This window comes from Ranitomeya imitator, chromosome 1, assembly GCF_032444005.1.
Source record: "Ranitomeya imitator isolate aRanImi1 chromosome 1, aRanImi1.pri, whole genome shotgun sequence".
Taxonomy (NCBI): Eukaryota; Metazoa; Chordata; class Amphibia; order Anura; family Dendrobatidae; genus Ranitomeya; species Ranitomeya imitator.
In genome coordinates, this window is record NC_091282.1 from 1,184,690,754 (window position 1) to 1,185,236,924 (window position 546,171).

The 546,171-nt window shown below is 44.5% G+C and overlaps 2 protein-coding genes across 4 annotated transcripts; both read left to right on the top strand.

Annotated features, from left to right (window-relative positions):
* The first annotated feature begins 26,831 nt into the window (after window positions 1-26,831).
* On the top strand, window positions 26,832-314,985 carry ABLIM2 (actin binding LIM protein family member 2). Its single transcript, XM_069744770.1, has 20 exons — window positions 26,832-27,055; window positions 128,304-128,447; window positions 152,025-152,208; window positions 152,419-152,534; window positions 160,062-160,188; window positions 160,597-160,690; window positions 170,340-170,427; window positions 182,760-182,818; window positions 186,199-186,276; window positions 191,007-191,153; window positions 207,837-207,957; window positions 224,171-224,275; window positions 226,745-226,798; window positions 263,338-263,390; window positions 269,293-269,431; window positions 269,819-269,877; window positions 288,765-288,819; window positions 292,824-292,831; window positions 293,021-293,101; window positions 307,358-314,985. Exons 1-20 carry the CDS (start codon window positions 27,046-27,048, stop codon window positions 307,469-307,471), a joined length of 1,836 nt encoding a protein of 611 aa, XP_069600871.1. The 5' UTR covers window positions 26,832-27,045; the 3' UTR covers window positions 307,472-314,985.
* Window positions 314,986-403,743: 88,758 nt separating this feature from the next.
* AFAP1 (actin filament associated protein 1) lies at window positions 403,744-531,554 on the top strand. 3 transcript variants are annotated; one of them, XM_069744774.1, is made up of 18 exons: window positions 403,764-403,864; window positions 466,018-466,146; window positions 468,920-469,017; window positions 477,356-477,464; window positions 481,755-481,966; window positions 493,304-493,483; window positions 503,439-503,531; window positions 503,822-503,900; window positions 512,953-513,105; window positions 513,196-513,407; window positions 516,936-517,081; window positions 519,090-519,207; window positions 520,016-520,270; window positions 525,134-525,248; window positions 526,600-526,764; window positions 527,356-527,546; window positions 528,946-529,107; window positions 529,655-531,554. In XM_069744774.1, exons 1-18 carry the CDS (start codon window positions 403,813-403,815, stop codon window positions 529,679-529,681), a joined length of 2,496 nt encoding a protein of 831 aa, XP_069600875.1. In that variant the 5' UTR covers window positions 403,764-403,812; the 3' UTR covers window positions 529,682-531,554. The 3 variants fall into 3 exon arrangements, with proteins under 3 accessions (XP_069600874.1, XP_069600875.1, XP_069600872.1); XM_069744771.1 differs by having other exon boundaries at window positions 403,765-403,864; window positions 477,356-477,437; XM_069744773.1 differs by lacking the exon at window positions 520,016-520,270 and having other exon boundaries at window positions 403,744-403,864.
* The last annotated feature ends 14,617 nt before the right edge of the window (window positions 531,555-546,171 follow it).

Below are 546,171 nucleotides of genomic sequence, written 5' to 3' on the forward strand. Positions count from 1 at the left end.
TTGCAGTTGCAGAGCCTCTGATGTGCCTAAACAGTGGAAGCCCCCACGAGTGATCACATTTTGGAAACTACATCGCTCAAGGAACCTATCCAGATGTGTGGTGAGCACCTTGAACCCACTGGTGCTTCACAGAATTTTATAACGTTTTCCCTGCAAAAATGTTGCTTTAACCCCACATTTTTCCTTCTCACAAGTATAACAGGAGAAAATGGACCCCAAAATGTGTTTCTCCTGAGAACATTGATACCTTATATGTGGTATAAATCTACTGTTTGGGCACATGGCAGTGCTCAGAAAGGTAGGAGCACCAACTGAATTCTGGAGGGCAATTTTGGCTAGAATAGATTACGGATGTCATGTCAAATTTGCAGAGCCACTGATGTGCCAAAACAGTAGAAACCCCCACCACTAACCCCATTTTGGAAACTAAACCTCTTGAGAAATTAATTTAGGGGTGTAGTGAGGATTTTTAACCCTCAGGCGATTACAGAATTGTTTAATATTCGGCTAAGTAAATGGAAAATTACCATTTTTTCTGCTAAACTCCTGCTTTGGTCCCAAGTTTTCAATTTTCAAAAGATATAATAGAAGAAAATGGACTGTACAATGTTTCCTGAGTGTGCCAACACCCCATATGTGGTCGAAAACTACTTTTGATGCACGGTGGAAAGTTCAGAAGGGAAGGAGCGCCATATTGCGGTTCAGATTTTGCTGGACTGATTTGAGGGTTCCATGTCACATTGGCAGAGCCCCTGAAGTGCCAGAGCAGCAGCACCCCTCACAAGACACCCCATTTTAAAAACTATACCTCTCACTGAATTAATCTCGGGGTGCAGTGATCATATTGACACCACTGTTGTGTCACAGAATTTTATACCATTTGGTGGTGAAGAAAGAATAATTACATTTTTACCAGTAAAATGTTGTTTTAGCCACAAGTTTTTAATTTTTATAAGGACTAAAAGAAAAAAAAATGGACCTCACAGTTTGTTGTGCAATTTTTCTTGAGTACGCCAATGTCCAACATGTAATCGTAAGCTGCTATTCAGGCTCAGAAGGGAAGGAGCGACATATTATAGTGCAGATTTTGTTGTTATGGTTTGCGGGTGCCATGACCCACTGGAAGAGCCCCTGAGTGCCAGTACAGCAGAACTTCCATTTTGCAAACTACAGCGCTCAATGAATTCATCTAAAGGAATAATGATCATATTGACAAAACGGGTGTGTAACAGAATTTTATACCATTGGCAGTGAAGAAAAATTGATTACATTTTTACCACAAAAAATGTTGTTTTAGCGAGTCGCGCGCCTGGGCCGTGGGGTACTCAGTACCGGGTCTGGTCTTAAAGAGGATGTCACAGTGGCTGCGACCCGGTCCGTGGCCCTGGGCGCCCAATAAAAGGGGAAAGGTCTTTTAAGGGGAATTGTCGATAAAGTCTATTGTTCGTGACGCCACCTGTGGTATTCGATCAATAGGGACCGATACTGCTTAAAGGGGTCCTCTGGGATGATGTTATGGTAGCTAGATGGTATACCTTCCCACAGGTGAAGTAGGTTGCTAGGGCTCCCGGTGTAAAGGTGAAGATGGTGAGAGGTGCAGTGAAGAACGAGGACACAGGTTTGCAGTCTTTACCTGGTTTACTGTAGCTTCAGGCATCCGCAATCCAGGGCACCAGACAACAGGGACAGGCAGGGTCCGGCTGGCATAGAAGCGATTCCAGAGTCCCCTTCACCAGGTGGAGATCAAAGCCTTCCTCCAAGTGCGGTGGTGATGTGGGGTCTTACTGCCTATGGCTTCACATAAGGTCCCCACAGTTCCTCTCTCTGTCCCCCATAAAGGATAGGGCACAACCCGTATGAAAGGTGAACTGGGCCTTTTTACAGGGTCTCTTGGATGACCCGGGCCCTATAATTATCACTGTGTCTCCTGGGTCTAAAGGCGGACAGGTAACGTGCAGTTCAGCTGTCTGCCAGTTTCTGCTATGCCACTATAGAGTTTAGCACGGCCACGGTTTTCCGGCTACCGGAATCTGCACTAGCCAGGAAGGTAGCCTCTTCTCAGCTCTGCTCCCTGGTGTCTCTCTCCTGTGCTTTCTCCCTCCTGCTCTTGTTCTGCAAGTTGTTCTTTCCTTCTCAGTTTCCTTCTTTCTGCCAGGAGCTGCAAGCCCCACGTCTGCTCAGCTATTCTCCTATTGTACCAGCTCCGCCTCAGTTGATGTTCCATGACAAGCTCCCTTCTGGCAATTTCTCTCTTCAGGGGCTGTAGTACCTCAGACTACAGGGCCCCTTCAGACCTTCTGGCACTCACTGCTGTCTGCCCTCTCCTCTGTCTTTGACAGGAACTGAACTTCTTTTTCCCTCCAGATCAGAATGTATTCATAGGGGAGTTCACACTAAACCAGGTTTAGAGCTCCCCCTTCTGGCCTGGAGTGTGAACATGTTGTATGTGAGATTTACCTGGTGAAAGATATCCTTCATCACTTCTAAGCGTGACATCTGTAATGATCCGGTGACCTTGGAGCCGCATGGAACTTTCTCTGGAGTTGGTGTAAACTGTACTGACCGCAAATCCTGAACTTAACATCGCAACTAGAAGTAGCCGTGGGGTGTACCTAACAAATCCTAGACACCTCGACACAGCCGGAGGACTAAATACCCCTATAGATGGAAATAGGAATTCTACCTTGCCTCAGAGCAGAACCCCAAAGGATAGGCAGCCCCCCACAAATATTGACTGTGAGTAGTAGAGGAAAAGACACACGCAGGCAGGAAACGGGATTTAGCAAAAGAGGCCACTCTAGCTAAAATAGGAAAGGATAGGACAGAATACTAAGCGGTCAGTATAAAAATCCTTCCAAAAATATCCACAGCAGAAAATACAAAAATTCCACCATCTAACTAAAGATGTGGAGCGTATATCTGCAACTCCAGAGAATCCAACAAGACTGAGAAAACACTGACACAGTCTAAGCTGGACAAGAGAAAACAAATGAATAGCACAGAATTATTAAGCACACAGCATGTGTGCCACAGAAATAAAACCAGACACTTATCTTTGCTGAATTGGCAGCAAGGCAGGAGGAACCAGACAAAGATCCAAAACCTCCCAGAACCATGGACAACTGGCAAGGACTAATGAATCCTGCACACTTAAATACCCCAGTCAGAACTGCAATCAGCAGAAACACCTGACCAGGACTGCAACTCAGGGACAACTGCATTACCACCTACAACCACTGGAGGGAACCCAAAAGCAGAATTCACAACAGTACCCCCCCTTGAGGAGGGGTCACCGAACCCTCACCAGGGCCCCCAGGACGATCAGGACGAGCCAGATGAAAGGCACGGACCAAATCAGCAGCATGGACATCAGAGGCAAAAACCCAAGAATTATTCTCCTGGCCATAACCCTTCCATTTAACAAGGTACTAAAGCCTCCGCCTCGAAAAACGAGAATCCAAAATCTTCTCAACCACATACTCCAACTCCCCATCAACCAACACAGGGGCCAGAGGATCAACAGAGGGAACAACGGGCACCACATATTTCCGCAATAAAGATCTATGGAAGACATTATGGATAGTAAAAGAAGCCGGAAGCGCCAATCGAAAAGTCACCGGATTAATAATCTCAGAAATCCTATAAGGACCAATAAACCGAGGCTTAAACTTAGGGGAAGAAACCTTCATTGTTATGATCAGGTGACCTTGGAGCAGCATGAAAACTTTCACTGAAGTAGGTGGTAACTATACTGACCGCAAACCCTGATCTTAACACCGCAACTAGAAGTAGCCGTGGGGTGTGCCTAAGAAAACCTAGACACCTCGACACAGCCGGAGGACTAAATACCCCTATAGATGGAAATAGGAATTTCTACCTTGCCTCAGAGCAGAACCCCAAAGGATAGGCAGCCCCCCACAAATATTGACTGTGAGTAGTAGAGGAAAAGACACACGCAGGCAGGAAACAGGATTTAGCAAATGAGGCACACACTAGCTAAATAGGAAAGGATAGGACAGGATACTAAGCGGTCAGTATTAAAAATCCTTCCAAAAATATCCACAGCAGAAAATACAAAAACTCCACCATCTAACTAAAGATGTGGAGCGTATATCTGCAACTCCAGAGAATCCAACAAGACTGAAAAAACACTGACACAGTCTAAGCTGGACAAGAGAAAAGCAAATGAATAGCACAGAATATAAGCACAATGCATGTGTGCCACAGAAAAAGAAACAGACACTTATCTTTGCTGAATTGGCAGCTAAGCAGGAGAAGCCAGAAAGTGATCCAACACTTCACAAGAAACATTGACAACTGGAAAGGACTAATGAATCCTGCACACCTAAATGTCCCAGTCAGAACTGCAATCAGCAGATACACCTGGCCAGGACTGCGACTCAGAGACAACTGCATTCCCACCTACGACCACTGGAGGGAACCCAAGAGCAGAATTCACAACACTTCATAGGACCATGACGGAAAGACAACCAGACCAGATCCCCAACCTGAAGCCGAGAACCAACACACCGACGACGGTTAGCAAAACGTTGAGCCTCCTCCTGAGACAACACCAAATTGTCCACCACATGAGCCCAAATCTGCTGCAACCTGTCAACCACAGAATCCACACCAGGACAGTCAGAAGGCTCAACCTGCCCAGAAGAAAAACGAGGATGAAAACCAAAATTACAAAAGAAAGGCAAAACCAAAGTAGCCGAACTAGCCCGATTATTAAGGGCAAACTCGGCCAATGGCAAGAAGGCCACCCAATCATCCTGATCAGCAGACAGAAAGCATCTCAAATAAGTCTCTAAAGTCTGATTAGTTCGCTCGGTCTGGCCATTTGTCTGAGGATGAAATGCAGAAGAAAAAGACAAATCAATGCCCAGCCTAGCACAAAAGGCTCGCCAAAACCTAGAAACAAACTGGGAACCTCTGTCGGACACAATATTCTCCGGAATACCATGCAGACGAACCACATACTGAAAAAACAACGGAACCAAATCTGAAGAGGAAGGCAATTTAGGCAAAGGCACCAAATGAACCATCTTAGAGAACCGGTCACAAACAACCCAGATAACAGACATCTTCTGGGAAACCGGAAGATCAGAAATAAAATCCATAGAAATATGCGTCCAGGGCCTCTCAGGGACTGGCAATGGCAAAAGCAACCCACTAGCACGGGAACAACAAGGCTTGGCCTGCGCACAAGTCCCACAGGACTGCACAAAAGAACGCACATCACGTGACAAAGAAGGCCACCAAAAGGACCTACCAACCCCAAATCTCTGGTACCAAAAATACCAGGATGACCAGCCAACACAGAACAGTGAACCTCAGAAATCACTCTACTAGTCCATCTGTCAGGAACAAACAGTTTCCCCACTGGACAGCGGTCAGGCCTGTCAGCCTGAAATTCCTGAAGAACCCGTCGTAAATCAGGGGAAATGGCAGAAAGGACCACCCCTTCTTTCAGAATGCCGACCGGTTCAAGGACCTCAGGAGAATTAGGCAAAAAACTCCTAGAGAGGGCATCAGCCTTAATATTCTTAGAACCCGGAAGATACGAAACTACGAAATCAAAACGGGAAAAAAACAAGGACCATCGAGCCTGTCTAGGATTCAGCCGTTTGGCAGACTCGAGGTAAATCAGATTCTTATGATCGGTCACGACCACAATACGGTGCTTAGCTCCCTCAAGCCAATGTCACCACTCCTCAAACGCCCACTTCATAGCCAACAACTCCCGATTGCCGACATCATAATTGCGTTCAGCAGGCGAAAACTTACGGGAAAAGAAGGCACACGGTTTCATCAAGGAACCAACAGGATCCCTCTGAGACAAAACGGCCCCTGCCCCAATCTTAGAAGCGTCAATCTCAACCTGAAACGGAAGAGAAAAATTCGGTTGGCGCAACACCGGAGCAGAAGTAAATCGGTGTTTAAGCTCCTGAAAGGCAGCGACAGCCGCAGAGGACCAATTCGCCACATCAGCGCCTTTCTTCGTCAAATCGGTTAAGGGTTTAACCACGCTAGAGAAGTTAGCAATGAAACGGCGATAAAAATTTTCAAAACCCAAAAATTTCTGAAGGCTCTTCATGGATGTGGGTTGAATCCAATCATGAATGGCCTGAACCTTAACCGGATCCATCTCCATAGATGAGGGAGAAAAAATGAAGCCCAAAATAGAAACCTTCTGCACCCCAAAGAGACACTTAGACCCCTTCACAAACAAAGCATTGTCACAAAGGATCTGAAATACCATCCTGACCTGTTGCACATGAGACTCCCAATCATCGGAAAAAATCAAAATATCGTCCAAATATACAATCAAGAATTTATCAAGATAAGTCCGGAAGATATCATGCATGAAGGACTGAAAAACAGATGGAGCATTAGTGAGCCCAAATGGCATCACAAGATATTCAAAATGACCTTCGGGCGTATTAAACGCAGTTTTCCAATCATCACTCTGCTTAATACGAACAAGATTATATGCCCCCGAAGGCCAATCTTAGTAAACCAACTAGCCCCCTTAATCCTAGCAAACAAATCAGAAAGCAAAGGTAAAGGGTATTGAAACTTGACCGGGATCTTATTCAAGAGGCGATAATCAATACAGGGTCTCAAGGAGCCATCCTTCTTAGCAACAAAAAAAAATCCCGCTCCCAACGGTGAAGAAGATGGCCGAATATACCCTTTCGCCAAAGACTCCTTAATATAATTCCGCATGGCGGTATGTTCAGGCACAGACAGGTTGAAAAGTCGGCCCTTTCTGAAAATTGCCGCCAAAGCATCATCATTCCATTTAGTCAACACAGACCATTTTCTAAATTTCTGACAATACAATTCTGCCGCCTCTTGACCCTGAGACAGGGCCAACAAGGTCTTCTCCGCTTGATCCACAGAATTAGGTTCATCATATAATAAACCCACAGCCTGAAAAAATGAGTCTACATTAAGCAAAGCCGGATTCCCAGATTCCAGAGAAAATGCCCAATCCTGTGGATCGCCACGCAGCAGGGAGATGATGATTTTAACCTGCTGAATGGAATCACCGGAGGATCGAGGTTTCAGAGCAAAAAACAGTTTACAGTTGTTTTTAAAACTCAAAAATTTGGACCTGTGACCAAAAAACCAAATCAGGAGTAGGAATCTTCGGCTCTAAAACAGGAGTCTGAATAATATAATCAGAAATACCCTGTACCCTAGCAGCAAGCTGGTCCACACGAGAAGCTAATTCCTGAACATTCATGCTTGCACCAGGCTCCTCAGCCACCCAGAGATAGAGAGGGAGGAGAAGACAAAACAGACTGGAGAAAAAAAAATGGCTCAAGAGCTTCCTTCCCTTCTTCTGAGATGCATTTAACTAATTGTTGGCCAGTAGTACTGTTATGATCCGGTGACCTAGGAGCTGCATGAGAACTTTCACTGGAGAAAGTGGCCACTGTACTGACCGCAATCCTGAACTTAACATCGCAACTAGAAGTAGCCGTGGAGTGTACCTAACACACCTAGACACCTCGTCACAGCCGGAGAACTAAATACCCCTAAAGATGGAAATAGGAATACTATCTTGTCTCAGAGAAAATCCCCAAAGGATAGACAGCCCCCCACAAATATTGGCGGTGAGTCGGAGAGGAAAAAACATACATGGGTAGAAAAACAGGATTAGCACAGGAAGCCACTCTAGCTAGATAGGACAGGATAGGACAGAGTTCTGTGCGGTCAGTATAAAAACCCTTCAAAACATCCACAGCAGACTATACAAAAACTTCCTACATCTTACTAAAAGATGTAGGAGCGTAATTCTGCGACTCCAGTGAATCCTACAATCAGAGCAGGAATAAAACTGAAACAAGCACACCGGTAGTGTGCCACAGAAACAAAAACCAAACACTTATCTTTGCTGAAATTGGCAGCGAGCAGGAGAAGCCAGAAAGTGAACCAACACTTCACAAGGAACATTGACTACTGGCAAGGGCTAAAGGATCCTGCCCACTTAAATATCCCAGTCAGAATTGTAATCATCCGATACACCTGGCCAGGTCTGTGACTCAGAGACAACTGCATTCCCACCTACAACCACTGGAGGGAACCCAAGAGCAGAATTCACAACATTGCTCCAAGGATTCACAGAATCCAGAGGTGGAAAGCATCTGCAGTGATTCCCCCAATTTTTTCCTGTTAAATATGGGGCCGAACAAAGTAGGATCCAAGCATAATCCAGATGTTAACCCCCCGGGGGGTGGAGGTGATACTGATGAGACTCAGACACCTGAAGCGCATGTGGACTGTATAGTGCTGTCAGGGCAGGAAAAGGAGGAGGGTGACTCTCAAGGCGAGGAGTGGGAGAACATAGAAGATGACGATGAGGTGGAGAAGGTTACGTTGCGGCTTGCCGCACTGACAAGGAGTGATGCAGTCACAACAAGCACTGCATCCTCAGCCACAACTGTGGCTGTGTTGAGTACTGGTCTTGTGTCTGCAGTTTGCAGGGGCGGCAAGGGTTGTTTAGCCTGGGCATTTTTTAAGACAGCAAAGGATGACTCAACTCACGTTATCTACCAACTTTGCAGAAAACAACTCAGTAGAGAAAAAAATTGCAATAATTTGATCACTACATGCATGAACCGGCAAATGTGAGATCAAAATGCCTTAGTCTGGGAGTCACACTGTACTAAAATGCAGACTAGTAGGCCTTGCCATCCACCAGCTGTCCCGTCAACCTCATCTGCTGCATCTTCCTCCTCCGTCACTGTGCCTACATAGTGGAATTCCACTCAGCACATGGTAGTGCAGTGGTAGCACCATTACGCAGTGGTAAGGCAGTGACCCACAAAATTCAAAACAAAAGTCTCTTTAATGTGTTTATGTAATAGTATGCAGGTACTGAGTATGTCACCATGGAACAGACAGACCAACAGTTGTGGGGTTTAATAACAGGAATCAGGTTCTCCTTACAGGGAGGAAGCAGTAGAATATAACTAACAACAAAACAGTGCAAAAATATGGTAGTCAAACAGTGTAACAGAAATAAGCAGGATTTCTTGAGAAAAGGACACTTATCAGTCTGATAAAGACTTGCTTGAAGGGTCGTCTTCTCCAACGTAGGCGCCGAGAAACAGTCGTCCCTCTGTCGTCCAGTATCCTGAGTAGTCTCTAGGAATCCACTGCCTGGGGTTTCGGTAGTTAATGTGGTATGCACAGGCTCTGAGTCTTTAGCTTTTACAGCACAGCCTTTCCCGGGAAAACGATGGTCAGTCTATTATTAAGTCTCTCACTGGGAATCAAGGGCTCTGCACTGATACCGTGGGTACCAGGGGTCACAGTCTCTGCACTGATAATGTGGGTACCCGGGGGTCACAGTATGTGCACGGGCCAATGTCTCTGCACGGGTCTGAAAGCACCCCTCTCCAGTCAGAGCAGAGTCCGCTTTCATGTACTCACAGGATGCAGTCTTTCTGGGCAATCTCCCTGTATTTGTCCTCTGACCGGGAGCTCTCTCTCTCTCTGTCCCGGAGCACAGCTGCACCCTGCTCTGAACGTTGCTCACGCTGCTCTGACCCTTGCGCGCGCGCCTTTCCCGCGGCTTCCTTCCTGTCCTAGTCTCTAAGTCTGCCCCTTGGGGAACCTGTAGCACAGCTCAATAGTTCCAGGCATGGAGCCGAGAAGGTAACCGCCCCTCGGACTCTTCTTGTGCTTCACCTCCTTACATTTACTTCACACAATAAATGTCCAAACTTCGTACAAGTGCATATCAATAGTGCTCAGTTCATCCCAGTTCAAAGCACTACATAGTGCACAGCTTTAAATCACAGTCCCTAAACACGCAGGACTTCCCTGTGTCCAGTTTCCGTGGCCGATTGCACGCCATGACAAAGTTTCTTATATACAGCTTCACTCCATTAGTTGCAATCACATATTATACAGCTTCCTCCCATTGTACAGACACTACACATGCCAGTTTTACTCTTACTAGTTCCCATGGGTGTCTGCGTGCCGTATCAAAGTCTCTATTCACACAGCATTACAGGTGACAGGCACTACACATGCCAGTCCTCCTCTGACTAGTTCCCGTGGGTGTCCTGCACCACTGTATCACAGTCCTTTTACACACACAGCCGTACACAGTCCTTGATATCCTCCGGGTCGCAGCCGGGAATCATATCCACCTGTTTGCAGCCGTAACACATGCCAGTCCTCCTTCGGACACAGGACATCCACCTCTGGTTCATCTCCGGACACAGGACTGTCCACATCTGAGACCAATTACTGTGGACGGCAGCACCACTGCGTATGCTGTGGGTGCTAGGCCCTTCAGCTGCCCTGGCTGTTCGGCTCTGCTTGCCTGTGTCACTTCACACACACAGCCAGCGCTCTGCATTGCCTCTGCTCTGCACTCCTGCTGAACACCAAACTCACACTGACCCTGACACAGGCTTGACCTGACACCTGATGTAGAAATCGCAGGAACGTGAGATGTCGTCACGGACAGGAGGTGTTGTGAATTTTGGTCTTGGGCTCCCTCCGGTGGTTATGAGTGGTAGTGCTGCGGTAGTTGGATCGCAGCATTTATCAGGTGTATCTATTTTTTGCAATTTGGGCTGGGCTATATAGCCTTGCTTTATCCTTTAGTCAGTGCCAGTTGTCCATTGTTTTTGGAGGATTCACATCCCTTCTGGTCTCTCCTGTTCGCTGTGCTTTTCTTCAAAGATAAGTCCTGGCTTTGTTTTTGCTGTCCACCTGCTGTGGACCTTATAGTTCTGTGCATTTTCATGTTTCGTCTTGTCCAGCTTTGTCTGTGAAGGATTTTTTGCAGCCTAGCTGTGTCTCTGGAGATGCAGACATACCCTCCATGTCTTTAGCCAGATGTGGTGATTTGTATTTTCTGTGGTGGATATTTTCTAGTGTTTTAATACTGACCGCATAGTACTTTGTTCTATCCTTTCTTTTTAGCTAGTATTGCCTCCTATGCTAAATCCTGATTTCATGTCTGCGTATGTTATTTCCCTCTCCTCTCACAGTCAATATTTGTGGGGGGCTGTCTATCCTTTGGGGATGTTTCTCTGAGGCAAGATAGGTTTCCTGTTTCTGTCTTTAGGGGTAGTTAATTCTTAGGCTGTGTCGAGGGGTCTAGGGAGCGTTAGGTACCCCCCACGGCTACTTCTAATTGTGCTGCTAAGTTCAGGGTTTGCGGTCAGCACAGGTGCCACCTGTTATGATCTGGTGGTTTAGGAGCAACATGGAACGAGCTCTAAAGGAAGTGGTATCTGTACTGACCGCAGTCCCTAAGCTCAACACAACACTAGAAGTAGCCGTGGGATGCTCCTAACTCTCCCTAGGCACCTCGTCACAGCCTAAGAGATACCCCTAAAGATAGAAACAGGAAAGCTATCTTGCCTCAGAGAAAATCCCTAAAGGACAGATTAGCCCCCACAAATAATGGCTGTGAGAGGAGAGGGAAAAATACATACACAGAATGAAACCAGGATGAGCACAGGAGGCCAGTCTAGCTAGATAGAAAGGACAGGATGGAATACTGTGCGGTCAGTATTAAACACTACAAAAATCCACGCAGAGATTACAAAAATCTCCACACCTGACTAAAGGTGTGGAGGGTAAATCTGCTTCCCAGAGCTTCCAGCAACAGAATTAAATCATACTGACAAGCTGGACAAACATAGCAAGCACAGAACGGATAAGTCCACAACCTGTGGACAGAAAAGAGCAAGCAAGGACTTAGCTTTGCTGAACTGGTCAGGATAACAGGAAAATCCAAAAAGATGTGAATCCAACCAGGAACCATTTACAAGTGGCACTGGCTGAAGAAAGAGCCAGGCATAAATAGCCGAGTAGAAAAGACAATCAGTGGAAGCAGCTGCAGACAGCTAAATCCAAGGAGCAGCCATACCACTTGAAACCACAAGAGCGAACCCAAGAACGGAATTCACAACAGTACCCCCCCTTGAGGAGGGGTCACCGAACCCTCACCAGAGCCCCCAGGCCGATCAGGACGAGCCAAGTGAAAAGCACGAACCAAATCGGTGGCATGGACATCGGAGGCAACAACCCAAGAATTATCCTCCTGGCCATAACCCTTCCACTTGACAAGATACTGAAGCCTCCGCCTCGAAAAACGAGAATCCAAAATCTTCTCAACCTCATATTCCAACTCTCCCTCAACCAACACCGGGGCAGGAGGGTCAACCGAGGGAACAACGGGCACCACATATCTCCGCAACAAAGATTTATGGAAAACATTATGAATGGCAAAAGAGGCTGGAAGAGCCAAACGAAAAGACACCGGATTAATAATTTCAGAAATTTTATAAGGACCAATAAACCGAGCTTAATCTTAGGGGAAGAAACCTTCATAGGAACATGACGAGAAGACAACCAAACCAAATCCCCCACACGAAGCCGGGGACCAACACACCGACCGCGGTTAGCAAAACGTTGAGGCCTTTCCTGAGACAACGTCAAATTGTCCACCACATGAGTCCAAATCTGCTGCAGCCTGTCCACCACAGAATCAACACCAGGACAATCAGAAGGCTCGACCTGCCCAGAAGAAAAACGAGGATGAAAACCAAAATTACAAAAGAAAGGTGAAACCAAAGTAGCCGAACTAGCCCGATTATTAAGGGCAAAGTCGGCCAACGGCAAGAAAGACACCCAATCATCCTGATCAGCAGACACAAAGCATCTCAAATAGGTCTCCAAGGTCTGATTAGTTTGCTCAGTTTGGCCATTAGTCTGAGGATGAAACGCCGAAGAAAAAGACAAATCAATGCCCATCCTAGCACAAAAGGCCCGCCAAAACCTAGAGACAAACTGAGAACCTCTGTCAGACACAATATTCTCCGGAATGCCATGCAAACGAACCACATGCTGAAAAAACAATGGAACCAGATCTGAGGAGGAAGGCAACTTAGGCAAAGGTACCAGATGGACCATTTTAGAGAACCGGTCACAAACAACCCAGATAACAGACATCTTCTGGGAAACAGGAAGATCCGAAATAAAATCCATGGAAATATGCGTCCAGGGCCTCTCAGGGACCGGCAAAGGCAACAGCAACCCACTAGCGCGGGAACAGCAAGGCTTGGCTCGGGCGCAAGTCTCACAGCACTGCACAAAAGCACGGACATCGCGCGACAAGGAAGGCCACCAAAAGGACCTAGCAACCAAATCTCTGGTACCAAAAATCCCAGGATGACCAGCCAACACTGAACAATGAACCTCAGAAATCACCTTACTTGTCCATCCATCAGGAACAAACAGCTTCCCCACAGGACAGCGGTCAGGCCTATCAGCCTGAAATTCCTGAAGCACCCGTCGCAAATCAGGGGAGATGGCAGAAAGAATCACCCCTTCCTTAAGAATGCCAGCCGGCTCAAGGACTCCAGGAGAATCAGGCGAAAAACTCCTAGAGAGGGCATCAGCCTTAACATTCTTAGATCTCGGAAGATACGAGACCACAAAATCAAAACGGGAGAAAAACAGGGACCATCGAGCCTGTCTAGGATTCAGCCGCTTGGCCGACTCGAGGTAAATCAGATTCTTATGATCAGTTAGGACACAACGCGGTGCTTAGCTCCCTCAAGCCAATGTCGCCACTCCTCAAACGCCCACTTCATAGCCAACAACTCCTGATTGCCGACATCATAATTGCGTTCCGCAGGCGAAAACTTTCTGGAAAAAGAAGCACACAGTTTCATCAAAGAACCATCAGATTCCCTCTGAGACAAAACGGCCCCTGCCCCAATCTCAGAAGCGTCGACCTCAACCTGAAAAGGAAGAGAAACATCCGGCTGACGCAACACAGGGGCAGAAGTAAATCGGCGTTTAAGCTCCTGAAAGGCCTCAACAGCCGCGGAGGACCAATTCGTCACATCAGCGCCTTTCTTCGTCAAATCAGTAAGGGGCTTAACCACACTGGAAAAGTTGGCAATGAAACGGCGATAGAAATTAGCAAAGCCCAAAATTTTTTGAAGGCCCTTCACAGATGTGGGTTGAATCCAGTCATGAATAGCTTGGACCTTAACAGGATCCATTTCCATAGACGAGGGAGAAAAAATAAAACCCAAAAAAGAGACCTTCTTAACTCCGAATAGGCACTTAGACCCCTTCACAAACAAAGCATTATCACGAAGGATCTGGAACACCATCCTGACCTGCCTCACATGAGACTCCCAATCATTGGAAAAAATCAAAATATCATCCAAATATACAACCATGAATTTATCAAGATAATTGCGGAAAATATCATGCATGAAGGATTGGAACACAGATGGAGCATTAGAGAGCCCGAATGGCATCACAAGGTATTCAAAATGGCCTTCGGGCGTATTAAATGCAGTTTTCCATTCGTCACCCTGTTTAATACGAACAAGATTATATGCCCCTCGGAGGTCAATCTTAGTAAACCAACTAGCCCCCTTAATCTGAGCAAACAAATCAGAAAGCAAAGGCAAGGGGTATTTGAATTTGACCGTGATCTTATTAAGAAGACGATAATCTATACAGGGTCTCAAGGAGCCATCCTTCTTAGCAACAAAAAAGAAACCCGCTCCCAATGGTGACGAAGATGGCCGAATATGCCCTTTCTCCAAAGATTCCTTAACATAGCTCCGCATGGCGGCATGCTCTGGCATAGACAGATTGAAAAGTCGGCCCTTAGGGAACTTACAACCTGGAATCAAGTTAATAGCACAATCACAGTCCCTATGTGGAGGAAGGGAACTGGACTTGGGCTCATCAAATACATCCTGGAAATCCGACAAAAACTCAGGGACCTCAGAAGAGGGGGAAGAGGAAATTGACATCAAAGGAACGTCACTATGTACCCCTTGACAACCCCAACTACTCACAGACATAGTTTTCCAATCCAGCACCGGATTATGTTCCTGTAACCATGGAAAACCCAGTACAACAACATCATGCAGGTTATGCAACACCAGAAAACGGCAATTTTCCTGATGTGCAGGAGCCATGTACATGGTGATCTGCGTCCAGTACTGAGGTTTATCCTTGGCCAATAGAATAGCATCAATGCCCCTCAAAGGAAAAGGGCTCTGCAAAGGCTGCAAGGAAAAACCACAACGCCTGGCGAATTCTAAGTCCTTTAGGTTAAGGGCAGCGCCTGAATCCACAAATGCCATGACAGAAAAGGGCAACAATGAGCAAATCAGGGTCACAGATAAAGGAAATTTAGGCTGTACAGTACTAATAGTAACAGACCTAGCGACCCTCCTAGTGCGTTTAGGGCAATCAGAAATAACATGAGCAGAATCACCACAGTAAAAACAGAGCCCATTCTGACGTCTGAATTCCTGCTGTCCTGTTTTAGTCAAAATCCTATCACATTGCATAGGTTCAGGACTCTGCTCAGAGGACACTGCCATATGGTGCACAGCTTTGCGCTCGCGCAAACGCCGATCAATCTGAATGGCTAGAGACATAGATTCGCTCAAACCAGTAGGCGTAGGGAAGCCCACCATAACATCTTTAAGGGCTTCAGAAAGACCCTTTCTGACAATAGCAGCCAGAGCATCCTCATTCCATTTAGTGAGCAGTATAATTCTGCCGCTTCCTGACCCTGACACAAGGCCAACAGGGTTTGTTCTGCATGATCCACAGAGTTAGATTCATCATACAATAATCCGAGCGCTTGAAAAAATGCGTCTACATTCAGCAATGCCGGATCCCCTGATTCAAGGGAGAATGCCCAGTCCTGAGGGTCACCACGCAGCAAGGATATAATGATTTTAACTTGCTGAATGGGATCACCAGAAGAACGGGGTTTCAAAGCAAAAAACAATTTGCAGTTATTTTTAAAGTTCAAAAACTTGCATCTGTCTCCAAAAAACAAATCAGGAGTAGGAATTTTAGGCTCCAAAGTCAGAGTCTGGACAACATAATCTTGGATACTCTGTACTCTTGCAGCAAGTTGATCCACACGAGAAAACAAACCCTGAACATCCATGCCAGAGCACAAATCCTGCACCACCCAAATGTCAAGAGGAAAAAAAAGACAAAAGAGTGCACAGAAAAAAAATGGCTCAGAATTTTTTCCTTCTTTTGAGATGCATTTAATTCATTTTTCGCCACTTGTACTGTTATGATCTGGTGGTTTAGGAGCAACATGGAACGAGCTCTAAAGGAAGTGGTATCTGTACTGACCGCAGTCCCTAAGCTCAACACAACACTAGAAGTAGCCGTGGGATGCTCCTAACTCTCCCTAGGCACCTCGTCACAGCCTAAGAGCTAACTACCCCTAAAGATACAAACAGGAAAGCTATCTTGCCTCAGAGAAAATCCCCAAAGGATAGATTAGCCCCCCACAAATAATGGCTGTGAGAGGAGAGGGAAAAAGACATACACAGAATGAAACCAGGATGAGCACAGGAGGCCAGTCTAGCTAGATAGAAACGACAGGATGGAATACTGTGCAGTCAGTATTAAGCACGACAAAAATCCACGCAGAGATTACAAAAATCTCCACACCTGACTAAAGGTGTGGAGGGTAAATCTGCTTCCCAGAGTTTCCAGCAACAGAATTAAATCATACTGACAAGCTGGACAAACATAGCAAGCACAGAACGGATAAGTCCACAACCTGTGGACAGAAAAGAGCAAGCAAGGACTTAGCTTTGCTGAACTGGTCAGGATAACAGGAAAATCCAAAGAGATGTGAATCCAACCAGGAACCATTTACAAATGGCACTGGCTGAAGAAAGAGCCAGGCATAAATAGCCGAGCAGAAAAGACAATCAGTGGAAGCAGCTGCAGACAGCTAAATCCAAGGAGCAGCCATACCACTTGAAACCACAAGAGGGAGCCCAAGAACGGAATTCACAACAGCCACCTTCTCCAGAGTACGTCTCATGCTGCTCCAAGGCCACCAGATCATAACAGGAGGCAGATCAAGAATTAACAGGTTTATTAACTGGAACAGCCCCGTGGGCACTGGGGTACTCGGTACCGGGTCCTTCGGTTCTCATGGGGGATGTCACAGTGGCTGACCGGGTCCGTGGCCCTCGGGAGGTCCATTGTAAAAGGGGGAAAGGTCTTTAAAGGGATATGTTCGTGACGCCACCTGTGGTATTTGGTCAGGGTGACCGACGCTGCTTAAGGGTCCGCTGGGGTGATGTTATGGCAGCTAGATGGTATACCTTCCCACAGGTGAAGTATGTACCCAGGGCTTCCCAGTGTTGAATGGTGTGAGGCGCATTGAAGAAGGAGGACACAAGGTTGCAGTCTCTTTACCTTTTTACTGAAGGCTTCAGCATCCACAGTCCAGAGCACCAATCACAGGGCAGGCAGAGTCCGGCCGGTTTGGAGGCAAATCCAGAGTACCCTTTATCCAGGCGGAAATCAGTAGCCTTCCTCTAGCGCCTGGGTGTTGTAGTACCTTACTGCTGAGCCTCTCATAAGGTCCTCACAACTATTGAAGATGTCGATGTTATGTCTCTCTCTGTTCCCCAGATGGAAAGGACAAACGTGTATGATTGGTGGCTTGAGGCTTTTTTTTACAGTGACTCCATCATGCCCCAGCCTCTCGTGGGTGCCACCTTGCCTCCTGGGTATAGGGCGGATCAGTAATGTGAAATTAGCTGTCCTGACAGTCTCTGGAGAAAGGCACAAAGGACTGTTGCTCCCTCGGTGTTCCGGCTACAGGGATCCTGCGCCTCAGAAGGAGGCAGCCTGTGCAGGGCAGAACTCCTTCTGGTTTCCACTCCTTTTGCTATGACTTCTTCTCACTCTCTACAATTCAGTTCTCTGTTCGAGTCTCCTTCTGGAAGCTGCCGCACTCAGGGCAGGCGCAGCTCTGTGTCCTTCTATCTAGGCCTCTGACTGGATCCCACCCCTGTCAGGGACCAACTACCTGAGCAAAGCTCAGATAGCAACTGCCTGAGCAAAGCTCAGATAGCATCTGCCTCACTTCCTCTCCAGGCCACCAGTTTTACCTAATTGTGAAGAGTGCCCTAATAAATAGGAGCATAGCTCCCCCTGGCGGACTGGAGTATGAATTGTGTTGTATGTTGGTGTTACCTGGTAAAGAAATCTCCTTTATTGCCTCCAAACGTAACATCACTCCCCCATAGAGGAGAATGATATTACTGCAACTGGGACGCTGCATAACAACACGTATACTCTGTGCAGGGAGTAGCAGGATGTGGGGTGTGTGTTAGGGAGTAGGTTAGAACTAGCACCTGGAACAGGGTAGGGCAGGAACTTACGATAGTTCGATAGGACAAAACAAAGGCAATAAAACTTATCAGTCTGTAGTCTTCTTGATTGCAGCGTCTCGGTACTCCAACGGTGGCACCGACAACAGCGGCACGTGACGTCTCGGAGGTGTCTGTAGAGGGCGGGGCTCCAATCCACAGAGCAGGTGAAGAGTCGATGAAGGGTGCAGGGAGTTCCTACACTCACAGATGCCAAACAATGTGCTCAGTCCAGTACGAAGAACCGTCGGAACAAGGCTTTGCTCTAAGGTGTATACAGGTGTCCGGCTAAGAGGCTCTGGCCTAGTCACCTGCTTTCCATTGCGCTGCACGCATGTTACAGTCTCTGGTTCCAAGTCTGAGTCACCTCCTGGCACGAAGGTTAGCGGGGAACTGGCAGTCAGTTGTGCACCTGCAGTGGAGCGGAACGCAGGGGTTCTGTCAAGTCGGCCTGCGTTAAAGGGATACTCTGCCTTCCCAGCAGACACTTCACCTGACTGTCCGCTTAGCTTTCTCACCTTGGCTCTGTCCCTTTTCCCGCATACATCACTTTTTAACACGGCCCCACCTACCACAGTCACGTGCAAAGGTCAGTCCTTGTCTGAAAATCTTCGCCCTTGTAACATTGGTGACAGTCCCAGTAGTTCTGGAACCGGCATGAGAAAAGTATACCTGATCTTGTCCTTCCTCTTACATTCCCCCTCTTTTAGCTTGCCATTCCACGGGCGAGAGTTTTCTTAGCTCACGCTGACACTCTTCCAGTCCCTGAGGAATTACATTTGAAGCATCCAGTATCTCCTCTTCTTGGTCGGGATCTTTTGATAAGCAGGATCATAACATGTTTCGATCAATTTTGTGAATGGGACCACTTTCCACTCCCTCGGGCTGAATCTCATAGACGGGTCCCTTAGCGTCGACTCTACGCTTCACCCAATATGGGTCCTTTTTCCACTGAGACTCCAACTTCTCTCGAGGGCACCTTTCTCATACCAGGACATGGTCTCCAGCCTGGAGAGCTGTCCCCCGCAGAGGAGTGGTCCTTGGATGTTCCAATTCTTGAAACTTGGTCCGTACCAGACGATGCAAAGTCTTCAACCGATGTCGATGTTCTCGAACCCAAGTGGACACCCCCTCCGTGGGTCGTCTTCCTCGGGCTCTAGCTCCAGTTCAGTTTCTTTCTCTGGTCGACCAAACAGGAGAGTATACGGTGTGTAACCAGTGGTTAATGTGTTTTATATGTGTTGTTATATACCCATACCAACTCAGCCAACATACTCAGGCCATTGGGCCTTCCTATCTTCCTCCAAGGTCCTCAACATCTGGATTAGAGTATGGTTGAACCATTCGCAGGCCCCATTTTTCTGGGGATGGTAGGGTATCGTCCAAGACTTCCCGATCTGGTACAACCGATGTAACTCTTCCATCACACTTCCAAGAAAACAGCCGCCTGGATCCGAGTGTATGCACTTTGGACACCCGTACACCTGGATGAAGTTCTTACAGGTGGCATATGCCGCAGATTTGGCAGTCTGATCTCGCGTCGGAGTCACAACGGCAAACTTTGTGAAGTGATCCGTCATCACCAAGCAATGTTCATTTAAGCTGTAAAGCGCTACGGAATATGTTGGCGCAATATAAACAAAGATTATTATTATTATTATTATTATATCCCTGCTGCGCTGGGCCAACAGTCAGATAAATCTATCATTAGCAACTCTATAGGAGCAGACGTCACTATGGTCTGTGTGGGGGCCCTTTATTCAGGCGGCTTGACTAGCTCACAGCTCCGACATAGTTGACAGATTTCCTCCACTACAATTTTTAATTGAGGATGATAAATTAGTTGTTGTAGCCACTGGAAGCTCTTTTCCAGTCCAAAGTGGGCTCCTCTTTCATGGGCCTCTGTAGCCAGCTGGGGCAGCAACATTTCCGGGACGACCGTTTGCCAGGTGACGCCCAGCTCCCGTGGAAGTAGAACTTTCCGGTACAGAACTCCATCATGCAGCTGTAGTTTCTCCCACTGCCGTAGCATTCGCAGAGCACCAAGGGACAGAGAATCTCTTTCTTGCCGGCTTGGCAGATGTTTGGATGACTCCCACTGCCTCAATCGCGCCAATTCTTCGTCTTCCTGTTGTGTCTGGACCCACTCATCATGGGATTGTCCCAGTAGACACGCACAAGTCATTGTTTGTACTTGCTCCAGCATGGCTGCCACCGTCCTGGCAGAGTCCCTGAATCTAGGAACCTCTTCAGCCTCCAGTTCCTCATCACAGTTAGGCCCTGGCCCTCCGTAGTTCACTCGGGACAAAGCATTGGCTTGGGTATTCTCTGCTCCTCTCTTAAAGGTGATTTTATAACGAAACTTTGCCATCCGAGCTACCAAGCGTTGTTCCAGCTCCCCAAGTTTTGCTCTTTCCAGATGAGCCAATGGATTGTTATCCGTGTGCACATGAACTTCAGAACCGGACAGATACTCAGCAAATTTCTCCATCATGGCCCACACCAACACCAACAACTCCAACTTGAAAGAGCTGTAGTTATCCGGGTTCTTCTCAGAGTCATGAAGAGATCGACTTGCATAAGTGATTACTCGCTCCTCTCCTTTCTGAGTATGGGACAGCACTGCTCTCAGTCTATGCAAACTTCCATCCGTATGTAGAATGAACATCTACCTATGTAAAGTCAGCATAGGTGCCTCCGTCAAGGCAAATTTCATGGCTTGAAATGCGTCCTCTTGTCGCTCGTCCTATTGTACAGCTCTGTTTCTAGCACTAGACTGTACCCCCTTCAATAGCTTCAGCAGGGGGTTTATGATGCGGGTAAAGTTCTTTATAAAACGTTTGAAATACCCCGTGAGTCCTAGGAAAGCCAGCACGTTTTTCACGTTTTTCAGGGTGGGCCAATATTGAACTGCAGCAATCTTTTCTCGAGATGGTCTCACTCCTTCGGCAGAGACGACGTGTCCCAGATACTTAATTTGAGTGCAAAACAGATGACACTTCTGAGGTTTCACTTTTAGACCATGTTGTAGTAGACGAATCAACACCTGTTCCAGTCTTCGGAGATGTTCTTCAAACAAGGGAGCAAAGACAATGATGTCATCCAGATAGATCAGAGTGGCCTCAAAGTTTAAATCCTCCAAACACGTCTCCATGAGTGACTGAAACGTACCTGGGGCATTGGCCAGGCCGAATGGCATCCGATAAAACTCGAATAATCCCATGGTGAGAAAGAAGGCTGTTTTGGCTCGGTCTTGGGCCGCCCTAATCAGCTGTTGGAAGACTCTCCTCTGTGGTGTATGGGTACTCCATTGTTTAAGGAACCTGTCTGGGGACTCATTAATAAGAAGATTTCTGAACTCTCTCAACACTCGCCTCTCCAGCTTTTAGCACCACTCCTTTTCGTCCTAAGTCTTTCCCACAGACTACTATATTCATCCAGACCACCCCTGCGACCGGGACGGGCAGTTGATTGGAGGCCGTGAGCTTGATCACTGGTCCCCTTTCAGACCGCATTGCTTCAGTAAAGTGCTAGCAGAAGTATACTTCGGGCTTTGTGGTCACCTGTGAGCCCGTATCGACCAGACAACGTACAGCTCAACCGTTCATCTCTGTCCAGATGAGGGGGCACATGGAAACAAGATTTGTGTGATTTCTAGTACTCCTTCTTAACGGTACAGACTCCTGGCGACATCCCCCAGACTCTGAATCCCCTAGTTTAACGGACGGCGCTGAAGAGACCTACTCCTTCAGGTGCACCACCGGGTGACATGTCCTACGTCTCCACAGTTATAATACGTGGGGGGGTCCTTCCCTGCAGTACATTCTCATCTCACGGCGGGGGGGGGCAGGCTCATGTTGATTTTCAGGTGGACTTGCAACTACTATGGGTGCTTTCTTTGAAACATCTACTGTATCTCCTTTTGCAATTCTTCAACCCATTGGGGTGCAGTAACCGTGGTTGCAGTTACCTCCCCACTCCGGACCTTCCCCACCGGAACTGTCACCTCCTGCTCTTGCTCGCAGAGCCTGTTTCTGCAGCACGTCCCATAGGCCCGTCACTAATTGGTCTCACAGCACTACGTCAATAGACCTTATGCATACGCCGTCTTTGCGAGCAATGGCAGTATGAAGTTCCTGCAGCACATTCATAAGCTGGGTCACCGTCTCCTTCTCTCTTTGAATTCGTCCGAACAGGCGCATACGTAAATCCCCTATGCCCATGGGGTCCCCCTGCGTCTTCTCAAGTATGAGGAAAACTTTATCCAGGGTATCTCTCGCCTGAGAGGGCCGAAGTATGACAGAGTCCCTTGCCTCCCCATCTAGTGCCATCATCGCCACCTCTGCTTCTAGGCCCGGAGTCATGGGATGCATCACCATCAACCCCCTTATGCGTTCAATCCAACTCCAGAGCATCATATTATTCCCAGTGAACTTCGGATGGTTATTTAACATGACCTACAGAGAGATATTGGATCTAGGGCCCCCTCCAACTGCTTGATCTGCCGCCTCTGCGCCATTGAACAACATCCTGACGACTATGCCAAATGTATAAATCGCAAGAACATGAGATGTTGTCATGGACAGGAGGCAGATCAAGAGTTAACAGGTTTATTAACAACACACCATGGACTTACACCTCATGGAAGAACCTGACACATGACATGAGCGCTTTCTTGCAGCACTATCTGCAACATTATGGCCGTATTGTTAGGATTAGAAATAGTGCTGACTACTGGGTTGCCGCTCTGTTAGAGCCACGGTACAAGAGTAAATTTTGCCAGATGCCTTTCCCCCTGGAAAGGGCCAAACGCATGCTGGAGTATTGAAACACGCTTGTAGACAATCTTAAGGCTGTGTGCACACGATGCAGATTTGGTGCAGAATTTTCTGCATAAAATCTGCACTAAATCTGCATCTCCTGGCAGAATCCGCAGGTGCGTTTTTTGTGCGTTTTTTATGCGTTTTTTGTGCAGATTTTACCAATGGATTTCTATTATGGAGGGGTGCAGAAACGGTGCAGAACTGCACAAAAGAAGTGACATGCACTTCTTTGAAATCTGCAGCGTTTCTACACAGATTTTTCTACACCATCTGCACAGCTTTTTTTTTCACATTGATTTACATTGTACTGTAAATCACAGTGCAGTTCTGCAGCGTTTCTGCTGCACAAAAATCTGCTGCAGTTCTGCACTAAATCTGCATCGTGTGCACATACCCTTAGAGTTGTTTTCCCCAATACAGCACAGAGGTGCACAGAATGCATTGTACTTATAGACATCCATCCCTGGGAAAGTCGAGTCATCAACGCAAAAACATTATCATAAGCAGTGTAAATGGCATTTCTATGAGTCGTTTCACACATTATTTAGACCAGCCCGTGCACCAGCAGAACAGAGTACAAGTCTGACATGTTGTGAATGACTGGAGAGGATGGTGCAGGAGTATCTCAAGCTGAATATTAATGTCATCAGGGGGAATTTGAATCCTATTGCATTATGGTCTTCAAAACTGGAAGAGTGACCTGAGATCACCTGTCATGCCTTATTATTATTAATTTATATAGCACCATTGATTCCATGGTGCTGTACATGAAAAGGGGTTACATACAAATTACAGATATCACTTACAGTAAACAACTAACAATCACAGACTGATACAGAGGGTTGAGGACCCTGCCCTTGCGGGCTTAAATTCTACAGGATGGTGGGGAAGGAGACAGTAGGTTGGGGGGGTTGCAGCAGCTCCGATGTTGGTGAGGCGGTAGCTTCGGTAGTGATGAGGAGGCAGTGGGGTCATTGCAGGCTGTAGGCTTTCCTAAAGAGATGGGTTTTCAGGTTCCATCTGAAGTATCTGAATGTGGTTGATAGTCGAACGTGTAGTGGCAAAGAATTCCAGAGGATGGGGGATATAAGGGAGAAGTCTTGGAGGCTGTTGGGTGAGGAGCGAATAAGTGTGGAGGAGAGAAGGAGGTCTTGGCAGGTCCGGAGATTACGTGAGGGAAGATATTGGGAGTTCAGAGATATATTGTGGAGACAGGTTATGGATGGCTTTGTAGGTCAGTATTAGTAATTTGAACTGGATACGCTGAGGGAATGGGAGCCAGTGAAGAGATTTGCAGAGTGGAGTAGCGGAGGAGTAGCGAGGAGAGAGATTAATTAGTTGGGCAGCATAGTTAAGGATGAACTGGAGAGGTGTGAGAGTGTTAGCATGGAGGCCACAGAAAAGGATGTTGCAGTAGTCGAGGTGGGAGATGATGAGGGCATGCAGAAGCATTTTAGTAGATTGAGGATTGAGGAAAGGATGGATTCTGAAAATATTTTTTAGCTGGAGGTGACAGGAGGTGGAAAGACCTTTGATGTGCGATTTGAAGGACAGGGCAGAGTCAAGGATTACTCAGAGGCAGCGGACTTCCGGTACAGGGGAAAGTGTGATGCCTTGGAGGTTTTGTCATGCCCGGCAGCCAGCGTTCTCTCAGAACTTGTTTTTTTTTTATCAATTAGTGTTTATTGAAGATTTCTCTCAGAACTTGTTGTGAGTGTGTCACATCTTCCTGGGAGATCTGGGGTTAAGCGGTCTTTACGTACTGTGAATCACAGATCTTCCATTTAGTATTCTGAAATTCCTTTCGGATCCCTTGCTGAAAAATATGGAGATTACTGGGACACTATACTCTGGAGTTATGAGACCAAGAAAAATATTTTAGGAACTTTATGGTGTCACAAAGGTGAGGTGTACAAAAGAAAAGACATGGTGCCTACAGTGAGACATGGTGGTGATGTCTTTATGTGGGGCTGCATGAGTGCTGCTGGTGTCGGGGGGCTACGGTACATGTCACTGATTGAATCATAAATTCAATGGTGTACTGAAAGAGAAGATGCCGTCATCACTCTGTGCCCTTGGTATATGTGCATTTTTCCAACATAACAATGATCCCAAATACATATCCATCTCAGGCCACTGCTGCTTTTCTGAAGAACAGGGTGAAAGTGATTCACTGGCCAAGAGTCTCCTCATCTGACCCAACCGAATACCTGTGGGTAGGGTTGAGCGACTTTTACTTTTTTAGGGTCGAGTCAGGTTTTGCGAAACCCGACTATCTCTAAAGTCGAGTCGAGTGAAATCGGCCGATTATGGCGTAAAGTCGGGGATCGACCGAAACACGAAACCCAATGCAAATTCAATGTTTTTTGTTTTTTTTCTCTCTCCTCTCTCCTCTCTCTCTCTCCTCCCCGCCCCCCCCCCCCCTCCGTCCCTGAACAGAAAAGCTGGTGTTACACATTTCAAATCGCTACAGCGCACAAGCGACAAGATGACGATAGGCGTCCACGCCCCTAAGACCTATGTCATCACTCTGCCCACGCTCCTTCATTGGCTGAAAAAATGGCGCCAAGCGCGTCATACGAAACGCGACTTTGGCGCGAAAGTCGCGTACCGCATGGCCGACCCCACACAGGGATCGGGTCGGATTTCATGAAACCCGACTTTGCCAAAAGTCGGCGACTTTTGAAAATGAACGATCCGTTTCGCACAACCCTACCTGTGGGGAATTCTGAAGAGAAACGTTGAGCCTGGTTTTCCATCCAGCATCCACGTGCTTAAAGGGGTCGTTCTTGAAGAATGGAAAATATATATGGTGCAATATGTCACCAACTTGTTCATTCCAAAGACTCGGTGCCGTCCTTACAAAATCATGGAGATCATACAAAATACAAGCTGTAGTCATTTTTGATGCGGAGTGTAGACATTTTCGCATCGAGTAATTTGAGTAAAGCTGAGATTTCGTGATGAAAGTTACATTATTAGCCTTAGGCTACTTTCACACTGGCGTTTTTTTTAATACGTCGCAATGCGTCGTTTAGGGGAAAAAACGCATCCTGCAAAGTTGTTTGCAGGATGCGTTTTTGCCCCATAGAGTTACATTACCGACGCATTGCGACGTATTGACACACGTCGCAACCGTCTTGCGACGGTTGCGCCGTGTTGTGGCGGACCGCCGGGAGCAAAAAACGTTAAATGTAACGTTTTTTGCAGCCGACGGACCTCTTTTTCCGACCGCGCATGCGCGGCCGGGACTCCGCCCCCACCTCCCCGCACCTCACAATGGGGCAGCGGATGCGCCGGAGAAATGCATCCGCTGCCTCCGTTGTGCGGCGCAACAAACGCTAGTGTTAAAGTAGCCTTACTTTCATCTTATGGATTACAAAATCGTATGACACTCAGTCACAAATTGTTGAGAAGTGTTCTAGGTTATCAGCACAAGGCTAGAGAGAGGTGCGTGTGATTTGTGTCCTAGTTTGTAGGACTGGTCGCTGTACTAAAGGCTTGGCAAAGTCTGAGGTACAGTGATTTTCTGGCAGCATCTTCACAGCGCCACCTGGCGCTCACAATGCCTATTACACACTCCTTGCGCACGCATCCTGGTCTGTGTAGTTTCCTGCTCTGACGTTTCAGAACGCAAACCTCACTAGTTGTGGAGCGAGAGGACTACACTTCCCATGATGCCTCTGTGCTTTCTTGCCTGCGCTATAGCTGTCCCAGAACCATTTATCAGCTCGGTGCTGAAGATAAGGAGGAGGGGACAGTGGAGGAGAGGAGTGCAGGACGGGGAGCATCTGCCTCTGCTCTCATTGCTCGCACTGCGCTGGGGATTGCAGGCTGGAATAGAGGAGGGGTGGTCAGTCACCTTCATGCATGTGGCTGGGATGTAACAGGTGAAGGCTAGCCTGGAGGAGGCTCAGCAGAAGGCTAGCCTGGAGCTACAGATCTCCTGCTGCTGGATGGAAGCCCAGGGCTAGCACCTCAGCATGAGTGCAGGTGAGTGCTGCCCCCAGCCTACCTCTATCTACCCATATAGTGGGCATCTAGCACTGGGCACAGTCTGCATGATCACCTGTGGTAATCCATAGGGGGAGGGGGTCCAGCTGGCCATAAATCATGCCCAGTGCCCAGCATATGGCTTGTGCATGCATATATACAGTGATAAGGCAATATATATATATAGTGTGGCATCTATGATGACAAGCCAGTGCCCACCTGAGTACCTTCATCTCTGTAAGAACGCTGCTTTATTACGTGGCACGGAACGATTTAGTAGCTGGTGATTTGATCGGCATTAATTCTGGCGGTGAAGGGGTTAATGTACCATGTGGCGGGTAAACGCCTTGCAAAAGGAGGCCGGGATGCTCCTGTCAATCAATGGCTAGCTGGTCCTGGAGAGCAAGAGAATGGATTTCTGCTCCTGCGCCTTTACCCAGTGAGCCGGGCTCATCCTCCTCATCCCCTTGTATTGGGCAGGGATAAAACACATTATTTATAAGCACGGTGATACATAGTGGCAGCTGATCTGCATAAAGGACAAGAGTCAGGTGGAAGGGCATGACCGCTCCGCTCCAGTATTGTTCCTCTGCCTTGGCCCACTTTATACAGCACCACCCATTGCAGAACAGAGGAAATCCAATCATCCGGCCAATGCATTTTTGCCCTACATATAGATAAATGTGTGTCCTTCATTACAGCGCTCACCCAGCGGAGCATATATTGTATACGGTGGGATATATCCTCCGTGTCGGGCTGCGTTCCCAACACGATATTTTGGTGCGGTTTTGATGTTTCAGATTTCCTGCCCCATTTGTGCACCCATTATGTAAAATACAGCGGAATTACTCACCAAAAATTCACCTAGCTCGACAATTATTGCCTCTCAGGAATATGGCTAAGTTGGTGTAACATTCGCCATATTAGTTTATAAAGATTCCATATTGCCAATTCCGTTTTTGGAAGATCGGTTCCTATGAATGTAGGATTCCAACCAATAGGTTCATAATTGAATTTGGACTCTCCGGGTTCACACCAGCGTGTAAAATAACATTCAATTTCATCCAGAAAAGTGGGACGATTTTTTTCTCCCTTGATAATGTCTGTAAAGCCCCGCAGAATATGTTGGCGCTATATAAGCAAACATAATAAATACATTAGTATTGGATTTGGTTATGTGTCATTTTTCGAATGGAGGAATAAGGATGAATTCACATGTAGCTTCTTTGATCCATTTTTTTCCTGCATTAAAAATGCAGGTTTGGCCAGAAAACAGCGGAGGGAATTGCTGGAGTTTTTGATGCCTTACGTTCTGCATGATGCACTTTTTCTTCTATTCTAAAAAGGATACAAAATGGAACCAAGAAATATCTCAGAATAAACTATGGGGTCTTTCTGTTTCTGTTGGCATCAATTAGGCAGCAGATCTTGGGAACGATTAATGGCATGTGCATAAGGAATAGTGACTGTAGGCCGACAGTTTTCACCCAGCGTTCCCAGACTATTACAGAAATCTGTCATTCCCAAAATACAAATTCAGCTGCTTAAACATTTATATAGGGCACATAGTATCTAAAAAAAAATCGTACCAGTAATGCACATTTTAATGCTGGTACAATCTATGGGCACAGTCTACAGTTCCAGTTTTAAAGGCTAACAAACTGGACAATTGCCTAGGACCGCCCTTAGATAGGGAACCCCACTAAAGACTGCACTTATGTAGTAAACTTTTGAGTGATATGTGGGCACTGTATTGTCGTGTTATTTTGTCCTGAATGTTAATGCTGTATGGGCATTGTACGGCACTTCTTGGGTATAAAAATTTAGGTAAATGCGCAGATGTATATACTCGAGTTTAAGCCGACCCGAATATAAGCCGAGGCACCTAATTTTAGCACAAAAAACTGTGAAAACGTATTGATTCGAGTATAACCTGGTATGCATGGCCCCTCATCCCTACCCTTTTATACATGGCCCCCGTATTCCTTTCCTGGTGTGCATGGCTCCCTCTTTCCTATCCTGGTATGCATGGCCTCCTCATCCGTATCCTGGTATGCATGGCCCCCTCATCCCTATCCTGGTATGCATGGCCCCCTCATCCCTATCCTGATATGCATGGCTCCCTCATCCCTATCCTTTTATACATGGCTCCTTCATCCCTATCCTTTTAAACATGGCCCCCCCGTATCCCTTTCCTGGTATGCATGGCTCCCTCTTCCCTATCCTGGTAGGAATGGTCCTCATCAGAAAAACATTTTACAAATAAACCATCCTACTTACCTTCCCTGTGCTCCCTCGCAGTGATGCCAGCAGCTGATTTATGCTTGTAAGCAGTGCATAGCATGGACGTTATGCGCTGCTTACATGCAGATCACAGCTGTCAGAATATTCACTGCTCTCCACGCCGGGACTATGTGCATGATGAGCAGTGAATATTCTTTGCTCTTTAATAGCGGGCACAGTAACCTTGGCCGCTGGCTTGCTGCAGCGGCCAGGCGATCATGTGTGACCCCTACTAAAGTGAATTAATATTCACTGCTCTCCACGCCTATGGTAGTGGAGAGCAGTGAATATTTATTCCCTAAGTAGCGGGCTCAGATGATCGCCTGGTGCTGCAGGAAGTTGGTGGTTGCTGCTACTATGCCCGCTATTAAAGAGAAATTAATATGCACTGATAGCGCAGTGAATATTCATTTCTCTTTAGCAGTGGGTAAAGGTGTTAGCTTTAGCTGTCAGCTCCTGCCTCCTGTGACTCGCCGCTCCCCCTTCTCCTTGTGGACCCTGACTCGAGAATTAGTCGAGGCGGGCTTTTTCAACATAAAAAATGTGCTGAAAAACTTGGCTTATACTCGAGCATATACGGTATCTGTGTTATATAGTTATTAAGGTTGAATGAAGACTATAAGTCCATCTAGTTCAACCCATAGCCTAACCTAACATGCCCTAACATGTTGATCCAGAGGAAGGCAAAAAAAACCCATGTGGCAAAGAGTAAGCTCCACATTGGGGAAAAAAATTCCTTCCCGACTTATGAATGCCAATTTTAAATAATGAGTAAAAGTGGAAAAATTTTGAGCAGAGAGTCTTACTTTACTTTTTGACCAGGTCCTCATTTTTTGTAAATTTGGCGCTAGAAGTTTAACAACTCTCTCTTTAGTCCCAGAATCCACTCTCCAAATACCAGCACATCTGAAGAATGAGGTCCTTGATCTGACGCTGGTGGTGGAGAGGAGGTCAGAATTTCCATTCCCACCTCTCCACGGAAAGCATCACGAGACAGGACTCCATTCTTGAGTATGATCCATTGGTGGGACCTACATCTGCTATACATTGATGGCATGTTCTGTGGAAATGCCAGAAATGTTTGCGATGGGAATTTGCCTGATTGACAGCTCTCATGACCATCAGTCAGCCGCACCCCCGTACACGTTAGACAGTCAGCCATCGATATTAGTGAGGTGACATAGTCTAACATGTATGGCCAGTTTAAGTGAAGATTTTCTTTGCTGGAACTGGAAAATGTTATGGATTTACATTCATAAAATCCAAATGTAAAATCAGCAACAAACATGCGATATGCAAACCCAGCCAAATGCTACGTTCCCACTATTAACTTTTGGACAGTCTTTGAGGTTGCAGATTTTCTACACCATTTCTGCACCTATTAGGTAAATTATATTACTTGCGTTCTTTAATCACATTATTTTACACGCGTTTTTGATTCTGCGGCTTTTTGCTTCTTGTTCGTGTGTCTTGTTTTAAATAAAGCTTCTTTGATTTTCATGCTTCCTGGTATTTGGCTTTGACAAAACTTTATTGATACAATCACATATGGATTATATGTGTTTTTAGCGCACATTTATCATTATTATTTGTGTTAGTCACAATTATTACAAAGCTTGACGGATGACAAGTTTCACCTATTTCGCATTGTATTAAGCACCCTGCTAGTCCTGAGTGCTTACACCTCTTACAGCCACCAGCGAAGAAGTAACTACAGGGGCTTCTCCCTAAATTAGAATATCATTAAAAAGTTCATTTATTTCAGTTCTTCAATATAAAAAGTGAAACTCATATATTCTATAGAGCCATTACAGACAGAGTGATCTATTTCACGTGTTTATTTCTGTTAATGTTGATGATTATGGCTTACAGCCAATGAAAACCCAAAAGTCATTATCTCAGTAAATTAGAATACTTTATAACACCAGCTTGAAAAATGATTTTAACATCTGAAATGTTGGCCTAATGAAATGTATGTTCAGCAAATGCCCTCAATACTTGGTCGCGGCTCCTTTTGCATCAATTACTGCATCAGTGCGGCGTGACATGGAGGCGATCAGCCTGTGGCGCTGCTGAGGGGCTATGGAAGCCCAGGTTGGAGAATGCCGAAGACTCTCGGTTATAACACGAGCATGCTCAGATAACACCTTATCCGAGCACGTTCGCTCATCACTACTAAAGATCCATTCAAACCCCAATGATGTGTCAGGCTTTATTTTGCCCTCTAGGATAGAACGGCCAGTGCTTGTTTTACCCTTTATCTCCTTTTCATGACTTTTTGTCCGACTTGTTCTTGCCAGCAGATAGAAAAAACAATGGGACTCTTGTAGATTGGAGATAGAATTTTGCCCTAGTGAGATTGAACAAAGACTTGTCATATATGCTTGGCATCTGTAAATTGGGCTGGATTTTCACACTTGGACTCTAGATGACCGCTCCTATTCACTGGCGTATGTGCACTAATTAGATCAGTGGAGTTAAATGATTCCATCATGTGAGCCGTAAAGCCGGCAGACATCACACAGGGAGCACATGCACAATTAGATGTGTCTGCTCCTTTGCTGCAAACACTGGGGGTATTCATCGTCACATATGTCTCCTAATGGGGCAGCGTGCTCCCACCACTTGTCTCTATCGCAATATGTAAGTACAGTCTGTGGTGTGACTTCTTGCGTGACAAGCTCAGTGCATTGCAAGCCTTAAAAGTGCCATCAGCAGAGCACAGGTGCCATTTGTGATCATTTGTATTCTACAAATGCAACAAAAATCTAAGAATTTGTCCTTATTCTGTTAAAAGAATACATGTTGTCAGGGTTTAACCAGTCCTGTAGAAATAATGTAGGTGATACAATGGTTAATCTGCTTATCTGCGCCATTTCCCGCTGGGGCTTAGTTGAGGTTTCTGGAACAGAAGGGAGAGACTGGCATAACAATCTATGTGTTCTACTGCAGAAAGGTAGAGGGGGGAGGCTCCTGCTGCAGCCAGGTGTCCTAAAGTACAACAATGAGGTGGAGGACAGAGGACATGACGGATCTCCTGAGACCCACGTGAAAGATCTCTTTTATATTTTTCTTAGTTATAATTTAAGATTGGATAAAATAGATAAAAAAACAGGTGATTAAGATTTAAAGAGAACTTATCTGCTGATTTATGCTGCCAGAACCATGGGGCAGCATGAATCAGAGACCGACAGAATGATCTCAGTAAGGTATTTTGCATTCTGAAATTGTCATGTGTTTCTGAGAAAATAAACTTAGAGATTTCTGCCTCTGGTGCAGGCAGCATAAATCAGTTAACAGGTTTTCTTTCATTCCCCTCGCTCATATATAGTCTTGTGATATTTAATCATAAATGTCACTGTAGGCTGATCAGACTTTTAATTCTAAGGTCATTACTTACTATGGATCTGTTAGGCTCACCGGGTGAGGTGGATTCACCAAGTCCAAGGTCCAGGATACGGGCGTCATTATAGCATACAGGTGATACACGCAGTATACAGATAGCTGGGATACTGGACATTGTAGGCAGACAGGGGATGTTAAGGAGACAACAGACAGGCAGCTGGAATACTGGAGACCACAACCAGGCAGGAGACATCCAGGAGACCACAGACAGGCAGCTGGGAAGCTGGAGACTGCAGGCAAGAGACCACCGACAGGCAGCTGGGAAGCTGGAGACCGCAGCCAGGCAAGAGATATCCCGGAGAGCACTGACAGACAGTTGGGATGCTGGAGACCGCAGCCAGGCAGGAGACATCCGGGAGAGCACTGACAAGCAGCTGGGATGCTTAAAATCGCAGGCAGGCAAGAGATGTTCAGGAGACCACAGACAGGCATCTGGATGCTGGAGACAACATGAAGGTGGGAGACGTCCTGGAGACTGCAAATAGGTAACAGAGCAGGTCAAATACTTCGAGCAACTCAGAGCTTTAGGAGCACTGAAGTCTTAATACCAAGACACAGGTTTGTGTTTTGGTGAACCTTTTAAAGACCCAGGCAGGTGTTCACATGGGATCAAGCTGGACCACCTGCAAAGCTTGATGTTGAGCACAACAGAGACTAGCAGACCGGTTTGAGGGAAGCAAAGCATGGATCCAGGACAGGTGCATTACAGGTTCTCTCATGAAGACTGTATACATTCAGTATATGTCATGGCTTGGTTTAGGGATTCAATCCACTGACCTGTTGCTGTGTGCTCGGGTCCCCTGTTTGATGAGTGATTGCCTTTTCTTGCCAGTCCAAATGATGATGATTCCAATTGCCTTTGTTTCCCCTTTATGGTTTTCTCCTCTCCAGGTGTTTTCCATTTTCCTGTTTTGGTCTTCCTTATCACATTCTGGGTTTGGTTTTATATGGTCACCCTTCACTGCACTTCCTTGCTGGCTATACCTCTAGGTGGACTTGGGTTTATGTGCGCCAGCCTTTCAGCTATGGGGTCTACTTTGCATGGTAAACACCAGTTGAATTTCTGCAGTGAGTATGTTTGTTTTCCTTCCTAATTCCTCTTCCTTTCGCCTCTTTAATTTTCTAGGAGGTTATACTTGTTCCGTTGAATTTTCGCTCTCCTTTTCCCTCTCTACCCATATGAATGTGTTTTAATTTTCTCACCCTGGGTTTTGTATCTTCCTGCACACTTTTTCTTCTCCTATTGAAGAACAGTGTGTTGCGACCTCCCCTCTGGCTCTTCATAAGGTACAGGAAATCCCTCGGTGGCCTTTTAGGGAGCCAGGTCTGAGTGGTGTTGAGTTGTGCGGCTTGGGTCCTTGTAGTCTGTACAGGGACCATTTGGGTCTAGTAGGTCTTCCCTTTTACCATAACTCATGAGTGAGTGTGTGTTACGTTCATAGCAGTATATTGTATGATTAAATATTTATATACCGGTACATGGAATTCACATGACGGTGCATATTAAACGTTGTTAGAAGGTGACGCCGGTTGTAATTGGGAAGAAGAACTTGTCATTTCACTGAATTATTAAATGTGCGAATTGCTGTCATTGTCCTCATCTACTCTGCGAAGTACAGCGTGGATCAGTGCATACATTAGCACCGATCTGTGAGAATCCTGCTGCTGTCACTTTTGCAGAAAAATGGGAAGAACCAAAGGTCTGGGAGCATGCTGTACAGTGACAGAAGTTTAGTTGTCATGATTTCAATAGCTGGAGGGGTAAATATTTCAAGAACCAGATGATTCCTGGGCCGAGAACTGAGACAGCAGCATATTATTTAGTGATATGCCACTATCAAGAGGATATTAAGAGCAATACTGACCTTGCAAAAATGAATAAAAAAAGATATCATTAATTTGGATAGCAATGTAATAATTATTTACAAAACTAAATGTAGAAGTTTCTTTGATCATTGCCAGTTCCACCACAGGAGATAGAAGTTTTCTATTAGTTGAGGTGGACCCATTACTATGGACCCTATGATTAGAGAATTTTGACCATGATGACAGTCTGTGATCACAAAGGGTTATATAGATGTGAAGCTCACGAAGGAATTTGGTTATTTTAATCATTGAGGAACAATAATGTGCAAATGGGAAGGGCTTTATGAAAACAGAGCTAACGGGTCTGATCTCAGTTGTTGTTGCTTTTTGCTCCTTAAGAATATTTGGCCTCTGCAATCATTTTTTGTCTTGGTTTTATGTAGAGTATGTAGAGGAGAGAAGGAACTTACTGATACTGGAACACCACACATAGCACATAGTGGAGAAAAATGGCGCAAAGTAATGTCATTTTTTAATTTATGCTCCTGTTGCAGTTTCACTGGAGGATGGGTCCACCACAAGTGTGGGGCACAGCGGGACCGTAGATGTCTCAAAGTTTTTTTTTATAGGTTGTTCACCTTCTAGTATGGAATGTGATTTTTCTTTTTAGGCGAATATGGGTGGGGGCCTGGGGCCACCATGAGCTGGAACATATCAGAACCACAGATGTCTCATAGTATTCTTATAGATTTTATATGGTTGTTCACTTTCTAGGATAACTGATTTTTGAGATTTTTCTTACTTTTTCTTACGTTTTATGTTCATGTTTCAGCATTTGTGGAGAGGTGGTGGGCCGCAGGATGGGGCAGGATCAGAGATACACCACAGTTTTCTTCTATAGGTCAATGTCCTTATACATGAGAAAGTTGTCCTAAAGGGCTTAAAGACTTTATTAGTCCTGATTAAAAAATGTTGAAGATGTGAAAGAATTCCCTGTACATTGTGATTCCAAGAGGTTAAAGCAGAACATCACCTTATTTTTGTTTCACACATCTGGTCCCATCAAGACGAAGTTCTGTGCACCTGCGGGTTCGGTCGGTGAGCTGTCTGTGGTTTCTAACTACGTTTTTTCTATTTTATTAATGGCTTTATACCTTAATACAGTGGTATCTATCATGTAAGTTAGAGACTACTATCACAGGACAGCTATACAGCCTAAACTGTTCTGGTGTAAAGGGGTTTTAAGACTAGAAACATGTGACACTTGTCCGGTCAAAAGTTTCACGTAGGTCCGACCCCTTGGACTTCCATAGATCACTGGAATGAAAGACCACAATTTCACTCCAGTTGTGTGATCAAGAAAAGATGGAAAAGCTTTCCACCACTAACTCATATTTTTTTCCTGAAAAATCATAATAAAGTTGATTGATATTGAGGTAGTTAGGGTGTTTGATCCAGGGAACATACGGGAGTGCGGAATTTGCCCTCTTGAGTCTACTAACTTTTTTCAATGATTTGATTTACATTTTTTAGCATCAGCCTAGAACAAGAATCTGTACGAGTGAGTAAGATGTACACTGAAAATTGGGGAAAGTTTATTTTCTAGATCCTAAATCTATTATAGCAACAAAATGTAGACCCAGATGCATTGTGGTTGGGAACCAGATATAAACGTTTGGTAATGTTCGGTAAATTGTCTATCTGCCTTCGTCAATACTTTGCTTTCAGAGATCAATATCTTGTATAATTTTACTGTTGTTGAGGATTATTGTTTTGGTCTAAATTACAATCTGTACATAGTCAATTAGTTGGAGATCGAAAATTTATTTACAAAAGTTCAAGTTTTTAATAGCTGACATGACATCTAGGAACTGAAAAGATGGTATTGATGTTCTCATTTTCATGCCAGAGAACCAAAAAAAGAAAAACGAGCAAAAGAGTAGGACAGGTTGTAGGCAAGCTTTTCCAGTAATACTGAGTATATCAGGATAACTTTCCTGAACCTATATTATGTTCAGCAATTTTCATGCCCTGACTGGACAGTTATTCAGCCTCCACAAAGTTTGTACCATAAAAAAAGACCTAGTCTCCTTTCCCTTGTGGCTCCTCATCCACCCTGCTGCTTCTAAAAGGAATGGGGCGCACCTAATCTAGTGACAATTACTGTCAAGACCTACCCAACAATTGTTTAAGCATGTAGGACCTAAAGGACCCCTTACACATTAGACTAAAGTTGACCGAACCTGCTGATAACGGTGGAATCGGCCAACAGTCTAACATCTACGAGGGCCTCCTGACTCTCTCCCAACAGATGATGTCAGGAAGAGAAGGATTCAGCTGTTGGAATTTCAATGTCCGATAATCCTTTGTAGTCTCTGGAGGACCTACACATCCAGCCTATACTGTTATGACCTGGTGGTCAGGACAATAATGGACCTGGTGGTTAAGAGCACACGGAATGACCTGATAGTTACTGATAATATAGGACGAGCTCTGAGACGTGGGAACTCTGCTGACCGCAATCCCTAAACCTATCACACACACTAGAAATAGCCGTGGAGCGCTCCTGACGCTCCCTAGGCGCCTCGTCACAGCCTAAGGAACTAGCTAGCCCTAAAGATAGAAAAATAAAGCCTACCTTGCCTCAGAGAAATTCCCCAAAGGAAAAGGCAGCCCCCCACATATAATGACTGTGAGTAAAGATGAAAATTACAAACACAGAGATGAAATAGATTGAGCAAAGTGAGGCCCGACTTACTGAACAGACAGAGGATAGGAAAGGTAGCTTTGCGGTCAGCACAAAAAACTACAAAAAGACCACGCAGAGGGCGCAAAAAGACCCTCCGCACCAACTCACGGTGCGGAGGCGCTCCCTCTGCGTCCCAGAGCTTCCAGCAAGCAAGACAACAATCAAAATAGCAAGCTGGACAGAAAAATAGCAAACCAGAGAAAAACAAGCAGGAACTTAGCTTCTGCTGGGAAGACAGGTCACAAGAACGATCCAGGAGTGAACTAGACCAATACTGGAACCTTGACAGGTGGCATGGAGCAATGATCTAGATGGAGTTAAATAGAGCAGCCAGCTAACGAATTAACCTCGTCACCTGTGGAAGGAACCTCAGAAGCCGCAGCCCCACTCACCACACTAGAGGAAGCCCATGGACAGAACCAGCCGAAGTACCATTCATGACCACAGGAGGGAGCTTGACAACAGAATTCACAACACTATACACAGACAGCCCATTGATTTTAATAGACTCTGTGTAATTCCTTATATGTCCTGTGGAGGTGCTGCAGGGAAGTTGAACACTTTCTCTTCATTATTAATCAACATCTCAATCTCTGATCATATCATCATTATGATAAAAGGGTATGCCCAAGGTAGACAATCCTTTTAGGAATTTTTTTCCCTATCCTGATTTCTATAGTTCCTGCAAAATGTGCCTACACAACAGTTTAACTAAGCCAGACATAGCAACATTTGACATTTTCATCTCAGTTTATTTATTTTCACTTTCATTCACATTATCAATTCGGAATGATGTTAGAATACTTTCAGCGATGCAGGAAATATCTAAATTACAGTAATTTGTTCTTTTCAACTTTCGGTTCTTTTTAATGTGACTTATTTTATTTGTAATTTAACATTTACCCAGAACAGCAAATCAAACGGATTCAGCAATGTTTTTCTTGTTAAAAGCCTGGAGGATGATTTATTATTACCTGTGCACCATACGTGCCAATTTGTAAGCCATTGTAGCAGGCCTCATGTTCCTTATTTAATTTTATAACGAGTCTTCATCACAATTTGTACAAATCTGCAGTCGTGTTCTTTTCAGGCACATTTGCATGTAAAGGGGTTATGTCATGTTCTTAAATGGATAAAATTGCAAAGTGCATGGGAAAAGAAGCAAGTTTGCAATTGACCTCTTATTAAAAATCTTCTCCGTTCCAAAAAATGGAGGAAATTTTAATGTGATCTCCTCGCTGCCTGGGTTATTGGCCACCGCTATAGTTTAACACCGGTGGCCGGTACACAGCGCTTACAAGCTCTTTGCTTTAGACTAGAGCATCGGAGAATGCACGGTTCGGATCTCCTGGCCTACAGGAAACAAGGAGTCAGAGAAGCGGTACGCTCCACAAAAAAAGTAGACAACCTCTTTAAAGGAAAAACATGGCCTCAGTGCCATAGTTTCCTAGATATTTATCCCAGAATACAAGCACTGTCATGCCCAATGTCAGGGCCTTACCTAGTCCAGTGGTACGAACACGATTAGTTTTCAATGTAAAGCATGTTCCTTTTTGTACGTATTTTCACAGCAAATTTCACCTTATCTAGTGCAATAATGGTGTGGGGTGAAACCTGTAGCCAAATCCGTAATCAAAATCCCATGAAGATCTCTATTGTAGGTTCTTCAGGGGGTCTGTATTGAAATCAGCAGAAACAGTGGCGTAACTTGAAGTTTACGGACTTCAATGCAAAATCTCCAACAGGGACCTCAACAATCATCTGAAGGCCCAACGACATGTTCTGGCTAATTTTACAGTGACGTCTAATTCATAATGTAGAAAAGTAATGCCTGTATTAAAGATGAATATATAACTCCCTGAACTCTGCAGCGTGATTCCCGTAAGTGCTACCGTCTAGTTGAAAAGTATTGACCATGAATCTAATGGATGCTCCTTTTCTTTAAGTTAATTTTACAGTTCAGTCTGTTCACTTCTCTTCCGCCTACGTAATGTAACCATTAACTTTGATGGTGCTGTATAGATATGTAATGTAGTGTGAAAAAGGTCTCCTCTAGAGATATTAGATCGGTAGACATTGATATTTCATCTATTGCTACATTGGAGGACTTGGTGTCCTTGCCCACCAGAGCAATAAGATCAAATAGGTTATGTGTGAATCATCCCATGAGAGATAGACCCTTTGGATAAGTGGTTCCAAAATCGTCTCTAGATGGGCTTGTCTTCTCATGGACATTTGAGGCCCATTATTGTGTAAGATCCTGGGTGAGTTTGGCCTAGATGTTTATGAACCCAAGACATCTAATGATGCCATAGATATACCAGTCCTTCTGAAGGCAGTCAGACCCATTAACGTGGATGAAATGAGGGTGAGAAAAGATGAATGGACTAAATAAATCCAACAATTTTCTGTTCTTGAGATCAGAAAAATCAGGCAGTCCTCGTTGAAAGTGGTGGGATGCACAAATGACAGTGTAATGTCTGTTGGCGGTCTAAGTGGTCTCTGACCTCAATTACTTGTAATATTATATATATAATGCAAAATAGGTTTTAGTATGTCATTATGTATGGAAAATGTAGTAAGTGAAAGCAATGGATGGACTCGTAAAGTGCAACCGCACTGCTTCTGTATTAATTAAGAACATGACTAGAACCTAATGCTACGAATAACATCAATTATATATATATTATCTGTTGATTAGAAATGCAGTTTTATGTATAAATGCCAAGTCTTCGGCTTTTCATTTTGCAGCCAATATTTTTTCTATGAAAACATTCTACACTTTCCATCTCTGTAAATTTACAACAAAGGTAAAGACCATATGGAGAGCTCTAAAAGCACAACGAATCCAAGGGTACCACTAGAAAAAACCTAAATGGCATTTAGTTTTGGTTTGTCATGGAATGCTATGCAGGAAAAAAAATCTCTTCCCTTAGAAAAACATGACGGTGTAGCAAGAATTAGAATTAGAATTGAACTAATGATGTCAGAACCCCACACCCTCCTTACACATTTGATGTTGATGTTGGCCATATGCTCGTTTTGCTGGCTGCTTTCTCGCCTAACTCTCTAATATTTAGGTGTGTTCGAATCAGGGGAGCATTCTTGTGTTCTTTTACTGCTAGACTTCTCTAATGACGGCTTATCTCCCAGGGAACAATAGGATCGGCCTTCGGAAATCCAACATCATCTGTATATATCTGAGATATTTGGAAGTCCCCTATACCATTAGATTGTCAGCCAATTTCACCAATCTCTGAGGGTTCGAATTACTTTAGTTATCCTCTCGATAGACGAGTATGAGAGCATGGATATGCAATCAGAAATGACTCAAGAACTTCCTACCAACCAGGGTGGCAATGTAAAGATTTGTAGTTATCTGATTGACAGACGGACAAATTATTCAAGACAAACAAGCAGAAATGTTGGGTTACTCTGATAGTTCAGGTAGAATTCAAAAAAATTGCACCTACTAATGTAGGAACAGAAATATCCTGTTACTTGTACTTATTAAAACAATTACAAGGCACCCATAGGATTCAGTAGGCATCCATTGTGATTCAAGAGCTTGAATCTAGGGTTAAAGCATTATCACTGTTTGCTAATGCAATGGAAAAGCCAAATCCCTAAATAAAGTCTTCTACTGGAGTTTTCTCACTGTTCAGTCCAGCATCAATATCATGTTTGAAAGTGGCTTCCGACCAGTTAAGGGTTGGGGACTTCTGTATTACACAGTACATTTCCAGCTTAAGTTAACGAGGACCCTAACCACTGGAACCAGTTTCAAGGTAATCAGTCACCATGAAAAATGTCCATGACTACGGTCTACAAATCTTATCTAGCTGAGAAAAAACAGATTTTAGTGAAGTAATTATTATCTCTAAGCTGACTGTCACTCACCCTGTAGTAACCCAATAAATGTCCATGTCCTTAATGACAATGAGGCATCTGGGAGTCAGTCTCACTTTATTTGTCTATGGGTATACGTTATAATGCAGAACATGGACACTGTGCTGTGGTCCGAGGAGAGCCTGGAGGGGCATAACTAGGTGTGGAGAATGTCACGAGTGTGTCAGGTTGGCAGACAGTCATCCTGGGTCCGGGCTGTAGAAAGTCATTGCGATTAGCTCTACAAGCACCTTCTTGATTTTTGTATCTCTGTTATGGAGTGATATCCTTCTTACTCTAGGACCCAAAACTTACCCCCGTCTTCTGATGCTAAATAACACAGCCTTGCTGAAGATTTAAATACATTCAGTCTCTGCAGCAGGGTGCTGATGTTAGCTCAATTTCCTTCTGTCTGGTTGGAATTACTAGCAGTCGGCTTGTGTCTTCTTGGAGAACTCTTGGAGGATTGGTGTTGTGATATCTCTGTGGTCTTCTCAAGCTAAGTGTATCCCCTCGTTTGTCCACTCTCTCTGTCGGACGGTGGCCGCAGCGGTGAGTAGGCTTTTTTTCCTTTTAAATGGCCTTCGGTTCGGTCTCGAACCATGGCGACTTGATGGATGAACGATCTGTAGGAAGATCGATCTTGTACAAGCCTTGATGGATGAACGATCTGTAGGAAGATCGATCTTGTACAAGCCTAGATAGGTCAACCAGGGTCTTCTCTGCTGTTACCTTCACAGTATCAAGCCATTGGGTCTTCCTCTTCTTCTTGTTCCTTATTTTCTTATGACCATGATGTCCTTCTCCAGTGATTCCTTTCTTCTTATGATGTGTCTAAAGTAGGCCTGGTTGTAGCTTGGTGATCCTTGCTTCGAGTGACATGTCTGGCTTGATTTGTTCCAAAATTGATTTGTTTACTCTTCTTGCTATCCATGGTATTGGTACCACAGAAAAGACCAAACTATGTATGAGTTCTTAATGCGGGGGAATGAACAGTAATTCAAGAATAGAGATGAGTGGACCCGTGTATGTTCGTGTTCGTTACGTTCAACTGAACTTTTGTCCATAGTTCGGTTCTGGAGCCAGAACTCTACTCAAACTTCATAGAAGTCAGTGGGGACCTGAACTTTGATGCTATAAAAAGGCTGTAATATGGTCGTAGTAAGGGCTAAGCGTCTCTCTCTTTCTCTTCTCCCAAAACTCCAAACACTAAAAGGGACTTTCAGGAGAAGTTTGTGGTCGGAGTTCGGCATCAGATCCCTGTCCGATACAAACCCCGAAATTTACAGTTTGAATTCACTGATCACTAGTTAAGAGATAGTAATCCCTTAAATGTATCTCTCTTTAAAGGGAACCTGACAGCTGATGCATACTGGCCAATCCATGGACAGCATGTATCAGACACTGGTTGCATGTATGTTTGACTGACAGGTCCCTCTAATGACTGACAGGTCTCTCCCGGCATGCGTGTATAGGGAGAAATCTGTCGTTGCAGGTTAATGGGCAGGGACATTGTCTGATATATGCTGTCATGGATCGGTCAGCATGTATCAGCTGTTAGGTTCCCTTTAATGGGGTATCTCTCTAACAGAGTATATAGTGTTTTCCTGGGGGACTTTTTCTATTGAAACTTTATGTTGAATTGTGACATCTTCTTGAATTTCCTTTTTATACCCAGTGGAGGTATTTTTTTTTCCAAAACATAAAGAGTAAAGCTGCACTTTACTCTTATTCTAATTATCCTATACATGTGGAATAATAATGAGAGCAGCCGCAGGGTCTCCTCCATCACCTCTGTCTGATGCCTTACACCATGCATTCTATGGTAAAGGAGTTTTCCACTCTAAAGGAGACATACTGCAGAGATATGTATTGTCAGAAGTCATTCTTCAGAGATATTATGATTATTAATAATAATTAATAATACTTCTCATGTAGTACTTTATGTAGAGACTAGATGGTGGCCGATTCTAACGCATCGGGTATTCTAGAATATGTATTTATGTATGTACATAGCAGCTACATAGTATATAGCACAGGCCACGTAGTATATAGGAGCCATGTAGTATATAGCAGACAAATACTACGTGGCCTGTGCTATATACTATGTGGCTGCTATATACATACATATTGTAGAATTCCCGATGTGTTAATACAGGCCACGCAATATTTAACAGTGGCCACGCAGTATTTAACACAACCACGTACTATATAACACAGCCCACGCAGTATATAGCAGCCACGCAGTATATAAAACAGGCAACGTAGTATATAACGCAGCCCACGCAGTAGATAACACTGGCCACGTAATATATAGCACAGCCCACGCAGTATAGAACACAGCCCAAATAGTATATAACACTGCCTATGTAGTATATAGCAGCCACGCGGTATCTAACACAGCCCACGTAGTATACAGCAGTGTTGGCACCATATCCCTGTTAAAAAAAATTATTAAAATAAAAAATAGTTATATACTTACCCCTGGGATCCAGCGTAGATCCAGCCTCTGGCGATGCGCACGCGGCTGCCACCATCTTCCGTTCCCAGGATGCATTGCGAAATTACCCAGATGACTTAGCGGTCTCGCGAGACCGCTAAGTCTTCTGGGTAATTTCGCAATGCATTGCCAGGAACGGAAGATGGTGGCTGGCGCGAGCGCATCGTCGGACGACGGAGGGTGAGAATAGCAGGTTTTTTGTTTTTTTATTATTTTTAATATTAGATCTTTGTACTATTGATGCTGCATAGGCAGCATCAATAGTAAAAAGTTGGGGACACGCAGGGTTAATAGCAGCGGTTACGGAGTGCGTTACCCGCGGCATAACGCGGTTCGTTACCACCGGCATTAACCCTGTGTTAGCGGTGACTGGAGGGGAGTATGCGGGCTCCGGGCAGTGACTGCGGGGAGTAAGGAGCGGCCATTTTCTTCTGGACTGTGCTCGTCGCTGATTGGTCGTGGCTGTTTTGCCGCGACCAATCAGCGACTTAGATTTCCATGACAGACAGAGGCCGCGACCAATGAATATCCGTGACAGAAAGAAGGAAAGACAGAAAGACGGATGTGACCCTTAGACAATTATATAGTAGGTAATATAACCTATAATTAGTTAACTTACATAATTTTTAGGATCTAAAAATACCCATAAACCTACTGGTTGATTGATGCATCAGGGTGATTGAGGTGCAAAGAGATTTATTGCATTGATTATTCTGTACTGAACCTATTTTACATACTACATTATACCCTAGAGCTGCACTCACTATTCTGCTGGTGCAGTCACTGTGCAAATACATTACAATACAGATCCTGAGTTACATCCTGTATTATACCTGAGAGCTGCACTCACTATTCTGCTAGTGCAGTCACTGTGTACATACATTACATTACTGATCCTGAGTTACATCCTGTATTATACCTCAGAGCTGCACTCACTATTCTGCTGGTGCAGTCACTATGTACATACATTACATTACTTATCCTGTACTGATCCTGAGTTACATCCTGTATTATACCCCAGAGCTGCACTCACTATTCTGCTCTTGCAGTCAATGTCTACATACATTACATTACTTATCCTGTACTGATCCTGAGTTACATCCTGTATTATACCTCAGAGCTGCACTCACTATTCTGCTGCTGCAGTCACTATGTACATACATTACATTACTGATCCTGCACTGATCCTGAGTTACACCCTGTATTATACTCCAGAGCTGCACTCACTATTCTGCTGGTGCAGTCACTGTGTACATACAATACATTACTGATCATCCTGTACTGATCCTGAGTTATATCCTGTATTATACTCCAGAGCTGCACTCACTATTCTGCTGGTGCAGTCACTGTGAACATACATTACATTACTTGTCCTGTACTGATCCTGAGTTACATTCTGCTTTATACTCCAGAGCTGCACTCACTATTCTGCTGGTGCAGTCACTGTGTACATACAATACATTACTGATCATCCTGTACTGATCCTGAGTTATATCCTGTATTATACTCCAGAGCTGCACTCACTATTCTGCTGGTGCAGTCACTGTGAACATACATTACATTACTTGTCCTGTACTGATCCTGAGTTACATTCTGCATTATACTCCAGAGCTGCACTCACTATTCTGCTGGTGGAGTAACTGTCTACATACATTACATTACTGATCCTGAGTTACATCCTATATTATACCCCAGAGCTGCACTCACTATTCTGCTGGTGCAGTCACTGTGTACATACATTACATTACTGATCCTGTACTGATCCTGAGTTACATCCTGTATTATATCCTAGAGCTGCGCTCAATATTCTGCTGGTGCAGTCACTGTGTACATACATTACCGTACATTACTGATCATCCTGTACTGATCCTGAGTTACATCCTGTATTATACTCCAGAGCTGCACTCACTATTCTGCTGGTGCAATCACTGTGTACATACATTACATTACTGATCCTGTACTGATCCTGAGTTACACCCTGTATTATACTCCAGAGCTGCACTCACTGTTCTGCCTGTGCAGTCACTGTGTACATACATTACATTACTGATCCTGAGTTACATCCTGTATTATACCCCAGAGCTGCACTCACTATTCTGCTGGTGCAGTCACTGTGTACATACATTACATTACTGATCCTGAGTTACACCCTGTATTATATCCTAGAGCTGCACTCACTATTCTGCTGGTGCAGTCACTGTGTACATACATTACATTACTGATCCTGTACTGATCCTGAGTTACATCCTGCATTATACTCCAGAGCTGCACTCACTATTCTGCTGGTGCAGTCACTGTGTACATACACTACATTACTGATCCTGAGTTACATCCTGCATTATACTCCAGAGCTGCACTCACTATTCTGCTGGTGGAGTAACTGTGTACATACATTACATTACTGATCCTGAGTTACATCCTGTATTTTACTCCAGAGCTGCACTCACTATTCTGCTGGTGCAGTCACTGTGTACATACACTACATTACTGATCCTGAGTTACATCCTGCATTATACTCCAGAGCTGCACTCACTATTCTGCTGGTGGAGTAACTGTGTACATACATTACATTACTGATCCTGAGTTACATCCTGTATCATACTCCAGAGCTGCACTCACTATTCTGCTGGTGCAGTCACTGTGTACATACATTACATTACTGATCCTGAGTTACATCCTTTATTATACTCCAGAGCTGCACTCACTATTCTGCTGGTGCAGTCACTGTGTACACTGCTGGTGGAATATGTGATGGAGTCTTTGTGTGTCTCATTTGCATATCAATTCATTGGCTGATTTCTCAGTAATCAAGGAATGAACTTAAAATTATTGCTGGACTTGTCTTTGAAAGAGCAGCATGCACATATAAATAGCTGGGAGGGGTGAAATCTTGCAGACTAGGGATGAGCGAATCTGAACTGTAAAGTTCAGGTTCATACCGGACACCTAATGTCCGGGACCGAACTCTGAACGCTGACTTTTTCACAGAAGTCCATTTTACTGTTCAGAACCTGTGCTGTTCAGGGTCTGTGCCGAATAAAGTTTGTTGAAAGACTGTAGCGCAGCCAATCAACAAGCTTTTAGGCTGTGGGCACTTCCTGTATAAACGCCGTATAACGGGTAGGCCTGCCATTGTGCTCTATTTAGCATAGGGACAGTGTAAAATAAATAAATAATTTTTAAAAATGACGTGGAGTACCCCGTAGTTTTTAATAACCAGTCAAGGGAAAGCAAATAGCTATGAGCTAATCTTATTATGCTGGAAGGAGCCGATATCAATTAGATGCGCCAAATCGTGCACTTAGCCTTGGCTTTTCCTAATTGCCCCGGTGCGGTGGCAATTGGGGTCATAGTTTTTGGGGTTGATGTCAGCTGTATAATGTCAGCTAGCATCAAGCCCATGGAGCGTCGTTCTGTCAGTAACGTCATCGCCCATGAGACAAGACCTATGGATCCTCGTTCTTGAGGCTCTCTTAGCTGGTTATTAAAAATAGGGAGGACACCACATCATTTTCTTTTGGGTCCCCCCATTTTTAGTAACCAACAAAGGCAAATCTGACAGCTGGGGCTGATATTAATCTTTGGACTAAAGTTTGGTCAGGTACCAGAACATGAACTTCCACGTTTCAGCTCATCCCTACTGCTGACGGATTCCCTTTAGTTGTTTTTCTCTGTTGTTTTCATGACAGTTACATGCCATCTACACCCTCTGTCAGGTTTTCCTCCCGTTTTCCCCTGGTTTTCCAATCTTAAGAGTCAGAAGCTTACGTGAATTCAGTTATTTTTCTGTGAAACAATATTATCTTCTGTGAACTCCCCAGTGTGCGGCAATGTTGCTATAATATCCAGCCCGCTAATCTGCCCTCCACAGTTCACTCCGCAGCGTCCTCAAGTCTTTCCTGACAGGATATCCTTCCCTGGCAGGCCGTGAGATTCGGAAAAGTTTAATAATGTTTCTGAGTTACTAATGAGTCACAAAATAAATTACAGAACTGGAAAACAGAGCAGATGTTCTGTCCGACTCTAAACTCACTGCCATGTGCTTCCTAAAGTTGTTATCATGACGTCTCTTACTGTGTCCAGTGGTGAGGGGTAGCCACACTAGGCATCTGTCTAGGGCACATGTCGGGGAAAGCAATTTATAGAGTGAAACAGTGATGCAAATGAGGGATTGACCCAGGAGAGGTGCTGCAGCAGCCTCATATCTGTAGTAGGATGGCCAGGAATAGAGAGTACGTATAACAAATAAGAGGGCTATGGATGGGTGGGCAAGAGGTGTGTAATTGTCCCATCTGACAGTGTAGCCATCATTGCTGAACTTTAGGATTGAAGTCAGGGTTAGTGGGAGAAATTCTGCAACCTTTGCCTCGCGAAGTGGCCTTTTCCTCTTTCATCTTGCACTGTTACATTCAGGATTGTAGGGGGCACAGTGATAGCAGCTGAACCTGGAGCAGTCGTACCTGGGACCTAGTGCCTGAGGGGGTCGTGTTGGCAGATGACACATCTGTAGGTGGGAGGCACCTTACAGATATTGCACTGAGGCTCAGGAGCTTACTTGTCAAGTTTACCTATCTATCTATCTATCTATCTATTAATCTATCTATCTATCTATCTATCTATCTATCTATCTATCTATCTATCTATCTATCATCTCATATCTATCTGTTATCTACCTATCTATCTATCTACCGTATTTACTCGAGTATAAGCTGACCCAAGTATAAGCCGACCCCCCTAATTTTGCCACAAAAAACTGGGAAAACTTAATGACTCGAGTATAAGCCTAGGGTGGGAAATGCAGCAGCTACCGGTAAATGTCAAAAGTAAAAATAGATACCAATAAAAGTAAAATTAATTGAGACATCAGTAGGTTAAGTGTTTTTGAATATCCATATTGAATCAGGAGCCCCATATAATGCTCCATACAGTTTATAACGGGCCCCATAAGATGCTCCATATTAAAATATGCCCCATATAATCCTGCATAAAGGTTAATAATGGCCCCATAAGATGCTCCATAGACATATTTGCCCAATATAATGCTGCACAAATGCTGATTATGGCCCCATAAGATGCTCCATCAAGATATTTGCCCCGTATAGTGCTGCACAAACCTTGATTATGGCCCCATAAGATGCTCCATACAATCACTTGCCCCATATAGTGCTGCACAAACGTTATGGCCCCATATAGTGCTGCACAAACGTTATGGCCCCATATAGTGCTGCACAAATGTTATGGCCCAGTATAGTGCTGCACAAACGTTATGGCCCCATATAGTGCTGCACAAATGTTATGGCTCCATCTAGTGCTGCACAAACGTTATGGCCCCATATAGTGCTGCACAAACGTTATGGCCCCATATAGTGCTGCACAAATGTTATAGCCCCATATAGTGCTGCACAAATGTTATGGCCCCATATAGTGCTGCACAAATGTTATGGCCCCATATAGTGCTGCACAAACGTTATGGCCCCATATAGTGCTTCACAAACGTTATGGCCCCATATAGTGCTGCACAAACATTATGGCCCCATATAGTGCTGCACAAATGTTATGGCCCCATATAGTGCTGCACAAATGTTATGGCCCCATATAGTGCTGCACAAATGTTATGGCCCCATATAGTGCTGCACAAACGTTATGGCCCCATATAGTGCTTCACAAACGTTATGGCCCCATATAGTGCTGCACAAACGTTATGGCCCCATATAGTGCTGCACAAATGTTATGGCCCCATATAGTGCTGTACAAATGTTATGGCCTCATATAGTGCTGCAGAAATGTTATGGCCCCATATAGTGCTGCACAAATGTTATGGCCCCATATAGTGCTGCACAAATGTTATGGCCCCATATTGTGCTGCACAAACGTTATGGCCCCATATAGTGCTGCACAAACGTTATGGCCCCATATAGTGCTGCACAAATGTTATGGCCCCATATAGTGCTGTACAAATGTTATGGCCTCATATAGTGCTGCACAAATGTTATGGCCCCATATAGTGCTGCACAAATGTTATGGCCCCATCTAGTGCTGCACAAATGTTATGGCCTCATATAGTGCTGCACAAACGTTATGGCCCCATATAGTGCTGCACAAACGTTATGGCCCCATATAGTGCTGCACAAATGTTATGGCCCCATATAGTGCTGTACAAACGTTATAGCCCCATAGATGCTCCATACAGACACTTGCCCCATTTGCTGTTGCTGCGATAAAAAAAATAAATCACATACTCACCTCTCCGTCGCTCAGGCCCCCGGCACTTTCAATAGTTACCTGCTCGTTCCGGCGCCACTCCATCTTCAGCACTGACGTTCAGGCTGAGGGCGTGCACTAACCACGTCACCGCACCCTCTGACCTGAGCGTCACTGCAGAAGACAGAGCGGCGCCGGAACGAGGAAAGGTGACTATCGCGCAGTGCAGCGCTCCCCCTCCCCGTATACTCACCTGCTCCTGGCTCTGTGCAGTCCCTGCTTCCCCGATGCCGCAGCTTCATCCTGTACTGAGCGGTCACCGTTACCGCTCATTACAGTAATGAATATGCGGCTCCACCTCTATGGGAGGTTTAGCCGCATATTCATTACTGTAATGAGCGGTACCATGTGACCGCTCAGTACAGGAAGAATCTGCTGCTGCCGGTGCCGGGGAAGCCAGGGGCCTGCCGGGACCGCGCCAGGAGCAGGTGAGTATAATTTCACAATCCCCGCTCCCCTCACCTGCCGACCCCTGCGTATGACTCGAGTATAAGCCCAGAGGGGGACTTTCAGCCCAAAAAAGTGGGCTGAAAATCTCGGCTTATAGATCTATCTATCTATCTATCTATCTATCTATCTATCTATCTATTATCTATCTATCATCTATCTCATATCTATCTATCTATTATCTCTATCTATCTATCTATTATCTATATCTATCGTCTATCTCATATCTATCTATCTATTATGTATTATCTATCATCTATCTATTTTTCTATTATCTATCTATTATCTATCTCATATCTATCTGTTATCTATCTATCTAGCATCTAGCTATCTATCTATCAATCATCTATCTCATATCTATCCATCTGTCATCTATTTCATATCTATCATCTATCTCATAGCTATCTTTCATCTATCTATTATCTATCTATCTATCATCTATTTATCATCTATCTATTATCTAGCTATCTCCCTATCTATCTACAGTGTATCATATCTTTCTTTATTAAATCCACATTATTCATCTTTATATAGCATATATCTATTTCATGTCTATACTAGCTATGCTTCTATCATCTACTATATAATTGTCTAAGGGTCACTTCCGTCTGTCTTTCTGTCTGTCTGTCTTTCTGTCTGTCTGTCACGGATATTCATTGGTCGCGGCCTCTGTCTGTCATGGAAATCCAAGTCGCTGATTGGTCTAATGATACAAATAATAATAATGAAAAAAAAAGGTTATTCTCACCCTCCGACGTCGCCTGCTGTCCTCGGCAGTGCAAGCGGCAGGTTCCGGTGCCAAGGATGCTATGCGAGAAGGACCTGCCATGACGTCACGTTCATGTGACCGCGACGTCATCACAGGTCCTGCGCTCATACCAACCCTGGGACCGGAAGCTGCCGCGTGCACCCCACACAGGCGCCAGGACTTCAAGGGGTCTTCGGAAGGTGAGTATATGATTATTTTTTATTTTAAGTCTTTTTTAACCACGCATATAGTGCCCACATTGCTATATACTATGTGGGCTGTGTTATATACTGCGTGGGCTCTGTTATATACTACATCTCTGTGCTATATACGATGTAGCTGGGCAATATACAACGTGACTGTCCAATATACTACGTGGCTGTGCAATATAGTACGTGCTTTGTGCTATATACTACGTAGCTGTGCAATATTCTATGTGGCTGTGTCGGTTCTGTTATATACTAAGTCGACTGTGCAATATACTACGTGGCTCTGTTATATACTACATGGCAGTGCAATATACTATGATATACGACGTGGCTATGTTATATACTACGTGGCTCTGCTATATACTACGTGGCTGACCAATATACTACGTACCTGTGCAATACACTACGTAGCTATGCAATACACTACGTGGCTATGTTATATACTACGTGGCGGCGTTATATACTACGTAGCTCTGCTATATACTACGTAAGCTGTGTTACATACTACGTAGCTCTGTTATATACTACGTCGGTTGTGTTATATACTACGTCACTGTACAATATAGTACGTAGCCTGTGCTATATACTACCTACATATTCTAGAATATCCGATACGTTAGAATCGGGCCACCATCTAGTATCTATTATATCTATATTTCTATATCAGATCTATTGTATATCTCACTTCTGTCGTCTATAAAAAAAAAGTACAAATAAAAAAAGAAATGTGGGTGAAAGGCCTCACAAAGATTAATTTGTAATAATATAGGAAAAATAAAAGAAAGCACTCTAAAATATGCAAAAGGAAAAGTGGACTTCAATCAGTCTACGTGACAATGTTTTGGCTACAAGTACATCTAACTTATCATTCATTTTTCCCTTCTATCTTTCTTTCCTTTTCCTTTCTTTCTTTTTGTATCCTTCTTTCTTTCTTTTTCTATCCTTCTTTTTTTCTTTCTTTCTTTCTTTCTTTCTTTCTTTCTTTCTTTCTTTCTTTCTTTCTTTCTTTCTTTCTTTCTTTCTTTCTTTCTTTCTTTCTTTCTTTCTTTCTTTCTTTCTTTCTTTCTTTCTTTCTTTCTTTCTTTCTTTCTTTCTTTCTTTCTTTCTTTCTTTCTTTCTTTCTTTCTTTCTTTCTTTCTTTCTTCCTTCCCTCATATCTTTGCACTGGCAGACAGAGAAGAGGCTCTTGTTCAACAATAGTATATGGGCTGTTTGCAGTCCAATAACGGATCATAGTGCACAATTCCTCCCGCTTTGGGGGTGGTAGTGGCCCCTTACCTCTTGGGCCTCTACGCGGCTGCACAGGTTGCCCCGATGATGTGTCCGCCCCGTATCTCTGAATTGCTCGTATAATGTGTAGGAATTGATACTTTGATTTTCGAGGCCATTCTCTCTGTAACCTTGTCAGTGGCTTTTAGTGAACACTTGGAAAGGGTTTACAGATCCATAGAAGTTTTTTCTTTTCTAAATTGTGCTTCAAAGGATTTGCTCATCTCCATAGAAGCCCTAATGGCTATGTCCTAGCCAGCTCCGTATTATCCTGCCCCACTGTGAGCTGACAGGAGAAATAATCAGATTTTCGGAGACGAGCTTGTTTTGCTGGAGTAATTTGTTACAAGGGTTTTGCCCTTTACACGTTTGACATTTTTGATAATTTCTCAATCTGCTTTTATGGCTGACTGAATATGAGATATCTGATTAACTCGTTGCGTAGTTTTGCGATAAAGGAAATATTTAAGGGGCTTGTCTGAGATTAGGAATTTTTTTTTTCTGAAACAGCGCCACTCTTATTCATTGGCTGTGTCTGGTATTGCAGCTTACACCTCCTATGGGAGCCTTCATCTATAGCAGTGTTTCTCAACTCCGGTCCTCAAGACCCCACAACAGGTCATGTTTTCAGGATTTCCTTAGTATTGCACAGGTGATAATTTCATTACCTGCTCAAGCATTAATTCCATCGCCTATGCAATACTAAGGAAATCCTGAAAACATGACCTGTTGTGGGGTCTTGAGGACTGGAGCTATGACATGATGTCCATCATTCACAAGACTGCTGCAGTCAATCACTGCTCTAACTGGCCTTGCTGGCAAGTATCACATGTGACTGCTAAGGTCATTCATTGGCTGACCTTGACAAATCCCAGACAATCTCTTTAAAGAGGACCTGTCAACAGGTCATAAACGACCAGTTTTGCTCTTAGATTATTCCTTGTGCTTCCCTGAAAATTCTGCATTTTGTTGTTTTTTTTTAAATCTGTCATATAGTTCCAGAGATACTGGCCTTTAAAATTTGTGCTAACGTTTTTGGACACGCCCCTGAGGATCCTTTGATCCACACCCCCCTTAGTAAAGACCATTAAAAATTAGTACTAAATTAAAGGCTCATACCTTTGGAACTGAATGGCAATTTTGGAAAAAATGAAATACTCAAGGAAGTAGCAGGAATTATATAAAAGCAAAAACTGGATGCTTTGGAGCTGGTGAGAGGTCCCCTTATAAAAAAAATAATATTCTGGCTGCCTGAAGTGTTATGATAAGGTAATTCAGTACCACAATGGACATAGAGGTCAGAGCACATACAGTGACCTGACAATAACCCAAAAACATAGAACAAGCTCTGAGACGTGGGAACTCTGCTGACCGCAATCCCTAATCCTCTCCAACCACACTAGAGGCAGCCGTGGATTGCGCCTAACGCTCCCTATGCAACTCGGCACAGCCTGAGAAACTAGCTAGCCTGAAGATAGAAAATAAGCCTACCTTGCCTCAGAGAAATACCCCAAAGGAAAAGGCAGCCCCCACATATAATGGCTGTGAGTTAAGATGAAAAGACAAACGTAGAGATGAAATAGATTTAGCAAAGTGAGGCCCGACTTTCTGAACAGAGCGAGGATAGGAAAGGTAACTTTGCGGTCAACACAAAACCCTACAAAAACCACGCAAAGGGGGCAAAAAGACCCTCCGTACCGAACTAACGGCACGGAGGTACACCCTCTGCGTCCCAGAGCTTCCAGCAAGCAGGAAAAAACAAATAGACAAGCTGGACAGAAAAAACAGCAAACAAAATAGCAAAGCAAAACTTAGCTATGCAGAGCAGTGGGCCACAGGAACGATCCAGGAGGAAACAGGTCCAATACTAGAACATTGACTGGAGGCCAGGATCAAAGCACTAGGTGGAGTTAAATAGAGCAGCACCTAACGACTTCACCACATAACCTGAGGAAGGAAACTCAGAAGCCGCAGTACCACTTTCCTCCACCAACAGAAGCTCACAGAGAGAATCAGCCGAAGTGCCACTTGTGACCACAGGAGGGAGCTCTGCCACAGAATTCACAACACTGAAGCCACCTCTACATGGAGCTAACACATACTCTTTATACATTGGCCTTAAACATAAAACCATTTGCAAAAAAAAAGTCCTAATCTTCCCTAGTAGTGACTACAGGTAGTTATAATTTTATTATTTGAAGCTGTAAACATATTTCTCACTACCCACTACATCCTGTTCATTATTAAAGATATAGTTTGGACCTGATGATGCTGGTGTACTTACTTTGCAAATCCATGTGTGAGTGGCTTCATAATCATGATATCTCTGCCTACCCAGCGTGACTGACAGCTGCAGCTTGTACTTAGCAGTGTGACATCTAAGCAGCGACATATTGGGAGGACGCTAAGGAGCTGTCAGTGAGGTGGATGGAGATTGACCAGCAGGGAGTACAGCACTTTAAGGGTTACCCGTCAGCAGCAATTTTCATTGAAAACCTGCAGTACTGCAGGATTGAGCAGGGTAACGAATTTCCAATTATACCTATTCTGTCGTCATCTGACATTCGGCCTCGAAAAAAAATATTTTTTTAGCCCTATGCAAATTAGGCTTGCAAGTGCACTAATGGTCGTAGCAGCGCACTTGCAGTCCTCAGCCCCTCTCTTCTTCTCCCCTCTACTTCTTGATTGACAATCCAGACAGAGGATATTCTGCACGACGTCAACTCTGCTCCCTACCGTCAATCAAGAAGCGAAGGTAACACTATAGGGGAGAAGCGAAGAGGAATCGAGGACCGCAAGTGCACTGATACACCCACTAGTGCACTTGTGAGCCTAATTTGCATAAGAACTAAATTTTCGGAATGCCAGATGATGGCAGAATAGGTATCCTTGGTACCGTGTGTTACCCTGCCTTATTCCTCAGTACTTTCTGACAGTTTGGCTTCGAGGTCACTCAGGTTGGTTGTGTTTATAATAATAATAGTAATCTTTATTTTTTATATAGCGCTAACATATTCCGCAGCGCTTTACAGTTTGCACACATTATCATTACCACATTTCTCACGTATCTTCAATATTGTTACGGTAAGACTCACGCTGCTGTATAATTCAGTTTCTTGGAAATGCTTTGCACGATTCCAGGCACAGTAAGCCTCCAGTAACCAATGGATTAATACAATATGTTTTACTGGACCAGCAGGAGTAAAAGAGATTTACTTCTCCAATCCTAATGAAGATAATTGAACAAGATGGGAAAAAAAGGGAAAACGTGACAATTAGCTGCAGGAATAAACCGAACAGCGTTGGTTTATTGCATTTCCTGCATGTTCCTAAATGGGAACCAGTGTAAGAAATAGTCGTCATCTTCATTTCTATGTTCAGTCCCACGTAATCATGTTAGGGTTATGTAGGACGTATCTGACCGTCCAGTTTCCTGTAGCGTAATTGACCTACAAGATTCCGATAACAAAACATATATGTTCATAGCAGTCTACCCCAGGCGTCCCACTGAGATAGTGACATTTACAAAATGTGATCATCAAGTTAGAAAAGACCATATGAAACAATGAGGAGAAGGGTGAAGCCATATAGATGTTCATGTGGTGGAGAATAAGCTTGGTGACTGGTCTGACTGGTATTTTCAAGCAGTTTCCCATTGACCATTGCCTGTAAGTCTTCATAGACCATGTCACGCCGTAAACGGCGATAAAGGGGCAGGACAGCGTTGTCACGTCCGCCGCACATAATTACCCGGCTTCTTCCATCCCTCGGCGCACTCTCGATCCTGTCCCTCGCCGCTCTGCCTCCTCCTTCGCCGGCTCACGGCGTCCGGTCTCTCTGCGCATGCGCGGTCGCGTCTCCTCCGTCGCTGAGCCCTCTGGGAGGTCGCGACCTGACTTGTGACATTTTTCCAATGCACATCAAGATGACTGGGTCTCCCTTCTCCCCTGGGCTGAGTTCTCATATAACAATCTTCCCAGTGAGTCTTCCTCCAAATCTCCCTTTTTTGTAGTCTATGGTCAACATCCGAGCATTCCTCTTCCTGTTTCTCTCTCCTCGGGGGTACCGGCAGCGGATTTCTTATCCCGGGAATTCTCTAAGATTTGGAGTGAGACCAAAGAGGCTCTTGAGAGAGCTAGCCATAATATGAAAAGATTTGCTGATAAGAGGCGTTTGGATGCTCCTCCATATTCTCCGGGTGATAGAGTTTGGCTCTCCTCTCGCTATATCAAGCTTAAAATCCCCTCTTACAAACTAGGCCCTCGCTATATTGGTCCTTTTCCTATCTTGAGTCGCATTAATGATGTTTCCTACAAATTGAAACTACCTGCCTCTTTACGCGTTCCCAATGCCTTCCATGTATCTCTTCTCAAACCCGCAGTGTTTAATTGTTTTCACTCCGCTACCTCTCTTTCTCCTCAGCTCTGTACCTCTGATGGAATCTTTAATGTTAAAGATATTCTTGTCAAAAAGGTAGTTAGGGGTAAGACCTATTTTTTGATTGATTGGGAGGGATTTGGCCCTGAGGAGAGGTCCTGGGAGCCTCGAGAGAACATCAATGTTCCTCTTATCATGAAAAGATTCCTATCTAGCCTTAAAAAGAGGGGGACTAAGGAGGGGGGTACTGTCACGTCCGCCGCACATACTTACCCGGCTTCTTCCATCCCTCGGCGCACTCTCGATCCTGTCCCTCGCCGCTCTGCCTCCTCCTTCGCCGGCTCACGGCGTCCGGTCTCTCTGCGCATGCGCGGTCGCGTCTCCTCCGTCGCTGAGCCCTCTGGGAGGTCGCGACCCGATGGCTCTGCCCCAACATGGCGGTGCCCATCGGGTATTTCTTCCCGGCGTCTTTCCAGGCAAGACGCCTTTGCTTTGTAGGTGCACTGTCTGCCGTCAGTGTCCCTATGCCCTAGGCTCCCCAGTATCTGTATTTTTTCCCTGCTTAGTTCTCGCTTTGTCTCAGTGTTGTGTCCTGCCTAGTCCCGTGTTCCTGCCTGTGTCCTGCCAAGTCCTGTGTTCCTGCTGTGTCCTGCCAAGTTCCGTGTTCCTGCTGTGTCCTGCCAAGTTCCGTGTTCCTGCTGTGTCCTGCCAAGTTCCGTGTTCCTGCTGTGTCCTGCCAAGTTCCGTGTTCCTGCTGTGTCCTGCCAAGTTCCGTGTTCCTGCTGTGTCCTGCCAAGTTCCGTGTTCCTGCTGTGTCCTGCCAAGTTCCGTGTTCCTGCTGTGTCCTGCCTAGTTCCGTGTACCTGCCGTCTCCTGCCAAGTCCTGTGTTCCTGCCGTGTCCTGCATCGTCTCGTGTTCCTGTCATTATCAGTTAAGTCCTGTTTTCCTATTGTTCCCCGCCATTCCAATAGCTCTGTGGTCTCCTTCTTTCTCTTGGGTCGTCCCTTTGGCTCTAGCTGTTGTGTCTCCATTCCCCCGAGGTCCTGCTCCTAACACTCCCTGTATAGGGGGTGATTCCATCTGGTCCGCTCGACCCCGGGGGCTCTAGAGTCACGACCCAGAGGGTCCACTCTCGGATTTCTTTCCGAATCCCTACAGTAAGCAAAGGCCATGGACCCCGCTGGGGCCTCTGCTGCGCAAAAAGAGCTACTCTTTTTGCGGGAGAATCAGTCCCGTATTATGTCCTTTATGAAGGCTATGGATTCTCGCCTTTCTACGCTCCTGCCCTCTGATCCTGGCAACGCCGCTCTACTCGTTGGCTTACAGCAAGAGTTAGCTCAGCAGCGTGACACCCAGGCTCATATCCTCAGTTATATGTCTTCGATAGACGATCGGCTGCTTTCTATCCAGACAGCCGCTTCTACCTCTGCTTCTGCTTCCCACCCTCCACCCCGCTTGGCTAAACCACCTCGGTACAATGGGGATCCTAAATTCTGCCGAGGATTTTTAAACCAATGCCGTCTTCACTTTGAGCTTCTGCCCCAGCATTACCCAACGGATCGGTCCAAGGTTGCTTTTTTGATTTCCCATCTGGAGGGTGACGCCTTGGCATGGGTAAATCCCCTCTGGGAGCGAGACGATCCCCTAGTCTCCCGGTTGTCTGAATTTTTGGAGACCTTCCGTCTTGTTTTTGACGAACCTGGTCGTCTGGCCTCTACTACTGAGGCTCTATTGTCTCTCCATCAGGGATCTTTATCCGTGGGCCAGTATGCTATTCAGTTCCGCACCCTCTCCTCCGACCTAGGCTGGAACAATGAGGCGTTAGTGGGTGCTTTCTGGCGGGGCCTCTCTGGGCGCATAAAAGATGAGTTAGCTGGTCGGGACACCCCTACGGTTTTGGAGGATTTAATTTCCTTAGCTACCCGTATTGACCTTCGGTTCCAAGAACACGCCCGGGAGCGGAGATCTCTTCGTCCTTCTCCTGCCACCCGTAAGCCACTCAGCCCACAGCCTAGAAATTCCTCTCTGGCGTCCGCACCTGAGCCTATGCAAGTGGACCGTCTAAAGATGTCCGAACAGCGACGTAAAGAGAGGCGTACTCAGGGTTTATGTTTTTACTGCGGAAGTGCTGCTCATCTATTGCGGTCTTGCCCTGAACGTCCGGAAAACTTCTCCGCCTAGGTCAGGTAAGAGAGGCCTCCCTAGATGTGTGTGATTCCTCTCAACCCCTCACTTTGTCTGTCCTTTTGCATATTTCTGGCAAGAGCATTTCTTTGGATGCTTATGTGGATTCTGGCGCAGCTGGGAATTTTATCAGGCTGGAAGAGGTTTTGAAATTCTCCGTTCCAGTCAAAACCTTAGAGGCTCCTGTGATTCTTGCATCTGTGGATGGTAGACCGTTACAGGAGACCATTACTCAAGTAACTCTTGAGGTGGAACTTCAAGTTGGGGCTCTGCATAGGGAGAAAATTGCATTTTATGTTTTAGCTGGTCTGTCTCATCCTATGCTTTTAGGTCTTCCTTGGTTACGGAATCACGAGCCCACTTTAGATTGGCGCAATGGCAATATCTTGCGCTGGGGAGAGCTTTGTCGGGAACGTTGTCTGCTGCCGGTGCGTCCTGTGGGTTCTTCCTCTTCTTCTTCTCCTTCCTCTTCTTTTCCCGCCTTACCCTGTGTCTACAGCTCTTTCTCTGATGTCTTCAACAAGAAGGAGGCTGAGGGTCTTCCGCCTCATCGTCCCTATGATTGTCCCATAGATCTCGTGCCTGGAACTACCCCGCCCAGGGGAAGAATCTACCCTCTCTCTCCTGCTGAGACACAAGCTATGTCTGAGTATATTCAAGAAAATCTAGCTAAAGGATTCATTTGCAAGTCTTCTTCTCCTGCCGGAGCAGGTTTTTTTTTCATGAAGAAGAAAGACGGTTCACTTCGTCCCTGCATTGATTATCGAGGCCTAAACAACATCACGGTGAAGAACAAATATCCTCTGCCACTCATTCCGGAACTCTTCGATCGTCTTCGAGGAGCGCAAATTTTTACCAAATTGGATTTTACGTGGCGCATACAATCTGGTTCGAATTCGTGCAGGCGATGAGTGGAAGACCGCCTTCAATACTTGTGACGGTCACTATGAATACTTGGTTATGCCGCTTGGTCTGTGCAACGCTCCTGCGGTTTTCCAGGAATTTGTGAACGATATATTTCGGGATCTTCTCTACTCCTCTGTCGTAGTTTACCTTGACGACATTCTCATCTTTTCTCCGGATCTTACCACTCATAGACGAGATGTCCGCCGTGTTCTGCAACGGCTAAGGGAGAATCATCTGTTCGCTAAGATTGAGAAGTGCGTCTTTGAGCAATCCTCACTTCCCTTCCTTGGATATATTGTCTCAAGATCTGGCCTAGAGATGGATCCAGAGAAGGTTTCTGCTGTCCTGAATTGGCCTCGTCCTCTTGGAACAAAAGCAATCCAACGTTTTCTTGGCTTTTCCAACTTCTATAGACAATTTATTCCTCATTTTTCTTCCATTACCAAGCCTATCTCTGCCCTAGTTCACAAGGGAGTTAACTCCAGTCTTTGGACCCCTGAGGCTGAAGAGGCCTTTCAGTCCCTTAAACAAAGTTTCGCTACAGCCCCTGTGCTTCATCGTCCTGATGCTAATAGACCGTTTGTCCTTGAAGTCGACGCATCCTCTGTTGGAGCCGGAGCAGTACTTTTGCAAAAATCTTCGTCCGGACATTTGGTGACCTGTGGTTTTTTTTCTAAAGCCTTTTCTGCTCCTGAGCGAAACTACTCCATTGGGGATAAAGAACTATTGGCTATCAAGCTAGCCTTAGAAGAGTGGCGTTATCTCCTTGAGGGGTCTCTTCATCCATTCACCATTTACACAGACCACAAGAATCTGGCCTATGTTCAGTCTGCCCAAAGACTAAATCCACGACAAGCCAGATGGTCTTTATTCTTTGGACGATTTGAATTTGAACTTCATTTCCGACCCGGAAATAAGAATGTCAAAGCGGATGCTCTTTCAAGATCCTTTCAGCCTCAGGACATTGAGGACTCTCCGGCTCACATCATTGATCCTGCGAAGATCGTCACTCTTGCTCCTCTAAGAGTGATTTCAACTCCTCCTGGCAAGACTCTTGTGTCTAATCAAGACAAGGAGAGAGTTTTACGTTGGGGTCATTCCTCCAAGATTGCAGGACATGTAGGAGTCAAGAAGACACTTTCCCTTATCTCTCGGCACTACTGGTGGCCATCTCTCCGATAAGACGTCACCGAATTTATTGCTTATTGTTCTTCTTGTGCCAAAAATAAGGTCCCTAGGCAGCTTCCTTCCGGTCTCCTGCATCCTCTGCCTGTGCCTTCCGTCCCTTGGAGTCATATCGCTATGGACTTCATCAATGTTCCTCGAATTGCTCTGTCATCCTAGTTGTTGTGGATCGCTTCTCTAAGATGGCTCACTTCATCGCGTTGCCTAGTCTGCCTTCTGCTCCGGAGTTGGCAAAAATCTTTTTACACCAAGTCTTCCGTCTTCATGGTTTTCCACATCATATTGTCTCAGACCGCGGAGTACAATTTACCTCACGTTTTTGGAGAGCTCTTTGCAGTCTATTGAAAATTAACCTGGACTTCTCTTCCGCTTATCACCCTCAGTCCAACGGTCAAGTGGAGCGAGTTAATCAAGTCCTGACTACATACTTGTGACATTTTTCCAATGCACATCAAGATGACTGGGTCTCCCTTCTCCCCTGGGCTGAGTTCTCATATAACAATCTTCCCAGTGAGTCTTCCTCCAAATCTCCTTTTTTTGTAGTCTATGGTCAACATCCGAGCATTCCTCTTCCTGTTTCTCTCTCCTCAGGGGTACCGGCAGCGGATTTCTTATCCCGGGAATTCTCTAAGATTTGGAGTGAGACCAAAGAGGCTCTTGAGAGAGCTAGCCATAATATGAAAAGATTTGCTGATAAGAGGCGTTTGGATGCTCCTCCATATTCTCCGGGTGATAGAGTTTGGCTCTCCTCTCGCTATATCAAGCTTAAAATCCCCTCTTACAAACTAGGCCCTCGCTATATTGGTCCTTTTCCTATCTTGAGTCGCATTAATGATGTTTCCTACAAATTGAAACTACCTGCCTCTTTACGCATTCCCAATGCCTTCCATGTATCTCTTCTCAAACCCGCAGTGTTTAATCGTTTTCACTCCGCTACCTCTCTTTCTCCTCAGCTCTGTACCTCTGATGGAATCTTTAATGTTAAAGATATTCTTGTCAAAAAGGTAGTTAGGGGTAAGACCTATTTTTTGATTGATTGGGAGGGATTTGGCCCTGAGGAGAGGTCCTGGGAGCCTCGAGAGAACATCAATGTTCCTCTTATCATGAAAAGATTCCTATCTAGCCTTAAAAAGAGGGGGACTAAGGAGGGGGGTACTGTCACATCCGCCGCACATACTTACCCGGCTTCTTCCATCCCTCGGCGCACTCTCGATCCTGTCCCTCGCCGCTCTGCCTCCTCCTTCGCCGGCTCACGGCGTCCGGTCTCTCTGCGCATGCGCGGTCGCGTCTCCTCCGTCGCTGAGCCCTCTGGGAGGTCGCGACCCGATGGCTCCGCCCCAACATGGCGGTGCCCATCGGGTATTTCTTCCCGACGTCTTTCCAGGCAAGACGCCTTTGCTTTGTAGGTTCACTGTCTGCCGTCAGTGTCCCTATGCCCTAGGCTCCCCAGTATCTGTATCGTTTCCCTGCTTAGTTCTCGCTTTGTCTCAGTGTTGTGTCCTGCCTAGTCCCGTGTTCCTGCCTGGGGGGGTGATTCCATCTGGTCCGCTCGATCCCGGGGGCTCTAGAGTCACGACCCAGAGGGTCCACTCTCGGATTTCTTTCCGAATCCCTACAAGCGTACTGGAACCCGCACCTGTCCCTACCACTTAAATGGGGCCCTGGCTTTCCCTTATCTCGGGGGTACCTATGATGGTTAGGAGGCCGGAGCCGCCAGCTGTTATGATCCGATGACCTTGGAGCAGCATGAGAACTTTCACTGGAGAAGGTGGTCACTATACTGACCGCAATCCTGAACTTAACACCGCAACTAGAAGTAGCCGTGGAGTGTACCTAACACACCTAGACACCTCGTCACAGCCGGAGGACTAAATACCCCTAAAGATGGAAATCGGAATACTATCTTGCCTCAGAGCAGATCCCCAAAGGATAGACAGCCCCCCACAAATATTGGCGGTGAGTATTGTGAGCCCCATCGGGGACAGCGATGATAATGTGTGCAAAGTGTAAAGCGCTGCGGAATATGTTAGCGCTATATAAAAATAAAGATTATTATTATTATAAAAAACATACACAGGCAGAAAAACAGGATTTAGCACAGGAGGCCACTCTAGCTAAAATAGGACAGGATAGGACAGAGTTCTGTGCGGTCAGTATTAAAACCCTTCAAAAATATCCACAGCAGAATATACAAAAACTTCCTACATCTAACTAAAGATGTAGTAGCGTATATCTGCAACTCCAGCGAATCCTACAAACAGCAGGAATACAAACAAAAACAAGCACACAGCAGTGTGCCACAGACACAAAAACCAAACACTTATCGTTGCTGAATTTGGCAGCTAAGCAGGAGAAGCCAGAAAGTGATCCAACACTTAGTAACATAGTAACATAGTTAGTAAGGCCGAAAAAAGACATTTGTCCATCCAGTTCAGCCTATATTCCATCATAATAAATACCCAGATCTACGTCCTTCTACAGAACCTAATAATTGTATGATACAATATTGTTCTGCTCCAGGAAGACATCCAGGCCTCTCTTGAACCCCTCGACTGAGTTCGCCATCACCACCTCCTCAGGCAAGCAATTCCAGATTCTCACTGCCCTAACAGTAAAGAATCCTCTTCTATGTTGGTGGAAAAACCTTCTCTCCTCCAGACGCAAAGAATGCCCCCTTGTGCCCGTCACCTTCCTTGGTATAAACAGATCCTCAGCGAGATATTTGTATTGTCCCCTTATATATTTATACATGGTTATTAGATCGCCCCTCAGTCGTCTTTTTTCTAGACTAAATAATCCTAATTTCGCTAATCTATCTGGGTATTGTAGTTCTCCCATCCCCTTTATTAATTTTGTTGCCCTCCTTTGTACTCTCTCTAGTTCCATTATATCCTTCCTGAGCACCGGTGCCCAAAACTGGACACAGTACTCCATGTGCGGTCTAACTAGGGATTTGTACAGAGGCAGTATAATGCTCTCATCATGTATATCCAGACCTCTTTTAATGCACCCCATGATCCTGTTTGCCTTGGCAGCTGCTGCCTGGCACTGGCTGCTCCAGGTAAGTTTATCATTAACTAGGATCCCCAAGTCCTTCTCCCTGTCAGATTTACCCAGTGGTTTCCCATTCAGTGTGTAATGGTGACATTGATTCCTTCTTCCCATGTGTATAACCTTACATTTATCATTGTTAAACCTCATCTGCCACCTTTCAGCCCAAGTTTCCAACTTATCCAGATCCATCTGTAGCAGAATACTAACTTCACAAGGAACATTGACAACTGGCAAGGGCTAATGAATCCTGCACACCTAAATATCCCAGTCAAAATTGTAATCAGCAGATACACCTGGCCAGGACTGCGACTCAGAGACAACTGCATTCCCACCTACAACCACTGGAAGGAACCCAAGAGCAGAATTCACAACAGCCAGCGTATCCCTGTCTCCTGTGCAGGCCCTATCAGGGGCCCCCTCCCCCCAAGGGAGGTGAACTGCACCAGTGTAACAATACAACAAATAACAGGGTATACAGACAAGGTAACTAAAAGTCTCAAACTCACCAAATGCTCACACAACCTCAGAGGAAACACAGAGAAGGGAAGAGAAGGAATAAACTTAGGAAGGAAAACAGGTTTAACATGCAACCAAAACTGCAGACACCAATCTCTGTAAATAAACCTCCAACACCAACACTACGCTCCTTCAACCTCCAAGCCAGGCAGTAGAACTAATCACTGACACTAGCTGAAGTCAGGACTGGGTCTATATAGAGGATCAGATTACAAAATCCACTTCAGCTGAGAGACCCAGCTCTCAGCAACTTAGCAATAAGGTTAACTCCTGCACTGCTGGCACAAAGCAGCTAGGTCAGAATACAGGTGAAGAGCTTCTGTTCACTATGTGTGAACGAAGCCCAGAGTGCTGCGATTCTCTGGAACCTCTCTGTGACAGATCAGGTGCATCTCCTGTATGAGAACCGGTTGCCCCACATGGCTTGTTGAATACCAAAGATCAGGTTTTAGGTTTTCTTCTTTTATTCTCCTGAACCAACTGTTATAATAAAAGCCAGGAAAAAATAAACAAAATGAGCATATGCCCTACAAAAAGTGAATGAGTAAATAGTAGTAGTACATACAGTATAAATATCAAAGGGTATTTAGTTAATGCTATTTTGATCAAAAATCATAAAAGCCAACCCACCACAACAAGGTGGATGGTTTTAACTCGTCTCTAGTACTAAAACATCACCTTGTGTCAATGCTTATGACCCCAGTGTTTGGTGGCAGTAAAATAATATGTTTAGTATTCTGTTTGGTTGATTGCCAAGTCAATAGTGGTCTTCAATATCACCATTCCTGGTAACGACATTCCCCCATGAGTGAGTGACATACGATATACCAGCACAATAAACTGTTTACATGGGCCAGCAAATGGCTGACAAAACAGCTTTTGTTCCTTTCCTTTATCCTCACATACTTCTTTCTTCTTGTGGTCATGGTTCTTGCAAGTGTGACTGAGACCTTTCCCTGCCTTTTTGTTTTAGTTGAAGTTGACTCTCGTATTTCTTACTAGTAATCCAGTACGACTACAGAGACGAGAGTCTACTCTGTTCACTGCATCGGATCCTATGCTGGACATTGAGCTTTTCTATGTTGCACACGTATGAACTAGGTCTGTGACCAACATGAAGGAATGATTAAGAAAAAGGAATCATTCAAATGGAAATTTGGGAAAATTCTAGTGTAGAGGCAAGATATCATGTTGTCTTCTCACCATGGCCTTTGTTTTGGACATGTCTGCTACAGTTGAGACATACAACTCCCTGATAAGTAAATTTGGGCACAAAAAAATACTGTGTTACTTGCAGTTTTAAAAAAATGCTCAACTCTTTGTCAAATTTTTTGAGTCACAGCAACTGGAACGAGTATCCATTGAGCCTCTCCACCACTACGAACCTCCAAGAAAGCTGATGTAACCTAACTTACATATAACTCTGAATGCCAATTCTTCTTGTCGAACAAGACCATAAAGTGTCTAAAACTCATAGTAAATATGGTGCAAGTCATGGAAGACAGTTTTGGGGGCAAATTTACCCCCAAATGTCAAAGCAGCTGGAAGGAGTATCCAGGTGAGCATCTCCACCACTATGAACCTCCAAGAAAGCTGATGTAACCTAACTTACATATAACTCTGAAGGCAGTTCTTCTTGTTGAACAAGACCATAAAGTGTCTAAAACGCATAATAAATATGGTGCAAGTCATGGAAGACAGTTTTGGGGGCAAATTGACCCCCAAATGTCAAAGCAGCTGGAAGGAGTATTCAGGTGAGCCTTCTCCCCTACTATGAACCTCCAAGAAATCTGATGTCACCTAACTTACATATAACTCTGAATGCCAATTCTCCTTGTCAGACCAGAGCAAAATGTGTCTAAAACCCATAGTAAGTATGGTGCAAGTCATGGAAGACCGTTTTTTGCTCCATATTGCCCCAGAATGTGTCTATTATTGTTTTATATATTGTAGTTATTTCATTAATTTTTAAGACCTTCTCTGGGGGCATCCATATTGCAAAGTCAAGCTTTCATTGTTTATTGAGTGTATATGGCCAATTCAATTAAAAGGCCAATGAGTCAATTGACACAAATGTCATAGTTTTTCACAATCTCCAGGAACTGTTATATATAGTGTAACTATCCTCTAATCTAGGCCTGTTTCAGTACAGAGCTGTCCTAGACTCATCCGCTCTCTAAGTATAATGAAATGACTCTGCTTATCTATCCCTGTCTACACAGCAAAGCCGACAAGTGAGCTACAGAAAAATTGAGTTATTCTCATCTTCATAGATAGGTGTTCTCAGTTTGATGAGTTAGGGGTTATGTAGACGTCTGTGGCAACTGATCTGAGCACGGACCACTAATGCTTGGACTGACTACAGTTTTCCGACCCGTGCGTGACAGCTTCATGGGAATATCTGAAGCTGTCATGCTTGGGTCGGGAGAGCCACGGTTAGTCCATGCATTGCGGTCTGAGATTGGATTGAAATGAGCCTTATCTCTGTCACGGATGTGTCAGAGGCTGCAGACCGTTGCAGCCTCCATTGGGACTGTGAATCGGGGGAGGCCAGGTACCAGAGCTGGGCATCTGCCCGGCACCGCACTTTCAAATCTATCGGCATCCTGGAACAATTACGACTTCTACTATGGGGCCCCATGATTTCTATGTATGTCCCTGAGTGTTCATACACCCAGGGCCGGCGTTAAGGGCAGGCAGTCCAGGCAGCCGCCTAGGGCCCCCGCTCCTCCAAGCGCCCACAGCCAGTGGCCACTATGGGGCCCCTGAGTAAGAGGGACCCAGCGCCGCCCCCTCCCCGCATTGCGCATTCAGCTTATCGGCATCATAGATGCCCATAAAGTTGAAAGCAGTTATGGAGGAGAGAGCGTCAGCTGATGCTCCCTCTCCCATCACTCCCCCTCTGCCTGTGACTCGTGTTCAGCAGAGGAGCTAATGAGACACTGAGATGCTCTGCAGAAGCCAGAGCAGCATGGGTACAAGGAGGAGAGGTAAGGTGTGTGTGTGCATGCATTATAGTGTGTGTGTCTGCTGCACGATAGTGTGTGTGCGGGTACTGCACTTTACTGTGTGTGTGTAGAGGCTGCATTATACTGTGTATGTGGGGGGCTGCATTGTACTGTGTGTGGGGGCTGTACTATACTGTGTGTGGGGGCTACATTATACTGTATGTAGGGCTGTTTTAAACTCTGAGGGGGCTGCTTTATACTCAGGGGGGCTGCATTATACTCTGAGGGGGCTGTACTATACTGTGTGTGGGGGGACTGCCCTATACTGTGTGTGGGGGCTGCACTATACTGTGTTTGTGGGGGGCTGCATTATACTCTGGGGGGCTGCATTATACTGTGTGTGTGGTTGGTTGCACTATACTGTGTAAGGGGGCTGCATTATACTGTGTGTGAAGGGGGCTGCATTATACTTTATGTGGGGCTGCAATATACTGTGTGTGTTTGTGGGGGGGCTGAATTTTACTGTGTGGGGGTGAGGCCTGCATTATACTGTGTGTTTGGGGCTGCATTATACTTAGGGGGCTGCATTATACTCTCAGGGGGCTGCATTATACTGTGTGTGGGGGGGCTGTATTATACTCTGAGGGGGCTGCTTTATACTCTATGAGGGGGGCTGCAGTATAGTCTATGAGGGGGGCTGCAGTATTCTCTGAGCGGGGCTGCAGTATACTCTAACAAGGAACATGGGGAGTGCATTTTACTATATGTACTATATGAGACCTGCATTATACTGTATCGAGGACTATCTGTACCAATCATTCTTCCTCAGCCGGAGTAAGGGTGGATGCACACGGTTAGTAAACGATGTCGGGTCAGACGTTGCGTACCTGTACAGCGTCCAGATGTTACAGCATAGTGGATGGGATTTCAAGAAATCCCATGCCCACTATGCATGCACAGACACCCGCAGCTCACCCGAGGAGATGGACATGTGGCTCGTCTTTCCAGACCGCAGCATGTCTATTTATCTTTATTTGTTTATTTGTGTTATGTATGTTTATTTGCAAGATAAATATCACCGTACAATGTATTGGACGCAGTGAATCCGCACAGTTCAATTAACCCCTTCCCGACCTTTGACGCATACGCTGCGTCATGAAAGTCGGTGCCATTCCGACCCATGACGCAGCATATGCGTCATGGAAAGATCGCGTTCCTGCAGATCGGGTGAAAGGGTTAACTCCCATTTCACCCGATCTGCAGGGACAGGGGGAGTGGTAGTTTAGCCCAGGGGGGGTGGCTTCACCCCCTCGTGGCTACGATCGCTCTGATTGGCTGTTGAAAGTGAAACTGCCAATCAGAGTGATTTGTAATATTTCACCTAAAAAAATGGTGAAATATTACAATCCAGCCATGGCCGATGCTGCAATATCATCGGCCATGGCTGGACACACTAATGTGCACCCACCCCACTCCTCCGATCGCCCCCCCAGCCCCCCGATCTGTGGTCTGCTCCCCTCGGTCCTGTGCTCCGCTCCCCCGTCCTCCTGCCCGCTCCCCCCGTGCTCCAATCACACCCCCCGTGCTCCAATCAAACCCCCCCCGCACTCCGATCCCCCCCGCACAGCGATTCCCCCCCCGTGCTCCGATCCACCCGCCCGCACAGCGATCCCCCACTCCGTGCTCCAATCCACCTCCCCGTGTTCCGATCCACCCCCCCGTGCTCCGACGCCCCCCCCCCCCGTGCCCTGATCTCCCCCCCCTTATACTTACCTGGCCTCCCGGGGACCGTCCATCTTCTTTCCTGGGCGCCGCCATCTTCCGGCCGGCAGATTCGTTCCAGAGTGAATTTTGATCACTGAGATAGGTTATATCTCAGTGATCAAAATAAAAAAAAAAAGTAAATGACCCCCCCCCCCTTTGTCACCCCCATAGGTAGGGACAATAAAAAAAATATATATATTTTTTTCCACTAAGGTTGGGGTAAGAACTAGGGTTAGGGGTAGGGGTAGGGTTAGGGTTAGGGGTAGGGTTAGGGGTAGGGTTAGGGGTAGGGGTAGGGGTAGGGTTAGGGTTAGGGGTAGGGTTAGGGTTAGGGTTTCGGTATGTGCACACGTATTCTGGTCCTCTGCGGATTTTTCCGCTGCGGATTTGATAAATCCGCAGTGCTAAACCGCTGCGGATTTATGGCGGATTTACCATGTTTTCTGCGCATTTCAATGCGGTTGTACAACAGCGATTTTCTATTTGAGCAGTTGTAAAACCGCTGCGGAATCCGCAGAAAGAAGTGACATGCTGCGGAATGTAAACCGCTGCGTTTCCGTGCAGTTTTTCCGCAGCATGTGTACAGCGATTTATGTTTTCCATAGGTTTGCATTGAACTGTAAACTCATGGGAAACTGCTGCGGATCCGCAGCGTTTTCCGCAGCGTGTGCACATACCTTTAGAATTAGGCTATGTGCACACGGTGCGGATTGGCCGCTGCGGATCCGTAGCAGAGTTCCATCAGGTTTACAGTACCATGTAAACATATGGAAAGCCAAATCCGCTGTGCCCATGGTGCGGAAAATACCGCGCGGGAACGCTGCGTTGTATTTTCCGCAGCATGTCAATTCTTTGTGCGGATTCCGCAGCGTTTTACACCTGTTCCTCAATAGGAATCCGCAGGTGAAATCCGGACAAAAAACACTGGAAATCCGCAATAAATCCGCAGGTAAAACGCAGTGCCTTTTACCCGCGGATTTTTCAAAAATGGTGCTGAAAAATCTCATACGAATCCGCAACGTTGGCACATAGCCTTAGGGCTAGGGTTGGGTTGGAATTAGGGTTGTGGTTAGGGGTGTGTTGGGGTTACAGGTGTGTTGGGGTTAGGGTTGTGATTAGGGTTACGGCTACCGTTGGGATAAGGGTTAGGGGTGTGTTGGAGTTAGAATTGAGGGGTTTCCACTGTTTAGGCACATCAGGGGGTCTCCAAACGCAACATGGCGCCACCATTGATTCCAGCCAATCTTGTATTCAAAAAGTCAAATGGTGCTCCCTCACTTCCGAGCCCCGACGTGCACCCAAACAGTGGTTTACCCCCACATATGGGGTACCAGCATACTCAGGACAAACTGCGCAACAATTACTGGGGTCCAATTTCTCCTGTTACCCTTGTGAAAATAAAGAAATGCTTGCTAAAACATCATTTTTGAGGAAAGAAAAATGATTTTTTATTTTCACGGCTCTGCGTTGTAAACGTCTGTGAAGCACTTGAGGGTTCAAAGTGCTCACCACATATCTAGATAAGTTCCTTGGGGGGTCTAGTTTCTAAAATGGGGTCACTTGTGGGGGGTTTCTACTGTTTAGGCACACCAGGGGCTCTGCAAACGCAATGTGACGCCCGCAGACCATTCCATCAAAGTCTGCATTTCAAAAGTCACTACTTCCCTTCTGAGCCCTGACGTGTGCCCAAACAGTGGTTTACCCCCACACATGGGGTATCAGCGTACTCAGGAGAAACTGGACAACAACTTTTGGGGTCCAATTTCTCCTGTAACCCTTGGGAAAATAAAAAATTCTGGGCTAAATAATTATTTTTGAGGAAAGAAAACGTATTTATTATTTTCACGGCTCTGCATTATAAACTTCTATGAAGCACTTGGGGGTTCAAAGTGCTCACCACACATCTAGATAAGTTCCTTTCGGGGTCTAGTTTCCAAAATGGGGTCACTTGTGGGGGGTTTCTACTGTTTAGGCACATCAGGGGCTCTGCAAACGCAACGTGACGCCCGCAGAGCATTCCATCAAAGTCTGCATTTCAAAACGTCACTTCTTCACTTCCGAGCCCCGGCATGTGCCCAAACAGTGGTTTACCCCCACATATGGGGTATCAGCGTACTCTGGAGAAACTGGACAACAACTTTTGGGGTCAAATTTCTCCTGTTACCCTTTGTAAAATAAAAAATTGCAGGCTAAAAGATCATTTTTGAGAAAATAATTTTTTTTTTTTATTTTCATGGCTCTGCGTTATAAACTTCTGTGAAGCACTTGGGGGTTCAAAGTCCTCACCACACATCTAGATTAGTTCCTTTGGGGGTCTAGTTTCCAAAATGGGGTCATTTCTGGGGGATCTCCAATGTTTAGGCACACAGGGGCTCTCCAAACGTGACATGGTGTCCGCTAATGATTGGAGCTAATTTTCCATTTAAAAAGCCAAATGGCGTGCCATCCCTTCTGAGCCCTGTCGTGCGCCCAAACAGTGATTTACCCCCACATATGGGGTATCAGCGTACTCAGGACAAACTGGACAACAATATTTGGGGTCCAATTTCTCCTATTATCCTTGGCAAAATAGGAAATTCCAGGCTAAAAAATCATTTTTGAGGAAAGAAAAATTATTTTTTATTTTCATGGCTCTGCGTTATAAACTTCTGTGAAGCACCTGGGGGTTTAAAGTGCTCAATATGCATCTAGATAAGTTCCTTGGGGGGTCTAGTTTCCAAAATGGGGTCACTTGTGGGGGAGCTCCAATGCATAGGCACACAGGGGCTCTCCAAATGCGACATGGTGTCCGCTAACAATTGGAGCTAATTTTCCATTCAAAAAGTCAAATGGCGCGCCTTCCCTTCCGAGCCCTGCCGTGTGCCCAAACAGTGGTTTACCCCCACATATGAGGTATCGGCGTACTCGGGAGATTTTGCCCAACACATTTTAGGATCCATTTTATCCTGTTGCCCATGTGAAAATGAAAAATTGAGGCTAAAAGAATTTTTTTGTGAAAAAAAAGTACTTTTTCATTTTTACGGATCAATTTGTGAAGCACCTGGGGGTTCAAAGTGCTCACTATGCATCTAGATAAGTTCCTTGGGGCGTCTAGTTTCCAAAATGGGGTCACTTGTGGGGGAGCGCCAATGTTTAGGCACACAGGAGCTCTCCAAACGCGACATGGTGTCCGCTAACGATGGAAATAATTTTTCATTCAAAAAGTCAAATGGCGCTCCTTCCCTTCCGAGCCTTACCATGTGCCCAAACAGTGGTTTACCCCCACATATGAGGTATCGGCGTACTCAGGAGAAATTGCCCAACACATTTTAGGATCCATTTTATCCTGTTGCCCATGTGAAAATGAAAAATTTGAGGCTAAAAGAATTTTTTTGTGAAAAAAAAGTACTTTTTCATTTTTACGGATCAATTTGTGAAGCACCTGGGGGTTCAAAGTGCTCACTATGCATCTAGATAAGTTCCTTGGGGCGTCTAGTTTCCAAAATGGGGTCACTTGTGGGGGAGCTCCAATTTTTAGGCACACGGGGGCTCTCCAAACGTGACATGGTGTCCGCTAAAGAGTGGAGCCAATTTTTGATTCAAAAAATCAAATGGCGCTCCTTCCCTTCCAAGCCCTGCCGTGCGCCCAAACAGTGGTTTACCCCCACATATGAGGTATCAGTGTACTCAGGACAAATTGGACAACAACTTTCGTGGTTCAGTTTCTCCTTTTACCATTGGGAAAATAAAAAAAATTGTTGCTAAAAGATAATTTTTGTGACTAAAAAGTTAAATGTTCATTTTTTCCTTCCATGTTGCTTCTGCTGCTGTGAAGCACCTGAAGGGTTAATAAACTTCTTGAATGTGGTTTTGAGTACCTTGAGGGGTGCAGTTTTTAGAATGGTGTCACTTTTGGGTATTTTCAGCCATATACACCCCTCAAACTGACTTCAAATCAGTCCCTAAAAAAAATGGTTTTGTAAATTTCGTTGTAAAAATGACAAATCGCTGGTCAAATTTTAACCCTTATAACTTCCTAACAAAAAAAAATTTTGTTTCCAAAATTGTGCTGATGTAAAGTATACATGTGGGAAATGTTATTTATTAACTATTTTGTGTCACATAACTCTCTGGTTTAACAGAATAAAAATTCAAAATGTGAAAATTGCGAAATTTTCAAAATTTTCGCCAAATTTCCGTTTTTATCACAAATAAACGCAGAATTTATTGACCTAAATTTACCACTAACATGAAGCCCAATATGTCACGAAAAAACAATCTCAGAACCGCTAGGATCCGTTGAAGCGTTCCTGAGTTATTACCTCATAAAGGGACACTGGTCAGAATTGCAAAAAACGGCAAGGTCTTTAAAGTCAAAATAGGCTGGGTCATGAAGGGGTTAACTCATGCGGATGCACCTGCGTTTAATAGCTGGCAGAGCTTTGGATGTAGCGGCCATGTGCTGCGTCCAAATTGCCAATTATTGATCGTGTGCACCTATCCTAAAGAGGTCGGGAAACAATGGTCGAACGTATTCAATATTGTTGATCGCGCTCGTTTAACGGCCTGAACTTAGTGCTTGTAAATACAACAGAAATATTTCTGTGTGATGGTGCGATATGTTAGCATTTGGGGCCCCACTTTTGCCCAGGGTCCCACTTTGTCTTAAACCGGCCCTGCATATACCGTTAGCATACCTTGGCCAATTTTGTTTTGCCATCCTGCTAATATCTTCTGGAAATCTTATCTGTTTGCCTATTGTATTTCCTTCATGGTCAGGCCAGCCAGTCTGGCTAGATGGTGACAGGTCGACTAATAACTCATCTGTTTTGGTCACTGCATTGCAGTGTAAGAGACACCTGACTGAGGATCCCTCAGTGAATATTGCATTAATATTACTATATAGACCTTGGATGCAGGAGATAAATGAAGCGCGTATGTGAGCGTATGTCACTAATTTAATAATTTCAGAGCATTACTTTATTAATCTCCTTCTAATCTCTCTGAAACCACAGCTGATGACCTCTGCATTCTGTGTATTAAGAATTCATTTATCACTCCTGCATAGAAATTTTAAGCTCAACTTTAAAAAAAAAAAACTAAAAAAAAGAATAAATTTGAATTATTTTCATTTATTAGTAACATAGTAACATAGTAACATAGTTAGTAAGGCCGAAAAAGGACATTTGTCCATCCAGTTCAGCCTATATTCCATCATAATAAATACCCAGATCTACGTCCTTCTACAGAACCTAATAATTGTATGATACAATATTGTTCTGCTCCAGGAAGACATTCAGGCCTCTCTTGAACCCCTCGACTGAGTTCGCCATCACCACCTCCTCAGGCAAGCAATTCCAGATTCTCACTGCCCTAACAGTAAAGAATCCTCTTCTATGTTGGTGGAAAAACCTTCTCTCCTCCAGACGCAAAGAATGCCCCCTTGTGCCCGTCACCTTCCTTGGTATAAACAGATCCTCAGCTAGATATTTGTATTGTCCCCTTATATACTTATACATGGTTATTAGATCGCCCCTCAGTCGTCTTTTTTCTAGACTAAATAATCCTAATTTCGCTAATCTATCTGGGTATTGTAGTTCTCCCATCCCCTTTATTAATTTTGTTGCCCTCCTTTGTACTCTCTCTAGTTCCATTATATCCTTCCTGAGCACCGGTGCCCAAAACTGGACACAGTACTCCATGTGCGGTCTAACTAGGGATTTGTACAGAGGCAGTATAATGCTCTCATCATGTGTATCCAGACCTCTTTTAATGCACCCCATGATCCTGTTTGCCTTGGCAGCTGCTGCCTGGCACTGGCTGCTCCAGGTAAGTTTATCATTAACTAGGATCCCCAAGTCCTTCTCCCTGTCAGATTTACCCAGTGGTTTCCCGTTCAGTGTGTAATGGTGATATTGATTCCCTCTTCCCATGTGTATAACCTTACATTTATCATTGTTAAACCTCATCTGCCACCTTTCAGCCCAAGTTTCCAACTTATCCAGATCCATCTGTAGCAGAATACTATCTTCTCTTGTATTAACTGCTTTACATAGTTTTGTATCATCTGCAAATATCGATATTTTACTGTGTAAACCTTCTACCAGATCATTAATGAATATGTTGAAGAGAACAGGTCCCAATACTGACCCCTGCGGTACCCCACTGGTCACAGCGACCCAGTTAGAGACTATACCATTTATAACCACCCTCTGCTTTCTATCACTAAGCCAGTTACTAACCCATTTACACACATTTTCCCCCAGACCAAGCATTCTCATTTTGTGTACCAACCTCTTGTGCGGCACGGTATCAAACGCTTTGGAAAAATCGAGATATACCACGTCCAATGACTCACCGTGGTCCAGCCTATAGCTTACCTCTTCATAAAAACTGATTAGATTGGTTTGACAGGAGCGATTTCTCATAAACCCATGCTGATATGGAGTTAAACAGTTATTCTCATTGAGATAATCCAGAATAACATCCCTCAGAAACCCTTCAAATATTTTACCAACAATAGAGGTTAGACTTACTGGCCTATAATTTCCAGGTTCACTTTTAGAGCCCTTTTTGAATATTGGCACCACATTTGCTATACGCCAATCCTGCGGAACAGACCCTGTCGCTATAGAGTCCCTAAAAATAAGAAATAATGGTTTATCTATTACATTACTTAGTTCTCTTAGTACTCGTGGGTGTATGCCATCCGGACCCGGAGATTTATCTATTTTAATCTTATTTAGCCGGTTTCGCACCTCTTCTTGGGTTAGATTGGTGACCCTTAATATAGGGTTTTCATTGTTTCTTGGGATTTCACCTAGCATTTCATTTTCCACCGTGAATACCGTGGAGAAGAAGGTGTTTAATATGTTAGCTTTTTCCTCGTCATCTACAACCATTCTTTCCTCACTATTTTTTAAGGGGCCTACATTTTCAGTTTTTATTCTTTTACTATTGATATAGTTGAAGAACAGTTTGGGATTAGTTTTACTCTCCTTAGCAATGTGCTTCTCTGTTTCCTTTTTGGCAGCTTTAATTAGTTTTTTAGATAAAGTATTTTTCTCCCTATAGTTTTTTAGAGCTTCAATGGTGCCATCCTGCTTTAGTAGTGCAAATGCTTTCTTTTTACTGTTAATTGCCTGTCTTACTTCTTTGTTTAGCCACATTGGGTTTTTCCTATTTCTAGTCCTTTTATTCCCACAAGGTATAAACCGCTTACACTGCCTATTTAGGATGTTCTTAAACATTTCCCATTTATTATCTGTATTCTCATTTCTGAGGATATTGTCCCAGTCTACCAGATTAAGGGCATCTCTAAGCTGTTCAAACTTTGCCTTCCTAAAGTTCAATGTTTTTGTGACTCCCTGACAAGTCCCCCTAGTGAAAGACAGGGGGACTGTCTTAAAGTATGGGGGCTGTCTTAAAGTGATAAGGAAAAGTCATAGAATCATAGAATGTTAGAGTTGGACGGGACATCCAGGGTCATCGTGTGCAACCCCCTGCTCAATGCAGGATTCACTAAATCATCTCAGATAGATGTCTGTCCAGCCTCTGTTTGAAGACTTCCATTGGAGGAGAACTCACCACCTTTCATGGCAGCCTGTTCCACTCATTGATCACCCTCACTGTTCAAAAGTTTTTTCTAATATCTAATCTGTATCTTCTTCCTTTCCGTTTCATTCCATTGCTTCTCATGTTTCCATGTGCAAATGAGAATAATAATGATCCCTCTACACTGTGACAGCCCTTAGAGTCATAGATGATTATAATATAATCTACTCCAGAGGTGTCAAACTGCATTCCTCAAGGGCCGCAAACAGGTCATGTTTTCAGGATTTCCTTGTATTGCACAAGGTGCTGGAATCATTCTGTGCAGGTGATTAAATTATCACCTGTGCAATACAAGGAAATCCTGAAAACATGACCTGTTCGCGGCCCTCGAGGAATGCAGTTTGACACCTCTGGTCTACTCCATCATTGTGACAGGAAAAATGCCTACAGAGCCCTATCAGTGTAACTTATCTAAGCCTCTGGTAGTACAATGATAATGAGATGACTCTGCTCCTCTATCCCAATCTATACAACAAAGCTAATATATGAGATACATAGGAATGGAAGTGTCAGCCCATTGTCTGTGCTCTAGTGGCTAAATAAAGACTCAAGCAATGAAAATGGATGAACTTTTGTTTTGGTAAGGCAGGGGTGTAATAAGTAACTTTTGGGGGCCAATAAAAAAGTTCTCAACGTGGAAACTTTTTGATGCAATGGTTTTTTTTATGTTGGCAGCTTCTTGTCTTATACCGTGTTAAGATATTATATAAGAAAGTTCCCAAATCTAGAGCGGGATACTGCTAACAATTAATCGCCCTCACTCCATTACTTCTACATTTAGGCCTACACAGGGAAAATAAACGTCCAAGGGCAGCCACCCATGGGCAATAATAGCTGTAACATGCTAACTCCTTCAGTATGGTCATTTTTCTGTCTCCTGACTTTTTTTCATGCTGTTTTCCTTTGTATACTGTCTCCCCAATTACAGTTCCCCAGCCACTCACAGATGAAAGGCCTTGAACAATGGAGCTGGGGCCACTCGGAAGCTGGATAAGATGCCTGCTGCTACCTTGGGAGTTATTCCCCATGATCTTTGCACGTTACTTTTCTATAGGGTGCCATATTTAGTCCTTATTGTAAGCGACTCCCAGACATGTCAGTAAGGATAGGTATTTCCTAAATCTTGGCGTGGGAGTCTTCACAGAAGCCGAGGCCTGCTAATTTTAGAAGAGAGAACCGAAAACTTGGCTAAGTCTGTCCTCATGTGTGGGAGATGATGGAGTCAAATAACCATCTGCTCTGAGGCAAGAACCTGCCGCTCAGCCTTGTCACGTTAATAGTCTCTGCACAGTGACCTTCCGAGTGACTCAGTGCCCTGTAGTATTCGCAGGGTGCCCAGCATTGGCAAGTGCAGGTCCAACAGCTTGCCAGAACACACTGGGATTACAACTCCCCGGGGCCTGTCTGAATGCCAGAAGATATAGGTACAGTCATCATGGCGTCTCGCGTCTGCATGAGAAAGCTAACATAAGTCATGTTTTTAGCACTATGCATCTAACATCCATGGCCGGTAATATAAATTCTACGTACTGTGTTGTGGAGGATATAGAATTTATTTATTGGGTATTTGGTATTGGGAAATGTGCAGAGCAGAAGACATCATTGGTGACCCTGGTGAATTTTCTGTAAAGCACCATGGAATATGTTGGAGCTGTATGAATAAGGAGCGAATATAAACAATAACCCACATAAAAAAGGGGACACAGCAGCACTCTGTAAGAACCTTGATATATGCAAACACGAGATCTAAACTACATTAATCCACTATTAAATTAATAGATCTTGGTCAACAAATTAATGAAGAATAAGTAAAGGTTGGTTACGAGATATTAGGCTCTGATGGAATAATTGTTCTGTTGAGTCAAATGGAAGCACATAGATCGCATTGATTTTTATGGTTTCCATTTGGTGTCCGTTTTTTTTTAGAATAAAAAAAAATCCTGCATGAAGCATTTTTTTTATTCCATTCTAAAAACAGAACCTATAGAGTCCACGTAATAATCACGGGGGAACCATCTGCTTTGCATAATTGACACAAAGGATTACTTATTATGAAATGGAGAAAAGGAATGTCCAATTGGGCATGTGAACAGAGGCGAAGATTGTCTATTGTTAGCTGTCCGAAAATCCACAGACCTCAACGTGTAGAGCGACGAGGCTGTAAGTTTGGGTCGGGAGACCAGCGATCAGTCCAGGCATTGTCCGTAGAGGGACCATGAAAAAGCGACCTTGTGAAATGGGCCTTACCAGATCACATCGATATTTTTTTGTAACTATGTGGAAATCCCCCTAAAAAAAAAATAAAGATCAATATCTGTTCAAAAGGTCGAAGAGGATTTGGGTTTGGATTCCTGGCCTAAATCTTCATAAAATCAAACAATATTTCACTTGAGCAGATTTTTGCCTTTATAAATGATCGTGCAGATTTTACACTGAAAAACTGGATTAGGTTTGGATTTTCTTTTGAAGTAGGCAAATCGGCCATGTTTAAACATATCCTTAGCTCTTGTTCATACAGGGTGAATAGTAGGACAACTGGGAATACACTGTCCCACCAAAATATCTGGGGGTCCTTTTTTAATTTCTAAACAAAAAGTTCTGTGACGTTGCAAAAAGCCTTAAGATGAATTCATGCATCAAATTTTTTAATTTTTGCAAAACTGTCTCATTCATTTGATTGGGGCTTGCAAAACAACCCCACTCAGATGAATGGACACGATTTCCAGTGGCAGAAATTTCTCCAACAAATGCCGCATGTGAATTCACCCTCAGGGTAATATTCACCCTGCTTCTTTTCCAGCAGTCAAAAAATGTTTAAGCTTGAAACGCTCCAAGAATTTTTACTTGTCTCTGATGTTTTCTCATATATAGAAGGAGTTAGAGCTTTGTTGGACTCAGCTTCTTGATTGCCAGTCATGTCTGCTCTTTTCCTATTTAAGATGGCTCCACTGTTTAGGTAATGCCAACAATAGTTCTCTATCCTCGTCTGGAGAGTTGGACACGTCCTGGTTATTAGTGGTTACGGTATTTTAAAGTTGTGGAGAGTGGTGTTTGGTTGTCCCTTTCCTTTTTTCCCTACCGTTATATTACTTTGTTGTCTCTCCGGCTGTACACTTTATATTCCTCTGTGTATTTCCCTGAGAGAGTGTTGTGTGATTGTGCCTCTGTTTCTGCCCTGTCGGTCTTGTTTGATGTTTCTCCATATACTGTACAGATTAGTGCTACTTAGGAGCATAGGAAGGAACAAGACTCAGGCATCTCCACCTTCAGGGTCATCCTGAGACAGAGATAGCCAGGGACGCTTAGCTCAAGGGTCAGTATAGGTGTACATCTATTATCCCACAGTCACACTGTGACAGTATGTGCACCTCCATTCCATTAAAGATGGGAATTTTCCAGTGTTCAGTTCCAAATCCCTAATTTCAGGACAGTGGGAGGTCCCCGCTGCCAGACCTCTTATCCCCCAATGATCAGCAAACTATGCAATTTATAGGGGATTACCTACTATTTGGGGAATACTTTAATATAGTATATTTGTTGCTAAGTAATGAGTGATGGGATGGGGGAAGATAAGTGACAACTGCTCTGAACACGTTACTCAATCAGAAAGGTGTCACTTTCCAAGCATATCCCAACAAAGTAAAACTGTGTTGACATCTGTGTCGGAGCCCATGTCCCATATTCTGGCAAATTGTATGTTAAAAAAATAGCATTAGGGGACAAGCTAAAATTTGGGGAATACCTCTTTTATACTATGTCTGGTGAGCGTTCTCACTTCCAAAAATGCTCACGTTTAATTAATTGATTAATGAACTTAAAAAGAAAAAAAAGTCCGCAAAGCACCTGAAAAAAACTCTGCAAAAACGTCCAAAGAAAACCTTTTATAAAAATGCCAACAAAAAAACCTTTACAAACCACTTAAGGGAACTTCGAAAAAAGATGCTTTAGTGAAAAAAATGCCAGTGTTTCCTGAAACAGTTACCAGTTGAAAACCTCGTCAGGTTTCGCCGACCTAGAAAAGACATCATGTGCACATACTCTAATGTGACTTACTATATATGCTACATTTATGGAATATCCTAGGTCAGGGGAACCACTTCACTTATTTGGCATAGATAGATGTGTGTCCAAATAGTCAGTCAATATAGCAGCTCCTAAGGTTCCAGCCTACATGTCTTCTCGGTATGTGAAGACACTTAAGGACCACTTAGCTTATGGAGTGTCCTCTGTTCTCGTTCATTAGTTTCTATAGATCAGAGGATTTCCTCTGGGCCGTCCTCTCAGTGCGCTGTATACCGAGATATCAGGAAATACACGTACTGCGCTGAGTTAAAACTGCAGCGGCTCTGCCTGAATTATTAATTCAGTCACACTTTCATGGTTTCTCAAATTTTGCTAACCTAGCACAAGGCATCATTGATGTATCCTGAAAGATGACTTAAGCTCATTTCCCTGCCTGGTTCACCAGCTGTAGTCATATTTGCAAGTCATTCCCTGCAAAAAAAAAAAACAATTCCATTGAGATATATTGAAGATATTAGATTTTGGGATTTACTATTAAAGGGGAATTGTATTATTTATGTGTCTTTTGGCTAAAAGATGTCATGGGAGAGTGGATAATTTGCCCAAAACCCCCTTAAGTCTGGTCAAATTACCTTTACATAGCCGTTGATGCAATATTTCTTAAATTCTGGTCATTTTAATATGCAAATTGCCTCTTCTGAGAAAAAGAGGACTTAAACTCTATAGCGCCACCAGTTGGAAGTAGCGATCCTACAAGTCACAATCAACCCTTTAACGAGTCGTGCAATATGACTTAGGATAAAAGCCAAATCAATATCTCAATTCGCAGACACGGTGTTTCGGGCTGTTGGCCCTCGTCAGTGCGAAGCATGAGAACTGATCTGGCTAGGTGAGAAGCTCTGGACTGGGATCTAAGGGTACCGTTACACTAAACGATTTACCAACGATCACGACCAGCGATACGACCTGGCCGTGATCGTTGGTAAGTCGTTGTGTGGTTGCTGGAGAGCTGTCACACAGACAGCTCTCCAGCGACCAACGATACCGAAGTCCCCGGGTAACCAGGGTAAACATCGGCGTCACACACGCCGATTCAGCGATGACAGCGGGTGATCAGCGACCAAAAAAAAAGTCCTGATCATTCCCAGCGACCAACGATCTCCCAGCAGGGGCCTGATCGTTGGTCGCTGTCACACATAACGATTTCGTTAACGATATCGTTGCTACGTCACAAAAAGCAACGATATCGTTAAAGAAATCATTATGTGTGACGGTACCTTAAGGAGTATCGTTTCTCCTTATGGAGAGTGACATACCATCTCTGGCTTGTCAAGGTAAGGAGGCTTATTCGCCGTGCAATGCTCCCCTGGGAAATATAATATGCAAATTGCCTCTTTTCATTTTAATGTCATTTTTTTTGTAAACTTCAATAAGCATATGTTTAGCCTTAGCTTAGGTCTGTAGGTTGATTGATAGCTCACTGTCTGATTTTCTTGCCTGATGTCACACAGATGTCGTCACACATTATCAATCAAGAGGCCGGGAAATAACCTCGGGAAGAAGGGAATAGGGAAATACTCTGTCACGCCCAGAGCACTTAATGCCAAATTTGCATATGCATTACAATGCTTACTATTCAGAAATGCAGAACAAAATATAAGACAAAGTTGAAAAGTTGCATTTAGAATACGGGTCTGTTTTCCACATTTTTCTCTATATTTTTTTATAGCACAAAGAAGCAATAAATACATTATTAATTGTGTCATCTGACAATTTTATAGAGAGAATTTATCATTATCATCTGCATAGCCCCAGACTGTTCCAAATCCAGCAGGACTGTCCTGATTTTGTGGAGCTGTCCCTCCATCCTGGGAGGTCAGGGCTGTGTGCGAATTTCCACACACTCTGTGCGATGTCTTCTCTCCTGCTATCGTTACTGCTTCATAGCTCCCTCTACCTTAGGGGTCAGGGTCCGCATCTCTTGTCTCTGCCCATACTGTCCTAAATCCAGCAGGACTGTCCTGATTTGGTGGAGCTGTCCCTCCATCCTGGGAGGTCAGGGCTGTGTGCGAATTTCCACACACTCTGTGCGATGTCTTCTCTCCTGCTATCGTTACTGCTTCATAGCTCCCTCTACCTTAGGGGTCAGGGTCCGCATCTCTTGTCTCTGCCCATACTGTCCTAAATCCAGCAGGACTGTCCTGATTTGGTGGAGCTGTCCCTCCATCCTGGGAGGTCAGGGCTGTGTCCGAACTTCCACACACTCTGTGCGATGTCTTCTCTCCTGCTATCGTTACTGCTTCATAGCTCCTCTACCTTGGGGGACGGGATCCGCATCTCTTGTCTCTGCCCATACTGTCCCAAATCCAGCAGGATTGTCCTAATTTGGTGGAGCTGTCCCTCCATCCTGGGAGGTCAGGGCTGTGTCACGGGGCAACCGCGACAGAGAGGTTCCAGAGAACCGCAGCGCTCTGGGTCTTATTCACACACAGTGAACAGAAGCTCTTCACCTGTTTTCTGACCTAGCTGCTTTGTGCCAGCAGTGCAGGAGTTAACCTTATTGCTAAGTTGCTGAGAGCTGGGTCTCTCAGCTGAAGTGGATTTTGTAATCTAATCCTCTATATAGACCCAGTCCTGACTTCAGCTAGTGTCAGTGATCAGTTCTACTGCCTGGCTTGGAGGTTGAAGGAGTGTAGCGTTGGTGTTGGAGGTTTATTTACAGAGATTGGTGTCTGCAGTTTTGGTTGCATGTTAAACCTGTTTTCCTTTCTAAGTTTATTCCTTCTCTTCCCTTCTCTGTGTTTCCTCTGTGGTTGTGTGAGCATTTGGTGAGTTTAAGACTTTTAGTTACCTTGTCTGTATACCCTGTTATTTGTTGTATTATTACACTGGTGCAGTCCACCTCCTTTGGGGGGAGAGGGGGCCCCTGATAGGTCCTGCACAGGAGACAGGGATACGCTGGCGGCTCGGGCCTCCTAACCATCATAGGTACCCCCGAGATAAGGGAAAGCCAGGGCCCCATTTAAGTGATAGGGACAGGTGTGGGTTCCAGTACGCCGTCCTGCCCCTTTATCGCCTTTTACGGCGTGACAGTATCACTGACCTTAAAATTTTTCTTGGTCCAATATGGACCCCTTTAGCTGGACAAATGCAGCAACTCAGTCTAGAGGTGGCTGACCTCCGCTCAGCGGTTGTGCAGCGCACTCCAGTGGCCACTGCAGGGGTTGCTACACCTCCACAAGCTTTGCTGGAGCCCAAAATTGCGTTACCTGACAGGTTCTCTGGGGGGCGTGACAAATTTGTTACTTTCAGGGAGGCCTGTAAATTGTATTTTAGGTTGCGTCCTCACACTTCAGGTTCAGAGGAGCAGAGGGTTGGAATTGTAGTATCGCTCCTACAAGGTGACCCTCAGGCCTGGGCTTTTTCTCTTCCCGCTGACGCTTTGCCGTTACAGACTGTGGAGGAGTTTTTTCAAGCCCTAGGTCAAGTGTATGATGATCCTGACCGCGTCTCCCTCGTTGAGTCCACAATACGCCATCTTACACAGGAAGACCGGCCAGTAGAGGAGTACTGCTCTGAGTTTCGGAGATGGGCTACTGACACAATGTGGAATGACCCTGCACTTCGCAGTCAATTTTATCAGGGCCTATCTGGTAAAATAAAAGATGCCTTCGCCCTACAGGAGACACCAACCACACTGGAGGTAGCTATTTCTCTTGCGATCCGTGTGGACCGCCGCCTGCGCCAGAGACTTAATGAATCGCCGCTATTCAAGGGTAATTCAGATTTGGACTCACCAGAATCTGAGTCTCTAGGAGAACCTATGCAGTTGGGTGGCGCTACTCGTTCTAAGGGGGCTGCAGTAATACGGAGTAAGGAAGGTGCATTTTTTTTTGTGGCAGAAAGGGTCATTATGTGAATGTGTGTCCTAGAAGACAACCGCCGGAAAACTATTGAGCCCGGGTTGCGGGGAGGTTGGCAACTCGGGTGTACTAATTTCCTCCTTAGGTAAACCTCAATTTTTCCTACCAGCCAAGATTCGTCTTGGTGAAAATAGGTTCAATATCTCTGCCTTTCTGGACTCTGGGGCAGGGTTTAATTTAATTGATGCTGGGTTTGTTCAGGCACATGGGTTTAAGACTCAAGAGTTCTCTAGACCCATACCTATAATTGCCATTGATTCTGCACCCTTGAGCTAGGGGACTTTCACTCAGATCGTCCGTGGGGTGAGCCTACAAATAGGGGCGTTGCACTCTGAGTCATTAGATTGTTATGTTATGTGTTGGGGGGTTTGCCGTCGCCTGTAGTTCTCGGTTTACCATGTCTCGCGTTACACAACCCGGTGTTAGACTGGCAGACCCGGGTGTCACGGGAGTACTGGGTAGACTAAGGCTGGTTACCCGGGCCCCTGTGATATCCCTCAGGCTAGGAAAACCCTGTCTGACCCTCTCCCAGAAGTTACACTAAAGGTGTGCATGTCTGGGCCGCCAGGCCTGACCCTGTCTCCTGTTTCAGCCCTAAGCTGAAACCACCTCCTGCCACCCAGTGAAGAGACCACACACCAATATCCACAGAAAGCACAGACAGGGAAAACTGAAAAACGCACCACGCCGCAGTCACACAGGAATACACGAAAATGTGCACAGGGCAAAACAAATACAAATATTGGAAGGAGAAATATGACAAAGGATAATACACCACCAGATACGATATTCCTTCTCCTAGACCACCACTCCAGACCGAGATCACCAGGCACAAGACACAAGCTATAATCGGCGACGCCCAAAGTTCAGCAGAACTATTTAAAGGCAGAGGGCGTGACCCAGCCTCCAATTCGAGTACCAGCTAGATTACCCCAGACAACCTAGATAAAATCTAGCTGGCGCCACTGAGCGCATAGTGGACGAATGCGGAATTACCGCTGTCTGTCGGACGCCCTAGTGTGAATAGCGTCCGACATGATACCGGGAGATTACTAGATGGAGTGAGTTTTGTCAGGAACATTGCCTGGGTACTCGGCTGGCCGGATTGAGTTCTCAGGTTTTGCCAGAGTTCATCTCAGATTTTGAGGATGTATTCTCTGAGGAGGGGAGTCGAGAGCTACCTCCACACCGTCCTTATGATTGCGCCATACGTCTCATTCCTGGTGCTAAACTGCCTAAAAGTAGGCTATACAACATCTCTGCCCCAGAGAGACAGGCCATGAAAGACTATCACGGAGAGTCTGGCCAAGGGTCGTATCAGACCCTCGTCATCACCCATTGATGCTGGGTTCTTCTTTGTAAAGAAGAAGGATGGGGGTTTACACCCATGCTTAGACTTCCGTGAATTGAATCAAATTACGGTTCGGGATTCTTTCCCGCTCCCTCTTATTCCGGACCTTTTTAACCAAATTGTGGGGGTTAAATGGTTCTCCAAATTAGATCTCAGAAGGGGGAATATAATCTCATTCGGATGAAGGAGGGGCATGAATGGAAGACGGCGTTTAATACTCCAGAGGGACATTACGAGAGCTTGGTTATGCCTTTTGGGTTAAGCAACGCTCCTGTTGTGTTTCAACACTTTGTCAATGATATATTTAGTCACTTAATAGGTAGGTTTGTGGTGGTATATCTCGATTACATCTTAATTTATTCCGCTGACCTCGAGTCTCATCAGGACCATGTACGGCAGGTCCTTCAGGTACTCAGGGACAATAAACTGTTTGCCAGACTTGAGAAATGCATGTTCGCGGTCAAAGAGATTCCGTTTCTGTGTTATTTCTTATCCTCCACAGGTTTTTGTATGGATCCGACTAAGGTCAGGGCGGTCTTGGAGTGGGATCGTCCTGAGGACCTTAAGGCTATACAGAGGTTTTTAGGTTTTGCAAATTTCTATCGCAAGTTTATTAAAGACTTTTCAGTGGTAGCCAAACCATTGACAGACATGACCAAGAGGGGCACGGATTTCTCCGTATGGTCCAGTGCGGCCAGTAAAGCTTTTGAAACTTTGAAAAAGTGTTTTTCCACTGCACCCATATTAATACAGCCTGACATCACTCAGCCATTTGTGGTAGAGGTGGATGCCTCTGAGGTAGGGGTGGGAGCTGTATTGTCTCAGGGGATTTCTCCGAGTAAGTGGCGTCCGTGTGCATTTTTCTCGAGAAAATTATCTCCTACGGAGAAGAATTATGACATTGGTAGCAGGGAGCTGTTGGCAATTAAATGGGCATTTGAGGAATGGCGTCATTTTTTGGAGGGAGCACTTCACCCTCTCATGGTGATCACAGATCACAAAAATCTGTTGTATTTAGAATCTGCAAATCGTCTTACACCTAGGCAGGCAAGGTGGTCTCTGTTCTTCGCCAGGTTCAATTTCTACATTACGTACCGGCCAGGAAACAAGAATGTCAAGGCTGATGCGTTATCCTGTTGTTTCCCGGGGAGTGGGGATAATTGTGAACCAGGTCCTATACTGCAGAAGGGTGTAGTTGTCGCCGCAATTAATTCTGATCTTGAGAAAGAGGTGGTAGAGGCACAGGGGACGCCCCAGCAGCCTGTCCGTTAGGTAAACTTTTTGTTCCAGCTAATCTCCGTCTCAGGGTCATAAATGAGCATCATGACTCGGTTTTGGCCGGACACCCAGGAAGTAAGGTTACTGCGGACCTACTCACTCGGCGTTTTTGGTGGTCTGGGGTAAGACATGATGTACAGGAATATGTCGCTGCCTGCAGTGTGTGTGCGCGTTTCAAGTCCTCTCCTTCTCGCCCGTCTGGATCTCTCCAAGCTTTGGAGATTCCCAATAGACCTTGGACTCATTTGTCAATAGATTTCATCACTGACTTACCGGTTTCGGAGGGTAATACAGTTATTTTAGTCGTAGTTGATAGATTTAGCAAGATGTCTCATTTCATTGCGCTCCCCGCATTACCAAATGCTAAATCCTTTATTAAGGAGGTTGTTAGACTGCATGGTATTCCTTCAGATATTGTCTCAGACCATGGGGTGCAGTTTATTTCTAAGTTTTGGAGGGCTTTCTGCAGCCGGCTGGGGACATATTTGTCGTTTTCTTCAGCTTTTCATCCTCAATCCAGTGGTCAGACTGAACGCGTAAATCAAAATCTTGAGACTTATCTCAGGTGTTTCATCTCAGAGAATCAAGAAGACTGGGTTAAGTACTTACCGTTAGCAGAATTTGCTGTAAACAATTGTACTCATGAGTCTACTGGTAAGTCCCCGTTTTTCGGGGCATATGGTTTTCATCCTTAATCTAATGCATTTAATAGGAGGGATTCCTCAGGTGTTCCTGAAGAAGAGAGGTTTTCTTCATCCATCACGTCCGTATGGCAAGGGGTTCTTGAAAAATTAAAGAGGATTGGCTCCAGGTATAAGAATGCGGCTGATCGGAGACTTGTGGAAGGTCCGGACCTGTGTGTGGGTGATTGGGTTTGGTTGTCCTCGAAAAATATTAAGCTGAGAGTTCCCTCGTGGAAATTGTGCCCTGGGTTCATTGGCCCTTATAGGATTGTGGCCGTCGTGAATACCGTTGCTTTTCGGCTGGCTTTGCCTAAGTCATTTAAGATCCATAATATTTTTCATCGCTCCTTACTCAAAAAGGTTGTGGCGCCATCCAATCAGTCCCCTTCACCTCCATCTCCGATCCTTGTTGATGGAAGTCTCGAGTTCCAGATTTCCAGGGTTATGGATTCTCATTTAGTTCGTCGATCCCTACAATATCTGGTACACTGGAGAGGGGACGGTCCTGAGGTAAGGATGTGGGTACCTGCTGCCGATGTCCATGCGGTTAGGTTGGTTCGGGCATTTCATACAGCTCATCTTGAGAAACCTGGTCCTGAGATTCCGGAGGTCCCTCGTAGAAGGAGGGGTACTGTCACGGGGCTACCGCGACAGAGAGGTTCCAGAGAACCGCAGCGCTCTGGGCCTCGTTCACACACAGTGAACAGAAGCTCTTCACCTGTTTTTTGACCTAGCTGCTTTGTGCCAGCAGTGCAGGAGTTAACCTTATTGCTAAGTTGCTGAGAGCTGGGTCTCTCAGCTGAAGTGGATTTTGTAATCTGATCCTCTATATAGACCCAGTCCTGACTTCAGCTAGTGTCAGTGATCAGTTCTACTGCCTGGCTTGGAGGTTGAAGGAGTGTAGCGTTGGTGTTGGAGGTTTATTTACAGAGATTGGTGTCTGCAGTTTTGGTTGCATGTTAAACCTGTTTTCCTTCCTAAGTTTATTCCTTCTCTTCCCTTCTCTGTGTTTCCTTTGTGGTTGTGTAAGCATTTGGTGAGTTTAAGACTTTTAGTTACCTTGTCTGTATACCCTGTTATTTGTTGTATTATTACACTGGTGCAGTCCACCTCCTTTGGGAAAGGGGGCCACTGATGGGGCCTGCACAGGAGACAGGGATACGCTGGCGGCTTGGGCCTCCTGACCATCATAGGTACTCCCGCGCGTGCGCATATGGAGTCCTCTGCTGCCCGGGGCTTCAGGAAAATGGCCGCGGGATGCCGCGTGTGCACAGATGGAGATCGCGGCGGCCATTTTCCTGAAGCCCCGTGCAGCAGAGGACTCCATATGTGCACGCGTGCCTTCAGGAAGATGGCCGCCCCCACAGATCACCAGGGAAATAGCGCCGATCGCGCGTTTTTTCTTCTCCTGCCCAGTGGATTCAGAAGATGGGCATGCGCAAACCACTACGCCACCAACGGAAATATATGCAAGATCTGGGGGAAGAAACAGCGATGTCGCCACGCCCATATAACCTGACCAGCCTGATTGACAGGCGAAAACGGCGACTTTGGTAAGTTATTTCGGCAGCATAGGTGGGGAATCAGGGTACACAAAATACACTATAGTAACGCACAGCTCAGGCCCTATTTAACAGTATTTTTATCTCGTACTGAAAAAACGGGGTGACAGGTTCCCTTTAAAAAGCGATAACATTACAAAACATCAAATAACAAACATATTAGGTATCCGTGTAATTATAACTACCCACACAATACAGTGAACGTGTTATTTACGGTGATCTGTAAATGGCATTAAAAATGGTGTGATTTATTTTTCCTTCCAATAAACCCATAAAAGTATGTAATAAAAATGTAACCCTGAAACTGTGTGCAAACATCGTGTAAATGCTCATTAAAGAGATACCAGTGGAGTGCACATATCCATAAATCTGGAACCACTCATGTTACAAATGTATAGAAAAAGGAGGACATAGAGTTTACCAAACATACAAACTTTATTTGAGTCAAAAAGATTTACATAAGTAAAAATGGATATCATTAGTCATGTACTAGTGAACCATACCCAGGTGTGGTGATTAGACCAGTGGCCCCCACTCTAAACCGGAAAGATAGGCATTTGTTCCATACAAGTAATTGCACTGCATGTGGGTGTAATTAGTATTGCTGAATGTCGTCCCTCAGAACGCTGTTCCCAAAGTCTCAGCCACCCACTGCCCTTACACTAGTAACATCAAACAACAAATAGCCTATAGATATGACGTAAATAAGGATTGATAATTACCCATATCCAGTTAGGATGAGAGCCTCGGTCACCCCGACGCGCGTTTCGCGTGCTTATGACAGCCTCGCTTCCTCAGGGGGCGTGGCTTAATTCCGATCTTAGTGCCCTCTAAATACTGTGCCGTTCCAGTCACCTGACCGTACGGCATCCAATCTATACAAACTGAAAGTGCGCGTGCGTTCAAATAGCGTGTCTTTGTCATGGTAACCCGCGTCATAAAGACAACGTTAGTGCGTAAGCATGGGATCTCCCAATGCCTGCGTGCTATATACTGGCGCTGATGAGTACCCCATGTCTCGCAATGATCCCAACCGCACAGAGGGGTCCCCGCCCACCTCGGTCACATGAGCGGGCCGGCGCCTAGCCCGCACCACGCTCCCAAGGAAAGCAGGAGCCACCGCCGCAAAGAGGGAGACAGCGCAAGACACACAGCGCTCATCCGCACACTGCACCTAAAAATATGACTGTGCTATAAAAAAATTAATAATTTGCAATTATTAAAAAAAAGAAAAAGAAAGTGCCGATAGTGCTTGTATTACGTGATTAATACATTTAATGTGTCCAACTCTAAATGGTAGCTACGCAAACTACAATAAAAAGCTACACAAATATGTGCTCATTATTGAAAAAATATATAAGTGCCTTGAACGATATTAATCCATGCATAATTAAAATAGTTAATGATTGAAACACATACAATTGGATAAATAGGACTATAGAGATTTTTCCCATTTGGCACACTTGGTCGATCATGAACATATTCACCATGTGGCTTTTTTATGTCGCACTGTCCACTTAGGAATCACACATGTTTTCCAATATGACCAAGCTGTTTGAATCAGTCTTTTATTGAAAATGGGTCCATCTTTTTCCTTTTTCTTTCTTGGAGTAGCGATGAAAAATTATTCACTCATGTCTTCATCACATTTGCAGTTGTCAATCAAAAACTAGTAAACGAAATAACAAAGACACAATTAAAAGCCATATACTAAGAACAGAAATTAAAATAAAATAAAATCTGGATGGAGTATACTAAAGTGGAACGGGCTAAAGGATTAGTACACTGTAGAGGATATCATAGATAGGAAGAAAAACCATATGACTCATTTAGGCCATTGGGTGCCAGCGTCCCCAAGACAGTGATCCACCTACATTCTCTTTGTGCCAATAGGCATTGGATGTCCCCTCCTCTAATCCCACTCTGGATGTGTTCAATTCCTCTGACAGAGAGAAGTCCAGGGTTACATTTGTGGTGCTCTTTAAAATGGCGTGGAATGGTTTTTAATTTCGAGATGTCTTCCTCTCTCTCAGCCGCCATAATATCCCTGACATGTTCTCTCGTGCGATTGCCCAGTCGTCTTGACGTTAGGCCAATGTAAATTTTGGGACAGCTGCATACTGCATAATAGATGACCTGAGTCGTGTTACAGGTGATATGTTGTTTTATGGGGAATGTTTTCCACCCACTGACTTGAACTCCGACGCCCGACTGACATTTTTACACGAGATGCAGTTTCCACATGGGAAGCATCCCATAGGTAGACCTCTTGAGCCGAATTGATTTTTAGGGGGGGAGGGGACATAGTGACTAGATACTAGGATATCCTTAAGATTCCTGCTTCTTCTGGATGTCATCATTGGATGCTCTGTCAAGATCTTAGAGAGCGTAGGGTCAGTCATGAGTACACTCCAATGCCTTTGGAGACAGTTCCTCATTGTAGTCCATTCCCCATTACATGTGGATATAAACCGAACTACATTTTCCTGTTCAGGTTTCTCCCTTTTCTGGGGATATAACAAGGCCTCCCGTTTTTGAAATTTCGCCCTTTGATATCCCTTTTTAATACATCTGTTGCTATATCCTCTAGCTTTGAACCTCTCTCGGAGATCCTTGGCCTGCATTTCGAATTTGGACTCAGAGGAACAGATCCTCCTCACCCTGAAGTGCTGCCCAACCGGGATGGCCCTAATGGTGCTGTAGGGATGACTCGAATCCGCATGTAATAGAGAGTTGACAGAGGTGGACTTCCTGTGTACATCCGTTTGTAGATACCGGTGTTCATCCACCTCAATCTTCACATCCAGAAAGTCCACCGCTGTCTTACTCGTTTGATATGTCAGTTTGATGTTAAATCTATTGCAATTTAAATCCTGCATGAACTTCTGCAGCTCATGCTCAGACCCCTGCCAAATTATAAGCAGGTCATCAATATAACGCAACCAGCACCGCACATGGTCCGCGGCCCGGGCGCCCCCCCCACCAAAAATCTCCCTCTCCCAAAATCCCAGGAAGAGGTTGGTGAAAGAGGGCGCACAGGTCGGGGTGACCGAGGCTCTCATCCTAACTGGATATGGGTAATTATCAATCCTTATTTACGTCATATCTATAGGCTATTTGTTGTTTGATGTTACTAGTGTAAGGGCAGTGGGTGGCTGAGACTTTGGGAACAGCGTTCTGAGGGACGACATTCAGCAATACTAATTACACCCACATGCAGTGCAATTACTTGTATGGAACAAATGCCTATCTTTCCGGTTTAGAGTGGGGGCCACTGGTCTAATCACCACACCTGGGTATGGTTCACTAGTACTTGACTAATGATATCCATTTTTACTTATGTAAATCTTTTTGACTCAAATAAAGTTTGTATGTTTGGTAAACTCTATGTCCTCCTTTTTCTATACATCGTGTAAATGCTGTTGTTTTTCTGCTGCATTTTATCTCCATGTTTTCTGCAGGTCTCTGCAGCACCCGACACAATAGCATTTTGATGCAGATGTAAAGCAGTGTTTTTAACACTTTTTTTTATCATACAGAAAAGCTTTGATTTTGCACTTTTTTTCCTGATTTTTTTTCAGGCTACACTTCAAAGCGTATAGAGAAAAAAATGCATCAAATGTGGAGGAAATGTAATCAAATCAAATGGTGCGTTGCAATCGTTCAAACATATGAGATAGCACGAAGCCAATGGTTTGCCATAGAAGCTTCCTAGCAGATCAGTACTATGTCTATATATTGCAGTACTATAGTATGTAGAGCAAACAATCACAGGTCTAAGTCCTCTAGGAGGACTAAACAAATAAATAAAAATGAAGTAATGAAGAAATATAAAAGTTTGAATCATAGCCATTTTCCCATATCTAAAAAAAAATAACAAAATATATTCCGATCTATCAAAATATAAAAATATTTAAATTGCATGTTAAATACTGAAAAGAAAAAAAAATGTCATTTTTTTAGTCACTGCACTTACCCCCTAAAATGCCATAAACGTAATATGGACTGTACTCCAAAACAGTAAAGAAAAAGACCTCATATATCTTTATCTATGGGGAAAATTAAAAAACCACTAGTCTCCAAATTTATTTTTTATAAAGTTCACAATTTTTTATCCACCAAAATATAAAAAAGAAACGTATATGTTTAATAACACCATAACAGTGCTGACCTGAAAAATGTTGCCAGGTCATTTTTTACCACCCAAAGAACTTCATAAAAGTAAACCCCCAAAAACAATTTTGTAAAATTGTAAAAATAAAATCACCAAGTCGTGAAGGGATTAATACATCTCTCTCATTCATTTTGAAGGTGTACCTTCTTTCCTTAGATTGCGTTTTTTTTATCTTATTTATTTTTCTCTTTAATCTTCTTTCTTCCAGTACAGACAGAACATGGGCACATTTACAGATTTAATTTAAAGGAGTTCTCTGGAATGGAGAAAAAAACTAAAGAAAATGTCATAATTTTCAATTTTTTTTTATAACAAATCACGATAGTTTTGTTTAGGTTCATATTCACTGTAGAATATAATGGTTGATGCCTTATTACAATGATAGAAACCTGTCCTAGAATGATAGGACAGGTGCCCGTGCAGTTAGAAGTTCCACTGCTGTGACCTCAAGATAATCAATATCACATACTGTCCTTTAGAACGGTAGGGTGGACAGCGATGTGAGCAGATTCTTCTTACCTGAGTCCTCTGGTATCTCCAGTATTAAATCGGATAGAAATGGTGGACAGCTGTGTGAACAGCCTCTTACTTCAGCATCTTGATATCTACATTATTAGAGAGGGTGGACAATAGTGTAAGCATCCTCTTCTTACCTCAGTACCCCTGATATCTCCAGTGTTAAATCAGATAGAAATGGTGTACATCAGTGTGAATAGCCTTTTCTTACCTCAGCACTTTGGTATCTACATTATTAGATCCAAATAGGTGGACAACAGTGTGAGCAGCCTCTTCTTACCTCAGTACCCCTGGTATCTCTAGTATCTGATCAGATAGAGATGGCGACAACAGTGTAGACAACCTCTTCTTACCTCAGCACTCCTATTATCTTGAGTATTAGATCAGATAGAAATGGTGGACAGCTATGTGAGTGGCCTCTTCTTGCCTCAACACCTTGGTATCTCCAGTATTAAATCAGATAGAAATGGTGGACAGCAGTGTGAACAGCATCTTGTTATCGCAGCACTTTGGTATCTTCAGTATCAGATCAGATAGATAAAATGGACATCAGTGTGAGTATCCTCTTCTTACCAGAGTACCACTGGTATCTCCAGTGTTAAATCTGATAGAAATGGTGTACATCAGTGTGAATAGCCTTTTCTTACCTCAGCACTTTGGTATCTACATTATTAGATCCGAATAGGTGGACAACAGTGTGAGCAGCCTCTTCTTACCTCAGTACCCCTGGTATCTCTAGTATCTGATCAGATAGAGATGGCGACAACATTGTAGACAACCTCTTCTTACCTCAGCACTCCTATTATCTTGAGTATTAGATCAGATAGAAATGGTGGACAGCTATGTGAGTGGCCTCTTCTTGCCTCAACACCTTGGTATCTCCAGTATTAAATCAGATAAAAATGGTGGACAGCAGTGTGAACAGCATCTTGTTATCGCAGCACTTTGGTATCTTCAGTATCAGATCAGATAGATAAAATGGACATCAGTGTGAGTATCCTCTTCTTACCAGAGTACCACTGGTATCTCCAGTGTTAAATCTGATAGATATAGTGGACAGCAGTGTAAGCAGCCTTTTCTTATCTAAGTACCCCTGGTATCTCCAGTATTAGATCAAATAGACATAGTGGACAGTAGTATGAGCAGCCTCTTCTTACCTCAATTCCCTAGTATATCCAGTATTAAATCAGATAGAACTGGTGGACAGCAGTGTGAGCAGCATCTTGTTACCTCAGCACCTTGATATTTCCAGTATCAGATCAGATAGATATAGTGGATAGCAGTGTGAGTTTCCTCTTCTTACCAGAATACCCCTGGTATCTTCAGTGTTAAATCAAAAAGACATAGTAGAAAGCAGTGTGAGCAGCCTCATCTTACCTCAATCACATAGTATTTCCAGCATTAAATCAGATAGAAATGGTGGACAGCAATCACTTCTTATCTCAACACCTTGCCATCTACAGTATTAGATCAGATAGGGTGGACAGCAGTGTGAGCAGACTCTTCTTATCTCAGTACCTCTAATATCTCCAGTAGTTGATCAGATAGAGATGGTGACAACAATATGAGCAGCCTCTTCCTATCTTGAACTCCTAGTATCTCCAGTATTAGATCAGATAGACAGGGTGGACAGCGGTGTGAATAGCTTCTTCTTACCTCAGCACCCCTGGTATCTCCAGTATAAAATCAGATAGAAATGGTGAACAGCAGTGTGAGTAGCCTCTTCTTACTTCAGTACTCCTGGTATCACCAGCATTAGATTATATAGACAGGGTGGATAGCCACTTCTTACCTGAGCACCCTGGCATCTCCAGTATTAAATCAGAAATGGTGGACAGCAGTGTGAACAGCCTCCTTTTACAAGATTACCCCTGGTATCCCCAGTTTTATATCAGATAAAAATATTAGACAGCAGTGTGAGCAGCGTCTTCTTACCTCAGTACCTTTGGTATCTTCAGTACTAGATCAGATAGACATGGTGGACAGCTGTGCGAACAACCTCTTCTTACCTCAGTCCACTGGTATGCCTAATATTAAATCAGATAGAAATGGTGGACAGCAATATGTGAGCTTCCTCTTCTTACCTCTGTACCCTAGTATCTCCAGTATTAGATCAGATAGACAGGCTGGATAGCGGTGTCAGCAGCCTTTTCTTAACTCGTCACCCTAGTATCTCCAGTATAAGATCAGATCACATAGACAGGGTGGACAGTATTGTGAGCAGCCTCTTCTTATCTCAGCACCCCTGGTATATCCAATGTTAGATCAGATAGAAATGGTAAACCTCAGTGTGAGAAGCCTCTTCTTACCTCGGTGCTCCTGGTATCTCCAGTATCAAATCAGATAGAAATATTATACAGCAGTGTGAGCAGCCTCTTCTTACCACAGTACCCCTAGTATCTTCTGTATTAGATCAGATAGATCTGGTGCACAGCAGTCTGAACAAACTCTTCTTACCTCAGTCCACTGGTATGTCCAGTATTAAATCACATAGAAATGGTGGACAGCAGTGTGAGCATCCTCTTCTTATCTCAGCACCCCTGGTGTATCCAATCGTGTGGACATTGTGTGGGGTTTGATCTGCATTTGGTTATGGGCTCTGGACGGGGTTTTACCCTGGGAGCTTTTGGTGCTTAGTCTTCCCGGAACGGGATGTACGGTGACCTCGAGCTGGTGACGTACGGCTGAGGGTAACATGGTGGTCGAAGTTCAATTTGGTGTTTTGCCAGATATAAGCCTGATTTTAAGCTCCAAGAACCCTCCCCTCATATTTACATACAGATTATATTACTATTTTTATGTTATTGTTTGTTAATAAAAGTTGGCCGCTGTGGCCAAAATGTATCCAAGGAACATGAATAGTAGCGTTTTATTTAAGGATTTGGTTGGAACAGCAGTGCAGGTGGTTTTAGGATGGAGGTTACCACTTAAGAAACCGTATTCGGCATACGCGGTCATGACAGTTCCATTAAATATTCTTTTTTTTTCTATTCCTGAAGAACCTTTTTAAGTGGTTTTTCCATTTTAATTTCTCAATATTTGTCTTGGACAGATTCGTTTTCATCCTTTTGCACGTTTAATTATTGATTGATGGGAAGTGATTAAAGATTTATGTGGACGATTCTATGCACACATTTCCGATTTGTAGTTCTTTCGTAGAGTGTTCAAAGAAGTAGTATGACGTACGCAAGATATAAGGTTCCTTCAAAGGGGATTAAACTTCTTTACCAATCATGGTATTGATATCACCTACTTCTTTAGGATATAGTCACTGGTTATTGTAATCTTTGTTATGTATGACAGTATTAGTTAGGCCTCGTTTGGGGGAAACTCGGTGGTTCACAGGTTACCACTGTTGCTTTGCGACATTGGGGCCGTCAGATGGAGGGTTCCTACGAGTACTTCAGCTTTCTCCCAAACTCAAAAACAAACTTATACTTAATTTAGATTGTGACCCCCAATGAGGATAGTGATCATGATGTCTATAAAGCAGTGCGGAATATGATGGCGCTATAGAAGTAAGCAAAATAAATAAGTACAAATGGACCTCTTTTCATCATTTTGCTGAATCTGATTGTGGTCACATTTTTACCATTTTAGTGTGGCATCCATTATTCTCTTATGCAGAAAAAAAATACAATCTTCTCCTAGCCATTAAACAGTAATAAAATGGACAGCATTTATAGAAGTGGATGACATCTATGTGTTGGGCATTGTTTTCATCGTTTTTTTTTAATGGACGAGTTTGGTCTGTGGGTCTGATGAAAAACAATAATGTCGAAACACTTGGCACTCTTATTTGGTGTGTTCAACAAGAAAATGTATTTAATCGTAGTAAATCCAGAAACAAAAATCTGAGACACTTTGGTCAATACAAGACCTTCATCAATCGTCTGGACAGAGGGAAACCGTGTGTTGCAGCGCTAGGTGAAAGTCTGCGGTATCCAAGCTGACTTGGCTTCCAGTCTGAGCAGTGGATACCGCAGGCTTTCACCTGGCTCTGCAACACACGGTTTCCCTCTATCCAGTCGACTGATGGAGGTTTTGTATTGATAGAAATGTCTGATTTTTGTTTATGGATTTACTACAATTAATACATGTTTTTGTCCAACACATCAAATAAGAGTGCCAAGTATTCCTACATTATAGTTTACGGATTTGGTGTCCTACTTGTGCACCACTGTTTTTCCAGAAGTGTCTTGTCTTTATTACATCTGATCAAAAACAGACATGTCAATGCTGTTGTGGTGAAATAATACAGGTATGTGAACACCCCCATAAACTATACATAGACTATAATGGGTACGTGCACTCTGTGTGAAACATGGATATAATGCATACATGAAAAATGGACATCTAGATGAGGCTTGAGGCCTCATTGGCATGATTGCAGCATTGATCCCACATTTAGGCCCATTCAGGCTTTGATCAGAGTTTGGTTCCAGTTTCATCAGTTTTCTCCACCTTCTCCTCTGTGACAGTCTGAGAAAATCAGACCAGTGCGGTCTCACTTTTTCATGGACCCATAGACTTGCATTGCCGATTTTGATCGGACAATCGGATCAATATAAGATATGTCTCCACAATTTTCTGCAGATTGCTTTGTCCGCGAAAAATCACGTACATGTGAATGGCTCCATAGATTATAACGGTATGTTCCCATGGTCAGTAAACGCTGCGGGTTGGACGCTGCATACATCTGCACCATCCAACCCACAGCTGCCAGATGTTACAGCATAGTGGATGGGATTTCAAGAAATCCCATCTCCACTATGCATGCAGGGACGCCTCCTGCTACCCCTGCGGAGACGGACATGCGGTGCGTCTTTTCAGACTGCAGCATATCTGTTTATTTTGCGGAGACGCTCAGTCTCCGCAAGACAAATATCACCCATACAATGTATTGGACGCAGTGATATCGCACAGTTCAAGGAACACATGCAGAATCACCTGCGTTCAAAAGCGGCAGCGCATTGGATGGAGCGAACATGTGCTGTGTCCAAAGCGCTGCCTAATATTGACCGTGGGGATGTAGTCTAACAGGTGCAAGCGATATCTGCGAAACTCATGAATAGCATTCGTATGAGAACATCGGAAGTCTGAATGAGGCTTAAGACTTGTGTTGGACAAAGCCTTATCAGAAATTAACATTTTTTTTTTCCTTTTTTTATGGGGCCTTTCATCAACTTTTTCATGTTGAGATGGACACATGATGTAATAGTGACTGCAGAGCGGATTAATGATATATATTTGTAAAATTCTAGTGAATCCTTCCATATCCAAATAAAGGTATATCCAAATTCATGATATCCAAACCACTGGCAGCAGGAATCAGAGCCTGGCTGCACGATTGCTGCGAGGAATAGTTTAAGGATCTGCAGGGGACCATAGCTGGAGACTAGACTAGCTTGACTCTGCCCCTGGCAAGCTCCTCCAAATGCTGCTGCAGATGATTGACATGTCTCTTGCTATATAAGTGTAAAGCAGGTAACCAGATGCAACACGCAGATAGACACGAGGCGTGAACAGCCAATTAACTATTTGTTTTCCCTGATATGCCGGGAAATTACTGTAGTTATGGCAGCGGTTACACAATGTGACACAGATCAAACACAGGTGTAGTATACAGTACAGAATATGTAATGAGTCCTAGAAATCACATTAAATGTTATAGAAGTCTCTGACTGATTATTCTCATAGCCCTCTATCAGGGATTGTACACCTGTTCACATGGGAGCTAACGTGCTGGCTCCTACTCTTGTAATTACCCTAGCGGGGGTCACCGGTTCTTACGCTAGGCCGCAAGTCCTCCTGATAAAGTTTACCAAAGCATGTTGGGCCTCCTCTTCAATTGACCCCCACTCCATCTGCTGTGGTAGCCCAGGCGAACCCCTGTACCACACATTAGTGCTGCAAACAACAACCCTGCTCAATCACATAGTAACATAGTTAGTAAGGCCGAAAAAAGACATTTGTCCATCCAGTTGACATCTCCTGTTCATCACCGCAGGTGTCCTCTCCCTGGCAGAGTCTCCTCACAGATCTCCGGTGCTGGACCGATGGCAGGTTTCTCCTAGGCCTGAAGGGATGACGGCTGGGCTCCGACTCTTGACTGGCGTCATCTGGGCTCTGGATCTTGACTGGCCCATGTCTGGGATTCGGGCAATAACTGGCATCCCCTGAACTCCGTTTCTTGATCGGTGCGGATCGAGTACTCAGGGCCTGATCTGGTGCTGTTTGAGTCCTGTTTCCAAACTGCGTCAGCCAGTTGGTGCACACATCTTACCGCGATCTGTCACCTCGGCCACAGTGTCTTTCTCAGTGCACGTCTGGAATGCTCTCTCTTTTGGCACCAAACCAGGCTCTCGTTTGGCATCATCCAAAGTGGTCCCCTCAAAATGCTTTCTCTTCCAGTTGGTTACTCATGGTCTCATATGGACGGTAGATTGCAGTCTTCGTGTACCAATCACACACAGTTCTAGGGATTTTCATGAGTATTGTCACATCCTCTTACACACAAAAGAAGGCGAGAACTGTGAATTACCAGCAGCAGCGCTGGGTAGACCCAGCTGGGGACCATAGCCAGAAACAAGAATAGTTTGTTGTTGTTGCCTCCGAGCTTTAAAATGCTCTAGCATTTCAGAGAAAAATATCCTTGCCTGTAATTGTGCAGCCAGGTTCTTATACATGCTGCCCGCGGTTTTGGCAAACAAAAGAAGGTGAAAAAAGTGTCAGAGAACCTCCAAAAGCAGATGAGTGGAAGCATGTGACCAAAAGAAGCAAGAAGACCATGGAGAAATCACCAACCACACAACTGAAGAACCGATATCAAATCTTTGTAGAGGATGAAGATGGCACACCTAAGGATGAAGCAATACCAGCAAGCAAAAAAGAAAAGGGCACACAGCAACAAGTGACAGCAAAAAGTACAGCCAAGAAGCAACGAAGAGTGGTGGTGGTGGGAGACTCACTACTGAGAGGCACAGAAGCAGCCATCTGCAGACCGGACATAACTGCAAGAGAAGTATGCTGCCTTCCAGGTGCGATGATCAAGGATGTGACCGATAGGATACCAAAGCTCTTCAACTCCAAGGACGTCCACCCATTTCTTCTGATACATGTTGGCACCAATGACACGGCAAGGAAGGACCTACCGACAATCTGCAAAGACTTTGAAGAGTTGGGGAAGAAAGTAAAGGAACTGGATGCACAGGTAGTTTTTTCTTCTATCCTTCCAGTAGACGGGCATGGCACCAGGAGATGGAACAGGATCCTTGATGCAAACAACTGGCTAAGACGATGGTGCAGACAACAAGGATTCGGATTCCTGGACCACGGTGTGAATTACTTGTACGATGGACTCCTCGCCAGAGACGGACTACACCTCAACAAACCTGGGAAACACACATTCGCCAGAAGACTCGCTACACTCATCAGGAGGGCGTTAAACTAGAAGAAGAGGGGACGGGAAGAAAAACATTAGACTTGAACAAAGAAGATCCAGGAAAACATACTCAGAAGGGAGGTAAGAACATTTCTAAAACAATCCACAGCGAGGAGATTGGAACAAAACAAAATCCTCTAAACTGCATGCTTGCAAACGCCAGAAGCCTGACAAACAAGATGGAAGAACTAGAAGCAGAAATATCTACAGGTAACTTTGACATAGTGGGAATAACCGAGACATGGTTAGATGAAAGCTATGACTGGGCAGTTAACTTACAGGGTTACAGTCTGTTTAGAAAGGATCGTAAAAATCGGAGAGGAGGAGGGGTTTGTCTCTATGTAAAGTCTTGTCTAAAGTCCACTTTAAGGGAGGATATTAGCGAAGGAAATGAGGATGTCGAGTCCATATGGGTCGAAATTCATGGAGGGAAAAATGGTAACAAAATTCTCATTGGGGTCTGTTACAAACCCCCAAATATAACAGAAACCATGGAAAGTCTACTTCTAAAGCAGATAGATGAAGCTGCAACCCATAATGAGGTCCTGGTTATGGGGGACTTTAACTACCCGGATATTAACTGGGAAACAGAAACCTGTGAAACCCATAAAGGCAACAGGTTTCTGCTAATAACCAAGAAAAATTATCTTTCACAATTGGTGCAGAATCCAACCAGAGGAGCAGCACTTTTAGACCTAATACTATCTAATAGACCTGACAGAATAACAAATCTGCAGGTGGTCGGGCACCTAGGAAATAGCGACCACAATATTGTACAGTTTCACCTGTCTTTCACTAGGGGGACTTGTCAGGGAGTCACAAAAACACTGAACTTTAGGAAGGCAAAGTTTGAGCAGCTTAGAGATGCCCTTAATCTGGTAGACTGGGACAATATCCTCAGAAATAAGAATACAGATAATAAATGGGAAATGTTTAAGAACATCGTAAATAGGCAGTGTAAGCGGTTTATACCTTGTGGGAATAAAAGGACTAGAAATAGGAAAAACCCAATGTGGCTAAACAAAGAAGTAAGACAGGCAATTAACAGTAAAAAGAAAGCATTTGCACTACTAAAGCAGGATGGCACCATTGAAGCTCTAAAAAACTATAGGGAGAAAAATACTTTATCTAAAAAACTAATTAAAGCTGCCAAAAAGGAAACAGAGAAGCACATTGCTAAGGAGAGTAAAACTAATCCCAAACTGTTCTTCAACTATATCAATAGTAAAAGAATAAAAACTGAAAATGTAGGCCCCTTAAAAAATAGTGAGGAAAGAATGGTTGTAGATGACGAGGAAAAAGCTAACATATTAAACACCTTCTTCTCCACGGTATTCACGGTGGAAAATGAAATGCTAGGTGAAATCCCAAGAAACAATGAAAACCCTATATTAAGGGTCACCAATCTAACCCAAGAAGAGGTGCGAAACCGGCTAAATAAGATTAAAATAGATAAATCTCCGGGTCCGGATGGCATACACCCACGAGTACTAAGAGAACTAAGTAATGTAATAGATAAACCATTATTTCTTATTTTTAGGGACTCTATAGCGACAGGGTCTGTTCCGCAGGATTGGCGCATAGCAAATGTGGTGCCAATATTCAAAAAGGGCTCTAAAAGTGAACCTGGAAATTATAGGCCAGTAAGTCTAACCTCTATTGTTGGTAAAATATTTGAAGGGTTTCTGAGGGATGTTATTCTGGATTATCTCAATGAGAATAACTGTTTAACTCCATATCAGCATGGGTTTATGAGAAATCGCTCCTGTCAAACCAATCTAATCAGTTTTTATGAAGAGGTAAGCTATAGGCTGGACCACGGTGAGTCATTGGACGTGGTATATCTCGATTTTTCCAAAGCGTTTGATACCGTGCCGCACAAGAGGTTGGTACACAAAATGAGAATGCTTGGTCTGGGGGAAATTGTGTGTAAATGGGTTAGTAACTGGCTTAGTGATAGAAAGCAGAGGGTGGTTATAAATGGTATAGTCTCTAACTGGGTCGCTGTGACCAGTGGGGTACCGCAGGGGTCAGTATTGGGACCTGTTCTCTTCAACATATTCATTAATGATCTGGTAGAAGGTTTACACAGTAAAATATCGATATTTGCAGATGATACAAAACTATGTAAAGCAGTTAATACAAGAGAAGATAGTATTCTGCTACAGATGGATCTGGATAAGTTGGAAACTTGGGCTGAAAGGTGGCAGATGAGGTTTAACAATGATAAATGTAAGGTTATACACATGGGAAGAAGGAATCAATGTCACCATTACACACTGAATGGGAAACCACTGGGTAAATCTGACAGGGAGAAGGACTTGGGGATCCTAGTTAATGATAAACTTACCTGGAGCAGCCAGTGCCAGGCAGCAGCTGCCAAGGCAAACAGGATCATGGGGTGCATTAAAAGAGGTCTGGATACACATGATGAGAGCATTATACTGCCTCTGTACAAATCCCTAGTTAGACCGCACATGGAGTACTGTGTCCAGTTTTGGGCACCGGTGCTCAGGAAGGATATAATGGAACTAGAGAGAGTACAAAGGAGGGCAACAAAATTAATAAAGGGGATGGGAGAACTACAATACCCAGATAGATTAGCGAAATTAGGATTATTTAGTCTAGAAAAAAGACGACTGAGGGGCGATCTAATAACCATGTATAAGTATATAAGGGGACAATACAAATATCTCGCTGAGGATCTGTTTATACCAAGGAAGGTGACGGGCACAAGGGGGCATTCTTTGCGTCTGGAGGAGAGAAGGTTTTTCCACCAACATAGAAGAGGATTCTTTACTGTTAGGGCAGTGAGAATCTGGAATTGCTTGCCTGAGGAGGTGGTGATGGCGAACTCAGTCGAGGGGTTCAAGAGAGGCCTGGATGTCTTCCTGGAGCAGAACAATATTGTATCATACAATTATTAGGTTCTGTAGAAGGACGTAGATCTGGGGATTTATTATGATGGAATATAGGCTGAACTGGATGGACAAATGTCTTTTTTCGGCCTTACTAACTATGTTACTATGTTACTATGTAAATCATATTATAGATTTCCTTAAACGAGAACCTGTCACCAGATTTGCCCAATGTAAAGCACGTCCACCACCATTAAGCCCTTTTTTTTTTTACAGCATTCTGGTATGCATGTATGTATATATGTCCCCAATCCACTCTGCAAGGCACAAAAAAAATATATTATCTTATGTACTCCTCTCTTCTTATTATCGCCATCCACCTTAGCTGCTTCATCTGGATGACACATCCTACACCATCCACAGAGTGCCCCCAACCTGCGGAGGGCAGAGCACATTACTGTAGTGCACACCCTCTTTGGCCTTTCCTTGCCCCTCGCAGGGCAGAGAGAAGTGGCCTTGCTCAGAAGCACCATGGGGGGGACACTGTGTGGATGACATAGGACCCCTCCCCCTCATGAAACAGGGAAGGAGGACAGCGATTGTAGGAAGAGAGGAGGCACCAGATCAAGACCAGAGATGCCCAATGGACTGGAGCGCATTGTCTGTCAGTAGAATAAAAGGTCTTCTTGTGCCTTGCAGAGGGGATTGGGAACATACATAGAACATACCAGAACACTGTAAAAGAGGACATAACGGTGGTAGCCGTACCTTATATTGGGAAAACCTGGTGACAGGTTCCCTTTAAATCCCGAGAATCCAAAGTTTCGAGGGTGAGTGGTATTGAAGCCATTTGCATTTGCCCATGCCAGTGAGGAGCATTATTAACAATATAAGTGAACCCCAGGTATCCATGGGGATTATTGTTTTTTTTTTATGAGGAATAAGATATCTACCGATGTGAGTCACTCCCTGCAAATCTTGCGGTGCCCATTGGGAGGAACGCTGATAAGTAAATTCTCCAAAACAATGAAGCGACGTATCTAGAGATGTAGAGATGTACGCAGTCACACGATGGATGGATGCTCAGCATATTGTGTTTCCACATTTCATAGATGCTACATCTGGGGAAGACATAATTCAATTATATCGTTTATATCACAACCTTTTATGAGATTACTTTGCCCTTTAGGCTTTGGGAAATATCACTGGACTTATGTGAGGCAGGATTTTCCTAGAATACTTCTATACATCATGTAGAGGGGCTTAACATGTCACTCTCCGCAAGGAGAAACAATACTTGGATCCTGATTAAAAATATTAAGTAAACTACAGATGTTTTCACCCTTTAGGCTCTTTTTACTATCAAATGCATACGCCAGGAAAACTCTCAATGTACGATATATGTTTAACAGAAGGTTTGGGCAGATGCCATTCAGTGCCATCTGTCAGTTGTAGAAATCCATTGTGAAGAAACATAAGGCGTGTAGTATTTTTCTAATAGATTCCTCTACAGTTGAGCAACAAAGATTCACAGGATCTTGATCCATGACCTCCATACTAGAGCACAGTGAACCTCCTACTTTGCGGAATCCCTCGCTCCCCTTCTGATTAGTAGGCCTTGTGCTGCGTCATACGTGCATCATGCCACAACGATGACGTCAAGGGTCCTACTAATTACAAGAGGCGCCGAGGATGCCGGCAGGTAGGAGGAGATTCGCAGGACTCTGGTTCAGTGGCTAAGGACTACCAAAGTGGCCGCTGGACCAGTCCTCTGAGAATCTTTGTTGCTCAACTCTTGATGCCACTTTACGGCATATCGTAACCAAATTGACCACCATTCGGTGATTGGAGCCTATTGATCATATGTGCTTGAGATTTCCCAGCAAATGGAAGTAAAAATGAAAGTGTAGCTCATATCAATCCAAAAAAGTGATTTTTTTTTGAGCCATGGGAGCCTATGTTAGAGGACTGAAAACTCTAGCCCCAAATCATCAAGAGTGGCGTTTTGTACATTGGCCTTGATGAAAAGTACACCAAATTTATTAAGAGCCGTGCTTATCTTCATGAATTTGGTGCAGCTTTCAGATGACATGCCCCACTGAAAGCTGCTGTAATTTCTGACTGATTGTGTGGAAAAACTGATAGGAAAAATCTCTGAGCAAACACTGATGGAAATTGAATCCAGGACCCTGGTGGAAATCAGGAAATTTTTTTTCAATTACGAAAAAGGGATTAATTAAAAGGGATTCATACTCCCCTCTTATCTCCTCTTCCCACAATTGCTTACAAGATTTCTTTCGCGTATCACCTCTACTCTGGAACCCTCTACCACAACATATCAGACTCTCACCTACCGTCAAAACCTTCAAAAAGAACCTGAAGACCCACCTCTTCCGACAAGCCTACGACCTGCAGTAACCACCGATCGACCAAACCGCTGCATGACCAGCTCTATCCTCACCTACTGTATCCTCACCCATCCCTTGTAGATTGTGAGCCCTCGCGGGCAGGGTCCTCACTCCTCCTGTACCAGTTATGACTTCTATTGTTTAAGATTATTGAACTTGTTTTTATTATATATACCCCTCCTTACATGTAAAGCGCCATGGAATAAATGGCGCTATAACAATAAATAATAATAATAATTTTTATCAGTTTTTCAGCCATTTTTGGTCCGTGGGTCTGTCTTTAGTATCAGTGTGACATCGTTTTTTCTCATGTGCAATTAATGTAAAAAATAGACTCGGATTACAATCAGATTGTGTGCATTTTTTTCAAGGACCCATTCACTAGAATGAGTGATTTTGTTCCAAAAATCAGATCAAAATTGGAAACCCCTGTTGTTCTTTTGTTGTTTTTTTTTTGCTTACTGTCCACAAATAAAAAGGACAAGAACATAGACTATAAAAGGTATGTGTTTAATATGTGAAAAATATGGATAGGATAAGATGAGAAAATCGGACATGTGAGAGGAGTCTAAGGATATAATGGGGTCTCAAAAGGTAAAAAGTGCTTGTATTGAATGGTCCAGCCCCTTTTTATAATAAATAAGGGCCTTCACATAAAGTCTCATGAGCTGGTCACCAGCTCTTTGTACATGTTCAGATAGAAAATTCCATTAAGTGCATGGAATGTGTTGGAACTAATGATAGAAGGGACCGGATTCTAAGGAGAAATGAGAAAAGTTAGATTAGTGAGATGATGTTTCAGGCCTCTCTAAAGAGATGTGTTTTTATGGCACTCTTAAAACTGTGGTCACTGGGAATTATTTGGATTGTATAGGGTATTGCATTCCAGAGAACATGCGCAGCACAAGAGAAGTCTCAGTCGGGAGTGGGAGGTTCAGATTATAGACGATGTTAGTCTTAGATCATTAGCCGAACCGGGCGCACAGGTAGAGTGGTAGACAGAAATTAAGGAAAAGGGTGGTGTAGCACTATGGAGAGGGCAGGTAGGGTGGTAAAGATGAGGTATGAGATGTAATGCAGCTCAGCACTGTAGCAGCATGGGTAAGGTGGTAGAGATGCTGGAGGAGATGTGGGACAGTTCAGCATTGTGAAGATCCTTATGGGTAAGGGTGATAAGTTTATATTTTGCTGTATTCTGTAGCGGATGGGAAACTAGTGCAATGACTGGTGCAGAGTGGAGGCATCGGTGTAGCAGCTGGACGAAAATATCAGCCTGGGTGCTGCATTCATGGGTGTAGTAGGGGTAGTGCTACCTAGACTATTTATGCATTGTGTTCTAAGGCATCTCTATGTAATTTGGTTTGATACTGCAAATCTTTTACATTTTTCTACTCATGGACATATGTTACTATATGTTACTTCTGCCCTATAGATTGCTATCTATAAATGTTCCTTTTGAAACTGTTTTGCTGAGAATTCCTCGGATTCCAAAGATAAAGAATCCATGGGACATTTTTCTCTGTGAGACACTTGTCTATTTTGGAAACAAAGCCTATATTTTAGCCAGCTCTCTGAATGATTTGTTAAGGGGTGTTAGTCCATTTAAGTTTTCCCATAAAAAATTGGTGTTTTTTGTACAACAGCACGCTAGCAAATAAATTGCTGTAATATATTAGAAAAACAAATTAAAATGAATGTGCACACATTAATATATACACTCTTCAACATTGAAATGGCAGTGCCATAAAGGAAAAGTCAAGGCATTCTGGAAATCTCAGGAGGGATACACTTGTTAATGATATGCAAATGATGAAAATACGGAAACAACATTGTGAAAAAATGTTGATTTATTCAGTTTCGAGTATAAGCGCATGTCTGCGATCAACGAGGTTATTGATTGTGTGCACAATCGCCAAATGCATTTGGGAACACAAATAATCAAGATTTATTTGCGTTATTTAACTTATATAGCACGATTAATTTCCACGGTACTTTACAGACATCATCATCGTTGTCCCCATTGGGGCTCACAATCTAAATTTTCGATCAGTATGTCTTTGGAGCATGGGAGGAAACACACAAACACGGACGGAACACACAAACTCCTTGCAGTTGCCCTTGGTGGCTTTTGAGAGCAGTGGAGCGAGGTCAATAGGACACTTGTATCTGGACCTCTGGCTCATTGTTGTGTAAAGGCCTTCTGAGTAGGTGGGATGGGATAATGCCTTGGAGTTGTAGAGCCTAATGTGTAAACAGCCCCCAGGTCCAAGAGTTGATTTTGACTTGTCCATCAGGCACTTTGGAAAAGCGGAGCTGGATGTGTGGACAGCACCCAGGAACAGCAGATCTGAGTCGGTAGATGCTTTGGAGTTGCAAAGTGTATGGACAGCTCACATAAATAGCAGTCTGTTTGTCAAGAGGGTCAGTTAGAATTAGAAGTGTCAGAGCCCAGAAGTAACACAGCTGGGTTGGTAAGTAAGTAACTCCAGGAATGCAAGCTGAAGCAGTATATGTTCAACACTCAAATGGCACAATGCCACCCAAGTTGGCTTCAAGAGGCCTAGCCAGATGCCAGTCATGCAAGCCAGCTTATCCTAATAACCAGATATGAATGATTGGTGGACCGCCACTGGAACAGGAGAGTGGAGTAGCTGGGAGGTGTCTGACAACGGGTACAGAGGTTTCATATCTCCCATGTAAATGTACTGTACATGACTAGCTCTCCATTCACTGCCTTTAGAAGTGGTGGACTTGTGTCCTACAGCTACCGTAGATCCATAACAGTGAATGGAGTCAAGGTCTAGCATGCGTGATACTGGTTCATAAGCAAGGGAATTTTAGACTCAGTTCTCAGAATCGGTAAGGATCCCAACATTGGAATAACCCCTTTAAGGAGGACCTGTCACTTACCACAAATATGTAATACTTTTCCTGGTGCAAATGCTTCTGTTCTCCTGAATCTGAGGTTGTTTTTCTTTTGTTCCTGAGGCTCTCCGTTCCTGAGATATGGCCGCCTCTTCCTGGTATGTAAATGTAGTCTTTTTAGATGAGTGGGTGTGGTCATATGCTCTTCTTGAGGACCACACCCATTTGGGGAAAAAAGACAAGACTTATATTCAGGAAGGAAAGGGTCATATCTCTGGAACGGAGAGGCTTAGGAACAAAAGAAAAACATCGCCGGATTCGGGAGAACAACAGCATTTACACTAGGTAGAAAACAAATTTGCATTATGGCAAGTGGCAGATCCTCTTTAAGTGCTAAAGATTTCTCAACAACAGTTTGATTAATTATAGGAATAACAGATCCATCGTAGCAGCTTGTTGTTGCTTTTCATATAACCAGTGTAATTTTCCAGCTTTCTCAGGTTCTTTCAAATAAAAGTTGCTTAGAGTTTTGATGTGATAGGTTGGTCTTTACGTAACCTCGCACGGGTATGGCTGCTATCTCTGCACTCCCTATAGTTATGCCTCTGATCAGAGAAGTTGCATGTAAATGAGAATATATCTACCAATTGACGTCTCTGCTTGCCGCTCATTAGTCTCAGTAATAATAAGAATGTTCGGTATTTGTGATTATGCACAATAAATAACTGAAGAATCCCTCCAGCAAAGCAATAAGAAAAAATATAGGTATTGAAAAAATTAAATAAAAATGTGCTCATGCAGGAAGAAGTGATATTGCCAGTTTTGCATATTTATACACGCCCCTACCCTTCCTTTTTTATAAGGTCACTTTTAGGTCTTAACATTAATGCACAGAGAATCTGCTGTAATCCTTATTGTGGCGTTAATTTGCACAATGAATGGGGCTGTCCAGCATTAGAAAACATTACTGCTAAACAGTGCCACTCTTCTCTACTGGTTGTGAATGATATTGCAGGCTATCTGTTGCTGAAATGACATTTCGGACCCAACTCAAGAACAGGTGTGGCAATGTTCAAAGTCGCCATATTTTGTGCATCTTGAAAACTCGCTTTATTAGACCAGATGCCACAATGAACATTAGTATTGGCAATAATAGAGAAAGGGGGCTGGCTTAGCTATTAAAACAAGCACTTAGCCATCCCCCTTCACTCACAGCTCTGGTAAGGTGCAGGCACAAGAAACGCTGTCCTGCATCAAGTACAGAACCGAAAACGAAAGGGCTGAAAAACGGGATGGATCCGCTAGTAAGGGGCTCTGGAACAACCAGTTATGGTTGGGTGCGGCAAGTAATTTGGATAGAAATGACTGTGATTGTGGGTAAGCGTAAAAATACTTCCAGCGTGTATAATTATGCAAATAGCTTCTGCAGAGATAAAGAGAACTGGAACCGTAGCGCCACCTATTGGAAGTAGTGTAACGTTGTGAGGAGCGGTAGCTGTGGGCGAGGTACTTTTGCTTAAAGGGAACCTGTCACCCCCAAAATCGAAGGTGAGCTAAGCCCACCAGCATCAGGGCTTATCTACCGCATTCTGTAATGCTGTAGAAAAGCCCCCGATGTATCCTGAAAGATGAGAAAAAGAGGTTTTATTATACTCACCCAGGGGCGGTCCCGCTGCTGCTGTCTGGTCCAATGGGCGTTGCGGTCTCGTCCGGGGCCTCCCATCTTCTTACAATGACGTCCTCTTCTTGTTTTCACGCTGCGGCTCCGATGCAGGCGTACTTTGTCTGCCCTGTTGAGGGCAGAGAAAAGTACTGCAGTGTGCAGGTTCTGGGCCTCTCTGACCTTTCCCGGCACCTGTACACTGCAGTACTTTGCTCTGCCCTCAACAGGACAGACAAAGTACGCCTTTCGCCGGAGCCGCAGCGTGAAGACCAGAAGAGGACGTCATCCTTTGAAGATTGGAGGCCCCGGACCGCGAAGCCCATCGTACCGGGACCGCCCCTGGGTGAGTGTAATCTAACCTCTTTTTCTCATCTTTCAGGATACATCGGGGGCTTATCTACAGCATTACAGAATGCTGTAGATAAGCCCCTGATGCCGGTGGACTCAGCTCACCTTCGATTTTGAGGGTGACAGGTTCCCTTTAACGCACGTGCACGTTACATGAAAATGGGGGTCCTGGCTGGGTGTGTGGACTTTTATCTGTGGTGTGATGCACCCTTGCAGACCACATGGTGCCGTTGTATTTGGACGGCCAGGACCAGGTGTTGCGGAGTTTAATGAGAGAGGCCATAGTTCATATATAAATGTATTTCTACTAAACAATAACTTTTGAGGAACCATGTACAGCAGTTGGTAGATTCTTCTTCATGGACGTTATGACATGGATCATTATCACACACATCTTCCTCCTTTTCCTGGAGTCACTCTCGCTTTCCACCTCACTTAGCTCTTCTGCCTCAACACAGCCCCGCACACTCTTTCGGGAGCTTCCTCGTCCCCAATAACGGCACTAGAGTCTAGCAAGAAAGAGTCCTACACTTCCACCCGCGGTTCTGCGTCCTTCTCCCTTTCTTTAGGGGATTTTTCTATGTTAATATGGCCGCTATTTAGCTTTCCTTATTGACGCCTCTGGACCATCACACGTCGCATTTTTTCTTTGTCTTACTTATCCTCCCTTCTCCTTCCCGTTACCTGACTGACTCCGTCTCAGTACTCCGTACCGTCCCCAGGCCCCAATACTTCTTCCATCACTCTCTTGCTATTTCTGACCCCAACTCTGGACTGAGACTCACTTTTCTATAGGATCTTACTATCTGCACAGTCATCTCTCTCTTGCCGCAGGATACCCACTACATGCGATTCTGCTTCTCAGTCAGACCTTAGGTCTGCTACTGTGGCAGGCTCGTCCCTATCTGACATTCTACCCGGAAACTCTCTGCTGTGCCCTCACTTATCTCCTTTTTTCCTGGGCTAGTCCCAACTATTAACTCCCAACTATTTCTGTCACCTACCTGTGCTGAGCAGAACACAGCACCATCACTAACAATATAAATCATTAGACATTTCAAACACCATAATGCATGACATTATTTTACATATCTTCAAGGGAGAAGATGGGCAACACTTCCACTTCCTTACAGTAGCAGTGCTAAAAGTCACCATTAACCCTTTAAAAAGCCATGACATGACTTAGGATAAGCCGCCAAACCAGACACTCTATTGTATGCTGGTGTTTGCCCCTCATCAGTGCTAAGCATGAGATTTAATTTGGCTAGATGAGAAGCCTCTGATAGGTGATCTAAGGGGTAACGGCATAAGGAGACTTATAGGCCATGCAATGCTCCTCTGGGCAATTATGTATGCAAATAACCTTTCCAGAGAGAAAGAGGACTAGATCTCTAGTGCATAATAAACAGTGTAACATGTCACTCTACTAAAATTGGTGGAGAGCGAACTATGTGCTATATATCTACAGTGAACTATTTGCGATCTTGTTTATCAGTGAACTATGTGATGTATGTGTTCTGTGTATTAACTCTTGTATCTTAAGATTACATTTTGTTTCTGGTATTAATTATAACAATTTTCTATACTTTTTATTCTCAACATTTTCTGATAAAGGTCGTGTCATACCAAAACGTCAATATTTGTTATGCTTTGGATCGCTATTAAAAACGTACTCATCACATAGGAGTGCCATTATTTTTCTATATTATAGATCTCTAGTGCCACCTATAGGCCATGCAATGCTACTCTACACGGCTGAGAAGACTTCATACTCCTTCCTACTTGTCACACTCCACAAGGAGAAATGTTCCCATAAAGACCCACTGTCAGAGGCCTCGCATCCAGATCTCTTGCTTTGCGCTGATGAAGGGCAAACACCCCAAAACTTGTGTTTTGCAAATGTAGTATCTGGTTTGGCCTTTTATCCTTTGTCATGTGAAATGGCACTAGGAGTTTCTTTCCTCTTCCTCTCTGTGAAGGCTATTTGCATATTTATATCCCCTGATGAATTTTGGATGGCCTATAAGTCACCTTACATCAGCTTAGCACTCTCTACAAGGGGAAATCTTCCACTGTTAGACTCACTTTTAGAGGCCTCTTGCCCAGCCAAATCAAACTTCTTGCTTTGCACTGATGATAGACAAACATCCTGAAACATGTGTTTGCAGATGAAGTTTCTGGATTAGCTTCTTATCCTAAGTCATGTGACAATGCTCATTAAAGGGTCGTTATTGACTTTTATCGTTACTACATTCAGTGGGTGACACTAGAGTTCTAGTCCTCTTCCTCGCTGAAGAGACAATTTGAGTATAGTCCCAGAGGAGAACTGCATGGCCTAAAAGTCTCTTTACGCTGAGTTGGCGCTCTCCTCAAGGAAAAGCATTACCCCTTGGACACTAGCTTTAATAGCTGTAGATCAGTCTCACCTCTGTCCTTGTGCCAGGAAGGGGCAAAGCCGCTCTGACACATAAGCAGATACCAGTGTTATAAAAGGAAAGTGGGGGCCATTAGGGTTGACTCACGAGTTGCACATCTGGCACTTAGCCAATATAGGAGGTTAGGTTTTTTCATGTAATGAACCATAATTTGCAGAGAAGTCCCACTCTCCAGGAAAAGATTTTCGTTTTCTGCAGGAGGAAGGCAGTGGTGATGAGCAATGTACGGTATATGTGCGTGGGTGAGAAAGTGCGGATCACTTAACTATCACTGTGAAAAACAACTCACACAGAGTGAGTCATGGAGGGAGGAAAGCTGTAATTGTCACGACACACCTGTGCAGTGCCACAACCACTCATTTTACTGAGGAGTAAAGTAATAGAGAGAACTAGCTTAAGATATGAGTAAAAATGGTCTCTAGGCTGAGATATGTCATCAGCACTGCTAGTTCTAGAACAATGGTTGACGAGAATTGTCTTTTAAAGGGATATAACCGTAAATTAGCTTATGGAATATGTTGTCAGAAAATGACTCATTTTAATCTTATTTTTAATTTTTTATAGCTTTTTTTTGTTTTCCATACCATTATAATATTAAAAAATTTGAAATTTCACGATGGCCACTAAATCTCATAGCAGACTCGCACTTCCTGTCCTGTACAGAAGACGTTTCATTAGTTCCATTATCATCACAGACAGAATTACACTTAGTCATAGAAAGAGCTGCATTCATGTATGTCAAAATTATTTATAATATTAACATCCTAAGAAAAAGATAAGACTTTATGCCCCAGTTAGGCATCAGGGCCTCTATAGAGGTACAGCGCCTTGAAAAAGTATTCATACCCTGTGTACTTTTCCACATTTTTTCACATCACACCCACAAATTAAAATGTATTTTATTTGGATTTTATGTGATACCAATACTAAGTTGCAAGTATTTATGAAGTGTAAAGGAAATCATACATATTTTTAATTTTCTTTTAAAAATATAAATCTAAAAATGTTTATGTGGATTTGTATTCAGCATCCCCCCCCCAAATCAATACTCTTGGGCCCGTGTCTACCAAATTGCACAACTAGAGGCTGAAATTTTTCCCCATTCTTCTGTGCACACTTTCTCTAGCTCATTGAGGTTGGATGGAGACGTCTGTGAACTGCATTTTTCAAGTCCTGCCTCTGATTCTCAATGGGATTTACGTCTGGGCTGTGACTATGCTGTTCACATACATGAATATGTTTTGATCTAAACCATCCCTTGTGTTATGTTCTGGTGGTTTAGGAGCAACATGGAACGAGCTCAGAAGGAAGTGGTAACTGTACTGACCGCAGTCCCTAAGCTCAACACAACACTAGAAGTAGCCGTGGGATGCTCCTAACACTCCCTAGGCACCTCGTCACAGCCTAAGATCTAACTACCCCTAAAGATAGAAACAGGAAAACTATCTTGCCTCAGAGAAAATCCCCAAAGGATAGATTAGCCCCCCACAAATAATGACTGTGAGAGGAGAGGGAAAAAGCCATACACAGAATGAAACCAGGATGAGCACAGGAGGCCAGTCTAGCTTGATAGAAAGGACAGGATGGAATACTGTGCGGTCAGTATAGAACACTACAAAAAGTCCACACAGAGTTTACAAAAATCTCCACACCTAACTAAAGGTGTGGAGGGTAAATCTGTTTCCCAGAGCTTTCGGCAACACAGAATTAATCCATACTGATAAGCTGGACAAACATTGAATGCACAGAACGGATAAGTCCAAAATCTGTGGACAGAAAAGAGCAAGCAAGGACTTAGCTTTGCTGAACTGGTCAGGATAACAGGGAAATCCAAAGAGATGTGAATCCAACCAGGAACCATTTACAAGTGGCACTGGCTGGAGGAAAAAGCCAGGCATAAATAGCCGAGCAGAAAAGACAATCAGTGGAAGCAGCTGCAGACAGCTAAATCCAAGGAGCAGCCATACCACTTGAAACCACAATAGGGAGCCCAAGAGCAGAACTCACAAAAGTGCCACTTACAACCACCGGAGGGAGCCCAAGAGCGGAATTCACAACACCCTTGTACCTCTGACTGTTTGTTTAGGGCCCTTGTCCTGCTGGAATGTGAACCTACGCCCCAGTGGCAAGTCTTTTGCAGCCTCTAACTTGCAGCCACCAGGATTGCCCTCTATTTAGTTGCATCTATCTTCCCATCAACTCTGACCAGCTTCCCTGTCCCTGCTGAAGAAAAGCATCCCCACAGCATAATGCTGCCGCCACCATGTTTGGTGATGGGGATGGTGTTTTCAGAGTGATGTGCAGTGTTATTTTTCCGCCACACATAGTGTTTTGAATTTTGCCCAAAAAGGTCTACTTTGGTCTTATCAGACCAGAGCACCATCTTCCACATGCTAGCTGTGTCCCCTACATGGCTTTTAGCAAACAACAAACAGGACTTCTTGTGGCTTTCAAAATTGGCCACTCTTCCATAAAGGCCAGATTTGTCGAATATACGTATAAGAGCTCATACTTATCTGCAAGGAAAACTGACGATTGCAATCCAATAAAAAAATGACATTGCCTTCTGACCAACATTAATCTATTATTCCCTGCTCATGGGCAATTTTTTTTCTCAGCTGAAATTGGACTTAGAGAATAATCACAGCATGCTGCGATTGTCCTCGTATCTCGGACAAGACTCGCCAATGCAAGTCAATGGGTGTGATAAAAAAAAAATTGCATGGCATTCAGACCATGCGAGTGCTGTCCGATTTGTACACACCAATGTCCTTGAAAACCTGACATTTCATCTGCCATGTACAGTAAAATCACAGCGTGACCTGACAGAATAGAACAGATACATACACAGATACATATAAAGATGTCCATGACATATATAATTAGCACAGTGCTTGTGTAGCTTACTGTGCGTGTATTTTGTTACTGAATAAATTATTTTATGAAAAAAATGGTGTGGGGTCACCCAAAATTTAATTAACAAGTAGAGAGAAAGTAGACAGCTGGGGGCAGATATTTATAGCCTGGGAAGGGGTTAATACCCATGGAGCTTCCCAGGCTATTAATATCAGTTCACAGTGGTATGCTAGCTTTTACTGGTTATTAAAATGACCCCTAAAAAAATGACATATAGTCCCCCTATAATTAATAACCAGAAAAGACTAGGCAGACAGCCTGGATATTGACCTCATCCCAGACTAAAAACTTCAGCTCTCAGCCACCCCAGAAATGGCACATCCATAAGATGACCCAAATCTGACACTTAACCTTGCTCTTTCACATGCCATGGTGCAGTGGCAAGTGGGGTGATAATATTTGGGTAGATGTTACCTTTGTATTGTCAGGTGACATCAAGCCCAGGGGTTAGTAATTGAGAGGCATTTATAAGACGCCATCATTACTATCCCTTAGTCAAACTGTGAAAAAAATAACATCCAGAATAAAGTCCTTTATTTGAACAAATGACACAAACTCCTTTATTGACTCTAAATAAACCAAAAACAGTTATAATCACCTTACACCCAATCCATTGAAGCCAATGTCCACTGTAAAAGAATTAAAATAATAAACCTCTCCGTCGAGAAGATAACCCAATTGTCTTGTGATATGTCTAGCTCTGCGACATCTAGATGGCAGGCTGCATTGTTGCACAATGAGACTATACAGTCTGCCATTCAGCAGACACACTGAGCTGCGCGTGCTTGCTCGGCTCAATGCCTCACGGTGATGTGCTAAAGTTGAGCAGAGTTCATATGCAATCAATTTCTTTGACCTCACTGACGTCACCGCGAGTGTGAGAACTTTCCAGAATGACCACAAAATATAGCAGGCATGTCATGGTTGCCCAAAAGTTTCTACCCACATTTACACTGTGTGCATCCCATTTACCATAGTGTAACATCTGGTGACTGTTGTAATTTTTGGAAGAAGCAAATTAGAGATGCCATATGTGCATGTAACCGTAGCATGGAGACAGGTGTACACACACAGCAGAGTATCGCCACAAAGATCTAGCCTTGTTGACACTGTGCACAAACTTGCATAATTCGGTATTTTGTGCTCATAGATTATATAAAAAAACCGTATGGAACCAACTCTGCCCTCCCCAATATGCTACCGCCTCTGTCCTACACAGCTTGCTGCCTTCTCTGCGATTTCTAGCTTGCTACTGTCTCTGCCCTCCCCAACTTGCTATCGCCCCTGCCCTCCCCAACTTGCTGCTGCCTCTGCCCTCCCCAACTTGCTATCGCGTTTGCCCTCCCCAACTTGCTATCGCCCCTGCCCTCCCCAACTTGCTTCTGTCTCTGCCCTCCTCAACTTGCTATTGCGTCTGCCCTCCCCAACTTGCTTTTGTCTCTGCCCTCCCCAACTTGCTATCACCTCTGCCCTCCCCAACTTTCTATCGCCTCTGCCCTCCCCATGTTGCTGCCGTCTCTGCCCTCTCCAACTTGCTACCGTCTCTGCCTTCCCCAACTTGCTACCATCTCTGCTCACCCCAACTTGCTGCTGTCTCTGCCCTCCCCAACTTGCTATCACCTCTTCCCTCCACATCTTGCTGCCGTCTCTGCCCTCTCCAACTTGCTACCATCTCTGCCTTCCCCAACTTGCTACCATTTCTGCCTTCCCCAACTTGCTACCATTTCTGTCTTCCCCAACTTGCTACCATTTCTGCCTTCTCCAACTTGCTACCATCTCTGCCTTCCCCAACTTGCTACCGTCTCTGCCTTCCCCAACTTGCTACCGTCTCTGCCTTCCCCAACTTGCTACCATCTCTGCCTTCCCCAACTTGCTACCGTCTCTGCCCTCTCGAACTTGCTACCGTCTTTTCCTTCCCCATCTGGCTACCATCTCTGCCTTCCCCAACTTGCTACCATCTCTGCCTTCCCCAACTTGCTACCATCTCTGCCCTCTCCAACTTGCTACCATCTCTTCCTTCCCCAACTTGCTTCCGTCTCTGCCCTCCCCAACTTGCTACCGTCTCTTCCATCCCAATCTTGCTACCATCTCTTCCTTCCCCAAATTGCTAACGTCTCTGCCCTCCCCAAGTTATACCATCTCTGCCCTAACCAACTTGTTACCGTCTCTTCCTTCCCCAACTTGCTTCCGTCTCTGCCCTCCCCAACTTGCTACCGTCTCTGCCCTCCCCAACCTGCTACCGTCTCTGCCCTCCACAACTTGCTACCGTCTCTGCCTTACCCAACTTGCTACCGTCTCTGCCTTCCCCAACTTGCTACCATCTCTGCCCTCTCCAACTTGCTCCCGTCTCTGCCCTCCCCAACTTGTACCGTCTCTGCCCTAACCAACTTGCTACCATCTCTTCCTTCCCCAACTTGCTTCCGTCTCTGGCCTCCCCAACTTGCTACCGTCTCTGCCCTCCCCACCATGCCATTCTACCAGCTCGTTGTCTCTCTCATCCTCCTGTACTCATTGTATGGAGTAGTAAGTAGCAGAGGATGGAAATTGACAACGTGCTCAGAGCACATTTCTGGCGCTAGAATGAGGTTGTCACTTTACAAGTTTCTTCTGTCCATTAAATTAAATTAATTGAACTCCAGTTACTGGGAAAGTGAAAGGGAAATTGGTGGATCTGCTCCAAAACTACAAATAAACTTTGGATTTTCTTCCTTCTGATTAATTGGAAAATCCATTTTGCTGTTTATATAATGAATTTTTTTTTAGCTTTTTTCTCCTGCCACGTTTTAAAAACCTGGTCTCGAAGAAGAAAGAAGTTACTTTTTTTTATGGTGGAATCATTGTACAATCCACTCCGAACTTCACCCCATCAAGTCAAAAAACTACACACGGTACAGATTTTCACTCTGCAGCCTGTGGTTTAGATACGCACCGTCTATTTTAGCCCTAATAATGTGGAAGAGATAAAATCTTCAGTGAAACCAGCATCCAAATCTGCATCTAACATGGGAATTTCCTGCAGATTCGTTTAGTCACTGGTACCTTTGCATGCTACCCAGTATGAAACTGGAAAGTTAATTTCAAATGTTATTTTGTGGAGATTTTTTACATTACTTTGGCATTAAAACTATCTGGAAAAAAACACCGGATTACACTTGTACCAATGTTAGTCTATGGAGCCGTGCACAAACATGTCTGATATTTTCCTTGGTCCAGCGCGCTGCAAGTTTGATTAGATATTCAGATCACACTCAACCATGCAAGTCAATGAGTCCGTGGAAATCATCGGACTGCACTTGGATGACATCTAGGTGCAGTCTGATTTCCACGGACTGACAGAATGGAGAAAATGAGAAATTGTTTTTTTCCATTTTCTCCTAATCTGAGAGAATCAGATCCCACTCTAATCAGAGTTTGATCACAGTGTCATGATCAGCCCTAGACATCGGTCATCAACATATTGGTAATTCTGGTGCAATTGGGCCTTTGGATCCAGCTTTCAGCCTGAGGCCACGTTCATACGTTCAGTATTTGGTCAGTATTTTACCTCAGTATTTGTATCCAAAACCAGAAGTGGAACAACCAGGGGAAAAGTACAATAGAAACACGTCACCACTTCTGTATTTCTCACCTACTCCTGATTTTATAAATACTGATGTAAAATACTGACCAAATACTGATAGTTTGACCCCAACCTTAGGCCATGATCACACATTTAGTATTTGGTCAGTATTTTACCTCAGTATTTGTAGCCAAAACCAGGAGTGGAACAATCAGAGGAAAAAGTATAATAGAAACACATCACCACTTCTCACCTACTCCTGATTTTACATATACTGATGTAAAATACTGACCAAATACTGATAGTTTGACCCCAGCCTTATGCCATGATCACACGTTCAGTATTTGGTCAGTATTTTACCTCAGTATTTGTTAAGGCAAAATCAGGAGTGGAATAATCAGAGGAAAAGTATAATAGAAACACGTCACCACTTCTGTATTTATCACCCACTCCTGGTTTTGGCTTAGAAATTCTGAGGTAAAATACTGACCAAATACTGCTAGTGTGACCCCAGCCTTACTCCCAGCCTCCTTTGTGGGGTGTGTGAACCTCACCAACCTGGCGAAAACCGAAAACATAAGTGCACTTACATTTTCATTTTTATTTCATAATGACATGAAAACTAACAGCTTTGTGATTTATCATACTAAATAAATCTCCTTCTTTCGCCTCCTGGGCTGATCTTCTATTCTTAATTCAGGGGAAAAATCTGTAGACTCAGTGTAGATAAATTTCTTCATTACTGACATAGGAGGTGACAGATGGTGCTTTTAAAATTCTATGGAGAGGGAGAATCTAGAGGAGACACAGACATTCTGCTGCAAGTTCTCCTGAAATGACAGTTACATTTCTCCATAGAACTTTATGAGCACCAACTGTCATCTCCTATCTCCGTAATGGAAAAATCTGTATTCACTGAAGACACATTGTACCTGTGAATTGAGAATTTTGAGAGTGAAAAATCAGGCCAGGAGGAGAAAGAAGCAGATATTATTATAAAGCTTTTATTTTCACGTGTACTATTGATTTTTGGGGAATAAATTGAAAACAACTGTTAGGGTATGTGCACACATTGAGTACTTTCAGCAGATTTTTCTGCACCAAAAACTAGACTGTTGGCAGGAAAAATGCGCAATTTTAATGCATTTTTACTTTCTCTATTTTGAATGGATGAAAAACGCTAAAAAAAAGCCTGAATTAAGATAAAAAAAACCCCTCTTTCATGGTTCAAATCCACAAAGAGAAAATAAGCAGCACGTGCGTAAGATTTCAGAAAACTCTACTTTGCTGGTACTGTAAAGTGCAGCATATTTTATTCTTGAAAATCTTATGGGGAGAAAAAAAAAAATCGACAAAAACGCAGCGTGTGAACAAGCCCTTACATCAAGTCTCAGAAGATCTTTCAACAAGTACCTTGAGCGCCAGTGCACGAAGGTAGAGCAGAACCGTAGCCAGACTGAAGCAGGAGTTTTTTAACTGACGTCTTTCCTGGAAAGTAAAATTCCAGTGATAATCGTCGATATATAAATAAGGAGTGATATCATTAATCGCATCCAGGAAATCCCATGATGTCGCGTTTCAGGCCGATGATCTCAGGGGTGCCGGAGTATAATAGTCGCACTGCACATTAAATAATTGTGAATTATTCGCCTCGATCATGCTGAGACTCCACCAGCCGCTATTGTACCGACTCTATAAACGAGTTATTTTACATCACTAGCAAAATGATTTCTGTGCCCTGACGGGAGGATTGATGAAGAGTTTTTTAATCTGCTTCCTAGAGGTTGGCGGCGGCGGACTTCCGAAATGTTTTATTCATCATGGATTTCCTTGCTCATTAGACTTATATCAGCGCTGCTAAACTAATCGCTGACATCCATATTTCTTTTTTGTAAAACTGACTGCTCCATTGAATTTTCTTAAAGTGTGCACTTTACAATAACTAGACACATTTCTTATCATTTTGCATCACTCAGTTATTCCTCGTGGGAATGTCCCATTGTCAATTCTGTTTCCTGATTGGACAGTAATACATTTTAAGGATAAAGGGAAAGGAAGCCAATTACCATAGTTATTTTTTATTTTTCCACTTTCTCAGAGGAAGAACAAAAAAATGGCACAATCCGAATGCAAGTATTTACTATGAGAGACAGTAGATGACACAGGTTCTGTTTAACCCATTAATGATGGAGCCAATTTTAACTTTGCCAAATTTTGTTAAATCTGACCGGTGTCACTTTATGTGGGAATAATTCCGGAACGCTTCAACAAATCCCAGTGGTTCTGAGATTAATTTATCATGATATATTGTACTTCATGACAGTAGTAAATTTTGTTCAATATGACATTTGTTTATTTGGGAAAATATCAGAAATTTGGTGAAAATTTTGCAATTTTCAAACTTTTAATTCTTATGCCCTTAGACCAGATCATTATGTCACACAAAGTAGTTAATAAATAACATTTCCCACATGCCTACTTTACATCTGCATAATTTTTTAAACATATTTTTTTTGTTAGGCAGTTAGAAGGATTGATCAGAAATGTCTCATTTTTCCAACAAAATTTAGAAAATAATTTTTTGTTAAGAACCACATCACATTTGAATTGACTTTCGGGGCCTAGATAACAGAAAATACCCAAAAATGACACCATTCTAAAAAGTACACCCCTCAAAGTTCTCAAAACCATATTGAAAAAGTGTATTAACCTTTCAGGTGCTTTACAGGAGCTAAAGCAATGAGGAAAGAAAAAATGAACATTTTATTTTTTTTCACAAAAATTTTACTTTAGCCCCGATTTTTTTTTTATTTTCACAAGGGTAACAGGATAAAATAGACAGCAAAATTTGTTGTGCAATTTGTTCTAAGTACGCCAATACCTCATATGTGGGAGAAAACTATTGTTTGGGCGCACAGCAAGGCTTGGAAGGGAAGGAGCACTGTTTGACTCTTTGAACGCAAAAATGCCTGGAATTGATAGTGGAAGTCATGTCACGTTTGGAGAGCCAAACAGTGGAAATCCCCCACTAGTTCTCCCATTTTGAAAACCAGACCCATCAAGGCATGTATTTAGATGTACGGTGAGCACCTTGTTTCACAGAAGTTTATAACGTACACCCGTGAAAATAAATAAATCACATTTATCCCACAAAAATGTTCTTTTAGGCCCAATTTTTTTATCTTCACAAGGATAACAGAAGAAAATGGACCCAAAAATGTGTTGTGATATGTCGCTGATACCGCATATGTGGGGGAAAACTATTGTTTAGGTGCATGGCAGGGCTCGAAAAGGAAGAAGTGACGTTTTGGAATGGAACTTTGATGGAATGGACTGCTGGCGTAATGCTGCGTTTGGAGAGCCATTTATGTGTCTAAACTGTGGAAACCCCCCACAAGTGACCCCATTTTGGAAACTACCTCCTTCAAGGATTTTATCAGGGGGTAAAGTGAGCATTTAGAATCCACACAGAATATGTTAACATTGGGTCGCCAGATGAAAAATTTTCATTTTTTTTCCGAAAATGTTGTTTTAGCCCTAAATTTGTAATTTTCACAATGGATAATAGGTGAAAACGGACCCCACATTTTGATAATACCCCATATGTGGTCAAAAACTTCTGTTTTGGCATATGACAGGGCTAGTAAAAAGAGCGAAATTTGTCTGGAATAGATTGTGAATGTCATGTCATATTTGGAGAGTCCCTGCCATGTGAAAACAGCAGACACCCCCGGATGTCTTTTGTAGAGCCCCTGATGTGCCTAAACAGTGAAAAACTCCCACAAGAGACCCCATTTTGGAAACTAGACACCTCAAGGAATTTATCTAGGGGTGTACTGAGCATTTTTAACATACAGGCGATTCACAAAATTTATAACATTTAGATGTGAGAACAAAAAATTATTTTTACATAAAAATACTGTTTTAGCACCAAATTTATAATTTACACAAGAGGTAAAAGGAGAAATTGGACCCCACAATTTGTTATGCAATTTCTCCCGAATATGGTGGTCATCAAACTACTGTTTGAGCACACGACAGGGATTGGATGGAAAGCAGTGCTACTTGGCTTTTAGAACACAGATTTTGCTTGAATAGATTGTGGGCGTCATTAGCTGAGCCCCTGAGTTCCAGAACAGCAGAAACACCCCCAATCCTCTCCATATTGGAAACCTCACTGCCTAAGGAATTCATCCAGGGATGTAGTGAGTATTTTTAACCTATGGGTGCCTCACAGAATTTTATAACATTAAGATGTGGAAATATAACAACATTATAGTAGTAAAATTGTAATGTTTGCTTTTGCTGCAAATTTCTCAGGTACATAAGGATTAACAGGTGAAACTAGACCCCATAATTTATTGCGTAATTTCTCCCGAACACGGTGATGCCCCATATGTCATCAGAAATTACTTAGGGCACACGCTAAGGCTGAGAAGGAAGGCACTCTACTTGGCTTTTGGAGCACAGATTTTGGTAGAAGTTTATGAGTGAAACTTGCAGACCCCTGAAGGTGCCAGAGCAACAGGAAAACCCTAAAAGTGACCCTATTGTAGAAACTGCACCTCTCAATGAATTCATCTACGGTTGCATTGACTATTTTATAACATCCACGCCAGGCTTTTTCCCTGGAGAATTGCAGATCTGCCAGTCTAGTACCCATACATTCTCTCGCCATGCAGTGTAGACCCCCCATAAATTGTGCCCAGCTTCTGGAGACATGCATCCCATAAATTGTTAAGTGCCTTCTCTCCACCACAATGTTGCCAAACATATGTCCGCTTACTGTAGTTTAGGCACAGTGGAGCTCAGGAGGGGGGCATTTGGATTTGGGAGCTTAGAACTCACTGATTTTATTTGAGGGGGAGGGAGCCATGCTGCTTTTCCAGAGTTCTTGTTCTGTCAATAATGTGGAAACCCCTTATAGTTCCAGTGAAAAATGACGGACCTGAGTGGGGGCTGGTTTTGTGCAGGATAAATTAGGGTTTTTATTGGTAACATTTTGGAGTACATAATATTATTTGGCTGCTTCCAGAAAAAGGCTGAGGTCACATTCTTGTGGTCCACTCTGAGCACTTACGTCAGGATTCTTTGTAAATCCCACAAAAATGTGATTAAGTCGAAACACCAACGAAACCGCTCACCATAATGAGGCAGATGGAGACATTTTGGAGTCCATTTAGCTTCTGCTCCCGTGGTATCCATCTTTTTAGGCGTCGACAGATCTGTGATCGCCCACACTTGTATGCTAAAAAGATGCCGCAAATGATGGGACACGGCTCGAACACAGACCAGTACAAAGTTACTTCATCTGCCTCACAAGTGAGTGGTTCCGTTAGGGGTTTTATCTGAATCGCGGTTTTCGGGAATTTACAAACTCCAACATAAGCGCTCAGCGGAGAGCGTAGGATAAATGTGAGACGAGCCTTATTTCAATTTTTGGGAGGTAGAATGAACAAATAGACAGCACTACAAGAATAGTTCTCATTTTTATATTTGCACTGTTCACTGTGCGGTATAAGTGATAAGGCGTCTTTATTATTTGGGTTGGTGCGATTGCAGCCATACCAGATTCATAAGGGCTTTTTTAGGTTTTGCTGCTATGACACAGTAAAAATTCTTTTTTATAAAAAGTAGATTTTTCATTGCCATATTGTGAGAGCTGTAACTTTTTTATTTTTTGGCCAACATAGCTGTATGAAGACTTATTTTTTGTGAGACGAGTTGCACATGTTTTTGGTATCATTTTGGTAACTTTCCGGTACCGGTAACTTTCCAACTTAATAGAGTGGGTCGTTCCAATTTTGTTTATTTTTGTTTGATCACAAGCGCTGCGTTTTGAGTGGTGAAACGGCTTTTCATGATTCATGTGCGCTTTTTTTAAAAAGTTTTTTACATATTTTCTGTAACATGTTTTCACTTTTTTACTTAGTTCCACTGTGGTACATTTTTCTTTTTATTTCTGGTCTCATACACTGCAGTACTCATGTACTGCAGTATATGAGACTGTCAGTGTCTCACTGACACAGCTTGTGAGACCCAGCTTATAGCTGGATTTCACAGGCCGCCATACCCTGGGGTCATCACATGATCTTGGGGTACCATGGTAACTGTCGTGATCTAGTCCAGAGTTTGTTTTCTGTTTTTCCCTCTCTGGACTGGTCATGTGGGGGTTAACACCCTCTGCCTCGTTTTGGAGCTGGCTGGGCTTTTTCAGTCCTCTACGGTCTGCTGGCCAGCATCAGTGATAGTTCATTCTTCCAGACTAGAGCAGCTGACCCCTATACCCTGGTGATCCTCCTGCCTCTGACTTCCCGTATTTGTGTGAGACCCATTCCCTATCCCTGTTGTAGTGTTCGTCTGGTGGCTTTCCTTACAGTGTATTACTCGGCCTGATCTGTGAATCCTGCCTCTTGCTTTCCGTCTCTGATACCTCATTCCCCGACTGGCTTTGACTTCTGGCTTGTACCCCGACTTCGTCTTATGTCTCGCGTTTTGGATACCGCGCTCCTGCTTGGCTCTGACTTCTGCCATATCTCTGACTTGTGCATGCTGTGATCTCTGGTACCTCTGCTCCTCATAGTTTCTGACTGCTCGTTTGACCACTCTTTCGTTACCTGTGACACCTGTGCGGCTGATCAGTGTTGCTACGCTGTTAGTGTGCAACCTCTCTTCCCTCACCAGCACCTCCTGCTGGTGGTTGCGCTAAACTGCACTGCAGCAGCTTCACAGTAACCATCGGGACCCACGATTCTCATTGTTGGGGTCCGATGGTTACTAAGGGGGTCTTTTAACTCCCTTATAACCATTTAAATACCGCTGTCACGATTGACAGTGACGTCTCCTCCTTTTACCTGTTTGCCAAATCTATTTGTGCTTGATTTCTTCTCGTGGGAAACAGGACTATTTTATGTTCTCTGCAATACTTACATGGGGCAAGGATGCCTTTATGATGGTGTCCCAACACATAACATATTACATTGGATAGCACAAAACAGCAAATATATCACCTTTGTATAGCAATAAGACATCCTAGTTAAGTTGGTCAAATAGGTCATGGCTTATTACTGGCTATCCAACACTTGAAGTACTTGATATATACCATACATACTAATGGTGTATTCCTAATTGTCCTTTTCTGCTCTGCAGTATCTCAGCACCAGGCTCTACAGAGCCACCTGGAAAAGCCAACTGGAAATGCAATCCTCTGCAACAACTGCGGTAATGCTTGTAAAGGAGAAGTCCTTCGGGTACAGAGTAAATATTTCCACATCAAATGCTTCACATGTAAAGGTAAGGACGTCTAATGTATCTGTGTGGGGTTCAATGACACGGGGAGACGTGACCGAGGTCACTGACAGGCAGGTAACGGAGACTGACGGAGTGTACGGATAACTGGAATATTGAAGATAGGTTCTTGTTCACATTTGTAGATATTGGGAAACAGTTTTGGAGCTGGTCGCTCTAGGACCAGGGACAACAGACACAGAACTGACCTCACCGGGACCAGGAGACCGGGTATAGGTACCGCAATTGTGATTTCTGGATTAGGATACCGCCAAAGCGTTCACACGAACAAGGATAAACTATATTAGGCTAACAGGAACACCAGATACGGGAATGACTTTAACAGATTTAGGATGGGAAACCGAGCAACATACTCTTGGATACATCCACACCACTAAGACTAACTATAAGGGTTGCTCAGGCACCTCACAATTGGGGAAGGTGCCTTTTATACAAGATGTCTCCCAGCTATTGACTGGGAGACACCTTGCAGGGGATCACATTAACTAAATGCCTCTCAGCTGTTAAGTGGAGGCATTTTACCATGTACGCGAACTGCCCCTTTAAAAGCAGGGTAGCACGCACAGTGCGGCATGCACAGGCAAGAAGAAAGCAGTTCGGGTGGACACTGCTGTGGCTGGAGGGTGAGTAAGCCGGCGTCCCCGCATGATGGGAGGAGAGCCTTGCAGAGGCTACACCAGATGTTACCCATTCGGTTCTACCCTCTTTTAAAGAAGAACTGCTCACATCAAAGTTTTTATCCTCTTAATGTATTGCAGCCATCAAATTATACAGCACTGTGTATTTACAATTGCTCCTTTTGCCTTTCTACCCAGTTAATTAATTATTTTCTTTTCTCTGCTCTATGTAGAAAAAGGAAGTCTCTTGTCTCTGCATTTATCATTCCCCTCCGCAACTACTAACTCAGCTGCTCCCTCCTCCCCTGCCAGGGACTTTTGCAGTGATGACTCATACAGGGAAAATAGACCTCCTGTTTCTACATAGAGCTGCGATGGATTCAGCTAGTCAGTTATTAACCACGTGATGTCACAGACCTAATGGAAAACAGAAGAATTAGCTGGGTAGAATGTAAATGAGCAATTGTAATATATTGTATTATATTACCATATAATATAATGACTGCCATAGATCAAGAGGATAAACATTTTGGTGGGAGGAGAAGTGCTTCTGTAATGACAGTTTCCAATCTTCCACAGTCCACATTTCGTACTTGTTTGCAGACTCAAACCAATGTTTCTTATGACAATATTGAAGTCAAGGCTTCTTCACATTTTTCGGGCCACCATTCCAGACCTGTGTAATGCGCGTCACACGGTGTTTGCATGGACGTCTGTGATCTCCCTATTATGAAGCATGCGAGCCTCCTCCACTGCCGAGTTTGTTGCACCAGAACGGGTAGCCCTTGGGATGAGCCGAGTTGTGGACTCCGATATTTTGCCTGGATGTCCACCTTTTGGCTTTTGAATGGATGGACGGACCTTCATTTCGTATTCTTCCGACTGTCATGGCGCTCACATGAGATGCAGTTTGGCAATTTTCTTGACAGAGAGACTGCTATCGATGAGCTGGATTATGCTGTTTCTCTTTTCTTGGGAAATCGTCTTCATGGCTGCTCCTTGATTGGAACCAGTGACCTTTCACTTGGGAAACAACCTAATAATACATTAAGCTGTTAGGGAATGTGAGAACAGGTTGTATTTTGTAGTATTCACAAAGAAAAATATTTTTCCAGTAGGAGCAGAACAGTAACAATGCAGCGACATGACAAGAATCTGCATAAACTAATCATATACTAAATAGTTGCAAGTCAAATTTATGTATGAGGTAGCCAAGATGATTGCCTATAACATAATGGTAGTCACAGGATCAAAGAAGTAGTGGATGGTGAGATATGGAGCCTGAAAGTCACCAGTTCAAAACATTGTTACCCTTTTGCTAATCAGTACCTTACCAATCAGCAGATAACAGCAGATTCTAAAGAAGCATAAATTGGCCTTTGTAACAGCATATGTACTTATCCAGCAGCAGATGACAGCAGTTTCTAAAGAAGCATAAATTTCCCTTTCTACCAGCATATGTACCTTACCCGGAAGCAGATGACAGCAGCTCTAAGGACAAATAAATTGGCCTTTACAACAGCATACATACCTTACCAGGCAGCAGATGACAGCAGCTTCTAAAGAAGCATAAATTTACCTTTCTAACAGCATTTGTACCTTACCTGGAAGCAGATGACAGCCGCTCTAAAGACACATAAATTGGCCTTTGTAACAGCATATGTATATTACCAGGCAGCAGATGATAGCAGCTTCTAAAGCAGCTTAAATTGGCCTTTGTAACAGCTTTCCAGCATGGCATTTGGAAGAGAAGGAATACAAATAAGGCAAAACATTATATCTCAGAAATTCATAACTTTGCAATGCCTGAAATATAATTCAGTAAATAAAAAAAAAATTTAGTTACACTTTTAATTTTTATAGCAGATCGATAACCAGATTTCACAGTACAAACTGCATATATCAATAAGTAGATCTCTTGGACCTTGCTTTGACAAGCCATGTTAAAGTGACTGTTTAATCCTTTAAGAAAGTTTTCCTGTCTAATATTAAATTTATGAGTCCTGAAAAATGTCAGGACCTTGTGTTCCGATTGTACGGTCACCGTGACATGAATTTTCAAAGTAAGTTCACCAGCCTTATCAGGTCTAAGATGTATCAATGTAATAATGAATATAATTTGTACTTTGAAATCTGGTGACAGATCTGCTTAAAAAATATTACCATAGAAATAGGTTTTTTTCCTATTAAATGGAATTAGTTGTTCCTCACTTTTTACGTAGATCCATGACACTGATGGGTGGGGGACTTAATGCAGACAGAGGCAGGTTACTGAATGTCTTCAAAACAGGATCCATCTGTGCGGAGCCACAACAGACGGAATGACCTTTCAGATAAAACGATGTATTGTATGGCGTGTTGCACAGCCCAGTCCGGACACACAGAGCGCCTCTGTCCAGTGCAATCATGTACTGGTGATTTCATAGGAGAACCAGTGAGGGAAGGATTCCAGTATAACAAGCCAAATGTATCATATATTGATAACAGGGAATGAGGAAAAATGTACTATGTTCTACGAGAAAATCAGAATGTTGTGATATTTATCTCGTCGTTAGGCAAAGAGTGAGAGGGAGGGACCGCTAATTTCCACTTTCTTCCATGTAACTGTCCAAAAATATTATACTCCTCCAAGGGCTTGAACCAGTGAACAGTTGAGCATCTATAGTATATACTACAGTACTGGAGTAATGCAGCATACACACAAAATAACTTTCTCCTTTGAAGCCCAGCCAAAGTAGAACATAGGGTTCAGCCATGGGGTCTACACCAAGCCCTCGACTGTCATGACTACCCATTGGCTCCCTGTTACAATGTATCCAATCGTAGAAAAACTCCTTTGATGCAATCGTAATTAGCTCTAACAATGTCAGTTTAACCCATCAGATGCGGCAGTCGACAGAACACAAGATTTAAGCGGTGGAGTGTCGATGGGTTGTCTTTGCAGCCAACTGAGGTCCCCTTATCTGCCATGCTTGTGCTCCAATTTGCACAATTAAAATTACACTTTTTCAATACGAATAATAAAGAAAGAAAAAAACATCATGTTTGATACTGTCACATTTATAAAAGATCAAAATGTTAAAATGTCACATGATTTAACATAATTGCTTGTTTTCAGTACTCTCCTTGGAATCAAAAAGTTCCCCAAAATGTTTTTTCTTCTTTAAAACCACTAAAACGTGCAGTTAAAAATATATCAATTTGGAAATTTGGTATTGCTGTAAATTTTGATCAAATTTCAGGATCATTTTTTTACCGCTCGTTGAATTTTGTCACAAAATTAAGTTGCCTTTTTTATCTTTATTCCATCAAAGAATTTTTTACTCTATTTTTTTAGTACATTATATGGTAAATTAAATTTCTACAACTCAACATCTCGACATGCAGAAAATGTGCCCATAGAAAAATAAAAGTTGTGGCCCATGGAAAACGGAAAGGAAAAGACGAAAGCGAAAATCTTGCATTCATAGTGTCAGGTCTCACATAAACCTTCACCATCAGCAGAAATGGCTCAGGGGGCACAAAGCATAAGGTGAGTTAAGGAAAAGCAGAAAGTAATAATAGCTCTTATTTACTGAGCTCCCTGCAGCCGTCAGTGCAGCGAAGCGTTAATATTCCAGCACTTACGTCCTCTGATCAAAAAATCACAGCATATCCAAAGCTGAGATGTAATAATAATTCAGCAACAATATATATATATATATATATATATATATACATATATATATATATATATATATATATATATATATGTATATATATATATATTAGCAGAAAAAATAATACTACATTTTGGTAATAATAGTGAGATAATAAATGTCACAGGGAAAGCTGAGAATATACAGAAAAATGTCAAAGATCATAAACTTACTGTTACTAAAATCGGGAGTGGTAAATGTGTAGAGGGGGCTACATTTCACCCTCATCCTAATAGCCACTGCATCTCTAGCATAATGACCGTCACAGACCCCCACTAATAGGACAGACCCCCCGTAACAGAACGGCTGGACACCCAATGGTAACAGTCACAGACCATAATAATAGCCATTGACAGTCAGTAATAGCCTAAGAATTTTCCTTACCCATAGGAGAACCTCTGATAATTCACATATGCCCCCATAATAGTTGCAGACACAGGACAAATACAGTAACAAATATGCTGAAGCTACATACCACCAGCAATTGTGATAACTACAGACCCGTAGTAAAATGCTAGCCAGGTACCCCAAATAAAAGTGACTGCACAGACCCAATAATAACACTGTAGCCACAGATCCCAAGTAATCAGTGCAGACACAGATCCCAGGTAATCAGTTCAGTCACAGATCCCAGGTAATCAGAGCAGACACAGATCCCAGGTAATCAGTGCAGACACAGATCCCAGGTAATCAGTGCAGACACAGGTCCCAGGTAATCAGTGCAGACACAGATCCCAGGTAATCAGTTCAGTCACAGATCCCAGGTAACCAGCGCAGACACAGATCCCAGGTAATCAGTTCAGACACAGATCCCAGGTAATCAGAGCAGACACAGATACCAGGTAATCAGTGCAGACACAGATCCCAGATAATCAGTGCAGACACAGATCCCAGGTAATCAGTGCAGACACAGATCCCAGGTAATCAGTGCAGACACAGATCCCAGGTAATCAGTTCAGACACAGATCCCAGGTAATCAGTTCAGACACAGATCCCAGGTAATCAGTGCAGACACAGATCCCAGGTAATCAGTGCAGACACAGATCCCAGGTAATCAGTGCAGACACAGATCCCAGGTAATCAGTGCAGACACAGATCCCAGGTAATCAGTGCAGACACAGATCCCAGGTAATCAGTGCAGACGCAGATCCCAGATAATCAGTGCAGACACAGATCCCAGGTAATCAGTGCAGACGCAGATCCCAGGTAATAAGTGCAGACACATATCCCAGGTAATCAGTGCAGAGTAGATCCCAGGTAATCAGTGCAGACACATATCCCAGGAAAACAGTGCAGACACATATCCCAGGTAATCAGTGCAGAGTAGATCCCAGGTAATCAGTGCAGACACAGATCCCAGGTAATCAGTGCAGACACAGATCCCAGGTAATCAGTGCAGACACAGATCCCAGGTAATCAGTGCAGACGCAGATCCCAGGTAATCAGTGCAGACACAGATCCCAGGTAATCAGTGCAGACACATATCCCAGGTAATCAGTGCAGAGTAGATCCCAGGTAATCAGTGCAGACACATATCCCAGGAAAACAGTGCAGACACATATCCCAGGTAATCAGTGCAGAGTAGATCCCAGGTAATCAGTGCAGACACAGATCCCAGGTAATCAGTGCAGACACAGATCCCAGGTAATCAGTGCAGACACAGATCCCAGGTAATCAGTGCAGACACAGATCCCAGGTAATCAGTGCAGACACAGATCCCAGATAATCAGTGCAGACACAGATCCCAGGTAATCAGTGCAGACATCCCAGGTAATCAGTGCAGACACAGATCCCAGGTAATCAGTTCAGACACAGATCCCAGGTAATCAGTTCAGACACAGATCCCAGGTAATCAGTGCAGACACAGATCCCAGGTAATCAGTGCAGACACAGATCCCAGGTAATCAGTGCAGACACATATCCCAGGTAATCAGTGCAGACACAGATCCCAGGTAATCAGTGCAGACACAGATCCCAGGTAATCAGTGCAGACACAGATCCCAGGTAATTAGTGCAGACACAGATCCCAGGTAATCAGTGCAGACACAGATCCCAGGTAATCAGTGCAGACACAGATCCCAGGTAATCAGTTCAGACACAGATCCCAGGTAATCAGTTCAGACACAGATCCCGGGTAATCAGTTCAGACACAGATCCCAGGTAATCAGTGCAGACACAGATCCCAGGTAATCAGTGCAGACATAGATCCCAGGTAATCAGTGCAGACACAGATCCCAGGTAATCAGTGCAGACACAGATCCCAGGTAATCAGTTCAGACACAGATCCCAGGTAATCAGTTCAGACACAGATCCCGGGTAATCAGTTCAGACACAGATCCCGGGTAATCAGTGCAGACACAGATCCCAGGTAATCAGTGCAGACACAGATCCCGGGTAATCAGTTCAGACACAGATCCCAGGTAATCAGTTCAGACACAGATCCCGGGTAATCAGTTCAGACACAGATCCCGGGTAATCAGTGCAGACACAGATCCCAGGTAATCAGTGCAGACACAGATCCCAGGTAATCAGTGCAGACACAGATCCACAGTAAAAGTGTTGGTCACATACCATTTGTAACAGTATCGCCAGAGAACTACAGTAACAGTGCAGTCACCAAACCATAGTTAGTGTTCATCACATACCCCAAGTAACAGTGCAGGCGCATATCCACATTAAAAGTTCAACCACAAAGCCCAAGTATCAGTGCAGCCAGACATACAGTAAGAGGTTAACCACAGACCCACATTAGCAGTGCAACCACAAACCCAGATAACAGTGCAGCCACTGACCTACAATAACAATGTTAGTCAAATACCCCATGCAACAGTGCAACCACAAGCCTACAGTAACAGTGCAGCCACAGTAACAGTTTAGCCACAGACAGTGACAGAGAGGAGTCGGAAGACTTTAGCATCTAATTTCCCCCACTCCTGCACTGATTAGAAGCACTTCGCCTTATTAATTGGTATAAATTTCTTTTGACAGTGCAGGGTTTAATCTGCTCTGAGAGCTCCTGAAGCATTAAGGCTCTGACTTGTGCACTGTTAGCCACTCACATCTCCTATATAATTTTTGGCCCTGGCTAGCACTCATTGTCAGAGTTAGCTTTTGCTGCATGCCTGGAGGTTGTTGTTAGTTATTGTAGGGTAAGGTGTTTGGTGGGTTTTGTGTGATTATTCCCTTTCTTCTCCTACTTTGGTTTAACCCCATCCTCCACTCCCTGGTGCATTCCTCTGTTATATATGTGAGTATATTTGTACGTTTGGTATTTTTCACTACCACTGTTCGGATTACCTTGTTAGTCTGGTTGGTGTATTACACTACACTTCTACTCCCCTCTTCGCTGAGTGGGGGAAGGGTATAGACTGAGGGCACATTCGGGAGCAAAGGCAAAGTTCGTGGCCCCGGCGTCTTCATCAGAAGTAATCTGGGGGAGTAGGGCGAGCTAGGGTGCACCAAGCGTTAGGGACAGGGCAGGGGCCCCTGGCCCTGGGACACCCGACAACATAGTCGTGACATTAGCTCTGACCATGAGTTCTAGACAGGGCTTGGTTTATATAGGAGATGGGAGTGGCTAACAGTGCACAGCTGAGAGCCTTAACGCCCCAGGAGCTCTCAACAGAGCAGATTAACCCCAGCACTGCCAAAAGAAATTTACACCAATTAATAAGAAGATGAATTGCTTCTAATCAGTGCAGGAGTAGGAGAAATTAGACACTGCAGTCTTCTGGCTCCTCTCTGTCATGTAAAACCTGTCATGTAAAAGACAGTAATGTCACGACTCTGTTGCCAGGATGTTATGAAAGGTAATTCAGTACCACAATGGACATAGAGGTCAGCGCACATACAGTGACCTGGCAATAACCTAAAAAACAAGAACGAGCTCTGAGACGTGGGAACTCTGTTGACTGCAATCCCTAATCCTCTCCAACCACACTAAAGGCAGCCGTGGATTGCGCCTAACGCTCCCTATGCAACTCGGCACGGCCTGAGAAACTAGCTAGCCTGAAGATAGAAAATAAGCCTACCTTGCCTCAGAGAAATACCCCAAAGGAAAAGGCAGCCCCCACATATAATGACTGTGAGTTAAGATGAAAAGACAAACGTAGAGATGAAATAGATTTAGCAAAGTGAGGCCCAACTTTCTGAACAGAGCGAGGATAGGAAAGGTAACTTTGCGGTCAACACAAAACCCTACAAAAACCACGCAAAGGGGGCAAAAAGACCCTCCGTACCGAACTAACGGCACGGAGGTACACCCTCTGCGTCCCAGAGCTTCCAGCAAGCAGAAAAAAAACAAATTGACAAGCTGGACAGAAAAAAACAGCAACAAATAGCAAAGAGGAACTTAGCTATGCAGAGCAGCAGGCCACAGGAACGATCCAGGAGGAAACAGGTCCAATACTAGAACATTGACTGGAGGCCAGGATCAAAGCACTAGGTGGAGTTAAATAGAGCAGCACCTAACGACATCACCACATCACCTGAGGAAGGAAACTCAGAAGCCGCAGTACCACTCTCCTCCACCAACGGAAGCTCACAGAGAGAATCAGCCGAAGTACCACTTGTGACCACAGGAGGGAGCTCTGCCACAGAATTCACAACAGTACCCCCCCCTTGAGGAGGGGTCACCGAACCCTCACCAGACCCCCAGGACGACCAGGATGAGCCATATGAAAGGCACGAACAAGATCGGGAGCATGGACATCAGAGGCAAAGACCCAGGAATTATCTTCCTGAGCATAACCCTTCCACTTAACCAGATACTGGAGTTTCCGTCTTGAAACACGAGAATCCAAAATCTTCTCCACAATATACTCCAACTCCCCCTCCACCAAAACCGGGCCAGGAGGATCAACAGATGGAACCATAGGTGCCACGTATCTCTGCAACAATGACCTATGGAATACGTTATGTATGGAAAAAGAATCTGGAAGGGTCAGACGAAAAGACACAGGATTAAGAACCTCAGAAATCCTATACGGACCAATGAAACGAGGTTTAAACTTAGGAGAGGAAACCTTCATAGGAATATGACGAGAAGATAACCAAACCAAATCCCCAACACGAAGTCGGGGACCCACACAGCGTCTGCGATTAGCGAAACGTTGAGCCTTCTCCTGGGACAAAGTCAAATTGTCCACTACATGAGTCCAAATCTGCTGCAACCTGTCCACCACAGTATCCACACCAGGACAGTCCGAAGACTCAACCTGCCCTGAAGAGAAACGAGGATGGAACCCAGAGTTGCAGAAAAACGGCGAAACCAAGGTAGCCGAGCTGGCCCGATTATTAAGGGCGAACTCAGCCAAAGGCAAAAAGGACACCCAGTCATCCTGATCAGCAGAAACAAAGCATCTCAGATATGTTTCCAAGGTCTGATTGGTTCGTTCGGTCTGGCCATTAGTCTGAGGATGGAAAGCCGAGGAAAAAGACAAGTCAATGCCCATCCTAGCACAAAAGGCTCGCCAAAACCTCGAAACAAACTGGGAACCTCTGTCAGAAACGATATTCTCTGGAATGCCATGTAAACGAACCACATGCTGGAAGAACAATGGCACCAAATCAGAGGATGAAGGTAATTTAGACAAGGGTACCAAATGGACCATCTTAGAGAAGCGATCACAGACCACCCAAATGACTGACATCTTTTGAGAGACGGGAAGATCTGAAATAAAATCCATAGAGATATGTGTCCAAGGCCTCTTCGGGACCGGCAAGGGCAAAAGCAACCCACTGGCACGAGAACAGCAGGGCTTAGCCCGAGCACAAATCCCACAGGACTGCACAAAAGAACGCACATCCCGCGACAGAGATGGCCACCAAAAGGATCTAGCCACTAACTCTCTGGTACCAAAGATTCCAGGATGACCAGCCAACACCGAACAATGAACAATGAACAATGAACTTTATTCGTCCACCTATCAGGGACAAACAGTTTCTCCGCTGGGCAACGATCAGGTTTATTAGCCTGAAATTTTTGCAGCACCCGCCGCAAAATCAGGGGAGATGGCAGACACAATTACTCCCTCTTTGAGAATACCCGCCGGCTCAGATAAACCCGGAGAGTCGGGCACAAAACTCCTAGACAGAGCATCCGCCTTCACATTTTTAGAGCCCGGAAGGTACGAAATCACAAAGTCAAAACGGGCAAAAAACAGCGACCAACGAGCCTGTCTAGGATTCAACCACTTGGCAGACTCGAGATAAGTCAAATTCTTATGATCAGTCAAGACCACCACGCGGTGCTTAGCTCCTTCAAGCCAATGACGCCACTCCTCGAATGCCCACTTCATGGCCAGCAACTCTCGATTGCCAACATCATAATTTCACTCAGCAGGCGAAAACTTCCTGGAAAAGAAGGCGCATGGTTTCATCACCGAGCAATCAGAACTTCTCTGCGACAAAACAGCCCCTGCTCCTATCTCAGAAGCATCAACCTCGACCTGGAATGGAAGCGAAACATCTGGTTGACACAGCACAGGGGCAGAAGAAAAACGACGCTTCAACTCTTGAAAAGCTTCCACAGCAGCAGAAGACCAATTGACCACATCAGCACCCTTCTTGGTCAAATCGGTCAATGGTTTAGCAATACTAGAAAAATTGCAGATGAAGCGACGATAAAAATTAGCAAAGCCCAGGAACTTTTGCAGACTTTTCAGAGATGTCGGCTGAGTCCAATCATGGATGGCTTGGACCTTAACAGGGTCCATCTCGATAGTAGAAGGGGAAAAGATGAACCCCAAAAATGAAACCTTCTGAACACCAAAGAGACACTTTGATCCCTTCACAAACAAAGAATTAGCACGCAGGACCTGAAACACCGTTCTGACCTGCTTCACATGAGACTCCCAATCATCCGAGAAGATCAAAATGTCATCCAAATACACAATCAGGAATTTATCCAGGTACTCTCGGAAGATGTCATGCATAAAGGACTGAAACACTGATGGAGCATTGGCAAGTCCGAATGGCATTACTAGATACTCAAAATGGCCCTCGAGCGTATTAAATGCAGTTTTCCATTCATCGCCTCGCTTAATACGCACAAGATTATACGCACCACGAAGATCTATCTTGGTGAACCAACTAGCCCCCTTAATCCGAGCAAACAAATCAGATAACAACGGCAAGGGGTACTGAAATTTAACCGTGATCTTATTTAGAAGGCGGTAATCTATACAAGGTCTCAGCGAACCATCCTTCTTGGCCACAAAAAAGAACCCTGCTCCTAATGGCGACGATGACGGGCGAATATGCCCCTTCTCCAAGGACTCCTTCACATAACTTCGCATAGCGGCGTGCTCAGGCACAGATAAATTAAACAGTCGACCTTTTGGGAATTTACTACCAGGAATCAAATCGATAGCACAATCACAATCCCTATGCGGAGGTAGGGTATCGGACTTGGGCTCATCAAATACATCCCGGTAATCAGACAAGAACTCTGGAACCTCAGAAGGGGTGGATGACGAAATAGACAGAAATGGGACATCACCATGTACCCCCTGACAACCCCAGCTGGACACAGACATGGATTTCCAATCTAATACTGGATTATGGACTTGTAGCCATGGCAACCCCAACACGACCACATCATGCAGATTATGCAACACCAGAAAGCGAATAACCTCCTGATGTGCAGGAGCCATGCACATGGTCAGCTGGGTCCAGTATTGAGGCTTATTCTTGGCCAAAGGCGTAGCATCAATTCCTCTCAATGGAATAGGACACTGCAAGGGCTCCAAGAAAAATCCACAACGCCTTCCATACTCCAAGTCCATCAAATTCAGGGCAGCGCCTGAATCCACAAATGCCATGACAGAATAAGATGACAAAGAGCAGATCAAGGTAACGGACAAAAGAAATTTTGACTGTACCGTACCAATGGTGGCAGACCTAGCGAACCGCTTAGTGCGTTTAGGACAATCAGAGATAGCATAGTGTAATCACCACAGTAGAAACACAGCCCATTCAGACGTCTGTGTTCTTGCCGTTCAACTCTGGTCAAAGTCCTATCGCACTGCATAGGCTCAGGTTTATGCTCAGATAATACCGCCAAATGGTGCACAGATTTACGCTCACGCAAGCGTCGACCGATCTGAATGGCCAAAGACATAGACTCATTCAGACCAGCAGGCATAGGAAATCCCACCATAACATCCTTAAGGGCTTCAGAGAGACCCTTTCTGAAAATAGCTGCGAGCGCACCTTCATTCCATTGAGTGAGTACGGACCACTTTCTAAATTTCTGACAATATACCTCTATCTCATCCTGACCCTGACACAGAGCCAGCAATTTTTTCTCTGCCTGATCAACTGAATTAGGTTCATCGTACAGCAATCCGAGCGCCAGGAAAAATGCATCGATATTACTTAATGCAGGATCTCCTGACGCACGAGAAAATGCCCAGTCCTGAGGGTCGCCACGTAAAAAAGAAATAATGATCCTAACTTGTTGAACTGGGTCACCAGAGGAGCGAGGTTTCAAAGCCAGAAATAGTTTTCAATTATTTTTGAAACTCAGAAATTTAGTTCTATCTCCAAAAAACAAATCAGGAATAGGAATTCTTGGTTCTAACATAGAATTCTGAACCACAAAGTCTTGAATATTTTGTACTCTTGCCGTGAGCTGATCCACACATGAAGACAGACCTTTAATGTCCATTGCTACACCTGTGTCCTGAACCACCCAAATGTCTAGGGGAAAAAAAAGGCAAAACACAGTGCAAAGAAAAAAAAATGGTCTCAGAACTTCTTTTTTCCCTCTATTGGGAATCATTAGTACTTTGGGCCTCCAGTACTGTTATGAAAGGTAATTCATATGTATATAGTCATTGGGGACTGGATACACCATGGACGATGGATGACGGGATTGAAGTTTCTATTTAGTTTATTGTTTCCATTATATCCTATGTGATGTGAGAGGGAATTTTATATCATCTATGGTTGGGCGGTTTTCTTGTCCCCTATAGCTTCCCAGGGTGTCATGGTCATCTGGCTCCCGATTATAGTGAGGAGAGTAGCGTTTGTTGCTCCTGGTTGTGCCCTTACTGCACCTCTGGTATTTGTGGGTGTGCACGCGCTGACCGGCGGGTTGCACTGTCTGGTGGCGGTGCACTGGCTGTGCCATTTGCGGGTACACTCACTCGTGCAGAGGCTGCATGTAGGACCTTTACTGTGCTGCTTCAGATGAGGCAGCTTATGAGCATTGTTTTTGTTGTTGTCACCTTGGTTACACGGTTTCTTCAGGTCATGTGACCGGAGATATGGGCGGTCTCCTCCGCTGGTTGGTTTTCCCTGTTCTCCGCGATGTGTTCTCGCGGCTCGTTGTACGCATGCGCGCTACTGTGATGACGCTGATAGCGCCGGTTACGGTGATCAGCTCAGTAAGCTGTGGAGACTAGAGCGGGATATGACGTGAGTGGTGCGGCATGTAACAGAGGGACCGGTTGGTGGTTAGGTGTACGCTTATGTAGCTTGAACTATCTGATAGGCTATTTGTATATTTAGGCGCCATTTACAACAGTTAGGTATTGGTGGAATCTATTTTGTCTATGATTGGTTCACATCTCTATAGCAACGATTTATGCATCTACCTAATTGGTGGATGTAAAGGTAAACATCTTATGTATTACATATATTATAGATCTTTTCCATGTCTCCTCTATGGGGTTTGTATCTGCGGTGGTGGACTTTTATATGATATGTATCTGATGTGTGTTTTGTTATTTTTATGTGGTATTAAGAGGCAGGGGGCTGACCTGATGGTGATTGGTGCAATGTGTGGCTCCACGCCATTTAAGGCTGCTCCCTTGCATGTTTAGATATGCTTGACAAAGACCTCCGGGTCGAAACGTTGCTGTAACATGGCCCAATAAAGTTTGCACTTTGGAATATTACACCCGGATGGAGCGCTGGTCTTTTGTTTCTCTTTGGACTATGTGGATGTTCCAGGAAGGTTCCCTGGATGTGGACCTGGCGCCCCAATAAGTGAGTGCTGTCAGTCTTCTTTTTCTTCTTTGCACTGTCTGAACCTGGATTGACGGGCACCCTATTTCCAATATGGATACAATTGTTAACCCAGATGTGGGTGATCTGGGCAATGCCATGACTTTCTCTTACACCGATGATGATGCTGTACGGATTTTATCAGATACCAATATGGACATTGCTTTCTTGAGCAAACCGACTACGGAGATGTTGAGGAGAAAGCTGGAAAATGAGAAACGGAGATTGATCTCATTTGAACTTCACATTGTGACCTTGACTGAATACTTTAAGGTCCGTAGAATTCCACGTGGGCTGCGACCACATTTAAGACCGACTTTACTTCCAGATAATGTCCAGTTCTGTACAAGATTTGAGTCCATCTCTAATAAACATTAAAACATTAAACAGAACATTGCTGGTTTGGAGGAGCAATAAAAGACTCAACTGACAGCACAAGATTGGGGCCCCCTGGAAACTAAGATGGGTGAGAATCTGTCTAAGTTCAGAAATGATATAGAGACCACTAAGCGTACCAAATGGTTTCGTGATGCTGATGATTACAAAATGGGCCATATATTCTCTTGGTAATCTACCTCTAATCAGTATTCCAACAGTGGTAGGAAGAGACCTACGACACCAAGGAGGCGTAAGAAAATACAGAACAGGAAACAGTCTAACTTCGGCTTTACAACAGCTGACTCCGAATCGACGGATGATTCCAGTCTGGGAGGAGCCAAGAAGGATCAACATCATTTTTTGGAGAAGGAGAGGATGGACAAAACTACTCCAGGAGGCGCGGCCGGAGAGGCGGTCGCAAACACAGGAAATGGCAACACGTCCCGGGTACAACGTGTGGGGCGGAATACCACAATGAGGACGAGGAACACGAAGGACAATCAGTAACCAGTAAGGAGTTGGTGGTCAATATTTCATCTATTATTTTGTCTGACATTGAACTTAAGGTCTTATCTAAGGGCCTTTCTTTTTGTCCATCAAATAATCCAGATTGGTTCAGTTTGGAGGTTGACTTACATGCTTTTTTTAGGAGATTGAGACTATCCTCCAATTTTTCAGGTAGGGTGGATGGTGGTAGTACGAGTTGTGAGGCTCCTACCCGTGGCTTCACGTTACGGGAAGTAGGTTTATATAATAAGAGTTCTTTTCAACCTCCTAGCAAGAACCATTTTGTTGAATCTTATATCGAGTTAGTACAGAAGGATGTTGAAAAGATAAGAAAGGACTTTAGACCTCGGTCAGTTCATAATCTGTCTTACAGGGAAAGAATGACTTTGGATGCGTTGGCCAGGAATCCATCTATAACCATCAAACCGGCTGATAAAGGCGGAGCGGTGGTTGTCATGGACAGTATGAAATATAAAGCTGAGATACAGCGGCAGTTAGCTGATAGTTCTATATATGCGAAATTGCCTGGTAATCCGACGTCAGGGTTTCAGAGAGAATTACAGCTTGTGGTCAGTGATTCCCTTTCCATGGGACTCATTGACCATAAGCTGTCAGAATTTTTGATTGTTGATTTTCCCGTTACACCGGTAATATACGTATTGCCCAAAATCATACATAGTAACATAGTAACATAGTAACATAGTTAGTAAGGCCGAAAAAAGACATTTGTCCATCCAGTTCAGCCTATATTCCGTCATAATAAATCCCCAGATCTACGTCCTTTTACAGAACCTAATAATTGTATGATACAATATTGTTCTGCTCCAGGAAGACATCCAGGCCTCTCTTGAACCCCTCGACTGAGTTCGCCATCACCACCTCCTCAGGCAAGCAATTCCAGATTCTTACTGCCCTAACAGTAAAGAATCCTCTTCTATGTTGGTGGAAAAACCTTCTCTCCTCCAGACGCAAAGAATGCCCCCTTGTGCCCGTCACCTTCCTTGGTATAAACAGATCCTCAGCGAGATATTTGTATTGTCCCCTTATATACTTATACATGGTTATTAGATCGCCCCTCAGTCGTCTTTTTTCTAGACTAAATAATCCTAATTTCGCTAATCTATCTGGGTATTGTAGTTCTCCCATCCCCTTTATTAATTTTGTTGCCCTCCTTTGTACTCTCTCTAGTTCCATTATATCCTTCCTGAGCACCGGTGCCCAAAACTGGACACAGTACTCCATGTGCGGTCTAACTAGGGATTTGTACAGAGGCAGTATAATGCTCTCATCATGTGTATCCAGACCTCTTTTAATGCACCCCATGATCCTGTTTGCCTTGGCAGCTGCTGCCTGGCACTGGCTGCTCCAGGTAAGTTTATCATTAACTAGGATCCCCAAGTCCTTCTCCCTGTCAGATTTACCCAGTGGTTTCCCGTTCAGTGTGTAATGGTGATATTGATTCCTTCTTCCCATGTGTATAACCTTACATTTATCATTGTTAAACCTCATCTGCCACCTTTCAGCCCAAGTTTCCAACTTATCCAGATCCATCTGTAGCAGAATACTATCTTCTCTTGTATTAACTGCTTTACATAGTTTTGTATCATCTGCAAATATCGATATTTTACTGTGTAAACCTTCTACCAGATCATTAATGAATATGTTGAAGAGAACAGGTCCCAATACTGACCCCTGCGGTACCCCACTGGTCACAGCGACCCAGTTAGAGACTATACCATTTATAACCACCCTCTGCTTTCTATCACTAAGCCAGTTACTAACCCATTTACACACATTTTCCCCCAGACCAAGCATTCTCATTTTGTGTACCAACCTCTTGTGCGGCACGGTATCAAACGCTTTGGAAAAATCGAGATATACCACGTCCAATGACTCACCGTGGTCCAGCCTATAGCTTACCTCTTCATAAAAATTGATTAGATTGGTTTGACAGGAGCGATTTCTCATAAACCCATGCTGATATGGAGTTAAACAGTTATTCTCATTGAGATAATCCAGAATAACATCCCTCAGAAACCCTTCAAATATTTTACCAACAATAGAGGTTAGACTTACTGGCCTATAATTTCCAGGTTCACTTTTAGAGCCCTTTTTGAATATTGGCACCACATTTGCTATGCGCCAGTCCTGCGGAACAGACCCTGTCGCTATAGAGTCCCTAAAAATAAGAAATAATGGTTTATCTATTACATTACTTAGTTCCCTTAGTACTCGTGGGTGTATGCCATCCGGACCCGGAGATTTATCTATTTTAATCTTATTTAGCCGGTTTCGCACCTCTTCTTGGGTTAGATTGGTGACCCTTAATATAGGGTTTTCATTGTTTCTTGGGATTTCACCTAGCATTTCATTTTCCACCGTGAATACCGTGGAGAAGAAGGTGTTTAATATGTTAGCTTTTTCCTCGTCATCTACAACCATTCTTTCCTCGCTATTTTTTAAGGGGCCTACATTTTCAGTTTTTATTCTTTTACTATTGATATAGTTGAAGAACAGTTTGGGATTAGTTTTACTCTCCTTAGCAATGTGCTTCTCTGTTTCCTTTTTGGCAGCTTTAATTAGTTTTTTAGATAAAGTATTTTTCTCCCTATAGTTTTTTAGAGCTTCAATGGTGCCATCCTGCTTTAGTAGTGCAAATGCTTTCTTTTTACTGTTAATTGCCTGTCTTACTTCTTTGTTTAGCCACATTGGGTTTTTCCTATTTCTAGTCCTTTTATTCCCACAAGGTATAAACCGCTTACACTGCCTATTTAGGATGTTCTTAAACATTTCCCATTTATTATCTGTATTCTCATTTCTGAGGATATTGTCCCAGTCTACCAGATTAAGGGCATCTCTAAGCTGGTCAAACTTTGCCTTCCTAAAGTTCAGTGTTTTTGTGACTCCCTGACAAGTCCCCCTAGTGAAAGACAGGTGAAACTGTACAATATTGTGGTCGCTATTTCCTAGATGCCCAACCACCTGCAGATTTGTTATTCTGTCAGGTCTATTAGATAGTATTAGGTCTAAAAGTGCTGCTCCTCTGGTTGGATTCTGCACCAATTGTGAAAGATAATTTTTCTTGGTTATTAGCAGAAACCTGTTGCCTTTATGGGTTTCACAGGTTTCTGTTTCCCAGTTAATATCCGGGTAGTTAAAGTCCCCCATAACCAGGACCTCATTATGGGTTGCAGCTTCATCTATCTGCTTTAGAAGTAGACTTTCCATGCTTTCTGTTATATTTGGGGGTTTGTAACAGACCCCAATGAGAATTTTGTTACCATTTTTCCCTCCATGAATTTCAACCCATATGGACTCGACATCTTCATTCCCTTCGCTAATATCCTCCCTTAAAGTGGACTTTAGACAAGACTTTACATAGAGACAAATCCCTCCTCCTCTCCGATTTTTACGATCCTTTCTAAACAGACTGTAACCCTGTAAGTTAACTGCCCAGTCATAGCTTTCATCTAACCATGTCTCGGTTATTCCCACTATGTCAAAGTTACCTGTAGATATTTCTGCTTCTAGTTCTTCCATCTTGTTTGTCAGGCTTCTGGCGTTTGCGAGCATGCAGTTTAGAGGATTTTGTTTTGTTCCAATCTCCTCACTGTGGATTGTTTTAGAAATGTTCTTACCTCCCTTCTGAGTATGTTTTCCTGGGTCGTCTTTGTACGAGTCTAATGTTTTTCTTCCCGTCCCCTCTTCTTCTAGTTTAACGCCCTCCTGATGAGTGTAGCGAGTCTTCTGGCGAATGTGTGTTTCCCAGGTTTGTTGAGGTGTAGTCCGTCTCTGGCGAGGAGTCCATCATACCAGTAATTCACACCGTGGTCCAGGAATCCAAATCCTTGTTGTCTGCACCATCGTCTTAGCCAGTTGTTTGCATCAAGGATCCTGTTCCATCTCCTGGTGCCATGCCCATCTACTGGAAGGATAGAAGAAAAAACTACCTGTCCATAAATGTTTGTGTGATCCTCCGGGTCGCCCGATTGTTTCGGGTCGGGGTTCATTGTTTAACAAAACAGCCATTTTTCTGGATCGGATATTCATTTGCAATTTCAGCTAGGTCGTATGTGAAAGATACGAACGATTTTTTGGATAAGATCGAGGATGTTAATGTTACGGAGACAACTATTCTGGCATCATTTGATGTTGTATCGTTATACACATCTATAGAACACGAAAAGGGCTTGGATGCGGTCTCATGTATGCTGTCGGGCTCTGACGTGGCCCCCGAGTGTGCACAGCTTGTCCTCACACTGTTGGAATTCGTCCTCAGGAGGAATTTTTTCCTCTTTGGGGACGATTTTTTTCCTGCAGTTGAGGGGCACCGCCATGGGGTCCAATGTGGCCCCCACTTATGCCAACATCTTCATGGCGGTGCTCGAGGACAAGTTTGTGTACAGTTCCATCCTCTGGCGCCACGTCAGAGCCTGGTGGCGTTATATTGACGATATTTTTGTCATTTGGGAAGGTAGTCTACAAGAATTACTTGATTTCCAGACTTATCTGAATCAGATACACTCTGAACTACTCTCACACATTCTATGACTCAGGTACAGTTCCTAGATACCTTGGTATATAAGGAAATGGGTAGGCTGAGAACCGATATTTTTGTCAAGGAAACTGACAGGAATAGCCTGCTGATGTTTGATAGCAATCACCCAAGGAGTATGGTTAATTCATTGCCATGGAGTCAGTTGTTACGGGTCCGTAGGATTGTGTCTGATGAGGATAAAGTTAATCAACGTCTGGATGAGATATGCTCGAAGTTTTTGCAGAGGGGGTACCCTGGTAAGGAGGTTGTGAGATTTAAGGAGAAAACCTTGAACTGCTCTCGTGAGAGTATTCGCAAAAAGACACGTGTGAAACGGGTTTGTGATCAGATCCCATTTGTGACTACTTATAATCCAGCAAGCAACCAGATTGGTAGAGTGATTAGGAAACACTGGTCACTTTTACAACGTGGTCTACCAACGATCCCTAGTTTTGTGACTTATCCACTGATGTCCTTCAGAAGGGGGCGTAATCTCAGGGACAGGTTGGTTCGTTCTGATGTAGGGACCTCGAAATCCTCGATTCAGAGAACTCTCAGTGTGGCAAGCATGGGAATTTTCCGTGTTTAGGTTGCTCCTGTTGCAACAACATGCTAAAAGGTGAATTCTTTTGCCATCCCCATACTGGCAGAAGGATTTTCCTTAAAGAAAGGTACACTTGCACATCCAGTTGGGTTGTGTACATGATTGTATGCCCGTGTGGGCTCACCTATGTTGGTGAGACGACCATGGAGGTCAGAGCACGAATTACCAAACACAAGAGTACTGTGAGAACTGGCCTGACTGAGTTGCCTGTTCCGAAACACTTCCTGGAACATAAGCACTCTGTCAATCAGCTGCGATTCAGGGTTATTGACAGTGTTCCGACCCTAAGGAGGGGTGGTGACAGACTACAGTTGTTAAAACAAAAGGAGTTGAAGTGGATTTTTATACTGGGATCTTTACAACCAGGTGGTTTAAACTTAGATTTTAATCTACAGACCTGTGTAGTATAGCCCTATCATATTGATGAGGTTTGTGCAGCTCATATCGGTGTATTTTTAATGTATCTGTTCCACTCCGTGGTTTATGTTTTTTATTTTTTATTTTTCTATTTTTTCATAGGATGTCATATGTATATAGTCATTGGGGACTGGATACACCATGGACGATGGATGACGGGATTGAAGTTTCTATTTAGTTTATTGTTTCCATTATATCCTATGTGATGTGAGAGGGAATTTTATATCATCTATGGTTGGGCGGTTTTCTTGTCCCCTATAGCTTCCCAGGGTGTCATGGTCATCTGGCTCCCGATTAAAGTGAGGAGAGTAGCGTTTGTTGCTCCTGGTTGTGCCCTTACTGCACCTCTGGTATTTGTGGGTGTGCACGCGCTGACCGGCGGGTTGCACTGTCTGGTGGCGGTGCACTGGCTGTGCCATTTGCGGGTACACTCACTCGTGCAGAGGCTGCATGTAGGACCTTTACTTTGCTGCTTCAGATGAGGCAGCTTATGAGCATTGTTTTTGTTGTTGTCACCTTGGTTACACGTTTTCTTCAGGTCATGTGACCAAAGATATGGGCGGTCTCCTCCGCTGGTTGGTTTTCCCTGTTCTCCGCGATGTGTTCTCGCGGCTCGTACGCATGCGCGCTGCTGTGATGACGCTGATAGCGCCGGTTACGGTGATCAGCTCAGTAAGCTGTGGAGACTAGAGCGGGATATGACGTGAGTGGTGCGGCATGTAACAGGGGGACCGGTTGGTGGTTAGGTGTACGCTTATGTAGCTTGAACTATCTGATAGGCTATTTGTATATTTAGGCGCCATTTACAACAGTTAGGTATTGGTGGAATCTATTTTGTCTATGATTGGTTCACATCTCTATAGCAACGATTTATGCATCTACCTAATTGGTGGATGTAAAGGTAAACATCTTATGTATTACATATATTATAGATCTTTTCCATGTCTCCTCTATGGGGTTTGTATCTGCGGTGGTGGACTTTTATATGATATGTATCTGATGTGTGTTTTGTTATTTTTATGTGGTATTAAGAGGCAGGGGGCTGACCTGATGGTGATTGGTGCAATGTGTGGCTCCACGCCATTTAAGGCTGCTCCCTTGCATGTTTAGATATGCTTGACAAAGACCTCCGGGTCGAAACGTTGCTGTAACATGGCCCAATAAAGTTTGCACTTTGGAATATTACACCCGGATGGAGCGCTGGTCTTTTGTTTCTCTTTGGACATTGCTACACCTGTGTCCTGAACCACCCAAATGTCTAGGGGAAAAAAAAGGCAAAACACAGTGCAGAGAAAAAAAAATGGTCTCAGAACTTATTTTTTCCCTCTATTGAGAATCATTAGTACTTTGGGCCTCCAGTACTGTTATGATAAGGTAATTCAGTACCACAATGGACATAGAAGTCAGAGCACACACAGTGACATGACAATAACCCAAAAACATAGAACGAGCTCTGAGACGTGGGAACTCTGCTGACCGCAATCCCTAATCCTCTCCAACCACACTAGAGGCAGCCGTGGATTGCGCCTAACGCTCCCTATGCAACTCGGCACAGCCTGAGAAACTAGCTAGCCTGAAGATAGAAAATAAGCCTACCTTGCCTCAGAGAAATACCCCAAAGGAAAAGGCAGCCCCCACATATAATGACTGTGAGTTAAGATGAAAAGACAAACGTAGAGATGAAATAGATATAGCAAAGTGAGGCCCGACTTTCTGAACAGAGCGAGGATAGGAAAGGTAACTTAGCGGTCAACACAAAACCCTACAAAAAACCACGCAAAGGGGGCAAAAAGACCCTCCGTACCGAACTAACGGCACGGAGGTACACCCTCTGCGTCCCAGAGCTTCCAGCAAGCAAGAAAAAACAAATAGCAAGCTGGACAGAAAAAAACAGCAATCAAAATAGCAAAAGCGGAACTTAGCTATGCAGAGCAGCAGGCCACAGGAACGATCCAGGAGGAAACAGGTCCAATACTAGAACATTGACTGGAGGCCAAGATCAAAGCACTAGGTGGAGTTAAATAGAGCAGCACCTAACGACATCACCACATCACCTGAGGAAGGAAACTCAGAAGCCGCAGTACCACTCTCCTCCACCAACGGAAGCTCCCAGAGAGAATCAGCCGAAGTACCACTTGTGACCACAGGAGGGAGCTCTGCCAGAGAATTCACAACATACACCAATCAGACTAGCAAGCTAATACAATCAGGGGTAACAAAAATACCAAACATACAAATATACTCACACATATAACAGAGGAATACACCAGGGAGAGGAGGATGGGGTTAAACCAAAGTAGGAGAAGAAAGGGAATTATCACACACTCACTAAACCAAGGAACAGTCGCAGATAAATCCACTAAATGCCTTCTCCTATAATAACCAAAAACAACCTCCAGCCATGCAGCATAAGCTGACTCTGACAATGAGTGCTAGCCAGGGCCTAATTACAGTGCAGCCGCAGATCCCAGAAAACAATACAAACATAGACCTACAGTAACAGTGTAGGTCACTTACCCCAATTAACAGTGCAGCCACACATTCAAATAATGGTGATTGCCACATTGCCTCCTTCAGTGGACAGAATACTTTGACATCTCCAAGTGTGTCTGTAACTCCGGAGTGTGAATCTTGTAACCAGTGTAACTAAACTTTTTCTGTCCAAAGTCGAAGATGGCCGGCTTACACATATGTCTCGGGTTGGCCACCCATTCCAGGCTTCTTAGCGGCCGGTGTCTTTAGAGTCCATTGGTCACCATTAATAGTGAACATTTTCTCTCCCTCTTCCAGTTTGCGGCTCTGACCTTGCCCAGGGAGGATTTTTTGTACGGCAGGGAGATTACATATGTACTCTGGATTATCAGAAACTCTATGGAACCAGATGCTTCAGTTGCGATCAGTTCATAGAAGGGGAGGTGGTGTCTGCACTCGGAAAAACCTACCACCCCTGCTGCTTCGTGTGCGCTATTTGCAAGTAAGTGTGCCTTTATGGTATCCTTTATGTACTGGTGATTGTACTGATGAGGACAGTTTATGGGGGCCATTATTATGGGTGAGGGGCACTATGCAGTCAGTTGGTTAGCACCATTACAGTACCGTACAACTTCTACACAATTAGTAATTTGCCATATGTAGTGCTTAGAATTCAGCCTCCGCTAATATATATTCATTCCCTGTGTTCTAGAAGCCCGTTCCCTCCAGGCGATCGTGTGACTTTTAATGGCAAGGAGTGTGTTTGCCAAAAATGTACCATCTCCCCCACTGTTGGCAACAGCAATTTCTCTATCCAGTCCCTGAGAAGTAAGTGTGTTGGTTGCTTTAAATTATAAGAACTTGATCTTATAGTGTATATACAGGTATAATCTAATGTATTATGTATCGTGTACCTCTGGTGGTGACCTACAACCCACAGCTTGGGGTGCAAACAAAACTGCTAAAAAAGTCACCATATCCTACACAAAAATGACCGGCTTAAAACAATGTTCAAAGACCCTCCCTTGTTGTGCTACAGGCAACCTCCAAATTTAGGAAACATGATCATCCGACGTTCGATACACCGAGAGGAACTTATCCGAGCAAAGGGAACAACTGCAAAACCTGCACTCAAGTAGAGAGCAAAGACAGGAACCAGATTCCCAACACACAGCAGGACTGTCAGATTCCCGGGAAATTCACATGTTTCTCTTCCAATGTGGTGGGGTTCATTCTGTGCACCATATATACTATTGGGGTCTCTATATTGGGGAAACGGGACAGAAACTGAGGGCAAGAATGAGGTCTCATCGCCACACGATTACAGGCAAAAAAACACATTTACTGGTGGTCAAACATTTCTGTGGTCCAGGACTAGAGTTGAGCGAATATGTTCGGAATCGGTCGACGAATCCGAATTTGCCATATTTGATTCCCTCCAGATAGGACTAAATCTGTCTGGAGGATTTATGACTTATCACAATATCTGAAGAATCTGCTCCAGATCTAATACAATCACATGGTCACATGGTACCGCTCATTATAGTCATGAATATGCGGCTCCACCTCCCATAGAGGTGGAGCCGCATATTCATGACTGTAATGAGCGGTAACGGTGACCGCTCACTACAGGAAGAAGCTGCAGCGCAGGGGAACAGACGTGCAGGGACCGCGCCAGGAGTAGGTGAGTATAATTAGACAGCCCCAGCTCCCCCTCCCCTGCCGACCACTGGGTATGACTCGAGTATAGGGCGCTGGGGAACAGACGTGCAGCGACGGCACCAGGAGCAGGTAAGTATGACGGGGGCAGTGCGCGATATTCACCTGCTCCTCATTCCACCGTCGGCGCCGCTGTGTCTTCTGCAGTGACGCTCAGGTCAGAGGGCGCGGTGACGTGATTAGTGCGCGCCGCCCTCTTCCTGAACGTTGGCGCAGAGGATGGGAAGACACAGCGGCGGTCGGTGGTGGAACGGGAAAGGTGAGTATAGCAAGTGCTGGGGACCTGAGAGGTGAGTATGTGATTTTTTTATTTTTTTAATTGCAGCAGCAGCATATGGGGCAAATATCTGTATGGAGCATCTTATGGGGCCATGTGCAGCATTATATGGGGGCAAATATCTGTATGGGGCATCTTATGTGGCCATGTGCAGCATTATATGGGGGCAAATATCTGTATGGGGCATCTGTATGGGGCCATGTGCAGCATTATATGGGGGCAAATATCTGTATGGAGCATCTTATGGGGTCATAATCAACATTTGTGGAGCACTATACAGGGCAAATATCTGTATGGATCATCTTATGGGGCCATGTGCAGCATTATTTGGGGCAATTATCTGTATGGAGCATCTTATGGGGCCATAATCCACATTTGTGCAGCACTATATGGGGCATATTTTAATATGGAGCATCTTATGGAGCCATCATAAACTGTATGGAGCATTATATGGGGCGTATTTTGTATGGAGCATTATATGGGGCTCCTGATTCAATATGGATATTCAAAAACACTTAACCTACTGATGTCTCAATTAATTTTACTTTTATTGGTATATATTTTTATTTTTGACATTTACCAGTAGCTGCTGCATTTTCCATCCTAGGCTTATACTCAAGTCATTAAGTTTTCCCAGTTTTTTGTGGCAAAATTAGGGGGGTCGGCTTATACTGGGGTATAATATAGGATGTAACTCAGGATCAGTACAGGATCAGTAATGTAATGTATGTACACAGTGATTGCACCAGCAGAATAGTGAGTGCAGCTCTGGAGTATAATACAGGATGTAACTCAGGATCAGTACAGGATCAGTAATATAATGTATGTACACAGTGACTGCACCAGCAGACTAGTGAGTGCAGCTCTGGAGTATAATACAGAATGTAACTCAGGATCAGTAATGTAATGTATGTACACAGTGATTGCACCAGCAGACTAGTGAGTGCAGCTCTGAAGTATAATACAGGATGTAACTCAGGATCAGTAATGTAATGTATGTACATAGTGACTGCACCAGCAGAATAGTGAGTGCAGCTCTGGAGTATAATACAGAATGTAACTCAGGATCAGCACAGGATCAGTAATGTAATGTATGTACATAGTGACTGCACCAGCAGAATAGTGAGTAATGTATGTACCCAATGAGTGCAGCTCTGGATTTTTGGGTCTGGCGGGTTCAGACGAACAGTTAAAAAAGTTTGGGTTTGGGTACCCAGAACTGAACCCAGACCTGTACCTCATTCACTTAAGTGTGGGCCCAAACATCCAGTGTTTTCCACGCTGTCATGTACATGACAGCACAGCAAACACTGCTTCTGATAGGCGACAAAAACATTACTGCCGGTCAGACAACTGCGATTCCCACTCTGTCAAATGATAGCTTGAGCCTTCAGCTATGATCAGAGGTAGAAAGTTTACCTCCGGTCACTGGCATCAACTGATGGGACTTCTGCTGCCGCTAATAACAGCGAGAGCAGATGTGCTCTAAATAAATAATAAGGGAAAAAAAAACAGCGTGGGTTCTCCTGTATTTTTGATAACCAGCCAGGCAAAACTTACAGCTGTGGGGCTGCAACCCTCAGCTCTCCGCATTAGCAAGGTTGGTTGTCTAGAATAGAGGGGTCCACAAGCTGTTTTTTTTGTAATGATTTAAATAAATAATTTAAAAAAAACGGCAAAAGGCTTGTGGCTGATATTAATAGGCTGTTAAGCTCCATGGCTATTGACCCCTTCCCAGCATAATAGCTCCAGCTCACAGCTGTCTGCTTTCCCTTGGCTGGTTTCTAAAAATAGGGGGGACTCTCAAAAATGATGTGGGGTCCCCTCTACTTTTAATAACCAGCCAAAGTATTATTGGCATGGCTGTGGTAGAGCCAAGAAGTGCCAACAGCCTTAAAATGTGTTTATTTGCTGTGTTGCAGCCTTTTAACAAGCTTTGTTAGGCTGCCAAACCCGAACAGTAACATGGACATACAGTAAGAAGTCCGTGTTCGGGGTTCGTACACTCCAATCTTTACTGTTCGACTTCGCTCATCCCTGCCTGTAACGTTCTTCCACTACCAAATTTCCCAATCCATGTCTTTATGCACCTTGCTTTGTGATTTGGAGCACAATCATGGGAAACTGAAAAAAGACAAACATTTCTTAATTGCTCCTTTTTTAATTTTAGATTCCATAGAATATTAAAAGAACATTGGCTACAAAGGTGAAAATAGCTTTTGACTTAGTAAACTGCACCTAATTAACATAGCTCCACCACATCAGAAAAAAAATACATTGGATATGTCCGTCCCATATGCAACTATACTCATCATTGTAATTAAAAGCCTTTGCATCGCCACCTAATGGTAAAAAGTAGTACTGCAGCATTATTTTATTTTTTACAATCATTATTAATTAGGAAAAAATTAAAACCTGGCGCCCCTGTACAAGAAGTACTTCCAAATCATAACTTATATTTAAAATCTTATCATAAAGTAAGACAACGGTAGTACTTGTTGAATTATAGCACATCTTTACATTAGCCTCTTACTTATATTTAGCTTGTTGTAGTTTATGGCGCTTCTGTAAGTGGATACAGGGAACAAATGTTTGGTGCGTGCTGAGAAGCAGATGTGGAGTGAACTCAGAGCACAGTGGGTGGTTCACAGCAGAAGTCATTAAATCTTACATGCAGAGGCCACAGAGCCAGGGATGACTTGGTAAATACATAAAGTTAGGGAAGGACGCGTACTGTACACTGGGTGACACACTGCTCTGCAAGTCTGGCAGTTAATACAGCTATGTCAGTTCTTTAAAGAGTATGTTCACACTACGTAACAGTTCTTCCACAGCCACCCACACAGACGGACATACCCTAGACCTCATCTTCACCCGCCTCTGTTCCTTATCTAACCTCACAACCTCTCCCTTTCCCCTATCTGACCACCATCTACTCACCTTCTCATCCTTGTCCTCCTCACCCGCACTCCATGTCCAGCCACTACCACATCCTCCCAGAAACCTTGCACACCTAGACTTTCACAGTCTCTCAGACTCTCTCCTACCTCTGTCCTCCATATCTTCACTCCACGACACGGACAGCGCCACCGCTTTCTATAACTCCACCATCACATCAGCCATAGACTCAGGTGCCCCTCTCATGCATGGCAACGTGCGACAAATCAATAGGCAACCCTGGCATAACAACCTCACCAAAAAACTCCGACAAGCATCCAGGGTCGCGGAGCAGCGTTGGAAAAAAACACGCCTGCCAGACGACTTCACTGCTTTCAAACAAACTACACTTGCCTTCAAACTAGCCCTCACTTCTGCTAAACAGACCTATTTCACTAACCTTGTATCTTCACTATCCTACAACTCAAAACTATTCTGCTGATGCAGTCACTGTGTACATACATTACATTACTTATCCTGTACTGATCCTGAGTTATATCCTGTATTATACTCCAGAGCTGCACTCACTATTCTGCTGGTGCAGTCACTGTGTACATTCATTATATTACTGATCCTGTACTAATCCTGAGTTACATCCTGCATTATATTCCAGAGCTGCACTCGCTATTCTGCTGATGCAGTCACTGTGTACTTACATTACATTACTGATCCTGAGTTATATCCTGTATTATACCCCAGAGCTGCACTCACTATTCTGCAGGTGCAGTCACTGTGTACATACATTACATTACTGATCCTGTACTGATTCTGAGTTACATCCTGTATTATACCCCAGAGCTGCACTCACTATTCTGCTGGTGCAGTCACTGTGTACATACATTACATTACTGATCCTGAGTTACAGCCTGAATTATACCCCAGAGCTGCACTCACTATTTTGCTGGTGCAGTCACTGTGTACATTCATTATATTACTTATCCTGTACTGATCCTGAGTTACATCGTGTATTATACTCCAGAGCTGCACTCACTATTCTGCTGGTGCAGTCACTGTGTACATTCATTATATTACTGATCCTGTACTGATCCTGAGTTACATCCTGTATTATACCCCAGAGCTGCACTCACTATTCTGCTGGTGCAGTCACTGTGTACATACATTACATTACTGATCCTGAGTTATATCCTGTATTATACCCCAGAGCTGCACTCACTATTCTGCAGGTGCAATCACTGTGTACATACATTACATTACTGATCCTGAGTTACATCCTGTATTATACCCCAGAGCTGCACTCACTATTCTGCTGGTGCAGTCACTGTGTACATACATTACATTACTGATCCTGTATTGATCCTGAGTTACATCCTGTATTATACCCCAGAGCTGCATTCACTATCCTGCTGGTGCAGTCACTGTGTACATACATTACTGTACATTACTGATCCTGTACTGATCCTGAGTTACATCCTGTATTATGCTCCAGAGCTGCACTCACTATTCTGCTGGTGCAGTCACTGTGTACATACATTACATTACTGATCCTGTACTGATCCTGAGTTACATCCTGTATTATACCCCAGAGCTGCACTCACTATTCTGCTGGTGCAGTCACTGTGTACATACATTACATTACTGATCCTGAGTTACAGCCTGAATTATACCCCAGAGCTGCACTCACTATTCTGCTGGTGCAGTCACTGTGTACATTCATTATATTACTTATCCTGTACTGATCCTGAGTTACATCCTGTATTATACCCCAGAGCTGCACTCACTATTCTGCTGGTGCAGTCACTGTGTACATACATTACATTACTGATCCTGTATTGATCCTGAGTTACATCCTGTATTATACCCCAGAGCTGCATTCACTATCCTGCTGGTGCAGTCACTGTGTACATACATTACTGTACATTACTGATCCTGTACTGATCCTGAGTTACATCCTGTATTATGCTCCAGAGCTGCACTCACTATTCTGCTGGTGCAGTCACTGTGTACATACATTACATTACTGATCCTGTACTGATCCTGAGTTACATCCTGTATTATACCCCAGAGCTGCACTCACTATTCTGCTGGTGCAGTCACTGTGTACATACATTACATTACTGATCCTGAGTTACAGCCTGAATTATACCCCAGAGCTGCACTCACTATTCTGCTGGTGCAGTCACTGTGTACATTCATTATATTACTTATCCTGTACTGATCCTGAGTTACATCGTGTATTATACTCCAGAGCTGCACTCACTATTCTGCTGGTGCAGTCACTGTGTACATTCATTATATTACTGATCCTGTACTGATCCTGAGTTACATCCTGTATTATACCCCAGAGCTGCACTCACTATTCTGCTGGTGCAGTCACTGTGTACATACATTACATTACTGATCCTGAGTTATATCCTGTATTATACCCCAGAGCTGCACTCACTATTCTGCAGGTGCAATCACTGTGTACATACATTACATTACTGATCCTGAGTTACATCCTGTATTATACCCCAGAGCTGCACTCACTATTCTGCTGGTGCAGTCACTGTGTACATACATTACATTACTGATCCTGTATTGATCCTGAGTTACATCCTGTATTATACCCCAGAGCTGCATTCACTATCCTGCTGGTGCAGTCACTGTGTACATACATTACTGTACATTACTGATCCTGTACTGATCCTGAGTTACATCCTGTATTATGCTCCAGAGCTGCACTCACTATTCTGCTGGTGCAGTCACTGTGTACATACATTACATTACTGATCCTGTACTGATCCTGAGTTACATCCTGTATTATGCTCCAGAGCTGCACTCACTATTCTGCTGCTGCAGTCACTGTGTACATACATTACATTACTGATCCTGAGTTACATCCTGTATTATGCTCCAGAGCTGCACTCACTATTCTGCTGCTGCAGTCACTGTGTACATACATTACATTACTGATCCTGAGTTACATCCTGTATTATGCTCCAGAGCTGCACTCACTATTCTGCTGCTGCAGTCACTGTGTACATACATTACATTACTGATCCTGAGTTACATCCTGTATTATGCTCCAGAGCTGCACTCACTATTCTGCTGGTGCAGTCACTGTGTATATACATTACATTACTGATCCTGAGTTACATCCTGTATTATGCTCCAGAGCTGCACTCACTATTCTGCTGGTGCAGTCACTGTGTACATACATTACATTCCTGACCCTGTACTGATCTTAAGTTGTGTCCGGCCCATTTTTGGGGTTATGCATAAAATTATATCCAATTTGCCTCTTTTTCTATGACTTCTTGTGTCCCAATACACACAAAGGAAATAAACATGTGTAATTGCAATAATTTTCTGGGAGAAATCCTTCATTTCCTGGAATAATTTTATGAGTTCCAGCACTTTCGGCCCTGACTGTGTAGTGTTCTGTCCTTCAGCGTCACAATGTGATGTTTCTCACCATTTAGATTGCGGAGGCTGCGGTTTGGAAATAAAAAATGGTCAATCACTGGTTGCCTTGGAGAAACACTGGCACTTGGACTGTTTCAAATGCAAGACGTGCGGTGTCCATTTGAAGGCGGAATATATTAGCAAGTAAGTGGCTGTATCTTGTGTATATGGACTGTGTGACGGAGACACACATATAGACTATGGCCCAATATTACAGCAGGGTGGGTGATCGATTGTGGGTCCTAGTGAATCTAGGCTCCAGCAATGATCAAAGTGAGTCCGAATCCCGGAACCTGCCCCAATCCTGGAATAACTGGGCTTCAGCAGTGGTTTTCTCCAGCATAGCGGTTCTCTGATCAACCACTTCGGAGAGACATCTTCATACCCCTCATTGCCTAGATCAGTGGCGGTCCCATAGCGTGGTCCCCGCCAGTCATAAAGCAAAGGCATGTCATGGAGATCAGATGATAAAACCACTTAGTTGGGTTATATAGTCCCATATACAGATTGTATATAAAATATTAACCCTTGACATCCTGTTTTATCTTGCAGAGATGGGATCCCTTATTGTGAAATGGACTACCATGCTATGTTTGGCATCAAGTGTGACCACTGTGAGAAGTTCATCACTGGCCGGGTGCTGGAGGTAATCACACCACGCAGGAAATCTTATGTAATGCAACTTGGACTGATTGTAAATTATTATTGATTTTTCTCTCCATATTGTAAAGTTTACATCTCTGTACATGTATGCAGAAGTGATGACACCCTGTCCGTCTGTCACCTGATCCTCAGCGCTCAAGTGACTGAATGAATGGGACATCATTTCTTCCGGTCCCACCAACACTGGAGTATCGGAGATTTTCTACTACAGATCCCTTCTTTCTGCAGATTTTAAATAGTGGATGAAATCTTCTTGAAGCTACAGTATCGTGCAAAAGTTTTAGGCAGGTGTGGACAAATTACTGCTAAGTAAGAAAAGTAGTAACGTTTTCAAAAGCAGAAGTGTTAATAGTGTACTTCCATCAATTTACCAAGTGCGAAGAGAATGAGCAAAAGAGAAACCTAAATTACATCAATATTTTGTGCCTTCAAAAGAGCATCAAAGCAGGAATTCTTCTTGTTAGATGTGAACGTAGTTTTTGAAGGATCTCGGCAAGGAGGTTGTTCCAAACATCTTGAGGACCTAACCACAGATCTTCTGTGGATGAGAATCTTTCTGTATACAGAATCTTTCTGTATCTTCCTGTAATCCCAGACAGACTGGATGATGATGAGATCAGGGCTCCGTGGGGCCATATCATCATTTCCAGGTTTTTTTGTTATTCTTTACCTTGACGATGACATTGCCTGTACGTTTGAGGTTGTTGTCCTGCTGGAGAATAAATTTGGAGCCAATCAGACACCTCCCTGTTGGTATTGCATGATGGATAAGGATCTGCCTGTGGTTCTCAGCATTGAGGACACAAATAAATTGGCACCATTGAGAACCGTAGATGCAGTGGTCGGCCAAGGAAATTTAGTGTAGCTGATGAAATCGGGAGGTGTCCAGCAATGCCATCAGCTCAGAACTCGCAGGAAACCAGTGGGAACTGGCTACAGCCGTCTATTGTTCAAAGTAGTCTGTCTGGAAGTGGTCTTCATGGAAAAATTGTGACCAAAAACCATACGTTCCATGTGGAAACAAGGCAAAGTGACTCAGCTCTGCAGAAAAAATGGCAACTGGTGTTCTGGACTGATTGGCCAAAATATGAAGTATTTTGCTGTAACAGAAGGCATTTTTTTTTCCTGGAGAGCGGTACAATAATGAGTGTCTGCAAGCAACAATGAAGCATGGTGGAAGCTCCTTACAAGTTTGGGGCTACATTTCAAGAAATGAAGTTGGGGATTTGGTGAAGATTTATAATATCCTCCAATCTATGAAATGCAGGAGGATACTTATCAATCATGCAGTATTATCAGGGAAGCGCTTGATTGGCTCCAAATTTATTTCACAGCAAGACAACCACCCCAAACATACAGCAAATGTCATTAAGAAATATCTTCAGGGTAAAGAAGATCAAGGAGTCCTGGAAGTAATGATATGTCCGCCACAGAGCCCTGATCTCACATCATCCAGTCTGCCTGGGATTACATGAAGACACAGAAGGTTTTGTACAAGCCTCATCCACAGAAGATCTGTGGTTAGGTCTCTAAAACTTTGCAACAACCTCCTTGACGAGGTTTTTCAAAAACTGTGTGTAAGGATACCTAGACGAACTGATGATTCTATTTAGATTTTTCTTTTGTTCGTTCTCTTTGCCTTTTGTTAGTTGATAAATATAAGCTGTGAAAACAATTTTTGTAAGCATTCTTAAAAATTTTTGGCTCAATTCATTGCTTCATACAGAATTTTTTGACATGTTAAAAAGCGGTAAGATTTTCAAGCAAAAACCTCTGCTATTTTTCTATAGCATTTTTGCAATCTTTTAATTAGCGCTTAGTTCGGACAGGTTTCCTTAAGGATCTACTTCAAAGAATTGACATGCTCCTCATACTAACGTAAAACTGGATTTCCTCCCAAAAATAAAAAATAAGAGTTTTCCAAAAGTTTTGAAGAGGATTTTAGAGTGCATCTACTCCCAAAACCTCCTCAAAAAACTCTGTAACAACACAGCCCCAGGGTAGGTGCACACGACCCTTTCATCTTCATCTGGAAAAAAAATGTCTGATTATTCTGATCAGAGTTTGATCAGAGTGTCATCAGTGTTTCTCAGAAGTGGAGTAAAAAAAAAAACAGCTTTCCCCACCGTCTCCATTCTGTCAGTCCATGAAAATCAGACCACCCTTGTGTGGTTGAATATTTTCTACGGACCCCAAGACTTGCATTGCCGATTTTGATCCTACACTCACATCAAAATGCGACACATGTCCGATTTTTTCCTTGCACCACTTGGTCTGACAAAAAAATCGGACATGTGCACAGCCCCATAGAATCTCATGGGTACGAGCGCCATCCATGAAAATCATGAATAGCACTCATCCGATGTAATCGGGCCTGTGTGTGATCCCTTTGAGAGAGTGACTAATCGTGACCAAAGTGCTCAAGATCTGTGGCAGTTTCAACATATGGACCCCAGTGATTTCATAAATTTGGCATATTTACTCACTATGGGTGAATGTAGGAGTTCTGTAGAGGGTCAGCTTAGGGTACCCCATTTTTGACATTTTTAATTTTTTTTTAATGTCTTTTATTGATTTATTTTGGACTTTTTGAAGCCTTTTGTGTCTATATAAATTCTGCAGCCAAAAATGTGTAACTTAGGTTCCATTGTATTTTGAAAAACATCTCCACGCCACGTGTCACCCCCAAGACATGGCGGGAAGTGACACGTAATAAAAAGAAATCCTTTATTTCACATTACTCCCTGTCACATGGAGAGTTACAAACCATCCGCTCTTAGGAACCAGTCCTGAAATTCGGCCATCTGCACCGCAGAGCATGCAGAGGATTAGTTATTAATGAATTTGTGTGTAAGATGTGGCGACTGTGGTAAATGACAGGGTCTTCTCTCTGTGCAGCCTGTTGGCAGATGAATCGGTAACGACTGACAATACAGACAATACAGATTTTTTTGTTTGTTTGTTTATTGCTTTATACAAAAGTGCTAAAAAATGGAAAATGTAAATCTATGGTAATAGGAATCCCACTAATTATCTGATTAAGGGGGTTACAGCAAAGAGGAACTGGTACTGCAAGTCTCTACTATGCACCCTTTACGGCCACTACACAATGTATTGAGCTGGGTCCCCTTCCATCATCCAATCAAAGTGCTTGTTGGTATCCAAACTCAGACTAATCTGATATAAAAGTACCAGAGAACCCCTTTAAAATCTTATTCTTCCGCTTTGCTATAGTATATAGACCGTAAACAACATTCAGTGTTGTCATACTAAGGACAAATACCCATTTCATATTTAAGCCAAGAATTAACATAATTGACTCTTAAAGAGAATCTGTCAACAGGTTTTTGCAAACTCTTCTGAGAACAGCATAATGTAGTAAAAGAGATCCCGATTCCAGCGATGTATCACTTAGTTTACTGGGTGCAGCAGTTGTGACACAATCAGAGGGTTTAGGTGTAGCATGTAGCGGAGCTCAGAAAGCTAGCCTGTTATGATTAGGCAATTCAGTACCACAGTGAACATAGAGGTCAGAGCACATACAGTGATCTGACAATAATCCAAAAACATAGAACGAGCTCTGAGACGTGGGAACTCTGTTGACCGCAATCCCTAATCCTATCCAATAACAGTAGAGGCAGCCGTGGATTGCGCCTAACGCTGCCTATGCAACTCGGCACAGCCTGAGAAACTAGCTAGCCTGAAGATAGAAAATAAGCCTACCTTGCCTCAGAGAAATACCCCAAAGGAAAAGGCAGCCCCCCACATATAATGACTGTGAGTAAGATGAAAAGACAAACGTAGAGATGAAATAGATTTAGCAAAGTGAGGCCCGACTTTCTGAACAGAGCGAGGATAGGAAAGGTAACTTTGCGGTCAACACAAAACCCTAAAAACCACGCAAAGGGGGCAAAAAGACCCTCCGTACCGAACTAACGGCAAGGAGGTACACCCTCTGCGTCCCAGAGCTTCCAGCAAAACAAATAGATAAGCTGGACAGAAGAAAAGCAAACAAAATAGCAAAGGAAAACTTAGCTATGCAGAGCAGCAGGCCACAGGAACGATCCAGGAGGAAAACAAGTCCAATACTGGAACATTAACAGGAAGCCAGGATCAAAGCACTAGGTGGAGTTAAGTAGAGCAGCACCTAACAACCTCACCACATCACCTGAGGGAGGAAACTCAGAAGCCGCAGTACCACTTCCCTCCACCAACGGAAGCTTACAGAGAGAATCAGCCAAAGTACCACTTGTGACCACAGGAGGGAGCTCTGCCACATAATTCACAACAGTACATCCCCCTTGAGGAGGGGTCACCGAACCCTCACTATCGCCCCCAGGCCGACCAGGATGAGCCACATGAAAGGCACGAACAAGATCGGGAGCATGGACATCAGAGGCAAAGACCCAGGAATTATCTTCCTGAGCATAACCCTTCCACTTAACCAGATACTGGAGTTTCCGTCTTGAAACACGAGAATCCAAAATCTTCTCCACAATATACTCCAACTCCCCCTCCACCAAAACCGGGGCAGGAGGATCAACAGATGGAACCATAGGTGCCACGTATCTCCGCAACAATGACCTATGGAATACGTTATGTATGGAAAAAGAATCTGGAAGGGTCAGACGAAAAGACACAGGATTAAGAACCTCAGAAATCCTATACAGACCAATGAAACGAGGTTTAAACTTAGGAGAGGAAACCTTCATAGGAATATGACGAGAAGATAACCAAACCAAATCCCCAACACGAAGTCGGGGACCCACACAGCGTCTGCGATTAGCGAAACGTTGAGCCTTCTCCTGGGACAAAGTCAAATTGTCCACTACATGAGTCCAAATCTGCTGCAACCTGTCCACCACAGTATCCACACCAGGACAGTCCGAAGACTCAACCTGCCCTGAAGAGAAACGAGGATGGAACCCAGAGTTGCAGAAAAACGGCGAAACCAAGGTAGCCGAGCTGGCCCGATTATTAAGGGCGAACTCAGCCAAAGGCAAAAAGGACACCCAGTCATCCTGATCAGCAGAAACAAAGCATCCCCGATATGTTTCCAAGGTCTGATTGGTTCGTTCGGTCTGGCCATTAGTCTGAGGATGGAAAGCCGAGGAAAATAGACAAGTCAATGCCCATCCTACCACAAAAAGCTCGCCAAAACCTCGAAACAAACTGGGAACCTCTGTCAGAAACGATATTCTCTGGAATGCCATGTAAACGAACCACATGCTGGAAGAACAATGGCACCAAATCAGAGGAGGAAGGCAATTTAGACAAGGGTACCAAATGGACCATCTTAGAAAAGCGATCACAGACCACCCAAATGACTGACATATTTTGAGAAACGGGAAGATCTGAAATAAAATCCATAGAGATATGTGTCCAAGGCCTCTTCGGGACTGACAAGGGCAAAAGCAACCCACTGGCACGAGAACAGCAGGGCTTAGCCCGAGCACAAATCCCACAGGACTGCACAAAAGTACGCACATCCCGCGACAGAGATGGCCACCAAAAGGATCTAGCCACTAACTCTCTGGTACCAAAGATTCCAGGATGACCAGCCAAGACCGAACAATGAACCTCAGAGATAACTTTATTCGTCCACCTATCAGGGACAAACAGTTTCTCCGCTGGACAACGATCAGGTTTATTAGCCTGAAATTTTTGCAGCACTCGCCGCAAATCAGGGGAGATGGCAGACACAATTACTCCCTCTTTGAGGATACCCGCCGGCTCAGATACACCCGGAGAGTCGGGCACAAAACTCCTAGACAGAGCATCCGCCTTCACATTTTTAGAGCCCGGAAGGTATGAAATCACAAAGTCAAAACGGGCAAAAAACAACGACCAACGAGCTTGTCTAGGATTCAACCGCTTGGCGGACTCGAGATAAGTCAAGTTCTTATGATCAGTCAAGACCACCACGCGATGCTTAGCTCCTTCAAGCCAATGACGCCACTCCTTGAATGCCCACTTCATGGCCAGCAACTCTCGGTTGCCCACATCATAATTTCGCTCAGCAGGCGAAAACTTCCTGGAAAAGAAGGCTCACGGTTTCATCACTGAGCAATCAGAACCTCTCTGCGACAAAACAGCCCCTGCTCCAATCTCAGAAGCATCAACCTCGACCTGGAACGGAAGCGAAACATCTGGTTGACACAACACAGGGGCAGAAGAAAAACGACGCTTCAACTCTTGAAAAGCTTCCACAGCAGCAGAAGACCAATTGACCACATCAGCACCCTTCTTGGTCAAATCGGTCAATGGTTTAGCAATACTAGAAAAATTGCAGATGAAGCGACGATAAAAATTAGCAAAGCCCAGGAACTTTTGCAGACTTTTCAGAGATGTCGGCTGAGTCCAATCATGGATGGCTTGGACCTTAACAGGGTCCATCTCGATAGTAGAAGGGGAAAAGATGAACCCCAAAAATGAAACCTTCTGAACACCAAAGAGACACTTTGATCCCTTCACAAACAAAGAATTAGCATGCAGGACCTGAAAAACCGTTCTGACCTGCTTCACATGAGACTCCCAATCATCCGAGAAGATCAAAATGTCATCCAAGTACACAATCAGGAATTTATCCAGGTACTCTCGGAAGATGTCATGCATAAAGGACTGAAACACTGATGGAGCATTGGCAAGTCCGAATGGCATTACTAGATACTCAAAATGACCCTCGGGCGTATTAAATGCAGTTTTCCATTCATCGCCTCGCTTAATTCGCACAAGATTATACGCACCACGAAGATCTATCTTGGTGAACCAACTAGCCCCCTTAATCCGAGCAAACAAATCAGATAACAACGGCAAGGGGTACTGAAATTTAACCGTGATCTTATTTAGAAGGCGGTAATCTATACAAGGTCTCAGCGAACCATCCTTCTTGGCTACAAAAAAGAACCCTGCTCCTAATGGCGACGATGACGGGCGAATATGCCCCTTCTCCAGGGACTCCTTCACATAACTGCGCATAGCGGCGTGCTCAGGCACAGATAAATTAAACAATCGGCCTTTTGGGAACTTACTACCAGGAATCAAATTGATAGCACAATCACAATTCCTATGCGGAGGTAGGGCATCGGACTTGGGCTCATCAAATACATCCCGGTAATCAGACAAGAACTCTGGAACCTCAGAAGGGGTGGATGACGAAATTGACAGAAATGGAACATCACCATGTACCCCCTGACAACCCCAGCTGGACACCGACATGGATTTCCAATCTAATACTGGATTATGGACTTGTAGCCATGGCAACCCCAACACGACCACATCATGCAGATTATGCAACACCAGAAAGCGAATAACCTCCTGATGTGCAGGAGCCATGCACATGGTCAGCTGGGTCCAGTACTGAGGCTTATTCTTGGCCAAAGGCGTAGCATCAATTCCTCTCAATGGAATAGGACACTGCAAGGGCTCCAAGAAAAACCCACAATGCTTAGCATACTCCAAGTCCATCAAATTCAGGGCAGCGCCTAAATCCACAAATGCCATGACAGAATACGATGACAAAGAGCAGATCAAGGTAACGGACAGAAGAAATTTTGACTGTACTGTACCAATGGTGGCAAACCTAGCGAACCGCTTAGTGCGCTTAGGACAATCAGAGATAGCATGAGTGGAATCACCACAGTAGAAACACAGCCCATTCAGACGTCTGTGTTCTTGCCGTTCAACTCTGGTCAAAGTCCTATCGCACTGCATAGGCTCAGGTTTAAGCTCAGATAATACCGCCAAATGGTGCACAGATTTACGCTCACGCAAGCGTCGACCAATCTGAATGGCCAAAGACATAGACTCATTCAAACCAGCAGGCATAGGAAATCCCACCATGACATCCTTAAGGGCTTCAGAGAGACCCTTTCTGAACATAGCTGCCAGCGCAGATTCATTCCATTGAGTGAGCACGGACCACTTTCTAAATTTCTGACAATATAACTCTATCTCATCCTGACCCTGACAAAGAGCCAGCAAATTTTTTTCTGCCTGATCCACAGAATTAGGCTCATCGTACAGCAATCCGAGTGCCAGGAAAAACGCATCGATATTACTTAATGCAGGATCTCCTGGCGCAAGAGAAAATGCCCAGTCCTGAGGGTCGCCACGCAAAAAAGAAATAATGATCAAAACCTGTTGAACTGGATCACCAGAGGAGCGAGGTTTCAAGGCCAGAAATAGTTTACAATTATTTTTGAAACTCAGAAACTTAGTTCTATCACCAAAAAACAAATCAGGAATAGGAATTCTTGGTTCTAACATAGATTTCTGATCAATAGTGTCTTGAATCTTTTGTACTCTTGCCGAGAGCTGATCCACACATGAAGACAGACTTCTAATGTCCATTGCTACACCTGTGTCCTGAACCACCCAAATGTCTAGGGGAAAAAAAAGGCAAAACACAGTGCAGAGAAAAAAAAATGGTCTCAGAACTTCTTTTTTCCCTCTATTGAGAATCATTAGTACTTGGGCTTCCTGTACTGTTATGATTAGGCAATTCAGTACCACAGTGAACATAGAGGTCAGAGCACATACAGTGATCTGACAATAATCCAAAAACATAGAACGAGCTCTGAGACGTGGGAACTCTGTTGACCGCAATCCCTAATCCTATCCAACAACACTAGAGGCAGCCGTGGATTGCGCCTAACGCTCCCTATGCAACTCGGCACAGCCTGAGAAACTAGCTAGCCTGAAGATAGAAAATAAGCCTACCTTGCCTCAGAGAAATACCCCAAAGGAAAAGGCAGCCCCCCACATATAATGACTGTGAGTAAGATGAAAAGACAAACGTAGAGATGAAATAGATTTAGCAAAGTGAGGCCCGACTTTCTGAACAGAGCGAGGATAGGAAAGGTAACTTTGCGGTCAACACAAAACCCTAAAAACCACGCAAAGGGGGCAAAAAGACCCTCCGTACCGACTAACGGCACGGAGGTACACCCTCTGCGTCCCAGAGCTTCCAGCAAAACAAATAGATAAGCTGGACAGAAGAAAAGCAAACAAAATAGCAAAGGAAAACTTAGCTATGCAGAGCAGCAGGCCACAGGAACGATCCAGGAGGAAAACAAGTCCAATACTGGAACATTGACAGGAAGCCAGGATCAAAGCACTAGGTGGAGTTAAGTAGAGCAGCACCTAACGACCTCACCACATCACCTGAGGGAGGAAACTCAGAAGCCGCAGTACCACTTCCCTCCACCAACGGAAGCTTACAGAGAGAATCAGCCGAAGTACCACTTGTGACCACAGGAGGGAGCTCTGCCACAGAATTCACAACACTAGCCCCACCCACACCACTTTATGTGATAGCTGCTAATCAGTGCTGGGGCGTGGTTGGACTAGCAGGCACGAGAGCAACTAGTCTGACAGTGAAAAAACTCTTCTCATATTGAAACAACAACGCACAGCCTAGTAAGTGACACATCGTTGAAATCAGTGTCTCAGCCCCTACATCATACTGCCCTTAGATTACATAGAAAACACCTGCTGACAGATTCCCTCTAAGTCTAGAAAAAATCTCTTCTAATAATCTTCTGGCACATCCAGATGGTCTATATAAAAAATACGGTGAATTGAGTTGTGGAGAGAAACCCATTGTAAGAAATCTTATTCCTTACTTGTAGGCCGGGGAGAAACATTATCATCCCACATGTGCGCGCTGTGTCCGTTGCAACCAGATGTTTGCCGAGGGGGAGGAGATGTACCTTCAAGGTGAGCTTTCTGTTACCCTATACCACCATGAGGTTTCATGTCATACTCTACAGACTTCAGGAAGGGTCCTACAGGACTGTATTAAGGTGCTTTTACACTGCACGATTACCATGGACGAGTGCTCATTTCACGATAATTGTGCAGTCTCGGCAGGCTGGCAATCACCAGACGAACAATCAAAACGTTGGTTGAAATTATCTTTTGGTTTTCACAAGAGATCGTCTTTGTCGCTAGCACATCATCCTGTGTAAACATGTGCTGCCGAGAACAATGGCAGCCCATCTACTACATATCGTTCAGTGCGAATCTGCCTATGTAACTGGCTATTAAAGTTTGTGGATCTCAGAACTCTTTTCCGTTGGCTCATACGGGGGAAAAGAAGGATCTGACATGTTCACTCCTTTGTTCCTACATCAAAGAAGTTGTCCTCGCCGCATTATTACAGACATGCTTGATCAGCTTAGATGGAAGGAATACTGTAGATTTTGGCTGATGGAATATTCAGACACCTACTGCCTAAAGTGTGTGGCCAGTTTGAGGCAGCCCCTTCTTCCCACCCACTCTGGGTTGTCTTGGTACTTTGGTACCTCCTTTATTGTGATGCTGTTGAGATGGTTCTCCTCAGTCACTGCATACTGCTGTGTGACATCTGCAGGATCCATATAATTCCTGTCCATAAGGCGAGCTTGTGGGTTATCAGTAGGTAGAGGGAAGTAAGTTGCTTTCCGATAACTCCGAATGTGGTGTATTTCCCTTGAGAACAAACAATCAGGCATATTGACATGGATTAGCCTTATCCTTCTTTACCTGACATCTCCTGTCTAGGAAAATAACACATTAAAGGGCTGGCTTCATGGGTTTACCTCAACAGAGAGGAGTTAGAAGACCGCAGCTTCTAATTTCTCCTACCCCTGCACTGATTAGAAGCGTTTCAATTTCATATTAAATGGTGTAAGTTTCTTTTTGCAGTGCAGGGGTTAATCTGCTCAGTTGAGAGCTGGAAGCTTTCCTGCATTAAGGCTCTTAGATGTTCACTGTTAGCCACTTCCATCTCCTATATAATCTGGGCCCTGGCAAGCATTCATTGTCAGAGTTAGCATATGCTACATGGCTGGTGGTTGTTGTTGGTTGTTATTGGAAAAGACATTTGGTGGATTTTTCTGTGACTGTTGCTAGGTTTTGAGTGTGTGATAATTGCCTTTCTTCTCCTACTTTGGTTTATCCCCATCTTCCACTCCCCGATGCATTTCTTTTGTTTGTTTGAGTGTATTTGTATGTTTGGTATTTTTCTTTATCCCTGTTCATTTTACCTTGTTAGTCTGGTTGGTGTATTACGGTATAATACTACTCCCCTCTTCCCTGGGTGGGGGAATGGTACAGACTGAGGGCGGATTCAGGAGCTAAGGCAAGGTATGTGGCCCCAGCATCTTCACCATCAGAAGTAATCTGGGGAAAACGGCGAGCTAGGGCCGCCCCTAGCATTAGGGACAGGGAAGGAGCCCATGATTCCGAGACACCCGACAACAGAGTCGTGACAGCTGGCCACTGCTACCAAATTTTTTATGAATGTGACCAATTTAAGTAAAACTTCTGTGACGCCCAGGAGACCGGGATACCCAGCACCGGACCAATGGGGTCTGTCTCTTGAGGGGGATGTCACAGGTGGCTTGACCCGGTGCTGTGGCCTCAGGCAATGCACAGTGTAAGGGGTATCGTGAGGCGACAGGCACTTACTTGATCAGCAGCAGATTCTCCCAGCGGTGACGATCCCGATCCTGGATAGATGGCTATTGTCCAAATGAAAGACTGAGGCACTGAAACGTTTAACCAGTTTACTTTAACATAAAAGGATTTACAACCAGTCCTGTCACCGGAGTCTGTGTGGGAACTCTGAGTTACTTTGACCCTGCCGGGGTCTTCGCCTCTTATTGTGCGCAATTTCTGTGTGGCCCTGCTGCTGTATGTGAACTGGCTGCCGGCCCAATCTGTCCCCTCCAGGTCCTGGTTCGACGGGCAACCCGAGTCCTTTTATCGGCTTACCCCCTCCGGGAGTACCGCTGAACTCTGTGTCTGTTGCTGCGTCCGGCCCTAGTGAAGCTGATATCACCTCACGTTTTTCCGGTTGCTGTATTATATATAATGAATACAGCCGCGGATCCGGTATCCGTCTTTGCGCCTGTTCTGGGTAGTGATTAATGCTACCCGGTTCTCACAATGTCCCTTTTCTCTGTCCCTCTTATCCTCAGGCTGGTGATTTGGGCCTGGAAACCGTTATAGGGCTGTTAGAATTTCAGCTGTATGACCTCTCACTATCAGCTCCTTAGCCCAACTGCCATTTCTTCTCTCAGACCAGAATGGATTAAGGGGAGTCTCTGGAGCTCCCCCTTCGGGCCGGAGGTGGTAGTGCAGTTTTGCTATCTTAATATTTGTGTTTAGTGTCAGTAACTATTTTTGTGGCAAATACCCCTAGGGGTGCCACATTCCCCCTTAGTTAAGAACAGTACTCCGGGACTGTGGGACGATAACATTTTGAAATAACAATTAATATGTACAGAGTCTTAAAAGTGAAAAGTTACAAAAACCACTCAAGGAAACAAAAATAGAGTTCTGTAAAAAGTCACTTCAAATAGCGTCCATTAATACAGTTCTACCCTTGAAGGTACTCAATAGAAAGTCTAAAGAAAGTTCAAAAAGAGCAAAAAGCAAAGTTCAAAAAGCAGTCTTTCCTGAGCTTTGATTTAGTGCCTCCGGGCTGATAACAAGTTCAAGAATATGCAAGAAGTTCATACAGACAAGTCTCTGTAGGTACTGGGCTTAAACGTTGCAGACTGATAACAATGACTATACTACATTTTCTGTTTAACTATATATGGCATAACATATATACAATTCACATTATGAGCTTTATAGTTGGTAATCTGCATACCTGGCCGGTAATTGGCCCTGGGTACTACGCTGTGATCTACGTAATAGCGGTATCTCTTCATGTGGTGTACTACTGTCTACTGCGGATGTAGTATCTGCCCGCTCTGCTAAAGATAATTCCATGACTATGGAGTTGGCAAGTCCACCGTGAATGAGATTACTCTGATCAGGAATCTGTTCTTCCTGGCCTGGAACCTCCTGTAGTACGGGGTCAGCCTCTTCCTGTCTTGGGACTTCTGGTATTGGGTTCGGTGTTGGGTAAAAGGCCACCATGGGAACCACTACTGCACCATGGTATGTTAGTAGGGTTTTGGGAAAGTCTCCTCTACAGGTGTGATACATTTCCTCTTCTTTTTCCTTTACTGGTTGAACCTGTATGGGTTGAATAACTTCTGGTTCTGGCTGGACAACTTCTGGCTCTTTCAATGCTTCCGGACACAATTTAAGATTGTCTCTTGACACTAGTACAGATGTTAAGCCTCCGTTTTTGCTAATGAGACACATTTTAGGATTATCCATTCTTGTTGGTAAAACTGTGTAGGGTACGGCTTCCCACTGATTGTCTAGTTTATTGGTTCGACGATTTCTCTTGAGCACTTGGTCACCCGGTCTTAATGGGGTCGCTAGAGCATTCTGGTTGAAAGTTCGCTCTTGTCTTTCTCTAGTTTGCTGAAGGCTTCTTTCCACACTCTCTTGCACTTGGCGATACTGCTTTTGCCGTATGATATCCCAATTGGAGTCTTGAACTTCTGCGTCTGGTTTCAGAATTCCCATTTCTAGATCGATTGGTAATTGGCCGGGTCTTGCACGCATAAGGTAAGCTGGGGTGCAGTTGGTGGAGCTTACCGGGACATGATTATATAGATCTACCAAGTCAGGCAATTTCTCTGGCCATTGATTCCTTTCTGTCTCAGGTAAAGTCTTTAGTAGGTCTATTATAATATGGTTCATCTTCTCGTATAAGCCGTTTGTTTGTGGATGATAGGCCGTCGTCCGGATCTTTTTGCAACCATACATATTACAGAATTCTTTGAAGATCTCTGATTCAAAGGCTGTACCTTGGTCGGTGAGAACCTGTTCCGGATATCCATGGGGTCTACAAAAGTACGTTTGGAACGCTTTGGCTGCTGTTTTTGCTGTCAGATCTTTTACGGGTACTACTACCAAGAAGCGTGAATAATGGTCCACGATGGTCAAGGCATAGACATAGCCGGACCGGCTTGGTATTAACTTCACGTGGTCTATGGCTACAAGTTCAAGTGGTTGTTTGGTGATTATGGGCTGCAGTGGTGCTCTTTGGTTCTTTTGATCGTTTCTTCTGAGGTTGCACGGGCCACAATTTCTGCACCACTGTTCGATTGATTTTCTCATCCCGACCCAATAAAATCTTTCTCTTAGAAGTACTTCTAACTTTTTCCAACCAAAGTGAGCAGCACCATTATGGTAAGCTTCGAGGACCATCTTGACATCTTGTTTAGGCACAATAATCTGCCAAACCAATTCATGTGTTTTCGGATTGGTGTACCTTCTACAGAGCTTCCCTTGATACAGGAACATTTTGCCTCTCTCTTTCCAGAGTTGATGCGTCTCTTCTGGGGCATCCTCATCGGGATATGCACTTTGCTCAGTTAACAGTTCCTTCACCAACTTCACAGCCGGATTGCTGTCTTGGGTGTCAGCCCATCTATGGTGTGCTAACGGATTAAAATTCACCTCCTGTTGTTTCTGATAGGTACTTGACTGATGATGTTTTGCCTTGGGATGATGGAAGGCTGGTAGTTCAATTTCTTCAAGCTCCCCCGTTTCTTCTTCTACATCTCTCAAGTGTGGCATCCGGGATAGGGCATCGGCATTTCCATTCTTGCGACCTGCTCGATACTTGATCTTGAAGTTGTAATTAGATAACCGGGCTATCCATCGCTGTTCTAACGCACCTAATTTGGCTGTGTCCAGGTGGGTCAACGGATTGTTGTCAGTATAGACAATAAATTCTGCAGCGGCCAGATAGTGTTTGAAACGTTCCGTCACAGCCCAAACTACTGCCAGTAGTTCCAATTTGAAGGAGCTATAATTTTCTGGATTTCTTTCAGTAGGCCGGAGCTTTCTACTTGCAAAGGCGATGACTTTCTCCCGACCTTCTTGCTTTTGTGACAGCACCGCTCCTAGTCCCACATTACTGGCATCGGTGTAGAGGATGAAAGGTTGATGGTAATCTGGGTATGCCAGAACCTCTTCTCCGGTTAGTGCCTTCTTTAGTTGTTCAAAGGAGTCTTCCCTTTCGTCGTTCCACTGAAAAGGAGGGTTTCGGTTTGAAGGTTTCTTCGTCTGCCCTACCAAGGCGTCTTGCAAGGGTGCTGCCAATTTGGTAAATCCTTTTATAAATCTGCGATAGTAACCCACCAATCCCAGGAATTGCCTCACTTCTTTTGCGCTGGTAGGTCTCGGCCAATCCCTTACGGCGGTTATTTTCTCGGGATCCGGTGCTACTCCCTCCGAACTCACGATGTGTCCCAGGTACTGTACCTTTGGCTTGAGAAGGTGACATTTGGATGGCTTGATTTTCATGCCATACCTGGATAAGGCTTCGAACACTTCTGCCAAGTCTTTTAAGTGTTGTTCGTAAGTCTTTGAGTAGACGATCACATCATCTAGGTACAGGAGGATGGTCTCGAAGTTCTTGTGTCCGAGGCAGCATTCCATCAGCCGCTGGAAGGTACCGGATGCATTGCAGAGTCCGAACGGCATGCGATTAAATTCACTTAGACCCATTGGTGTGGTGAATGCCTTTTTTTTTCTTATCTCTCTCAGCCACAGGGACTTGCCAATACCCGCTTGTTAAGTCTAAGGTGGAAAAATAATTAGCAGATTTCAAAGCAGTCAAGGACTCTTCTATCCTAGGCAAGGGGTAGGCGTCTTTATGGGTGATGTTATTAATCTGCCGGTAGTCTACGCACACTCTCATAGTTCCATCTTTTTTTTTGACAATCACTAGAGGGGCCGCCCAGGGGCTACAGCTGTCTCTTATTACCCCGGCCTGTTTCATTTCCCTCAGCATATCTTTTGCACATTGATAGTGAGCGGGTGGTATGGGTCTATATCTTTCTTTTATTGGGGGATGGTCACCTGTGGGGATTGTGTGTTCTACCCCTTCTATCCGTCCGAAGTCCAATGGGTGTTTACTGAAGACTTGTTCATATTCCGTCACTAGCCCACGTGTAGCTGTTGGCACCAATTCTCCATTTCTCCATCTGAGCCATTGCCTTCCACCTGACAGGTTGGTTCTAAGGGCTCAATGGTTGTGATGGCATTGTTGTCAACAGTATATAGCTTTGCCATTGTAGCATACCTTGGCAAAGTGACCTCTTCCTCTCCACAGTTCAAAAGTCGTACCGGCACTCGTCCCCGGTGTACCTCGACTATCCCTCGTGCTGTGAGTATAGTGGGCCTGCTGTCGGTGTACACTGGTTCTATTAAGGCTTGATAATCTCGTCCCTTAGTACCAATGGCTGCTCTACACCATACCAGCATTTCTGTTTTTGGTGGGATTACAATAGACGTTGGATCACTTACCCTCACACTGCCGATTTCTCCACCTGCAACTTCTACCTGTTGCCTTAACATCAATACTTTTATTTCCCTCCGGAGAACTCTCTGCTGGCAGGATTGGGCAGTTTCAGCAATTTGCTGTAAGACAGAAATGACTTCGGAAAAGCAGTTCTCTAACACATTCATTCCTATCAATACAGTTGGTTCACAGTTCCGCCGGTCAACATCAACAACAATTATACCCTGTTTCTTCAATTCTACTTTACCAATCTTTATGGTCATCTCCCTGAATCCTAGTTTCGGTACCAACTTACCATTACTGGCCCATATATCTAGTTCAACATCAGAGGGCCCTTTATCAATATCTGCATCAGCCCAGTACCTCTTATAAAGGATATACGGTATAGATGAAATCTGGGAACCTGTGTCCAGCAAAGCGTTGAGGGGCATTCCGTCCAGCACGATAGGGATAATGGGTCGTCCTCCGATGTACCTGTCGTGCCAGGGTGTTGGGCCTTGAAAGTTCATTCCTGCGAAGCGGCCCGCATTCCCAGGGGATTCCCGTTTAAATCACAATCTCGTGCAAAGTGGCCTGGCTGCTGGCAACGGCGGCAAATGGGCTGTCCATCCGGTTGGTAGCGGTCGCGGGGTCGTCTTCTCCATGTCGGGTATCTCCGGGGTCTCATCCATGGAACACCTTCTCTACGGTTTGACAACTCCATCTTGGGTCCTCTCATCTCCTGCATGGTTTTAGCCATTGAAGCAACAACATCAGTTAAAGAGTCAAGCTTTTGTTGAAAAGCCTCATTAGTACTGGACCCCAGGGGCTTAGCAATGGCCCCGGACATAGCTGATGTCACTGGTACTCCATGTTGTTGAGGAGCCTCTGCCATGTGTTGCGCAGGCTCCTGATCCCGAGGTGCCTCTGCCAGCTGGAGACGTATAGCGCTCTCCTTTAATTGGGCAAATGTCAATTCAGGGTTCTTAAAAACAAGCATGCTCACATGCCCCCGGTGAGAAGGGGTGTAGAGTCCCTCAATAAATTGATCTCTTAGCAGTTTATCCGCTCCGGTGTTAAAAATGGGTTCAGCCAGTGTAAGTGATTTAAGGGCTTCCTGCAGGTTTAAGGCAAAGTCTCTCACGCCCTCATTAACTTTTTGTTTGCAATTAAAGAATCGTACTTTAGCTTTGCTGCTGGCAGTGGTTTCAAATGTAGCTTTTAATCCAGCAAATATGCGTTCAACAGTGCCTTTTAGATCAGCTGCCCATGCTGTGACTTCTCGCTTAACATGGCCACTTAACTGCATCATCAGGAGACTAACACGCTGAACTTCACCCACAGGGAACATGTCAAAATGGGCCAGCATCTTTTCTCTGAAATCGTCAAGGGTATTAGGCTCACCTTCATACATTGGAAGCCATGGGCCACCCGGGGTATATGGCATCAGCACCGGCATGATGGGCGCCACTCCTTGCACCGCTGCGCTACCGGACTCTCTATCGACACTCTGTCTTTCAGCTGTATTAGCGTCGCCGGATGCTGCGGCGTCTCCGTGCTGCGACATACTGTGCCCCCTTAATTAATCCGGACCCTTCCGGTCCTCCGCTTCCGTCGGGATAGCGTAGATTCGTTCCGCTGTGCAGCAGGATCGATTTTCCCCTTGCTCTGATGTCAGAGCGCTCTGCTTGGTGCCGCCCACAATGACACGCCCCCTGCTGCTCCCGCCCGCCGCTCGCTCTGTAATGGCGAATTCTGAAGTTTTTCAGTTAGACTGGGGCTCAGGTGATGGCGTAGCTCAATTAACAGTCTCGTGCCTAACGGTTATGAGGTGATTACCTCAGGGGATGGCGGCCATCTTTACTCCATTATAACCAATGGGGAAAAGTCACTTTCAATAGTTTTCAATGGGGAATGGATTTTTCTTTAACCCCTTCATGACCGGGGGATTTTTCGTTTTTCTGTGTTCGTTTTTCGCTCCCCTCCTTCCCAGAGCCATAACTTTTTTATTTTTCCGTCAATTTGGCCATGTGAGGGCTTATTTTTTGCGGGACGAGTTGTACTTTTGAACGACATCATTGGTTTTAGCATGTCGTGTACTAGAAAACGGGAAAAAAATTCCAAGTGCGGTGAAATTGCAAAAAAAGTGCAATCCCACATTGGTTTTTTGTTTGGCTTTTTTGCTAGGTTCACTAAATGCTAAAAATGACCTGCCATTATGATTCTCCAGGTCATTACGAGTTCATAGACACCAAACATGACTAGGTTATTTTTTATCTAAGTGGTGAAAAAAAATTCCAAACTTTGCTAAAAAAAAAAAAAAAAAAAACTGCGCCATTTTCCGATACTCGTGGCGTCTCCATTTTTCGTGCTCTGGGGTCGGTTGAGGGCTTATTTTTTGCGTGCCGAGATGACGTTTTTAATGATAGCATTTCGGTGCAGATACGTTCTTTTGATCGCCCGTTATTGCATTTTAATGCAATGTCGCGGCGACCAAAAAAACGTAATTCTGGTGTTTCGAGTTTTTTTCCCGCTACGCTGTTTAGCGATCAGGTTAATACTTTTTTTTAATTGATAGATCGGGCGATTCTGAGCGCGGCGATACCAAATATGCGTAGATTTGATATTTTTTTTATTGATTTATTTTGATTGGGGCGAAAGGGGGGTGATTTAAACTTTTATGTTTTTTTTATTTTTTTCACATGTTTTTAAACTTTTTTTCTTAACTTTTGCCATGCTTCAATAGCCTCCATGGGAGGCTAGAAGCTGGCACAGCACGATCGGCTCTGCTACATAGCAGCGATCTGCTGATCGCTGCTATGTAGCAGAAATGGAGGTGTGCTGTGAGCGCCGACCACAGGGTGGCGCTCACAGCCACCGTTCATCAGTAACCATAGAGGTCTCTGGGACCTCTATGGCTACAATATACAAGCATCGCCGACCCCCGATCATGTGACGGGGGTCGGCGATGACGTCATTTCCGGCCGCCCGGCCGGAAGCGGTAGTTAAATGCCGCTGTCTGCGTTTGACAGCGGCATTTAACTAGTTAATAGGTGCGGGCAGATCGCGATTCTGCCCGCACCTATTGCGGGCACATGTCAGCTGTTCAAAACAGCTGACATGTCCCGGCTTTGATGCGGGCTCACCGCGGAGCCCTGCATCAAAGCAGGGGAGCCGGCATCGGACGGTATAGTACATCCGATGACGGTAAGGGGTTAATAAAGTCAATTTTCAAGATTTTTCATCCAAGTTTTCACAGTTTTGGGCTCCAATCACGGCACACAATACCCGGTATACGGGCTGGCTAGATCCTGTTCGTGACGCCAATTGTGACGCCCAGGAGACCGGGATACCCAGCACCGGACCAATGGGGTCTGTCTCTTGAGGGGGATGTCACGGGTGGCTTGACCCGGTGCTGTGGCCTCAGGCAATGCACAGTGTAAAGGGTATCGTGAGGGAACAGGCACTTACTTGATCAGCAGCAGGTTCTCCCAGCGGTGACGATCCCGATCCTGGATAGATAGCTATTGTCCAAATGAAAGACTGAGGCACTGAAACGTTTAACCAGTTTACTTTAACGTAAAAGGATTTACAACCAGTCCTGTCACCGGAGTCTGTATGGGAACTCTGAGTTACTTTGACCCTGCCGGGGTCTTCACCTCTTATTGTGCGCAATTTCTGTGTGGCCCTGCTGCTGTATGTGAACTGGCTGCCGGCCCAATCTGTCACCTCCGGGTCCTGGTTCGACGGGCAACCCCAGTCCTTTTATCGGCTTACCCCCTCCGGGAGTACCGCTGAACTCTGTGTCTGTTGCTGCGTCCGGCCCTAGTGAAGCTGATATCACCTCACGTTTTTCCGGTTGCTGTATTATATATAATGAATACAGCCACGGATCCGGTATCCGTCTTTGCGCCTGTTCTGGGTAGTGATTAATGCTACCCGGTTCTCACAATGTCCCTTTTCTCTGTCCCTTTTCTCCTCAGGCTGGTGATTTGGGCCTGGAAACCGTCATAGGGCTGTTAGAAATTCAGCTGTATGACCTCTCACTTTCAGCTCCTTAGCCCAACTGCCAGTTCTTCTCTCAGACCAGAATGGATCAAGGGGAGTCTCTGGAGCTCCCCCTTCTGGCCGGAGGTGGTAGTGCAGTTTTGCTATCTTAAAGGGACTCTGTCACCTGAATTTGGCGGGACTGGTTTTGGGTCATATGGGCGGAGTTTTTGGGTGTTTGATTCACCCTTTCCTTACCCGCTGACTGCATGCTGGCTGCAATATTGGATTGAAGTTCATTCTCTGTCCTCCGTAGTACATGCCTGTGCAAGGTGCAATCTTGCCTTGTGCAGGCGTCTACTATGGAGGACAGAGAATGAACTTCAATCCAATATTGCAGCCAGCATGCAGCCAGCGGGTAAGGAAAGGGTGAATCAAACACCTGAAAACTCCGCCCATATGACCCAAAACCAGTCCCGCCAAATTCAGATGACAGGTTCCCTTTAATATTTGTGTTTAGTGTCAGTAACTATTTTTGTGGCAAATACCCCTAGGGGTGCCACACTTCTGCTAATAAAATAAGTGGAGAGTGTGTTTGCAGTCTAAATTGACTGTGCTAGAAAACCACAGGAGTCTGTGCATCGGCAGCAAATACTCCCAATAGCAAAAAAGAACATGGATGGAGGTAAAATATGTAACGAGTACACAATACAAAGTGGTAAACTTGTTTGCTGTATGGGCAGCAAGTAATGTAAAAGTGAGCACAAACTTTAGGAAAGGTGGAACAGTAATGGGGTTAAACAATACCCTGTAGTTGACTCCATTACTTACTGACTATAAATAGTGGCCGAACTATATATAGCCGGTGCCATTGTAAAAGACGGATGTTATATTTAGAGACAACCAGACATATCCCTGAATTACAACACCCGGTCTTATTTTATGTGTTGCTGACGTGATAATAATAATAATGGCCGGACATTGAACTTTGACATTTTTCCTACAATAGCCATTTTATATATGAAGCATTAAGAAGAAATGATTTATCAGGCTGGTCATAGACACGTGTAGGCTACATGGTGAATATTAGATTTTATTCTTTGCCATATTTGGCTAAATTACAGACTTTTCTCTCTTCTTACCATTTTTTCTTACATGCAGACAGCTGGAAAGTAAAAAAAAAATAAATAAAATGGTGCAAATTGTAGTGCAAATGTACACTGGCCCACAACAGGCGTAGACTTTTTTTTTTCTTTTTTTATACAGTCTGAAAAATGTATTAAGAGAAATATTTTTGCACATCTCACTCTGTTCGGGTTATCAACCATTTGGACAGTTTTGTTTTTCTTATTAATTGCATGTATTTTGGGCTAAAAATCATTTTTGTCATTGGGTTTTATTCAATACGTTGCCTTCTATAGCCTCTGTGTTGCACTTTTTATTGCTGGATGCAGAATGAGTTAACTGAGATTCCGCCAGTGAGCTCGTTGTGTCAGCTAATTTATGACCGCAGATCACATTGAAGTTGAGTGTGTAGAGAAGCAAAAAGCCTGCAAAAAGTCAATTGGTGCAACATTTTTAATGAAACCCAATTACAAAATGATTTTTAGACCAAAGTACATGCATTTAAGCAAAAAAATAAAATAAAAAAACAATATGTGTATATATATATATATATATGTATATATATATATATATATATATATATATATATACATATATATATATATATATATATTACAAGTTTTAATAAATCTCCTGTTTTGCGTTTTCAGCTTCTCTTCTCTGAGGTGTCCTCTTGCCGTCAATGAGTATGTTCTCTATCACTGGCAATTAAATATTCTGATCTAATTATGGATGTTTTCTTTTTCCATAGGGAACTCAATATGGCATCCAATTTGCAGACAAGCAGCCAAAACAGAAGAAAGAAACAAGGTAAATGATTATTGCTTAATATGATAATGTATAAGAAACAGGTGCCCTTATAATATCTGCGGGATCCAAAATAAATGGAGGAAAGGAAATGATAGACCCACAAATATATAGCAACAACGGGAGGGATTTCCCAAATTAATACATATACTGATGTCCTGTCCTTAACCCCTATCTGACCTTGGACGGGATAGTACGTCCAAGGTCAGATCCCCTGCTTTGATGCAGGGCTCCGGCGGTGAGCCCGCATCAAAGCCGGGACATGTCAGCTGTTTTGAACAGCTGACATGTGCCCGTAATAGGCGCGGGCAGAATCGCGATCTGCCCGCACCTATTAACTAGTTAAATGCTGCTGTCAAACGCAGACAGCGGCATTTAACTACCGCTTCCGGCCGGGCGGCCGGAAATGACGTCATCGCCGACCCCCGTCACATGATCGGGGGTCGGAGATGCGTCAGGATGGTAACCATAGAGGTCCTAGAGACCTCTATGGTTACTGATCACTGGTGGCTGTGAGCGCCACCCTGTGGTCGGCGCTCACAGCATACCTGCATTTCTGCTACATAGCAGCGATCAGCAGATCGCTGCTATGTAGCAGAGGTGATCGGGTTGTGCCTGCTTCTAGCCTCCCATGGAGGCTATTGAAGCATGGCAAAAGTAAAAAAAAAAGTTGAAAAAAATGTGAAAAAAATAAAAAAAATATAAAAGTTTAAATCACCCCCCTTTCGCCCCAATCAAAATAAATCAATAAAAAAAATATCAAATCTACACATATTTGGTATCGCCGCACTCAGAATCACCCGATCTATCAATTAAAAAAAAAGCATTAACCTGATCGCTAAACAGCGTAGCGGGAAAAAAATTCGAAACAACAGAATTACGTTTTTTGGTCGCCGCGACATTGCATTATAATGCAATAACGGGCGATCAAAAGAACGTATCTGCACCGAAATGCTATCGTTAAAAACGTCATCTCGGCACGCAAAAAATAAGTCCTCAACCGACCCCAGATCACGAAAAATGGAGACGCTACGAGTATCGGAAAATGGCGCAATTTTTTTTTTTTTTTTTTTAGCAAAGTTTGGAATTTTTTTTCACCACTTAGATAAAAAATAACCTAGTCATGTTAGGTGTCTACGAACTCGTACTGACCTGGAGAATCATAATGTCAAGTCAGTTTTAGCATTTAGTGAACCTAGCAAAAAAAACAAACAAAAAACAAGTGTGGGACTGCACTTTTTTTGCAATTTCACCGCACTTGGTATTTTTTTCCCGTTTTCTAGTACACTACATGCTAATACCAATGATGTCGTTCAAAAGTACAACTCGTCCCGCAAAAAATAAGCCCTCACATGGCCAAATTGACAGAAAAATAAAAATGTTATGGCTCTGGGAAGGAGGGGAGTGAAAAACGAACACGGAAAAGCAAAAAATCCCATGGTCATGAAGGGGTGCCAAGTGCAAAAGTATCTTTATATACTGCTCAAAAAAATAAAGGGAACGCTAAAATCCCACATCCTAGATATCTCTGAATGAAATATTCCAGTTGTAAATCTTTATTCATTATATGGTGGAATGTGTTGAGAACAATAAAACCTAAAAATGATCAACGTAAATCACAACTAATATCCCACGGAGGTCTAAAGTTGGAATGATGCTCAAAATCAAAGTGGAAAATGAAGTTACAGGCTGATCCAACTTCAGTGGAAATGCCTCAAGACAAGGAAATGATGCTCAGTAGTGTGTGTGGCCTCCACGTGCCTGTATTACCTCCCTACAACTCCTGGGCATGCTCCTGATGAGGCGGCGGATGGTCTCCTGAGGGATCTCCTCCCAGACCTGGACTAAAGCATCTGCCAAATCCTGGACAGTCTGTGGAGCAACGTGACGTTGGTGGATGGTGCGAGACATGATGTCCCAGATGTGTTCAATCGGATTCAGGTCTGGGGAATGGGCGGGCCAGTCCATAGCTTCAATGCCTTCATCTTGCAGGAACTGCTGACACTCCAGCCACATGAGGTCTGACAGTGTCCTGCATTAGGAGAAACCCATGGCCAACCGCACCAGCATATGGTCTCACAAGGGGTCTGAGGATCTCATCTCGGTACCTAATGGCAGTCAGGCTACCTCTGGTGAGCACATGGAGGGCTGTGCGGCCCTCCAAAAAAAATGCCACCCCACACCATTACTGACCCACTGCCAAACCGGTCATGCTGAAGGATGTTGCAGGCAGCAGATCACTCTCCACGGCGTCTCCAGATTCTGTCACGTCTGTCACATGTGCTCAGTGTGAATCTGCTTTCATCTGTGAAGAGCACAGGGCGCCAATGGTGAATTTGCCAATCCTGGTGTTCTGTGGCAAATGCCAAGCGTCCTGCACGAGGTTGGTCTGTGAGCACAACCCCAATCTGTGGACGTTGGGCACTCAGACCATCCTCATGGAGTCGGTTTCTAACCATTTGTGCAGACACATGCACATTTGTGGCCTGCTGGAGGTCATTTTGCAGGGCTCTGGCAGTGCTCCTCCTGTTCCTCCTTGCACAAAGGCTGAGGTAGCGGTCCTGCTGCTGGGTTGTTGCCCTCCTACGGCCTCCTCCACATCTCCTGGTAGCGCTTACAGCCACTGGACACTATGCTGACAGACACAGCAAACCTTCTTGCCACAGCTTGCATTGATGTGCCATCCTGGATGAGCTGTACTACCTGAGCCACTTGTGTGGGTTGTAGAGTCATTTCATGCTTACACGAGTGTGAAATCACAACCAACATTCAAAAGTGACCAAAACATCAGCCAGAAAGCATTGGTACTGAGATGTGGTCTGTGGTCCCCACCTGCAGAACCACTCCTTTATTGAGGGTGTCTTGATAATTGCCAATAATTTACATATGTTGTCTAATCCATTCGCACAACAGCATGTGAAATTGATTGTCAATCAGTGTTGCTTCCTAAGTGGACAGTATCATTTCACAGAAGTTTGATTTACTTGGAGTTAAATTCTGTTGTTTAAGTGTTCCCTTTATTTTTTTGAGCAGTGTATAAAGATGTGCCTATCATAACCTTTTCCCTTGGCTCGAGATGAAAGGCACAAGATGATAAAAAAATATATATATTTTGTGATACTCTGCAGGGAGATGTTTATGCTGTGTGTGTCTAAATGAGGCCACCTAGTGGTTGTGATGTGAGTTGCAGTCTGTTGTATCATAAGAAATTAGAGTCTTTAGCAAAATTGGCAAAAGGTAAGTGTGGTGACATCTGTAGTAGTTACATGTCTGGTATTTCCTCCACTTCCATTTGACCTGAACATTCTATTTTTTCAAAGCATTTATGCCAGATGATTAGCCGCTGTGACTTTTGGTAATTTTATATGCTCTTCATAATCTAGGAAACAAGAACGTCCTCAGAAAGCATCATATCAGTTCCAACCTCAAACACGTCTGGATCTCCCAGTAGAGTCATTTATGTGAGTTTTTATTGATGGCCTTGTAATTGATTTATGTGACTTCACAGTGAGATTTTTCAGCAGTGTGTTCTCACTTTATGGCACCGTAGATTGACTATATTATGACAATTACAGTCATGGCCAAAAGTATTTACACCCCTGCAATTCTGTCAGATAATACTCAGTTTCTTCCTGAAAATGATTGCAAACACAAATTCTTTGGTATTATCTTCATTTAATTTGTCTTAAATGAAAAAACACAAAAGAGAATGAAGCAAAAAGCAAAACATTGATCATTTCACACAAAACTCCAAAAATGGGCCAGACAACAGTATTGGCACCCTCAGCCTAATACTTGGTTGCACAACCTTTAGCCAAAATAACTGCGACCAACCGCTTCCGGTAACCATCAATGAGTTTCTTACAATGCTCTGCTGGAATTTTAGACCATTCTTCTTTGGCAAACTGCTCCAGGTCCCTGATATTTGAAGGGTGCCTTCTCCAAACTGCCATTTTTAGATCTCTCCACAGGTGTTCTATGGGATTCAGGTCTGGACTTTTTGCTGGCCACCTTAGAAGTCTCCAGTGCTTTCTCTCAAACCCTTTTCTAGTGCTTTTTGAAGTGTGTTTTGGGTCATTGTCCTGCTGGAAGACCCATGACCTCTGAGGAAGTCCCAGCTTTCTCACACTGGACCCTACATTATGCTGCAAAATTTGTTGGTAGTCTTCAGACTTCATAAAGCCATGCACACGATCAAGCAGTCCAGTGCCAGAGGCAGCAAAGCAACCCCAAAACATCAGGGAACCTCCGCCATGTTTGACTGTAGGGACCGTGTTCTTTTCTTTGAATGCCTCTTTTTTTTCTCCTGTAAACTCTATGTTGATGCCCTTGCCCAAAAAGCTCTACTTTTGTCTCATCTGACCAGAGAACATTCTTCCAAAACGTTTTAGGCCTTTTCAGGTAAGTTTTGGCAAACTCCAGCCTGGCTTTTTTATGTCTCGGGGTAAGAAGTGGGGTCTTCCTGGGTCTCCTACCATACAGTCCCTTTTCATTCAGATGCCGACGGATAGTACGGGTTGACACTGTTGTACCCTCGGACTGCAGGGCAGCTTGAACTTGTTTGGATGTTAGTCGAGGTTCTTTATCCAACATCCGCACAATCTTGCGTTGAAATCTCTTGTCAATTTTTCTTTTCCGTCTACATCTAGGGAGGTTAGCCACAGTGCCACGGGCTTTAAACTTCTTGATGACACTGCGCACGGTAGACACAGGAGCATTCAGGTCTTTGGAGATGGACTTGTAGCCTTGAGATTGCTCATGCTTCCTCACAATTTGGTTTCTCAAGTCCTCAGACAGTTCTTTGGTCTTCTTTCTTTTCTGCATGCTCAATGTGGTATACACAAGGACACAGGACAGAGGTTGAGTCAACTTTAATCCATGTCAACTGGCTGCAAGTGTGATTTAGTTATTGCCAACGCCTGTTAGGTGCCACAGGTAAGTTACAGGTGCTGTTAATTACACAAATTAGGGAAGCATCACATGATTTTTCGAACAGTGTGAATACTTTTGTCCACCCCCTTTTTTATGTTTGGTGTGGAATTATATCCAATTTGGCTTTAGTACAATTCTTTTTATGTTTTTTCACTTAAGACAAATTAAATGAAGATAATAATACCAAATAATTTGTGTTTGCAATCATTTTCAGGAAGAAACTGAGTATTATCTGACAGAATTGCAGGGGTGTGAATACTTTTGGCCATGACTGTAGCATATATAAAATCCTGCAGGCAATTGGTGAGCAGGGCTCAAAATGGACACATAATTTGCTCAGACTGTAAAGGGTACATAATGATCTAGGCTACGGCACACGTGCATGACCGCCTTGACTTGTCATACAAGTGGAACGTTTCATAAACAAGCAAAGATTCAATACAGTATTTGAAAGGCATGCCTCTTTCTTCAGTTATCAGAATACTCACCACCCCTGCCTCCCTCACCAATCATTTACCCTGAACTCACTGACCAAAGCCATCTTCAGTGAAAACAGATTATCAAATAACTGAGGGATCAGATCACAGCTGCTCCTCATACATTTCTATAGAGATGGAGGAGCTAGAGAGAGATATACAGAGATGGTGCTGCTAAAAAGTCACCCTAGAGCTGTGCGCACAGTTACACTGCTCAATACTCAGTATAATATCCTCCATTGCTGCTCCTAATGAATAGGTGAACAGGATCTCCTCTTGTCAATGTGTGCAGTGTACTTGAAAGAGCATTGCATTTAGTCTCTTTCTTTAAGGATTTAGCCTCTTTTTTTTATAAATCAATAGTACAAGAAAAGACTCAATAAACTATTAGAAAAAAATGCCCCTTTCTCCCGTTATGACTTATCTTTTCCTCCAGTACTGATCGTTTACTCTGAATTCTCTGCCCAAATCAATCTTCAGTGAAAACAAATTATGAACTCACCGAGGGATCAGATTACAGCTGTTGCACATAGATGTCTATAGAGAACAGAGGAAAAAGAGGTGGCACTAGATAGAAAGACACAGAGATGGTGCTGCTAAAAAGTGTATTATGTCACCCCACGGCTGTCCTCACAGTTACACTGCTCAGTACTCAGTATAATGTTCTCCATACTGCTGCTACTCCTTAGGAGTAGGGGAGCAGGATTTACCCCTCTCTAAGTGTGCAATGTTTGGGAGACATCATAACAGTTAGTCTCTGCCCAATCTGGAGCTAAGCTCAGGGAAAACTGACAATTTGAAAAGGAGAATTGAAAACTGGTTAACCTGAGCTCTGATCACTGCTGTTAACCATTTACATGACACTGTCAATCTCTGACTGCAGCATTTGAATGAAACGCTCGCTGGTGAGCAAACAATCTCACATCGGCCCCTCATGCTGTGACCACGCGAGGTATCGATGTGTTATAATGGCAGTCAGAGGCCTGCTGAAGGCCCCTTTGGCTGCCATATTGGTACTTCTATGGACCCTATCCACAGGCTGAGCTTCATAGGAGATCATGATTTAAACTATATACTTCATATACTACATGTCTCGCAGTACTTAGTACACAAGATCAGATGATCACAAGTTCAAGTTCCCTAAGGTAAACTAAAAATTTATGTAGAAAAAAAGTTTTTTACAGTTTAAAAAAAGTAAAAAATCCCCCCCCCCGCCTTTTCTACCATTAAAATATAAAGAAATTAAAAAATAAACATATTCCGTATTTTTTCACCTTTTATTGCAATTTAATTTTTTTTATATACTGTTTCTCAGTACTTTTAATGATAAAACGAATGGTGTCCTTCAAAACTCCAACTTGTCCTGCCAAAAAAAAATAAAATAAATAAGCGATCATATGGCTACTTTAAAAAAGAAAAAGTTATGGCTCTTCGAAGGAGAGAAGAAAGCGCAAGAATGAAAATTTGGCCAGGAGTGCAGGAGATAAAACAATGTAATAAAAAAAAACATACCAAATTTCTGTGTCCACAAAAAAGATTTAAAAATAATTTAAATTATGTCTCATGTTGATTTTGCCTCCTGCTTGTTCAAACTCTTCTACTACATCCAAAAGTTATTGGCACTTAATTTCTCGAGTAAATATATGTATACAGTAATGGCACCCTTGAAATTGTTCCAGAAAATGAAGTATTTTTCCTAGAAAATTATTGGAATTTCACATGTTTTCTTATACACATGTTTATTTCCTTCGTGTGTATTGGAACAGCACAAAACTGAAAAAAAAGGCAAACTGGACATCGTTTCCACAAAACCCCAGAAATGGTCCTGCCAAAATTGTGGGTAAATAACTTTGTTTCAAGCATGTGATGATTGTTCAAACTCATCCGTGGCAAGTAAGTAACAGGTGCGGGCAATACGAAAATCACACCTGAAACCAGATAAAAAGGAGAGAAGTTGACTCAATCTTTGCACTTCATTCTACTGTTTACCTAAAACAGAATGAGGCCTACAAAGAAAAGGACACAGTACCTACAGTCAAACATGGTAGAGGGCCAAAGATATTTTGTGGTTCTTATGCTGTCTTTGGCATTAGGTGCCTCGACGGTGTGCAAGGCATCATGGAAATTGAAGTTTACCAACGAATTTTGGGTGCAATGTAGTGCCCAGTGTCAGAAAGCTAGGTTAGCTTCTTAGGTCATGGGTCTTCCTGCAAGACAATGACCCCAAACATACTTCAAGAAGCACCCAGAAATGGATGGAAATGAAGCACTGGAAAGTTCTGAAGTGGCAGCAATGAGTCCAGATCTAAATCCCATTGAACACCTGTGGAGAGATCTTAACATTACTGTTGGGAGAAGGCGCCTTCAAATATGAGAGACCTGGAGCAGTCTGCGAAAGAATAGTGGTCTAAAACTCCAGTTGAGAGGTGTAAGAAGCTTATTGATGGTTATAGGAAGCGATTAGTTTCAGGTATTTATTCCAAAGGGTGTGCCAAATGGTTTTACCATTGCAGTGCAATTTATTGTGTATTATTCAAATTGATGGAAACAATGTCCATTAGTCATGAAAGAGTCAATTCCAGAGGCGTTTTTGGGGACTCGTGATTTGGATGGATTGTTACTGAGTATTCTACTTCTTGGGCCACCTCTAATAGTTTATGTCCTCTAGCCCTACTGCTCTATATTCCCTTTAAGTTATCACCTTGCCTTTGTTTCACGGTTTTTACCTGCCCTGTTTTCCATTCTCGCCTGTCTTTCATCTCTTTCTTTCCTTTCTTTCTTAGGCAAAACTTGGAGATGAGATAATTGACTACAAGGATTTGGCGGCTCTTCCTAAAGATAAAGCCATCTATAATATTGACCGTCCTGACATGATCTCCTATTCTCCATACATCAGTTACTCCACAGACGACAGGCATAGTTATGGGGAGGTACTGGAAATGGTTTATTTACGCAATTGTTGTCAAAACATAACTCTGGGGAACCCCACCACTTTGCTTAAATATTCCCCTAAAACTTAAGAGTAATTCTTTATGCCAAGAATGAAGAGGAACGTGACTTGATTCCGTACCAAACTTCAGGTTGACGTGCCTCAGGTCTCATTGTGAGAGGACAAGGTAGTGACTCTTGGGGAAGTTAGTAAACTGAACGTAAACATCTTGCACACATTCATGTCCCAACGTTCTTCGGCAAAATGGCGCCAGAGGCGGCGCGTGCTCAGATTGCCCTTACGGTCACCAGAAAAATGGCAACGCTGGCAGCACATGCGCAGATTGAGATCTCGGCTAGTCATTAAGCCGAGATCCCAATCTGAACATGCGCAGCCACCAGCGCCATTTTGCTGGAAACCGTCGGAGGTTAATCTAAGCAGGCGCCGCCTCCGGTGACATTTTGCTTGAAAACAATAGCTCAAAATTTAAAAAAGGAGGCTCATATAAATGCCGAGGGTCGACAGCAGGTAGACAATAAATCAATATACGGTAACAGGGCCATTATGGCCATATCTTTACCAGGTTAAATCGTGATGACACATCCTCTTTAAAGGGGTTGTAGAGCCCCATAATTTTCATTATCTTTTTTTACCAAACCGTTTATAAAGGTCTAAAATAACAAAAGGAGTATGACTCACCTTACTAAACCCTGCCGCTCCTAAGCTAGAGCTTTTCTGGTCCCCGATCACTCTCTGTTCATCTGCGATGAAACACTGGACCGCTGCAACCGATCACTATCTGCTTTGGTGGCTACAGCCATGATGCAACATCTTTACTACAACCAGTAATTGGCACTGGCAGTCAGATATTGATAGGCCGTGTTATTGCTGGAACTTGGTAAAAAGAGACCATCGAGGGATTAGGGAAGTGTCAGCATGGGAGCGGCAAGGTGAGTTTTACTTATTTTGTTGAAATAAAATAAAAGCTCGAACGACAATAAGCGCAATAGGGTCTTATCAGGTTTACAAGGGAAAAGGTAAAACGGGATATGATCAACTAAAGTGGATGTAAATCCGCGCTGCCGAAGATCCAATATACGATGAGAGACACAATCATTGTGGTTTGTCCTGATGAAGAGATATGATTACCTCGAAACACGTTGACAAATAAAACCACAATCCATACTATATTTGGTCTCTCATCATATATTGGATCTTCGCCAGGGCAGATGTCACAAGGTTACAGAGCCAGAAGACCGCAGCGTCTGACAGCTCCTGCTTCGCCGCTGAGAAGAAGCACTTCTCCAGTGTATTAAATGTGATTTTTCTTTCAGCAGGACAGGGGTTAATTGGCCATGTGGATATTCCTGCTTTCAGCTGTGCTAGGCTAGTCACTCCTCTCTCCTATAAAAGCTGGGCCTTCTGGCCAGATCTTTGTCTGAGTTAGCACTTGCTAGATAGACCTGGAGAGTGAGAGCTGGTGTCTGGAGAGCTGGAGGAGATGATGGTGCGACTGTTGCTTGTTTGTTCGCTTGGAAATTCCTCATGCTTACCTGCCTTATTTTCTTCCCTCCTTCCTACACACCCTTGTGAATACCTCTCTTATTTGTGAGAGTATATTTGTGTGAGTGGAGTTTTCTTTTACCCTTGTCTTTGTTCCCCGTCTGTCGGGTTGGTGTACTGCGGTACATGGTAGCGCTTCACTTCCCCGGTGGGGGAAGGGGACAGACGCAGGACTGTAGCTAGGAGTCAGGGCTAGGGCGGAGGCCCCGGCATCCTCGCCATCTGAGGTATCACAGAGAACAGGGTGAGCTAGGGCGCTATCTAGTGTTAGGGCCAGGAAAGGTGCCCCTGGTCCCAGTTTACTCGCCAGTCCTAGCGTGACAGCAGATTTGCATCCACTTTATCTCCAAGTTTACTTATTTTGTTGTTTGGGCCCTTTTACAATCTAAGTTCCAAACTTTCAAAACTCTTCAGCACCTTCCAAACTTCTGACTTTTTCTCCTGGTTTTGCCCTCTTTGAATTAGCACCAAGAGGAGGCAAGGTGTTGTTCCTCAGTCCGGATCCACTTCTGGTTCTGGTTTGAGGTCTACATAGGGGAGTGCTTCTTGTTTCCGCACATGGCCATTGGTTTGTGGGAAGAGCTGGTCAATCGATAATTTCAATAGCTCAGTCACCCCACCTCCTCAACGTCTGCCATGAAAGAGAAGAGGGATGGCTTATTTTTTTTTTTGAATCAGATATTTTTATTAAACCATCAAAATTGTGCATAGACAATAAAAGGAATAGTTTGTTTTCAGCAATATACAAATACACAATACTTTTTTTTGTTAGAAAACTTATTTAGTCCCAAACCAAACTCCCACCCCCCTTCCCCCCACCCACTAGAGACCTGTCAAGAGTCATCCCCCACTAAATTATCACATACAAAAGTACAAGAAGAGGAAGATGACTTGTCAAAAAATATTTCCATAGGGGCAAAAGGTCTTCAGGTCACATTGATTCAAGCCACGGGCTCCACAACCTGTCAAAGAGGTCCATCTTGTTCCTCCTAACGTAGATACTCTTCTCCAAAGCAATGATACGGTCCACTTGCTTCATAAAGTCTCTCCTTGTTGGTGGCTCTTCCCTAATCCAGAATTTGGCGATCAACTTTCGCGCAATAAATAACAGTCTAGCTATAACCGTTTTATACAGCTTATCAGTTATTACCTCCTCCACATAGCCCAAAACACATACCAGAGGATCCCGAGGCACATTACAACTATATGCCAAACCCACTTTATTCAACACCACCACCCAAAAGGAGGACAGCCTGGGGCACTGCCACAACATATGAAGGATGCCTGCTTCGGACTGCGAGCATCTAGGGCATTCTGAATTAGGCCTTAATCCGGCTTTGAACAACATGTCTGGGGTTCTGTAAGCCCTATGAATGACAAATAATTGTGACAGCCTACCAGGCTCACTCATTGATATCTTGGGCACATAATCCAATACTGATTCCCATCGGTCATCATCAATCGCCCCCAGGTCAGCCTCCCATTTCGCCCTTGCTCTAATAGGGTGCTCCGCCAGAAAAGAAAATAGAAGGAATTCATATATACCCGAAATCACCCCCTTCGTGCCTCCCCCTTCAAGGATAAAATCCAGCATAAGATCCACCTGGATTTCAACAGGCCCTCTCTTACACTGTGCCCGGTACGCATGAGAAAGACGACGGTATTGGTACATCTCAGACTCCGGGAGTAAAAATTCTTCCTGCAATATCTCAAAGTCTCTAATTCTACCCTGATGTAAAATCTGGCCCATCCGAGAGATGCCTGCCTCCCTCCAAATATGAAATCCCTCCATCTGTCTAAACTCCTGTAGGACACAGTTGTTCCAAATGGGTGAGAATCTAGTGAGTGCCCGTACACCCCTAATTCCTTTAACTTTATCCCACACCTTGTGAATGAGCCTTACAGTGCAAAATTTAGAACCTTTCTCACGGAAATGTCCCCCCTCTAGGCCCTCACTCAACACCTTTGTCCCAATCAATGATCTCAGGCTGCAAGGTGCCCGCATCCCACCTGACCCATCTCCCCATCCCTTGAAATGCTGACACTGTGAGGCCAAAAAATACAACCACGGATTGGGCAATGCCACCCCTCCCTCCGTCTTTGGTCTCTGTAGGGTTTCCTGTTTAAATCTGGGGCTCTTCCCACCCCAGATCAGCTCACCAAACAAAGATCTAATCCTCCGAAACCTATTCTGCGATATCCATATAGGGGAATTGTGCAACACATAGAGTAACTGCGGCATCACAATCATCTTTATCAGGTTTATCCTACCAATTACCGATAAGTGTAGCTTTTTCCACGCCTGGACCTTGGTACGTATCTTACGCAGAAGAGGTGCCAAATTCAGTTCCTCAAAGCTAGTCAGAGGGAGTGCGATCTGAATCCCCAAGTACTTAAATTTCTCAACTAGCCTCAACCTTGTGACAGAGTCCCCCCCATCACCGTCCCCACTATCCCCATCTATCAACATCATATTCGATTTGTCCCAATTGATCCTTAAGCCCGAATAACTCCCGAATTCCTCAATAATGGCCTCCGTCTTTACCAAGGTCCCCTCGGAATCCTCCAAGAAGAGCAGGATATCATCAGCGTATAACGCTACTTTTTCTTCCGCCTCCCCGTACATAAAACCCTTCACCTCCCGGGACCCTCTGATCTTTGCGGCAAGGGGTTCCACCGCCAAGGCGAAGAGCAGCGGGGACAGAGGGCAGCCCTGTCTAGTACCTCTAGTTAAAGAGAAAGTCTCAGAGAGAGCGTCATTCACTCTAATTTTGGCCACCGGAGAAGAGTACAACAGCCGCACCCATGAGATAAATTTAGGTCCAAACCCCATTCGTTCCAGTACTGACCACAAATAACTCCACTCCACGCAATCAAAAGCCTTATGAGCGTCCAAGGATACCACAACCCGTTTGCCAACATTGTCAGAAGGGATTTGCAAATTTAAAAATAACCTTCTCAGATTAAGTGCCGTTGATTTATTGGGCATAAAGCCTGACTGATCCGGGTGAACCAGTCTGTCAATCACCCTAGATAACCTGTTTGCCAGAGCTTTTGCCAGTATCTTAATGTCAGCCGTCAAAAGTGAGATTGGTCTATAGGATTCTGGTAATTGTGGGTCCTTGTCGGCCTTAGGGATAACGACCACGATAGCCTCTCTCATTGAAACAGGTAACTCCCCTCTTTCCAATGACCTATTATACACCTCCGACAGTTTGGCCAACAAAGTTTCTTTCAATACCTTGTACATCTCAGCTGGAATACCATCCGCCCCCGGAGCCCTACCCCCAGCAACCCCCGCCAAAGCGGCCCCCAATTCTTCCTCCCCAATCGGCTCCTCCAACAACTCACAGTCTTCTTTACTCAACCTAGGCAGGTCAATCCCCTCCAAGTAGTCCGTCATGTCCTCAGCCCCCCTGTCCACACTTGAAGTATATAGCTTATTGTAGAATTTCCTAAACACTTCCAAAATCTGCTCCCCCTGAGTAACCAATATTCCATCTTCCCTCCTAATGGAGTAGACATGAGAGGAGTCCCTCTGTGCAGACGCCACTACCGAAAGTAAATGCCCCACCTTTTCCCCCTCTGAATAAAAAGACGCTTTTTGAAAGGCCCGCAATCTCTCCGCCCTTCTCAAATATAATTGATTGACCTCCTCTTGGGCCTTCCTCATCCGACTCTGAGACTCCTTAGTACAATGGGCCCCCAATGCTGCCTCAGCTGCCTTCAGTTCTTCCAGAATAGCTTGATCCTGTACTCTAGTCCTAGTCTTATGTCGTGAAATGTCACGAAACAGAATCCCCCTTAAATACGCCTTCATGGTGTCCCATACTACGTGGCATTCCGCACTCCCATCATTAATCCTAAAAAACTCCTCTATTTCAGCCCCCACCCTTTCCATGTCCAAGAGTTGTAACCAGGAGGGGTGGACCTTCCATCCCATCTTCCGTGAACCAACCTGTTCAGATAATTTTAATGATACCCGAACTGGACTATGATCTGATAGAATCCTGGGATTATATTCCACCTCACTTAACAATTCGTTCATCCCATCATTGCCCATGGCGACATCGATACGAGACATAGAACCATACGTGGTCGAGTAACAGGAATAAGAATAAGTATTAGCGTTTCGAACCCGCCATAAGTCAATCCAGCCTATTTCTCTAAGGTAATTCCCAAAAGGAGTGCCATTACCGTCCCTACGTAGCGGAGCGTGATTACTCTTATCCCAATGGTCGTCGGCAATATTGTTCACATCTCCAACCACCAGAAGAGGAACCCCGACCCACCCTCTCATATGCTCCAAAATCTCTTGAATTTTCTTACCAGAATACGGCGGGGGTATATATATTGAAACAATGCAAATCAGACGGTTAAGAATTTTACACACCAAAAGGACATACTGACCATCTTTGTCAATTTTAACCTCAACTTCCTCAAATGGAGTACTAGTATGGATCAAAACAGACACCCCCCTTGCATAATTAGAGAAAGTCGAGTGATATGCCCTGCGCACCCATTTTTTCTGTAACATATCTACTTTTTCCTCCACTAAGTGAGTTTCTTGCAGGCATATCACCGAGGGCCTCTGTTTCACTAAGTACTGAAATATTGCCGCACGTTTAGTAGCGTCCGCTAGCCCCCTAACATTCCAACTTATAATATTAACCTTCCCTCCCATTTCCTTAGAAAAAGGTATAAAATAAGAATCGTCTCTCCCAGGTCTCCCCCAATGCCCTCCTCCCCCCCCCTTCCCACCCCCCATCCCAACAACTAACCCAACCTTCCCCATCTAAAACTCAAGATAACTCAGATACTCCGAACTTTCTTTCTCTATATGAGAACCAAGGGCACTTAGTATACCCTAGAACTAAGTCTTTTGCCGTCCATCTCTTCCCCCCACACCGCGACCAATATGAAATATTCATTACGCCGCCGAACATAATACTGTAAACGTTAGGTGCAGTTGAACCAACTACAACAGTAACATTCAGAAAGGACCCCTCCAACGAAGAGAGGCAGAACCAGCAGAGTCACAATCCTTCCGAAACATTCTTAACGGTTCCGCTCAGTGCCAATCTTCTTGGCGTTGGTGTCCAGCCATTGCATCGCCTCCTCCGGATTTTGAAAAAATTGAACACGGTCCAGCGCCACGACCCTAAGCTTAGCTGGGTAGAGCATTGAATATTTTAGGTCCAGTTCACGGAGCCGTCGCTTGACCTCCCCAAACTTCATTCTAAGTTTCTGCACCGATGCCGAGTAGTCCGGATAAATGGAGATCCGATTCCCATTTATACTCAGGCCATCACTCAGCCTGGCCTTTCTCAGTAAAGTCTCCCGATCCCGGTAGTCCAGAATTTTTGCCAATATGGCACGAGGGGCCGAGCCGGGCGGCAGAGGGCGAGTGGGGACCCGATGAGCCCTTTCCACCGAGAAATGTTTGGTAAGGTCTGCTCCTCCCACCGAGTTCTTGAGCCATGCCTCAATATATTCAGTGGAATTATTTCCCTCCACCTTCTCCGGCACCCCAATTATTCTTAAATTGTTTCTCCGAGATCGGTTTTCCAAATCATCTGTCTTAAATTCCAGCTCTGCAATTCGTTGAATATATTTCTTTTCTCTTTTTAACAGTTCGTTTGTCTGATCCTCCACACTGCCCACACGCTCCTCCACCACCTCCACTCTTTTCTCCACTTTGCGCATAGCAGAGTTAAGGGACTTTATTTCAACTGTCAGATCATCCACCCTCAGATTCAGCGCGGCCAGGGCAGATTTGCAGTGAATAACGACAGAGAAAATGTCCTGCAGTGTTGGTTCCCCCATCCTTGGCTGCTGTACCACATCAGAGTCATTGGTCTGCACAGGGCTAGCAGCAGGTGTCACACTTTCTGCACTGTGCGCTCCCTGCGCCCTCCCTGGGGAACATTGCACCTCCACTTCACCGGTCCCAGCGTCCCCTCCACTTTCTTGCCTCATCAGGGCTTCCTCCACCTCAAGTCCCTCTGGACCCAGCAGCAGGGCTCCCCCCTCCTCCGTGCGGGCAAATCGCTCCAGCCAGGCTATTACCTCCAGCCTCCGGCGGTATGTAGCGCTGGCCCTGGCCGCCTCCTCCTCGGCCACGGCGCCATCTTGAATTTTCGCGCCGGCTGCAGGCGCCGACTGTTTGCGGCGCGGCATCTCCGCTCCTCACCGCTTATCAACTCCGGAGCCTTCTTCCCCTCGCCGGGGACTTGCGGGGACCCTCTGCCCGGTTTTCGGCGTTCGGCGGCGCCTGAAAGGGTAGGTTTAAGGAGCGGTGCAGGGAGAGAGACCCTTCGCACGTCCGCTCACATTCGTCGCTAGGCCACGCCCCCCCAGGGATGGCTTATTTATTGAGATGCCTCTTACATGCCATGGATGATGTGCTGATACTTAGTACTCAAAATGAAAGAGGAGCTGCTGAGACCAGGGACTTAAGCTGATATTCATTGTTATATGTGTAGGCGCTTATCTCTTAATAAAAATGATACCTTTTTTGTAGAGATCCGATGAGCTGGTCATGAAAACTTTAAAGTCAAAGCCATGTGTAGATCAGCCTGGAAGTGAACTAGGGGCGTGTCATAGCACTTAGATCGCTTCTTCCAGGTGCAATGACACAACTCCGGTGAATTTCCAGCCTGGTTTGCATATGGCTTCCATTCTAAAGTTCTCATAACCGGCACATCAGATCTTTACAAGAAAGGTCTCTTTTTTATTGGTGGTCAAGCGCCTTTACAGCCATACCTCTACTTCCATATGTAAATACATGCCGACAGGATCCCTTTAAGCTCCCTTTAAGCATGGGAAATAAAGGTATATTAGTAAATTATACATATTTAGATGAGGATAATATTTTTTTTAACTTGTTAACTAAACAACCCCTTTAATCCCACACATTGCGATGATATTTTTTGCTATTGAGATTCCCTAAATCAATATCCACAGTTGTCACAGCCGTGATTTATGTATTTCTGGGCACTCGGGCCAGGAAGACGTCTTCTCAGCAACTTTTACAAGATCAATGTTTTTGCACAAATATTTATGTACCATTAAACAGACAAAGAACCAAACCTGGCGCTGTGCGATATCCATATAATAGGCAGCCAAATGCAATAATCAATAAACGGACATCGGCACAAATGTCCCGGAGCTGGAGTCTGAAGTATTATCTGCCGAGCACATCTCAACCCACTCAAAACATCAAGGTTTATCTTCCATTGTTATACATTCTAAAAGTGACACCTAAAAAAATAATAAAATCATGCATCCTTCAACAGCGTTTTATATTTACAGCATTTTATTCTTTAATTTTTGTTTCATCGGTTCATTTAGGTTTTCTTTACTGGTAAATGCAATAAAACAAATGTTTTGTAACCTTTTGGATAAAATCTGTCAGATACAATATCTAGATAATCTAATCAGATTGCATCGTTGAAAAATTAACATCTAGCATCTGCCTTGGAAAAGTATTCATTCCTCACAAACGTTTCCGTATGTTACACCCACAAATGTAAATGCTTTTTATTGGGATTTCATGTGATATACCAGCACGAAGCAGCAAGTATTTTTTAACTGTCCCTTACGTTGCTTTTTGCAAACGGCAAACAGGACTTCTTATGGCTTTCAAAAATGGCTTTCTTCTTGCCACTCTTCCATAAAGGCCGGATTGTGGTGTATACGACTGATAGTTGTCCTGTGGATAGATTTTCCCTCCTGAACTGTGGATCTCTGCAGCTCCTCGACAGTGACCATGGACCGCTTGGAAGCTTCTCTAATTAATGGTCTCGTTGCTTGAGATGTCAGATTAGGTGGACGGCCATATCTTGATTGGTTTGCATACTCCTTCCATTGTTGAATGATGGATTGAACAGCGATCTGTAAGATGTTCAAAGCTTGGACAAATTTTTATAACTTTACCCTGCTTTACTCTTCTCCACAACGTTATCCCTGACGTGTCTGGTGTGCTCCTTGGTTTTCATGATGCTGTTTGATCCCTAATGTTCTCACACAAATCTCTGAGGCCTTTACACAGGGCTGCCACTAGAAATTTAGGGGCCCCATACTGGCAAAATTTTCGGGGCCCCCTTTAAACTCCGCCCAGGCTCCACCCCAGCCCCGCCTCCAGGCTCCACCCCACGAACTGTCCACAGTCCCACCGCTCTCTCTTGGAAAATCTCCACTTCTCACCTATCACACATTGACAGTTCCCATCACCAGATCACACATATAGCCGGCAGCTTTTGTTTTGGCCAAAAGATTTTTTAAGCCGCCACCATAACACGGTAGACACTTTTGGCCGGGCCCTACTCTGCTGTAACCTATTAAATATTTGTTAAAATATGCAATACAATTTAGGTATATTTTTATTTATTTTTCAATTTTTAAAATGACCTATAATACTACATACAAGGAACAAATACCACACCACTATGACCAGATGACATATTACCACCAGAGTGATCGAATACTATAAAATACAAGGAACAAATACCGCTACACCATGACCAGACCGCATATTACCACCAATGACTGAATACTACAATACTGATCAGTAATAAAAAAAAAAAAACCACAATACTATCACCATCAGTGCCATTATGCACAGGAGATTTGTAATTAGTAAGCAGTGTCTGTGTACAGGTAATACAGTGATCACCGGTGACATTACACACAGGAGCTCTGTATATAATATACAGTGTATAGTCTCAGTGTATAGGTAACACTGACTCACCAGTGACGTCTCTAGGTGAAGTCCTTCATCTTTCATCCAGCACAGACCGCCATCACTTCATCCAGCCAGGACTCGTCTCTGCAGGAAATAAAACAGTTATCTCGAGTTCCGCTTGTAGAACACATTACTTAATTTTCCCAACTTCTACATTACACCACATGAAGAAGGCAACATAGTATCAGTCTACACAGTAACAGGACCGCCCCCCTATTTAAAACAGTATACTCAAAAAATAAAATAAATACATCACTGCAATAATAATATCCCTTAATTAGCCCCTATGGTAATATTCGCCATCCTAGCCCCCGTGTGTCTCATTCCAGGCTCCAGCCATACGTTCTCCCATCCTGCCCTCCTGAGTATCCATTCTGCCCCATATGATCTCCCCATCCTGCCCCATCTGTCTCCATCGTATCCATCCTGCCCCATCTGTCTCCATTCTGCCCCATCTGTTTCCAATCCTGCCCCATCTGTGTCCAGCACTCTGCCCCATCTGTGTCCAGCACTCTGCCCCATCTGTGTCCAGCACTCTGCCCCATCTGTGTCCAGCACTCTGCCCCATCTGTGTCCAGCACTCTGCCCCATCTGTGTCCAGCACTCTGCCCCATCTGTGTCCAATCCTGCCCCATCTGTGTCCAGCACTCTGCCCCATCTGTGTCCAGCACTCTGCCTCATCTGTGTCCAGCACTCTGCCTCATCTGTGTCCAGCACTCTGCCCCATCTGTGTCCAGCACTCTGCCCCATCTGTGTCCAGCACTCTGCCCCATCTGTGTCCAGCACTCTGCCCCATCTGTGTCCAGCACTCTGCCTCATCTGTGTCCAGCACTCTGCCTCATCTGTGTCCAGCACTCTGCCCCATCTGTGTCCAGCACTCTGCCCCATCTGTGCCCAGCACTCTGCCCCCCCCCGTGTCCAGCTTTCTGCCCCCCCGTGTCCAGCTTTCTGCCCCCCCCCCGTGTCCAGCTTTCTGCCCCCCCCCTGTGTCCAGCTTCCTGCCCCCCCCCCGTGTCCAGCTTTCTGCCCCCCCCCGTGTCCAGCTTTCTGCCCCCCCGTGTCCAGCTTTCTGCCCCCCCCCCGTGTCCAGCTTTCTGCCCCCCCCCCGTGTCCAGCTTTCTGCCCCCCCCCATGTCCAGCTTTCTGTCCCCCCCCCCGTGTCCAGCTTTCTGCCCCCCCCCCCGTATCCAGCTTTCTGCCCCCCCCTGTGTCCAGCTTTCTGCCCCCCCAGCTGTAGCGCCGGCTAAGGGCCCGGTTCAGCCTGCGGCTGCCGGTAGGGGCCCGGTGAGCAGGTGATGCGGGCCCCCTCTGCTCACCGGGCCCCATACGTCAGTCACGGCTGTAATGCCCTGATGGCGGCCCTGCCTTTACAGAACAGCTTGAAGACACAAAAGCGCACAGAGAGGTAAAAAAATACTCTGTTGTAAAAAAGTCACAGTAAATAAGCAAGTGCTAGTCAAAAGATGAAAAAATACAAAAATACAGGGTATTTAGTTAATACGTTTTTTTGCAGAAAAAAGTATGTTAAGCTGCTCCACCAATCGCCAAGGTATACCCATAATAGAGCAGTCCTATCTAATGTATATAATCCCTATCTGATGTATTTAAAAACCTGATCATCTGTATAGTACCTGTATGAGCAGGGTTCAGGGAGAAAATATCAATGTGGAACAGCTGTAGTTATACTGAGAGTAAATTGCACACAGGGGGACTCAATTTACTAATTATTTGACTTCTGGAAGCAATTAGTCACTCAGGATTTTATTTAGGGATAACAGACTACAGGGGGCTGAAATCAAATGCACGTCACGATTCATAGATTCATATTTTTAAAATAATTAGAAAACCATGAATCATTTCCTTTACATTTTCCAAATGATTAATACTTTGTGTGGCTATGTAACATAAAATCCAAATAAAATATATTTAAGTTTGTGAGTGTAACGTGAAAAAATGGAAAATTTCACGGGGTATGATTAGTGTTTCAAGCAGAGCTGTCGAGTCGGTAAGCCAAACCTCCGACTCCGACTCCTCAATTTCCATGACTCCGACTCCACCAAAATGGGCTCCGACTCCATGACTCCGACTCCACAGCCCTGTCAGGGCTGTAAAGTCGGTAAGCCAAACCTCTGACTCCTCAATTTCCATGACTCTGACTCCACCAAAATGGGCTCCGACTCCATGACTCCGACTCCTGAGCCCTATCAGGGCTGTGAAGTCAGTAAGCCAAACCTCCGACTCCGACTCCTCAATTTCCATGACTCCGACTCCACCAAAATGGGCTCCGACTCAGGACTCCGACTCAGACTCCACAGCCCTGGTTTTAAGGCACTGTACATATTTTTCAGAGCAGTCAATCACCTCTCCTTATGCGTCTGTGTTAGTAAGTTCTTACATTTGCCATAAAATACCAATTCTGGCGTTCTTAGAACTCTGCATTGTGCCGTTCCTCTGTTATTCCTCTTGGATAGGTATAAAAAAAAATTACTATTGGGTGTTACTATTCCCCTTGTGAGTAGAGTTTGTCTGTACCTCCTCTGACACACACCCTGAACACAAGGGGAATATTGAGGCTGGCGTCCTACGGTGCCGCCGCACAGCTGCGCCCAACTGTGTTTACCGGTCAGTGCAAGACTTTGCCGCAACACTTTGGAGAGCAAGCTGGTGTGTTCATTCACTACTACAGGCGGGCGAGGTGCGTGATAGCATGCCTGTCCCAATTTTGCCACTTTATTCATAGATTTCCAGGAGGAATAACAGAGGAATGATAACTTTTAAGAAAAGATGCTAAAGAATTAAGAATAATTTGATGGGCAATGCAGTTTTGTCCGGAGACATGATGGGTCATCACTCAGCCTGTTGAAATGCTTGTTTAAAAAAAAAATGGCACTAATGTGATGCATATTTTATAGCATTTCTACAAAATTCTTTTGGTGCCATTAATGTTTATTTTCCAACACTTTTTTTTTGAGAGTCCTACAGAGAAGCCTAAGGTAAAAAAAAAACCCTAAAAATTCCATACCCATATCGTGATGTGCCCCATTAAAGTCCTGCGGCTCAGCCCTATTTGCTGGAATAGAGATGGACTGCAATACTACATTCAGCTCATGGACAAGAGTGGCGCTGCTTCTGACACTTTTTTTAACAAAATTTCGACATGCAATCTTTTTCTGTCGCCAAAATCTAAAATCCACATCTATGTTTTGCAGCAGATTTTTCTGTGGATTGGCCACAAATTTCACTCTTGTCTTAGAAATTAAGCCTCACGTAACTCATCCAAGGGTCGGATACAAAATCAACAATGCAGGTCAATGGGGCCATGAAGAAATCGGACTGAACTCAGATGACATCCGAGTGCAGTCTAATTTTCACGTACTTTCAGGAAGGCAGAAAGGAGAAGGTGGAGAAAGGTTTTCTTTTATTTCTTGGATTAATTGGACCAAACTCTGATCAGAATTATCAGTATGTGTAAAAATCAGATGTGTGAATGAGCCCTTAGCTGTGCAATTTACAGTAAATGCGGGTGTTTTTAAGGACTGGTCCAACTGATATGGTAAAGGGAACCAGTCACCAGTTTTTTTCCAATATAACCTACGGCCTTGGCTATAGTTTATATTTTGAAAAATATAATTTTTTTTGTCATTTTTCATACTTCTCATTGCTTAACTATCATATTTGTTTTTCTCATGTGTATGGTTTGCAAAAAGGAAAGATCTGAAAGTGTGTACAGGTGTCTGACCGAGGAGTGTCTCCCTTTACCTGCAAGTTTCCACATTGAGTTTCTCTGCCTGTTCATTATTCCTTAGGGAAAAACGTAATTTAGATGTGCCCCCCTCCCCCAATTGAGTCATTGACTTCAGTTCGGCAGACTAAAGTCCACAATATGGTCTCTGTCCTTTTGGCCTCCTTTTCGGCTGTGTCCATCTTTTTATCAAGGCTCTAAAGTGTTGTCCATTAAAGACTCTTTCCGGACACTGCCAGAAAAGAGGTCAAAAGGAGTCTAAAGTTTTATATTTTGAACTCCATTTGCCTCATAGAAGTTAATGACTTTGTCGGGGGCACGTGTGAATCATGTTTTTCGAGGATTCAAATGGAAGTTGTTGGCTGCATCACGAGCGGTCAGAGAAACACTGTGTGCCCGTCCTTAGTACTGGGAATAACGCAGGTCGCAAACAATTCTGCCTCCCGTAATAACTCTACCTGCATAAGGGGAAGAGATTTAACGTCGGCCAGGCTGTCTAATGTGTATGGGTGCCACCCATAAGAATCCGGCAGGTTCCATTATGTTCTTGACAAGACGCTGCCAGAGGAGTCTGGCAGCATCTCTATCATAGAGAATACAAGAGTGCCTGGCACTGTGAGAGAGCCAAACAATTGGTGAAACCATCATTCAGCTGACGGCTATCTGTTGTGTACATAGCCCCATAGGTATAGGATAGGTGTATTTCAATAAGTAGTCTGTAAGATTGCACCCAACTAATGCCTGCATGCTTTGTTGGCAGATGAACAGCCGTACAGTAGCCCTTCTTGGATTGGAGGCTCTGTGCAACTGCCCAGGTTTCAACCCCCTAACATCACCATAGATATAATTCAGACAGATTTTAGAAAGAAGTTGGCATCTACTATATAATTGTCTAAGGGTCACTTCCGTCTGTCTGTCACGGAAATCCCAAGTCGCTGATTGGTCGCGGTCAAACGACCACGACCAATCAGCGACGGGTACAGAGCGGCTGCAAAATGGCCGCTCCCTACTCCCCTGCCGTCAGTGCCCACTCCGTACTCCCCTCCAGTCCGCGCTCACACAGGGTTAATGGCAGCGTTAACGGACCGCGTTATGCCGCGGTGTAACGCACTCCGTTGACGCAGCTATTAACCCTGTGTGACCAACTTTTTACTATTGATGCTGCCTATGCAGCATCGATACTAAAAAGATCTAATGTTAAAAATAATTAAAAAAATAAAAATTATTATATACTCACCTTCTGTCGGCCCCCGGATCCAGCCCAAGCCTTTCCCGCTCCTCGCGACGCTCCGGTCCATGCATTGCGGTCTCGCGAGATGATGACGTAGCGGTCTCGCGAGACCGCTACATCATCATCTCACGAGACCGCAATGCACTCTTGGGACCGGAGCGTCGCGAGAAGCGTCGGTAAACGTCTTGCCTGGATCCGGGGGCCGACAGAGGGTGAGTATATAACTATTTTATTTTAATTCTTTTTTAACAGGGATATGGTGCCCACATTGCTATATACTCTGTGGGCTGTGTTAGATACTGCATGGGCTGTGCAACATACTACGTGGGCTGTGCAATATACTACGTGGGCTGTGCAATATACTGCGTGGGCTGTGTTATATACTACATCTCTGTGCTATATACTATGTGGGCTGTGCTATATACTACGTGGCTGTGGTATATATTACGTGGCTGGGCAATATACTACATTGCTGTGCTCTATACTACGTGGCCTGGGTTATATACTGCATGGGCAGTGTTTTATACTATTTCCCTGTGCTATATACTACATGGCTGTGCAATATATTACGTGGCTGTGCAATATTCTACGTGGCTGTGCAATATATTACGTGGCTGGGCAATATACTACGTGTCTGTGCTATATACTACGTGGCTGGCAATATACTACATGGCTGAGCAATATACTATGTGGCTGGGCAATATACTACGTGGCTGTGCTATATGCTTTGTGGCTGTGCTATATACTATGTGGGCTGTGTTATATACTGCGTGGGCTGTGTTATATACTATGTGGCTGTACAATATACTACGTGGCTGTGCTATATACTACGTGGGCTGTGTTATATACTACGTGGGCTATGTTATATACTACTTGGCTGTGCTATATACTACGTGGGCTTGTGTTATATACTACGTGGGCTGTGCTATATTTCTCAGCTGTATCTGTGCATCATGAATCGTGGTAAGTGTTAAAGAGGGGGCCCACTGAGACTCTTTCGCCCGGGGCCCTCAAAAACCTGGAGCCGGCCCTGGCTTCACGCCCGGCCGCGAACAATCAGCGACAGGCGCAGTCCGGTCGGCTGAATCCTTTGTGTAAATTGCATTATTCTGAAAACTTCATAAATAAACTACATACATATTCTAGAATACCCGATGCGTTAGAATCGGGCCACCATTTAGTGATCTTATAAGTAACTAAAATGCTCCTTTATGAATAGTCATGAATGAAAGTTCCGGTACATATGATGCTGTAGGATGCTCTCCAATGACTTTCACAAGTAAATCGGTTACTCACGCTCGTACTGATGGTTGCGAGTCAGAAGGTTTGTGCTTTTGTTGGTTATATTTATGGGATTGTATAGAAGACAGATGAGTAATAATAAGTCTGTTTTATTTTTAAGGGAGACCTGGATGACCGGTCACTAAAACAGTACAGGGCGTCCAGCCCAAGCTCCACTGGTTCCATTGGCTATGGACGATACACCCCAACATCTCACTCACCCCAGCACTACAGCCGGACAGGTAAATAGTCCATTATGTCTCCATTACTGTAACATCTACACAGTAAAACACACCTGACCATTGGAATGAAGAAAATATTACCAGATAATTCAGCGTACTAGTGTACATGTATATTCTAGTGGTCGTCTACGCTCCGTGTATGAATCCAGATTTCAAAGTAAATAATGCAGTAACCGCTCATATATTTGGGGTACGCAGAGGAAGGGGAAAGACGTGTTTTGACTCTGAAGCCACTTCTAATATAATGACTATAGAAATGTGGGAGGAGTCAAGAGCAGGTCAGCCCCACCCACGAGGAACACAGTGAGCTTGTAAAATCCATATTGAGCCCCTCTTATAGCAGAGATTTGATGACAAATTTGGTCTATTAAACTTCTTTGAACCCTGTTTATAAAATTTCCCAAATAGGTGCGGTTTTATAGTCCATGCACTGCCGCGAAGCCAAAATAGGGACTGACTGACTAAAATCCACAGTGCAGATTTCATGATATTGGTGCACAATTCTATTAAACGCCATCAATGTGAAAGGTTTCCATGAACCTTAATATTTTACATATTTTTTTCTTTATTGGCTGAGTATCTCTATATTGTATTATCTTTTTTATTCACTTTAGTTTTATTTATTGTTTTCTATTCTCAGTCTTCTTTATTATATGTTTGCTTTCAAATATCTAAATCTCCTGGTTGTAAAGACTCGTAGATGTGTTATGGTGGCCGACATTTTCAATAACATAAGCCATTTTCAATATGGACATTGGGTTTACAAAGAGTCCTCTGCACCAGGTAGAAGTCTGCCCCCTGCTGTATGCTTGTGGTACTTTGTACTTGTTTGCAGTACCACTCTCCACCTGTGGACAGGGGTGGCACTGTTGTAAGAGAAAATCACTCCTGTTTTTCTACTACTACTGGTCAACTCTGCAAAATGTTTTCTGACCTTTATGTAAATGATGTTTTTACCATCCAGGTAGTAATTTTTCATCTTTGCAAAATCTGATTTCTCTTTCCATCTTACTTCATTTAACATAATGCGGTCCAAAAAAAATCAAGAACCACCGCTATGTTTTCTTTACAGCAGTACTGTAAGGAAATCACCTATAAACTGTCAAGTCAGCAAATTAAGTAAAAAAACCCGATACCTGGGGTTACTATGTATTGTGCAGCAGTCCGGTCAGACAAGTGGTGACCAAGAAACCCAATGCGACATCTCTAAAAGTCGTTGTCATGCGATATTTGGCTGTTAGAAAAAAAAGAATACAGTCAATTTCCATGCAGGTTACTTACAAGGTTGTGTGCAACTTGCTGCCGAATGTTTAATTCAAGGGTCGCAGCTCGGTCGAGGGAAGGCAACCTGCCGCATTGACAGTCACCATACATGTTTCATCACCACGCAAGGTGCCGTGTACGCCGACCGTGTGATTGACAGGAGGGTGCCTTCTACCATTTCTGGGTTCCAGACCAGGAAACAGCTGTCGGATGACTGCCGCTCCTTTATAAAGATGCGTTTACACAGTGTTAACAGTTTAGACAACTGCCGATTGCTAAATATCAGTCGTTTAATAGCCTGTTTACACAGGCATACTGCTTATACACGGGCATACTGCATACTGCTTATTCCGTACTGCTTGGAAGCACGAATCCATTTTATACAGGACGATGCGCTCCCGGGAACAATGATCTTTTATTTAGTCCAAAAGATCGTTTCACCCAATGAACAAGCGTTTTGCTCATTCGTCGGGTGATATGCAGCCTGTTTGGCCCGCACAGTTATCACGAGACAAGCGTTTCTAGAATGCTTGTTCTCAATATCGTAGATATCAGTGTTGGAACACAAAGTCTTAGAGGGAATCTGTCAGCGGGTTTTTTTGCTATGTAATCTGACAACAGCATGATGTATTGACCGAAACCCTGATTCCAGTGATGTGTCACTTAGGCTGGTTTCACATTTGCGTTTAAAAACGCAGCGTTTTAAACGCAAACGCATTTGGTGAAAAAATGCGTTTAAACGCTGCGTTTTTTTAGGCGCATGCGTTTTTGCATGTTTTACCGCAAACGCGGCGTTTTGACGCGTTTACATGCATTTTTTTCCTGTGTTTGCGCTTTTGAAACGCATGATGAGAAGTGTGTGACAGCTGCCAATCATCAAAATCAACTAGAAAACTCAATATAAACAGAAATACCTAGGGTTAGGGTTAGGATCCCTAGCAACCCTAGGAATCCTAACCCTAACCCTAAAACATAAACTCTAACCCTAACCCAAACACAAACTCTAACACAAACTCTAACACAAACTCTAACACAAACTCTAACACAAACTCTAACACAAACTCTAACACAAACTCTAACACAAACTCTAACCCTAACCCTAGGGATCCTAACCCTAGGGACCCTAACCCTAACCCTAGGCACCCTAACCCTAACCCTAGGCACCCTAACCCTAAGGACCCTAACCCTAACCCTAGGGATCCTAACCCTAACCCTAGGGATCCTAACCCTAACCCTTAGGGTTAGGATCCCTAAGGTTAGGGTTGGGGGGTGGCTTTTCAGTGTGTATTCTTGTGTTTTTCTATAAAAAAAAAACGCCGCTAAAATTACTACATGTTGCATTTCTGCAACACAACGCATGCAGAGAAAAAACGCATGCGTTGCAAAAACGCATGCAAAAAAAAGCATGCGTGTTTAATGTTAAGTATAGGGAAAAAAAAGCATGCGTTTTTAATGTTAAGTATAGGGAAAAAAAGGCATGCTTTTTTTGCATTTTTTTTGCGCAAAAACGCAAAACGCAAATGTGAAACCAGCCTAAGTTTACTGAGTGCGCAGTTGCGATAGAATCACAGATTTCTCTGCAGCAGAGCTCTGAATGCTGAGCCCTATATCAGTGGGGGTGGGAAGGACCAGGAAGCACGAGACACTTAGTCCTCTAGTGATGATCTCTTCTGATAAAACACTGATTGTATTGAAACAGCAAAACACAGCCCAGTAAGTGACACATCTCTGGAATCAGGATCTCTGCCCCTTCATCATGTTTACGTAGCAAAATCTTGCTGTCAGATATAAGTGAAAAATAGTAGATCGACCAAAGACAGATATATTGGACATAAAGGACTAGGTACTGAACTGCACTAGACCAATGGACACCAATAGCAGAAAACCTTTGAATACTAGGAACGGGACACTTTACTGAATGCTGAAGACAAAGGACTAAGTTATGAAAAAAAACAAAAAGGGATTTTTCCAACTTGATCACCAGACACCAGCTAATTTATCTATGAGTGTCACGGATGATTTGATTTCACCCCATGCCCCAAAATTGTTTCACCCTCAGATCGGTTTATGATGGCCTCATGATTCCATTCATGATCCCTATAATAATATGGTATAATAATTTGGATGTTGTAGGATGAGGTTCTTCCATGAAGTAGAAAGCTAGTGAGGGTCCGCATGGTGGCGTTGAGTGTCTCCTGACATGCGTTGTTGCTTGGTCTTTGAATGAGGAAAGCATCAACCAATTCCTTTCCGAGAATCGGATCTTAAGCTGAGTAGATACCTCTGCATGAACTCATGCAGCGAGAAAACTGCAAAACATTTGCTTCTATTATTTTCAATGCTTTGCAATGTATCTTTGCTGTCGATTCTGCATGAGTTCCACCGTGGAGCTAAACCATTCTATTAATTTCCTTTTTTGTTGCCTTATCAGCTGGTACTGATCCTTTCGGTACCAGTAGCTGCATCTCCCTGTCCCAACATACAAGCCCTACATCTACATTCAGGCATCATTACATCCCTTTCTTCAAAGGTAAGGACAGGAATGCCATTGTGATGTGATTCCTGTAGGTAATGGACATTGTTTTGTGGATGCATGAGAAGGGAATTTTGTTGTCTTGTCTCCATCTTTTTTTTTACAATTCTTTTAAATGTCTTATGTGTTAACTATATCCATAAAATATCTCATGTTCCATCTAGACCCACATTTCATGTGTCAAGAAAATCTGTGCCATTGTCACTAATCACTAAACCCTGAAAGGCTCCATGAGGTTTTTTTTATTAACAACTAAAAAAAGAAATAAAAAGTCTTCCATAAAAAAATATGGCTGCCTTCTTTTGAAAATGGCTCCACTCTTTTCCATGGGTTGTACCTTGTAGTGCAGCTCAACTCATTCAAGTGAAGTGGTCTGAGGTGCGCTACCAGATACCGACAATGCAAAAGAGTGGTGCGGTTTGTGAAAGAAAGGTTTTTCAACTCCTTAGTGCCAAGGTTGGCATAGACCAAGGTTGACATAGACCAAGGTTGGCTTAGATCGAGGTTGGCTTAGACCGAGGTTGGCTAAGACCAAGGGTGGCTTCGACCAAGGGTAGGTTAGGCCAAAGGGCGGCTTAGACCAAGGGCGGCTTAGACCAAGGGCGGCTTAGACCAAGGGCGGCTTAGACCAAGGGTGGCTTAGACCAAAGTTGACATAGACCAAGGTTGGCTTAGATCAAGGTTGGCTTAGACCAAGGTTGGCTTCGACCAAGGGTAGCTTAGGCCAAAGGGTGGCTTAGACCAAGGGCGGCTTAGACCAAGGGCGGCTTAGACCAAGGGTGGCTTAGACCAAGGTTTACTTATTTCACTATGTTCCTTCGAAGGATGATTAAATCTCATGGTAGGACTGTATATAGGGCAATGGGTGGTGGAAGAAATAGTAAAAGTCAACCCTTTTGTCTTTGGTTCACACTTGCATCTTTCTCAAGGAGGGTTTGTCACTTGGTGTCTACTTTTTCTATCTCTTGTAACACCCGTGAGACTCCAATGAGGAATGAGAACACAGCTCACAGTGAGGTTGAATTGGGTAAAACTGGACCACAGAGGCCACCATTAGTACTTCCGCCTATTGCTCAATATATAGCTGATGTGAGAAAGGTCACCAGAGTTCATAGGTGATGAACCCCGGTCAGCTCACTGACTTCAGTCACTGTATGAGAATGTGAGAACAGGGCCCCATTATGGTTATTGTCAATCACATGCAGCCGCGTTCTGACGCTCAGCTCAGTTTCATCTGGCTGTCTTGCTGAGCGGTCACATTATTGATGTCACCGCTCAGCAGTGCAACGAGATGTCTCAGAGTTGGTGAGATATTATTATGGATTAATGGCAGACAGATGAGGAATACTTTGATTTCTGTTTTTTTTTAATGTTAATAAATGGGAAAAGAAGGGATTTGTCGAGGAGTGTTTTGTTCAATTGTAGGACTTTTTTCTGTGTGTGTCCTTATTAATTTTCACTATGGAGTTAGTAATGGGGCTGTTCAAAAGACACCTCTCCATTACTCACCTCTGGGTTTGATGTCAGCTGAGATTACAAAGCTGACATCAACCCCAAAACTAATCACCCCACTTATAATAATATAATAATAATTTTTATTTATATAGCGCCAACATATTCCGCAGCACTTTATATTATAGAGGGGACTTGTACAGACAATAGACATTACAGCATAACAATAAACACCGATCAAAACAGAAACCAAGAGGAATGAGGGCCCTGCTCACAAGCTTACAAACTATGAGGAAAAAGGGGACACACGAAAGGTGGATGGTAACAATTGCTTTAGTTATTCGGACCAGCCATAGTGTAAGGCTCCGGTGTTCATGTAAAGCTGCATGAACCAGTTAACAGCCTAAATATGTAACAGTACAGACACAGAGGGCTAACAACTGCATAAAGCATATGGGAACATGATGCTAGGAACCTGATTATTGTTTAAATTTTTTGAATGGGCCACAGAGGGATAGTTAGGTTAATGCGTTGAGGCGATAGGCCAGTCTGAACAAATGCATTTTTAGGGCACCCTTAAAATTGTGGGGTTTAGGGATTAATCGTATTAACCTGCGTAGTGCATTCCAGAGAATTGGCGCAGCACATGAAAAGTCTTGGAGTGGGAGGTTCTGATTATTGAGGATGTTATCATCAGGTCATTAGCAGAACGGAGAGCACGGGTAGGGTGGTAGGCTGAGACCAGGGAAGAGATGTAGGGTGGTGCTGAGCCATGGAGCACTTTGTGGATGAGGGTAATAAGTTTTTCCTGGATTCTGGAGTGGATGGGTAACCAGTGTAATGACTGGCACAAGGTAGAGGCATCGGAGTAACGATTGGTGAGGAATATGATCATGGCTGCAGCATTCAGGACAGATTGCAGAGGGGAGAGTTTGGTAAGAGGGAGGCCGATTAGTAGAGAGTTACAATAGTCCAGACAAGAAGGAATAAGATAAACAGTAAGAGTTTTTGCAGAGTCAAAAGTAAGAAAAGTTCGAATTCTAGAAATGTTTATTGAGATGCAGATAAGAAGAGCGAGCCAGTGATCGGATGTGGGGGGAGAATGAAAGCTCGGAATCAAGGATGACCCCAAGGCAGCGGGCATGTTGCTTGGGAGTAATGGTGGAACCGCACACGGACATGGCAATGTCAGGCAAAAGTAGGTTAGTAGAGGGAGTAAACACGAGGAGTTCAGTTTTTGACAGGTCCAGTTTCAGCTAGAGGAAGGACATGATGTTAGAGACAGCGGTAAGACAATCACTGGTGTTTTCTAAAAAGGCAGGCGTGATATCAGGAGAAGAAGTGTATAATTGGGTGTCATCAGCATAGAGATGGTACTGGAAACCAAATCTACTGATTGTTTGTCCAATAGGGGCAGTATACAAAGAGAAGAGGAGGGGGCCTAGGACTGATCCTTGAGGAACCCCAACAGTAAGGGGAAGGTGAGAAGAGGAGGAACCAGCGAAGGATACAATGAAAGAGCGGTCAGAGAGATAGGAGGAGAACAGGAGAGAACGGTATCCTTGAGGCCGATCGAGCGGAGCATAGTGAGGAGGAGCTGATGATCCACAGTGTCAAATGCTGCAGAGAGATCCAAGAGAATCTGCATGGAGTAGTGACCGTTATATTTAGCTGTTAGTAGGTCATTAGAGACTTTAGTGAGGGCAGTTTCAGTAGAGTGTAAAGAGCGGAAACCAGATTGAAGAGGGTCGAGAAGAGATTTATCTGAGAGATAGCGGGTAAGACGGGAGTGGACCAGGCGCTCGAGGAGTTTAGAGATCAAGGGAAGATTAGAGACAGGTCTATAGTTATCGGCACAATTTTGGTCGAGGGATGGTTTTTTAAGTATTGGATGTATGATGGCATGCTTAAATGAGGAGGGAAAGATACCGGAAGAGAGAGAGAGAGGTTGAATATTTTTGTTAGGTGAGAGGTGACAGCAGGGGAATGGGACTGGAGGAGATGTGACGGAATGGGGTCACTTGCCAATGCACCAGGGCAAGCGGGAAGAGCAGAGGCTAGGCTCCAGAATTGGCACATACAATGGATGCATTTCTGGGGTGGCTGAGGGCTGGTGTTATTAGTCTGGAAGGGGGCCAGTATCCATGGCCCCTTCCCAACCTATTGATATCAGCCCCCAGCTGTCTATTTATCCTTTGCTGATTATTAAAATAGGGGGAACCCATGTAATTTTGGGGGGGGTCCTCCTTTTTAATAACCAGTAAAGGCTGCGCATACCGCTGTGAGGTGATATTAATAGCCTGGGAAGCTCCATGTTTATTGGCCCCTTCACAGAATAATAACACCAGCCCCCCAGCTGTCTGCTTTTCCTCAGCTGGGTATTAAAAATAAGGGGGGACCACGCCATTTTTATAATTTATTTCTTTTTTAGCTAAATACATGTACAGTAAGCTACACATGCACTGCACTAATTATATATCACACTGACATCTTTATTACTATGCACAGGTGCTGGCTGGTGAATACTCTCATCAGTGTCACCTGCTCTCACTGCTATCAGCAAGATCAGGAATATGCTGATGAGTGTAGTACTCATGAGCCGATGCCTGACCGACGGTAACCTTTTCACTACCGGTCACAGCTGCTGGCTCATATGCTGTCATCTGTGTGACAGCGTGGGAACCGCAGTGCTGTGACTGGCAGTGACATCAGTAAGTTTACCACCGATCAGAGACAGTGTTTCCCATGTTGTCACACAGATGAGAGCATGGGAACCGCCGATTGGGTTTGAATTCGGGTACTATTCTCGTACCCAAACCTAATTTTTTTTTTATAAAGTTTAGCTGAACTCGACGGACCCGAGCATCCATCCCTATTCAGCCTGTCTTAAAGTAATTGTGTTTCTCTTTCTGATGTGGGAAGAAAGTCAAATATCAAAGTCAAACATTACTGGAGTTTGTGTGCTAGCCAGCATAATTTAAAAAGCAAAGTTCAATTTTTTTGCTCCTGAGATTTAAACTAAGATGCTCCATTCCATGAAGTTGGAATTTTGGGTTCAAGTCACAGTAGCAGACAGTGACCTTTTTTATTATTATTATTAGTAGTATTATTATTATCATCCTTTCAAACCACAACGAAGTGTCACACTGGTGCCTTACCATTAAGCTATAGGTTCGTTAATTATTTGATTAGATATTTAGGTAGTAATATATAATAAGCAAATAATAAGTTGGGTGTCAGAGTCAAACTCAGATGTCAAACTCAGATGTCAAACTCAGATATCAAACTCAAATGTCCGAGTCAGATGTCCGAGTCAGATGTCCGAGTCAGATGTCCGAGTCAGATGTCCGAGTCAGATGTCCGAGTCAGATGTCCGAGTCAGATGTCCGAGTCAGATGTCAGAGTCAGATGTCAGAGTCAGATGTCAGAGTCAGATATCTGAGACAGTTGTCAAGGTCAGTTATCAGAGTCACTTGTAAAACTCCGATATCAAAGTCAGATGTCAAAGTCACATCTGATTTAGATGTCAGTCACTTATCAAAGTCAGTTTTCAGACAGGGTATTTATCCCCAAACTGACATTATTCTAATGTTTGACTTTGATATCTGATCAGGTCCTAAAATAGGACAGTGTACACATGGGCTGCAGTCCTGAAACCTATGTAGGTCCCCATAAATAATAAGCATACTTGCCAAATAGTCTGTGAGAGAAACAGAGGATCCCCACCAATTAAACACACCCATTTTTGCCCATGTGCTTTTTATTAAAGGGCACTTCCATATTCCCGTCCTCTGAATGTGTTTCTAGATGCCAGTGCTGAGTCTGATGATGCTGCGTCCCAGCAGTTTAATCCGGGCATTATCTCTTTCTCTTGGAGCTTTCCGACCATTTTAGGTGAGTTGTCATGTGTGGGTTCCAAACAAGCCCATCTGCCTTGAACACAGTATTTAGATTGAGGACATAGGACAACATAGTTATTTTTTTGCCACACGAATAAAAAAAGCCTAGCTGCTGTTTTGTAATATACAATTTCCTTAAAGGGGTTGTCCATTGAGTTATAACAGTTTCTTATGGCACCCAGGGTGGTGCAAAAGTAAAACTAAAATCCACAGTTATTGTTCTGTACTGCCATCAGTCTACCCCACTAGTGTCCTAGCTTCCTCTTCCAGGGGCATCATGTGACCAGTGTTGCTGTCAGTCAGCCGACCTTCCCTTCAAAATGAAGCTCCATCCTTAAATTCTGTTTAATTTTTCCCAATCGCTATAGTTTCAACACTCTTAGGGTATGTTCACACGTTCAGGATTTCCATCCTTTTTTTTTCAGGACAGTTTTTTTAAAAAACTGCAGCTCTTGGCAGAAAACGCAGGTCCTTTTTTTGGTCCTTTTTTTGTCCTTTTTTGATGCGTTTTTTGATGCGTTTATTGATGCGTTTTTTTATCCTTTTTTTATGCAGTTTTCTATGCAGAGACTGTGTGTTTCCTAGGAAGCTTTTTAGGGCTAAAATGGCTGAAAATACCCTAACCCTACCCCTAACCCTACCCCTAACCCTACCCCTAACCCTACCCCTAACCCTAACCCTAACCCTACCCCTAACCCTACCCCTACCCCTATTCTAACCTTAGTGAAAAAAAAAAAAAAAAAATCTTAATTTTTTTATTGTCCCTACCAATGGGGGTGACAAAGTGGGGGGGGGTGTCATTTTCTATTTTTTTATTTTGATCACTGAGATAGGTTATATCTCAGTGATCAAAATGCACTTTGGAGCGAATCTGCCAGCCGGCAGATTCGGCGGGCGCACTGCGCATGCGTCCGCCATTTTGCAAGATGGCGGCGCCCAGGGAGAAGACGGCCGGACGGACACCGGGACGCCGGGTAAGTATAAGGGGGGGAGATTAGGGCACGGGGGGGCATCGGAGCACTGGGGGGGGCATCGGAGCACGGGGGGAGGGGCATCGGGGGGCGGGATCGGAGCACGGGGGGGCAGCCACACTCCGCCCACGCACTTCCGCCCGCTCCCCCGCACTTCCTGCTGCAGCGGTTCTGCACATCAAATCGCAGTAAAACCCGCAGATATATTTTTGATCTGCGGGTTTTACTGCGATTTTGACCTCACAATGGAGGTCTATGGGTGCAGAACCGCTGCGGTTCAGGAAAAAGAAGTGACATGCTCCTTCTTTTTTGCCGCAGCTATTCTGCGCGGCTTTTTAAACGAAATTACGGACCATGTGCACAGCAGTGACTGTTTTCCATAGGGTTACATTGTTATGTACCCTGCATGGAAAACTGCGGAACCGCAGCGGCAATACCGCTGCGGTTCCGCAGTAAAAAACGTACTGTGTGAACATGGCCTTATGCTGATTGATACCGAGTTCCAAATCCTGCAATTCTCAAAATCCTCTGCCTTAGAGCGCAGTCAGGTTGCCGTATAAAGGATGACCCTAGCATGTCAGCTGTATAGAAATATTTGAAGCTGTCGTACTCGGGTCTGAAGAGCCAGTCCATGCATCGCAGTTCCATCTTGGTCTAATTTATGCGGCCATCTGACTTTTTCTTTTTCCGTTAAGGACCAGAAAAACTCCTTAGGCTAAATATGTAGACAGATATTACCAAGGTATCAACGGAAAATAGACTTTAGTAAATCACCAAGGACACACCACTTCTGTTTCACGTTTCGCAGGGAAAACTTAATCTGGGGGTGTCCAATCCTTATTTCAGATTCCCTGTAATCTGTTGTTTGTTAAAATATACTATGAGGGATCGTCTCTGTTGTAGATCCTGGTTCACCAAACAAGATTCAGTCAGCTGATTCAAAACAAACAGGCGGATTATTAAAAGTTCATAAACCGTCAGGGTTAACAAAATAAATAGCCTCTTCCAGGTACAAAATGGTATAACAGAACAAAAAAATGGAAAACAACCAGTCCATATAGCACACGGGCTCAGCCGTTTAAATGTCAGTCCTTTTCTACCATATTCCAGCAGGGTCTGAGTGGCACATGCAAGGCCTCCTCACCTTGCAAACGCAGACAGAGACCCAGTGAGACCGCACTAGCTGCCTTAAATCAGACCCTGCAAGACCTCATCTGGAGGGAAGTGACCGGCCGATCCCCTCAGCTCTTTCCATAATCTGGGCCCATTAAACACCTCTCAGCACTATGCATGCTTGAGCCTTCTTCTCCGGGTCCTACATCACTGAGGCTTCGCACCTCGAGGACACATACCTCCCATCCACAATCTGTCCAGCTGCCACCTTCCAATACTTACAGTATATATAATACATTTATCTGATTTCAAGGTGTATTAATAAAAGTGTATATTTTAGTTCAGTCACTTCCCTGCATATCTTTTTCTATTTGTGTTCAGGTACGATGGTGCATTACACAGTTATACATGGGTATAATATTTAAGTGTGTTTTGGTCATTCTGTGCTTGATGACCTAAGTGGTTTGTGAATAAAATGGGAGTTAAAAACCTGGAGTTGGTGCTGTTGAATGTGAATCTGTGGGTTGGTTGTTTCATTTTGTACCATTTAAGTTTGTTTTGTTTTATGCTATTTGTGTTAAGACTACTGACACAATTTAACCCCCCAGTACCTACTGTAATTAGGAGGAGTTAATTGCTCTCAGTTTCTTAAATTAAACCATTAGACTCATGGTGAGCTTGGTTAGGCTGGGATTATTAACCTAAGTGATTTGTGAATGGGAGTTGATGGCAGGAGTTGAAAAAAGGAGTTCAACACCTATAAATGCTTATATGTCCCCTACCTTTCTACCTTTTATTATTTTTTATTGTTGTTTTTTTTGTTTGATTGGATAATGGTTAGCAGGATTGAGGATTTCCTATAGTGCAAAGTCTACCATGTGTATGCACAACTGGTGGAGGCGTTGTATGGTGGTATTTATGTGGTAGATCACATTGTCTCACCTGGAAACTTGTGTTAGAGATCTGAAGAAGAAAAAAAAAACAAATGCCAAGAGTCTAGCAAGCAAATTGGAAGATCTTGAGACCCTTGAACTGGAGGACCACAATGATGTAGTTGGTGTTGCTGAGACTTGATTGGATTCTTGACGTTATTGGCATTGTAAATCTTGCTGGTTTTGCTCTTTTGGAAAGGCCGGGCAAATTAGAAATGAAGAGGAATATGTCTGTATGTTAGGAGTGGTATGAAAGTGAGTGTTACAGGGGAGGAAGATTGTGTTGGGGGTGAAATTACATATGGAGGTAAACACTAAAAAAGAAAATTTCACGTGAAAATTTTGTAACCTCCCCCAACATCACTGAGGAGTTGGAAGGTTGGCTTCATAATTAGATGGCATGGGCTGTGTAGGCTGATACGGGAGTAATTATGTGAGATTTTAACAACCCAGATATTGCTTGGAGCTGGAGTCATGGTTCTGCTTTAACTGCGGAGGGGAGAATATTCCTCAGCTTGTTGTTATGGGCCAGATAGTAAAAGACCCAACAAGAGGTAATGGTCTTTTGGATCTGGTCACTTCTAACAACGCAGAGCTTATTGGAGATGTCGCTGTTTTTGAAAACCTTGGTTCCAGTGACCAAAATATAATTTCATTTTGTTCCAACAGTAAATTACATGGGGTGGGTAGGGCAACAAAAACCTGATTTTAAAAATGCCAAAATTCCCAGGTTGAAGACCGAACTTCAGGCCATTGACTGGGAGCAGCTACTTTGAAATAGTACAAATGATAAATGGGAGCGTTTTACATCGGTATTGCTCAGATGAGACATATAGAAGAGCAAAAATGACATCCCTCATGGCTTACACCGAGTATAAGAAAGGCCATCAATGACAAGAAAGGAGCATTCCGAATATATAAACCAGGGGGAGGATGGTCAACTCCAGCCTTTAAATACTACAAAGAGCAAAAGAAAATTGAAGAAAGTAGATAAGTAAAGCAGGACAAATTTTAAGTAATTTTTTTAATATATAGAAATGCAAAAAAAACAAGATGTTCACAGATGGAATATGGAATTTCTTTTTTCGGCCTTACTAACTATGTTACTATTTATTAGGTTCTGTAGAAGGACGTAGATCTGGGTATTTATTATGATGGAATATAGGCTGAACTGGATGGACAATGTCTTTTTTCGGCCTTACTAACTATGTTACTATTTAATAGTAACGAGTTTGTCACTGGATATGAAGAGATGCCAGAGATACTAAATTGGTTCTTCAGCTTAGTGTACACCAAAAGAAGCGATGAAGTCAATCTCGGTGCTCAAAAAATGTCATCTAATAAACTCGGCTGGCGACTGTAGATATGTGAATATGCATGAATTTAATGTTAACAAGGCCCTGGGCCCAGATGGGTTGCATCCAAGAATTCTTAAGGTACTCAGCTCAGTTATTGTTGTGCCCAGCTACATAATTTTTAGAGACTCTCTAGTGACTGGCACTGTGCCGTGCGATTGGCACGAAGCTAAAGCGATGCCCATTTTCCAAAAGAGCTCCACGACTTTCCCAGCTAATTATAGACCAGAAAGCTTAACATCCATTGTGACAAAACATGTGTGAGGGGGCTTGTAAGAAATTATATACAGGAGAATGTGGTAGAAAATACCATTATAAGTGATAACCAGCACGGTTTTACTAAGGACAAACGTTGTCAAGCCAATCTGGTAAGTCTTTATGAAGAGGTGTGGAGTGGAAGTGGAAACCTGAGCGGAGGGGTAGCTGTGGCTATCGTGACTTTGGACTAAGCAAAGGCATCTGACATTGTCCCGCATAGTCGCCTGATGGGTAAATTAAGATCCAGAGGCTTTGAAATTGAGGTTTGTATTTGGAATGAAAACTGGCTCAAAGAGCTCAGAGAGTTGTAGTGAATGACTGCTACTATGAATGGTCTGCGGTTATAGGTGGTGACCAAAAGGTTCAGTGCTGGGTCATTTTTATTCAACTTATTTATTAATGATTTAGAAGACGGGATTATAATTGTTTCTATTTTTCCAGATGACACCAAACTAAGTAGAGTAGTATAGTCTATTGAAGATGTTCATAAGTTACAAGCTGACTTGGATAAATTGAATGTTTGGGTATCTGCTTGGCAGACGAAGTTTGGTTTTGATAAATGTAAACTTATGCATCTGGGTACTAATAATAAGAACATCATTTGGTCTAGAGGGAGTAAAACTAGGAGAGTCACTTGAAGAGAAAGATCTGGATGTACTTGTAGATCACAAATTAAATAAACACCTGCAATGTCAATCAGTAGCTTCTAAATCAATCAGGATATTTTCATGTATAGCAAGAGGCATGAACTGGGAGGGCACCTATAATGTGGCAGGGGGTGCTAGCCATGGGCGAGGTACTCATTTTCCACGTCTCATCACACTACTTCAAAATGGGAATCATGGTTGGATATCTGGACTTCAGCTGTGATCACGATTCGCCCTTGCAGGTCGCATGGTGCCGTTGTATTTGGCCGGCCAGTACTAAGTTTTGCAGAGTTCTATGAGAGAGGCCATAGTTCATAGATAAACATATTTTTACTGAACAATAACTTTTGAGGAACCATGTACAGCAGATAGTAGACATTCATTTTAATGGACATTTCTGTTATGACATGGATCCTTAGCACACACATCTTCCTCCTTTTCCTGGAGTCACTCTAGCATTCCACCTCACTTAGCTCTTCTGCCTCAACACAGCCCCGCACACTCTCCCGGGCTTCCTGGTCCCCAATAACAGCACTAAAGTCTAGCAATAGTCCTATAATTCCAACCGCAGTTCCAAGCCTTTCTCCTCTTACGGGAGTTTTATATGTCAATATGGCCGATACTTAGATTTCCGTGCTGTTGATGTTTCTGGACCACCGCACCAGGCATTTCCTCTTCATCTCGTTTATCCTTCCTACTCCGTCCCATTACCTGACTGACTGACAACTCTATACCATCCTGCTAAGCTTCCTGCTCCAGGACCCGATACATCTTACATTCCTCTATATCACTCCGGTCTGTAACTCACTTCTCTGTAGGATCTTACTATCTGCTCTTCATCTCTCTATTGCACTAGGACACCCACTGCATGTGGTTCTGCTTCTCCATCAGACCTGAGGTCTGCTACTGCTGCAGGCTTGTCCCTATCTGACATTCTACCTCCTTCCCCCTGGGCTAGTCCCACAAACTTCATCACTAACAATATAAATCACTAGACATTTCAAATACCATGTTGCATATCTTCAAAGAGGACGTTAGTGCGACTTCATATGTATGCAGTTCAGTTTTGGTCACTAGTTCATAGAAAGGATGCCCTGAAGATCTAAAAATTACAAAGAAGATTACATTTGTTTTGTCTAGAGAAGAAGTATTTTAGGAGCGATAAGACTAACTCATACAAGTACATAAACTAAAACTAAAAAATAAGGTCAAAAGCTATTGCATGTAAACCTCCTAAAAAAACAAAAGGGGCATTTCCACCATCTGGAGAAGAAAAGGTTCAATCTCCAGATGAGACAAGGGTTCTTTACCATGAAAATTATTAATCTGTGGAATAGCCACCCTCAGGAGCTGGTCACAGTTGGAACCATCAATGGTTTCAAATAGTACATAAATATATATGTAAAATTCTTGTTCTGAATGTTGATCAAGTTGATCAACACTTGGGATCAGGAGGCAAAAATGTGCTCTTTTGGCCCACCCTAGATTATGGATTGTGGATGTACTTAAACCCCTTTCCCATCCCTCGGTTGAATTTGATGGACTTGTGTCTTTCTTCAACAGCACTACTAACTATACAACTGAGTAACTGCATGTTTGAAAAATACATTGTTAGGATCTTGCTTTTGTTTCATCACTTGTTCCATAACCAAAAGTAATAGTCTTTCGTCTGGAGAGTTTGTGTTTGTCTTCACTTTCCATCCATTCTATGTCATGAAGAGAAGATCACAATGAATTGTCCAATTCCCAAACTTTGATTTTATTTACTCTCTTTGCTTTTCCCCTTGGAGGCAGTGAAAGTGGGAGGAGCACTCCAAGCTTATCCATGTGCTCAGACACCAAATCTACGTCTTCTTCTTCTTATCAACAGGCGCCTAGACATTTCCATGTCCCAGGTAGGCCCATGCTCAGGTTTACTCTGTGACCACTAACAAGAAATTCCAAATTGTACACGGAACTTGAAGAAAATTACCACTGTATAGTGTCATATTTCAAAAGTTTTGGTCATTGGGGGTCCAGGTTCTAAGACTTACCCCTTCCAGACTCACCAGAACAAAGAGACAGATGTCTACGCCTATTGGACGTTCCCTTCCACTTTGATCAGCTTTGTTAACAACGAGTAAAGCGCTACATGTGATTTTGACCCTGTACAACAGATACCTGAACCTTCAAGGATGAAGTGAAGTAAATTTGATCTAAGTTGAGCACTTCTGCTCCTTCGTTCCAGCAATGCACGGGAGTCTTAGTACCTGGACCCGACTATTCAAATGTTTGACATGTCACTAACAAGTTAGGAGTGTTATAAATTGATAGGTAAACTTAAGGATTACTGACACTAAAATGAGTACTTTTTATTTTCTTATCTATGTGCTTTTTTGTTATTATCTTTATGGTTATTATTTACGCAGTTTTTTTCTATTTAACATACAAGCAATCGGAAAAAATAATAATAATTGAATTTATTTTTTATTTCTTGCCCCTCTATTTATGCAAAGCTATTATCAAACATTATCTAACAGGCTGCCACGAGAGGTGGTGAGTTCTCCTTCAATAGAAGTCTTCAAACTGGACTGGACAGACATCTGAGATCGTTTAGTGAATCTTGCATTGAGCAGGGAGTTGGACATGATGACCCTGGAGGTCCCTTCCAACTCTAGCATTCTATGATTCTATAATTCTATGAAATATCTGTCTATTTAGGGACCTAAAATATTTTGGGAAAAATTAAAAAAATTGGGGGAATACTATTCAATATAAGGTCTAACACTTTTACCCTAAAAGGGGTTGTTCCATCTAGGACAATTAGGTCAAATCAACAAGAACCTAAGATTAATGTGGTCCCAGCAGATATGCCATAACAAAATGACTGGTTGAGGTCTGACCTTTGGGACCCCCAAATGGACTATATTACTCGTGTAGACATTTTCTTTTCCAGTCACTCGACTGTACAGGGAAATGCAGTCAGCCCCATGCACTTTTATGGGGTCTCGCTGTAATTCCCTGCACAGCCCGATGGCTGGGACACGTAAAGAAACTGCAAAGAACTGTAGTTCTATACTAGCATCTCCTTAATTTTCAGGACTGGTGCGCGTCCCAGAGGTTGCACCTCCACCATTCATGAAGTGGAAGCATACAGTGGTGATATGCTATCAATTTATATGATGGGGCAACAAATTAAGCCATTGATATTTGATAATAGCTTTTCTTTAAAGATATTTTTATTTACTTCTGCTCTCTTGACTTTCATGCTTTCACCATGTACTAACAAATTCCTAAACTGAATCTCTCTCTCTCAGTCAGTGGGGGTAGCCATTTTGCAATGTTAAAGACACTTCATATTATCGATCACTGGTAAGCGATGACATGAAAGAGCAAATGATTGAGCCATGTCATTGATTAATAGTGAAATATTAAGTTATATTCTTGGTTATATTCTTCGGGACCACAAAATGACTTCTGGCACCATGCGTACCAGATAGGTCTAAGTTAACGGGAACGCCATCTAAAGTCAACAGAGCCCCCAATCATTACTTCCATCAGTTCCCCAAATGTAAGCATCAGCTGCTGGGCCTTAATGACTTTGAAAGTTAGGGGGCTACTTCATGCAGGACCAACCCAATGGGCCATGAAAACTGTCCAGTTTTTTCTGGTGCCATGCAAACGCTAACACTACCGAGTGCCCAATGCAAGAGTTGGGCAAAAAGATTTGTGCTGTCTGGTCTGGTCCTCCACTCCGGTCTTCACTTCTGCAGCAGTCTTTGGCCCTGTATCCTGTGCACAGATACCGCTTATTAAACCCTGCAACATCATGATGCCATGGAGCCTAGTAAATGGTAGAAGTAGACACCAGACCTGCCCAGTATGCCAGGCCGAGGATGCCGACTGCTGATGTGAAGACTACCCTTCCCCAGTTGTCTTGGAAGACCAGAGAGGTCATCGGACAGTGAAACACAAATCTGTGTACTCGGCTCTACTCCCGACTCGTCAGATGGGAAATTGATGATGATCTTTTTTTTTTATATTATTTATATTATTATCAAAAGATGGCTTTAGATAAATTCCCCCTTTAATACAAAATGTAGCATATGACTGTGATGTCATGCTTTCTTTTGTTATGTTAAATTGGTTGTTCAGGATCTGAAAAAAGGGTCTTTTTTTCCATTGTTGTCTATGGAGTGTTGCCGCTTGTCTCTATTGAAGTGAATGGAGCAGGTCTGCAGTACCAGATACAGCCAGTGGACAGGAGTGGTGCTGTTTTTTGGGGGACAGACCCTTTTTTGTTATTCTGGACAGCCCCTTTAATGATATATTATTTGCAGGCTGTGTCTTCTCATCCCTTTATTCTTTCCTTTTCTCTTCTGTAGACACTGGAGTTAAAGATAACATCTATAGGAAACCCCCTATCTACAAACAGCATGGTACAGTTTTGCTTTCAGCTTGCTGCTACTGTTTGTCTTTTGCATGATGAGACTAATCCTAATTAATCATTTATTAATCAGTCATCGCTATTCATCCCTGCAACCTAGATTTGTAATGGCTGGAACAGTAATGGCAGCAATGAGTATTAGCAGTGGAGTAACTAGAGTCAGATGAGCTTGCGTGCAAAGTTTGGACCTGGGCCCCCTCCTCCATGTTGGTTAGATGTATGGGCTTTTGCTTCCTTCTAGATCCTGAAAAGACCTACGTGTTCACTCCATGTAAAATTGTGCCTTACCTGGTATAATATCCCTCATCCTGGACCCCTTCATGGTATAATGTCCCAATCCTGGTATAATGTTCCACATCCTGGACCCCTTCATGGTATAATATCCCCATCCTGGTATAATATTCCTAATCCTGGGCCCCTTCATGGAATAATATCCCCATCCTGGTATCATGTTCCTCATCCTGGACCACTTCATGGTATAATATCCCCATCCTGGTATAATATTCCTAATCCTGGGCCCCTTCATAGTATAATATCCCCATCCTGGTATCATGTTCCTCATCCTGGGCCCCTTCATGGTATAATACCCCCATCCTGGTATAATATTCCTAATCCTGGGCCCCTTCATGGTATAATATCCCCACCCTGGATTCATGTTCCTCATCCTGGGCCCCTTCATGGTATAATGCCCTCTATCCTGGCTCCTTTCTGTAAGAATGTCCCCCATCCTGGTATAATTTTCCCCATCCTGGGCCTCTTCTTGATTTAATGCCCCACATCCTATAACAATGTCCACCTTCCTGACCCCCATCTTGGAATAATATCCCCCATTCCTCTTTCCTATAACAATATTCCCCATTTGGGCCCCTTCTTGGTAAAATGATTCCCCATGCTGGTATAATGGTCCCATTTTTGGCCAATTCCAATAATAATGTCCGTTCTGCCACTCTTTTCCACAACATTAAAAAAAAATAAAAGATTCGTCTTACCTTCCAACGTTCCCACGACGTGCGGTGTCCTTTTTTATAACGTGCAGTTGACTTTGAAATCCGAGCTATGGGCAACACATGACGTCATTGCCATACACTGCTTGTGACGGGCATGACGACATCAGCTGCCGGCGACGTGTATTGCAGTGCATGGAGCTGGAGGGTCTCTACGCCACAATATACTTTAGCTGAATATGCATCCTCAGACACAGCAGAATCGCTGTGTTCGGGCAGGCAGGATCAATTCACAGTGAATAAATTTTGTGAAAATTTAATCTGCCAGAAAGATGTAAAAAAGTAATCTATTATATTCACCTCTCTTCGGCCCTCCCCTCACCTGTCCCGCCACCACAGTTCCCTGCCTGGTCCTCGGCTCACTTATTTTCGTTCTTCTTCTTGGTCCAGTGTCCTCTGGTGCTGCTCCTCACTAGACCAGAACGGGGTCATGACGCACCTGGGGTCTAGTCAGCGGCAACACTGAAAAACCCAAGCCAAGAAGCAGAGCTAAGAGGAGCGAGCAGAGGAACAGGCGAGAACTGTGGCGATGGGAAAGGTAGAGCCGATGGGAGATGAGTATATACTTCTATCCCACAGAATCCAGTAAAATCGCTATCATTTTGCTTGATTTGCATGAATTAATTCTCCCAAAATTTGGATTTGTTAGAAAGAATCTAAATTTTGGGGAAAAGTTGTAGAAAAACTGATTCTTTTAGAGTCGATTCACTCATCTGTACAGTATGTTATGGTAATTAAATATATGACATATGGTCATCGAGGAGGGGGACTCCACTCTGGACCACCTCTCAGTCAAGCCGGATTGCTCCTTGGCCAATCCAAGCTTTACTGTATGCCGAGGAGAGGGAATCTAATATGTGTGCATGTCGGGAAATTGCTCTGGCCCTTTCGGCATGAAATATTGATCTTATTACGCCTGACGTTACATAATGCTTTAACAACTGGAATATTTTTTTTTCCTTTAAAAACTTGTTAGGTGTCGAGTTCCCGCCTCTGCACAGGGGGAATCTCAAACCATCTCTGCTGCGGTCTCCCATTCTTCTCCAGCCGCAGTGGAGTCTGCTCAGCGGAGACGTCGGTCCCAGCATCTACCTCAGGCTGATACTGGACGACTGGTTACTACTGCCCTTCCAGGCTCTGTTCTTGTAGCCAGCAATGTTCAGCAGCGAGCAGGTTTTTCTGGGACTAAGTCCAGATTTTCAGTTTCTGAGCATGCCCACGGGATGACCTCCCATTGGAGGTCGTGGGTCACATGCTTAGATAATACAGCTAATCCCATTGGTCCTCTAGGAAGGTCCTAAAGGTGTTCTTCTTCTGTGGCAGACTCCCATTGGTCCTTCTCGGAAGGTCTTGTACTTGCTGCAGCTATAAAAGGTTTGCATGGCTGCACGGCCAGGCGCTAGTATACATTTGGAATCGTGTGTGTGTTGATGAATGCAAGTCCTTCCTTGAAAAACCCATCCCTTGTGTATGACTGTTCGCGTAAGGTGTATGGGTGCAATCTAGCGCCCGGCTGAACTCACAGCTTTAACACACGAAACAGCGTCTAACTGCTGTGACTGCCAGTGCAGTGCACCCAAGTCTGGGTGGTTAGTGGCGTCCGCTAGTGTGGCACAGCATGCACTTCTGTGCATATTAGTTACCTCTGATACCCCAATTGTGGTGTCGATCGCAAGAGGTCTACACTAACTCTAATCCTGTGTCCTGGGATAGAGTTCTGTGGTTCCTTGCTTGCGCTCTTTGTGCGGTACCGCGACCCTGTGACGTAACAGGGTTGGCTTTCTTCATACAGGATGAAGTTAACCCATGTGTGTATCCTCATTGTACCGCCATATAGTCCGTCATTACTTAGCAGCAGGTTCCATCTCTGCACGGTGGACCCCGGGCTGCGAACGCACCTTATTATATCTATTTAATTATTTGGTGCGTTCCGCTAGCCCTAACACTATTTCTGTGTTGTTTTTTTTGGTTGTGTTTGTGTTTGCTAATAAAATGCTGTCTGATTGTCAATCAGTGCAGAAATATAGAAAATTTCAAGGGGTTCACTTACTTTCTCTTGCTATTGCAGACAGACCATAAAATGATGAGTGAGAAACTAGAAAATATCGCTGCTCTGCTGGTGGGATTGTGTCCTATAGTGCGAAGTGTCTTCCACAACCCCACTGTGGTACTAATATTGGATATTTCTTATTTTTTATGTTCAATTTTAATATTTGCGGTGTTTTTTTGCTGAGATTTTGGAGCAGAAACTGAACTTCAAGTCTTTGAGGAAGATTTTAGAGACATTCTGCTCCAAAAACTCAGCAAAAAGACTCAGTGTGAACACATCCTATGCATCTTATTTGCCACTTAAAAATGTCCGTTTATGAAACAGAAGTTTTTTTTTTTGCTTTTTTTCTTTGTTCCTGAGCATTTTTGCTTTGCTGTTTGCCAACACCGTTTTTTGGGGGTGATTTTTAGCATTGTTTTCTGCAGTTTTTGGACGTTTTGTCCGTTTTTTCACACGGGTTTTTGAACTCCATTAAGCAATGAATAAAACACTAACATTTTTTGCAACAAAAAAGAAAATGCCCGGACATCTTCCATTAGTCTTTCTTGCTTTCCCAATGACTTTTATTGTAACTGGAAAATGCCTGAAGAATGGACGTTAATTTTTTTAAAGCACCACTCCAGCTTTTTTTTTAAATTTCATCCATGGAGTGGCATTGATAACGCATATTCTCTACCCCTAGTAATATACTTACCAGCCGCTCTGTTAATACAGTATGTTCATTAAGACACCCTAAAGCGGTTAAAAGTGACATGTTCATTCTTCCTACTGCAAAAATGACTGCAAGACCGCCAGCAAAACTGTTTCAGGAAAAGATCCGCCTGAAGCAGCTTCACCAGCGAAACCTCGGTGGCTGCTTCGGTGTGTAAAAGAAATGTGGGCACATAGCCTTGACAAAGCCCTCCAAAAAAATAAAGGTCCATTTCATCAAGGTGTTTATGCCAAAATTGAGCAAAGATGTTGCAACTTTTGGCATTCGCCAAAGTGGGTGGAGTTGTTGTGGGAGGGGGCTTGGTGAAGCCCACCCGGTAAATTAATTTAAATGTATACCACTTTAGGATAGAAATGTGCTGGAGTACCATTATAAGATGCACCTAATTCATTAAGTAGAGAGAGCCTGTTCATGAATTACGCCAGGCTGCTAGGGTCACATTGCGTTAGGGCAGTCCGTTTAGCGCATAGCGCTACGGACTGCGCTAACGCAATGTCCCAAAAGGGATCGCGTAAGCCGATCCCACTAGTGCAGATACCCGATCTGCGCTAGCGAGGAACGGACCGCTGCTTGCGTCACTCAAATGACGGCACATCGCTAGCGCACGCCCAATGTGGGCGTGCGCTAGCGATGCGTTCCCCATTACAGGCTATGGCGGCGTTAACGGACTACGTTACACCGCGTTATGCCGCGGTGTAACGTAGTCCGTTAAACGCGGTCACATAACGCAATGTGACCCTAGCTGTTGAGCAATATGTTTTCTTGATGCTTTTTTGACTTTTTTATGTTATTTTTCCATATTGGTGTTTTACTGCTTTAGTTGACTCAGTGGTGAAATTTGGAGAGATTTATTTAACAGAACCATATCGCTTCTTTTTCCATCTGGAATAAAAAGACATGTGGAATAACAGCACCATGTGTACTAAAGGTGTTTGCCGATTGAAGCTTTCACAGAAAAAATGACATCAGAAAATGTCCTATTGTTAAATGGGTTTTTGTACCGAAAGTATTTTGGGAAAAAATGTTTATTTTCATTACCACGATGAGATGAGCGATCCCAACGTTAAAAGTTCGGCGTTTGGATCGGACATTTAGTGTCCGGTGCTAAAAGTCAAACACAGATCTTTCCCGGAATTCCGTTGCAGTGTTCGAAGTTGCGGGGGAAATATAGAGAGAGATTGGGATTCGGGTTCTGGTTCAAGTTCAGGTAAAGTTCTGGTACCCAAATCGGACTTTGGAATGAAGAAGCCGAACTTCTACGGGTCCTAATCACGATCTTTATTAGAAAAACAATATTAGTAATCTTGTAATTTTCACACTGGCCACTGGGGCTTTTTTATACTCGCACTTCCTGTCCTTTCAGGAAGTTTTCAGCAGACTTCTTCTCAGCAAAGACATGACTTTTGGATATGGGATGGACCCCACTCCTTCTTAAAACCACCATAGCTACTGTAAACCTAGGTGCTAAAATAAATACACAAAACACATTATTTTGGTTGTCAAAATGGCCACAGCTTTTATTCAAATCACAGGATTAAATAATCACAGTAGGAGTCAGATGGAGTGCTAGTACATTGGGATTCACAAGTACTGCGATATCCCCAGCTGTCTGACATACAGCACCAGGACAGACAGCCATAAAGGGGCGGCACGCACTGGCTTGCCACTCAAGCAGAGCCAGTTAAATTTCAGGGCACCAATGATCCTATTATCCTCACTCCTGTGCTTAACCACTGTGTCCGCCCCTGATTGATGTTACCATTACAACGTCCTTGAGGCTGGCCACCAAAGCCGAACCTGCTCACCACCATGAGGTTTTACATCCTCTACTAGTTAAAATGAGTCCACCTTAACTTGTCTGCAACTTCCACCTGACTCCTAAACCGCAAAGCCGTGACGGGTTATAAATTCAAAGTCTCATTTGACACCTTTTCTTTTTCTTCTTTTTTTTAATATTTAACCCCTTTACCCCCAAGGGTGGTTTGCACGTTAATGACCAGGCCAATTTTTACAATTCTGACCACTGTCCCTTTATGAGGTTATAACTCCGAAACGCTTCAACGGATCCTGGTGATTCTGACATTGTTTTCTCGTGACATATTGTACTTCATGTTAGTGGTAAAATTTCTTTGATAGTACCTGCGTTTATTTGTGAAAAAAACGGAAATTTGGCGAAAATTTTGAAAATTTCGCAATTTTCAAACTTTGAATTTTTATGCAATTAAATCACAGAGATATGTCACACAAAATACTTAATAAGTAACATTTCCCACATGTCTACTTTACATCAGCACAATTTTGGAACCAATTTTTTTTTTTGTTAGGGAGTTATAAGGGTTAAAAGTTGACCAGCAATTTCTCATTTTTACAACACCATTTTTTTTTAGGGACCACGTCTCATTTGAAGTCATTTTGAGGGGTCTATATGATAGAAAATGCCCAAGTGTGACACCATTCTAAAAACTGCACCCCTCAAGGTGCTCAAAACCACATTCAAGAAGTTTATTAACCCTTCAGGTGTTTAATAGGAATTTTTGGAATGTTTAAATAAAAATGAACATTTAACTTTTTTACACAAAAAATTTACTTCAGCTCCAATTTGTTTTATTTTACCAAGGGTAACAGGAGAAATTGGACCCAAAAAGTTGTTGTCCAATTTGTCCTGAGTACGCTGATACCCCATATGTGGCAGTAAACCACTGTTTGGGCGCATGGGAGAGCTCGGAAGGGAAGGAGCGCTATTTGACTTTTCAATGCAAAATTGACAGGAATTGAGATGGGACGCCATGTTGCGTTTGGAGAGCCACTGATGTGCCTAAACATTGAAACCCCCCACAAGTGACACCATTTTGGAAAGTAGACCCCCTAAGGAACTTATCTGGATGTGTGGTGAGCACTTTGACCCACCAAGTGCTTCACAGAAGTTTATAATGCAGAACCGTAAAAATAAAAAATCATATTTTTTCACAAAAATTATATTTTTGCCCCCAATTTTTTATTTTTCCAAGGGTAAGAGAAGAAATTGGACCTCAAAAGTTGTTGTCCAATTTGTCCTGAGTACGCTGATACCCCATATGTGGCAGTAAACCACTGTTTGGGCGCATGGGAGAGCTCGGAAGGGAAGGAGCGCTATTTGACTTTTCAATGCAAAATTGACAGGAATTGAGATGGGACGCCATGTTGCGTTTGGAGAGCCACTGATGTGCCTAAACATTGAAACCCCCCACAAGTGACACCATTTTGGAAAGTAGACCCCCTAAGGAACTTATCTGGATGTGTGGTGAGCACTTTGACCCACCAAGTGCTTCACAGAAGTTTATAATGCAGAACCGTAAAAATAAAAAATCATATTTTTTCACAAAAATTATATTTTTGCCCCCAATTTTTTATTTTTCCAAGGGTAAGAGAAGAAATTGGACCTCAAAAGTTGTTGTCCAATTTGTCCCGAGTACGCTGATACCCCATATGTGGCAGTAAACCACTGTTTGGGCGCATGGGAGAGCTCGGAAGGGAAGGAGCGCCGTTTGACTTTTCAATGCAAAATTGACAGGAATTGAGATGGGACGCCATGTTGCGTTTGGAGAGCCACTGATGTGCCTAAACATTGAAACCCCCCACAAGTGACACCATTTTGGAAAGTAGACCCCCTAAGGAACTTATCTGGATGTGTGGTGAGCACTTTGACCCACCAAGGGCTTCACAGAAGTTTATAATGCAGAGCCATAAAAATAAAACAAAATTTTTTTCCCACAAAAATTATTTTTTAGCCCCCAGTTTTGTATTTTCCCTAGGGTAACAGGAGAAATTGGACCCCAAAAGTTGTTGTCCAATTTGTCCTGAGTACGCTGATACCCCATATGTGGGGGGGAACCACCGTTTGGGCGCATGGGAGGGTTCGGAAGGGAAGGAGCGCCATTTGGAATGCAGACTTAGATGGAATGGTCTGCAGGCGTCACATTGCGTTTGCAGAGCCCCTAATGTACCTAAACAGTAGAAACCCCCCACAAGTGACACCATTTTGGAAAGTAGACCCCCTAAGGAACTCATCTTGATGTGTTGTGAGAGCTTTGAACCCCCAAGTATTTCACTACAGTTTATAACGCAGAGCCATGCAAATAAAAAATATTTTTTTTTCCACAAAAATTATATTTTAGCCCCCAGTTTTGTATTTTTCCAAGGTTAGCAGGAGAAATTGGACCCTAAATGTTGTTGTCCAATTTGTCCTGAGTACGCTGATACCCGATATGTGGGGGGGAACCACCGTTTGGGCGCATGGGAGGGCTCGGAAGGGAAGGAGCATCATTTGGAATGCAGACTTAGATGGATTGGTCTGCAGGCGTCACATTGCGTTTGCAGAGCCCCTAATGTACCTAAACAGTAGAAACCCCCCACAAGTGACCCCATATTGGAAACTAGACCCCTCAATGAACTTATCTAGATGTGTTGTGAGAACTTTGAACCCCCAAGTGTTTCACTACAGTTTATAACGCAGAGCCGTGAAAATAAAAAATCTTTTTGTTTTCCCACAAAAATTATTTTTTAGCCCCCAGTTTTGTATTTTCCCAAGGGTAACAGGAGAAATTGGTCCACAAAAGTTGTTGTCCAATTTGTCCTGAGTACGCTGATACCCCATATGTTGGGGTAAACCCCTGTTTGGGCACACAGGAGAGCTCGGAAGGGAAGGAGCACTGTTTTACTTTTTCAACGCAGAATTGGCTGGAATTGAGATCGGACGCCATGTCGTGTTTGGAGAGCCCCTGATGTGCCAAAACAGTGGAAACCCCCCAATTATAACTGAAACCCTAATCTAAACACACCCCTAACCCTAATTCCAACGGTAACCCTAACCACACCTCTAACCCTGACACACCCCTAACCCTAATCCCAACCCTATTCCCAACTGTAAATGTAATCTAAACCCTAACCCTAACTTTAGCCCCAACCCTAACTGTAGCCCCAACCCTAACCCTAGCCCTAACCCTAGCCCTAACCCTAGCCCTAACCCTAACCCTAGCCCTAACCCTAGCCCTAACCCTAGCCCTAACCCTAGCCCTAACCCTAACCCTAGCCCTAGCCCTAGCCCTAACCCTAGCCCTAGCCCTAACCCTAGCCCTAACCCTAACCCTAGCCCTAGCCCTAACCCTAGCCCTAACCCTAGCCCTAATGGGAAAATGGAAATAAATACATTTTTTTTTATTTTTCCCTAACTAAGGGGGTGATGAAGGGGGGTTTGATTTACTTTTATAGCGAGTTTTTTAGCGGATTTTTATGATTGGCAGCCGTCACACACTGAAAGACCCTTTTTATTGCAAAAAATATTTTTTGCAATACCACATTTTGAGAGCTATAATTTTTCCATATTTTGGTCCACAGAGTCATGTGAGGTCTTGTTTTTTGCGGGACAAGTTGACGTTTTTATTGAAAACATTTTTGGGCACGTGACATTTTTTTATCGCTTTTTATTCCGATTTTTGTGAGGAAGAATGACCAAAAGCCAGCTATTCATGAATTTCTATTGGGGGAGGCGTTTATACCGTTCCGCGTTTGGTAAAATTGATAAATCAGTTTTATTCTTCGGGTCAGTACGATTACAGCGATACCTCATTTATATCATTTTTTATGGTTTGGTGCTTTTATACGATAAAAACTATTTTACAGAAAAAATAATTATTTTTGCATCGCTTTATTCTCAGGACTATAACTTTTTTATTTTTTTGCTGATGATGCTGTATGGCGGCTCTTTTTTTGCGGGACAATATGATGCTTTCAGCTGTACCATGGTTATTTATATCTGTCCTTTTGATCGCGTGTTATTCCACTTTTTGTTCGGCGGTATGATAATAAAGCGTTGTTTTTTGCCTCGTTTTTTTTTTTTTTTCCTTACGGTGTTTACTGAAGGGGTTAACTAGTGGGACAGTTTTATAGGTCGGGTCGTTACGGACGCGGCGATACTAAATATGTGTACTTTTATTGGTTTTTTTTTTTTATTTAGATGAAGAAATGTATTTATGGGAATAATATTTTTTTTTTTTTTTCATTATTTTGGAATATTTTTTTTTATTTTTTTTACACATTTGGAAATTTTTTTTTTTACTTTTTTACTTTGTCCCAGGGGGGGACATCACAGATCAGTGATCTGACAGTTTGCACAGCACTCTGTCAGATCACTGGTCTGACATGCAGCGCTGCAGCCTTCACAGTGCCTGCTCTGAGCAGGCTCTGTGAAGCCACCTCCCTCCCTGCAGTACCCGGATCCGCGGCCATCTTGGATCCGGGGCTCGAGCAGGGAGGGAGGTGAGGAGACCCTCGCAGCAACGCAATCACATCGCGTTGCTGCGGGGGGCTCAGGGAAGCCCGCAGGGAGCCCCCTCCCTGCGCGGTGCTTCCCTGCACCGCCGGCACATCGCGATCATCTTTGATCGCGGTGTGCCAGGGGTTAATGTGCCGGGGGCGGTCCGTGACCGCTCCTGGCACATAGTGCCGGATGTCAGCTGCGATAAGCAGCTGACACCCGGCCGCGATCGGCCGCGCTCCCCCCGTGAGCGCGGCCGATCGGCTATGACGTACTATCCCGTCCAGGGTCAGATAAGCCCAGGGCACCTCGACGGGATAGTACGTCTAAGGTCACAGAGGGGTTAAATCATTTTTGTAAACTTAAAAACTAGGAGTCCCTGCAAAAGCATTAATGGGACTAAACTTGGCAAACCCCCGACTCACAAAGAGTTATCCTACAGCGCACAGGAGAGGAAAAAACCCCTGTGGAGGAAACCTCCAGGGAACCATGGCTGAAGGATTGCCCTTCCCTTGGGCTTAGAAGGGAAACGCAAATAATAACTCTTTATAGCCAATATACAATTGAACCTGGTACAAGATATACAATGACAAATTCGAAAATACAAGACAGCATTTATCATTGTACAAGCAATAATTAAAAAGTTTAAGGACAGAGATTATAAACAGGGCGGGAGGGCGGGTAATGTTTCCTCCTGTCCATCCTGTGAGAGAAAGAGGGAGAGCCAGAGTTGCCTCCCCTATATAAGCCCCACCCTCCTCACAGTAATACACCAGGCACAAACATCTAAACTCCTTCCTCTTAAAGTAACAACTCTCTTGTTTAAAATCTACACCGCAATACAAACAAAGGCTGCAGGAGTTCTCAGTCCACCCATCCCCAAGTCATGTCCACCTCCGTCTAGTCTCCGGTGGTTTCTGGATTACAGTGACAGATGACACTTGTATACATGGGTGATAACAGAGAAGCATCTCCTTTCTGACCTTAGCACACTCTCATTATACACTTCAGTACAGAAGAAAGGGTTGGGGTCTGACTATTGTGGCTATGTGCTGTTATTGTGCTATTGGCCAACCCACCTCCTCTCTGAGCTTCACCCACTTTGCAAAAAGTTGTCGAAGATGGCCAGGGCTGGTGCCGAAAATGCAAAATTGTGTGAGTCGCACAAATATTTGGCTACATTTCAAGCAGTTTTACACCATAAAACTGCCATAAAATGGTGGGTGAATCGGCCCCTCTGTGTGAACATGCCCTTAACAGCTCCTCTCGTAATGCTGTTTATCTATCACCGTCCATGAATCTTAAACCCTACAGATAAAATACGCCAATGATGAATATTCAGCTCTGCAGGGAAATTTTCAGATGTTTATGGAGAAAATGAAACTGTTCTTCTTTCTCGAAGAAGTGTGGGTGTTTGCCAGTAGAAAAGCTGCTTCTAGTTATCCGTACGTGTAAAGCAGGCAGATACTTATGAATCATCGCCTGCCTAGTGGAGAACAGTGTGGGAAGTGTGGTCTGACTAATGTACTCTGCTCCAGATTCACCTGTGTCATTGTGTATGGCCGCCTTCCAATGGAGGTGGGCTCATATAACCCTCAATGGTTTCAAATAGTGATGGACGATCTTAAAGGTCTGTCACATATTCAACATTTAGCACCTATCCTGAGTGGGGCCCCATCGTCCCCTCTGTGAATGGTTCAGTAGTCCCCTCCTGTTGACAGTCGTGATCGCACATGCTCGCTACTCCATTCTCTTGCTGGACTTTGGGACATCTTGTCTTGTGTTCAGAAACATTGGGTCCCAAAATCTTACATTTGCCACCCATCTTCTGTCTATAGCGTTGGTGGCCGTGCGTTCTTATGAGTCCAACACATACCATCCCTATTCTGGACTATGTCTGACTGTCTGGTTGCTAGGCATACACTGCCTAACAACGGCAACCTTTCAGTCAGTCAGAACGTCCCTATCGACCACTTTGTGGCTTATTAGGTCTGATTTTATGTTCTAGTCAAAATGAGCAAATTCTGTCCTCTACTGCTATTACTTTACTGTTATTTCAGAGCCATCAAACTAAGGAGATTTGTGAAAACACGGCCATGTGGAACTGTTGTCTGTTACAACCAATCACATCACAGCTTACATTTTCAAAAGAGCTTTTGGGAAATGAAAGCTGGAAGCTGATTGGTTGCTCCATGTTGCTCTTGACTAGTTTTAGATCTCCCATTATGTCTGATACTAAACCATCTACTAAACCATAAAGTAATATCTAGCAATCCAGCACCGCGCTTCATGTTTCCTGTTTTACATTTAATACATATGTTGTGGCTTTCCATACATCACTAATACGTCACCCACATACCATCTGTTGTATCTACGGCTCTGCAAAGATTCCCATGGAAAAAGACAGTCCCCCAATAGAAGTAACAGCTTAGCCTGAAAGGAAATGTGTCATCACAAAATGATCGAATGTTTAAATCAGTCTTTTATGATATTTTATGTAGGGGTTAATCATGGTATCATGATTAAGGGTGCTTGATCACCAGAATTGCGTTGATATCGCATTTTATCCTTTGTAATCGCTGATGTTTTTATCCTCCACTGAACATATTTTTCAAGTGAATAAAGAAAAGGGTTTTTTCACTACCTCGTTGACCTGGATTCCTCATTTCTTCAGGGGTTAATGTTGCAAACAAATCCGTTCTACATAGCTGTGCTGAAATGAGCTTCTTTAATTTTCCATCTCACTATCAATATATAGCAGGTGAAATAAGTATTGAACAGGTCACCAATTTTCTAAGTAAATATATTTCTAAAGGTGCTATTCACATGAAATTCTCACCAGATGTTGTTATCAACCCATCCACGTTTACTGAAATTTATTCAAGATGCTTCCTGTAGGGAGAAACTAGTCCCAGGTATTGCTCAGGTGTGATTTTGAACCTTTCTTCCACTCAAACACTGTTCACATCCTGAAAATCCGTTTGCTCATTTTGTGAACTCTGAGCTTTAGTTGGTCCGATAAATTTTCAATTACATTCGGGTCAGGAGATGGGCTGTGTTATTGTAGTAGCTTTATTTTCTTTCTCTGAAACCAATTGAGAGTTTCTTTGGCTGTGTGTAGGGGATCATTGTCTTGCTGAAATTTCCACTCTTGTTTCATCTTCATCATCCTGGTAGATGACAGCAGATTTTTTTTCAAGTACCGTATTTTTCGCTTTGCAAGACGCTCCGGATTATAAGACGCACCCCAAATTTTGAGGAGAAAAATAGGAAAAAACTTTTTTTAATTGGTGGGGCGTCTTGTAATCCATGCGTCTTATTACTTACCAGGGGTTGTGGCTGTGGTGGATCAGGGTTCCAGGGTCGTTGCTGGAGGCAGGAGTGGAGCATTGCTGCAGGCTGGGATGAGGGGGTCTGCAAGGGGCTCCTGTGCTGCAGGGGGCTCCTGTGCTGCAGGCTGGGATGAGGGGTCTGCAGGGCTGTCTCCGATGCTGCAGGGCTGTCTCCGGTGCTGCGGGGGCTCTGGCGATATTTTGTGAAAGGCCAGAGCCCCCGGTAGTTCGTCCATGCGTTCCTGTATGACTGACTCCGGGAAAATGGCCGCCGGAATCTTGAGAGATGAGATCTCAGCGCTGAAATCTCATCTCCCGAGATTCCGGCGGCCATTTTCCCGGAATTAGTCATACTGGAACGCATGGACGAACTGCCGGGGGGCTCTGGTCTTTCACAAAATGTCGCCAGAGCCCCCCGCAGCACCGGAGCCTCCATCACCCGGGGCAGCAGCGGACAACCCCGGCAGCGGCGGCGGGCGGTAGCGGCGGCAGACACCCCCTCATCCCAGCCTGTAATGGTAAGCGGTATATCCGCTTTGTTAGACGCACCCACATTTCCCCCCCAAATTTGGGGGAAATAAAGTGCGTCTTACAAAGCGGAAAATACGGTATGTCTTTGTACATTTGTCCATTCAAGTTGCTTCAAATATATGAAGTTTGCAAGTGCCATATGCTGAAAGAGAGTCCCACACCAAGATGTTCCCACCTTCAAACTTCACTGTTGGTATGGTGTTTTCGGGTTGATATGTAGTGCCCTTTGGCCTCCAAAACTGGTGTCTATTATGGCATTAAAAGAGTTCAATTTTGGTCTCATCTGACCAGACTATAGTCTCCCAATATTTCACAGGCTTATCTAAATGTTAATGAGCAAACGTTTAATGTGCTTGAACATGCTTTTTGTTCAGTAATGGAATCTTGCGTGGTGAGCGTGCATACAGGCCACGCAGGTTGAGTGCATTACTTATAGTTTTCTTTAAAACAACTGTACCTGCTGATTCCAGGTCTTTCTGTAGCTCTCCACAAGTCGTCCTTGGCTCTGGAACAACTCTTCTGATAATTCTTTTCACTCCTGTCTGAAATGTTTCAGGTAGCAGCTAGTTGTGGTCGGTTTAGGATGAAATTTTGTTTTTTCCAATTCCAGATTATGACCCCAACAGTGCTCACTGGAACCTTAAATAGTTTAGAAATTCTTCTGTAACCAATGCCATCAGTATGTTTTGCAACAATAAGGTTGTGAAGGTCTTGACAGCTCATTGATTTTACCCATCATGAAATGTTTCTTGTGTATCACCTTGGTAATGAGACACCTTTTTATAGGCCATCAGTTGAACCAGCTGATTTTATTTGTCACTTAGCGGCAAGATTACTTTCTAATTACTGATAGATTTCAGTTGGTGTCATGACTTTCCATGGCTTTTTTGCACCTCTTTCTTCATGTGCTTAATACTTTTTCCCTGTGTAATTTCAGATTATTACATATAACTTAATTTATTGACAGCTATGATTTGATTTCTGTTCATGTGTGGATTGGATGAGTTGTTACAGTCATCTGGTGGGAATTTCATGTCAATAGCACCTTTTAGAAATATATTTAGAGTACTTAGAAAATTGGTAATGTGTCCAATATTTATTTCACCCACTTTATAAAGAAGACTTTTCAGGAGTGTATTTATCGTCACAAACATGATTGCAATGAATCAATTTTGTATCTATATACCGTAAATAGCACAGCATCAACCATTGGATAGATAATGGTTATACCTGACCTACATCTCTTTGCTTAAAAAAAAATCTTTGTATGTCTGTACAAACAAATAGGGTCTGAGCAGGCCCGGTTTGCTAATCTGCCCAGCCGGGCAGAACCCTGGTGGGCTGGTGGCTAAGTGGGCCGCCGCTGGCCCTTTAAGATGGGTGGGGAACCTCCGGCCCGCGGGCCACATACGGCCCGTAGGCAGGTCCCAGCAGTTCGCAATTTTCCGGCGGCAGCCACATCCTGCCAGCCATTTAACCCCCAAGTGCACGCAGCGTTCATTATAGAACACTGCCTGCATCTGAATGCTGATGTCATCGGGGTGGGCTGGGTTAGTGTCGGGGTGGGTGGGGTTGGCGCCCAATGCTCTCCCGTTCTCCTGTAGTGTCCCGGAAGAGGAGCTGCTGCCAGCCTGAGAGAGAGTCCAGAGCGATCTCTGTCCTGGCAGCTCAGTGCCTGTCTGCAGGTAATTTCTGTGCCTGGTGATCTGTGCCCCTCAGCTATCTGCCCCCCCAGCTAGGTGCCCCAATATAATCTCTGTGCCCCCCAAATATATGCCCCCTGTTATCTCTGTACCTCCCCCCGATCGTTGTGCCACCCCACGGTGATCTCTGTGTTCCCCCGGTGATCTATGAGCCCCTCCAGTGATGCCTGTCCCCCCAGTGCTGTATATCCCCATTTTTTTTGTTTCCTGCTCTACTCACGGTCCGAACCAGGGACTCACTCCTCTGCACGCCTCCTGCCTCTCCTCCCATCTCCATACCTGTGTGAGTCCCAATATGGAAACTTTGTGTATGTTCAGCACTTGCACTATCACCTGTATAATGCATATAGACTGCTGTGTGTACAATATATAGGTGATACTGGCTGCTAAGTCTGTGTATAATCACAGTATCACCTATATAATATAAATATATATACAGCAGTCTATATACATTATATGGGTGATACTGCGACTGCTGTTTATACATTATATGGGTGATACTGGATGCTAAATATGTGTAATCACAGTATCACCTATATAATATAAATATACAGCAGTCTATATACATTATATGGGTGATACTGCGACTGCTGTTTATACATTATATAGGTGATACTGGATGCTAAATATGTGTAATCACAGTATCACCTATATAATATAAATATACAGCAGTCTATATACATTATATGGGTGATACTGCGACTGCTGTTTATACATTATATAGGTGATACTGGCTGCTAAATCTGTGTAATCACAGTATCACCTATTTAATGTATATACAGCAGTCTATGTATATTATATAGGGGATACTGTGACGTAGGTCGGTGTCACACTAGCTTGTGTGATGCGAGAAACTCGCACGAGTCTCTCGCATCAACACCCACCGGCACTCGTACGGAGCCTGAGGATGCATGTATTTCTATTCAGCCGCATGCTCCGGTCCCGAGTGCCGACGGCAGTGCCGGGTGTTAATGCGAGAGACTTGTGCCAGTTTCTCGCATCACACATGCTAGTGTGAAACCGGACTTGCAAATACAATATATGGGTGATACTGCTGTGCATATTTTACATAGGTGATACTGCGACTATACACCCGTCACAGTATCACCTATATAATGTATATACAGCAGTCACCTATATGATGTATGCAACATAATATAGTATAAAAAAAAAACGGAGTCCACATGAAAGGCACAAGACCATGAAAGAACATCATCCCTCGAAACGGAACATCCCAGGAAGGCACAGCAGCAGGTGACCACAGGGACTTAAAAAATGATCTCACTGACGTAGATAATACTGCAGAAAAGGTCTAAAACAAGACCTACAGAAAACCCCACTAAGGCGCTGTCACTGACTCGCTGGGAAGCCAAGTCCTTCTTATATACTGTATATGATCACCTATATCTAGAGCTGAAATATATTCAGAAAGATGTACCTTATACAAGAAGGACAGTGAACAACAGCGAGTCGGAGGACTGTGCACAGCCAGCCATTGGGGTCATTGATGTCCTTTGTCTGCTGGCAGAGCAGCTCCAGAGGCTGACATTGGAGGAACAGGCTCCTACTGCAGGTCAAAAAAACGGAGTCCACATGGATAGCACAAGTCCATCAAAGAACATCATCCCTCGAAACGGTACATCCCAGGACAACACAGCAGCAGAGGACAACAGAAACTTCAAAAATGATCTCACTGACGCAGATAAAGCTGCAGAAAAAGTCTAAGGGTATGTTCACACATTCCTGATTTCCCTCCTTTTTTTTTCAGGACTGAAACCGCAGCTCTTTGCAGAAAACGCAGGTCCTTTTTTTGGTGCTTTTTTGGTGCGTTTTTTGATGCGTTTTTTTATGCAGTTTTCTATGCAGAGTCTGTGTGTTTTCTAGGAAGTTTTTTAGGGTTAAAACCCCTAACCCTACCCCTAACCCTAACCCTAACCCTATTCTAACCTTAGTGGAAAAACAAAAAATTCTTGATTTTTTTATTGTCCCTACCTATGGGGGGGGGGGGTGTCATTTACTATTTTTTTTATTTTGATCACTGAGATAGGTTATATCTCAGTGATCAAAATGCACTTTGGAACGAATCTGCCGGGCGGCATATTCGGCGGGCGCACTGCGCATGCGCCCGCCATTTTGCAAGATGGCGGCGCCCAGGGAGAAGACGGCCGGACGGACACCGGGAGGCCGGGTAAGTATAAGGGGGGGAGATTAGGGCACGGGGGGGGCATCGAAGCACGGGGGGGGGGGCATCGGAGCACGGGGGTGGGGCATCGGAGCACGGGGGAGGGGCATCGGAGCATGGGGGGATGGGATCGGGGCAGCCACACTCCGCCCACGCACTTCCGCCCGCTTCCCCGCACTTCCTGCTGCAGCGGTTCGGCACCACAAACCGCAATAAAACCCGCAGATATATTTTTGATCTGCGGGTTTTACTGCGGGTTTGACCTCACAATGGAGGTCTATGGGTGCAGAACCGCTGCGGCTCCGAAAAAAGAAGTGACATGGTACTTCTTTTTTACCGCGGCTATTCAGCGCGGCTTTTTTTCCCGATTCCCGCATCATGTGCACAGTGGTTCCTGTTTTCCATAGGGTACATTGTACTGTACCCTGCATGGAAAACAGCTGCGGAACCGCAGCGGCAAAAACGCTGCGGTTCCGCAGAAAAAAACGCACTGTGTGAACATGGCCTAAAACTAGACCTGCAGAAAAAACCCCCACTAAGGCGTAGTCCCCGACTCGCTGGGAAGCGAAGTCCTTCTTATGTATATGATCACCTATATCCAGAGCAGAAATATATTAGGAAAGATGTACCTTATACAAGAAGGACAGTGAACAACACCGAGTTGGAGGACTGTGCACAGCCAGCCATTGGGGTCATTGATGTCATTTGTCTGTTGGCAGAGCAGCCCCAGAGGCTGACATTGGAGGAACAGACTCCTACTGCAGGTCAAAAAAACGAAGTCTACATGGTGTGAGGCAGTGACCGGTGTCATATGCGAGGGTCGCTATGTATCCCCCAGGATGTGCTTAGAAGCATATTAGATCCGCTGAAGTGCCCTGTGCTCACAGCAGGTTGCCTGTGAGACACAGGGAAGAATAAAAGTGAGTGTGAACTGGGTCAAGTTATTTGTCCCAGAAATTATTCAGGAAAACCCGGTATGGGCTTTTATTTTGATACGGACTGTGAGAGGTAGTGGGGCCGGTCCGTTTCCTCCAGCCCAGATCTTACAGTGGCCCATGGCCATAGAATCTGGAGGAAAGAAAAAAAAACCCTGCAAGAGAGTTTGGGTGTGTCAGTCTGGTCTGGGAGTCAGACCTAGCAGGAGGCTTATGAGGAGCTCCTTCCGGGTGGAGCAACACGGGCCAGGCAGAGCCTGAAAAGCCTGACACCCCAGTGTACACAGTGGTGTAGTACGTTCACGGCAACGATTGTGGACTGTTGTTTTCTTCCCGGCTGCATACCGAAGGACTTGTTTGCTTTCTTTTCCGGTTTGTGAGTATGCTGTGAAATAAACAAGACTTTATTTGAACTTTATATGGGTCACTGCCTATTCACTGCACAGCAAGGACATCGCTACATCACAATGGATAGCACAAGTCCATCAAAGAACATCATCCCTCGAAAGGGAACATCCCAAGAAGGCACAGCAGCAGATGACCACAGGGACTTTAAAAATTATCTCACTGACGCAGATAAAACTGCAGAAAAGGTCTAAAACAAGACCAGCTGAAAACCCCCCACTAAGGCGCAGTCCCCGACTAGCTGGGATACCAAGAGCTTCTTATGTATGTAATCACCTATATCTAGAGCTGAAATATATTCGGAAAGATGTAGCTTAAAGAAGAAGGACAGAGAACAACAGCGAGTCGGAGGACTCTGCACAGCCAGCCATTGGGGTCATTGATGTCATTTGTCTGCTGACAGAGCAGCTCCTTAGGCTGACATTGGAGGAACAGACTCCTACTGCAGGTCAAAAAAACGAAGTCTACATGGTGTGAGGCAGTGACCGGTGTCATATGCGAGGGTCGCTATGTATCCCCCAGGATGTGCTTAGAAGCATATTAGATCCGCTGGAGTGCCCTGTGCTCACAGCAGGTTGCCTGTGAGACACAGGGAAGAATAAAAGTGAGTGTGAACTGGGTCAAGTTATTTGTCCCAGAAATTATTCAGGAAAACCCGGTATGGGCTTTTATTTTGAAACGGACTGTGAGAGGTAGTGGGGCCGGTCCGTTTCCTCCAGCCCAGATCTTATAGTGGCCCATGGCCATAGAATCTGGAGGAAAGAAAAAAAAAACCCTGCAAGAGAGTTTGGGTGTGTCAGTCTGGTCTGGGAGTCAGACCTAGCAGGAGGCTTATGAGGAGCTCCTTCCGGGTGGAGCAACACGGGCCAGGCAGAGCCTGAAAAGCCTGACACCCCAGTGTACACAGTGGTGTAGTACGTTCACGGCAACGATTGTGGACTGTTGTTTTCTTCCCGGCTGCATACCGAAGGACTTGTTTGCTTTCTTTTCCGGTTTGTGAGTATGCTGTGAAATAAACAAGACTTTATTTGAACTTTATATGGGTCACTGCCTATTCACTGCACAGCAAGGACATCGCTACATCACAATGGATAGCACAAGTCCATCAAAAAACATCATCCGTCGAATTGGAACATCCCAGGAAGGCACAGCAGCAGATGACAACATGACAACAGGGACTTCAAAAATTATCTCACTGACGCAGATAAAACTGAAGAAAAGGTCTAAAACAAGACCCGCAGAAAACCCCCCACTAAGGCGCAGTCCCCGACTCTTGGAAGCCGAGTCCTTCTTATGTATGTGATCACCTATATCTAGAGCTGAAATGTATTCGGAAAGATGTAGCTTATACAAGAAGGACAGTAAACAACAGCGGGTTGGAGGACTGTGCACAGCCAGCCATTGGGGTCATTGATGTAATTTGTCTGCTGGCAGAGCAGCTCCAGAGGCTGACATTGGAGGAAAAGACTCCTACTGCAGGTCAAAAAGACGGAGTCCACATGGATAGCACAAGTCCATCAAAGAATATCATCCCTTGAAACGGAACATTCTAGGACGACTGTTATGTTAACCAATTCAGTATCACAATGGACATGGAGGTCAGAGCACATACAGTGATCTGACAATAACCCAAAAATAAGAACGAGCTCTGAGACGTGGGAACTCTGCAGACCGCAATCCCTGATCCTATCAAACCACACTAAAGGTAGCCGTGGAGCGCTCCCGACCAGAACCCAGGCGCCTCGTCACAGCCTGAGAAACTAGCTATTCCTGAAGATAGAAAAATAAGCCTACCTTGCCTCAGAGAAATTCCCCAAAGGAAAAGGCAGCCCCCCACATATAATGACTGTGAGTAAGATGAAAACACAAACATAGAGATGAAACAGATTTAGCAAAGTGAGGCCCGACTAGCTGAATAGAACGAGGATAGAGAAGATAATTTTGCGGTCAGCACAAAAACCTATAAATAACCACGCAGAGGGGACAAAAAGACCCTCCGCACCGACTAACGGTACGGAGGTCGTCCCTCTGCGTCTCAGAGCTTCCAGCAGGCGAGAAAAACCAATAAAGCAAGCTGGACTGAAAAATAGCAACAAAATAACATAAGCAAAACTTAGCTTTGCAGAGCAGCAGGCCACAGGAATGATCCAGGGAAAAAACCAGTCCAACACTGAAACATTGACAGGAAGCATAGATCAAAGCATCAGGTGGAGTTAAGTAGAGAAGAAGCCAACGAGCTCACCAGATCTCCTGAGGGAGGAAACTCAGAAGCTGCAGTACCACTTTCCTCCACAAACGGAAGATCCCAAAGAGAATCAGCCGAAGTACCACTTGTGACCACAGGAGTGAACTCTGCCACAGAATTCACAACAGACGACACAGCAGCAGAGGACCACAGAAACTTCAAAAATGATCTCACTGACGTAGATATAACTGCAGAAAAGGTCTAAAACAAGACCCGCAGAAAAACCCCCACTAAGGTGCAGTCCCCGACTCGCTGGGAAGCCAAGTCCTTCTTATGTATATGATCACCTATATCCAGAGCAGAAATATATTCAGAAAGATGTACCTTATACAAGAAGGACAGTGAACAACACTGAGTCAGAGGACTGTGCACAGCCAGCCATTGGAGTCATTGATGTCATTTGTCTGCTGGCAGAGCAGCTCCAGAGGCTGACATTGGAGGAACAGACTCCTGCTGCAGGTCAAAAAAACGGAATCCACATGGATAGCACAAGTCCATCAAAGAACATTATCCCTCGAAACGGAACATCCCAGGACAACACAGCAGCAGATGACAACAGGGACTTCAAAAATGATCTCACTGACGTAGATAAAACTGCAGAAAAGGTCTAAAACAAGACCCCAGAAAAAAAAAAACACTAAGGCGCTGTCCCCGACTCGCTGGGAAGCGAAGTCCTTCTTATGTATATGATCACCTACAGTATAGCCAGAGCAGAAATATATTCGGAAAGATGTACCTTATACAAGAAGGACAGTGAACAACACCGAGTCGGAGGACTGTGCACAGCCAGCCATTGGAGTCATTGATGTCATTTGTCTGCTGACAGAGCAGCTCCAGAGGCTGACATTTGAGGAAAAGACTCCTACTGCAGGTCAAAAAAACGGAGTCCACATGGATAGCACAAGTCCATCAAAGAACATCATCCCTTGGAAGGGAACATACCAGGAAGGCACAGCAGCAGATGACAACTGGGACTTGAAAAATTATCTCACTGATGCAGATAAAACTGCAGAAAAGGTCTAAAACGAGACCCGCAGAACCCCCCCCCTCCTCCCCTTGACTAAGGCGCAATCCCCGACTAGCTGGGAAGCCAAGTCCTTCTTATGTATATGATCACCTATATCCAGAGCTGAAATATATTCGGAAAGATGTACCTTATACAAGGAGGACAGTGAACAACACTGAGTCGGAGGACTGTGCACAGCCAGCCATTGGGGTGATTGATGTCCTTTGTCTGCTGGCAGAGCAGCTCCAGAGGCTGACATTGGAGGAACAGGCTCCTACTGCAGGTCAAAAAGACGGAGTCCACATGGATAGCACAAGACCATCAAAGAACATCATCCCTCAAAAGGGAAAATCCCAGGACGACACAGCAGCAAAGAACAACAGGGACTTTAGAAATGATCTCACTATAGTATAATGCAGTCTTATTATAGTGTATGATGTAGAGTTGTGTGTGTGTGTGTGTATATCTATATATATATAATTGCCTAAGGGTTTTTCCGTCTGTCTGTCTGTCTGTCCTGCAAATACCGGCTCTCTGATTGGTCGAGGCCGCCAGGCCTCGACCAATCAGAGACCGGCACAGCATCGACGTAGAAATCCCGCGTCTCTGATTGGTCGAGGCCGCCAGGCCTCGACCAATCAGCAACGGGCACAGCGACGATGATGTCATAAAGGACGTAGACATCTCACGTTTCTGATTCAGCGACGGGCACAGTATCGACGTAGATGTCATAATGGTTGCCATGGCGACGATGATGTCATAAAGGTTGCCTCGACCAATCAGCAACGGTCACAGTGTGCCGCGAATTCTGGAATCATCATTGTCCATATACTACGGGGACATGCATATTCTAGAATACCCGATGCGTTAGAATCGGGCCACAATCTAGTATATATATACTTGTCTAAGGGGTACTTCCGTCTGTTTGTAACTAACTTCCGTAATAGAAATCCTGCATCGCTGATTGGTCATGGCCGGCCGGGCGCAACCAATCAGGGACAGGCTTAGTCCGGCCATGAATTGGCCCCTCCCTACTCTCCTCAAGTGAGTTCCCCTCCCTACTCCCCTCCATTCTGTCAGTGTGTCGCCCCATCCCGGACCAACTTTTTACTATCGATGCTGCCTATGCAGCATCAATAGCAAAAAGATATAATGTTAAAAATAATTTTAAAAAAAATTGTGCTATTAATAATAATAATCTTTATTTATATAGCGCCAACATATTCCGCAGCGCTTTACAGTTTAACAGTTTCAAACACAAAAGTCATAAGTAACAACGTTAACAATACAATAATTAAAGCAAAATAAGACGACCCTGCTCGTGAGAGCTTACAATCTACAATGAGGTGGGGGAGATACAAAGTACTGGTGTGTATTTACAATGATGTATTTACAATCATGGTCCAGCCATCTTCAGGGGTTGGGGAATAGATGGGGATAGTGAATGGGCTACACACACAAACATAACATAACTTTGATTAGTGAACGTGATAGGCCGCTCTGAACAAATGTGTTTTGAGCGAGCGCCTAAAACTATGCAAATTATGGATGGTCCTAATATCTTGGGGTAGAGCATTCCAGAGGATTGGCACAGCACGGGAGAAGTCTTGGAGTCGGGAGTGGGAGGTACGGATTAGTGCAGAGGTTAGCCGAAAGTCATTTGCAGAGCGCAGTGGTCTGTTAGGCTGATAGACAGAAATGAGGGAGGAGATGTAAGGGGGTGCCGCACTGTGGAGAGCTTTGTGGGTGAGAACAAGTACTTTGAATTGTATCCTGTAATGAATGGGCAGCCAGTGTAACGACTGGCGAAGAGCGGACGCGTCCGAGTAACGATTAGCCAGATGGACGACCCTGGCTGCTGCATTAAGGATGGACTGGAGAGGGGAAAGTCGAGTGAGGGGGAGGCCAATTAATAGAGCGTTACAGTAGTCCAGGCGGGAGTGGATCAGGGCGACCGTGAGGGTTTTAGCTGTCTCCATGGTGAGAAAAGGGCGGATTCTAGAGATGTTCTTTAGGTGTAAGCGGCACGAGCGGGCAAGAGATTGTATATGGGAGGTGAAGGAGAGATCGGAGTCAAACATAACACCCAGACAGCGCGCCTGCTGCCGGGGTGTTATTATGGTGCAGACCCACCGTCTGACGTCCACCGACGCGCGCGATGCTGCCGCCAGCTCCCGTTCCCAGTGATGCATTGCGAAATTACCCAGATGACTTAGCTGTGTTATATACTGCATGGCCTGTGTTATATACTATGTGGGCTGTGCTATATATTACATGGGCTGTGTTATATACTGCCTGGCTGCTATATACTACATGGGCAGTGTTTTATACTGCATGGGCTGTGTTATATACTACGTGGGCTGTGCTATATACTATGTGGCTGTCTGTGTTATATACTACGTAGCTGTGTTACATACTATGTGGCTGTGTTATATACCACGTGACTGTGCTATATACTACGTGGCTGTGCTAAGCGCAACGTACATACATACATATTCTAGAATACCCGATGCGTTAGAATCGGGCCACCATCTAGTATATATATATATATATATATATATATATATATATATATATATATATATATATATATATATATATATATATATATATATATATACAGTGCTCAAAAAAATAACAGCAGAATCTAACTCCAAGTAAATCAAACTTCTGTGAAATCAAACTGTCCACTTAGGAAGCAACACTGTTTGATAATCAATTTCACATGCTGTTGTGCAAATGGAATAGACAGCAGATGGAAAATATTGGCAATTATCAAGACACACTCAATAAAGGAGTGGTTCTGCAGGTGGGGACCACAGGCCGCATCTCAGTACCAATGCTTTCTGGCTGAAATTTTGGTCACTTTTGAATGTTGGTTGTACTTTCACACTCGTAGTAGCATGAGACGGACTCTACAATTCTCACAAGTGGCTCAGGTAGTGCAGCTCATCCAGGATGGCACATCAAGTGAGCTGTGGCAAGAAGTTTTGCTGTGTCTGTCAGCGTAGTGTCCAGAGGCTGGAGACAATACCAAGAGACGGGCCAGTACACCAGGGGACATGGAGGGGGCCGTAGGAGGGCAACAACCTAGCAGCAGGACCGCTGTGGCTACTTTCACACTAGCGTCGTACTTGGCCCGTTGCAGTGCGTCGGGCCGACGTACCGACGCATACTGTGGAAGCGTCGCACAATGGGGGCAGTGGATGCATTTTTCCAACGCATCCGCTGCCCCATTGTGAGTTGCATGGAGGTGGGGGCGGAGTTCCGGCCGCACATGCGCTGTCAGAAATGGCGGACACGACGCTCAAAAAAACGTTGCAAGCAACTTTTTATGTTCGGATGGTCCATCACAACACGACGCAAAAGTCGCCCGATGTCCACAGATGGGAGTTGTGCTTACAGCCCAACACCGTGCAGGACGCTTGGTATTTGCCACAAAACACCAGGATTGGCAAATTCACCACTGGCGCCCTGTGCTCTTCCCAGATGAAAACAGTTTCACACATGAACACATGTGACAGACGTGACAAAGTCTGGAGACGCCGTGGAGAACGATCTGCTGCCTACAACATCCTTCAGCATGACAGGTTTGGCAGTGGGTCAGTAATGGTGTGGGGTGGCATTTCTTTGGAGGGCCGCACAGCGCTCCATGTGCTCACCAGAGGTAGCCTGACTGCCATTAGGTACCGAGAGGAGATCCTCAGACCCCTTGTGAGACCATATGCTGGTGCGGCTGGCCCTGGGTTCCTCCTAATGCAGGACTATGCCAGACCTCATGTGGCTGGAGTGTGTCAGAAGTTCCTGCAAGATGAAGGCATTGAAGCTATAGACTGGCCCGCCCGTTCCCCAGACCTGAATCCGATTGAACACATCTGGGACATCATGTGTTGTGAATTCCGTTCTGGAGCTCCCTCCTGTGGTTGCTAATGGTATTTTTGTGAGTTCTTCCCTTGGGCTCCCTCTGGTGGTTTCGAGTGGTACTGCTGCTCCTTTAGGTAGCTGTAGCAGCTGCCTTCACTAATCGCCTTGCCTGGGTTTGTTATTTAAACCTGCTCTGGGCTTTAGTCCATGCCTGCTGTCAATGTTCTTGGTTGGATTTGGTTCTCTCCTTGGAATTTTCATATGGCCAGTCCTTGTCTGCAAAAGATAAGTTTTTGCTAGTTTTTGTTTGTCCATTTGTTTGGACTCTATTGCTTTGCAAACATGTTTCTTTTTGTCCAGCTTGTTACTATGTCTTATTCAGGATAGCTGGAAGCTCTGGGAAAGCAGATTTGCCCCTCCACACCGTGAGTCGGTGTGGAGTTCATTTTTGTAAACTCTGCGTGGATTTTGTAGTTTTTATTACTGAATGCACAGTATCCTTTTCTCTCTGTCTATCTAGTTTAGTATTGGCCTCCTTTGCTGAATTCTGATTTCATTTCTTTGTACGTCATTTCCCTCTCCATTCACAGTCAATATTTGTGGGGGGCTATCTTTCCTTTTGGGGGTTTTCTCTGAGGCAAGATAGCTTTCTATTTCCTTCTTTAGGGGTACTTATTTCTTAGGCTGTGAAGAGGTGTCTAGGAGAGTCAGGAACATCCCACGGCTATTTCTAGTGTTGTTGTTAGGATTAGGGACTGCGGTCAGTAGAGATACCACCTTCTCAGAGCTCGCTCCATGTTGCGTTTTAGCCACCAGGTCATATCAGTGTGGCCTCTTAACCATCAGGTCTACCCCAACACATCAGACTTGCGCCTACCATAGAAACCTTCAAAAAGAACCTGAAGACTCATCTCTTCCGACAAGCCTACAGCCTGCAGTGATCCTCAACCTACTGAACAGCCGCACAGCCAGCTCTTCCCTCTCCTAGTGTATCCTCACCCACCCCCTGCAGACTGTGAGCCCTCGCGGGCAGGGTCCTCCCTCCTTATGTACTCGTGTGCCTTGTTATTTGCTCATGTTTAATGTATTTGTCTATATTTGCCCCGTATTCACATGTAAAGCGCCATGGAATAAATGGCGCTATAAAAATGTATAATAATAATAATAATAATAACAGTACAGCAGGCCCGAAATGAATTAAATGCATCTCAAAAGAAGGAAAAGAAAGTTCTGAACCATTTTTTTTTTCTGTGCTCTGTTCTGTCTTTTTTTTCCTCTTGATATCTGGGTAGTGCTGGATATATGCTCTGGTATGGAGGTTCAGAGTTTGTTTTCTCGTGTGGATCAACTTGCTGCAAGACTCCAGAGTATCCAAGATTATAATGTCCAGACTCCGGCTCTAGAGCCTAGAATTCCTACTCCTGATTTGTTTTTTGGGGACAGATCCAAGTTCTTGAACTTTAAAAATAGCTGCAAATTGTTTTTTGCTTTGAAACCCCGTTCTTTTGGTGATCCCATTCAGCAAGTAAAAATCATCATATCCTTACTGTATGGTGATCCTCAAGACTGGGCTTTTGCTCTTGAAACAGGGGATCCGGCATTGATGAGTGTGGATGCATTTTTTCAAGCGCTCGGATTGTTGTATGACGAACCTAACTCAGTAGAGCATGCTGAGAAAACACTGTTGGCCCTGTGTCAGGGTCAAGAAGCGGCAGAGTTATACTGCCAGAAATTTAGAAAATGGTCAGTGCTCACTAAGTGGAATGAAGAGGCTCTGGCTGCTATTTTCAGAAAAGGTCTTTCTGAAACCCTTAAAGATGTTATGGTGGGCTTTCCTACGCCTACCGGTTTGAGCGAATCTATGTCTCTAGCCATTCAGATTGATCGGCGCTTGCGTGAGCGCAAGGTGGTGCACCATATGGCAGTGTCCTCTGAGCGAAGTCCTGAGCCTATGCAATGTGATAGGATTTTGACTAGAGCAGAAAGACAGAAATTCAGACGTCAGAATGGCCTGTGTTTTTACTGTGGTGATTCTGCTCATGCTATTTCTGATTGCCCTAAGCGTACTAGGAGGGTTCCTGGGTCTGTTACCATTAGTTCTGTACAGCCTAAATTTCTCTTGTCTGTTACCCTGATTTGCTCATTGTCGTCCTTCTCTGTTATGGCATTTGTGGATTCTGGCGCTGCCCTGAACTTAATGGACTTAGAATTTGCCAAGCGCTGTGGTTTTTCCTTGGAGCCTTTGCAGAGTCCAATTCACTTAAGGGGGATTGATGCTACGCCATTGGCCAAGAATAAACCTCAGTATTGGACTCAGTTAACCATGTACATGGCTCCAGCACATCAGGAAAATATTTGTTTTTGGGTGTTGCATAATTTGCATGATGTTGTTGTGCTGGGTTTTCCATGGTTACAGGTACATAACCCAGTGCTGGATTTGAGATCTATGTCTGTAACTGGTTGGGGTTGTCAGGGGATACATAGTGATATTCCTTTGATGTCCATTTCCTCGTCCCCTTCTTCTGAAGTTCCTGAGTTTTTGTCGGATTTCCAGGATGTATTTGATGAGCCCAAGTCCAGTTCTCTGCCTCCTCATAGGGACTGCGATTGTGCCATTAATTTGATTCCTGGCTGTAAGTTCCCTAAGGGCCGACTTTTAAATCTGTCTGTGCCAGAGCATGCCGCTATGCGGAGTTATGTAAAGGAGTCCTTGGAGAAGGGGCATATTCGCCCGTCTTCGTCACCGTTGGGAGCGGGATTTTTTTTTGTTGCCAAGAAGGATGGCTCCTTGAGACCCTGTATAGATTATCGCCTTCTCAATAATATCACTGTCAAATTCCAGTACCCGTTACCTTTACTTTCTGATTTGTTTGCTCGGATTAAGGGTGCCAGTTGGTTTACTAAAATCGACCTTCGAGGGGCGTATAATCTCGTGCGTATTAAACAAGGTGATGAATGGAAAACAGCATTTAATATGCCCGAAGGCCATTTTGAATACCTTGTGATGCCATTCGGGCTCTCTAATGCTCCATCGGTATTTCAGTCCTTTATGCATGATATCTTCCGGAATTATCTGGATAAATTCATGATTGTGTATTTGGATGATATTTTGGTTTTCTCCGATGATTGGGAGTCTCATATAAAGCAGGTTAGGATGGTATTTCAGGTCCTTCGTGCTAATGCGTTGTTTGTGAAGGGGTCTAAGTGCCTCTTTGGAGTTCAGAAGGTTTCTTTTTTGGGTTTCATGTTTTCCCCCTCGGCTATTGAAATGGACCCTGTTAAAGTCCAGGCCATTCATGATTGGACTCAACCTACATCTGTAAAGAGCCTTCAGAAATTTTTGGGCTTTGCCAATTTTTATCGCCGCTTTATTGCTAATTTTTCTAGTGTGGTGAAGCCTCTGACCGATTTGACGAGGAAGGGCGCTGATGTGGTGAATTGGTCCTCTGCGGCTGTTGAGGCCTTTCAGGAGCTTAAACGTCGTTTTACTTCTGCCCCTGTGTTGCGTCAGCCAGATGTTTCTCTCCCTTTTCAGGTTGAGGTTGATGCTTCTGAGATTGGGGCAGGGGCCGTTTTGTCTCAGAGAAATTCTGATGGCTTTTTGATGAAACCGTGTGCTTTCTTCTCCAGAAAGTTTTCGCCTGCTGAGCGTAATTATGATGTCGGCAATCGGGAGTTGTTGGCTATGAAGTGGGCATTTGAGGAGTGGCGACATTGTCTTGAGGGAGCCAAGCATCGCGTGGTGGTCTTGACTGATCACAAGAATCTGATTTACCTCGAGTTTGCTAAGCGGTTGAATCCTAGACAGGCTCGGTGGTCTCTGTTTTTCTCACGTTTTGATTTTGTGGTCTCGTATATTCCGGGTTCTAAGAATGTGAAGGCTGATGCCCTTTCTAGGAGTTTTTTGCCTGATTCTCCGGGAGTTCTTGAGCCACCTGGGATCCTAAAGGAGGGGGTGATTCTTTCTGCCATATCCCCTGATTTGCGGCGGGTACTTCAGGAGTTTCAGGCTGATAAACCTGACCGCTGTCCTGTGGGGAAATTGTTTGTTCCTGATAGATGGACTGGTAGGGTTATTTCTGAGGTTCATTGTTCGGTGTTGGCTGGTCACCCTGGGATTTTCGGTACCAGTGATTTGGTGGCTAGATCATTTTGGTGGCCTTCCTTGTCGCGGGATGTGCGTTCGTTTGTGCAGTCCTGTGGGACCTGTGCTCGGGCTAAGCCTTGCTGTTCCCGTGCAAGCGGGTTGCTTTTGCCTTTGCCTATTCCTGAGAGGCCCTGGACGCATATTTCCATGGATTTTATTTCTGATCTTCCTGTTTCTCAGAAGATGTCTGTCATCTGGGTGGTTTGTGACCGGTTTTCTAAGATGGTCCATTTGGTGCCGTTGCCTAAGTTGCCTTCCTCCTCTGATTTGGTTCCATTATTTTTTCAGCATGTGGTTCGTTTGCATGGTATTCCGGAGAATATTGTGTCTGACAGAGGTTCCCAGTTCGTTTCTAGGTTTTGGCGGTCCTTTTGTGCTAGAATGGGCATTGATTTGTCTTTTTCTTCAGCATTCCATCCTCAGACAAATGGCCAAACGGAGCGAACCAATCAGACCTAGGAAACCTATTTGAGATGCTTCGTGTCTGCTGATCAGGATGATTGGGTGACCTTTTTGCCGTTGGCCGAGTTTGCCCTTAATAATCGGGCTAGTTCTGCTACCTTGGTTTCGCCTTTCTTTTGTAACTTTGGTTTTCATCCTCGTTTTTCTTCAGGGCAGCTTGAGCCTTCTGACTGTCCTGGTGTGGATTCCGTGGTGGACAGGTTGCAGCAAATTTGGACTCATGTGGTGGACAATTTGACGTTGTCTCAGGAAAAGGCTCAGCGTTTTGCTAACCGTCGTCGGTGTGTTGGTCCCCGGCTTCGTGTTGGTGATTTGGTCTGGTTGTCTTCTCGTCATGTTCCTATGAAGGTTTCTTCCCCTAAGATCAAGCCTCGCTTTATTGGGCCTTATAAGATTTCTGAAATTATCAATCCAGTGTCTTTTCGTTTGGCCCTTCCAGCTTCCTTTTCCATTCATAATGTGTTCCATAGATCCTTGTTGCGGAGATATGTGGTACCTATGGTTCCCTCCGTTGATCCTCCTGCTCCGGTGTTGGTTGAGGGGGAATTGGAATATGTGGTGGAGAAGATTTTGGATTCTCGTTTTTCGAGGCAGAAGCTTCAGTATCTGGTCAAGTGGAAAGGTTATGGCCAGGAGGATAATTCTTGGGTTGTTGCCTCCAATGTTTATGCTGCCGATTTGGTTCGTGCTTTCCATTTGGCTCATCCTGATCGGCCTGGGAGCTCTGGTGAGGGTTCGGTGACCCCTCCTCAAGGGGGGGGGGGTACTGTTGTGAATTCCGTTCTGGAGCTCCCTCCTGTGGTTGCTAATGGTATTTTTGTGAGTTCTGCCCTTGGGCTCCCTCTGGTGGTTTCGAGGGGTACTGCTGCTCCTTTAGGTAGCTGTAGCAGCTGCCTTCACTAATCGCCTTGCCTAGGTTTGTTATTTAAACCTGCTCTGGGCTTTAGTCCATGCCTGCTGTCAATGTTCTTGGTTGGATTTGGTTCTCTCCTTGGAATTTTCATATGGCCAGTCCTTGTCTGCAAAAGATAATTTTTTGCTAGTTTTTGTTTGTCCATTTGTTTGGACTCTATTGCTTTGCAAACATGTTTCTTTTTGTCCAGCTTGTTACTATGTCTTATTCAGGCTAGCTGGAAGCTCTGGGAAAGCAGATTTGCCCCTCCACACCGTGAGTCGGTGTGGAGTTCATTTTTGTAAACTCTGCGTGGATTTTGTAGTTTTTATTACTGACCGCACAGTATCCTTTTCTCTCTGTCTATCTAGTTTAGTATTGGAAAAGGGAACCTAAAATATAACGTTTAATAAATACTATTAAAAACTACATGACACAACATATAATGACAAACTCGTGCATTGACCACACAGGTCAACAGGACAAGGAACTGATAAACAGTCCAAAAGAGGAAAAATCAGTAGTCAATTTGGAACTCTACACAGCCTTAAGGGCTTATTATCACAATGTACACCCTGTCCAGTAAAGCAGAGGAACCAAAAATACCAATGTATGCTACTGTTACAGAAAATTTACTTAAGGTTCTCTATAAGGTGAAAGAAAAAACAGCACCGCTATTTATCATCAATGAGAGACCTCAAATACACGAGGACACACATAGAGCTATTGGAACAATCTCACCCAAATGTGGCACTGCAGCATACTGAAATGTGTTCCCCATGTCAAGGTAAGAGTCCCATGGATCAAATTCCGTCCATCTAGGATCCGTTGGACTCCAAGACCACCTCCTGCGTTAAAGACCACCTCCCTACGCGTTTCATCTCAGGGAAGAATCATCAGGGGATAAGGCAGTCAGTATGTGGTCAGGACTTGATGGAGTGCTCAACCGAGACAAAAAAAATCTCCAGGGAGCCTCTCATCAATCCACACAAAAATGGTGTCTCTTTTATATGGTACTCCTATCAGGAAAAATGCCTATTCATCCAGAACAGCTGAAATTGAGCCAATCAGTCCTGGGCTTACAACCCACACACAGCGGTCCGACTAACCTCATTGGTGAATCAGGGTCAGTGGCGGCGACCCTCATTGGTGAATCAGGGTTAATGGCGGCGACCTGAGTTCCACGTGAGACACACACCAACAACGGTCTGTGTCAGGTGCACTTCCGTATTCCAGTGAAGGACGCGCACCTCTGACTCATAGCGATGAGTCATTGTCATGCGCAGAGACTCTGGAACGCAAGCGGCATGAGTCACAACCATGCGCCTGGAACGCAAGTAGCAGCAAATACATCTCTGACTGGGCGCGCACCTATGACTCAGCGAAGTGAGTCACAGCCATCACCTGGGATACACATGGAAGGGCGTGGATCACACCATGACTCATACAGATCCCAGGTCCACAGCTCAACGCAAGATGTGCTCAATACCCTAATGGCAAGGCATTCACCAGTAGCCGAGATTTATGCAAACAGCGCTCACCCGCCGCTTCTAAGTTCGAGCCCACCCAGCATATCAATGTGCACACCCACCTATTCAAAAAATAAAATTCAATTGGCATCAACAAAAATTCTATCCCCTTAATCTCTTATAATATAAGACACATTATACCATTAAGTGCACCGCACAAAAATGGAAACATCCTGTTATCTGTCTTTTATACTAAGGGGAAAGAAAAAAACAAAAAACAAAGTGCCGCGACTATTTAGTGGGGGGTACACTTAATCAGGGAGGCAGACCACTGAATTTTAGGAAATAAGCACTAGGCTGTTGTGTCTTTTAGAAAAGACACAACAGCCTAGTGCTTATTTCCTAAAATTCAGTGGTCTGCCTCCCTGATTAAGTGGAAAGAGGGGAAAGAAAAAAACAAAAAACAAAGTGCCGCGACTATTTAGTGGGGGGGTACACTTAATCAGGGAGGCAGACCACTGAATTTTAGGAAATAAGCACTAGGCTGTTGTGTCTTTTGGGGCCCAAAATATATGGAGCATCATATGGGGCTCATAATATATGGAGAATCATATGGGGCTCATTATATTTGGAACCTCATATGGGACCCATTATATATGGAGCATTTTACAGGGCCCATTCTGTTTGAAGTTTGGATCAATATACGGGACCCATCATATTCTGTATGGAGCATTATATGGAGCCCATTCTGTATGGAGCAAGGTATGGGGCTCATTATACTGTATGGAGTATTATATGGGGCGCATTATACTGTTTTGAGCATTATATGGGGCTTATTATACTGCATGGAGCAATATAACTGGATCATTATTCTGTATGGAGCAATATATGGGGTTCTTTATACTGTATGGAGCACTATATGGTACCCAAAATACTGTATGGAGCAATATATGGGGCATGTTATTCTGTATGAATCACTATGTGGTGCCCATAATACTGTATGGAGCACTATATAGGGCTCATTGTACTGTATGGAGCAATATATGGGGCTCATAATACTGTATGGAGCACTATATGGGGCTCATTATACTGTATGGAGCAATATATGGGGCTCATTTTACTATATGGAGCAATATATGGGGCTCATTATTCTGTATGGAGCAATATATGGAGCATGTTATTCGGTATAAAGCGCTATGTGGTGCCCATAATACTGTATGGAGGACAATACTGTCTGATTTACAACCTATTGTAGAATGTACAATAGTTACCACTCATGTAATGCAAGAAGTGAAATCTTTGGCATTGTGCTATACCTATATTTCTCTGCTGTATCTGTGCATTATGAATTGTGATATGTGTTAAAGGGGCCACTGAGACTTTTACCCGGGGCCCACAAAAACCTGGAGCCAGCCCTGTATGTACTGCACAGTACCACTTCTCCTATCCTGTTGTCGAAGAGGCGACATTGAACTTTTGGAGAGGTCAATATTGTTTTAGTATTTTCAATATTACTGTGGCCAAATAAAAATAAAATATTAGAAAAACTTTTTAAATTGATTATCCTAAGTAATCCTCTCTCCTCTGGATAGGGCATAACTTTCCAACTGCTGGAGATCCGACTGCTGGGACCCCCATGATCCTGAAAATCGGAGCTCAGTAGAGCATCATGTAAATGCAGCTATGGTCGATCACACGCACTGTGGCGGCATTCACATGTGGCTCTTCAAATATCTCCTTTTAGGAGAGTGAAGGACATGACAAAGTAAAGCCAAATTCACTGATCGGAACGAGGAGTGTTATAGTTTGTGGGCTAGAGGGGTTTGTGTGGCACGGCTGCTTTTTTGTCCCAGTCCAGCCCTGGGTCTGAGTCAGTCTGTTGCTGAAAATGTCCTTGTGAATAAGCGGAAAGTAGGAGTTTAATATTAAGCCTAGTGGCCAGTGTAAAATTTGCAAGATCTCAGACTTTTTTTTATTATATATGAAAAATAAAAAAAATTGATTTTTTAAAATGCATTTAATATTAAAACCTGATTGAAACAATAAAATTCCCTTAAAATCTCATCAGGACCGCCTTCTGTTAATTCTCGCTCTTTGGTACCCAGTGTGTCCAGAGACATTACTGGATAGCCCACAAGTTTAAATGAGAGAACTACTTCTTTACCCTCCAGTGTTGCCATGTTCTCCGGCCAATAACAGATAGGTTCCTTGTAATTTCTCGAAAAAGCTCAAAAAGTCCAACCAACTGAACCTCTGTGATTAACTTGGTTCCACAGATGTAATAAGAGTGCACGATGTTCATCTGATCCACCATCTTTTATCCCTTGCGATCATGGGGTTCATGGTGGCCGTTCACATTAATGGGTGGGAAAACTCACATTGTGATATATGCATACTAGAAAAATGGCCACGTGGGAAAAGTGCCCACACAGAAAATTGTCTTCACACAAAAATGTTTGCATATTATAAGGTGATGGGTAGAGTTGACCAAAAAAATTCACAGGACCCTGGTCCAGTGACCATGTTAGTAGTCCGTGGCCGCTGGATCAGAACCCTGCGAAGCTCATTCTACATGTGGAACCTCTTCTGAATTGTAGGCCCCATGAGGTCAATCATGCAGGCCTTACTAATCAGAAGAATCCACAGGAGATGACCTGGGCAATAGGAGGTTTGCCGCCTCTGGTCTGGTGGTCACTGGACCAGGATCTTAGAAATCTTTTTGCTCAACTCTAGTGGTGTGGTTTGTTCTGTGTGTAATTTTTATGTGGGTTATTTTCCTTTGTGTTTGTTTCTGGTTACTCCATGTAGTGTATGGATACAGGAGGTCCGCCAGAGCCATTTTTTCAAAGTGTTTGCCCAGTCAGACACCTAGAGGGATCCCGATCTTTAACATCCATACACCCTTGTAGGATGTTTGGAAAGAAGACACCAATTACAAACCTGTTACATCATTGTCCACCATAAGGCCATATGAATCAGTCTCTATTTGGTTGTAGTGCAACTAGATTCCAAACTGAAATATGATTTTACTACTTTTCAGTTTTACGCGGCTAAATCTGCTCACCTGCAAAAACATCATATACAGTGTATTAACAAGCATTCATATGTCAATTGCAGTTTACTAAAACTGTGGCTGAAAAGCGACTTCAAGCATGGAGGCCTTTTCCTTATTCCTACACAAAGCTGGTTATATAACATCACAATATGCTTGAAGACCCCGCAGAAGACCCGTCTCACAGCCCTGGGGGTGTAGTTCTTCAGATTTATTGAATAATGATTTTCCTCATTTTTTCATTACAGCTTCCAGGAGATCCATGGGGGAGGAAATCAACATGGATCCAGATAGCGGAAAGGTAACATTGGGCCAGTTGTCATGTCAGGTGTACAATTCAGGGCAGGGGCAGTGTCCGAATGTTACTAAGAGCTATAGGTTTTTACTAAAGCAAATAGTAGAGTCCCATGTAAGGCGTTAGATCCTCCAGTAATATGTTGTCACTATATTTGTATTACGTTTATATAAATGTAAAAAATTGTGCAACTTATGGGGAAAAAAATTCTTGTGACCACGCTCGTTACTTGGACGAGTATCATGTGGTGCTCGAGAACATGCTTGAATCCCCACCTTTCATATTATGCGGCTGTTTTTCAGCCACTAAATATGCAGCAATTACCTGCCATAAACAGTAATGTCGTAGCCATGTTGGCTACTAGCATTGCTATGATTGTCCAGCTGCATCACGTCATTAAGTCTATATAAGACCCGGTGATTTAAGGCTCACCACATTGTACCTCTAAGGCCAGTTTCACACGTCAGTGTCTCCGGTACGTGAGGTGACAGTTTCCTCACGTACCAGAGACACTGGCACACGTAGACACATAAAAATCACTGCATCTGTTCAGATGTCAGTGATTTTTTGCGGACCGTGTCTCCGTGTGCCAAACACGGAGACATGTCAGTGTTCGTTGGATTCGTATTACACGGACCCATTAAAGTCAATGGGTCCGTGTAAAACACGTACCGCACACGGACGTTGTCCGTGTGCAGTCCGTGTGCCGTGCAGGGGACAGTGCTACATTAAGCGCTGTCCCCCCCACTGGTGCTGAATCCGCGATTCATATCTTCCCTGAAGCAGCGTTTGCTGCATAGAAGATATGAATAATAGTGTTTAAAATAAAGATCTATGTGCAATCCCGCCCCCCCACCCCCTGTGCGCCCCCCCACCCCCTGTGCGCCCCCCCACCCCCTGTGCGCCCCCCCCGCTGTTCTGAAAATACTCACCCGCCTCCCTCGTTGGCTGTCGCTGCTTCCTGGTCCTGGTCCTGGACCCCTCCCATAGGGGTGGAGCCGCATATTCATGACTGTAATCGGCGGCCCCACGTGACCGCATACAGGAGAAGATGCGGCCAGACCAGGAAGCAGCGACAGCCGACGAGGGAGGCGGGTGAGTATTTTCAGAACAGCGGGGGGCGCACAGGGGGTGGGGGGGCGCACAGGGGGTGGGACGGCGGGGGAAACAAAGATCTTTATTTTAAACACTATTATTCATATCTTCTGTGCAGCAAAGGCTGCTGCAGGGAAGATATGAATCGCGGCTTCAGCACGATGCAGGGGACAGCGCTAAACTTTAGCGCTGTCTCCTGCACGGTGCGTGTGGTACCCAGTGGGCACACGGGCGGCACACGTGTGCCGCACGTGTGCCACACTGATGTGCCACGTGAGCACACGGACACACGGACACGGATAACTCCAGTACCGATTTTATACGGTACTGGAATTATCTGGACGTGTGAAACCGGCCTTAGAGGCATCTAGGCAGAGTTTATATTGCCTTAGAGTCCTTGCTACTGAATCTTTTAACAAAAAGTGCTTTTCATGGTTACATCTATTCTTTTCAAATACTTACCTGTTACCTGTATTTAGTGTAGGGATAGCTGCTGGAGAAGGGATCTTAGTGCATTAGAGGCCTATAGGCAGGGTTTATAGTCATACATTCCTTGCTCAAAAACCTAAAACCAAAATCCCTTTTCAGGGCTACATGTATTATATTTTATTACCTATTGATACTGCTGTTAGCTGCACTTAGTGTAGGGAAAGTTGTTGGAGAATTGATAGTTTTGCATTAGTGGCATATAGACAGGGGTTATTGCCTGACAGTTCTAGCTGCTGCAACATAAAACCAGCCGTTAGCTGCATTCTGTGTTAGGAAAGCTTCTGGACGAGGCATAGTTTTTGATTAGAGGCATATAGGCAGGGTTTATTGCTTTACAGTTCTTCTATAGATATACTGCTGCAGCCTAACTACGTTGTTATGGGACTCATGCTGATGTAAGGCAGAGATGGCACACCAGAGAAATGGGGTACCGAGTACCGCAGGACGGCCTCCGCTATAAGGTTGCAGAAGGCCTCAGTGTCAAGCTAGGAAAGCAGTTAGGATATGCAAGCATTTAGCACTCTGTGTACTTTCTTCTTCCATTTCCACCTGGTCCACATGCATAGCTTCTTCTTCTTTAATTGTGAGCAAGTGTTTGAGTACACACAGAATTGGGATGGTTATGCTGATCATGGTATAATATCCGCTCACCTTGTAGAATCTCACATATGTCGGTTCTTATGTGCAGAGGCTGAACAGAATACTGATGGGCATTTTGTAGCTGGTATTCCACTACTGCTCTCTACCTCTCACAAAGCCTTGAACAGTACATGTGTAATGTAAAGTTTCAGTGTGTGGTTTCTTCGCTCACCAGTCGGTGAACTGGCACTTGAAGTTGCTGCTGCAGCACTACCAGACCGGCGGCAACTGTAGCTAACTTGCGAAAATAAGCTCACACGTGTTGTACCTTCACAAGTAGCTTAGGTAAATATGGGCAGGTTTTCATAAACCTCTGAACCACTAAGTTGAGCAAGTAGGCCAAACATGGTACCTGTGTAAGCTTGCCAAGCTTCAGAGCCTCTACCAGGTTACTGCCAATTTCACACACGACCATGCCTCATTGTAGGATAAGCGGCGAGAGCCACAGATCTGTTTCATCTGTTATACCATTCCTCAACTTTGCCAGGATTTGCTGTTTGTCACCTAAACAAATTAGTTTCAGCAGAGCCTGTTGCAGCTTTACCAAGGCAGTTTTGCAGTTCTTCCAGCTTGACACTGATGTAGCTGATGTGCTCCGGGTTGACAATTCGGAGAAGGAGGATGATTATGAGGAAGGGTGCAGGAACTGGTATAGGAGGTGGAGAAAACCCTGATGTAACTAGGGACAACAATCCTCATTGTCGGTAGCATGTGTGCCATCCCAGGGTGCAGCTCGGTCCCAACCTCCGCATGGTGCACCCAGTGTGCCTTCAGGGAAATGTAGCATTTCTGGCCACAAGCACTTGTCCACTTGTCGGTCGTTAAGTGGACCTTCCCAGTAACTGCGTTGGTCAGGGCATGGGTGATGTTATGGTACACGTGCTGGGGATGGCAAGCCGGTAAAATAGTGGCAGCTGGGGACCGAGTACTGAATGATGGCCGCAGCCATGAGGTTGAAGAAAGCCTCTGTGTCCACAAGCCTAAACAGCAACATTTCCAGGACAAGCAGTCTAGAAATGTGTCCAGGACTATAAGGCAATCAACCCTGCCTATATGCCTCTAACCCTAAATTACTCCTCATAGATCAACTCTCCCTACACAGAATGCAGGTAACAGTGGTATCACTGGCTGACACAGATAAAAAAGGGCATATCTGCAAGAACAATATATGGGCCCTTTGCACCCCAAGAGCTCCTAAAAATGCTAAATTGCACTTTTTTGGAGGTAGAAATGGGACCCCTTACCTCTTGAGCCCCTTTATACTCATTACTCGAATCAAGCCCGTCCAAGCGTCCAACCAGCTCGACTCGAGTATCGAGCACTTGAGCATTTTAGTGCTTGCTCATCACTAATAATAACCTTATCTTCTCCCGATAACCTTAACATTAAGTACAAATATCCAAAACGATGCACTGGATGTTATCATATGTGCAGCAATTGATCGGTCCTTGTAATGGATTGTAGGTCCACCACGACCACCTGCAGAATCACATTTCAAATTTTATTATTGGGGTTTTTTGGTCTCCAATGTTCCATTTTTGCCTTTTTTTGTTTACCACTTCCCTTTTTCCACAATGATCTCTAACTACATCTCACCAGTAATTAGAGATTAGTCACCTTGGCCTCATTGCCTCTATTCCTGCTTCCCCATCAGTTACAGCTACAGTACTGTGAAAGTTTTAGACAATTGTGGAAAAATGCTACATAGTAAGAATGGTTTCAAAAATAGAAGTGCTAATTATTTATTTTAATAAATTTAACAAAATCAAAGTGATTGTGACTCCTCTTTGCCTTCAAAAACAGCATCAAAGCATCATCTCTTTTAGGTATACTTGTACACAATTTTTGAAAACACTCGGCAGGGAATTTATTCCAAACATCTAACCACTAGTGATGAGTGAATGTGCTCAGGTAACGTGTTATCAAGCACGCCCAAATTACTCGGTTAACACCAGAGTATGGTCAAATAACACGTTATCTGGGCATGTTCGCTCCTCACTACTAACCACACATCTTCTGTGAGTGTAGGCTGGTGCAAATCCTTCTGTGTTTTCAAGGATTTTCACAAGTGACATCCAAACAAGATGATGTGGTTAGTTCTCAAAGATGTTTGGAATAACCTCGCTGACGAGTCAAAAACTGTGTTCAAGTGTACCTAGAAGAATTGATGCTGTTTAGAAGGCAGAGGATGGTCACGCCAATTATTGATTTGATTAAGAGTTCTGTTTAGTTCTGTTCATTTACTTTGAGACTGAAGGATTTGCTCAAGCCTACACCTACAAAAGATCTGTGTTTCGTTTTCCAAGATGTTTGGAACCTAGAAGAATCGATTAGTTGATGCTGTTTTGAAGGCAAAGGATGGTCATACGAAATACTGATTTGATTGAGGCTTTTCTTTTGATCATTCACCTTACATTTTGTTAATTGCTACCCTACCCGTGCTCTTGGTTCTGCTAATGACCTGAGGTTAACATCCTCAATAATCAGAACCTCCCTCTCCCGTCTCCAAGACTTTTCACGTGCTGCACCAATTCTTTGGAATGCACTACCCAGGTTAATACGATTAATCCCCAATCCCCACAGTTTTATGCATGCCCTAAAAACGCATTTCTTCAGATTGGCCTACCGCCTCAACGCATTAACCCAACTATCTCTGTGTGGCCCATTCAAAAAAACTTAAACCAAAATCAGGTTCCTCACATCATGTTCTCATACACTTTATGCAATTAATAGCCCTCTGTGTCTGTACTGCTACATACTTAGGCTGTTAACTGGTTCATGCTGCTTTACATGAACACCCGAGCCTTACACTATGGCTGGTCCGAATAACTAAAGCAATTGTCACCATCCACCTCTCGTGTCTCCCCTTTTTCCTCATAGCAAGCAGGGCCCTCATTCCTATTGGTATCTGTTTTGATCTGTGTTCATTGTTATGCTGTAATGTCTATTGTCTGTACAAATCCCCTCTATAATGTAAAGCGCTGCAGAATATGTTGGCGCTATATAAATAAAATTATTATTATTATTATATTATTAATTGCTCACAGATAAACCACTAACTGTCATAGTTCCAACCCACACGGTTCCCAGTGTGTCTAGGATTCAATTGCTGACAACTTGGCCATCAAATCTGGTACAGGGGCGTGCTGAGCTGTCAGTGTGCTGATTGACAGCTTGACTATCCCAGTCTGAAACTGGGAGGTGTCGGCTGTCTCCAAGTGTTCATTGTCCCAGGTGATTACCATGCTACTTAACTGAGCTGCTTCTCCCAGACCTCTGCCAGACATACATTCAGCTTGTGAGGTTTGTTCTCCTGTGCCTTGAGTTCTGTATGCTTGATCTTTTGATGCCTGACCTTGGACTTCATTCTGACCATCCGAGTGTTTAGCCCCTTCTTCTCTGATCCGTTATCCTCCTGTTATTCTGACCTTGGAACATTACCTGACCACGCTTTTGTCTCTTCCTTCTGTTTATGACGTACTCTTCTGGCTTCTGACCTTGGACTTCTTGACCATTCTGACTCACGACTTGACTGTGAGAAGTGACTAGCGTCACACTAACATTTCTATTTCTGAAATCATTCTTACTCTGCAACATTTTTCCACACCTGCCTAAAACAATTTCACGCTAATATGTGTCTAGATGAAATCATTCTAATTGACATCTAATTGACTTATCCCCTTAGATTAAATCTAGTTGGCTGAATCTCAAAGGAGACATGGATGGCCATAGTAACTCACCAGAGGCAGACACACGATCACTTTGCCTAAGTTCTGGAACCTACAGAGATTTTTCCCAGAGGAATCCAGGGGAGCCATACTCTCGTAAGTGGTTTTATATTCTTCTTAGATGCATCAATCGCCATATTATCATGAGGTGGACATAAAGTTGTAGTGGATTTTTGCATCATGACATTATTTTTTTCTTCATGCAAAAAAAAAAGTGTATATATTTTCTTGTATTACCGTACCTAACAACATGGTGCTGTTGAGATAAAGAATGCTTATACCTGATACAAAATATAGAGCACTTTAATTGAAGCAGCAGCGAACTCTAAAGAGCCACCCAAAGAATGGACTGTATAGAATGAGCAGGATTTTGTCTTTTTTTTTCTCTTTTCTTACAGGACTTAAAATATATAAAATGACATCCTACTTGTGTATCGCTTATATGTGAAGACATAATTTATTTTCTTGTATTTTGGTATATAGGGTTACCTTACTCCAAGTCTGCATCCCTACCTGGATATGGGAAAAACGGCCTAAATCGAGTGAGTCAAAATGAACAATATTGTATCTGTTCACACATTTATTCCAGGTTAGCTGTATAGAATCCATTTCACAACCATACTTTCTTTCCCATATTAGCTATGACTGACTGTATTGTCAGAATATATCATTTGTCCGTATTTTCAGGTGCAGAATCATCATTCGATACCTGATTTGGTAGTTTACATGCATTAGAGCAGATCTGTCATCAGCTATTACATTGCAAACTGCTTACATTATTAAGTGGCTCTTGTAGACCTTATGAGGCTGGTGTACTTACTTTGAAAATCCATGACAGAAAGTTTTCAGGTGTAATATTGAGAAAAGCATCTTTTGAGTCTGGGCACTTTCACGCTGTGTTTTTCCCACTTTCAGTGGCATTACATCCAAACCCCCCTGCAAAATGGGATTCGTGCGTATGCGCCAGTGGGGCCATTGACTGTAATGATGCAGACGGAGTCAACCGTGTACTCTGTTATGCATCATTACTCTTAGATAAAAGGTGCCTGTGACAGTGGAGACTCTTTGACAAGTTTTTTCCCACCATCAACATTTACAGCATGTTGATTAGGTATGCCATTACCGACTTGCGGTTCGGTTACATTACACGATCTCAGATGTACATGCCTGCTGATTGGCAGTCATTTAATAACCTGTTGAGACTGTGCACACTGAACAGTTGATAATAGATCGTTCTGTGTGCATAGACTGTCATTATTCTCAGCAGCAACTTCCATAAAGATTTCTAAATATGTGTGTAGTTTAGTGGCAGTGCATTAAAAAAACACAGGTATTGTTTCCCCCTTCATTGGTGACATTGGAAGAGCATTGAATTGGTCGGCATTGCTCTTTTTCACACATTGGTAGGGCATTGAGTTGGTCCGGCATTATTTACTTTAAGCTGAAGTTGGAAAGAGGAAGAGGATGGCTTCTACAAATGGATAATGATCCTAAACACAAGTCAAAATCCACAGTAGATGACCTCAAAAGGCACAAGCTGAAGGATTTACAATGGCCTTCACAGTCCCCTGATCTGAACATCATTGAAAATCTGTGGCTAGGGGGCGTGGCCTAGCACTCAATGTGAGCGAACAGCTCCTGTGACCTCTCCACTGCATTGCTTCATTTATCCTGTTCAAAGTCCCTCCGGAGTGCTGATAACGATCTGTGCTGGTGGTGGTGGGAAGTGGAGGCAGACCCCCGACACGCTGTGCTGTGGTGACCCGAGGACATGGTGAGGAGACGCCAGCAGGACGCGAGGATAGGAGCTGGGAGCCGAGCTGAAGGTGGAGCTGAGAGCATGGAGGCAGCTGAGAAGGCAGACGCTGCAAATGCATCTTACGCACGGAGACTGGAGATAGCAGCCAAATTTGAGAAGTTTGCGAGGCTGGAAGGAGCAGCAAAGGTGATGGCTGAAGGGGGAAAGGAGGAGACTGAGGAGGAAAAAGACTCAGAGGCTGATTCGGTACAGGAGGGGTTAATGGGTGAGGATGAACAGTGGGAAAAGAAGAGTGTGGTGCAGGAAGACGCTGAGGAGCCGGTTATAGGGGAGCCCACATTGAAGGATGTATATGACTTGGTTAGATTCTGTAAGACTGCACTGACAACCCTTACAAAGAGAGTGGATGGGGCTAAAGAAGAAAGGTCCAGCATGAAGGCAGCCATAAATAAAACTGACACCAGAGTGGGGGCAGTGGAGGAGAGAGTGAGTGTCCTGGAAGACCAACTCTCTAAAATGCAGAAGTCTCACACTCAATGTTTGCAGAGATGTGCTGCCCTGGCTGATAAAAATGATGACTTGTAAAACCACTCAAGGCGGAATAATGTGAGATTAGTGTGAATCCCCGAGAAGGTGGATGGGACGGAGATCCTACAGCGTTTATTGAGGACTGGCTCCGCACTAAAATTGGCGCCGATAACTTGACCAAACTTTATGTGGTGGAGAGCGCACCGCGTTCTCATGAGACCCCTCCCGCCGGGATCCCCCCCCCGTACTATCCTTGCTAGGATCCTTAATTATAAAGACAGAGACATTATATTAAGGAAAGCAAGAGCGGCTTTAATGGCCAAAAGATTTCCATTTATCCTGATTACTCGGCCGAGGTGCAAAAGCAGAGGACGCAATGGTGCAGTAAAGAAAAGACTGAGAGACTTGGCTTTGGTTTATTCTACCTTATATCTGGCAAAGCTCAGGGTTGTGACCCTGGGAACAGTGCATTTTTCCAAACACCGGAGGAGGCCGCAAAATGGCTTGACTTAAACAACAAGCGGCTCCAGGCGGATAAGGGCAGAGTGGAGTGAGCTGAGTGAAATGCCTCACTGTGTTGTGTTGTTCTTTGACAAGAAGAAACTAAAAGATGGTGCTGTTATATGGAGGTTTCTGGTTCCTGCATATTAATCGATATGGACTGTGGAGGGACTGATTGGAGTAATAATGTCTATATGCATATGCGGAGGAGGTGTGGAGGAGTTTTAGATAGATAGTGGTTCAGAGGTAACGTTTATAGGGTAGCTAGACGTTAGAGTACCCTCTCTCTGGTAAGAGGGAAAAATACAACGGGAGAACTGTTATGGTTTGTTGGGTTACTGTATATGTGGGGGGGGAAGGGGTTAATTGTTTAGGGAAGAGTTTTATTGCATACGGAGAGCTCAAGATATTTTCAAGGGTCGGGAACTTGCATGTATAGAATTGTATGATGAGTGATAGAATTAAAATCCTTAGTTGGAATGTAAGAGGACTGTCAGAGGGAACACGAAGAACGGCGATCATGGAATATGCTAGGAAGGGGAGGCCGGATGTTCTATGCCTCCAGGAGACTCATTTACTACGGTAAAAGGTGGAGGTGTTGAAGAGGATGTGGATTGGGAGAGTATTCTTCATATGCTAGAGGGGTCTCTTTATTAATAGGAGCGTCTACGCCATTTGAAGAAATTGAAAGCCATGTTGATAGTGAAGGACAGTATATCTTTGTTGTTTGTAAAATTTATGGGCAATCACTATGTATAGTAGCTATGTACATACCAGCACCATACAGCGGGAAAAAGTTATGTGATGTTATGGAATTATCTAAGCGAGGTACGGGATTACCATTACTGATCATTGGTGATTTCAATGATATTATAGATGAGGGGTGGGACAGACATAAACAGTGCAGGTAAAAGTATTAGGCAATTGACGGCATTTGGAAATTATATTAAAGAGATTGGAATGAAGGACCTGTGGAGAGTGAGAAATGAGAATGCGGTGTGCTAATCTTGTTATTCTTCGACGCATGGGTCTCTCTCACGAATAGATATGGCACTGGGAAATGAGCTAATGACACAACTGGTCTGTGTAGTGGAATACCTCCCAAGGGTGATTTCGGAACATAAGCCCATAGAATTGTCTATTAGACCGATAGGGGGAAGATTGGGAAGGGAGTTGGGTGAAGTTGAACCCGCTATGGCTGGAATATATTAATATGAATACTATAAAGGAAGAATTGGAGGAGTATTGAAAGATTAATGAAGGGAGTTGTTGTGAATTCTGCTCTTGGGTTCCCTCCAGTGGTTGTAGGTGGGAATGCAGTTGTCTCTGAGTCGCAGACCTGGCCAGGTGTATCTGCTGATTACAATTCTGACTGGGATATTTAGGTGTGCAGGATTCATTAGCCCTTTCCAGTTGTCAATGTTCCTTGTGAAGTGTTGGATCACTTTCTGGCTTCTCCTGCTAGCTGCCAAATTCAGCAAAGATAAGTGTTTGTTTTTTTGTGTCTGTGGCACACTGCTGTGTGCTTGTTTTTGTTTGTATTCCTGCTCTGATTGTAGGATTCGCTGGAGTTGCAGATATACGCTCCTACATCTTTAGTTAGATGTAGGAAGTTTTTGTATATTCTGCTGTGGATATTTTTGAAGGGTTTTAATACTGACCGCACAGAACTCTGTCCTATCATGTCCTATTTAGCTAGAGTGGCCTCCTGTGCTAAATCCTGTTTTTCTGCCTGTGTATGTTTTTTCCTCTCCGACTCACCGCCAATATTTGTGGGGGGCTGTCTATCCTTTGGGGATCTGCTCTGAGGCAAGATAGTATTCCTATTTCCATCTTTAGGGGTATTTAGTCCTCCGGCTGTGACGAGGTGTCTAGGATTGTTAGGTACACCCCACGGCTACTTCTAGTTGCGGTGTTAAGTTCAGGATTGCGGTCAGTATAGTTACCACCTTCTCCAGTGAAAGTTCTCATGCTGCTCCAAGGTCACCGGATCATAACAGGGAGTGCAGATAGTCGGGTGGTGTGGGACGCTATGAAAGCGGTCCTAACGGGTATCTTGTTTCGAGAGATTTCCAGGTGTAGGTCGAAATCTAAGCTAGAAGATAGGGAAATAATAGAAACCTTGGAGAAGGTAGAGAGGGATATGGTACTAGACCCGTCAGCAAAAAATCAGAGTAGGTTAAGGGGTGCACAGGAAGAGGTTAATAAGGTGTATTTTAGGAGAGCGGAGAGGAGGAGGGCCTTCCAGAAAACGCTATTTTATGATGTAGGTGAAAAAAGTGGGGCATCTGTTGTCAGTGGTGGTGGCGGCGCAGAGGGAATCGTTTTATGTATATAAATTGAAGACTGATGAGGGAAGGGAGGTGGGGGACACAGAGTATTTTGTGGGAATTTAGACGATTCTATAATCAGTTATATTCATCGGGATTGGGGGACTCATTGGGAGACATAGAGGGTTTTCTTCTGGAAGCAGGGCTCCCGAGTATTAAAGACAGTGATAGGGGGAGACTGGAGGTGCCCATAACAAAAGAAGAGATTGAAATGGCTATTATATCTATGGCTAATAATAGGGCCCCGGGGGCAGATGGTATCCCGAGTGAAATTTACAAACAATTAATTGAGATGGTAACACCCAGATTGCAAAAGGTTTTTGAAGAGGCTCTTCGTTAGGGTGAATTACCAGTGTCCATGAGGGAGGTGGTGGTGGTGATCATTCCGAAAGAGGGAAGAGACCCGGGGTTGGGGGAATCTTATAGGCACATCTCGTTGCTGACGGTAGATGTAAAGAGGGTGGTTCAGGATCTTGTTCATCCTGACCAATTTGGATTTATGCCAAATAAGTCTACAGTGATTAAATTGCATAGACTTTTTCTTAATTTGCAGCTGCCGTCGGACAATAGGGGCAGTAGGGTTGTGGTATCATTGGACGCGCGTAAAGCGTTTGATAGTAGTGAGTGGCAGTATCTTTGGAGGGTGTTGGAACGCTTTGGTTTTGGGCCGACCTTTATTTCATTGATACGGTTGCTATATACTTCCCCATCCGCTAGGGTCAGAGTTAACGGCAAATGTCTGGGAGTTTTGCGCTTCATAGGGGGACTAGGAATGGATGTCCACTGTCCCGCTGCTTTTTGCTTTGGCAGTGGAGCCTTTGGCGCAGACAATTAGGAGGGTGGCTTCGGTTAAAGGGTTCAGATATGGCTTGGTAGAAAAGAAAAAGTATCCCTGTATGCAGATGATGTGCTGCTTTTTTTGGAGGATTCCAGAGAGTCATTGTTGAGAGCAATGGATATTATTAAAACATTTGGGTCTATATCGGGATTAAAAATTAACTGGGAAAAATCCACTGTCATGGCTATAGATGATTGTGTTGTTGATTTGCCAGTGTCGGTGGAGGGTAGTAGGCTGGCAGTAGTGAGACAATTCTGGGCATTCAGGTGTTACTCCCGATGCAGATTTGAATCTGATTCCACTGCTGAGTAAGTTTAGGAGTAAAGTAGTGGCATGGTGTAAACTGTATCTCTCAGTAGTGGGAAGAATTAATTTGATTAAGATGATTTTGATGCTCCAACTGTTGACCGTCTTGCACAATGCCCCTATCTGGTTCCCTAGGCGGTGGTTTCGTACTATTGACTCTATATTTAGGGATCTTGTCTGGGGGAAAAGCATCCGATCAGACTTGAGATATTGCAGAGGCCCAAGGATGGAGGGGGATTGGTGCTTCCGAACCCTTGGATTTATTACTTAGCTGCTCAGGGCCAACAGATGAGGGGGTGGAGGGATGTGTCTGGGGCTTGTTCAATACAAAGGGTCTTGGTCCAAGTGATGGGGAGGGGTCTCTTGGTCCAGGGGTGGGAGGCAGGAAGTTTCAGGAAGATGGGTTTGGTGTATCCTACTTTAACGCTGATACATATAGTCTGGGAGGCAATTAAAAGATTAGGGGTTTGGAGCACTTGACAAATTTTTCCCCGATATGGCAAAACGAGACTCTACCGAAATTTGTTAAAATGGGAGAATTTAAAAATTGGATGAGCCTGGGAATACAGTATATGGTTCAGGTGCAGGACGCGCAGGGACTGGTGCCCTTTGGAAAGTGGCAGGAGGATTATGGGCTACCAGAGGTCTGCAGATTTCAATATGGGCGGTTTCGGCATGCTTATGTTACGCAGAGCAAGATGATGAATATGGAGATTCATAGTAACATAGTAACATAGTTAGTAAGGCCGAAAAAAGACATTTGTCCATCCAGTTCAGCCTATATTCCATCATAATAAATACCCAGATCTACGTCCTTCTACAGAACCTAATAATTGTATGATACAATATTGTTCTGCTCCAGGAAGACATCCAGGCCTCTCTTGAACCCCTCGACTGAGTTCGCCATCACCACCTCCTCAGGCAAGCAATTCCAGATTCTCACTGCCCTAACAGTAAAGAATCTCTTCTATGTTGGTGGAAAAACCTTCTCTCCTCCAGACGCAAAGAATGCCCCCTTGTGCCCGTCACCTTCCTTGGTATAAACAGATCCTCAGCGAGATATTTGTATTGTCCCCTTATATACTTATGCATGGTTATTAGATCGCCCCTCAGTCGTCTTTTTTCTAGACTAAATAATCCTAATTTCGCTAATCTATCTGGGTATTGTAGTTCTCCCATCCCCTTTATTAATTTTGTTGCCCTCCTTTGTACTCTCTCTAGTTCCATTATATTATTCACAAGGATATATTGATAATGTCTGCGCAGAGGGGGGAACAAAAGGGTAGTGTCCGGCATTTATAAGAATCTAATGAATACTTTTATAAATAATTATCCTATTATAGCACAGGGAAAATGAGAGGAGGAATTGGGTAGGATAGAGGAAGATAAATTGGAAGTGATTATGGAATATATACTCCAATTATCGCTGAGTGAACCGGGCAGACTCTCGCAGATATATGTTCTCCATAGAGTATATACTGTAGGACTCCTGAATGGCTCTATAGAGCGGGTCTTAGACAGACTTCTGAGTGTCCTCGGTGCCGGGGGCTGGAATTCTCCATATGTTGTGGCAGTGTCCAAATCTGAACCCATATTGGACAGCGGTGCTTAATGCCATAGGAGGAGCGTATGGTTGTAGGATTGAGAGGGATCCTGTAGTGTGTATATTGGGATATGTGGAGGCGGTCCGGGCACACAATAAATATAAGATGGCAATAGCTAGATTATTATATATTGCGCGGAAACTAATCGCCAGATACTGGATAAATAAAGATCCGCCGACGTTGAGGGAATTTTTCAGACAGTCTGAGTCTATTGTGAATATGGAAAAAAACATTTATGTTAAGAGAAAAGGCAGAAGAACATTTGAGACACTATGGACACCTTGGGTGGAGAGAAGATGACCCTGATCTTAGGTTATACCATGCATTATTTGCTGCTCTTGTATGTAATGGGGGGGAGGGAATTTATGAAACTAATGACCATTGTTAATGTTGTTCTCATTGCGATTTATAACTAGGGCCAGGAAAGCACACTAGTTATGGAAAGCGCTGCACTGGAGGTCGCAGCTAATTGACACTGTATACTCGTGCCTAGTGCTGGATGGCACAGTCTGGCGCTAGGTAGCTCAATCACCCAAGTCCTTTCAACAACACTAGGGAGGGATGGGAATGATTAAGGAGCTTTCACCAGATATATATATACACACACTTTCTGAATTATACTAGCACATGGCTGTGCAGCCATGTGAACCTTTTATAGTTGTTGCTCTCCAGGACCTTCCTAGTGGTCCAATCGGAGCCGCTACAGGACCTGAGCATGTGACCCCCGACCTCCAATGAGAGGTCGTCCCGTGGGCATGCTCAGTAGAAGAAAAGCAGGACTTAGTCCCTGAAACGTCTGCTCGCCACTGATCAGTGCTGGTTACAAAGGCTGAGCCTGGAAAGGCAGCAGTAACCAAGTGCACAGTATCTGCTTGAGCCAGACGCTGGGACCGATGTCTCTGCTGAGCAGGCTCCGCTGCGGCTGGAGGAGGATGGGAGACCGCAGAGGACATTGTTCAAGATTCCCCCTGTGCAGCGGTGGTAACTCGAAACCTAACAGACCCATTTTCCTTTTTTTAAATGTAAAAGATGAAAATATATAGATTTTTTTGTCTAAAATACAAAGAAAATGTGTCATGTTTATCTTTAGGTCTTTTAGGGTATGTGCACACGTATCTGTGAGGGCTGCGGTTTTTCCTGCGGATTTATTGCGGTTTCTATTGCGGATTCCGCTGCGGGTTTACACCTGCAGTTTTTTATTGGAGCAGGTGTAAACCCGCAGCGGAATCCGCACAAAGAATTGACATGCTGCGGAATGTAAACTGCTACGTTTCCGCGCGTTTTTTTCCGCAGCATGTGCACTGCGGATTTCGTCTCCCATAGGTTTACATTATACTGTAAACGCATGGGAAACCGCTGCGGATCCGCAGCAAAATCCACAGCGTGTGCACATACCCTAAGAGATCATTTGATCTTCAACTTGCTTAACTGTTCACGATACCAGTAATTTTGAGCAGGGGTGCCCAAACTTTTACATGCCACTGTAATGTGCTAATACTATCATCTACGCTCATATGACCATGCAAAGACTTTATGGTTTAAAAATGGGAAAGTCATAAAAATAAATAGATTTCACATCCCGATGCACCTGGGTTTTTCCACCGTGTTTTTGCTGCTTTTTTTTGCACTTTCTTATTTCTTTCTACGGGTGAAAAACGCTGTAAAAACGATGAGAGAAATGACACGCTGCAGTTTTCAGTTTTCCAATTCAGTCAGGAAAAAAAACATGCAGCTTTTAATTTGCATAAAAAACGCAGCATGTGAATCTTACAATGTAAATCTATGATGCTTCAGCTTTTCTAAAGAAGATACATAAAAAATCTATAAAAAAAAAAAATAAAAGCTTTAATTTCCTCAATCCCAAATAGCAAAATGTAAAAAAAAAAAAAATAACATATTTGGTATTGCAAAATGCATATCTGCTCAATCTAATAAAGTATAAAAATATGTATCCCATAAGGTTAACATCAAAGCAGAAGCTTTGATTTTTTTGGAAGCTATTTCTGAAAATAAACTAAAAAAGCGATCAAAACATTTTAGGAGCCCAATATGCTATATAAACTAGAGCTCAATACTCAAAAAACAAGCCCTCTATCAATAGAAAAATTAAAACATTACAGCGCTCAGAAAATGGTGACCTGATTTTTTGTATAAAGTTGTGAATTTTTTTAAACCATTAAAAAATTTAAAAAAATCTTTATCGATATCAATTCTTTATCGCTATCATGAAAATAGCTATGGAGGATACCCACTTAATAAAACATAACCTTTAATAAATATGAGTAAAAAAGCTCAGATCCTAACAAAACACATATAAACAAAACACACCTGCTCAAGTGAACCAGTGCTCAAGATAAAAAAATTGGATCAGTCTTACCAATTTAGACGGACACATGGAAATCCCTCAAAGTCCATGAGGGTGGTGGTTCCAGAATGCTATGGGCCAAGGGTAGGGAAAAATACACTGCCACTGTCTTCCCTGTAAACCCTTATAAGAGCTCCTGTCCTAACAAGGACAGGCCCCAAGTGAGCCCTGCTATGGGAACCCACCAACCAAAATATAGCCCTAAATGTCTCTCTTCTCCCTACGCGTTTCAACTCCAATGGGGGAGCATCATCAGGGGAGTTTTATGCACTTAAGGAGATGCCAGTAAATCCCCTCTGTAGTCCAAGGCAGGACAATCCTTAAAAGTCCATACAAGTCCGTATCAGGTGGGTTCAGCAGTGGCTGGAAAATCCCACAGAAAGCTTGCTGTGTCTGCAGCCAAGTAAGTCCTGATGTACTGACCATAATGCCCCCTTATATGGCAATGCTTATTATTCAGCTGAAATAATTAGTCCCCCAATTAATCAACAGTGGTTACATACCGTATCTTAGCTGTGCAGCCGCGCCATTGCCTTCAAGCAGCGAGGACGCGCAAAACCGGAAGTGCCGTCGCCATTATGGATACGTCACTTCCGCCCACCATATTGGCGAAGCCCGGCGTCCCCGCATATAAGATAGACATGTGTATAGTCTCTCAGCCACCTCAGCCGCTGCAGGGGGGGCACAGATGCCGACCCACCTGCGACACCTCTAGCGCATAAGAGCTGCCCAATAGAGCGCTCTTATGAGTCATGCAGGGTAATCGCGCCGTCATACAGATGCCCTTTCTAACAAGTGATGGACGCCATATTTAAGGAGTTCAGATGAACAGAGTGCGAGAAGCATTTCGATATGCCAATAAGCAAAATAGGGAAAACCTCCTCATACCTCGGAGGGAGGAGGTAGAATCCTCTAAAGTGACGAGACTTATTTGCACCTATGATAATGGAGCATCATCTGTCAAAAACATCATACGTAAACATTGGGGCGTCCTAAAGATGGATGGGGACTTGAGAGACACTCTGGGAAGGGAACCGGTCATTACCTATCGAAGGGCTAAGACATTAGGCGATAGACTTGTACATAGCCATTTTACTGCACCTAGAGAAACAACATGGCTCCCACAGAGACCGGCAGGTTGTTTTAAATGTGGTGGGTGCATAGCGTGTGAATCAATATGTACCGGAATGGAATTTTTCAATGAAAATACACATGAAACCTTTAGGTTGAAAAGATTTGTAAACTGTAAAAGCACAGGGGTTATTTAGAGAGCCACCTGTCAATGTGGTATCTATAATATAACGCTGGGAGCGTCACTCTGTCCAAAGTCTCTATAGACTGCGCAAGCGCCGGCGCAGTCTGGGCCTCACAGAGCGACGCTCCCGGGAGATCGCGGTGTGCGTTCACACTGAACATACACCGCGATCTCCACCGCAGAAGCAGGGACCGCCAGGAGGGTGAGTATCGGCCTATATTCACCTGTCCCCGTTCCATCGCTGAGCGGCGCCATCTTCCCGGTCTTCGGTCTGTGACCTTCAGTTCAGAGGGCGCGATGACGCGCTTAATGCGCGCCGGCGCTGCCCTCTGACTGAACAGTCACGGCCAGGAGACCGGGAAGATGGCAGCGCTCAGCGATGGAACGCCGGACAGGTGAGTATAGTAAGTGCTGGGGGGGCCTGAGCTAGCGGCGATACCGGCACCTGACCCCCACAGCGCGCCGGTGTCCCCGCCTGCTCAGGCCCCCCAGCACTCGGCGCCGACCGGGTCAGAGGCAGTATGGGGACACAGGATGCAGCAGCACATAAGGATGGGGACGCAGGATGGAGCAGCACATAAGGATGGGGACGCAGGATGGAGCAGCACATAAGGATGGGGACGCAGGATGCAGCAGCACATAAGGATGGGGACGCAGGATGGAGCAGCACATAAGGATGGGGACGCAGGATGGAGCAGGACATAAGGATGGGGACACAGGATGGAGCAGCGCATGACAGGATGGGGACACAGGATGGAGCAGCACATAAGGATGGGGACGCAGGATGCAGCAGCACATAAGGATGGGGACGCAGGATGGAGCAGCACATAAGGATGGGGACGCAGGATGCAGCAGCACATAAGGATGGGGACGCAGGATGGAGCAGCACATAAGGATGGGGACGCAGGATGCAGCAGCACATAAGGATGGGGATGCAGGATGGAGCAGCACATAAGGATGGGGACGCAGGATGCAGCAGCACATAAGGATGGGGACGCAGGATGGAGCAGCACATAACAGTATGGGGACGCAGGATGGAGCAGGACATAAGGATGGGGACGCAGGATGGAGCAGCACATAAGGATGGGGACGCAGGATGGAGCAGCACATAAGGATGGGGACGCAGGATGGAGCAGCACATAAGGATGGGGACGCAGGATGGAGCAGCAAATAACAGTATGGGGACGCAGGATGGAGCAGCACATAAGGATGGGGACGCAGGATGGAGCAGCACATAAGGATGGGGACGCAGGATGCAGCATGAACATAAGGATGGGGACGCAGGATGGAGCAGCACATAAGGATGGGGACGCAGGATGCAGCAGCACATAAGGATGGGGACGCAGGATGGAGCAGTGCATGACAGGATGGGGACGCATGATGGAGCAGCGCATGACAGGATGGGGACGCAGGATGGAGCAGCACATGACAGGATGGGGACGCAGGATGGGAGCAGCGCATCACAGGATGGGAGCAGCGCATCACAGGATGGGGATGCAGGATGGGAGCAGCGCATGACAGGATGGGGACGCAGGATGGGAGCAGCGCATGACAGGAAAGGGAACGCAGGATGGAGCAGCACATGACAGGATGGGGACGCAGGATGGAGCAGCACATGACAGGATGGGGACGCAGGATGGAGCAGCGCATGACAGGATGGGGACGCAGGATGGAGCAGCACATACCATGATGGAGACAATATACCAATATAAATGCTCGCCACCCGGGCGTAGAATGGGTTCAATAGCTAGTTACCTATATTGGGAAAACAATCAGGGAGTTTAGGAGAAGGGTGGGAGAACATCTTGGAGACATACGACACCGAAGAGACACCCCAATTGCCAAACATGTTAATGGTACACATGGGGGTGATACTAGAGTTATACAGTTTATGGGGATTGACCAAATTGACATGCCAAGAAGAGGTGGTGATCTGGACAGATTATTGCTACAGAGAGAGGCCAGGTGGATCTTTACCCTGGACACTTGCAATCCTCGAGGTCTGAATGACCAGATTAATTTTGGATGTTTCTTGTAACCACCCTATCCTCTCCTCCTCCCTGTATATAAAACCCCAACAATTAAACCTCTCCCTTCCCACCCCTTCCTCTCTTTCCTCCCTTCCCCTCCCCCCCCCTCTTTTCCATTGGGGTCTCTCTAGACTTCATTATTTATCTTGACTAGGTATGGCACACTTGCACCTTATACCCATGTTTCATTTAGTAACTTGGACTCAGTTCAAGTGCCTGTTTTAGCCATGGAGCTAGCCAAAGAAAACAAAATCAGTCACATTGATTTCTATCTTGTAGTATAGGAACCACTGTTCCATACCACGGTTATTTGCAGTAGCGATATGTAATGGGGATCTTACTTGGATGTTTAAAACCCATTTGTTAGCTCTGTAAGATAATTTTTTGTTCTTCTCTCAGACCTAACTTTTAAATCACCTTGTTTGCCCTTTGTACTGACCCCCTCGTGATCTAGCTGGAGTTTTTTCACGTGTGTTATGTACTTTCTAGCGGCCATGTTAGCCAACATATGTCCCCCTTCATATGTCACATAGGTATTTACCAGGTATTTCTGTGTGATGTTCTGTTGGCTGGTTGCTGGTTATTTTGAGCATCTAGAACATTTTCCCTTTTCATATCCTCCTCCCTTTTCTCTCGTCTAGCCGCCCTCTTATTACTGATCTCTGTTTGAGAATTTTTGCACCTCTTACCATTTTGACATGTGCATAATATGTTTTCGGACCGGGTCACCCTGGTACCGATACTTTGATCATTTGCATTCCCTGAATTAGGTGTTTGCAAATTATGATACATAGGGCACAGGCATAACAACGGGGATGTTGTATCATATACACATCTTTTTGGTGTGCATTAGGAGGTGCGGGCATGGCACTCCTATATTTATTATTTATTTTCTATATACCCTATGTGTTATGTTTGCAACCTATGGCAAATGGGGTACACACATCACTACACTGACATCTCATGTGTCATCTTGTACCCCTTGAATATGACGTCCGCTATTTAATATGGAAAGGGCATGATATGGCGTAGGTGCGTTATGTGAGCTATATTATTTGTCTATCTGGCAAGCCTATAGTGGCGCTGACATCTTTGTCTTAGGTGATAAAGTCATGCTCGCGACTCATTGCACATGGGTTACACATATTATAACATCAACACCCTTTGTGCGCTATCCATATCCCTTGAATATGACGTCCACAATCTAAGGGCTTGATATGGCACATGTGCGTTATATGATCTATAGGAGTTTTCTATCTCATTTATGGGGCGGGCAGTTACTACGTATTTGAGGCCATATGGATATATATGTGCCTAGGGTTACCTTGTGTGGTACAACCACGGTTAACGGTATACACACACATTATGGCGCTGACACTCTGTTCATCTGAACTCCTTAAATATGGCGTCCATCACTTGTTAGAAAGGGCATCTGTATGACGGCGCGATTACCCTGCATGACCCATAAGAGCGCTCTATTGGGCAGCTCTTATGCGCTAGAGGTGTCGCAGGTGGGTCGGCATCTGTGCCCCCCCTGCAGCGGCTGAGGTGGCTGAGAGACTATACACATGTCTATCTTATATGCGGGGACGCCGGGCTTCGCCAATATGGTGGGCGGAAGTGACGTATCCATAATGGCGACGGCACTTCCGGTTTTGCGCGTCCTCGCTGCTTGAAGGCAATGGCGTGGCTGCACAGCTAAGATACGGTATGTAACCACTGTTGATTAATTGGGGGACTAATTATTTCAGCTGAATAATAAGCATTGCCATATAAGGGGGCATTATGGTCAGTACATCAAGACTTACTTGGCTGCAGACACAGCAAGCTTTCTGTGGGATTTTCCAGCCACTGCTGAACCCACCTGATACGGACTTGTATGGACTTTTAAGGATTGTCCTGCCTTGGACTACAGAGGGGATTTACTGGCATCTCCTTAAGTGCATAAAACTCCCCTGATGATGCTCCCCCATTGGAGTTGAAACGCGTAGGGAGAAGAGAGACATTTAGGGCTATATTTTGGTTGGTGGGTTCCCATAGCAGGGCTCACTTGGGGCCTGTCCTTGTTAGGACAGGAGCTCTTATAAGGGTTTACAGGGAAGACAGTGGCAGTGTATTTTTCCCTACCCTTGGCCCATAGCATTCTGGAACCACCACCCTCATGGACTTTGAGGGATTTCCATGTGTCCGTCTAAATTGGTAAGACTGATCCAATTTTTTTATCTTGAGCACTGGTTCACTTGAGCACGTGTGTTTTGTTTATATGTGTTTTGTTAGGGTCTGAGCTTTTTTACTCATATTTATTAAAGGTTATGTTTTATTAAGTGGGTATCCTCCATAGCTATTTTCATATTTACCCTGAGGATATAGACAAGGATAGTTCTTCATGCCTTAGCTATTTCTCTTTATCGCTATCACCCTGACCTGAAGAATCGTGCATGTTGTAAGGTCATTTTGTGAATAAATGCCATAAAATAATGGGGAAATTGTGACTTGTCAATTTTTTGCCGTTTTTTTTCATAATATGATAAGGTGAATGGTGCAATTAATAACTACAAGTCACCCCACAAGAAACAATCCCTCATACGGATATGTCGACAAGGAAATAAAACAAATTACGGCTCTTGGAAGAAGGGGATGAAATGGAAAAAAATGAAAAATTGCCAGGCAATTTTTTTTCATATATTACAATCTGTATTAAAGGGGTTGTCCACAACTGGGACAACCCCTTCTCCTTCCCCACGCTTGGCCCCGATAAAATAAAAGGCTTTTACTCACCTCCCGTGCCGACACTGTTCCTGCGTTGTCGACACTCGCAGTCCCGGGGCTCTTGTGCGTTTGCATGACACATGGTGCCCGGTCCCCAATCAATGATGGCGTCACTGTCTCCGCCTTCGGACAAATTGAACATGGAGAGGAAGTCAGAGATCAGCTGCAGCCCGGACTTCCTCTTTGTGTTCAATTCGACAAAAGGCGGGGACAGTGGTGTCAGCGCTGATTGGGAGCCATTCACCATGTGACATACAACCGCACGAGAGACCGACGCGGGAGGAACGGCGCCGGCACGGGAGGTGAGTATGGACTTTTTTTTTAGTTTACCGGGGCCAAATTGGGGAATGGGAAAGCATTGTCCTAGTAGTGGAAAACCCCTTTAAAAATAAAAATAGAAATCGTGCAATTTTCAGTCTTAGGCCGGGATCACACATGCGAGAAACACGTCCATGTCTCGCATGTGAAATCCAAGCTCTTGAGCCGGCACTTGGGAGAGGAGCGTGCGGCCACATAGCAACACGTGGAGCCGCACGCTCCGCTCTGGAGTGCCGGTGCCAGAGCTTGGTTTTCACATGCGAGACATGGACGTGTTTCTCGCATGTGTGATCCCGGCCTTACTGTTGTTTCAGGAAAAAAAAAGACATGTAAATTAGTCAAAATGGTCATACTCATTACCCAATCTTTCATATTGAAGCATCTAATGAGCCTGTGCAAAGGTCAATGTGAAGGGAGGGGGAGTAGGTGGAGCTGTGACATCACCTATCGTGATTGGTGGATCCTGTGTTATCAACTAAGTACACAGGTGTTATCTGTCATTGTAATCCTGACTCTGATGATAAGGAGTATGCTGAAAACCATTTCTGAAATGACAGGAAGTAAAGAATCCAAAAACGCCCCAGTGGCCAGGGTGAAAATTGCAAGATTACTAATTTTGTTTTTCACTTGATTGTTATATGAAAAATATGATTTGAAGAAAAGGTAAATAAAATATAAATAAAGGGAACACAAAAACCTGAATTAAACAATAGGTCATTTTCTGATTGTTTTCTTTAAGAGGTTATATGTAATCAGGAAACATATAGAGAATCTTTAGGATATTCAGCATGTTACCACACTTTTATTAGATGTGCCAATTCAAAAGGCAAATGGTATGCTAAATGCAGAGCTTCCCATTATTATTGGATCAGAGGCGCCATATAGCAGACGTCTTCTGTACTGAAGCATCTAAAGAGCGTGTCCAGCCAACAGAACATTCATTTATACTGTAATACAACCCCTGGTAAAAATTATGGAATCACCGACCTTGGAGGATGTTCATTCAGTTGTTTAATTTTGGGGAAAGAAAGCAGATCACAGACATGGCACAAAACTAAAGTCTTCTCAAATGGCAACTTTCTGGCTTTAAGAAACACTAAAAGAAATCAAGAACAAAAAATATGTTAATCAGTAATGATTATTTTTGTTATCCAAGCATAGGGGAAAAATTATGGAATCACTCAATTCTGAGGAAAAAAATATGGAATCACCCTGTAAATTTTCATTCCCAAAACTAACACCTGCATCAAATTAGATCTGCTCATTAGTCTGCATCTAAAAAGGAGTGATCACACCTTGGAGAGCAGTTGCACCAAGTGGACTGACATGAATCATGGCTCCAACAAGAGAGATGTCAATTGAAACAAAGGAGAGGATTATCAAACTCTTAAAAGAGGGTAAATCATCACGCAATGTTGCAAAAGATGTTGGTTGTTCACAGTCAGCTGTGTCTAAAATCTGGATCAACTACAAACAACATGGGAAGGTTGTTAAAGGCAAACATACTGGTAGACCAAGGAAGACATCAAAGCGTCAAGACCGGAAACTTAAAGCAATATGTCTCCAAAACAGGAAATGCTCAACAAAACAAATGAGTAACGAATGGGAGGAAACTGGAGTCAACGTCTGTGACCGAACTGTAAGAAACCGCCTAAAGGAAATAGGATTTACATACAGAAAATTTAAACGAAAGCCATCATTAACACCTAAACAGAAAAAAACAAGGTTACAATGGGCTAAGGAAAAGCAATCGTGGACTGCGGACGACTGGATGAAAGCCATATTCAGTGATGAATCGCGAATCTGCATTGGGCAAGGTGATGATGCTGGAACTTTTGTTTGGTGCCGTTCCAATGAGATTTATAAAGATGACTGCCTGAAGAGAACATGCAAATTTCCACAGTCATTGATGATACGGGGCTGCATGCCAGGTAAAGGCACTGGGGAGATGGCTGTCATTACATCTTCAATAAATGCACAAGTTTGTGTTGATATTTTGGACACTTTTCTTATCCCATCATTTGAAAGAATGTTTGGAGATGGTGAAATCATTTTTCAAGATGATAATGCATCCTGCCATAGAGCAAAAACTGTGAAAACATTCCTTGAAAAAAGACACATAAGGTCAATGTCATGGCCTGCAAATAGTCCGGATCTCAATCCAATTGAAAATCTTTGGTGGAAGTTGTAGAAAATGGTCCATGACAAGGCTCCAACCTGCAAAGCTGATCTGGCAACAGCAATCAGAGAAAGTAGGAGCCAGATTGATGAAGAGTCCTGTGTGACCCTCATTAAGTCCAGGCCTCAGAGACTGCAAGCTGTTATAAAAGCCACAGGTGCAGCAACAAAATACTAGTGATGTTTGGAGTGTTTTTTTTGTTTGTTTTTTTATGATTCCATAATTTTTTCCTCAGAATTGAGTGATTCCATAATTTTCCCCTATGCTTGGATAAAAAAGTAACCATTACTGACTACCACATTTTTTGTTCTTGATTTCTTTTAGTGTCTCTTAAAGCCAGAAAGTTGCCATTTGAAATGACTTTAGTTTTGTGCCATGTCTGTGATCTGCTTTTTTTTCTACAAAATTAAACAACTGAATGAACATCCTCCAAGGCCGGTGATTCCATAATTTTTGCCAGAGGTTGTATTAGAAAGCAATGTGGGGAACAGAACACAAATGTAGGTAGAAGAACCATTGCCGTTATTAGTAATGAAACATTTCTCCAGCCTAGTCCCTGGATATTTGGTTTTACATTTGGCTAACATTATGAATGGATAACAATAAAAGAAAATTCAGCTTCACTGATATTTTGTCTTTATTTCCAGGCTGCCAACTTTGGTCAGTATCATTTGGATGATGATACTAGCTGGGGCATGAAAGGTATGATATCATATAATTAATATTATTTCTATATGGTATTGTATATGTTAATGGTCGTAGACATTTCCGCTATATATATATCTAGAAATATATAACTAAGAATATCAAACTAGTCATTAGTATTGGAATTGGTTGTACTGATGAGCTTTGTGACCACGCTGCTGAAGATATCATTCTTGAGCAGTGATAAGAAAGCAATGAAATAATAGGTGAAACCATTCAATGATTAGCTGCAGCGTTATAAAACTCCTCTGACTCCACATTTACGGTCTTTACTAGCTGTATGCAGAATCTCCAGATGCATTTTTAGCCTGTATCTACTGCCTCCTGCTTGTATGAGCTGACAGGGAGAAACTTATCACAAGCAAACGTCAGGGTGACAGGCTGAAACCGCTTTACACAGAAGTCATTGATACTCTGCATGAATCAGTGAATATACAATATGTCACTGATCTATCAATGCGGTCATAAAATAGAAGCAGAAGTGATACCATTAGACTATATCTCCAACTAAGCCAGTAGCATCATGGAAAATGTCATCTGCATTAGGGAAACCTTTATTTAGGAATACACAAGAGCCACATTATTCTGTAGCAATAGCATTTGCTAACATATATAGGCAAAGTGTTGCTTCAATATCTTGTGTACACACTTTAAACACTTATTTTCATATTCCATCTCAAGTTCAGCTGATGATATATGAAAAGTTTCCAGGCAATAAGTAAATTTTTTTGTTATTAGGGGAATAGAATTCATTAAACTCCCAAAATGTAAATTAATAGTCAAAACTTAAAGTCCCTCGTAGGAGTAAAGGCATCAGAAATATTATTTGCAAAGAGAAGTGGTCCGGTGTCGGGGAAGAATGAAGAGTACTGTGGGGGGTTGTCTCACCGCACACCATGGAACACAGTGCCCTCTCTATATGCAGTCAGCTAGTACGTAGATCAGTGCCTTGCCCCGACTTCTATGGACCAAATGCAGTTGCGTCATATTCCTGTATTAAATGTACACCACTGCCTGTCTTCAGGATGACTGTGATGTATAACATAGGGCCAGAACAGGCGATAACGAAGAAGCAGCATTTGCAGTACATTACTATATAACCAGATATTTTTTGCAGTTTTGCAAAGCTAATTACTTTCAGAATAATTGAACTTTTATTTTTTAAATTTAGTTATCCTCCACGAGTTACAAAGTTAAGACTTCTTGTAGTACACTTCATTGCCATATTCTCCCTCCTTCTTTTCCACATGCCATGCTGCAGTGTTGTTTCCTAAGGTCAATTCATTGTCCTTTAGAAGCTGCTTTTAATTGCTGCTAAACCAAGATCCATACTATGTGCACAAAAAAAATCACTATGGGAAATTACCCTGAGTGCAAAGAAGCTTAGAAAGTGAAATTACCCACTTAGACGGAACTATACCCACTTTCAAGTCAAATCTAGTATAGCAAAGTAGGGATTAAAAAAAATAACTTTTAATAATAGGTTCAAATATCAAAGTGCGAAGTGAATAGTAAAAATATAATATAAAAAAGCAGCATAAATTGCTAGTAGTGATGATGAGGGAACGTGCTGGGATAAGGTGTTATCTGACCATGTTCGTGTGCTAACCGAGTGTCTTTGACAAGCTCGAAAAATATGTTCAAGCCCCCGCGGCTGCATGTCTCGCGGCTGATAGACAACAGTAACACATGCAGCAATTACCTAACAATAGTATAACTACAATAGAAACAAGCAGCATGAATTGCTAGGTATCTCGATTATCCGCCTTACCCCAAAAGGTCTGTATATCAGCCTCATCTAGGTACCAAAAGAGAGACAGTGTGAAAGGAACCTCTACTCAGACCATTGACAGGAGTAGATTTGTGGGCACGTGGCCTTTTCTGATAAAATGGGTGAGAACGTTCCTTTTATTTACTATTGACAGCCCTGAATCCTCACCTATGGTCTCCGATATAAAAATGATAAAGGTGTTGGTGTGTTCGGAAATCATAAGTAACCACCACAGATGCAATTTGCATACGATTCCATATATTCTTCTCTAATTGAGATTTGTGAAGCTATGTTACAATCCCTCACTATTACCCTACTGACTATTGTTTGGTGTAATGTAGCTGTATATCTGTGTTAAAGTGGCTGTGGGTGGGACCACCCCAGACATGTTATATATATGCTACATAAGCATAACTAATGAATGTGTTTTGACCTGAGTAATAGGATCCTGTAGAGTAATATGTTGAAGGATTAATGTTAATGTTGGTCCATATATTGTTGTTCTAGATACGTGGCCTATTTCTCTTCCCTATGTAACGGTGGTGGGAGCTGATGGATTGCTCCCTGACACTCATGGGTTAAATGTATTATTATTATTATTATTTATTGTTATAGCGCCATTTATTCCATGGCGCTTTACATGTGAGGAGGGGTATACATAATAATGTATGTTTGATTCTTATGTATGTTTTTAAGGTATGATACCCACTGAGGCGGCAGATGGCTGAGACAGGGTTAACTGTAGAGGCTAGCCCAGTTTGGGAGGGGGAATTGAGAGTTAGTGGCAAGTGCGGGAAGTGACAGTCAGTCTGTGTGAGGGCAGCAGTGAGTAACGTAGCAGGTCGTAGGCTGCTAGGGACAGCGTGAGCCTAATACTCGGGACAGTGGTTTGCCACAAATACCCTTCCATGTGATTCCGTCTAATGGACTCAAACTACATGGGGCAGAAGATATTGCAATCTGGATATACTGCTATAGATGAAGATGATTCCCTAGGACCAGGAAAGCAAGTGAGAGGGACATGCCATCTATCCTGAGAACCAAGGCTGAAGTTGGGCACTGTTCCTGTGGGAGAGATGACAACCCATCGGGCCTTATCCTTTGCATCTGCTTGTAAATACACTTCCATTCACAAAGTAAAAGTTTGGTTTTTATGTACCACGTGTGTCCTGGATTGATTGCTGCCTTGGTTCCAGGAGAAGCATTACTGGAGCCAGAAGAGGCCTGCAGGCCAGAAGTAAGTGGGAAGTACCACATACTCAGCAGCACACACCTTGCCTGTGCGATGCCTGAGCGAGTGGAGACCGAAGCTCGCCCACGACTACCTCGCTTGGGCATCTTACACCTATACGTAACTAGAGAGCAATCAGTTTGCCCGAAGATAATACTCTCACCTTTTTTGGTAGCTAGATGAGGTTGATCTACATACCTTTTATGTTAAGGCAGGTAATAGATACCTAGGATTTCATGCTGCTTGCTTCTATTATATTTATACTATTCACTTTGTTGTTTGAAAATGTTAAACTTATTAATAAAAGTTATTTTTTAATCCCATTCTTTGTTATATTAGAAAGGGGAATTACCCTACTTTGATTTTTTGCAAATACAGTAGAATAAGGATCTTGGCTGAGCAGCAGGTGAAAGCAGCTTCTAAAGGAATATGAACTGATCATGTGAAACAGCACAGCAGCAGGATGTATGGGGGAGAAGGTAGCCAAGTAAGGTAATATAATATATTGCAAAAATTCATAGCTTTTCATTGCCTGGATGTAGAGTTGTTGCAAATTGATTTGCAGGACATGGTTCATCGGCCAACTCTGTAATCTGTGGCCACTGGACTGGAGCTTTCAAAACGGCCTCCTACCTGCTGGCATCCTCAGCTCTTCTTTTAAGTAGCCAGCTTAGTATGATATTTTTATTGCTGTGTGATGCACACGTTACATTGTGCCAGACCAGCTAATCTAATGAAGAGCCGCGGATCCGTCAGGAGTCCTGAGTCCTTGTGGACAGCGTAGTTACTTGTTTTTGGAGTTGTTAGTCAGACTCTCCTTACCAACCAGTCTCTATCAAGCCAAACAGGCGCTACATCCTGGGACGACGAGGGTTTACAATCTTTCTTTGCATTATTAATCAGAGTTTTTACAACTCACTTGATTTGCAATTAATTTTGTCCATCGTTATCACCATTTATATGAATAACGAAAATAAATTTTGTGTTTTTTGTCCACAGAGTACAAGGTAAGAGGCGTGAGTCCAGAGCAAAGATACACAACCTGTTCACATCCCCCGCACAAGGTTACACTGTCTGTGTCTCTTTTCTGACCTTACCATTGTATGAGACAGTATGGATCCAATACAGTATGTAAAGACCCCACTTCTTGTCTCCTGACGGCCTGGATGACATATATCTATGCTTCTCTATTCTAGATCTATCCCTATGAAATGCTGATTGTAACAAACCAACTGCGGGTGAAGCTTCCCAAAGAGGTAGACCGGACCAGACTGGAGGTAAATCGGCTCCTTGTGATTATCTTTAAGGCATTAGTGACTCTTTAATTGTGTATCATGTAGGGTTAGCAGAGAAAAATGCTTTTTTTTTTTCCAGAAACAGCACCACATTCATTCATGGGCACTGCCTGGTACTGCAACGTATCCACATTAACTTTTCTAATTGTGTAAATATCACGATGTCATAAGCACAGTGTCACGAAGTGACTGTCCAGGTGTAACACGACCAGACGGGTCGGCCACAAAACGACGGAACACACAAGGGTACACCGGGGACACTTTAACAACGGTGGGCCCTGACGGTAGGGAACGGGCACCTCCTGCACTCACCTGAGGCTGTGCCCTGTTCTTACTACCGTCCCTATACGGGTTCTTTCAACCCGTCGCCGACCAGGATACCTTGTCCCTCACTTGCCCTGCTCTAATCCCTATGTAGGGAACTGGCAGGTGAGAGCACTGGTCCCACCGCTGCACTAATACAACAGAAGGAGAGTAACACAACAAAGGGACAAAGAAACAAAAACAGCACACTTAGCTTTCTCTGCTGCAATGCAACGCGCAGCAGAGTAAGGCACCAGGATTCGGCTGCAGAACCGAAGCACTTAGCCAGCAGCAATTCCAGAAAGGTTGGTATCCAAAGGACCTGTATAACCAACAGTCAGCTGATGCACCAGGTGACCTTTTAAAGGAAGGTGGGAGTGGTAACAAACATCAGCTGACCCAACAGCAATGCAATGCAATATCACCAGCGGCCACCGGGGGGAGAAAACTGCATTAACCCCCAATGACCAGAAAGGAAAACACGTTTTATTCTGAAGGAAACCAGATCTGCCACAGATCCAAACAAAGATCGTGACACACAGGTTGCGAACTGATGACTGACTATAGTTATATAAGTTGTAAAGCTCGACTGATGAAACCCCTTCTATAGGTTCCTCCACTAGTGATTACTAGGTCACCTCTGCTGGTCACATACCGTATGTAGTAAATCATACTCCATCATTCAACTGACTGGGAAATCATGCAATTCCTGTACTAGTCAAGTCCGCCAGATTGGGAGCTGCTCTTTGCAGTGGCTTTCTGATAAGACTAACATTGGGGAGACCCTACATGAACAAAAAGTCACTTTTGTTTTACTTTTATTGTACATGTTTATTGGTTTCATAGAAATGTAATTCACTAATAAATTGGTTAGCTTTAGTTCATCTGAAACTTTTAATTATGCAAAAGCTCTTAGCACCCTTGCAAAGTTACTAATGTAATTATTATCTAGTTTGGCTTTATTTATACTTTTTGTGAAGAAAATATACATTTTTTTTACAGCTTAGGTGTATGTAAAGCGCTGTGTAATTAATGGCGCCATATAAGTGAGTAAAATAAATAAATAACTAAATTGCGGCAGTTTAACCACTTTAGATGCCGCGACGAAGAGCGTGGTTTCATCTAATTGGTTAGATAAAAAGGGGCCTCAGGATTTCTGTTTACACCTCGGAATAGAATAAAAGAGGAAAAGTAGTTGTGATGAGAAATCAAACAATAAAGGAGGTGAGATAAAGGGTGGACTCAGCACAAAAAGGGTGAATGAAGATAAAGGTTAAAGAGCACAGTAATGAGCTTTTTGGTCTTTGCCCCAAAACAGCTCAGAACAACTAGAAGGAGTGTTAATTTAAAGGGTTAATTCCTTTTAAAATCCTCCATCGCTTTATAGAATAGAATGTTAGAGTTGGAAGGGACCTCTAGGATCATCATGTCCAACCCCCTGCTCAATGCAGGATTCACTAAACCATCTCAGACAGATGTCCGTCCAGCCTCTGTTTGAAGACTTCCATTGAAGGAGAACTCACCACCTCTCGTGGCCGCCTGTTCCGCTCACTGATCACACTCACTGTCAAAAAGTTTTTTGTAATATCTAATCTCTATCTTCTCCCTTTCAGTTTTATTCCATTACTTCTCGTGTTTCCATGTGCAAACGAGAATGAGGATGATCCCTCTACACTGTGACAGCCCTTCAGATATTTGTAGACCGCTATTAAGTCTCCTCTGTCTTCTTTTTTGCAAGCTAAACATTCCCAGATCCTTTAATCGTTCCTCGTAGGACATACTTTGCAGTCCGCTCACCATCCTGGTAGCTCTTCTGTGAACTTGCTCCAGCTTTTCAATGTCTTTTTTAAACATCGTGCCCAGAACTGGACACAATATTCCAGATGAGGCCTGACCAAGGAGGAGCAGAAGGGGACAATAACTTCACGTGATCTAGACTCTATACTTATCTTAATACATCCTAGAACTATGTTTGCCTTTTTTCCTGTAAATACACTTAGTGATGCTTATACTGATGCCCACAAAACCCTAAATATCCTATTTTCGCCTTTGTCCTTTCCACAAAATCCCCAGCGTGCCATGCAGTTTCTGAAGATTTGGAGCTAGTGATTTTTGCTTTTGCAGCGTCATTTCTTTTTTTTTAAAACCAGAATTATACAAAAAAAAGACATCTGACAAGTATGGGGAATGTGAGGAAAGCATGTACATCTGGAGTCCATGAATGGATGTATCTCATTATGTGATAACGGGTGGGGACTTGTTAAACAGCAAACATACACGTAGGTTAAAAACATCCCTTTAATCGGAACTTGTGTTTGGGGACATTTGGTTTGTTTTGGACAGATAAGAGACCCCTTGTTTCTTCTTCCTAATAAGACGTGTTGCGACGATCCATCTCCCCACTGATGTTTATTCATCTCCTTGTGTTAGAGCAGGTGTAGCTTTGGCTTAGGCTGTTTGGAAAAGATCAAAGACTCGCAGAGTTCACGGAGGGATAAATATGAGGACCGCAATGTGTGATGGGAACATTAATGCAGGGACATCATGGTGCTGAACACTTGAGTCAATACAGAGTCCAAAGGAGGACCATCAAGGGATTAGCAAAGTGATCCTCAAAAGCTGTGACCTTCACCCTGAACTGCTTCTGATAATATAATACACCTGGGCAACCTCAGGCCACCATCTGTAAAATGTCATTGAATGGCAAAGGGGCATTTACCATAGAAGCATACCATGCCACTACTATCAGGGATTTGAAACAGGGTAGGTGGCAAACTAGGCATTTGCCTAGAGCACCTGTTTGTTAGGGTGACCTCAGAGGACGCAACCTCAAAGAATTGCCTGAATGTACCATTGATTCTAGAAATTTTAGGAAATGTGAATTGAATTCCTTCAGTGCCTTAGATCAACAGGGAATTTACTACTAAGGATATTGAAATGATAAGAAAAAGTATTAGAATGTGGCTGTTATTACTAATTCAAAGATCTGAGGCTGGTACAATGGGGGCACTATTTCTGCTACTACAAGAAGCAACCTGTGGCTAATACTAGTAGGGGCCAGTGGCCTCTGTGCAGGAGTAAGCCACTTACCCCCTCCAACATGAGTAGTAGTTGGCACAATACACTTGATCCTCTATATACAGACAATGGCAGCGTCTCATCATTCATGTAAGAATCTACCCAGTGTATTAGTACGTAATGCAGGTCTGGGTGTAACGAGCAGAGATCACGAGGCGAGAACAGTCAGTGATTGATATAGTTCTATTTATATACAGCAGTAACTTTAAACAATTAGTGTCAGTAACTATGCAGGTCAGCAGTAGAACGAGTAACAATAAGTTTAGAATTACTAAGAAAGTCTTTCACTATTTAGCGTTAATGTTCTTTCCAGAAAAGGTGGTGCGCAGAGTCATAGCAGTCACCATATAAGATCTCTCTGAAGCTCTGGCCTTAGTGGGATTCACCAGGTTTTCTCGCTAGGCCCAAGTCTTTCTGATGTAGGCTATCATAACCTGTTGAGTCTTTCACGCACCTGCCGGCCTCGTACCAACCTGCACTCCAAACTCAGCTGACCCCGGTACTGTACATGATAGCGGGAATTGACGTCCCTGTTCACTCATGCTGTTCCTCCACAATCGCAGTCGTGCTGTTATGGATCTGCAACACAGGACTAAAGTAGAAGGGAGAAAACTGACCCTGCACTATGACTAGGCTGAAACCCTACGATGGAGTGGGCAATCCATTCCTTGCGAATAGACCCACCGACGATCCTAGGTTAATCTCAAGCGAAGACCTATAGATAAGGGAAAGGGGTACTCTAAAGGAACTAAGGACTGGTTACAAAAACGGGTCACCTCCTAGTAGAAAACACAAAGAAGGCTGCAGAAACCAATAGAAAACAGAAACTAAGGCTAGCAGAACCAGAGGTACCAGTATTGCACAAATAACACACACAGAACACTAAGCAAAGCACCAAGCTAGAGCTCAAGCAGATTAAGACTGTTGTCCAGCAAGGACTGGGAGGCAGGTGCTGGTTATTAAAGAGTGAAACAAACACCTGACCCAAGACAAACCCAGCACCAGAGGAAAAAGACCAGCAGCCAGAACTCCACAAAATAATGGCGGATAGTAACAAACTAAACAGATATTAACACGTGCCTCTCCTGTCGTCGTCTCCTCACAGCTCTCCTCGGCTTGACGGTCGGTGGATGGAGAGGACTATGCCTCGGCTCTTGACAGGCGATGTCGGGCCTCGAAGACTTGACCAGCGCAGTGTGCAAATCCTGGCTCTGACGAGCGTAGGTGGTACTTAAAGGTCTCCTACGGGGAATCCAGACCTTGCCAGGCGGCAAGCGACACCTGGGTGGGGTAGACTTCCCGCTGAGGCCTGTCACACTGGTCTCGGCAGTATCTCTGGAGCATGTCTGCTCCACTCTCTTCCCTGGCGCCAAATCTCCTCGTGGCTTGGTAGTTTGGTAATGGGGCACTATGACTGTTATTATTAATAAGGGATCTGTGACTGACACTAATGGGGGCACTGTGGCTGTTAATACTAAGAAGAGACCTGTTGCTGGTACCAATGGAGGCACTGTGGCTGTACCTGTATTAAGAAGGGATTTGTGACTGACACTATTGGTGGCACCGTGGCTGTTGTTACTAGTAAGGGACCTGTAACTGATACCAATGGGGACATTGTGGCTGTTACAACTAAGAAGGGACCTTTGACTGATACTACTGGGGGCACTATGGCTGTTATTACTGAGAAAGGATTGAGACTGGTATTAATAGGGGCATTGGCTTTATAGGGACCTGTGACTGACTCTAATATGGGCACTATGGCTGCTGTGACTAATATTGTGTCTGACACTAATGGGGGCACTATAGTTGCTATGACTAATAAAGATCACTACTAATGGGGGCACTGTAGCTGTCATGACTAACAAAGGTCAATACTAATGGGGGCACTGTAGATTTTATGACTAATAAGGGACCCGAGGTTGGTACTAATGGGGGGACTGTGGCTGTTATTAATAAGAATGGGCCTGTTGCTGGTACTAATAGCGATATTGTGCCTGTCGATACTAATAATCGACCTGTGGTTGATACTAATGGTGGCACTGTGCTATTTTTACCAATAAGGAATCTATGCCTGGCACTTTTTCGGCATTAGTGGAAGAGACTGTGGATGACCCTAACGAGAGGTGCACCATTGGGATACTGTAGGTGTTACTAATGGGGACACCATCATCATCCCTACTATGAACTGTGGGTGTGCAAAGCCACAGGGATACTTTCTTTGGTGTTCTCAAACCCCTGTGTGGTGCATCACACACCTCAGCTGCTTCAGAACCTCACTTCAGACACCTCATCAGTACCAACAGCAGGTATATCCATTTTACCTGAAGCACACCTACATTTCCTGTGATCCTTGGACGTGGCCCTATTGTGCACCAGAAATGTTTGTGTGTCCGCTCTAATGTATAGACCAGCAGAACTTTACTTGGTTACTCGACTTGTAGCAGAAATGTAAAAAAGAGAATTTTGGGGTCTCGGATCTTTTGAAGACGTTTGCTGTCGACATCCAGAGAATTATAGCAATCACAAAGGCGCTTTTTAAGGGAAGATTGAAGGAGCTCTTGAGTCGCTTGTCTGCTCCAGAATATGGCCGAGACTTTCCTCTGGGTTCAATCACTTTTAATCACCGCTCTTCAACTCTGAACCTTGCAATTTTCACGATGGTGAGGTTACATTTACCTCAGTCCTAATTGCTTTACTGATTAGATCCCAGGATTCAGAATTGACCTAAAGTGTCCTCATTTCGCAGGAACACAAGGAGAATTTGCCAAAGTTTTGTTTTAAAGGAAATAAAGACCATACGATGTGGTTACTTTTGCAAGTATGATCTCACCGCAGCAGCATTCCCCACATATTAATACGTTTTACATGTTGAGTGAGTTTTCCATACAGTACGTGCTCTGGGCTACATTGCCAGTAACGAGCTCCCAAATCCACCCCTATATTCTCTGGACACAGTGAGTGACGATCATAGTGCGGAGCTACAGTGAATTCTGCCCTGCCCTTCCTCCAGACCGTGAGGGATTCTGATATTAACCCTACATTTGGGAACCGGTCAAAAAACAGTGTCCTAGACGTGCTGGGGCTCTTATTCTTGGAAGGTTGCACTTGCCTTTTGACCAGGATATTGTTGAACTTGGAATTCTTTTCGGTAGATGGTCAATCGATACCTCTGGTCAGCTTTAAAATACCTTTTCCTTTCAACCTTATCTCAGCATGTCCATCATCCCATTTTGGTTCCAAGGTCTGATTTAATGTCAGTTAAAGTTAATCCTGAAAAAATAAAGTTCACCCTTAAGTTTCACAATATCCTTCAGTACAATCAGTGGTAGAGCTACAGCATTTGAGTGATAATCTGACCAATTTGAGAGTCAACGTTCTTCTTCCAGGTGAGGCACCTAAACCCTATGCAGATGTCTCTCCTCACTTTCCCTTGTCTCAGAGTTGGTCAGTTTAGACCATTTTAGCATTTACTGTTTTAATAAATTGACAACAGAAACAACACAACTGGTCATCATCACCCATAACCTTACATTTAATTAAAGAAGAGTCAATATGAGCAATCTTTGTTTTTTAGACTGGTATCCCAAACAAAAGCTGAAGGTAGGTTATCCTGGTACTAAGATCACCAGAAATCAGATGTAATACGTGCAAGAATCTATTTGGTGGTGTTCAATCGCAGGATGGATAGACATGTTACTGATCTGCAAATGATCGAAAAATGGAAACAACATTTTCAAAGCATCTCAAGTTATTCAGTATGGAGTATGAGCTACCCGTGTAGAACTCCCCGCACTTAATCTAATTGACTGCTATCTGTAAAGTTATTAATGGTCACCTGAGGAATGTTCTGCCAATGCATTTGGGCAAATCATCAAGATCCGCTGCTGGCAGCTCAATTTGCAATTTACGGTCAGTATCATCCCAGATGTACCCAATTAGACCAATTTTCAGATATCATTGTTTCCAAGAAAAAAAGTGAGACACATTTTGGAGGGCAGACCTCCATTCCAGCCTCCATTGCCGTCTTCCTCTGCACCATGATAGCCTTTGAGAACAGTGGAGTGAGGTCAGTGGATCACTTACAGCTGGAGGTCTGGCTCATAATCCAATGTTGTGCAAATGCCTTTGGATGGTCTATGTACACACTGTTTGACTCCCTAGGCTTGGGATGTGACGTCCAATTTCATTTTCAGCACACTGTTTGACATTTTTTATATTCGACAATTTTTCATGGGCAACTTCATAGTAAAGGAACATGACACCAATCCTACTCCTGGGATCATGGTCTTCATCCCAGGTTCCCTTACCACTCTGCTTTATATTGAGTCAATGATGCAACAAGTGGTACGCCCATTTTTCCAGAGTGTCCCAGAGACATTTTTCAATATGACGTAACCAAGCCGCATGTTGCTCATACTGCCGTGAGCAACCTGCATGGCCTAAACCATGACCTGAAGCATCTTGTTGTGAATTCTGTGGCAGAGCTCCCTCCTGTGGTCACAAGTGGTACTTCGGCTGATTCTCTCTGTGAGCTTCTGTTGGTGGAGGGAAGTGGTACTGCGGCTTCTGAGTTTCCTCCCTCAGGTGATCTGGTGAGGTCGTTAGGTGCTTCTCTACTTAACTCCACCTAATGCTTTGATCCTGGCTTCCTGTCAATGTTCCAGTGTTGGACTTGCTTTTCCCTGGATCATTCCTGTGGCCTGCTGCTCTGCATAGCTAAGTTCTTCTTTGCTATTTGTTTGCTATTTTTTCTGTCCAGCTTGTCTAATTTGTTGCTGGAAGCTCTGGGACGCAAAGGGTGTACCTCCGTGCCTTTAGTTCGGTACGGAGGGTCTTTTTGCCCCCTTTGCGTGGTTTTCTTTAGGGTTTTGTGTAGACCGCAAAGTTACCTTTTCTATCCTCGCTCTGTTAAGAAAGTCGGGCCTCACTTTGCTGAATCTATTTAATCTCTACGTTTGTCTTTTCATCTTAACTCAAAGTCATTATATGTGGGGGCTGCCTTTTCCTTTGGGGTATTTCTCTGAGGCAAGGTAGGCTTATTTTCTATCTTCAGGCTAGTTAGTTTCTCAGGCTGTGCCGAGTTGCATAGGCAGAGTTAGGCGCAATCCACGGCTGCCTCTAGTGTTGTTTGGAGAGGATTAGGGATTGCGGTCTGCAGAGTTCCCACGTCTCAGAGCTCGTTCTATGATTTTGGGTTATTGTCAGATCACTGTATGTGCTCTGACCTCTATGTTCACTGTGGTACTGAATTGCCTCTCATAACAGTACAGGAAGCCAAAAGTACTAATGATTCTCAATAGAGGGAAAAAAGAAGTTCTGAGACCATTTTTTTTTCTTTGCACTGTGTTTTGCCTTTTTTTTCCCCTAGACGTTTGGGTGGTTCAGTACACAGGTGTAGCGATGGACATTAGAAGTCTGTCATCATTTGTGGATCAGCTCTCGGCAAGAGTACAAAAGATTCAAGACACTATTAATCAGAAATCTATGTTAGAACCAAGAATTCCTATTCCTGATTTGTTTTTTGGAGATAGAACTAAGTTTCTGAGTTTCAAAAATAATTGTAAATTATTTCTGGCCTTGAAACCTCGCTCCTCTGGTGATCCAGTTCAACAGGTTTTGATTGTTATTTCTTTTTTGCGCAGCGACCCTCAGGACTGGGCATTTTCTCTTGCGCCAGGAGATCCTGCATTGAGTAATATCGATGCGTTTTTCCTGGCGCTCGGATTGCTGTACGATGAACCTAATTCAGTGGATCAGGCAGAGAAAAATTTGCTGGCTCTTTGTCAGGGTCAGGATGAGATAGAGGTATATTGTCAGAAATTTAGAAAGTGGTCCGTGCTTACTCAATGGAATGAATCTGCGCTGGCAGCTATGTTCAGAAAGGGTCTCTCTGAAGCCCTTAAGGATGTCATGGTGGGATTTCCTATGCCTGCTGGTTTGAATGATTCTATGTCTTTGGCCATTCAGATCGGTCGACGCTTGCGTGAGCGTAAATCTGTGCACCATTTGGCGGTATTACCTGAGCTTAAACCTGAGACTATGCAGTGCGATAGGACTTTGACCAGAGTTGAACGGCAAGAACACAGACGTCTGAATGGGCTGTGTTTCTACGGTGGCGATTCCACTCATGCTATCTCTGATTGTCCTAAGCGCACTAAGCGGTTCGCTAGGTCTGCCACCATTGGTACGGTACAGTCAAAATTTCTTCTGTCCGTTGCCTTGATCTGTTCTTTGTCATCGTATTCTGTCATGGCATTTGTGGATTCAGGCGCTGCCCTGAATTTGATGGACTTGGAGTATGCTAAGCGTTGTGGGTTTCTCTTAGAGCCCTTGCAGTGTCCTATTCCATTGAGAGGAATTGATGCCACGCCTTTGGCCAAGAATAAGCCTCAATACTGGACCCAGCTGACTATGTGCATGGCTCCTGCACATCAGGAGGTTATTCGCTTTCTGGTGTTGCATAATCTGCATGATGTGGTCGTGTTGGGGTTGCCATGGCTACAAGCCCATAATCCAGTATTAGATTGGAAATCCATGTCGGTGTCCAGCTGGGGTTGTCAGGGGGTACATGGTGATGTTCCATTTCTGTCAATTTCGTCATCCACCCCTTCTGAGGTTCCAGAGTTCTTGTCTGATTACCGGGATGTATTTGATGAGCCCAAGTCCGATGCCCTACCTCCGCATAGGGAATGTGATTGTGCTATCAATTTGATTCCTGGTAGTAAATTCCCAAAAGGTCGACTGTTTAATTTATCTGTGCCTGAGCACGCCGCTATGCGCAGTTATGTGAAGGAGTCCCTGGAGAAGGGGCATATTCGCCCGTCATCGTCACCATTAGGAGCAGGGTTCTTTTTTGTAGCCAAGAAGGATGGTTCGCTGAGACCTTGTATAGATTATCGCCTTCTAAATAAGATCACGGTTAAATTTCAGTACCCCTTGCCATTGTTATCTGATTTGTTTGCTCGGATTAAGGGGGCTAGTTGGTTCACCAAGATAGATCTTCGTGGTGCGTATAATCTGGTGCGAATCAGGCGAGGAGATAAATGGAAAACTGCATTTAATACGCCCGAGGGTCATTTTGAGTATCTAGTGATGCCATTCGGACTTGCCAATGCTCCATCAGTGTTTCAGTCCTTTATGCATGACATCTTCCGAGAGTACCTGGATAAATTCCTGATTGTGTACTTGGATGACATTTTGATCTTCTCGGATGATTGGGAGTCTCATGTGAAGCAGGTCAGAACAGTTTTTCAGGTCCTGCGTGCTAATTCTTTGTTTGTGAAGGGATCAAAGTGTCTCTTTGGTGTGCAGAAGGTTTCATTTTTGGGGTTCATCTTTTCCCTTTCTACTATCGAGATGGATCCTGTTAAGGTCCAAGCCATCCATGATTGGACTCAGCCGACATCTCTGAAAAGTCTGCAAAAGTTCCTGGGCTTTGCTAATTTTTATCGTCGCTTCATCTGCAATTTTTCTAGTATTGCCAAACCATTGACTGATTTGACCAAGAAGGGTGCTGATTTGGTCAATTGGTCTTCTGCTGCTGTGGAAGCTTTTCAAGAGTTGAAGCGTCGTTTTTCTTCTGCCCCTGTGTTGTGTCAACCAGATGTTTCTCTTCCATTCCAGGTCGAGGTTGATGCTTCTGAGATTGGAGCAGGGGCTGTTTTGTCGCAGAGAGGTTCTGATTGCTCAGTGATGAAACCATGCGCTTTTTTTTCCAGGAAGTTTTCGCCTGCTGAGCGAAATTATGATGTGGGCAACCGAGAGTTGCTGGCCATGAAGTGGGCATTCGAGGAGTGGCGTCATTGGCTTGAAGGAGCTAAGCATCGCGTGGTTGTATTGACTGATCATAAGAACTTGACTTATCTTGAGTCTGCCAAGCGGTTGAATCCTAGACAGGCTCGTTGGTCGCTGTTTTTTGCCCGTTTTCACTTTGTGATTTCGTACCTTCCGGGCTCTAAAAATGTGAAGGCGGATGCTCTGTCTAGGAGTTTTGTGCCCGACTCTCCGGGTTTGTCTGAGCCGGCGGGTATCCTCAAGGAAGGAGTAATTGTGTCTGCCATCTCCCCTGATTTGCGGCGGGTGCTGCAAAAATTTCAGGCTAATAAACCTGATCGTTGTCCAGCGGAGAGACTGTTTGTCCCTGATAGGTGGACCAATAAAGTTATCTCTGAGGTTCATTGTTCGGTGTTGGCTGGTCATCCTGGAATCTTTGGTACCAGAGAGTTAGTGGCTAGATCCTTTTGGTGGCCGTCTCTGTCGCGGGATGTGCGTGCTTTTGTGCAGTCCTGTGGGATTTGTGCTCGGGCTAAGCCCTGCTGTTCTCGTGCCAGTGGGTTGCTTTTGCTCTTGCCGGTCCCGAAGAGGCCTTGGACACATATCTCTATGGATTTTATTTCTGATCTTCCCGTTTCTCAAAAGATGTCAGTCATTTGGGTGGTCTGTGATCGCTTTTCTAAGATGGTCCATCTGGTACCCTTGTCTAAATTGCCTTCCTCCTCTGATTTGGTGCCATTGTTCTTCCAGCATGTGGTTCGTTTGCATGGCATTCCAGAGAATATCGTTTCTGACAGAGGTTCCCAGTTTGTTTCGAGGTTTTGGCGAGCCTTTTGTGGTAGGATGGGCATTGACTTGTCTTTTTCCTCGGCTTTCCATCCTCAGACTAATGGCCAGACCGAACGAACCAATCAGACCTTGGAAACATATCTGAGATGCTTTGTTTCTGCCGATCAGGATGATTGGGTGTCCTTTTTGCCTTTGGCTGAGTTCGCCCTTAATAATCGGGCCAGCTCGGCTACCTTGGTTTCGCCATTTTTCTGCAATTCTGGGTTCCATCCTCGTTTCTCTTCAGGACAGGTTGAGTCTTCGGACTGTCCTGGTGTGGATACTGTGGTGGACAGGTTGCAGCAGATTTGGACTCATGTAGTGGACAATTTGACCTTGTCCCAGGAGAAGGCTCAACGTTTCGCTAATCGCAGACGCCGTGTGGGTCCCCGACTTCGTGTTGGGGATCTGGTTTGGTTATCTTCTCGTCATATTCCTATGAAGGTTTCCTCTCCTAAGTTTAAACCTCGTTTCATTGGTCCGTATAGGATTTTTGAGGTTCTTAATCCTGTGTCTTTTCGTCTGACCCTTCCAGATTCTTTTTCCATACATAACGTATTCCATAGGTCATTGTTGCGGAGATACGTGGCACCTATGGTTCCATCTGTTGATCCTCCTGCCCCGGTTTTGGTGGAGGGGGAATTGGAGTATATTGTGGAGAAGATTTTGGATTCTCGTGTTTCTAGACGGAAACTCCAGTATCTGGTTAAATGGAAGGGTTATGCTCAGGAAGATAATTCCTGGGTTTTTGCCTCTTATGTCCATGCTCCCGATCTTGTTCGTGCCTTTCATGTGGCTCATCCTGGTTGGCCTGGGGGCTCTGCTGAGGGTTCGGTGACCCCTCCTCAAGGGGGGGGTACTGTTGTGAATTCTGTGGCAGAGCTCCCTCCTGTGGTCACAAGTGGTACTTCGGCTGATTCTCTCTGTGAGCTTCTGTTGGTGGAGGGAAGTGGTACTGCGGCTTCTGAGTTTCCTCCCTCAGGTGATCTGGTGAGGTCGTTAGGTGCTTCTCTACTTAACTCCACCTAATGCTTTGATCCTGGCTTCCTGTCAATGTTCCAGTGTTGGACTTGCTTTTCCCTGCATCATTCCTGTGGCCTGCTGCTCTGCATAGCTAAGTTCTTCTTTGCTATTTGTTTGCTATTTTTTCTGTCCAGCTTGTCTAATTTGTTGCTGGAAGCTCTGGGACGCAAAGGGTGTACCTCCGTGCCGTTAGTTCGGTACGGAGGGTCTTTTTGCCCCCTTTGCGTGGTTTTCTTTAGGGTTTTGTGTAGACCGCAAAGTTACCTTTTCTATCCTCGCTCTGTTAAGAAAGTCGGGCCTCACTTTGCTGAATCTATTTCATCCCTACGTTTGTCTTTTCATCTTTACTCACAGTCATTATATGTGGGGGGTCTGCCTTTTCCTTTGGGGTATTTCTCTGAGGCAAGGTAGGCTTATTTTCTATCTTCAGGCTAGTTAGTTTCTCAGGCTGTGCCGAGTTGCATAGGCAGAGTTAGGCGCAAACCACGGCTGCCTCTAGTGTTGTTTGGAGAGGATTAGGGATTGCGGTCTGCAGAGTTCCCACGTCTCAGAGCTCGTTCTATTATTTTGGGTTATTGTCAGATCACTGTATGTGCTCTGACCTCTATGTTCACTGTGGTACTGAATTGCCTCTCATAACAGCATCTCCAGACTTGTCTCGAGCACATCTGGGACGTCATTTGTTGGCAGTCACATTGGGAGCTGCCATCAGCGGATCTTGATGATTTGCCCAAGTGCATTCAGCTTAGCAGAACATTCCACAGACAACCAATGATATCTGCAAGTGGCGCTGATACTCCATACTGAATATATCCAGATGTTTTGAGAATTTTGTTTCCATTTTTCCGTCATTTCATCTCAGTAACTTGTCTATCCATTTTGTGATTTCCATAATTCCATGACTTTATCTTCTTGGTGTTACAATGTCAATATTGAGAAGTGCGCAATGGTTCACGGAACTGAGGACACCAATAAATAAAATTTATTTATTGGTTCCCAATAGTATGGGAACTTGAAAGTGTTTTTTTGTAAGCCAGATACTATTGTAAGGAATAGGATAAATAATAATAATAATAATCTTTATTTTTATATAGCGCTAACATATTCCGCAGCGCTTTACAGTTTGCACACATTATCATCACTGTCCCCGATGGGGCTCACAATCTGGAACCCCTATCAGATAAATGATGTCTAACAAGAGTTTAATTTTCTTCTTTCATGGCCATAATGAAGAGACACCTGTCGACAGACGATTTCCAAAACGTCTTTGGGATGAACATCGAGGAATTTGATCGCTTGGCTTTATGGAAGAGGAATGACCTGAAGAAGAAGGCTTTGCTTTTCTAGCCTACACCAAGCCGCTCAATAGAACTGCCATCCGTAACGTTACCAGTGACTCCTGGAATAGCGAGGCAAGACTGTTCCAAGGGGCCAACGAGTTCTCCCGTCATCTTCTAACATGCCAACGTCTGCCAATGTTGCTTTATTTACAATATTTCTACCTGCCCTAGAACACTGTAACGCCCACCGCGGTATGTCCGGGGGTACAACTGTATGTATAACCCATGTATCCATGATTCTCATCACAATCAAGTGACACGAGGGCCAAAGACTCGCATGTAAGCCATGCTCGCATTCATTTCTATGTGGTTTATTACGGTGATGAAAGCTTGCCTAACCTTAGAACAAAACTTTTCATATGTACCAAAATAAGCCTATGCTTGCTACACCCGTGTATTCACTAACACCCAGATCGGCATAGTACGGTATTATCTAATGGCCGGATTTCTCAGGCATTTCTTGCTTCCATAATTATTTATTTTATAGTCTATGTGGCTCGGAAGTCCACTAATTAGCTAATTTATCTTCTCACAGATGTATCTAGAGACAGTGAAATAAAAGTCACACTCTATAACCGCACATTAATGACAGCGCTATAGGAAATCAATGATGAAAGGGCTGGAAAACTTCAGAGCTGAAATCAAAAAACTCTTTGACAAAATGTATTATTGCACTTTTGCCCTTTTTTTTTGTAATATACTGTATATATTTTTTCCCCTGTTTTTAATTTGCTCCTTATTTTTCTTTTAATGTGCACCTTTTTCAAAGACTTATTTGTGTGTTCGCCGTTTTTTTTTTTTCTTCATGTTCATCATTGGGAATTCCAGGTGTTTTCATCAATTGAAATTTTTCTAAAAAGTCACAAAATTTTTGCGCAAATGTACTCCAAGTCTCCCCGGATTGATTTTATGTACATTCAGATTTTTTTGCACGTTTTGCAACGTTATAGTCGAACATGCAACTTTTTTTTTTGTGCTGCAAAAATTGCAAAAAAAAGTGAAAGAAAAAGTATTTTTTCTTTATTTTGCGCAAAATGCATGAGCCATTTTGAAGAAATTGGTGAAAAAAACATGAAGGAATACCAAACCACAAAAAAAGGAAAAAACTGCAAATGATGAATCGGTCTCGTAATTTTTAGTTTTGCCATTAGATTCCATGATGCGCTAATTATTCACAGTGGTTGGGGCTTTAGCAGATGTTACATTCGCGTGGGGCAGAAAACCTGTGGATTTTACTGACAGATTTGTGCAAACAAAATCCATGTTTCCTAATATAACCAAAAATGGCCAAAAACACAACAGGTATGCCTCATTTTTGGGTGAGATTTATACAACCTTCCTCCAATTTTTGGTCTTGGACCTGCAAAAATTTCCCAGAATTGTTTCCGAAAAATTCAGGACAATCCCAGCAAATTCCAAACTTTCAGCAACTGCAGAAAGAACTCTGCAGCAGAATACTCACAAATTCGTGCCTTGTAAGTTACTGCTGTGGATTTTTTGTGCAAATTTTTTATCTATATTGCAGAGGTGAAATCCTCGTGAATCTACGTTTAATCCTAAATTCAGCTAAAAAATATGCTGCGTGTGGACATGGCCTTTGTGTCTTTAAATTAAACCCTCTGTAGTGGAAGAGAAGTGGTCTAGCTATGTAGTGTTTGGTTAATAGCGTAAGCTTCGAGAGCTTTGGAAGGGCCCACATTTTGGAGACTTTTTTTTTACCTAAGTGCATATTTTCAGGGCTAAAATCATTTTTTCCATTGAGTTTCATTGAATATTTTGCCTCCTATAACCTCTGTGTTGCACTGTCAATGGATGAGTTTACTGAGAATCCGTCAGTGAGCTCATTCTTGGGATCTGTTGGTGGAGTTTGTAGCTCTTTTTTTTTTTTTTTTTTAGCTCTTCTCTGATTTATGACCACAGTCCACTTGGCGGTTGAATGTGCAGGAAAACTCAAAGCCTTTCAAAGTCAAATGCCGCAAATTCTTTTTATGAATGCCAATTGCAAAATGATTTTTAGTTCCAAATGCATGCATTTAAGTAAAAAATTGTCCTTACATGTGATGTGGACAACCTCTTTTAAGGAGACAATTTGTGCGTGAAGTCTTATTGACAGTGCTCCATGGAAAAAAAGTATATTTATTTGTTTTCAGCATAAGGCTGACATGAGACACCTTAAGGTGAAGTTACTTATCTAGACATAGAGTCTTGGACGAAAGTGTTGGCACCCTTGAAATTGTTCCAAAAAAAGTATTTCTCCCAGAGAATTATAGCAATTACATGTTTTGTGATAGACCTGTTTATTACCTTGGGTAATCTTCAGATTTAATTATGCATTGCACACAGTCAAGGCACCCACTGCCAGAGGCAGCAAAACATCTCAATAACATCTTTGAACTTCCACCATATTTGACTGTAGGTACTGTGTTCTTTTCTCATTCTGTTTTCGATAAACAGTATAATGATTTGCTTTACGAAATAGTTCTATCCTGGTCTCACCTGTCCACAAGACTCTTTCCCAGAAGAATTTTGGCTTACTCACATACATTTTGGCAAATTGCAGTCTAGATTTTTTATGCCTCTTTGTCAGCAGTGGAGTCCTGCCGGGTCTCCTGCCATGGCATTTGATTTCACTCAAATGTCAACAGATAGTTTGCACTGACATTGATGCACCCTGTCTACAGGGTCTACTGGAGTCTGCAGGACAGCTTGAATTTCTTTAGAACTTGATTGTTGCTGCTTATTCATCATCCAGACTATCCTGCGTTGCAACATTTCTTCAATTTTTCTGTACCGTCCACATCCATGGAGATTAGCTCCAGTGCCATGGGTTGTAAACTTCTTGTTTAAGTTGCACACTGTGGTCAAAGGAACATAAAGATCTCTGGAGAAGGACTTGTAACCTTGAGATTGTTGATATTTTAGAACAATTTTGGTTCTCAATTCCTCTCACAGTTCTTTTCTCCTCAGACAGTTCTCTTTTCCTGTTTCTGTTCTCCATGCTTAGTGTCGCACACACAGACACAATGCAAGCATTGAGTCAACTTCTCCCCTTTTTTATCTGGTTTCAGGTGTGATTTTCATATTGCCCACACCTGTTACTTACCACAGGTGAGTTGGAACGAGCATCACATGCTTGAAACAAAGTTGTTTATTCACAATTTTGGAAAGGGGCCAACAATTTTGTCCAGACCATTTTGTGGTTTTTGTGTGAAATTATGTCCTTTTTGTTTGCTCAGTTTTTTTTTTGTTGTCCCAATATACATAAAAAACGTGTAATTGCAATAATTTTCGGGGTGAAAGACTTCTTTTTCTGGAATAATTTTGGCAATTTCTGTGCACAAGGTATATCCCATAAATACAGATATTGAGACACACAATATTGCTTAGAACACACTAAAGATAAATTCAGGGGCATTAGTGCTGGGGTGGGAAAACCAAAACACCACTGAATAGCAGTCAGGGGCATCTCCAAAAAAAACATATACTTAACCAGTAAGAGACAGAGCGTTATAGCCTTAGTGATACATTAAAAAACATACTTCATTAGCAGAAAAATAAAGAATATAGTGTTAGTTAATATATATATATATAAGATAGTAAATTGGAAAGGCTGTGTGTGCAACAGTATATGGAGCCCATAAATGTCAAGAGACAAAGGGGAGGGTATGGTGCAGTGGGTAAGATAGAGATATAATGCTATATAAAGATACGCAAAGATATGTAAAAATGTCATATGGTAAATATATCACAAATAAGGAAATAATAGTCCTAAGAATCCATTAAATAAATATAGATCCAAGCTCACAAAGTAACAGATAGTCGGCTAAAGTATAGGAACCTAAATTGTATTGTTAGGATCCATTTAGTACGTATAGGCCCAAATACAAAGACAGAGGGGGACAAACAGTGGTGTAGGTCAGCTTCATTACCCGATGACATGATTAAATTGACAGTATCGCACCACCCCCTGATGAAGCTGTGCTTACGGCGAAACTTGCGTTGAGGATTCTCTCTAAAATGTTTGACCACTTCTTGGATAACCCCTTCTAGGTCTGATTGTTTGCATCTGTTAAAATATAAAACACCCATACTGATCTCGGGTGCCGACGCCATTCCAACAGTGTCGGAACTCGCATTCCCAGATGTAAGGTTTTTAGGTCTCATGAGCTCTGCGCCCAATCAGCCCAGACAACCCCTTTAAGATACCAACGGGTACTATTTTTGTTTACCTATTTTTCCCTTTTTTAGAGTAAAAAAAATTTCCAGATCCATTAAAATATCTCACGTGAGTCTTCAACCGCGCAAAAATAAGATTCCACACATTCTGTACTCCACTAAGGTAACAGAGCACAATCGTTTAAAACTTTTTTTTTTAACATTTTGAAAACGTTGCGTATAATGAAATAGGTTAAAACTTTTGGATCAGAAAATCAAACCCATAATTCTAAACAAAATAGACAATACCAAGTAAAGCTAACAGCAAAAAAGCGCAAATTATATAATAAATAAGGCACAAACATAAAACAATTAAAATAACACAATTAAAACATTTTTACTCCAAAAAAAAAGCGCAAAAGCTATAATGAATCAGACCAAAAATCTGCAGTGAAATCCCTTTGTGCTATACGCAGATTTCATGTCTGATTTTTTTGTCCAGTTCATTACAGCCAATGAATTTCCATGCCGCACATTATATGTGAATTCAGTCTTAAAATTCGGCTGGGGGCTTCTCCATTTGTGATCATCTACGATACAGAAGAGAATAGGTTGAGAAATTCCCGATTGTGTGTAATCCGCTGGAAATGATGTTATTCATCTATAAATCCTCTAGGGGGAGTATGTTTCCTATATAAATTTTACTCCTGGAAATTGCGTGTTTCAATTTCCAAGATCTCTTTAAAAAAAAAAAAAAAAAGTAATTTATTTTTTGTTATGCCCTACTAATCTATCCATTATTATTATTTGCTGTTTATTTTAGAATGGTTTTCCACCTCTCTAAATGAAATAAAACATTTTTGTCTAAAAAATAATTTTTGGAATTGAGTTCCATTAAAAATGTTGCACCGTTTCCTTTCTGGAGCCTATACGCGACAGTCTATTGCTGCAGAATGGGCTAACTAAGAATCTGTCAGTGAGCTCATTCTCACAGGACAGTTTCTCAACTTTTTTATGCGTCTTTTTCTGACTTCAGATGATTTCTAACCCGCAGAATATGTGAAAGCAAAAGAGGGCAACATTTTTAATGAAACCGAATGGAAAAAATAACTTAGGAAATAGAGTCATAGAGTCAATAGAGTCACAACATGGCGCTACAACATGGCGCCATGTGGTATCATGGCGTAAACCTTTCAGGATGAAATTGTGATTCCTTTGCAACCAGGCCACAGGTGAAATATGTCCACTGCCTAAATTATATGTTTTATCAATTTCCAACAAAGATTCTAGAAAGCTGAATGTATAAATCTTAATATATAAAATAATATAAATTCTTATATATGTCGTGACTTGTATTGTTTCAGATTATTGTACTTGTTTTTATTATGTATACCCATGGAATAAATGGCGCTATAATAATAAATAATAATAATATATAAGATAATATATCATAACCACAATTTATTCCACTGTGGATGTTTTAAGAAAGGAAACAAAAAAAGGAAATTAAAATCAAATATTTTCTGTTTTATGATAAAAAAATAAAATCCGTAATATTGTTACTATAGATATAAATAGGGAATAAAATATTGACTATTAATACTTCATTCATTATGGTGAGCAGAATGTGACGGAGTCTATATACTGTTCCCCCGGTGATAAATAATGTCGGATTGTAGAATCTTTTTCTCCCTTTTAGTCTAAGATGAATCTTAAATATTCATCAACCGTTTTAACATATTGAGAGAATATTGGCGCCAAGGTCAACGTTTTTGTCTACAGTCACTTTGACGGGGGTTATAGTTTATCGTGGCCCCTTTAGACTAGTCAGTAATCGGTGAACGAGTATTTGTAGGAACGCTCTTTCCAGATCACCGGACGTTACCCGACGATGAGCAAAGATTATTATCGACGCGTCACCATGTGTTGTACAGGTGATGTGCTGCTGTTAACGTGTATTAACCATAGTTCTGCGCTCCTACAATATTCAACAGGCGGTCTAAACCGTCTAGTAAATGTCTGATGATCGGCTTTCATATGGCCGCAGTCATTTAGCATTTAATGAGGAGCGAATGTGCTCGGGTGCTAAACAAGTGTCAAAATAGGGCTTTTTGGTGAAGCACATCATTCTATTGCTTATCGAAAATAGATGCTACAGAGACTTGGAAAAAAACCTTCTGTAGGAGTTAGATAGTCGGATGTGGTGTTATCCAAGCATGCTCGGGTGCTAACCAAGTGTCAAAATAGGGCTTTTTGGTAAAGCACATCATTCTATTGCTTATCGAAAATAGATGCTACAGAGACTTGGAAAAAACCTTCTGTAGGAGTTAGATAGTCGGATGTGGTGTTATCCGAGCATGCTCTTGTGCTAACCAAGTGTCAAAATAGGGCTTTTTGGTAAAGCACATCATTCTATTGCTTATCGAAAATAGATGCTACAGAGACTTGGAAAAAACCTTCTGTAGGAGTTAGATAGTCGGATGTGGTGTTATCTGAGCATGCTCTTGTGCTAACCAAGTGTCAAAATAGGGCTTTTTGGTAAAGCACATCATTCTACTGCTTATCGAAAATAGATGCTACAGAGACTTGTGTAGGAGTTAGTCTCCAAAACCATGGTTTCTGCTGCCATGACTGAATTACCAGTGGTAATATAACACCTGTGGGTGCCACTATACCTGTGGGTGCCACAATACAGATCTTTATTAGCGGGGCACGTTGTCTCACTCTCTTATGGACGTTGCTCTTTTAATGACTCCATGTCTGGTCCTCATTAGGACAATATTCTGGATAATTCTTATACCCAATAGAGCACTTCCATCCTCGCCGCTCCATTCATTCTCTTTGTGACTGCCAGGAAAAGCTGAGTGCAGCGCTCAGCAGCCCCATGTGGAATGAATGTAGTGGAAGCCAACTATGAGCGCTGCCTCTCCATTCTAGCCAGGAGTAAGGTGCCCTATGGTGCCGATCAGTGCTGGTCTCCGCAGTCGGACTCCCACCGATCAGTAGGTCATCAGTGTGGATAGGTGATAACTAGAGACGGGCGAACCCGAACTTATAAGTTGGTGGTTCATACCGGACAGTTAGTTTCCAGTGCTAAACTCCGAACGCAGCTTCTCCCGGAAATCCATTGCAATGTTCTGGGGGAAGTCCTGGAGGAGAGAGAGAGAATTAATTTTTAAGCTCAAGACTTTGGGTCACCATTGTTTTCAATGGGGTTCAGGTTCAGGTACAGTTCTGTTATCCAAACCGGATTTTGATTAAACTTCAGGTCGGTAACCAGAACCAGAACTTCCACAACCCGCTCATCTCCAGTGATAACTCGTCTTCACCGGACAACCCCTTTAATTAGTATGAGACGCATCTTTATCTTTAGTTTATCTATGAACTCTGCTTGTGATTTCTATGAAGAGCAGCTCTATCAAGATCGCTGGAGAAGTAGTCACATCCTTGTGCCGCTACTATATCATGCAGACGCAAGTGACTCCTACAAGATGTATAGACCTACATGTGTGGCCTTTGTAAGACGGATTCATGGTGGTCCTCCACATGTGGACACTCGTATGACCCCTAGACCATGCCTTTATATGACTACTATAAGATGCACCCATCCATGTATCTTCTATAGGACGCTTATAAGGTGACCTATGTAAGACGCATACGAGGCCTGTAGAGCGAGCTCATGTGACTGCCCTACGAGATATATAAAGTTTACTGATCTGACCCCTATAGAATGCATTCATTATTCTATACGATATATCAGTACATTCAGCGCATAGTATCGGACATATTGGGCGTCAGCTTATCCCTAATTTGTGTTCGGTGCCCGCATCCCTCCACCAATTCCTTGTTCCTTTTCCTCAGAGAGAACTGGATATAAACTACCACAAATATTGAGAATTATCAGTCGTAGGCCATGGACAGAAATACGGCCGATTCCCTTTAAGAAGCCTGAGGCTGAACGTTACGAGGATATTAATGAGATAACCTGAGGGACTAGCGCCACGGGAGGGATGAATCACATCTGGAGATGGTTAATCTGTTTTCTAAGAAAGTGCTGAGAGGAAGGAATAAGCATGTTACTGACTGTTACCCAAAGAGCACAAGACAATCAGATATGGATCTGACTCCCTTAATGGCGTTAATTTGCAAATGGCGTCATGCTTTATGTCCCCGCCTGGGTTAACTCTTTACCAGATGGCGCTACTTAAAGAGCAATCATTACCGTCATATGGAAATCATGACTGATGACTCCTGATGGAATCACGTCCTGGTGCGCTCTTGGGGTACGCTCATACTACGGTTTTTTTTCCAGGATTTCTTGAGCAGTCTGCTTTGAAAAACACCGGGAAAAGCATGTTCAAAAGATTCTTCCTATTAATTCCTATTTAAAAACAACTTTCTGTTCATATGTTCAGGCTCTTGAGCGTGTTTTAAAGGGAATCAGTCAGCAGTATTTTCCTATGTAATCTGAGAGCACCATGATGCAGGGGCAGAGTTCCTGATTCCAGCCATGTGTCACTTACCGGGCTGCTTGCTGTCATTTTTCATACAATCACTATTTTATCTATCAGAGCTCCACATGCTGAGCCCTATATAACCCCGCCCACACCACAGACTGGGCAGCTTTCTAAGTACACTGTGCATAGGCAGAAAGCTGCCAATCAATGGTGGAGGCTGAGTTGGACTACATGGCATGAGCCAATTAGTCCTGTAGTGATAATCACTATGATGATGCAATACTAATTTTATTGAAACAGCATCACTGCCTAGTAAGTGGCACATTGCTGGAATCAGGGTCTATGTCCCTACAAAAAAATATTGCTGAAAGATTCACATTAAACACTTCATGTTTTCTTCACCAAACGTTTAAAAGAAGTGCCATGTACAACCCTCAGACATTTTCCGTTAGGAGGCGCAAAATACTTTACGATACAAGGCCAAAAATTAAAACGCCCAGTAGATGCCTAGGAGTGTATTTGAGCTTTTATTCAATGTTTTCTCTGTAAAAATGCTAGTGTTTTATTCATAATGGTTGTTAAAAATCGCCCCAAAAATGCTCAATTACAGCAAAAAGAAAATGTTTACAGAAAACAGCAACGATAAAATTACCAAAATGCTTCAGGATAAAAAAAAAAAGCAGCTGCGTTTACCAAAGGATTTTCTGCTACAAAATCTTGTTGTTTTTGACAGCCAGAAAAAAAGAATCTAGTGTGAACATGAAGGGACATCATGTAGTAGAAAGTTTTTAAAAGGAGGCGTTGTGCTGCTCCTTTCTTTTTTCTGTATTAAATAATCCGCAATAGCATCTGTATAAAATATTCCGTTGGTTTTGCATTTTTTACATGCAGTATAAAGCATGTAAAGGATTTTCAGAACAGATTTTCCAGAATTCCCTGGCCATGCACAGTGCATGTATTGGCCCAACATGCCGATTTCAGCAGGCCCATCTAATATGTATGGGAGCCTTCTCTCTTGTGGCATCAGATGTTCTGGGAGATCCGGATCGGGCAGTTGGATTACAACATGCCCTATCCTTTTTGTTCTTGGGGAGATAATCCTCTGCCCAAGGATTGTGGCAGTAGCTTAATGTTCCAATACACGTTAGATTAACGTTGGCCAAATATGTAATGTATATGGGGGCCTCCTGACTCTCTTCCGACAGGGGATGTCGGTGTGGAGAGGAGGATAGGGTTGTTGGAATTTCAACACCCGATCCTTTTATTTCAGGAAAGATAAGCTGCTGCCAGAGGTGTCTGGCAGCAGCTTTTGCCTTTCTCCTCACTGAAAACAGATGAATTCCCAAGTACTTAAAGCATTTGAGGGAGTTGGGAGACATAGCCTTATGGAGAACGAGCATTCGGCCAACAGTCTTCTCATCTGTATGGTTGGATTTACTACAGAGCCAAGCGTGCATATGTATGATATCAGCTGATCGCTATCTGATGGGCATGGCCGGCCTTGGGCTCTACCCACTAGGTAGTCCTCACCTACTGACATATATAACAGTAAGTGACATCACTTGTGAGTAGAGATGAGCGAACTTGAGGATGGTCGTGTTCGACCAAACTTTCCTCCAAAGTTCAGTCCGGGTACCACTCTACCCGAACCCCATATAAGTTAATGGGTACCCAAAGTTTGGTGCTGTAAAAGTGTTGTAAATTGGTCGTAGTTAGAGCTAGGGGGCTGCCAAAAAAAGCAAAGTACCCCCACAGAATATCTCTATCTTCTCTCTCTCTTCTCGTTCTCTCCTGTCTCTCATCTTTCTCTCTTTTCCCAGAACTCCAAACACTGAAATGGACTCCGTGTTGGGAGTTCAGCACCGGACACCTAGGTACGAATCCCGAACTTTGGGTTCGCTCATCTCTACCTCTACCTATTCTGGCCTTCATGATCTACGTTTATGGGTTGGTACTTTTCCTTGCACTCCACTGTCACTAAATGAAGCACAACCTCGGCCATGTGGCCCCATGTATGGACTTGTAAAATGTGACGTTATTGGATGTGGGACTGATGGCCGACGGCCAGACACAAATACCCGAATTGGGCCATAAGTGGGAAAATAAGGCTTTCATTATTTTTCTATTATAGCATAGACAACTCTTATGAAGAGTTTGCATTTTTGTAGTTGTAAAAGAATCTTATTACCTGCTACATAGAGAGCCGTAAATAAGAATGTGAGAAACAGAAGACACAGCCAAAAAAAACCCCAGCTGGTAGATTGCATCCAAAAACCCTGTGTATATATCATCTTCATATTATCATATCTCATGGAAGCTTGCTAAAATCTGGAAGAAGATCTATAATCTTCTCTGGAGGATTCCTGCTTGTGTGTCCTAACTTCACCTTGGCCATAAGACGGTGTAAAGTAAGTTCCTGACTTGTGTAGTATCCTGCTCATTAATGGCAGAAATCATGATATAAAGGGGTTGTACAGGGTTAGAAAAAACAAGGCTGTTTTTTTTTTTTTTTTTTTTTTTCAAAAACTGCGCCTCCCTTGTCCACAGGTTGTAAATGGTATTGCAGTTTAGCTCTGTTTATTGTAATGGAGCTAAGCTGTAATACCAGACACATCCATGAGCAGATGTGGCGCTGTTTCTGGAAGAAAGCAGCCACAATGTACAATCTCACTTTTGCCATCCGGTAGACCTCAAGTGTTAAAGCAGATTATTGTTGGTACGGCTTATGAATAATATTACAAAACTGTAGTAGATGCAATAAAAATATGGAGTCACATTTACGATGAAGGGTCTCTTTAAAGGGGTTGTCCGCAGTGTTTGGTTCAGTGCTCATGTAACGTCCTCGCTTGATGCTGAATCCAGTAAACCAGTGGCAGATGCAGCACTGACTACTGAGGGGGCAGCACCAGTCCAGGAGGAGGGTATGAATTATTTTTTGTCACCTCCCTGGGTCTATAAATAGTGGAAAACTCCTTTAAGTACTATTGCTTCTACTCTATGCACTTAACCTTACACATACGAATAGCCTCCTACACGTTCTTGTCCATAGGGGCATTATAAGGACAAGTGCACACATCTTTTTCAGACGGATTCTGTCTGGAGAACACCTGAAAAAGCATTAAAAAAGGTAAAAAATAATGAATATATGCACAGCAATGTCAAAACGACTTGCTGTGCACATGTGCCGACTTTTGTCACTTCTTTTAACCGTTTCAGACTTTGAAAGCCGAGACGCGGCTAAAAGTAGCAACCTCTCCATTGTCCCGATGGCTTCCGCATGGAAGGCGCCGCTGATTCATCTTAAAAGGAACCTGTCACCTGAATTTGGCGGGCTCTGTTTACGGTCCAATGGGTGGTGTTTTCTGATCTTTCATGCACCCCTTCCTTTCCCGCTGGCCGCAATATTGTCTTGAATTTGATTAGGTTTCCTCCGTAGTACACGCGTGCGCAGTATTCTTTGCCCAACTGCGGGCAAAGCTGAAAAGCATTAGTGCGCATGCGCCGGTGCACTATGTCCCGGAACACAGCAAAATACTTCCGGGACATAGTGCGCCGGCGCATGCGCACTAATGCTTTTCGGCTTTGCCCGCAGTTGGGCAAAGCATACTGCGCACGCGTGTACTACGGAGGAAACCTAATCAAATTCAAGGCAATATTGCGGCCAGTGGGAAAGGAAGGGGTGCATGAAAGAACAGAAAACACCGCCCATCGGACCGTAAACAGAGCCCGCCAAATTCAGGTGACAGGTTCCCTTTAAGCTTTTAAAGAGGGATTAGGAAAGATATCAAAAAAGGTGTCTTCTGCTAAAACATACACCCTGTGCACGTACTCTGGATTCCGCCTGAAAAAAAAACACCGGAAAAAAAAATGAACATAATACATAAACGACATTTCTGTTCACATGTTCAGTGTTTTGTTACTTTTTTTTTTTAATGTCTTCAGGGTTACAAGAAACAATGTTCATTCTTCGGGCGGCATCGTTTGGAAACATCCTGCTCTTTATAAGTAAAAGTAGAGGGTAAAGCACCCGGAACAGATTATGATAAAATTACCAGCAAAACCGTTTCAGGAAAAAAGACTGCAGAATTTTTCCTGAAGCGGCTTTGCCTAGGAAATCCATGGCGCCTTTGTTGGAATTGTGTGCACAAAGCCTTGGAGAAGAAAATGTTGTAATCAGAATAGATTTAGTTTATTTAAACCATGAATTAAATGGACTGGAAAGCTGACAGCCACTTTTCTGAGCTAGAAATGTGCTAAAATGTCACTCGCCTTTACCCGCTGATCTCGGATGGTCGTACACGACCACGGCCAATGATATGCTCAGGAAAGCAAGGGCTTTAATATTGCACAGTGAGGCATTAATCATGGTTGCTTGCCAGTTATCGTTATTATCACTAGTGCCATTTCTGTCTCCTCTTTGGATCCTTAAGCTTCTCAATTGCATCTTTATGATATTTGTAATTGCATCCATCTATCTTGTTTCAAATTGCCATACACTTAGGTCAAAATAATATTTCCCCAGGGGTTAACGCAATTCTAGGAATTGGTTCCTTACTAAGGTTGGCTGAGCTAAATTCTCTAGATCTGTCACATTCTTCTTCATTGCTTGGTCCATCTCCACTCATTTTATATTCATGTTTATCAGAGAGTCCTATATGTCACTCACTTCCCCATGCACGGAAAATGCGAGCCATAGTTCTGCCTCTTTAAATTTAACCAAGCCACCCAGATGACAAAATATGGGTTCAGTTGTTAGGGTGAAAATTAATTTCCACCAAGTTGTTTTCAGGTCCAAAATGTTGTTATAGTGGTCAGATCTACAGTATATTTATATAACTCCAATTTCTCTTGTAAGTCGTGACTTCTAGCTGTCTGCAGTCACCACCAGGGGGAGCCTAACTGCATACAGTTTCCAGATACAACTCAATAATAATTCAGTATGCGGTAAGCTCCCTCTAGTGGTGACTGTGCATAGCCAGAAGTTTATCCTTCAACTTTATGGCCCCGATTGATCATTTACATTATTTTTGTTACTTTTCTTTTTTTTCTCTTGTTCTAGAGAAAAAGTTTTGTAGATCATCAGTTTTGATCATACTCAAAAATGCTTTTTCTTTTCGTTCTGATTCATCATTTGTCTGTTTTTATAAAGTCTCTTTTCTATCATGTGGTTCTTGAGTGTTGGGCAAAATCAAAAATTGTCTTTACTTTTTTAACCTTTTTTTCCACGCCTGTTTAAATGCAAAAAAGGTTGCATGTTTTGCCTAATGCTGCAAACATTTCGCAAATTAAGAAAATAAAAAAGTCTGACGTACATAAAATCACTCCAGGAAGGAGACTGGAGTACATTTCTACAAAGTGCAAATGATGACACCCAGAAAAAAACACCTGGAAAGCCTAAACCCTGCTCACAATGCCAAACTTAAAAAAAAAACAGATGAACGATAAAAAAGTGATTTTTTTTTTTTTTTTTTTTTTAAAGGTGCAAATGAAAAGATGAATATAGCACAAACAAAAAAACTGGGGCAAAAGGCACAAAACCAGACAAAAAAAATGCAAAAGCAATGATGAATCAGGCCCTATATCTGAAAAGGGGATTTGGAGCTCAGTATGAGAAAAACGAAGCTCTCACTGATAAATGATGGAATTATAAAATCTTGAAATTCTGTTTAAGGACGAACATGATTATGGTGAGTGGTAGCTCTGCCATGGTTTGGAAATCCAAGCCATCTCCACATATCGGAAAAAGGTATCACTGTGTATAGATGAATTTCAGAACTTTTGCAACCTCGGCATGTGCAACATATAAGCCACTTCTTTTTGCAGCGCAATTCCATTTATCCAGGTCCTGCGTGTAAATCTCATACTGTCCTATCCCCAAGCATGTAAAGAAAAAACAACCTCATGGCTTTCTCATGGTCGGACGAAGTGACGGTTCCATCAACCCGAAGGAAATGTATATTTATTGATACGTTTCATTTTCTACTCATTGAATGTATGCAATCTGTTTTTTGTAGTCTTGTTCCGTAAGCATGGGCTCTATGACAAGCGATTGTGCGGTTCCTACAGAGTAATTTCGCCGATCCGCCTCCCAATATACAGACAGTATAGCACTAATGGCATTTTATAGTCCGGACTCCACAACGCTGCAGTAGATCAATATCTTCCTATTGATACAATGTAATCCGCTTTCACTGTACAGACACAAGACGGTTCTGCATTTGATATTTCGTTTCTGTGATTTCTTATTTTGCAGTGCAGATAATGACCATGTGCTACAAAAATAAAGATCTTTCACTCACTTTTTTGCCTTTGGCGTTATTGCGGTGCTGCGCTTTTACTAAATGTATGAACTTCTGCGTCACAAAACTATTGTTTTTCCATTTTTAGACTCCTCTATATCCAGAAATGGCACGGGAAGGAAGGGTTATCGATGAGGCACCATGTAATGTTTGCAATTAATGGACAATAGATGAGTAGGGAGAAGTTTCTTTTAGGGCGCAGTCAGATGGCTGTATAAATTGGAACGAGATCGGAACGCAGTGCACGGACTGTCCGGCGGCTCTCACAACCTCAGCGTAACAGCTTCATAGAAATATATAAAGCTGTCATGCTCAGGTCGAGAGAGCCCCTGGCCAGTCCGTGCTCTGCGTTCCTGCTTTCACCAAGACTTCCCCTCAGGGGCGGTCATACCTAATAGGTAAATAGTCCCACAGACACCTTAAAATGTTTCTATTTTCTAATAAAAAATTCATAAAAAGTTCTGAGCTAATTAAAGGATTTGTTATAGGTGTGTTTCCCAGAGGTGGGGTTCCTTTTCATGGGTCATTGTACATCGGAAAATCACCAGGTATGTATATCTCTCTCCATAATAGTTCCATAGAAGTGAATAGAAAGAACCAAGCATATACGCCCAACTTAATATTCACAGAAGTAAGACCCATGTTCTCGCAATAGTTGTGGGTCTGAGAAATGTATACACAAAAATGCATTGGAACATTAAGAATATTATTTAGCTCTTCAAACGGAAAAAAAATTCCTAAGTTTAGCAATGCAGCTTATCGGTAACGCTTCAGACTGCCATGCAGGAAGTTGTGAGTTTGAATCCTGGGACAAACGACATTTAAAAAAAAAATGAAAGCATAGAGATTGAGAGGGGCCTTCCCCCATTCTCCTGAGAAATAGAATTAGGGTGGTTTCACACTTGCGTTTTTGTCTGCAGCGTTTTTTTTTCAAAAAAACGCATGCGTTTTTTTTCCTATATTTAACATTGAAAACGCATGCGTTTTTTTACTGCATGCGTTCATTTTCAGAAATGCAACTTGTAGTATTTTTGAGAGGCGTTTTTTGGACCAAAAAAACGCATGCGTTTTCATGCGGTTTTTTTGGGTCAAAAAATACATTGGAGTCAATGGGGACGCATGTGTTTTTTTGTGCATGCGTTTTTTTGCGTTAAAAACGCATGCGTTTTTATATTAAAAAAACAGAAAACACGCTGATATGCCACCCCCCAACATAAAGGTGATAAAGGGATCCTAACCCTACCCCTAACCCTAAGGGATCCTAACCCTACCCCTAACCTTAAGGGATCCTAACCCTAATCCCTTTAGGGGTAGGGTTAGGATCCCTTTAGGGTTAGCGGTAGGGTTAGGGTTAGGATCCCTTTAGGGTTAGGGTTATGATCCCTAACCCTACCCCTAACCCTAACTATTTCTGTTTATAGTGGGTTTTTTACTTTATTTTGATGATTGGCAGCTGTCACACATTTCTCAGCATGCGTTTAAAAAACGCAAACGCATGAAAAAACGCATGTAAACACGTCAAAACGCCGCATTTTTTTCACCACATGCAAAAACGCATGCGTCAAAAAAACGCAGCGTTTGCACGCGTTTACATGCTTTTTTTCACCATGCGTTTTTTTGCGTTTTTTACCGCAAAAACGCACCCAAAAAAACGCAAATGTGAAACCAGCCTTACACAAAGAGAAAATGGAATGATAAACAGCATGCAGTGCAACTGAGCCCCATGCGGTATGTATGCCCCCATGGTCATCCTGGCTGATACAGACAGTATATAGAGTTGTTCTCAACAGTTTACATAACCCCGACAGAATTTTTATTTTCTTGGCCTTTTTTCAGAGAATATGAATGATAACACCAACACTTTTCCTCCACTCATGGTTAGTGGTTGGGTGAAGTCATTTATTGTCAAACTACTGTGTTTTCTCTTTTTAAATAATAATGACAACCCAAAACATCCAAATGACCCTGATCAAAAGTTCACATACCCTGGTGATTTTGGCTTGATAGCATGCACAGAAGTTGACACAAATGGGTTTGCATGGCTACTAAAGGTAACATCCTCACCTGTGACCTGTTTGCTTGTAATCAGTGTGTGCATAAAAGCTGAGTGAATTTCTGGGATCCAGACAGACTCTTGCATCTTTCATCCAGCCACTGACGTTTCTGAATTGTGAGTCATGGGGAAAGCAAAAGAATTGTCAACGGATCTGTGGGAAAAGGTGGTTGAACTGTATAAAACAGGAAAGGGATACAAAAAGATATCCAAGGAATTGATAATGCCAGTCAGCAGCATTCAAACTGTGATTAACAAATGGAAAACCAGGGGCTCTGTAAAAACAAAATCACGGTCAGGTATAACCAACAAAAATGTCATCCACAACTGCCAGGAAAATTGTTCGGGATTCAAAGAAAAACCCACAAATAACATCATCTGAAATACAGGACTCTCTGAAAACTAGCAGTGTGGCTGTTTCAAGATGCACAATAAGGAGGCACTTGAAGAAAAATGGGCTGCATGGTCGAGTTGGCAGAAGAAAGCCATTACAGCACAAATGCCACAAAGTATCTCACCTACAACAAACAAAATAGCACAGAGACAAGCCTCAAAACTTCTGGAACAAGTTACTTTGGAGTGATGAGACCAAAATTGAACTTTTTGGCCACAGCCATGAACGTTACATTTGGAGAGAGGTCAACAAGGCCTATGATGAAAGGAACACCATTCCTACTCTACACTCCCTGACAGAAGTTATGTCGCTTATCCATGTTATGTAAATAAAAGCTTATAACCTGACTTTAAATTCATCCATTGGTTGTATAAATTATTCTTTTGAAAGCTGAAACCCTCCGAAATGTGGTTTAGGTTAAGAAAATAAATATTGATCAGTTAATGGACACAGAATGGTCAGATTTTGGCAAGACAAAAGTTTTGTTGCCTGGTCATATAATGCACCCAATCCTAGTTTACATCCTCACCTGTGCTCAGTAAATGATCGGTTAATTAGTGTGTGTATAAAAAGAAACCCAGCACCCCAGACCTTCACTTGAACTGCAACTTGAGTTCTGACATCATGCCAAAAATCCACCCTTCGACCAAAGCCTGAATTATCAAGAGGCTGAAGACCAGATTCACTGCAGAGGTGGCTGGCACCTTTAATGTGTCTCAGCGTCAAGTACAAAGAATTAAAAAAAGATTTGAAGAGACTGGAGATGTGTTTGACAAGCCCAGGTCCAGCAAACCCTGCAAGACAACTGCTCCAGAGGAACATTTGTTGATTAGAAAATCCAAATCAAGCCCCTCTTCCACTGCAGCAAAGCTCCAACAGGCCTGGTCACCTCAAGTCCCTGTGTCAACTAGAACAGTTTGTAGGAATCTGTCTCGAAATGGCCTTCATGGTTGAATCAGTGCCCAGAAGCCAGCACTAAACAAAAGGAAAATAAAAAACCGTGTGGCATTTGCAAAGTCCCACAGCCTGCTAAACAGATGGACGCTGGAAAAGTGGCAGAAGGTGGATTTCTCTGATGAATCTTCAGTAGAATTACACCACAGCCGCCGCTAATACTGCAGGAGACCTACTGGAGCCCGTATGGATCCAAAATACACCCAGAAAGCAGTTAAATTTGGTTGTGGAAAGATCATGGTGAGGTTACATTCAATATGGGGGTGTGCGAAACATTTGCAAGGTGGAAGGCAATATCAATAGCCTAAAATATCAAGAAGTATTAGCTACCTACCTCTTATATTCCAAATCATAAAAGGGGTCAAATTCTGCCGGGGTATGTAAACTTTTGAGCACAACTATATTAGTCGTAAAGACCCCCATACTCATTAATCTATCAGCTCATATGGGCGGGTTCAGACAACTTGAATCTGTATGAGGACCTTAAAGAGATTCTTCTAAGTTGAGAAGTTGTCTCCTACTGTCATAGGTGTGTCAGAGGCTGCAGACACTCGCACTGCATCTGGCTGCAGGAGGTCTCAGTGGTTGGCCTTGCAGACTAGTGGCCACCTCCACGAGCCTTAAAGGTGTCACCTGGATCAGTGTGTTTATAACTCCCAACTTCCTGTTGGGAGTTGCGTGTGTAATTTTCTATTTGCACTTCCATGTTGAGGGTTGGAGCTGCAGCAGTATGGTAGCATCCTCGTTGGAGTTTGAAGGATGACGGTGTTTCTCTCTGAGTCTACTCAAGCTAAGTTTTCCCTTGTTTTGTGTATCCTAGCTGTCTTTAGTGTTAGTGGGGTACGACCAGCGTTTACCTCTTCCTTCCCTAAGCAGGGCTTACTGATGGGGTCTGACAGGGACTAGGTATCCTGCTCGGCGATAGGTGCGGAACCTATTTAAGGTCTCTCAGGGCAGACAGGGTACGTTAGATCTGCCTAGGGGTCTCCACTCCCTGCTTCCCTAGCGTTGGGCCCCCATTCCTCTTATAACTTTTTGTTGCCCTAAGTCTGTCCTACACTGTGCGTGACACCTACCCTTTAGATTGGGAACAATTTCCATATCGCCTGAGGTCGGACCCCCACAGATCCTGAAAACCAAATCTATGGGTGTCCCAATAGTACGACCCCTTTAAGACCTGGAGATAAGTTTGGCCTGTCATCCACTTGTAATCACTTCCTACAAATATCATGTACATACTGTATCAGGGGGATGGGGCTGTAAATTTCCATGATATGTAATGCTATAGTTTGCATTCCTGGTTTTGGTTTCTTTCTTATGCTTGCAGTGTAATCTGAAGCCAATAAACTTTTGGATGAACTTCTTAAGATGAATTGAGAGAAAACTTCATTGCAGATCCCAAATCATTAATAGTGGATGGATCCCACCACTGAACTATGGAGAGCTAGCACATATCGGAAATCCATTGAAGGGTACTTTGTTAGTTGTGTTTATGAAGGACAAAGGGTTGCGGACAACCACCATAAGCTCCTTAGTTCTGGATACCAGTGATCTGATGTTTGTCACAATTGGTATGCTGATTGTTTAACGCTAATCACAATTTGTCTTTTTTTTTTTTAGCAGCCATGCAAAATAAATGATTACTCGTTGTGAGCACAGTCCTCTGTGCACACCTATTTGACTCAATATTTACAGACCCGAAAGTCTGATCCTGAAGAATTTTTTTTGTAGAATACACATTTGTCCACATTTACCATAACTAGCAATGCCTGTTAACAAAAATGGCATCTTGGCACTCATTAAAAAAAAAAATCAGAAAATGAAACCTGTGTTTGCAGCATTTTCAGGTTTTTTTCATAATTTTTTTACTAAAACGACATCACTTTAAAGACCGTGCCCAGTAAACCGGAGCTGTACTCTTTCATTCTGAGGATCAGTGGAGGGTTCAAGGGTTGAACTCTACTAATCATAAAGTGATCGCACATCCTAGAAATATGCCGTTACTTTACAATATGGAAATAATCCTTAAAAAGTAGCTAAACCTTCATTTTTTTAAAGAATAACTTTCCATGCTAGAATTATATAACTTTTTAAACTTTTTGTCATCATTCCTGTAAAACAAATTGCAGGAAGGTGGCTCCCAAACCCTGTTCCCCAGTCTATTTGCCCACTTTGCCTGCATTGGGGTCAGAATGTACTCATTTGGAGTACAGATTCTGGCAGTGATGGGTCAGCACTTTTTATTATTATTGTAATTACGGTATTATTTATTTCTAGAGCACAATTGATTCCATGGTGCTGTATGTTAGGGTTGGCGGAACGCACCGAGCATATATATATACAGTGGGGCAAAAAAGTATTTAGTCAGTCAGCAATAGTGCAAGTTCCACCACTTAAAAAGATGAGAGGCGTCTGTAATTTACATCATAGGTAGACCTCAACTATGGGAGACAAACTGAGAAAAAAAAATCCAGAAAATCACATTGTCTGTTTTTTTAACATTTTATTTGCATATTATGGTGGAAAATAAGTATTTGGTCAGAAACAAAATTTCATCTCAATACTTTGTAATATATCCTTTGTTGGCAATGACAGAGGTCAAACGTTTTCTGTAAGTCTTCACAAGGTTGCCACACACTGTTGTTGGTATGTTGGCCCATTCCCCCATGCAGATCTCCTCTAGAGCAGTGATGTTTTTGGCTTTTCGCTTGGCAACACGGACTTTCAACTCCCTCCAAAGGTTTTCTATAGGGTTGAGATCTGGAGACTGGCTAGGCCACTCCAGGACCTTGAAATGCTTCTTACGAAGCCACTCCTTCGTTGCCCTGGCGGTGTGCTTTGAATTATTGTCATGTTGAAAGACCCAGCCACGTTTCATCTTCAATGCCCTTGCTGATGGAAGGAGGTTTGCACTCAAAATCTCACGATGCATGGCCCCATTCATTCTTTCATGTACCCGGATCAGTCGTCCTGGCCCCTTTCCAGAGAAACAGCCCCAAAGCATGATGTTTCCACCACCATGCTTTAAGGTAGGTATGGTGTTTGATGGATGCAACTCAGTATTCTTTTTCCTCCAAACACGACAAGTTGTGTTTCTACCAAACAGTTCCAGTTTGGTTTCATCAGACCATAGGACAGTCTCCCAAAACTCCTCTGGATCATCCAAATGCTCTCTAGCAAACTTCAGACGGGCCCGGACATGTACTGGCTTAAGCAGTGGGACACGTCTGGCACTGCAGGATCTGAGTCCATGGTGGCGTAGTATGGTAGGCCTTGTTACCTTGGTCCCAGCTCTCTGCAGTTCATTCACTAGGTCCCCCCGCGTGGTTCTGGGATTTTTGCTCACCGTTCTTGTGATCATTCTGACCCCACGGGGTGGGATTTTGCGTGGAGCCCCAGATCGAGGGAGATTATCAGTGGTCTTGTATGTCTTCCATTTTCTAATTATTGCTCCCACTGTTGATTTCTTCACTCCAAGCTGGTTGGCTATTGCAGATTCAGTCTTCCCAGCCTGGTGCAGGGCTACAATTTTGTTTCTGGTGTCCTGTGACAGCTCTTTGGTCTTCACCATAGTGGAGTTTGGGGTCAGACTGTTTGAGGGTGTGCACAGGTGTCTTTTTATACTGATAACAAGTTTAAACAGGTGCCATTACTACAGGTAATGAGTGGAGGAAAGAGGAGACTCTTAAAGAAGAAGTTACAGGTCTGTGAGAGCCAGAAATCTTGATTGTTTGTTTCTGACCAAATACTTATTTTCCACCATAATATGCAAAAAAAATGATAAAAAAACAGACAATGTGATTTTCTGGATTTTTTTTTCTCAGTTTGTCTCCCATAGTTGAGGTCTACCTATGATGTAAATTACAGACGCCTCTCATCTTTTTAAGTGGTGGAACTTGCACTATTGCTGACTGACTAAATACTTTTTTGCCCCACTGTATATACTGGATGGTGGCCCGATTCTAACGCATCGGGTATTCTAGAATATGCATGTCCACGTAGTATATCGCACAGCCCACGTAGTATATTGCCCAGCCACGCAGTATATTGCCCAACCATGTAGTATATTGCCCAGTCACGTACTATATTGCCCAGTGACGTAGTATATTGCCCAGCCACATAGTATATTGCCCAGGCACGTAGTATGTTGCCCAGTGACGTAGTATATTGCCCAGCCACATAGTATACAGCACAGACACGTATTATACTGCCTAGTCACGTAGTATATTGGCCAGCCACGTAGTATACAGCACAGACACGTAGTATACTGCCTAGTCACGTTGTATATTGGCCAGTCACGTAGTATATTGCACAGTCACGTAGTATATTGCACAGCCACGTATGTAACAGGTTAAAAAATAAAAAAAATATACTCACCATCCGAGGGCCCCTTGTAGTCCTGTCGCCTGTGTGCGGTACACGTGGCAGCTTCCGGTCCCAGGGTTGGTATGAGCGCAGGACCTGTGATGACGTCGTGGTCACATGACCGTGACGTCATGTCAGGTCCAAATAGAAAAAGCGAAAACTGACAGCACTCACAGCATTGGGGCGCCCGTTCGACATCCAGGGAACCGTCCCAGATATAGCCAAATCAACAAGTATAAAATGAACAGCGCTCCATCCAGGTGTAGAAATCTTGAAAAAATAAGCTTTATTCAGCCATGTCATAGCAACGTTTCGACCAGCACCTGGTCTTTATCAAGCTTGATAAAGACCAGGTGCTGGTCGAAACGTTGCTATGACATGGCTGAATAAAGCTTATTTTTTCAAGATCTCTACACCTGGATGGAGCGCTGTTCATTTTATACTTGTTGTCATGTCAGGTCCTTCTCGCATACGATCCTTGGCCCCGGAACCTGCCGCGTGCACTGCCGAGGACAGGACGCGACGGCGGAGGGTGAGAATAACCTTTTTTCTTTTTATTATTATTATTTGTAACATTAGATCTTTTTACTATTGATGCTGCATACGCATCATCAATAGTAAAAAGTTGGTCACACAGGGTTAATAGCTGCGTTAATGGAGTGCGTTACACCGCGGTCCATTAACGCTGGCATTAACCCTGTGTGAGGGCTGACTGGAGGGGAATTAGGAGCGTGCACTGACTGCGGGGAGGAAGGAGTGGCCATTTTTCCGCCGGACTGTGCCAGTCGCTGAATGGTCGTGGCTGTTTTGCCGCGACCAATCAGCGACTTGGATTTCCATGACAGACAGAGGCCGCGACCAATGAATACCCGTGACAGACAGACAGATGGAAGTGACCCTTAGACAATTATATAGTAGATGTGGTGCGTTCGCAACCCGGGGTCCACCGTGCAGGAGAGGAACTTGCAGCTAGCAATTGGTGGTGCTATATGGCGGTATTAGCAAACTCTGTTACTTCACAGAATCGCTAGGATAGGGAAACACTGTTCCCTGTTAATCTCACAGAGGAACAAAGCTACCAAACAGAGCAAAACTGTGGTCATGCAGTCATCATAGCACACAAACAACTCCTCACCAGAGGTACCGATATTCTAGGGGATTATTTCAGCCAAGACCTGAATCCAAACACACAGTATTATGTTAGGGTTGGCGGAACGCACCGAATATATATATATGTATAAATAGGTGTGTTCACAACCCGGGGTCCACCGTGCAGGAGAGGAACCTGCTGCTGGCAAATGGCGGCGCTATATGGAGGTATAAGCGAACTCTGTTAACTCCACAGAGTTGCTAGAAATAAGATGCTGTGCCCTGTTAGCGTCACAGGGAACACAGCTAACAGCTGAGCTGATGGCAGTCAGTGGTCACGCACCCAGAAAAGCACACAAATACTCCTCACCGGAGGTGCCGGTATTCTAGGGGCTTATTTCAGCCGGGTCCCTGAATACACAAATACAGGCACGACCACAAATAACAAGCTCATGACATGAGGTGATACTAGCGCATGGCCGTGCGGCCATGCAAACCTTTTATAGCTGCAGCAGCTTCAGGACCTTGCTAGGGAACCAATGGAAGATGATACAGTACCTGAGCAACTTCAGGACCTTCCTAGAGGACCAATGATAGCTGATGCAGTACCTGAGCATGTGACCCCTGACCTTCAATGAGAGATCTTACCTTGGGCATGCTCAGTGTGTGCAAGGCAGGACTTAGTCCCAGAAAAGACCAGTGCAGACTACAACAGCAGAGCCTGGAAAGGCAGCAGTTACCCTTTGCACAGTATCAGACTGAGCGAAACGCTGGGAATGACGTCTCCGCTGAGCAGGCTCCACTGCGGTCAATGTAGAATGGGAGACCGCAGCAGACATGGCTCGAGATTCCCCTTGTGCAGCGGCGGGAACTCGACTCCTAACACTGTACATGTGAAAGGGTTACTTACAAAATATGAATATAAATTACAATCTACAGAATAATGGGGAAGTAGACAATAGATTGGGGGATTGTGGCAGTTCCGGAGGTGGTGAGGTGGCAGGGTGTCGTTACAGACTGTAAACTTTCTTGAAGAGATGCGTTTTCAAGTTCCATCTGAAGGTTCCGAGTGTATTGGATAATTAGACGTGTTATGGCACAGAATTCCAGAGGATGGGTGACACTCGGGAGAAGTCTTGGAAAATTTGGGTGAGGAGCGTATGAGTGTGGAGGAGAGAAGGAGATCTTGGAAGGACCGGATGTTATGTGTTGGAAGATAGTGGGGGATTAGTTTGGAGATATACGGAGAAAACAGATTATGGATGGCTTCGTAGGTCAGTGTTAGTATTTTTGACCTGGATACATTGAGGAATTGGGAGCCAATGAAGAGATTTGCAGAGGGATGAAGCAGAGGAGTAGCGTGGACAGACGTTGATAAGCTAGACAATGGAGTTATGGACTGCCTGAAGAGGTGTGAGTGTGTTAGCAAGGAGGCCACAGAGGAGGATATTTCAATAGTTGAGCTGGGAGATGATGAGGGCATGCACTAACATTTCAATAGATTCAGGGTTTGAGAAAGGACGAGTTCTGTAAATATTTTTGAATTGGAGGCAGCAGGAAGTGGCAAGAGTTTGGATGTGAAGTTTGAAGGACAAGGCAGAGTCGAGGTTACTCCGAGGCAGAGGACTTCCTGTACTGCGGAAAGCGCAGTGTCATTAAATGTGATAGATCAGGTAGGGGGGTTAGGTGACTTGGAGAAAAGTGTCATGATCCCAATGGCAGGGGATCACTAAAGGACAAGCACAGATACAAACAAGCTCTAGGGCGATGGAACCTGAGCTGACCGCGACCCTGAACCTAACACACAAATAAAAGTAGCCGGGGAACGTGCCTACGATGATCCTAGACGTCTCGCTCCAGCCGAAGATCTAACTTCCCCTATTAGAAGAAACACAGACCTCTCTTGCCTCCAGAGAAATCCCCCACAGAAATAGCAGCCCCCCACATATAATGACGGTGAAATGAGAGGAAAGCACATACGCAGTATGAAAACAGTTTCAGCAAAATGAGGCCCGCTAAAGCTAGATAGCAGAGGATACAAAAGTGAACTGCGCGGTCAGCGAAAAACCCTTCAAAAAACCATCCTGAAATTACTTGAACTCATGTGCCAACTCATGGTACATGAGGAGCAATTTCAGCCCACTAGAGCAACCAGCAGCAAGAATCACATATCTGCAGGCTGGACTAAAAACCAAATAAAGCAAAACACCAAAACAGGAAAATCCAAACTTAGCTTGACCAGAAGGTTCTGGGAGCAGGGAGCAGAGGTAACAAGACACACTGGATACATTGATAACCGGCGAGAAAATGCCAGCAAAGCCAGGTTAAATAGGAAACTCCCATATGCTGATGGAACAGGTGGAACCCAGAAACCCAGGAAGGACAAGTCACCCAGTACCATCAGTAACCACCAGAGGGAGCCCAAAAACAGAACTCACAACAGAAAAGATGATGAGTTCAGTTTTGTACACATTGATTTTTAGGAAGCGAGAGGAGAAGAAGGAGGATATGGCTGATAGACACTCTTGTGTTGTCTCCTCTGAGTGTTCAAAAGGAAAGCACAAGTGCTAACTAGTGATGAGAGAACGAGCTCGGTGATACTTGGCTATCTCTCAGTGCTCGGATATGCTTGGCACTCGGTAAGCATTGGCTGGTGCTTGGACTGAATTCTCGAATGCCCGCCCCGCATGTTTGGCACTTGTTACACAGCCTGCCAGTGACTGTACTGCCGTAGCCATCTTGGCAGTGGCATTACTGTGATTGGCTGGCTGTATTACCTCATCAGAGGTTATACAAGGATCGACACCACCATGCTCGACACATACTGACACCATTAGACAGCTCAGGGACAGTTGTGATTGGAAGGAGAGAGTAGTTGTCCAGGCCTGTGTGTGCACAGTTTCAGTAATCAGAGTCCTGTGCTGGTGCTGATGTTGACCCATCATAGTAACAATCCTTCTAAAGCCAAATCCTGTGCTTTGCTGTTTGTATCTGATACATTCTGCATCTAGCCTAGAAACAGCTACAGGAGAAGGGAGAGAAGCTGAATACAGCCTCTAGGCAGGGCTTAGGGCTTTGCAGTCCATTGCTAAATATATAGCTGCTGCACATTCTTTTTTTTTCTGGGTGAAAAAAATTACTGTATTGTCATCCATACAGTTTAACATGCTTAGTGTTACATTGCGGTGGTATACAAAACTCAAAAAAGTTCACAATTTTTTTCTGGATTTAACCCCTTTACCCCCAAGGGTGGTTTGCACGTTAATGACCGGGCCAATTTTTACAATTCTGACCACTGTCCCTTTAGGAGGTTATAACTCTGGAACGCTTCAATGGATCCTGGTGATTCTGACATTGTTTTCTCGTGACATATTGTACTTCATGACAATGGTAAAAATTCTTTGATAGTGCCTGCGTTTATTTGTGAAAAAAATGGAAATTTGGCGAAAATTATGAAAATTTCGCAATTTTCCAACTTTGAATTTTTATGCAATTAAATCACAGAGATATGTCACACAAAATACTTAATAAGTAACATTTCCCACATGTCTACTTTACATCAGCACAATTTTGGAACAAAAATTTTTTTTTGTTAGGGAGTTATAAGGGTTAAAAGTTGACCAGCAATTTCTCATTTCTACAACACCATTTTATTTTAGGGACCACATCTCATTTGAAGTCATTTTGAGGGGTCTATATGATAGAAAATACCCAAGTGTGACACCATTCTAAAAACTGCACCCCTCAAGGTGCTCAAAACCATATTCAAGAAGTTTATTAACCCTTCTGGTGCTTCACAGGAATTTTTTGAATGTTTAAATAAAAATGAACATTTAACTTTTTTTCACAAAAAATTTAATTCAGCTCCAATTTGTTTTATTTTACCAAGGGTAACAGGAGAAAATGGACCCCAAACATTGTTGTACAATTTGTCCTGAGTATGCCAATACCCCACATGTGGGGGTAAACCACTGTTTGGGCGCATGGCAGAGCTCGGAAGCGAAGGAGTGCCATTTGACTTTTCAATGCAAAATTGACTGGAATTGAGATGGGACGCCATGTTTCGTTTGGAGAGCCCCTGATGTGGCTAAACATTGAAACCCCCCACAAGTGACACCATTTTGGAAAGTAGACCCCCTAAGGAACTTATCTAAAGGTGTGGTGAGCACTTTGACCCAACAAGTGCTTCACAGAAGTTTATAATGTAGAACCGTAAAAATAAAAAATCATATTTTTTCACAAAAATTATCTTTTTGCCCCCAATTTTTTATTTTCCCAAGGGTAAGAGAAGAAATTGGACCCCAAAAGTTGTTGTACAATTTGTCCTGAGTACGCTGATACCCCATATGTGGGGGTAAACCACTGTTTGGGCGGATGGGAGAGCTCGGAAGGGAAGGAGCGCCGTTTGACTTTTCAAAGCAAAATTGACAGGAATTGAGATGGGATGCCATGTTGCGTTTGAAGAGCCACTGATGTGCCTAAACATTGAAACCCCCCACAAATGACACCATTTTGGAAAGTAGACCCCCTAAGGAACTTATCTAGAGGTGTGGTGAGCACTTTGACCCACCAAGTGCTTCACAGAAGTTTATAATGCAGAGCCGTAAAAATAAAACAAAATTTTTTTCCCACAAAAATTATTTTTTTAGCCCCCAGTTTTGTATTTTCCTGAGGGTAACAGGAGAAATTGGACCCCAAAATTTGTTGCCCAATTTGTCCTGAGTGCGATGATACACCATATGTGGGGGGAACCACTGTTTGGGCACATGGGAGGGCTCAGAAGGGAAGGAGTGCCATTTGAATGCAGACTTAGATGGAATGGTCTGCAGGTGTCACATTGCGTTTGCAGAGCCCCTAATGTACCTAAACAGTAGAAACCCCCCACAAGTGACACCATTTTGGAAAGAAGACCCCCTTAGGAACTTATCTAGATGTGTGCTGAGCGCTTTGACCCACCAAGGGCTTCACAGAAGTTTATAATGGAGAGCCGTAAAAATAAAACAAAAATTTTTTCCCACAAAAATTATTTTTTAGCCCCCAGTTTTGTATTTTCCCGAGGGTAACAGGAGAAATTCGACCCCACAATTTGTTGTCCAATTTGTCCTGAGTGCGCTGATACCCCATATGTGGGGGGGAACCACTGTTTGGGCGCATGGGAGGGCTCGGAAGGGAAGGAGCTCCATTTGGAATGAGGACTTAGATGGAATGGTCTGCAGGTGTCACATTGCATTTGCAGAGCCCCTAATGTACCTAAACAGTAGAAACCTCCCACAAGTGACACCATTTTGGAAACTAGACCCCCTAAGGAACTCATCTACATGTGTTGTGATAGCTTTGAACCCCCAAGTGTTTCACTACAGTTTGTAACGCAGAGCCGTGAAAATTAAAAAAAAAAATCTTTCCCCCCAAAATTATTTTTTAGCCCCCAGTTTTGTATTTTCCCGAGGGTAAGAGGAGAAATTCGACCCCAAAAGTTGTTGTCCAATTTGTCCTGAGTACGCTGATACCCCGTATGTTGGGGGAAACCACCGTTTGAGCGCATGGCAGAGCTAGAAGGGAAGGAGCGCCATTTGGAATGCAGACTTAGATGGAATGGTCTGCAGACGTCACATTGCGTTTGCAGAACCCCTAATGTACCTAAACAGTAGAAACCCCCACAAGTGACCCCATATTGGAAACTAGACCCCCCAGGGAACTAATCTAGATGTGTTGTGAGAACTTTGAACCCCCAAGTGTTTCACTACAGTTTATAACGCAGAGCCGTGAAAATAAAAAATCTTTTTTTCCCACAAAAAATATGTTTTAGCCCCGAGTTTTGTATTTTCCCAAGGGTAACAGGAGAAATTGGACCCCTAAAGTTGTTGTCCTATTTGTCCTGAGTACGCTGATACCCCATATGTTGGGGTAAACCCCTGTTTGGGCACACGGGAGAGCTCGGAAGGGAAGAAGCACTGTTTTACTTTTTCAACGCAGAATTGGCTGGAATTGAGATCGGACGCCATGTCGCGTTTGGAGAGCCCCTGATGTGCCTAAACAGTGGAAACCCCCCAATTATAACTGAAACCCTAATCCAACCACATCCCTAACCCTAATCCCAACAGTAACCCTAACCACACCTCTAACCCTGACACACCCCTAACCCTAATCCCAACCCTATTCCCAACCGTAAATGTAATCTAAACCCTAACTGTAACTTTAGCCCCAATCCAAACTGTAGCCCTAGCCCTAACCCTAGCCCTAACCCTAATCCTAACCCTAACCCTAGCCCTAACCCTAACCCTAACCCTAACCCTAGCCCTAACCCTAGCCCTAGCCCTAACTCTAGCCCTAACCCTAGCCCTAGCCCTAACCCTAGCCCTAACCCTAACCCTAGCCTTAACCCTAGCCCTAACCCTAACCCTAGCCCTAACCCTAGCCCTAACCCTAACCCTAGCCCTAACCCTAGCCCTAACCCTAACCCTAGCCCTAACCCTAACCCTAGCCCTAACCCTAGCCCTAACCCTAGCCCTAACCCTAGCCCTAACTCTAACCCTAGCCCTAATGGGAAAATGGAAATAAATACATTTTTTTAATTTTTCCCTAACTAAGGGGGTGATGAAGGGGGGTTTGATTTACTTTTATAGCGGGTTTTTTAGCGGATTTTTATGATTGGCAGCCGTCACACATTGAAAGACGCTTTTTATTGCAAAAAATATTTTTTGCGTTACCACATTTTGAGAGCTATAATTTTTCTATATTTTGGTCCACAGAGTCATGTGAGGTCTTGTTTTTTTGTGGGACGAGTTGACGTTTTTATTGGTAACATTTTCGGGCACGTGACATTTTTTGATCGCTTTTTATTCCGATTTTTGTGAGGCAGAATGACCAAAAACCAGCTATTCATGAATTTCTTTTGGGGGAGGCGTTTATACCGTTCCGCGTTTGGTAAAATTGATAAAGCAGTTTTATTCTTCGGGTCAGTACGATTACAGCGACACCTCATTTATATCATTTTTTTATGTTTTGGCGCTTTTATACGATAAAAACTATTTTATAGAAAAAATAATTATTTTGGCATCGCTTTATTCTCAGGACTATAACTTTTTTATTTTTTTGCTGATGATGCTGTATGGCGGCTCGTTTTTTTGCGGGACAAGATGCCGTTTTCAGCGGTACCATGGTTATTTATATCTGTCTTTTTGATTGCGTGTTATTCCACTTTTTGTTCGGTGGTATGATAATAAAGCGTTGTTTTTTGCCTCGTTTTTTTTTTTTTTCTTACGGTGTTTACTGAAGGGGTTAACTAGTGGGCCAGTTTTATAGGTCGGGCCGTTACGGACGCGGCGATACTAAATATGTGTACTTTTATTGTTTTGTTTTTTTTATTTAGATAAAGAAATGTATTTATGGGAATAATATTTTTTTTTTTTTCATTATTTTGGAATATTTTTTTTTATTTTTTTTTACACATTTGAAATTTTTTTTTTTTACTTTTTTACTTTGTCCCGGGGGGGACATCACAGATCAGTGATCTGACAGTTTGCACAGCACTCTGTCAGATCACTGATCTGACATGCAGCGCTGCAGCCTTCACAGTGCCTGCTCTAAGCAGGCTCTGTGAAGCCACCTCCCTCCCTGCAGGACCCGGATCCGCGGCCATCTTGGATCCGGGGCTGGAGGGAGCAGGGAGGGAGGTGAGACCCTCGCAGCAACGCGATCACATCGCGTTGCTGCGGGGGGCTCAGGGAAGCCCGCAGGGAGCCCCCTCCCTGCGCGGTGCTTCCCTGCACCGCCGGCACATCGCGATCATCTTTGATCGCGGTGTGCCGGGGGTTAATGTGCCGGGGGCGGTCCGTGACCGCTCCTGGCACATAGTGCCGGATGTCAGCTGCGATAAACAGCTGACACCCGGCCGCGATCGGCGGCGCTCCCCCCGTGAGCGCCGCCGATCGCGCTGGACGTACTATCCCGTCCATGGTCATAGGGGCCCACCCCACATGGACGGGATAGTACGTCCGATGTCAGAAAGGGGTTAATTAGTCATGCATACAGTTTAGCGTGCTAAGTGTTACATTACGGTGGCATATAAAACTCCAAAAAAATTCAACATGCTTTTCTGGATTGAATTAGTCATCCATAGAGTTTAACGTGCTTAGTTTTACATTATGGTGGTATATAAAGCTAAAAAAAAAGTTCAAATTTTTTTTTCTGGATTCAATTAGTCATCTATATAGTTTAACATTCTTAGTGTTACATTATGATAGTACGGTATATAAAACAAAAAGAATGTTAAAAATGTATTTTTGGATTCAATTAGTCATCCATAGAGTTTAACGTGCTTAGTGTTACATTATGGTGGTTTGAAATTTGTAAAAATTGCTTGGCCTGCTGCAGGTGCGCATCTTTTTTCTTATAAAACTTGGCTATGGTCATCCATACAATCTAACTTGCTTTGTTTGAAATAAGGTGGTTTGAAATGTAAAAATGGTTTTCCTGCTCCAGGTGACCACATTTTCTGAGAAATTTTCTGAGTGGGCAACTTTTCTTATGGGTAGTTTTCCTGTGGGAATTCATGGCTGTAGGCATTTTCCTGGTCACCGTGTGTGGCATATGATCAGAGCAATGACAGGCTGTTCCCACCCCTGTAACCTCTGCAGCAATGCTGGCTACACTCATATGTTTATTATGAAAAGGTAACCTCTGGATATGATGCTGAGCAAGAGAACTCATCTTCTTTGGTAGACCATGGCGAGGCCAGTTCTGAGTGGAACCCGTCTTAAACCGCTGTATTGTCTTGGCCACCGTGCTGCAGCTCAGGGCGTCAGGGTGTTGGTAATCTTCTTATAGCTTCGGCCATCTTTTTATAGTGGAGCAATTCTTTATATCTGATCCTAAGTGGGTTCTCTGCCATGAGGAGCCATGTTGAACTTCCCATGACCAGTAAGAGAGGGTGTGATAGCGCTGACCAAATTTACCACACCTGAGACCTTGTAACACTAATGAGTCACGTGACACCGAGGAGGGAAAATGGTTAATTGGGCACAATTTGGACATTTTCACTTAGGAGGTGTACTCACTGCTCAGTTTTGGTGCCTGTGGTTTAGACATTAATAGCTCTGAGTTATTTAGAGGGCACAGCAAATTTACATTGTAATACAAGCAGTACACTGACTGCATTGAATGAAAGTGTAATGTCTTCAGTGTTGTCCCACGAAAAGATATATTAAAATATTTACAAAATGTGAGGGGTGTACTCACTTTTGTGATATATTGTATATCCTACATTCATATTTAATAGGACATGTTACATTATACAGAATATGATTTTTATACATACAATCCTATTGTTATGAAAATAAACCTAAGCCGGATAGACATATTATATACAATCTGTAAAATGTGGATCCACAACAGATGGGGGGTGCAGCCTGTATAAGCGCATGGATATGTTTAGCTTGGATCGTACTGGAGATTCCTCGGTCACTGCCATAAACAGATGCGTTTTTGCCTAAAGGATTTAGGACGTGAATATTTACACAATTGGAGCATCTGAAAGTGTGATACGGAGGCTGCTGACATGACATGTGGAACGTTACTGGAACGTAATGAAGAACATGTTGGAGGCTAAGCCTGGTTCTATTATCTTATGAATAAGGCTTTAATGGGATTTAATCATTGAGCTTTTCAAGAAATATCCATAACGGGATTTATTTGTAGAAGATAACACAAAGGAATGTCCTCCAGGCAAAATTATATATCAAAGCCTACAAGGAACTCAGATTTCTGCAGACAGGTGTGGGGTCAAAGGCCCCTATACACATTGGATGAAAGTCAACTAAACCTCCCAAAATTCAACAGAAGCGGTCAAACATCTTATCTTTATGGGGGACTCCCCACTGTCCCCCAACAGATGATGTCACGATAGAGAAGGATCTGGTAGTTGGAAATCAATCGAACGCTTCTTTAATTGTCGATGGCTCTAAGCCACCACCAGGAGTATCTGGAAGCAACATTTCTTCTCTCTCAGTTGTAAATACATTAGTACTCTCCCGAACTAATGCTCAGTCAACAGCTCTATCATGTGTATGGCCAATTTATGCCTGCCGCCCACATAATAGCCCACACCATACTGGCAAGCCAACCATAGACATGACATACCTGTGCGTAATGGCCGCCCATTGGAAGCTATAGAGCGGCAGAACCTGCCCCAGAAAACCATTAATAACCTCACGGATAGAAGCCAGGTTGTGTAAGTGCGGGGACTTCTGCGTGTGGTGCTCACACTGTATACTGAACAAGTCGAGATGTTTAGAAAATGTGGTTTCCATTTTTTCATCATTTGCAGATCAGTACCATAACTGTCTATCTTGTGATTTCCATACTTCTAATGGCAATATTCTGTGTGGGCAATTTTCCTTGTGGGCAACTTTCCTTTTGGGAAATTTCCCTTTGGGCATGCATCTATGGCTATGGTATTTTTTTTCTGTGGGAATTTTTCCTGTGGGAATTTTTCATGGAACCATTTGTAAATGAGGAAGCCCCAATTTTCCCCAAATTTGTACTCGTCAATCGTTTTCTTTTGAAAGATAACCTTCCACCAGAGGAGTCTTGCAGTCCTTTTCTCCACTTTCTCTACAGTCAACTCGTTTTTGTTCGATCGAGCCAAGCGTGCATATGCGCGGAGGGGTCATGACAGATATGTATACAGTCAGCCTTCAGCCTCTCATACACTTCAGAGTGCTGTCGTTTGGCCGGCAACTCTACCATACTCTCTCTACTCTCTTGTGGTCTTCGTGAGTCATCTATGGTGGAGGGTTATCTCTTATAAAATAAAAAGTTGCCAGTCTAAATTTGGACATTTTGAATCCTTATCTTCTCCAGCTTCATCAGTCAGGGCAGTGTCAGGGGCCCCCATACATATTAAACCCCTTGATATCGGCTGGTGTTAGTCTAATCATTACTAAGCAATACTAATTTACTTAGTATTGCACAGGTGATAATTTCATCACCTGCTCAAGCATTAATTCCATCGCCTATGCAATACTAAGGAAATCCCAATTGGAGGTGACTTTGGATCAATCACTAGGGTTAATTTCTTAAGGACTGATTCACAAATAACCTGTTAGATCTTGTAGATGATATGTCTTGTGTAAACAATGGTGAGAATGTGACTCCTATGCAATATATGGACACCCACATGATGGATGGTGGACCTAAGGAACCACAGTCTGACACTGCATGTGATTGATAAATGATGAGAGACTGGTGATAAGTGTCTAGATATTGAGTTCATTTGTGCAGAATGTGTAGCCATGAACTAAGAGCCAGAGGGCGTTCCATTTTAAAGTTTGGCCATAATCCCGGTATCCGGGCCAGAGCATACAGCAGGGAGAGGTCATCCTCCTCCTCCTCCAGTCCTCAGCTGTTTATCATCCCCCATGCTAGTGCATCTCCTAATTCTGCAGCTCACTGACCTGACATCAAGTCCTCCATAAATCAGAGACCAATATAAGACGCCTCAAACAAGGAGATGTCACAGGGAAGATAAATTCATCTGATATGTGACATAACTGCCCAGGGGCTCCTCCAGTGATGCTGACCTGGTTACATGGGGTGAGGAGGAGTATGGAACTAGAAAACCCACACCAATGTTATAGTTTGACATCAAAGCCAAGGGCGGACATACCATTGATGCAATCTATGCAGCCACACAGGACCCCAAGAGTAAGGGGTCCACGACCAACTCCAAAGGAAAAAGCAGCTCCTGTCACAGACACGCATAGGGGTTCAATAAAATGAGCTATCGGACTGTAAAGGGCCTATATACCGTTCTTTTCACAGGGGCCTTCTTCTGTATGTGTTCGCCCTTGCTCATATTATGTGAAGTACTTGCACAAAAGAGACTGACTGTAAAACATATGTGAATGAATATGTCCACTACTCTGACAACCCCTTGAATGTTTGCCCCCGTTAAAATAAAAATACCTATACTAACCTCCGGTGTCAGTGCCACGTGTCAGCGTCACTCGCGTTCCCAGAGCTCATGAGAGGTTGTTAAGTTACGTGAGCCCTGCACCTAATCAACGATGGTGTCACTGTCTCCTCATTTTTAAATATATGTACGGTAATCAACAGGAGGTGAGAGCTGCGGCTGGCGGCTCACTTTCTCTTATGTATACATCTGGAGGAGGAGACAGTGACACCGTGCTGATTGTAGGGCTCAAGTGGCAGAACAACCTCTCGTAACCCTGGGAATGCGAGTGCTGGAACGGTGTCGGCACGAGAGGTGAGTATAAGTTTTTTTATTTTAACGAGGGCAAACATTCAGAGTGGACAACCCCATTAACCCCTTCACAACATATGACTTATTATTACGTCATATGTTGTGTCTTCTCCTTTAGGCTCTGGCTCTGAGCCCGCATATTTTCCGCCTCATGTCAGCTGCTTTCATCAGCTGACATGTGCCCCTAACAGCCACGGGTGGAATCGTGATCTACCTGTGGCTGTTGACATGTTAAATGCCACTGTCAATCTCTGACAGAGGCATTTAAAATGATCACAGCGGAAGCACATCACTAGCTCCACCCCTCGGTGCCTGTGTCATATGACCGTGAGGTGCCAATGGGTTGGCATGACAAGCCGGGGTCTGCAGGAGACCCCTGTGGATGTCATTGACGATCTATGAGCGCCGCTCCGTGGCCGTCTTTCATAGCAGATGATGAATTCTGCTACACATAGCTATGTGTAGCACAAGCAATCGGATGATCGCAGCTTCTAGTCTCCTATTGAGACTATTGAAGCAAGTGAAAAGTAAAATAAAATGCTTGAAAAAATATAAAAAATATATAAAAGTTGAAATCACTGGTTGTAATTGGAAATAAATTCAAAACGCCAAAATTATTATTTTTTTGTTGCCCCAACATTGCAATAAAATGCAATAAAACATCGTATGTACCCCAAAATTGTATCAATAAAAACATAAGCTAGATCATAAAAAATGGAGGCGCTACGGATCACGGAAAATGGTGCCATTTTTATTTATTTTTTAACTATTTTTTTTATTTTTTTTCACCACTTAAGTGGTGAGGGGCAGCCTATGTTCAAGTCTCTTGGTTTCTCTGGCCTAGAGCAGGAAGATAAGACCCTGCCTACAGTCCCGCCCCGGAGCATGGGCATCTCATTAACAGTAAACTTCTAACACTGATTACACAAGAACCACGGATTTCTTCACCGCAGGTACCTTCAGGGCACAGGCATATGAACTGAGCGACCAATTCAGAGAACGGTGGTATGCAGATGAGTGTTGTGAATTCTGCTTTTGGGCTCCCTCCGGTGGTTATGAGTGGTAGTGCTGCTGTCTGTGGATCGCAGCATTTATCAGGTGCGTTCACTTTTTGCAATTTGGACTCAGCTACTTAGTCCTGCTTGATCCTTTAGTCAGTGCCAGTTGTCCATTGTTTTTGGAGGATTCACATCCCTTTCTGGTCTCTCCTGTTTGCTGTGCTTTTCAACAAAGATAAGTCCTGGCTCTGTTTCTGCTGTCCACATGCTGTGGGCCTTATAGTTCAGTGCATTTTCATGTTTTGTCTTGTCCAGCTTGTCTGTGAAAGGATTTTTTGCAGCCAAGCGGTATCTCTGGAGATGCAGATATACCCTCCATGTCTTTAGTCAGATGTGGAGTTTTGTATTTTCTGTGGTGGATATTTTCTAGTGTTTTAATACTGACCGCATAGTTCTCTGTCCTATTCTTTCTTTTTAGCTAGCAAGGCCTCCTTTGCTAATCCTGATTTCAGTCTGCGTTTGTCATTTCCCTCTCCTCTCACAGTCAATATTTGTGGGGGGCTGTCTATCCTTTGGGGATCTTCTCTGAGGCAAGATAGTTTTCCGTTTCTATCTTTAGGGGAAGTTAGTCCTTAGGCTGTGTCAAGGTGTCTAGGGAGTGTTAGGTACATCCCACGGCTATTTCTAGTTGCGCTGCTAAGTTCAGGGTCTGTGGTCAGTACAGGTACCACCTTCTCCAGAGTATGTCACATGCTGCTCCAAGGCCACCAGATCATAACAGTACAACTGGCCAACAATGAGTTAATTGCATCTCAGAAGAAGGGAGGAAAGGTTTTGAGACATTTTTTTTTCCTTAGCCTGTTTTGTCTTTTCCTCCCTCTTAATTTCTGGGTGGCTGCGGAACCTAGTAATAACATGAATGTTCAGGAGTTAGTTTCTCGTGTGGATCAGCTTGCTGCTAGGGTACAGGGCATTTCAGATTATATTGTTCAGACTCCTGCCTTAGAACCTAAGATTCCCACTCCTGATTTATTCTTTGGTGACAGATCCAAATTTTTGAGTTTCAAAAATAACTGTAAACTGTTTTTTTGCATTGAGACCCCAGTCCTCTGGTGATCCCATTAAGCAGGTTAAAATCCTCATATCCCTGCTGCGTGGTGACCCACAGGATTGGGCATTTTCCCTGGAAACTGGCAATCCTGCTTTGCTTAATGTTGATTCTTTCTTTCAAGCATTGGGGTTATTGTATGATGAGCCTAAATCTGTGGATCAAGCTGAGAAGATCTTGTTGGCCCTGTGTCAGGGTCAAGAAGCGGCAGAATCGTATTGCCAGAAATTTAGAAAATGGTCTGTACTGACTAAATGGAATAAGGATGCCTTGGCGGCAATTTTCAGAAAGGGTCTTTCTGAATCCGTTAAAGATGTTATGGTGGGGTTCCCCATGCCTGCTGGTCTGAGTGATTCTATGTCTCTGGCCATTCAGATTGATCGGCGCTTGCGCGAGCGCAGAGTTGTGCACACTGTGGCGTTGTCCTCTGAGCGGAGCCCTGAGCCTATGCAGTGTGATAGGATTTTGTCTAGAGCGGAACGTCAAGGATTCAGGCGTCAGAATAGGTTGTGTTTTTACTGCGGCGATTCTGCTCATGTTATTTCTGATTGCCCTAAGCGTACAAAGAGAATCGCTAGTTCTGTTACCATCAGCAGAGGCGTAGCTAGAGCTTTTGCCGCCCGGGGCTGTTCCCGAGTTTGGCACCCCCCCCGGCTCAATACACACAAAGGTTACCAAAAATGGTTTTCCTGTTTTGTAGAACTTAAACTGGGCCTAATGGTGTCACCCCCACATGCCACACCCGTGACTTAATACCACCACACCATGACCAGGCCACATAGTGACCGAATAATACTACATACAAGGGACAAATACCACCGCACCATTTCCAGACCACATATTACCACCACATAGTGACTGAATACTACAATACTGATCAGTAATAAAAAAAAACCCACAATACTATCACCATAAGTGCCAGTATTCACAGGAGATCTGTACTTAGTATGCAGTGTCTGTGTAGAGGTAATACAGAGATCACTGGTGACATAGTACACAGGAGCTCTGTATATAGTATACAGTGTATAGTGTCAGTGTATAGGTAACACTGACTCACCAGTGACGTCTCTAGGTGAAGTCCTTCATCTTTCATCCAGCACAGACCGCCATCATTCCTTCCAGGCAGGACTCGTTTCTGCAGGAAATAACACAGTTATCTCGAGCTCCGCTTGCAGAACACATTACTTAATTTTTCACAACTTCTACATTACATCACATGAAGAAAAAAAGGTGATATAGTGTCACTCTGCACAGTAACAGGCCTGCCCCCCATTTAAAACAGTATACTCAAAAAATAAAATAAATACATCACTGCAGTAATAATATCCCTTAATTATCCCCTATGGTAACACTATTCCCCACCCTGGCCCCGTTTATCTCATTCCTGGCTCCAGCCATATGTTCTCGCATCCTGCCCTCATGAGTATCCATTCTACCCCATATGATCTCCCCATCCTGCCCCACCAGCCTCCATCGTATCCGTCCTGCCCCATGATCCAATCCTGCCCCGTGTCTCCAATCATGCCCCGTATCTACATTCTGCCTATGCCTCAAGTCCTGCCCCCAGTGTGTCCAGCATATTACCCCCATGTTGTCCAGCAATCTGCCCCAGTGTGTCCAGCATATTACCCCCAGTGTGTCCAGCAATCTGCCCCAGTATGTCCAGCACTGCCCCCAGTGTGTCCAGCAATCTGCCCCAGTGTCCAGCCTTTCCCCAGTGTGTCCAGCAGTCTGCCCCAGTGTGTCCAGCATATTACCCCCAGTGTCCAGCATTGCCCCAGTGTGTCCAGCATATTACCCCCAGTGTGTCCAGCAATCTGCCCCAGTGTCCAGCATTGCCCCAGTGTGTCCAGAAGTCTGCCCCAGGGTCTCCAGCATTGCCTCAATGTGTCCAGAAATCTGCCCCAGGGTCTCCAGTATTGCCCCAGTGTGTCCAGCAATCTGCCCCATGGTCTCCTGTATTGCCCCAGTGTGTCCAGCATTCTGCCCCATGGTCTCCAGTATTGCCCCGGTGTGTCCAGCAATCTGCCCCATGGTCTCCAGTATTGCCCCGGTGTGTCCAGCAATCTGCCCCATGGTCTCCAGTATTGCCCCAGTATGTCCAGAAGTCTGCCCCAGGGTCTCCAGCATTGCCTCAATGTGTCCTGAAATCTGCCCCATGGTCTCCAGTATTGCCCCAGTGTGTCCAGCATTCTGCCCCATGGTCTCCAGTATTGCCCCAGTGTGTCCAGCATTCTGCCCCATGGTCTCCAGTATTGCCCCAGTGTGTCCAGCAATCTGCCCCATAGTCTCCTGTATTGCCCCAGTGTGTCCAGCAATCTGCCCCATGGTCTCCTGTATTGCCTCAGTGTGTCCAGCAATCTGCCCCATGGTCTCCTGTATTGCCCCAGTGTGTCCAGCATTCTGCCACATGGTCTCCTGTATTGCCCCAGTGTGTCCAGCATTCTGCCCCATGGTCTCCAGTATTGCCCCAGTGTGTCCAGCAATCTGCCCCATGGTCTCCAGTATTGCCCCAGTGTGTCCAGCATTGCCCCAGCCCCAGACAGTCAGACATAAAGAAAAAAAAAAAAAAGTAAAATCCTCACCTCTCCCGTTCCTAGCGCAGGTCCGGTGCAGCCAGTCAACGTCTCTCCGGCTCTGCGACGCTCAGGACAGAGAGGCAGAGCGGCGTGCACAGTGGTGACGTCATCGCTCCCTCTGCCCTGAGACGTCGCAGAGTCAGAGGACGCTGAAGCCGCAGGAACCAGGAGAGGTGAGTATTAGAGCGGGGGGCGGGGGCGGGGCGGGGCCCGGTGGTGGGGGGAGCTGGCCCTGGTCGTGGCGGCGGACGGCGCCGCCCGAAGATTTAAAGGGGCTTCTTTTTTTTTTTTTCTTCTTCTTCTCCTGCAGCGCCGGCCGCCCCCCACATTGTGCCGCCCGGGGCGGACCGCACCCCCCTTCCTACGCCACTGACCATCAGTACTGTACAACCTAAATTTCTGTTATCTGTGACCTTGATCTGCTCATTATCATCATTTTCTGTCATGGCATTTGTGGATTCAGGCGCCGCTCTGAACTTAATGGACTTAGAATTTGCCAGAACCCTATTCCTTTAAGGGGCATTGATGCTACACCGTTGGCTATAAATAAACCTCAGTTTTGGACACAGCTGACCATGCGCATGGCGCCAGCCCATCAGGAAGATTGTCGTTTTCTGGTGTTGCATAATTTGCATGATGATATTGTGCTGGGTTTTCCATGGTTACAGGTACATAATCCGGTGTTAGATTGGAGATCTATGTCTGTGACTAGTTGGGGTTGTCGGGGGGTTCATAGTCACGTTCCGTTGATGTCAATTTCCTCTTCCCCCTCTTCTGTGGTTCCTGAGTTTTTGTCAGATTTCCAGGATATATTCGATGAGCCCAAATCCAGTTCCCTTCCACCGCATAGGGACTGTGATTGTGCTATTGACTTGATTACAGGTTGTAAGTTGCCTAAGGGCCGACTTTTCAACCTGTCTGTGCCAGAACATGCCGCCATGCGGAGCTATATTAAGGAGTCTTTGGAGAAGGGGCATAATCGGCCATCTTCTTCACCATTGGGAGCAGGTTTTTTTTTGTTGCCAAGAAGGATGGCTCCTTGAGACCCTGTATCGATTATCGCCTCTTGAATAAGATCACAGTCAAATTTCAATACCCTTTGCCTTTGCTTACTGATTTGTTTGCTAGGATTAAGGGGGCTAGCTGGTTTACTAAGATTGACCTTCGAGGGGCATATAATCTGATTCGTATTAAGCAGGGTGACGAATGGAAAATTGCATTTAATACGCCCGAAGGCCATTTTGAATACCTTGTGATGCCATTCGGACTCTCTAATGCCCCATCTGTGTTCCAATCCTTCATGCATGATATCTTTCAGAGTTATCTTGATAAATTCATGGTTGTATATTTGGATGATGTTTTGATTTTTTCCGATGATTGGGAGTCTCATGTGAAACAGGTCAGGATGGTATTTCAGATCCTCCGTAATAATGCTTTATTTGTGAAGGGGTCAAAGTGCCTCTTTGGAGTGCAGAAGGTTTCTTTTTTGGGCTTAATTTTTTCTCCCTCTATAGAAATGGATCCGGTTAAGGTTCAGGCCATTCATGATTGGATTCAGCCCACATCTGTGAAGAGCCTTCAGAAATTCTTGGGCTTTGCTAATTTTTATCGTCGTTTCATTGCCAACTTCTCCAGTGTGGTTAAACCTCTGACCGATTTGACGAAGAAAGGCGCTGATGTGACGAATTGGTCCTCCAAGGCTGTTTCTGCCTTTCAGGAGCTTAAACGCCGATTTACTTCTGCCCCTGTGTTGCGTTAACCGGATGTTTCTCTTCCATTTCAGGTTGAGGTTGACGCGTCTGAGATTGGGGCAGGGGCCGTTTTGTCTCTGAGGAATTCTGATGGTTCCTTGATGAAACCGTGTGCCTTCTTTTCTCGGAAGTTTTTGCCTGCGGAACGCAATTATGATGTCGGCAATCGGGAGTTGTTGGCTATGAAGTGGGCATTTGAGGAGTGGCGACATTGGCTTGAGGGGGCCAAGCACCGTATTGTGGTCCTGACCGATCATAAGAATCTGATTTACCTCGTGTCTGCCAAACGGCTGAATTCTAGACAGGCTCGATGGTCCCTGTTTTTCTCCCGTTTTGATTTTGTGGTCTCGTACATTCCTGGTACTAAGAATGTTAAGGCGGATGCCCTCTCTAGGAGTTTATTTCCTGATTCCCCTGGGGTTCTTGAGCCGGTCGGCATTCTGAAGGAAGGGGTGATTCTTTCTGCCATCTCCCCTGATTTACGACGGGTTATTCAGGAATTTCAGGCTAATAAACCTGACCGCTGTCCAGTGGGGAAACTGTTTGTTCCTGATAGATGGACTAGTAAAGTGATTTCTGAGGTACATTGTAATGTGTTGGCCATCCTGGGATTTTTGGTACCAGAGATTTGGTTGGTAGGTCCTTTTGGTGGCCTTCTTTGTCGCGGGATGTGCGTTCCTGTGGGATTTGTGCGCGGGCTAAGCCTTGCTGTTCTTGCGCTAGTGGGTTGCTTCTGCCTTTGCCGGTCCCTGAGAGACCTTGGACGCATATTTCTATAGATTTTATTTCAGAGCTTCCGGTTTCCCAAAGGATGTCTGTTATCTGGGTGGTTTGTGACCGGTTTTCTAAGATGGTTCATTTGGTACCTTTGCCTAAATTGCCTTCCTCTTCTGATTTGGTTCCATTGTTTTTTCAGCATGTGGTTCGTTTGCATGGCATTCCGGAGAATATTGTGTCCGATAGAGGTTCCCAGTTTGTTTCTAGGTTTTGGCGCACCTTTTGTGCTAGGCTGGGCATTGATTTGTCTTTTTCTTCCGCATTTCATCCTCAGACAAATGGCCAAACCATTAGCGAACTAATCAGACTTTGGAAACTTATTTGAGATGCTTTGTGTCTGCTGATCAGGATGATTGGGTGGCTTTCTTGCCATTGGCCGAGTTTGCCCTTAATAATCGGGCTAGTTCTGCTACCTTGGTTTCGCCTTTTTTTTGTAATTTTGGTTTTCATCCTCGTTTTTCTTCAGGGCAGGTTGAGCCTTCTGATTGTCCTGGTGTGGATTCTGTGGTTGACAGGCTGCAGCAGATTTGGGCTCATGTGGTGGACAATTTGGTGTTGTCTCAGGAGGAGGCTCAGCGTTTTGCCAACCGTCATCGGTGTGTTGGTTCCCGGCTTCGGGTTGGGGATTTGGTCTGGTTGTCTTCCCGTCATGTTCCTATGAAGGTTTCTTCCCCTAAGTTCAAGCCTCGGTTTATTAGTCCTTATAGGATTTCTGAGATTATCAATCCAGTGTCTTTTCGTTTGGCCCTTCCAGCCTCTTTTTCCATCCATAATGTTTTCCATAGATCTTTGTTGCGGAAGTATGTGGTGCCCGTTGTTCCCTCTGTTGATCCTCCGGCTCCGGTGTTGATTGATGGGGAGTTGGAGTATGTGGTTGAGAAGATTTTGGATTCTCGTTTTTTGAGGCGGAAGCTTCAGTATCTGGTCAAATGGAAGGGTTATGGCCAGGAGGATAATTCTTGGGTTGTTGCCTCCGATGTTCATGCTGACGATTTGGCTCGTGCCTTTCATTTGGCTCGTTCTGATCGGCCTGGGGGCTCTGGTGAGGGTTCGGTGACCCCTCCTCAAGGGGGGGTACTGTTGTGAATTCTGCTCTTGGGCTCCCTCCGGTGGTTATGAGTGGTAGTGCTGCTGTCTGTGGATCGCAGCATTTATCAGGTGTGTTCACTTTTTGCAATTTGGACTCAGCTATTTAGTCCTGCTTGATCCTTTAGTCAGTGCCAGTTGTCCATTGTTTTTGGAGGATTCACATCCCTTTCTGGTCTCTCCTGTTTGCTGTGCTTTTCAACAAAGATAAGTCCTGGCTCTGTTTCTGCTGTCCACATGCTGTGGGCCTTATAGTTCAGTGCATTTTCATGTTTTGTCTTGTCCAGCTTGTCTGTGAAAGGATTTTTTGCAGCCAAGCGGTATCTCTGGAGATGCAGATATACCCTCTATGTCTTTAGTCAGATGTGGAGTTTTGTATTTTCTGTGGTGGATATTTTCTAGTGTTTTAATACTGACCGCATAGTTCTCTGTCCTATTCTTTCTTTTTAGCTAGTAAGGCCTCCTTTGCTAATCCTGATTTCAGTCTGCGTTTGTCATTTCCCTCTCCTCTCACAGTCAATATTTGTGGGGGGCTGTCTATCCTTTGGGGATTTTCTCTGAGGCAAGATAATTTTCCGTTTCTATCTTTAGGGGAAGTTAGTCCTTAGGCTGTGTCGAGGTGTCTAGGGAGTGTTAGGTACATCCCACGGCTATTTCTAGTTGCGCTGCTAAGTTCAGGGTCTGCGGTCAGTACAGGTACCACCTTCTCCAGAGTACGTCACATGCTGCTCCAAGGCCACCAGATCATAACAGATGAGGTGCTGGATCCGGCATGTAGAAATGCGCTTGATAGGGAAAGAAGCACGCTTTTACAACCTTGTGAGCTACAAACGGACAGCAATGCTTTTAGGGTCATTGGCACTTTTGACACTTAAGCGGACAATATTTATAGGATTCTTAGCGAACACTGGCAGATCCTACAGGCGGACACTACTCTCGAAGATATCATTCCCCTCCAGCCTTGAGTTATCTTTCGTAGTGGTAGGTCTCTCAAGGACCGGTTGGTGCATAGTCAGTATGCGAGACAAAAGCCTGGAGGCACATGGCTTGATAGAAAGGTCTGTGGTACATTCAGGTGTGGGAGCTGTTCCTTTTGGAAAGTAATTTCACCATGTAAAAGCTTTCAGAGTGCCTCAACAAGTCGGAGGTTCTTTATTAGGGACTTTGCTAATAGCAAAACAACAGGGGTCATCTATATGGCGACATGCTCGTGCCCTATGAATTACATAGGGAAAACAAGAAGGGAGTTTAGGAAGAGGGTAAGCGAGCATTTAGGTGTCGTGAGAAATAGAAGGGATACCCCTGTGGCTAGGCTCATCAGGGATTGTCATCAAGGCACTGGGGAAGTCCTTAGGTTTTGTGTTTTGGAAGTGATCAGACCAAATGGGAGACAGGGCGATTGGGATAAATTGGTATTACAAAAGGAATCTCAGTGGATTTTTAGAATGGAGTCAGGAAAGAAATATATCTTGGTACTGTGTTAGCCAGTGGATAGAAAAATATCTAGAATTGAGAGTCCTCAGTGGTTGATACCTTTTAAGGGCTAACTGAAAAGATGGTAACAAGTTGCAAGCTTTCGAGACTACACAGGTCTCTTCATCAGGCAAAGACTAAAACAAATTCTGAAGAATCACATATTTATGCACAACATAGTATAGGAAAAAAAAAAGAGGGGAAAAAAACCATGGATAAGCCAGGTGACATGAAGCAGAATTACCATGGGTGATAGAATGGAGTCAGTAACCCCTAAGGGGTTAAACGAACAACTCAACTATAGCTGTTTCATATGAAATTATTTAGCTTGTTTTCTTCACTGTTATGTTTGGTGATTACTCTACCCAAAATTGCAGGGATCCAGTTAGATAGCATACACTTATGACAGAGTGTATGATGTTAATCTATACGTTGACCTCTATACGGTCCTGCTCTTATTATTATTATTATTATTATTATTATACATTTTTATAGCGCCATTTATTCCATGGCGCTTTACATGTGAATACGGGGCAAATATAGACGAATACATTAAACATGAGCAGATAACAAGGCACACGAGTACATAAGGAGGGAGGACCCTGCCCACGAGGGCTCACAGTCTGCAGGGGGTGGGTGAGGATACACTAGGAGAGGGAAGAGCTGGCTGTGCGGCTGTTCAGTAGGTTGAGGATCACTGCAGGCTGTAGGCTTGTCGGAAGAGATGAGTCTTCAGGTTCTTTTTGAAGGTTTCTATGGTAGGCGCAAGTCTGATGTGTTGGGGTAGAGAGTTCCAGAGTATGGGGGAAGCACGGGAGAAGTCTTGGATGCGGTTATGGGAAGAAGAGATGAGAGGGGAGTAGAGAAGGAGGTCTTGGGAGGATCGGAGGTCGCGTGTAGGTAGGTACCGGGAGACCATGTCACAGATGTACTCTTATCAGTACTTTATATATGACAAATGATTGTAAATAGTGTCAGGGTTACTTGAGTGACCTATGCTATATCGTCTTAAAGTTAGAACTATATTTGGAAACTTCATGCATCGTCTAGTGATTGCATTTATGTGTCATTGTGAATGTACCATCTAATAATGGTGGCCCTAATTTCGGGCTTATATTCCTTCCCCTCTATGACACTTTTTATTAGACGGGCTTGATATATCCATATATGATATAACTGATCCTCTTATTATGAGTCTTTAATCCCCCTCTTAAATCTGGTGGGGAACACATCATGTGGCCGGAAGAGGATCTAACCAGCATGGTTAATTGATCTAGGCTCGGTACTTTTAATATATTGTGGGGCACGGAGGAGGTAATACCTTCGGTATCAGTGGTATTTCCATTTCTTGGTAGCACGCATGCGCGACATGGAACGCAGCTTTTTTGCTAGTGTTATCTTTTCAAGGCGATAATGTGCATGCGCAAAGTGGAACACAGGCTTGCGAACTGCACTTGCGCAATATGGAAAGCATTGCGGCCAGTAAGCAGAGCGCTGATGTGAGAGAGACAGTGGACCTCTAGCGTCTGCGAGGCAATCGAGCATTCACATTTCTGAATGTGGGACACTGACATTAGGTATACTGATGCTGAGCACACTTTCGTGCATTTTTACCCGCAATCCTTGGGCCTGATGAAGCGGGCCATTTAAACCCCACACTCTCTTTGCACACCTTACACCTGCAACCAGGATGCCCTGACTGCCGTATGTCATGCATTTTCTGATCCATTTGCCTCCTGAAGAGCTTGAACTATGGAAGGGAAATGCGTTGAGGTATTCGTTTATCATCTGGACCCCAGATAAGATTTCATTTGTTATTGGGTGCTGCTACGGGTAGAGTGCAATAGGGGAGTAGTGCAATCTTGATATGGTGTCCTTTTCAACATTTTTGGTGAACACATTAAAGGGGAACATTTTAAAGGCACCTATAGTGCTTGGCTTTGAGGCCTAAAAAGCGAGAGTCCTAGGTGTTTTTTAAAGTGCATGAATTACGGAGTAGACTAACGCTGATATAGGGGTGGTGTGACCCCGTACTTATTAAGGCAATGAGTCTAGCAATTTGGCACATTTGTTTATTCAAAAAATTTATTGTGTGTTACACTTGTGGTTGTTCCTGAATCAGGATGGACACTAAGAACTACGGCACCTTAATATAACCCTTGAGCGCACTAATATATGACTGTGAGATCTGGGCTTACCGATTGTCCCTAACACCCACCTTTTTGATATCCCTTGCACACGTGGTTTCCCTTATTCTCTCCTATCAACTTTTATCTTTCTGTTTGGAGAGTTAAATGGGTAAGTGTGAAGGGTAAGTGAGGGTGAGCCGACGGGAGCGGGGGCGCCATTTTGTGTATTAATCTAGGGTGCCAACCTCCGCAGCAAGGTAGGGACAATCAAGTCAGGGAGAGTGGAGGGTGAGCCAGTGCAGGCTTTTATATTTCCCGACCTCTGCCCTTGAATTTATCCAACAAATGTCTGCGTATTCTATTGTGTTTTGTTTCTTGTTTTTGAATTTGATTGTATTTGGTTAATTGGGCTCCTGAGGAGGAGAAGGTTGATCTTTGTTTAATACAGTCTGCAAGGACATAACCTTCTTGGGTTCACTAATTTTTCACACCCTTTGTCTCTTCCTAATGACCATGGCACTATCATTCCTTGTGTTTTGGGAATATTTGTAATTGACTAGTTTAATACAACATCTATCTAGGGATTGCCAGGTTGCATCCAGGTTAAGCCATCGATGAATGGGGGCACCACATTGCGAACAAGGTAGGGTACAAACCTCCGCTGTCAGGAAGGGTGCATTAGGGTCCGATAGGGCCATTTAAGGTTTTTTTTTGTATGTTAAAAAAAGGATCGAATTATTGGACCTGCGGGTTGCCGGTAATTGTGTTATTTGTCTTGAATTTTTAAATGGTTGAAATAAAATTTGATTTTAGGTGTTAGTATACATGTAAGCCTGTTAATCCACTATACCGTCATATCTTTTGATTTTTGCAAAAATATCATTTTAATCAGTGCAACAGCGGCAAGCTGACAATGCCTGTAGTTTAATTAGCAAAATCCTTCGGACAGGTTTTCTTCAAATAAAAAATAACCTATATATGTTTGGTATCTGCAGTCTAATAATAATCTGGAGAATTATAAACGACAGGTCAGTTTTAGCATTGAGTGGACATTGTGAAAATAATCAATTGTGGATTTGCATTTTTTTTTTGTAATTTCACCGTACTTGGAATTTTTTTCAGGTACATTATATGGTAAAATGGCGTTGTTCAAAAGTACAACTCCTCCAGCAAAAAAACAAGCCCTCACACGGCCATATTGATGGAAAACTGCAAAAAGTTATGGCTCTGGGAAGAAGGGGAGCAAAAAACAAAATCGAAAAAAATGGAAAGTTGCCCTGGGGTGAAGGAATTGAACTCACATAGGTGCTACTTATCTCAACATGTCAGTGTTTCAAATGCATTCGCAGCTGTCAGTACCTATCGGCCAACTGCATACAGTATGGCAACCATACATGTCTTTACTAGACATCGGACTACAATATTCAACCACTTACCTACCATCGAAACCTTCAAAAAGAACCTGAAGACCCACCTCTTCCGACAAGCCTACAACCTGCAGTAACCACCGATCGACCAAACCGCTGCATGACCAGCTCTATCCTCGCCTACTGTATCCTCAGCAATCCCTTGTAGATTGTGGGCCCTCGCGGGCAGGGTCCTCTCTCCTCCTGTACCAGTTATGACTTGCATTTTTTAAGATTATTGTACTTGTTATTATTATGTATACCCCTCCTCACATGTAAAGCGCCATGGAATAAATGGCGCTATAACAATAAATAATAATAATAATAATAATAATAACCACTTACTACCTGACAATTTTTAGTTTTTGCGCTTTAAAGGGGTTGTCCACTACTAGAATAACCCCTTCTAAAACTAAATGTTTGGCCTCAATAAAGTAATAAAGCCTATACTCACCTACCATGCCAGTGTCTGCACCCACTCTCCCCGGGGCTGTGATGCGGAGGAATGATACATGATGCCCAGCACCCAATCAGCATCACTGTCCCCGCCTTCGGACAAACTGGACATGAAGAGGAAGTCCAAATAGCAGCTGATCCCAGACTTCCTCTTCATGATCAATTTGTCCAAAGGCGGAGACAGTGACTCCAGCGCTGATAGAGCGCCGGCATCACGTGTCACAACACCGAATCACAGCCCCGGGACCGCGAGTGCCGACACTCAGGAACAGCGCCGGCACGGGAGGTGAGTTTAAGCTTTCTTATTTTATTGTGGCTGAACATTTAGTTTAGGAAGGGGTTGTCCTAGTAGTGGACAACCTTTTTAATCCTTTCCTTCCATTCCTGTCTTTTTGTTGTTGAACGAGGTGTCATTTTTAATGGCTCCATTTGTTTTACCATACAATATGCTGTAAAACAGGAAACATATGTAGCTCCGGCAAAAATTTAGAGACCACTGCAAAATGTTCAGTTTGTCTGATTTTTCTCTTTATAGGTATATTTTTGAGTAAAATGTAAATTATTCTTTTATTCTATAAACTTCTGACAACATGTCTCCGAATTGTCAAGCAATAAATTTTGGGCTTTTTTTCTGAAAAGGAGAAATGGTCCAAATTAAAAAACAAAAAACAAAACAGCGCTTTCAGACCTCAAGTAATGCAAAGAAAACAAGTTCATAATCATTTAGAAACAACAATACTAAAGTTTTAACTCAGGAAGAGTTCAGAAATCAATATTTTGTGGAATAACCATGATTTTTAATCACAGCTTTCATGCGTCTTGGCATGCTTTCCACCAGTCTTTCACACTGCTCCTGGCGCAAAAATGTAAGCAGTTCTTCTTTGTTTGATGGCTTGTGACCATCCATCATCCTCCTGATTACATTCCAGAGGCCTGGAGATTGGGCTGCCCATGACAGGGTTTTGATGTGGTGGTCTCTTAATTTTTGCCAGAGCTGTATATATTTTTAATTAAGTGGTGAAAAAAATGAGAATTCAAATAAAAAATAAATAAATAAATTGGTTTGTGTTGCCATTTTCTGAGACCCTTACCTTTCTTATTTTTCAGTGGAGCTTTGTGAGGGTTTGATTTTGGAGTGGTGGTCACTTTTATTGATAACATTTTGGGTTAAATACGGCATGAAAGGTGTTATAAAACGCATGCCTGGCATTTTGACTTTTTTCTCTGTACATTTATGAGATGGGTTGGTTCATTTTATATGACGATAGATTGATAATAAAGGCACAGATGATTGGCCTCGGGGAGACCAAAACATCCAACACCGCGGAGACACCATCACGTGTTTCTCAACGCAGTGATTCCAGAACACTGCCCCCATCCCTTATGGGAAATATGCAGATGCATGTAAAGAAGCTGCGGAGACACCATCACGTGTTTCTCGACGCAAGCAGTGAATAGCCAGGCCTTTCCCCGGGAAGGAACAACCACGGGAAGGGCAGCATCCTATGAAGGAAAGCCACCTATGCCAAGCATGGTATCCATCCACAGACAGCTGTTTCGGGGTTTTGCCCCTCATCAGTGTGGAGTAGGAATCTGGCTATTAGGAGCAGTGCCTAGTAAAAAGGCTATAAAGGCACAGATGATTGGCCTCGGGGAGACCAAAACATCCAACACCGCGGAGACACCATCACGTGTTTCTCAACGCAGTGATTCCAGAACACTGCCCCCATCCCTTATGGGAAATATGCAGATGCATGTAAAGAAGCTGCGGAGACACCATCACGTGTTTCTCGACGCAAGCAGTGAATAGCCAGGCCTTTCCCCGGGAAGGAACAACCACGGGAAGGGCAGCATCCTATGAAGGAAAGCCACCTATGCCAAGCATGGTATCCATCCACAGACAGCTGTTTCGGGGTTTTGCCCCTCATCAGTGTGGAGTAGGAATCTGGCTATTAGGAGCAGTGCCTAGTAAAAAGGCTATAAAGGCACAGATGATTGGCCTCGGGGAGACCAAAACATCCAAGACCGCGGAGACACCATCACGTGTTTCTCAACGCAGTGATTCCAGAACACTGCCCCCATTCCTTATGGGAAATATGCAGATGCATGTAAAGAAGCTGCGGAGACACCATCACGTGTTTCTCGACGCAAGCAGTGAATAGCCAGGCCTTTCCCCGGGAAGGAACAACCACGGGAAGGGCAGCATCCTATGAAGGAAAGCCACCTATGCCAAGCATGGTATCCATCCACAGACAGCTGTTTCGGGGTTTTGCCCCTCATCAGTGTGGAGTAGGAATCTGGCTATTAGGAGCAGTGCCTAGTAAAAAGGCTATAAAGGCACAGATGATTGGCCTCGGGGAGACCAAAACATCCAACACAGCAGAGACACCATCACGTGTTTCTCAACGCAGTGATTCCAGAACACTGCCCCCATCCCTTATGGGAAATATGCAGATGCATGTAAAGAAGCTGCGGAGACACCATCACGTGTTTCTCGACGCAAGCAGTGAATAGCCAGGCCTTTCCCCGGGAAGGAACAACCACGGGAAGGGCAGCATCCTATGAAGGAAAGCCACCTATGCCAAGCATGGTATCCATCCACAGACAGCTGTTTCGGGGTTTTGCCCCTCATCAGTGTGGAGTAGGAATCTGGCTATTAGGAGCAGTGCCTAGTAAAAAGGCTATAAAGGCACAGATGATTGGCCTCGGGGAGACCAAAACATCCAACACCGCGGAGACACCATCACGTGTTTCTCAACGCAGTGATTCCAGAACACTGCCCCAATCCCTTATGGGAAATATGCAGATGCATGTAAAGAAGCTGCAGAGACACCATCACGTGTTTCTCGACGCAAGCAGTGAATAGCCAGGCCTTTCCCCGGGAAGGAACAAACACGGGAAGGGCAGCATCCTATGAAGGAAAGCCACCTATGCCAAGCATGGTATCCATCCACAGACAGCTGTTTCGGGGTTTTGCCCCTCATCAGTGTGGAGTAGGAATCTGGCTATTAGGAGCAGTGCCTAGTAAAAAGGCTATAAAGGCACAGATGATTGGCCTCGGGGAGACCAAAACATCCAACACCGCGGAGACACCATCACGTGTTTCTCAACGCAGTGATTCCAGAACACTGCCCCCATTCCTTATGGGAAATATGCAGATGCATGTAAAGAAGCTGCGGAGACACCATCACGTGTTTCTCGACGCAAGCAGTGAATAGCCAGGCCTTTCCCCGGGAAGGAACAACCACGGGAAGGGCAGCATCCTATGAAGGAAAGCCACCTATGCCAAGCATGGTATCCATCCACAGACAGCTGTTTCGGGGTTTTGCCCCTCATCAGTGTGGAGTAGGAATCTGGCTATTAGGAGCAGTGCCTAGTAAAAAGGCTATAAAGGCACAGATGATTGGCCTCGGGGAGACCAAAACATCCAACACCGCAGAGACACCATCACGTGTTTCTCAACGCAGTGATTCCAGAACACTGCCCCCATCCCTTATGGGAAATATGCAGATGCATGTAAAGAAGCTGCGGAGACACCATCACGTGTTTCTCGACGCAAGCAGTGAATAGCCAGGCCTTTCCCCGGGAAGGAACAACCACGGGAAGGGCAGCATCCTATGAAGGAAAGCCACCTATGCCAAGCATGGTATCCATCCACAGACAGCTGTTTCGGGGTTTTGCCCCTCATCAGTGTGGAGTAGGAATCTGGCTATTAGGAGCAGTGCCTAGTAAAAAGGCTATAAAGGCACAGATGATTGGCCTCGGGGAGACCAAAACATCCAACACCGCGGAGACACCATCACGTGTTTCTCAACGCAGTGATTCCAGAACACTGCCCCCATTCCTTATGGGAAATATGCAGATGCATGTAAAGAAGCTGCGGAGACACCATCACGTGTTTCTCGACGCAAGCAGTGAATAGCCAGGCCTTTCCCCGGGAAGGAACAACCACGGGAAGGGCAGCATCCTATGAAGGAAAGCCACCTATGCCAAGCATGGTATCCATCCACAGACAGCTGTTTCGGGGTTTTGCCCCTCATCAGTGTGGAGTAGGAATCTGGCTATTAGGAGCAGTGCCTAGTAAAAAGGCTATAAAGGCACAGATGATTGGCCTCGGGGAGACCAAAACATCCAACACCGCAGAGACACCATCACGTGTTTCTCAACGCAGTGATTCCAGAACACTGCCCCCATCCCTTATGGGAAATATGCAGATGCATGTAAAGAAGCTGCGGAGACACCATCACGTGTTTCTCGACGCAAGCAGTGAATAGCCAGGCCTTTCCCCGGGAAGGAACAACCACGGGAAGGGCAGCATCCTATGAAGGAAAGCCACCTATGCCAAGCATGGTATCCATCCACAGACAGCTGTTTCGGGGTTTTGCCCCTCATCAGTGTGGAGTAGGAATCTGGCTATTAGGAGCAGTGCCTAGTAAAAAGGCTATAAAGGCACAGATGATTGGCCTCGGGGAGACCAAAACATCCAACACCGCGGAGACACCATCACGTGTTTCTCAACGCAGTGATTCCAGAACAGTGCCCCCATCCCTTATGGGAAATATGCAGATGCATGTAAAGAAGCTGCGGAGACACCATCACGTGTTTCTCGACGCAAGCAGTGAATAGCCAGGCCTTTCCCCGGGAAGGAACAACCACGGGAAGGGCAGCATCCTATGAAGGAAAGCCACCTATGCCAAGCATGGTATCCATCCACAGACAGCTGTTTCGGGGTTTTGCCCCTCATCAGTGTGGAGTAGGAATCTGGCTACTAGGAGCAGTGCCTAGTAAAAAGGCTATAAAGGCACAGATGATTGGCCTCGGGGAGACCAAAACATCCAACACCGCGGAGACACCATCACGTGTTTCTCAACGCAGTGATTCCAGAACACTGCCCCCATCCCTTATGGGAAATATGCAGATGCATGTAAAGAAGCTGCGGAGACACCATCACGTGTTTCTCGACGCAAGCAGTGAATAGCCAGGCCTTTCCCCGGGAAGGAACAACCACGGGAAGGGCAGCATCCTATGAAGGAAAGCCACCTATGCCAAGCATGGTATCCATCCACAGACAGCTGTTTCGGGGTTTTGCCCCTCATCAGTGTGGAGTAGGAATCTGGCTACTAGGAGCAGTGCCTAGTAAAAAGGCTATAAAGGCACAGATGATTGGCCTCGGGGAGACCAAAACATCCAACACCGCGGAGACACCATCACGTGTTTCTCAACGCAGTGATTCCAGAACACTGCCCCCATCCCTTATGGGAAATATGCAGATGCATGTAAAGAAGCTGCGGAGACACCATCACGTGTTTCTCGACGCAAGCAGTGAATAGCCAGGCCTTTCCCCGGGAAGGAACGACCACGGGAAGGGCAGCATCCTATGAAGGAAAGCCACCTATGCCAAGCATGGTATCCATCCACAGACAGCTGTTTCGGGGTTTTGCCCCTCATCAGTGTGGAGTAGGAATCTGGCTATTAGGAGCAGTGCCTAGTAAAAAGGCTATAAAGGCACAGATGATTGGCCTCGGGGAGACCAAAACATCCAACACCGCGGAGACACCATCACGTGTTTCTCAACGCAGTGATTCCAGAACACTGCCCCCATCCCTTATGGGAAATATGCAGATGCATGTAAAGAAGCTGCGGAGACACCATCACGTGTTTCTCGACGCAAGCAGATTGATAGATAGATTGATAGATTGATAATAGACTTCTACAGATGTGGTGATACCAAAAATGCCTATATTTTTAAAGGGGTAAAAGAAGGTGTTTCAAATTTTTATGCATTTTTTTGTATATATTTTAGGAGTCTTGAACATGTGATTGTTTAATAGAGCCGTCATCTGCCAACATTCTGGAGCAAGCTCAGCTTCTGAACCCACAACATTCACGGGCACCCGATATGTGACATACATGACCGTCACAAGTCGGGAAGGGGTTGTTACCAGTAGGGTGAAGTCAGACTGCTATATTACTCCCGTGAGGATCTCATCACAATCCGCGGACTAGCCGTCAGCATTCCTGACCTGAGGGTGACAGCATGTATTTCTATGCAACTTTCATGCTCATGTCAAGAGAGCCGATGTCGAGTCCCGGGATTGCGATGCCATCGAGTATTATGGCCGTCTGACCTCACCCTTTAGGTGGATGGCAATGAAAAAACCAAGGGAGCCTCCTTCTTTTGTTTCGACCATAAAAAAAAGTCTGTGTATTAGCGATCTTGGCTGTTGCTACAGAATGTCAGCTGTGACAATTATCGCAGTACAAAATGGAGAATAACATAGTGTAATAAAACACACCTGAATCAATATGAAAATATATCTGAAAATGATAAAGAACCTGCACAAAAGAAACACAGTGTGGGTGTAATTACGTGGGACTGTTCAATAACTCAGCAGCAGGGATAAAACACACCGCTGGTACATTTTTCAAATACTAAAGCTTTGTTTTTATAGACAGAATAATACAATCAACATTTTAAATGTAAAAGAGTTAAAATTAAAGGTATTAAAAATTATAACATAGCAATAATAATAATAATAATTTTTATTTATATAGCGCCAACAAATTCCGCAGCACTTTACAATTAAGCGGGGACATGTCCAGAAAATAAATTCAGTACAAGTTAAGACAATTTAAACAGTGACATTAGGGGTGAGGTCCCTGCTCGCAAGCTTACAATCTACAAGGAAATGGGGGGACACAATAGGTGAAAAGTGCTTGTTATTTCAGGTCTGGCAATTATAATAAATAGGGATTTTCATATAAAGCTGCATGATCCGGTCATCAGCCCGTGTGTTTAAGTGCAATAGTCAAGTATCAAGTGCAGTTATCGTGTGCATGGAGGGTGTGGAGACAGATGAATAGAAGGGTGTAGATTCACATGCAGATAATATATGGAAGGAGGGAACAGGGCAAAGTTAGTTTACTGAGTAGTTGATGTGGTAAGCTTGTTTGAAGAGATGGGTTTTTAAAGCGCGCTTGAATAGGTCGGGGCTAGGTATCAGTCTGATCGTCTGGGGAAGTGCATTCCAGGGAGCTGACGCAGCACGAGAGAAGTCTTGGAGACGGAGGTGCGAGGTTCGGATTACGGGGGATATGTTACGGGGGAATAATATCAGTAATGTGATAACACAGGCGCATGGCATATAAGAAATATAATACTGAACCTCACTACTACCATGACAAGTAATTCACTGGTTATTCCTCACGAGGCAAGGATTCAGGAGTAGCAAACTGGGCAATTGCCCATAACTGCTCCTGGGATGTATCCTAGGACTTGACTTCCAGAATAAACCTGAGAGTGGAACACCTTAAAGGGGTTCTCCTGGAATTGATAAAATAATGAGGGAAAAGAGAAAAAAGGAAATGTCTTTATAAATAAATTCCTAACTTTCACAGTTGTTTTATGACTATGAGTAGAATGCAGTAATTCAGGAGCCTGTGAGCATGTGGCGAAGGAAGCTCGGCCCCTCAATTCATGTCTCAGAAGAGGCTGCTCTTGTGTCTTACCTGTTTATCTGATCTAATACTGGAGATACCAGGAGTACTGAGGTAAGAAGAGGCTGCTCACACTACTGTCCACCCTATTTGTCTGACATAATACTGGAGATACCAGGAGTACTGAGGTAAGAAGAGGCTGCTCACACTGCTGTCCACCCTATTTGTCTGACATAATACTGGAGATACCAGGGGTGCTGAGGTAAGAAGATGCTGCACATACTGCTGTCCAACCGGTCTATCCGATCTAATATTGGAGATACCATGGGTGCTGATGTAAAAAGAGGCTGCTTTTCTGCCCATCCTGCCTATCTAATCTTATAAAGGAGATATCAGGCTGCTAAGCGAAAAAGAGGCCACTCACACTCTCGTCCTCCATCTTTATATTCTAATTCTGGAGATAATAAGGTGCTAAGGTAAGAAGAGGCTGCTAACACTGCTGCTGAGTATGTCTTACTGAACTAATATTGGAGATCCTCGGTGGTGCTGAGATAAGAATAAGCTGTTCACACTGCTGTCCACCTATCTATCTAATCTAATGTTGGAGATGACCGGAGTGCAGAAGTAAGAAGAGGCAGCTTACACTGCTATCCAGTGTGTCTATCTGACCTATTACCGGAGATCCCAGGGGTGCTGATGTAGGAAGAGGCTGCTCACACTGCTGTCATCCCTGTCTATCTGATCTAATACTGGATATAACAGGAGTGTTGAGGTAAGAAGAGACTGCTCACACTGCTGTCCATACTAGATATTGTGTACTAAACTCTCAGCAAAAAACATTATAATCCTGTCAACAGCTAATCAATAGTATTGTGATGACCTGAAAGAGTTAAGTCCTCCATACGCATTAGCAGAACCCACTGATTTTGATAGGATTATTTCACTATATAATGTATAAGTGGGCTCCTGACTCTAACCCAACTAATGATGTTGGGTGAGAAAAGGATCCGGGTGTTGGAATTTCAGGAGTTGACCCTCTTGTTTTGCAGTAAGATAACCTGCAAGGTGTCTGTTAGCCAATCCCTCATAGAGATCACAGGAATATTCATGTGTATGAAGAAGTTGGGGAGCCAAATGATTACTCAGCTTACAGCTATCTAATTTACAGTTTGGGGGTCTTCCAATGGAGTCATCTAGTCAGAGGATGGAACGTGTCAAACCAATGGAGATCCATGCCATGGCAAATGATAAAGATGACATATCGATATTTGAGAAACGAGATACAGTTTAATCAGAATACAATTATGATGGACTGAAGGTTAATGACCCCATTAGGTAAATCTACTTTAATTCTTTTTGAGATATGAGCCAAGCTCCCAATCACTCACTGAAATCTTTTACCCATAAATTAACATTTATCAACTAGATGGCTACTTAGGGTTCTGTGCTGACGGATACACCAATACTATGTCTTTACAGTCGCATGATGTAAATTTCACACAACTTCGAGTCACAAGACCCTATTTTTCTCACCAGTTTTTGAAAAAGGGAAATTGAAGCAGCTCAAATTATTCATTCCAACTTCTATACTAAGGGTACATTGACTTGCTATGGATGGTATATGTAGCCATCTAGAGTGTCTGAATATATTAATAGTGATAATAGTATGTAAAACACCAAAATAAACCACAATAATCCAGAAGTTTCAATACCTCTGTGAGGATCATGTATTTATAATGCAAATCATGCATTGTGGCATTTGGGTGGTGGCCTCCATGACACCCCTGAGCTTGTCTCACACCCATATGTTTGTCCCCTCTGTGCTCTGTCTTTTTACATTTTTCATGAAATCTGGCAGCAAATATTTTAGAAATTATTACAACTAGATCTGTCTGTGACAGCAATAAGTTCATATAATAGAAATGTTATAGAAATGTGAATAGAGCGGGTGGACCTTCCTACAAAAGAGAATCTGGAATATTACAGCACTGTAATTAAGATGTCATCTCTGAACATGACTTCATTGTCACCAGAGAATACAGAGCTGTTGATGATAAATGTTGGACAAATCCATATCAGTGGCTCAGCCCGTAGCATTGTTGCCTTGGTGGGGGCCTGGGTTTGAATCCGACCAAGGTCAACTTCTTCATAGAGTTTGAGTCTTCCCTCTGTGTTTTTGTGGATTTCCTTCCTACAATCTGTTGCCATCTCGCACTCCGAAAACAATCTAATGGGTTAAATTCAAATACAGATTGTGATCCCCAATTGGAACAGGAATCAATGTCATTGATAGCAATTTATGACAACACTATATAAAAGAGTAGAATATACAGTACAGACCAAAAGTTTGTACACACCTTCTCATTTAAAGATTTTTCTGTATTTTCATGACTATGAAAATTGTAAATTCATACTGAAGGCATCAAAACTATGAATTAACACATGTGGAATTATATACTTAACAAAAAAGTGTGAAACAACTGAAATTATGTCTTATATTCTAGGTTCTTCAAAGTAGCCACCTTTTGCTTTGATGACTGCTTTGCACACTCTTGGCATTCTCTTGATGAGCTTCAAGAGGTAGTCACCGGGAATGGTTTTCACTTTACAGGTGTGCCCTGTCAGATTTAGTAAGTGGGATTTCTTGCCTTATAAATGGTGTTGGGACCATCAGTTGTGTTGTGCAGAAGTCTGGTGGATACACAGCTGATAGTCCTACTGAATAGACTGTTAGAATTTGTATTATGGCAAGAAAAAAGCACCTAAGTAAAGAAAAACGAGTGGCAATCATTACTTTAAGAAATGAAGGTCAGTCAGTCCAAAATATTGGGAAAACTTTGAAAGTGTCCCCAAGTGCAGTGGCAAAAGACATCAAGCACTACAAAGAAACTGGCTCACATGAGGACTGCCCCAGGAAAGGAAGACCACGAGTCACCTCTGCTTCTGAGGATAAGTTTATCCGAATCACCAGCCTCAGAAATCGCAGGTTAACAGCAGCTCAGATTAGAGACCAGGTCAATGCCACACAGAGTTCTAGTAGCAGACACATCTCTACAACAACTGTTTAAGAGGAGACTTTGTGCAGCAGGCCTTCATGGCAAAATAGCTGCTAGGAAACCACTGCTAAGGACAAGAAACAAGCAGAAGAGACTTGTTTGGGCTAAAGAACACAAGGAATGGACATTAGACCAGTTGAAATCTGTGCTTTGGTCTGATGAGTCCAAATTTGAGGTCTTTGGTTCCAACCACCGTGTCTTTCTGCGATGCAGAAAAGGTCAACGGATGCACTCTACATGCCTGGTTCCACCGTGAAGCATGGAGGAGGAGGTGTGATGGTGTGGGGGTGCTTTGCTGGTGACACTGTTGGGGATTTATTCAAAATTGAAGGCATACTGAACCAGCATGTCTACCACAGCATCTTGCAGTGGCATGCTATTCCATCCGGTTTGCGTTTAGTTGGACCATCATTTATTTTTCAACAGGACAATGACCCCAAACACACCTCCAGGCTGTGTATGAGCTTTTTGACCAAGAAGGAGAGTGATGGGGTGCTGCACCAGATCTGAACCCAATCGAGATGGTTTGGGGTGAGCTGGACCGCAGAGTGAAGGCAAAAGGGCTAACAAGTGCTAAGCATCTCTGGGAACTTCTTCAAGATTGTTAGAAGACCATTCCCGGTGACTACCTTTTGAAGCTCATCAAGAGAATGCCAAGAGTGTGCAAAGCAGTCATCAAAGCAAAAGGTGGCTTCTTTGAAGAACCTAGAATATAAGACATATTTTCAGTTGTTTCACACTTTTTTGTTAAGTATATAATTCCACATGTGTGAATTCATAGTTTTGATGCCTTCAGTGTGAATTTACAATTTTCATAGTTATGAAAATACAGAAAAATCTTTAAATGAGAAGGTGTGTCCAAACTTTTGGTCTGTACTGTATGTATATATATATATATATATATATATATATATATATATATACTACCGTTCAAAAGTTTAGGGTCAACCAGACAATTTTGTGTTTTCCATGATAACTCATACTTTTATTAATCAAATGAGTTGCCAAATAAATTTACAATCTAGTCCAGACATTGTCAAGGTTAAAAAAAAAAAAAAGATTTTTATTTGAAATAATAATTTTCTCCTTCAAACTTTGCTTTCGTCAGAGAATGCTCCCTTTGTAGCAGTTACAGCATTGCAGACCTTTGGCACTCTAGCAGTTAATTTGCTGAGGTAATCTGGAGAAATTCCCCCCCCATGCTTCCAGAAGCTCCTCCTACAAGTTGGTTTGGCTTGATGGGCACTTTTTGGTACCATACGGTCAAGCTACGCCCACAACTGCTCAATGGGATTGAGATCTGGTGACTGCGCTGGCCACTCCATTACAGATAGAATACCAGCTGCTGCTTCTTCCCTAAATAGTTCTTGCATAATTTGGAGGTGTGCTTTGGGTCATTGTCCTGTTGTAGGATGAAATTGGCTCCAATCAAGCGCTGTCCACAGGGTATGGCATGGCGTTGCAAAATGGAGTGATAGCCTTCCTTATTCAAAATACCTTTTACCTTGTACAAATCTCCCACTTTAAAAGCACCAAAGCAACCCCAGACCATCACCTTTCCTCCACCATGCTGGACAGATGGCATCAGACACTCTTTCAGCATCTGTTCAGTTGTTCTGCATCTCAAAAATGTTCTTCTGTGTGATCCAAACACTTCAAACTTGGATTCGTCTGTCCATAACACTTTTTTTCGAACTTTCCTCTGTCCAATGTCTGTGTTCTTTTCCCCATACTAATCTTTCCCTTTTATTAGCCAGTCTCAGATATGGCTTTTTCTTTGCCACTCTGCCCTGAAGACCAGCATCCTGGAGTCGCCTCTTCACTGTAGACGTTGACACTGGCATTTTGCGTGTACTATTTAATGAAGCTGCCAGTTGAGGACCTGTGAGGCGTCGATTTCTCAAACTACAGATTCTAATGTACTTGTCTTGTTGCTCAGTTGTGCAGCACGGCCTCACACTTCTCTTTCTACTCTCGTTAGAGCCTGTTTGTGCTCTCTTCTGAAGGGAGTAGTGCACACCGTTGTAGGAAATCTTCAGTTTCTTGGCAGTTTCTCGCATGGTATAGCCTTCATTTCTAAGGACAAGAATAGACTGTCAAGTTTCACATGAAAGTTCTTTTTTGCTGGCCATTTTGAGAGTTTAATGGAACCAACAAATGTAATGCTCCAGATTCTCAACTAGCTCAAAGGAAGGTCAGGTTTATAGGTTCTCCAATCAGCCAAACTGTTTTCAGCTGTGCTAACATACTTGCACAATGGTTTTCAAGGGTATTCTAACCATCCATTAGCCTTCTTACACAGTTAGCAAACACAAAGTACCATAAGAACACTGGAGTGATGGTTGTTGGAAATGGGCCTCTGTACACCTATGAAGATATTGCATTACAAACCAGACGTTTACAGCTAAAATAGTTATTTACCACATTAACAATGTGTAGAGTGTATTTCTGAATACCACTGCATGTAATTCCTGCTTCTATATGTAAACGCATCTCAGTTTGGTATTGACGTATTTGGAGTTTAGTGGATGTAAGTGGCACAAGTCATACTTGGTTGGTACGTGATGAACTGAGAGACAGTCAATACCCATCTCTACTCCTCAATCAGACAACCCTATCTCAATCACTATACTTCCCCATGTAAATTAACAGCTATTCTCACCTCCAGTGATGGCCCAGTTCCCGCCGTGTTGGCGCCTGATCTCCCTGGGCTAGCTTGACTGATCCATGATAGATTTTTGGATTTGTCGCAGCTATGATTCTGCTTTTTTTTTAATTTAACTTTTTTCCTTTCAGGCCAGTGAGGGCTTAATGTCAGTTTTCCCTTGCTGAATGTCTACTGCAATTGCAGAGTTGCTAGGTCAGGTGATGTGGGTAGTGACCACTCCCCCCATCCTTTAAATGGTCACCGGATGCATCAGCTGACTGTTGGTGATAGAGTTTCTGTATGGAGATCAGCTGTGCAGTTGCAGCTCTCTGGCTGGTGACAGCTACTTCTGGAGTTTTGGTGTGCCGTTTCTGTGTCATCTGCGGTGTGGAGCTTGGCAGTGGAGTCTGGAAGCTAAGTGTTGTGTTTTTACCTTGTCTTTCTTGTGTTTGTCACTGTCCCCTGTGTTGTACAATTTGCAGTTGTGAGGCTAGCACCCCTTGCCGGCCAGTGTACTAGCCAGAGCAGTGTTAGGTGGCAGTGAGGAACAAGGTTCCTGATGGCGGTGGGGGGAAGGACCCACTTAAGGCATTAGGGGAGTGCAGGGACAGGCTCAGGTTTGAGCAGGAGGTGACCAGCTCTCATTCCCTATCAGTAGGGCCTTCCTCTCCCCTATACCATCCCATTGTGTGTGTTGCGCCATCCGCTGACCGACCTCATGCTGGGTCGATATACATATTGTGACATTGACATTGTCATGCGAGCTCTGCAGTCAATCAGTGGCCACTTCACTCTCATTTTCTTCGGATGTAACTGACATTTGGAGGTAGCAGCTCTCATGACTTCTGAATGTCAGTGTCTTCTAACGGAAGTGATAGTGAAGTGGAGATCAGTAAATGGTGCAAAAAATGGCATCATTGATTTTTTTTCTCTGTTAAACCCATAAAAATGTCATAAAAATGTAACTCTTAGGTCGCATTCATATGTAATGTAAATACTACTTCTTTCTGCTGATTTTTTCCTGTAGGCGTTCGCACCACATGACATAATAACAATCTTCTCTGATTATTACATTTTTGCTGCATCTTCTTATTAGTTTTTCCACTTAGTTGATGTGATTTTGATGAAGATTTGAACCAGCGTTTTTAACGCTTTTTTTATAGTACAAAAAATCTTTGATTCTGCACATAAAAATGCAATTACGGTATGTTGTTTTTTTTACATACGATTTTTTGAGGTTCTTCATAGAAGCTTCTAGAAAAAAAAGGCCAAAAAACCCCGCACAGTTCAGCAGCATCTTAAGACACACAGTGGGCTGAGTTTTCATTAAATCACATCCACTTTGCTTAGACATTTAAGACGTGTTCATACAGTATGCATCATAAATGCTACGTCTTTCTGCTGCTTTTTTTGCTCTGAAATTCTGCTGTGTTTAACTGTCCAAGCAAAGTGGATGTCACTTATGAAAACTGCACCCCCTGTGCATGTAAAGATACTGCTGAACTGTGCAGATTTGGTGCTTTTTTTTTCCTCTAAGGACTTGCACTCATCAGCATAATTAAAATCGTTCTGATATTGTTCCTGAAAAGTAGGCCATTGATTGATGATGACCATTCATTTGTACCCACTATTTAGCCCTTTAAGCAATGCTCTACATTGAGGTTGTGCTGTTTTTTTGTTGTGATTAAGTCCTTTTAAAATGTATTAATAAAAGTAAATTTTATGGGTCAACATCGTCCTCTGGTGTTAATACAGAGAAATGGTAAATGAATGTTGTCATAGCTCAAAATTGTAAAATCCATAAAGACATCGCCAGAGAGGGGACATATCACCCTCACATTGAGTGTATGGAATTAATTATAACTGGGGAAGGGAGAAAGAGCTGACACTTCAACCTCCATTGAAGTAGGACCTCCTGCCGTGAGCAGGTAATTACAACAGGGGGATTTGACAAGAAACCTAGGATTTGTATTTGCATTCTCAGAGGTGAGAAGCACAGGTGCTTCCTCTGTTCAAAGGAATTATCTAATAATCTTTGAGCCAGTGGTCAGTGATTAATATTGGGGTCTGCTTCGATCTGATATTAATGGGAAATATATTTTCAGCGTTGTAGAGAATGGACGAACATAACGCATTCACTCACATTCACTCACGTCACCGTAAGGCTGGTCAAAGACCTCCAACTTAATATTGGAGAGATGGATGATGCTATCCATGCCATATTTCATCTCTATAGAAAGGGAAAATCGTGATAAGGAACATGACAACAATATCTCCCGCCTGGGACCTCCAAGGACAAAGATATCCTGATAGTCGGGGATTTCATAAACTTCTAAGTGACCTAGCACATCCCACGACCAGACCCCATTTGAGCTCACCAAGGGAGGTACGTCAGCGTAATGTTGGTCTTATAAAAATCAGAGTTTGTGTTTTGATCATTTGTCAGTCCTTAAAGGTACAGCTTGATGTCGCTCCGTGCGTTTGCCTAAGGTGTAACTCCCCCCTCTAAGCGCTGAGCCATTTCTGTGACACAAGTTTAGTATTTATAGTGCTTTGGGACAAAGCACTATATTGTTATTCCACCGTAGTTAACTTCTTATTATTATTATTCAGTCCGCAATTAATGCGGCCCGAACCGCTGCACTCACAGACTCCAGTGAGGTGTCATTTCGAAGCCAGCGTTCCTGAGAGGTGTGCTAAGTATTTTTCGTGCCGATCGGATTTGTAGTTTTGGCGCAATTTGCGTTTGAAATTTTTTTCTCAATGTATTTCAATAGGGAAATTTTCCCATAGGTTATAATGGCTGATTTCTGAGGCAATTTCAAAATAACTGTCACCTGGCTGATTAGCTCATTGATATGCGCAGTCAGACCCAGTTACTATGCCAACGCCTACGAACTCTACATGACCCCACTAGGACACAGATTTTGGCAGATAATATCAGCTCTTAAAGTGACCCGCCCACCAAATTGGCACCTGAGGTGCCCAGCCCACCAAATCGGACCCTGAGTGGCCCCGCCCACCAAATTGGACCCTGAGTGGCCCCGCCCACCAAATCGGACCGAGTGGCCCCGCCCACCAAATTGGATCCCGAGTGGCCCCGCCCACCAAATTGGATCCCGAGTGGCCCCGCCCACCAAATCGGATCCCGAGTGGCCCCGCCCACCAAATCGGACCCAGAGTGACCCCCCCACCAAATCGGACTCAGAGTGACCCCGCCCACCAAATCGGACCCAGAGTGACCCCGCCCACCAAATCGGGCCCAGAGTGACCCCACCCACCAAATCGGACCCAGAGTGACCCCGCCCACCAAATCGGACCCAGAGCGACCCCGCCCACCAAATCGGACCCAGAGTGACCCCGCCTGTTATGATCCGGTGACCTTGGAGCTGCATGAGAACTTTCACTGGAGAAAGTGGCCACTATACTGACCGCAATCCTGAACTTAACACTGCAACTAGAAGTAGCCGTGGAGTGTACCTAACACACCTAGACACCTCGTGACAGCCGGAGGACTAAATACCCCTAAAGATGGAAATTGGAATACTATCTTGCCTCAGAGAAAATCCCCAAAGGATAGACAGCCCCCCACAAATATTGGCGGTGAGTCGGAGAGGAAAAAACATACACAGGCAGAAAAACAGGATTAGCACAGGAGGCCACTCTAGCTAGATAGGACAGGATAGGACAGAGTTCTGTGCGGTCAGTATTAACCCCTTAGTGACCGAGCCAAATTTTTTAAATCTGACCAGTGTCACTTTATGTGGTCTTTATGTGGTAATAACTCTGCAACGCTTCAACAAATCCCAGTGATTTTGAGATTGTTTTTTCGTGACACATTATACTTTATGATAATGGTAGATTTAGTTCAACATTTTTTGTGTTTATTTATAAAAAATATAAAAAAAATGTGAAAAATGTTAAAAAATTAGCAATTTTCTAAATTTGAATGATTATCCCTTTAATCCAGATAGTCATATAACAGCAAACCATTAATAAATAACATTTTCCACATGTCAGCTTTACATCAGCATCATTTGTAAAATGTTATTTTATTTTGTTAGCATTTTAGGAGGTTTAAAAATGTAGCAGCAATTTTTCATTTTTTCAAAGAAATTTACCACATTTATTTTTTTAGGGACTTATCCATGTTTGAAGGGACTTTAGGGGTCCCATATATTGGGAAACCCCCAAACGTGATACCATTTTAAAAACAGCACCCCCTGACATATCGAAAACTGCTGTCAGGTAGTTTATTAACCCTTCAGGTGCTTTACAGGAATTAATGCAAAGTGGCATAACAGAAATGAAAATGTGTATTTTTACCACCTAAATGCCGCTAACTTCTAAACAGATTACTACAGCCGTCAGACTCTAAGGCCGCTATTTGGTCATGAATTGCCATCGCAAACATCAGGACAACAAAATCATGATCTGAGGGCACCAATTGGGATAAAGAAGAAGCCCCCACACTCTGTTAACCATTTATAATGATGTAGTCACTATTGACAGCAGCATCTAAGGGGTTAAACAAATTTAGAAGGTGCAAATACTGATCGTGGCTGATACAGCAAGTTGTCAGCTATAGTGTACAACCAACAGATGCTGGATTGTCATCTGTATGGGGAGGCTATTCTCTTATATCTCAGGTCAGTTAAAAGACGTATTGGCGGTCATTAAGGGGTTAAAACCCTTCAAAACATCCACAACAGAATATACAAAAACTTCCTGCATCTTACTAAAAGATGTAGGAGCGTATATCTGCAACTCCAGTGAATCCTACAATCAGAGCAGGAATACAACTGAAACAAGCACACAGCAGTGTGCAAAAGAAACAAAACCCAAACACTTATCTTTGCTGAATTTGGCAGAACGTAGGAGAAGCCCGAAAGTGATCCAACACTTCACAAGGAACATTGATTACTGGCAAAGGCTAAAGGATCCTGCACACCTAAATATCCCAGTCAGAATTGTAATCATCCGATACACCTGGCCAGGTCTGTGACTCAGAGACAACTGCATTCCCACCTACAACCACTGGAGGGAACCCAAGAGCAGAATTCACAACACCCGCCCACCAAATCGGACCCAGAGTGACCCCGCCCACCAAATCGGTCCCTGAGGTGCCCCGACCACCAATTCGGACCCAGAGTGACCCTCGCCCACCAAATCGGACCCAGAGTGACCCCGCCCACCAAATCGGACCCAGAGTGACCCCGCCCACCAAATCGGTCCCTGAGGTGCCCCGCCCACCAAATCGGACCCAGAGTGACCCCGCCCACCAAATCGGACCCAGAGTGACCCCGCCCACCAAATCGAACCCAGAGTGATCCCGCCCACCAAATCGGACCCAGAGTGACCCCGCCCACCAAATCGGACCCAGAGTGACCCCGCCCACCAAATCGGTCCCTGAGGTGCCCCGCCCACCAAATCGGACCCAGAGTGACCCCGCCCACCAAATCGGTCCCTGAGGTGCCCCGCCCACCAAATCGGACCCAGAGTGACCCCGCCCACCAAATTGGACCCAGAGTGACCCCGCCCACCAAATCGGACCCAGAGTGACCCCACCCACCAAATCGGTCCCTGAGGTGCCCCGCCCACCAAATTGAACCCAGAGTGACCCCATCCACCAAATCGGACCCAGAGTGACCCCGCCCACCAAATCTGACCCAGAGTGACCCCGCCCACCAAATCTGACCCAGAGTGATCCCGCCCAACAAATCGGTCCCTGAGGTGCCCCGCCCACCAATTCGGACCCAGAGTGACCCCACCCACCAATTCGGACCCCGAGGGACCCCACCCATCAAATCGAACCCAGAGTGACCCCGCCCACCAAATCGGACCCAGAGTGACCCCACCCACCAAATCGGACCCAGAGTGACCCCGCCCACCAAATTGGACCAGAGTGACCCCGCCCACCAAATCGGTCCCTGAGGTGCCCCGCCCACCAAATCGGACCCCGAGTGGCCCCGCCCACCAAATAGGACCCAGAGTGACCCCACCCACCAAATCGGACCTAGAGTGACCCCGCCCACCAAATCGGACCCAGAGTGACCCCGCCCACCAAATCGGTCCCTGAGGTGCCCCACCCACCAAATCAGACCCAGAGTGACCCCACCCAACAAATCGGTCCCTGAGGTGCCCCACCCACCAATTCGGACCCAGAGTGACCCCACCCACCAAATCGGACCAGAGTGACCCCACCCACCAAATCGGCCCCAGAGCGGCCCTGACCACCAAATCGTCCCCCGAGCGGCCCGACCACCAAATCGGCCCCCGAGCGGCCCCGACCACCAAATCGGACCCAGAGCGGCCCCGCCCACCAAATCGGACCCAGAGGGGCCACGCCCACCAAATCGGACCCAAAGTGACCCCGCCCACCGAATCGGACCCAGAGTGACCACGCCACCAAATCGAACCCAAAGTGACCCCGCCCACCGAATCGGACCTAGATTTACCCTGCCCACAAAATCAGACCCAGATTGACCCAACCCACCGAATCGGACCCAGAGTGACCCCGCCCACCAAATCGGACCCAGAGTGGCCCCGTTTCACCAAATCGGAGGCCAAGGGGCCCCGCCCACCAAATCGGAGGCCAAGGGCCCCGCCCATCAAATTAGAGACTCAGGGGCCTCGCCCACCAAATTGAAGGCCGAGGGGCCCCGCCCACCAAATCGGAGGCCGAGAGGCCCCGCCCACCAAATCGGAGGCCGAGGGGCCCCATCCACCAAATTGGAGGCCGAGGGGCCCCGCCCACCAAATCGGAGGCCGAGGGGCCCCGCCCACCAAAGCAGAGGCCGAGGGGCCCCGCCCACCAAATCGGACACAGAGTGGCCCCACCCACCAAATCAGACCCAGAGTGGCCCCACCCACCAAATCGGACCCAGAGTGGCCCCGCCCACCAAATCGGACCCAGAGTGGCCCCGCCCACCAAATCGGACCCAGATTGGCCCCACCCACCAAATAGGCCCCTGAGGGGCCCCGGCCACCAAATCTGACCCAGAGTGGCCCCGCCCACCAAATTGGACCCAGAGTGGCCCCGCCCACCAAATAGGCCTCTGAGGGGCCCCGCCCACCAAATAGGCCCCTGAGGGGCCCCACCCACCAAATCAGCGCCTGAGGGGCACCCAAGTGTGAAAGTCTTGCAGGGGCAGCCCGGGCACCATTCCAAAGCACTATCTGTAGTTCCTTCAGGAAATACCCATCTAGTTTTCTTTTATTATCCCTTTTATGCTATGTAATTGTATATACCTTATTATTTTGTTCCCATTTTGAATCATCATTGTATTTTTTGTTATAAACACTGCCAAATTTCCTAATTAAATATATAAAAGTTAATAGCTTACTTCGTCTTGCTCTGTAACCCGCACCCCTGAAGCCATATAAATCTATAATGGGTGTCAAATTGGCCCGTATAAACGATTGTTGGTGGTAGCTAGTAGTTACATTTGTAATTCTGTAGTTTTCTATGATCATATCTGGGGATATACAGTACAGTGACTTGTGAAAGTATTCACCCCCTTGGCATTTTTCGTGTTTTCCTACCTCACAACCCAGAAACCCAGAAATTTCCTTCACTGTGAACCTTTAAGTCTGGCTAAAGGTACCTTCACACTCAGCGACGCTGCAGCGATACCGACAACGATGTTGATCGCTGCAGCGTCGCTCTTTGGTCGCTGGAGAGCTGTCACACAGACAGCTCTCCAGCGACCAACGATCCCGAGGTCCCCGGGTAACCAGGGTAAACATCGGGTTACTAAGCGCAGGGCCGCGCTTAGTAACCCGATGTTTACCCTGGTTACCAGCGTAAAAGTAAAAAAACAAACACTACATACTTACCTACCGCTGTCTGTCCCCGGCGCTCTGCTTCTCTGCACTCCTCCTGCACTCACTATGAGCACAGCGGCCGGAAAGCAGAGCGGTGACGTCACCGCTCTGCTTTCCGGCTGACCGACGCTCACAGCCAGTGCAGGAGGAGTGCAGAGAAGCTGAGCGCCGGGGACAGACAGCGGTAGGTAAGTATGTAGTGTTTGTTTTTTTTACTTTTACGCTGGTAACCAGGGTAAACATCGGGTTACTAAGTGCGGCCCTGCGCTTAGTAACCCGATGTTTACCCTGGTTACCAGTGAAGACATCGCTGGATCGGTGTCACACACGCCGATCCAGCGATGTCTGCAGGGAGTCCAGCGACGAAATAAAGTTCTGGACTTTCCCCAGCGACCAACGATCTCCCAGCAGGGGCCTGATCGTTGGTCGCTGTCACACAGAACGATTTCCTTAACGATATCGTTGCTACGTCACAAAAAGCAACGATATCGTTAACGATATCGTTATGTGTGAAGGTACCTTAACACTGAGACTTGCTTTAACTCTTCCTGATTAGGTGCCCCAACTTGCCTGCTATGAGGAAAACCGCGACCACTGTAGATTGCTTGGACTTGCTCCCTTGCCATTCTGTGGCTTCACACACACACACACACACACACACACAAACACACACACACACACACACACACACACACACACACACACACACAGTCATGACAGCATTACAGCTCTCCATAAAATGAGGAACTCACTATTACTCCTTATCAACTATGGGCTGGCCCTACAACTAACATTGTCACACCTACAGTTGTGTGAAAAAGTGTTTGCCTCCTTCCTGATTTCCTATTCTTTTGCACGTCAGCCAGGGTTCACACTTGCGTTCGGTAGCCCTGCGTAGGGCTGCGTACTTCCTCCCTTAAGCTTACGCTCTGCCTACTTCTGCATGGGTCCTGCATCGTCCTGCGTACCTATCTTTACATTGGGTAAGCAGGGACATGCAGATGCACCCGCAAGTGGCGTTTTGACGTGCGGACGAGCACAAGAAAATGCAACATGTTGCATTCGCATGTCCCTGCATACCCAATGTTAAAGATAGGTACGCAGGACGCATGCGGTAGAAGGCGGAGCGTAGGCAGAGCTTAAGGGAAAAAGTACGCAGCCCTATGCAGAGCTGCCAAACGCAAGTGTGAACTTAGCCTTAGTCACACTTAAATGTTTCAGATCACCAAACCAATTTAAATCTACTATATAAAGCTGAATGTGTGTGTGTGTGTGTGTGTGTGTATGTGTGTGTGTATGTCCGGGATTGGCATCTGCACCGTCGCAGCTACAGCCACAAAATTTTGCACAGTCACACGTCTGGACCCTGAGAGCGTCATAGGCTACGTTGTGAGGTGAAATTTTAACCCCGCGCGTTCCAATTCACCAAACAATTTTGCCCCTATCTACATAATGGGGAAAAAAGTGAAAGGAAAAGTGTTGAAAGCGTCGCAGCTACAGCCACAAAATTTTGCACAGTCACACGTCTGGACCCTGAGAGCGTCATAGGCTACGTTGTGAGGTGAAATTTTAACCCCGCGCTTTCCAATTCACCAAACTATTTTTCCCCTATCTACATAATGGGGAAAAGTGAAAGGAAAAGTGTTGGAGGCAAATTGACAGCTGCCAGATGTGAACAAGGGGGACTTAAAGTATGAGAGCGATGGCGCCAAAGAGTATATACCGATCAGTTGCTAAGGTGGGGCCCCGACATGAGATACTCACCACACATGGGGATATGAACACACACACAAAATGCGCCACACACTACCACGTGCTTGAACACATATACCACCCTCAGCACACATTTCACCACACATACACCAACCTCGCCACATAAAAGTCGAAACACAAAAGTCGCCGCTCAAAACTCACCACGCGCAAAACTCGCCACATGCAAAAACTAAGCTCACGCAAAACTCGCCACAAGTGCAAAACTCACCTCATGGAAAACTCGCCACACGCAAAACTTGCACATGCGGAAAAATTGCCACATGCACAAAATTTGCAACACATGCAAAAGTTGCCTCACACAAAACTAGCACATACTCAAAAGGCACCAGACAAAACTCACCACGCGCAAAACTCGCCATGCGCAAAACTTGCTGCACACAACTTGCTACACTAACCTGTCACATGCAACTCGACACACAAAAAGTTGCTACACGCATGTTGCCACACAAAACTCATCTCATAAAAGTCGCTACATGCATGTCGCCACACACAACTCAACACACACAACTTGACAGACGAAACTCGCCCTAAAACACACACAAGTCTGGTATTAGCCTTCAAAAATAAAAATCTGATTAATAAGCAGACAAACTACAAGAGCAACAAATGTACCATATAGGAAATTCAGCAGCTGTCAGTCACATGACCTGTCTATTATGTGTATGTGTGAGCTAATATATACTGCCAGGGGGAGGGCTTCCTGTTGGCTGGGGATTTATCAGGCTGCCAATTTATCTTACAAATACTGAGGTAAAAATACTGAGCAAATAACGTGTTAACGAGGTCTAATACAGGAGATCACACAGGTATATACTATTTACAGGGGAGATGACACACAGATATATACTATATACAGGAGAGATGACACACAGGTATATACTATATAGAGGAGGAGATGACATACAGGTACATACTACATACAGGAGGAGATGACATACAGGTATATACTATATACAGGAGGAGATGACATACAGGTATATGCTATATATAGAAGATGACATACAGGTATATACTATACACAGGAGGAGATGACACACAGATATATACTATATACAGGGGAGATGACACACAGGTATATACTATATACAGGAGGAGATGACATACAGGTATATACTATATATAGAAGGAGATGACATACAGGTATATACTATATATAGGAGGAGATGACATACAGGTATATACTATATATAGGAGGAGATGACATACAGGTATATACTATATATAGGAGGAGATGACATACAGGTATATACTATATACAGGGGAGTTGACACACAGCAGGTATATACTATATACAGGGGAGATGACATACCGGTATATACTATATACAGGAGATGACATACAGGTGTATACTATATATAAGGGAGATGACAAACGTATATACTGAGGTGAAAATGAAAGGTGTGAGGTGAAAATTAAAAGGTGTGAGTGCAAAATGAGAGGAGTGAGGGAAAATAGTGTAGTGATCGGAAAATGACAGATGTGAGGTCGAAATGACAAGTGTTAGGCGGGAATGAGAGGAGTGAGGGAGAAAATGAGAGGTGTGAGGGAGAAAATGAGAGATGTGAGGGGGAAAATTAAAGATGTGATTGGGAAAATGAGAGGCGTGATGGGAAAATAAGAGAAGTGACGTGCTATAACTAACCACAGATATTTACTATGCCCAGGCAACGCCGGGCTCTTCAGCTAGTATTAGATAAATATAACACAAGTAAACACAAAATGCTGTTTTTAAATGAAGGTCTTTACTATTAAGGGGCAAAGAAATCCAAACCTACAGGGTCCTGTGTGAAAAAGTGTTTGAGGGAGAAGTAACGTGCACAACAACGGGGAGAGGGAGGGGGAAGCGCAAACACTAAGGAAGGGGGGAGTGGAGACCCCTAGGCAGATCTAACAACAGCCTGTCTGCCCTAATCGTCCCTAAATAGGCTCTACGCCTTTCACCGAGCAGGAACCTAATCCCTCCCTGACCCTAGCGATAAGCCCTGGAAAGGGAGGGGACAGTGTGAGTGCTAGTGAGCCCGCACTACAACTAAAGACAGAGAGGGTGGACAAACGAGGGCATACACTTAGCTTAAGAATACCATTGAGATATCACACTAGTAATCCTCCAAGAGGCTCCAAGAAGACACTAGCCGACTGCTAGTACTTCCAACAAGACAGATGGAAAATGAGCTAACACCAGCACCCTGCTGCAGAAACTAAATGTATTTAAACCTTCAGCAAAGGTGTGTTAATCAGCAGCAGAAGATGGAGGTAACTGCTGGGTCCTAGAGGGAGAAGGATATCACTCTATAACAGAGATGCAAAAATCAAACAGGTGCTTGTAGAGCTAATTGCAGTGACCTTCTACAGCCGGATCCAGGATGACTCACACCTGACACACCTGTGACAGCCACCCTTAGCAGCAACAACTGCAACCAAGCATTTGTGATAACTGGCAATGAGTCTTTTACAATGCTCTGGAAGAATGTTGCCCCACTCATATTTGCAGAATTGTTGTAATTCAGCTGCAGCGCCCCAGGGTCCTGGTCGTTGCAGTAATATCATTCTCCTCTAGGGGGGAGTGATATTACGTTTGAAGGCAATAAAGGAGATCTCTTTACCAGGTATCACAAACTATACAACACACTTCACACTCCAGTCCACCAGGGGGAGCTATGCTCCTATTTATTAGGGCACTCTTCACAATTAGGTAAAACTGGTGGCCTGGATAGGAAGTTAGTCAGTTCCTGTCAGGCAGACAGAGAGGAAGGAGGAACATCGAGTAGTTGCTGACAGAGATGGTCCCTGACAGGGGTGGGATCCTGTCAGAGACCTAGACAGGAGGCCACAGAGCTTGCGCCTGCCCCACGTGCGGCAGCATCCTAAGAAAGAGACACGAACAGCGAATTGTATTGTAGAGGGTGAGAAATGATGTCATAGCAAAAGGAGAGGAAACCAGGAGTTCTGCCCTACACAGGCTGCCTTCTTCTGAGGCGCAGGATCCGGTAGCCGGAACACCGAGGGAGCAACAATTTCTATGCCTTGCTCCAGAGACCGGCAGGACAGCTAATTCCAAGTTACTGATCTGCCCTATACCCAGGAGGCACGGTGGCAACTTGTGGGGGCCGGAGCGTGCTAGAGTCCCTGTAAAAAGCCTCAGGCCATCAGTCATACGGGTTTGTTCTTATCCATCTGGGGGACAGAGAGAGACATAACATCTAGAACATTTACAACAGTTGTGAGGACTTTACGAGAAGCTCAGCAGGAAGGTACTACAACACCCTGGCGCTAGAGGAAGGCTACTGATTTCCACCTGGATAAGGGGACTCTGGATTTGCCTTCAGACCGGCCGGACTCTGCCTGCCCTGTGATCTGGTGCTCTGGACTGTGGATGCTGAAGCCTTCAGTAAAAGGTAAAGAGATTGCAACCTTGTGTCCTCGTTCTTCACTGCGCTTCACACTATCCGCCATCTACATTCTGGGAAGCCCTGGGGACACACTTCACCTGTGGAAAGGTATACCATCTAGCTGCCATAACATGACCCCAGCGGACCCCTAAGCAGCGTCGTTCACCCTGACCGAATACCACAGGTGGCGTCTTGAACATTTCCCCTTTAAAGACCTTTCCCTATTTTCAACGGACGTCCCTAGGACCACGGACCGGGTCAGCCACCATGACATCCCCCTTGAGAACCGCTAGTTCCCCTAGCCCTTGGGGGCACTCCACAGCCACATTGGAGGGTTTCTGAGCATGAACTGCCTTTTGAAGGTCATGCCACAGCATCTCAATTAGATTAAGGTCAGGACTTTGACTAGACCACCCCAAAATCTTAATTTTGTTTTTCTTAAGCTATTCAGAGGTGGACTTGCTGGTGTGTTTTGGCCAAGTGTGCATCTGCTTGAGGCCACGCACAAGTGCGCATCTGCTTGAGGTCATGCACAGATGGCTGGACATTCTCCTTCAGCAATTTTTAGCAGAGAGCAGAATTCATGGTTCCATTTACCACAGCAATTCTTCCAGGTCCTGAAGCAGCAAAACAGCCCCAGGCAATCACACTACCACCACCATATTTTACTGTTGGTTTGATGTTCCTTTTCTGAATTGCTGTGTTACTTCTATGCCAGATGTCCCATACACACATCTTCCAAGAAGTTCAACTCTTGTCTCAGCAGTCCTTAGGGTATTCTCCCAAAAGTCTTGTGAATCATCAAAATGTTTTCTGGCAAAACTGAGGCAAGCCTTTTTGTGTATGTTCTTATTGCTCAGCAGTGGTTTTTGTCTTGGAACTCTGTCATGCAGGCTATTTTTGCCCAGTCCCTCTCTTATGGTGGAGTAATGAACGCTGACCTTAACTGAGGCAATTGAGGCCTGCAGTTCTTTGGTTGTCCTTTTGGGGTCTTTTGTGACTTCATGGATGAGTCGTTGCTGCTCTCTTGTAGTAATTTTGGTCAGCCTGCCACTCCTGTGAAGGCTCACCACTAGTGATGAGCGAGTATGCTTGGTACTCGGGTTTTCCTAGCATGCTCGGGTGTTCTCCGAGTATTTTGGCGTGCTCGGAGATTTCGTTTTTGTCGACGCAGCTGCATGATTTGCGGCTGCTGGAGTGACTGAACACATGTGGGGGTTGCCTGTTTGTTAGGAAAATTCCCACATGTATTCAGGCTGTCTAGCAGCTGCAAATCATGCAGCTGCATCGACAAAAACTAAATCGCCGAGCACGCCAAAATAGTCGGAGAACACTCAAGCATGCTCAGGAAAACCCGAGTACTGAGCATACTCACTCATCACGACTGTTCCATGTTTTTGCCAGTTGTTGATAATGGTTCTCACTGCGGTTCTCTGAAGCCCCAAAGCTTTAGAAATGGCTTTGTAATCTGTCCCAGACCGATAGATCTCAATTAATTTGTCTATTTATTCTGGAATTTCTTTGGCTCTCTGCATGATGTCTAGCTTTTGAGGAACGTTTGGTCTACTTCACTTTGTCAGGCAGCTCCTCTTTAAGTAATTTCTTGATTGAGAACAGGTGTAGTAGTAATCAGGTCTGGGTGTGGCTAAATAATATGAACTAAGCTTCCCAAAAGATGTTATAAAAAAACAGTTACGGTAATTTATGTTTTAAGGGGGGAGAGCAATCACTTTTTCACACAGGGTTCTGTAGGTTTGGATTTCTTTTTCCCTTAACAATGAAGACTTTCATTTAAAAACTGCATTTTGTGTTTACTTGCATTACCTTTGTCTAATATTAAAATTTGTTTGGTGATCTGAAATGTTAAGGTGTGACAAACATGCAAAAGAATAGGAAATCAGGAAAGGGGGCAAACACTTTTTCACACAACTGTAACTAACAGGAACTGCAGCCTCCAGGAGGATAAAACATGCCATACAATACTATTAGCACACAGTACAACAACAGCGGTCTTCTCCACCTTTACACACAGTTCAGGTTACAGGCACAAGCATGCCACTGGCCTGATTTTTTCAATATTTAGAAGTTTCTGGCAGGAAGCCAAGAGGCAGAGGAGTTTTGTGCTCTAGAAGACTATTTCTGAAAAAAACCCTTTCAACTCAGAATGCTTGGGTTAGTGGCACAACCTCACTGTTGACTTGAACCATCAATCTTTAAGAGAACACAATTTTCTGGCAAGCAGGAAGCCGGGAGGCAGAAGTAGTGCACTTTTGAAGACCATTCTGTGTCTCCTATAGACTATAATTTAGTGTGACCACCGAGGCATCCAATGTCCTTCTAACCTTGTGGGTTGACCATAGCTCCTGACCCATAAATGTACAGGTAAAGGTGCCCCAAGAGCAAATAGCAGAGCATGCCCACTTGAGTTTCCCATAGACCGTAACAGGGAGCCACCACCCATGGGTTGACTTCTTTGATAACTTCTCACTTCTGGTCTCCAAGGAGCAACTTATTAAATATTAATGCTCTTCATTCATTTATTTGCACTATATATGACAGAAGTATTGTAAATTATCTAAGGGGGTCTTATTTTCCTCGAAATGTGTAAAACACTTGAGACCCGCCATTATTTGTCTTCCTGCTTTCTGCGTGCTTTCCTGAAATTTTATTTGCTTTGATACAGCAAATTTAGAGCGATCACACATACAGTATTGCGAAGTTCATCCACAGTTGTTATGACTTTACCACCCTGAACATCTGTTAACATCTGCCTATTCCATCTTCTCGGGGGGCTCCTGATTACTCCCCACGCAGACGGGAAACTTTATCTTTGTCAGGAGGGAAAGCAGATTAATAATTATTTACAGTTGAGGGAACCACTTGGCTTGATGTTCTCCTCAGGCCAATCTCCCAGGACACTTGTGTAGGAGGAGAGGAGGGTTATGATTCACATATGTCATTATGTAAAATCTTCTAGATGAGCAGATATAGAATTATTATGGGCCATAAGTCTTATCTCCCCTAGTAGAGTTCAGGGCGTGGATACTGATTGCTAAAAATCTCCGAGAATCCAATGTTCAGACTCAAATACATGCCGTCATACGTCATAAATACTGTAGCTCCAAAACCCCAAAGGGCTGGTTCATATGATCCTCAATACTCGGGATGATTGATGCATTACATGACCACAGAGTCAAACTCTTTCATATTATAGGCTTGCGTACACAATCCTGGATTATCCTATATTACGGTACTTATAAGAAATTATTAGAAAATCAACCATAAATACGGAATATACAGCAAATTTTGTCAAAATGTTGTTCGTTATTCTTCTGGGAAATCTAGACACATCCAGGTTAACTAAGTGGTAAACTAGACTGCTATCTCTTAGAGCCCATACTTCATCCAAAACCTCGTAGAGCAACCTGCAAGCTGCAGACTTGTGAATCCTCTCTGGTGCCGGCACTGGGAGCGGGCATACGACAGCAAATTTCAAGTATGCAATGTGCATGCTTTCAGCCAAATTCCAACTATATGTGTCCAGCCGCTATCAGTACATTTGCATTGAGAGAGACCTCGCACATCTAGTCGGCACGTGACCACATGAATGCAAATCGCAAATGTACGCTCCTGGCGTCGGAGAATCTTCAGTGTGCACGGTGCGCACTAGGGGAGGATTCACAAGTCTGCAGTCACAAAGGGTCCATGTGCAAGAACATTACATGGGCTCATTGTATTGTAGTCCAATAGCTCATCATAATGTACAATTCCACCTATGGCTGCATAGGTTGGATCAATGGTACTGTATGTCTGCCCCCTTCGCCTGCAGTATTCTAACGGTGTTCTTGGTTTCATCCCAGCTCATCTTCATCCATACCATTTTAAAGCTCTTTATGATTGTCAGCTGTATCATGTTATCCCACTGTGACTATCAGTCTAGGAGATTGTCACCGTATACTTCTTGTGAACTGCAGAATGACAAAACAACCTATCAAATCCTCACCTAGTAGTTCTCAGTGACCTTCTCTCCTAACTAAGCTGGGCACTTCTTGACCCTCTTTATGTATTCCATGCAGCTGATGATATAATAGTGAAGAAAGCAGTAGGTCAGTAAGTTCATACAATGATTACAAAAGAGATATAAAACATTCCTGACTGCCAGTCTCTAAGTTCTGTGTAAAGAATCCATTTCTATGAAATGCTGGTTCATTCTGCTGACAAGGAGAAACCTATCACAAGCAGGGGGCTGGGAGACAGATTGAAGTTGCATCATATAATGTGCTCTAAGGGTGCATTTACACCAGCCTTTGATGTGTAGTACTGAATGACAGCTGATCAGCAACTTGTTTGCTGATCGACTGACTTTTATTTGTCTATTTATACCGGCAGACTGCACTTCAGATGCGCACTTAGCAAACTGTAATAGATTAGTACACACAGGCTGTTATTGTTTTTGACAGTGCCAGTCCTGTTCACACAGGGTTGTGCACCACAGAGAACGATGCCTTGTTGTGCAGCACAAAAAAAATTTCACATGGCGAACAAGCGTTTTGCTCCACCATTGGGTGATCGGGAGCCTGTTTACACTGCAAGATTATAGTGAAAGCGTGATACACAGTAAATGAGTTCATACAATGATTAGCAACACATACAGTGGGGCAAAAAAGTATTTAGTCAGTCAGCAATAGTGCAAGTTCCACCACTTAAAAAGATGAGAGGCGTCTGTAATTTACATCATAGGTAGACCTCAACTATGGGAAACAAACTGAGAAAAAAAAATCCAGAAAATCACATTGTGTCTGTTTTTTTTTAACATTTTATTTGCATATTATGGTGGAAAATAAGTATTTGGTCAGAAACAAACAATCAAGATTTCTGGCTCTCACAGACCTGTAACTTCTTCTTTAAGAGTCTCCTTTTTTCCTCCACGAATCTGCAGCATTTACAAAGTGATTCCACGTTAAAATCTGTGCAATCGGTTGTGGAATTCACTGTGGATTTTCTGCTGTGGGAAAGCTGCAGCGGGTAAATCCGGTGTGCACATATTTATAGACGGCTCCCCTGTATAGGGTGGAATTGAATTAATATGTTTTTGATGAACCTGTAAAGTAATGTAGTGGGAATCGGATATAAAATCACTGTTGGTATTAGATTAGATCTGCTGTAACAACATTCACCACCGGCCTTGTACTTGTTTTTCTTACGTGATTAAGACAATTGTCAGCCCTACACCCACGGGACGTCATTTGTAATGCATTTTATGACACAAAATGAGTTAATGAGGGTTAAATAATAATCTGGCTGGAAAACATATGAGGCCTAATTTATCGAAGGTTTCTAAAAGGAATACTGTCTTTGTTACCCATAGAAACCAATCACAGCGCAGCTTTCATTTCAGAAACAGCTATGGTAAAATGGAAGCTGTGATGTGATTGGTTGCTATGGGTAACCAAGACCGTTTTCCTTTTAGACACTTTTGATAAAATTTGCCCCTTAGTTCTTGTTTACAAGTAACGAATAGCATCACACAGTTTCGCTGTGGACATCACGCGTCCGATATAATCGGTTGTGTTCACCTGCCCTTACAGCTTATTATAAAATTTAGGTCCTAATTCATCATTTGTGCTTTCTTGTCTTGTGGTATTAGTTGCTATTGTTGGTGCCAAATTCATCAAAATTTCGTAAGTGCAAATCGGATATTTTTCCTGACTTGAACAGCTTTTGCAACTTTTTTACTGTTACATGCATTTTTAATGCTTTTTTCCCCATTTAGTTGTATGGGTGAAAATGAGGCAAAAATATGGAAGGAAGTAAATGCACCATGTGATAAAAAAAAGTGTGCAGCAAAAAAAAGCACTGTGTGAACAAACCTTAACAGCATGTTACACACTATATTGGGCTTCTTCCACTTGGATTGGAAAAAATATATTTATCCAAATATGAATGTGTAATACAGGTGACCGGAAGTAATGGACAGAGAACAGGAGGCAAGAACAGCCAATGAACGGTGTAAGATACAGTAATTATAAGATATTATATTAAACAATGCAAATCAACAATGAACCATATAACGATGTTATTGTAATAACAATGAAAGTTCTTCGATATATAAAATAGTTACATAGTTACATAGTTATTAAGGTTGAAGGAAGACTTTAAGTCCATCTAGTTCAACCCACACCCTAACCTTACATGCCCGAACATGTTGATCCAGAGGAAGGCAAAAAAAAACCATGTGGCAAAGAGTAAGCTCCACATTGGGGAAAAAAATTCCTTCCCGACTCCACATACGGCAATCAGACTAGTTCCCTTGATCAACGCCCTATCAAGGAATCTAGTATATATACCTTGTAACATTATACCTTTCCAGAAATGTATCCAGTCCCCTCTTAAATTTAAGTAATGAATCACTCATTACAACATCATACGGCAGAGAGTTCCATAGTCTCATTGCTCTTAGTAAAGAATCCGCGTCTGTTATTATGCTTAAACCTTCTTTCCTCCAGACGTAGAGGATGCCCCCTTGTCCCTGTTTCAGGTCTATGATTAAAAAGATCATCAGAAAGGTCTTTGTACTGTCCCCTCATATATTTATACATTAAAATAAGATCACCCCTTAGCCTTCGTTTTTTCCAAACGAAATAGCCCCAAGTGTAATAACCTATCTTGGTATTGCAGACCCCCCAGTCCGCTAATAACCTTGGTCGCTCTTCTCTGCACCCGCTCTAGTTCAGCTATGTCTTTCTTATACACCGGAGACTAGAACTGTGCACAGTATTCTAAGTGTGGTCGAACTAGTGACTTGTATAGAGGTAAAATTATGTTCTCCTCATGAGCATCTATGCCTCTTTTAATGCATCCCATTATTTTATTTGCCTTTGTAGCAGTTGCCTGACACTGGCCACTGAATATGAGTTTGTCATCCACCCATACACCCAGGTCTTTTTCATTGACGGTTTTGCCCAGAGTTTTAGAATTAAGCACATAATTATACATCTTATTACTTCTACCCAAGTGCATGACCTTACATTTATCTCCATTAAAGCTCATTTGCCATTTATCAGCCCAAGCTTCTAGTTTACATAAATCATCCTGTAATATAAAATTGTCCTCCTCTGTATTGATTACCCTGCAGAGTTTAGTGTCATCTGCAAATATTAAAATTCTGCTCTGAATGCCCCCTACAAGGTCATTAATAAATATGTTAAAAAGAAGAGGGCCCAATACTGACCCCTGTGGTACCCCACTGCTAACCGCTACCCAGTCCGAGTGTGCTCCATTAATAACCACCCTTTGTTTCCTATCCCTGAGCCAGCTCTTAACCCACTTACACATATTTTCCCCTATCCCCATTATTCTCATTTTATGTGTCAACCTTTTGTGTGGCACCGTATCAAAAGCTTTTGAAAAGTCCATATACACTACATCCACTGGGTTCCCTTGGTCCTGTCCGGAACTTACCTCTTCATAGAAACTGATCAAATTAGTCTGACATGAATGGTCCCTAGTAAACCCATGCTGATACTGGGTCATGAGGTTATTCCTCTTCAGATACTCCAGTATAGCATCCCTTAGAATGCCCTCCAGGATTTTACCCACAGTAGAGGTTAAGCTTACTGGCCTATAATTTCCAAGTTCAGTTTTTGTTCCCTTTTTGAATATTGGCACCACATTTGCTATACGCCAGTCCTGTGGTACAGACCCTTTTATTATGGAGTCTTTAAAGATTAAAAATAATGGTCTATCAATGACTGTACTTAATTCCTGCAGTACTCGAGGGTGTATCCCATCCGGGCCCGGAGATTTGTCAATTTTAGTGATTTTTAGACGCCGCCGCACTTCCTGCTGGGTTAAGCAGGTGACATTTAATGGGGAATTTTTATCACTAGTCATTTTGTCTGCCATGGGATTTTCTTGTGTAAATACTGATGAAAAAAAGGAATTTAGCATATTGGCTTTTTCCTCATCCTCATCCACCATTTCACCCAGACTATTTTTAAGGGAGCCAACACTATCATTTTTTAGTTTCTTACTATTTATGTAGTTAAAGGATATTTTGGGATTATTTTTACTCTCTCTGGCAATGAGTCTCTCTGTCTCAATCTTTGCTGCCTTGATTTGCTTTTTACAGAATTTATTTAATTTTTTGTATTTATTTAATGCCTCCTCACTACCTACTTCCTAACACTAATGTTCTCTTTGCTAGGTGGTTATGCCCGTTCTCGGGAGTTACCATGTAAGTTCTTCCTGCAATTCTGACCCTAGCGGGGTCACCGGGTTTTTCCGTTGGGCCGCAAGTTTTATGACGAAGTCTAGTAAACCGTGTTGAGCCTCCCACACACCAACCGGTCCCTTCCCACACCTGATGTCTAGCCCAGGCCAGCCCTAGTACCATATGTTATAACTGGAAGTGAAGACCTTGCTCACTCGTGCTGTCCCTCTGCAACCGCAGGCGTGCTGCTCTGGTCGCCGTCCCGTCCCCTCACGGGTCCGTCGGCGGATGTCTCCTCGGCCTGGGGCTGTAAGGACTGGGTCTCGACTCTTGACGAGTGTCGTCTGGTCCCTGGAACTTGACCCGCACCGGGCTCAGATGCTGGTATTGACCAGCGCAGCCTGGACTCAGGGTCTTGACTGAGACTCTGGATCTTGACTGGCGCAATCTTGACTTTGAATCTCACCGGGCGTCGTCTGGACATTGTCAGGCAATGACGACACTTTAGCGGTATATGCTTTACACTGAGGTCTGTCACGATGGCCTCGGCACCATCCCTGTTCCGCATCTGCTTTGCTGTCTTTCTTGGCGTCAAATCCCTCTGAGGTTTGGGGCACAGGGCTTTTATATCCAGGAACTTGGTCATTTGGATAACCTGACCAAGTCCAGCACAAGAAATGGTATCACTGCTTTCTCTTACAAAATGCAGCATTATTTTAACTCATCCAGTTGGATTATTAGTTGGCCAGAAAGTTGAGATTCAACACCCGCTATTGGTGACGTGTTGTCCTTAGTGATACCCCTACGGATGCTGGTCATCAATTCTATGTAATGTCCAAGTTGTAAGGTGCTAAGGTGGATCGTGTATGGACGATTGGTCATGGATATGACTCATTTTTCTGACAAAATTATTTTTTATTGCAAAACTGAATTAACAACTTAGCAAGGGTAATATAAAATAATTTCCTGAGATTATTAGCATTTTATGCCCGGCAGAGTGCCTAGTGCCCGTGGTATCATCCATAAGTATCATATCAGGGGGAATAATGCTATTAGTGTCAGTGATCTTGGGTTATGGATTCAGTGCCTTCCTAGCTGACACTTGAGGTCAGATCTGATAACAGAGAGGTCAGCGTCTCACTGTGCCAGGAGTCTTTGCTACTTCCGTAGGAAATCACGTGTGTCAGGAACCTCCAACATAGAGGCAACGAGAGTCTTAGATGCATTAGATGCATGGTAATCAGATCCGTGACCTTGTCAGTGCTTACCCAATGCCACCTTCTTACCAGCACTGAATATAATCATTGTTTTAAACCCCTTTTGTGTACAGCCATGATCTAAGGGCCATAGATGGCAGACGTAGGCCCAGACAGGTCCATGACTTCTCCTACAGTTAGTGGCTCCTTTGGTGCTTACGTCTGAACCCCCACAAAACGGGATTCGGGCGTTTGAGTCGACGGTGCCATTGACTATGATGATGCAGACGGAGTCACAGTGTGCCAGTGCCAACCGTGCATTATTTTTGTATATGCCTATTGGTAGCAGGAAGCAAAATGCAATCGACCACGTCTTGGTCAGGGGCGGCCATATCGTCAGTGTAGTTGCACTGGGGGCTGGAGGTGGAGAGGGGCCCACCAGCACCAGTGACTATTTCAATTGGATGTGCATCTGAGGACACACATTTGTCTGAAATGTATTGTGGTGCAGTTAATTTGACGAGTAGCCTGCGCTGCAATGCTCACCGCCAACCAAAGGATGGCAGCAGACGTCACATGTTCATGACTGAGGGCGCATGGCAGTGACACCATGTGCCATGGCGGGGACGGTAAAGTTAGCTGCCAGCTATAGAAGAGAACATCGTGCAGCATTTGTTTTTTTTAAATGCATTGGAGAATAGAAAAGGGTACAGTAGACCAGGATGGGGCACAGTTTACCATGATGAGTTCCATTATGCCAGGATAGCGCACAGTGAGCCAGGAAGTGGCATAGGATGCCAGGATGGGGCACATATATACCTGGATGGGGCACAGTATACCTGGATGGGGCAGAGTATACCAGGATAGGGCACATATATACCAGGATGGGGCGCATATATACCTGGATAGGGCACAGTATACCAGGATGGGGCAGAGTATACCAGGATGGGGCACATATATACCTGGATGGGGCACAGTATACCTAGATGGGGTAGAGTATACCAGGATAGGGCACATATATACCAGGATGGGGCGCATATATACCTGGATGAGGCACAGTATACTAGGATGGGGCACATATATACCTGGATGGGGCACAGTATACCAGGAAAGGGAACATTACACCAGGAAGGGGGCCATGTTGGAGCACATTACATCAGGAATAGGACCAGAGTAGGGGATATTATTACTGGTAGGGGGCGTTTCTTATACCATCCTCTCTAGTTATGTATGGGGTGGTCACTTGTTACGTAGCATCCTCTGTTGTTATGTACAATGCTGTCCCATTATTACATAGTGTCACGTACCTGCGTCTCAGCACATGACTTGGGGTTGCACCTGCAAGGGTTAATCTATCTCCTCTCACTCAGTCCAGCATTCAACTTCCGTCCTATGCTGCAATGGGAGCATAAATCACACCCCGACACAGACCACGCATCCCGCTCATACACTCTGCGACCACTCACCGAACACACGGGCGATGAGTCCTGGAAATATTACTGCTGCTACTGTCTGCCAATCAGCAGGGTCACACACTCGAAGGCTATGGATTCTTTAGAACATACGAGGTTCAAACTTATTAAAGTTTTAAGCTTTAATAGAAAAGGTACAGTGTTTACAATAAAATATATAAAAATATGGAAATAAAAAGTGACATACAAATATGCAAAACAGTTATAAAAATAAAGGGAAAAAAACTTACAGAAATATCTAAACTTTGCAGTCCGGCATTCTGCTCCCTGAGGGGAGGATGAATATGGGGTGAGACTAGGAAGGCTGTCTTTTTCTCAGGATAACAGGATGACCTATGTGAAGAGCTGCAGCCTAGAACAGATGCTAAGTTACTGCTGGTCATACATCCATACATATACATATTCCACTACACATAGCATTATGTCTTGTTATCTATACAGAAGCACCATCCCATACATAGCGTATTCTTATTATTTTTGTTAATCACAGCCCCCTCTCTTTATTACACAGCGTCCTCTATTGTCAGATATAAAATGACTGCCGATGGAGCAGCATCTGGCCAGAAGAACAGTCCATCAGTCGTTTCCATCAGTAAAGAAGCTTTCCCATGTGCCATCAGCCATCATTTCAGTTTATATCTAACAAGACAGGACGGTATTTAATAAAGACAGGGCGCAATAAATAGCAAAAAAAACAAGAGAATCTGACATGTAAGGAACGGTGCTGTACATAACGAGAGGGCATTGTGTAATAAGGGACAGCAATATACATAATGAGATGAGACAAAGTAATGAAGTAGATATATATGTATATACTGTATTATACCTGTAGCCTGCTTGCCATAAAAGAAGGGGGGCCCAAATACATTTCTTGCACAGGGGCCCCAAGCTGTTAGTGTCCGCCGCTGGGCTTGGTGCCCACCTGACCTAGTGTATAGGGCTGAAAATGGTGCACAGCTGGCACTGGCACACTGACTCCATCTTCATCATTATAGTTAATGGCCCCGTCGGCTCACATGCCCAAATCCCGTTTTGCAGGGTTCAGATCTGAATTCCGATGGAGCCACTATCTCTAGGAGAAAACAATATGTGAACCCAGCCTTATAGATGCAGGGGTCTTCCAGCTCAAATCCTCAATGGTTCCCACTGTGAAAGAGAGGGAGCGATGGTGTCCATCAATTTTGGAACAGGCAAAATAGTAAAGAGTAATATGCCCCCGAGTGGTTTCTCCATTTTCATAAAAATTAAATCTACTTATGAAAGCAATTACAGCATCCATAGAGTTTATCACCCAGCTTTAGGCCTGTCTCACACGTCCAGATAATTCCGGTACCGAAGAAACCGGTATCGGAGTTATCCGTGTCCATGTGTCCGTGTGCTCACGTGGCACATCAGTGTGGCACACGTGTGGCAGCCGTGTGCCGCCCGTGTGCCGACTGGGTACCACACGGACCGTGCAGGAGACAGCGCTACAGTAAGCGCTGTCCCCTGCTTTAGGTGCTGAAGCCGGCATTCATTCCTTCTCCCCAGCAGCGTTTGCTGGAGAGAAAGAATGAAAAATCATGTTTTTTTATTTTTTTGTGTTTAAAATAAAGTTCCCGGTCAGCTCCCGCCTCCCTCCCCCTGTGCGCTCGCCCGCTGGCATTAAAATACTCACCCAGCTCCCGCGATGCTTCCTCTCAGCACCGCAGCTTGTCCTGTATGAGCGGTCACATGGTGCCGATCATTACAGTGATGAATATGCGGCTCCACCTCTATAGGAGCAATAACTTTTCATTCCTTCTCTCCAGCGAACGCTGCTGGCGAGAAGGAATGAATGGCAGCTTCAGCACCACATGCTGGGGACAGCGCTTACTGTAGCGCTGTCTTCTGCACGGTCCGTGTGGTACCCAGTCGGCACACGGGCGGCACACGGACAGCATCCGTGTGCGGTACGTGTTTACACGGACCCATTGACTTTAATGAGTCCGTGTGATCCGTGCGTTCCCACAAACACTGACATGTCTCCGTGTTTTGCAAACGGACACATGGTCCGTGAAAACACGCTGACATGTGCAGAGTCACATTGATTTTAATGTGTCTACGTGAGTCAGTGTCTCCGGTACGTGAGAAAACTGTCACCACACGTACCGGAGCCACTGCCGTGTGAAACTGGCCTTACCAGGATTCTGAGCGATCAGTATTCATACATAAGGCCTGTGGCGTAGCCTAGAGGGGGAGTGGTGGCAGAGGGAGCGCAAAATTCTTAGGGGTGCAAAATAAATAGAAAAGTAGTATTGAAATATTCACTGACATTTATTGCACTAAATTCTTCAAGATGGCGCAAACTCAAAAAAAGAACTTCTTTTCTGTTATTAACCATTTTGGCGACTTTTCGTGTAAAAAGTCGCAATTGAGGAATCAACCGAAAACATCTGGAGGCACTAAGCACCGCCCATATAAAATAGACTAAGAGTTGGACTCTGTGTACATTCCGCAGCATCCAAATGTTATAGCATACTGGATGGAATTTCAAGAAATCTCATGTCCACTATGCATGCTGAGACACCTCCGACTCACCTGTGGAGACGGACATGCGGCGCGTCTTTCCAGACAGCAGCATGTCAATTTATGTAGCGGAGACGCTCCGTCTCTGCTGCATAAATTACCTATACACTTTCATTAGATGCAGTAAAACCACATTATCTTCCTAGTCACATGTGTATTAAGTGCGGGAATGCAGCTTACTGCGCATGTGTACTGATTTAAATAATGGTGTACCTTGTTTTAGTCAGTTGTTTTACCACATCTAATGAAAGTGTATGGGTAATTTACGCAGCGGTGACGAAGCGTCTCCGCTACATAAATTGACATATTGCGGTCTGGAAAGATGCGCCGCATGTCCGTCTCTGCAGGTGATTTGCAGGCATCGGTGCACTCATAGTAGCATCTGGACGCTGCGGGTTGGATGTTGCAGATGTATGCAGCATCCAACCCGCAGAGTTTACTGACCGTGGGAACATATCCCAATATATCTGCAAACAGGAAATCACTTTTTTCTCCTTCCAGAAGCCAACTTTCAATTACCTATATTTCAAGTGACAAAAAAAATGCATGCAACGAAAGAACGCATCAAAAACACATGCGGAAAAAACACATCATAAACACAGGTGACCTGCCAGAGACTTAAGATGCAGATTTGGTGCAGATTTCACCTGCGTCAAATCCTGAACAAACACTGAGCCATTACTGTATGTGTGCACATACCCGTAAAAAAGGAGCAAATAGAATATTGAATTGAGTACAAAAAAATGTATAAAACACGCAAAACTAGATAAAAAAGAGGTGCAAAGGCAGCGATGAATCAGGGCCTTCTACTTGCTCCTTTAAGGGTCCCGACACGGATACAGCTGGTTAAGGCTTCTTTCACACTTGCATCAGTACGCGGCCGTCGCTAAGCGTCGGCGCGACGTACCGATGGACGTACCGGCGCGACGTACCGATGGACGTTGTGACAATTCGGCACAACGTGGGCAGCGGATGCAGTTTTTCAACGCATCCGCTGCCCATTCTAAAGTCCTGGGGAGGATGGGGGCGGAGTTCTGGCCGCGCATGCGCAGTAGGAAATGGCGGACCCGACGTACGAAAAAACGTTCCCTTGAACGTTTTTTCATGATGACGGTCCGCCAAAACACGACGCATCCAGTGCACGGCGGACGCGACGTGTGGCCATACGTCGCGATCCGTCGGCAATACAAGGCTATGGGAAAAAACGCATCCTGCGTTTTTTTCCCAAAACGACGCATTGCGACGGACAGCAAACGACGCAAGTGTGAAAGTAGCCTAAGAGTGAGGAAGAAGCAATAGTCTCTCTGCCCTGACCACCCTCCATCCTGAAGACTGCAGGCTACAGCCTACAAGAAGTCAGCGCCCCCTGCAGGCGGTGCAATGATGACTGCAGAAGTGTCATTATAACACCCCAGGGACTGAGTTGTTACAGTGGCATTGCTTTCATCACGGGGAGAGTGATGTCATGCTTGGAAGCGAGGGAAGATCTTCTCTATCAGGTAACACAAACATGCAATATGTTCACACTCCAGGCCAGAAGGGGGAGCTCTGATCCAGCTTGTGGGTGGCTCCCCTATATATATATTCTGGTCTGGAGGGAAAGTTGGTCAGTTCCTGTCAGAGAGACAGAGGAGGAGGAAGCATAGGGGTTGTGCAGCCGAGAGGGTGCTGCAGCTCCTGGAAAGAGATAACACAGAAGGAAGAACAGCTTGTAGTGATCGTGCAGGAGAGCAGAGCACAGGAGAGTGACCATTGGGGAGAGCAGCTGCGACTGGGCTACCTCCCTACAGAGCGCAGACACCGGTAGCCGGTAGACCGAGGTTGTGAGGGACTCCAAGAGTTACAGCAGAAACCAGCAGGACAGCTGAACTACACATCACCTGACCGCCCTAATAGCCAGGAGGCTCAGTGTTTCATAGAGCCCAGGTCGTGATAGAGACCCTGTAAAAAGTCTTGAGCCACATGTCATATGGGTTGGTGTCCCACCTTTAAGGAGGACAGAAAGAACAGTGAGGACCTTCACAGAAGCCATAGGCAGCAAGGGACTACACCACAGCACTAGTAGGAAGGCTTTCAACTCTACCTGGTAAAGAGGACTCTGAACTCGCTTCCAAGCCGGCTGGACCCTGCCTGTACCTGTGATCTGGTGCTCTGGACTGGGGCTGCCTGAAGTCTTCAGTAAACCAAGTAAAGAGACTGCAAACCTGTGTCCTCCGTTTCTTTATACACTACCCACCATCTCCAGCTACATACCGGGAGCCCTGGGGACCTACTTCACCTCTGGGAAGTTATACCATCTGAGCTGCCATAACATCACCCCAGAGGACCCCTTTAAGCAGCGTCGGTCCCCACAGACCGAATACCACAGGTGGTGTCACGAACACAAACTTTATTCAAAACCCCTTTAAGTACATTCAACCCCTTTTACATGGGCGCCCAGGGCCACGGACTGGGTCACCGCCACCATGAGACATCCCTTTAGGTACTGGACCCGGTACCGAGTACCCCACGGCCCTGGCGGGCGTTCCATCAGCGCGGTGCCGCCTGTGTACAGGGCTAGGTCATGTTTTTGCAATTAGTGGCACAAAATTACATTAGTACTAATGGAGGCGGTGCTCTGGTGGGCATCATTACTTTTTAAGGGGTATTTAATACTTTTTTTTTTTGAAAGGCACTCAGAGGGACATCCTTTGTTAGGCAGGTTATTTTCATTGAGACAAAGGAACAGGTGAATTATAGGTATAGGGTTGTTCCCATCTTCATTTTAATGTAGAGCTTGTAAAAACAAACGCTTTTGGCTCCTCGCTGCTTATTAGAATTTGCAGCCGTTCCTGAGATATTAACACTTTTCAATTTTAAGGCCGGCGTCACACTGGCGTTTAAAACGGCCGAGTGCAATGCGATAAAACATCGCATTGCACTCGGACCAATGTTAACATATGGGGCCGCTCCCAGCAGCCGACTTTTTGACGCCAGTTTTCCTCGGTCCGAGACAATCGCAGCATGCTGCGATTGTCACCGATTATCGGATCGGACTCGCCAATGCAAGTCTATGGATGCGATGAAAAATCGGATTACAAACGGACCACAAGTGTGACTTGCGATTAAATCGCCAGACTTCGCCAGGTGACAGGAAATTGCATCAGGCATTGCCAGGAAGCTTTGGCATGCTAATTACACTGGGAGAGTTAAAAAAACCAGGAACAACGCCTCCACGGATTCCTACAAGCATGTCGACGCTAATTAACGTCGAGATGCTCATAGTTCTGGTCCAAGAGAGACCAGAACTATGGGACCAGAGAGATGCCCACTATGCCGACCGGGCATGCAAGGAGGCAGCGTGGAGAAGAATATGTTGCCAAATGTTCCCAGATTATGCAGACAGATCTCGGGAGGACCAGGAGAGAATTAGTAAGTACACTAATGTATTTTTTGGGGTTTTTTGTCAACACAGTAAAACGTGCATTTTTGTAGTTTGAGGGGGGGGGGGGAATTTAGCAAAAGTGTCCTCCTTGTCAGATAACCAGCTTTTTCAAAGTATTACGGCACATTGTTATGTGTGAATGTTTACCCTTTAAATTTTGGGCCGCAATGTATGTTGTCCCCATTACTTGGCTATGCATTAATCACCACATTTTTCAAAAATTTTACCATTTCTTGTTGATGTTTTGCCCCTATCTTAGCCAGTATATAGGTGACTAAAAAAGTCATCATTGTAGTTACTTTCCTTTTCAAGTATGTTCTGATGAAGGTCCTTTTCCACCCTTTTTTTTTTTTGTGGTTTAATCAATTAATTAATTGATTGTTCTTGTTTTCCAAGTCAATTTTTTTTATGGTCTGAACATACCATATTTGTGTTTTCAAAACTTGTGTTTTGTGTTACATTTCAGTGAATGATGTGACAAGGCGTTGGCGTAGCTGTAGGGATTCATATAGGAGGGAGAGACAGCTGCGGAGCCGGAGTGGTGCGGATGGAACTACCAAGAGGAAATACCTCTACTTTGACAGGCTGAATTTCCTAGCTCCGGTGATGGATCTGAGACCGTAAGTGAATTTTATTATTATGTTTTTGTTTTATTTTGGTGATTGAATTTATTTAATTTATATGATTTAATTTCTAAATATAGCACTGAATCAAACCTGACAGAGAGGGAGACGGGTACCGAATCAGAGGTGCAAATTGATCCAGTGGGTGATGATGATGAACAGGCTGGTCCTTCCTCATCACTTTCCAGAAGCACCCAATCAGCACCACCACCACCACTACCACCACCGGAATCAGAAAGCCAGGCTGCACATCCCGATGAACAGGCCATCAGTAGCAGCCCCACCATGCCTCTGGCTGCCTCTCCCCAGGCTTCTGGCATCCCACGGCGAGCCCGGCGAAGAAGAGAATGAGCAGGGTCTGTCACAAGGACTCAGGTGGACAGAGGTGTTTTGGATTACTTGTCATCAGTGACTCGTGATGATGGGGAGGAGGCATATGGACGCAGTCTGGCACAGTATCTCAGGGCTATTCCCCGTGAGTTCCGGTTGCGTACAAGAGGGGCTATACAAATAGTCCTAGATGCCAGTACCCCACCCAATAATCCCAGGCCTGTTTTTGCTTTTTTAGAAAGGTGGCAGCTTACAAATGATAATCCAATAGAGTCACATGTAAGCCATCAAGTGCAAGGTGAATCAGCCTCTCATCCTCCACAAGCTCCTCCTCCTACTCAAGCACGGATGCCTACACCTCCGCCACAGCTAGCACCACTCACAAATGTGCCTCATCAAGGCCAATATATGGGCCATAGTGCACATGCCCAATATGGCCACTTGAACATACCCAATGTTGTTGGCTGGCCACAACATGGGTATGGGCGACATGGCCATATTGGGGGATATAGTCAGTTTGGTCAGCCCTACACTCAGGACAACCCTCAACATTTACAAAATTTACAATACCATAACCCACAACTGGATCCTGGAAGGTTCCAACAGAATCCAGGTCTGTCTGCCACCACACATGCTGACACTGAGGTTGGCCAGCAACCTAGGCAAGCAACCCAATCTGGACCACCGCCTTCTCCACCCCCGACCTACCATCATTTGTAGTTTTGATTTTGTGACACAGTGAGTGCCTTCTATTTTTTTATTCAAAAATTTTATGTTTGGTTTTATATTTGGACATTGATATGTGAGGATAACATTATACCATATGTTTGAAATATGGTTTTCTAATTTTCATACAAAACAAAAAATAAAAAGTTCCATGTTTAAGCACAATGACTCCTTGTTAATGTTAGGACATGTTACGTAATTTGTTAGCTAAATATAACAGGAAAACAATAGAACAAATAGAATAGAACAAAAGAACATACCCAAAATCGGGAAATGAAGAGAGTTTATGCTAGGAAAATCTAACAACACTACATAGATAATGCATCCTCTTGACAGGGAGTAGCACCCTGAGGTGACACTAAATAAGTTGTTAACTCATCACGTACTTTAAGTCATCAAGGGGACGATGGGGAGGGTGGGTCCTAGGGCAGGGAAGTAACTATGCTGATTCTAGGAACAGCAACATATCATTGATTAGACATACAATAACGTAATGATAAGCCGCTCCTCTCAAGAAATAGGTTTGTGCATTCTGGTGTCCGGAAACGTGACCTCAGGGTGCCCAATATCACCAAAAAATAAAAAAAAAACAAGGCCCATCCAAGAATATGGCAAATAATTGTCAGGATGGCTACGCAGACATGATTCTAGATGGGGGAAATGTCCTTTTAGTTAGCCTTTGCCTCAAAAGTGGATGGACCAACATTCTTGCTCCTCCTTCGCGGATCCACAATCACAGGGTATGCCTCTCAAAAACATCTGAAGAAAACACAATTGAAAAGCACACGCTCAGTGGTGGTTCAATGCCAGTCTATCTGTCATGTTTGTCACAAAGCACAACTAACACAAAACAAGCAACAAATGTTGGGTAAAGTTGGTAGCCTCACAATAAATAGGTGTCTGGCTGCTGTTTTTAATTTATTACAGGCCTAAAAACCGTTATTTGTCCATTTTGCAAGCCGCCGACAAAATATCGCCAGACGGATGTCAAACGGATTTCGAACGGACGCTCACATGCGAGGAAATCGCATCCTCGCATTACAATCGGATTACAGACGGATCAGTGTTTAGGAAACATTTGTGCGATTCTCGTCCGTATAAAACGGACCGATTTTTTAGACGTTGTGTGTGCCGCCGGCCTAACAGCGCACTCCAGCTTCACAACAGCGCTTACAAGCTCAAAAGAGAAGAGCTCGTAAGCACTATGCATATTCTCCTAGCTACCAGTGGTCAGTCTCCAAGGCAACGGCCTATAAACAAGAGTGTTAAGTTCTCAAGTTGAGCTGAAAATTTGTATTTGCAGGCACTGCCGTCGGCCATGTATAAAGATGGGAATATCCCTTTAAAATCCAACATGCCTAATCCTTGTTTCCCCTGCCTGTCAGGGAAGTTGGACATCAGTGTCCCACAGAAACCAATTTAGGCAAAACTCTTGTAATATGTATGTCTATCCTTTACAGCAACCTCTTCAGGAGGCAGCCATATTGGTTGTCAGTCACCCAGTGCTTCTAGCCAATGACACAAGTCCTGCCTGGCGCTATAACCACGTCTATTATGTGATGACACAAAGAGTGAATAATGAGGAAAATTGGGAGCCTCTGCTGAGATTTTGGAATTGTCTCTAAAAAATATTTATTTGTGGCAACAAATCACAGCGCAGTTTTCATTTCTCATTTTCTCATTCTAACATGAGAGCGGCGCTGTGATTGGTTGCTATGCATAAATCTGCCGCACACAGCCGGTAGTCACTGACTGTCAGCCTCTCTTCTTTGTTCCTTAGGCCCCGCCCACCCCGGCTGTAGCGCCCTCCCATTGGCTGGAGGGGACATGCTGGCCGTGTAGTAGTAGCAGTCAGGCTGCCATTGTTAGCAGGGTGCCCGGCCGCTCTCATCATCACCATGCCCGGGAAAGCCGCCTGTACCGGAGCCGCCATGTACAAGTCCTGCCGAGGTAAGACGGCCGAAAAGCGAGAGCAGCACAGCTGCAGCCCTGTGTGTGGGCGCTGTATGGCAGGAAAGACCGAGGACATGGCAGAAGGGCGCTGTATGGGGGATATATGTGAGTATGGGCAGAAGGGCGCTGTATGGGGGAGATATGTGAGTGTATGGGCAGAAGGGCGCTGTATGGGGGAGATATGTGAGTGTATGGGCAGAAGGGCGCTGTATGGGGGATATATGTGAGTGTATGGGCAGAAGGGCGCTGTATGGGGGATATATGTGAGTGTATGGGCAGAAGGGCGCTGTATGGGGGATATATGTGAGTGTATGGGCAGAAGGGCGCTGTATGGGGGATATATGTGAGTGTATGGGCAGAAGGGCGCTGTATGGGGGATATATGAGAGTGTATGGGCAGAAGGGCGCTGTATGGGGGAGATATGTGAGTATGGGCAGAAGGGCGCTGTATGGGGGAGATATGTGAGTGTATGGGCAGAAGGGCGCTGTATGGGGGAGATATGTGAGTGTATGGGCAGAAGGGCGCTGTATGGGGGAGATATGTGAGTGTATGGGCAGAAGGGCGCTGTATGGGGGATATATGTGAGTGTATGGGCAGAAGGGCGCTGTATGGGGGATATATGTGAGTGTATGGGCAGAAGGGCGCTGTATGGGGGATATATGAGAGTGTATGGGCAGAAGGGCGCTGTATGGGGGAGATATGTGAGTATGGGCAGAAGGGCGCTGTATGGGGGAGATATGTGAGTGTATGGGCAGAAGGGCGCTGTATGGGGGAGATATGTGAGTGTATGGGCAGAAGGGCGCTGTATGGGGGAGATATATGTGAGTGTATGGGCAGAAGGGCGCTGTATGGGGGATATATGTCAGTGTATGGGCAGAAGGGCGCTGTATGGGGGAGATATGTGAGTGTATGGGCAGAAGGGCGCTGTATGGGGGATATATGTGAGTGTATGGGCAGAAGGGCGCTGTATGGGGAATATATGTGAGTGTATGGGCAGAAGGGCGCTGTATGGGGGATATGTGAGTGTATGGGCAGAAGGGCGCTGTATGGGGGAGATATGTGAGTGTATGGGCAGAAGGGCGCTGTATGGGGATAGATATGTGAGTGTATGGGCAGAAGGGCGCTGTATGGGGGAGATATGTGAGTGTATGGGCAGAAGGGCGCTGTATGGGGATAGATATGTGAGTGTATGGGCAGAAGGGCGCTGTATGGGGGGATATATGTGAGTGTATGGGCAGAAGGGCGCTGTATGGGGGATATATGTGAGTGTATGGGCAGAAGGGCGCTGTATGGGGGATATATGTGAGTGTATGGGCAGAAGGGCGCTGTATGGGGAGATATGTGAGTGTATGGGCAGAAGGGCGCTGTATGGGGGATATATGTGAGTGTATGGGCAGAAGGGCGCTGTATGGGGGATATATGTGAGTGTATGGGCAGAAGGGCAGTGTATGGGCAGAAGGGCGCTGTATAGGGGATATATGTGAGTGTATGAGCAGAAGGGCGCTGTATGGGGGATATGTGAGTGTATGGGCAGAAGGGCGCTGTATGGGGGATATATGTGAGTGTATGGGCAGAAGGGCGCTGTATGGGGGATATGTGAGTGTATGGGCAGAAGGGCGCTGTATGGGGAGATATGTGAGTGTATGGGCAGAAGGGCGCTGTATGGGGGATATATGTGAGTGTATGGGCAGAAGGGCGCTGTATGGGGGATATGTGAGTGTATGGGCAGATGGGCGCTGTATGGGGGAGATATGTGAGTGTATGGGCAGAAGGGCGCTGTATGGGGAAGATATGTGAGTGTATGGGGGATATATGTGAGTGTATGGGCAGAAGGGCGCTGTATGGGGGATATATATGTGAGTGTATGGGCAGAAGGGCGCTGTATGGGGGAGATATGTGAGTGTATGGGGGATATATGTGAGTGTATGGGCAGAAGGGCGCTGTATGGGGGGGATATATGTGAGTGTATGGTCAGAAGGGCGCTGTATGGGGGAGATATGTGAGTGTATGGGCAGATGGGCGCTGTATGGGGGAGATATGTGAGTGTATGGGCAGAAGGGCGCTGTATGGGGGAGATATGTGAGTGTATGGGGGATATATGTGAGTGTATGGGCAGAAGGGCGCTGTATGGGGGATATATATGTGAGTGTATGGGCAGAAGGGCGCTGTATGGGGGAGATATGTGAGTGTATGGGGGATATATATGTGAGTGTATGGGCAGAAGGGCGCTGTATGGGGGAGATATGTGAGTGTATGGGCAGAAGGGGATGGGGGGATGAATGTATGGGGGGAGATATGTGACTGTATGGGCAGAAGGGCGCTGTATGGGGGGGATATGTGAGTGTATGGGCAGGAGGGCGCTGTACGGGGGATATATGTGACTGTATGGGCAGAAGGGCGCTGTATGCGTGTATGCATTGTAAGGAGGGCATTTATATGGAGATGTATAATGTGTGTATTATGGGCACTGTACGGCTATGTATATTTCATTATGGTCGTAAACCATTATATTGATGAAATGTGCAGTTATCCTGGATATCATACATACGCCTATGATAGAAGCCATTCTATGGGTGACATGTGCACATGTGTTGTAGTAAGCTCCTGATATGGAGCTATGTATTGGATTCTGGGCAGACACTGATGGCCGGGCATTATACCCGCTGCATAGTCTTGGCCATTGATTCCATGGCTCTGTATTATGGGCATGATGTGGATATTATGTTATTATGGAGGCATTATATATATGTATGTATGAGTATTATACATGTGCACTACTTTACTGTATAGTTGCTTGTAATGTATACGCACAGATTAACCCTTTTATTCTCCCGCTGCATTACTTCTATACCATGGGCTTGTGATTTTTAGGAGGGCTGTATATTCGTGTACACAGGGGTATATACACCTCGCCTGCGATCAGACGGCTCATTGGGATTCGGGGCAGGTCCTCACTTGTCGGATACAGACAGCTGGTGAATGCCTGAGACCGCGCAGCTGCTGCAGAACATCTCTGCAGGAAGAAGCAATGCATGGCACAGTGCGCCCCTGTTTCTGTGTGTAGTAACGGCTCGCAGGTCCTCTGTGCCAGCCGGTCCCTGCCTACTTGGCACTGCCGCCATCACTGAGTAGCCTTTCTGGGCAGCGAGCGGTTCTCGTCTCCTGACAGTCTTATTTCCTGTGCGCCGGTGATTGGTGGAGGCTCGGGCTTAGCTCACTGAGACGTATTTCAATTTCTTCCATTGGGAATTTCGTCCTTTTTTTTTGCCCGCGAGAGAGAGAGTAACTGAATGACTTGTCCTCTCTGGCCGCGCGGAGGAGGCTTCTTGCAGCTGTATCGGGCAAGGAACTGGTTAAATGGATCTGCGCCCCTAATGTCCCCATTGTAATATCATTAGCGGCCTCTCGTTTTAGTGTATTGCTGCGTGCGGGGAATCTCACTGCGGTTTGATGAAGTGCTTCATCCTGTTTTCCTCGGCCTGGAGTGAATTATTCTGCTGGATGAAGCCGCGATGTTACTGTAGACAGTGATACAATGTTCCCCACTCCAAAAAGAAGACCAAAAAGACTATTCTGTTCTTCTTGGTATACGGGAAGGATTGGTGACATCTGATATTTCTCCTACTCAGCCCGGATGTGGAAATTGGTTTCATTTTTCTCCCCTAAATCTCATCTCGCTGCGTCCCTAGGCTTATTTAGTCTTTTCTGGACTTTTGGCAAACTGGGTGACAACCAGGGCTGTGGAGTCGGTAAGCCAAACCTCCGACTCCTCAATATCCATGACGGCGACTCTGACTCCATGACTCCGACTCTGACTCCGACTCCACAGCCCTGGTGACAACTAGGTCAGCCCCAAAAGGCATGGCTATGGCACACTTGCCAACTATCCTAGAACATCCAAGAGGCTTCCAGGAATGAAACGGAGACCTATGAGACTCCAGAAGATTTGGCCAAACCCTCTGGCGCTGCCGAAATCTCCTAGAAAGTGCATGATGCAGATGGGGCGTCCAGTCTCCCTATCAGGTGATAGAGATGGGACATAGGGTGGAAATGGTTTGGGAAAATATGTTCCCAAATTAAGGGGGCACCACTAGGTCAGATGGCTGGTGGACTAAGGAGCTTGCGCTGAACCCATCCTTGGTGCACTATTGGCAAGGCTGTTCCACAGTAACCTTAGATATTTGGGCAGAGTATGATTGTATTTGTGCACTATAAGATCGGGCCATGCTTAGAAGGTAATGACTGATGAAGGGTAAATGTTGGCACCCAATCTTTTTACTCCCAGAACATAAGCTGCCATGGAAGTGCCCGCTTCAGCTTACACCTTTTGACCCTGTTACGGTCGCCATTATTTTTGGGTCTTTGTCTGGTGAGCAAGCAAAAAATAATATTGGTGGGATGTGTGTGAAGAGAGAATGATTAATTCATGAGCTCGGCATACGGCAGTTCAGGAAGGGTCATTATTCACGCAGAAACATATGTCCTCCCGGGGGGTCAGCGAGACGCTCTGCAGGACGAGGACTGTGGGAACCAGGGTCTACCGGCAATACTCACTATTGTCAATGTCAATTACTGTGTTTTATCCAAAATTGCACCTGTCACATGAAGGTGATGATCATGATGTTTGGAGGGCCTAACATTGAGGCACGGTGGTCTAACGTTGTATGGGGGAGCCGGCCGACTGATGGTTGATGGTGACTGCCGATAGCAGCGTTCTCCCTGAGACAAGACGCTGGCTGACGTGTCGACCATTGATTGTTCTCATAGAGAGCGACTAAATGCACGTTCCTGTGTATGGGGGAGTCGGTGGAGATGACTTTTGGCCAAATGTTTGTTCGGTAGCCATTGATTCTTCCCGCATCCAGCCACGGCGGACCATGCAGCAATTGGCCAACCTGGTAGATGGCGTCTCACTTGGTATTTCTGCAGTGTGTGCATGAGGCCTGAGAATTCGGCTTGGTCTCTCCTTGATCTGCTCATTATTGGGGCCAACGACACGTTTTCTCCAAAGAAGACAATCCCAGATTGTGATGACCCATACACTGAGATGTGAGTGGAAATGGGGGATAGAAGGGTCCACCATCATGTCTCTCTGGCCGTCCTGTTAATGACTATGAGGGGAGCGGATGATACAAAGCTAATTTGTGCACCGCAGAGAACCGAGAAGGATTTAACCTGCCTGAAGGCGAAAGCGAGCCGAGGAACAATGCAGAATGTCATTACCGCTGTCTGCAGGACATCTTAATACAAAAATGTGCATGATCCCGCCAGGATCCCGCCTGCTCACTGCACGGGGGTCTCCCACTGTTTCACAGGTGTAGAGAGGGGAAAAATGGAGTGTGCAATGCTGGGACCGCTGTCAGAGGTGCCCCCACTAATTACTGGCTGGAAGGAGGGGGGTTGGGACACATAAGAGTCCCTGGTGTCTTTATATATGAGTCCACTGGGCGGTCCTAACCAGTGATTGACAGCTATCTCTGCAGGGAAGACTGAAGATCAGATGTGTGAAGCCAGGATTGGGCATATTGGACGTGAACCTGCTTGCAGTGTGCATGCTGTCAGGATTGTACGGCGCTGTGAGTGGGCGGGTGCATGATCACAAGTATGTAGATTACATACATGCGGTCACATGCCGACTAGACGTGCTACAAGTGACTGGAGTGAGGCTGGACATAGTCTAGTCGATATGTGGCCGTAACTATGCAAATTGCATGCTCACAGTCACAAGACCGCCAGCATCGGAGAATCCTGACAGTGCACACTGTTACATAGTCACTGCAGACTTGAACCCCAAGCCTGGACAACCCCTTTAAGACCAAAAGACCCTTGCAAAGTTGGTAAATTCTGCTAGTCCTTTATAAATAGGATATGACTCTTGAGGATGACGTCTCCTCAGGTATAGTATCTCCAGACACAACACAGATCTCTCCATAAGAATAGAAAGAGGGAGAACGCGCACCATTGTGATGTCCGAGGCCGCTCATTAGTCGCCTTTCATGGGACATAAAAGGAAGGCGGATCTAATCTTATGAGACCCCCATCATTAAAGGAAATGTTTCTTTCTGCTGTCACTCATCCCCTTGACTCCGATGTTGCGGAGCGTGGATGGTCTTTGTGTGATGTGCGACAATGAAAGAGGCTTTAGCATTACAGCTCATTGTGGAAACCTCTGCAGACGATCTTCATACAAAGGGTTGAGCTCCATGGGAGCGACAGTGGCTGGCACAGAGCCGCCATCCATGGCCACCGCTCCTGTATATAAGAGCCACGTTGGGCTGTACACGTGCCTGTAACGCAGTATATGGCCAATGTTTGTGCTATTTTTTTTTTTTTTTTCCCTCTAACCAGTGATGTTCCAGGGAATGTTGACAACACTTTTTATGGTAATGTTAGTATATACTGTATAACTTGTACTCGGGGGTAATGGCCCCTTATGATAACATTCAATTAAGCATGCTTTCCAAAAATACACACACGGTAAAAGCCCAGGAAGTGTATGTTATACATAGCCAATTATAATCTGTAGCATATCCCTTACACTAATCTGTCACCTGCGGTTTGCCTTCCCATCTGATAATAACATCATGTAGGGGCAGAGACCCTGACTCCAGAGATATCACTTACATTATTTGGGTGCAGTGGTTGTAATAAAATCCTTCTTTTCTCTGCTGCAGTGCTGTGAATGCTGAGCTCTGTATAACCCCACTGATTGGCAGCCTTCTGTGTACACTGTGTATAGGCAGAAAGCTGCCAATCAGTGGTGTTGGCGTAGTATGAATGACTACATGGCAGCAGGTTTACTAGTCAAATAGTGATTAGTCTCCTGCTGACAACACGGATTTATCATAACTATTGGAAGCAGCCCAGTAAGTGACACATCGCTGGAATATGAATCTCTGCCTCTACATAATTCTTCCCTCCGATCTGGTAGTGAAATCTGGTGACAAATTCCCTTTAAGTACCGATTGCACTAATGATCATTAGGCGACATATGGTGCCGGTGATGGCTTCATGTGAGCGTTAGACTGGCATCTTTGTACGTGGAGCTTTAAATAACTTGTTCTCGTTAGATGAACCTTAAACCTTGATCAGAGTTGGCCAAGACTGTTGCGCATGGAGACCCATTGGCTTTCAGATGCCTATGAGGTCTCCTGACTCTTCGTCCAGCATAGTCTGTGGGCATCTTAGTGTGTTTCCGGGCTAAAATTGTTAATCCAGTTGGCTTTGCTTTTCTTTTTCATTAGTGAACATGAGCATGGACCACCCAAGGTCACCTCGGTATCCTGTTTTCAGATGGTTCTCCTTGACATCGCCATATAAAGTGCAGCGCTGGCATCCTTAGGAGCGGGGCTGACTCTAAGCCACTGGTCAGCATCAGATAATTCTGCCCACTCTCCATTTTTCATGGTTGGGGCAAGACGACCAGAAACCTGCATGGTTTACCACACTGCTCACAATCACGGTTTTGAGGTCCACAATGTCTTACAAGATGATTTTTCTTTTAAAAGGATTATCTGTCCACATAAAAGTGAGGCGTAACGCTGAGGCAGGCAGGCGCACATGGGGCAGTCGCGCTTCCTTACTCCTGCCATCCGTCATTTTGGTCTACTTAATTGAAGGTGCTCTAAAACCAGAGACAGCCCTTCATTACTGCCTCTTTTTCAAAGATACAAAAAAAAATGCTCTTCTATGCTTTTTTATTGACTTTTGTGACTTCTTTCTTTTTAGTTTATTTGTGGCGTTTTTTTTTTTTGTTCTTTTTTTGGGCGTTCTGCTGGAATTCAGTGTTGGAAATTCGGGGCGTTGATCTGAGTCGGGCATACACGTTCTATCACATTCTTAATGTTGGCAGAGTTCATTTGTTCTCCAGGAATTGCTTTACGTGACCGAGGTGCGATGTAGGAAATCTCGGCATGGAATAAATGAGGAGTATAAACACTAGCCTCTTGTACGACTCTGGAAATTCATGTCCGTGCACATTCACTGCCGAGGGATCCGGTTACAGATGGACTCGAGGAGAATAAAGCTTCTTTATTCCGAGTCCCAAGATCTATTGGAAATGTGATCAGCAAACTAGCAGACGTGCGGCTGGGATCGGCAATGTGTCACCATCTTACCCAACGTAGAGCAGTATCCGATGATCGCAACTGGACGCTTATTTAAAGGGAATGTGTTGCAATTTTTATATTAATAATTATTGACTATAAGCTCATTTATTAAGACCAAACTGAATGTTGTGTATTAATATTTATTTTTTTGCACCTGCTAGAGGCTGACATTTTCATGTATAACAGGGCATGTGGTGCCACGAGCAAGGGTTTTCTGTGTGCACAAGGAAATGAGGTCAGCCTGTTTAAATAGGCTGTCAAACGACGCTGATCGGCTTTCATGTAGCCGATCTGCAGTTGTTTAACAGTGTAAATGTACCTTTAAAAAGGTCGCATCTGCAGTGCTACTGGGTGAGGTTGTGTTTGTAAAGGTTTGTGGCTACCGAGAAAATGAAAGGCCGTTAGGTGGACGTTAGAGATAGGAAACCAATTTTTAGATACTTCCACATGGGGTTTCTTCTGGTTTGTAAAAAATTGTAAAAGACCCCATACACAGATGAAAATCGTCTGAACCCACTGACCTTCTCATATGTATGATGGCCTCCCAACTCTACCCTGACAGGTGATGTCACGGGGAATTATTGGGCCTTTGGAATTTCAACAACCGATCCTTTTGATTTCAGGGACAATAAACCATTGCTACATAAGTCTTGTCAGTGGCTGTCTCCCGTCTTCCCTTTGAAATCACTTGAAAGTCTGGCCGAGCCGCCTTGTGTGTTGGGTAGTTGGAAAGAGAACTGTTGGCCAAACGTTCGTTTAGTAGACCACTATCTCCTGAATGACCAGCAGAAGACCAGGCTCCTCTCCTGTTACAGTGCGGACCTGGACCTACAGTCTGTCTCTTGCCTTGACCTGGACAAGGTTTTTCTAGACCTGTGCCACTCATCTTATAGAACCTCATAATATTTCAGGCCTGAAAACATGGCACAACTTTTTTTATTTTATTAAAATTTCATCTCAATCCATGCGTAAAATCAATATTAATTCAAAGGCACTTGGAGTACTGGATCGCCCCCCAGTAGGGCAGTGGGGTACTCGGATCCGGGCCCTTCTGTTCTCAATGGGGATGTCACGGTGGCTGACCCGGTCCGTGGCCCTAGGGGACGTCCGTTGAAAATAAGGGGGAAGGGTCTTTAAAGGGATAGTGTTCGTGACGCCACCTGTGGTATTCGGTCAGGGTGACTGACGCTGCTTAGGGGTCCGCTGGGGTGATGTTATGGCAGCTAGATGGTATACCTTCCCACAGGTGAAGTGTATCCCCAGGGCTTCCCAGTGTGTAGATGGTGGATGGTGTGAGGCGCAGTGAATAACGAGGACACAAGGTTGCAGTCTCTTTACCTTTACTGAAGGCTTCAGCGTCCACAGTCCAGAGCATCGGATCACAGGGTAGGCAGAGTCCGGCCGGTCTGAAGGCAACTCCAGAGTCCCCTTATCCAGGTGGAAATCAGTAGCCTTCCTCTAGCGCCTGAGTGTTGTAGTACCTCCCTGCTGAGCTTCTCGGTGAGGTCTTCACAACTGATGTCGGTGTTCTAGATGTTCTGTCTCTTTCTCTCTGTCCCCCAGATGGTATGGATAGGACAAACCCGTATGACTGATGGCCTGAGGCTTTTTACAGGGATCCTACGACGCCCCGGCCCCCACAAGTTGCACCGTGCCACCGAGCCTCCTGGGTGTAAGCTCAGGCAGCTAACGTGGAATTAACTGTCCTGCCAGTCTCTGAATAAAGCATAGAGATCCTTACTCCCTCGGTGTTCTGGCTACCGGCTTCTGCGCCTCAGAGGGAGGCAGCCTATTGCAGGGCAGAACTCCCTCTGGATTCCTCTCCTTGTGCTATGACTTTGTTTCTCACTCTCAGCAACGCAATTCTCTCTGTGTCCTTTCTTAGAATGCTGCCGCACGTCGGGGCAGGCGCAGCTCCGTAACCCTCTATCTAGGCCTCTGACAGGATCCCACCCCTAACGAGCGCCCTTCTGTGTGAGTGCTGTCAGCCCCATCTTTCTTTACTACATACTCAGTTGTATGCTTGACAAAGACCAGGATACTGGTCGAAACGTTGCTCTTTCATGGACCAATAAAGATTTCGTTTTGATACTACAACACCCGTTTGGAGCGCTGTTCATCTCTTCTCTTAGGATCCCACCCCTGTCAGGGATCTCTCTGTCTGCAGCTGTTTGATGTTCCTCCTTTCCCCTGTCTGCCTGACAGGTGCTGCCTGGGTCAAGCCCAGTCCGCTTCTGCCTAACTTCCTATCCAAGCCACCAGTTTTTTTTCCTAATTGTGAGGAGTGCCCTACTAGATAGGAGCATAGCCCCCCTGGTGGACTGGAGTGTGAAGTGTGTTGTGTGGTTTGTGATACCTGGCAAGGTGATCTCCTTTATTGCCTTCAGACGTAACATTACTCCCCCTGGTGGAAGAATGACATTACTGCAACGACCAGGACCCTGGGGCGCTGCAGTACCATAAGGGCACGTCTCGGCCTACGTCTCAGCTCTGTATTACAGACGTATACAACGTGGCTTTATCGTGTGCATGATCCCTGAACCTGGACTTTTTTGCTTCTTATTTTTTCTTTATATTACAAGACCATGACCTATTTTTTTTTTTTTTTAACGTTAGTGATTTTTCTGCTTTTAAGGCACATTTCTGATGTCCAAGTGACAGAGAGAATTGGAAGAGTGTGTTTAGCAGTAATTAGTCTGCGCTGGGAATTCCTCATGGATTTAGTTCTGGGTTACGTCACTGCCCACACATTCGGTAATAGATCATCTTTCATGATGCCTTACAGTTTCAGCAGTTCTGCATTTTCACAGCAACAATGAAGTCAATATCATCTTGTCCGCCTTTCAGTTTCCTTTCTTACACATTTGGGCGTCACCCCCAGTTGGAGGAAATCTATCATGCAGAAACCAAAGCCTTTTACGTGGAGGCGATGGTCACCTAAACGAATGTTCATTGCGAGATTAAGCTTTTTCTGCCGTTGATCACAACATTCATTGCGGACAGTAAAATAAATCATTAATCGGGAGCACGTTCCCTGGCGTATAAGAACGGATGTCTTGCCGATAAGAATGAAAGTAAGGAGGAAAAAATGATGGATCACTCGAAATGTCCCCACCTCATGGCCATTATGACATGATTAAATCTAACCAGGCATCGGTCATCTTCCTAGATCGTAGTCTAGTGCTTATTGGGGGCAGATTATCTCACTGTATAAAAGGAAACTTCTGAAGACTGGAGAGAAGCTACAAATTCCCAACCCAATTACTCCAGTTGGAACTATGTAAAGATCTACTGGTTGGTTTCCAAACATATTGTTGTTGAATATTTAAGAGCCCCCATCGGTGTGCCCAACTGATTGACAGGAGAACCCGCTAACCAAAAGACACTGCTCAAAGTGAGCAACGACTTGTAGGACCTTTCATGTTTGAAGAAAACCAGATGATCCCTGGCAGAAAATACAAAAACCACAACCCTAGAATCTTGCCGGAAGAGACCGAGTTGATAGAAACAGTTAGAAGCTTTCCCCTCCAATAAGTCATGAGATCTAAGCTTGAGGACCACATTTCAACAAGCTTAACCTTATCTCTGGGTCAGAATCCCTTTGAGTAATGCCATATGTACAGCATAGAGGAAGTCCTTAGTTTAGAGGACGTCCCCCCATTGATTGACCTAGAATGGAGAGCTAGGCTGTAGAGTCCCCATACACATTAGATTGCTGCAGGCCAAGCTATCTCTCCTGACTCTCCCATATACATGAACACTCTCGGTTGAGCGATCTTATTTTTTCTATGATTGAGCTGCTGCCAGACTCTTTTTGGCACCAGTTTTTCTCCAGGAGAACAAAAGGAATGGTTGGTAGGCCTCCTCAAACATTGAACTGTTAGCTGATCCTGCAGACATCGTCTGGTTTGAAAATTGTCTACAACTCCTTACAGAGCGTTATGCCATTTATATTGGCCCAATATATAATATTAGAACCTCTAAAATGTCAAAATTCCAGAAATTATTTTTATTAAGAAAGAAAAATGTTTTTTAAAATCTTACTGGTGTTTGGTTTAGATTTCTTTGCTTGCGTCTATATTATTTTATGTATTAGTTTCCCTGGTTCCTTACCTCTACCTTAATCGGCATAAAAGTGATTTCTTGAAGCGTAAAATAACCTGTGGTTGGAAATACCACGTTTCTCGAAGGTTTGGATCCTCAGGAAGTTCTTTTATCTGAAAGAGGCTTTCTTACAAGAAACCTGTGATTATGATATATAAATAGTATGAAAAGCCAAGGGTAGTATTTATGCTGGGGAGACGGGCGCACAATGAGACAATAGCATTGTAGAGCTTGTATAAAAAGTATGGAGGTACGAATATCTGTCTTATCTTCCCTGGATGGGGGAATAATCCTTTGGAAGACACTTCTGGCAGCTGAAAAAAGGGATCAGGCATGTTGAAATTACAGCAAAACCAAATAAATGAGCTGGTGTCTGTGGAAAGTGTAAGAGCACGTTCACATTGTGGCCATTTCACAGACAAAACCCAAGAAAAAACAAACTGAGCACATACCCTACAGAAAGTAATTGGTAATAGTACATGTTAATAACATAGAGAACTTACCATAGTTTCTGCTATTGTAATCAAAAATAGAATAAAAGTCATCCCACCGCAACAAGGTGTACCCACTGCGACAAGGTGTACCCATTGGGACGGTTCTAGCCTGTCTCTAGTATTAAAACCTGACCATGTGTCATACGACATCTTTGTGAATAAAGGCAAAGAAGGATAGGGTCCCGACTGAGACATCTATCCAGGGGAAATCAAGATGAAATCATTGGCTCAGATAGGGAACAAAAGATTACTACAAAACCAAATAAATGTGCCGGACTATAAGCTGGTATACGTGCAACGTGTAAGAGCACTGTGGCAGTTTCACAGACAAAACCATAATGAGCATATACCCTACAGCAAGTAAATGGTAATAGTACATGTAGAGAACATAGGGTACTTAAGGCTATTTTGATCAAAAAAACATAAAAGCCATTTCACCACGACAAGGTGTAGACATGAGGTACCCAGGATCCAGACCTGCTCTGCCCTTTTTTCACATTGATGTTGTATGACACATGGTCAGGCTTTAATACTAGACAGGTTAGGACCGTACCGATGGGTCCACCTTATCGTGGTGGGATGGCTTTTAAAAGTTTACCATAACTAAGAACCCTACGTTATTTACATTTATTATTACTGTGTGCTTATTTAGTTGCTGTAGGGTATACAGTCATTTTGTGTTTTTTATTTTTTTATTTTATTTTGGGTTTTGATGTTGAAATGTAAAGGCTGACAATACGTATTTAGTAAGGATGTGAGAACCTACTGATTTTGGCCGGATCAGGCAACCATCTCTTCTCGGAAGATATTGAGGTAAAGAAATATTGGATTCCATCAGGCCTTATCCATTATTCACCAGGGAGGAGGACTGCTGCTGGAGATGTCTGGCGTACCTCTCCCTTAAAACGCATGGATACTTGGAGAGTCATCAATCTGTATAGGGTGGGTCGTCTGGCATAGCCATAGGGCAAATATTTTGCCATATGGGCAGACTAAATTAGAAGGACCCCATAAAGGTGGATCTAAACAATAGATATAAATAGGTTGAAAGTTGAGCAAATATTGAACGATTGTTCCAACAAAGCCGCCTTTAACCTTTTTTGTTCACGTTGACCGTTCACACACCAGCGGAGATCAAACAATCCTTTCGGGAAGGTTCATTCACGGAAAGATCATTCATGGTGTAGAAACTTTTGGATGACAATTTTTTTTTTTTTTTTCCCCTGATCACGGAATAATTTTTTTTATTTTTTGTTAAATTTTACGTGATGAACTTTGGTGGAATTGTCTGCTTTGATCTTTAATGTTTATGGCCACCTTTAATGTTCACCAGCATTGTTGGGTTTGGGCATCATTTGTGTAATGTGTATGACCAGCTTTAGACTCGCTGGAGTTACCACCGGTGGACTTTTAGGGTGATGCCAAGTAGTCAAAGTCTGCTTAAGAGATGTAGCTAAAGAGAGGGAACTGGACCATGTGCCCCAGGTTCTTCAAGCTGTTTGTCCTTCGCCAAGGCAATTCTATACAGGGCTCGGGCAGTGAACTCAACCTCTCTCCTGGTTTAAGGGAAGTCTGTCTTTGGACTTGATTGTCTTCATTAGCTAAAAAGGGGAACCAAACACTAAAAGATCCTTTAGGAAGAGCAGGTAAAGAATTCACATGGCGTGAAGACCTATTTGTGATGTTATGAGGATCAGACTTTGTATTTCGAGATTTGTGCTCTGTGTCACATGCAGACAGAAGATATGCATGTGATTCCCGAATCCGTGTCAAATCATTGTGCTGTGTGTACAATATATGTGATGACAAGAAGAGAAGGGAACAGCTGCCCCGGGGCAGAAATGGGACGAGAGTCCTGGGAGGCAGCTGCAAACACAAGGCGGTGTAGGAGGAGCTGATGGACGGTTCCTCCAGGAATGTCCGCGCGCTCTCATGTTTGTGTACGCTGGATCTGCCTCGTGTACGGGCCAAATCAGATGATCTCATATTCCCGCTATGAAGATTATGCTATCTCCGATCTGCCGTGCTATAAACGTGCGGACTCTCTCGTTGGGACATGCACGAAGAAGGATCACTGTTTTCTTTATTACAGATTTTTGTACAGTTTTTTTACTTGAATTAGTTTTTGGTCATTTTTGGTTTGTTGGTTGACATCTCAGATGGTTTGTCAGAAGTTTTTTTTTTTAATGTTTTATTGTCTGTGAAACGAGACAATCTTATCTACCATAATAATAATAATAATATTATTAAATGTTTGATACAATTTATTTTTACTAGGCTTTATTTAATCAAAGTGTGTGGAGTGGGAAACCTTGAGAAAGGGAAAAAATTACAAGTTTAGAGGACGTTCATCGTGGAAATCCATCCCATTGTAGTCCCAATTAATGACACAAGACTTTTTTGTGTTCTAATAAGGAAAGAACGGCGCTCACCAAGCTTGCTGGTCAAACGGGCTGGCTGAGAAATCGAAAACCAGTGGGTTCCAAATCCTGCTGGGTAGGTACAGCGAAGACACAATGAAGAAGAGAAAATTCTCTCCGACAGTATAAAAAATAGCCTTTGTCATCCATTACAACGTAGGGATCCATGGGGGAATTAAAAACCTGACGCGTTTCGGCTGCTGCAGTTATACTATGACTAGGGGTGCGTGCAGCGCCAGAAACGTGTCAGGATTTTAATTCCCCCATGGATCCCTATGTTGTAATGGATTAAAAATTAAGGCTTTTTTGTTAAAATCCGAATAGATGTGTGAATCTTCTTATTTTTCTTTTAGGTCTTATTCAGACCAACGGTTTTCACATCCATGTTGTATTCCTGAGTCTTCATTATAGTCTGTGGGGGCTGTTTACGTGTTTGTTTGTTTTTTTTTTGGATCATGTTACTTGGCAAAATCATGGACATTTCTTTTGTTTTCTTTTTATTACATTGTGAATGAAAAGTACCAATACAAGTCTATGGGTCCCGAACCGCACACGGATGGCGTTTGAGTACGTGAATTAACACGAATGTCTGAATGAGGCCTTGTATGGGCATTCATGTAAATGACCGCCATGTAACACTATGAGTCCCCTCCACTGGCTGCTGCATGGTAAATGCCTATCTGGCCTTGTTTTTTCCTGGACATGTCCGTCCTTTACAGGGGCTCTCCTTCATTTTAATCCAAAGAAATCCATGCTTTTTGCAATATTCAAATAAAGTGGGAAGCACTTTGCCACTCCCAGAGCACTTACCAAAACTTTTTTCCATCTGTAGTGTCTCCCTTTGAGTGATGGCTCAATACACGGCCACCGAGATTTGGCTCCCAACTATCTGATATCATGGACCATAACTGTTGTGACCCCAGAAAACCCTTTTATGGCTTCGTCTCTTTCACCTATAATGGATTCCATGTACGTTGATGTCTATGGGGAGCACGGAAACAGCCGAACCACTATGGAGAACGTCAAGACATCCACTAGCGATCATAGACTTTATTTTTTTTAAAATTTGGAATAATTTTCACGCTTTCTTTTTTTCCTATTCGACCTTTTTGACATAGTGCGACATGTCGCTTGAAACCCTTAACCCTACTCGTGCCTGTCAATATTTTTGGCCGTCATTGTTTGGTAGCAAAAAAATGTACCATGTGTGTTTCCATTATATTTTCTTTTGCCCAGATACTTTTTATGAAAACATACAATCTCTGTAAATTTGATTAATTGTCATAGTTTTTATTTATTTTTGTCCTTGTTGGAGATGTGGTGAAGATCTGCTTCGTCTTTCCCTTCTCTCCTATAGGATTATATGATTAATAGATTCAGCTTTCATTGTTTCTCAGATTTATACCCTATTATCATATGAAGCTTCTGGCAAACCTGACTTCAATTAGGGTCCAGCTGCTCCGATAGATCCCACAGAAGATACGTCAGAAGCCATTCTTATCTAAGAGACTCTTACGTTGCCTCTATGTTGGAGGTTCCTGAACTCCAACTCCATGGCAAGGCCTTCACAAAGCTACTGATAGCAAAGTGAGTTCTCAGCGATAAAGATCTGCTGGAAAACTTTTACCAGGGTGTTGGAAACTTTTCTGTTGTTGGAGAGCCTTGGGGACTGAAGTTGTACATGTCACTGGCATTCGCCCAAGTTGCCGGGATGATTCTCCCACTGCACGGGCGCAAGGGTTGTGAAGCTATAGAAGATCTAACATTTATCAGCCTGGAAAACCATATGATAAGTAGATAGCTTTATTATAAGGAAAAGTTCTCTGCAAGAATTCCATGGAAAATAGGCAATGACTTTGTGTGAATGGTCAGCTGACAATATGAAACCTAAAAATTGTAGGTAGAACCTTCAAGAGCCGGAATAAAGGCCCCATACACGTTAAATAAGTCATCCGAACCTAATGATTTTGGAAGCATCCATTAAAATGTCTGTTTACAGGGGCCTTGTAAATGTCGCCGACAGATTACATCCAGGGCTGTGGAGTCAGAGTCGTAGAGTCGGAGTTGGTGTCATGGAAATTGAGGAGTCGGAGGTTTGGCTTACCGACTCCACAGCCCAGATTACATCTACAGACATAAGTATCTGGTTATTGGAAACGAGTCCCCTGATCCATTTGCTCGGCAAGCCAATGCCAGATGATGTCTCAGAGAACACCGAGGGTGTGTGGGGGAGTTGGGAGAGAAAGTGGGTAGCTTAAGGCAGACCATCCAAGTGATAGAGCTGTTGGCTGACAGGTATGTTTCCCGGTTCCCACATAAAGAAGAACTTTCAGCTCGTCCGAGCGTTCATTGGTTTTCAGTGGGTAGAAGGGAGATAGCCTCTGGAATACACATCAGTCAGTGACTCTTCTTTTCGGAAACTAAAGAATTTTGTGTGTTAAATTTCAGCTGCCCAATTGTTATCTTCCCCCAACAGCATATGGTGGGAGAGTTGGGAGGTCCCATACACATTCGATAGCCAGTCATCGTGAAATCGGCGTGTTTGGCCAACTTTCACCTAATATGTATGAGGGCCTTGTTTGCATTTGTATAGCGCACCTGTCTCTGCTTGACAGAGCTCCGCTTCCTTCCCCCTGTGGCCACTGTGCTCAATGTTGGTCTTCACAAATTTCCCAGCTTGTCTCCTTGATATCATCTCCCTAGGCCACTAAGGCCTGTTTGGACACACACCTGTGTCTGAACGGTGTTCTATATACTTGGGTTTTGATCTCTGAATTTATACAAGTCGTCTGTTCCTGTTGTGTCCTCCTTCTTCCGTCCTATCTTCCATTACCAGTTTAGCAAATCCTTGTCTTACCAAGTGCTTGATAACCTTCTGTGCCCACCCTGACCTGAGGCTTAGTAGGTCCACATTACAAGGTGAGCCTTACACAAAGGCACTAAGTACTTGATCTTGGTTCACGATTCGTGTTGCCTATCCTTGGATCCATCAGGATCTTTTTTTTCAACATAGTCTTCCAAAGGAGATTCCAGCATGTTAGACCGCACATGGAGTACTGTGTCCAGTTTTGGGCACCGGTGCTCAGGAAGGATATAATGGAACTAGAGAGAGTACAAAGGAGGGCAACAAAATTAATAAAGGGGTTGGGAGAACTACAATACCCAGATAGATTAGCGAAATTAGGATTATTTAGTCTAGAAAAAAGACGACTGAGGGGCGATCTAAAAACCATGTATAAGTATATAAGGGGACAATACAAATATCTCGCTGAGGATCTGTTTATACCAAGGAAGGTGACGGGCACAAGGGGGCATTCTTTGCGTCTGGAGGAGAGAAGGTTTTTCCACCAACATAGAAGAGGATTCTTTACTGTTAAGGCGGTGAGAATCTGGAATTGCTTGCCTGAGGAGGTGGTGATGGCGAACTCAGTCGAGGGGTTCAAGAGAGGCCTGGATGTCTTCCTGGAGCAGAACAATATTGTATCATACAATTATTAGGTTCTTTAGAAGGACGTAGATCTGGGGATTTATTATGATGGAATATAGGCTGAACTGGATGGACAAATGTCTTTTTTTGGCCTTACTAACTATGTTACTATGTGCCAATGAATATACGCACGGTGGCTTGTCTCCACCACAGGAAAACACAAAACATGCACTTTTCCGTATGCGATTTGTATTCTCTGGTTCTACTTTGTATACAACGTTCTTCTAGAAAGCAAAAAAATATTTCTAAATGTACAAGGCCTAAATATACCGGGATGGAACGGAATGTGTGGCCAACAATAATTGAAGGGGTTGTCCACTCCTTGGAGATTCACTCATAGGGTAGCTTTGTGGGTTACTTTACAGGACATTAGTTTCTTATGTTCTACCACCTTGGAGAGGTAGCTACCCTATAAGTCAATCTCCAACCTTTATATAGTAGCTTTCTCTACAAGGTGGTGTTTACAAGATGGTTTATTTTGCGAGAGCGCTCATTTTCATAGTGTTCTCCCATTCAGCATTGCTTGAGAAATTGCATAGTAAGCTAAGGAGTACCAGTACGTCCCACAAGCTGCCTCAAGGGTGTCACATTCAGCCAACCAGACTCTACACTATACTGATGAGGGGCAAACAACCTGAAACAGGCGGTCTGTGTTATGTTTGCTAATGACAGGTGTTATGAAGGCAATCCAGAAACACAGTGTGCTTAGCGATCAGAGCGCACACAGTGATCTGAAAAATACCCAAAAATACAAGAACGAGCTCTGAGACGTGGAAACTCTGTAGACTGCACACCTGATCCTATCCTAAACACAACTAAAAGCGGCTGTGGATTGCGCCTAACGACTACCTAGGCAACTCGGCACAGCCTAAGAAACTAGCTAGCCTGAAGATAGAAAAATAGGCCTGACTTGCCCCAGAGAAATTCCCCAAAGGAAAAGGCAGCCCCCCACATATAATGACTGTGAGTAAGATGAAAAGACAAAACGTAGGGATGAAATAGATTCAGCAAAGTGGGGCCCGATATTCTAGGACAGAGCGAGGACAGTAAAGCGAACTTTGCAGTCTACAAAAAACCCTAAAGCAAAACCACGCAAAGGGGGCAAAAAAAACCCACCGTGCCGAACTAACGGCACGGAGGTACACCCTTTGCGTCTCAGAGCTTCCAGCAAAACAAAAGACAAGCTGGACAGAAAAAAAGCAACAAAAAAGCAAAAAGCACTTAGCTATACAGAGCAGCAGGTCACAGGAACAATCAGGAGAAGCTCTGATCCAACACTGAAACATTGACAAGGAGCAAGGATAGCAGCATCAGGCGGAGTTAAGTAATGAAGCAGTTAACGAGCTCACCAGAACACCTGAGGGAGGAAGCTCAGAAGCTGCAGTACCACTTGTGACCACAGGAGTGAATTCAGCCACAGAATTCACAACAGGTCTGTAGATGAGGCTTTGGCTTGGCTTTTATCCCTGGCCATGTTGTAAGGCAGAGTTGGACACTGACAAGAGTTGAGCAAAACGATTAGCAGGATCCTGGTCCTGTGGCCACCTCATTAGTTCGTGGGCCCAGAGCCCCGCGGATCTTCTACCTCCTGCATCATCACCGACTCTTCTGATTGGTGGCCGCATTACACAGCAGCTACATGCACTGATGACGTCAAGAAGTCTACTAATCGGAAGAGGTGCTGGGGATGCAGGAAGTCGTAGGTAGTGGTATGTAGGGCTCAGGTCCAGTGATCACGGACTACACATGTTGGCACTTGGCCGGGGTCATGTTGTTTTTTTTTTTTTTTTCTCCTGTATGCCAATTTTGGAAAACTTTCTACTTTTTGTACTTGAAAGTTGCAAAAAAAATGTTAAAAATAGGTAAAAAAGTATATTTTTGGCTGTGTAAAATTAACATTGTGTGCGTCATTTTGATGACAGCCATCAGTAAGAACCACGAGTCAAAGTAAAAAAAAAAATTAAAAAAATAAATGCAAATAATGAATCTGGACCCTTTTGTTTTGTTTTTTTTTGTGCTTTTTATAATTTTATTCCAGCGACCTACATATTCTCGTGTTATAATTTTTCTTTTCTAATCTTTTATTTCAAATATCAGTATGTTTAAATATTCAGCTGAATGTCCGATTATAAAGCCCATTATAGACAGAAGTGTAGCATCGAGGACGGATTGTGGCCGAGATAGTGGTGATGAGTAAATGTCCCATGTCTCAGATGGGTTAATAAACTTGTCTGTGTTTTCAGGAAGGCTTCCCCAGATAAGAGAAGGAATCTTCTGCTTCTTTTAGGATCTTGTTTGTTCTGCTCCTTTGAACTTGTCCATGTTTGCAGAGATATATACTGTATGTACATGCACTTGGCCCATAGGATTGCAAGCCCAGTGCTGTGGAGTCGGGAGTCAGGGAAATTGAGGAGTCGGAGGTTTGACCTTCCGAATCTACAGCCCTGGTTTAAGGGCCTATGAAGAGGTGGTCCACTATGGGACAGCGCCTTCCTATTGGCTTGCAGTACAAAGTAAAAACATAATTCTAACTCGCCAGATTAGCGTCATTCCTCCGATCCCCGGTCTGCAGGACTATGAAGAGGGGGGTGTTATCCACTAGTGGATAGATACCCGCCTTTTAAAGGGAATCTGTTGCTAGAGGACTATTAAAGCTGTTGCCAGGTAGTCATCCATAATCATGAACTCTCTAACCCCATTTACTTTGACATTTACTTTGGCAGAGCCATTGAGCTCAGTGATTGGCTGCAGCGTTGTCTACCACAGCAACCAAAGACTGGAGCAGTGGTGGAAACAGATCGCTCGATCTGGGGAAGGTAAGTAAAGCAGTTTCTTTGTTTTTACAACTAACCGAGCCTGTGGGCAGAAGTTGGCTGAAGCCAGGTACCACTTTTTAGAATAGGCCACCAATTTTGGATAGGTGAGGATCTGACTCTCAGTAGCCCCGCGTGACCGTCTGTTAAGGGACACTGTCTCTCTGGAGAGCGTGGGATCACCTTTAATGGTCACCAGTTGAATTTGAGTTACAGAAGTCACTGTGCCGTGGTGTTTCCGTAACTTCCATTCATTTCTGTGGTAGTTAGGCATTGTCTTGTTATGATTGACTTTCAGGAACATCCCACTCCTCAAGTTTCTGAGGCATAGAGCTCTTCTGTAGGATTGACAATCTGGACTAGCGGCATCGTAGCACCACTGACCCGAACTGTGTGCCCACCGACCGATACTGCAGCATCAAAGGAGCGCAGAACTGAATCTGTCCAGATCCAGCGTCGGTGCCGCTTACAAGCTTCATTGGAAAAAGCTTGTAAGTGCGGAGCTCTTGACCTAGGAGACCGGCCACTGCCAATAACCTAGGCAAAAAAAAAAAAAGACTATGTCCCATCAGCTTCGTTGTTTATGAGCACAGTATGATGGCTTCGTTGTAAGTGATCATCTTCTCAGACCTTGGCTTCGGTACTTTCAGAGCGATCATTACAGGGTTGGATAAGACGTTGTCTTTATTTCCTTTCTTCTACCTCACATCTTCGTTAACCCCAGCACATTCTTCTGTAGATCACCTCATAGATGAACCACCGCCAGGAGTGGATTTTCCTTAATCAGCGTTCTCTCTGCCTGCGACATCCCCAGAATCAAATCGAGCAGAATGGCTTGTGTACCGTCATTGTGTGAGACCAAAACCACAATCGTACCGTATTCCTAGGGTCAAAATGGGAACGTTTTCTACAAAATCCGGATTTATTGAAGGAGTTTAATCATAGTGTTTTTTTACTTTATTCTTCATTGTTTTCGATGATCAGAGGGATTTCTGGACAGTTCTTTTGCAATGTTCCTACTCATTATTTCCTATAGTTTTGAAGCGTGTGCTTCGTTTCACATAATGAGCACACACACAATAAAATTAGAGGGCTGGGAACGCGGGCTGTAGATGTTTATTTCTCATGGTGTTTTGTGGAGAGACCACCTAGTCTTGTGTCTACTGTCTTGTTAGAGACATGTCTGATTCATAGTTTATTTGCATTTATTGTAGGTTTATTTGGTTATAGGCTTGGAATCGACTTGATAAGAGCTGTATAAACCTAGTCGTGTTTTCTTTTAGCAACGTTCTATAGTTTGGCGCCCACTTCACGAGTAGACCTCTTCTAGAGAAGACAATGTAATCAGCCTTCCAGGCTCTGAGTATTCATTGTCCTCGTAGACTTGAGCCATACCCTGCAAAATCTTCTCACATTCGATAGTTATCTCCACTGAATGACCTTTTCTAAAGCTCTGGAAATGCTTACCTCTAGGCGAAAGATCGAGCACGTAGAAATCCCACCTGACCGATCCCTATCTTCCCAATGGCTGGCCAATGAGGACTATCAGATAGCACCAGTCCATGTTAGAGCGTTGGCTAATCCTTCCAAAACTTGCTGGTTTGGCTTCTTGTATGGTCATCATACGTACTGTTGACCTCCTTCATGATATATATACCGTATCTATCTTAGATCATTGGTTTGGGTGTATGTTCTGCCTGATCTACGCCACATGGCAACATCTTGGCCATACCTCTAGCTTTAGGCTAGCCAAACACTTACGATAGCTGATGGCCGAGCCCTCATTCAGCCATTGGCTTTCTCCCCCCAATTTTTGTTTGGCTGAGCCGAACATTCATGTATTTCTGAAAGGAGTGAGATAATAAAGCTGCTGCCAGTCCACTCTGGCTGCCGGTTACCGCCTGAGTAACGGGCAGTGAAATTCAAGTTGTTCAACCCTTTGTCTCCTGACATATTATCATACTGTATACTCTCAAGACTGACGACCAACGTCTGCACATTAGGCTGACCTCGTTTAGAGGTTGTACAATTTCTTATGGCAAGGGGTTTATGAGTTTGATCGATGGATAAGCCGTCACATAGGTGGTGACATGACACAGCACCCCCGATTATCAGGCACTCATGCAATCATGCAATCACGGCAACGTTGTCACTTCTTACATTGTCCTGTCGACTTAGTAGTGTTTGGTGTCCTGGACATTAGCGAGCTCATTCTGCGTTGGGTGTCACTCTTCACATTCGGTGTTTCACAACCCTCTCCCCCCCCCCCCCCTTCCCAAAAAAAAAAAATGAGTATTTGAGCATGCAGTGCTTTCAAATACAAGTCTAGCAATACCTTTACATGGCTAGTCCGTTCCTCCATTACTGAGAAATCAGTGGTTTCAATTGATATATACATGAGGCTAAAGAGCTATTTGTAGATTTGAAGCCTCTGTCACTCCAGCTCTATGCTTATCCTCTTCTTGCTTCACTCACAGCCTCTATGCTATGTGACTTAATGTAAAAGATCTGTTGATCATGCAGGAGGAGGCGGCACTGGGCAGGGGAATAGTAGAGCTGGAGTGACAGAGTCTTCAGATATGCAAATGAGGCTGAAGAGTCATTTGTAGATCAATTGAAACGCTGATTGCTTAGTAATTGAGGAACTTGTATCTGAATAACAGAAAAATGGGAAGAAGCCCCAGTCGGAGTCATGAATTCAGGGGGGCCACAGATGTGATGCGATTGTGACAATTCCTGGCCATAATAGTAGTGACTACAAAATGAGGAGTAGACCAAGAGAAATGTCTTGTAGGTCGTTGCTTATTTCGTATCAAGAGGGCAATAGTCACGTCCAAGATCTATGGTCAGTAGAACAAGGTTCTGGTTGTGAAGAATTTGGGGTCTTCAGAGACTTGGGGCTCAGTGGTTCGTTTTCCTGTGAACGGCTCCATAAGGGATGGTGTTTTCTTTCTGGCTTATGAACCGCACCTTGATAACATGTTAGAAGATTTAGGCAAACCACATGTAGCGAACATCAGACCTGAAGACAAGTAACTACCGACCGTGAGACATGTGGCTTTAATCTGAGCTCTCGTTCCATTGACCTTAATATTCCTGTTTCTCGGGCACACGGCATTAAGAGATCAAATATGAGCGCCGTCTCGGGGACATAAGGTGGTTACAGAGGAAGGGACTCGGCATCAGATTCGGAATCTGATTATAAACCGTTTGAAGACTGAGGTTTGTGCTTAAGGCTTTCATTTATTTAAAGGGGTTGTCCAGTTTAGATAATCCCTACTTCTTGGCAAAATACTTCTAACATTATGCTCATCTTAAAGTGTGTGATCCTCAGCGATCAGCTGCGATCCATCCCATAACCCGACAGTAAGTGTTCAATTTACCTGCAGCGCCCCAAGAGGGAGAATCAAACATTGCACAGTGCCTACTCTAATCAATGTGGTGTCTGTGTAGTTCTGGAGCCGACAACCTCTCTAGAGACAGATTTGGTGGCTCCTGGTCCTGCCATAGATTCTGCACTTGGTCGATTTGACATCAAAGCAATTGGGGGACACCACAATTGACTTCTAAATATTCATTGTTCATTCATTTCCTTAATGCAGAGTTGAGCAACTTGCTAAATGTAATCTCTATATTGAAAAAAAAAAAATTCTACCATTTTTGGCTTCTGCATAGTAAGTCCTGTGAATCCTGTGCTTTGCAAAAATGATACTAATAATCAGTCAGTGTTCCTGCTCCTGACAGCTTTCCCTCCCCTTCCCTTTCTCTTCTCTCAATTTTAGAGATGGCAGCAAGGAGGCAGAGCAGACTGTGCACACATCTCCAGTGTGGAGAGGAGAGAAAGCATGTACAATATCAGAGAGGGCAGAGAATACAGGTTAAAGATAACCAGGAAAGCATGGGGATAGGAAAATAAGTGCAGGATCGAAACTGTGAAGATAGGATTGAATAAAGGCAGGCGCGCCCTGTGTATATACAGACCTGACATCCAGCCTGTATTACTGGTAGAGACACTCCTAGAAGATAATCAGGCTACAAATTGTACATCTTAGCTGAATGAAGGACTAACGATTGCAGATTGAAACTCGGTGCAATTAAAATAATTACTTCTGTTAAAAAAAAAAAGTTTGCCTTGTCATTTTTCCCTTCAATCGCCATTCATAGTGTATATATTTGACGTGAATTCTGACCGGCATACTGGTAATAATCAAGAAGCAGTTTAGCTTCCAAGACCAGATTGCTGCAGTTCCTGCCTTCCCAATTCTCACTCATATTCTTGCATTGCTACCATCCTGTCCTGATTCTTGGTGATTATGAGCTTTCAGGCCAAAAGTCTCTGCTTTCCAGCCTATAATAAGAACAGTCAGATGGTGCCAAATTACAGCAATATTTAAGCTGAAATCAAACCACTTGGCTCAGAGGGAAGACGTTTCTCTCTGGCAGCGGGGCCTGTGATCTTCAGACCTTGAAGGATTCCTGTCTGTGGTTGGTGGGAGAACACTTGACGGATGAGACTCTGGAACGTTTAATGCATAATTAAAGGGAAATAGAAGAGTAAGCTGGTTCAGCTGCAGTGACCTTGTGGCTTCTTACGTTGGCCCGGTTCCTGCCTCCTTTGTCGCTGACAGAACACGTTAGACCGTGGCTATAAATGTCTTATGGTGATTCAGCTTCATCTGGAGACTTCTTGGCTCGCTTGTGCCCCACTTTTGGTTAATTTGGGCTTACAACAGTGGAAAATGTGAAGCTTGGAATGGATGTGACCTGGACTTACAGGGTTTGTCTTCAGGAGCTCTGCTTCTTGGCTTTACGGATCGGACCAGTGGCATGGTCTCGCTGCTGGCCTGAACGCTGCACGCTCCCATGGAGGACCCCAGCTAGCGGGATCAGCAAGCTTTAGTGCTAAGAACTTGTAACCACTGTGCTCCTCTCCGAGGAGCCAGCCGGAAAAGAGTAGAAACGGCCAAAAATGATGTCCGAGAGAGCACACGGGACTCCATCTAGTCATTAGCCTGTCAGCGATTCATCCTAAATTCTGTTTTCCAGATGTTGGCTTCGACAGACACTGACTGAGGGTGAAACACCACTGACTGAGGGTGAAACACAATGTGAACATGGCCTTTAATAGCGGTTAGTCTAATGACTCTCTATCCACCTGCCCTCCTCCATACACATGCACACCTGGCTCATCTGAGCGTACACGTGTTCTTAACAGGGAGAGGGGAGTGAAAACCTTTCTGGTGGCCGTTTTTCTTGAAAATAAAGGATCGGACATGTTGAAATCCATCGGCCTGATCCCTGTTTCTTCCTTGCCATGATTGGGCAAAATCTGGTGATTTTCTTCCCCATACATATCAGCCGGTCACAGTGATCTTCCTGTCCGAGATGTGCAGGAAGAATTGCTAATTTTGTGGGTTCTCTGTTTTTGTAGATCCTATTGGCCCATTGTTGTGCCCATTTCCAAAGTCACTTGGCCAGCAGCGATCACTTCCGACTGCCACATACACATGAGCACTCGGCCGATTCTCCTTTTCCCCAGTAATAGCAGAGGTAAGTCTGAACCTTCCTGCCTTTTCAGTGGTGTGGGATGGACAAGCGCCTACGGTAGCCATACTGTGTCATTCCCACAAAGTAGAAAAGGCAAGGGAGGCATGGTTCAGACTGATCAGTCAAAGGGAGAATGGAGGGCACTGTGTATGAGGACTCTACTTGAGAAATGAATGGTCGGAGGGCACTGGTTTAGGGACTCTACTTGAGAAATGAATGGTCGCAGGGCACCGGGTATGAGGACTCTACTTGAGAAATGAATGGTCGCAGGGCACCGGGTATGAGGACTCTACTTGAGAAATGAATGGTCGGAGGGCAACGGGTATGGGGACTCTACTTGAGAAATGAATGGTCGGAGGGCACTGTATAAGGACTCTACTTGAGAAATGAATGGTCGGAGGGCAACGGGTATGGGGACTCTACTTGAGAAATGAATGGTCGCAGGGCATCGGGTATGGGGACTCTACTTGAGAAATGAATGGTCGGAGGGCACTGGTTTGGGGACTCTACTTGAGAAATGAATGGTTGAAGGGCGCCGGGAATGGGGACTCTACTTGAGAAATGAATGGTCGGAGGGCATTGGGTATGGGGACTCTACTTGAGAAATGAATAGTCGCAGGGCATCTGGTATGAGGACTCTACTTGAGAAATGAATGGTCGGAGGGCAACGGGTATGGGGACTCTACTTCAGAAATGAATGGTTGGAGGAAATCGGGTATGGGGACTCTACTTGAGAAATGAATGGTCGGAGGGCAACGGGTATGGGGACTCTACTTGAGAAATGAATGGTCGGAGGGCATCGGGTATGGGGACTCTACTTGAGAAATGAATGGTTGGAGGGAATCGGGTATGGGGACTCTACTTGAGAAATGAATGGTCGGAGGGCAACGGGTATGGGGACTCTACTTGAGAAATGAATAGTCACATTTCAGTTTTGGGGTTGGAGGGTCTCTTTTAATGCCTATACAGTGGACTGTGGGCCCAATTTTATTATTGCATTTACTTTTTTTTCTTAAAACTCTGTGTTCGTTTTTTAATTTTCAAACTTTTCAAAGTCCTATCTGACATTTTCACGCTTGTGCGTTTTTTTTTGCATATTTGCCATCTTTGGTAGAGTTTGCTGATCCATCATTTGAGGCTTCTTGAAAAATGTGTAAAATTTGTTGTATATATTCTCCAGTCCTGCATTGAGTGGTGTTATGCACGCCAGGTATTTTGGTGCAATATTTGTTTTTTTTCAACGTTTTATAAAGCTTTTAACTTTTTACGTTAAGTCACGAAACAGGTTAAAAACAAAAAATACAGATTTTTTTGGAATTTGGAACAAAAACCAACAAGGAACCCCCCAAGACAAAAAAATATAAGACTTGTGGGCCATGTTTCTTCGGTTCCTTTCCATATCGCAGCTCCTTCATTTTTCATTTGCAGTTACTATTACATGGTGTAGGCAGCAGAGTCTTGTCCGGACCTGATTGCTATGTGTATGTGTTCTCCTCGTGTGTTCCGGTCACGCTCGGGTTATACTCTACCACGTGGTAACTTGTAGCAGACGTGCCTTTACCTGAATGATCCGAAGAAGTAATGCTTCCTCTTCTCACCATCGGGGTTGACATCTCAGCTTTCCTCACATCATTCCTCATGAGCCTTGCTGTGAAAAACTCTGACGGTACCACAATACAATTTGTTATTGTACATCATTCCCTTGGGATAAGCTGCCTCAAAGGGGTGTTTCTGAGTTTGGCATGCTTAGCCAAACTGAGTGTGCATGTGTATGGAGGGGGACAATGGCCGAAAAGTCCTGACATGACCGTTATCGAACGTGTATGCTGGCTTTATTGGAGGGATATAGACATGAGATAACCGTTGGCTGAATGGACGTCAGCGGACACCTATCCCCCCGAATCCCCCATATATATATATATATATGAGCACCGAGTTTGGCCGAGAGAAAGCCTCTGCCGGAAATCGAAGAGAAGAGAAAGTTGAATGGGACTAAGTTCCATCTGCTGGATCCTTCTCACCTCATACATCTGCTTGGCCGAGTCTGGAGGCCTCCTCACATACCAGATGACGGATTTACTGATTAATTTCATCACCCTGACATATCAGACATGGCATGTGGACAGGCGTCAGTACCACGAGGGGCAATACAGTTGCCAAACAACTGTATGACGTCCTATACACATTCATGTGTCTTAAGGATACATTTGCACCCTGAAGCTTAACTTTTTCTTAGTCGAGTCTCCAACTTGCACACACAAAAATAAATCTGTAGAACACGGACAAAGCTCTCGAGGTTTCCTGATGTCTGCCTTGTCTCCTGTTTTAGCCGGGCGCCTTGGCTTGTCATGTTCGGTCAGGAGTAATCTGTGCCAATCCAAGCTTGACCAATTACTGGAGTTGGCATAGCTTTTCACTCTGCCATGAGAACCTGGACTGGCCATTCGCATATGAGGGCTTCCAGGAAAGTTTCCAGTTGAATTACTGCAATGAGAAACCTCCTAGAAGCCGAGCGTGGAAACAGAGATGACACCGTACGATAGCCTCCCTGAAAGGGGGAAACTCCCAAAAGAAACTGATATCAACAAAGGCTTAATTGATTGTTTTTATTTTATCCACACCGACCTGCAGGTCAGGGCTGTGAAGTCGGTAAGTCAAACCTCTGACTCCGACTCCTCAATTTCCATGATACCGACTCCACGACTCCGACTCCGCAGCCATGCCAGGGCTGTGGAGTCGGTAAGACAAACCTCCGACTCCTCAATTTCCATGACACCGACTCCACCAAAATGGGCTCCACTCCATCTCCATGACTCTGACTCCACAGCCCTGCTGCAGGTGACAGACTTAATTGGCGAAATTCTTACACTTAGGTGTGACTTTAAGAGTAGGCTATCACCAGGTAAAAAATGACGATAAGGATCATGAACGCATTATGAAGTCGTTGGTCATCAAACAGAGCAGTCAAGGTTTGGTTCGGTGATATCACAATACCATGAACCATGGTGCAGATGGAAACTTTGGGCCAGTGTGACTTCTTCTTGAAGACACAAAGGACATGTAGGAAGCATAAACTTTGGAAAGACTCTTCCAATTGTTCGTCTGACAGCCATCCCCACAGACTCTCCCATACACTGGAGTGCTCGTGCTCCCATGTTCTCGATTAGAAAGGTGCTGACTGACAAGTTGGCCGGTGGCTTATCTGCGGGAGAACAATGTGATCGGTAGCCAAAATTGGACACATCCAAGCAACATCTCTCCTAACCATCACATGGCCGGCGCCCCCATACACATCAGCCTGTCAGTAGAACCAGTCTATATTGTGTCCAGCCAACATTAGTCTTACGTGTTTGGGGGTCTTAGCTCCTGACTATTATTTCCATAAAAATGCCTAAACGGCTAATGGTCTCCTTAAGAGGTACGGTTAGAGAGGACCTGTCACTTGCCACAAATCTGTATTTGTTGTCTGGTGTAAATGCCGCTGTTCTCCTGAATCAGATATGGTTCTTCTTTTGATTCCACTCTTGAAATTGACCCTTTATTTCTTGTGTACAAATCTAGTATTGGTATCCAAGTGGGTGTGGTTCTCAAGTCTTCTCTGTCTTAACCACCACAGTTAGCTAAAACAAATTGATTTATATACGGTGAAGACAAGGTCATATCACAGTAATGGAGAGGTGCCCGATTTACATCAGGTAAGAAAATAACACATTTGTGGCACTGGCAAGGGACAAGTGGTCTCTAAGGTGGAGAGGTACAGGATTACAGAGGACAAGGTCTTGCGGATACAAAGCCTCCACATGACCGGCACCTCTGTAGAAGATACCGAGCTGCACGTTACATGTGACTCAGTGATTAAGACGTAGAAAGTCACGAGACCGTCACACTCTATTATGGTGTAACGCTGCGTAACGTCACCCATTCATTTTGATCGGGGCTGGAACTGTTCACATGAACATTATCATCTCTTGTCATTCCTGCAGAAAAATGTCACAAAGTCCCATTACAAAGGGTTGTTTATAAATGTTAACGTCAGTAGGGAAAAAGCCTGACATTATACTTACATTGGTGGTCTCACGTTAGAGGGTACACACCAGGTTTAGGCAATAACTTAGAGTCACAGGGGCATCTGACCTTTGTGACCCCTGACAATTCCAGAATTCAGGCTCTGCACATTAGGTGCCCATGCTTCACCTCCGCTCAGTTCACACGAGGCTCTGCCGAGTCCCATTCCTGGCTCCTTCAGGGGGTCACACGACAGGTGATCGGTAACTTACAACCTGGGTCTGAAGCTTTAGGCCATGCTCACACGTTATGTTTTTACCACGTTTCTTTTTTCTGCAGGTATAACCTGCTCTCTTGGCAGCAAATAAGCTGCTTACGAAAAGCAGGTTTTGCTGTGTCTTTGTTGTCTATTGTGCACGCTGATAACGCTGATAAAGTGTAGGGCCCCCCCCCTCAAAAAATCATGTCCTTAAAATTTGTGGACCAAAATCGCAAAGCCCGATACCTGCATTTTTGCACTTACAAGTGACGTGTCGCAGTTTTAAAGAAAAGCAGCAGTTTTCCAATTCAATCAGGAACAGAAACCAATGTGTGCAGGAGATTTCTGAAATCTCACAGCTTCTGATGGTACTGTGAAACATTGCTTAAAATTTGCATAAAATAAAAAAAGCAACAAAAAGGCATCATGGGAACATAGCCTTAAGGACAAACATGAAGTCAGTCCCATTACCCCCTTGTGTATAACATGCAATCCCCTTCCCCCCCAGTTGTATAACCTCCAGTCCTTGTATGTATAAAATGCGGCCCCTTTTCCCCCTCCAGTGTATAACATCTGCCCCCCGGGGTATAACATCTGGCCCTACGCCGCCACCCCCTGGTGTATAACTTCCGGTCCCATGCCCCCTCCCCAATGCAGAACATCCGGTCCCAGCCCCCCCCAGTGTATAACATTCCACTCCTCACACCCGGGTGTATAACACCTGCCTCCCCCCGATGTATAACATCCCCCCCCCTCGCTGTATAACATCCGGCCCCTTCCCACTGTATAACATCCGGCCCCTTGCCCCTCCCCAGTGTATGACATCCAGCCCCCCCAGTGTATAACATTCCACTCCTCACACCCCGGTGTATAACACCTGCCCCCCCTATGTATAACATCCGGCCCCTTGCCCCTCCCCAGTGTATAACATCTGGCCCCTCCCCCCCTCCCCGCACACCATGCCGTCTGCCTTTACCAACATGTGACAGATCGGTCGGTGGTGCAGTGTTCACCAATACCAGAGCGGTCCTGTAATAGAAGCCACCGGTGTAACACGTCTGTTCATAACATTTCTTCCCTCCTAAATCTTAACCGCAGCAACTCGGCCACGAAACGGAGACCCCGTAACATTACAGATCGGGGTCACCAAGTCCTGAGGTGCAGAGGGCAGAAAAGTCACCAACGCTCTGCTGACTGCATAACTGCGGAGCCCAGACCTCCTCTGGTATTGACATCAGTACAAACCCTGCGCCCCCACCGGGAGCTTCATGGCTGAGCAGCTACATGCAGCCTTACATCACCAAGCACAGTGCCAAGAGTCGTATGGAGTGGTGTAAAGCCGCCACCACTGGACTACACCTCTGCCACCAGTGGAGGAACAGTGTTCTGTGCAGTGACGGATCGCACTTCCCTGGCCGGTGATGGAGGAGTCTGTGTTTGGGGAATGCCAGGTCAATGTTACTTTCCCGACTGTGCTGTGCCCACTGCAACGTAGCAGAGGAAAGATGATGCTATGAACTTTGTGGGAACAGTTTGGGGCAGGCCCTTTTTTGACCCCCATGACGGTGCCCAGTGCACAAGGTCTATAGAGACGTTAGTGAGGGGGTGGAGTTTGGCACCAGTTGAATCTCCTCTTGGAGAACCAGCATCTTCCAAAAACTACAGCCAAAATTTTGCTTCTGATAACTGTACCAAGTGAGACAGCCCATGTTACTGCAATGGGTAATATCGCAGACATGGAATAATGTCTTACCGCTGTCTCTAACATCATGTCCTCCCTCTATCTGAAACTAAACCTGTCAAAAACTGAACTCCTCGTGTTCTCTCCCTCTACTAACCTACCTTTGCCTGACATTGCCATCTCCGTGTGCGGTTCCACCATTACTCCAAAGCAACATGCCCGCTGCCTTGGGGTCATCCTTGATTCTGACCTTTCATTCACCCCCCACATCCGATCACTGGCTCGCTCTTCTTACCTGCATCTCAAAAACATTTCTAGAATTCGCCCTTTTCTTAATTTCGACTCTGCAAAAACTCTTACTGTTTCACTTATTCATTCTCGTCTGGACTATTGTAACTCTCTACTAATCGGTCTCCCTCTTGCAAAACTCTCCCCGCTCCAATCTGTCCTGAATGCTGCAGCCAGGATCATATTCCTCACCAACCGTTACACCGATGCCTCTACCCTGTGCCAGTCATTACACTGGCTACCCATCCACTCCAGAATCCAGTACAAAACTACTACCCTCATCCACAAAGCACTCCATGGCTCAGCACCACCCTACATCTCCTCCCTGGTATCAGTCTACCACCCTACCCGTGCCCTCCGCTCCGCTAATGACCTCAGGTTAGCATCCTCAATAATCAGAACCTCCCACTCCCGTCTCCAAGACTTTACACGTGCTGCGCCGATTCTTTGGAATGCACTACCTAGGTTAATACGATTAATCCCCAATCCCCACAGTTTTAAGCGTGCCCTAAAAACTCATTTGTTCAGACTGGCCTACCGCCTCAATGCATTAACCTAACGATCCCTGTGTGGCCTATTTATAATAAAAAAAAAAAAAAAAAAAGGTTCCTCGCATCATGTTCTCATACACTTTATGCAGTATTAGCCCTCTGTGTCTGTACTGCTACATACTTAGGCAGGTAACTGGTTCATGCAGCTTTACATGAACACCTGAGCCTTACACTATAGCTGGTCCGAATAACTAAAGCAATTGTTACCATCCACCTCTCGTGTCTCCCCTTTTCCTCATAGTTTGTAAGCTTGCGAGCAGGGCCCTCACTCCTCCTGGTATCTGTTTTGAACTGTATTTCTGTTATGCTGTAATGTCTATTGTCTGTACAAGTCCCCTCTATAATTTGTAAAGCGCTGCGGAATATGTTGGCGCTATATAAATAAAAATTATTATTATTATTATATAATACACTTTGTACAGAGGGATATGCAGGCGCTATGTATACAAAAGGATATACACAGTATATAGTAGGTGGCACATGGCCGGAGCAAGCGGCTGACGAGCAGCCACCAGGTGAAGGCCGTATATAGAGAAGAGCAAATATGGTATATAATAATAAATCTACCCGAAAATAATCAGCCGTGGGCCGCTGGGTGTCGTCTGCGCTGTCCTAATGTAAACCCGACAGGCGGACAGGACTCGGCTACATAAACCAGCGTATATACTGTATATAGCGGGCACAGATCTCAGCCCCGTGTCATTACAGAAGCCAAAATGACTCCGAACACAAGAATGTTCCGAAGTTTGATGATATTTTTAGCAGCTACTGAATACGGAGATTCTGTCGGAGCGGCGCTCGCTATACCACCGGGACGGGATGGAAATTACAATGAGGCAGTTGAGATCGGCTACTAGTTTGGGTTACAAAGAAATTCTAAAAGGTAAAGTTCACCCAATAAATGTAATATATGTACTTCTAATACACAGGGCTGCTCTTGCGTTGGCTCTCGTCCGTGCACCACATTTATAACACCATCACTCTTACGGTGAGTGTCTGTACAGTGTAAAGAACCGCCATAACAACGTCGTCTACATCTGTAGGTGTCCACTGTCCAACAGCGTACAGTGCTCAGATACTACCGCTCTATAAAGCCCAAACATCCTATCACCCTGCCATATAATGCCAGATATGATCTATAGCACCTTATTCTAGGAGAGAGACTAACGCAACCTCTGGGAACACCCATGTCGCACTTCTCTAAACCCACCATTCAACCTATATCGCATCTCAAGCCGTGAGTTACAAAAATAAATACAATTTTGGATCATTTCTGTCCCAAGTTTTAAAAATTCTATATGGTGTTCCATTTTTTCTGAAAAAGCTTGGCGAGGCCCAAGCTGCTGCTCCAAATTCTTGTATGTCCAATCTGTGCACAGGTTCATCCTTCTGCACCGCAAGTTCCTTTTTTTGAAGGGTTAGTACTAGTGATGAGCGAATGTGCTTGGTTAAGGTGTTATCTGAGCATGCTCGGGTGCTAACCGAGTGACTACAGCATGCTTGAAAAATATGTTTAAGTCCCCGCAGCTGCATGTCTCACAGCTGTTAGACAATCCTCGCATGTCTCACGACTGTTAGACAATCCTCGCATGTTTCACACCTGTTAGGTAATCCCCACATGTCTCGCGGCTGTTAGGTAATCCCCACATGTCTCGCGGCTGTTAGGTAATCCCCACATGTCTCGCGGCTGTTAGGTAATCCGCACATGTCTCGCGGCTGTTAGGTAATCCCCACTTGTCTCACAGCTGTTAGGTAATCCCCGCATGTCACATGGCTGTTAGGTAATCCCCACAGGTCTCGCGGCTGTTAGGTAATCCCCACAGGTCTCGTGGCTGTTAGGTAATCCCCACAGGTCTCGCGGCTGTTAGGTAATCCCCACAGGTCTCGCGACTGTTAGGTAATCCCCACAGGTCTCGCGGCTGTTAGGTAATCCCCACAGGTCTCGCGGCTGTTAGGTAATCCCCACAGGTCTCGCGGCTGTTAGGTAATCCCCACAGGTCTCGCGGCTGTTAGGTAATCCCCACAGGTCTCGCGGCTGTTAGGTAATCCCCACAGGTCTCGCGACTGTTAGGTAATCCCCACAGGTCTCGCGGCTGTTAGGTAATCCCCACAGGTCTCGCGGCTGTTAGGTAATCCCCACAGGTCTCGCGGCTGTTAGGTAATCCCCACATGTCTCGCGGCTGTTAGGTAATCCCCACATGTCTCGCGGCTGTTAGGTAATCCCCACATGTCTCGCGGCTGTTAGGTAATCCCCACATGTCTCGTGGCTGTTAGGTAATCCCCACATGTCTCGCGGCTGTTAGGTAATCCCCACATGTCTCGCGGCTGTTAGGCAGTCTCTGCATGTGTTGCTGCTGTCGAACACCCACAAGACAAGCAGCCGTTAGAACTCGAATATATTAATCGAACACGCCCAAGACACAAGGTTAGCACACGAGCATGCTCAGATAACACCTTATCCGAGGACTTTCACTCATCACTAGTTAATACTTACTTTTGTCCATCTTTTGTCCATCCCATAGTCTGTAAGCTTGCGAGCAGGGCCCTCATTCCTCCTGGTATCTGTTTTGAACTGTATTTCTGTTATGCTGTAATGTCTATTGTCTGTACAAGTCCCCTCTATAATTTGTAAAGCGCTGCGGAATATGTTGGCGCTATATAAATAAAAATTATTATTATTATTATTATCTTTGCTGGTCACTTCCATAGATATAATTTGTTTTTTTTCCCCATGTAAATGCCGCCATTCTCCTGAACAGGGGGTTGTTTTTCTTTTGCTTTTGGTCCTCTCTGCTCCCAAGATGTGGCCCCCCCTATCCTCTATGTAAATCTAGTCATTACCCAACCAGGTGCGCCATTTATCTTTTCCTCGCTCGTGAGGGTCCGATGACCACGAATACATTCATCAGGAAACAATTAGGAATATTTCAGAGAATATCATGTACGACAAGACGGTCCATTTTTTTACCTTAACATACAAAATTTAAAAAATTTTTTTTTTTAGAAATATACCAGATGTACGTGTTCCTGTTTGGGTATGTTCACATGCAACTTTTTATAATTTTTTATATATTTTTTTTCAAGCAGAATCTGCTTTATTAAACGCTCCAACGCTCCATTTTTTTTTCCAGCAATTGCTTTGAAAATGTTGAAGGATCTTTTTGTTTTTTTTGTTTTTCACCAATGTGACTTGACGGTGTCAAATTTGGAGCAGATTTTACGACAAATCCGACTCAAAGTGACAGGTCGCTTCTTTTTTTTTTTTTTTTCCCGCTTCGAGCTTGTTGGAGAAAAGTGCGATATATGAGCAGCAAAAGAGGATTTAAAGCATTTATCTGTGGAGGGTTTGAGTGGATCAGTATCAAAATCCCCCCCCCCCCCCACACAATTCAGTGCTGGGACCCCCACAATGGTGGGAACAAAGCGTTGTGGATCCTCCTTGTACACATGCTCGACCCTCGTGCCATTCATCGAGTATAGGAAATAGCCGAGGGATTGACTTTGGGTGGTTTCACATTTGCGTTTTTTTTTTTCGTTTTTTGCGGTAAAAAACGCGAAAAACGCATGCGTTTTTTCCCCTATATTTAACATTAAAAACGCATGCTTTTTTTGTATGCGTTTTGACGCGTTTTTGCAACGCATGCGTTTTTTTCTGCATGCGTTGTGTTGCAGAAATGCAACATGTAGTATTTTTAGCGGCTTTTTTTTGCGGCAAAAAAATGCATTGCTGTCTATGTAAACGCATGCGTTTTTAACCACATGCGTTTGCATGCGTTAAAAACGCATGCGTTTTTAAAAAAAACAAAACAAAAAAACACTGATAAACCACCCCACACCATAAAATTGATAAAGGGATCCTACCCCTAACCCTAATCCCTTTAAGGGTAGGGTTAGGGTTAGGATCCCTTTAGGGTTAGGGGTTAGGGTTAGGATCCCTACCTCTAACCCTAACCCTAGCTATTTGTTTATAGTGGGTTTTTTTACTTTATTTTGATGATTGGCAGCTGTCACACATTTATCTGCATGCGTTTAAAAAACGCAAACGCATGAAAAAACGCATCAAAACGCCGCGTTTTTTTCACCACATGCAAAAACGCATGCGTCAAAAAAACGCAGCGTTTGCACGCGTTTACATGCGTTTTTTCACCATGCGGTTTTTTTTTAAAACGCATGCGTTTTGAAACGCAAGTGTGAAACCAGCCTTTGCTCCAGTTATAGTCTATAGAGCTGCCGAAGAGCACAAATGCAGAGCGTCCGTACCTGATCTACAGATTTCACAGCCCGCTCCTTTGGATCGCCGGTGGTCCTCCAACCATCAGCCAGTGATTGCCTATGCAATACGTAGAGGAAAGCCGGTTATTTTGGAAATTATTTTGCTTAGTTTTTCAAGTAAAAATGTGATCAAATGCAAAAATTGCATATGAAAAAGGTAAAAAATAAATAAAATAAAAAAGTCAAAAACTGGGCGTCTATGGTATTTTCTGAAATATTCCTAGTTGCTTCCTGATTTGGAGAATAAAAAAGCTTAAAGAAAACAGATGCAGAATTAGAGCCAAGAACCCCATTAATTCTGAGGGAGGGAGCAGATGGCGAGGAGGAGGAGGAGGGTGTGATCTCCATGCCAGGCCATTGATATCGTCTAACCTTTGTCAAATAAATTTGGTTCCGTGACGGTGGAGCCAGTGGGGGGCTGATTTCACAAGGGCTTCAGCCAGCTGGGGACACCGGCCCCATCTTTTTTTTTTTTTTTTTTTTTTTTCAGGCTTTTACTTTTATAGAGTCTTAATTTCTCCAGATGAAAAAGATTAAACTCCCGTGGATAAGGACTGTAAAGTGGCAGGTGAAGCATTGGATGTGGTGGTGACAAATTATCGAATTTACCTATATAACCCCCTGGAAGGACAAGTTTCATGGGAATACGTCTTTAACTGTACTCTGGATTTTACTACTTTCTGCCTGGAAAAAAAATATTTACAATTCCATTTTAGAAGAAATTATGACCTACCTACAGGATAAGAGATAATTTGAAAAATTGGTGGAGGTCCGAATGCTGTGACCCCCATAGATTGTCAAAATAGGGCACTTTCATCCCAGGTAGAATGCGCATGCTCAACCGTCGGTCCAGCGGCAGCCGAGCATGCGCACTGGCACTCCACTCTAAAGGATAAAAGTGCCCCGATCTGGTGATCGGTGGGGTCTCCGTCATCTAGAACTATTAACTATTTTTTGGATGTGATAGCTTCTTTAAAAAAAAAACCTATTATATATTTTCAAATTGTTGTGTAATTTTTTTAGATTATTTTTGCAATTTTATGGAGGGGGTTAATTTTCACACCTTTTATTTAAGACAGGTTCAAGAAAAAACAGCAATTCTGCCATTTTTTTGTAGCTTTTTTTTTAATAGTGTTTATCATGTGCTACAAATGTGGTAATTTTACTATCTGGGTTGCTGCCATGTGAATTCTGTGTTCTGTTCCCTAAGCACAGTTTAATAAAAAAAAAAATAAAAAAAAATCACAAAATACACTGTGATTACTTGTTTTGCTGTGCATTACATTTGGTAGAGTAAAGTAGTCCACGCTTTCAGCAAGGACTGATGTACAAGGCAAACGTGGCTGCAGATTGCAGTTAAAGAGGCTTTGCCCATTATTTGACGGCACGAATGTGTGATGGAAGACGACTCCGGGACTAATTGTAGAATTAATGATTTATAGCATTTTTACAGATGGGGCAGTAAATGGTTACTAGAAAGACAAAAGCTAAAAAGTCATGTGCAATAAAAAAAAATAATTATGAGCGGTAAAATATTGTGAGCTGTGATGTACCCTGCCTGGATGATGTCACACTTCTCCTGTAACTTGCAGGGGCGGCCGCTGATCGCACACGTGGGAATACAGCACTGCAGGTCATTACATTAGTTTGCAGCACGTTCTGTGGAGAACTCATTGTTTCCCCCACAGGTGACGTGACCCAGAATTCTGCAGCATCTGCCAGACTGTATATACCCTGCCCAGCGAACCAAATATCCATAAATCCTGCCCAGCGAGCCAAAATATCCATAAATCCTGCCCAGCGAGCCAAAATATCCATAAATCCTGCCCAGCGAGCCAAAATAGCCATACATCCTGCCCAGCGAGCCAAAATATCCATATATCCTGCCCAGTGAGCCAAATATCCATATACCCTGCCCAGTGAGCCAAATATCCATACATTCTGCCCAGCGAGCCAAATATCCATATACCCTGCCCAGTGAGCCAAATATCCATACATTCTGCCCAGCGAGCCAAATATCCATATACCCTGCCCAGCGAGCCATATATCCATACATCCTGGCTAGCGAACCAAATATCCATACATCCTGCCTAGCGAGCCAAATATCCATACATCCTGCCCAGCGAGCCAAAATATCCATACGCCCTGCCCAGCGAGCCAAATATCCATACGCCCTGCCCAGCGAGCCAAATATCCATACGCCCTGCCCAGCGAGCCAAATATCCATACGCCCTGCCCAGCGAGCCAAATATCCAAACGCCCTGCCCAGCGAGCCAAATATCCATACGCCCTGCCCAGCGAGCCAAATATCCATACGCCCTGCCCAGCGAGCCAAATATCCATACGCCCTGCCCAGCGAGCCAAATATCCATACGCCCTGCCCAGCGAGCCAAATATCCATACGCCCTGCCCAGCGAGCCAAATATCCATACGCCCTGCCCAGCGAGCCAAATATCCATACGCCCTGCCCAGCGAGCCAAATATCCATACGCCCTGCCCAGCGAGCCAAATATCCATACGCCCTGCCCAGCGAGCCAAATATCCATACGCCCTGCCCAGCGAGCCAAATATCCATACGCCCTGCCCAGCGAGCCAAATATCCATACGCCCTGCCCAGCGAGCCAAATATCCATACGCCCTGCCCAGCGAGCCAAATATCCATACGCCCTGCCCAGCGAGCCAAATATCCATACGCCCTGCCCAGCGAGCCAAATATCCATACGCCCTGCCCAGCGAGCCAAATATCCAAACGCCCTGCCCAGCGAGTGATGGACAAGAGTTTTAAGGAACAGACTTGTCTCATCAAAATGTGATTGCTTATCCTGGGTAAATTTCCTTCATGGCAAGTCACAGAAGTGCTTCCATCTCATACTGTAATGGTGCATTTCCATCACTTTATGATCGGTGGGATCTGATCTGTGACCCCAAAAAACTCAAGAGGCCATATGAATATTGGGAAGGAAAACCCTCTAAAATCTAGTGTTGGGCTACGTTCCAATGATGACCTTTTGGTAATTTTTTGATGTTGAAGAAACACCTATTCGGTAAATTGGGCAACTTTTGTTTTGTTTTCTCCTTACACCGAGTTTTGTGTTTTCTTTTCGGGAGTCAGGCTTTAAATTAAGCCGCTTTGTTTTTTATACTTCCTGGTTGATTTCAAACATGTGACGTTGCGTTTTTTTTTTTTTTGTTTTCTTTTTTCGCACCAAAACTACGCAGCATCAAAAACTCACCAAATACTCATCGTGGGAACTTATCTGAAGACATTTCTTTAGGAAGTATTTTGGATCAGTGAATGTCAGCGGCCTGAGACACCTGCAAATCTAGAGAATTAAAAAGGGGGAGGAAGCTCTCCAGCCTCTCCAGCTTGCGCCAGATCCTTTTAGTGGGTCATCCGGCCATAGGGTACAAGTCTGCAGTCACTATGACTGCAGACTTGTGAATCCTCATATTGCTCGCACTATGCGCTGTGAGAATTCTCCAGCGCCGGAGAGTGCGTAAAAGTATGTAAGTTGCGTACATGTGGTCACATGCCGACTAGACATATGCGGACTCACCCAATGCAAGTGAATTGAGCCAAGCCAGACACGATTAGTTGTAATGTGAGCAAAAGTATGCAAATCACAACCCATATAAGTTAGTCACAGCGGCACAAAGCTGTATATATTAATGTGGCTATACCTAGTCCTACTGCAGTACCAAAAGGAAACAGTCACAACTTTACAAGATGGGAATATACATTTAAAGGGGGGGTGTCAGTATATTTTTTCACATATAAGAAGTGGTATTCTGTATAGGAGCTTGCACCCCCAATATAAAAAGGAATCCTTGTGTGTAGAGATCAGATGTGCTAGTCATGAGAAATCTAGTGTAGAATAATATGAAAATCAGGCTGGAGGTGCTCTAGGGGTGTGACTTCATCATTTACAGGGCTGCTTGCTGTAGTTTTGTTTAAAAAAGAAATCAGTGTATTATCTGCTGCATCTCTGCTAGTCCTCTCAGTTATGAGCCCTGTATAACCCCGCCCATATCAATGATTGGCAGCTTTCTGTGTACACTGTGCATAGGCAGAAAGTTGCCGATCATTAGTGTAGGGCGTGATTATACAAAGATTGTGAATATGAGAGGACTAGCAAAGCTACAGTAGATTTAACAGTGTTTTATCAAAACTACAGCAAGAAGCCCAGGGAGGGACCTAGTAGTGGAATCAGGGTCTCTGCCCCTACATTACGATGACCTCAGGTGTGGCAGTATAATAAAAGTACTTGACAATTTCCATTCAAAGGGATTTTCGGGTACTAGGATACTGATGACATGGTAGCCTGTGGGGTACAATCCTCAGGACGGGTCATCAATATCACTAATGAAAAAACGCTTTACCCCTCAATTTTTGGTCTCTATTTAGGTGGTGGTGGGGGTCTGATGATTGGCCACTCGGCTGTTGGATGGAAAGATACATGTGCTTTTACGTGATGGCCGTGACTGCGATTAGCACTCAACCAAATCACTTCAAAAGGGTAGTGTACTCTTCTGCCTGCAGGAGCACACCGCTCCCCTGCCTCCCAATTTCCTGTTTGCTGGGGAGCAGATGGCTCCTGAAGATTGACAGTTTGGGACAGCATCATGGGGGCGCTGCTAGATGCTAGAGGTATCTTTGCCGCTGCAGCGCCGCTTGCCTAGGAGAACACCAGAGGTGACCGGTGAGAACAGACGGAACCCCTAATAAAAGTGCAGATCAGCGCTTCTAGGGGTAAATACCCCTCCGTGATCCTGTGCTGCACAGTACAGCAACACAATGGTGAAATAATACGGAACTCCTCGCTACACCCGACAAGCAGTAAGCGACTGAAACGTGGAGACCAGCTGCCCCATCACTGTGGTCGAGAGCCATAGGTTTTGATGGAGTGCTGTGGCTTGTAAGGATTCGTCACACACGCTGGAGTTAGGTTTTGTGCGCAGTTTTCACCTCCTCTTCATAAGGTTCACATTGCGTTCAGGGGCAATGTTAAACGGAGTACGTTACACCGCGGCATAACGCGGTGTGACGTACTCCGTTAATGCCGCCATTGAATGCAATGCAAGACGCATCGCCTAGCGCACGCCCACCATGGGCGTGCGCTAGTGATGCGCCGTCATTGAGTGAGATGGGTTTTCAGGTTTCTTTTGAAGGATCCAAATGTGGTGGATTTCCTGCCTGATATAAAAATAAGTATTTAATGAGTCCAGATTCGTAAAGTGCTCATCATACTAGCTTCATGCAGACATTGAAAAAGTGGAATTTCAAAGTAAGTACACCAGCCTCCTTCTCATATCTATCTAGTCTGTAATAAATGCAATTTGTATTGTGAAATCTGGCGATAGAGCTGCTTTAATGATAGAAATTATTGATGGTTTGAGATCGGACCTCACCATTGTGATCAGAAGACCATTTGATTGTAATTCCCACCATAGTCGTCCCTCACAATATTACACCCACCGATGACAAATGTCATTAGCTTCAGCTAAAGAAAACCGGAAAAGTGACATGTTCTCAGCCGCACTCAATATGGGCATTTCCATGTCTAAACATGACAAAAATAGCCCCTGCGCCGACCCTGCTCCTTGTCATGGACCCTCACAACCGAGGCATTGTGTGTCAGGAAGTCAAACAATTGGAACGGCAAAAAAAAAAAAAAAAAGGGCCATTTCTAGCGCAGGGCGTAGACTGCTACATAACGCTGAATGTGTGCACTAATTGACTGAAATTAACATTGACTACACATCCCTGGGGACCGGTCATATAGCTGGCTGCCATCTGCTACCAGAGATTTCAGGTCTACTACAGAGGATGCTCTGTCTGCCTCGGGCATGGGCGTCTGGCTCCGCACCTCGTCCAGACCCCGTGTAGTTTTCAAGGGGGTATTACCAGACCGGTCACTGGACGTTTGACTGTAGTCAGTGCATGAGACATCTCTGGAGGATGGAGCCTAAGAATCTAAGGGGAAGCTAGTGATCAATCCCTGGTGAGGACCAAGTGTGGGACCCATGGAGGTTCCACAAGAGTGGAAATAAGTGAAAGAGGGATTCATATTATCCGGAGCTTGAAGTCACTGCCGAAACCTGCAGAAACAAAGATACATTTGTCTTGTGTATCAGGGTAAGTTCTCAAGGATATAGTGACTGGTCAGTATATACAAGTAATGCCCTTGTAGAAGATGCAGTCGTAGAAGAGCTGAATGCAAAATTGTGTGTATGGTATGTATATATTATAACAAAACCATATTAACTTATTTTCTTTGGGGTATTTCACACTTCTTTTCGAGTGAACAACTGAAAAAAAAACTTATCTGCTATTTTGGATTTATTTTAATAGTTGCTAGGAAAAATTCCACCCAGATTATTGTATCCTGGAAGCGAGGTTGAAACGCAGCACTCATAGATCATGTAAGCTGGTCAGAGGCGTCATTAACACTAAAGAATATTCATTGCTTCGTGAAAAGGCCTTAAATTTTTCTAAAATGGGATTTGTCTTGGTTTTAGGAATGCTCTCAAGCCTTGAAAGTGTAAACCTCATTTTAACTTTTTTATTTCATAAATCAATAGTACACATGAAAATAAGAAACTTTGTAATATATTGTGACGTCCAGGAGACCGGGGTACCCAGCACCGGACCAATGGGGTCTGTCTCTTAAGCGGGATGTCACGGGTGGCTTGACCCGGTGCTGTGGCCTCAGGCAATGCACAGTGTAAGGGGTATCATGAGGGGACAGGCACTTACTTGATCAGCAGCAGGTTCTCCCAGCGGTGACGATCTCGATCCTGGATAGATAGCTATTGTCCAAATGAAAGTCTGAGGCACTGAAATGTTTAACCAGTTTACTTCAACATAAAGGGATTTACAACCAGTCCTGTCACCGGAGTCTGTATGGGAACTCTGAGTTACTTTGACCCTGCCGGGGTCTTCGCCTCTTATTGTGCGCAGTTTCTGTGTGGCCCTGCCGCTGTATGTGAACTGGCTGCCGGCCCAATCTGTCCCCTCCGGGTCCTGGTTCGACGGGCAACCCGAGTCCTTTTATCGGTTTACCCCCTCTGGGAGTACCGCTGAACTCTGTGTCTGTTGCTGCGTCCGGCCCTAGTGAAGCTGATATCACCTCACATTTTTCCGGTTGCTGTATTATATATAATGAATACAGCCACGGATCCGGTATCCGTCTTTGCGCCTGTTCTGGGTAGTGATTAATGCTACCCGGTTCTCACAATGTCCTTTTTCTCTGTCCCTTTTCTCCTCAGGCCGGTGATTTGGGCCTGGAAACCGTCATAGGGCTGTTAGAAATTCAGCTGTATGACCTCTCACTTTCAGCTCCTTAGCCCAACTGCCAGTTCTTCTCTCAGACCAGAATGGATCAAGGGGAGTCTCTGGAGCTCCCCCTTCTGGCCAGAGGTGGTAGTGCAGTTTTGCTATCTTAATATTTGTGTCTAGTGTCAGTAACTATTTTTGTGGCAAATACCCCTAGGGGTGCCACATTATCTTATCAGAGAATTCTGCTTCTTTCTCCTCCTGGACTGATCTTTCATTCTCAATTCAGGGGTAAAATCTGTATTCAGTGAAGAGAGACTTTCCCATTACGGAGATAGATGACAGTTGGTGCTCATAAAACTCTATACAGAGGGAGGAGCTAGAAGCAGAGCATCTCCCTCATTTCTACAGAGGTGGCAGTTGATAAAACTGTACAGAGGGAGAAGCTAGAGGCAGAGCTCCTCTCTCCCTTGTACATAGATGGCAGTTGGTGCTTATAAGATTCTATGCAGGAGGGAGGAGCTTTGCTTCCAGCTCCTCCCTCTTCCTCTTCCTTCTGAATAGTGTCTTATGAACACCAACCGTCATCTCTTATCTCAGTAATGTAAAGATCTGTCTTCACTGAATACACCTTTTACTCATGAATTGAACATTTTGAGAATGAATGATCAGTCCAGGAGGAGAAGGAAGCAGATATATCTGATCGGATCTCTTGCAAAGTTTCTTACTTATTTGCGCATGTTACTCTGTAGGCAATCCTCTGAGCTAAACTGCCTTGACGCCTTTTACATAATACCTTGTGATATAAATGTGTCATAAGTGTATACCTCTCTCCTGACCGTTTGTTACAGAGGAGTAAAGGATTGAAACAAAGATTTACCCACAATTTTGTATGGCCCTGCTTTGGGGTTTTTGGGAAATTTATGGCCGATTTTTTTTAATTTTTTTTTTTATTTTTATTTTTTTTTAATTTCATTACGCACACAAAAAAATAAACATGTTGATAAAAAGTAAAAAAAAAAATCTGGCCTCAGTCTGGTGAATTTATTTACAGCTTGAAGCAAAGTGTATAGAAGAAAGGTTGTTAGACCTTCATCTGGGATACACTAAAGGACTGACACACAGGGGATACAGTTAGGTCCATATATATTTGGACAGAGACAACATTTTTCTAATTTTGGTTATAGACATTACCACAATGAATTTTAAACAAAACAATTCAGATGCAGTTGAAGTTCAGCCTTTCAGCTTTCATTTGACGGTATCCACATTAAAATTGGATGAAGGGTTTAGGAGTTTCAGCTCCTTAACATGTGCCACCCTGTTTTTAAAGGGACCAAAAGTAATTGGACAATTGACTCCAAGGCTATTTCATGGACAGGTGTGGGCTATCCCTTCGTTATATCATTCTCAATTAAGCAGATAAAAGGCCAGGAGTTGATTTGAGGTGTGGTGTTTGCATTTGGAAGGTTTTGCTGTGAAGTAAACATGCGGTCAACGGAGCTCTCCATGCAGGTGAAACAAGCCATCCTTAAGCTGCAAAAACAGAAAAAACCCATCCGAGAAATTGCTACAATATTAGGAGTGGCAAAATCTACAGTTTGGTACATCCTGAGAAAGAAAGAAAGCACTGGTGAACTCATCAATGCAAAAAGACCTGGGCACCCACGGAAGACAACAGTGGTGGATGATCGCAGAATAATCTCCATGGTGAAGAGAAACCCCTTCACAACAGCCGACCAAGTGACCAACACTCTCCAGGAGGTCGGCGTATCAATATCCAAATCTACCATAAAGAGAAGACTGCATGAAAGTAAATACAGAGGGTTCACTGCACGGTGCAAGCCACTCATAAGCATCAAGAAGAAAAAGACTAGACTGGACTTTGCTAAAAAAAACATCTAAAAAAGCCGCACAGTTCTGGAAGAACATTCTTTGGACAGATGAAACCAAGATCAACCTCTACCGGAATGGTGGAAAGAGAAAAGTATGGCGAAGGCGTGGTCCAGCTCATGATCCAAAGCATACCACATCATCTGTAAAACACGGCGGAGGCAGTGAGATGGCATGGGCATGCATGGCTGCCAGTGGCACTGGGTCACTAGTGTTTATTGATGATGTGACACAGGACAGAAGCAGCCGAATGAATTCTGAGGTATTCAGAGCCGCCATACTGTGTGCTCAGATCCAGCCAAATGCAGCCAAACTGATTGGTCGTCGTTTCATACTACAGATGGACAATGACACAAAACATAAAGCCAAAGCAACGCAGGAGTTTGTTAAAGCAAAGAAGTGGAATATTCTTGAATGGCCAAGTCAGTCACCTGATCTCAACCCAATTGAGCATGCATTTCACTTGTTAAAGACTAAACTTCAGACAGAAAGGCCCACAAACAAACAGCAACTGAAAACCACCACAGTGAAGGCCTGGCAGAGCATCAAAAAGGAGGAAACACAGCGTCTGGTGATGTCCATGAGTTCAACACTTCAGGCAGTCATTGCCAACAAAGGGTTTTGAACCAAGTACTAAAAATGAACATTTAATTTAAAATTATTCAATCTGTCCAATTACTTTTGGTCCCTTTAAAAACAGGGTGTCACATGTTAAGGAGCTGAAACTCCTAAACCCTTCATCCAATTTTAATGTGGATACCCTCAAATGAAAGCTGAAAGTCTGAACTTCAACTGCATCTGAATTGTTTTGTTTAAAATTCATTGTGGTAATGTCTATAACCAAAATTAGAAAAATGTTGTCTCTGTCCAAATATATATGGACCTATCTGTATATACAGAGACCCGGAATTAGCCAAACAGTAACATGTAAAGGGTTCAGTGCATCGGGAAAACTTAGGAGGGACGTTCTTTTTTTCCCTAGCACGTGTCTAACAAAACGAAGACCCGCGATATCACCGAGCGCGGCCCACTTTAGTCTGTATGTATGTATGTGTATATATATATATATATGTATGTATATATATATATATATATATATATATATATATATATATATATATATGTATGTATATATATATATATATATATATATATATATATATATATATATATATATATATATATATATATATGTGTATATATATATATAAATTGTCTAAGGGTCACTTCCGTCTGTCTGTCTGTCCTTCTGTCACGGTTATTCGTTCGCTGGTTGGTCTCGGCAGCTGCCTGTCATGGCTGCCGCGACCAATCAGCGACGGCCACAGTCCAATTAGTCCCTCCCCTACTCCCCTGCACTCACTGCCCAGCGCCCGCTCCGTAATCCCCTCCACTCACCGCTCACACAGGGTTAATGGCAGCGGTAACGGCCCGCGGTGTAACGCACTCCGTTACCGCTGCTATTAACCCTGTGTGTCCCCAACTACGGTATTTACTATTGATGCTGCCTATGCAGCATCAATAGTAAAAATAGGTCATGTTAAAAATAATAATAATAATAAAAAAAACCCTGCTATACTCACCCTCCACCGCCTTTGCCGCTCCTCGCCACGCTCCCGGGACCGCTCCATTGCAAGCGGCAGCTTCCGGTGCCGTCCCAGGGCTGGTGTGCGACAAGGACATGCCGTGATGTCACGGTCATGTGACGGTCATCATAGGTCCTGCTCACACCAGCCCTGGGACGGGACTGTAAGCTGCCACTTGCAATGGAGCGGTCCCGGGAGCGTGGCGAGGAGCGAGAAAGGCGGCGGATGGTGAGTATAGCAGGACTTCCAACGGGCCTTCGGAAGGTGAGTATGTTTATTTTTTTATTTAAGTCTCTATACTACGTGGCTCTGTGCTGGGCAATATACTACGTGTCCAAAAAAAGAAGAACCAAAGTATACCCGCACTGCTGTCATTCGCGATCACCTATCGGCGTGCTACAATATGCTGTACCAGCCCCTATACCCTCCTACTCAATGCATGGGCATAAGGGGTGCTCAACCAAAAAGATATATAATTCAAAAGCAAAAGAAAAAAAGTGGTTAGCACTCACCAACCCCGATGCTGTAAAAAAGTCTTTATTTGGACATGGACATGGACAGGGAGAACATGATGTCTGGAGGATGACAGCTGTTTTGCGCTACATGCGCTTCCACAGATCCAAATAAAGACTTTTTACAGCATCGGGTTTGGTGAGTGCTAACCACTTTTTTTCAATATACTACGTGACTGGGCAATATACTACGTATCTGGGCAATATACTACGTGACTGGGCAATATACTACGTGGGCTGTGCTATATACTACGTGGACATGCATATTCTAGAATACCCGATGCGTTCGAATCGGGCCACCATCGTTAATATGGACTCTATATTGTCAGATTTGGGAGTAATTTCTGATTTCTTTGTCATCTTCATCATTACTGATATCCGCTGTAAAGCACCAGAATTCTTAGATTTGCTCCTTGCTCTTCGGTCTATGGGACTGTCAGACAACCTTGTGTCCCGGTGACCCGTCCTCCTACTGGGGTCAGTGAGTTTCTGGGTTCTCTGATTTCCTACCACACTCCAAAAACCTACTGATGGGGGATTTAGGGTGTGAGCCCCAATGGTGCCAGCGATAATGTCTGTGAATCATAAGCACCATAAATAATAGTAACATAGTAACATAGTTAGTAAGGCCGAAAAAAGACATTTGTCCATCCAGTTCAGCCTATATTCCATCATAATAAATCCCCAGATCTACGTCCTTCTACAGAACCTAATAATTGTATGATACAATATTGTTCTGCTCCAGGAAGACATCCAGGCCTCTCTTGAACCCCTCGACTGAGTTTGCCATCACCACCTCCTCAGGCAAGCAATTCCAGATTCTCACTGCCCTAACAGTAAAGAATCCTCTTCTATGTTGGTGGAAAAACCTTCTCTCCTCCAGACGCAAAGAATGCCCCCTTGTGCCCGTCACCTTCCTTGGTATAAACAGATCCTCAGCGAGATATTTGTATTGTCCCCTTATATACTTATACATGGTTATTAGATCGCCCCTCATCGTCTTTTTTCTAGACTAAATAATCCTAATTTCGCTAATCTATCTGGGTATTGTAGTTCTCCCATCCCCTTTATTAATTTTGTTGCCCTCCTTTGTACTCTCTCTAGTTCCATTATATCCTTCCTGAGCACCGGTGCCCAAAACTGGACACAGTACTCCATGTGCGGTCTAACTAGGGATTTGTACAGAGGCAGTATAATGCTCTCATCATGTGTATCCAGACCTCTTTTAATGCACCCCATGATCCTGTTTGCCTTGGCAGCTGCTGCCTGGCACTGGCTGCTCCAGGTAAGTTTATCATTAACTAGGATCCCCAAGTCCTTCTCCCTGTCAGATTTACCCAGTGGTTTCCCGTTCAGTGTGTAATGGTGATATTGATTCCCTCTTCCCATGTGTATAACCTTACATTTATCATTGTTAAACCTCATCTGCCACCTTTCAGCCCAAGTTTCCAACTTATCCAGATCCATCTGTAGCAGAATACTATCTTCTCTTGTATTAACTGCTTTACATAGTTTTGTATCATCTGCAAATATCGATATTTTACTGTGTAAACCTTCTACCAGATCATTAATGAATATGTTGAAGAGAACAGGTCCCAATACTGACCCCTGCGGTACCCCACTGGTCACAGCGACCCAGTTAGAGACTATACCATTTATAACCACCCTCTGCTTTCTATCACTAAGCCAGTTACTAACCCATTTACACACATTTTCCCCCAGACCAAGCATTCTCATTTTGTGTACCAACCTCTTGTGCGGCACGGTATCAAACGCTTTGGAAAAATCGAGATATACCACGTCCAATTACTCACTGTGGTCCAGCCTATAGCTTACCTCTTCATAAAAACTGATTAGATTGGTTTGACAGGAGCGATTTCTCATAAACCCATGCTGATATGGAGTTAAACAGTTATTCTCATTGAGATAATCCAGAATAACATCCCTCAGAAACCCTTCAAATATTTTACCAACAATAGAGGTTAGACTTACTGGCCTATAATTTCCAGGTTCACTTTTAGAGCCCTTTTTGAATATTGGCACCACATTTGCTATGCGCCAATCCTGCGGAACAGACCCTGTCGCTATAGAGTCACTAAAAATAAGAAATAATGGTTTATCTATTACATTACTTAGTTCTCTTAGTACTCGTGGGTGTATGCCATCCGGACCCGGAGATTTATCTATTTTAATCTTATTTAGCCGGTTTCGCACCTCTTCTTGGGTTAGATTGGTGACCCTTAATATAGGGTTTTCATTGTTTCTTGGGATTTCACCTAGCATTTCATTTTCCACCGTGAATACCGTGGAGAAGAAGGTGTTTAATATGTTAGCTTTTTCCTCGTCATCTACAACCATTCTTTCCTCACTATTTTTTAAGGGGCCTACATTTTCAGTTTTTATTCTTTTACTATTGATATAGTTGAAGAACAGTTTGGGATTAGTTTTACTCTCCTTAGCAATGTGCTTCTCTGTTTCCTTTTTGGCAGCTTTAATTAGTTTTTTAGATAAAGTATTTTTCTCCCTATAGTTTTTTAGAGCTTCAGTGGTGCCATCCTGCTTTAGTAGTGCAAATGCTTTCTTTTTACTGTTAATTGCCTGTCTTACTTCTTTGTTTAGCCACATTGGGTTTTTCCTATTTCTAGTCCTTTTATTCCCACAAGGTATAAACCGCTTACACTGCCTATTTAGGATGTTCTTAAACATTTCCCATTTATTATCTGTATTCTTATTTCTGAGGATATTGTCCCAGTCTACCAGATTAAGGGCATCTCTAAGCTGTTCAAACTTTGCCTTCCTAAAGTTCAATGTTTTTGTGACTCCCTGACAAGTCCCCCTAGTGAAAGACAGGTGAAACTGCACAATATTGTGGTCGCTATTTCCTAGATGCCCGACCACCTGCAGATTTGTTATTCTGTCAGGTCTATTAGATAGTATTAGGTCTAAAAGTGCTGCTCCTCTGGTTGGATTCTGCACCAATTGTGAAAGATAATTTTTCTTGGTTATTAGCAGAAACCTGTTGCCTTTATGGGTTTCACAGGTTTCTGTTTCCCAGTTAATATCCGGGTAGTTAAAGTCCCCCATAACCAGGACCTCATTATGGGTTGCAGCTTCATCTATCTGCTTTAGAAGTAGACTTTCCATGGTTTCTGTTATATTTGGGGGTTTGTAACAGACCCCAATGAGAATTTTGTTACCATTTTTCCCTCCATGAATTTCAACCCATATGGACTCGACATCCTCATTTCCTTCGCTAATATCCTCCCTTAAAGTGGACTTTAGACAAGACTTTACATAGAGACAAACCCCTCCTCCTCTCCGATTTTTACGATCCTTTCTAAACAGACTGTAACCCTGTAAGTTAACTGCCCAGTCATAGCTTTCATCTAACCATGTCTCGGTTATTCCCACTATGTCAAAGTTACCTGTAGATATTTCTGCTTCTAGTTCTTCCATCTTGTTTGTCAGGCTTCTGGCGTTTGCGAGCATGCAGTTTAGAGGATTTTGTTTTGTTCCAATGTCCTCACTGTGGATTGTTTTAGAAATGTTCTTACCTCCCTTCTGAGTATGTTTTCCTGGGTCGTCTTTGTTCGAGTCTAATGTTTTTCTTCCCGTCCCCTCTTCTTCTAGTTTAACGCCCTCCTGATGAGTGTAGCGAGTCTTCTGGCGAATGTGTGTTTCCCAGGTTTGTTGAGGTGTAGTCCGTCTCTGGCGAGGAGTCCATCATACCAGTAATTCACACCGTGGTCCAGGAATCCAAATCCTTGTTGTCTGCACCATCGTCTTAGCCAGTTGTTTGCATCAAGGATCCTGTTCCATCTCCTGGTGCCATGCCCGTCTACTGGAAGGATAGAAGAAAAAACTACCTGTGCATCCAGTTCCTTTACTTTCTTCCCCAACTCTTCAAAGTCCTTGCAGATTGTCGGTAGGTCCTTCCTTGCCGTGTCATTGGTGCCAACATGTATCAGAAGAAATGGGTGGACGTCCTTGGAGCTGAAGAGCTTTGGTATCCTATCGGTCACATCCTTGATCATCGCACCTGGAAGGCAGCATACTTCTCTTGCAGTTATGTCCGGTCTGCAGATGGCTGCTTCGGTGCCTCTCAGTAGTGAGTCTCCCACCACCACCACTCTTCGTTGCTTCTTGGCTGTACTTTTTGCTGTCACTTGTTGCTGTGTGCCCTTTTCTTTTTTGCTTGCTGGTATTGCTTCATTCTTAGGTGTGCCATCTTCATCCTCTACAAAGATTTGATATCGGTTCTTCAGTTGTGTGGTTGGTGATTTCTCCATGGTCTTCTTGCTTCTTTTGGTCACATGCTTCCACTCATCTGCTTTTGGTGGTTCTCTGACACTTTTTGCACCTTCTGTGACCAGTAGAGATGCTTCTGTTCTGTCTAGAAAGTCTTCATTCTCTTTGATGAGTTTCAAAGTTGCTATTCTTTCTTCCAGACCCCGCACCTTTTCTTCTAAAAGGGCCACTAGTCTACACTTCTGACAGGTGAAATTGGATTCTTCTTCTGGTCGATCTGTGAACATGTAGCACATGCTGCAGCTCACCATGTAGGTTGTCACATCTGCCATGTTGCTCCTAGATCCTGCTGACTTGCTGTGTGTTTTCCTTCTTGTGTAATCTACTCAGCCAAGCTCTCTTGCAATAATGTCCTACAGGCAAAAATAGGTTGGATAGCTGCTTACCCCCTAAGAGCATTGATTATTAACACACCATCCACTTTCTGTAAAATATTGATGTGCCTGCGGTCATCTCTACCCTCGTCTACACATATATGGATGATGGGGAGTGTTGTCCTCCCTGGAACTCGCCTCTTTGACCATCTGAGCAGGAGAAATGTCCTAAAGTAGGATCTGCGGAGACCAGAAGGTTGCCAGCGCGGCCTCTATTGGGAGCCAGGTTGTCTTTTCAGCCCACAGCTTGATTCTTCCAATGTTACAAGGCATCAGACTAGTGTAAGACGCTGTTCACACTCGCAATGCGTCTCCTGATCAGTCATACCGATGATGCCAACGATGCTCAGCGGGCCTCATTGATTTACAATCACCTAAAAGCCGATGTTGGGAAGAAATAAATGACAAATGGTTACTCTAAGGCATCGAAATGTCCTATTTTTCCACCACACCTTGTGCAGATGAGAATTTTAAAGGGAATCGGTCAGCAGGTTTTTGCTATAAATTCTGAGAGCAGCATAGTGTAGGGGCAGAGAGTCTGATTCCAGATATGTCACTTATTAGGTAGTGTGCTGTAGTTTCAATACAATCAGTGTTTTATCAGCAGGAGATTATCACTGCAAGACTAAGGGTAACGTGCAGGCCAGTCAGGCTAATCTGTGTAACCCCGCCCCCACCACTGAGTGGCAGGTTTCTGCGTCAGCGAGCTGCCAATCAGTGGTGGGGGGCGGGGTTATATAGTGCTCAGTATTGAGTGAACTGCTACATCTGCAGCAGAGAAAACAAAGATTTTATCAAAACTGCAGCAAGCAGCCCAGTAAGTGACACATAGCTGGAATCTGTCTCTCTGCCCCTACATCATGCTGCTGTCAGATTCCACAGTAAAAACCTGCTGACCGATTCCCTCTTACAGGGTTATTCCCATCTTCATAAATCGAAACAATTTTGCAATTTACTGCTTGTTAAAAGTTTCGGCTGATCTTGAGATTATTTCCCTTTCGTTTCTTTACAGCTTGTTGCCTTGGAGACCGACCACCGCTGCTAGATAGCAGAACATGCAGACCACTTTAAACCTTCTCTGTTGAGCTTGTAACCCTGTCTTGAAGCTGACCAGGGTTGCTGGAGCGCGGTTACCTCTTAATTCCGGCTAGCTTCAGCACAGTGCTTACAAACGAGACAGCAGCAGTGGTGGTCAGTCTCCTAGGCAACGAGTTGTAAACAAAAGAATGCACAAGAGTCAATATCTCGAGAACGGCTGACATTTTTAATAAACAGTAAACTGCAGAATTGCTTGTATTTACGAGCACCGCCAGGTAATATCCATCTCTGGAGATGAAAGTGACCCTGTACGTTTTAATCTGCAGATGTGTGGGGGAAAAAGGGCTATTTAGTTCCATTAGAGCAAATGGTGAGAAATAATAGAGAATTATTGCCCAACGCACACTAGACATTACACAGGTGCGTGATGTTACCAAAGTCACATTTTAACACCTTGTTTTTCCCATTAAACTCGTCTCCAATTTTGGAATTAAAAAAAAGAAAAAATGATTAGAGGTCAAAATCTCAAAACGACTTTGTCATAAAGCCATGAGTGTGTAAGAAAGCAGGCTGACGTCCCCTGTGGGACGGATGTGCATTACTAGAAACGGAGCGAAAAGAGAGAAGAAAGCGATCTGAGGAATTGTCTGCTCGTTATTGTCCTCTGTCCCTGCAGCCATCCTCTGCTCCTTGTGTTCTCCCTGCGCTCCGGTGCGGACTACTTGGGACATAAATCTCTGTACCCCCCTCCCTTCAAGTGTCGGAGTATCTAGAGGAACATGTGAAGCCCCTCACTCTTTTTCCATGTGGGATTTGGTCAGGCCTGACACACTGCATTACATCTAGCGGGTCAGCTTAAATGATGTGTTACTGTACAGGTAAAGGATCTGGCGAAGGAGGAAATCGGACATAGCACATAATGAATCGCTAAGGAGAAGCAGACAGCGGAGACGGCTCAGATCCTGATTAACATGACATCAACGCAATGATCTGTGCTGCAAAATAGAGAGATCATTAGCACCGTGCAGAAAGGAGCAAATACACTGAAAAATGGGAAAATTAATGGTAACCTGCCTGGAAACTGTGGATGATGAGAAACTCTGCCCCGTCATCGGAGGAGAGATGAATCCTCTGCCTCTTTGGTGGAGGAGGAAATCTCTGCCCCCTCGGAGGAGGAATAGCTCCTCTGCCCCCTCGGAGGAGGAGGAAATCTCTGCCCCCTCGGAGGAGGAGGAAATCTCTGCCCCCTCGGAGGAGGAAATCTCTGCCCCCTCGGAGGAGGAGGAAATCTCTGCCCCCTCGGAGGAGGAAATCTCTGCCCCCTCGGAGGAGGAGGAAATCTCTGCCCCCTCGGAGGAGGAGGAAATCTCTGCCCCCTCGGAGGAGGAGGAAATCTCTGCCCCCTCGAGGAGGAGGAGGAAATCTCTGCCCCGTCGGAGGAGGAGGAGATCTCTGTACCCTGTGAGAGAGGGTGGTCGGCTGAACAATCATTCTGACAGCTAACTATTGTGCATAAGGGGCTTTCGTTAATTATTCCCACTTTAGACCGTCCAGTTTTAGTCTCTGATAAGAGTGATTTGAGGCTGTTCATCGATCACAGTGATCCACTGTAAACTTTGTGGATCCCTTCACTTTTTCTGTAGCGCCACAGCAGGACAAGCGGAGCATTACACCGTTACTGCTGACATCATCCGTCCATGTAATGTTCGGCCCATTGGGTCCTCCAGAGATACAGACTCTAGAATGGGTCAGAATTGTGATCGGGGCAATTCCTCTTTATTATTTGTGATCATCCTTTACACAATATTTGGGTTGTCTTCTCATTGGGGGTCCTGCAGATCAGTGACCACCAGCCGCTGGAGCGATGATGCGGAGTCCCAGTGCTCGTGTCCTTCTGGGTTTATAACAGGGCCGGCCCGTTCAGACTGTCGCTTCTGCTCCTCAGTTTAGTCTCTCGGATTGTGGGGGTTGCATTCGCCTACGGTCCATGTCTGGCCTGACATCCAGAAGAGAAATGTTTCTTGTTCTTGCTGTGTATTTATTTTACCCTGTGTAGTCACTAATCCATTAATACTCCGGCTGATCCTCCTTATGTAAGACATATGGACGGCGTAATTTTCTTGATTTTCTGACACCTGGATAACATTATTACATCTGTGTCATGGAAAACTGGATGTAGCCTCCTAATAACGGCGCTGAGGACTGACCATATATCAGCCCCGTACATTCAGACGGTGGAGAGCGAGGATGTTCTGGCCTGTAGGACTTTGCTTTTTGGGCTATCACATTTGGGGCAGCCATGATCAGCTGCTGCCTGGTGGTCACAGTGTAGCCCACGATGCCAATTCTTTTCTCGGTGTCAGCCATGTCCATGTGTGTTGGATCTTGAGTAGTAGGAGACGCTAGCTACTTCCTGCCTAGTCGGTAATGGTGACCACTTACAGCACAGGGTGAATACTCAACCTTATAGTGATACCTACAGATTTGGTCTATAATACTTATAAAATGTAGTAATTTTCTTTGCCAGGAAGAACTAAGGGAGGGAGCTTGTAAGGGTTGCTAGGTATGGTGAGTGGCGACAGTGAGGGTGATCATTGAGTGGAACAGGCTGCTTCGAGAGGTGGTGAGTTCTCCTTCAATGGAAGTCTTCAAACAGAGGCCGGACAGACATCTGTCAGATGGTTTAGTGAGTCCTGCATTGAACAAGGGGTTGGACACGATGACCCTGGAGGTCCCTTCCGACTCAACAGCATAACAGGACACCGTTTTACTAATCACTGGAAACTTTACTGCTTCAGAAGGCGCCAACTCTTGTTCACCATGTTCTGACCACTGAGACCTCACGCTCCCCACAGTATGGTCTTGCTTCGGATGGCAGACACACAGAATACACATCCTCACTCTCCCCAGCCTTCTTCTGCAGTGGCACACATTGGCTCTTGCCACCCCTCTCCATCACTTCTCCTCTCTGCTCTTCAGGAGCAGTCACTAGCCACATTCTTGGTGACCATTCTTGAGCGGTTTGGTTCATCTCACAACCACACGTCACTCTCACCGAGACACTGCAGAAATCATCTAGACTTTCCTTTGCTCTTACTCACTATGGGGTTTCTCCTTCCAGTGTTTACAGGATGACCCAGGACCTGTCCCTAGGATAGTCATACAGGCAAACAACCTCTCTCAGATGTCACCTGGGGCTGAGGTGTCTGACCTCCACCTACAAGTCCTGAGAAGTGGCGCTCTATTCTGCGACTCACTCCCTGACTGTAGGCCTTCTACATCCACCTAGTTATCCCTCTCTTGGGTATCTCCACCCAGTCACACTTCATGCTATCAGCTAATATTAACCCTCTACCATCCAATGTAGCTAGAACTTGGCACCCCCAGACGTCTGTCACAGCCCAACACATGTTCGCACAAAACCTCAGCACACGGAAAAGCGGATCACAAACCTAGTGCTGAGAAACCTGTATACGGGGTGGACACGAAACACGAGGGATAGGAAACGTGACCATGGCGGTGCTCCAACATTGAAGGGCCACACCTGCGTAAGAGGGCAACATTTTTTTTTCTTCCCCCCAACTTGTTTCTGTTCTTTGCTTCACTCCCAGATCCCACTGCAGACAGTTTCTCGCTTCATTCCCAGATACCACTGCAGACGGCTCCTCGCTTCACTCTCAGATACCACTGCAGACTGTTCCTCGCTTCACTCCCAGATACCACTGCAGACTGTTCCTCGCTTCACTCCCAGATACCACTGCAGACTGTTCCTCGCTTCACTCCCAGATCCCACTGCAGACGGTTCCTCGCTTCACTCCCAGATCCCACTGCAGACGGTTCCTCGCTTCACTCCCAGATACCACTGCAGACTGTTCCTCGCTTCACTCCCAGATACCACTGCAGACGGTTCCTCGCTTCACTCCCAGATACCACTGCAGACTGTTCCTCGCTTCACTCCCAGATACCACTGCAGACGGTTCCTCGCTTCACTCCCAGATACCACTGCAGACGGTTCCTCGCTTCACTCCCAGATACCACTGCAGACTGTTCCTCGCTTCACTCCCAGATACCACTGCAGACGGTTCCTCGCTTCACTCCCAGATACCACTGCAGACTGTTCCTCGCTTCACTCCCAGATACCACTGCAGACGGTTCCTCGCTTCACTCCCAGATACCACTGCAGACAGTTTCTCGCTTCACTCCCAGATCCCACTGCAGACGGTTCCTCGCTTCACTCCCAGATACCACTGCAGACGGCTCCTCGCTTCACTCCCAGATACCACTGCAGACGGTTCCTCGCTTCACTCCCAGATACCACTGCAGACGGTTCCTCGCTTCACTCCCAGATACCACTGCAGACGGTTCCTCGCTTCACTCCCAGATACCACTGCAGACGGCTCCTCGCTTCACTCCCAGATACCACTGCAGACGGTTCCTCGCTTCACTCCCAGATACCACTGCAGACGGTTCCTCGCTTCATTCCCAGATACCACTGCAGACGGTTCCTCGCTTCACTCCCAGATACCACTGCAGACGGTTCCTCGCTTCATTCCCAGATACCACTGCAGACGGTTCCTCGCTTCACTCCCAGATACCACTGCAGACGGTTCCTCGCTTCACTCCCAGATACCACTGCAGACGGCTCCTCGCTTCACTCCCAGATACCACTGCAGACGGCTCCTCGCTTCACTCCCAGATACCACTGCAGACGGCTCCTCGCTTCACTCCCAGATACCACTGCAGACGGCTCCTCGCTTCACTCCCAGATACCACTGCAGACGGCTCCTCGCTTCACTCCCAGATACCACTGCAGACGGCTCCTTGCTTCACTCCCAGATACCACTGCAGACGGCTCCTCGCTTCATTCCCAGATACCACTGCAGACGGTTCCTCGCTTCACTCCCAGATACCACTGCAGACGGTTCCTCGCTTCACTCCCAGATACCACTGCAGACGGCTCCTCGCTTCACTCCCAGATACCACTGCAGACGGTTCCTCGCTTCACTCCCAGATACCACTGCAGACGGCTCCTCGCTTCACTCCCAGATCCCACTGCAGACGGTTCCTCGCTTCACTCCCAGATACCACTGCAGACGGTTCCTCGCTTCACTCCCAGATCCCACTGCAGACGACTCCTCGCTTCATTCCCAGATACCACTGCAGACGACTCCTCGCTTCACTCCCAGATACCACTGCAGACGGTTCCTCGCTTCACTCCCAGATCCCACTGCAGACAGTTTGTTGGTCTGTCGCTGTGCCTGGCACCTGAGGGCATACACAGGAATGGGAAGAGGAAGAGTCTCTGGTTGTCTGGTCTGAAGTATGTAAAAGGGTAGTTTGGGGTCTGTAAACAGGTGGGGGGAGAGTCTGTTTTGGGTGTAGAGGGGTGCATGTTGTGGGGTGTGTTGGGGTTGTGTTGGGGCTTGGATACTTGGCACCTTTTGGTCTCCTCTTCGGAACAGTTGGAAAGGTACATAACGGCGACTGAAGGTTTGATGCACACTCTGTAACCTGCCATCGGCCATTAATAATCATTGTGGCGTCCTATGTGGCCGCATGGAGTGCCCTCAGACGCTGGGGCTCGGGGTAAGTTTACCTCGGTGCTTCCTGTAGTTATGTACAGTGCTAGCTTTTCTATACTTTCAATAGTGGCACCTACACTGCTCCGTAGAATGGAGAATGGCCCCGCGGCTGAGCTAATCCGCCCTGTTCTGGGAGGAGCAGGAGGAAAGACAGATCCTTCCAGGGTTTGGTTTTCTTGTGGGGCAATGTGTCACAGGGCAGCAGTAAAACAACTTTTGTGTTCTTGCCCTCCTCTGCGATGGAATTGATTGCTGTACAGAGCAGACTACTTTACAGAATTTTTTTTTTTTACTAATCTTTTTAACAGGAATCCGTTAGCAGGTTTTGCTGTGTAATCTCACATCAGCATGATGTAGAAGATGAGACCCTGATTCCAGTGATGTGTCATTTACTAGGCTGTGAGCTGTTGTTTCAGTACAATCATTCTTTTATCAGCAGGAAATTATCAGGACTAGGTGTCTCGTGCCTCCTGGTCCATCCCTTCCCCCACCACTGATTATCAGCTTTGTGTCCGTGTGCAGTGTGCACAGGATCCTGCTAATCAGTGGTGTGGGCGGGGTTATACACAGAAAGCTGTCAATCAGTGATGTGGGCGGGTTTATACACAGCTCCGCATTCAGAGCTCTGCTAGATCTGCAGCAGAGAATACTGGTTTTATCACAACTTTTGCACTCTGCAAACTAAGTGATATATCACTGGAATCGGGGTCTCTTCCTCTACATCATGATGCTCTCGGATTACATGACAAACACATGCCGACGGATTCACTTTAATATTGCTCTGTTGCCCCAACATACCCTAAAAAAAATCATTTACCACAGTGTAATCTGCAATCTTACTTTGTGGTCCAGTTGACAAAGGCACAAAGATCCAGTTTTCTCACTGGTGGACCGTGGTTCCCTGTTAAAAAGCCGTAAACAAATGTATTCACTACTCCTTGTCCTAAAAGAAAAGGAAATCGACAGGTTGAAGCAACATTCATTTAATGTTCTCGGCCATCTACAGCTCGGACAGTGGAATGAAGGGGTCTTGATTGTTTATTTAGACACGAGTTTGACTGTGCCTAGTGCCGCAGCGCCGCCCCACTCCAGACTCCGTGACTTCGGCCCAGATACTCCTCCGATCAGCAAATATCCAAGGTAGACACCTGTGAGTTGTGGTTTCCGGTGGAATCCCTCAAAGAGTATAATTTTCTAGAAGCACCACCATTGCCCACCTTGAGTTGTCAACACCGCTGCCTGTTCCCAGGATCCTGAGCATCCGTAAATGGAAGCAAAGTTGTAGCTGGGTGGCGCTTTAGCCAAAACCATCATGTCAAATCCATTGTAATCCATTGTGGCACCGCCGCCATACACAATGAACATCGGATGCTCTGGCTACATTCATCTAGGTCGGAGAATGAAGGGGTCTTGTTTATTCCTCCTCCATGAGGGTGCTGCAGCTCCGCACCATTCACTTGTATGAGAGACTCACCGGTTCTTTTGCTTTTCCGAACATTTTTCTTTTTCTTTGTGATGAAACGTTCTATAACTTTGGTCATTTTTCTTGCAGACATGGAGGAGCTGATCGTGGAGCTGCGCTTGTTTCTGCAACTGCTCGACCACGAATATCTCACGACGACGGTTAAAGAGAAAAAGACTGTCATAAGCAATATTTTGCAAAGGATACAGTCATCCAAAGGTCAGTGAGACGATTGCCGGCCAAGCCAAGCTGTCTCTGTGGTTAACCCAGCACGTCCTAATGCCTCGCAGAGGATGGGACTGTCACGGTGATTTACGCCTGTTATCTCCGCACAGTTTGCAGGATCAGCCTGATACGCGATCCCATCATTGCACAATGCCATTATTACATGCCGCAATGTTTTAATATCAAGTAATCTCTGCCGAGGATAGAAAGCGAACACTTAAAGTAAATCATCAAGCACTCCTGACAAGAAGGGGGCTCTCGAAACATGTATAATTAGAGAAGAAAAATAATCAAGTCCAACGTCTGTTGTCCTAAACAGCAGCAGCCTAATTACATAGCGTAATTAGTTGGCAGCAGGCTTAAAGGGAATTTGTCAGCAGGTTTTGCTGTGTAATTTGATAGCAGCATACTATAGAGTAAGAGACTCTGATTCCAACGATGTGTCACTTATTAGGCTGTGTTTTGTACTTTCACTACAATCTTGTGTTTTATCAGCAGGAGATTCGCATCCTGACTAGGTCTCACATGTATGTTAGTCCAGCGAATCTATGTAACCCCACCCCTTACCACCGATTGGCAGCTTACTGACAATAACAGTGTACACAGGAAGCAGCCAATCAGTGCTGTTGGCGGGGTTATACATAGCTCAGCATTCAGAGCTCTGCAACAGAGAAAACAAGGATTCTATGAAAACTGCACCAAGCAGCCCAGTAAGTGACACATCGCTGGAATCGGTATCTGCCCCTCCATCATGCTGCTATCAGATTATATAGCAAAATATAGCAAAATCCTGCCGACAGATTCCCTTTAAAGAGTTACTTGATTATTAATTAAAGAGACTCTGTCAGCAGAGAATGGCTGTTCAAACCAAGTACAGGCGCTCGGTGCCCCATGGCAAAGCCAAACATTTAAGTACACCTTCCCGGCTCCTTTTTTCCAGCTATCTTTGTTCTTCTCTGGCTCTAAGAAGCCAGATCTGTCAATCAGAGAAAAGTGGGGTGGTGATCCAGGGAAAGCGAGCAGATGGGAAGGTGCACTTATATGTTCAGCCACGCCTTTGTGCCCCAGGCGCCTGTACTTGGTTTGCAGCTATTCTGCGCTGACAGTCCCTTTTAAAGGGAGTCGGTAAGGTCAGTAGCTGGGAGCATTATGGGTGGGGCTCTGCAGTTTGGAGCACCCTCCCTCCGTCTGTTTTGGAGGTTGGCTCCGCCCCTGCTGCATTGATTGACAGCTTTACTGAAATCAGTTTACCCAGAAAAAAGGCACTGGTCTGAACACACACCAATATTGTGACAAGCGACATATCTGTGGGATTTCACCCACGATCTTCCTGGCTCAAGTGAAGCCAGCGCTGTCAATCAATGCTGTGTGGGATGGGTGGGCACACTTGCTGAGGAAGACTCATCTACTCTACTCAATGCCCCTTTATTGTACACTTTTTCTGATCTGTCAGACTTTCGTTAAAATAGAATTTCCCTTGTAAAATACATTTTTGATAGTTTTATGTTCCACTTTTTTACGAATAGCTCGGCTACTGCCCCCTGCTGGTGTACCCCCTAAATGAGAGCCCCTAACACTCGCATACACAAGAACTTCTTAACAAACTCCTTATACGCTTGCACGCTTGGCGCGGGTGAGGATGCATGTGTTGTAAATGGTGTAGGTTTGCTGCCAGACATCTGTCACCTACTTCTCTCCAGGGAGACAAAAGGGTTGGGCATATCGAAATTCAACATACCACTCCCTTTGCTTCATAGGGTTCTGAATAGAAACCCCCCCAAAAAAGACTCCAGATACATTAGTCTAATGCCAAAGGGATTCTTAAAGGGATTGTCCAGGCTTAGGGCGCAAGTCTGCAGTCTCAGTGGTGCACATCCATGCAGGGATAGGGGCAGCAGCATGAATAGTATGGAGATCCCACCCAAATCAGACAGCTGAATGAAAGGCGACAAGAACATGATGGATCCTGAATAATGCTGAATAATGCTGCTCTTGACGTGTCTATTTTGGTAAAAAATTGCATTCCTCACATAATAATTGTTTTTTTGTTTTTTTTCACAATAATTCTTCATGGGGATGTTACTCTGTTATTCCTCTTTAATATGTTGGAATAGCGTGACAAATAAATAGGGTCGCGTTCATCATACTGTGCAATGACAACCCCACTGACACCCAACTAGTAAAACTCCGCTGCAAATTCATTCATACATGTTCTTTGAGGAGTCACAGAAGAACGGTACAGTACAGAAGTGTAAGGAAAGGGGAGCCAGAATTATTTCATGAAGAGTGCAATTATTTACTGATATCGACATGACGTTTTCTTATATCTGGCTTGATGTATCCTGCAGAGACAAGGAGTCAAATTATGCAGTTGTGGCTGCCCGTGCACACCACTAGAGGGCGCTAGTGTCCGGTCCGTGGTCACTGGACGGAAGCCCTGCACATCTCCCCCCAGGCCCTTTACCCATGTTTCTGTGTAGTCAGTCAGGTCCGTAGTCACTGGATGGGAGCCCTGCACACCTCCTCTCAGGCCCTTTACCCATGTTTCTGTGTAGTCAGTCAGGTCAGTAGTACGTGGTCACTGAATGGGAGCCCTGCTCACCTCCTCTCAGGCCCTTTACCCATGTTCCCGTGTAGTCCGTCAGGTCCGTAGTCCGTGGACGGGAGCCCTGCACACCTTTCCCAGGCCCTTTACCCATGTACCCGTGTAGTCTCGTTATACCAGCAGTGTATTGTTCTTATGCCAATGTCATATTGTTATCTACAGAATTGGAGGTGAAGAATCATGTGCACAAAGCGGAGACGTCGAGCAATGTACCGGCCCCTCCACAGATGCCTCTCCCAGAAATCCCCCAACAGTGGCTGGTAAGACGTCTGCTGATCTCATGTGCTCTGAGCAGGGCTTACTACCGTGCCCCGAGCAAATAATCCTGTGTCATCCGATATCCCCAGGATATATGGAGTGGAGTCTGTGACCCAGCAGATGTAAGCGCGTCAGCACTATCTCCACACACATCTCCATCCTGTTCCTTTTTGTTGGAAAGTAAAATGTAGGCAGACGGCGTTCCAATACTCGCTGACTGCTGAGCCTCTCAGAGGTGTCCGATGTTTGCAGAAGGGAATGAGACGGCGCCATGTTGACATAGCCGGCTTCATCTTTGGTGGGCACGTAGGCTCGGCACAGCTCTGCTTTTGTCTCGAGGTGGTCAGCATTTTCGGTTTGGTCCCTGAGGTTAGGAGCTAAGTTCTCCAGGTCCAAGCGTCTTAGCCTGACCATATGCAACTCATACTTCACGGAAAGCGTTTAAAGGGGTCGTTTAAAAAAAAAAATGGTGGCAGGAAATATTCACATTCCTCACCTGCCTTTCTTTATTTTCCTGGGTTGATTGGCATGCCTTTCATCCACTTGACTGCTGCAGCCGATCACTGGCTTAAGGTACCGTCACACTAAGCGACGCTGCAGCGATACCGACAACGATCCGGATCACTTCAGCGTCGCTGTTTGGTCGCTGGAGAGCTGTCACACAGACCGCTCTCCAGCGACCAACTATGCCGGTAACCAGGGTAAACATCGGGTTACTAAGCGCAGGGCCGCGCTTAGTAACCCGATGTTTACCCTGGTTACCAGCGTAAAAGTAAAAAAAAAAAAAACACTTCATACTTACCTTCCGCTTTCTGTCCCTCGGCGCTCTGCTTCTCTGCCCTGTGTAAGCACAGCGGCCGGAAAGCACAGCGGTGACGTCACTGCTCTGCTTTCCGGCCGCTGTGCTTACACAGGGCAGATTAATAAAATAACACAGTGTACCCACAGTTGGTTTAAAAAGATTTTTCTATCTCATTATAAAAGAGGTATATAGATTAATAGAATGAAGAATATAGTTAACCACCAGGGTGCGCTGTGCCCGATTGTAGTGGAAACCACTACATAAGAGATACTAAAGACAAAGCAATACCATACGGACCAAAAAAGAAAATATATGCAAGGCACGGGAATATTAAAATATGGCTTTATTAAAAGGAATGCCAATTATTACATAATCAAAAAAGAAAATATTTAAAAACATAAACACTTCCACGTGACAACAGGATTATAAGGCTATATATATTCACCAGCAATCTAACCTCCAAATTACCAGGATTTAAATACTAGGCTGTACAAGAAGCACTATATAATGCAAAAGAAGGGGAGGGGGGAAATACAGACTTAAATAAATAATGATGTGCAAAATCTGCTCATATAAAGTGAATAAGTGTTTGCAAGGCAAATAAGATTTCGGAATTATCCTTCGTCTGGGGTTACACAGGGCAGAGAAGCAGAGCGCCGAGGGACAGACAGCGGAAGGTAAGTATGTAGTGTTTGTTTTTTTTTTTTTACTTTTACGCTGGTAACCAGGGTAAACATCGGGTTACTAAGCGCGGCCCTGCGCTTAGTAACCCGATGTTTACCCTGGTTACCAGCGAAGACATCGCTGAATCGGCGTCACACACACCGATTCAGCGATGTCTGCAGGGAGTCCAGCGACGAAACAAAGTTCTGGACTTTCTGCAGCGACCAGCGACATCACAGCAGGATCCTGATCGCTGCAGCCTGTCAAACTGAACGATATCGCTAGTCAGGACGCTGCAACGTCACGGATCGCTAGCGATATCGTTCAGTGTGACGGTACCTTTAGGCGCTCACATGTTCTACATAATAGCATCACTGCCAGTGCCTGATATTAGACAGGCAGGGGCCACTGAAGCATTGATTATGGGGGGATTTAAGAGATAAGTAATGTTTTAATTTCTTCAAATGTTGAACAGAACCTTTAAAGAGAACCTGTCAGTACTTATCCGATACCTAAACCAGGGGCATGCCGATCTGCTACATGTTAATACAGCGACTGCAGACTTGGTGTGATGCCACGCTCCGCTTCTACAAGTCATCTGCAGCGGGGGCTAGTCATGGTGTCAGCTTTCAGACCCAATATCGTTCCAGATCACAGGCTGTATGTCAACCTATGTGGAGGGGAGTCCTTGACTAGTCACTGCTGTAGCACCGCCCAGATGACTACCTACAGAGCTCTACAGATCTAGAGGATATATAGCTAAGCTTCATGTCTCTTTTGGTTGCAGTCTTGGCTCGCTGATCTCCTCAGCCTACAAACCTGAGGGATAGCATCAGCATGTCCTCGGGATCTTACTTCCATCATGTCTGTCTGAGTTGCATTCGTCCCTTTTTTGTTTTAAAATTTTTTTCTGTTTCCCATTGGTGGCAGCCAGATTTGTACATAAAGATCATTACCACACTGTGCAGGATCGGCCACGCTGGCCGCACTGTGCGGGATGGGCCACGCTGGCCGCACTGTGCGGGATGGGCCACGCTGGCCGCACTGTGCGGGATGGGCCACGCTGGCCGCACTGTGCGGGATGGGCCACGCTGGCCGCACTGTGCGGGATGGGCCACGCTGGCCGCACTGTGCGGGATGGGCCACGCTGGCCGCACTGTGCGGGATGGGCCACGCTGGCCGCACTGTGCGGGATGGGCCACGCCGGCCGCACTGTTTTTTTGTGTTTTTTTTGATAGCTAAAATTGTTCAAATATTTATTCCCCGCCATCATTCTCTTTTTTATGTACCATTTTTCCTTCTCCTCGGAACAGTTAGTAATTAAACTAAAGTGCTCTGGATCCCTTTCAGCATCTGGTCCTGTCTTCATTAGTAATGCGGCCAGAGGTAGAATGTGTGATCCAGGATTTCACACAAGCCTGCTGACGAGGAGCCTCCACCAAGCCAAACGGGCAATAGATTTTGGATGAAAGGTGAAGAACTTGGGACTGCGGCTGCTGAGAAAATAGAAGGGGTTTCACATCACCTCTCGGATTTGTAGGGGGAATCCTGGTGTGAATTATTTTTGGAATAACCTAAATATTGTGTTGTTCATTTTGTGAGGTAAGCGTACACCATACACCCCACCCGAGGCTGAACCAGCTGGGGCATGCGTGGTCCTTCCCACACTCACCGGCATTTATTTATAGAGATAAAATCTGGTACTGTTCATAAAAAAGGGTTTTTGAAAAAGAATTGGGCTACAAATGAGGATTACTTGGCTAGGATCTCCTACATTATTATTGTTGTTATACATTTTTATAGCGCCATTTACTCCATGGCGCTTTACATGTGAAAAGGGGCAAATATAGACCAGCACAATAAACATGAGCAAAAACAAGGCACACACAAGTATAGAAGGAGACGACCCTGCCCGCGAGGGCTCACTGTCTGCAGGGGATAGGTGAGGATACACTAGGAGAGGGTAGAGCTGGTTGTGTGGCGGTTCAGTAGGTTGAGGATCACTGTAGGCTTGTCGGAAGAGATGAGTCTTCAGGTTCTTTTTGAAGGTTTCTATGGTAGGCGAGAGTGATGTGTTGTGGTAGAGAGTTTCAGAGTATGGGGGAAGCACGGGAGAAGTCTTGGATTCGGTTGTTGGAAGAAGAGATGAGAGGGGAGTAGAGAAGGAGATCTTGTGAGGATCGAAGGTTGCATGTAGGTAAGCACTGAGAGACCATGTCACAGATGTATGGGGGAGACTGGTTGTGGATGGCTTTGTATGTCATAGTAAGGGTTTTGAACTGGAGTCTCTGGACAATAGAAAGCCAGTGAAGGGCTTGGAATAGGGGAGAGGCTGGGGAATAGCGGGGAGACAGGTAGTTTAGTCGGGCAGCAGAGTGTAGGATGGATTGGAGTGTTGCCAGAGTTCTAGAGGGGAAGCCAGAGAGTAGGAGGTTGCAGTAGTCAAGGCGAGAGATAAGGGCATGCACTAGTGTTTTTGTGGTTTCGTTGTCAAGGAATGTATGGATCTGGGAAGTATTTTGAGTTTGAGATGGCAGGAGAAGGCAATGGTTTGGATTTGTGGCTTGAAAGAGAGGACAGGGTCGAGGAATACCCCGAAGCACCAAGCATGCGGGACTGGGGAAAGTGAGCAGCCATTGACCTTGATTGATAGGTCTGGTTGAGGGGTAGAGTGAGATGGGGGAAAGATTCGGTTTTGTCCATGTTCAGTTTTAGAAAGCGAGCAGAAAAGAACGTCGAGATAGCAGACACAGTGTGGGATTTTGGTGAGGTCAGGTCCCAATCGATAGATCTATGTGTCATCGGCGTAGAGATGGTACTGCATACCGTGGGATTCTATGAGCTGTCTAAGGCCGAGGGTGTAGATGGAGAAGAGTAGGGGTCCTAGAACAGAGCCTTGAGGGACACCGACAGACAATGGGTGTGGTGTGGGAGAGGGAGAGACTGAAAGTTCGGTCTGGTAGATATGACGAGATCCAGGATAAGGCCAAGTCTGTGATGCCAAGAGATGAGAGAATCTGTAATAGGAGGGAATGGTCCACTGTGTCAAAAGCAGAAGACAGGTCCAGCAGGAGGAGGACAGAGTAGTGTCGCTTGCTCTTGGTGGTGAGTAGGTCATTGGTGACTTTAGTTAGGACAGATTCAGTTGAGTGATTGGATCGGAAGCCAGGTTGTAACTGGTCAAAGAGGGAGCAGGAGGAGAGGGAGGAGGACAGTTCAAGATGGACATGCTGTTCCAGTAGTTTTGAGGCATAAGGGAAAAGAGATATCGGGCGATAGCTAGACACAGAGGATGGGTTGAGGGAGGGCTTTTTGAGGATGGGTGTGATCTTGACATGTTTGAAGGATGAGGGGAAGACACCAGTTATGAGCGAGAGGCTGAAGAGGTGTGTTAGGGTTGGGATGAAGACACTGGTGAGGCTAGGGATGAGGTGGGACGGGAGCGGATCAAGCGTGCAAGTGGTGAGATATAATCTAGACATTAGCGAGTACACCACGGTCTCTGTGCCCCTGGCAGCTGATGGTCGGATCGACCAGCAGTCGGACATAAACCTGGTATTCACATTAGATGGCTGCCTGGTAAATGATGGCGGCAGCTTATCTCCAGGAGAGAAATCGGGCATGCAGAATCAATATTTTCCCTCCACAATAAATTGTCAGGTTCTCCCATTCACATTACACACTGTCTGCCAACATTGCATTTCTACTGGCCAATTATTATCGGCAATGGGCATTCCTAGATATTCTCATTTGTGTGTCTACACATGCTGCCAAAGAGCAAAACGTTCCTTCTTTGGTTGAAATGATTTTTAAGCTCACATTGCATCCTGTGTAAACAGGACACTTGCTTCCGAGAGCAAAATATTGTTTGCGCACAGAAAGATCGTTTTAATGATCGTTCTGTGCACACGAAAGGGAGGTATGCCTTGTTTGATCAGGCTTTTAAACAGCTTGCATATAGTTCTCAGCCAGCATAAACGCACCTTTATACCAACCTGTCTCCAAACAGGGTTGTGCAAAGTAGACAGTTCCTTTAAGCCAAGAGGTTTTACATTCTTTCAGACTGATTTGGTAATATTTTCCATTTTTGTTATGGAGGACAGACTGTCAGTTTTTTTCAGGCCAACACTCTTGACTATTTGCAACAGAAAAATCTTCTGCAAATACTCAGTGTTCACATAGTTTAATGGTTTTAACCACAAATGCTGTTTCAACCTTTATTGTAAGGGTTTTCCATAACTGGACATATTGATGTATTTTCTGTGGATAGTCCCGTCAGTATGTGATTGGTGGAGGTGCCAGGTGTCTACAGTAACCGGCTCCTGTGGTTGCCGGATGTAAGCCGTGTACGTAGCTGAAAAAGCACGACTCCATACTCTGCGTCCTGGCCGTCCCCAGGTTCTGCTGCTTGGCTCATTTTTAAGTGGTTAGTAGCTGGGCAATCACTGGAGAAGAACATCATGGTCAGAAGAATAGAAAAAACAAGGTGAAGAGGAAGACCAGCAACTCGATGGCTTGATGCTATCAAGATAATGATGGAGAAGACCCTGGTGGACCTATCTAGGCTTGCACAAGATTGATCTTCCTACCGAGTGGTCATCCATCAAGTTGCCATGGCCCGAGATAGAGCCAAACGCCATTTACTTGCAGTAACAGCTGATCTGCGGGGATGCCTGATGTCAGACCCCCCCACTGAATTGATATTGATGACCTATCCTAGTGATAGGTAATCAGTAGGTAAGTCTTGGACAACTCCTGTAACTAGTTCTCTACTTTGGACAATCCCTTGATGATGCTTTTCAGGGGATATCAGTGATCAGGGAGACCTGGCGGCAAATGTTCATTTTTGTGTGCAGCACTCCCACAGGTGAAATTAGTCTTTACACAAATTAAAGCAGCACTCCAACATATTTTTTTATTTCAGCGGTGGACTTGTGCTTCTGAACAACATTCCCTGACCCCAGTCTTATACTTATCAGCCACTGTCTTCAACTCTTCCTGGCTCCCCTCCTCTCCTGCGCCACCGTCTTGAGACAGAATCTTCTGACTAACCAGAAGCCTGAGGTAACGGTCACAAGCTCTCAATGTAGGTCTCTGAGACCCTTGTTCTCGCTTTCATAGACTTGCATTGAGTTGTGACTTCTGGTTCGCCCAGCAAACACCTGTGCGATTCAACAGGTCATCTCCTGAAGAAGAGCGATCAGAGTGGTGCTGATAAAAGATGAAGAGAGTGACCGGTAAATATGAGGGAACTTGGATTAGTCACACCACTCCAGCGCCATGTAACACAGGCAGGACTGGTCCTCCAGAACAAGGCTCTCTCTTTGCATCCACTTTTTAACATAATAAACTCCTGAACAGAAGATCGCACTGTGTTTAATACATTGGGCACAAAATCAGGCATGGTAAACCCTAGAGCCACCAATCTGTGAGTCTTATCGCTCGCCGGTATTCGTCTTGGGTCTTTAGCTTTCAGTAATTACAGAATGGTTTTCTGCGATATGGACTTTTCCACGACAGACCTCTAGGCAGAGAAACATTTCTAGACAGCTCGAAAGAACAACTAGCACAATCGTAAATTGATTCCATCTGTGTTGACATTGGCGAAAGAGCTCGGCTCGGCCCAGCCCCGTAGTAACCATCGGTGTGAAGGTATCTGACTCAGACATGAACCATTTGTGTTTCATTTCCTTACTTACTAGAGTTCGCTATGACTTCTACATAGAAGAATACAGGGGGAGATTTACCTAAAATATTGACTTACAAATTAATTATGAATTGGCTTCCCTGCTCCGGGGGTGAGCCCTGCGTCTTACCGTTTTTTATATTGTAAGTATTTTGTGTTATGTCAAGTAAAACCTTAAGATGTTGGGGGCCTTTACTGTAAGAAAGCGTTTAGGATCGCTTCTGTTTTCTTTTTTCTATACTTAAATTCATGCGAAAATATAACAATTTGTAAAATTAAAATACCTCATGGTGGCGCTCACCAGAGTGCCAATCATAAATAATGCCATGTGATGGAGCCATGTATAGGTGCACGGGCGCTAATCCTGTTCGCTGTGGGTGTAACTGAGGCGCATGCGCTGCCATGGCACGTCTGTGTCGTGATCGCCGGGGATCCGACCTCAGGGATCTTCATCAATCATAATACATTTGTGGATTGTGACGAGGCCGTATCGGGCATTGCACCTCAGTCTCCTTCACTTTACGTCTAGCAGTAATACCAGTAATATCTCTTGGTTGAGACCGGTGCTGAGTTTATACTAAAATGACAATTTTTCTGTTTGGTGGAGTAACTAGAGTCCATTGGGCCCCAGGGCCAAATTTTCACCTGGGCCTCCACCTCCATATTTGTCAGATGTATGGGCCTTTGTAGCATTCTAGATCCTATAAAGGCATAAGTGTTCACCCTGCATATAGTAATGTCCCTTCTTGTAATAATATCCCCCGATCCTGGCCCCTTCCTTGTATAATGTCGTAGCATAATGTTCATTCTGCTGCTCTTTTCCAACGCAAAAAAAAAAAAAAAAAGATTAAGCTTACTTTGGGTATGGTTTGGTCATCGGAAAGATGCCCACAGAGAAGATGTGAGGACTACACCCAGTCGACTGAAAGGATTAAATAAGATTTAGATACAGGGAAGAGAGGGTCATATCTCAGGAACGATAGATAGATATATGTATTTATGGCAAGTGACAAGTCCTCTTTAAGGGGAAAACTAAGACATCCAGAAGCTTTATTCTATGGACAATGTGAACTGTGTTGTAGTAAGTCGGTGTACATTACTCCCCCCTCTTTTTTTTTCTTACCGCTTTATGTATTGTATGGTTATCCTTGAGACATTTCTAAATGTTTTATATCTTTTGTTGTAACAGCCTCCGGACAATGGACCCCCACCTTTGCCGACATCATCTCTTCCCGAAGGGTACTATGAAGAAGCAGTGCCTCTAAGCCCTGGTAAAGCCCCTGAGTACATAACTTCCAGTGAGTTATTAATTTATGATAGTACCTAGCCATAGGTGTTCATGTACCAGTATCCTTTTAAAGCAGCGGGGGGCAACTGGTGGCCCTCGGTTTTCTTCTGCCCACCTTACAGGGCATAGTTCAGGGTTTACCAATCCTGGCATACGCTGTGTCGTATTCACACACGAGCTGCCGTGCCTCAGGGTGAAGCCCTCCAATGGTGGCTGAGTACGCATGGTCATGTCCAGTTATGATGGACAGGGCACCGGGGCTTTAGCTGAGCCCACGTGATGTAGCCGGTTGACCACCCCTGCTTCAGAGGATATGACATGAAATCGTCAGATCCCATTTCCTGCTTTAAATCTATACAAGTGTTGAGGATCTCTGTGCTTCGCTTTTCTACTGATTTTGAGGGATTTTCTGTATTCTGAATTCTGCTGGTTTCTTTTTACCAGACCCCCTCCTACACCGGTCTGACAACGGCGTGCACATAAAATGTCAGTGTCCCATAATTCTGAAAACTACTGATGATGTGGATAAAAACCCTCAACATTGGTAGGAAAAAGTGAAGCCAACTTTTTACTCCACTTTTTACGTTTAGATTTAAATGATGAAATGTTTTCGAGCTATGCTGTAGAGTAGGTGTAGGGAGGTAGCACATTTCTGGAAAATCCGAAAAAAGTGCACTATGAATGTATTGATAACATATCGCTATAGGTAGTGTTCGATCAAACACTAGGATTCCCGTCGTTGCATAGTACAAAGGGAAATGGAGCGCAAGATAAAGTGCAGTTATTTTAGGCTTTTTCTTTGACATGGTGCACCACAAATGTGCCGGGGGAACAGCTGAGCCTGTGAGGCTTCACTAAAGGACAAGGCTCGACACGAGAAGGGGAGAGGCTCCTGCTGCAGGCAGTTGTCTTACAGCCAATCACAGGATTTTAAGGAGGAGGTGGGAATATGGCTTAGCTCCTGAAGTACAGAGACCATTTCTTTATATGTAATTTTTTTTTTTTGATATACAAGACACCATTTCAAATTTTTATATTTAGTGTCATAGATTATTGCAGTTTCCATGAAGGGATTGAGTCTTGTCACTTTCCCAGAGACCAAGGTGTGTCATAAATGGTTTACGGTGTAACTGTCCTGTATTATGTAGGCCTCAAACAGTCAGACATTATCTCTTGCCGTCCATTAAAATAATGAAATGACTCTGCTCATTCCGTCCCAGTCTATAACACAAAGCCGACAAGCGTGCTACAGAAAACATCGGCGATTCATCCAAATGATTTCACCAGAATCCTGGCTTATATTGCCTCGAAAAGTTGTTAAAATTTTTGCAAAAAAATCGTAAGACTTTTGCTGTTTTCACACCAGTTTCTCCAAAATTGTCAGTGCCATGACGTGAAGCTCAACATCTTTAATTTTTATTTTTTTTTTTATTTATGTAATAATCCCTTGATTGAAATGATGCTTATTTCTGGTGATACATTTCCTTTAGAAACCATTTTTCTTTGAGGAGTAGTTTTTCCTGGTGTTTTTAGCAATAACTGTAATCTGCGTCATTCCTCGGGAAGAGCTGTAGTAGGTTGGCGCTGGCAGCCATCGGCGCCCTTTTGACCCCTCTTCTTGACAGCGTTAATGCAGTGCAGGCTTTGGAAAGGCTATTCCCTTCTGACTGTGATTTTCTTTGGCGGCTTTCCTAACATCCCCTCAGGGCATAAGAGGAGGAACGTACACACAGCTTGTTCTTCTACAGCAGGGTCCGTCACGTCCGAGGCCAAAAATCCCCTCCCGCCGATATAAACGGAGGCCATTCTGTGTTGTTGTTGACGCCGTTACAAAACCGCGCATCCACAAATGTAAGGGAATCGCATAGGAAGGCGAAACGATTAGATTTTATGGCTTGAGGTTCTACGCCGGCCAAAAAAAGATCGGGGGTCATTCCTCGCGGAACACAAATCAGGAAATCTGATGGTTTCTTCTCGGCAGGGATAGAACATTCTTCACAGTTTGGTACCGGCGTGGATTTTATGTTTGATCTCCCAAGATGGAGCTGGAGGATTTCCATGTTGTGATATTCCTCTTTTTTTTTTTTTGAGATCAACATGAAAATGATTTATTTACACGAGAAGCCAAGACCATCGTCAGCTGAGGACTTGGCCCGCCGTTTCGCCCTCATTTCACTGTTTTCTAATTAAAAAATAGAAATGTTGACTTTCCCCATGAACCCACTTGGGGGTCCTGTATGTGATCCAAAGGTAGATCAATATCTAGACCCCCCAACGTGTAATCTCTGCTTTTCACACGTTTAATTGGCGTTTTCACTTGTAAAACATTTCTTTAATACTCCTCGTTTTGGAATATTTGGCTTAGATTATTTTTTTTATTGTGCTTTCCCAGAGAAAGTTTTGTAAAATACAAAAAAAACCGTGCCAAAAAAAGCACAGTAACCAACATAGTAAGTGCATGTGGAAATATGGGAAATGTTAGCCCAATTTAATTATCTTTACAGGGAAGATCATAAACGGTATGACAAGGGTTAATTAGGAAAGTCTTAGTCCATGCGCCTTATCGGAGCACGTAGATGTCCTAGAGGGTGTTTCCGAGGAGAAGGCTTTAGGCTTCAGCCTCCTGCTCTGGAGGACTCAACACCACCTGGTATTTACATGATTGCTTGTTAATTGGAATAGGAGTCGTGTAATACCACAGTTCTCCTGCAGTGGCCACTGTTGGAATAGGAGTCGTGTAATACCACAGTTCTCCTGCAGTGGCCACTGTTGGAATAGGAGTCGTGTAATACCACAGTTCTCCTGCAGTGGCCACTGTTGGAAAACTGTGCAGCTGCTTCCCCTGATCGCTGAGATTCCAGATTCTATTTTTCTCCATTTTGACAGCAGGGAAGGTGTTAAAAAAATTCGATCCTCAATTTCTGTCCGCTGCTGCTGCCTTTCCCTGCGAGGCTCCGTCTGGAAGGTAGAATCCTACTCTGAAGCCCCGCGATGCTGGGCGGAGCTTCGAGAGCGGATCGATGGGTGCCACCGCGGGAATGATGAGCAAGGAGTATAAAGTTATGTGCACACAGTGCGTTTTTATGCGTTTTTTGCGGCGGTTTTTCCACTAGGAAATGGGCCAAAAGCAATGAAATCCTTATGCAAGCGAATTCAATGACAATCGTGAAGTGTTGTTCACACAATCAGTAATTTTCCTTGAGTATTTGCAGCGTTTTTTTTTCTGCAGCATGTCTATTCTTTTTACATTTCTGCAGCGTTTTTCACCCCATTGACTTCAACTGAGTCAATCAAATCCGCCTAAAAAACACAGGTGTAAAAAGGTTTGCGGATTTGCCGTGGATTTGCTGAGTTTTTTGTTTGCGTTTTTACCGGCTTTCTATGAGGTTTCCCACGCTGTCATCTATGTGACAGCGTGGGAAACACCGGCGCGGAGGTTCTTATCCGCGGTAAGACCATCGGTCAGAGTGCTGCGAGGCAACGCTGTCAGATGTCAGAAAAATGGGCGTTGGATTGTGTGGAACACAATACATATGATAGAGAAGTGTTAGGCTAGGTTCACATTGCGTTAGGGCAATCCGTTAAGCGCATAGCGCTAGCGGATTGCGCTAACGCAATGTATCTATAGGGTTCGTGTTCCCGCTAGCGCAGATCCCCGATCTGCGCTAGCGAGGAACGGACCTCGGACGCTGCTAGCAGCGTCCGAGGTCCGTCACAAAATAACGGCACATCGCTAGCGCTGGCATGCGCTAGCGATGCGCTACAGATAAAAATCACATTGCTGTCAATGGGTGCGCTAACGGACCCGTTGCACGGCGTTATTTGCGACAATTTCGCTGTGCAACGCAGTCCGTTAGCGTTAACCCATTAACGCAATGTGAACCTAGCCTTATAGTAGAAACCAACAAAGCACTAAGCAACAAAGTGACAAGTGCACACATCAATAAATATATAGTATAAAACCAACAGCCCTCTGTACCCCGACGTACGTTTCGCCGGCGCTTCTTCTAGGGGATTCTGGATTTTATACTTTATGTATTGGGCCAATGTTTGGGCCGTTCTGTGTAACCAATGTACTGCATAAACATTTCTCTATCAATTGTTCTGTGTTCCATACCATCCCACCCCTGCATTTTGGCAAAAAAATCGAAGCAAAAATTGTTATTTCTGCAACATGGGAATACATCCGTTCTAGCGCCTGGTAAATTTATGTAGGAAAATTGCAAAGACAAAGTCTCCAGTGTTTTCTACAAAGTTCTTTCATCCATTTAATTTCATTCAGTGTCATCTTCTTCTTAAGATTATGACTCTGATGCGATGAGCAGTTCGTACGAGTCTTACGACGAAGAAGAAGAAGATGGGAAAGGACAGAAGAAGAGACTCCAGTGGCCGTCTGAAGAAGCCTCTATGTTCCTTGTTAAAGATGCTAAGATCTGTGCGTTCCTCCTGCGGAAGAAAAGATTCGGGCAGTGGACAAAACTTTTATGTGTCATTAAAGAAAATAAGTTAATGGTAAGATTTAGTAATTTATAAACTACATTGTAATTTCTACCTCGGAACAGATTTTTATAGTAATAATGTATATTAGAATTGTTGGGTAAATTATTATTACATTACTTATCATGTACTGATCCTGAGTTACATCCAGTATTATACTCCAGAGCTGCACTCACTATTCTGCTGGTGCAGTCACTGTCTACATACATTACATTACTGATCCTGAGTTCCATCCTGTATTATACTCCAGAGCTGCACTCACTATTCTGCTGGTGCAGTCACTGTGTACATACATTACATTACTTATGTACTGATCCTGAGTTACATCCTGTATTATACCCCAGAGCTGCACTCGCTGTTCTGCTGGTACAGTCACTGTGTACATACATTACATTACTGATCCTGAGTTACCTCCTGTATTATACCCCAGAGCTGCACTCACTATTCTGGTGCAGTCACTGTGTACATACATTACAATACTGATCCTGAGTTACATCCTATATTATGCTCCAGAGCTGCGCTCACTATCCTGCTGATGCAGTCACTGTGTACATATATTACTGATCCTGAGTTCCATCCTGTATTATACCCCAGAGCTGCACTCACTATTCTGCTGGTGCAGTCACTGTGTACATACATTACATTACTGATCCTGCACTGATCCTGAGTTACATCTCGTATTATACTCCAGAGCTGCACTCACTGTTCTGCTGGTGCAGTCACTATGTACATACATTACATTACTGATCCTGAGTTACCTCCTGTAGATCTTTTATTATAAAAATGAAAAACATAACAATAATAATAGCAGAAAACATAACAAAAATATTAGCCAGAAAATAAACAGTATACTGAACACTGGTCCAGCCGCTCATTCTCTCCTCTCACACATATTATACAGTATATACAGAATAACTACTTTGACCTTCTGGTCCGGTCACCAAACAAAATAATTATAACAAATAAAATAAACAATGGCAAACAAAAACTATATACATGAACTTTTTTTTTATTTTTTTTTTTTTTAGTTTTAAATAAAATAACTACAAATTACACAAATATATACAATACTAAGCTATCCTTCATTCCCAACCCCCCGCACTGACCTGAGAGCTGGTCCTGCGTCTCATGCCTCAGTCCAGGTCCAACGTCCATAGGCCAGATCAGGCAGTGCCAGTTTTCCTCCAAACAACCCAGTGTCCTATAGTCCCACAAGATAATCCCACCTCCCCCCTTTTCCCACCACCCAACCTAACACCTACACCCAATTCTATATCCCTATATACAATATATACATTATATACAGCAGCACACACCACAATAATTACAAATCACGAAGCCCAAGTTCGGCGCCTGCAGCCCTACATCACTGTATAATGATCAAACAAAACAAAAATCTACAGTGTCAGCATCAGCCCACCACCAGGAAAGGAGATGACCAGACTAGGGCACACTAAAAGAAAAGCCCCTCCAGAGGAGAGCGGCCCTCCGTGCGCCCAGTCTCCCATACTCCAGAGAGCGCACCTTCACCAGGTCACCGAGTATGGTCCTAAACACATCTTCCACTGGGAGGATTTTTCGTTGCGTCGATACTAAGCACCGTGCATTCTACGTGTGATACCTAACCACTGCGCTAACTAGAAATAAGGTGCAGCGGTCCCGACCACCAAGGTCTCCGAATATTCCATAGGCCCATTCCGCATAGGAGAGACCGGCCAGCCGAGACCAGCCAATGAAGGCGCCCACCCTGTTGTACACCTCTGTGTTGAAAGGACAATGAAGCAGGAAGTGGTCCATGCTTTCCAGCAAGGTACCACAATGCTCCCGAGGACAATTCCTGTCCTCAGAGCTCCTACCCTTCAGATTGTCCCTCACACACAGTTTCCCATGGAAGCAGCGCCAAGCCAAGTCCCAAAACTTCGAGGGGATCCTGATAGAATTCAAAAGATGCAGACCCACCCCAAGATCCCGACCTGGGCAGTCCCTGAGCGCCAGAGGCCTCTGGAAATGGGTCAACAGAACCCTATTGTCAAGGAGTTTCCTTGGCAGAGTCCTGATCTCCCACATTCCCAGACCCCACCGACGAATTACCTTCAGAACCAAGGTAGCGTAAGCCGGAAGATGTCCATGCGGTGTGCGAAGATCCTTCACTTGCCCTCCTGTCTCCCATTCCTGGAAGAAAGGCTGAAACCATCCCCTACAGGAGAATACCCACGGAGGAGCCCTCTCTTTCCAGAGGTTTGCGATATTGATCTTAATGAAGGTATCCACAAGGAATACCACAGGGTTGACCATACTCAACCCTCCTAGTCTCCTCGTACGGTAAGTAACCTCCCTCTTGACCAGGTTCAGTCTATTCCCCCATAACAGTTGGAAGAACAAACTGTAGACCCGAGTCCAGAGAGATTCCGGCAAGATGCATACACTGCCCAGATAAATCAGTAAAGGGAGCAGGTAAGTTTTGATCAGGTTTACCCTTTCCCTTAGGGTCAAAGACCAACCCTTCCATTGGTTCACCTTCTGAGTGGCGATCTCTAGCCTGCTGTCCCAATTTTGTTTGGGGTAATCCCCCTGGCCAAATTCGATGCCAAGGACTTTTGCAGAGACTTTGGGTCCTGGAAGGGTGTCCGGGAGATCAAAACCAGGATCTCCTCCTCCCAGCCAGAGACTCTCACACTTATCCCGGTTGATCTTGGACCCGGATGCCTCCGAGTAGCGATCTACCTCTGACATCAGCCACCCTGCCTCCTCATGAGAGGAAACAAACACAGTGACATCATCAGCATACGCCACCACCCTCAGAGTGGCTTCCGGTGCTGCCTGGTCCATCCCAATCCCGGCCAACGGTCCACGCTCCACCCTCCTAAGAAGAGGGTCAATCGCAAACACGTACAGCAGCGGGCTCAAGGGACAACCCTGGCGAACACCGGACCCAACATCAAAAGAGCTGCCAATCCAACCATTCACAAGCGGGAAACTCTCTGCCCCACTGTACAAGGTCTTAAACCAATCAACAAACCCCCCCGGCAGGCCATATCTCAGAAGGACGGACCAGAGGTACTCATGATTAACCCGATCAAACGCTTTTGCCTGGTCCAGTGACAGCATGTACCCCTTCCAGTGACCAGCCCTACCCTGCTCCACTGCCTCTCGGACACAGAGCACAGCACTAAATGTGCTGCGGCCTGGAACAGAGCAATGCTGGGCCCCCGAAAGGAGTCGGGGTGCAAATTTCACCAGCCGATTAAACAGCACCTTTGCCAGAACCTTCCTGTCTGCATTGAGAAGAGCTATGGGACGCCAGTTCTCAATGCAAGACGGGTCCTTACCCTTTGACAAGATGATCAGAGCAGACCTCCTCATTGACTTCGGCAGAGTGCCCGAGGAAAGACACTCATTGAATACCTCAGTCAAGAGGGGAACCAAAACATCCTTTAAGGTCTTATAGAATTCAGATGTTAAGCCATCTGGACCAGGCGATTTTTTTTGGGGGCAAGCCCTTCAATCGCCAACTGAACTTCCTCTTCCCTGATCATTTCTGTCAAAACGTCAAGAGAGGGGTCTACCCCTGGTTCGGGGACAGCTTCAGCCAGGAAAGCCGACATCTCATCCCAATCAAGATCACTCTTCCCCAAGAGGTGCGAGTAGAAGGATCTGACAACCTCCAGGATCCCTGATCTGGATCGCCTCAGGGACCCCGTAGTGTCGACCAGTCCTGTAACCACTTTACTATTCACTGACATCTTGCAGTTTCTGTAAGGGTCGGGCGAGCGGTACTTCCCGTAATCCCTCTCAAAAACCAAAGATGCGTGTCTATCGTACTGACACCTCATAAGCAAAGATTTCACTCTGGAGATCTCCTCGCGGCTACCTCCAGTTGAGACAAGATGCTCGAGTTTCCTCCTCAGACCCTGATACAGGCGGTACCTGCTCAGACTCCTGAGGCTCGAGAGCTGGCGGAAGAATCTCGCCACCCTTTCCTTGAACATCTCCCACCACTCTGACTTACTACTACAAAGATCCAGTAATGGTACCTGGCTCTGAAGAAAATCCTCAAAGGACTGTCTTATCTCCGCTTCTTCCAAGAGAGATGAATTGAGCCTCCAAAAGCCTCTTCCCATCCGGAGGGTCTCTGTAACATTCAGAGAAAACAAAATTAAACAGTGGTCGGAGAACTCCACCTCAACAACAGACACTGCTGAAGAGACAGCTTCCTCCTTTAAATAAAACCTATCTATTCTGGACCTACAGTTACCTCTATGATAGGTGAACCCCTCGTGGCCTGGGGTGTGCCGAATGTGGACATCCACCAGGCGAGCCTCACTAGCTATACTATTAAGGGTGACGCTATCATAAGTCAGCTTGTCTCTGGAACCTCCTCTATCTCGGGGCCTCGTGACAGCATTGAAGTCCCCTCCAAAGACAACCTGCCGACTTGTAAAAAGGTAGGGCTTGATCCTCATAAAGAGACACTTCCGGTCCCACTTAGATTGGGGACCATAGATATTAATGAGCCGTAGCTCTTGTCCCTTCATGAGGACATCTAAGATCAGGCACCTCCCCATTTCTAACTCAATAACCCGTCGGCATTCCACCGGTGCAGTAAAAAGGACCGCCACTCCGCTATACGGCTCGGCCGCAAGAGACCAATAGGAGGGCCCGAGTCTCCACTCCCTCTTAGCTTTAAACACATCTGCCATGTTTGGCAGCCTGGTCTCTTGCAAAAAGAAAATGTCAGCTTCAACCCGGCTGAGAAAATCAAAGGCCGCAAATCTAGCTGTATTTGACTTTATGCTGGCGACATTAATGGACGCCAGCGTCAACGGAGTGGGTACCGCCATCATTGGTGATTGAGTTAGATGGCTTTCTTTTTCCCACTCCCCTTATCCTCTGCCTCAGAGGAGGAATCCTTCCCCCTCTTTAATGACAATGAAGTATCCATTCCCACGTGTTTTTTATTTTTTTGGTCCTCGTCTACGGACTCTGGGCCAGTCCCTCCCTCCAAGGATCTTACATTCCCAGAAGGAGGAGACTCGGCGTCCCCTGTGAGCCCCGCCGAAGGCAGAACCTCACCCTCAGCTTCCTCCTCAGAGGAAGAGATGTTTTCAAGGGCTTGGAACCGGTTAGAAAGACCAACCAGAGGGGAGTCGGTTTTTCCTTCCTTAGGTACCTTGGTCAGAGCGGGAGAAGATGTTTTATCTCCCTTCTTTCTTTTCTTTTTGGTGCCGAGCTTACGCTTGTCCTCTAGCCACTGCCTATTATCCTCATCCATACTTTCATAATGGGAGGACTCTGAGGCAGTGGCACTTTCCTCCCTGTGGATCCTCCTGACCTCCTCATCCAACTCATCATCCCTCGGGGCCTCAGCAGCAAGACTGGCATCCAGAACAGGGGCCGCCCCAGTAGTACGAGGCTCGCCCAGCTCCCTATCCTGTCTGCGCTTGTCTAGACGCCTTAGCTGGGCAGGCGTCTTTTTATTGCTTTTCTTCCTTGGCCCCTCAGCTCCCTCACCCCTGCTAGTCCCTTCCCCAGCAGAATCAGCCTCACGGCTTTCTCCCACCGGGGTCACGACTGCATTAGCGAAGGAGCGAGGACAACGGCTGAATGGGTGACCTAAGTCACCACACAGGTGACACCTAATCTCCACACAAGATGCAGCAAGATGGCCGATATCCCCACACAGTGCACACTTCTGCACAGTGCAGTTTGCGCTGAAGTGTGTGGGGTCGCCGCACTTGTGGCAGAGCTTCGGTTGCCCCTGGTAGAAGACCAGGATACGATCCCTACCCAGGAAGGCAGATGATGGTATGTGGGCAACCGTACCACCTGAACGCTTAAGTTTTACCATAAACGTCCAGGCCCCTGACCAGATACCAAACTCGTCACGGTTTTTCTTTGGCATTTCTACCACCTCTCCATACCGGCTAAGCCACGTCATGATGTCATAACAAGAAAGTGACTCGTTACAAGTCATCACGGTCACTTTCTTGACTTGGTTTTGGCGAGACACCACCTGAACGGCAAAGTCTCGCCAGCCGGGCTCATTTTTTGCCAACTCATAGTTCGACCAGAAGAGCTCCAGCCCCTCCGGCCGAACAAAGCTGACATCAAAATTAGGTGTGGAATAGGGATGTATCAAGGCGTAGATGTCAATCGCACTGAAGCCCATCCTCAGCAGGAGCTCCACAACTTTAGACCTTGGAGGACACGCATCATTGCCCCTCCACTGAAGACGGACCACATTCCTACGCACACTACCCGGCCCGGCTGTTGGGAGGGACCACACTGTATCCCCCCCTCTTTGCTCTCGGAAGGCCCGGAGGCCATGCCTCTCTATCCAGAAGGATAGATCAACCTCTCGACCCTCTACCATTAGTGATCTTTCCCCCTTCTTTAGAGCCTCCAGGAGACGCCGTTGCAACATGCCGTCCCCAGAGCCCGGAGATGAGGAGGATGCCCCATTTCCCCCGGAGGTGACAGCGGCATAACTCCTGACAGGCGCTGCCACCACCGGGGGGGCAACCGGACCAGTGACCACATCCACACCAACAGCATCACTATTACCCACCTCCATAACCCCCTCACCCTCTACCAAACCAGCAACCACACCACTAGACAAAGAGTTTTCCTCATCCATACCCACCACCACATTCACTCCTGCTGGACCAGTGACAACAGGGGGTGACATTTTGACCTCTGCATCATCAGGCACAAGGGGCTGATTCTCCTCCACAGAACTGGAGGTGACCTCACCCCTGGTCTTACGTGTGCCCTCCGCATCATCAGATGATATTTTCCGCTGCTTTACTGTTACCAGGCGCCGCTAATCTTTCGCCACTGTGGGGCGCCGCTGATCCTTTATGTCAGCATCTTGTTGACCAGCAGCGCCAACACAGAACAGGACTTTGGGAGGAGGACCGGAACTCCCAGCCCCAGCAACCCCCTCACACTGCCGCCGCTCCTCAACTAAGTGATCAGCGGCAACAGCATTCAAGGGCACCGAGGCTACCGGAGCTGCCCCCGACACTGGGCCGCTCCCCCCTCCCACTGAGGAGCGCACCACAGCATCGTGGCCTGATCGTTTGCCCGCCGCCGGGCCGCCCTCACGGTCCAGCCTCTTGGCTGATGCACCTGCTGCTACATCCCCGCTACTACAAGCAGAGACGGAGCTCTGCGCCTCATTACCGTGCTCTGTAATCTCCCCGCGCCTTTGCACCGGATCCACAGCAGAACCCGGGCTGGGCTGGGCAACGGGGCTTATACAGCGAGCTGACCCTGCAGCCGACTCAGGGGGTACAGGGAGGGGGGCATATACATAGCTTACCGCTTCCTGCAGCTTAGGTTTGATCTTCTTTACCTTTTTCTTCTGGCCCCCAGGTGCCTCCTCTGGTAAATCATCACCAAGATGGAAGTTCTGAAGGCACACTGGGGACTCCAGCAGCTTGATCTCTGCCATTAGCGCCCCTCCCTGGCCGATGTCACTGTCCTCCCCAGAGCCAGCAGAACTGCGACGAGATGTCATCGTCGCCTGTCCAGCAGGGAGCTTGCTGCACGTGGCCTCTGAGTGACTAAGAGGGCTGCCAGGTGGAGCTTTCTGCTGGTCATCCTCCTCCTCATCATCATCATCCACCTGGCACTCAGGCTGCAGCCCCATCTGCCTTTGCTCTCTGTTATCAGCCATTTCCCTGAATCGATCTTCATTAATAAGTTTTTCCTTAAACGGTCCACTTTTTTCTCTTATGAAAGCTTTTCTGACTTCAAGCTCATTGATGTCCTCTTTCAGTCTCCTTACCTCCGCCTGGAGCTGATTCTTCCTCGGTTTGGAGAACTTGCAGCTTTGTTGCTTGTGCAGCGCAGCTCCTCCCGGAGTCTCATCAGTCTCTTGCTAGCATCTTCATACTCACGGAGGTGGCTCATGACCCGGGAGGCATAGGTGGTCACAGACTCCTGGGGACCCTGCAGCGCCCAACCCTCCTCGGTGAGGTCGGCCTCACCTCCGTGAGCACTCAGCTTTCCTCCAGAAGGGCCGCCATCTTGCATACTAGCAGGCTTCTCCTCCATGGAAGCCTTGCGGCTTCTCTGGGTCTCTGCAGACCTGGGGGGAGTAGGAGCCACATTGCTGCGACTCCTGGTGGAGCGTCTCACCCCCGAATCCTCTGATGTGCAGGCTGGTTGCTGGTTCCTTCTGCCCCCCGCCAGCCTGGTCCGGGAAGCAGAAGCCTGGGACTTGGCTCCCTCACTCATCCCAGGAAACCCACTCCCTCCCTGGGTAAGAGAGAGAGCAGGTCCCCAGGTGGAGAGATGGTGGTTCTCTGGAGCTCAGGAGCACACTGCAGGTTCAGCAGCGACCGCACCCACAATTAGCACAATGAGCAGCAGCTGAGCAGTCACTGGTGCAGTCACTGTGTACATACATTACATTACTAATCCTGTAAATACATCCTGTATTATACCCCAGAGCTGCACTCACTATTCTGCTGGTGCAGTCACTGTGTACATACATTACATTACTGATCCTGAGTTACATCCTGTATTATACCCCAGGGCTGCACTCACTATCCTGCTGGTGCAGTCACTGTGTACATACATTACATTACTGATCCTGAGTTCAGTTCGAACTGAGTTCAGTTCGAGGGGTTCAAGAGAGGCCTGGATGTCTTCCTGGAGCAGAACAATATTGTATCATACAATTATTAGGTTCTGTAGAAGGACGTAGATCTGGGTATTTATTATGATGGAATATAGGCTGAACTGGATGGACAAATGTCTTTTTTCGGCCTTACTAACTATGTTACTATGTTACTATGAGTTACCTCCCGTATTATACTCCAGAGCTGCACTCACTATTCTGCTGGTGCAGTCACTGTGTACATACATTACATTACTGATCCTGTACTAATCCTGAGTTACATCCTGTATTATACCCCAGAGCTGCACTCACTATTCTGCTGGTACAGTCACTGTGTACATACATTACATTACTGATCCGGAGTTACATCCTGTATTATGCTCCAGAGCTGCGCTCACTATCCTGCTGATGCAGTCACTGTGTACATACATTACTGATCCTGAGTTACATCCTGTATTATACCCCAGAGCTGCACTCACTATTCTGCTGGTGCAGTCACTGTGTACATACATTACATTACTGATCCTGTACTAATCCTGAGTTACCTCCCGTATTATACCCCAGAGCTGCACTCACTATTCTGCTGGTGCAGTCACTGTGTACATACATTACATTACTGATCCTGAGTTACCTCCTGTATTATACCCCAGAGCTGTACTCACTATTCTGCTGGTGCAGTCACTGTGTACATACATTACATTACTGATCCTGAGTTACATCCTGTATTATACTCCAGAGCTGCACTCACTGTTCTGAAGGTGCAGACACTGTGTACATACATTACATTACTGATCCTGAGTTACCTCCTGTGTTATACCCCAGAGCTGCACTCACTATTCTGCAGGTGCAGTCACTCTGTACATACATTACATTACTGATCCTGAGTTACATCCTGTATTATACCCCAGAGCTGCACTCACTATTCTGCTGGTGCAGTCACTGTGTACATACAGTGGGGCAAAAAAGTATTTAGTCAGTCAGCAATAGTGCAAGTTCCACCACTTAAAAAGATGAGAGGCGTCTGTAATTTACATCATAGGTAGACCTCAACTATGGGAGACAAACTGAGAAAAAAAAATCCAGAAAATCACATTGTCTGTTTTTTTATCATTTTTTTTGCATATTATGGTGGAAAATAAGTATTTGGTCAGAAACAAACAATCAAGATTTCTGGCTCTCACAGACCTGTAACTTCTTCTTTAAGAGTCTCCTCTTTCCTCCACTCATTACCTGTAGTAATGGCACCTGTTTAAACTTGTTATCAGTATAAAAAGACACCTGTGCACACCCTCAAACAGTCTGACTCCAAACTCCACTATGGTGAAGACCAAAGAGCTGTCAAAGGACACCAGAAACAAAATTGTAGCCCTGCACCAGGCTGGGAAGACTGAATCTGCAATAGCCAACCAGCTTGGAGTGAAGAAATCAACAGTGGGAGCAATAATTAGAAAATGGAAGACATACAAGACCACTGATAATCTCCCTCGATCTGGGGCTCCACGCAAAATCCCACCCCGTGGGGTCAGAATGATCACAAGAACGGTGAGCAAAAATCCCAGAACCACGCGGGGGGACCTAGTGAATGAACTGCAGAGAGCTGGGACCAATGTAACAAGGCCTACCATAAGTAACATACTACGCCACCATGGACTCAGATCCTGCAGTGCCAGACGTGTCCCACTGCTTTAGCCAGTACATGTCCGGGCCCGTCTGAAGTTTGCTAGAGAGCATTTGGATGATCCAGAGGAGTTTTGGGAGAATGTCCTATGGTCTGATGAAACCAAACTGGAACTGTTTGGTAGAAACACAACTTGTCGTGTTTGGAGGAAAAAGAATACTGAGCTGCATCCATCAAACACCATACCTACTGTAAAGCATGGTGGTGGAAACATCATGCTTTGGGGCTGTTTCTCTGCAAAGGGGCCAGGACGACTGATCCGGGTACATGAAAGAATGAATGGGGCCATGTATCGTGAGATTTTGAGTGCAAACCTCCTTCCATCAGCAAGGGCATTGAAGATGAAACGTGGCTGGGTCTTTCAACATGACAATGATCCAAAGCACACCGCCAGGGCAACGAAGGAGTGGCTTCGTAAGAAGCATTTCAAGGTCCTGGAGTGGCCTAGCCAGTCTCCAGATCTCAACCCTATAGAAAACCTTTGGAGGGAGTTGAAAGTCCGTGTTGCCAAGCGAAAAGCCAAAAACATCACTGCTCTAGAGGAGATCTGCATGGAGGAATGGGCCAACATACCAACAACAGTGTGTGGCAACCTTGTGAAGACTTACAGAAAACGTTTGACCTCTGTCATTGCCAACAAAGGATATATTACAAAGTATTGAGATGAAATTTTGTTTCTGACCAAATACTTATTTTCCACCATAATATGCAAATAAAATGATAAAAAAACAGACAATGTGATTTTCTGGATTTTTTTTTCTCAGTTTGTCTCCCATAGTTGAGGTCTACCTATGATGTAAATTACAGACGCCTCTCATCTTTTTAAGTGGTGGAACTTGCACTATTGCTGACTGACTAAATACTTTTTTGCCCCACTGTACATTACATTACTGATCCTGAGTTACATCCTGTATTATACCCCAGAGCTGCACTCACTATTCTGCAGGTGCAGTACATACATTACGTATCCTCCATAGTTTTCTTACATTACGTGCATTGTCGGGGTTTTCATGTGACTGATCTTCTCCTCTTCCGCCCTGCTTAGTGCTATAAATCCTCCAAGGACCAGCAGCCTCAGATGGAGTTACTCCTGCCCGGCTGCTCAGTCTCCTATGTGCCAAAGGATGGGAAAAAGAAAAAGCACGAGCTGAAGATCACTCACCAGGGAACAGATGCTCTGGTCCTCGCCGTCCAAAGTGAGGAGCAGGCGGAACAATGGCTGAAGGTAACGCGATGTGTCCTGCGTTCATCTGCTCTTTGGAATTTCAACGCTATCACTTAGACGCTGCTGTACGTCTTTATTTTCTTAAAATAAATGACGCCATTATTTATATCCCAGAAACTTATAGCATGTTTCTAGGATATACCATGACTTCTGGTTGGTGCGGGGTCTGATTGCCTTGATTCCCACTGAACCTGTAATTTAAAGGGCCACTGATTTCTTGTACCGAAGCACCGAGCAGTCTATTGCTGGCTGCATAAGGAGTTAACTGGGTGTCCATCAGCGAGCTTGTTCCTAACTCTCTTACATATCTTTTTCGGAGCTACTCTCAGCTGATTTATGACCACATCAAAGTTTGAGTGTGCAGAGAAATAAAGAGCTTGTAAAAGCCAAATTGCATAATATTTTTAATGAAATCCGTTTGCAAAACTGATTTATTTTTTTTTTTTAGCTTGCAATACATTAAGTAAAATATATAACGTTCTCCCCAAAGATGGACTGAACAATAACGCCAAGTTATTCACTTCCCAAGGAAAAGAATAATGGGGCAGCCTGCTCTGAGTCTTCACAGTGTTTCACTTGTTAGAGCAGCAGTTTATACTCCAGAGCTGCTCTTCTTGCTATACTGGGAAGCAGGAAGTTGCAGCCTGTTTGGAGTTGAGGATTATTCCCCAGTTTGCACATTGTATTCTAAAACGTCACTGCATAATATAGCCGCTACATTTATCGTGCAGCTCCAGAAGAGGGGAGTTGACTGTCCTTCACCGCCGGACTCGAAATAGAGGACACAGAGACTGGTTACTACCACATCTTCTGCCTTCCCGATCGCTGAACAAGCGCTGTGTATACAGTTAAGGCCATGTTCACACAGTGCGTTTTTTACTGCGGAACCGCAGCGGTATTGCCGCTACGGTTCCGCAGCAGTTTTCCATGCAGGGTACATAACAATGTAACCCTATGGAAAACAGTCACTGCTGTGCACATGGTCCGTAATTTCGTTTAAAAAGCCGCGCAGAATAGCTGCGGCAAAAAAGAAGGAGCATGTCACTTCTTTTTCCTGAACCGCAGCGGTTCTGCACCCATAGACCTCCATTGTGAGGTCAAAATCGCAGTAAAACCCGCAGATCAAAAATATATCTGCGGGTTTTGCTGCGATTTGATGTGCAGAACCGCTGCAGCAGGAAGTGCGGGGGAGCGGGCGGAAGTGCGTGGGCGGAGTGTGGCTGCCCCCCCCCCGTGCTCCGATCCCGCCCCCCCGTGCTCCGATGCCCCCCCCCCCGTGCTCCGATGCCCCCCCCAGTGCTCCGATGCCCCCCCCCGTGCCCTAATCTCCCCCCCTTATACTTACCCGGTGTCCGTCCGGCCGTCTTCTCCCTGGGCGCCGCCATCTTGCAAAATGGCGGGCGCATGCGCAGTGCGCCCGCCGAATCTGCCGGCCGGCAGATTCGCTCCAAAGTGCATTTTGATCACTGAGATATAACCTATCTCAGTGATCAAAATAAAAAAATAGTAAATGACACCCCCCCCCACTTTGTCACCCCCATTGGTAGGGACAATAAAAAAATTAAGAATTTTTTTTTTTTTTTTTTTTACTAAGGTTAGAATAGGGGTAGGGTTAGGGGTAGGGTTAGGGGTAGGGTTAGGGTTAGGGGTAGGGTTAGGGTATTTTCAGCCATTTTAGCCCTAAAAAGCTTCCTAGGAAACACACAGTCTCTGCATAGAAAACTGCATAAAAAAAGGATAAAAAAACGCATCAAAAAAGGACAAAAAAAGGACCAAAAAAAGGACCTGCGTTTTCTGCCAAGAGCTGCAGTTTTTTAAAAAAACTGTCCTGAAAAAAAAAGGATGGAAATCCTGAACGTGTGAACATACCCTAATAGAAATCACTGACAGTGCTTCCTCCTCCGCACCCAGTGGTCATGTGATATAATTGGTTACTCATGCACCTGACCTACAAATTCCCCAGGTATATTTAGAAGAATTGACCCTGTTGAATGCAAAGGACGGTCACACCAAATAGTGATTTTTATTTTTTTGTTCATTTTCACTTTTTATTAATTGATAAAAATAAACTATTAGCACTTACCATTTTTGAGAGCATTCTGACTTTTATGCTTTTTTTTCCCCCCCACATTCGCCTTAAACTTTTGCACAGTCATGTGTCTATTCACCATGAGAACCACCCAATACTACTTTTTCCGTTGCACACTTATCCACCATACCTCGTACTTGTTTTTCTTGGTATCTCATGTTCTCTTTCTGCTTTTCATTGTCTGAGAACACGAGGAGCTTCTTCACATTCCTTGTAAATGAGACACACATGAGGCATTCTGCTCCCTCGGGGGGATTTCTGGAACATTCATAGAGGCATATAGTATTATCAATGAAAAATGTTCTCTTCCCTACAGGGACGAATTGTATATCGATACCTTAAGTCAGAGGTCCCCAACTCCAGTCCTCAAGGCCCACCAACAGGTCTTGTTTTCAGGATTTCCTTTGCATTGCACAGGTGATGCAATTATTACCTGGGCAAGACTAAGGAAATCCTGAAAACATGACATGTTGGTGGGCCTTGAGGACTGGAGTTGGGGACCCCTGCCTTAAGTGATCTCCATTACTATAGAGCTCATCCCCAAATGTCCCAAAAGTGTCAGTAACCGGATCGACCTCTGGTCGTACATCTGTTCCTATAAAGAATGGCTGGCAGGCAATATAGCGCCCTCTATAGGGGTCTTCACCCATCTCTAGGGGTCATCTGTAGGGTGGTCCCATCCTTTAAATTACCGGCTGTCATATCACGGTCCTCGGTGGAAATTCGACCACGAACACCTCATCCATCCTGAGAATTAAAGGGCCCTGAGCTCTTCTATCTGCCTGCACAAGCTGCTGAGTTCTGTGATTGGCTGCAGTGCTGTCGACATAATGTCCACGCTGCGGACAATAACCGCCATAACATGCAACATTTTTTGCACCACGTAAACGTACAAGCGTAAAATAGTCATATTTTTGTTTTTTTTTCTTGAAACAGCTGTTGTATCACTATCTAACAGTAGCCGCTCCCAGTCTTCCTGTCCTAAACTTGGAAAAATGGCAATTTTGTTTTCCAAATTTTGTGGCATTTTGTAAAATTTGGAATGCACTTTGAGCAATACTGAAATTTAAATTCAGAAGCATACGCGTCGTTCTAGCAATGGTTGTCCCTTTAGTACAAGTACAGTAGTGATGAGCGAACGTCCTCAGATAAGGTGTTATCTGAGCATGCTTGAGTCCCCGCATGTCTCACGGTTGTTCGCTCATCCCCATACAAAAGGGCATCAAATAAGCCCCGATCGACTCGTGAAGTCACCGATCAGGGGTGGTCGTGGGGACAATCTGCCTTATGTGATAGAAGTACAGAATATTTTACCCGGAAGATGGACGGGGAACATGAAGCAAAGCCAACATCTGATGTAAACGTATGTCTAGACGAAAAGCCACACTAATGGCCTGAGGGCGGCTCACAAGGAAATCGTCCGCTAAATTCACTGTCACACAATAACTATTAATTAGAATGAGGAAAGGGATGAAAACAGATCGTCTCGGGCAGAAGTCTTCGGAGTCATTGTCATTACACAGATAGGTCATTTAGGCCTGAAGATTTCACCCAGAGCCTCATTGCCATATTGTATGACCCTCAAATTGGGGGAGTAAATATGAAGATCTGCAGAGGTTGGGAGTGTGTCCTGGTCCCTAAGGGACCACAAAATATTACAGAACCCTATATGTGTTATATGCTAGGACCCCGACCTAATATTTATCTCCTATCACAGTGGCATGTAAAAGTTTGGGACCTTAATTAGCCTGTTCGGGTTATGACTTGTTCACTATCATCATTAGGAAAGGCCGGGCGATGTAAATTTCCCAGCTTTATAAAAACCCAGCCCCCTCTGACCTTGTGCCAGAAGACAGAGCCATGGGTTCTTCTAAGCGGTTACGTAGCTCTCTGAAAATGAAAATGGTGGAGGCCCACAAAGCAGGAAAAGGCTATAAGAAGATAGAAAAGCATGTTCAAGTTGCCCTTTCCTCAGTTCCAAATGTAATTAAGAAATGGCAGATAACAGGAACAGTGGAGGTTAAGATAAGGTCTGGAAGATCAAGGAACGTTTCCGTGAGAGCTGCTCGTAGGATTGCTAAAAAGGCAAATCAGAACCCCCGATTGATTGAAATAGACATTCAGAAATATTTGGAAGACTTTGGAGTTGTGGTACATTGTTCTGCTATTCATAGACACCTGCAGAAATATGGCCTTCATGGAAGAGTCGTCAGAAGAAAACCTCCCCTGCATCCTCATCATAAAAGTCAGCATTAGAAGTATGCAAAAAGATCTAAACAAGCCTGATGCATTTGGGAAACAAGTCCTGTGGACCTGATTAAGCTAAAATAGAACTCTTTGGCCTCAATAATGAAAGGTATGTGTGGAGAACATCTCGGCAACCATTAAGCATGGGGGTGGATCAATCCGGCTTTGAGGTTGTCTTGCAGCCAGTGGCACAGGGAACATTTCATGGGTAAAGGGAAGAATGTATTCAATAACATGTAAACAAATTATTGATGTAAACATAACAACCATCTGGGAAAAAAAACCTGAGGATGAAAAGACGATGCCTTGTACAAATGGATAATGATGCTAAACACTCGTCAAAGTACACAATAGACGACCTCAAAAGGCGTAAGCTGGAAGTTTTACAATGGCCCTCACAGTCCCCTGATCTGAACATCATTGAAAATCTGTGGCTAGACCACAAAAGAGCAGAGCATGCAAGACGGCCCAGGAATCTCACAGAACTGGGAGGATTATCCAAGAAACAATGGTTGAAAATCCCTCAAAGAAGAATTGAAAGACTCTTGTCTGGCTACAAAAAGCATTTACAAGCTGTGATACTTGCATAAGAGGGTGATACTATGTGCTAGTCATGCAGGGTGCCCAAACTAATTCATTGGCCCATTTTCCTTTTTTTAAATTTTTAAAATGTGAGAGATGGAAAAAATTTTTTTGCCTAAAATAGAAAGGAAATGTGCCATCTTTAACTTTAGGCCTTTCAGAGATCATTTCATCTTCAACTTGCTTACCTGTTCACAATAACAGTCATTTTGACCAGGGGTGCCCAAACTTTTACATCCCACTGTATATGTATCAATCTCCCGTAGGATCTCACATCATCTGTCTTTCAGTCTGTTTATCTTTCCATCCATACTAGCTCGGTTATATAGTGATGTTTATTTTTACTTGTCTAGTCACAGACCATCTTGGTAATGACTGCTATTTCTACCTGAATGGGTTTGTCACCCAGTTGAACACCAGATGTTCCTACGTTGCAGTCTTATAAGGGAACCTATATGGCAGTAGTGGTACAGCTGTGGAGCTGCTTGTCTCACACATAAAGGATTCCTATTTTGTAGAAATCCGATGTGCCAGTCATGAGAAATCTATAGTAGAAATCATATGCAAATCAGTATGGAAGAGCCCCGTAGGTGTGTCAACATACTGGTAAAAAGCTGTGCAGGTGCACTGACACACCCACTGTGCACTTCCATCTTGATTTACTTTTAACAAGTTCCCTTTTAAATGAGTATTCATCTTTCATTCCTGGGTCCACATGAGTTTTAAAATCCTGTAGTCATATCTTTATAGAGGAATTGTTGCTTGTTTAGGATACAATGCTCCAAATCCTCTGCACAACGTCAGCAGCTTACTGCAGACTGTGATCTTAGGCTACGTTCACATTTGCGGTGTGCGCCGCAGCGTCGCCGCCGCAACAAAACGCATGCGTCGTGCGGCCCTATCTTTAACATTGGCGCCGCATGTACATGCGTTGTAATGCGTTTTGGTGCGTTGTACGCCGCATGCGGCGTTAGGGCGCACCTGTCAGGGCGCGGCAAACGCAACATGTTGCATTTTTCGGGCGGCGCCGACCTTTTAAAAAACGCATGCGTCGTGTTTGCGTCGTGTTTGCGTCGTCGATGCGCCTTTTTCCCCATTGACTTGTATTGACAACGCAGACGACGCAAGTACTTGCGTCGTGGTGCGTTGTACGACGCATGCGTTTTCCAATAAAAAATGCAAAACATTGTCTAGACTTTTTTTTTTTGTGGGGGGGGGGGGGGGAGGATGAAGAATGACTCACTGCACAAAAAATGCATGCGTCGAAAAACGCTGCGTTTTTTGGTCAAAACGCAACTGCGTTTCCAAAAAACGCAGCGTTTTGCGCCGCATGCGTTGAACGCATGCGGCGCAAAACGCAGCGTTGTGCATGCGTTTTGCTGCGTTTTTGTTTGCGTTGTGCGTTGCAGCGACGACGCACACCGCAAATGTGAACGTAGACTTATAGAGTTTAGTGTCTGTATTACGCTCTCAAGCTCCCTCTAGTGGTGGACGCAGGCAGAATTTATAACTATTCTCTCTATAGTGTCTGCGTTACGCTCTCACGCTCCCTCTAGTGGTGGACGCAGGCAGAATTTATAACTATTCTCTCTATAGTGTCTGCGTTACGCTCTCACGCTCCCTCTAGTGGTGGACGCAGGCAGAATTTATAACTATTCTCTCTATAGTGTCTGCGTTATGCTCTCACGCTCCCTCTAGTGGTGGACGCAGGCAGAATTTGTAACTATTCTCTCTATAGTGTCTGCGTTATGCTCTCACGCTCCCTCTAGTGGTGGACGCAGGCAGAATTTATAACTATTCTCTCTATAGTGTCTGCGTTACGCTCTCAGCTCCCTCTAGTGGTGGACGCAGGCAGAATTTATAACTATTCTCTCTATAGTGTCTGCGTTATGCTCTCAGCTCCCTCTAGTGGTGGACGCAGGCAGAATTTATAACTATTCTCTCCATAGTGTCTGCGTTACGCTCTCAGCTCCCTCTAGTGGTGGACGCAGGCAGAATTTATAACTATTCTCTCTATAGTGTCTGCGTTATGCTCTCACACTCCCTCTAGTGGTGGACGCAGGCAGAATTTAAACCTATTCTCTCCATAGTGTCTGCATTATGCTCTCACGCTCCCTCTAGTGGTGGACGCAGGCAGGATTTAAACCTATTCTCTCCATAGTGTCTGCGTTACGCTCTCACGCTCCCTCTAGTGGTGGCCACAGGTGGAATTGAAACTATCTTTTTTATGGAGAGGACAGTATATTTTGGAGCTGGGTAAAAGAAGAGAAATAAAAAGGAACAATGACCCTTAGAAAGAAATAGTATGAAAATGATTAATTCAAGGAGAGGGGCACTTTTAGATAGCAGCTTGTGGCACAGTGTGTGAGTTTACAAGCTTTTGGACGGCTCTGCGAGTAGGAGCACAGGACCGATATAATCAGACAAAAGCCTTTTAACATGAGTCTCTTCCTGCCCAGACTTCACGTATAGCCGGCGAACGCAGAATGTGGTGAGCGCAGCAGTTTTTCGCCAGATACGACCTATAAGATAAACATGTGTTTAATATGAGTCCGCACCTATGAGCGCACGAGGTGTGACAGGGGGACGGCTGGACGGAGGGGCTCGCATTCCTCATCGCTGCTTTGTGCACTTGCCAAGGCGCTTCCCAGTGTTTTGTCTGCAGCTTGCCTTACACCAAGCTCGGGCCAAAATAACTTAATCAGCGCTACGAGCCAAAAAAAAAAAAAAAAAGGCCATAATGGGTTCAAATGTCAAACAAGAGGTAAAAATAAAGTCCCGGGATGCTGAGTAATTGGATTCCTTTGTTCGAGGGAAGGGTTTGTGAACCAGTCAAGATTAGGTGAAGGTCCTCGGAGTCGTTGGTCATATTGGACTATATGTTATGAGTTTGGGAACATTTTGTTTCTTTTTCTTGACTGCTTTTGGAAGACGATCCAGAAGTGTTCGGTTTCCCTACAGCGCTCCCGCAGGGTAAATGAAGCGTTACTCAGTACAGGAGAAGTATGGAACATGTCGGGTCCTCCAGAGTAAGACACTCACATTTCATTCACCCTGGTTAGGAGATAAGACTTCAAAAATGTCTGAATGTTGATTAGTGGATGGAGATCATCTGGTGGGACCCTCATCTTAAAGAAAACCTCACTCCACTCTGTGTACACGCATTAAACAGATGGGTCTATGGCCACCATCGTTTGGTTCCTCAAGGGTGGTTCTGCAGGGAAAATGAACACTTGCTATTGGGTTTTCCACACAGATCAAGATCCTACTACCTAGTCAGCTGGTATGCTTCATGTATGCGGCAGGAAAGGCGGCATTAAAGCACTGACCCTGCGGGTTCCTGTATAGACGAGACATCCTGACCCCATAGTCATCCTGACCCCCTGACCCCATAGTTCCTGGTGTGCTGAGATGGCCCTAATCACAGACTAGACGATGGCAACTCAGACCTAAGCTGCCTGAAAGACCCTCAAGGGATTCACGTTCTTCCTAAAGAACTGGAAGGCAGAGCAGGGTGCAAACTACCTACAGAAGGGAAAGTGTGCTGAGATGGAAAGATCCCAGAGTGAGTAAAACAAACCCATGAAATACAGAATAAAGGATTAATGACGGTACATACTGTTAGAGAATATGTCGCCCACTTCCTAAAAAGAAACAGAAGATAGGTGCAGGGTGAAGGACATAAACAGCACAGAGATAAACCCTAGCTGGTCTTTCACCGATTAGACTGAACTACAGCAGTATGGCTGATGATCACCAGCAGGAGGAAAGAATACACAGCCGCACCCGAAAGGCGATAGGGCAGACAAATGAGTAAATGAAAACACATTTTCTCTTTACACTTTTTGTATAAAGCATGGTGGCGGGACATTTCAGCAGCCTGACCCTCCAATGAGTCAGGTTGTGAAATTCAGACTACCCTAAACCCCCCAACAGACAATGCAGAAGAGCTGGAGTCACAGATCATCGCTATGTACTCGTGGAGCTGAACACCCACCGACGCGGCAAATGAACATTATCCAATGGAGGGGAGTTAATTTTTGTGCCACACACAACTTATGTCATCTTATTTCCAGCTGAGTGTTGCGATTGTCAAGTATTAAGAGAAGAAAAAAAAGTTTGCTGTCTTTTCAAAACAGCGCCACTCCTGTCGACAGGTTGGTTCCAGTATTGCAGCTTCAATAAATAACAGTTGTGGCGCCATTTCTGAAATAGAAGAAAGGTGACCATGTTTTTTTTTTTTTTTAAATATTAATTATGGGTATTCGTTTTTACATTCAACCCTGTATTGAATCTGGTAAGAAGTCCTGAATAAATAAATATGCATAATTAATATTATTATTTATTATTACAGCGCCATTTATTCCATGAATAACTCTATTTAACGACAATCCCATCAAATCTTTATGGCATACGACGTGTTTTCTTCAATAAGTAACATAATAAGACGTCGGATGTGATTGATATTCATCGCCGTCGGCCCCCTGTGATATTATCACGAGCAGAACATTTGTTTTTCTTTTCCAAACTTAAGCTTAAAAAAAATTGTGGGGGTTCTGTGTAAAATGCTGTTTATTTTGGGCCGAGTCCATGTAACGGCTTTTGATGTTGGGTCAAGCGCTCGGTGTAATCTGCGACCATTACCGTATGTGGACTTCACAATCTGCAGACCTGTGATGTAAATGGAAAATAAAGTACACCCCACCAGAATAATAATAAGGGGGCACACGCACATAAAAGACCGCCCAGAGGTCTGCAAAATAGGGAATGGGTATTTTTCCAAAGCCACCACTAGGAGGAGCTCACTTCAGAGATTTGCACCATACAGAGCTCCCTCTAGTGGTGGCTGCTGGCAGACAGTTTCATAATGTTGCGTTGTGAAGGAAAGCAGGGTTTTCTTTTTTTCCTGGGCCAAATGAGGCCGATTTTATCAATATATTGATAGAAAAGTTCATTAAATATAGTAAATATGTTGCTTCTTAGGTTTCCAAATATCAGATAATATATAATGTCTCCTTTATTTTCCTTTTTTTGCAGGTGATGAAAGAAGCATGTAGTAGTTTCGGTGGGACTGTGGACTCGGATGGACACTCTTCAAGTTCTCCCGTGCCAAAGACAGAAATAGAAAAGGTATTTAATTTATAATCTGATTTTATTATATTAATCAGTAATGTTTCTGGGGATTAACATTTTGAAGGGGGTTGTACGGTGAAAATTAAATGATCTCCTATCCGCAGAACTGCCTGCAGCCACCACTAGGGGGAGCTTAGAAGCCTTGTGCAAACAGTCTACAGAGTGAGCTCCCTCTAGTGGTGGCAGCAGGCAGCCAGAATTTTATCATGCAGATCTGGAGTAGTAATTAAGCTGATTGCAGGCGCCTTTATATATTTACGGTGCATTTTCTGCTTTCTTTCACTCAGAAATTGACAGAGAGGCCAAGCTCAGATGGAGAGTGTAATGTGGAGAATGGCACAGCAGCGGTTAATGGCAAGGAGCCCGGTATGTACATAATTTTATCACCTCATAAGCTTAAAGGGACACGTGTGCTCACAAGGACAGGGTGACAAATGGGTAGATTTACCCATGTAACTCAGTCTGTTTCAGTGTAGCTTGGCTTTGTCTTTATATAGGTCTTGTCCATTACTATAGTTTCAGCATAACAGCCTCTTCTCTTAAAGGGAATCTGTCAGTGGGATCAACCCTCCTAAGCCGTCTATATGGGTATGCAGATCATAGAAAGATGAAAAAAAAGAGACCTTGATATTTGCAATCCGATGTTTTATTCCAGAGATATCCACATTTTTCCTAATATGTAAATGAGCTGTTAAGATCTATGGGCCGGACATAGATCTCCCTGAGAATCGGCCTCCAGAGGTTAGTTTAAAGGAAAGGAGGAGTTACCAGTGTGAGACATGCAGATCAGGAGAGCAGCCGATCAGTCATTACATGTCTCACACTGGTAATGCCCCTTCATGTTTAATATAAAAGATCAGTGTCCCGCCCATAGATCCTAACCCCTCATTTACATATTAATAAAAACATGGATATCTCTGGAATAAAACATCGGATCACAGATATCAAGGTGTCATTTTATTCAGCTTCCTATGACCTACATGCCCATATAGGCGGCTCAGGAGATTCTTACATTGACCGATTCCCTTTAAAGTTGCCACCCGGGAGATCAGTTGATCTCCTTCATTTTGTGTCATTAAAGAATATTAGTAACCTTTCCCCAGCCTGAATGGCAGATAACAGTATACATTAGAGATGAGCGAATCCGTTTTCAGAACCCCGGTCCATCGGCCCGGTCAGGGCTTCGTGGCTTATGATTGGGAGTTGGGTGTTTCAATGCATTTTGGTAAACGCCACTGAATGGAACATGCTGCTTAGTAGAGCGGACACCCACCAATCAGATATTTTTGGCCATTGTTTTTTTTAAGTCCTAGTTGGCCCCCTTGAAAAGAGAGAATTCACATGTAAAGCATGTAGTCCTTTTGTTTTTTTAGCCACGCTATAAGAATGTATGCATTGTGGTGATTTATGGGAGATGGCTTCCCCTTATCTCCTCTGGGTAGACCACCCACCACCCAGCATCCTTACAGCTGTACAATTTCTCCTACTGTTATTCTTTACGGAGCATTGACTTCCTGGCGGGAGCCGATGTATAACTCTGAGGTTCCTGTGAGCCTGACCTCCTCCTCCGGCCAGTACTGGGGGTGGTGGTTTCCTAATTACCATTAGCTACGGAACTAGATTACGGAATATCAGAACTGGTTACCGTACTGAAAATCATTGATGCCATACGATAACTTGGTTGCATAATTTGTAAATGGATAATAATAATAATAATAATAATAATTTTATTTATATAGCGCCAACATATTCCGCAGCGCTTTACAAATTATAGAGGGGACTTGTACAGACAATAGACATTACAGCATAACAGAAATACAGTTCAAAACAGATACCAGGAGGAGTGAGGGCCCTGCTCGCAAGCTTACAAACTATGGGGAAAAGGGGAGACACGAGAGGTGGATGGTAACAATTGCTTTAGTTATTCGGACCAGCCATAGTGTAAGGCTCAGGTGTTCATGTAAAGCTGCATGAACCAGTTACCTGCCTAAGTATGTAGCAGTACAGACACAGAGGGCTAATACTGCATAAAGTGTATGAGAACATGATGCGAGGAACCTTTTTTTTTTTTTTTTATTATAAATAGGCCACACAGGGATCGTTAGGTTAATGCATTGAGGCGGTAGGCCAGTCTGAACAAATGAGTTTTTAGGGCACGCTTAAAACTGTGGGGATTGGGGATTAATCGTATTAACCTAGGTAGTGCATTCCAAAGAATCGGCGCAGCACGTGTAAAGTCTTGGAGACGGGAGTGGGAGGTTCTGATTATTGAGGATGCTAACCTGAGGTCATTAGCGGAGCGGAGGGCACGGGTAGGGTGGTAGACTGATACCAGAGAGGAGATGTAGGGTGGTGCTGAGCCATGGAGTGCTTTGTGGATGAGGGTAGTAGTTTTGTACTGGATTCTGGAGTGGATGGGTAGCCAGTGTAATGACTGGCACAGGGTAGAGGCATCGGTGTAACGGTTGGTGAGGAATATGATCCTGGCTGCAGCATTCAGGACAGATTGGAGCGGGGAGAGTTTTGCAAGAGGGAGACCGATTAGTAGAGAGTTACAATAGTCCAGACGAGAATGAATAAGTGAAACAGTCAGAGTTTTTGCAGAGTCGAAATTAAGAAAAGGGCGAATTCTAGAAATGTTTTTGAGATGCAGGTAAGAAGAGCGAGCCAGTGATCGGATGTAGGGGGTGAATGAAAGGTCAGAATCAAGGATGACCCCAAGGCAGCGGGCATGTTGCTTTGGAGTAATGGTGGAACCGCACACGGAGATGGCAATGTCAGGCAAAGGTAGGTTAGTAGAGGGAGAGAACACGAGGAGTTCAGTTTTTGACAGGTTTAGTTTCAGATAGAGGGAGGACATGATGTTAGAGACAGCGGTAAGACAATCACTGGTGTTTTCTAAAAAGGTCGGTGTGATATCGGGAGCAGAAGTGTATAATTGGGTGTCGTCAGCATAGAGATGGTACTGGAAACCAAATCTACTGATTGTTTGTCCAATAGGGGCAGTATACAACGAGAAGAGTAGGGGGCCTAGGACTGATCCTTGAGGAACCCCAACAGTAAGGGGAAGGTGAGAGGAGGAGGAACCAGCAAAACATACAGTGAAGGATCGGTCAGAGAGATAGGAGGAGAACCAGGAGAGAACGGTGTCCTTGAGGCCGATGGAGCGGAGCATAGTGAGGAGGAGCTGATGATCCACAGTGTCGAATGCTGCAGAGAGATCCAAGAGAATTAGCATGGAGTAGTGACCATTAGATTTAGCTGTTAGTAGGTCATTAGAGACTTTAGTGAGGGCAGTTTCAGTAGAGTGTAAAGAGCGGAAGCCAGATTGAAGAGGGTCGAGAAGAGAGTTATCTGAGAGATAGCGGGTAAGACGGGAGTGGACCAGGCGTTCGAGGAGTTTAGAGATGAAGGGAAGATTAGAGACAGGTCTATAATTAGCGGCACAGTTTTGATCGAGGGATGGTTTTTTAAGTAATGGATGTATGATGGCATGGGGGATCTTTAGCCAGATTTCACCATACAAACTGCATTACATTATTAAATGGCTTTCTTAGACCTGATGAGGCTGGTATAATTACTTTGAAAATCCACCTCCAAAAAGGATATTGAGATCAACATTTTATGAATCCTCTTGGTTCCATAAAAGGTTCAGTTTTATATCAGGCAGGGAAAAATTTTGCAGCAATACATTTTCAAAGTAAATACATCAATACCATCAGGTCTAAGTTATTATCTATTTTATAATGTGTGCAGTTTGAAGTATGAAATCTGGTGACAGATCCCTCTGCCATTGGCCGATCACAATCAGTCCCGACGCCCCCGTACACATACATGTTCAGCTTGGCACAGTGAGCGAGCGTTACAATGGGGAGAAGGTAGTCATCCGCTGTCAGTCACCTCATGCCCAGTCTCCCATCATCTGTCAGGGAGGGTCTGTAGATGCAGGTAAAGAAGCTGCGGAGACACCATCACGTGTTTCTCGACGCAAGCAGTGAATAGCCAGGCCTTTCCCCGGGAAGGAACAACCACGGGAAGGGCAGCATCCTATGAAGGAAAGCCACCTATGCCAAGCATGGTATCCATCCACAGACAGCTGTTTCGGGGTGTTTGCCCCTCATCAGTGTGGAGTAGGAATCTGGCTATTAGGAGCAGTGCCTAGTAAAAAGGCTATAAAGGCACAGATGATTGGCCTCGGGGAGACCAAAACAGCTGTCTGTGGATGGATACCATGCTTGGCATAGGTGGCTTTCCTTCATAGGATGCTGCCCTTCCCGTGGTTGTTCCTTCCCGGGGAAAGGCCTGGCTATTCACTGCTTGCGTCGAGAAACACGTGATGGTGTCTCCGCAGCTTCTTTACCTGCATCTGCATATTTCCCATAAGGGATGGGGGCAGTGTTCTGGAATCACTGCGTTGAGAAACACGTGATGGTGTCTCCGCAGTGTTGGATGTTTTGGTCTCCCCGAGGCCAATCATCTGTGCCTTTATAGGGAGGGTCTGTAGGCCCCCAAACACATTGTTATTGACTGGCCCCTCATATAACACCACGGTGGTCTGTCTCTTCTCTAATATGTATGGGGGAATTAAATTTTAAAGGGGATGACTATCACCTGTTCACATCCTCGTGCGCCCTGTTTTTTTGACAACCCAGTTATCATATGAATTAAAGGGGTTTTGCATACTGATGGCATATCTTAAGGATAGGTTATTCATTTCACCGACATCCGGTACCCACCGCCAAACAACTGGGCCTTCCTCACCCTCCCAGGGTCCAGAGTTGAGTCTCCACCGCTGCTCCCGGTGTCTGTAATTGTCTGCAGCGCTGATGTCACTTTGACAGCGCTGCAGCTAATAATTGAGTTCAGCGGCTCCACCTGAGTTGATAACACGAGCCGCTCGGAGTTGTCGACTTGCAGCTCTGTAGACATTAAGAAACGCAGCAATCGGCGGTGGAGACTCAGCGCTGGACCCTTAGAGGGTGAGCAAAGCGCAGTTTCTTTTTATAAAAACAAAAGCCGGGGGACAGATGTTTTCTGAAGCCAGAAAACCCCTTTAATACTTCGTCTTTTACAGTCGGTTACGCCACTGATTGAATTTTTCATCTCTTTTAAGCCGAACAATTGCTGCTACCTTAGAATGGATCTCGAAGGGTTCCCTATTGATTTCCTGCTGTCCTTAATCCTGTTTCTGTCAAATCGGCAAACACGCGGCCTTATCTTCTCAGAGGCAGAAGTATGGCCTCGGGAGCAGACAGCAGAGCGGTTACAGGCTCCTCGGAAATGAATGTTGCATTGTCCGCCGTCACCGCATCCATTTATATGTCAGCTTGTGGTGGAACATTAATGGGAAATCCTCAAATTAAAGACCCATCAGTGTCCCATCAGTGGATGATATGTCATCCTTATGTCGCAGTTACACCACCGTCACTGTGTCCTTAATGTATCTGTAGTATGAAGTAATGGCCTGCCAGAATTTAAAGGGCACTACCATTATGTAGTCAGCAGAGAATGCCCTTAACTCCCGTCCATAGTGAGCGCGAATTTTGGGTTACGAATAGGGACTGCACCTCTCCTCATAAAGTCTTCTCATAACTCTACATTCAACGTTGGTGGCCTTCTAATACATTTTTTTTTTGTGTTATTTGCATTTACCACTTCTCATAGCCACACTTCTACCTTTCTTGTTCCTGGTGATTTTTTTCCTTTGTCATGAAGATATCGTTAGTGTAGATTTGTAATCTGCTATACTGCAGACATAACTTCCCGTGATCGATTCAGAACACGTTCAAATAATAGCCATCTAGACTGCATGTTCCCCATGGAGCTGAAAATATCATATAAGAATGCAGGGATATAGTAAGTGATTGGTTGCAAGTATAAAAATCCCTTGATGCATACTGCTTGTCTACATTATCTGTCTGTGCTGTGTGTAGATTTTAAAGTGTATTGTATGTTATGCTCCTGCAAACTGCTCCCCTGCCACCTGCTTGAAAAAACTGACAAAGCTGAGAGAAAGTTATCACAAGCAGGAGGCAGTGGAGACGGTTACACAAACTGTGAATCACGATGTGGTGTAGCCTACGCCTACCTCACAAATAGGACTCAGGGCAGTGCCGTAGCAATACTACATCCCCTTTGACTGAGGCATTATTAGGTGAATCCTATTAATTTGGGGCAGGCCCTTTTCTGTTCCTCATGACTGTGCCCAGTGCATGGAGCAACGTCCGTAGAGACACGGTTGGGGGAGTTTGGTGTGGGAGCACAGATCAAGACTTTTTGGCCCCACAGAGTCCTGACCTCAGCCCCATCCAATCACCCACCTCTGAAGCGGAAATTATGAGTCCGACCTCTCCTCATCTTCCCAACTACAGTGATGGATTTCAATAATTGGTCATTAGTAATTGTCAAAATGTGAATGTTCCTTTTAGTTGTAAATACATACAGCATATAATAATAGCATTTCATCAGTAGATTCAGTCTGTCCTGGTTAGTGTTCGTTGTGGTCACCGTCATGGCCCCCATTAATCACAATGAATATTACGTGGTGTCATTCTTCCTGCATGGCAATACAGAAGGAGCCAAGACGCGCCGGTCACAGACATTCCTCTGGAGTGTGGCATTGCTGGCAGCACACTACCATCAGGGACGTAGGCGACATACATCACCGTGGGAAAATCACCAGCAGCCGTGTCGATGTCTAATTTTATTTTGTTTTTCATCATTTGTATTGACCCCGCACTTGTGTGTTTTTTGCGTTGTGGCCATTTGTTTGCCCTGTGATTACAGGTGTATGTGCGTCTCATGTGGGTAAAGAGGACTTACTGGCTCTGCCGACCTCTCGATTTTGGTAAACGCCTGTGTTCCCCATGAAATGAATTTAGAACATCTATTTTTTTAGGTTCTTTAAGAAACATTAGTCTGTTCCTCTTGCTCTTCCTCTTCGAATGCCCAGTAAATTAATATTACTATTGTCGTACACCTTTATAGCCAAAAGTGTTGGCACCCTTGAAATTGTTCCACGTTTTATTATTTCCTTGTGTGTATTGGAACAACACAAAAAAGCTGAAGAGAGAAGGCAAATTGGACATAATTTCACACAAAACCCCCAATAATGTTGACTGATAGTTCGCGCTGAGACTGTAGGACCATTTGAGTGTCTTTACCCCTTGATTGTTGCTGCTTATCCACCATCCGGACTATCCTGCGTTACAACCTTTCATGAATTTTTCTCTGCCGTCCACGTCCAGGGAGATTCGCTACAGTGCCATGGGTTGTAAACTTCTTGATTATGTCGCACACCATGGACAAAGGAACATAAAGATCTCTGGAGATGGACTTGTAACCTTGAGATTGTTGATATTGTTCAACAATTTGGGTTCTCATGTCCTCATCGGACCATTATCTTCTCCTTTTTATGTTCTCCTTGCTTAGTGTGGCACACACACAGACACACAATGCAAAGATTGAGTCAACTTCTCCCCTTATTATCTGGTTGCAGTTTCAGGTGTGATTTTCATATTGCCCGCACCTGTTACTTGCTACAGGTGAGATAGAACGAGCATCACATGCTTGAAACAAAATTGTTTACTCACAATTTTGAAAAGGTGCAATGTAATTAGAAATAATGTCAGTCCTCTGGACTGTCTGCCATTGATTTGGTCGATGACTGATTACCCATGATTGCTGCAGACAATGATTGGCCTCATCCGTCTATATCAACTTGGACCAATTTTTTAAATTGGAAAATGCCTTTACGGTGAATCTTGATGTCTGTGATGTACAGGCCGACCATCGGTCTCCTTACCTGATCTTGGCAGCCTCCTATAGGCCTATGAGGCTTATCAAGTTTGGGTCAGGAGACCTTCAGCCGGAGACCGTATATCACAATGAATGTCTGAATTCATCGCCCTACAATCCCATTATGGCTTCACTTGGGAGCAAAAGATGATTTGGGCATCATTAGGGCAGTGCCCATGTTCTCATGGCTAGTGTTGGAGGACAAAATACACAATAAGACATATACAAGACCTTTGTCAAGCCTCTTGCATATACCTTCATTTTTTGAGATTTTGGAAGCCAGCGTCTGGAGATACGAGGCTTATTGTGCTTTTGTGTCTGGCGGATCCCATCAGTATTTTACACTTTTCATTATCTGTCATAATGTTATTATTTAACCCAACCCATAGCTCTAATGGTGGCTCATGCACTTTAATTCCCTGAGTTGTAGGTCACTCTGTCTACCCCGGGGTACTGTCATTTATTTGGCTTATAGTTGACTAGTCCAGAGGGCATCTACTAGATTAACAAAAGAGATCTTCAAGAGGAAGAAGTGGGAGACACCCTAGTGCCACCACCGGAGGTAGCTAGCCTGTCAGTCGATGTACGACCCTATATTAAGCCTTGCCACATGATGTTTAGCCAAACCAGTCCTCCAAATGGAAGTGACACCCATCTGTAGACAGTTGTTTTGTGGGATCCTAGATAGTTGGTACTAGAGAGACGCTCATGATGCCTTGTGCTACCTACTGGAGGTAGCTACCAGGGCTGTGGAGTCGGTAAGCCAAAACTCCGACTCCTCAATTTCCAAGACTCCGACTCCACCAAAATGGACTCCGACTCCACAGCCCTGGTAGCTACCTTTTAAGTCAAGGTTGATTCTTTAACCAGCCACACCACATGATATTTAGCCAAAGCAGTTGTCCAAATGAAAGACATCCATCTGCAGACAACTGTTTTGGGAACTTTTGCCTCACGTTGGAGCAGAGAAGGATACTGGTTGGCTAGATAGGTGGCACTTAATGAAGAGGAAGATCTCCGGGAGGAAGAACTCTAGCTCCGTAGTGCCTCCTACTGAAGGTAGCTACCCTGTGTCAATGTATGACCTTTTAACGAACCTTAGAACATATTTTGCCAGCCAGTCATCCAAATGGTAAAGACCTACAGCTGTTTGGGAGGATCTTAGAGAGCTGGTAGTAGAGAGCCACTCTTCTTCCTTCTTAAAGACGAATATCTGCAGGAGGAAGAAATCCGGCTCCATCTACTGAAGATAACTGCCCTATAAGCCAACTAATGACCCTCTGATCAGTCATGCCACATGATAGTTCATCAATCCAAAGACCCATGTGTAGGCAGCTGTTTCGGGAGATCTTGCCTCTCATGATGCCTAGCAGGATAGCGGATAGTTAGACTGCACTAGAAAACCACCATTCTTCCTTCTTGAAGAGCTAATTTGCGTAGTCTGGCCTTTAATTTTTCTTAGACCTTTCGATGGTCTCCACAAGGAGAGACCCTAAACCCAAAACCTAGATTTCTAAGAGGGATGTTTTACAGACGATTGGTGATTTTCAGATATCTCTTCTCAAGAATGTACAGATGTAGAAGACCAAGTTTACTAAATACTTTGTTCCCCCCCCCCCAGTAAAAAGGAAGAAAAGTGGCACAAAAGCCGAAGCTAAAGGTGCAGTAACCAAAGTAACGGGGAAGAAAATAACAAAAATAATCGGTCTGGGAAAGAAGAAGCCGAGTACAGATGAGCAGACGTCATCGGCAGAAGAAGATGTTCCAACGTGTGGTAAGATGTGCCGAGTGCTTGATGTCTGATTGTAGGAAGCTGCAGCCATGTTGTCCGCTCTAAACCTTTTTATATCCGGCTTCTTCTAAGGTTACCTAAATGTCCTGAGCAACAACCGGTGGCGGGAGCGATGGTGCCGGGTCAAAGACCACAAACTCATCTTTCATAAAGACCGGACAGATCTTAAGACGCACATAGTGTCCATACCTCTAAGAGGATGTGAAGTCATCCCAGGACTCGACTCTAAGCATCCGCTGACGTTCCGTCTTCTCCGGAATGGACAGGAGGTGGCCGTGCTCGAGGTATGTCTATCTGACAGGTTGCATAGTAATAACAACCATCATGCAAAAGTACAACAGTCGTCCCAAAGTAGGAGAAAACTGCATCTAAAGAATCCCCTGTGCTGTTTATTTAAGGCGATATGTCACCAGATTTCACAATACACATTGCTTAAAAAGATTTTTAGACCAGATGAGGCTGATGTATTTACTGTGAAATTCCCATGTCAGATTGGCTGTATAATCCTGATATAAGAATTAGCTTTTTAGAAGTCCAGCTATAGAAGGAGAGAACTCATGTCTCCAAGCCTCCGTCCACCAACCTGACTGACAACGGCAGCTTATACTGAGCTGTGTGTGATCTCTGCAGCATGGAGGAGGGAAATGAGGAGCTGTCAATCAGGCAAGGAGTGGGAGATTCAGCAGCTGAGAAGAGTAGGGACACTGAGGAACAGTAATGGACAAACCTGAAAAGTAAAGTTTGGGGTCTGTACTGAACACTCACTGTTTGGGCTTGGACTTCTCCAGGAAGTCCGTGTTACTGTTCAGGTTCGGCACCACGAACGTTGGGTGTTTCCCGCGTTGTTGTGCAGAAACACCGGCGGCTCTGATCTGCGGTAAGATTATTACTGTCAGTCAGAGCGCCAGCAGATGTGACCGGCGGTAAAAGTTTACCTCTGGTTAGAGGCATCAGTTGATGTGAGTACTCCCATCAGCTTCAAGCTTCTGCCCCTAATAACAGCGAGAGCAGGCATGGCTGATGGGAGTATTCATCAGCTGGCGCCTGCGCTGTAAATAAATTTAAAAACCATTACGTTGAGTCTTTATACTTTGATAACCAGCATGACAAAATTGACAGCTGCGTGCTACAACCCTCAGCTGTCAATATGTATGTATGGCTAGTTATCAAGAATAGAGGGGTCCCCATACCGTTTTTTGACAATCAGCTAAGCTAAAGCAGACAGATGGGGGGCTTGTGTTCTCAGGCTGGTAAGGGGATTTTCACCACTCCTTCTTCCCCACAGCCTAAAAATAGAGTATCATAGATGCCCAAGAAATGACCCATCTATTAGTTGCGCCAATTCTCGCTCTTTACCTGGCTCTTCTCACTTGCCCTGTAGTGGTGGCAAGTGGAGTTCATATTTGTGGGGGTTGATGTCACCTTTGTATGGCCTGGTGACATCAAGCCCACGGATTACTAATGGAGAGGCGTATCTAAGACACCTATCCATTACTAACCACATAGTCTTATTGTCAGTAGAAAAACACCCATAAAAAAACTCCTTTATTTGAAATGAAAATGCATACCATTTTACAAATTTATTTTAAAATAATAAACAATTATACACACCTTACACCCATTCCATTAAAGCCCATTCCATTGGATTTTTGAAGTCCATACTCTAGACTCATAACTCTTGTGTGCAGAAGACTTTTCAGTAGTCTCATCATCACAGACAGGATTACAATGAGTCAACAACACAGGAGCCACCATTCACAATAGGTGATGTCACAGCTCACCTCCTCCTCCTGTACAATGACTGATAACACAGGATAAACAATAGGGGATGTCACAGCTCACCTCCTCCTGTACAATGACTGATAACACCTCTATATACAGTAGATAACACATGAGCCACCATTCACAATAGGTGATGTCACAGCTCACCTTCTCCTCCTCCTGTACAATGACTGATAACACCTCTCTATACAGTAGAGAACACAGGATCCACCATTCACAATAGGTGATGTCACAGCTCACCTCCTCCTCCTGTACAATGACTGATAACACCTCTCTATACAGTAGATAACACAGGATCCACCATTCGCAATAGATGTTACAGCTCACCTCCCTCTCCTGTACAATGACTGATAACACCTCTATATACAGTAGATAACACAGGATCCACCATTCACAATAGGTGATGTCACAGCTCACCTCCTCCTCCTGTACAATGACTGATAACACCTCTATATACAGTAGAGAACACAGGATCCACCATTCACAATAGGTGATGTCACAGCTCACCTCCTCCTCCTGTACAATGACTGATAACACCTCTCTATACAGTAGATAACACAGGATCCACCATTCGCAATAGATGTTACAGCTCACCTCCCTCTCCTGTACAATGACTGATAACACCTCTATATACAGTAGATAACACAGGATCCACCATTCACAATAGGTGATGTCACAGCTCACCTCCTCCTCCTGTACAATGACTGATAACACCTCTCTATACAGTAGATAAAACAGGATCCACCATTCGCAATAGATGTTACAGCTCACCTCCCTCTCCTGTACAATGACTGATAACACCTCTATATACAGTAGATAACACAGGATCCACCATTCACAATAGGTGATGTCACAGCTCACCTCGTCCTCCTGTACAATGACTGATAACACCTCTATATACAGTAGATAACACAGGATCCACCATTCACAATAGGTGATGTCACAGCTCACCTCCCCCTCCTGTACAATGACTGATAACACCTCTATATACAGTAGATAACACGGGATACACCATTCACAATAGGTGATGTCACAGCTCACCTCCTCCTGTACAATGACTGATAACACCTCTATATACAGTAGATAACACAGGATCCACCATTCACAATAGGTGATGTCACAGCTCACCTCTCCCTCCTGTACAATGACAGATAACACCTCTGTATACAGCAGATAACACAGGATCCATCATTCACAATAGATGATGTCACAGCTCACCTCCTCCTCCTGTACAATGACTGATAACACCTCTGTATACAGCAGATAACACAGGATGCACCATTCACAATAGGTGATATCACAGCTCACCTCCTCCTCCTGTACAATGACTGATAACACCTCTATATACAGTAGATAACACAGGATCCACCATTCACGATAGGTGATGTCACAGCTCACCTCTCCCTCCTGTACAATGACAGATAACACCTCTGTATACAGCAGATAACACAGGATGCACCATTCACAATAGGTGATGTCACAGCTCACCTCCTCCTCCTGTACAATGACAGATAACACCTCTGTATACAGCAGATAACACAGTATCCACCATTCACAATAGGTGATATCACAGCTCACCTCCTCCTCCTGTACGATGATTTTTACCGAGATTAGCGACGGCCCACTAGGGTCAGTACAGTCTGTAGCTGCTGTTCTTCATGTAACGGACAGGAAGTAGGAGTCTAATATTAGACCCAGTGGGAAAATGGCAAGATTTTTGTTTCATTTTACTTTTTTTCTTTTTATAGGTCGTGAAATAAAAAAATGTTATCAAAATTTGCAATAAAACAAACAAAAGAACATTTAAAACCCGATTATAAATGGGTAACTTTCCATTCCATGTAATAATAAGGCTAGGCGTTATCTCGGCACTAATGGCGGAAGGTGCGTGGAGATTTGGTGGAGACCTTGGTGTCGGGAGCTACCTGGGGAGAAATGCCAATGAACTCTCCTCCAGAAGGAAGGAAGCGGCCTCCTTTCTGCCCCCTACAGGAGACTTGTAATAACACTGCTCCTGTATTTGTCCTTAGGCTTCGTCGTCAGAAAACATGGGCAGGTGGATCGGAATCTTACTGGCGGAAACAGGTTCCTCTACAGATCCCGGAGCTCTGCACTACGACTACATCGACGTGGACACCACGGCCAACGTCATCCAGACAGCGAAGCAGTCCTTCTGGTAAGGAGAGAGACCATACATACACCCAGGGGCTGGGTCTCTGTGCAGCTGGAGTTTGTTACAGTGTGTCAGGGCAGCTGATGGGTTCTACTATTTAGGCAGAGTATATCTCTGGAATGTTTGCGCTCACTGACAGCAAGCAGAGGCGTGCGGTGGGTCGCATGGGTGTCTGATGCCTGGGTATTTTTTCACCTAAGATGCTCTCACATATATTGAAGCTAAAAAGTACACATTTTATGACTGTTTTGTGGGAAGTTGCCAAGTACGACCTTAATTATCCATTTATAAGCCGCTAATGTCTGTTCTTGTTACTTTGGAGGTGATGTGTTTTCTTATAATCCGCCTTCTCTGTCCGGTCTAATTAAGTGTACTTCAGTCGAGCAGGTCAGCACCACAGTTTAAATAAATAATAAGAATATAGCGGTCTAGATGGAGCGCTGATGACAGAGGCCAGCGAGGCACAGTTTTAGAGGTTTAGAATCTTTAATCACAACGCGTTTCAACAACCAATCGCTGTCTTCTTCAGGTAACAATATATAAAAAGGGAAGAGTGAAGTATTTAAAGGGACAAAGACCAACAAAAATTGACAAAAAGTAATAAATAACCAGTAAGATAGTGTACACAAAATGCAACTATACTATAAAATATTACAAACCAAAATAGAAATGAAATATATATAGTGTAAGAATAGCATGATCAACAACCATAATACACAGTTAAAAGAACAGACGAAAAAATCAGAAGTATATATATAAAATAAGATAAATGTTACATTATTTAGCCACATTTTCCAAACCACAGTTTGGCTTCTTTACCACGTCCACTCCTGATTTCATTTAAACACGATAAAATGAAGGTAATTTCCAGCATCTGCCCCAATTATTCATCTCCAAACCAAACACATATGCGCGGATTCTCTTCTGCGTAGCGCCACCTAGTGGTGTTGTGCGGATTTTTCTGTGCAGCGCCACCTAGTGGTGTTGTGCGGATTCTCTTCTGTGCAGTGCCACCTAGTGGTGTTGTTCGGATTCTCTTCAGTGCAGTGCCACCTAGTGGTGGTGTGCGGATTCTCTTCTGTGCAGTGCCACCTAGTGGTGGTGTGCGGATTCTCTTCTGCGTAGCGCCACCTAGTGGTGTTGTGCGGATTCTCTTCTGTGCAGCGCCACCTAGTGTTGTTGTGTGGATTCTCTTCTGTGCAGCGCCACCTAGTGGTGTTCTGCGGATTCTCTTGTGCATTTACTGACCAATTACTGAGCGTGTGAACGTGGCCTTACATGCGCTGCACATCCTCCTTATATTGATGTGAGTAGGAGGCGGGTGTGCAGTGGCCTCTACAAGTAGACGGAGCAGCTCCACAACTGAGTATCTCCAGCCGCCGACAGCGGGGGCGCCGGGTATCGGACCCCAGACAATCATTGATGACCTATCCTAAAGAAAGGCCATCAATGTAAAAGTAGTAGACAACCGCTTTAAAGGGTTGCCCACATGTACATTAAATACGTCTTCAGGGGTTAGAAATGGCGCCACCATCTGCTTCTGTCTGATATTGCAACTCAACCCCTTTCACTTAATTGGGTTTTCCAGTTTTAGAAAACCTGTCCCTTGGGTCAAATTTGTTTAAAAAAAATATGTGAACTGTGCTTCACTCATGCTCCTTCGGTCCCACGCTAAGCCTCTGCTCCCGGTGTCTGCAACTCTGTCACCACGTCAGCAGCGCTGCAGCCAATCTATGAGCTCTGTGGCTCTGCCCGATACTCATAGCCGCTGAGCTCTGTGATTGGCTGCAGAGAGTGAGGCCAGTGCCGGACCAGAGGAGGGGGAGTAGATCTATTTATTTTTTCTAAACCTCTGCAATACTAAGAACAGTCTACAGACAAGCGAGGAGCTCGATGTGACACCACCACACTGACCGCAGTCATGTCCGTGGCCGGAGCTCGGGGTCATGGTGATCGTCATCTTCTCTTAATAACACTTCTCCTTCCTTGTTGTGTTTTTTCTATTTTTCAGTTTCATGAACAGAAGAGTTATATCCACTAACCCCTATCGTGAAGCTCCCACAAATGGCTACTCCTGCCCCAGCGGAGCGGCCCTCCACTATGACGACGTGCCGTGCATTAATGGACTGGTAAGGAATCGGCAGATATCCATCTTCTGGTGTCTTTTCTGAAGATACTGTGCACTATGGGGTCCATTACCCCCCAAAAAATGATGCAACAATGTTGATCTAATGATGAACATCATAATAAATCAGTGGGGTCTGTCATTGGGGGGAATATCTGGAGGCCTTGCAGGACCTGGCCCCTCGCCCTGTAGGACCTGGCCCCTCGCCCATGCAGGACCTGGCCCCTCGCCCATGCAGGACCCCGCCCGTGCAGGACCCAGCCCCTCGCCCGTGCAGGACCCGGCCCCTCGCCCGTGCAGGACCCGGCCCCTCGCCCGTGCAGGACCTGGCCCCTCGCCCTGTAGGACCTGGCCCCTCGCCCATGCAGGACCTGGCCCCTCGCCCATGCAGGACCCCGCCCGTGCAGGACCCGGCCCCTCGCCCGTGCAGGACCCGGCCCCTCGCCCGTGCAGGACCCGGCCCCTCGCCCGTGCAGGACCCGGCCCCTCGCCCGTGCAGGACCCGGCCCCTCGCCCGTGCAGGACCCGGACCCTCGCCCCTGCAGGACCCGGCCCCTCGCCCCTGCAGGATCCGGCCCTACGAGTATTGCATTGGATGAGAGCCACAGTGCTCCAGCAGGGGATGTCCTGAGGTTTCGGCAGCTGCACCCCCTGGTTATCGGCTTCCTCTCAGGACAATGTCCTCTTTCTCTGCAGCTATGGGGTCTTGGGGTCGGTGGCTGACCATATGGCTTTGTGCACTGTGTGTCCCTTGTTTTCTTCTGTCTCCTCCATGTTCCTCTCCCTAATAGTGAAGCTATGTGTGTTTACAGTGGCGGCCGGACGAGGACTATTCCTGTAAGAAGGGAGAAGAGGTGCTCTATGATGAGGCAGATGTGTACGATAACTTACCATCTCCAAAAATCTTTGCACGCAACCCGCCGACCGACAAAAAGCCCAATAGGTTTTCCTCTGAGAAACTTTCTCCTAACCACTACAAATCTCCTGTCTCATCCAGTCTGTCCTGTCCGCCTGTCACTAACAACTCTCCGCCTGTGGGGAGGGCGCCCTCCGGCTCCGCTTCTCAGGTACTGCACTGCACGTTCCTTGTGTCTTGTCTCTCCTGCATGTGTACGGCTGCGTGCTCGGGGCCCGTGCTTCGGGGTAGGTGACGCCTGCTATGATTTTTGGGTGACGTCCTAGGTTTTATTCTTCATAGTCATGTCGATCTTCATAACTCTCATTTTTCTCGTTTCTCCCTATATTGGCAGACTAATGCTTGGTAGAGTAAAGGAACATGAAGGAATGGTGGGGGGTTAGGGGTTTAGAGATGGGCACAAAGTTTTGCACCACCCTGGTCTGGAGTTTACTTTGTACTACATGGCAAACTTCTGGGAATGTCCAAAATCCTAAACACCGGGTGACACAGTGTGACGTCATGTGTGGCCTCATCATTACATGTATCATGCGAACTGGACTTAGGTCGAGGGTCCTGCAAGTCTCTTTGCTCCCCTCTTATCTCACCAAATGCAGCCAAGAGGGCTCGAGAGCCTCTGATTAGGGTCCTCACCTCTTTACAAAGAGCGCCTCTCCCTCTGGAGGACTAGTCCTGCCCTGCATTACACAGAACACCCAGAATGTTTAATGAGAATCGTGTAATGCTTTATTTGCCCCCTGGAGGCGCTGCAGGAAAACTGCACACTTATTGCCAAGTTTCCCAAAGAATATTAATTTCTCTTATAGCGAGCACAGTTGCAGCCGCCGGCTTCCAGCAGCTGTAAAAAAAAAAAAAAAATCTACTTACCTTCCTGCGCACCCTTGTTGCATCTCGTTCACTCCGGCACCAGCAGCTCTTCCAGCTGAGCGATCACGTGGCCCCGCTCATTAAGGTAATGAATATTCACGCCTCTCCACTCCCACAGGTGTGGAGTGAGTATTCATTACCTTAATGAGCAGGGACACGCTCGGTCGGAAGAGCTGCTGGCACTGGAACGAGATGCAGCGAGGGCGTGTAGGGAAGGTAAGTTGTTTTGTTTTTTTAATGGGAACCATGCTTACAAGTATGGGGATAAGGAGCCATGCATACAAGGACAGCGATGGGAGAACAATGCATACAAGGACGGGACCGGGAGCCATGCCTACCAGGATAGGGATGAGGGGACAATGCATACAAGGACGGGACGGGGAGCCATGCCTACCAGGATAGGGATGAGGGGACAATGCATACAAGGACGGGACGGGGAGCCATGCACACCAGGTTAGGGATGAGGCCACAATGCATACAAGGACGGGACGGGGAGCCATGCACACCAGGATAGGGATGAGGGGACAATGCATACAAGGACGGGACGGGGAGCCATGCCTATCAGGATAGGGATGAGGGGACAATGCATACAAGGACGGGACGGGGAGCCATGCACACCAGGTTAGGGATGAGGCCACAATGCATACAAGGACGGGACGGGGAGCCATGCACACCAGGATAGGGATGAGGGGACAATGCATACAAGGACGGGACGGGGAGCCATGCCTACCAGGATAGGGATGAGGGGACAATGCATACAAGGACGGGACGGGGAGCCATGCCTACCAGGATAGGGATGAGGGGACAATGCATACAAGGATAGGACGGGGAGCCATGCACACCAGGATAGGGATGAGGGGACAATGCATACAAGGACGGGACGGGGAGCCATGCCTACCAGGATGGGGATGAGGGGACAATGCATACAAGGACGGGACGGGGAGCCATGCCTACCAGGATGGGGATGAGGGGACAATGCATACAAGGGTAGGACGGGGAGCCATGCACACCAGGATAGGGATGAGGGGACAATGCATACAAGGACGGGACGGGGAGCCATGCACACCAGGTTAGGGATGAGGGGACAATGCATACAAGGACGGGACGGGGAGCCATGCCTACCAGGATAAGGATGAGGGGACAATGCATACAAGGACGGGACGGGGAGCCATGCACACCAGGATAGGGATGAGGGGACAATGCATACAAGGACGGGACAGGAAGCCATGCTTACCAGGATAGGGATGAGGGGACAATGTATACAAGGACGGGACGGGGAGCCATGCCTACCAGGATAAGGATGAGGGGACAATGCATACAAGGACGGGACGAGGAGCCATGCACACCAGGATAGGGATGAGGGGACAATGCATACAAGGACGGGACAGGAAGCCATGCTTACCAGGATAGGGATGAGGGGACAATGTATACAAGGACGGGACGGAGAGCCATGCCTACCAGGATAGGGATGAGGGGACAATGTATACAAGGACGGGACTGGGAGCCATGCCTACCAGGTTAGGTATGAGGGGACAATGCATACAAGGACGGGACAGGGAGCCATGCACACCAGGTTAGGTATGAGGGGACAATGCATACAAGGACGGGACAGGGAGCCATGCACACCAGGTTAGGGATGAGGGGACAATGCATACAAGGATGGGACGGGGAGCCATGCCTACCAGGATAGGGATGAGGGGACAATGCATACAAGGACGGGACGGGGAGCCATGCCTACCAGGATAGGGATGAGGGGACAATGCATACAAGGACGGGACGGGAGCCATGCCTACCAGGTTAGGTATGAGGGGACAATGCATACAAGGACGGGACGGGAGCCATGCCTACCAGGATAAGGATGAGGGGACAATGCATACAAGCACGGGACGGGGAGCCATGCCTACCAGGATAAGGATGAGGGGACAATGCATACAAGGACGGGACGGGGAGCCATGCCTACCAGGATAGGGATGAGGGGACAATGCATACAAGGACGGGACGGGGAGCCATGCCTACCAGGATAAGGATGAGGGGACAAAGCATACAAGGACGGGACGGGGAGCCATGCACACCAGGATAGGGATGAGGGGACAATGCATACAAGGACGGGACGGGGAGCCATGCCTACCAGGATAGGGATGAGGGGACAATGCATACAAGGACGGGACGGGAGCCATGCCTACCAGGATAGGGATGAGGCCACAATGCATACAAGGACGGGACGGGGAGCCATGCACACCAGGATAGGGATGAGGGGACAATTCATACAAATACAGGGATGGGGAGCCAAGCAGACATGGACAGGGATGGGGAGCCATGCCTACCAGGATAGGGATGTGGGGACAATGCATACCCGGCTTATACTCGAGTCAATACATTTTCCCAGTTTTTCGTGGCAAAATTAGGTGCCTCGTCTTATACTCGCGTATATACAGTATGTAATTTTTCTATACAGTCTCCCCATTTTCAATACTCTGGCCTTCTGTCTACAGGCTTTCATGTTCCCTCATTAACAAATATTTCCTGCTGAGCTTGGAGCCATGAGTGCACCGCTCCTTCACCTCTTCTCCAGACGTGAACCTTGCTTCTCTTGGGACACTCCATGTTGTCATCAGTCGCGGTCGGGCGCCAGCTCCTCCTTAATGGCCGACATTTCTACTTCTCTGTCCATTTATACCACGACAGAACGCTTTCTCCATACTGGGCACCAGCCCTGGATACATTTTGCCACCATACACGACCTCGGAGCACAGAAACGAAACGCCGCGTGCTGCTCTGTCTTTCATGCAAATCACAAGTCGGGGTCACCATAGTTTTTCGCACCGCGGTCACAAATAAAGCGACCTAACACCATCACACCTGCACCGCAGCGACCGGGGAGACCTCGTAAGGAGTCGCCGATAACACCGTGCCGCAAGCAGGAGTTTTCACATAACTGGAGTGCGCCATTGTTTAACTCCTCGCAGCATCACAGCAGTGATATATTGGTCGGGTCGGGGGACTAATAGTGGTAAGAAAAAGGCGGTGTTCAGTGTTCGGGTCTCCACAGTCGGCCCTCACCCTGTCGATACTAATAATAAAGTGGATCCGTGTCCTCTGCTGCTTCCAACCATTAACAGTAGTCTCCGCTCCACATCCCATAATGACTTCCAATTCATTACTTGCATAAATTGATTAAACGCTTTGTAATTGGACGTCTCTTCTAATCTGCGCAGACCGATCTTCTCCCCTGTAACTCCATTATCCTGCGCTGGAGCATAATAATGACGTCCTGATATCCTTAGTGTCGCTCCGATACCCTTGGACGAGAGAATATATGGCGGTGTGAGCCTCGCCGAATACTGAGATGTATGACCAATTTCTGGGAGCAAACCCCCTGCCCCGAAACACGTACATCTCACCCCTATTGGAGGGTCCGTGCTTCTGAGCTCGGATCGCCATCATAGTGATTATGGACATAACAGGACACATAGAAATGTTACTGCAAGTGATGAAAAAATGGAAACAACATTTTGAAAATATCTGTATTTATTCAGTATGGAGTATGAGCGACATGTACAGAAATCCCCGCACTTACAGCCTCGGCTGCTATCAGTGAGGTTATTAATGGTCGTCTGAGGAAAGTTCTGCAGCCCTGAATGTACTTGGGAAAATCATCAAGATCCGCTGCTGGCAGCTGCTTTTGCAATTACCAACCAATGACGTCCCAGATGTGCTCGATAGGAGATGCTGCAGCCTTGGGAGCACATTTTAAGCCACTCGCGCTGCTCACAGTAGTACGAGCATCATGCGGCCTAAATGTGCTGCCGTTGCCTCAATGTTCCGCCGTGGCCTAAATGTTCCGCCGTGGCCTAAATGTGCCGCCATGGTCTCAATGTGCTGCCGTTGCCTCAATGTGCCGCCATGGCTTCAATGTTCTGCCGTGGCCTAAATGTTCTGCCGTGGCCTAAATGTTCCGCCGTGGCCTAAATGTTCCACCGTGGCCCGCAGCGTCTCCGGACAGGATGGAAAAATAGAAAGCATTGTCAAATCGGTAGCACGTCTATCCGCCCGATGATTTATAGACATATGGAAACAATAATAATAATATAGTTTATAGAACGTGTTCTCTATAAAGATTGGATTTCATGACGTCATTTTCTTGCAGCTCAGGAGTAAGAAGCCTCCGATCGCGTCTAATGGCGTCGCATCAAAATCCAGACTGGCCACCAACCTGCCACGGAAGCCGCTCCCGGCCAGCACCGTAAAGCGCAGCGGCTCCAGTAAGTAATCCAGGACAGGAGCATCTTCATGGAGGGACATTTGTGGATTTTGGGCTACAAACAACTTTTGCTGTCGGGGTCCATGAATAATATGGCTCCGCTTTTGATTTTACAGCCTGTGAGTTCCCTAGATATCTGACAGTGAGTCTTTTGGTAAATCTTTTATCGTTTCTTTTTTCCCTTTAAGTTCCTCTGTGATGATTTATAACCAAAGACACCTCATCATCAAAGTGCAGCTTTTAACTTTGATGTGGTCATAAATCACCTGAGAATTCAGAAATCACTGACGAGTCCTTGTGTCAGCAATGTGCGGGGAAACCAAACGCCTGGAAAAGCCAAACGGTGCAATATTACAAATGAAATCTAATTCATATATATAATTATATTTTTTTTATATAGTTTTTATTTATTTTTTTATTTATTTTTTTTTTTTTATATATATATATATATTTTTTTTTTTGCTCAAATCACATGCATTTAAGCAAAAAAAAGGTCCCTGAATGTGTCTGTATCTCAACAAGTAATCACACGCCACTATGAATAATGCGGTTATAGCATGCATGTAAAAGCCTGTCTTCTACCCCAGAGCTGCATTCACAATTCTGCTGGTTGGAAATTGCAAAAAAGTTAAAAACTTTGTCCCGGTGCCGCATCTGGTCCTACTGACGTGAGCGGTTCTGTGCTGTAGTTCCCGGGAACACTACTGTGTGAGGATACGCCATCGCTTTATTAGATGAGATTGACCCTTTCATTACTGTGTAATCGAAAGTTCCGTAACTTTTTACTCTATGGATTTTATCAGCAAGTGGCTGAATATAAGGGGACGGCCGGGTAATCTCTCTAGCAGGGGTCAGCATGGGAGTTGTAGTTTCACCCCCGCTGGGTCCATAGGTATCCACGCTGGCATTTGCTGCCACCTGTATGTATATTAAAGGGGTCGTCCGCCTTTTCCGGACTACATGTAACATAAATGTGTGTATTTTCAGCTAAAAATCATTTACCCAATTGGGTTTTATTAAAGGTTTTGCATTGTTTTGCCTTTAACAGCCTCTATTGCTGGCGGTAAAGGAGGTAACTGAGGACCCATCAGTGAGCTCACTGTAACAATCAGACAGGAGAAGTTGCAGCTTGTCCCTGTCTTTACTGAGCTCCTGTCTGATTTTTCACCACAGACCACATCAAAGTTGAATGTCCAGGACCCATAAAAGCCAAACGATGCAAAATTTTTAATGAAATCTAATTACAAAAATAATTTTTTTGTGTATTTTAGCCCCAAATTGCATGAATTAGATAGAAAACTAGTGGTCAGGGCAATAGTGTGGCATCCAGCAGTAATGGCGCTTTTTTGCAGACGCTGAGCAGTATAAGTATGGGAAGAACCGCGTGGAGGCCGACGCCAAGAAACTACAGCAGAAAGAGGAGGAACTACTGAAAAAGAAGGAAGCACTGAGGAACAGACTGGCCCAGCTCCGGAAGGAGAGGCGGGACACTAAGGCGGCCATTGAGGCCAATGCAGGTAGGGCCATACTGGATTGTGGCTCCCGGTACACCGTCATGGAGCCCGCGGTGGTCCTGTGCTCAGACCCCAACTATTACCTGCAGATTCTCATCCATTCACTTCACAAACCTTGTGCAATCAGCGTAGAACAGACATACACTAGGGTAGGAGATGGTCACGGTGTCGCCTTCACAATTGCCATGGGGCTGCTGCTTCTTTCGCCATAATGGTATTTACCTGCAGCTGCCACTAGGGGGAGCACGCTGTTTCCACTCCCATTGAGATCCATATAAATGCATATGCAGTGAGCTCCCCCTGGTGGTGGCCACTGGTATCCAGCGCTTTATCACTTACTCTGTGGAGGATTTTGCCCTGCACAGTGCACCGTACCCCAGTGTTGGATCTGACCATTATGTGCTGCGGGATTCTTGTGATTTCGGTCTACCCGCCCCTGTGTTTAGATATCAATGGGGCTGAACTGCAGTACCAGATGCATCCTGTCGGTGGCGCTGTGTTTAGATCCTTTTTTTTCCCTGATTCCTTACAGTCACCTGCAGTGATGGCTCAGGCCGCAGTAATTTAGTTTTTCCTTTTCACCATCGGTTCCAGGGAGGAAATCTCAGGCAATGCTGGAGGACAAGTTCAAGAAGCTGGAGGAAGAATGCAAAGTGAAAGAGACCGAGCGGGTGAACCTGGAGCTGGAGCTGACGGAGGTGAAGGAAAATCTGAAGAAAGCCATGGCGGGTGGGATTACACTCGGACTCGCCATAGAACCCAAGAACGGGACCTCCAGGTCACAGGTAAGACACCTTGGGCCAGGACTGGTAAGCTTGGGATAGGTGGTGGAAGGGGAGTGCTGCTCTGAAGGTGGCCGAATCATCAGATCACACCAGCGTCCCTGACCCGATGCTGCAGATGTAACGCTGCCTCTGCTCGCAGGGTCGGAGAGCGCATCGCCATGTCGCCAGACCTTTACTGTCAGTCATCAAGAGCGCACCGCCATGTCACCAGACCTTTACTGTCAGTCATCAGGAGCGCACCGCCATGTCCCCAGACCTTTACTGTCAATCATCCAGATCGCACCTCTATGTCCCCAGTCCTTTAGGCTGTGTGCACACGTTACGGTTTTTTCGCGTTTTTTTCCCGATAAAAACGCTATAAAACCGCAAAAAAAAACGCATACAATAAGCATCCCATCATTTAGAATGAATTCTGCATGTCTTGTGCACATGATGCGTTTTTTTCCGCGAAAAAACGCATCGCGGCAAAAAACGCAGCATGTTCATTAATTTTGCGGGTTTTTTTGCGGATTTCCCACTCCAAAATGCATTGGGAAGTGTCCGGAAAAAAACGCGGCAAAAACCGCGGCAAAAACGCATGCGGTTTTCTTGCGGATTTCTTGCAGAAAATGTCCGGAATTCTCAGGAATTTTCATGCAGAAAATTCCTGTGAAAAAACGGACATTTTCTGCAAGAAATCCGCAAGAAAACCGCAAAATTAATGAACATGCTGCGTTTTTTACCGCGATGCGTTTTTTTCGCGGAAAAAAACGCATCATGTGCACAAAACATGCGGAATTCATTCTAAATGATGGGATGCTTATTGTATGTGTTTTTTTTGCGGTTTTATAGCATTTTTATCGGGAAAAACCGCGAAAAAACCGCAACATGTGCACACAGCCTTACTGTCAATCATCAGGATCGCTCCGCCATATCCCCAGACCAATACTGTCAATCATCAGGATCGCTCCGCCATATCCCCAGACCATTACTGTCAATCATCAGGAGCTCGCCGCCCTGTCGCCAGACCTTTACTGTCAATCATGAGGAGCTCGCCGCCATGTCGCCAGACCTTTACTATCAATCATCAGGAGCACACCGCCATGTCGCCAGACCTTTACTGTCAATCATCGGGATCGCACCGCCATGTCCCCAGACCATTACTGTCAATCAGGAGCGCACCGGCATGTCCCCAGACCTTTACTGTCAATCAGGAGCGCACCGCCATGTCCCCAGACCTTCATGTCATATTACAGCGGTTTTTTGTTCACACTATATGGCGGTATTACGTGGGATGAAAATGACAGTAAATCCCTGCTTCTGCGCTTTTTTGCTTTCGGCTCTTGCTTTACTAGATAATTTCTTTAGTGTTACGTTGTGCGTTCTCCGGACCCCCAATAACGTGGCTTCTCCCCTGCAGTCTCCCGTTCTCCGGCATCGGACAGTGGAGAACTCTCCCATCTCCAGCTGTGACACCAGCGATGCCGAGTGCCCCCTCCCCGTGAACAGCGCCGCAGCATTAAAGAGGCAGCCGGCAGCCAACAACTCCCCGGTACGAGGCCACGTGCTCAGGAAGGCAAAGGTAAGCGTGGTAAGGAGCCACAGACTAGGGGCCCATCATTTATCATCCAGCCTAATGTATTCCCTCCCATAATCACTACTACTTTGTATTTAACCCCATGCGTCAGTACAGGGCAGGAGCTGCCAGCATTAAGCATCAAACACTTTTTTGGAATGTTTCTGGCACAAGACGCGGCCCCCCTGCACCCGGACTGCGCCCCTCTCATTTGGTGAAGTGTATAGGATTTTGCAGATCTGATCGAATCCATGCACAAGCCTAATATTTTCTATGACCGCTGCCTATTGGGAGGAGACACACTTGGGGGATCTTGGAATAGTTTGGCGTGTGACGGTTCCCCCGGATTTAGCCGACACACGCGCTGCTCTGCGGCTGATGCAACGAGGACGCAATCACGGGGGAAACTAGGGATCAGTGTGTCACTGCTCCCTCTGGTGGTCATTGTAGAGAAATGCACGCATTCCGCAATTTGGGAGGTTTTTTTTGTTTAACTACAACTGAACATTAAAAAAAAATTTATATTCATTAATTTTTTTATTTTTTTTTGCAGGAGTGGGAGCAGAAAAACGGCACATAAGCAGCATCACTTTATCCCGTGGTCTGTATATCAGCCTTAAATAGAACGGACCAAGAGCCAGAACTACACAGTATTTTTATAGAAGAGTACACGACTTGCATAAAGTCCTCCCTACATAGCAGAGCAGCTGTGAAGGGCTTCGTCTCCGAGGACCAATGACTCTGTCATGTAGCGAGGGATTAAGTGACCCCAGTGTACATTACTGGCCAGCTGACTGCCCACATACAGGGTCACAGGATCCTGTGTTATATGCACATTCCAGCGGCTTCATTGCGTGTGTCTGCCCCCTGCTGTCTGATGTCATGAATTGCATATTAAGTTCTTGGTGATATCTTAGCAATTTGTCATGATTTGCCAACAATTCATGGCTCCCGGCACCTTGTATTTTTTTTTTTATTGCACAAGATGGACATTTTTTGGCACGCAATGTGTTAAATTTCTAGAACACACACAGTGAGCGACGTCATCAGAAATCAAAGTGATTGACTGCAGCTCCCAGTTTAAGGCATCGTCCCGAGTTTAAAAATGGTCCCCGGAAATGTACAAGATGGTAAGCCAGAATTTAAGTCTTAAAGGGGCTGCCCAGGATTAGAAAAACAGAGCGGTTTACGTACAGAAGCTGCACCGTGGAGTGTCCGTACCTGTGATTGACAGCCAGACTCCCGGATCAGAGAAACCTCCCATCACGGCTGTTCAATCATTTGTTGATGCAGTAAAAAGGGTCTTCACCATCTCAGAAGCTTAAAAGGAGTAGGGGGTCTCTCTGTCCAGTAGGGCCCAGTGATTTGTTGGGGGTCTGCCAAAACACTGCCTAATGGATCGTAAGGCTATGTTCAGAAGGAGATTTTGGGCGCAAATCTGCGCCAAAATCATCCTTAAAAAAAAGCTTCCAAAATTCTTGGAAGACTTTTTTTTAATTTATATAAAAAATCCACCATTTACAATTTTAAAGCATTTTTTTTTCTTTCCTAAAGAGATTTCTGAAAGATGCCAGGTGGGAAAAAAAAATAAACCCATGTCCCTTCTTTGAAACGGATTCTGATGGATTTCTATCCTAACTAGGCGCTGTCTAAATCAGAAGGCTGCAAAAAAAAATTAAACTCCTTCAAAAACTCTCCAATAAAAAAAACAAACATTTCTTGAAGCTTGTTCCGCATTAAAAATGGAATGTTTGTGAATATCGCACGACACTGCAAGAAATGCGTATTTAGAATATTAAGCATTATGTAAGCAAAGGATTGCAGATTTAAAGGGAATCGGACAGCAGATTTTTGCTATGTAATCTGAAGATAGCATGTTGTAGGGGTTAAAATACAGATTTCAGCAATGCCTCTCTTATCAAGCTCCGAGGTTTTGTTGGATTGTAATGATTGTTTTAGCACCAGGAGATTATCATTGCTGGGACATAGCAGTGCGTGCATGCTAGTCTGACACGCCCCCTCCTGTGATGAGCAGCTCACTTTGTACACTGAGAGCCTGGTGTGGGCGGGGCTAGCTTTCTCAGCTCTGCTGTATTGCTAAATCTAAAAGCTCTGATTGTGTCACAGCTGCTGCACCCAGTAATCTAAGTGATACATCGTTTGATTCAGCTCCTCTTTGGCTACATCATGCTGGTCTCAGATGAGGTAGCAGAAACCTGCTGACAGATTCCCTTTAAGTTCCCTAGCGGGAATAAATAAATAAAAAGTTACATAAAGGCTAATAAAATGTAAAAAAAAAATCCATATAAGGCTGGGCCGCAATCGTAATGACCAGATGAAGTTACTATAATATTTATACTATAAGGCAAAAGATGTCAAAATTTTAACTAAAAAAAACTATTTCACCCCAGACCCCCCTATATAAATAATGATGATAAAGTCTGCTAACACTTAAAAAAAACAAAAAAAAACATATTTAGTATTGTACTAAGGAAAAAAAAAGAAAGAATGACACAGTTGCGATCACTGGTTTTATTAATAAATCTAGTCAGTACATTAGATGTGCCTAAAAATCCTGTGCAAACAAAGATATGATGGCTTTGGGAATGCGATGATGAAAAAACAAAATGCTTTGTCCCTAAGGCCCAAGAAATGTCTGGGACCTTAAGGGGTTAATAAAGCTAAATTGCAATACCATACACAACCTATGGAAAGGAGTGGAGCTGTCCTAAAAGAAAGCCGACCATTTTTAAAGGGAATCTGTCATCAGCTTTTCACTATCCAATATGAGAGCAGCATAGGGGCAGAGAGCCTGATTCTAGTGATGTCACTGGGCTGCTGTCATTTTTTTACAGTTGGTTTTCTCTGTTGCAGATGTAGCAGTTCTCTGAATGTTGAGCCCTATATAACCCCGCCTACACCGATTGGCAGCTTTCTGTGTATAGCCCCACCCACACCTCTGGTAGCTTTCTGTGTATAGCCCAACCCACATCACTGGCAGCTTCCTGTGTATAACCCCGCCCACACCACTGATTGGTAGCTTTCTGTGTATAGCCCCGCCCACACCACTGGCAGCTTCCTGTGTATAACCCCACCCACACCACTGATTGGTAGCTTTCTGTGTATAGCCCCACCCACACCACTGGCAGCTTCCTGTGTATAACCCGCCCACACCACTGATTGGTTGCTTTCTGTGTATAGCCCCACCCACACCACTGGCAGCTTTCTGTGTATTGACAGAAAACTGCTAATCAGTGTTGGGGGTGGGGTTAGACTAGAAGGCAGGAGACAAATAGTCCTGTAGTGATAACCTCCTGCTGATAAAACACTGATTGTATTGAAGCAGTCCAGTAAGTGACCCATCGCTGGAATCAGGGTTTCAGCCCCTGCATCCTGCTGCTATCAGATTACATACTAAAACCTGCAGACATATTCCCTTTAAATCCTGTACAACCCCTTTAATGAATTGAAAGAGGAAATTTAAATGTTATTGAACAACAAAACACCAAGTCTGTGCTAAACGGTGATGAAAGTAACTCCACCATCATGTATCCAGCTTCATACTCTGATCAAAGAGCAAAATAAGTATCCAACCCTTTTTTGCAGTTTTTTATCCACCATTTTCCGTCTATTTTAATATTGGAGACTTCTTTCAGAAAAGTTACGGTGCCAAACATGTCCTACCCCGAAGCCTCCAAGTACAAAGATCCTAAAAGAAGTACAAAGATCCTAAAAGTAACCGCTAACCTTTTTAGAAATGGGACCGGGAGTGCGAGGAAGATTCAGTCCATCTACTTGGCACGCGGACTAACCACCCACAGACGATCGGCCGCCTTATAGGGAAAATATCTGTTCATATTGAAAATTTTGTATAAAAAAAAAAAAATTTGAGCAATTGTGTAAATACTTCAGGTTTTTTCCTTGTACGTAGTTTTCCCAAGTCGCACCAAAATAAGTAATGCAAAGTTTGTTAGAAAATGTTCCATTTTGTATGTAGATTCAAACTGGGGCATGTAGAAATAATGCTGAGGAGTGAGTTTCCCTTTAAGATTTAAAGGGGTTGTCCAGGATGTACATATTTATGACCTAAAACCTAGGCAGTCCATATTAGGTCCAGGATCGATGCCACTCACCCTACTAATCAACGGTTATCAACTATCCAAGCCAGAAAACACCGTTTCTTACACCGTAGTGGCCGCTCCCGGGTGCTGCAGATCAGCGACTATTCCAGTGACTGTTATCGGAGCTGCAGCACTCGGCAGCGGCCACTACACAGTGTACGGAGCTCTGTCTATATCTGGACCCTCACCCATCTTCTCGTGATAGATCATCAGTATGTTAGTCCGTGGACCCCCCTTTAAGGAAGACAATGGGTCATGTGTAAGCTCATGTATAAAAGCCCCTGATTCCTGCTGTTATTTGTCTCCCGATCCCGCCGTCATCCGGTTCATTACACTTTGACCTTACGTTTCCAAACTTTCAAAATTTTACCAAAATTGTGTCTTTTTGTTGCTACACATAATATTATTTATTTGTATATTATAACTTGTATTGTTATTGATTTAATTTATATCTGTAAATAACTTACTGGGGGGAAGGGGGCGTATTAACATTGGGACGTAAAAACAAAAAATCTGAATTTTTCACTAATAATCATTATTCTCTACCAGAAGTCAGATTATAAGAGGTCGGCCGGGAGGAAAATTGGAATAATAGACTAAATAATGGAGACTATTGTACGTCTTGTATTAATTCTGGAGAAGTTCTAGATCTCCGACGCCTCTGGGAAGAGTAAAACGCGCTGATATCACACGTCGCAGCATATTGTACTTTCTCTAAGGCTGTGATTTGCCTTTTCCGAGGAAGTCGATGGAATCGTGGAGATTTTAAGGGCGGTTGCATTATTAGTGCCTGGGCTGTAATCTGGTCTTTATTACCTCCAGACTGTTCTAATATCGGCACATAAGGCAACGAATTGTGACAACTAGTGATGAGCGACACTGGTCGGATAAGGTGTTATCTGAGCATGCTCGGGTGCTAATCGAGGGTCTTTGGTGTGTTTGAACAATATGTTCGAGTCCCCGCGGCACCATGTCTCGCGGATGTTCAACACAAGGCACAAAACTTACATGTCTTACTGAAATATTAATGAAATATGGAACGTGGCATTCAGATCGCTTCTGTTACTATATTTGTGCATGAGAAATATGGAACAACGACTAGTAAAGGCGCACGCTCATATAGAATATAAATACAATAATGTGTAATACACAGGATCGTGATCGCCCCAGGTGCTCAGTGATCGGGAGCGGTGACCACTCAAATGTGAAACAAAAGAACACCCCAAAAAAGGAACGTCATAAATAATAAAAAATTGCCTTTATTAAATAATCAGTGGCAAACCGCAGTATGAAATGGGTAAAAAACATGTGCACGTATCTGGACCATACATCAAATAATAGAAATATATATATATATATATATATATATATATATATATATATATATATATATATATATAATAACTGTAAACACAAAACCATGGAAGCAGGTGCCAGTCCAAAAGGATCACAAACATTTTTCTAAAGAAAAAATATGTACCGTATATAATAAATATATATATATATATATATATATATATATATATATATATATATATATATATATATTGCATCATGGACCCCCCCAAAAAAAGAGAAAAAAAAGCGAAAACAGATAGCATTTATATTAAAATTAAATAAAATAAATAGTGCATAAATATAAAAATATTTTATATAATTTTCATATGAATGCTATTTTTGCCTTTTTTTCTCTTTTTTGGGGGGTCCATGATGTGATTATATATATATATATATATATATATATATATATATATATATATATATATATATATATATATATATATATATATATATATATATATAGTAATCTCCTTTTTTGGGGTCTTCTTTTGTTTTGGAATAGAGACGTGTGGCCTCCAGACCTATAAGATATCGGCCCGTGTATTCAGAGGCCTTCAGCCCTCCATGGGACCGTGCCTGCACGGGATACTGTCATATGGCCCACAGGTCTGAGTGGCTCCTTACGAAATCACGTGGTGAGATCACATGGGAGCACACACTTGTAAGAGCCATAAAAATTAGTTTCTGCTCAAAGCATTTCACAAAAATTTGTTGAGCATTGGCCTTTTGATTTTGTGCAAAAATTTGAAAATCGCAAACATCCATTTATATTAGTTATGGGCACCTTTTACACTCGTTTTCATTGTTCCTTTTATCTCTTGTCGACGGGATAGATGATAACGTATAGATCAGTGAATGTCCCACCTCTGATCGGCAGAATGGATAATTTTTTTAACCCCCGACTGGCATTATCCCCGTTAGTGTGGATGGGCAGTTGCCCATTCATTCCCTGTGGAGTTGCCAGTAAGTACAGCTCTTGGCAAGATCATAGCGAATTAATCGAACACCCCATCTGTCTCTCCAAAGGGCCCCATTGGGGGTCTAAAAATGACCCATTCTACCAACCACGTGGCTTCCAGTGGTAAGACCCCTATCTATTCTTTGGATGGGTGATCATTCTTTTCACCAAACAACCCCTTAAAGAAGTCAATGGGCTTTCAGAAGAATTTTTTTTAGATCTTTCATTTTTTACTACTAATACTATACTATACTAATTACTGACAAAAAATAAAAATGAAACCTCTAAAAAAAATATATATATTTTATTTTACCAAAAAATTATAAAAGCATGTAAAAGTCCTCAATTAGTCTCTTTTAGGGTCAAAATAGTTAACATAAGTGATTAATAAATGAAGACTCCCCCATAAATAATATAAAGCTTTCCACAGCTGGAGTGACATGAAGTTGACACGTTTCGCATTGTATTCTCCCTTATTTTTTAGGGTTTTTTTGTTTGTTTTTTTGCCCCTGTGTTTCCCGGTACAATGGCACTTTTTTCTTGAGTAGTTGTTACACATCAGTGTTTCATTATATATTATTATATCTGTAATCGAACCATATGTCATTATAATTCACAGTTTTTGCCATGAATGTATTGTATTTTGTTAATTTTTATATTTAGTTTTTTTCATTGTTGTTTCAAAAAAATGTTATTGTTTATTTTTTTTTCGGGGGAGATGTCAGTCTCATTGCAATAATACAGACAGGTGCTGCGTATCCTGGTCCAACATTTATGTCTGTAAATAGATCCACTTTATGGGACATATTTAATTTTTCAAAGGCATATTTTATTTAAATATTACGACACGTCCGCTTATTATTCAAGTGGATTCAATGGATTATTGTATTTTAGTCTATTCTCTAAACATTTCTGTACACTGTATTATTGATGGACTTGCACTTGCGTTTTTGAGTGCATACACAATTTTGTGCACTATTAATAAAGTTGATTTACAAGAACACACTGTTTGGCTTTCTGTATAAATTTTACAAATTTATAAATTTTACAAATATAAATATGAATATCGTTAGGTGCATTTGTATTTAGCCCCTTGTAGTCTGATACCACTAAATAAAATCCTGAGTGACCAATTAGCTCCAGAAGTCACATAATCAGTAAATTGAGTCCTCTTATGTGTAATTTATGCTCAGTATAACTACAGCTGTTCTGTGAAGGCCTCAGAGGTATGTGTGAGAACATTACGGATCAAACAGCATCATGAAAACCAAGGAGCACACCAGACAGGTCAGGGATAAAGCTGTGGAGAATGTAGGGCAGGGTTAGGTTATAAAATAAATAGCCCCAGCTCTGAACAGCTCACGGATCACAGTTCAATATATCATCCAAAAATAGGAGTATGGCACAACTGCAAACCACCAAGACATGGCCGTCTACCTAAACTGACATCCAGCAAGGAGAGCACTAATTAGACAAGCAGCCAAGACGCCCATGGTCTTTTGAGGAGCTGCAGAGATCCACAGCTCAGGTGTGAAAATCTGTCCACAGGACAACTATTAGTAGTATACCCCGCAAATCAGGCCTTTACAGAAGAGTAGCAAGAAGAAAGCTATTTTTACAAGCCATAATAAGTCCCATTTGCAGAAAGCCATATAACGGAACCAAGTAGCATGTAAAAGAAGGTGCTCTGGTCATATGAGACCAAAGTAGAACATTTTGCGCTAAATGCAAAACGCTATCTTTGATGGAAAACTAACACTGCACATCACCCACAAAACACCATCTTCACCATAAAACATGGTGGAGGTATCTTGCTGTGGAGAAGCTTTTCTTCAGCAGGGGCAGGGAAGCTGGTCAGAGTTTATAGAAAAATCGTTAGAGCTAAATACTGGGCAATTCAGGAAGAAAACCTGTTAGAAGCTGCCAAAGACTTGAGATTGGGGAGTGGGGCTTAGGTTCACCTTCCAGCAAGATGACAACCCTAAACATACATATTATGTGACCAGTTCAACATGAAAAATTTAGTGAAAGTTTTTTCTAAAGGGGATGGTCACTGTTAGCTTTAAATGTGCTCCTAGTATAATAATGTATTACTTGCTAATGCATTTGTAGTAGCAAAACTGCACAATTTTGCCAATACGTCATGTTCCAGCATCATCAGTTTCAGCAATTTGCTCAACAAAGAAAGTGCCAAGCACATCATCAAAGCTACGTGTGGAGTGGACTGACTGCTGATTGCAAGAGCTAAGCCATCCTCTTCTGTCATAGCAGTAGCTGCTTTTTTGTTTTGTAAGTTGGATAGCCCTTTTAAAGAAGCGCTCCCATCAAACTTTTTATCCTATTAATTTATTGCAATCATCTTATACTGTACTGTCTGCTTGTTGCAGAGCGACATCATTCTGTAAACTTTAGCTACTAAATGAGGTTAATCAATCATGTTTTCCGGTTAGTCGCCGTTATGTTCCAATGTTATAGATTGCCTAGTATTGATTGGTGAGGGCTATCCGAGCATGCTTGTTTTTCAAAAATAGACTATATTCTATGTGGTTGTTCATGTCTGGTTTTTGGTGCCCCTCCCCCACATAGACGTGCATCCGTTTTGATCCAAGACATGGATCAAAATCATCCATACAAGTCTATTGCTCCTTGAACCTCACTGACCGCACATGGAGGCCATTTGTCTAAAACCCGTGTGCGGTCTGTTTTTAACATTGCAGTGAATCGGAGCAGGTCGGCAATATTTTATTTACTTTTTCATATGAGACAAGCCAGCATGTTGATGATGCAGGATGCGTCATTCATGTCAATTAAAGCAAGACTTTGGGTCACTTGTGATAATTGATGATGTGACTGAAGACAGAAACAGCCGGGTGAATTCTGAAGTATACAGGGCGATACTTTCTGCTCCGATGCAACCAAATGCAGCAAGGTTGATTAGATGGCGCTTCACATATCACAGATGGACAATGACCCAAAACATACCGTGAAAGCAAAGAAGTGGAATGTTCTGCAGTCAGAGAATCATAGAATGTTGGAAGGGACCTCCAGGGTCATTGTGTCCAACCACCTGCCTTGTCCAGCCTCTTTTTGAAGACTTCCATTGAAGGAGAACTCGCCACCTCTCGGGGAAGCCTGTTGCACTCATTGATCACCCTCACTGCACAAAAGTATTTTCTAATGTCTAATCTGTATCTTCTCCCTTTCAGTTTAATTTCATTGCTTCTCCTTTTTCCATGTGATACTGAGAATAATGATGATCCCTCTACACGGTGACAGCCCTTCAGATTTTTGCAGTCAGTTATTGAGTCTCCTCTTAGACTTCTTTTTTGCAAGCTAAACATTCCCAGATCATTTAACCGTTCTCGTAGGACACAGTTTACAGTCTGCTCACCATCCTGGGAGCTCTTTTCTGAACTTCAGTTTTTCAATGTCTTTTTAAAAATGTGGTGCCCAGAACTGGACACAGTATTCCAGATGAGGCCTGACCAAGGACTTCACGTGATCTAGACTTTTTTTTTCTGCATCACACTGTTGACTCTTGTGCAGTCTTTTATCTATTAGTATAGTTTTCACCCGTGCTGTTGCTTAGTTCTATTCCTCCAAAATTCCTCCCAATGGTCAACTCAATCACCAGGTATCACCCCATCGAGCAGCATTTCACATACTTAAGACAAAACTTAAGCAGAAAGACCCACAGACAAGTAACAACAGAAGTCAGTAGCAGTAAAGCACTGGCAAATCATCACAAAGGAGGAAACCCAGCACTTGCTGACATCCATGGCTTTCAGACTTCAGGCTGCCATTGCCTGCAAAAGATTCTCTACAAAGTATTAAAAATGACAATTTTATTTATGGTAAACTTAATTTATCCTATTACTTTTGAGCCCCCGAACTGAGGAGACTTCGCAGAAAAATGGTTGCAATTCTTAAAGGGAACCTGTCAGCAGGATTGTGCACAGTAACCTACAGAAAGTAACCTACAACGAGACCTGGTGATGAAATCCGTCTTGTGGTTATGTAATCTTTATTTTCAATTTTGTGTTAATGATATGCTCGTGCCCCGGGGTGGGATGTGGGGGCCTCATGTGGTGCTCATAATACAGACTGCTGACAAGTCATTGAGCCCTCAGTGACTTGCCCCCTAGTTTACATATTGAATGTAATATGTTTTTTTTTTTTTAATTCCCATTCAACACGATCGCATCTATAATATCCATGTGATTATTTTTTTGGTGATATACATGTATTCAGAAAAAAAAATTTCTCTCAAAATGGAATCAGCTGTGTCTCCACCAAGTTCATTACATGAACTAATGTAAACCCTCAAAAAAAAAAAAAAAACGTGAAATTCCAGGTTGTGAGGTAACAAAATGCCAAGGGGGTGAATACTTTGACAAGCCACTGTATCTCTTCTCACAACTCCGCGTTGACAAAGAAGGAAGGAGAGGGTTTCTCAATGTATCCGCGCTGACCACACACGATGGAAGTGTTCTTGAAAGCTTTATTGTGCCGAAGTTTCGTGGCAATCTGCCACTTCCTCAGGGCCAAAGATTTCCAACTCCGAGTTGTGCTGTTGCTCTGTTATTCCTTTTGGAAAGATTTGAATGCATCAATAATTGGGTGTTTGTGTTTCCACTTGTCAAACAGACGTGCCCCTCCTCAGCCAGATACTGGTCGCACTCATTGGACAGGCTGTGTAGAGACACACCCTCCAGCGGGAAACACCCAGTTGTCAATTAATTTATACATTTCTAAGAGGAATAACGGAAAGACAATAAAACAGAGTTACTTATAAGAATCCAGCAACTAGGTCCCAAGAAAGGAATGGTATCATCTCTGGGTCTGCCATGTAGACACATCGCCATAGAAAGCTTAAACCAAAAAAGAAAGTGTGAAGCCCAAGTCCAAAAATTTTGAAAAGGTATACATTTATTAAATGAAAAGTTGAAATTCATACAGAAATAATCAAACAAAAGTAATAGCAATTACATGTTCAGCAAGAGAGTCAGGTAACAAAATGGTGTGTCAACCAGAAATTACATCCATTATATAGCAAAGTGCATAGTACCTAGTGGTCCCAGTAGTAGGGGGAGCGCCAGGTATAGGGTGGAAAATAAAGCAAATGCTAAAATATTACACGTCTATAGCAAAGTGCCCAGTGCATATAGTGCCATCCCATACTCCTGGTACCTTACCCACAATGTGGTATAGCTGGATCCACTCCGTAAAGCCCCAATTCGCGTTGGCGTCGTCAGGTGGCGATGCCATGGAAAGGCCTAAAGTCCCTGCACATTTCCCATTCACTACAAGTAAAAAATAACCAAACAAACTGATCCTGAGTCCATCGCTTTGACTTTTATGATGTGACATTGATATAGGAAAGCTTCGTAATCCACAATAACTTTTGTCATAATTGAGCAATAAGTCAATGAGCTTTCTCTACAGCCAAGAACCTCTCGTATCTATTAACTGCCAAACCCGTAACTCAGGTCATCTGTTTCCTATTTTAATAATGACTAAACTGGGAACCAAGTCTAACAACGCTGAAGGATTAAGGATCTCATGATAGAACATGATTTACACCATCCCCAAACTTCACGCCATCCCCATTCTGTAGGGGAGAAAGGGTGCCTTCTCATAAAATGCAGTGTGCAATATTGAATAATAGTCATAATTACAGATGAGCAAATAAATTACTGTGGAATTTAATTTGTAGTTGAATTGTACAAGAAAAAAATTGCAAAAATGCAGATTTTTTGGGGGTAATTTGCTTCAGCGCGGAGAAAGGCCATCAAAATGCAAAAAATAAATCCTTATACCCACCTTACTGCTCACCTCTCGGGCCCCTCTGCACCACCCATCCGGTCCTCACCACATCTTCAGATCATCGCTGCTTGTAGTGAAGCCTTCTCACACTCGGCTGGGACTTACGGCTTTGATGAGGCTCAGGAGGCCTTAACATCATGACATACGCCATGAACTTGAGCATGCATCTGCAAAACCATTCCGGACTGCTCATGCTTTGATGAGGCGCGGGAGCTCTTGCGCATGTGTGATGATTTCAGCGCACACAAATGCAATCTGACGATCCGGCACGGAGTAGACAGGTGACAGTGAGGAGCGCAGGGACCGGAGAGGTGAGCAGATATTTTTTTAATTTTCTACATCCTAGGTTCAGATACCCCAGAGTATAATAAGGGACATTAAATTTGCACAAAATAACTGCTCTGCGAATCAAGTTTGCCAGAAAAATCTGTACGAACAGGCAAATCCAAATTTTGCCTGATCCGCTCATCTCTAGTTGCATATTAGTTCCTGAATGCCACACTGTCAGGATATAGCATTACATGGCTGATGGGTGGAAGTGAAGACAATCAAAGCTTCTCTATTATCCCTCCTCATACTCTGCTCTGAATAACAGAAGTAACGGCCTTACCACCTTTTTCGTTCCGGCTATTGATTTAATTCATCTTCACCAAAGACCATATGCATTCAGAATCTCATCCAGTGCCGTCCTCTAAGCGGTCAGTGAGGTAGAAAGCTCACTGACTTACCTGTGTGTCCACCATTAGCTGTCTGCAAATTTATTTCAAGACTAGGGATGAGCAAACTAAAGTTTGGGGTCTGTACTGGACACCCAGGGCCACCATCAAGACATTACTGCTCTTACTGGCATATGGGGTCCGGCGAGCAGAGGTGGCCCGCAACTAAGCGTGTGTCCTGAGAATGTCGGAATTAAGGTCCGTGCCTCAGATGAATCCTAGGACCTAGGCCAGGTAAGGAGAAACTTTTTTTTTTTGTAAAGCCGCAGTGTGGGGCGCATTATACTACTATTGGGGTCCATTATACTACTGTGGGGGTGCATTATAATATACTATATTGTACAATCTTACTTCACCACCCTCATCACCTCACTATCCAACAACCCAAAACGACTTTTTGAAACCTTAAACTCCCTCCTGAAACCTAAAGTACAGGCCCCCATCACCATCCTCAGCGGTGAGGATCTGGCCACTTATTTCCTAGAAAAAATCAACCACATCCATCAGGAAATCTCCACCCAATCTCCTTAGTGCCTGGATCCCCTTCCCTGCTGCACCTCAAGCTCAGTAGACATCTTTGAGCCTGTTTCAGAAGAAGTTTCCAAGCTCCTCGCTTCTGCTCGGCCTACAACCTGCAACAGTGACCCTATTCCTTCACATCTCCTGCAGTCTCTGTCACCAGTGGTCACCACTCACCTGACTAAAATATTTAACCTCTCTCTTTTTTCAGGCATCTTTCCCTCCTCATTTAAACATGCCATCATAACCCCTTTACTTACAAAAGCCATCCCTGGACCAGAACTGCACTGCTAACTACAGACCTGTCTCTAACCTTTCCTTCATCTCTAAACTCCTGGAACGCTTGGTCCACTCCCGTCTTATCCGCAATCTCTCGGATAACTCTCTTCTCGACCCCTTACAATCTGGTTTCCGCTCTTTACACTCCACTGAAACTGCCCTCACTAATGTCTCTAATGATCTAATAACTGCTAACTCCAAAGGTCATTGTTCCCTGCTGATTCTCCTGGATCTCTCTGCCGCATTTGATACTGTGGATCACCAGCTCATCCTCACTATGCTCCGCTCTATAGGCCTCAAGGACACAGCCCTCTCCTGGTTCTCCTCCTACCTCTCTGACCGCTCCTTCACTATATCTTTTCCCGGCTCCTCTTCCTCTCCTCGTCCCCTTACTATTGGGGTTCCGCAGGGCTCAGTCCTGGGCCCCCTCCTCTTCTCCCTATACACAGCTCCTATTGGACAAACAATCAGCAAATTTGGGTTCCAGTACCATCTCTATGCTGACGACAACCAATTATATACTTCTTCCCCTGACATCACCCCCACTGTAATTCAAAATACCAAGGATTGTCTGCTGTCTCTAACATTATGTCCTCTCTCTATCTGAAACTAAATCTCTCCAAAACGGAAACTTCTTGTGTTTCTCCCTTCTACTAACCTCACTCTACCTAACATCGAAATTACTCTGAAGGGTTCAACCATAACTCCCAAGCAGCATGCCCGCTGTCTTGGGGTCATATTCGACACCGAACTTTCCTTTACTCCCTATATCCGATCACTCACTTGCTCTTGTCACCTGCATCTTAAAAACATCTCCAGAATCCGACCTTTTCTCACCTTTGAAACTGCTAAGACTCTTACTATAGCTCTTATTCATTCCCGTCTGGACTACTGCAACTCTCTTCTGATCGGTCTCCCTCTTACCAAACTTTCTCCTCTCCAATCCATCTTGAATGCGGCAGCCAGGGTCATATTTCTGTCCAGCCACTTCACCGATGCCTCCATCTGGTACCAGTCATTACACTGGCTACCCATTCGCTACAGGGTCCAGTATAAACAAATCTCTCACCCACAAAGCTCTCCACAGTTTTGCACCACCTTGTATCTCCTCTCTCATCTCCGTCTATCGCCCTACACGTGCCCTCCGTTCTACAAATGACCTAAGACTAACATCCCTCGTAATCCGAACCTCGCACCTCCGTCTCCAAGACTTCTCTCATGCTGCGCCAGCTTTCTGGAATGCACTTCCCCAGACGATCAGACTGATACTTAGCCCTAACCTATTCAAGCGCGCTTTGAAAACCCATCTCTTCAAACAAGCCTACCACATCAACTACTCAGTAAACTAACTTTGCCCTGTTCCCTCCTTCCAAATATTATTCTGAATCTGCACCCTACTATTCATCTGTCTCCAAACCCTCCATGGACATGATAACTGCACTTGATACTTGACTATTGCACTTAAACACACGGGCTGATGACCGGATCATGCAGTTTTATATGAAAATCCCTATTTATTATAATTGCCAGACCTGAAATAACAATCACTTTTCACTTATTGTGTCCCCCCATTTCCTTGTAGATTGTAAGCTTGCAAGCACGGACCTCACCCCTAATGTCACTGTTTAAATTGTCTTAACTTGTATTGAATTAGTTTATGTATGTCCCCGCTTAATTGTAAAGTGCTGCGGAATATGTTGGCGCTATCTAAATAATAATAATTATTATAATTATACTACTGTGTCTCTTCTGCAGATCTTCTGCTTTTCCCTCTCTTTTCTCCATTTCTCCATATCTTTTGCTCTGCATGGCCGTTGTGTCTTTTGCTGTCCTCCAGCTTATCTGAACCGCCCAAATCCATACTGCCAATTTCGCTCTCTCATGCTCGCACTGCTGCTCTCCTCTTGCCTCACTGCAAGCTGTCCTCGGTGTCAGCTTCCGCTTGGTCTTTTTCTCTTCAGCCCACCCTCCAGGGTCCATCATCGCTCACGGCGACTCTACCTTCGACCACACCTCTTTCACTCATCGTTTCTTATACGGTAGGCTGTACTGCATTTTGAACTGCGCCATCTTCTGGAACATGACTCCCATTCTTGGCCGAACCCTGGCCTCAGTACATCCCCTCTTCTGGGTTGAACCTCCAATGGGCAGAGCATATCTTTGCACCCTCAGGCGCCGTCCACTCCCACGGTGGGCTGGACTTCTCCACCTCAGACCACAGGTTGCCGCCATCTTAGTGATGTTGGCCGCCATCTTAGTTTGTTCAATTTCAGGTGCTTTCATTTCTGCATAATCATCCACCATTTTGGAATTTGTATGCTGTACCTTTTTAGGTTGCTCATTTTCAGGCTCTTCGTCAATTGCACCATGGGCATTCTTCACCCCGCTTTCTCAATGCGAGCAAGCTATATCCTGCTGACTGTACCAAATGTAACGGGTCCCACAGTGGTAGTGTACAATCGGCACCCCGACCCGCTATTGAAATAGGGGGATCTTTAGGTCCCTGGGTGTGTGTGGAGTGCAGTGTTTGGTGAGAGAGATTTTCATACTCACCTGTGATTCGCCTATCGCGGTTCCAATTCTTTTGGTCTTCAGAATGAGACCACACAACAGCTTGTACTTGCAACATTCTCTTTACTTATCAACACATTCAGATACAGGGACTAGCATGTAACATGTTTTCCTTGATGTTATTTCTCAGGCAACAGCACTTTCACGGTGATGATGGAGACAGACACAGTTCTTACACCACAGATCACTGCAGAGTGTTTCAGACCTAAGGGTAACTCCGTTTCCTTGGAACCTTGACTGTTCCTGCTACCTGGCTATCCTGGATTAAACCTTCTAGATTTCTTTGTTTTCCACCAGGTCCCCTTTTAATCATGGTCCAAGGTCCAACAAACAGGAAAATAGAAATAGTACTATTCGATTATTCCTAGCTGGAGTATTCAGGCGTGGTTGCAGGCTTTGAACAATAATTTTTTCAAGGTGAACACTTTGTGCCCCAGGACCCTTAGGCAACAGCAATGGGGTGGCGCCCCAAAGCAAAAGGGCTTAGAGTGCTAGTAGCAAGCCTTGTGGCGGACCACCGGTTAGATCTAAATTTCCAAGGCAATTGTCCTGCTTTTACCCTGATTTTGCTTCCTTTTGCAGCCCCCTAGCCCTTACGCCGACCATTTTACAGCACTGAAGTTTGGGTCACCATTGAATAGGGTTCAGGGTCATCCATGGATCCGCTCTTCCCTATATGAGACTCCAATTTTCACTCTATAAACAGAATACATTATCAACAAAGTGCTAGGAACGCCCT

Coding starts and splice junctions, on each gene's coding strand:
- ABLIM2 (XM_069744770.1), top strand. Junction 160,691..170,339: donor TCACTGGCCGGGTGCTGGAG/GTAATCACACCA, acceptor CCTTACTTGTAG/GCCGGGGAGAAACATTATCA. Junction 293,102..307,357: donor TAGACCGGACCAGACTGGAG/GTAAATCGGCTC, acceptor GCCATAATGAAG/AGACACCTGTCGACAGACGA.
- AFAP1 (XM_069744774.1), top strand. CDS start 403,813: ATGCCCGGGAAAGCCGCCTGTACCGGAGCCGCCATGTACAAGTCCTGC. Junction 513,106..513,195: donor AGAAGATGTTCCAACGTGTG/GTAAGATGTGCC, acceptor GCTTCTTCTAAG/GTTACCTAAATGTCCTGAGC. Junction 520,271..525,133: donor CCTCCGGCTCCGCTTCTCAG/GTACTGCACTGC, acceptor ATTTTCTTGCAG/CTCAGGAGTAAGAAGCCTCC.